The sequence below is a fragment of the Scyliorhinus canicula genome, chromosome 14 (genome assembly GCF_902713615.1).
Source record: "Scyliorhinus canicula chromosome 14, sScyCan1.1, whole genome shotgun sequence".
Lineage (NCBI taxonomy): Eukaryota > Metazoa > Chordata > Chondrichthyes > Carcharhiniformes > Scyliorhinidae > Scyliorhinus > Scyliorhinus canicula.
In genome coordinates this window covers 109,954,369-110,531,084 of record NC_052159.1, presented here as the reverse complement: position 1 = coordinate 110,531,084, position 576,716 = coordinate 109,954,369, and positions in this window count along the sequence as shown.

Sequence of the window (576,716 nt, the reverse complement as noted above, 5' to 3'; positions counted from 1 at the left end):
TCCATTCAGTGCAGAGGTTTTACTAACTTGGGAGTATCCTCTCCAATAACACTTCACTGGATGATGTAATCAGTCATTACCTGGCAAACACAAGCTCAGTGGTTGGCAGGTTCAGTTATAGACTTTGGAAAGAGAATGAAGTTTACCTCAGACCAAAGATCAAAGTCTACCAGGCTGTGGTTCTTACATCAATTTTTCTGGGTGCGAAACTTGGACAACCCTCTGGCATCACTTAAAAGGAAATCAAAACATTTCAGCTTTGCCTTTGGGGATCTCTTTGTAACATCATGTGAAAGGACAAAGTCCCCAACATTGAGGCTGCTGGCAATGCGTTGCATATGTGCACTGGGAGCATGTTCATCAGAGCTCAGCTTCTCTGAGTTGATCGTGTGGTTTACATCGAGGATTCATGAATATCGAAAGCAGCCAGAAGAGCATGGGAATCCGCAGCACAGGACGTCCCAAAGTAAAGACAATCTGAAAACCAACCTCTGAACGTGCAAGCTGAATGCCAATACAAGGGAAAAAACAACCCTTGGACAGACTCAAATGGAGAAGCCTTTGATCAAGTGACTTTGACAGTTGAGAAACACAGAGACTACTATCTCAGGACAAGCTAGCATGGCGCAAAGCCAATGCTTTCATCCACCCCACCCAAACTGACTCCATGTACAGTATTTGCAATTGGTTATGCATGTTGAGACTTGGCCCAACATCACACACGAGATAACATCAACCTCTGTTGTAAACCTCTATTTTCTTTTTGCTGAATACTCATTCGTCAAAGTGATAGGCGAATCTATCGATTGGTGAAAGCTACACTAGGAGCTCATCAGCCTAGATTTTAACTGGAGGTGAGTTCTGTATCGGTGGATCATTGGATATGCGAAGTTGACAGTCCAAGAAAACCCGGAAGAACAGATTTTCTGAATACAGAATTTAACTGTCCTGCTCAAATAAAGCCTTACAGAAAGGCTGGATGCCTTCCTGGAGGAAATTTGCTTCAGAGGGCCCGAAGCCTATGAGAGCAGGCAGGAGTATTTGGCAAGTGCTAAACATTGTTGGGGGAGGGGTAGCCTGTCTTGATGGTAGAAGGGGAGTCTGGTTCACTCGCTGGTGGAGAGGCCAGGATGAACAGGTGGGGGTTGTTGTGGGGGGGGGGGGGGGGGGGGGGGGGAGGGCTTTGAGTTTCAGGTCTACATTGGAGGGGACATTGGTTGGATGGTGGTCTTGCGACAGTTCAATTGTGCAATGTTATGGTGGTCAGGTTGTGGCATGTAGAGATCCAATGTTGACTGGTGATTGAAGGGGGTGGGGTAGCTGGCAGATCACGTGCATAATTCAGGTGTAAACTTGTCGGCCGTGACGGAAAATGCCTGCTCCTCCTGGTTCATGAGACGTGCTGTAAAGACACTTACCTCATGGATTCAGCTCTTCTTACCTCCTTTGAACTGTTGAGACCTGGCTGCCTGTGGCTAAAAATAGAATTAGTTAAAACTAAAACACACAGCCTATTTCTACTATTTAAATGACCGACTTGCTTCCTGCCAGCGGATTGGTTGTCCACCCTCATCTTGTCTCAATTCAAACTGGAAGTGGATGAGTTCCAGGTGGGCTCAGTTACAGATCCTTTAAACTTTAAACTCTGACATGTCTCCAACCCACATGCTTTTTGTGACTTAAAATTCAGCTTAGTAAATCTTTTAGTAACAGGGCGGCACGGTAGCACAGTGGTGAGCACAGTTGCTTCTCAGCTCCAGGGTCCCAGGTTCGATCCCCTGCACGTTCTCCCCGTGTGTGCGTGGGTTTCCTCCGGGTGCTCCGATTTCCTCCCACAGTCCAAAAATGTGCGGGTTAGGTGGATTGGCCATGCTAAATTGCCCATAGTGTCCAAAATTGCCCTTAGTGTTGGGTGGGGTTACTGGGTTATGAGGATAGGGTGAAGGTGTTGACCTTGGATAGGGTGCTCTTTCCAAGAGCCGGTGCAGACTCGATGGGCTGAGTAGCCTTTTTTCTGCACTGTAAATTCTATGATTCATCAACTTTGAGTTCTTCTTCAGACTCTGCTTCCCCCCATGCTGCAGTCACTGTTTGAACGGACAGACCGAAACTGCTCTTTAATGGTTCTGGGAGACCTCCAAGAATAGCCCCTCCTCCCTTCCTGTTAACACTTCCCACAATTGTGCAGCTAAGATTAAGAGCTCATTTTGTTTTTCTGATGGGAGGGGAAAAGAGCACTAATGTAAGTCTTGCAATACAATACACACTACAGCACCATAGAATGACAGAACCTTTACAGTGGAGAAGGAGGCCACTCGGAAAATTGAGTCTGCACGAGCTCTCTGAAAGAACATTCTAACTAGTCCCATTCCCCGTAATACTGCACATTCTTTCTTTTCAGATAGCAATCCAATTCCCTTTTGATCAAACCTGCCTCTACCACTGACCCAGGAAATATGGGCGGCACGGTAACACAGTGGTTAGCACTGTTGCTTCACAGCGCCAAGGATCCAGGTTCAATGCCTGGCTTGGTTCACTGTGTGGAGTCCGCACATTCTCCCTGTGTCTTCGTGGATTTCCACCGGGTGCTCCTGTTTCCTCCCAAGTCTTGAAAGACGTGCTTGTTAGGTGAATTGGACATTCTAAATTCTCCCTCTGTGTACTCGAACAGGTGCCATAGTGTTGCGACTAGGGGATTTTCACAGCAACTTCATTGCAGTGTTAATGTCAGCCTACTTGTGACAATAATAAAGATTATATTTTGTTCCAGAGTTCAATAACCCTCTGGATGAAAAAAACTTTTCCTCACATCACTTTGACTCCTTTTACCAGTTATCTTGATTCTGTGCCCTTTAGTTCTTGATATTCTCTTGAATAGGAACGGTATCTCACTATTTACCCTGCCCATACCACTCAGGACATTGAATACCTCTATCAAGCCTCCTCTCAGCTTTCTTTTCTCCAAGGAGAACAGTCCCAATCTCTCCAATCTCTCCTCAGAGCTACAGTTCTTTATTCCTGGAATCATTCATGTGAATCTCCTCTGTATTCTCTCTGATGTCTTCATATTCATCCTCAAGTATGGTGCCCTGAACTGCCCCCCAAATGAAGCCGAACTAGCGTCTTATGCAAGTTCAACATACCCTCTTGACCTTTGTATGCAATGCCTCTATTAATGAAGCTTAAGATACTATATGCTTTATTAACTTTATTATAAAAACAGAAAGAAAATAGCAATGTGGAAGAGCAGCATTGAGCAAAAGGTCTCTTTTTCTGGGTGGACAAAAACCTGTGGGAAACATCAAAAACATAAAAGATCCCGTTGAAATCTGAATCTTTTGTACTTCCCTAATCATAAACTTGGGACTTTTCCCTGAAGGTTTAACTATTCTCTCCAGTGTTCTTGATTCTGTCTGCCTGTGTTACCTACACAGAGCAACACAGACATATCTGTTACCCAACGCTGAAACCTGGGTGCACTTCACCATCCACATTGCAAGTATTCTTGAAACCCACTCATTCACCAGCTAGGTCCAAGATTGTAACCTGAATACAACTGAAGCGCTAATAAGCAAAAATCAAAAGCAATTAGGTTAAAGGTGCTGTATTTCTTTTGTTAGTTTCCAGAAGGCCAAGTCAGCCATGCAGATAAATCACACAGCACCTCCTCTGTCTTCCCAGGGTAATCCAACCAGTTTCTCCTGGAATTTTAATCCCAGTTGACTGTACAAACACTGGTATAATTGGTCACCATTACTATCACCTCCAGGACCTAGAAAAACAAATGCTGTATGTGTATAAGCTTGCGATTTAAACATTTATGACAAATCCTTCAGTGGTTTAAAACACAGGCTTTTTGATTGGTAGCATAAGGTTTAAACAAAGTCATTGTAGGTTTGTGCAAAAAAATAGCTTTGGGTTTAAATGTCAAGCAGATTTTACAAATGTTGCAGCACCTTTCGCTGTAATTGGGCCTCCAAAAAGAAAAATCAAATTGTTACGGATTGCTGATTGACAGAATCATGGACGCAGTGCGAGTGTTAATTGAACCAAGTGGCGAAGAATGGCAAATATTTGGATTTGTCTTGGGCTAAATGCTGCAAGCAAAGAAGTGCAGTCAGAATGGGGTTTGTAATTTCTTTTTCATTCTTTCAGATTTCACCAAAGTCCACAGTTGATTTGGCTTTGCTCGAGATGTGGTAATCAGGTGACACTCTGACGAAGAGAACAGATGACTTCCTCGGCGTCTTATGTACAGACACGAGCTGGATGGCTGGTGCAGCAGTTGTTGTGCTATACTGCCATCTTCTGGACACTTGTCATTTTGCCCTTGTATTCAGAAATTGCTGCGTACCATCTAATGGCGGCTGACAGTATCGTCCAGTTCTTCAAAATTTTCAACACTTCAGCTACAACCCAACATTTTTACATTTGATATGAGAATAACGGGGGGATTTCTAACAGTGATAAAGCATATAAAGCATTTTGTAAAAAATAGCCACAGAGTATTTTGACAGGGCATCATCACAGGCCATCTACCATTAAGCATTGCCTGGTGGGGAGATTTGCACACCTATATTAAAAAAAACACATGGATCTTCCATTCATTCTAATTTATAGAAGATAAATTTGGTGGGTTCTGTTAAGGGGTGTGTCGATTCTCGTGCCAGATTTTACTTTCTCTGCTCCACCCACCTAATGCGAAAAATCGACATAAATGTATTTATTCCGGGACCAGTCTTAATACCGGTCTGTATCTTTCTGTGATATTTAAGTACCAGGGTTGATCTCTCTGCTCCTCAAATTGAGACTTGCGTATTTTACAAATTTGGACTGTTCTCTAATACTTTGATGAGCACAATATGCTGGCGAGATTAGATGGGGCGGGATGGGGGAGGAATGGTGTGCGGGGGTGGGTGGCCAGAGTTATGGACCACTTAGGTGGAATGGCTGTTTTTGAGCTTATATTTACACAATGGGGCAAACCCATGTGACCCTCGTAATACAATGAACATTTGAATTCTCACAAGTGAACAGTCATGATTAGGTTTGGTGATAAGAGCGGCGTACACATCCTCATAGCCGCAGCGCAATCTGTGGAGCCGGGAAATCAAATGCGTACGATGTTCTCTTCCAGATAATCCAGTAGAGGTTTGATTTTTCGTGAGCTGCTTTCCATAAGCTAATGAATTTTTCCTGTTTGTCGTAATTTATGATGTCTTTGTTGCCTGAGCTCTTTGCATTTGCTACAATTTCCCACGAAGCTAACAGGAAGAAACTCAGTGCCTTTTCACTTCCTATCATTGATTCTCACAGAACCTGGGAGCTGCCCACTCCCCCACACGTTGTGATGTGACTGGCTGGGAGTACTGGCAGTCGCTGTACTCTGAGACTTCCTTCCTTGGGTCCGAACAGAGACAGTCGCCAAACATGAATACAGTCATGCAGGGAACTGTTGCGTAGTTTGTCATTTGAAAAACACAATGCAGAGCGCCAGTGTATCACAGACTTTTTTACCCATGGATATGTTTATTGTCTAGCATCTTTTCTTTAGGACGAACATAAGATGCACTTATTAAAATTAATGCAATTACTTGCATGAGCCCGGTTTACTCATATGAACAATCTGTCTATGACGACCATTATTAGACGGGTGGTCAAGTAATGTATACACCCCCTCGGAGCAAGTTGCCAGCTGCTGCCTCGGCATTTACACAGATCACATATAGGATTAAATGAGAAAGCTTCCTCTCTGGTTCAGCAGGTTTGTGCAGGTTGTAGCTGAACAATATGGTCCAGATCCTCATTGGTCTTTGCTGAGTTAGCTGATGGTAGTAGTCCATCTTGCTGGCAATGTGTCGAGTGAGGATAGGGTTGGTCTCAGCTTGATATACCCATGGCTGATTATTCACTGTCAGCGCTTACTGCTCAGGCTGAAAAATGAAACATGGCACAAGAAGGCCTGTACATTGCTTCTGTTCTTATCCCAGTAAGCTATTACATCCCATGGAAATTTAACTATCACTGACAGGTGAATGATAACATTGGATCTGCAATCTTCTTTCAAAAGGCTTACAGTTTTACCACTGGGATCTGCAGAGGTCACTGTCACCGGAATATTGCAATGATCTTTCACATTGTAGGAGTGTCTTCTGGTGCCACAAAATAAGAAAACATATGTTAAAAGGATCTCTTAAAAAATAATTAAATAAAGATCATTGTTTGTCACAATTCCTTATATTAATAACCTCTGGAAGTGCATGGATTTCCTAATATTTACATCAACTTTCGACGTCTTGTATATACATCTTGTAGAAAGAAACTAGCTGTTAGTGTTTGATGTTGTAGTTTTCTGGATAGTTTGAGAGTGATTTGCATCTGATCTCTTAATTAAATCAATAGGGATGCATTCCTGGTGGTCCAATCTTAGACAGGCATCTGTTTTCTCTGCCCATTAAGGTGGAGAGGATCTGCACTCCCTGGTAGTTTTGTGGGTATGTGTTTTTCTGGTTTAGATGTGTATCAGTTCACCGATGAAATCTGTGTCTACCTTTATTGTGATAAATGTTCAAGTTGGAGGACATTAAAAGCTAAAACCCCAGTACCAGGGAAGGAAAAAATCACATCCAAACTTAACATTACACCTCTGCAGAATATACACTAATTGAAATGTAGATGTGATTCAAACAATAATAAAAAATAAACTACATAGGATAGGTTTGCAACCAAGCAATTAGACTGGTTTTCTGAACTGGAAGTCTGTTCATATATACTTGTGTTAAAGTTGATCCTCTGTGGAATTAAAAAATCTTCCTGCTTTTTCACATAAAACTCACATAAAAATCGACCCTAGTGTTTCAGGGATTGAAACCCAGAAATTTCAGAACTGAAGTTCAATTCTGTAAATGTTATTGATACAATTCCATTGTAAATGTGCAAATGCTAACGAAAATGAATACTGGTTAATAAATGCTTCAATGTTTATACATTTAAGTTTTCTAATTTATTAAAATTTTTTAAGTGATTAGATTGTGAATGATATGGGGTGGAATTCTCCATTTGGGAGACCAAGGGTTGGATTCTTGGATTTTGAGGCTATATCCGGAACATGTGTCTAGTATTATGACCAAAAAGCCGGCACCGCACCGATGTTCCACCCGGCTAGCAGCCGCGCCACTTAAAGCCCCTGTAGACACGGACGGAGAATTGCCAGGTCCGTGGCCGCGCATGCGCACGACAGCGACCTGCAGCGGTTGCGCTGCATAACGTGGCACGAGCCATGTGCGGTCCCGGCCTTCCAGATAGTGCCCCCTGTAACCCCCCATCGCCACCCTGGACCACCCCCCCCCCCCCCCCCCCCCCCCCCCCCCCCACCAGTCTCCCCAGCTCCCGCCGCAGCACCCCCGGCCGGTGGAACAATCCCCCCCTCCCGACTGTGGCGGCGCTGAACACAGTCCACAGCCGAAATGCCAGGTCCCTGAAAACTGTGAGCACACATGATCCATGAGGTGGGGAAGACGGCCCATCGGGGGCGGAGCATCAGGGGAGGGCCTCAGGTGATGCCCTGAGGCCGTCCTAATGTCATGCGGCATACTCAGCGATGACACCATTTTTGAGGGGGTGGAGCATCCTAAAAATGGAGCCTCCACTGATTTTGCCATAAAAACGGATTCACCGGCCAATCGCTGAACGTGATTTCAGCGTTGGCAATCGGAGAATCCAGCCCGAAGTGTTCCCGCTGGGACCGAAAAGCACGCATTTTGTGTTTCCATTGGAGACGCTATTCAATAAGCGAGTCAGGGCATGCAAATGGGCCAGCGCTCTGCTAGCACAAATTGAAAGTAATTCCTTGCTCAGTGGGCATTGTAAGCACTGGGACTGGAATTAGCACTAAAGAGCCTGGCAGCTGGAGCTGTTTTTAAGCACTCCACTTACTACGCACTCACTGCAGCCACGAAAATGGCTAATAGAAAACCTGCCACCCCCCCCCCCCCCCCCCCCTGAGGTTGGGAGTCCGAGTTGGCCCCACTGCTCAATGCCAGTGAGGAAAGGAGGGTGACCCACTTACTCTCGGTGGACCACAGACTCAAGCCCATCCTTCTGAACAGTGCCTCGGGGGTGGAGATAGAAGCAGTCAGCATCGCCAGCCTCACCAGGAGGAGACAGCTGATGACCTTGAGGGATGGGAGTCACTGGTGAGGCCCCATCTTTGAGAGGGGCAGAGATCCAGGGAACGTTCCAAAGGCCACGGTGCATGTGTTCTCTGGTTGGGGTGAGCTCTGCTGATCCCCTGCTTTCTTTGCAATGGGGCAGTGAGGACTGTCAACACTTGGTGGTCCCTGATTGAGCTTAGCCATGCCCATCCCTTTGATGACACAGCTGTGGTATGAGGGTGTGGAGGGGGGCAGCCTTGGTGGACTCCCAGATGACTAGACATCTTCTGAGCATTCAAAGACACAATGAGCAGTCAGCAGTGTGAGCAGCCAGGAGACTATAAGTTGCACCAAAGGGGTGTGTTTAAATAACATACTGCAGCAATGGTAGTCTGAGCCAGGCAACTCCGATCCCAAGCTGCCACTCTGAGTCCATGGACTTGGCACAAAGTCATTCCAAGCTATTGCCCCTATCCCAGGAAACCTGGTCCCAGAAAGCCTGACAATCTTTTAAAAAAATTTAGAGTACCCAATTATTTTTTTCTAATTGTGGGCAATTTAGCGTGGCCAATCCACCTACCTTGCACATCTTTGGATTGTGGGGCTGAAACCCACACAAACACGTGGAGAATGTGTAAACTCTACAGTGACAGTGACCCAGAGCCGGGATTGAACGTGGGACCTCGGCATCGTGAGGCAGCAGTGCTAACCACTGCTCCACCGTGCTTCCCTAAAGCCTGACAATCTTCGAGGCTTTTTCAGAGATTGTTTAGCCTTCCACTCCCCTCAACTGCAATGGTGCCAGTCCCCGCTTGTAAATATTTGCACCAATTCATGCCCATGAAACTTCTGGCTCCACAGTGACATAGTGGTTAGCACTGTTGCCTTGCATCTCCAGGGACCCGGGTTCAATTCTGAGCCCAGGTGACTGTGTGGAGTATGCATCTTCTCCCAATGTCTGTGTGGGTTTCTTCTGGGTGATCCGGTTTCCTCCCACAGTCCACAGATGTGCAGGTTAGGTGGATTGGCCATGCTAAATCATCCCTTACTGTCCAAAAAGGTTAGGTGGGGTTACTGGGTTATGGGGATAGGGTGGAGGCGTGGGCTTAAGTAGGGTGCTCTTTCCAAGAGATTCAAATCCATGGATCCGCCGGCGTTTGGCGCCGATTCGATATCGTCATCAGCGAGGGACAGCATGGCATTGGAATCGGCGCTGGGCGTAAGACATTTTCTTTCCATTTCACGTGATTCTCTGCCGATCGTGATTCTCACTGCCGGCATCGTGAAGCGGAGAATCCAGCCCATGATTTTTTTTGTGTTGTTGGTTTTTTACTTTATTCCAGTACGACAGTCTTTTTTAGATTTTGTCCCAAATGAAGCATACTTATCAAACCCTCGAAAACACCCATGTAAATGTCGAACCTGACTTTTGGTTGAAAAAAAAGTCTCAAAAGTTGGACTTTTTACATGAGGATGTATGGTAATGTGAAAATTAATTCCACAAATAATTTACTCAAACCTGATCTGAACTCAATGTGATATTTATGGTCTGGGGAGGCAGAGCTGCAGTGGGAAAGGTTTACAAGAATGCTCCCAGGGGTTGACAATTGCAGCTTTGAGGAGAGATTGGATAGACTAGGGTTGCTTTCCTCAGAACAGAGGAGGCTAAGGGGTAACCTGATTGTGGTATACCATAATTATGATGGTCCTAGACAGGGTAGACAGGAAAGACTTGCTTCCCCTAGCTGAGGGGTCAATTACCGAGTTAATAGATTTAAGGTCATTGGTAGAAGGATTAGAGGGGACATTGAGGAAAAGCTTTTTCATTCAGAGGCTGGTGGGCATCTTGAATTCATGTCTGAGATTGAGGCTGAAACACTCAACTCATTTAAAAAGTACCCGGATCTGCATTTGAAGTGATGTAACCTGTAAAATGGCAGGTCAAGTGATGGAAAATGGGAGTAAAATGAGCGGCTAGTTTATTTTTTTCTCTTCTTTGGCTGGCACAGACAAGATTGGCTGAATGGCCTCTTTCAGCACCGTATAGTTTCTCTGGTTCTATGCTATTGCACTAGTAATCCAAGGGCCAAGGCTCATGCTCTGGGGACACAAGTTCAAATCCCACCATGGTAGCCGGTGGAATTTAAATTCAATTAATAAGCTGAAAGCCAGTCTCAATAATGGTGACCATGACAACTACCAGTGATTGTTATAAAAATCCATTTGGTTCAATGATGTCCTTTAGGGAAAGAAATCTGTGGTCCTTAGCTTGTCTGGCCTCCGTGTGACTCCTGACCCACATTCATGTGGTTGATTCCTGGCTGCCATTTGCGTTGGCGTAGCAAGTTACCCTATTCAAGGGCAATTATGGATGGCCAACAAATGCTGGCCTTGCTAGTGTTGCCCACATCCAATGAAAGAACAAACACAAAAAAGTTCACGATTATATAATATATCGCAATTTCACTTATCGTTATAATGGTATGAGAACGATTTTTGTCTGCTTTGTGTCTTTTCAATACATATTTTATAGGCACAATGCAGAGGGAAACTTGACACAAACTTTGGCTGCCAGAAGGGGACCTATTCTTGGGCAGTTAAAACACCTCCCTGAAACATGCAGTCACACTATTACTTACGGGAGTCCCAATAATGTAGCAAAGCATCAAATCGAATTTTAAGGGACACATGGCAATTCAGTCACGCAGAGTCTGCCCATGTTTCGTTCTAATCAAGCAGACAAAGCAACAGTCATTGAAAGGAGCTCTTCCAGACACTGAGGAAACAGCTAGAGGAATGAGTGTGTCTCCAGGACCCTTCAACATCAGAACCAGTGGCTTACCAACCATTGCCCTATGCTGATAAGCCACTTGAAAGTTAAAATCAATCTGCTTTATCCACTTCAGCACCCATCACGGAGGTCCTTTCTAGAATTCGATTAACTTTTGATTTATTTTAGAGGAAGAGCAAATGGGAGAACAGAATGCAATTCTGAATGGCAGGGAGTTGAGGCATCATTAGCTGCATTTGCAGTTTTTGATTTTCCAGGGTGACGAAGCTGGGGTTCTGTGACCTGCTACAAGAAATTCCACAATGACATTCTGAGCCAAGCAGGGCGCAGCCAATGACAGTCAAGATCATGGCTCTCTTAAAGGTTTGTGGCTGGGGATAGCGTTTGGTTGGCTCCTGGAGACAGAACTGCAAATTAGCAGTGCATCACTCCATGAGAGAATTGACTGATGCTTTTATCTATAGAACCAGCCACTGCATCAAACTCATGCACCTCTAGGTCTAACGGTTCACTTCACACTGACAGTCCTGGGTACTGTACGATTCTGTGAAGTTCAAGGGTGTATGACAGCATAAAGTCTTTGTGCTGAAAGATATGTCACTAATGTTAGCAATAAGGTTTACTGCTCCATCACAGAACAGCCCCTGTGTGCACAATATTTGCACAGACTGCAAGGGTTGGATAGATTTCCCAGCAGGACTCCTGTTTCTTCGAAGGAAATCGAACAAATTTGCATTTATATAACCATCTTTCATGACTTCATGGTGTTTCACGGGGTTTATGCAGATCACGAGCACTGTCTCTAGGAGCGAACCGAACATCACCCCTGTAATCCCCACCCAAGGCCAAAAATGTTAAAGGTAGCCATGATTCTGACTGTACCTTGCTTGTCTCAGAGTGTAATTGTGGGTTCATCTACAGGAGTTCATGGAGGTCCAGCATCATCACTCTGGAGAAACAAAGCCTGCAAAGATACTGGCTGCAAGGGCATTCTAAGACTCTGACTTACTAATTGTGGATTCCAACTTAAATTCCATCTTTCATATTACAGATATCTCCAAGATATTCAGTGTTTTAGGGACCATTGCTCTTGCTGGGTGTCAAGTATCGCTAACTTTCACAAATCTTCCAGATCCTTCTCCCGCTTCAATGGGCTCTGGCCCCACCCTACCTGTCAACCTTACCCTTCACGGTATTCACAATCCCTCTGATCCTTTCTGATCCCGAAGTACCACTTCTCAGTGAAGGTTACACAGCTCCAGGGTCCCAGGTTCAATTCCCGGCTTGGGTTACTGTCTGTGCGTAGTCTGCACGTTATCCCCGTGTCTGTGTGGGTTTCCTCGGGGTGCTCCGGTTTCCTCCCACAGTCCAAAGATGTGCAGGTTAGGTAGATTGGCCATGCTAAATTGCCCATAGTGTTCAAAAAGGTTAAGTGGGGGTTACTGGGTTGCTGGGTTACGGGGATAGGGTAGAGATGTGGGCTTGAGTAGGGTGCTCTTTGTAAGGGCCGGTGCAGACTCGATGGGCCGAATGGCATACTTCTGAACTGTAAATTCCATAATTCTATGATTTGGCCCACCTTGGGCAGCATGACCTAGAGGGCGCCATCCAGTGTTGTAAGGATAAGGTTACCAACTCTATCCTTGCACCAGTACCGCCTGCCACCTCTTAAATCCTCAAAACCCCCATCCCCCCACAAATCACTGGCTGACAGTTTGCAGCCTCCCCACATCCGATCTGTGTGCTTGTTCCTCAGAACCACTAGCACCCATCAGCACAACCTCTTCATGTCCAGGTGCAGTGCCCACACATGCCTCCTGCTAAAGCCCCCACTGACCCATTAAGCATATTGCTCAAGATACCCTCTCTTTGTCCCTGCAGGAGAAGATAACACATAATAAGTGGGAAAGTCGGAGGGGGGAGGGGGGGAGGGGGAGTCCCTGGAGTCCCTGAGATCTGAGTTTCCATCCTCTATGAGGAACGGGTCCTGGAAAAAGCAGAGTAGACCGTGGAGAGAGCAGTCACTGATCGCAAGGTTTGTTTGCACCACAGATGTGAGGATCCATTGCCCCTTCTCCAGATGACGTGTCTCAAGGGAGTTGTTCATGTCAGAAAAAAATAATCCTTCCCTCTCACTGACCACATGTCCATTGTCTCGCCGGATCTCCATCAGATGGGGCCACGCCATCCAGTCGTTCGCCCCCTAACACTCAAGGAGACCACCATTGAGGCATCCCAGCTGTCACCCCCACCTTCCAACAGCGCAGACACACACACCTTGGTGGGTGACATTAGTGGACAGGCTTCTGGAGCACAATCTGGCAAACACCACACAGTTACACATCAGGTGGAGGCAGCAACATCCAAGGGAGATCTGCTGGATCCCAGGACTCAGTTGGGTCCCAGTCAGGTGATGAGCCTATGGACAAGATTATCCCAGAGCTGATGCAGATGATAGGCCAGAGCTGTGACATTCAGGAGGGGAGGTCATGTACATTCCAGTGACTGCATAGCCAATTGGTGGGGTCCCAAAGGCTACAGTTGCAGGAGATGATGCAGACAATGGCACCAAGGCCAACACTGTTAGGGTGGTGACCGCAGTGTAAAATCTGGAACATGACATCCGCATCTTGACTGCAGGTACCCAAGGTATGGCTCTATCTGTGACAAACATGGCTGAGGGCCTTGACATGATGTACCAGTCACTGTGGCACGTGTCCCAGACGCAGATGGAGATTGCCGAGCCCTGCAAAGCATGGCCCAGTCACCGAGAAGCATGGGCACAGATGCCACAGTGTCTCACTCCCGAGACGGAGTATTCTGCGGCATATGCTGTTTGGCATCTCATTAAAAGATCAACGAGCCTGTGCACCTTGGGCCGTCGCTGGCCTCCCCCTCTGGGTTCCTGCTCAGCCTGTGATGGGGTGGGGGGGGATCATAATGTTATGCAGCGGCCCCCTGCACATGGGATGCCACCTCCAACATTCATCATCGCTGCTGCCGCCATCTCCAGACCTGCCCGTCTCGGTTGCCACAGCAAAGCGAGGGCAGCTGCTGCGGGACTGACACCACCATCCATTTTGATATCTGTAAGGAATAGGAGAAGGAGAGAAACTGACAATCAGTTCGGGCTTCCATCCCGGAACCCTCAAACCGTGCCCACCACCCCCCACCCTACTGTCCCAGTGCACCCAAATCTGTACCGTGCACAAAGCAGTGGTTGAATCGAGGTGGTGGCATAGTAGTATTGTCACTGGACTAGTCAAGCAGATATCCAGAGTTATACTCTGGGGATCTAGGTTGAAATGCCGCCACTGCAGATGGTGAGTTTGAATTCAATAGAAATCTGGAATTAAAAGTCTAATGATGACCATGAAACCATTGTCGATTGTCGTGAAAACCCATCTAGTTCACTAATGTCCCTTAGGGAAGGAAATCTGCCATCCTTACCTGGTCTGACTTACATGTGACTCCAGACCCACAGCAATGTGGTTGACTCTTGGTTACCCTCAAGGGCAATTAGGGAAGGGCAATAAATGCTGGCACAGCCTGCGATGCCCACGTCCCATGAACAAATTTTAAAAAAATTATGTTTTTCTTACTTTCAACGTAATCATACCAATCATACATAAGGATTGGTGAAACAATGATGTGGGTTCTTTATTTGAAGAGAAGACTGTTTACAGATAATGTTAACTCGGCAACTAAGCTTGGCACATCTAGAACAGTACAGCACAGAACAGGCCCTTCAGCCCTCGATGTTGTGCCGAGCAATGATCACCCTACTTAAACCCACGTAACCCGTATCCCAACAATCCCCCCATTAACCTTACACTACGGGCAATTTAGCATGGCCAATCCACCTAACCTGCACATCTTTGGACTGTGGGAGGAAACCGGAGCACCCGGAGGAAACCCACGCACACACGGGGAGGACGTGCAGACTCCACACAGACAGTGACCCAGCCGGGAATCGAACCTGATCACTGCCTTGCTGTTTGCCAACTGCCAATAAATCATGGGATTAAAGCATCACATCCTGTTGATGTATGTAATGATCAATGGTAGTTTAAAATAAGCCGCTTAAAAGTGTATGAACATTGTATCACAACAGATGGAAACAGAGTTCACAGCTCAGGTTGATGATCCTCCATTAGAACTGAAGAAAGATGGAAATGTAAAAGTTTATAAGCAACAAAAGGGGGAAGGGTTAGAAAGAAGAAAAACAGGAACTTTGTGTTAGGGTGAAGGGCCGTAGAGATTAAACGACAAAAGGTTGCATGATCCAAAAGCCAAAAGGGAATGGGTGCTATGTAGGCTGGGGAGGTGCAGGAGGAGTATATCTAGTCAGCTATAATCATACCTGTGGGAAGGTGGAGACAATATAAAGGTAAGAGTTGATTCCTACCTGCCCTCTGAATTGACCACTCTTGGAGCAAATCACAAATCACTGCATAGATTAGCACATAGACTGCAACAGTTCAAGAAGATACCCAACTACTTAGGACATCTAAGGACAGAGAATAAAGACTTGCCTTGCTAACAATGCCCACACCTGGGGAATGACATTTTAAAAAATGATGTTATGGCTAGGTGGTTCAGTGTATGGAGAATATGTCACGTTGCATGTGTCACTTGATCTTCCCTGGTAAGCTCACAGAATTTCTGACCTTAGCCCCCAAGGCTATACTACATTCTGCCACCTGCTGCTGCGCTCTTCTTGCCATTTTTCTTGCCAGCTTATGATCCCGTACTGTCAAACAGCACAGGTGACGTCAACCATCCAAAACGCGACGATTAAATGCAGGCCTGCAATCCACAAAGTAAATAAACAGGCCAAAACAGACAAAACACAAAAATAACATGGAAAATGGCAGTCAGAGATTAAATGATTGCCACCTTCAACACAACTATTTGCTCATATGGCATGCAGGCTATTAAGGAGCAATGTTTATAGATCCTATAGAGAGTGTATATGCTCCCAATGGCAAACTACCACTACTACTGGATGCATGCTCAGTTCATACTAAGAATGTCAACCTGGAAACATATACACCTTGAGTGAAATCTGACATGTGCACACATGGATATGTGTGCTGTGATATAGGAGGGGAAAGATTAAAACCAGTCCCTAAAAATGTATTGAGATGGTCTACCCCAAGTTTCCATTGTTAAATTCAATTCTGAGGCACTTGCTGGCAACATTCCTGCGGAAGGCATTACGTTTGCGCAAGAGCCAACTACTTAATTGCTTTTTCACTGTGCAGCAATACGTCTCCTTTTTTTTAATTGCTGAAGTTTGCTTAATCTCCCAGTTACTCCAAAGGCACTGTCATCTGAAACAGTTTGTTTTTTTCATTTTCCACCTACAATAAACCAGGATTTTTGAGGATTATCTCAGATTTGGTTCACAGAATAAGTTCAAGTAAATCGAGATAATGCTTAAATCTGAAAGCTTTACATTCTTCACACGTAAAGTGCAAAAGAGTGACCAATAAAGATTAATTCCCAGGGGCCAATAGTGTTCTGGAATGCTCCCAGTTTATAAATTTTAAATAATTGAAACCAAAATTGTACATTATTGGACTAGAACGGGAGAAGGGATAAAGTGCAAGCTCAGTTATATCAAAGCAGACGAACACAGGAAATTAAAATTAGAGATGAGGATGGACTTCAAACAAAAATTAAAATGGATTTTGTCCATTTTGCCCCCATGAAAAAATGAGGGCATTTACTTTGAATTCTCTTTAAATAAAATGTTGTAACAGAAGTACAGAATAAACCAAGTGAGTTTACTGGATCTTAATATTGTGTATTGATATGCAGAAGGAGAGAGTTCCTTTTGCTGGCACTGGCACCAAGGTGTAGAATTTGAATTTGATCAAGATCGTAAAACATGTGGTGTTGAATCAGCCACCCGATTACATTGCTTTTAATTATTATTCCTTATTGACTTCAATCAAGCAAATTCAAAATCTGGCCCAGTTAACACTGCAGCTTAAAGCTCGATCAGAAAAACTGAATTGAAATAACAGAACACACTAGAGAGGTAGAGAAATGTCCAATTCATCTAACAACACGTCTTTCGGGACTTGTGGGAGGAAACCAGAGCACCCGGAGGAAACCCACGCAGACACGGGGAGAACATGCAGACTCCGCACAGACAGTGACCCAAGCTGGGAATCGAACCTGGGACGCTGGCGTTGTGAAGCAACAGTGCTAACCACTGTGCTGCTGTGCCGCCCACGTTATAGGACCCCGAGGAATGGGTGTGGTAGGGGCTGGTGGAACTACTGCTCGCTGAGAGCTGTCAGCCAACCAGAGGGCAGCCGCTTTAATTGCATGTCAGCACCACCAAGGAGGTGGTGGCTATTGCCAAAACTGCACCAAGGCCTTTGCTGTGATTTTGCACCTGCGTCCACCGCAAGTGCAAGTGGTGACGTGGATGCAAATTCTTGCGAGACTTTGAAAACGAGAATCTTACCAGCAAGATCTTGATTTCTAATTCTACACGTCCCTCGCCGGTGATGTAATAAGGTTCCTGCCTAGGAACAGGTATCTGTAGCCCCGTGGAGGAGATGAACATACCCGAGTAGTACCCTGGCATTGCTGCTGGCACTGTGTTTTATATCAGAGGGGCTTCCCGATCTCGGGATTCCTGGCTGCTGGTTCTTACTGTCCTGGCCCCACCAGCATGAAGGCACTGGATTATCTGACAAGAAAGTCCGACTGTGCAGCTGGAGAGATCCACCCTGCTTTTCCTGCCTCAGCCTGCATTCTGTGCAGAAAATGTAAGTTTCTTCCTGTTGGTCTCCATGATCACAGACACAAGTGATGGCAGGAGGAGGTCATCGAGGGGGTGAGAGGGGGTTTCTGCAGCTGGGACAAGGGGGATGGCTCTCTGTGGGTCCCCCATTCCCAATGCTGGGTCTCTTGATCAAACGTTGAGTGTCTGACAACAAGGGACCCTACTGGAAGTCTGCAGGAAAATACGTCAGGGTTTGACTATTGGTCTCGTCAAATTGCAAGGCCCGCCAACCACTGGGTGATAACCCCACTTAAAGGCCTCAATTGATTGTGGGGCGAGAAGGCCATGGATGGGCCTTCCACCATGGAGTTAATCGGAGCAATGGCGGGAAGATGATGGGGGTCCCCATTTTCCACTCTGTTTAAATGTCCCTCTACCACCAAACTCACTCACCAGGAAGGAGGACATTAAATTCCACCCTCTCAGTCTGCATCTTTTACATACATTATGATCAATTTTCACTGCCAATGTCTGGTATTACATAGAACATAGAACATACAGTGCAGAAAAAGGCCATTCGGCCGATCGAGTCTGCACCGACCCATTTAAGCCCTCACTTCCACCCTGTACCCTTAACCCAATAACCCCTCCTAACCTTTTTGGTCACTGAGGGCAATTTGGACTGTGGGAGGAAATCGGAGCACCCGGAGGAAACCCACGCAGTTACAGGGAGAGCATGCAGACTCCACATAGATAGTGACCCAGCAGGGAATCGAACCTGGGACCCTGGAGCTATGAAGCCACAGTGCTAATCACTTGTGCTATCGTGCTGCCCATAAAATTAATGGGGCAATTAAGCCTTCAAAGTGTAGTCTCACTCATTAACACCATAAATGTAGCTGTCCGTTTTTGAAGGGTGTCTACTGTCTGACATCCAAAGGGGCAAGCCTATTTCAGGCAATAGGGTCTTTGAATATGCGCGTCAGGATGGTATGATGCAAATAACACCTCAGTTGCCATTTCTGGTCAGAACCTGTGCAGTGCAGGTCCCAACTAGTTTTGCAGTCAAAGGAAGGAAAGATGCCTTCCAAAAATAAGTGTTCAATTTTTTATAGGCCTCAGAAGCAGATGACTTCTCTTTCACTGCCGAAACAGGGCAACCAATGTGTTGAATTCCAAAAGTAAAATTAGACCGCATACATTTTGTCATTTTGAAATAGGTAGCAGCATCCAACATAGGAAAGAACAAAATCCAAAAATACATTAAGAAGGAAACAGCATTGAGCCTTCCAGTGCAAAATAGACAAATTGCAACGCCCTAAAACCAATGAGAAGTTTGCAATGATCAACAGGCAGCCTCAGGCAAAACTGACGAGTAAAGAATAGCACTGAATGATCATGTGAGACAGAACAAGTTGTGATCTGGTAAACATTCCAGCAACGGCAAAGTCCAGAAGAAGCATGATAGGCTTGTTCAAGAAAGATGCATTATATAGCACCTTTCACAACTTCTGAAGCTTCCAAACAGCTTTACAATCACAGAATAACCTTTGAAGTGTAGCCACTGTTGTAATGTAGGAAAGACAAAGGCCACAATCGAATGGCCTCATTGCACCCGGCTCGATGACGTGACGAGGGCGTTAAATCTCGTGTGAGGCCTCTCGCAGGATTTGCGATGCTCGGGACACCGCGCGAGATTTAATGAGATCTCGTGAGACGTCACGATTTGGATCTCGCCCTTGCTGGGTGTGGTCCAGATGAACATATTTAAATGAGTTGTAAGGCGCATTTGAATGTGTTGATGCTGGTTCTCCTGAGGCCCGGGAATTAATGGCCTCACCTGGGAGGCCTCGCCATGGTACTGATTAGCACTGGTCCGCACCAGTGTAGCACTGGTCCACTGGTTCTAGGGTGCATGTGTAGCACTGCCAGGCTGGGTGGAGCACTGCCAGGGTGCCAGTCTGGCAGTGCCGGGGTGCCCAGGTGGCACGTTGCCTGTGCCAGGATTCGGGCCTGGAGATGCCCTTATGAAGTGGGGTCAGGGTGCGGGCTCGAGGACCCTCTGAGAGGTAAGATGGGGCAGGTGGTGGGGTGAGTGTGGAGGCCGCCCGGTAGAGGAGTAGAGGGGCTCGAAGGATCGGGGAGGTATTTAAAAGATACCCCAATCCGAGAGTCACCAGGAAATGATGTAAACGTGGCCTCGACAGGGCGTTCCCGGTTGAGGTAAAAAAAACAAGAGTCCCATTAGACAGCAAGGTTGTTTTGCACTGCAGGTGCTGAGAAACACCCAGCTATATGTGCCCAAAACCCAGTTTGCGCACAGCAAAACCCCACAAAAAGAAATGTTCAGCAGTAAAAAAAAGCAGAGAATAGCTTGTATTTACATAATACATTTTCACTGGACATGTCAAAGTGCTTTCCCGCCAATTGTGATGTGCAGCCGCTGAGGTGTAATAGGAAATGCAGCAGCCAATTTGCACAACGCAAACTCCCACTAACAGCGCGGTGATAATGACCACATCATCTTTTTTTTTGTGAAGTTGATTGAAAGATGAATATTGGCCAGGAGATAACCCTCCCACTCTTCCTTGAAACATGAGATTTTTTACAAAGAAGCAAATACGGCCTCAGATTGACATATAATCAGAAAGACAGCAGCCGAAATTCAGCCGTCCGTTCCCTGGAGGCAGGATTCCCTGGTCCTGCCATCACGCAGGTTTCCCGGTGGCATGGGATGGCTTCAATAGGAATTTTCATCAACAGCGGCGGGAGCAGAGAATCCTGCCACCAGAGAATGGCATACCATCTCCCACTGCCATGGTACCCATGGCTGGGAGACCGGAGAATACAATGGGAGTGGAACTTGAACCCAGAACATCGTGACTCAGGTGCAACTCTGACCCATGGTTGATACTAGATTATCTGCCCATTTTTAGTGACATGGGTAAAGACGGGGCAGGAACACAGGTGTATTCCTCCTTCCTCTTTGAAGTAATGCCATGGGATCTTCCATATTCACCTGATAGAGTTGTTGGGGCTTTATTTGAAAAAGTCCATCTCTGACAGTGCTGTACTGGAGTGTCAGCCTAGATTATGCGCTGAAGTCCCTGGTATGGAACTGGAACCTTCTGACTCTGAGGCAAGAGTGCCATTACAGACTCAAGGCCAATATTTCCATTCTGAGAGTGAAGTACTTTGTCATTGGCCCTGAAATCCAAGGACTGGTTATATACCCTGTGGAGGGGAACTAGAAAATGGTCTGGATACCAGCTCTGCTATACTCCTCCCACATTTCAATCGTTCCCTGGGTTTCCATGGCCGCCCCCATGTTACTTTATTTCAGTGACCAGCAGATGCTTCCTATCGACTTCCCAGTTATTCCGGTCGGGGCTCTAGAGAGTAATAATCTAATGAGGTTCAGCCGTTCTCTCCAGCTGAGTCTCCCTGCTACTGCTGCTATATGGCTATCTTTTGCTTCATCACTTTCCCACCTGTGAGTATAAAGTGAACTCCAAGTGTGAGGATGTAACCAATGTTTTGAATTTGATGACTTTTCAAAACGTAAGGGCGTCAAATTGGGGATCAACCTTATTGGAAAGCAAGGGCATATTGTTCACAGTGATTGGTCCAACCAAAACGTCTTTATCCGTTTCATCCAGATGAATTAATAGGAGATTATTTACAGACTCTAAGATACATCTCAGGGCACCTTCTAGATTAAGCAGGGCAAATAAAAGTGGCTTTTCTCAGCGTGTGTCACTGCCCTGTTGCTACCTCAGTATCTGCTATTTATCACTATTATCACGAGGTGTAAATTTTGCAATGTATTTTCATTATTAACATACAGTAATATAAAATGTTGCCCATGGCATGAAGCAAACTAATTGTCCAGTCTTCTAAAAGGACAATCCATATCCCTTGATAATTTGGTAATGTAAATAAAGTTCTAACTTGATTTTCTCAGCTTTTGAGCAATATCTAACAATGTACAAAAATTAGGTTTATTTTCAATGCAAAATATAAAAGTAGCAATTGTACAAGAAACAGTTTCTGTTATAGTGTCGCAAGGTGGATATACTTCAGTTGAGCACTGAAACAATTTTATTGCATAGACCTCACGATGAATGGTTGCCACAATGTTTTCTTTATGTGTTCACGGGAATCAAGCGTCCCTGGCCAGGCCAGCATGTGTTCCTCCTTTACAGTTGCTCTGGAGAAGGTGGTGATGAGCTGCCCTCTGGTGGTGTATATATTCTCGCAGTTGCTGCAAGAAAGTCAGTTCCAACATTCTGACGCAGTGGCAGTGAAGGAACAGCGATACAATTTAATGTCAAGATGGAGAGTGTGGCCCGGAGTTGATAGAGGTTGCATTTTCGGAAGTTACTGAAAAAGCAGGCTTGGTGATTTGCTGCAATGGATCTCGTGCATGGACATGCTACTGCCAATATGCGTGGACAATAGAGGGAGGGAATGTTTCACGTGGCGGATGGTGTGCCAATTAAACAGACGACTTTGTCCTGGATCGGGCTCCTTGGTTGTTATTGGACTTGCAATTATCAAGGCAAGTGGACAAAATGCATCACCCCCTGATTTACACATATTTATGTGTTTATTACAAATATATACAGTCCTCACTTTTGATCTTTAATATCACAGCTTTATTAAACATACAGGCCTTACTGTATTTCTTTACCACTATAGATTTCTAATAATTCAAAGAATAGGTACAGCATAAAAGAAGCATTTTACAAAGTCTCATGATAACTCCCTTGTTTTTGTACTCTTTAGGTTGGATTTTGTCATCCTCGGAAAACCCATGTCAGGCGGCTGAAAATGGAGGTGCTCCATCATGATTTTAAATTTCCAGCTGCTTCCTGTTGGCCACAATTTTGACCCGTCACAGAAAATGTGGCAGGTTGTGATATGAACTACATGCACGCTGTCATCGGTTCAGCTTTTGAAATGCCTGCTTCAATTTTGAATTTCCTAGAGTTTGAGATCTTCAGTGAGGTGCATGAAGCCTTCCTGAATCATCCATGAAGCACATCAGGTCAGTCAGTTTGTGAAATATGGGGGCAGCCAGTTGTGAAGTTGGAAAACTTTTGATCTGTAAGTTTAAAAAGTGTTGCCAAATTCAAATGTTATTACTAGATGCTATATGATAAGTAATGTTCTAATACATTCATTGATTATCGGGTTCTACCTCTAAAAGGTAGGTGACCATTAAATCAACTGCATTTTGTAACTGTTCCAGATGCCTTAAAGTATGTTCTCCAGTGGATAAAGGGCTCTTATGCATTCAATAGTATTGAGTATCAGATATTAATGTGTCATCTTGCTCCTGTGATTTGATTTATTTTACATTGTTTCATAACATGCTGGACTAGTGTGCAGTCAATTCTAGCCCCGCATGTCCCAGAGTCACAACACAAGTAAATTAACCAATATTTTTTATAAAAATACCCAAAGTGTTTGGCCCTTGGCTGACCAATAATTATAGTAGCCAGGTTTCTAAGTTTAAACAAAATTGCTGTTTATTTATAACAATAACAATCATGGCAAAATGCAGTCAATACAACTGGTTAACTATCAGCTTGACTCCCGCTTTAACTTCCCCACCCTCTACCAACACACACAAGACAGACAAACACAGCGGGTTGGAAAGGGGCAGAAAATAAGAAGGACAAAAGTAAAAAGATAATAGTCTTTGCTTTAAATGGTGGTTCTTTCACATACTTTCTTCACATCTAGCTTGCTGATTAAAATCTCTGGTTTACAGCTGGCAATGCTCTTCTTTGTAAAGTCATTCGTTCAGGGTCCCTGTAGCTTAGAAAGTGCAGTACTCACAGGCAACAGGCTTCCTGGAGAGACGCTTTATTTCAAATCAAACTGGGCCTCCCGCTTGGGATTCGCATTCTGGAGAGAGAGTTGGTCGGTCTGCTTTCACCTTTTCGGAGAGAGATCAAGAAGGTTCTGGTCTCTGCCTGGACATGGATTCATCGAGGCTCTCTGCCAGTTCGGGAGAAAAGCGGAGAGGAGAGGATAGTAGTTTGCCCCCTTGGGCTGCCAAAACCCAAGCTAAAACTAAATTCAAGTCTTGGGACTCTGAAAAACATTGCAGTGTGATCGGATCCAATCACCCATCTGTTACTGGGCAGAGCACAGTCTTTTGGAGCAATTCATTCGCCACCGGTGAAATAAATCAAACTGAGTCCCAGCCACTCAATCATTGGTGCTGGTCAGACTACACTTCCAGTTTGAACCAGCATGGTGATCTTTCCTGCTGCTGAAATTCTCTGCTTGAATTAAAGATGCAGGCTTTTACCTTAAAGGCACTTGTTCATTAATCATCCAAGAATCAAAAATGCAACAGGAAGATAAATGAAAGGGGAAATAAGGGAATACAGAGGGAATAAACAGGATGGACCCTTTATGTAGATGTGTAATGGGATCTATATGTATGCTTGGCTGAGGTACAAACCACACTAATGGATTTATCTCAGCAAGGGTTGTTTACACAGCTGTGTTGCCAAAATATGCTGTGATTGTGAACCTGTCTCCACTTCACCTGATGAAGGAACAGTGCCCTGAAACCTTGTGATTTCAAATCAATTGTTGGATTTTAACCTGGAGTTGTGAGACTTCTTACTGTGCCCATCCCAGTCAAGTGCCAGCACCTCCACATTTTTAAATCACCCTGGTATGGACAAAGTTGCAGAGAAATCTGTTGTGTGTCATGCTTTACCTACAGAGGCATGTCAACCTGAGCTGTAAGCAGTCACAAAAGTGAGGCACAGCTGAAAATTGAGATGAATGATAAGTAGTAGTTAAAAACTGAGACACGTAGATAGGGGGTGCGATTTAGCGATCGCATTGCATCTAGGTGAATAGCAGGTGACTGCAAAATTGAGATTCACGCCAGGAGCGAACCATTTTGTTATGATCTGTCCCGCTCCTGAGGGCAAGTTCCGATCTTGCCCAAACATTAGCGAGAATATCGTGCACCCTAATTTTCATTCATTTCAATATCCTTAATGAGATTGAAGTTGAATGCAGTGGCCTCCCGGGAATTACCTGACTCTCCAGAAGGAAGTCATGTGGGTTTAGTACTCCTTTTCATAGATGTGAAGCTGACACAATGGCTGCTAAGGGGACATGAGGAGGTGAGAAGCCATTTCCATTTTCCAGCATGCAGCTCAAGGGCACCAGAGCCAGTGACCCGGTACTTGAGGAGACGGGGCCTTCAGGGGGTTGTGGTTGTTTGGGGTGCTGGAGGGGCCAAGGTTGGGCTGATGGGCTGAGCGGCTTTCTGTCTATGAGGCCTTCAAGCCATCTTAAAATATTGTGGTGACCCATAACAAGGGCAACCAGATCTGCAGCCTGTCTGTCCTACCAGACTCTTCCAGGACAGAGCCCTACTGCTGCTTCTCTCCTAAAACATAATTTCACCCCCTTTTACTGTGAGGCTTCATACTGAGGATCTTCTTGTGGCAAAAGGAAAGTGTATAGATCAGGGGAGGGTAGCTGAGCAAGACCTCCCTAATGTTCTGGCAGAGGAAGAAGTCATACAACACCAGGTTAAAGTCCAACATGTTTGTTTCAAACACTAGCTTTCGGAGCACTGCTCCTTCCTCAGGTGAGGTTCCGGCAGAGGTCTGGGGTCTTGAAGATCCTGATGTGGCCGGGGTTGAGTGTGCAGAACAATTTTTCCAGCACAACTGACTTTACTGGATGGCACGAAAGAGAAAATGCTGGAAAATCTCAGCAAGTCTGGCAGCATCTGTAGGGAGAGAAAAAAGCTAACGTTTTGAGTCCGATGACTCTTTGTCAAAGCTAACAGACAGAGAAAGTGGAAAATATTTATACTGCGGAGTGAGAATGAAAGATAAGTCATAGCCACAGAAACCCAGGGAAATCGGTTGCTAATGGCCACAGATACTAAGGACAAAGAGTGTTAATGGCAGTCCCCAGAGAGGACAAAAGATGTGAAAGGTCAAACAGCAGAGAAACTAACATCAGAGGATGAACTGTAGATGTGGGGGGAGGGGAAGGGGAATCAAAGAGGAGAAAGGTGAAGGAAAGGTGGATAAGATTGGCGGGGGGGGGGGAATTAAATGTATACGAAGAAAGAAAGAAATGGTAAAAAACAGTTAAAATAAAATGAAAACAAATGGGTCGCGGTGGGATAGAGCTGATCATCTGAAGTTGTTGAATTCGATGTGCAGGCTGGAAGGCTGTCGCGTGCCTAACTGGAAGATGAGATGTTGTTTCTCCATTTTGCGTTGTGCTTCACTGAAACATTGCAGCAGGCCAAGAACAGCATGGGAGCATGGGACATTGGAGCATGGACTTGTGTTAAAATGGCAAGCAACAGGAAGGTCAGTGTCCTGAAAGCGCACAGACCGAAGATGCTCAGCAAAGTGATTCCCAGTCTGCGTTTGGTCTCTCCGATACAGAGGAAACCACATTGGGAGCAGCAAATGCAGACCAAATTGGAAGAGATGCAAGTGAAATGCTGCTTAACCTGGAATGAGTGTTTTGGGCCTGAGATGTTAAGCATGGAAGAGGTAAAGGGGCAGGTGTTACACCTTCTGCAATTGCATGGGAAGGTGCCATGGGTGATGGGAGAGGTACTGGGAATGGTGGAGGGGTGGACTAGATTGTCTTGGAGGAAACAGTCTCTGCCGTCACTGGATGGGACTCTAAGGGAAGGCAGGATTGTCATGGTAAGGATGGGTAGGCTTGGTGGATTTGAGGGTCCTGGGATGGAAGCCCTAACTGATTGTCAGTTTCTCTCCTTCTCCGGTTCATTACATATGAAAAAAAGATTTGCTGATGTAGATTTCGTGGAGGCTGCTCTCACTGTGCTCATGGCAGCCAAGGCGGGCGGACACCATAGAAGGTAGCAATGGCAACAAAAGCTGGAGGTAGCACCACATGTGCAGGGGCTGCCACACACCTTGAAGCCCTGGCTGCCCATCAGGTTGAGGAGGGGGGGTCAGAAGGGAAGGCCAGTGATGGCCCAAGGTTTATAGACGTATTTGATCCTTCCATGAGTTGACTGCATCTCAAAAGGAATCGAGTACAGTACCTGTGTCACATCCTCCCAAACATGGCACCCTGTGGAGGAGGAGGACACCCGCTCCTAATGGCCATGAAGGTTACTGGAGACTAAAATCCCTATGCCACCAGTTCATTCCACGGCTCAAGCGGGGACCAGTTTGGCATATTGTAGTTATCCAACTAAAGATGCATCCGGGAGGTGACAGATGCTCTGTACGTATGGACATCAGACTATATCACCTTCGACCTGGACCAGGCCCACCAAGATTCCTGGGTTGCAGGATCAAGATTTCCCATCATCGCCAGAATGTACCAGGTCAAGGGGGCAATTAATGGCACGCATGTTTCCCTGCAAGCACTGGGGCATCAGGGAGTGTCCTATATTCAGAGGAAGGGGTTCCATTCCCTGAATGTTCAGATCGTGTGTGATCACCTTCTCAGAATCATTTATATGTGTGCCTACTACATTGGGAGCGTGCATGATACCCGATCCTGGCACACTCGGAGATCCCCAGTGTCTTCGAGGACCACTCCAGAATGACAGATTGGCTCATGGTGTACAAGGGATACCACAGAGGACAAGGCTGATAACGCCAGTGCGGAGACCTGAGACCGAGGCGGAGACCCGGGACAACAACACCCATGTTGAGCAGTGAATCGGGCTGCAGAAAATGCGGTTCTGATGCCTGGACTACTCTGGCGGTGCCCTGCTGTACACCCCCTAAAGGGTCTCCCACCTTGTGGTGGACTGCTGTGCCCTCCACAATCTGGTACAGCAGTGGGGCAACATGCTGGAGGAGAAGGAGGAGGAGGGACATGCGGCTTTGTCTGAGGAGGAAGCAGACCAGGAGGGACTGGAGGATGACTCCCGAAGAGGAGTCGGAGGATGCAAGACAGGCTACCGTGAGGGTCTGGCATGCCAGGAGGACTAGGGAGATCCTCACCATCTTCAGATTCTCCTAGGACGAGGCTGTGTCCATCAGCTCAACATCTCCCCCTCCCCGACCACCCTGTACCCCCTGCAAGGGTCTGTGTGACATCACGTCAAGGTGATGGCCTATCTTGGCACTGATGGCAGATACAAGACAGGAGAGTGATGACCACTCACTGTGTGGAAAGCTCTGGTGCTTCTCAGCATCTAATAAAATCTGACTCCGCTCTTTCTGCTGACAGCGTACTCATACCCATCCTCTGAACGGGGTCAACAGCGGAGGCTTTGATCTTGGAAAACAGTTTAGTGTATGGGGCAGGGGGGGAATGGGGGTGCGTGAAGGCCTGTTGTGAAGATGAATGTGGCAGAGGCGTCACATGTATTGGGTGTGACATGATTTAATGGTGAGTATTTTACAGTGATTGATTTTCATTCCCTCTATCTAGAGACAGTGACCTAACCAGTGCCTACTCAGTGCTCCTTTCTCTTCTTGATCCTCCATGGTTTAGTGCTACATCTAGGTGTGTCCCCAGGTTGCTCATCAGAGCTGGAGGCAGCCTGCTGCATTCCTTGCCCTATGGCCTTTGATGCCCTTGGAGGACAGCCTCTTTTGGGCCTGGAGCCATAGGACCCCAGCTGACTTACCATTGTCACAGGGGTCTCAATACCACCCTGTTTTCCAATGGTCCTAAATGGCTGGATCAGGCTGTAGAGTGAGTGCATTGGAAATATCCACCTGCGTCTGGGACACATCCCTCAGTGACTGGGACGTGATGTCCGAGAGCCTCAACCATGGTCATCATAGACTGAGCCATGCCTTGGAAACCACAACTCAAGGCATTGTTGGCCTGGGTGCCATGTGTTGCCAGCACCATCTCCTGGCACTGCTTCAATCTGCCCTGCAGCCGCTGAAATGATGCTGACATCCCATCCTGAATCTCATGGCCCTAGCCTATTAACTGCATCAGCATCAGTTTTGGGAGAACCTTAGAACATAGAACATAGAACATACAGTGCAGAAGGAGGCCTTTCGGACCATCGAGCCTGCACCGACCCACTTTAAGCCCTCACTTCCACCTTACCCCCGTAACCCAATAACTCCTCCCTACCCTTTTTTGAATACTAAAGGCAATTTAGCATGTCCAATCCACCTAATCTGCACATCTGTGGACTGTGGGAGGAAACCGGAGCACCAGGGCGAAACCCATGCAGACATGGGGAGAATGTGCAGACTCCGCACAGACAGTGACCCAATGGGGAATCGAATCTGGGACCCTGGCGCTGTAAAGCCACAGTGCTAACCACTGTGCTACCATGCTGCCCTTGTCCCGGTACTCAACATCTTGCTGGGATCTAGCTCTGTCCTGGGATCTCGCAGACCTCTGACTGCTGTCTCCCTTGGATATTCCTGCCTCCACTTGATTTGCATTAGCAGCTGTGTGGTTCTCATCTGATCGTGCCCCTGAAGCCATCCTATTAATGTCGCCCACCGAGGTGTGTGTCTGCGCTGGTGGAAGGTGCGGGTGACAACTTTGATAGCTTGTCTGTGTTATCCTTGGAGCTCACCACCCTGGTGTTTTCTTGTGTGGTGGTGGTCAGAGTGGGGGGGGGGGGGGGGGGGGGGGGTGTATGACTCCAGGTGGCCCAGCCTCATCAGATAGAGATCCTGCAAGACAATGAACATGTGGTGAGTGAAAGGGAAAGGTTAATTTTGTGGGATATCAAGAACTAATTTGAGAGAGGTTATCTGGATGAAGGGACAATGGATGCTCACCTCTCTGGCACAGAGCAACCTAGCTGTTGGTCACTGCAACCCTGAGATCCCCAGGACCCAGTCCTCACAATGGGTGAGGACTTGGCTATCTGGGAGTCCTCCCCACCGTCTTCGCCATTTCCATCTTATTATGGTCTATCTTCTCCTGTGGAGTCATAGCGAGGACATTGTGAACTGCACGCTTGATGGGTGTGGCAGGGGTCTATATCAGGTGGCATGTATGGGCACCTCCGTTGGATACAAAGTGGTTTTGATGGTGGGAATTTGAAGGGTGACAGGTAGAACTGATACCAGGAGAGATGTCATAACTTACTCTTGCAGCTCATTGGAGGTAGTTCGTCTTCTCCAGACATTGGGCAGCAGTCCTAGTCATGCCGCCTGTACTCACTGCAGCTGCCCACTGTTTCCCAGGCAGTATTGCTGACGCTGCTGCTGGTTCTCTGACTCCCTCAGGCGTTAACAGCATCGAGAAGCCTGGTAAGGTTGGCATCGCCAAAGCGCGGAGCAGGTGTGTGTGCTTCCATCCTCGTTTGAGCTGGGAGTGAGTGCTGAGGGAACGTGTAAAAGCAGCTCCCCTTGTTCGCAGCGAACAGCCGAGGTGCCTATTATGGTGTTCTTCGTGATTCTTGTTCTCATGATGGATGTTGTCGTGTTCACAAAGACCACAGAAGCTAAGTTAATTAACAAAGCTAACATTTATTTACACTACTTAATTAAGTTCGTCCACTTACTCTTATAGTAAACAATAATCTAATAATCTACAATCTACACTCAACGATACTAGTTTCACTGCTCTGTCTATAACTGTACTGAACTCGCTATTACTGCTGTCTTTAGCTCTCCTCCAGCTCTCTCTCCGAAGTCTGTGAGTCACTGCTTTCTGTAGTTCTGCATCTATCTCCATCTAGTGGTTAATTATGATATGATATTAACCCTTTGTCTTCTGAACATTTCCTATAATGTCACACCTTTCAGGTGAATCAGATGGCAAGGGAGCGAGTAATGGCGAGATTCACGTGGGGGCTCATTTCTGGGACTAAGTGAGGTTGAATACAGGCAGCGATCTCGCCAATGTGGTTGACGAGAAACACTGCACCAAACTCGCTCAAAATGACATTTTTTAATTTTTACGTTGAATTGCACCGATGATTTTCAAATGTTATATTCCAAGGAATGCCATGGATCCACATTAGGCACCACTGTGGGGTATATTCACAGAGAAAATCAGGGGCTGGAGTCGTGTAGAACAACAACAAAGCAAACAATAGTTCTGGTGTCATATGAGATTGATCATGTATGGCTACCATTGGAGAGGCAGACAAGCCAGGAAAGGTTATATTAGACTCTGAGGCAGGACCAGACTGCAGAAAATTGCACCAAAGTGAAATGGATAGGCTCAAGTCCACAGCACAGGAGCTGATGTTCCTTTGTTTCAGCAAATCGGTAATAGTGAAGAAGAACATTAGCAGGAAAGAGGATTGTTCTAGTGCATGGACTGGGCAGTTTTATTTCTTTTGCTCCAGATGCATCACAACATAATGCATTGGATAAGAACATTGACCCTTCAGCAAAGAAGGGGATGCAAATTAATAGTGCATTTTTTTTGTCTTAGTTATACTAAACTGCATGTTAACGATGCTCAAATACACAATGCGGCTTCTTGGGCTTTCCTATCACAAGAAACAACAAATTTTCAGTGCCATCCATATTGAGGCAGGCCATAGCATTGGCATTTTTCTTGCTCAGCTTTCCCAGCATTCACCTTGAAACATCAAAAAGAAGCCTGGCAAAAAACAGCAAAACTGTCCTGCTTAATTTGTGTTAACAATGGGCGAGATTTTCCGGCTGTTCGTGCTAGCAGGATCTTCCGGTCCCGTCAACGGTACATCCCACCACAGGTTTCCCGGTGGCATGGGGTGGATTCAAAGTGAAATTCCATTGACAGCGGCAGGATCTTCTGGTCCTGCCGCTGGCCAACAGTGGCCTTCCCCCCGCTGACGGGAAACACATCGCAGGAAGGCCAGAGAATCCTGCCCCACGTACTTGTTCAAGACATGGACGAGACCATTGTTGCAGCCAATCATTTGTCATTGCTGCTGTCACCACTTAACTCATTGAAGGCAATGCCACGTGTGTCTTGAAATTTTCCAGACATTCATCTCTACATGCCAACTCCATGTGGCCCAGCTTCTTTGCCACAGTGACTCCCATTTCCTGCAGGATTGGACTGAAGATGGACCACACCTTGCTTGTCAAACTGTTCCAAGATGTTAGCCTTGAGTTTTATAATGGTGGACAAACTCAATGTTAGGATCTCCCACTCCGTCACAAAGTCCACTTTCTATTTCATGCTATTGCTCTATCGACTTCACTTCTCTCTGAATGAGAGCACTTTTTAACTTGCTCACAGATTTCGCCACTCACAAGATTTGCACATCCTTTCACAGGGAGATCTCGTTGTCAAATGCTGTCTATTCCAGTGACCGCTGATTTTGCAGTCTTGTGTGATCTAACTCTGCCTTAACTGGTCAGCGCGATCACATGATAAGCTTAGATAAGGTTGGTTACTCCACAGTTATCAATGTGGAATTCCAGCTTTGAATGGGCAGCATTATCTGGGATTTGTTATTCTGCTAGCGGCATTAGTTGATAACTTCGACCGGTTGTATCATTGAAGTTTGACTCAACACTATTTCATTGTGGAGCTATTAAAGTTGAAACACAGTAGCTGAAGTTTTGAGAAAATTAAAGCTTTGCAAAGTCGGACTGTAATTGGGTGGGTGGGTCAGCGTGCCTGATTTGCCTTTCTGTTGAATGAGATTCTGTGTGAGGCATGGAACCTTACAATGTTGGGGCTTGTGTGTTTTCGATTGGGTGGGGTTGTTTTTAGGCGAAGCAGGAGATATCAAATCAGCTGCCTGTTAAACAATTCCTTCCATTTATATTTCCATTGCAGTATAAATGGGCAGCTGATTCAACATTGAAGTATCAGAGCTGGATCAATCTATATCAATGAATAATAGGTGACTGACTCAATATTTTTTGTATAATGAGTGGCTGTCTTGATATCAAACTATAATGGGGGTTGATTTGATATCGATGAGTAACAGACAGTTGATTCAATATCAGTGCAGAATAGACTTTGCTTAATTGCACAGAGGCAAATCTATCTCAAATGTGATGTCGCAACAGAACATTTCCCTCTCAGTTCCAACCTCCTTCTGTCCATGAATTGAGGTGGTGGCAAAACACCTATTTCAGGTTCAACAAGCCCCATTATTCCCTCAAACAGGAAACGGCATTCCCATTGCTTCACTTTCTTAGAAAAATCATCCACATCTAACTGCTGATGTTTGCTTTGCGCCATTTTACTTCAGAATGAAGCTGGTTCTCACCAAACACTGCAACAATAGACATCTTCCCCTTTACGAGGAGTGTTCAAAACAATTAAAATGGGCACTTATATGCCGAAACGCTGCTTGTGTTCAGATACAAATAGTTCATTGTGAATGAGCTGTGTAACTCGTTCATAACCCGGCTTCTTGCAAATTAGGAAGTCATTTACTCATTAATCGCATTTCATATCCCATTTTGTTTCATATTGTTTGATATTCTCTATTTATGCAGCTGTTCTGCTAAATAGGTACCAAGGAAAAGAATGTGAATGTTAGGTTTAGAGGGCAATTGTGAATGATGAAGATCACTAACTGAAAAATATTATTCCGCAGCTACCACACATGTGATTGAAATAAGGCTAATTGTGCTGCGTTGCTATAGCAGTTTGACAATGATGTAACCCCGATATCTTCAGTCGACAGAACCATTCTTTCAGCAAAACAAACACAGTGGTGGAGAGGACAAATGATAACCGCTGTGAATGGCACAGCTTTGCAAATCAATGACTTTTGTTCTTCTTCTATTCACAGGCGTTTGAAGGTTTATAACAAACTCCCAGTTAATTAACATGTTTCTTATTTCCTGGTGTAAGGCTGCAGGTGGAATGAGAGCGCACGTCATCAGCCGGTTATATTTAACCATAAAATAAAAAGAAAAAAAGTAATACAATTTTCCTATCATCCTGAAACAATTACATGTGGTATTTTCATGTTGTGTATAAAACCCAGTTATGTTGTTTATAAATAGATTGGTGTTATGTGTTGCCAAGCATTCGAAAGAGATTCAGTTCTTCTCTTGCTGTGCAGAGGTAAGTGTTAGCTCAGTCCATCATCAATATTTTACTGTCTACTTAATCGAAAAGAAGTGCTTGTGGGATATATCCTGGAGGCTCAAGGCCCACCATGTTCCTCTAGATTAGCATTGGACATTATCATGAGGATTGCCTTTCCTAATCAGTATTCAGTGACCCCCCCTCCTGGAAGGATAATTGAAATACAAAGTGGCCAAAATACAACTGAATAGCAGAGCAGGCAGGAGGAACCAAATGGCCTCCTCCTGGTTCTGAGTTCTTAAAGCACCCATGTGTAGGCGGTGGATGAAAGAGTATATTGTCAGCCCCCAGTACATTATGAGATTTCAGTCAATATTTATAAAACCTGGACACACACAGATTATTAAAATGGCCACTGCACATCATGTACTCTTTGGCAGTTTGGTCTTCAGATAGTCCTCCATCACAAATGAATACTTAATTAAATATGGACATTGACACATCCCCTTGTTTAAGGATGGATCAACAAAAAAGGCCAATGGAATTCCAGCTGACCTAATTCTCTGTTTGGAGAAAGGAGACATCGAAACTCAATGTGTGTATGAGGAATTCCGACACCGTAGCACAGTGGGTAGCACTGTTGCTTCACAGTGCCAGGGACCCGGGTTCAATTCCCGGCTTGGGTCACTGTCTGTGTGGAGTCTGCACCTTCTCCCCATGTCTGCGTGGGTTTCATCCGGGTGCTCCGGTTTCCTCCGGGTGCTCCGGTTTCCTCTCACGGTCCAAAGATGTGTGGGTTAGCCAGGTTGGTCACACTAATTTGCCCCGTAGTGTCCAAAAATTCGGTGGGGTTCCTGGGGATAGGGTGGTGGTGAGGGCTTAGGTAGGATGCTCTTTCAGGGGCCGGTGTAGACTCGATGGGCTGAATAGCCTTCTTTTTAAAAAAATTATTTTTATTGGAATTTTTTTACAGAAAATATAAAAATATAACAACAAGTATAGCAACAAGCAGTAATATGCAACTAACAGCCCCATAACACCCACAATTCCCCCCAAACCGTAACATCACATGTAGCACACTCCCCCCACCCTTGTTGGGAGGGCCCCCAACAAGAGAACTTAACCATAAATGAAAATTAAATAAATCAAATTTAAATAAAATAAGCAAACATAATCAACGTCCACCCCCCCCCGGGTTGCTGCTGCTACTGTCCCAGTACCCTATCGTTGAGCCAGAAAGTCGAGGAAAGGTTGCCACCGTTTAAAGAACCCTTGCACCGATCCTCTCAGGGCGAATTTGACCTTCTCAAGCTTAATGAAGCCCGCCATGTCATTGATCCAGGTCTCCACGCTTGGGGGCCTCGCATCCTTCCATTGTAGCAAAATCCTTCGCCAGGCTACTAGGGACGCAAAGGCCAGCACACCAGCCTCTTTCGCCTCCCGCACTCCCGGCTCTACCCCAACCCCAAAGATCGCGAGTCCCCATCCTGGCTTGACCCTGGATCCCACCACGCTTGACACCGTCCTCGCCACCCCCTTCCAGAACTCCTCCAATGCCGGGCATGCCCAGAACATATGGGCATGGTTCGCTGGACTCCCCGAGCACCTGACACACCTATCTTCACCCCCAAAGAACCTACTCATCCTCGTCCCAGTCATGTGGGCCCGGTGCAGCACCTTGAATTGGATGAGGCTAAGCCGTGCACACGAGGAGGAAGAATTTACCCTCTCCAGGGCCTCAGCCCATGTCCCGTCTTCGATCTGTTCCCCCAGTTCCCCCTCGCACTTCATTTTCAGCTCCTCTACTGACGCCTCTTCCACCTCCTGCATAAGCTTGTAGATATCGGATATCTTCCCCTCCCCGACCCAGACCCCCGAGAGCACCCTGTCACTCACCCCCCTTGCGAGGAGCGCAGGGAATCCCTCCACCTGCCGTCTAGCAAATGCCTTTACCTGCAGATATCTAAACATGTTTCCCGGCGGGAGCCCAAATTTCTCCTCCAACTCCCCCAGGCTCGCAAACCTTCCGTCGATAAACAGGTCCCTCAGCTGTCTAATGCCCGCTCTATACCATCCCTGAAATCCCCCATCTATGTTCCCCGGGACGAACCTATGGTTCCCCCTTAACGGAGCCTCCATCGAGCCCCCCACTTCTCCCCTATGTCGCTTCCACTGCCCCCAAATCTTGAGGGTAGCCGCCACCACCGGACTCGTGGTATACCTCGTGGGAGGGAGCGGCCACGGTGCCGTTACCAGGACCCCCAGGCTTGTATCCCCACAGGACGCTCTCTCCATCCGTTTCCATGCTGCCCCCTCCCCCTCCATCACCCACTTACGCACCATCGACACGTTGGCCGCCCAGTAGTACCCCGAGAGGTTGGGCAACGCCAGCCCCCCCCCCCATCTCTACTCCGCTCCAAGAAGACCCTCTTCACCCTCGGGGTGCCATGCGCCCAAACAAATCCCATGATGCTGCTGGTCACCCTTTTAAAAAAGGCCCTAGGGATAAAGATGGGCAAGCACTGGAAGAGGAACAAGAACCTTGGGAGAACCGTCATTTTGACGGATTGCACTCTGCCCGCCAGCGATAGCGGCACCATGTCCCACCTTTTAAATTCCTCCTCCATCTGTTCCACTAGTCTGGTGAAGTTAAGCTTATGAAGAGCCCCCCAACTTCTGGCCACCTGCACCCCCAGGTACTTGAAACTCTTCACTGCCCTCCTGAAGGGGAGCCTCCCAATTCCCTCCTCCTGATCTCCCGGGTGCACTACAAATACCTCTCTCTTTCCTAAGTTTAGCTGATAGCCCAAGAAGCCCCCAAATTCTGCTAACAGCTCCATCACCCCCGGCATTCCTCCCTCTGGGTCCGCCACATATAACAGCAGGTCGTCCGCATACAGCGATACCCGGTGCTCCTCCCCCCCCCGCACCAGACCCCTCCATTTCCCTGACTCCCTCAACGCCATGGCCAGTGGTTCAATCGGCAGTGCAAAGAGCAGGGGGGGACAGGGGACACCCCTGCCTGGTCCCACGATAGAGCCTAAAATACTCCGATCTCCTTCCATTTATGACTACACTCGCCATCGGCGCTGCGTAAAGCAGCCTCACCCATTTGATGAATCCCTCCCCAAATCCAAACCTCTCCAGCACCTCCCACAGGTACCCCCACTCAACTCTATCAACGCTTTCTCTGCGTCCAGCGCCACCACTATCTCCGCCTCCCCCTCCACTGCCGGCATCATAATAACATTTAGCAGTCTTCGCACATTCGTGTTGAGCTGCCGCCCCTTGACAAATCCTGTCTGATCTTCATGAATTACCTCTGGCACACAATCCTCTATCCTGGTAGCCAGGATCTTCACCAGCAACTTAGCGTCTACGTTAAGGAGCGAGATAGGCCTATATGATCCGCACTGCAAGGGGTCCTTATCCCGTTTTAGGATCAAAGAGATCAGTGCCCGCGACATCGTCGGGGGCAAAGCTCACCCCCCACGCCTCATTGAAAGTTCGCAGCAGCAGGGGACCCACCAGGTCCGCATATTTTTTGTAAAATTCTGCCGGGAACCTGTCCGGCCCCGGGGCCTTACCTGAGTGAATTTGCCCAATCCCCCTGACTAGCTCTTCCAACTCTATCGGCGCCCCCAGCCCCTCTACCAGCCTCTCTTGAACCCTTGGGAAACATAGCCTGTTCTCCATCCCCTCTCTCCCCCTCGGAGGTTCCGACCGGTACAATCCCTCGTAAAAGTCCCTAAAGACCCCGTTTACTTCTGTCCCCTTCTGCACTACATTTCCACCCCCATCCTTCACTCCCCCAATTTCCCTAGCCGCATCTCGCCTACGGAGCTGATGTGCCAACATCCTGCTCGCCTTCTCTCCATACTCATATACCGCGCCCTGCGCCCTCCTCCACTGTGTCTCCGCCTTTCTGGTGGTCAACAAGTCACAATTTGCCTGCAACCTGTGCCGTTCTCCCAGCAACCCTTCCTCCGGTGCCTCCGCATATCTCCTGTCCACCTCCAGAAGCTCTCCCACCAGTCTCTCCCTCTCCTTCCTCTCCCTCCTTTCCCTGTGGGCCCGGATGGAGATCAGCTTCCCCCGTATCACTGCTTTCAGAGCCTCCCAGACCATCCCCACCTGGATCTCCCCCGTATCATTGGTATCCAGATACCCCTCAATGCTTCTCCGAACCCTCTTACACACCTCCTCCTCCGCCAGCATCCCCACATCCAGGCACCAAAGCGGGCGCTGGTCCCGCGCCTCCCCCATCTCCAGATCAACCCAGTGCGGGGCATGGTCCGAAATCGCTATGGCCGAGTACTCGGCATCCTGCACCCTCGGAATCAATCCCCTGCTCAGGACAAAAAAGTCTATCCGGGAATAAACCCTACGGACGTGAGAGAAAAAGGAATACTCCCGCGCTCTCGGTCTCCCAAACCTCCAGGGATCCACCCCTCCCATCTGGTCCATGTATCCCCTCAGCACTTTGGCCGCCGCCGGTCTCCTACCCGTCCTTGAACTGGACCGGTCCAGTGTGGGATCCAGCACTGTGTTAAAATCTCCCCCCATGATCAGGCCCCCTGCCTCCAGGTCCGGGATGCGGCCCAACAAGCGCCTCATGAAGCCAGCATCATCCCAATTCGGGGCATATACGTTCACCAGCACCACCTTCTCTCCCTGCAGCCTACCCCTCACCATGATATATCTGCCCTCCTTGTTCGACACCACCTCAGCCGCCTCGAACGTCACCCTCTTCCCCACTAGAATCGCCACCCCCCCGGTTCTTCGCGTCCAATCCTGAATGATAAACCTGCCCCACCCACCCCTTCCTCAGACGGACCTGGTCCGCCACCTTCAGGTGGATCTCCTGGAACATAGCCACGTCCGCCTTCAACCCCCTTAGATGGGAGAACAACCTGGTTCTCTTAACCGGCCCGTTCAGCTCCCTCACGTTCCAGGTAATCAGCCGGATCAGAGGGCAACCCGCCCCCCTCCCCGCCGACTAGCCATAGCTTGGCAGATGTTCGCCCCAGGCCAGCACACCCCGCTCGACCCGTTCCCCATGGCGATAGCGCCACTCCTCTTCCCCCCCCGGCCCCCATCGGCTCCTTCCTAGTCGTTCCAGCAGCAACCCGGTATCCCCCCCCACCAGGCTAGGACCCCTCCTAGCCGCGACGCACCCTCCATGGTACTTCCGTGAGTCAGCTGACTTCTGCTGACCCCGGCAGCTCCCGCCAAAACCTATCCCCTCCCGGCATGGCGTCATCCCCCTCTTGCCACACCACCTTGGCATTACTGCAGCGCGTGAAAGAAGACCCGTAGAGGCCCCGCCCCCACCGCAAGCTCCACCCCCCCGCCCCGCAGCGCGGGAAACCAGAGGAAAGCCCACGCTTTCACACACCCACACCCCACCCTTCTGACGCAGCTCCCCAAAACCCAGTTTCCCCTCAATCCCCAGCCCCGTACAGAAGAGAACATATAGAACACAAACCCCCAACACTCCCCACCTAACCCACAACTATGCCCAACAAACAAACCCACCCGTAAACAGAGCAAACAGAAAACCAGCATACATAACACACATGTCGAAGTTAAAAAAGTTGAAACAGTTGGAACAAAACAGCCACAGCGCAAACAAAGCCAGCCAAAGTATGTCCCCAGGCCCTAGTTCGAGTCCAGCTTCTCCGCCTGTACAAAGGCCCACGCCTCCTCCGGGAACTCGAAGTAATGGTGCCGGTCCTTGTATGTCACCCACAGGCTGCAGCATTCCAAACCTGACCTGCTTAGCATGAAGCACCGCCTTCGTCCGTTGAACCCGGCCCGCCGCTTAGCCACCTCCGCACTCCAGTCCTGGTAGATCCTCACTACCGAATTCTCCCATTTACTGCTCCTCTCTTTCTTGGCCCAGCGCAGCACACACTCCCGGTCACTGAATCGGTGGAACCGCACCAGCACCGCCCTCGGGGGCTCACCTGCCTTGGGCCTCCTGGCCATCACTCTGTGCGCTCCCTCGAGCTCCAGGGGCAAATGGAAGGACCCCGCTCCCATCAACGAGCTTAAAATCGTGGTCACATACGCCGGGAGATCCGACCCCTCCAGCCCCTCCTCCAGGCCCAGGATCCTCAGATTCTTTCGCCTCGTGCGAACATCCAGCTCCTCCAAGCGGTCCTGCCACTTTTTATGAAGTGCCTCGTGCAACTCCACTTTCCCCACGAGGACCACGGCCTCCTCCTCTCTTTCAACGGCCTGCCGCTGCAACTCCCGAATAGACTCCTCCTGGGCCGCCTGGGTCCCAAGCAGCTTGGTCGTAGTTGCATTCATGGAGTCCAGCAGCACAGCCTTCAGCTCAGCAAAACAACGTAGGAGCAAGGCCTGTTGCTCCTGCGCCCACTTCCACCAGTCCACGGGTGTTGCGCCGGCCGCCATTTTGTTTTTCTTCCCCCGTTTTTTTGGGGAGTTACTGCAGGTGAATGGCCTTCTTCTGCACTCTGGATTCTATGATTCTTCTATTGTATTCAATCCTGCATTATGATAGTTTCCCCTATCCAAACTAGACTGGGTGATTATCAAGATGTCAAATGAGAACACAGGATGATTGGAGTCAACATGCACACCAACGTTTGCTTGGAAAAAAGACTTTGAACTTGTGGAAGTCACATGAGGAGGGAACCATTTTGTTGTTTGCTTTTAAATCAGCAAGAAGCTGCTTGCTGACAGAGAGTCCAACCAAAAGATATTGAATTAGCTGTAAGTCAACAAGCAACCAAGATAATTGATATAAAATACTTTGAAAGTTTCAAACTTAGAAAGGTTCCACCAAACTATTCCAGTTAAAGTTCACATGAAAACTGCTTTAGAAATTCAACAACAGAGCACCCAGCCTGCTGATAATCCTTCTCTTCACAAGACCTTACTCCAACTAAAGCATCAATTTCTTCCGCCACAAAGGAGACTAAGATATTTAGAAGTTGTGACAGTTTATTAGCTTCATCTGTATCTAATCTTTGTGTGTGTCAGAATGTGTGTCAGATGAGTGAGTGAAATGTTGCTTTAACTTTGGGGTAAATGTGTGTCAATAAATAGCCTCCTTTATTTTTAAACTCACAAAAATCTTGCTCCTGGAATTATTCAACATGGACACTCACTGTGAAGATAAGAAAACACTTATCTCTACATACAAATATACTGATCACAGACAGTAAAAGGAAACCCAGGTGGGAATTTACACCCCCTCCACGACATGTTATCCGGGGCAGAGATGGCTCACCTTTGGCTGCCGACGGGATCTGTAATAATATGTAGAATATTGTAAGTGTATGATTTCATAACCAAACTGTAAGTTAGGATAGGTGCCATATGCATAGACTGAGATTCTAGCATCCAGCCACAGGTGGTGTCGTGACAGGAGTAAGTCATTGGAAGACAGACCTCATGGGGATATGAGGTAATCTCCTAGACAGGACAGAGACACAGAATCTGGACAACAAGCACTGGTCACACAGAATCTGGACAACAGGCACTGGGCACAGTCATATATCGAGCAGCTCCTGAGTCAACGGTGATTAATAAGAGTTAATCATAGTTATTTGTATTTAGCCATAATATCCAACTGTAACCTTACATCATAGAAGCCCTTTAATTATTTAGTTAATTAATAAACAGAATTGTTCATTTACAAAGCTGCATGTTCTCTGAGCACTTCAATGACAAAAACCTCGCCATTTGTGCGTGCAGAGAACATTAAAGGATCTTCTGATGTCTGCAGCATTTTCTGTGCCTCGCCGATCCTGCCACTGGGGAAGCCGCCGCGGGGTCACTTTTGGCGAAACCGGGTCCACCGGCGAAAGGGCTAGAAAATCCCACCCAAAATATCTGCCCCAGACAAAATGTTTGGTTGTTATCAATTGGTCTGCTGACATATTAAGGCTCATCAATGAAAATTGTCTCTTGGATGACTATTCACACCCATAGAGGAATATGAGAATCAGCATGAGAACAAAATGGTGGAAATGGACACAGCTGAAAGGTTTGGTAAATACTGTTGTACTATGTGTATCATGAGACTAGGGATGGTTAGAAATGATAAAAGAAAACAAAAGACTATATGCCATCTTTCTCAGCAATGCCTCAAAGCAAAGAATTGCCTAGAAATCCAGCAACTGGTTATGAAGGTTTTAAAACTGCAAATGTGTGGTGTGACTCTATTTGAAGTAATGCCATTTGGACTGAAATATAATCAATATGCTGCTCATACATGTGATGTAAATTATCTTCAAACATTGTGTCCAGGCAGGGAATGAAAGATTGAAGGAGACTGAAACTGTAACTTTAACACTTTGCCAATGTTATGATTATCTATTCCCATTTACATAATCTTGCCTGAGTCTGACCTGCTTCAGCTCAACTGCTGCCGAAACCTGTACCTATGCCTTTGGTATCTTTAGAGTTGACCATTCCATTGCATTCCTGGCTGACCTCCTCACTCTATCCGCCATAAACTTCAGGTTGCCCAGAGCTCTGCTACTCGAGTCCTGACACGTGTCAAGACACATTCACTCATATCATAGTATCATAGAATTTACAGTGCAAAAGGAGGTCATTAAACCTGTCAAGTCTGCACTGGCCCTTGGAATGCATACCCTATCCAAGACCACACCTCCGCCCAATCCCTGTAACCCAGCAACCCCACCCAACCTCTTTGGACACTAAGCGCAATTTAGCATGGCCAATCCCCTAACCTGCACATCTTTGGACTGTGCTTACTGGCTTACATGGACTCTCGGCCAAGCAACTTCTCAATCTTAAAATTCTCATGCTTGTTTTCAAATCCTTCCGTGGTCTCGTCCCTCTCCACTTCAGTAATCTCCTCCAGCCCCACAAAGCTCCAGGTATCTGGACTTGTCTACTTCTGGACTCCAGGCTCTGGAATAACCTATTTGAACTTCACCATCTCCCTTTCCTTCTTTAAGTGCTCCTTAAAACCCGTCTTTTGGGCCATCTGTCCTAATATCAGCTTCTGTGGTTTAATGGCAAATTTAACTATTTAATACTCCCATGAAATCCTTGGGATATTGTATTATTTTAAGTGCGATATATAAATTGTTGTTTTTGTTGTTATTTTCTTATGTTAAAATGGTCAGAAAGTTAACTATTTCATGTGTGTGTATGTATGTTTCAGGTATAACGAGATGCTTCAAGCATGGATGATTTAAGAACTCTTTGAGTTGATCACTGTGTGTGGTTTCCCATAGCTACACCACACCCATCTTCTTTATGTTTTCCAATCCTTCTATCTGGCTCTCTTAGCTGTACGTTTACCAATGTATACCATTTGAGTCGCTTACTTTTTCTTAAAGTTCTGTGCAGGTAGTGGTCAAGGAAGGGAAAATATATCAAACAATAAGGAAGGGGCATCATGCATAAGCAGTGATCCAAACAACCGAATCTATGGGGATGTAGGGGAAAATATTCATCCAACGCTGAAGCAACAGACATGGGCAGACGTGGCTGGGAGAGGAGTGGGCAACCACGCTCAGAGCTCATGTAAGAGGAGGAGGAGACGGAGGGCATGCATTCCCAGAATTCCCCCCCACCCCCCAAGAAATATGGAAGAGCCCAAGGCAAAAATCACAAGCCTTAGGAAGGCTGTAAAAGACAAGCTTGAAGCCTGGGAGAGGTGGTGATGTTCAGGAAAGTTGTTTTGAATGTTTTAAAATTATTGATTATTTGATGTATTTATTATGACATGAATTCAATTTTTCGACATGTATGATGTGATGGATGGCACAATAACATACTCCTGAAAGGGCTTTGAAAAAAATCATGCCTTTTATTGCTTATTATTTCTGCCAATGTGAAACTTTGAGTAATCCTTTGTGATTGGTTCAATTATATCTGAGTCAATCAGTATGCTTGACATAAGACTTGAGCCAATGATATGCTTGTGCCTTATGGATGCAGACAGGTCAGACAGTTCTGCACATCCAATGAGTGTGTTGCCTATGGTTACGAACCAGACACAAAAGAGAAATGTAGGTTGCATGAGCTTCAGATGATGAAATGATCCAAACACTACAATTAAACTAAAATAGCTTCTTGCAGGATAAAACACTGAATTGATTCTAATTTCTTCTTATCTGAGTATAATCCTTTGGGAATGAGGTTGAAAAATATTGAACCAAGCTTTAATCCTAAAACATGAAGATAATGCTGATGTTTTATATTCACAAGTCCAAAGATTATAGTCAGCCAAGTGAGATACTGAGGACTAAATGAAATGCTGGTTTCTAAACGCACAAGAGAACAGGAATTTTTTAAATATTTTGATAGATGATTTGATTGATCAGAGTATTTGCAGAAAAAAAAGAAACCTGTTTTGTGCCTGACAGCTTTTCCCCAAATGTCAGGTATGAAAGTCTGCATGTAGGTGTTTTCAGCTTGCTGATGTATGTGTGTCTGTTCTTAAATAGCAATTAGGACCATGTATGGATGCTACATTTGTAACCATGATTTCAAGCACACTTCACAAAAAGGTTCCCTTTTAAAGCAGAAACAAGTTTTTGCTCATCAATCTTTGAACAGATTGAGGAGACGAGACACGTGTAAAATGGAAGAAAATTATGTATCAATCAAGCACCCAACTGCCATTGTGAGCGCTGCTAACATTGTTGTTTTTAGCTAAATCATATTAACACCTTTTGTACTTCCCCCTGACTTTATCAACAGATTCTAAACCTCCATAATTGTTCAGTTGCTTGATAAGCAAGAGGCTGCTGCTAATTTAGCTTCCATGTACCCTCCGCCCAGATTTCTCATGACCGACATTCCTCCTGGGGCTTCAATTAACATGGGTGAGAGAGGTGCAGAAATTCACCTGCCACCATTAGAAATTAAGATTGAAAAATAGCATGGGTAACCATTACAGAAATGAATGCTTATATTCCATTTTCTGAGATTATTTCTACAGCTTAAAAACCCTAAAATTGCAAACTGACATATCATTATTTGATGGCATGGCTCCTTTTGTGTCATGCTAATCTTAAAACACTGAAAATTAAGATCATAAGTCATCTGAATAGAGATTGAGGGTAGAGGAAGGGCAATGAAGGAGGTATTAGAATTACGTATTAACTAAGTTTAAAAGCAAAATCATCGTATTGTAATTTGGAAAAAGAGGAAGTAGGAGGGCATTCAGAAGGTTGAATTCACCCAATTGTAATTTGTGATTGTAATCGTTAATAAAACTTTAAGCAGTTGACTGTATGTTTGAATTCATTCACATTCCTGCCACCATAGAAAACCCCTTAAAATGTGGTGCAACCATTACTGGAACTCTTGCTCTGTGACTCAAAAGGAGCCATGCCATCAAATAATGATATGTCAGTTTGCAATTTTAGGGTTTTTAAGCTGTAGAAATAATCTAAGAAAATGGAATATAAGCATTCATTTCTGTAATGGTTACCCATGCTATTTTTCAATCTTAATTTGTCTCTCTCCTGTTTATCCTGTCAAAATGGTTTGAACTCATTGTACTGTCTAATGGTGAACAACCATCTACATATCTATCTCTGTGTATTTAAGATCTGTATACTGTGCAGATGACAATTACAAAGTATGAGGCAATAAATCAGTTCTAAAGGAATGTTTTGCCTGTTATCTCACTTTCACCTCAGGACACCCCTGTAACGTAGGAAATGCAACAGCTGATTTGTACCTAGCCAAGTCTCACAAACAGTGATGTGATAAAAAGAACAGTTCAGCTGTTTCAGTGATTTAAAAAAAAAAATTTAGCGTACCCAATTATTTTTTCCAATTAAGGGGCAATTTTACTGTGGCCAATCCACCTATCCTGCACATCTTTTGGGTTGTGGGGGCGAAACCCACGCAGACATGGGGAGAATGTGCAAACTCCACACAGACAGTGACCCAGGGCCGGGATTCGAACTCGGGTCCTCAGTGCCGTAGGCAACAATGCTAACCACTGTGCCACCGTGCTGCCCGGGCTGTTTCAGTGATGATGGTTGAAGGATAAACATTGGCCAGGGCACAAGGAGAATCCCTGTTTCTCTTCAAACAGTGCCATTATGTTTTTCTGAGAGGGTAGATGAAACTTCAGTTTAATCTCTCACCCAAAAAACAGATGATAAACATTTTCCTATCAGCATCATTTAATTGGTAGCTCTCTTTCTCCTCTGATTCATAAAGTTTCAGTCAGGAATGTGATAGAAAACTCATCACTCACCAGAATATGTGCAACCACAATAAAGTTGTAAGCTTGTAGTTTAATACCATCAAGATCACTGCAATCACCTCTGATGCTGAAGTCAACATCCACCCTCTTCACCATGGACACAGTTTGAAAAAATAATCTTGTTCTGAATTCTCCGGTCGTCGGTATTAACCGCACCCATATGTTTTGGGCCTGTCCCAAACTTGTTGGGTTCTGGACAGCCTTTTCCCAAGGTAGTGGGGGTGAGGGTGGAGCTGTGCCCTAAAGTGGCAATCTTCGGAATATCAGAGCTACAAATGGGGAAGAGGCCTCATGCCCTAGCTATTGCTTCCCGAATTGCACGCCGGAGAATCCTGCTCGGCTGGCGATCAGCAGCACCACCCACAGACTGGCTCTCTGACCTCTTGGAATTTCTCCACTTGGAGAAGATCAAATACACCATACGAGGGTCAGAGGAAGGCATCCTCAAAGCAGGGGGGAATTTGTCGGCCTGTTCCAAGACCTGTTCAAAGCTAACAGGAACTAGAAAGAAAATAATAAAAATTAGAAGACTGATAGGAATACACAACTCAGGGGAGCGGGGGGGAGGGGGGGGGAGAGGTGTGGGAAGTGGGGGGGGGGGGGGGGCGGGAGGAAGACAGGAGGGAACCTGGGGGAAATGAGAGGGACACTACTGAGGGGGGGGGGCGGGAGGAAGATTTGCTCCCGACCCACAAGGCAGACAAAGGAAAGAAGGGGGGAAAGGGGAGCGCAGAAGCTAGGAGAGGGTACACCCTAAATGAATGGGGAGGATATCAAGGGGGGGGGCCGGCGGGGGCACGTGAGAGAATGGGGACGGGGAGGATTGCGCATCAGGACAGAAGGTAACAAGATGTATATAAAAGAACCCCATGTACAGTACATATTAAACATAAAATGCAACTGTTTAAAATTGAAAATGCTAATGAAAATATTTTAAAAAAACATAATAGGTGGGCAGTCCGGTCCCCCAGCCACGTTTTTCTCTGCAGCGCCGTTCGCTGATGGTGGGATTCTCTCACCTCGCCGCTTCTCAATGGGATTTTCCAAGTCACCCCATGGCCGGAGGATTCTGGCCTCTAATCAACAGGCCTTCGAATTATAGTTATTCTGTGGAGTAGATACAGAGAAATGCAGTGGGATTCTCCGTATTCTCCAGCGCCGGTTTTCGGGCAGGGTTCACACCATGCTGGTCGGGGGCCGTTGGCAGATTCTCCGGTCCCCGATGGGCCGGGCGACCGTCTGTTTTTGGCCAGTCCCACCAGCGTGGGTTAGACATGGTCCCACATGGTGGGACTTGGCAGGTAAGTCGGCTGGGGCGGTCACGGGGGGAGAATTCTGCACTTCCGGGGGTTGTTGACGCTGGAGTGGTTCGCAACGGTTTTCCCAGCGGCGTGGGGACTTAGTTCTCGGAAAGGAGAATCCCACCCATGGTTTCTGTTTCATGGAATAAGAGGACATCATTGCAAAATGAGAGCTAGCTTATTAGAAGTAAAATAAGGAGCACTTTTTCAACAAATGTTAGTGGAAATCACCTTTCAAAAAAGATGCTCAAGCAATTAAAACTTTCCAGGTCGAGATCGATAAGATTTTCCTGCGGTAAATGGAGGAGATGCTCTGGCTGATTTCATAATCCAGCTCATCATCTGTAGCATTGGAGGTAACAGATGAGGAACATATCAGCCATGATTCAATGGCAGAGCAGGTTAGATGGGCCGAATGGCTTAACTCTGCTTCTATATCTTATGAGGAATATGATCTGAATATGCGAGTAAATGGAAATGCAAATGGTTGAACTGGGGTGTGGGGCTGAATGGGCTACTCTTGTTCCTATGTTCTTGTTTTGCAATTTGTTACAATGCATTGGTACAACAGAATATTGAATCAAAAAGAAAAGAAAAGCTTTCACAGATAATTGCACACTTTTGTTAATTAGTTGCAATTTTAACATCAGTTTGAAAGAATGATTGCAAAAACAAAAAAACAAAATTAGTTTTCTTGAAAAAAGCATCTTTCCCAGTGTCTGTTCAGATACACCGCAGCTACATACACGCCTGATCAATCTTATCTGCTTGCATGGAGGTTGAACAGTGACGGATATATCCTTTGTGCATAAACACGTGCTGGTCAGGTGATAAGCTAATCTGTAAAGGAAATAAGAATTGTACGATAAACAGGACCGTTTTCAGTCACAAATGCAGGAGGTAATTATTTGTTGGACCCATGACCCTGTCCTATTGAAATTGAACAGCTGAATGATTCAACTTAGATAACCTTATCTTTTTAGTTAGTTATTTCGTTATTTCAACTAGTTTGAAAGGCTCAAAAAAGAGCAACAAAAGTCTTGAATGAATGGTACAAACATTTTCAAAATAAATTTAGAAATATTTTTATTAATAGATAAGATAATACAAACTTTATCTTTATTCTTATAGTCACCTTCTTGATTATTTTCCATAATTTCTAAGGATGAAATCTTCAATTCACTGCACAGTCTGTTGCCACCACCCACTCCAAAATACCACATCTGATCATGAGACGTAGAAACCAAATAGGCACATTATGACAAATTCAGTAATCTGACAGTTATGGGAGGCATTGAAGAGGGTGGACAATAGTAGGGTACTTGCTCAACAACTGCTATACACTGCTGTGGGGCAAACCTCTGCAAGTTTAATGCTAAATTCAAATACTTAACCCCTATCATGCTGGATTCAATGCAGCAAATTACTGCTGCTATTGTTATTGTTAGCTGGGTATATTAAATTTGATAGTGGCATGGTTAGGTTATCATAGAATTTACAGTGCAGAAGGAGGCCATTCGGCCCATCAAGTCTGCACCGGCTCTTGGAAAGAGCACCCTACCCAATGTCAACACCTCCACCCTATCCCCGTAACCCAGTAACCCCACCCAACACTAAGGGCAATTTTGGACAATAAGGGCAATTTATCATGGCCAATCCACCTAACCTGCACATCTTTGGACTGTGGGAGGAAACCGGAGTACCCGGAGGAAACCCACGCACACACGGGGAGGATGTGCAGACTCCGCACAGACAGTGACCCAAGCCGGAATCGAACCTGGGACCCTGGAGCTGTGAAGCAATTGTGCTAACCACAATGCTACCATGCTGCCTAGATTGCCTAGATTGATGGCTTGTTGTACTACAGTTACAATTGAGTACATGACAATAACAGTGACATTTTGGGGACCTAATATGTATGAAGGCCAGGAAATATTGCTCAAGAATGCTTCCAGTTCAGTTAAAGGGACCACAAACTCAGAGGGCAGAATCTTTCCAGACTTACATAATTTTCAGGTCATGAAACCACTCTCAACAGCAATCTTCCAGCTCACGAGGCTGCCAATTAAGAACTCGCTTCTGCGATTGCCATCCAATTCGGGATGGTGTGTGGGCTGAGGAAACGGGAGTTTGATTCAGCACACCCACTTGTAAGGGCAGAGGGCATCTCTCATTGTGTCTGCAGTTAAAAGCGCGCAGAAGGGAATGCAGCAGAAGCAGCAGGGACATCATGAAGGTGTGATCAGTCTAACACAGCATTTGCCTTTGCATCACACCCAGCACTATTATATTCAAGTTTCCAAGAGCTTATCACTCAATAGCAAATCACTGTCAGTGGACGTCAGTCTTGTTATCTTTTGAAATGGAAGGGTAGGAAAACTTATACTTTCATGCTGCTTTGACCTCAAAATGTGCAGCTGCCTCCTTTGAGTTGGCGAAGTGCGTGTGGGAGAGTTGCGATGTTGATGGAAGATTCTAGTTAATTACCTAATAATCCCCTTCAGTTAGCTTACAACTGCTTTCAGGTGGATTTCTGACATCAGAATCACTAAGTCCCTTGGGGAAACAGCCAAAGGTGGGATCCTGGTGACAAACTGGCCTACTGTGGTTTTTCTTCAATTTTTCTACCTCCACACCCCCATTGGCATCTACCCGGACAATGTGGAAAATTGCCCAGATATGTCCGGTGCATCAAAAAAAATGATTAATTTCTGCCCCATCAGTCTTCTCTTGGTTATCATTAAAATGATGGAAGAGGTCATCAACATTACTATTAAGAAGCACTTGCTGAGCAATAACCCGCTCATTGATGCTCAGTTTGGCTAATGCCAGGGTCACTCATCACCTGACCTCAATACTGTACCACCTAGGTTTAAACATGGACAAAATAGCAGAACTCCAGAGATATATAATAATTATCTTTATTAATGTCATAATAGACTTACATTAGCATTGCAATGAAGTTACTGTGAAAATCCTCCAGTCACCATAATCCGGCGCCTGTTCGCGTACACTGAGGGAGAATTAAGAATTTCCCATTCACCAAATGAACATGTCTTTAGGAACTTTGAGGTTAAAGTTACTGTCCATGGCATCAAAGAAGAATTTAACGGGGTGTGGCATCAAGGAGCCCAAGCAAAATTGGAGGCAATGGAAATCAGTGGAAAACTCTCGAGTTGTAACTTGCGCAAAGGATGATGGTAGTGGTTGTGAGAAGTCAATCATCTCTGTTCCGGACATCACTTCAGGAGCTTCTCACGGTAGTGTCCTAGGCCCAACAAACTTCTTCATCAATGACCTTCCTTCCATCATAAGGTCAGAAGTGGAGATATTTGCATATGACAGTACAATGTTCAGCACCATTCGTGACTCCTCAGGTATTGAAGCAGTCAATGTTCAAATGCAGCAAGTACTGGACAATATCCAGGCTTGGGATGCCAGGTGGCCAGTTATATTTGTGCCATACAAGTGCCAGTCAGTGACCATCTCCTGCTGGAGAGGATCTAACCCCCGCACCAAGACATTGAATGGTATTACGATTGCTGAATCCCCCACAATCAACATTCTGGAAGTTACCATTGATCAAAAATGGAATTGGGTTAGCCATATTAATACAGTGGCTACCAGAGCAGGTTAAAGGTGAGGAATCTTACGGCAAGTAACTTTCCTCTTGACCCTTCCAAAGCCTGCTCACCATCTACAAGGCACAAGTCGGGTGTGTAATGGAATGCTCTCCACTTCCAGGATAAGTGCAGCTACAATAACACTCAAGAAGCTTGACACCATCCAGGACAAAACAACCTGCTTGATTGCAACCCCTTCCACAAACATTCAATGCTTCAATCACTGATGAAGTGGTAGCCATGTGTACCATCTACAAGATGCACTGCAGTAACTCGCCAAGGCTCCTTGGGCAGTACCTTCTGCCGCTACCACCTAGAAGATCAAGAACAGCAGACACCTGGGAACCCTACCACCTGGACGTTCCCTTCCAAGACACTCACCACCCGCACTTGGAAATATAAAGCAATTCCTCCAGTATCGGTGGATCAAAATCCAGCACTTGCTCCCTAACAGCAATGTGGATGCACCTACACCTCTGGGACTGCAGCAGTTCAAGAAGTTTGCTCACCACCACGTTCTGAAGAGCAACTATGGATGGACAATAAATGCTAGCCTAGCTAGTGATGCCCACATTCTGTAAATGAATACAAAAATGAATGCTGTGGCTACAAAAGTGGGTCAGAAATTTGAAATCCTCTGGCAATTAACTCATCTCCTGACTCCTCAAACCTTGTCCACAAGCTACAAGGCACAGACGTGTGGTGGGATACTTGCCACTTGTCTGGATGAGTGCAACTCCAAAAGCACTCAAGAAGCTTGACAACTTCAAAGACAAAGCAGCCCACTTGATTGACACCTCATCCACAACCATTCACTCCCTTCACCATCCAGATGCAGTGGCAGCAATGTGTACCACCTACAAGATGCACTGCAGAAAGTCATCAGGTTTCTGAGACAGCACCTTCCAAACCACGACCACTACCATCTAGATCCAGAAGGACAAGGACAGCAAACACATTCGGGAACCACCACCCAGAAATTGCTCTCAAAGGCACTCACCATCCTGAGGCGGAAATATATCACCGTTGCTTCACTGTCATTGAGTCAGAATCCTGGAACTCCCTCTCGAACAGAATTGTGGGCATGCCAACTTCATATTGGGTTTGCTCATTGATGATTACACAAGGTTCTCCAATGACTCAAGGAAACAGTTCACCACCACCTTCTCAAGGACAATTGGAGATGGTCAATAAATGCTGACCTAACCAGCAATGCTCACATCCTGTGAATGAATACAGAAAAAACAATGATCAGGTTTATAAGATAATTATGTGAAGTTTATAAGATAATTATATTTTGGGGTTTTGTGTTTAAAACTGGGGTAAAATTAAGGGGGTCATGTGACTTGCCTGACAACAAGTGCAGGTGATGGGGTTGCTCAAGATTAAAGAAAGGCCTATATTATTTTACTAGGCAAGGATGCAAGGTATTCACATCTGCACACAATGGCAAAGGTGGTGCCCGGTGAATAGACGGTGAGGCTCGAAGTTCGAGGCAAGTGTTAAGAATGTGAAATTGTTAAGTGAAATAGTTTGCACTATCCATTTGATTCCTGGATAGGAAAGAGTTGGTGTCTAAAGAATAGCTAATCAATATTGTCACAATCAGGTGAGGAGGAGTCAACTCGCTGCTCTCTATTAAGCCACCTCCGCTAGTTGCAAGAAAGGATGTCAAATTTCTTTTCCCCACAGTTGCCTTTTTTTCAAGTCCAATTTTTTTTTACTGTCTATGTAGTGAACAATAAGGAACCAATCAATGAGGTTTTCTTGAGTCAAAGAAAAAGCAGGTTTGTTAACCTCGGAACCTGAGAAAAAAGTAATAAAGGATGCGACTCCCCCCCCACCCCCCCACCCCCCCACCCCACCCCCCAGCCCCACCCACACACATACATAGAAGTCAGGAAAGTTTGAGTCCAAATAAAAGTTAAAAGAATATATGGTGAGTCCTTTGCTTGTCTTTGAGACATGATTTATTAACTGTTGCGGATGATTTTCAGTTTCTTGGAGCAGAAGATGTTGCAGTTCTTACCAAAGCTCGGTTCATTAGTAAGCCTCGGATATGCTGATTTCTTGAACCAGGAGCTACGTTTATTCCCAGGGACAGACAGAGAGAGAGGGAGAGAGATATATCTCTATAGCCTGTTTCCCTGATTAAGCCTTTCTTCCAAAATCTCTCTGATGGTTGTTGCTCTCTTTTAATAGCTCTAAATATGGCGATTAATAAGGTCGCCTTTCTTAATCTTAAATATGAATATGCTTTCAGAGTCACCAGGTATCTCTTGATACCACCACAAGGTTCAACCGAATACTGATCAAAGGACCAATACACCAGTTAGTTCATTCAAACTCAATGCTACTTTATTTACACAGAGTATGATTTACTCATGCACAATAACACTACAGGCTAAACTATGTCTGTCACTAACACCTATACTTAACTTCGGGTGCCCACTTAGGTCAGAGGAACAATGACCTTTGATCGGATCTGAGACTGTTGGGTTTGAAGAGGTAGCTGAAGTACAGCTAAGGTCGTCCATCTGGTAGCGAGCGTTGAACTTGACCTTACTTGCTTCTGGTGGTGCAGGTGGAAGGGTCTCTCTGAGAGCTGAATCCAAGAGGCTGAACATATCGCGGGGGTTCCTTTTTTATACTGGGGGAGGGGGACTTCACGCGTTTTAGACGGGCCTTAACCTTGGCCCAATTAATTGGGCCGCTTCTCGATCATTGCCATTGATCTGAGCCAATAAAGGGGCAAGTGCCCTGATGGTGGGGCGTGCCCTAAGTGGCCGTTGGCCTTGCTTTGTTTGTTTCTTCTTGCTGGGGTAGTGACGCCAGAATGTCTGGGACTGTATCGGCTACCTGAGCACCAGTCTTTGTTCATCGGAGATGGGCCATCAATGTGCAAATCAGCCAGGAGTTTCGGTTCTGTCTGCAGTCTGTCTTTTAAATACACATTCAGGCTCTGTGCCTGCTTGTTACTTTGCATTGTCCATTTTTCCCTGTATGCTCTGCGAGTGTCCATTTTATATGCTGGAAGTGGCCATCCCAGATGGCTACATGGTGTCTCTTTTGTCTGGAGAAAACCCAATTCTTAAAGCACTGTGAATTCCACAGGAATTTGATTACCAAGGTAATCACAAGTGGATAGCATTGTGGCTTCACAGCGCTAGGGTCCCAGGTTCAATTCCCTACTGGGTCACTGTCTGGGCGGAGTCTGCACATTCTCCCCGTGTCTGCGTGTGTTTCCTCCGGATGCTCCGGTTTCTTCCCACAGCCCAAAGACGTGCAGGTTAGATGGATTGGCCATGCTAAATTGCCCTTAGTGTCCAGAAAGGTTAGGAGGGGTTATTGGGTTATGGTGATAGGGTGGAAGTGAGGGCTTAAGTGGATTGGTGCAGACTCAATGGGCCAAATGGCGTCTTTCTGCACTGTATTTTCGATGTAGTCATTGTTGTAGATCAAGTAGTCACATTTTTTGATGTTTCATGTCAGAAACCTATTGACTCATTTCAAGACAATAAAACCTCACAGGAGATGGGGTTCTTTCATCCTCCACAGAGGGTTAGTATGTCTGTTAGTTGTATATTCTGGCTGGCTAGCAGTTCATTGTCTTCATAATTCCTTTTTGAAATGGGCCTTGACAGCTCCCCAGGTGTGACATCCCATGAGAAATTTTATCAGGATATGTCTGCAGCGTAATGCATCTCATAACATAATGATCAACTTACATTTGGTGAACTATAGCAGACATCATTAGTCAGTGTTTTTTCTTGCTTTTATTTAAAAAGGGTCCCTTTTTAATAATTCAATGTGTTTTTCAACAGCTGGTGAAATGAGAGCACAATTTCCTGCCGTGACAGCATTTCTACCTGGTTACAAGGCCCATGTGATTCATGTTGTCATAGAGAAGGATGTAGAGAAAAATATTAGATGGATAAGACAGATCTTCTTAAAATATCACTGACTATCACAGACAAATGGGTTAGTCAGCCAGAATCTGGAGGCAAGGGAATGTAACTATAGACCAAAAGTCTCTATGGTTGTACAAGCTGGATTGTGAGTGGAAGTTTGTGCTCAGTTGAGAAGATCAAATTTGTGAGAATTCTAAACAGGTCTAGAAAATTTGCTTAGCTGGTGCAAGAGGAATCTTTCCAGTATTACTCTCACCATGAAGGACAATTCAAGGATAGGAAGTTACCAGGCTGAGACAGAATAAGAACAAAAGTAAACGCTCTGAAGTGAAGAATCATTTTGGACTGATTTGGGAAGAATTGAATGTCTACTTAAAGCAGAGTGTAATGTATACCTGTGAAATGTTGCTGTTTTGATTGTGTTAAAAATAAGAATGGGGATCGAGCCCTGGGGATCGGATAATCGCGGGAGCGGGTCAATGCCCATTCTCCGCCCCAGCGCCGATCGCGATTTCTGCATGGAGGCTCAGAGAATTCCACCCACTGTCGCTGAGGTTGAGGTGGGGGAATTGATCCCTGACGACCCTGGGTGGAGATAGTCGTCGTCGTCTCCTCCGTCGTCGTCGTCGCCGCCGTCGCCGTCTCCTCCTCCTCCATCTCCATCTCCATCTCCATCATTCATCCATCATTCATCCATCATTCATTCATCCATCATTTCCAAGCAGTTAGTTCTCCACTGTGTTACTTCTGCTCAATCTCCCTGCTATGCTGTTGGCCTTGGGAGTACAACCTGCTGACTAGAGCATTTGGGTTGAGCTGAATCCGTTACATCAGGGCCAAGTTCTTCAGCACCTGTTGGACAACTTCCTGTAAACATCAGCAACTTAAGGTAATCGTACAAACACCCAAACCACCTCTACAAACTCAGTATTGGCCATTAAAAATGAATCAACAACTAACCTGAAAGTAATTGACAAACCCATTAAACAGCACAGGTGTGGGATCTCCCTGCTGCTGAACACCTGTTCATCATTGATTGGAATGTTGTGCTCCAACTATTTTCATTAAACCAATTAAACTAAATTGAATAAACTGAGGGGCAAATTCAAAGGGGCAGCCCCTTAAAGGGATCCTGCCTTAAACAAAAACAGATCACAAATGAAACTTAAAACATCAAACTAAAATGTGATTAAAACTTGGAAAATAGTTACAGGATTAGATAGGATCGATTCAGAAAGAATGTTCCCGATGGTGGGGGAGTCCAGAATTTGGGGTCATAGTTTGAGAATAAACTTTTAGGATAGAGGTGAGAAGAAATTTCTTCACCCAGAGTGTGGCGGATCTGTGGAATTCACTACCACAGAAAGCAGGTGAGGCCAAAATGTTGTGTGATTTCAGCGAGGAATTAGATATAGGTCTTGGGGCTGATGTTAAAGTCATGTGGAGGAAGGCGGGAACAGGGACTGAATTTGATGGTCAGCCATGATTATAACGAATGGCGGAGCTGGCTTGAAGGGACAAATGGAAAGGGTCAATAAACGTTGAGCTCCAAAATGGCAATGCCGGGGTCAATTCATCATTACATTCTGATTAGTCACAATCTGCTTATCCTGAAGGCTTCCGACAAATACTCCCATTGCCTGAATTAATGGCCTAGATAAGATTCTGTCTGTCATGGCTCACACAAGAAATGTGCAGACTTCATGGATGCCTTTTGGTACCAAAATGGCATTTATAGTACCAGGACTATGGGCATTAACCAAATTTTGCTTTCAAAGTAAATTATTTTTCACTTCTGGGGCGGAATTCTCCCCTACCCGGCGGGGCGGGGGGTCCTGGCGTAGCGACGTGGCGCCGATCACTGCGGCCTCGGGTCTCCCCAAAGGTGCGGAGGGGCTAGGCCCGCACCGGAGTGGTTGGTGCCACGCCAACTGGCGCCACAACCGGCGCCAACAGCGTTTGACGCCCACTGCCCGGCGTCGGGGCTGGGCGGTTTGCGCATGTGCCGGTACGTCAGCGGTGCTGACGTCACCACCGGCGCATGCGCGGTAGGGGGGTCTCTTCCGCCTCTGCCATGGTGGAGGCCGTGGCGGCGGCGGAAGAAACAGAGTGCCCCCACGGCACTGGCCCCCCCGCCGATCGGTGGGCCCCGATCGCAGGCCAGGCCACCGTAGGGGCACCCTTGGGGGGCCGCTCGCGCCGCCAATCCCACCGCCACCAGAGGTGGTTGAGACCACGTTGGTGGGAGAAACCCACTTCAGCCCATCGCGGGCCGGAGAATCGCCGCGGGGGGCACGCTGATCGGCGCGGCGCGATTCCCGCTCCTGCCGATTCCCGGGTGGCGGAGAATTCCGGCCACGGCGGGGGCGGGATTTACGCCGACCCCGGGAAAACTCCGCCCCTGGTTTTAGACATTGTTTAAAGATTTTTTTTTCGAAATTAACTTTAAAAAATGAAACAAACATCAGAATGTTACTTGGAGCCCTTTATCCCTCGGTTCAGACCTATAAATCCGCTCCGTGTAGTGCCTTAGAGGAAGTCTACTGAAAGGTTTGTGAGAATAATGATGAATAATATCTACTCAGATGATGAATTTCGAAAACCACCAAGCTTTCAGTGAAACATTTTGTTCAATTATATTAGGTATTCAATTTTTAATTAATTCTTCTCTCGGTTAATTAGTGTCCATACTCAAAAAGCAAAGCGTAATTTTTAATCTAAGTTACTGTCATTCTCTATATAATCATAAAAAAAAGAATTGTTTTTTGTTGGGTTGCACAATGGAAACAAAGAAACTGAACATTAAATTGGATTTTTTTTCATATTCTGATCTGCTCTGGGTTCTTAGCCGTAACTCACATCAGTGACTAGCTGGTTATTTCATTTTGTTGTTTGCAGTTTAAACAGTCTGGTTGGCTATCACGTTTACAAATTACTGAGGTGGGGTGATAGTATGAATATTAAATGCTGATTCCACAGCGTGCTTTGCATCCCTTTGACTTCCTTAGACATCGAAGATGAGAGAGGTGGTTAGGTTATAATTTTCAATAATTGTACTTCTCATCTGGCAGAGAAATTACAATTTCCTGTTGCAGGTTTGACCCAAGTCCCAGGGTGTTAGTGTTTAAATATATTTTACTGCTATGCACCATTTAGGGCTGCAAGTAGAGAAATAGTGCTGAGATTTGGAATCTTGAGATGCAAGTGTCTCACCAATATCCCAATCTCTGTGTGGAAAATTGCATGCATCAAGCACTTAGCTTTTGCTGTTAATTTGCCTTGTGGACTCACCGGGTAGATTTTTCACTTGTTGCCCTGGTGTAAAACTGATTAACCACCCATTAGAGAAAGCGTTCAGTTTTTATTTACTTTGATCCAAAGCTGACCAATCCACAGCGCAAGTAATGTTTCTGGGGAAACCAATCACCTTTCCTAATGCACGCGCAGCAATTGTGCTAGCAGAATTAGTGGTGCTATAGTGGACAGAATAAACCTGAATCTGAAGCTTAAAAGAATTTGCAATTTTTTCTGAGGCCTTAGTGTGTAGCCGCAGCCATTTGATATAATTGTGGAAGGGACTGGAAAGGCTGGTTCAACATGCTTTTGCAGACTTGCTGAGGCAAATAGACTTTTCTCATCCACTCTTATTTTTTCGGCTTTTGGACAGAACATCCATTCATCCTGCCACCAGGAAAATATACTGTGATATTCTGAATTTAGCTGTTGTCCAGTAAAAGTTACAGGTCAGCAAAAAATACAACACCATTGTATAGTTTTCACATCAAAATGCAGTAATAGAAATACAGAGAGTATCAGTGCTAAACAAGGTATGAGAGAATATGAGCGGTTGTGGTACATATAGCAGTGTTATGTGTAGGAATGATGGGCAGGATTCTCTGATCCTGGGGTAAACGTTGACGCCGTCGTAAACGCCAGAGCGTTTTACAATGGCGTCATCTGCCCCCGAGGATCAGCGATTCGGTGCTGCACAGGGGTCCAGCAGGGCACTGGAGCGCTTCACGCAGCTCCAGCTGCCGATACAGGCACCAGGACGGCTGGCGTGATTTCGCGCATGATGCCACGGCCCGGCACGGACGAACATAGGCCCCCACCGGGATAAGCCCGCCCGCCGATCGGTAGGCCTTGATCATGGGTCAGACCACTGTGGAGGCCCCCCCTGGAGACAGTCTTCCCCCCCCCCCCCGCCCCCCACCAGCTGCCCCCTGCAGCCAGAACGCTGAGGTCACGCCAGGTAGTACCACACGAGAACGATATCGGCGGAACTCGCCCGAACTCGGCGGGCACATGGCCATCGCGCGGGGTGAATTGCCGTGGGGGGCCGTGTTGAGCAACTCCCGACGGGCGCCGTGCCGGTGCCGTTGGTGCCGATTCTACGATCGCCGGAGAATCGGCGGGTCGGTGTCTGAGCGGCGTCTCTGGATTCGCGCCCACCCCGGCGATTCTCCGATCCAGCATGGGATCAGAGAATCCCGGCCAATATTTATACAACTGGTCCATATATAGTCAGGTGATGATATTTTGTGAAGGTGCATATGATAGTGATATTTATAATGCCAGTTGATACTCGAGAGCTTTTCTATATTAATTCATGGATTTGATGACACGGGCAAGGACAACAGTAATTGCTCATCGCTAATTGCTGTTGCGAAAGTGGCGGCGGGCTGCCTTGAATTGCAGCAGTTCATGTGGATTATAGCTTTTTGTAATGGTTTTGACACAAATGAATAGGTTGTTTGCCCAGTTCAGATGTAGTTCAGAGTGAACTCTTAAGTAAGCAAGCACAAAGATCGCAACTCGTGATTGAACGCAGCTCAAAGCACATTGCAAGCTTGAGAATTTGATCTGTGAGGGAGGATGAGTTATTTTGACAAAGGGGATGTCTGAGAGTGGGAACCAGAGATTAGCAGCAAAGATGTGAGAGCTGATACATGGAAATGAAATGAAAATGAAATGAATGAAAATCGCTTTTTGTCACAAGTAGGCTTCAAATGAAGTTACTGTGAAAAACCCCTAGTCGCCGCATTCCAGAGCCTGTTTGGGGAGGCTAGTATGGGAATTGAACCGTGCTGTTGGCCTGCCTTGGTCTGCTTTCAAAGCCAGTGATTTAGCCCTGTGCTAAACCAGCCCCTAATGTGAGAAGCATTAATTTGGTGAATTTTTGGTGAGTTTTGAGTTTTCTATAAGAACAGTAATTCAAACTGGTACTGATGTGACATAATTATTGTATTAAATGGATAGTTTAATTAGTGAGACCACTTGATATAACCACAATAATCACTGACTGATATTTCTAAACCTGATTGGTTAATTAAAACAATTGGTTAATTAAGTAAAGAAGGCAGGCAGGTGGGTGATCTGTAGCAGCTGTAGCATATGGGTCCCAGGCGCACACCTATGTGACCCAGAGCAAGTACATTTGCGCTAAGTGTTTTCAGCCTGAGGAAATTCAGCTCAGAATTGATGAGCTCGAGTCTGAGCTTCAGACACTGAGACATCAGAGAGGGGGAGAGTGAACTGGACACTGTTCTCAGAGGCAGTCACACGCTGGGTACTTTGAATTTGGTCTGTGGTCAGGGACAGGAAGGTATGACTGTAGATGAGGGATATATACAGAATATAGCAGTGGAGTTGGCTCAGCCATTGAAATTAGATTTCAACAGATTTGATGTTCTTGTAGCTGTGTGGATGAGAGCAGGGGCTGCAGGGAGGATGAGTTAACATGACCATGATGCAAAGGGCTTTTCAAGTGGGGTGGGGTAATAGTTCAAAGGAACGTAGTTGTAGTTGGGGAAATTTTAATTAGCAGAATAGATATGCATCGAAGAGCATGAGTCCCAAAGACTGTGTTGCCTGCTAGGGTTAAGGATAAGGTTGTTGTGGTCCATGTTGGTACCAATGATAAATATAGGACTAAAAATAAGGTTCTGCTAAGGGAGTTTGAGAGATTGGGGGCTAAACTAAAAAGCAGAACCACAAAAGTGACAATCTTTAGATTACTACCTGAGCCATCAGTGAATTGGCGTCAGGTAAATAATATCAAAGAGTTGAATGTATGGCCCAAAGTTTGGTGCATGAGAAATAGGTTTCAATTTATGGGGCACTGACAGCAGTATTTGAGAAAGATGGAATTGTCCCATTGGGACGGCTTTCATTGAACCGTGCTAGGACCAGTGTACTGGGACATCAAACTAAAAAGTGGGCGAGGATTTATACAAGGGGAGATTTGGAAAGTTCAAGAGAACAAACAAGGCAATAGTGAACAAGGCAATAGTGCAGGGTAATGATATGCGTACTGAAAACCAGAGTGCGACAGGAAGAGACAGAATGAGTAAGTATCAGATTGTACCAGTAAATAAGGTCAGAATAAGCAGAAAATAATAAAAAGACAGAATTGAAGGCTCTTTATCTGAATGTTCACAAAATTTAACACAAGGTGGATGAATTAATAATAATAATAGCTTCACAAGTAGACTTCAGCGAAAAGCTCCCAGTCACCACAATCCAGCACCTGTTCGGGGAGGCCAGTATGGGAATTGAACCCACGTTGCTGCCTTGTTCTGCATTAAACGCCAGCTGTTTAGCCCACTGTGCTAAACCAACTGTTTAGCCCACTGTGCTAAACCAGCCCCTGGAAATAATGAAGTCTGATGTGATGTTTTACATTTCAGAAGGACAGGATGAAAGGGAAAGGAGGTGGGGTAGCTTTGTTAATAAAGAACGAGATCTGAATAATGGACAGAAATAACCCTGGTTCAGATGAAGATATAGAATCAGTTTGGGTGGAGATAATTTTTATAGAATTTACAGTGCAGAAGGAGGCCATTTGGCCCATCGAGTCTGCACCGGCTCTTGGAAAGAGCACCCTACCCAAGGTCAACACCTCCACCCTATCCCCATAACCCAGTAACCCCATCCAATACTAAGTGCAATTTATCATGGCCAGTCCACCTAACCTGTACATCTTTGGACTGTGGGAGGAAACTTGAGCACCCAGAGGAAACCCACGCACACACAGGATGTGCAGACTCTGCACAGACAGTGACCCAAGCCGGAATTGAACCTGGAACCCTGGAGCTGTGAAGCAATTGTGCTATCCACAATGCTACCGTGCTGCCCATGAATCGCAAAGAAAGTAAGTCACTCGTGGGCGTACTTTATAGGCCCCCACAGTAGGACAGAATATCCATCAAGAAATATAATGGAGACTTGCAATATTGTTATTGTAATAATCATGGATCATTTCAATCTTCATATCGATTGGACAAATCAGATTGGCAATGATAGCCTGAAGGACAAATTCATAGGGTGTGATTTTAAGCCCATGTCCACCATCAGAGAGAACGGTGACATGGGCGGAAAATCTGGAGAGAATTGCGTTTCCTAATTTTCCACACCCCTCGTCCACAAAGGGCAACAACCTAATTTTAATCGATCATTAACCATCCTCGCCGTCGCCCCCACCCCTCCACAGGATGCCCCCCTCACTGAATATTCAAACATTGCTAACGCAATGTCACGTCGGTGAGGTTTACAACAGGTTTTATACCCCCGGGGCTGCAAAGCTACGTATAGCCCCCAGGGGGAAAGGGATATGCCTGGGCAGTGCCCTGACACTGCCCCCCAGCAAAGGTTGGCAAGTCCAGGTTGGCACAGTTCAAGCATGGCAGTGCCAACCTGTACCAAGGATCAGTTCCGGGGGGTAGGCCCACATGGGAGTCCCATGGGGGATCCAGTTATGGAGGGTTGTGGGGAGAGCTACACGGCAGTTTACAGTTTGAGCCAGGCACTATGAAAAAATATAGTAAGATTCTGCCCATAGAGTGTATTTAGGATGATTTTTTAGAACAATATATTTTGATATAGGCCAGTGAACAGACTATTATGGACCTGCTGGTGTGTAATGAGTCAGGATTAATTAAATACACAATGATAAAGAATCCTTTAGGCAAGAGCGATAATAACCTGATATAATTTCACATTCAGGTCTGTGAGTGAGAAATGTGGGCTAAAGTCCTCTCATGTCCACTATAATTAATGTCTCAGAACTTAAATAAAGGCAATTACATGGGAAGGAGACAGAGTTGGCTGAAGTGGACTGGGAAAATAGGTTAAAGGAAAAGATGACAGAGATGCAATTCAGGAGATATTTCATAACTTTCACCAAAGATATATTCCCCTGAGGAAGAAATACGCTACAAGAAGGATGCATCATCTGTGGATAACTAAGGACCTTTAAGCAGGCAGGAAATCAATTGAAAGAAAATGCTGCAAAGATGAGTGGTAGGCCAGAAATTAGGGAAGTTTTAGAAACCAGCAAAGGATGACTTAGAAACAAAGGGAGATACTGGAGCATGAGAGTAAGTAGTAAGTAATACAAAACAGGCAGTAAAAGTTTCTACAAGTATATAAACAGGAAAATAAGTAGCTAAAACGAACATTGGTCTGTAGAGAGTGAGACCCAAGAATTAATACTGGGAAATGAGAAAAATGCTGTGGCTTTGAACAAATATTTTGTACCAGTCTGCATGGCAGAAGACACTAAAACCATCCCAAGAACAGTAAAAAAAAATCAGAAGGCTAAAGGAAGTTTGGAACTTAAAACAATAACTGGAGCAAAATGAATGGGAAAACTAGTGGAGCTTAAGGCTGATTGGTAACCTGGGCATGAATCCTCAGGTCTTAGAGGAAATGGCTGCAGAGTTGGCAGATGTGCAGGCTGTAATCTTCCAAAATTCCCTAGATTCTGAAACAGTTTAAACATATTTGAAAACTGACTGTGTTTGATGCAGTGTAGAGGGAAACAGACTTTCAACACTTGATGAGATGCAACACGATTTTATTGAACATCTAACTATACTACATGCTTCACTGTGGGTTGACACTATGCTGAGTTGACTGGAGACCTGAGACTAGCCTGACCAGACTAACTGACTACCACATGGTGTTTGTACTAGCTGCTGCTCACGAGCTCTGACTGTCTCAGAGGCTGGATCCCGAGAGAGTGGGAAAACTGGTGCCCTCTGGCTTTATTAAGGTCGTGTCCTGTCTGGTGATTGGCTGCTGTGTTCTGTGTGCTCACTGGTCATCCTGTGTGTCAATCACTGCCTGTCTGCACTCCATCATATACCTGGATGTATATTATGACATGTAACACCTTTGTTCAGGAAAGCAGGCAGTCAGAAAGTAGAAAACTATAGGTCAGTTACCCTAAAGTATGGCCTTGGCAAAATGTCAGAATCCATTATGAAAGAGGTAATAGCAGGCTATTTAGAAAATCACAATATAATCAGGCAGAGTCAACACAGAGTTGCGAACGGGAAATAGTGGGGGCGATTCTCCGAGCCCCGCGCTGGGCCGGAGAGTTGCCGCAACCGCGCCCCGACGCTGGCGCGCCATTCTCTGAGGTGTGGAGAAATGGCACCATTTGCGCCGGCACGTTTAGCGCGGCGCCGGCTGCGGGCCGCTGGAATCGGCGGGGCCGCCGATTCTCCGGCCCGGATAGGCCGAGCGGCCGTTGACCCCGGCTGCTGCCAGCAGAAACTCTGCGCAAATGGTCGGGGGTGGCCTGTGGGGGGGAGGAGGTCTCCTTCACTGGTGGGGGGGGACCTGATGGGGTCTGGCCCACGATCGGGCCCCACCAATCGGTGGGCCGGCCTCTCTTACCCCCCCCGGCCAGCCCCTGAACACCAACGCCATGTTGGGTCGGGGGCCAGCGCGCTAAAGAAGACCCAACGCATGCGCAGGTTGGCGTGGCCCAACTGCACATGCGTGGGTTGGCGTGGTGCCCATTTGACAGCGCGAAAGGAAGCTGGAGTGGCGTGAACCACTCCAGTGCCATGCTGGCCCCCCAATTGGTCGTACCCAGGCTTGGTTCACGCCGTCGTGAAACGTGATGGCGTTCATGACGGCGTGAACACTTGGGCTCCATATTGTCAGTGTTTGACAAGATTATGAAAATTCTTTAAGGATGTAACAAGCAGGGTAGATAAAGGGGAACCAATGAATGTAGAGTAGGTGGATTTCCAACAAGTGTTTTATAAGCTGTCACCTGAAAAAGTTACTACACAAGGTAAAGCTTATGGTGTTGGGGTATTGTAAAACTATGCTTTAAATAACAAAAAAATGATTTTTCAATTTGCCAGTAGGGAAACTCATAGATTTTTTAAAAAAGTCTAAAATCACATTCTGATGGTTTGAACGATTGCAGCACCATTGACTCTTCTGCATTACAAACTTATTGAAATGGAGACAATGCCACACCAGGAAAAATGGCCTTGAAAGAGTATGAATGGAGCAATTTCCTACTCCATTCGCAAAGCATCCAGACAACCACCTGGATACTCAATTGGATTCAGACAAGCCATAGAGACATGTTTACTTGGACAATGGGACTCTGCCTGAGAGACAGTAAGAAGTTTTACAACACCAGGTCAAAGTCCAACAGCTTTGTTTCAAACACTAGCTTTCGGAGCACTGCTCCTTCCTCAGGTGAATGAAGAGGTATGTTCCAGAAACATATAAATAGACAAATTCAAAGATGCCAGACAATGCTTAGAATGCGAGCATTTGCAGGTAATTAAGTCTTTACAGATCCAGAGATAGGGGTAATCCCAGGTTAAAGAGGTGTGAATTGTCTCAAGCCAGGATATTTGGTAGGATTTCGCAAGCCCAGGCCAGATGGTGGGGGGTGAATGTAATGCGACATGAATGCCAGGTCCCGATTCAGGCAGCACTCATGTGTGCGTAACTTGGCTATAAGTTTCTGCTTGCCGATTCTGCATTGTCACGTGTCCTGAAGGCCGCCTTGGAGAACGCTTACCCGGAGATCAGAGGCTGAATGTCCTTGACTGCTGAAGTGCTCACCGACTGGAAGGGAACATTCCTGCCTGGTGATTGTGGCGCGATGTCCGTTCATTCATTGTCGCAGTGTCTGCATGGTCTCGCCAATGTACCATGCTTCGGGACATCCTTTCCTGCAGCGTATGAGGATGACAACGTTGGCCGAGTCGCACGAGTATGTACCGCGTACCTGGTGGGTGGTGTTCTCGCGTGTAATTCTGCAACTCATCCGCTTCATTCTGGTCACAATGTCTTCACCTTTGACAACAAGTTCTTCATCCAGACGCATGGAACAGCCACGGGGACCAAATTTGCACCTCAATATGCCAACATCTTCATGCACAAGTTTGAACAAGACCTCCTCACCTCACAGGACCTTCAACCGATGTTATACACCAGATACATCGATTACATTATTTTCCTTTGGACCTACGGCGAAGAATCACTGAAACAACTACACAATGGCATCAATAAGTTCTATCCCACCATCAGACTCACCATGGACTACTCTCCAAAATCAGTTGCATTCTTGGACACACTGATCTCCATCAAGGACGATCACCTCAGCACTTTGCTTTACCGCAAGCCCACGGATAACGTCCCGATGCTCCACTTCTTCAGCTTCCACCCTAAACACATTAAAGAAGCTATCCCCTATGGACAAGCCCTCCATATACACAGGATCTGCTCACACGAGGAGGAGCTTAACAGCCATCTACAGACACTGAAAGATGCCCTCGTACGAATGGGATATGGCGCTCGACTCATCGATCGATAGTTCCAACGCGCCACAGCAAAAAGCCGCGCTGATCTCCTCAGAAGACAAACACGGGACACAACCGACAGAGTACCCTTCGTCGTCCAGTACTTTCCCAGAGCGGAGAAACAACAACACCTTCTTCGCAGCTGTCAACACATCATCGATGAAGCTGAACATCTTGCCAAGGTCATCCCCACAGCCCCACTACTTGCCTTCAAACTACCGCGCAATCTCAAACAAACCATTGTTTGCAGCAAACTACCCATCCTTCAGAACAGCGACCACGATACCACACAACCCTGCCATGCAATCCTGCAAGAGTGCCAGATCTTCGGCATGGATACCACCATTACATGTGAGAACACCACCCACCAGGTACGTGGTACATACTCGTGCGACTCGGCAAATGTTGTCTACCTCATACGCTGCAGGAAAGTATGTCCCGAAGCTACAGTGGCAAGACCATGCAGACGCTGCTACAACGAATGAACGCTTCAGGACGCGCGACAACACAGATTCGCCGAGCAGAAACTTATAGCCAAGTTCCGCACACATGTGCGGCCTGAATCGGGACCTGGGATTCATGTCGCATTACATTCATCCCCCACCATCTGGCCTGGGCTTGCAAAATCCTATCAACTGTCCTGGCTTGAGACAATGCATACCTCTTTAACCTGGGATTACCCCTATCTCTGGATCTGTAAAGACTTAATTACCTGCAAATGCTCTCATTCTGAGTATTGTCATGCATCTTTGAATTTGTCTATATGTATGTTTCTGGAACCTACCTCTTTATTCACCTGAGGAAGTAGTAGTGCTCCGAAAGCTAGTGATTTGAAACAACGCTGTTGGACTTTAACCTGGTGTTGTAAGACTTCTTACTGTGCTCACCCCAGTCCAACGCCAGCATCTCCACATCCTGCCTGAGAGAGAAATTGGCAGCCATGATTTAATCAAAGTAACTGGAATACATCTACCATAACTATATTTTGGGTACTGGGCAGTTGTAGAGAGAAGTTCATTGACAAGCTAACCCTTAGTGTTTTCAAGCTTTAGCCTTTTGTGCAGAACAGTACAAGAGATGCTGAAGGAACAGGACTTTCTTCCTTTTCTGTCTTTCCACGCCCATCCAAATTGTAAGTTTTGAACATTGTCTGCTGATTTTGAATATTCAGGTGCCACACACACAGTTTTTAAAATAAGTCAACAGGCGACTCGTCTGTCCTGAGCTTTGAACTGCCTCAATGCTGACAGCAGCCAGATCACCAAGTGAAAATAATGGTGGCACTGAGTTCAGCCTCAGCCTCTAGTCACTGACCATAAGGGGCCATATACCCCTTTAATTTTAATAGACTCTAAATTACTTAGCCTATCCTCCCCATTCTGTAATCTGTATTTTGTGCGCATGAACATATGTGTGCGAAAGCCTGAGCATTTAAATTATTTTTCTTTTAGTCGGTTCAGTAAAAATTAACACTATTTTCTTTCCTTGAAAAAAAAACCTGTCTGACAGTATAACAAACAGTTAAGCATTCATGGAATCGGAAAACATTTTAAAAATCCATTAAAAAAAAATCCTGCTGTGGTCAAACAAGGAGAGGGAAAAGAGGACAGCCGTTTGGCCCCACCTCACCTGATCATAGCACTGGTGATGTATTATGGATGGAATACTAGCTAACTAACAGGAGACAGAGACTCAGGATCAAGGGGCCATTTTCAGGAAGTCAAACTGTAACTAGGAGAGTGGCAAGTGATCAGTGTTCCGGGTTCAACTATTTACAATCTATGCTAATGGCTTGGATGAAGGAACAACTGTATTGTAGCCAAATTTGGTGATGATGCTAAGATCAATGGGAAAGCAAATTGTGAAGTTGATATAAAGAATCTGCAAAGGGATGTCAATAGATTAAGAAAATGGGCAATCTATTGACAGCTGGTGTATTATGTGGGGAACTTCTCCACTTTGTCAGGAAGAATAGAAAAGTAGAATATTATTTACATGGAGAGACACTGCAGAATGCTGTGGTACACAAGGGTTATCTTTGTATTTCACAAAGCAGATTTTCCGGTCAAACCCATGGTGCACCCCTGCTGTGGGTTTCCTGGAAACGTGCGGTGGATTCAATGGAAAATCCCATTAACGACAGTGGGACCAGAAGTTCCCCCACTGTTGGTCAATGGTGGGCTGCCTCCTGCTGCCAAGAAACACGATGCGGGGAGGCCATAGAACCCTGCCCATAATTTTGGCCTTTAGACTGTAACTTGTAGACTGCTGCCACTGGCCATTATTGCAATGGAGCTGAGCATAATGTTGGGCAGTATCACTAGAACTGTATAGGGCAATGGTAAAACCACACCTAGAGTACTGTGCACACTTTTGGCCACATTACATAAGGAGAAGCACACTTGTATTGGAAGCAGTTCTAAGATGGCTCATGAGGCTGATATTTAAAATATATTTTTTCTAGGATGCCAGCATCACTGGCTTGGCCATTCCTAATTGCCCTCGAGATGTTGGTGCTGAACTGCCTTCTTGAACCACTGAAGTCCATGTGGTGTAGGTACAGCCACAGTGCTGCTAGCAGGGGAGTTTCAGGTTTTGATCCAGTGACAGTGAAGGAAAAGTCATATATTTCCGAATCAGGATTGTGGGTGGTTTAAAGGAGAACTTCCAGGTGATGGTTTATCAATTTGCCTGCTTCCCTTGTCCTTCTAGACGTCATGGGTTTGAAAGGTACTGTCTCAGGAGGCTTGCTGAGTTCCTGCAGTGCAACTTGTAGACTGCTACCACTGCGCTGGTGGTAGAAAGAGTGAATATTTGTGGATGTAGTGCCAATGAAACGGGCTATTTTGTCCTCCATGGTGCCAAACATATTGAGTGTTGTTGAAACTGCACTGATCCAGGCAAGTGGAGAGTATTCCATCACACTCTTGACTTGTGCCTTGTAAATGATGGACTTGGTGGAATGGCTTTGGGAGTCAAGAGGTAAGATACTGGGACTCCTAGCTTCTGAACTGCACTTTTAGCCACAGTATTTATTTCACGGGTGCAGTTCAGTTTCTGTTTGATGGTAATGCCATAGCTGATAGTAGGGGATTCAGCGATGGTGGTCCCATTGAATGTCATGGGACAATGGTTGGATTTTCTCTTGTTTAAGATGGTTATTGTGTGGTGAAATGTTACTTTCCACTTGTCAGCCAAGGCTTGGATATTGTCAAGGTCTTTGTGCATTTTGCGCATGGACTGCTTCAATATCTAAGGAATCATGAATGGTGCTGAACATTGTGCAACCGTCAATAGGGATTTACCTTGTAATGAATGACTGAGAAACAGATTGAAAGTATAGTTGGGACTGAAGCATATTAAATTATTATTGATTCTTATTAGGTCAGTAGTAAACAGGCTACTGGACTTAAAAAGACCCATACCTACAGAGAATTCTGATGGAGTCAGATTACATAACATTATTTCAGCTTGCACGTGACACATGGAGAAAGCTGTTAAAATTAATAGTTAATTGTTGAGCTCTGCAAGGATGTTATATTTATATGCTTCCAAGTGGCAGCAGTGTGTTGAGGCAGGTGCTGAGTTCTTCTCTATTTTTGTAATGCTGCCTCGCTATATGGAAGCACAGCATAGAATAGAAGCGCTCTGCGTGTGCATTTTTGCCATTTGTTCTGTGTCAAGAACAATCTTTCAGAAAAATTAATTGATTAATTATAAATAACTAAAAATCAAATTGTGTTTTTTAAAAATATTTCTTTATTCTCCTTTTTCGCATTTTCTCCCAAATTTACACCCACCAACTATAAACAATAATCAGTAACAAACATGTCAATCCCCATATCAATAACAACGATCCCATCCTCCCACCAAACCCACAAACATTAGCCCGCATGTTCACATAAACAACTGACAAAAAGGAATCAAGAATCCCTCATAGCCCCCATTAACATCCATTGCCTCCCCCCCCCCCCCAACTAATGTTCGATGTTATCCAGTTCTTGAAAGTGCATAATGAATAATGCCCATGAATTGTAGGACCCCTCTGTCCTTCCACTCAGTTCCAACTTAACCTTCTCAAAAGTCAAGAATTCCAAAAGATCCCTCCACCACGCCAGGGCACAGGGTGGAGAGGCTGCTCTCCAACAATTCAGGATCCGTCTTCGGGCAATCAACGAGGCGGAGGCTACAACATCTGCCTCCACACCAGTTTCCAACCCTGGCCGGTCCGACACCCCGAATATGGCCTCCCGAGGGCCCGGGTCCAGTTTCATGTGCACCACTTTAGAAATTACCCTACAAACCTCCTTCCAGTAATCCTCTAGCTTTGGACAGGACCAAAACATATGAACGTAATTAGCGCCCCCCCCCCCCGCAACGTTCACACACATCTTCAACTCTTTCAAAGAATCGGCTTATCCTCGTCCTCGTGAGGTGTGCTCTGTATACCACCTTCAGCTGCATCAGTCCCAACGTCGCGCACGAGGTGGAGGCATTCATTCTCCGGAGCACCTCCCACCAGAACCCCTCCTCCATATCCTCTCCCAAATCTTCCTCCCACTTTACTTTGATCCCTTCCAGTGATGCCTTCTCCTCTTCCAAAATAGCTCCACAGACCCCTGACACTACCCCCTTCTTCAGTCCGCCTGTCGTCAGCACCTCCTCCAGCAATGCGAAGGCCGGCTCCTCCGGGAAGTTCTGTATCTCCTTTCTGGCAAAATCTCAAACCTGCATGTATCTAAACATTTCCCCCTGCTCCAGCCCATACTTCGCTTCCAGCTCCCTCAATCCTGCAAACCGACCCCTAAGAAACAAATCTTTTAGTGTCTTAATCCCCTTCTCCTCCCATTTCCGAAAATCTCTATCCCACCTCCCTGGCTCAAATCTGTGGTTCCCCCGAATCGGCATTTCCTTTGACCCTGCCCCCAACAGAGGTGTTGGCGAAACTGCCTCTAAATTCTCAATGAAGCTATTATTACCGGACTCCCTGAGTACTTCCCCGGGGCTATCGGGAGCGGCGCTGTTGCTAGTGCTTTCAATCCTGACCCCCTGTACAAACAAGCCTCCATTCTGACCCACTGGGAATCAACCCCTCTTACCCAGCTCCGCACCTTCTCCACATTCACTGTCCAGTAGTAATACATCAGGTTCGGAAGACCCAAACCTCCTGCTTGCCTTCCCCTCGGTAGTAGCACCTTTCTAACTCTGGCCACCTTCCCTCCCCGTATGAACGACGTAATCCTTTCCTCAATCTCTCGGAAAAAAGCCTTTGGCAGGAAAATCAGCAGGCATTGAAAAATTAACAGAAATCGTGGCAACATGTTCATTTTAACCGCCTGTACCCGACCCGCCAGTGACAGAGGGAGACTATCCCACCTTGCCAGATCAGCTTTCACTCTCCCCATCAAACTAGAAACTTTGTACCTGTGGAGCCACCCCCCCCCCCCCCCCCCCCCAACTCACGGGCAACCTGCACCCCCAAGTACCTAAAGTGAGTCCCTGTCCCTGGCCCTGCACCCGACCAAGATACCACCAAATACTCACTCTTATCTAGATTCAGTTTGAACCCCGAGAAAGACCCAAACACTCGAAGCAGCTCCAATATTCCTCCTATCGACACACTCGGTTCCGACACGTATAACAGCAAGTCATCGGCATATAAAGACACCCTCTGCTCTATGCCCGCCCACACTATTCCTTTCCATACCCCAAAACTTCTTAATGCGATGGCCAACAGCTCAATCGCGAGTGCAAACAGCAGGGGAGACATAGGACTGATTCATTAGGTAGGTTGGTTCGACGTTGACTGCAACTGGATGCAGGGGAGCTTGAAACAAACGTCTGACACCGGAGATGATCCAACACTGTTTTATATAACTATGAACGGCTGTACATGTTCAGCTGTGGGTTGACACTCTACTAATCCTACTGATGACCTCTTACTGGCTCGGCCAGATTTACTCGCTACCACATGGCAGTAGCACCCACTAACTTGTGCACTCTGACCGTCTCAGTGTCTGGGTCCCGAGAGAGCGGGAGTCTTAATGCCCTGTGGGCTTTATAGTGCTGATGTCCTGTCTGGTGATTGGTTGTTCTGTGTTGTGTGTTCATTGGTCATCCTGTGTGTAAATCACTGCCTGTCTGCATCTCATTATATACTTGAGTGGATATTATGACAAGGACATTCCTGCCTAGTCCCACGGTGGAGAGAAAAGTATCTTGAGCTGATGTTGTTTGTGCGGACACTCACCCTCGGCTCCTTATATAGTAGCTTTACACAATTCACAAATCTTGGTCCAATCCCAACCCACTCCAGAAGTACCATCAAGTACTCCCATTCTACCCGGTCGAACGTCTTCTCAGCGTCCAATGCCACAAACACATGTTTCCTTCCCCTCTGCCGGTGCCATAACGACATTCAATACCCTTCTGATGTTTGAAAAGAGCTGCCTCCCTCTCACGAACCCCGTCTGATCTTCACCTATCACCTTTGGGAAGCACTTCTCCAGCCTACCCGCCAATACCTTCGCCAATACTTTTGCGTCCACATTCAGAAGTGATATGGGCTGATACAACCTACACTCCGTCGGATCCTTATCTTGTTTTAGCAGCAGGGAAATCAATGCCTGCCCCAAGATTTGAGCCAACACCCCCCTTCTCTATCACCTCTTCAAACATCCCCACCATTAGGGGTGCCTGCTTATCCTTGAATTTTTTATAATATTCCACCGGAAACCCATCCGGCCCTGCCACCTTCCCGGACTGCATCCTCCCAATCACATCCTTCATCTGCTGCTCCCCTATCACTCCTTCTAATGTAGTCCTGTTCCCCTCCCCTAACCTCGGGTACTCCAACCCATCGAGAAATTCCTGCATCTCATGACCTCCCCCGGGTGTCTCTGACCTGTACAACCTCTCATAAAATTCCTCAAAAACATTGTTAATCAGATCCGGCGCCACCACCAACTTCCCTGCCCTATCCCTCACCTGCACAATTTCCCTTGCCGCTGCTTCCCTCCGGAGCTGACCTGCTAACATACACCCCGCCTTATCTCCATGTTCGTAAACTGCACCCCTTGCTTGCCTCAGTTGGTAGATAGTCGGTCAAAGCTTGTCTATAGTTCCTTCGTCTTTTCCAGCTTTGCTGGGTCCCCATCTTCTGTATAACTCCTATCTACCTCCAACATCTTATTGATTACCCTCTGCAGCTCCAACCTCACCTCCTTGTTCACCCTGGCCTTAAACGAGATCACCTCCCCCCTCACCACCGCCTTTAGAGCCTCCCCGACGACCGCCTTCGACATCTCACCCATACAGTCGAAACCTACAAAATTACCTTTTTAATTTTGTCACAGAACACTTGGTCCACTAAAAGTCCCACATCTAATTTACACCCCAGTCTCTGCGCTACCCCCTTCTCCAGGACCATATCCACCCAATGCGGAGCATGATCTGACGCTGCAATTGCCAAGTATTCCACCCCCTTGACCCCAGCCAGCAAAGCCTTCCCCACCACAAAAAAGTCGATCCGCGAATATACTTTGTGGACTGCTGAGAAAAACGAGTACTCCCGCTCCCTCGGGTACAGAAACTTCCAAGGGTCCACTCCTTCCATTTCCACCATTAGCCCAGCTAATGCCTTTGCACCCCCCACCCCCCTGTCCCCCCCCCCCCCCACCCCAGTTGGGGCAAGTGAGCGTGGCTGTGACCTGTCCAACCTTGGCTCCTGCACCAAGTTCCAGTCCCCCCCACTATCAGTTTGTGTGTGTCCAAGTCGGGGATGGCCCCAAACACCTTCTTTGCAAATCCCACATAGTCCCAATTGGGGCCATATACACTTAACAGCGCCCTCATCTGCCACCACCTTCTCCATCTGGAAGCGTACTCTTTTGCCGACCATTACCGCTAACCCTCGAGCCCTTCCATCAAGTCCAGAGTGAAACACCTGACTAACCCAGCCCTTTTAAAGTCTCACCTTGTCTTCACCCTCAAGTGAGTCTCCTGCAGCATTGCTACATCGGCTTTCAAACTTTTAAGATGCCCAAGCACCCTTGACCTCTTGATCGGACCTCCTAACCCCCTCACGTTCCATGTGACCATCCTAACTGGGTGTCTCTCACTGCCCCCCCCATCCTTCTTATCTGCCATCTTCATACCACCGGGTCATGCCCCATGAGCCTGACCCGCCCCTATCCATTATTAACATCGAACCCCTTCCCCCCTCCCAAAAATCCCCCCTACATTTCCTCTCGAGAAACATCTCCCAGCATCAGTCCCTTCCCCCACCCCCTCGCCTCGTAGGCCCATCAAAACCTGCCAACCAGGCTCCAATGTCCGCAGCCCTCCTCTCACCTCACCTCCGTTCACTAGCCGACTTTAGTTAGCTAGCGCGGGTGGCTCCCACCACCCCCCCCCCCCCCCCTCCACGCTGTACCGTCCCTTCCCACCCAGTCCCACAGAAAGAAAAAACAACAATCTAACCCATACAATTCACGAAACTAAGATATAACCATCGCAACACAGAATGCCAGTCAACCAAACTAATAACTTGAACTCTGTAACAATTTGAAGAGAACTAAATTACAGTACACGTCAGTAAAAAGAAAGTTATAACATTTGTACATTTTCCAGCTCCCCAATGACAGTCCACAGACTCTCTTCCAGCTCCGCTCCTCACGTCTGTCCCAAGCCTTCTGCCCTCACGAATGCCTCAGCTGCCTCGAAATAAAAGTCTTTGGCACCATACATTACCCGCAGCTTCGCCGGGTTTACCAAACCAAATTGCACCCCCTTCTTGGACAGTGCCGCCTTCACTTGCCCGAACGTTGTTCATCTCTTTGCCAGCTCCACCGTCAAGTCCTGGTAGATCCGAACTCCGGCATCATCCCATAGCACCTCGCGCTTCTGCTTCGCCCAGCTTAACACCTTCTCCTTCATGCAGTACTTATGGAAACAGATGATTACTGCTCCTGGCGGCTCATTCACTTTGGGCTTTGGCCTTAACAACCGATGAGCTCGGTCCAGTTCATATCGAGAGGGGTTCTCCCCCTCCCTCATCAGCTCCGCCAACTTCTTAGCGAAGTACTCTGTTGGCCTTGGACCCTCTATCCCTTCGGGCAAGCCGACAATTCTTAGATTGTGCCGCCTCGAGCCTCAAGCTTTGCTCGGAGCCCTCTTTTGGCCTCCACCACCCTCCGCAGCTCATCCCCCATCGAGGTGAGCTGGTTGCTGTGCTGCGATGCGGCCTCCTCCACTTCCTTCATCTTCTCGCCCAGCTCTCTCACCTTTGCCACAGCTACTCTCACCGGGGCGATTGCCTCCTCCACCAATGATTTAAATGTGACTGCTCTCTCCTTCCTCAAAGCCTCCATGTGCCTCGCAAACTGCTTTTCCAGCTCCACCGCCAGCACCTCGGTCATCTTCTCCACTGTAAGTAGTGCGGCCCCACCATGCGGTCTGGCCTCTGCCATCTTGTCAGCACTTTTGCCCGTCTTCTCATTCAACGGCGAGCCCACGTTTCCTCTCTTCCTTGACGTTGCTTTTCGCATCCTTTAACGGCTTATTATTTTTCCTTCTTCTCACCCTTCCTTCTTCAATCTCAAATTTCTTTAAAACTTCTTTCTCTTCTTTTTTTTGTATACCTCCAGAATTTCCCTCAGTCTTCTTATCACATTCTAGGCGGGAGCCATCGATGTGGGACATCTCCCCTACATCGCACCCTGGCATCGGGCCTGCTGCCTTGGCCTCCACTTGGCTCCCACCCCGCTGCTTCCTTCAAGTTTTCAGGAGAGAGAAAAAACAAAAAAAATTTCTCTCTTCCTCTCCGTGCTGTTTGAGCCCTTCGGCTTTCAGGATGCTCTTGGGGAAACAGGTCGCGAAAAATTAAACTGTGTTAAATGTGTAATTTAAATGTTTTAGTTTTAAGTAGGGTTCAGTATAGATGTGTAAAGAATCATTGTTGGGTCCCACTGCATGTGTCATTGTTGCAATTTTACATTAAAAACTATCTCGATGACAATGGCAGCTGATGTGAATATAGTGTAAAAAATAACCCAGGGCAATTCATCAAAAAAGGCAATATCTTGAGGGTTGACCTAATGCTCGGTCAAAAGAACAGGTTATAAGGAGTTCAAGGAAATGGTGAGGTGAAGGGGTTTTGGAAACGTGGGGTCTATGCAGATGAATACAACAACTGATATTTATACATGCACTTCACAGGAGCATTATCAAACAAAATCTGGCACTGAGCATCTAAAGGTAATATTGGCGCAGATCACAGGATTCACCTAGGCTCGCTTCCCCACCCTATCCCCATAACCCCATCTAATCTTTGGACACAAAGAGCAATTTTAGCATGGCCAATTCACCTAATCTGCACATCTTTGGACTGTGGGAGAAAACCGGAGCACCTGGAGGTAACCCATGCAGACACGAGGAGACTGTGCAAACTCCATACAGACAGTCGCCCAAGGTTGGAATCGAACCCGAGTACCTGGCTCTGTGAGGCAGCAGTGCTAACCACTGTGCCATTGTGCACAATGATTAAAGGTTTGGTTAAAGTGGTAAGTTTCAAGGAGCATCTTACATGAGGAAAAAGAGGAATAAAAACAGAGATTTCGGAAGGTAATTCCAGAGGTTAAGGCCTTGACAGCTGAAAGCATAACTGCCAATGGTAGGGAGATAAAAATCTGGGATGCTCAAGATACCGGAATTGTCGGAAGACAGGTATCTTGGAGAGTTGCAGGCTGTGGGTGATTCCAGATAGAGGGAGGTGCAAGGCCTTGGAAGACAAGGGTGAGAATTTTAAGGGTGCTGCCTGACGGGGGCCAACGTGGGCCAGCAAGCACAAAGTTGGTGGGTTAACAGCATTTGGCATGAATTAGGACACACACAGCAGAGTTTTGTATGATCTCAAGTTTATTGAACATAGCGCAAACAGCCAGGAGAAATTTGGAATAATAAGTTTGGAGGTAACACAGTCATGGGTGAGTGTTTCATCAGCTGATGAGTTGAGGAAGCGTTGGTGTTTGGGGGATGTTAGAGAGGTGAAAAAAGAAGTCTATCTGATGGTGCAAGTATGCAGTCAGAAGCTTAGCTTGGGGTTAAATTTGACAAGAAGTTTGCAAATTGTCTGGTTCAGCCGTAGACAGTTTCCAGGAAGAGGGATGCAATCAATGGCCAGGAATCAGAGTTTGTGAACGTGACCAAAGACAATGGCTTCAGCTTTCCCAATAACTCATTGGAAGAAATTTCTGCTCATCTAGTACTGGCTATCAGACACCAGTCTGTCAATTTGGAGATAGTGGAGAGATCAAGAGAGGTGGTGGTGAGGTAGAACCTTGTGCGCATGCACACACACACACACACACATACACACATGTGGGTAGGCGGGGGGGGGGGGGGGGGGGGGGGGGGGATGACATGGGGGGAAGAGGTTGTAAAAGTCTGATGGAATATCCATGGCTCTTCAGGAATATTCCTTGCAGCCAATTGAGAGACAGGACAGACTGCCTGGCTCACTGGGTGAAAAATGTGCCGTGAAAGACGGAAGTTGAAAAGAAATGGATGCACACCTTCCCATACAAGTGCCATGGAGGAAGGGCAATGACAGCAGCATATGACCAGAACCAGGGTAACTAACTGTGACAGAATCACCACAAAGCACAGCAATCTGGAGGAGGAGCTATTAGCCTAAGCACACGGTTTACTGACTTTGAAGAAGATATCTCGGCAATGAACAAGGTGCAGTGCAGGCGAAGACTCTGAATGCCAAAAGAAATGAGTCAAGACATCTGTGCCATGGTGAAGGAAGAATGTGTACCACAATCAACTGATCCAAAACCCTGCTTGCAGTGAACGTCATCGTGGCCCTCAATTTCTTTTTTTTTTAAATTGAAAGTGCGCAATTCCTTTCTTCCAATTAAGGGGCAATTTAGCGTGGCCAATCCACCTACCCTGAACATCTTTGGATTGTGGGGGTGAGACCCACACAGACATGGGGAGAATGTGCAAACACCACATGGATAGTGATCCGTGGTTGGGATCGAACCCTGGTTCTCAGTCCTGTGAGACAGCAGTGCTAACCACTGCATCACCGTGCCGTCTCTCAATTTCCATGCGGCCGTCTCCATCCAGGGGTTTGCTGCATCTCTGTGGCAATTCTCAATCGGCTGTCCACCCACTACTGGTGCACGTGATAGCAGTGTGTGACATCTGCAGAGTACAGTACACAATGACATTGCAGCACAATAAGGCTTGGTGTCAGCCCATGGCCTCTACCATCAAGCAGGAGAAAGACTTCAATCCCTGGGTATTTTCCACAAATGCAAACTTCACTCAAAGACACATCACAGCCACTGCATCATCACCATGGTACATTTGTGTGTATCTGACTGCCTTCAATGCAGCATTTAGGGTGGAACCAAACCAGATAGATTGGATGTTATGAAGAGATGGGATCATTGCTACTTACTCAAATCTACCTATTGATGGACAACAAATGCTGGAATGGCTTGTTATGTTCATGGCTTGGTGGACGACCACCTTCTCCAAATATCTTGATAAAGATCTATACTTCCACTGCGAACATGCATGGCCAAAATGTTTACGCTTGTACCATTTAAACATGGACTAATGTCTGCGGTCTCCATTGCCACTGGTAAAAACACATTGCTTTTTGTTCACCTGGATAATTGTAGTTATTAGTATTCAGTGACACACCAACACATCCATTGTAGAAAGTACATCGGGCAGGATTCTCAGTTTCTGAGTCAAGGGCGGGATTCTCCGTTGGCTGACGGTGAAATCGGGAATGGCGAATGGGCGGAGAATAGGTTCCAACACCAAAATCGCGGCTAGCACCGATTCTCCACCGCTTCGACAGCGGAGCCTATGAATTCCAGAACGCAAGTACAGTAGACATTGTTTGCATATCATTATGGGCCAGATGGTGCAGTTCATGTGTGCTGGCAGTAGGGGTACGTGCAGCCTCTGCCATCTGCGCATACCACAGGACACCCTGGAGATCGGGTTGGAGGATAACAGTGATTTCCTGTCACAGCTGTCTCCAACACCCTTCATCATTCCAGAGTCATAGAATCAGAGAATTAACAGTGCATAAGGAGGCCATTTGGCGCATTGAGTCTGCAATGGCCCTTGGAAAGAGCAGCCTACTTAAGCCCACACCTCCACCCTATCCCTGTAACCCAGTAACCCTACCTAACCTTTTTGGACACTAAGGGGCAATTTAGCATGGCCAATTCACCTAACCTGCACATCTTTGGACTGGTGGGAGGAAACCAGAGCACCCAGAGGAAATCCACGCAAACACGAGGAGAACGTGCAGACTCCGCACAGACAGTGACCCAACCTGGAACCCTAGAGCTGTGAAGCAACAGTGCTAACCACTGTGTTACCGTGCTGCTGTGCAAGTCACTCATCTTGGTTTGGGCACTCCTGAAGAGGCTCCTGGGCACTGTCTGGTGTGCATCGCAAAGTTTTTAAAAAATAAATTTAGAATACCCAATTATTTTTTCCAATTAAGGGGCAATTTAGCATGGCCAATCCACCTAACCACATCTATTTGGGTTGTGGGGGCGAAACCCACGCAGACATGGGGAGAATGTTCAAACTCCACACAGACAGTGACCCAGGGCTGGGATTCGAACCCGGGTCCTCAGCGCCGTAGGCAGCATGCATCACAAAGTTGACCCAGTACAGCAGATAGAGGTAGGAGACCCTGAGGGGGTAGATGGTCAGAGGGAAGGCTAGCTTCCATCCAGATGGGTTTTGAGCTTCTGGAACAAACAGTTCCATCCATAGTGGAGATGCAGTCAGAAAGAGAGACTGTCAGCAAGGTCATGCATCCCTTGACCCTCCATTTGCTAAATCTCATGGTCAGCCTGCTTATGACAGCTGACCAACCCTTAACATTCCCACTGCCCAGCGCAGCGTTGATGAGCTGCTGTTCACAACAGGTAATTTGCACAGCCACTTACACTGCCTCATGTCCCCTAATGTTAATCCATTGCATCCAGTCCGGGTGACCTCTCCCTTCACTCCCTCAGTAATGGTCACTCTCATGTTCAGGTGACAGTAGACGGCCCTGTGTGGCCCATTGCTGTACAGCTCAAGCCCTCCCTTTGACTGCCCCTTCCTTTGAGCTACATTTGGATATTGAGCCTGAGGTATAGCTGGAATCCCATTGATGATGGACAGTGGAGGCTCTAGGTTAGTAGACATTTGAGAGGGCACAGGTGATTGCAGAGGCAAGGAAGGATGCCTGGTGGAATTGTCAGGATTGAACATCACGCCACCTTATTCCTGATATTCAACTAAAGGACCAGGCACTTTAACAGCGAATTTCAGCCCTTTTGGCTACCCGCCCACCGCCTCCCCCACCCCGGCCCTTTCCAGAACATTGACTTGACACTAGTGCTCTGTGCCCGTCAGTGAGTTGCACTCGAATTCGCTGCGAGAAATTTCTTTCCTCACGATCCCTTCCTGTCAAATGAGGAACCAGTGGCCGTACCAAAAGGTGTTTGCAATGGGCTCTGCGGAACTTCTGAGTCTCCCAGGGAGTCTATTGGGGGGCGTGTGTGTGTGTGTGTGTGGGGTGGGAGGGGAGTCATCATTGAGTGATCCTTGTACCTTCTTACCAGAACTGTTGCTGCTTGTGTTGTGGAGAAGTTAGTTCTGTGCAGGCATGCAACTCTATCTTAAGAAACTGAAGTGGGGGCACAGCTTAAATGTGATAGTCATTGAGAGATGTGTGCCTTTACTGGGAGCTTTGCAGCAATGAAATATGGAGCCAGGGTTTAACACAGAGGTTCTGTCAATATGCAGTTCAGGTCTCCTGGGCGAGTCCGGGATTCATAAACAGTGTGATACAAGTGGAGCTAGGCTGACCTGTGGGGCCAGGAAACATCGCCTGTGCACTAATAGAGAGCTGGCTGCGTGTCTCATTCTAACCAGAGCTGTGTGGCAATGAGGGTTTCTGCAGTACCTGATGCAGCTGTTATTTGTGTAAATTAAGCTCTGCTAATCCCCTGATTCATCTGCTGTGGAGCTGGACATCAAACGAGTCCCATGAGGAGTCCCAATGCCTGGGGTCCTAAGATTCAGCTTGACCATGTCCATCTCTTTGATCAGAATGCTGATACCATTATGAGAGTTTCCAGATGGGTGGGGTGTGTGGAACCTACATGAGCAGGAGACCTTATAGATCTTCAGTGAAACTGATCTCATACAACAGCATTACCAGTCAGGTGTCTGAAAGTAACATCTAAGCAATAAGGTGCTAGTGTTTCACAGGTCACCAGACAAAAACCCTTAAGCAAGCCTGAATAAAATATGGAAGGCACTTAACCCCTTGCTCCCCTTCAAAGTCTATGGTGGCAGAAACCCTTTTAAAATACTTGCACTAAGTCATGCCCATGTGACTCCTGTCTAGGGGGTGGATGGAGCAAAACATGAGGTCGTTGAAACGGGCTTCAAATGAATACTGATGAGCACTTTGCATGTTCCCGCTGGCACGGGACTGGATTCCCATTATAGACGGCGGGACAAGCCAGTGCGAATACTGATTTTTGACCCACAGAACACGGAATTCTGTGGGCCATCACGAATCCTGCTACTAGCGGGCAGCCCTGGAGAATCCCAGCCTACAAGTCACCAAGGAGCAGCATACGCTTGAGACAGAGAAATGCAAGGGCAGTTCCTTGGAAGCTTCCAGGCATGATGCGATGAAGATGGGAAGCGAGGCCATACTGGAGATTCTCCAGCTACAATAAGATAAGTCAGAGTGGAGCAATGGAAGGACAAGTCTACTGAGTGAGATAATATTGGAGAGACATTGAAGGAGATGGTGTGGTTGCCTGTGCAGAGATGTTGAGGAGGACGAAAGGGATTTAATGCAGTGTAATCACAGTTATACATTTATATTATTCATGATTTTGGTTCGAACCATTTCAAGTGTGGCAGATATGTAAACCAGTTCTGAAAGGTTTAAACAGGTAAATGAAGAAGAGATTGCCACAATTGAGAGGGAACAAAATGTTGAATTTTAGAACAGAAAGAGAGGTATGAAGAATAGAAGAGTTGAGAGTGGGTGATTTGAGGACGGGGTGATGACAGCAGTTTTGAAAGGGACAGGGACAGTACCTGAGGATGCAGAATAATTTATTATATTAGTTAACATAGGGCCAAGAAAGGAAGCTGGGAGGTGAATAGTTTAGGAAGAAATTGGGACTGCAATGCAGTTGTTAACAAATACACATATTGCTTAAACCTTTGTGGTGCTCTGCGTGAGGGAAGTAGATATTTTATAAATTCCTCTCTAATGCATACAATTAATTGGGCGAAATAGTGTAAAAGGGAATCATTCACAGACCGAATGACAGTTTTTTTTCAGCATCCTAACTTTAACAAAAAAAACACAGAAAGAAGTTCCTTTTATGGGTCAGACAACCTCCTCTTTTTAAACAATGGGGTATGTGTGTTGCCCTGTGCACTCACTGTGGCCTTGAATGGGTTAGTTCTTTTAACTGGGTTTCCAGCACTGAAACAAACAGCAAACATGCACCTCCCCCATGTGTGTCTGAAGATAGTTGAACAAAGAACTCAAATAATCCAAATACTGAGAAGTCTCTGAATCGGTTTCCTTGGTGAAAGGGGACTTGGAGTCTGAGTAGAGAGCCACAGAACTGAGAAATAATTTACCCAGACATAGTTTGAGGTGGCTGGGAGTATTCTTGCTGTTAACTGGCTCAGGCACCAATTTTCTATTCTATCAGCGTTACAAACAAGCCAGAAAGATTAGGCAATAAAACTAAATCAGAGATGCCAAACAATAAAAAATATACCTAGTTGCATTTTGTAATATATATTTTATTGTATTGTGAAGAGGTTGTTCAGCATTTTAGATCCCTGAATGTAATATTTATATAGCCCATAAAATAAGCTTTTAGTACAAAAAAGCAAGGTGATTCTTTAGCTGATGTGAGAAGAGCTCAGATGGCACATGGATATGTGAAAAGAGGTGAAGCTGTTTCAAGTATCAATGCAAAGTGTGCCGAAGACCACCCTTGCTGCAGCTCAAATAGGCAGCTTTTCATTCAACTGAAGTTAAAACATAGGAAAAGAAGCATCAGCACTTCCAAGGCAAAGATTCAGAAAGATTCACATCCACACCTTGCAGATGAAATGACCTTATTATAAACAGTGGTGCCCTTTGTCTGACATTTTCTCACACAATGAAGCCTTTTACCGCTAAGTTCAATTCCGTTTGATTTAGTTGTGGATGCTCTGAATCCAGTGAGGAGGAGAAATGCTGCAGTAATAGACATGGAGCTTCGGAGTTGCCGACCATTTCGCTAACAACGCAGAAGAAAATTAAATTAAAATTATCCAGATATTGGTGCTGCACCCAGAACAAAATGCTGCCTAATACACATGGAAGATTACATGTGTGCCTGCTCTGCCAGCAGGGATGCTCCAGAGAGAGGGAACTGCGCTCTTGAGATCTTCAACCTGTCTGCTCCTTTAAACAGTTTTCTCCATGGCGACACTAGATCTCGCATTACAGTGAGTTTCTGAACTGTCTTTGTAATTTTTATAGCCAGAAAATTACTCTCCGAAATAAAGGTGGACTGGAATTAAACATGCCTCTGTCTGCGGCATTCATGGAGGTGCCAGCCAATGTTGAAATGAATGGCAGCTTCCCTAATCTAATTCTCAGAATGATGTCCTTCAAATTCTGAAGACATTCTGGCTTTTTCCAAGGGTTGGTGCAGACCTGATGGGCTGAATGGCCTCCTGCTGCTGATCCTGCCTGCTGACAGTTCTCGATTTGCATTTTGGAAAAGTCTTTGAAATGTGCAAAATACACATCTAATGTCAGGAACGCAGAATATGACAGTAACAGCAACAACAACAAAAAAAAAATTTGAGGGAGAAAGCTTGTAATAAAAAGTACACCAGCAATTAAGTCCATGAAACAATCTGGATCCTCAAGTCTGAACGGCAACTCAATGTTTGAATGATTGCACTAAAAATTGGCACACCGACACTTGTGACATCACGTGCTCCGTGTATTAAACAGTCGATACATCACAGCTATGAAAAAATATCCTTATCATAAATGTTTTAACCCACTCCTTACAATTAAACTAAATGGTTCAATTATGAAGGCAAGTTGTATAAACTTGCCTTGTATTTCTTTGAGCGTAGAAAATTGAATGGTAATCTAATTGAGATGGTTATAATGTTAAAGAGATTCAGTAGGATAGATGCAGAAGAAACTATTTGCTCTATTAAGGGAATCCAGAGCAAGGAAGCATATAACATTAAAAATAGAGCCAGAGAGCCTTCAAGAGTGAAAGCACGAAGCACTTCTTTACACAAAGGGGGAAGTAATGGAAATCCGAACTCTCTCTCCCAAAAGGCAATGGATCCTGGAACAATTGAAGCTCTCAAGACTAAAATTGATAGATTGTTGTCAGGTAAATGTATCAAGTTGATTAATGAAGGCAAATCGGTCCAGTTGAATGGTGGAGCAGATTGGAGTATCTGAATTGCCTCCTCTTGAGGGCAGCATGGTGGTTAGCACAGTTGCTTCACAGCTCAAGAGTCGCAAGTGCGATTCTCGACTTGGGTCATTGTCTGTATGAAGTCTGCACGTTCTCACCGTGTCCGCGTGGGTTTCCTCCCACAGTCCAAAGATGTGCAGGTTTGGTGGATTGGCTATGCTAAATTGCCCTTCATGTCCAAACAAAAGGTTGATTGGGGTTATTGGGTTACGGCGATAGGATGGAGGTGTGGGCTTAGCTGGGGGGCTTTTTCCAAGGGCTTGTGCAGACTTGATGGGCTGAATGGCCTCCTTCTTCTGCACTGTAAATTTTATGATTCTATGATTCTTCGTCCTTACATTTCTATGTAACACGAATACACACATATACACTCACTTGGTAAATTCAGTCAGTTATCTGGTTTATTGGTTTACCTAAATGGGCATATCAAATTTCTTTTAATGCTGATTCATTTTAATTACCTCTTCCTTTCTTCAGCTATACTGCAGGTTCATTTACCATGTACCATGCAGTACTCTCCAAAATCTCCAATATCAGGTCAGATTGAAACCCAGCCACTGCCAACTGTGGACACTTAAAGAAGCAGGTCACCATTGACAGTCTCTGAGTGACAAATGCAGATTGGGGGCTGTAGTCTATTGGTTATCGTGCAGGATTAGGAACTTGGAAGTCAGGAGTGCAGGTCCAGTGATAGTAAGTTTACAAAATTGAATTTTAAAAAAATCAGGAAGGTTTTAATCTGCCGCCATAAAAATAACCAGGAAAGCTGCCAACCTGTTGCAAAAACCCAGCTGATTCAACTACTTCTCTGTCCTACAAGGAAGGAAGCCTGACACTGTGTGACCCCAAGTGATTCGATCTTATTACCACCACACAAATAAGATAAGAAATCAATCTTGGCTTGTCATTTTCAACTGCATTCCAAGAAGAAATGTTTAAGAAAAAGTATTGTGAGGGTTTTCCCATTTGCTTGGAGGAAGAGCCATGGAAAGCAATTGTCATTTACATTTAATTCCATGATTGTGCCATGTATGGCGTCCTATACCTCAAACCAATCACGGAGAGATAACTTGCTTCAAGATTCTGCTCTGAGGCATTCCAATCGATCACCCGATAATCTGCAAGCAGGGCCTGGATTGAACATCCCAGGCATTGTCTGATCCTGCAGAAAGAGAGAGAGCCCCATTTCAACATGGTGGCTCACCACAATATCCATAGAACAATAGAACCACAGAATACCTACAGTGCAGAACGAGGCTTTTCGCCCGTTGAGTCTGCAGTGGCGCACTCCCCTGCCCTATCCCCGTAAGGCCACCTATCCTGCACATTTTTGGATTGTGGGAGGAAAATGGAGCACCCGGAGGAAACCCACACAGACACAAGGAGAATGTGCAAACTCCGCACAGTCACCGAAGGTCGGAATTGAACCTGTGTCCCTGGATCTGTGAGGCAGCAGTGCTAACAATGCCACTGTGCCGTCCCATATTATCTTGTGGTACAATTTTTTAAAGCCTATTCACGCCACCTTTCCTTTCTAAGCGAGTCCACAATAACTTGCTCAATTGATTCATTTATTCTGACTAATTTTGGAAATAAATTTGATTTTCAGAATATTTGCCCTATATTCTCTCAGATAGTTTTCAAAGAGTGCATTCATGGCAATGGTTTCTATTTTGCACGTAAGATAGCCGTGAGGACAGTTTGAGAACATAGGTTTTACTGTCTTGTTTTTACAGAGGAGTTCACAAACACATAGTAATTGATTAGCAATATTATAAAATGCAAGTTAAACAATAAAAGAAGCTGCTCATCAGAATTTTAATAACATGCAATATCATTTAGGTGAAGCCGCTTATATATGACAGTCAGGCATTTGCTCCTTTATCAGCCAACTGCAGATTCTGGTCTTGCGGCTAACTGCCTTTCCTCTGATTATAATTGATTGGTTTGAAACTGGACTGCAATATGGACACCTCTTGTTGGGCAGTGAACACATCAAGAAAAGTGGAACTTCCATGGTTGGATCAGAGTTGATGAGGGCTGACCTGCAGCCTGAAAATAATCCCCTGTCCTTGAGAAACTGTCCTTCATTCAGCATAGTCCACATTTTGCTTTTACTTGACTGACTTATTTATTTGAAGGTACTCATAACCTTCCTCATTGTCATCTTGTGTCTCTCATTGACATGCTCCTTAGTGAGGGAAATTGGCTAGCTGCTTGCTCAGTTGGAGTGGACATTTTGCTGACCCTTCAGCTTTTTCTTCTCATGTGTTATCTCTGATCTCAAGAAAGTTTGCTCCTCTTCAGCATCACATCCTCTACCATGGATGTTGCATTAGAGGGCGGTCAAGGCTCAGGGCTGCTCAAAATCACGACAGCAGCCATTTGAAATGCCCCCAATGTAAGCTAAGCAATATTCTGCCTCCTAACTGTAGACACTGGGAATACACTTAGCAAGAACACTAGGAAAGGGAAAGGAGTAAAAAAATAGAGATACTAAAGGATATTTTAAATTATTTATGTTAACTTTTAGATATAGATGGAGTTGAGTTGTTTGATAAATTTGATTTTTTTGTACTGGATTTGGTAGTTACATAGATAGTGAAGTAGTTGCAAGGCCCATAAGGCTGGACTGAAGGAAAGAAACCAGATAGAGGGTGGTGATAAGGATTATGAGGTGGTTCGGGATTGTAGGGTTGGCAAAGCGCTATTTGGTGAAATACTAACATTCATTGGCAGCTGGGGACACTTGCGGTCGCTGCCTCATTCTGTTCTTTGTGCTCCTCTTTATCTTCCTCCTGTTCCTGCTGCACGTCATATTACCCAGGTGGTGGGAAGGAGTGGTCTTTCAGGTTTGTGTCCTGGCCAATGATGCGTCCATAACCAGCACCAACAGCGTATTAAGTAAAAACAGAAAATGTGAGAAAAAAACCACCATGTCAGGTAGCTTCTGTGGAGAAAGAAACATAATCAAGTTATTGACCTTTAGTCAGAATTAGATCATATCAGAAAACAGATTGCATGGCCAGTATAACATAGCTGTTTTGCTAATGGGCACAAATTTACTGCTGCTTTTCTAACATTATAACAGTGATTGCAACTCAAAAGTACTTCACTGGTTGTGAAGTACATCAGGATATACTGAGGTACCCACATAAATGCAAATTATTTTTTCATTTTTCTTCTTTAATATCTCGTCTGTTAGATAAAGATGGAGTTGAGTTGTTGTCCGGTTGCTCTCTGGAATCAGTTTCTTCAAGCAGAGGTTTCTGTAATATTTCATTTTGCCATCTGGAAAAGTTTGAGGATATATATTTTTTAATTCATTTTTACGGGATGTGGGATTTGCTGGAGAGGCTAGCATTTGTTGCCCTTCCCTAAATGCCCTTAAGAAGTTGGTGGTAAGCAGCCTTCTTGATCTGCTGCAGTCCGTGTGATGTAGGTACACCCAGAGTGCTGTTAGGGAGGCAATTCTAGGATTTTGACCCATCAGCAGTGAAGGAATGGCAATATATTTCCAAGTGAGTGACTTGGAGGGTAACTCCCAGGTGGTGGTGCTTCCATGTGTCTGCTGCCCCTTATCCTTCTAGATGGTAGTGGTCATGGGTTTGGAAGGTGCTGCCTAAGCAGCTTTGGGGAGTTCCTCCAGTGCATCTTGAGATGGTATACGCTGCTGCTACTGTACATCTCTGTGGAGTCATTGAATGTTTGTGGAAGGGGTAGCAATCAAGCAGGCTGCTTTGTCTTGGATGGTGTTAAGTTTCTTGAGGGTTGTTGGAGCTGCACTCATCCCAGGCAAATGGGGAGTATTTGATCACAGTTCTGACTTATACCTTCCAGTTTGTGGTCAATGGTAATCCACCCCAGGATGTTCATAATGGGAGATTCACTGATGGTAATGCCATTGAATGTCAAAGGGTGATAGTCTGATTATCTTTTATTGGAGATGGTCATTGCCTGTCACTTGTGTGGCACAAATGTAACTTGCCACACCTGACCTAATGTTGGAAGGAAGGTCATTGATGAAACAGTTGAGGATGGATGAGTCTAGGACAACACCCTGAGGAACTCCTGCAGTTATGTACTGGGACTGAGATGACAAACCTCAAACAACGACAACCATCTTCCTTTATGTTAAGTATGACTCCAACCAATGGAGATTTTTCCCCCTGATTCCCACTGAGTCCAGTTTAGCTCGGGCTCCTTGATCCCATACTCAGTCAAATGCTGCCTCGATGTCTTTTGTACATGCTTGAACCAAGATTATAATGAGACCAGGAGCTAAGTGACCCTGACGGAAATCAAACTGAGCATCAGCGAGCAAGTTATTGCTAAGTAACTGCCGCTTGATAGCACTGTTGATGACCCCTTTTATCACTTTACTGATGATTGAGAGTAGATTAATAAGGCGGTAATTGGTTAAGATGGATATGTCTAACCTTTTATGTACAGGATATTCTTGGGCAGTTTTTTACATTGCCGGGTAGATGCCAATGTTAAAGCTGTACTGGAGCAGCTTGACGAGGGGGCACAACAAGTTCTGGAGGACAGGTCTTCAGTACTATTGCTGGAATATTGTCAGGGCCCAGCCTTTGCAGTGTCCAGTGTCATTAGTCATTTCTTGATATCATATGGGGTGAATCAAATTGGCTGAAGATTGGCATCTGTGGTGCTCTGGAGGAGACCGAGATGAATTATCCACTCGGCACTTCTGGCTGAAGATTATTGTGAATGCTTCAGCCTTGTCTTTTGCACAGATGTGCTGGGCTCCTCCACCATTGAGGAAGGTGGTATTTGTGGAGCCTCATTTGCCAGTGACTTGTTTAATTGTTTACCACCATTCATGACTGGATGTGACAGGACTGCAAAGCTTAGATCTGATCTGTTGGTTGTGGGATCATTTAGCTCTATCTATTGCTTACTGCTTATGTTGTTCAGCATGCAAGTATTGTTGTAGCTTCACCAGGTTGACAATTCATTTTTCCACATGCCTGGTGCTGATGGCTCACAACGCCTCATAGATGCCCAGTTTTGAGTTGCTGGATCTATTCTGAATTTAAGACAATGGTAGTGCCACACAATACAATGGAAGGTATCCTGAAAGTAAAAATGAGACTTTGTCTCCACAAGGCGGTCACTTATACTGATACTGTTATGGACAGATGCATCTGTAGCAGGGAGGTTGATATAGGCATTGTCATAATATACACACAGGTATATGATCGTGCACAGACAGGCAGTGATTGACACACAGGATGACCAATGAACACACAGAACACAGCAGCCAATCACCAGACAGGACACGGCCACGAAAAAGCCAGAGGGCACTAGTTTTCCCGCTCTCTGGGGATCCAGCCTCTGAGACAGTCAGAGCCCGTGACCAACAACTAGAACATACACCATGTGGTAGTAAGATAGTCTGCTCAGGTTAGTCTCAGGTCTCCAGTCAAGTCAGCATAGTTTCAACCCATAGTTAAAGTATGTATGATAGTTAAGAGTTTAATAAAATCGAGTTGCATTTCTACAAGTGTTGGAAGCCAGTCTCTCTCACTGCTGCAGTAAACGCAGTCCTCGCAGACCCAGCTTACCCAACACATCAGGCATGTTTTATCCTCTTGTTGGTTCCCTCACCACCTCTTGCAGGCCCAATCTAGCAGCCATATCCGTTCGAATTAGCTTGGTCAGTAGTGGTGCTATTCCCTCACCCGGAGTGCATGCTGTGCCCTTGCCACCCTCAGTGCTTCTTCTGTGGTATTCTACATGGAGGAGGAGGACTGATTCATGAGACTTCATGGGGTTCAGAGTCACTGTAAAGGATTCCCAGGACAATGGCCTCTGTGCCGCCGCAGGACATGCCCTGGAAGGTTGTCCATGTGTATGACTATGTTGATTAGTCTGTGAGACAGCTCTCCCAATTTTGGCCAATATGTTAGTAGTGTCAACAATGTTTGCCATTATCCTTTCCAGTGCCTAGGTCAATTTCCACCATCTGCCATGGTGGGATTCAAACCAGAGTATTACCCTGGGCCACTGGATAACCAGTCCAGTGACAATACCACTATGCCACTGACTCCCCCTTGTTCAAACCATGATTTGCAGATTGGGAGAGAATATTTGGGAGAGGCCATTCTGATAAAAACAAACGTTCTTAAATTGCCCTACACTGGACTATTTCTCATACAAATATTCCCTTGTAATCCCACCCAGTAATTTGTATTATATAGTCAACAGAGCCAAGATAGCTGATGGTAATTACAAAGATCTAATTCAACATTTGATTTGTCAAATACTGGAAAGATGAAACAATAATAGATGATGGATCATGCACTAATCAGACCCAAGGCCATGTTTTGTCATTGGATCATTTAGTTACAAGAAACTGCTTTAAATAATTTATGACATTTAGCTAACAAGGGAACCTAAGCTACAACAAAAATACATCGGTTTTTATCATTTTTACCATGATCATTTTGTTTACTTTATTTACCCTATTTATCCTCTAGCTGATTTAATGGATGTTGTGTTAGAAAATGAAATCCAATGTACTCAAAAATTCTACAACAAATGAGAATATGTATGCATTCTTTTTGACTTCAAAGGTATATGAAGCCACAGCAATGTAGCATAGTGTTTGGAAATGCAAATACTGGGCAGCTTTAACATTAAATTACAAGCTGGTAACCCTGTCTTTGGTACCAAACAAAAAATTGCTGTTTGTACTGCGTCCTTTGATTTTGTTGTTTGAACAGAAGAAATGACTGTTGTTTAATCCTGCCTTTTGTGTTTTGTATTATGCATAACGGCACCCTGTCATCATTTTGAAGCAATGTCACCATCTACTGTCCAGTTGTAAAACTGTGCCTGAATAAACGGTCTGAGAGAAACGATTGGGACAAGAGTTTCTGCCCAGTTGTGTCGGGTTCTTCAATGTAACTTGTCCAAAATCGGCCAAACCCACAGCAAAGTTCAAGGTACTTCAAGTACAAATTGCATTCGATGCAAGTTGTGTTTCTGCACACTTTTGAGCCAATTAAAAGAACACTGAGATAGAAGCGGGTTCCTGTCCACGAAACTGGTCACATCCTCAGTTCAAATTAATTACCATTTTAAGTTTCTAGTAATTATGCCTGCTGGCGGGCTTTGAGAAGGCTTTGGAATTAAGCTTTCTGTAGGCATAGCACATAATTAGACCTGTATAAAAGTTTTATATATATACCTTTAATTGGCTATGAAATTAACTACTGTACAGCAATAAAATGAGTAAATGATTCTGTATAGTCGTGTTTGAAAGTCATTTTCAGTTATTTATAATTGGGTTATGAACAAACAGTGGACTGGACCAGTGTTCTTCAAACTTTTTTTCCCCGGACTTGCTATTTGTCAACCGGCAGACCTTTGGGACCCACGCTGGTCGGCCTTCGTGACACATGCCCCATTCGCTTACGTTTAATGCAAGATGGGAGTCTGCTTGGTCCTCATGATCTTACTCCAATCAGGTGCACAGGAGGAGAGGGCAGTGAGCATATTGGGTGAAGACTTCAGCCAGTTCCTTTGTGTCTATAGCGGCTGTTGGGCGTTTCTCCAATGATCTGGACCACCACGGAAATGCAGTGACTACTCCGTGGCTCCCCCAAAACCTGCTCATGACCCGCACTTTGTAAAAGCCTGGACTAGATGCTCTGATTTGAAATGTATAATTTTTTGTGATAACCCATATTCTGTTGTATTAATAAAATGGCAACAAAACATCACTATATTTATCACATCATAGAATCTCTACAGTGCAGACGGAGGTCATTTGGCCCATCAAGTCTGCACCGACCCTCTGAAAAAGCACTCCATCAAGCTCAGTCCCCTTCCCTATCCCAATAACCCCTTAACCTAACCTACACGATGTTTTTGGACACAAAGGGACAATTTAGTATGGCCAATCCATCCGGCATGCACATCTTTAGACTGTGGGAGGAAGCCCACACAGACATGGGGAGACAGTGCAAATTCCACACAGACAGTGGCCCAAGGCCAGAATTGAACCCGGGTCCCTGGCGCTATGAGGCAGCTGTGCCACCGCGCTGCCCTATTATTTTTCATTTAAAGAAAATTACACTCTAAGCACTACTGATTGCGCTAGTTCATGGCAGAGATTTTACAATTAGTGATATCTGAATGATTTTCAAGGGAAACGTGAACAAATAATTTCTGAAAACACGCACAATTTGTACCTGGATCTCTGATTGCATCAAACTCTTGATCTTGAAATCCTGAATTGTCTGTAATATTGCATTTGTTATTACAATTATTTCCTTGTAGTTTAATAGAGTTTTCTAAAGTTAATTTTTAGTTTTGTTATGGATGGATGGGGGGGGTGCGGGGGATTAATTTAAATAGCCCTGAGTTCTCCTCTCACCACCACAGAGAGGTGTCTTGATTTTCTTCCCCATTTATAAATGGTGGCATGTTTCCAATCCTCTCAGTTTTAGTGCGATCCAATTTTCTAATATTAACCCTATAGCAAACGCAAGATGGGATGATCTTGGAGGGTTACTTTATTTGCACACACTCAAAATGCAGGTGGGGGTTTGCAACATAATACCTAGGGGCTCATACAGTGCAAAGATCGCAGAGAAAATAATTATTGTTTCACGTGTGTCCAGAGCCCAGAATAAAGAACAATGGTACATTCCTTGAACTGATGCTGGATAATTCACTTTTCAAATGACGTTGACGTCCGCCATGAGATGGGCAAGCAGAAATGATTCCGTTTAGTACGTGATGGTGCAGAGTGTGTGCAAATAAATTAACCCTCTAAGTTCATCCCATCTTGAGTTTGGTGTGCAGTTAATAATAGAAAATTGGATCACACCAAAACTGAGAGGATGGGAAACCTGCCACCATTTATAGAGCGGAAAAAATTCTATGTCTGCTTTCGGCTGCATTTGGCGGGTATTTATCAGCAGCTGCAGTGCCGAGATTAACCCCGCTAGTCAACTGTACTTGGCCATTTTTTTGGGCCTCGGAGAGTTTCTCCCCATCAATCAGCACTTTACCTGCACTGGCAAGCTCACCGGCTCCTTGCAAATGGGCCGCCATTTTGAAAGACTGCCCCGATCGTTACACTTTCCACTTTCAGGCCTCCCCTTTCACCACCCCAATACATTTAAATCCCTTTGAACCCCATCACCCTCCATCCTGGGCAAGGGCCCCCAGGTTTTAGCCCCTGGCAATGCCAACCTGGCACCCAGGCACCTTGACACTGCTATCCTGGCCGCCTGGCAGTGCCCAGATGGCACTGCCAGGGTGCCCATATGTCATTGTCAGAGTGACAGGCTAGCAGTGCCAAGACGCCAGGAGGAACGCCAGGGTACTGCCCTGCTCAATCCCCAATCACTGGGGGGTCTGTAATGGTGTGAATGCAAGTGCCTTCTAAATCCATCAATTCAATATCAATGAAGCCACCAGTTGCCTATTGTGCTCTGGAAACATGGCTAACCCAGAGTTACTGATAAAACCTGGATACCATATTTAAATTCTGAACCTCTTCGTTGGAATGGATTGTCTGGCCCCGCACCTAACCTCAGTCCCAAGGTAAAGCTAGAAACAATGGGTGTAGGTGGGTTTGGGTTGGGAAACAAATATTTCAGTCTTTGTGATCCTCCCCCATACAACTAGAGACCTTAATTAGCGTTAAAATCAAGCTTTCGGCTTTCAGAGATCTTAAAAAAATATAATTTTCTTTGATGCACTGATATCTAAACCTCCTCTGATTCCTGCAGTATAATGGAATCTGTGTGATTATTCCTCCGTGCTTACGTAGTCGAGTCCTTGACCAACTGCATTGGGACATCCTGGTGTGCTGTGGATGAAGACATTGGCATGCAGTTATTTCTGGTGGCCAGGATTAGATGCTCAAATTGAAGAGAAAGTTCAGCAACCTTGTGCAAAATTGAGGAACTCTCCACCATTACAACCATTACATCTGTGGGAATGGCCAGCTCAGCATGGCAGAGAACACACCTCAATTATGTTGGTCCACTGGAGGGTCACATGCTCCTTGTGATTGTGGCCATGCACTCGAAATTGCCAGAAGTCATAATGAAGTCAACAATGACTGAGCAGACCATTGAAAACTGGACAAAATATTCACAAGATTTGGAACACCAGAGCAGATTGTCAGTGTATGCTACTTAAATTACTTCAAAGGAGTTTGAGGACTACTTGAAATGAAACATTACACACCATATCAAGTCAGCTGCAAATCACCCAGTAACTAATGTTTTTTGCAATCATTAAAGCATTTTATCAAAGCATCGAAGAACTGGGAGACATTATCAAGAAGAGGAAACAAGTTTCTAATATCTTATTAGGACACTGTACATGCTATCACACAAAGTTCACCGGAAATGCTGTTGTTCAAGTGGACACTACAAACACAGTTTGATTTGTTAACTCTACCCGATACTTCAGAGATTGTCAAATGACAACAATAAACACAATTTGCTAAGAGGGAGAAAATCTCTAAATTTCGAACATATAACCAAGACGAGTGAGTGTTAGCTAGGAATTACACCATTAAGGGCAGCACGGTAGCATTGTGGATAGCACAATCGCTTCACAGCTCCAGGGTCCCAGGTTCGATTCCGGCTTGGGTCACTGTCTGTGCGGAGTCTGCACATCCTCCCCGTGTGTGTGTGGGTTTCCTCCGGGTGCTCCGGTTTCCTCCCACAGTCCAAAGATGTGCAGGTTAGGTGGATTGGCCATGATAAATTGCCCTTAGTGTCCAAAATTGCCCTTAGGGTTGGGTGGGGTTACTGGGTTATGGGGATAGGGTGGGGTTACTGGGCTATGGGGATAGGGTGGAGTTGTTGACTTTGGGCAGGGTGCTCTTTCCAAGAGCCGGTGCAGACTCGATGGGCTAAATGGCCTCCTTCTGCACTGTAAATTCTATGATTCTATGAATGCGAAATGATACCAGCTATGATCCCAGCAAAGACAGGTCCAATATCATACACCATACAGACAGATGATGAAAGAGTTTGGCGACGTCATGCTGATCAGTTACTTCCTGCACAAAGTGAGTTTCCAGCTGTGAAGCTGGGCTTGCTGGCTCTATTTAGCTCTGTGCCACCAAAATGACAGCGCAAAACACAACCCCCCCCCCCCCCCTCTCCATACACATACACACCCCTTTTGTTTTGACAAAGTATCAGAAAATCTCAAGTAAAATCCTGCCCATGTTTCTGTGGAGAAACATGCTGGTCTTCAGTCAGAGCCTGACACTTCTGTCATTTTTGAGGAACATTCCACCCACAGTCTATTGGGATAATCTTTCTGACATCAGTGAGTAAGACATCCTAACCCTATAGACTCGGTTTGCAGGGCAATGCCTTCACTTCCCTCTGCCTAGCTGATGTTGCTATCTCCCCTGCGCAGTCCCTTGCTCTGCAACAGGTTGCCCACTTCGCTGAAATTCATGGTCCACCTGTCACTGGCCAGCTGCCTTCCTATTTCTTCTCCTTACTGAAGGAAATTCCTCCAAAAGAATGGACAATTCCATAGGAGACTAATGTAAGGCACAAATGCTGTAATGATCAATGTTGATTGTAACTCTTCAGTTTTAGCCCCCTCCCTGAGGAAATGCCCTAATTAGCATCACTACTAAGTCTCCCGACTTCAGCAACAGATTTTTCTGCTAAAGTCAGCCCTAAGTCCCACTTGTAGCCTATATATCCAGCTTTCCAAATACGTCAGGTTAAATAACATGGCTCCACTGAGCACGTTTCCTTTGCACATATCACATTATGGAGTGGGTAACATTTTATTCCAGCCAATTGGATTGTAAACAAGCTTAAATGGCTGTTTAAAAATGAAGGGCAGGCTTCTAATTTTGGCCCTCGCTCGATCAACATGTTATGGTGGACTGGGCGTGATGATGTAAGGTTTGTGACTGGTTTGTTAACACATCAGATTTTAAGCATGTGTGAGAGTGAACAGTCCTGATGTGCACACCTAAAATCCAACTGCAAGCAATTTAGTTAACTGCAGCGTTGCAAGATACTTACTGAGATACACAAAACCTGCACATTTCCTCAGGTTATTACACAGAGCAGAATCCTTACTAATATGTATGCCCAACACAGGCCAATACAGTTGGATGGAATACTAATGTTATCAAGTCTGAAGTAATTCCTACTGGAGGTAGCTGAAGTGGAAAAACATTGATGAATTTTAAATAATTACATTTTTCCAAATGAAAACAAATGTGGGTGAGGGATTAGAAATTGTACGTTTGTTCTAATCCAAGTATATTTATTAATGGTGGCCAATGAAGTAGATTTTTAGATGCCTCTCAATGCAGATACATTCAAATTAGAAGATGTTGGATGACGCTGAGAGTTTCTGAGAAGAACTGCAAGCGACTAAGGGATCTCAGCCCTCCGAAATGAGAGCCTAGGGGTGCATGTGTGTGGGTTGGGGGATTGGTAACAGTGGGGCATAGTAGTGGCGAGGGTGGTGGTGGGGAGTTGGAAGTACGGGAAGGAGTGGGAACTGGCAGTGAAAGGCCTGGATACGGAAGTGGTGCAACAAAAGTCCTTGAAGGGAACAGACGCCAGAATGCATAGTCAGGTTGCAAGAATATCTAAGAACAAATTCAATTAGATTGCTACTTTTTATCCCAGTGGTAGGGACATTATTGGAGAGGATTCTTCAAGACAGGATTTACTCCCATTTGGAAGCAAGTCGATGTATTAGCGAGAGGCAGCATGGTTTCGTGAAGGAGAGGTTGTGTCTCACTAACTTGATTTGGTTTTTTGAGGAAGTGATGAAGATGATTGACGAAGGTAGAGCAGTGGATGTTATCTACGTGGACTTCAGTAAGGCCTTTGACAAGGTCCCTCATGGCAGACTGGTACAAAAGGTGAAGTCACACGGTATCAGAGGTGAGTTGGCAAGATGGATACAGAACTGGCTCGGTCATGGAGGACAGAGGGTAGCAGTGGAAGGGTGCTTTTCCGAATTGAGGGCTGTGACTCGTGGTGTTCTGCAGGGATCATTGCTGGGACGTTTGCTGTTTGTAGTATATAGAAATCAGTTTGGAGGAAAATAGCAGCGGGCGAGGCGGAAAGATCCAGCCCATAAGCTCTGGCAAGTTGAAATAAAAACAAGAGGGTCAGAATTCTCTGGCAGTTGGGATTCTCTTTTCTTGCCGGCAACGCGTCCTCGCCTGCAGGCTTCCTGGCGGTGTGGGGTGACTTCAATGGAAAATCCAGCGGCAAGCAGCCGGATTATAGCAACCGCCACCAGCGAACGGCGCATCGCCGAGAAACACGCGGCCCAAGGTGTTGGAAATATAATCTGGATCAGAATTTACTGCAGCTTTCTCTCAAATCTGGGGCGAAATTCTCTGCAGACCGTCGTAACGCCGATTTCCGGCGAGAAAAATCGGTGTAGATGACTCCGGCGTCGGGGCCTTCTTTTAGGCCGCTATTCTCCGTTCCCGGAGGGGCCAGCAGCTGACTGACGCGTCAGTTTCACCAGCTGCGGAACTGGTGAGACCCGGCATTTTGGGGGGGGGGGGAGGAGGAGAGAGACAGCCCGGCATTTTGTGGGGGGGGGGGTGGAGGAAAGACAGACCCGGCATTTGGGGGGGGGGGGAGGAGGAGGAGAGAGACAGACCGGCATTTGGGGAGGGGGGGGAGGAGGAGAGAGACAGACCCAGCGTTGGGGGGTTTGCGGCGTTGAGTTGAGAGGAGAGGGGGGGGGGGGTTGCGGCATTGAGTTGAGGGGGGGGGGGGATTTGCGGCGTTGAGTTGAGGGGGGGGGGTTTGCGGCGTTGAGTTGAGGGGGGTTTGCGGCGTTGAGTTGAGGGGGGGGTTGCGGTGTTGAGTTGAGAGAGGGGGGTGGCGTTGGAGGGGGGGCGGCGTTGGAGGGGGGTAGGGGTGGTGAAGGGGGTAGGGGTGGTGAGGGGGGGGTTGGGGTAGGGGCAGCGGCGTGCAGAGGAGGGGGGCGACGGATGCCCGGGGCCAACGCACCGTCGCCCCCCCTCTGCACGCCGCTGCCCCTACCCCAACCCCCTCCCCTCACCACCCCTACCCCCTTCACCACCCCTACCCCACTCCAACGCTGCACCCCCCCCACTAACGCCGCGCCCCCCCCACTAACGCCGCACCCCCCCCCCACTAACGCCGCACCCCCCCCTAACGGAGGAAGGAAGGGGGGGAGGAGGAAGGAAGGGGGGGAGGAGGAGAGAGGGGGGGTGTGTGGGTACCGGCCTTCAGAGGGAGGGGGGGGTGTGGGTACCGGCCTTCAGAGGGAGGGGGACGGGGTGTGGGTACCGGCGTTGAGGGGGGGGAGACCCAGCGTTGAGAGGGGGGGACCCGGCGTTGAGAGGGGGGGTTGCGGCGATGAGGGGGGGTTGCGGCGTTGAGGGTGGGAGGTTGCGGCGTTGCGAGAGATGGGGGGGGCGGCGTTGGAGGGGGGTTGGGGGGTTGGGGTGGTGGGGAGGGGGGTAGGGGTGGTGGGGAGGGGGGTAGGGGCATTGGAGGGAGGTAGGGGTGGTGAGGGGGGTGGTTGGGGTAGGGGGCAGCGGCGTACAGAGGGGGGGGCGACGGTGCGTTGGCCCCGGGCATCCGTCGCCCCCCCTCTCTGCACGCCGCTGCCCCCAAACCCCCCCCCCCGATGCCACAACCCCCCCCGATGCCGCAACCCCCCCTGATGCCGCAACCCCCCCCGATCCCGCAACCCCCCCCGATTGCGCAACCCAACCCCCCCCCCCGATGCCGCAACCCAACCCCCCCCCCCCCGACACTGAACGGCGTCAACCATCATCAATGGTTGACGCCGTTTTAAAGCAACTGTGATTTTCGCCGACGTGACCCATGGTCACGTCGGCGGGACTTCGGCCCATCCGGGCCGGAAATTTGTGGAAATTAAAAAAAAATGAAATCCCGCCGGCGCCAGCTGTTTTCAGAGGCTGCCGGCGGGATTTGCACAGCGCCGGTTTTTGGCCGGTCAGAGATTTAAAAACCCTGCGGGAGCGGGATTAACGCCGCTGCCGGCCGATTCTCCGACCCTGCGTGGGGTCGGAGAATTTCGCCCCTGGAGTTGCATTCTGTGCATTTTCAGCACCCACTTCTTTGAATACAAAAAACCCTGATTTGCTGCAGCAAATATTTATAGTGGATAAAGCTTTCTGCGTGTCTTGTTATGAAAATTACAGGATTCTTTTCGCAAATTTATAGTTGCACAATTGTATATCACAAACTCATGATGCAGAATGACGAAAATTCTTGACGATGCACATCTAAATTCTCAGCAAGTGCAACACCCAGCTGGGAGAGTGAGGTTGTAAAATGACTTGATTAGGCCCCTGTTTTTGTTTTTGGGGTTGGTGGTGGTGGTGGGGAGGGGGGTCGGGAGAGGGAGGTAGCATGATCAATACCTGAGATTTCTGCCACTGAGCCACAGCTGGCACTGTTTATGTGTGTCAATCAAAATATGTACCACTTAAACTATCCCAGCATGTCACCCATGTTGTTAATGCTGCGATAGAGGTCATGCTGTTGCAAAGCAATGTGAGCTACTGTGGTGCGCAAGTGGGAGAGGAGTGCACATACGCACAGAAATCATTTGGAAAGATGCTTGTAGGAAATTTCCTTGGAGAAAGTGAAGTAAATGCAGTTGACTGATCCTGAAAAAATATTACGGTGCCCGACATACTGCAAATGAATAGGTAAATAACATTTTCCTCACTGCAAGTAGAAAAATGAATTTGTTCTCCTGACAGCCAAATGGGTTGCAAATCCTTCCAGTGACAGTGGTAAGAGTGGGAGAGATTCCTGTTCAGCAATGCAATGGGAAGAAAGTTAGAGCCTCTACCATCACAGCTCCATGTGAAAGTGCATGTTGCCACCACAGCCTGGACTCCCTGAGTGAACTGGAGCACTCCATCACCATTTTGCCTTTTCTATCTTATTCAGCTGTCTCTTCGAAAGTATTTTGTGTATTACATAATAACAATAATAATAATAAATAATTTTTCTTGTCACAAGTAGGCTTACATTAACACTGCAATGAAGTTACTGTGAAAATAGATCCGTTTGGTACCTATTATTCAAAACCTCCCTCTGAACCTAAATAATGGTGCAATCCGCCCATAATTTATTGTGAGCAATGGTCGGTGTTCAGTGGTGAATATATGCAATAGTGAAAGAAATACTGATGGCCAACTTATTTAGATTATAATTAAATTATAAAAACCTGCCCCGCATCACCCCCGACTGTGTCTTTTCCGCCTGTCAGTGTTCTCCTCAGCCATCTTTTTGGCTCAAGAAAGGATTGATTGAGATAGCTTGGACTGATGTTTCATCAAAAATAAAATCTGGTTATTCTTGCTGTTTTGAAAAAAAAGTTTCAATGAATGTTTTTAGTCTCAATGTTAGATAGGGGGGTTTGATCTGAGGTAGGAAAATGGAGGAGGAGTGCAATGTCCAACAAATGATATGGCAATTTGAGTCAGAGACAGTGAAGTGACTAATCAGATCATATAAAATAAATAACTACTGGTTCTCTTACTCATGGCAGCTGGACAATTAAATTACTCACAAAGATACATAATGAACTCTTTCTGTAAATAATAATTGATTTAAATTCTCAGCATAAACACATATAGCAAATGGTCTCTAATTCTCTAAATGTTTCTGGCGATTCACCTCAACTCCTCACCGTCTCTTGCTATCTGTTTATTGCTCACTCTTGCACATTTCATAATAGCGTATAATGGAACTTGTTTACCAGTAATGCACATGGTGGTTCTCCTAATCACCAGCCTGAATTTCAGAAACCTACAAGAAATACACATCCGGAAAGGCTGAACAGGCTAGGACTCTTTATGTAGAAAACAGAAGACTGACGGGTCACCTGATAAACGCCTTTAAGATTCTGAAAGGGTTTGACAGGGTAGAAGTAAAGAATAGTTCCACTTGTGGGAATTCCAAAACGTGAGGTCATTAATATAAGATAGGCGCTAATAAATTCAATGGAGAATTCATGAGCTGCTTCTTAATCCAACTATTGGTGAACACGTGGAACATGCTGCCAAAAGGAGTGGTTGAAGCAAATAATGTAGATACCGTTATTTATTTATTTATTTATATTTATCCAATTAGGGAACAATTTAGCATGGCCAATCCACCTACCCTGCACATCTTTGGGTTTTTCACGTCATTGCAGTGTTAATGTAAGCCTACTTGTGACACTAATGAAGATTATTATTATTATTATGGTTACTACTGGAAGTCCATTTTATTATGTTCATAGGTTTGAGTGAAGGGATTTTCTTTAAAAAGACAGAAGAGATCCTTGTGAGTCGGGAGAAGTTTTGGAATTTAAAGATTATTTCTGCTGAGATTGCGGTGAAATGTATGAACATGGTATGGGTTTCTCAGTTGTGCTGAGAAGTTAAGAGGAAATTGCTTTTCTGTAGTTGTTCTATCTCAAGGACTTTTCGAGCAATACTTCGGGCTACAGGGATGGTTCCTCGGGAACAAGGGTTATCTCCCAGGCCTTGGCTGATGCCGCCAAGGCAGAGGCCACAGACCGCAGTGGAGACCAGATATAATGAATCACACAATGCAACTCGCTCAGTCATCGAGTAGTGCACCAAATTCTCAAAGACACGTTTCCACTGCCTTGACGGGTGCAGTGGAGTCCTGCAGTATGGCTCGCAGAGAGTCTCCTGCATTGTTGTCATTTGCTGAACCACCCACAACATTGCTCCGCAATGAGGTGAAGAGCTTCCAGATGATGGCCTGGAGGAGCAGCCCATGTGAGGAGGACATGCAAGAGGACACCGAGGAGGAGACTGCTGAGGAGGCCGAGGATGGAGGCCAGGTGGGGTGAGGGTGTGCATGGGGAGGGCTGGAGATGCCCTCATCAATTCTCCATTCATAGAGGGTGTCTAGTTTGGTGGAACCACCCATACACAATCTGGCTTCTATAACCAGCAGCGTCAAACTTCCAGACAGTTCAGGCTCTCAGGCTTCACAGTGCAGCCTGAATGTGGGGGTTCATTCTGACTGCACTCATCCTCCACCTGTGTGAGGGTCTTCAGCCCTCATGAAGCTGGGAACCACCCGTTCTCAGAGTCCGTGCAGCCAGGTATCTCATGGGATCCCACACAGGCACCTCGCCATCACCCCTATGCTGTCTCTATGGAATCACCTTTCTCCCACCCACTTTCCAACTGCCACTCTGGAAGGGCAATCCCCCAGTGGTGATATCACCACAAGCCCAGCAAGGAGGGCACAGGGAGTGTTGTCTGCAAACTAGCCGTCAACCCCTTTAAACTTAGAAGTTCAGTTCACAGTTCAGAGCCATGAAAGCTCGCTGAGGCTTGTGAGCAAACCCTCACTCCGAGATGCTGATACTTCCCCTGCCCATCCTGGCCCCGCTCCTCTCACTGCCCCTACACCTTGGTACCTGGAGGGTGATGGCGACCTGAGCGTTTACGTCAAATGCCCCTATTGGAGGTGAGGTTGCCAGGTTCTCGTTATATATAGCTGTTGTAAATCACGCTGGTGTGAATATCCAGTGAGGCAGGAAGTCCTAGTGGAATTGTTTGCTCAGAAGATGCTAATGTATTTAAATGAGATTTCCCACCTTCCGTGGCGGGATTCTCATTACATCACCAGTGAGGGGCCTGGAAAATTGGACAACGCAAACATTCCGGCAAGCATTGAGTTTCCTAATCCTGCTGTTCTCTCTGACGGCTAATGCAGGCTGATAATTGCCCAGGAAATTCATGCTGCCATGGAATTTTTGAACAGTGCTCATTGATCACACAATGTGTTGCTCATAGGAAATTGATGGCGTACATTTTCAGAATAGTGAACACCCAAGTCATCTTGAGAGCCAGCAGAAAATGCATACCTGCCAATCCGACAGGCCCCTTAGATTCATGCTCAGTCGACCTTGGAGTCAGGGGTGTGCTGGAGGGCCAGAGCCCCCTGGTTCCTGAGGAGAGAGTGCTTCTAATCAAAAGATGCCTCCCAATTGAGGCGCTGCTCTCTTCCCATCCAAGATCAAGGGTGGGAACCTTTTCAGTATTCTACCCTCAGTTATTGGGCACCCACCATCTGAAACATTGAGGTCACTTAAGGGCTTTAATAGGGCAAGGGCAGACTTCCCATTGGAGGCACTGTCCACTCTACCATACAATCATGTCTGTGTTGGCAGACAGGATTGCGGATGCAATCACGTCCATGCTATTTTACTCACCCCCTGCTTCAGAACCTGCCAGGGTGCTGGGGGGAGGACTGTCGATGGAAGGTCAGGGGAGAGCTGTGGGGATCGTAGAATTCTAGTTCTTTATTTTTAATGACTGAACCTGCTGAGGAAATTGAACTAAAATGATACATTTGGGAGAAGGATTGGGGTAATAAGGGTTCAGGATGGGCATGGGAGCAATTGGTAGGGATAAGGGTTATGAGGAAAGAATGTCGTAAAGACTTGTGAAAAGTGGTACTTGGGTAAAGGAATGAGCTTTAGTTGGGAAAGATTGGAACAGTTAGCAGGCAACCCATTTCTTACATAGTACGTCTGTCCAGCGTGACGTATGGATGTCGGCTTGCACTGTTCATGGTTCTTCACAGTTCATTTTTATACTTCACTCCTCTTGCTTCTGGTTTTTGCCTTGACAAATGACATAGACAGGTCTTTAACCAATGTAAGAGTTTTTAAAGCCTAAAACATGGAATGAATTGCTATTAATATATATCCCCGACCTCCATCTTGCTTTTCTGAACATAGACTGAGAATTCCTTTAAATTTCTCTGGAAATAACAACCTCCCATCCTTTGTGGATGGGTGCAGGAACTGGCAACATTTGGGTTGATAGAGGTGTAAATAGCAATTGTTAGGAGTGAGGTGGATGTGGTGGTTTCTTAGCTTTCTTCTCTGACTGAAGACGACAAAGTCTTCTTTAAGAAACACAATTCTGTAAACAATACCTTCTCAACAGATGTGTTCACTGCCTTCCTCCATCAATGCCTTCGGTGAATGACTTCTCATCCTCAGTGATTTCAACTCATCTTTGCTGTCTTCCTTCTGAATTCACTGGCTTTTCTTCTTCCATGTAAACTCCCCGACATATATTTACAGCCACTTTGGTGACTTTGTCATCTCACGTGGTCTTGCTAGTCTCATTTTACCATTCATGGGTAAGACCATCTCTGATGACTTCTCTGTATCACCTTCTACCCAGATTACCCTTCCAACCCCAACCCTACTTCCTTCAATATGTTCCTCTCAGCACGGTAGCACAATGGTCAGCACTTGTTGCTTCACAGTGCCAGGGTCCCAGGTTCGATTCCCGGCTTGGGTCACTGTCTGTGTGGAGTCAGCATGTTCTTCCCGTGTCTCCGTGAGTTTCCTCCAGGTGCTCTGCTTTCCTCCCACAGGTCTCCAAAGACTTGCTGTTAGGTGAATTGGACATCTGAATTCTCCCTCTGTGTGAGCGAGCAGGCGCCTGAATGTGGCGACGAGGGGCTTTTCACCGTAACTTCATTGCAGTGTTAATGTAAGCCTATTTGTGGCAATAAAGATCATTATTATTTCACTAACAATTGCACTTTCAGAATCATGACTGTCTAACCGCTGGATCTCCATTCACCGCAGCATTTCTGCAGTTACTGGTTTGTTCCCCTGTATCCTCATCTTCATCTTTAATGCCCAAGGTCCAAGTAAAACCAGTACTTTCACTCACCTTGGTCATTCATCTCCACTCCCTAAAGTTTAAGTGCCTCAGACCTGGAGGATATGCGGGACAAATGGTTTTATCATTCAACACCAGATCTGGTTGGATCACATTGTTAGGCTATCAGACCAGACAACTACTTTCGTTAGAATACCGGATGAGAACATCAACCAATTTTTTTTGTAAATTTGTAAAACTGTGAAGAAAGGTTACTTCACCACCAGGAGTGATGACTCTGACAAAGAGGTATATTTTATGTTGAAGCAAACTTTAATTTAAACATGGAATTAGCCACATTACCATCAAATAACACATTTTACAATTCACAGTTAAACAGTTCTTAAATAAATGGAAAAACTTTAACTTTTATCTACACCTGCCACTAATTCCAATTAAGCAAGCCAATACCGTTAAAACGCCACTTATAAATACAATGAGCAAAACAGGTTACATGCTTATCTGTGCAGATACTTTTTGAGAGAGACCGCTTCAAGAGCAGCTCTGGTACACTTCTCTCTTGTCATACTCATCTCCTATGGTTAACCGCTGGTCAACTTAAAATATTCTGGCAGACTGCAAAACTACAGACAGACCTGGCTCCTCCCTTTAATTACATCATCTGTATCCCACTAAGTTCCATGACCTGCTTAGCTAGGACTAAATATAGTCCCTCATAAATTATCTGCACTCCAGGGAACCTTCAGCAATCAAAGCATGATTCCATTTGCCCTTTGCCCTTTATCTGTAACCAAGTAGTGGTTGGAATGAATGATTACTTCACATTTTACAATTTCTTAATTATAGCTTCAGTACACACGCTGCCAGTATGTATTTTAAACCATGTTTTAAAATTATATTAGTGCCTCAAATATGAAATATAATGAATAACAATTTCTACATTCATCACAACATAAAATACTTTAACTTAATGCTTGGGAAATGACAATCCAGCCCCCAACTCTCTCTTCATCAACTGTTTGAAACAAAATTAGACAGTTCGCAATTTTGGTGTTACATTTGACCCAAAGCTGAGCTCCGATTACATAATTGAGCTATCACTAAGACCACCTATTTCCACCTCTGTCACATCACCCGACTTTGGCTCTGCCTCAGCTCATTAGCTGTTGCAGTCCTCATTCGTGCTTTTGATACCTTGAGACGTGATTACATCAAAACATCCCTTACTAACCTACCTTCCATAAATTTTAAGTCACCCAAAACTTTGTCTTAACTTGCACCTCTGACTTCTGTGCTCGCTGACCTATAAACTACATTGACTCCAGGACAAGCAACATCTTGATTTTAAAATTATCATCCTTGCTTTCAAATTCCTCCATGGTCTCTCTCCGCCCTACTTCTGTAATCTCCTCCAGAACTCTCGAGGTATCGATTTCTGTGATCTCTTGAGCATCCTCAATTTTAATTGCTACACTAATGTTGTCCATGCCTTCAGTTGCCTTTGCCCTAAGTTTCGGATTCCCCTTCCTATTCCTCTCTGTCTCTCTACCTCGCTTTTGTCCTTTAGGATATTCCTTAAAATTTACGTCTTTGATCAAACTTTTGATCATTTCTTTTCTATGGCTCACGTCATACTTCGTTTTGAAGCACTCCTGTGATGTCCCTTATTAAATGACAGGTGCTATATAAATATAAGTTATTCTTGTTCCCTCAATTTTCAATTCTGGTGGTGGCAGATAGCTGGTTTGATCTGTTACACGCACGCCTTCCCCAACGTATTAAATGGGAAATTGTGTAGATTATGTCATGAAAAACAAATTAGCTTTTGCCAGGGCTGGAATCCTCTGGCCATTGGTATTCTCAGTTCCCACTGGCACCTCACCCCCACCTGTGGGTTTCCCTGTAGTGTGGAATGGCATCAATAGGAAATCCCATTGACAAGCGGCGGGAGTAAAGAATCCCGTCGCCAGTGAATACCGCGTCGCCAAGAAACACGTGACTGGGGGACCGGAACATCCAGCCCCCAAAATCAAAAATTACCCTGTTGTACATCACATGATCTAATGACAGTAACCTTGTCAATGAAATATTCTCCAGCTCAGGATATGTTGTAAACATGTTGAATAGTGTTTGACCAAAACAACGTTTGGTTACAGAATAATCAAATGAATTCACAAGTGTTCTTTTAGTTGATATACTGCTGGTATAATGTTGCTTTCAATAAAAGGAAAAGTCAGCAAAATCTTTCAACTGTGTTGGTTAAATAACAGATAACCAGCAGAGGTCACCCTTGTTTACGAGCAGTGCTCAGCCGACTCCCAATATGTTCATCGGCATTGTTGTGTTTAATGTTTGGAAATGTGAGCAGCGAGCATTAATAACAGCCGCATTATCTTCTATATATTTAAGTTAACGGGACGGCAAAGATTGTCCTTGTCTTTGAATGGAACTCTGGCGGAGCTAATTACCAAAAAGCTTGGTCTATTTTCACAAGCAATACATTTGGACGGTTCAGTCAGTCCATTTTAGAAACTTTATCAGAGTAAACGGGATCAAATTTGACCTTGCATGGACATTTGGCAGGTGCTGGAAAGGGGCAAATGCTCCTCTGTCGAGCCTCCTTCCCATGAGGTCTGAAATATGTTGAATACTGAACCTTTTTTACCAGCACTCAGAGACAGATTGCGGCTCAAAGTGATCAGTAAACGTGGTGGCTTCTCAGCGGAGCTGAAGCTGGCATCTTATTTAGAACATAGAACATAGAACAGTACAGCACAGAACAGGCCCTTCGGCCCTCAATGTTGTGCCGAGCCATGATCACCCTACTCAAACCCACGTATCCACCCTATACCCGTAACCCAACAACCCCCCCCTTAACCTTACATTTATTAGGACACTACGGGCAATTTAGCATGGCCAATCCACCTAACCCGCACATCTTTGGACTGTGGGAGGAAACCGGAGCACCCGGAGGAAACCCATGCACACAGGGGGAGGACGTGCAGACTCCACACAGACAGAGTGGAGGCAATTGCCGAAGTGGGCACAGATAGGATAGGGTTTCTGCTGGCCACGTGAAGCATTCATGCTCATTTGTTTAAAAGGGGTTGGAAGTAAACTTGATGTTGTGAAATCTAGACCCTTGTGTGGATGATTTTTGATTTGAATTTTGTTTGGTGAAATGGTGGGAGCAGCTACACAATGAATCCTCATGGAATCCAATCCATTTTAGCTTTGGGTCCGAAATCGAACGAATTTCGGGGAAAAATCAACGTGAAACATGTGCCTCCAGTAAGCTGCTCATTTATTGTGGAGCAAGAAATTGGGGCAATCAAACCTGAAGCAGGAGCGGAAAGAGAAAGTGAATAAGCATTTCGAGTGGCAGGCAAGAAGTGTGCAGCAGCAAGTAAATTAAAGAGTTTTTAAAACCCAAAACAAGGATCAAACTGCTGTTAATATTGCTCCCCAACCTCCATGACAGAATTTGGGCTGACAGAGGTTTAAATGGCAATGGTTGGGAGCCGGGTGGGTGTTGCTGTTTTTCTTAGCTTTCCTCTCTGATTCTGATTTTTTGCCTTTTTCTGTTTGCAACTATGGTTGTCAGAATGAAAAGGCGGCACGGTGGCAGAATGTTTAGTACTGCTGCCTCACAATACCAGGGACCTGTTCAATTCCGACCTCGGGTCACTGTCTGTGTAGAGTTTGCACACTCTCCCATGTCTGCGTGGGTTTCCTCTAGTTGCTCCGGTTTCCTCCCACAGTCCAAAGATGTGCAAGTTAGGTGGATTGGCCATACTAAATTGCATTCAGTGTCCAAAGGTCACTAGGGCGGGTGAGTGTGTCTATGTAGGGTGCTCTTTCAGAGGGAAGTTGCAGACCCAATGGCTGAATGGCTTCCTTCTGCACTGCAGGGATCCTATGATTCTAATGGAAGTTTGTCCAAAATTTATGATTGATGGCAACTTGACAGTGAGTTGCCACTACCACCAGGAAACAAAGTTTGATCAGAATGCCATTACATTTTAAACATGATCCCTTTCAAGAAAGGTTGGAGTGTTCCTGATTCTACATACGTCAAACCATGATTTTCACACCCATTCATTTTACTAGACCTAAAAAGAAAACCGAGTTAGTCGGAGCAGAGTGCCTAAAATGTCACCAAAACGATGTACACCCTCCCTCAAAAATAATGGCGCAGGTGAAATGCTCCTCATAGTGGTGGTTCTTCCATCTAATCTCTTTCATTTCAAACGTAGGAGAGCAGTTTGCATCTAACTAACCAACACAAAACCAGTTCTCTTGATCTGTAGGGCCAGTATGGGGCGACCTTCTCCGGTTGAGTCACGCTGCTGTGGGAGAGTTGACTTTTACTCTGCATTTGGCCATCTTTTACCTGACCTGCTGGTGATTAAATATTCTTACATTTTTTTATTGGATTATGATTAATGTCAAACCTATAATTTTGAAGTAAAACATTTTCCCTTTCCCTTCAAATAAATTTGAGTGCAATGGGGATTTACAAAGATTATACCAGAGAGGAGGGACTTGAATTATGTGGAGAGGTTAGAGATGCTGGGCTTCATCACCCTGATGCAGAGAAGGGTACAAGATGATTTAATGTAGGTATTTAAAATTATGAGGGGGTTTTGTTGGAGTAAATATGTTTCCATTAGCAGGAAGGTCTGTAACAAGAGAATGCATTTTTAAAAATAAGCAGAAAAACCAAAGGGGAGATGAGATTTTTATTATCTGAAATGCACTGCCTAAAAGGATGATGAAAATGATTCGGACAAGGGATTTGGATACATTCTTAAAAAGTGCTCTGGAGAAAGAGTAGGGGAGTGTGTCTGATCGAATAGCTCTCCCAGAAGCTGATGATGGATCAAATAGTCTCCCGTATACTTTTCATTTCCAGCATGTGGGCATCTAGCACTTATTGCCACCCCTAATTATCCTGGAGCTGAATGGTTTGCTAGTCCATTTGGGGGGGCATTTTTAAGACTCAATCACATGGCTGTGAGTCTGGAGTCACATGCCAACAAGATTAAGTAAGCATTGCCTTCCCTAAAGGACATTAGTGATCCCGATGTGTTTTTAACAACATCATTAGATTTCTAGTTCCATTGAATTCAAATTCCACCATCTGTGATGCCACCATGCTGGCTAATCATACAACTGTTAGATTATGAACCAGTGGGATCAGTTTCGTATTATGATAAGAAGTAGAAAAATGTGCTTGCTCAGTTTCACAGCATTAATCTACATGATACAAGTTCAGCAGAACTTACATTCATATCCCATTATACCTGCTTGTTTATAGAAAAGTCAGTCATTTCCAGTTATGGAAAACCTGATTTCATTATCTGAAAGCACTCTATCACTGGCAGCTAAAATGCTTGGAAAGGAACTCTAGTGTTCAAGTATTCATCTGACCATGATGTAAGGAGGATTGTATGGCAACACGCCAACATTAGCAGGTGATCATTATAGGATACATGGGAAATTGAAATGTTTAATTTTCACCAGCTAGTGTTGGTAAAATTATTCTATTGTTTTCAGTGATATTATTATGTTTATTATTCTTCAATAATGCAATTCTGAAACAAAGCATTGGGTGACGAGCTGATTTGAATTCATAAAATCTAAATTACAATTACACTACTCAATTATAATCAGTGCATCTCATGTACATCTTATATTAAAACAATAAATTCAACAACAGAATTAATTTTCATAAACTACTCTTCAAACAAGTGATTCTTTACTCAATTATAAGAGAAGGAAATGCCTAAAAGGCAGTTAAATTCCATTGCATTTATTTTATCTTCAGTTGTATCAACTGTATTAATAAGCATGTTAAGCAGGAGGAGCGGAATGTCTCCTCTGATGAGGTGGAATTTCAGGAGAGTAAGGCCGAAGAGGAGCTGAAGGATGGAGATGAGGCAGGGGCAAGGGTTTGCCTGGGCAGGGGTTAGTCTGGGCAAGGAGGCCAGGGATACCCTCGTTGTTTCCCGCTTAGCACAATAGCACTATCCTATTATTCAACAGCTCTACAATTGCACCCCCCAAAAGCCTTGTGACCCCTCCGGGACCAAAGGAGGGGGTTCACATGAAAGCCAAGTTGTCAGGGTACTGGGCCTTGGGAGTTCTTGTGCTTGCTTTGCCTGTCAATGCAGGTGGGTGATAATGACCCGCAGTGAAGAAAGATCTGATACTCCTCAGCTTTTACTTATGCCTGACTCCTGTCTGTCTGCTGCCAGCATCCTGACTCCCTGGCACATGTGCAAGTGAGCTTCGGGCCTACATCACTTTGTCCCACAGCACTAGAGGGGGATTAGGGGCAAGGGTATAGGTTATAGGGTTTACTGATTAATGTCAGAGTCCTTCCAGGTTATATGTTACTCTCGGTTTGAGTGGGCCTAACCATTTCTCTTACATTGAGGGCCTGGTAGAAAAGCTGTGTCCAGATGGGATGCGTTACGTTTTGGTGCTTGGCTGGTCAGAATAAGTGCACTAAAAAACTTCTAGTTCATGACTAGTGAAATGTTTATTATTAAGCAATAACTTGGGTTAGGTAACCATAAGAAAAGTATCAAAAACTATTAACTATTATAAATTATCTAAGAGCTACTACAAATGCGACTATCTACTACAACAACTATCTCCAGATTCCCTGAGGTAACAGTGTCACGTAGTTATTCTCTACTGCCACCTGCTGGTTGGAGGTTGTATACATTACTACTTACATGATTGCTTATGCATATCATCACAGGATGAAGACCTATACCAGTGGGAGCTGGGTCAAAGAGAATGAGACATTAAGGTTGTGAACAGCAGGTGGTTTTAATAAGGTGACAAGCGCAATTGTGGCATTTCATTATGACTCCAAGCTTTCTGTGCCTAACTTCACCCATGCCCACTCTGTGCCCCTCCAACTCCTTACATTTGCAAACCCTCCCACTACGTCCCTTTGTATCCACAGGATGCACATCAAAAGTGGACGGGGCCTGCTGCCTTCCATGCCCTGTTACCCGGGATGCCCTTGATGGGGTCATCTGGAGGGCCAGGCCCTGGAGGGCTCCGGGCTACTTTTGGGGGGCTGTGATGCTGCTGCATCACCCTGTTCTGCCTACTGCCCCAACAACGTTTGGTGGGAGGGTGAGCTGTGAGAAGGATGCAGAGATGCTCCAGCAGGAGTTGGACAGGCTGAGTGAGTGGGCATATGCATGGCAGATGCAGTATAATGTGGATAAATGTGAGGTTTTCCACTTCGGTAGCAAAAATAGGAAGGCAGATTATTATTTGAATGGATGCAAATTAAGAGTGACCTTGGTGTTCTCGTGCATCCGTCACTGAAAGTATGCACACAGGTACAGCAGGCAGTAAAGAAGGCAAATGGTCTTTTGGCCTTCATAGCGAGAAGATTCGAGTATAGGAATAGGGATGTTTTACTGCAATTTTATAGGGCATTGGCGAGGTCACATCTGGAGTATTGTGTGCAGTTCTGGTGTCCTTATCTGAGGAAGATTTTTCTTGCTATGGAGGGAGTGCAGCGAAGGCTTACCAGGCTGATTCCTGGGATAGCAGGACAGTCATATAAGGAGAGACTATGTTGGTTATGATTATATTCATTGGAGTTTAGACGAATGAGAGGGGATCTCATTGAAAATTCTAACAGGATTAGTTACAGTAGATTCAGAAAAAATGATCCCGATGGTGGGGGACTAGGGGACTAGGAGTTTGAGGATTAGGGGTAAACCTTTTAGGACTGAGGTGAGGGAAATTTCTTCACCCAGAGAGCGGTGAATCTGTGGAATTCACTCCCACAGAAAGTAATTTCAAGAAGGAATTAGGTATAGTTTTTGGGGCTAAAGGGATTGAGGGATATGGGGGAAGGTGGGATCAAGGTATTGAAATAAATGATGATCAGCCATGATCGTGATGAATGACAGAGCAGGCTCGAAGGGTTGAATTGTCTCCTCCTGCTTCTATTTTCTATATTTCTATAAAATACGCCGTATCAGGAAGGGGGATTCAGAACGACTAGTCACTCCCAGGCTGTCCTGGGTGGAAGGCCCCAGAAGTTGCTCCAGCGCTTCCTCCTTCCTTGGTGCTCATGCACCTCTAGATTACTCCATGGGATGGAATGGCAGCTAGACTGAGCTCCAGAAGCCGCATCATCTGGCACTGCCAGTCCTGGGTCGGCCAATGTTTGCACCATGGTGTTGCAACACTCAGCCATGGTCCTCAGGGACTGAAACGAAAGAGAAAACGCTGGAAAATCTCAGCAGGTCTGCCAGCATCTGTAGGGAGAGAAAAGAGCTAACGTTTCGAGTCCGATGACTCTTTGTCAAGTGCTTTGACCATTGCAATGTTGGTTTGGGTTTCACGCAATGCGGGCAACCAAGCAGGGTGGTACACACCAGACAGTGACCCAGAAGACTGTCTGCTAAGTTCACCCACTGAGGTGTTTGTCGCTGCGATGGTGGATGGTGCGGTGAAAGCTGTGACACGTCATCCATGTCCTTCTTGGAGATCTCCTCCAAGGTGGTGTTGATGGTTGCCGGGGTGGGTGGGGGGAGTTGCACTATTTGTTGTCGGTTGACGCACATCAGTTGATATTCCTGAGAGGCCAAGGCATCTGATTTTCGTACATGACAGGACAAGTGTTTGGACAACAAAAAAACACATTTGTGACTTGTTATCCGGATGAAGGTGCAATGGATTCTCATATTCCTGTCACAAGTCAACCTCATTAACGAGATTGAAGTGGCCTCATGGGAAATACCCGACTCCCCAGCGTGAAGTCACCCCGGTGTTGTTTAGTACTCCTTTTCCAAAACGTAAAGCTAGCGCAATGGCTGCTGAGGGGAAATGAGGAGGTGAGTAGCCATTTCCATTTTACGGCATGCCGCTCATGGGCATGTGGGGGTGGGCAGGGTTGGAGTTGCTGAAGCATTCTGGATTGGCGATCGCCCTGGGCCGGGATGGGGGGGGGGGGGTTGCGTCTGTGAGGCTGTGACGTCATCTTTAAGTATTGCGGAGAAGCATAACGGGGCAACCACATTTATTTAGGGGGGCTTTCAGAGTGTCCTTGTAGTGTTGCCTCTGCCCTCCTAGTGAATGCTTGCCATTTCGGAGCTTGGAGTAGAACACTTGTTTTGAGAGTCTTGTGTTGGGCGTGCGGGCAGTGTGGCCGGCCCATCACAGCTGATTGCGCATGAGCAGCACCTCGATACTGGGGATATTGGCCTGGGAGAGGATAGAGGATACTCATGTTGGTACGCCTATGCACTTATTTGTAGGATTTTGCAGAGGCAGCATTGGTGCTATCTCTCCAAGGATTTGAGATGTCTCCTGTACATTGTCCATGTTTCTGATGCATACAGGAGGGTGTGGACCACAGCTGTTCTGTAGCCCATGAGCTTGGTGCTGGGTTTGAGGTCTCGATCTTCGAACACTCTGTTCCTCAGGAGTCCGAAGACTGCACTGATGCATTGGAGTCATCACTAAAGTCTGCTAGCACCGAGAGGAGGCTCCCAAGCTATGGGAAATTATTCATATTGCCCAAGGGCTCACCATGGATCTTGATGGTTGGGCGGCAGTGTTGTGTGACAGGAGCAGGCTGGTAGACATCCTTGTTTTCAGGATGTTTAGTCTGAGGCCCATTCTCTCAAAGGCTCGGTTAACACATAGACGATGGCTTGTAGCTCGGCTTCTGAATATGTGCACACACGCCTCTGCGTGATGGTTGGGGTGGTCTTGGTTCTTGCCCGGAGGTGTCAGGGGTTGAACAGTTTCCCGCTTGTCGGGTAGGTTAGCTCCACTCCAGCGGGAAGCTTCAAGGAGACAGAGTGGAGTGTTGCTGCGAGGAAGGTGGAGAAGAACATTGGTGTGATGATCTAGTTTGCACACGTTTTGGGTCTGTGGTGGTTCCATTGTTGAAGACCACGGCTTATGTCATAATGCAGCAGGGGGAGGATGGTGACAAATTTCTGTGGACAGCCGAATTTGAGGAAGATGCTCCACAATACCTCACGGTTGACAGAGTTGAAGGCCTTTGTTAGATCGAAGTAGGCCATGGACAGAGGTTGATGCTGCTCCCTGCTCTTTTCCTGGATTTGTCAAGCGCTGAAGGTCATCCCCATTCAGCCTTTTGATGGGCAGAAGCCGCACTGAGACTCAGGGAGGAGCTCTTTAGCCATGGGAAGCACGGCAGCACCAGTGGATAGCACTGTGGCTTCACATGCCAGGGTCCCAGGTTTGATTCCCTGCTTGGTCACTGTCTGTGCAGAGTCTGCATGTTCTCCTCATGTCTGCGTGGGTTTCCTCCAGGTGCTCCGGTTTCCTCCCACAGTCCAAAGATATGGAAGTTAGGTGGATTGGCCATGCTAAATTGCCCTTAGTGTCCACTAAGGTCAGGAGAGGTTATTGGTTACAGGGATAGGGTGGAAGTGAGGGCTTAAGTGGGTCGGTGCAGACTCGATGGGCCGAATGGCCTCCTTCTGCACTGTATGTTCTATGTTCACTGGGAGGAGACGGTTGAGGAGGATTCTCGTGATGCCTTTCCCGTGGCAGGGACTAGGTAAAGAGCAGAACTTCGCCATTGAGGATCTTCTCGCGGCCATGGAATAAGTGCCTTGGATGAGCGGAGGGCAGCTGAGCACGGCCTCACTAATGTTTCTGTCCGATGTCTGAGGTTTAGGGGCTCCTGAGATGGCTAGGGGCAAGTGTGCAGAGCAATGTTTACCAGCACAACAGGCTCGGTGAAAGGCACTCTGAGAGAAAGCATGATGTTCATGGTAAGGATGGGGGAGACTTGGGGGATTTGAGGGTCCCAGGATGGAGACCCTAATGGATTGTCGGTCTCCCTACTTCTACAATTCCTTCCAGATAAAACTATGTTTGTTGATGTGGATCTCATGGAGACTTCCCTCACTGTCCTTGTGGCAGCCGAGGCAGGCAAACATAGAAGGCAGCAATGACAATGTTGGCTGGAGGCAGCACCCCACATGCATGGGACCATATGCACTATAAAGCTGAGAATGGTCCCAGACAGGAGGACCAGCAATGGCACAAGGTGTACAGGCGTTGTTGGTCATTCGATGATCTGTCGGACAGCATGTGCTGCAGAATACTATGTCTCAGCAGGCAGACAGTGCGGCACCTGTGCTACGTTCTCAGGGACATTGCACCCCATGGGGGAGGAGGACACCACTCCCGGTGGCTGTGAAGGTCACCACAGCCTTCAATGTCTATGCCAGAGCTCGAGCGGCGATGATGGGGGCAGCAGGGTAGCATGGTGGTTAGCATAAATGCTTCACAGCTCCAGGATCCCAGGTTCGATTCCCGGCTGGGTCACTGTCTGTGTGGAGTCTGCACGTCCTCCCCCTGTGTGCGTGGGTTTCCTCCTGGTGCTCCGGTTTCCTCCCACAGTCCAAAGATGTGCGGGTTAGGTGGATTGGCCATGCTAAATTGCCCGTAGTGTCCTAATAAATGTAAGGTTAAGGGGGGGGGGTTGTTGGGTTAGGGGTATAGGGTGGATATGTGGGTTTGAGTAGGGTGATCATGGCTCGGCACAACATTAAGGGCCTGTTCTGTGCTGTACTGTTCTATGTTCTATGATTATGGTTCATCCAATCTTCCGCCCACAGGTACATCCCGGAGGTGACAGCTGCTCTATATGCCCAGACATCAGACCATATGACCTTCGATCTGGACCAGGCCCACCAAGATGACCGGGCTGCAGGATTTGCTGCCATCGTCGGAATGCCCAAGGTCAAGGGGTCGATCGATGTCATGCATGTTGCCCTGTAAGCACCGGGACATCCGGGAGTGCTCTAAATTAACAGGAAGGGGTTCCACTCTCTAAATTTTCAGATCATGTGCGACCACCGCCTCAGAATCATACATGTGTGCCCACTACGTTGGGAGTGTGCATGGATAATACATCCTGGGGCACTTGGAGATTCCCAGTGTCTTCAAGGACCACCCCAGGATGACAGATTGGTTTGTGGAAGACGAGGATACCCGCTGAGGTCATAACTGTTGAGGCCGGTGCAGATCCTGAGCCCGAGGTGGAGACGCGATGCAATGAGGTCCACATTGCCACCTGAGCTGTTGTTGAGTAATGCATTGAGCTGATGAAAATGCAGTTCCAATACATTAACTGCTCTGGTGGTGCTCTGCAGTGTACCCACACAGAGAGTCTCCCGCATTGTGATGGTCTGCTGTACCCGCCATAATCTGGCACAGCAGCACAGTGACATGCTGGAGTGGGAGGAGGAGGGACATGCGATCACGTCTGAGGAGGTGAGGAAGACCAGGAGGGGCTGGAGGACGAGTCTGAACAGTAGACTGAGGATGGAGGACAGGCTGTGGTGAGGGTCCGACATGAAGGAGGACCAGGGCAACCCTCATAATTTCCAGATCCTCCAGGGATGAGGCTATATCCAGCTCAACACCCCCTCGCCCCTCCTTGACCCTTACTATATGCCTCCCTCCTCCAACCTGAGTTCGAATCCCACCATGGCAGATGGTGAAATTTAAGTTCACTAAATATCTGGAATTAAAAGCCTATTGATTACCATGAAAGCAGTGTTGTAAAAGCTGATCTTGTTCACTAATGTCCTTTGGAGAAGAAAACCTGCCATCCTGACCTGGCCTGGCCTATATTTGACTCCAAATCCATAGCAACATGTTTGATTCTTAAACATCCACAGAAATGAGCACTCAGGGATGGACAATAATTGCCAGCCAGTGATGCTCATATTCCATGAATGAGTAAAAGAAAGATTTTGCATTCTCCAACCCCATTTGCAAATGTCAATGAATAGATCATAGAATTTTCAGTGCAGAAGGAGGCCATTTGGCCCATCGAGTCTGCACTGGCCCTTGGAAAAAGCACGCTACTTAAATCCACGCCTCCACTCTATCACCTTAATCTCACCTAACCGTTTGTACACTAAAGGGCAATTTAGCATAGCCAATCCACCTAACCTGCATTTCTTTGGACTGTGGGAGGAAACCAGAGCACCCGGAGGAAACCCACGCAGTCATGAGGAAAAAGCGCAAACTCCACACAGACAGTGACCCGAGGTCGTAATTGAACCCAGATCCCTGGAGCTGTGAGGCAGCAGTGCTAACCACTGTGCCAAATTTGGTGGGTAGATGTCCCCCCCCCAAATCTCAGGATTGCACAGATTTCTCGCCATCCTGAAAGTTCAAGACCTCATGTTCCACAAGGATCTAGCTGATGCTGCAATTACTTATGGAATGGTACAACATTGAAGTAGGCTATTAAGCCCATGCTGACTCACTGAAAGAGTTAAACAATAGTTCCCAAATCCCTGCTCTGCAATATTTTGGTTTTCAAGTATTTTACAATTTCCCTTTGTAAGCTATGGAATCTGCATCCATTACATTCACCAACTGACATTTTAGCAGCAGTGGGATTCGAACCCAGACCTCTATAGAGACTGGAGGCTAAAGCCAGCGCCTTAGACCACTCAGCCACACTACCACTGCAAAGCACCACTGCATGCCCTGCTGAGAGGGTACAAGCACAAATTGGAAACTTCAGAACATCAAAGGTGACCCAATGATTTTGGCCCCTCTGTTCTTTCAGAGTTGACCCACAGGCTCCTGCCTGTCAGCACCAAGCTTCCTCACTGTGGGAATGTACTTTTTTCCTTTTCTTCCAACAACGCAAAGGATACTATCGGCAGCTTTGATGGAACTGATTTTCACAGGCCAACTTAAGGCCTCACTTGAGTGCTGCCAGCTTTAAGAAGTCGTGGATGCCAGTCCATCAATCATTGAATTTGGAGTTCTACATTAAATCACTTTTAGCCGCATTTGAATGATTATTAATTACATGTCCAATGAGCACAATTGACTTCCTGTCACACTGCAAAAGGCAACACTACCTTGAAGGCTTCCTGCTGTGGGCCCAATGTCCTGGTGTCAGGCTTTTGCAGAGTGCATCCTGCGTTGCACCTACCCACCTCACAACCTGATTGAACGGGTAACATTCTTGGAATTGTAGTATTGAAGAATCGGAGAAAATGCAAGTTAAATTTAAAAAAAAATAAATTTAGAGCACTCAATTCTTTTTTTTTTAAATATAAAAAATGTGCCCTCAGGGATGACTCTGAGGATTAACAAGGAACTTTATTAAGTCTGTTGATGTGTAGATCTACCAACAAGGAGTGACAGTCACAATGGGGGTTGTCTGGAAAATCGTGGGAACTCGACCTGTGATCTCCCACCTATTTAAATTCTATGTCTGGCCTGCAGCAATACGTTTCATATTCCCACAACCCTTTCCATGAAAGGTTTGTCTCCTGGGCAAGATGTTAAAAGAGAAAATGCTGGAAGCTGGAAGTTAAGAGGTCAGGCAGAATTTTGGAAAGAGAAACGGAAGACTCATTTTTGGTCATTTTAGCAAATGAATGTTTTTAAAGTAGGTTTTGAGTGAGAGAAAGGGAGGCAGAAAGGAACTAAAGGGGAAGTCTACAGTAAGGTGGAGTGATTGAATGATGGAAGTGAAATTGGAGACAGGAGAAAGGAGGTGACAATAACACAAGTATAGAATCAAAAGTTGTATCCAGATAAGGTGTAAGTGACTACAGCAGAATAGCAGAGGGGAAGGGAAATATGGAACATCCAGCAAAACAGCCATCTTCCTGGATTTTCTTCAATGATGGGGACAGGTTATCCGAACCTAACATGTCTGATGCTTCCTTGTATTGTTTGAGTTCATCAAATGAAAATTGTAATATCATCAATCAAGGTTGGGTGAGAATTGTTGCATTTGTTTTCCTCTTCTTCAACTGCTCAATTGATCACAATGCGTTTGAAAAAATAATATGCTTGTAAGTTCAGTAAATATTTAACGGTTGAAGTGGTGTGACTTTTAAAAAAAATAGGCAGACAGGTTTTCTTGTAAGTTATTAAAATAAAATAATAAAAATGCCTCTCACACACATGCATTCAAGAACACACAGACACACACACATACAAGTAAATTACTAAGTGGGAGGAAAGGTTAATAGTACAAAAAGAAGTCAGTTGGAAATGGATTTGACAAATTGACACCTTGGATTGTTTTAGGATGGGTTAAATGGCCTTTCCAAATTCAGCAATGAGGTGATTTATAGATATTGATGGATGATTTATTTTTTTGGTATCCTGGAGTGAGCAACTGCCAGACTGATTTTTGAATGCTGCCCACGGCGTACAGTTCGTCAAACGATAGATTGAATGTATTGAGAGTGGAAAAGAAAGAAGAAGAGGGAGAGAGAGAGATAGATAAAGAGAGTATCCACTCTTCTCCTTCTCTTCTTTTTAAAAAAAATAATTTTTATTGAAAAATTTTGTATTTATACAACAACATCGAACCATAATAAAATACCAACAATAACAATAATAATAGCAATCATAAACATTCACCCCTCCTCAATGAACAACACAACATATTAAGAACAACTTAAATTAACACAATGTTAAGTTACATAACCATAGAAAAAAAAATAGAAACTACAATAAGGAACACCCCCCCCCCCCCCGGTTGCTGCTGCTATTGACCGAGATACCTATCTTTGAGCCAGGAAGTCCAGAAAAGGCTGCCACCGTTTATAGAACCCTTGTATTGATCCTCTCCAATTTTATAAATCCCGCTATGTCACTGATCCAGGTCTCCACACTTGGGGACCTCACATCTTTCCACTGAATCAAGATCCTCCGCCGGGCTACTAGGGACGCAAAGGCCAGGACACCGGCCTCTTTCGCCTCCTGCACTCCCGGCTCCACCGCAACTCCAAAAATCGCGAGTCCCCACCCTGGTTTGACCCTGGATCCAACCACCCTCGACACCATCCCCGCCACCCCTTTCCAGAATTCTTCCAGTGCCGGGCATGCTCAGAACATATGGGCATGATTCGCTGGACTCCCCAAACACCTGGTGCACCTGTCCTCACCCCCAAAGAACCTACTCATCCGAGTCACAGACATATGGGCCCGATGCAGCACCTTGAATTGGATGAGACTAAGCCTCGCACATGAAGAGGAAGAGTTGACTCTCTCCAAGGCATCCGCCCAAGTCCCGTCCTCTATCTGCTCCCCAAGTTCCCCCTCCCATTTAGCCTTCAGCTCCTCCACTGACGACTCCTCCACCTCCTGCATTACCTTATAAATGTCAGACACCTTCCCCTCTCTGACCCACACCTCCAAAAGCACTCTGTTCATCGCCCCCCGCGAGGGCAGCAAAGGGAACTCCTCTACCTGTCGCCTAGCAAATGCCTTTACCTGCAAGTATCTGAACATGTTCCCTTGGGGGAGCCCAAATTTATCTTCCAGTTCCCCCAGGCCCGCAAACCTCCCGCCAATAAACAGGTCCCTCAATTTACTGATGCCCACCCTTTGCCACCCCCTAAATCCCCCATCAGTGTTCCCCGGGATGAACCGATGATTTCCACCTAATGGAGCCTCCATCGAGCCCCCTGTTTCCCCCCTATGCCGTCTCCACTGTCCCCAGATTCTTAGGGTCGCTGCCACCACCGGGCTCGTGGTATACCTCTTAGGAGAGAGCGGCAATGGCGCCGTTGCCAAGGCACCCAGGCTCGTACCTCTACATGACGCCATCTCCATTCTTTTCCACCCCCCCCCCCAATCACCCATTTACGCACCATTGACACATTGGCTGCCCAATAGTACCCCAAAAGGTTGGGCAGCGCCAGCCCGCCTCTATCCCTCCCTCGCTCCAGGAAAACCCTCTTCATTCTCGGAGTCCCATGTGCCCACACAAAGCTCAAAATACTGCTAGTCACCCTCCTAAAGAAGGCCCTGGGGATGAAGATGGGCAGGCACTGAAAGAGGAACAAGAACCTCGGAAGCACCGTCATTTTGACGGACTGCACCCTCCCCGCCAACGACAATGGCAGCATGTCCCACCTCTTGAACTCCTCCTCCATCTGATCCACAAGCCTGGTGAAATTATGCTTGTGAAGAGTCCCCCAGTCCCTGGCCACCTGCACCCCCAGGTACCTAAAACTCTCCCCTGCCCTCCTAAATGGGAGCCTACCAATTCCTTCCTCCTGGTCTCCAGGGTGCACCACAAACACCTCACTCTTGCCTAGATTTAGTTTATAGCCTGAAAAGGTCCCAAACTCAGCTAGCAGCTCCATCACCCCCCGCATCCCTCCCACCGGGTCCGCCACATACAGTAACAGGTCATCGGCAAACAACGACACCCTATGTTCCTCCCCACCTCGCACCAAACCTCTCCACCTCCCTGAATCCCTCAACGCCATCGCCAACGGCTTGATTGCCAATGAAAACAACAAGGGGGACAGGGGGCAACCCTGCCTGGTCCCTCGGTAAAGCCGGAAGTACTCCGACCTCCTCCCATTCGTGGCCACACACGCCATCGGGGCCTCATATAGCAGCCTCACCCATCTAATAAACCCTTCACCAAATCCAAACCTCCCCAACACCTCCCATCAATACCCCCACTCCACTCTATCGAAGGCCTTCTCCGCATCCAGCGCCACCACTATCTCAGCCTCCCCCTCAATCGCCGGCATCATGATGACATTCAACAATCTCCGCACATTCGTGTTCAGCTGCCTTCCCTTCACAAAACCTGTCTGGTCCTCGTGTACAACCCCTGGCACACAGTCCTCTATCCTGGTGGCCAGGATTTTTGCCAACACCTTGGCATCCACATTAAGGAGAGATATGGGCCTGTATGAACCACACTGCTGGGGGTCCTTGTCCCTCTTTAAGATTAACGAAGTCAGCGCCCGCGACATCGTCGGGGCAAAGTCCCCCCTTCCCATGCTTCATTAAGTGTCCGCACCAGCAAGGGGCCCACTAGGTCCACAAACTTTTTATAAAATTCCACCGGGAACCCATCCGGCCCCGGTGCCTTCCCTGACTGCATCTGCCCGATCCCCTTAACTAGCTCCTCCAGCTCAATCGGCGCCCCCAACCCCTCCACCTGCTCCTCCTGCACCTTCGGGAAAGATAGCCCATCAAGAAACCTCTCCATTCCCCTCCTCTCCACCGTTGGCTCCAACCGGTACAGTTCCCCGTAGAAGTCCTTGAAGACCTCATTCACCTCTACCCCCTTACGCACCACATTCCCACTCTTGTCTCTCATTCCAGCAATTTCCTTCGCCGCATCCCACTTGCGGAGCTGATGAGCCAGCATCCTACTTGCCTTTTCACCATGTTCATACACTGCCCCTTGTGCCTTCCTCCACTGTGCCTCCACCTTTCTAGTGGTCAGCAAATCAAATTTAGCCTGTAGGCTGCACCTCTCCCCCAACAGTCCCTCCTCTGGTGCCTCCGCGTACCTCCTATCTACCTCCAGCATCTTCCCCACCAGTCTATCTCTCTCACTCCTCTCGCTCCTCTCCCTGTGTGCCCGGATGGATATCAGCTTCCCACGAATCACTGCCTTCAGGGCTTCCCAGACCATCCCCACCTGGACCTCCCCCGTATCATTCACCTCGAGGTACCCCTCAATACTTGCCCGGACCCTCCTACACACCTCCTCCTCCGCCAACAACCCCACATCCAACCGCCACAACGGGCGCTGGCCCCGCACCTCCCCCATCTCCAACTCCATCCAGTACGGAGCGTGGTCGGAGATTGCAATGGCCGAATATTCTGCCTCCTCCACTCTCGGAATCAGTCCCCTACTCACCACGAAGAAGTCTATCCGAGAAGAAACTGCCCGCCCCAGGCCAGCACCCCCCGCCCGACCCAGTCCCCACAGCGACAACACCTCACCTCTGTCCCCCCGGCCCACACCAGCTCCTTCCTGACCCTGCCAGCAGCAACCCGGTATTCCCCTTTCCCCCCCTCCCTCCCCTCCCAGGCTAGGAACCCTCTAGCCGCGAAACGTCCTCCATTGTACTTCCGTGTGTCAGCTAACTTTTGCTGACCCCGGAAATCCCCGCCAAAAACCCGACCCCATCCAAAGTGGGATCATGCCCCATCCTGTCCCTCCTCCAGGCACCGCTCCAGAGCGGGGAAGAACCAGTTAAGGCCCCCCCCCCGTCATCATCTCCACCCTCCAGCCCCGCAACGCAGGAAACCAGAGGAAAGCCCGCGCTTTCGCACTGCCCCACCACACCCTTCTGGGAGAAATGCCAGCCCCACTCCATACCCCCAACCCGATATAGAATACAACAAACCCCCCCGACCCTCCCCGCAAGGTACAAAACTCAAACAATGCCCCCCAACAAAAAACAGAACAACACCCCAATAGAAACCATATCAAAATTACAAAAGTACAGAAAAAGAGAACACAGCAACAGCAGAAACCAACAGTAAAACATTACAACCGACCCCGCAACCCCCAGCCCCTAGTTCGAGTCCAGTTTTTCCGTCCGCACGAAGGCCCACGCCTCCTCCGGGGAATCAAAATAATAATGCCGGTCCAAATAAGTTACCCACAGGCGCGCAGGCTGCAACATTCCAAACTTTATCTTCTTCTTGTAGAGCACCTCTTTCGTCCGATTAAACCCGGACCGCCGCTTAGCCACCTCCGCACTCCAATCCTGGTAGATCCGTACTACCCCATTCTTCCAATTGCTGCTCTTCACCTTCTTGGCCCAGCACAGCACACACTCCCGATCACTGAACCGGTGGAACCTCACCAGCATCGCACGCGGGGGTTCGTTCTCCTTAGGCCTCCTGGCCAGTACCCTGTGGGCTCCCTCCAGCTCCAGGGGCATATGGAAAGACCCGGCCCCCACTAGCGAGTTCAGCATCGTGGCCACGTAGGTTGTCAGATCCGACCCCTCCACCCCATCCGCAAGGCCCAAGGTCCTCAGATCTTTCCGCCTCATGCGGTGATCAAGCTCCTCGAAGCGGTCTTGCCACTTCTTGTGGAGTGCCTCGCGCCCCTCCACCTTACTCACGAGGACCACGGCCTCCTCCTCTCGTTCAGTGGCCTGCGCCTGCAACGCCTGGATGGCAGCACCCTGGGTCGTCTGAATCTCCGAGAGCTTTTTATTCGGTTCCTGCAGAGAACTCAGCACCTCAGCCTTGAAATCTGCAAAACAGCGCAGGAGAGCAGCTTGCTGCTCCTGGGCCCACTGCTTCCACTCCTCTGGTGCTCCGCCGGCCGCCATCTTGGAATCCTTCCCCCGTTTTTTCTGGGGAGCTGCTGCCGTTTTTTCCCCCTTTCCATGAAAGTTTGAGTCATGAAATGCGGAGAAAGTCGATCAGCACACCTTCTCCCACGTCGAAAAAATTCAGTTTTGGGCTCTAAAAAGAGCAGAAAAGTCCGTTTGAATCAGGAGCTCCCAAAATATGCGACTTCCTACGTCATCGCCGCCACCGGAAGTCCTCCTTCTCCTTCTCTTCTGACTGATCTGGAGGAAAGAAATTGCTTAAAACAAAAATAAAGAGGACTCATCACATGAAACCCTTTCACCAGCTGACCAGTTTCCCGAATGGTCATAGGACCTTGATTCCAGGTCCATGGTTTAGACATGATTAAGCTCTTCAGGAACACAGCCGGGTCTTCAGATCGGATTTTCTGGCACTTAGCACGTAGCAAATCTGGGCGTGGTTTACGCCGTCACTCTGGTGGGATGGGATTCGGTAGAGTCAGAAAGGCCTATTCCGCAGTGATTGGGTGCCAACTTTAAAGGGCATCCCGATCTGTGTGCAAAATAAGCTCCCCAACTCACTTGTGGATACAGAGGACCTCCCCACATGCTTTGGGGTGCACGCCCCCACAGACGTATTGGGGGCTATTCCCCTCTTCCCCACCCCATGGTTCTGTCATTGGGGCGCTCCCATCCTCTTCCCCCACCAAACATAAGGGGAACTTCCACCCCCTACAATGGAAAAGGGTTTACCCCCTCACCAGAGCCCACTTAGCAGCGCCCACTTCAGTGATCCCTGCCATTTCCCACTTCTATACCAACCTGGCACCACCAACCAGACACTGCCAACCTGCAGTGATGATATGCACCGAGTGAGCATTGGTGAACCTAGGCACTAGTAGACAAAAGTCACCATAATGAGCCTCCATGCTGTCAGGTCATGGTGCCATGCAGTATCCCTTTAAGGGGTTGTGTCATGCTCTGCAAACCCCAACGCAAAATTGGCACTTTATCCCTGTGCAGCGTGAGAATGGCAGTGCTATGCCTCTTCTACCTCCCGCACTGACAATGCCTGACACAGGCCCTGTAATGATATGCAGACACGTAACCAATGGGTCATCAGAACAGGACACAACCAATGGGGTAATCAGGACACCCAGCGGTGGCATCACCACAAGAGGGCACCACACGACCACAATAAAAAGCACAAGCCACACAGGCCCTGCCTCTTCCACCGGCAGAAACCTAGAGAGCAAGACTTGTGGTTAACAGCACCATCACACCATAGCACGTGGTCTAGAGCAAGCTCATATAGTTAGTAGAGAATACTGTGTTACTAGAGTCAGATTAGTAGAGTGTAGAACTCATTTAGGAGCTTTGTTAATCGCTCAATAGATACGTTCAACTTACCTCAAGATCTGGAGTATCCTTCAGCAATGCCTATACCAAGTAGCGGCTTATGTTACTTAAAGTAACATAACAACACAGGCCCAGCCCCATCTCGTCCTGGCCGTGTGCAGTGGCATGTCGATGTTGCTTTCTGATTGCAATCGAAAGAATTGCCAGCTCGACTGGCTCCATGATTCTCCAGATTCAAAAACTGAAAGAATGAGAACATCAAAGTGAGCGATGAGGAATCCTGACAATGCCCTCAGCTCTCTCAGGATCTGGGACACCCATCTATGCACATCCACCTATGTGAGCTTCTTTCTAATAATGACCTCATCTCCCCCCTGTCGCACAACAGCTGCTTCCCCACAATTGCCCCTATCAGCTCCATCTGAATGAAGTGCCTCAGGGGTCAGCATGACACTGCCACCACCTCCAACCCCCCCAACATGGGTATGGAGTGAGGGAGGTTGAGTACATTCAATGGACCTGCATTCTAATTTCACAGGGAATAAGACGCTGCCCCCTCCATAATTCCTTGACCCGGGTGACTGATGAGCGAATTCACCATAATGCCTTGCACTAGGAGCGACATCTGTTTCACCTCAGTTATCTGGATGTGAATACTGTATAATCCTTGGAGTTCAATGCTTGGGGACTCAGCATCCAACTATATTGCGTGAAACAAAATAAACTAAATCAAATTAAAGCGATAACCCCTTAAAGGCATACTGCCTTAAATAAAGAAATCACAAATGAAACTTCAAACACCAAACTAAAATATGGTTGAAGGGGGTCAAGGAAGCAGTCTAGTCCCTGCGGTGCGTACCAAGCAGTAAACAGCGCGGTAGCATAGTGGTTAGCACTGTGGCCTCACAGCGCCAGGGTGCCAGGTTCGATTCTCTGTTGGGTCACTATCTGTGCGGAGTCTGCACGTTCTCCCAGTGTCTGCGTGGGTTTTCTCCGGGTGCTCCGGTTTCCTCCCACAGTCCAAAGACATGCAAGTTAGGGGATTAGCCATGCTGAATTGCCCTTGGTGACCAGAAAAAAGGTTAGGAGGGGTTTTTGGGTTACGGGGATAGGGTGGAAGTGAGGGATTAAGTGGGTTGGTGCAGACTCGATGGGTCGAATGGCCTCCTTCTGTACTGTATGTTCTATGTAATATGTAAGCACGGAAGGCGTCGACAGTGCAGGTGAACACTTAATGCTTCCTCTCCAAGGATACTCGGCTATGAATGTAGCCACGGTAGTGGGGCAGAGGACACCCTCTGTCATTTGCTGCCTGGACCTGCTGATGACAAGTTTGGCCAGGCCCAGGGGCATGTTCACAAGGGGGTCTGCCTCCTTTCCTACCCCTGCAGAGGGCCTCCCACTTTGTAGTGATCTGCTGTGCCCTCTACAATTTGGCATGACAGCAACATGCTGGAGGAGGAGGAGGAACAAGACGAGGCTGAGGGAGATGCAACCTCACCTGAGGAGGAAGATGAGACAGTCCAGGAAGTGCTGGAGGACAAACCCGAGGAGGAGCCAAAGGATGGAGAACAGTCGGCGGTGAGGGTCCAACATGCCAAGAGGACCAAGGAGGCCCTCATCATCTCCAGATTTTCCTAGCACGATGCCATTCACGATGGAATTCGGATGAAATGGAGACTGCCATAGTCTCCTTGGTAGCGAGTCGCAGGCTGGTCCCTAGCACTTCCTCAGTTCTGATGGTGCCCGTAGGGTCCTGCTGGTCTCTATGGGATAGAGGGGCAGCTGGAGCGAGATCCTGAGGCCTCTGTGTCATCTGCAGCAGCCAGGCCTCCTGGAGGCTCCCCATTTTCTGCACCATGGTGTCGATGCCCTCAGCGATGTTCCTCAGTGACTGGGTCATGCTCTGCAGTGCTTCAGCAATCTGTGCCTGTGACATGTCCCTCACCGACTGAAACATGATGTCAAGGCCCTCCGCCATGATCATCGCAGACTGAGCCATGCCTTGGACACTACCACTCAAGACAAGGATGTCATGCTCCAGGTTTTCCACTGTGCTCGCCACACTAGCAGTGTCAGCCTCAGTGCCATGAATTGTCGGCACCATCTCCTGCACCTGTAGGCGTTGGGATTCCTCCAATCAGCCATGCAGTTGCTGGAATGTCACTGACACCCTTTCCTAAATCTTATGGCTGTGTCCTACCATCTGCAGCACCTCTGGGAGAACATTAGGCATTGGCTGACATCTGGCTGTAACCCAGCTGTGTCCTGGGATCCAGCAGACCACTGACCACTGTCTCCCTTGGATGCTCCTGCCTCCATCTGATGTGCATCAGCAACTGTGTGGTGCTCACCAGATTGTGCCAGGGAAGCCTTTCCAATAATATTGCCCACCAAGGTGTGTCTCTCTATGCTGTGGAAGGTGGGGTTGATAGCCTTGGAGCTCCACTCCGAGGTGGTCTCTTGGGTGGCAGGGGGTAAATGACTCCAGATTGTCCCGCCTCATCAGATGGTGATCCTGCAAGAGGATGGATATGTGGCCAGTGATGGGGAAGGATAATGTTGCCTGAAGTTAACAACCTACTTTGAGACAGGTTAACTGGGTTGAGGGTCAATGGATCCTCACCTGTCTGGCGCTGGCCAACTCTCTGTCAGTGACTCTCCTCGGGCAACCCTGCGATTTCCAGGGCCCGTTCCTCATCGGAGGTGAGGACTCACATCTCTGAGATTCCTCCCCCTGTCTTGGCCTTTTCCCGCTTATGGGCTATCTTCTACGGGGACAAAGATTATGATCCGCATGCTTGATGGGTCAACAGGATATATAGCAGGTGGCATGTGTGGGTACCACCTCTGGATATGAAGGTGTTGTGCTAGTGGGTGCCAGGGGATTCTGAGGAACAAACACGAAGATCGGATGTGGGGAGGGTGAGAAGTGTCAGGGGATTGTGGGGGGAGGTGTTTCAGAATTTGAAGGGTGGCAGGCGGAACTGATGCCAAGAGAGAGGTTGTAACTTACCCTTACAGATTGGTGGAGGTTGTTGGTCATTCCAACATTGGACGGTGGCGTTCCTGCTCAAGCTGCCCGCATTGGCAACTGCTACCGCTGCCTCCCAGGCAGCATCTGACCTTGCTGCTGGTACTCCAACCCGCTCACGGGAACAGGATGCCCCACCTCTCATCTACAGCGTCGAGAATACTTGTGAGGTTGACATCCCCAAAGCAAGTGCAGGTCTGCGCGCGGCCATGCTTGTGTGTTGACTGGGAATGAGTAGTGAGGGAACGTTTAAAAGCAGCTCCTCCTTGGTTAGTGGTGAGCTGCTGAGGCGCCAGTCGGGTGAAACAGACAGCGAGGGAGCCAGAAATGTTGAGAATCTCATGGGGGCTCACTTTTGGCACTATATGTCATTGAATATGGACTGCGATCTTGCCAACATGGCCAAAACCAGACTTGAACTTGAGTCCGCTGCATCGCGCCCCACATTTTCTGTTGAATGGAAGTGTATTCAGATAACTTGCTGCGAAGACCTGAAGAATGTTTTGTACCTGATAGTTAACAAATCACATCGAGATATTAGGGACAATTCTCCTTGTCCAAGGGGTGGGTATGAGAGGTACGGGCCAGGTGGTTGGCTGCTGGTAGAAGGTTAAAGCCTTGAAAATGGTGTTGGGTTGGAAACATGATATTGTCATGCTTATTTAGTTTCGGCTGGGCAGGATTAGAGTCAAGCGGGTGACTGTCTGTGTGGAGTTTGCACTTTTTCCCTGTTTCTGAGTGGGCTTCCTCCGGGTGCTCCTGTTTCCTCCCACAGTCCAAAGAGTTGTTGGTTAGGTGGGGTTGCGGGGATAGAGTGGGCCTGGATATGGTGCTCTTTCGGACGTTCGGTACAGACTCGATGGGCCGAGTGGCCACCTTCTGCACTGTAGGAATTCTTTGTTTCTAAGTACGCAACATTTAATTTGAACACAGGGCTATTGGCCCTCGAAATACAAATTATACATTCTCTCCTGTATGTCTTTCCCTATAATTTGGCACATTTTAACAAAGAACAAAGAAAATTACAGCATAGGAACAGGCCCTTTTGCCCTCCCAGCCTGCGCCGATCCAGATCCTTTATCTAAACCGATCGCCTATTTTACAAGGATCTATTTCCCTCTGTTCCCCGCCCGTTCATATATATGTCTAGATGCATCTTAAATGATGCTATCGTGCCCGCCTCTACCACCTCCCCTGGCAAAGCGTTCCAGGCACCCACCACCCTCTGCGTAAAAAACTTTCCACGCTCATCTCCCTTAAACATTCCCCCTCTCACCTTGAAATCGTGTCCCCTTGTAATTGACACCCGCACTCTTGGGAAAAGCTTGTTGCTCTCCACCCTGTTCATACCTCATAATTCTGTAGACCTCATTCAGGTCCCCCTCAACCTCCATCTTTCCAACGAAAACAATCCTAATCTACTCAACCTTTCTTCATAGCCAGCATCTCCATACCAGGAAACATCCTGGTGAACCTCCTCTGCACCCTCTCTAAAGCATCCACATCCTTCTGGTAATGTGGCGACCAGAACTGCACGCAGTATTCAAAATGTGGCCTAACCAAAGTCCTATACAACTGTAACATGACCTGCCGACTCTTGTACTCAATACCCCGTCCAATGAAAGCAAGCATGCTGTATGCCTTCTTGACCACTCTATCGGCCTGCGTTGCCACCTTCAGGGTACAATGGACCTGAACTCCCAGATCTCTCTGGACATCAATTTTCCCCAGGACTCTTCCATTGACCATATAGTCTGCTCTTGAATTTGATCTTCCAAAATGCATCACCTCGCATTTGCCTGGATTGAATTCCATTTGCCACTTCTCTGCCTAACTCTCCAATCTATCTATATTTTGCTGTATTCTCTGACAGTCCTCCTCGCTATCTGCAACTCCACCAATCTTAGTATCACCTGCAAACTTGCTAATCAGACCACCTATTCCTTCGTCCAGATCATTTATGTAAATCACAAACAACAGTGGTCCGAGCACGGAATTCTGTGGAACACCACTAGTCACCTTTCTCCATTTTTAGACACTCCCTTCCACCACTACTCTCTGTCTCCTGTTGCCCAGCCAGTTCTTTATCCATCTAGCTAGTACACCCTGAACCCCATACGACTTCACATTTTCCATCAACCTGCCATGGGAAACTTTTATCAAACGCCTTACTGAAGTCCATGTATATGACATCTACAGCCCTTCCCTCATCAATTAACTTTGTCACTTCTTCAAAGAATTCTATTAGGTTTGTAAGACATGACCTTCCCTGCACAAAACCATGCTGCCTATCACTGATAAGTCTATTTTCTTCCAAATGTGAACAGATCCTATCCCTCAGTATCTTCTCCAACAGTTTGCCTACCACTGACGCCAAGCTCACAGGTCTATAATTCCCTGGATTATCCCTGCTAACCTTCTTAAACAAAGGGACAACATTAGCAATTCTTCAGTCCTCCGAGACCTCACCCGTGCTCAAGGATGCTGCAAAGATATCTGTTAAGGCCCCAGCTATTTCATGCCTCGCTTCCCTCAGTAACCTGGGATAGATCCCATCCGGACCTGGGGACTTGTCTACCTTAATGCCTTTTAGAATACCCAAAACTTTTCCCTTCCTCATGTCGACTTGACCTAGAGTATTTAAACATCCATCCCTAGCCTCAACATCCTTCATGTCCCTCTCCTTGGTGAATACCGATGCAAAGTACTCATTAAGAATCTCACCCATTTCCTCTGACTCCACGCATAAATTCCCTCTTTTCGCTTTGAGTGGGCCAATCCTTTCTCTAGTTACTCTCTTGCTCCTTATATACGAATAAAAGGCTTTGGGATTTTCCTTAACCCTGTTAGCCAAAGATATTTCATGACCCCTTTTAGCCCTCTTTATTGCACGTTTGAGATTTGTCATACTTTCCCGATATTCCTCCAAAGCTTCATCAGTTTTAAGTCGCCTAGATCTTATGTATGCTTCCTTTTTCATCTTAGCTAGTCTCACAATTCCACCTGTCATCCATGGTTCCCTAATCTTGCCATTTCTATCTCTCATTTTCACAGGAACATGTCTGTCCTGCACTGTAATCAACCTTTCCTTAAAAGACTCCCACATTTCAAATGTGGATTTACCCTTAAACAGCTGCTCCCAATCCACATTCCCTAGCTCCTGCCGAATTTTGTTATACATGGCCTTTCCCCAATTTAGCACTCTTCCTTAAGGACCACTCTCGTCTTTGTCCATGAGTATTCTAAAACTTACGGAATTGTGATCGCTATTCCCAAAATAATCACCGACTGAAACTTCCACCACCTGGCTGGGATCATTCTCCAATACCCGGTCCAGTATGGCCCCTTCCCGAGTTGGACTATTTACATATTGCTCTAAAAGACTCTCCTGGATGCTCCTTACAAATTCTGCTCCATCTACGCCTCCAACACTACATGAGTCCCATTCAATTTTAGCATCACTATTTTAACTCTACATACTTTGAGGTCACTTTTATCTTGGAGTTGCCTTGTTGTCCAAGTTACTTCCTACTGATTCAAATAAAGATCCATAATACAAAGGTTTAAAAAAAAATCCTCCCTAATGTTACGGATTTTGATGACTTTTTTGTGAACAGATGACGTCCAGGATTATTACAGAAATACTGATATTTTCTTTTTATGAACATGGATAAAACTCAAAATGTGGAAGCCAGGTTTAAGCATAGTCAGACCCTGTAATTTGCAAACTCAGGGCTGGAACAGGCTGTATTCATGCAGCCTGCCATTAGACAATCAATTTCCCGTCGAAAACCTGATAGGCCTCGGACTGCCTGACCAGAATATAAGGGGAGGCACTTTGGCGGACGTGAAGGAGGTCATTTTGACCTCAATAGTTTACAGTCGGGGGGCCCCTGAAGATGGATTGAATAAATACAGGCAGAGGAAAGGGGAATACCCAACTGCATTTGCCAGGCGCCTGTGGACACAGTTCACAGGATTCATAAGAACATAAGAACTAGGAGCAGGAGTAGGCCATCTGGCCCTTCGAGCCTGCTCCGCCATTCAATGAGATCATGGCTGATCTTTTATGGATTTATCTCCACTTTCCTACCCGAACACCATAACCCTTTATTCTTCAAAAAACTATCTATCTTTCGGTGACATGGACAGAGCCACAGTAACAGTGCAGCAAAGGTCTAACTGGACCTGAATCCTTGTTTCACTCGCCATTGAGACAACAAAGAGGGCGAGTGAAAATTTTGACCCAGCCCATGATGCCCACACAGAGGCTTCGGTAATTAGAAGGATGTCCCGGGCCTGTTAGAAAGAGGTCCAGTAGTTAAAGCACCCTAAAGAGAGCAAGAGAGGCAAGTTGAATCAGGTGAATGCAAGAAATATGACACCTGTGACATTATGCAAATGTACAGCATGTGAAAAGCTAATGTTATGTTAAAACTAGCCACAAGATGGAGCTAAGGGACTCTACTATAAAAGGCACTGACTCTTAGGCTTCAGGGGAGAGAGTAAATTAGAGGAGAGGAGATTGGAGTAAAGTGCATTGTAGGGCTAAAGAAGATAGAATATAGTTAGAATATAGAGATAGTGAGTGAGTGTAGTTTAATAATCTATTTGTTCACCATAGAAATAAGTGTCGAGCAAAAAATCAAAAAGTGTAAATAAAGTTAGTTTAGTTCATGAAAAGAGCTTCATGTGTCTTTGTGAACACTATGTTTTCCATCCTGAAGTCAACTTCAAAAAGATCACCAGAATACCGACCCCCACATATCCCAACTCCACATACCCCAACCCTGCATGCCCCAACCCAGGATACCCAACACCGCATACCCCACCCTTGCATACCAAACTTTGCATACCCGAACTCTGCATACCCCAACCCTGCATGCCCCAATCCTGCATACCTTAACCCCATAGGCTAGCACCCAGGTCCTGTGTGTGGGAATGAAATGAGTGTCAGAAATAGGCGAGGCTACAAGAGGAGTTATCCGGCCCCTACGCCCGTCCCGCAGTAAGAGTTAGGGACCCACAGCAGGAAGATCCTAGGCAACAGCTGCCACAGGGAAAATGTTATAATTGTGGGCACACATGCCACTTTGTTGGAGATTTTAAGGAACCCCATCAGTAAATGCCACATTGTGACATGAAACGGCCATCGGGAAGCCCAGGGTGGCCTCTGACAACATTTACTGGCTGCGTCCTGCTTCAATTCCGGCAGGATACAACTGGTAGATCGCGCCCATAGGGTTCTTAGGCTAATGCTGAGAGGATGCTTCCTCTTGTGAGTGAGCCTATGACCAGAGGACATAACCTCAAAGTAAGGGTTGTCCATTTAAGACAGAGATGAGGAGGAATTACTTCTCCCAGGGCGTAGTGAATCGATGGAATTATTTATCACAGAGAACTACAGACGCTGGGTCATTAAGTATGTTCAAGGCTGAGATAGACCGATTTCTAATAAGTGAGGGAATCAAGGGTTATGGGGATAAAGCAGAAAAATGGAGTTGAGGATCATTAGATGCCATCATGATTTCACTGAATGGTGGAGCAGACCCGATGGGCCGAGAGGCCAACTTCTGCTCCTACGTCTTATGGTCTTATAGTGATACACCATTAATTGGTTTCAATTTAACATGGTAGTAAATTGCAATTTCCAATATTACTATTAGTCAGTTATTGTATGATGTCAATTAAGATTTTTATCCACTAATGTATGGGAAAGATTGGATTAGGGGCTTGATGTTGAGTGAGGGGATCATGATATGTGATTACTCTTTGCTTGTTTGTGTTGGGTCATACAACATGCAAACTTGTGCATGATTTCAGCATGCAGCCCAGTGTAAAATACACTGCTCACTGGCTGAATGCTCAGCAGGTTCATCAGTTAGCTTACATCTCTTAAAGGCAGCCTGCCCTCTTAAAGGAGAGTTGCACTGATGCTGCAGGAGTTGCTTGACCAATCTCAAAAATACTTTGGTAGAAGGTACAGAACGATAAATGGCGCAACAGGCCAAAAACAGAGGGCTCTCAGATTTCTGGATGCAGCACTGGATGCCAAAAAGAGGAGAGACAACTTGATTCCCTTGGGGGACCAGGAGGCGCTCAAGGCCAGTGCTGAGCCAAATCAGGGTAGAGGGTCGTTTGTGTGCCAACTCAATGGAGGCTGATATTGCAGACGAGTTCTGCTGCAGGAGACTTTGTTAGGGTGGCATACAGTAGAAAACTGATGGGTATGCACCCAAAGATGCTTAGTGCATTGGCAGGCCTGCCACAGAGCCTCTTGCCACTATCAAGGAGTAAGGAGGAGTCTGGTTGCAGTTCGGCACAGGGTTTTGTGAAGAAGTTGGAATACATTCTTTCCAGTGTGGTGGTCAACTCCTTGGCAGCACTTGCCGATCCAATGATGATTTGGATGCAGTATTTGGTCATTAATATCTCAACAGAAATGATGTTGGCTCGATTTAGATTTGGATTTAGATTTAGATTTATTGTCACGTGTACCGAGGTACAGTGAACAGTATTGATCTGCATACAGAACAGCCAGATCATTCCATACATGGAACACATAGGACATGTGATAAATAAAGAATGTACATACATAGATATAAACATTGGGTGAAGCATTGTGTGAAGATAGAGGCGCTATTGAGGGGCTTTCTGGGGTGGCTTTTATTTCATGCCAAGGGGCAACTCTGAATGTTCATAGCAGATGGATCGGGAAATTCTGTGGCAATCATGATATGGGGATGAGATCTCAGGGCAACTAAATCTGAATGTGTATGGAGGGAAGAAGGTCAAGGTGTACCATGATTCTCAGACACCTCTCTTGAGGTTATGTTGGAGGTGGTTCAGACATGTGGACATATGCTGTTTCTCAAGGGAGGGAGGAGGCAGCCAGCCTTCGTGACAGAGAAGGCTTAGCTGGTGGTGAAACAGGAGGTCTTCGGCCAAGTTGTCATCAGAGAAATATGGATTTACTGCTGCAAGAGCTTCAATGAACTTCGGGAAAGGTGAGATACATCCAATCGGCATGTGGTATAACTGAGGGTATTTTGAGCACTACTGATCTGTGCATGCAAATACCCAGTTATTACAAGTTTGAGCATAGTGTAGCTTGTGTGTCCTGGGTCACAGGAAATAGGCATTGGGAGCATGGCCATCCATTAAAGGTGGGAGAATGGCAACATGATAGTGAAAGTATGAGAAGTGTTTGTTGGAATCACAGCACCTCAGATGCCAAGGTTGACCCTATTGTTACCATCCACCAGGCAGGCAAAGAGCGAGTAGAATACCTGGGAGATGGGGGAAGAAGTGGAGGAGTGGTACACATTGCAATCCTAATGGAAGAGCAAGACTTGATGATCACATAACACATGGGTCCCTGGCGCTATGAGGCAGCAGTGCTAACCACTGTGCCACCCCATAGTGAATAGCAGTCTGTCAGTGGCAGGCTGTTACCTGTAAATGAGGTAACAATGTAGCACAGTGGGGCGGCATGGTGGCACAGTGGTTAGCACTGCTACCTCAAAGTACCAGGGATCCGGGTTCGATTCAGGCTTTGGGGACTGTCTTTGTGAAGTTTGCATATTCTCCCCGTGTCTGCCTGGGTTTCTTCCGGGATCTCTGGTTTCCTCCCACAGTCCAAAGATGTCAAGTTAGGTGGAGTTACGGGCATAGAGCAGGGGAGAATGCCTGGGTAGGTGCTCTTTTGAAAGGTCAGTGCAGACTCGATGGGCTGAATGGCCTCGTTTGCACTCTAGGGATAGTTTGAGAAAAAATGGCAATCAGTCATGAATTGCAGGGAACCATTCCTGTAGTAACAAGTTCCATATTCTTATTCTTTGGATAAAGAAGTTTCTTCTGAATTCCCTATTGTCTTTGTTGGTGGCTATCTCATATTGATGACCAATAGTTATGCCTCGAGGAAATATTCTTTTTTCATCCATTTTGTCAAAATTTTTTACAGTTTTAAAGGCCTCTATAAGGCCACCCCTCAGTCTTCTTTTTTCGAAGCACAAGAGACCCAGCCAGTTAATCCTTTCCTTATATGGACATTTATGCATTGCTGGCATAATCCTTGTAAATCTCCTCTATACCCTCTCCAGTGCCTATATAACCTTTGTATGGAGACCAAAATTGCATGTAATGCTCGAAATGTATGGTCTAACTAAGGTTCAACACCATTCAGTATAATATCTATACTTTCTCATTCTATCCCTCTCGAAATAAAGATGTGGAGATGTTGGACTGGGGTGAGCACAGTAAGAAGTCTTACAACACCAGGTTAAAGTCCAACTGGTTTGATTCAAACACGAGCTTTCAGAGCGCAGCTCCTTCCTCAGATTCACCTGAGGAAGGAGCTGCGCTCCGAAAGCTCGTGTTTGAATCAAACCTGTTGGACTTTAACCTGGTGTTGTAAGACTTCTCAAAATAAAATTTAGTGCTTGGATTTTCTCAATGGCTTTGCTAACCTGTACCACATCTTTTAGTTATTGTCGTACTTGTACTCTGGGATACCATTTTTCCTCTATCCTACTTATATTTGCACCTTCCAAGTAAAAAGTGATCTCCCTATTCATCCCACCAAAATGCACTATCTCACGTTTTATCTATGTTGAAATTCACACTTAGGTACAGTTTGCAGCAAATGTCAAAGCCAGGTGCACAGACGCAAGGACTTGGGCATAGTGTCAAAGAATTTGAATAACCTCATGCAAAGTGTCACAAGAATTTTAATAACCTCAGGCGAAAAGTCAAGGTCAATAGATGCATTTCACCTGGCATAGTCTATCAACTGCGCCATTGTCCTCAACCAACACCCTATTAACCACATCCCATTGCTGTCAATCGGGACTTAAGCCTAACTTCTTTTACATGCAGCCCTGAGTCATTCACAGCTTCTTGGTCAGAGTGAACGACAGGGAAATTCATTTCCTCGAGTAGTACATTATTTAAAAGAACACCAATCAGATACAGTATCAGGTACCGGGTGTGGTAAACCTGTTTAACTGTGCTCTTGCCCTACATTAAAATAAATTATCTCCAAGCCTGTGAGTTAGCCATTGGGGTATGACACAGCCAGTAATGTTTACCCTATATGGTTGATAAGCGTGTACAAAATAAACTAATTTTTAAAACTTTGTGAAAATTTTGATCATCGAATTTCGTTTGAAATCTGATACTAATGCATTTAATATAAAACAAATGATCTTGTTAGGATTTGTGTGCAGGTATAGCAAGTGATCACGAAGGCAAATGTAATGTTTGTATTATGGCAACGGGAATGGAATATAAAAGTAGGGACATTTTACTGCAGGTGTACAGGGCATTGCTGTGATCGCATCTGGAATATTGTGTACAGTTTTTGTCTCCTTACTTGAAAAAAGATATAATTGCATTCAAAACTGTTCAGGGAAGGTTCACTCGACTTGGTTGAAGGGTCTAATTTATGAAAAAATGTTAACCAGGTTGGGCATGTATTGATTGAAGTTTAGAAGAATGTGAGGTGGTCTTATTGAAACATATTAGATCCTGAGGGGATTGGATATGGTAGAAGATGTTTCCACTAGTGGAAGAGACGGGAACCTGGAGACACAGTTGAAGAATAAGAGTTCTACTGTTTAATTGTTATTTTTCTGTTTTGGTCATTGGCCTAACTCCAAGGTCCAGTTTGGGACCGCTAACATTTTAAAGGAGATATAGTTTGAAATTCAAGACATTTACTAAATGAATAAAGCTATAGAATTCCACAGGTTTTGAACAAAGAAAAATAAACTATACTCAAAAAGATGAAGCAATTTGCAATATTTGTTTAATGTTCTAGCATTCGGGGTAGATATGAGGCACATGTCAATTTATAAACCAACTGTGTTTAGCTACCATACAGATTTTTAAACAAAGATTGGATTTTACGCTCCCTCACTGGATGGTTTGAAGGTAGGGGTGCACATGGAATCGAACCTTCCTCCACCTACTTGTCACTTCATACTGTAAGGTTTTGCCGATCCCAGGTTTTCCTGCTAGGAAACCACCTATAAATTTATAGTTCACATGATGTTGCTCAGTGGCCCAGAATGAAATTAGTAACTTTAGGACCTCATAGGAAGCCGGCGGTAAATGAACATAGTTTTATTGAACTAATTACAAAGTCCTACTGAAGGCAGCATGTCACTCCCAGTCCAGTCCTTACTGGGAGAACTAACCACACCAGGCCCTGCTTTAGTTCATAACGAGTCCCAGGTGGGTGGCCTCCGCCTGCTACCTGGGAAGTTTGTACTAAATAATGGTGAGATCCATGATGGTTTCTCCTTGACCCTCATGGGGTTATGACACCCCTCCCCCTCAAATTCCAAAAGACTCCCTTCAGCTGCTGCAATAACCTGCATAGGGCACATGGTTTGGGGGTGATACGATCACCTGCAGATGACAGGCCACTCCACACAATCCGAAAGAAGCTACACTCGAAGAACGTGCCGCTAATATGTGACCACCAATTGCGCATCATGTACGTTTGCGCCCGATACCCGAGCAGAGTGCACGACACCTTCATAATAATAATCTTTATCAGTGTCACAAGGAGGCTTCCATTAAAAAAACTGCAAATGAGGTTACTGTGAAAATCCCCTTGTCGCCACATGGCGCCTGTTCGGGTTCACAGAGGGAGAATTTAAAATGTCCAATTCACCTAACAAACACGTCATTCGGGACCTGTGGGAGGGAAACGGAGCACCCGGAGGAAACCCACGCAGCCACAGGGAGAATGTGCAGACTCTGCACAGACAGTGACCCAAGCCGGGAATTGATCCTGGCTGGGACTCTGGCGCTGTGAAGCAACAATGCTAACCACTCTGCTACCATGCTGCCCAATTATTGTGTCGTTGAATTTACTGTTTTGTAAGTTCACAAACCTCTCTTTAGGATACTGAGAGAAAATTCAGAATGTCCAATTCACCTAACAAACACGTCTTGCAGGACTTGGGGGAGGAAACCGGAGCACCCGGAGGAAACCCACACGGACATGGGAAGAACGTGCAGACTCCGCACAGACTGTGACCCAAGTCTGGAATCAGACCCTGGAGCTGTGAAGCAACAGTGTTAACCATTGTGCTACTGTGCTGCCACCTGGTACACTGGATGATTCCCGGCCACTTCGAGGTGCACACTGGCTGGGGGGTTGTCTGTGGGGCGACAAGGTTATCCACTTTGGTCGTGGCCGATGACACCTATCCGAAGGCATAGACAGATGGGGAGACCACTCACAGAAGCCCATGCAGCGACCAGGAGCATGATTGGGTGGTGCTTCGGCCTCATGAGAATGTGCTTCAGGTGCCGGGCTGCTCTGGAGGGGCCCTCCAGTATGACACTGAGAGAGTCACCCACATCGCGGCGGTCAATGCGTCCTCCAAAACATCGTGCAGCAGAGGGGCGATGTGCTGGAGGAGAAGGATGAATACTAGTTCTCGTCTGATGAGGAGGATGCAGGCGAGGGTGAGGATGGACAAGACATTGGGCTCAGGCATGCACGGGAGGCTACACGACATGTGCGCCAGGGCCATTGTACACGGGATGCTCTGATCGGCTCCAGGTTCACCCACTAGTGGTGGGGAGCTGACCAGGGGCACGGACACCGCATTCTACCCCTGCCACTCCCACCCACCTGATCCCTCCCATCCCCACTCAAACCCCCCCCCCCCCCCTCCCCCCCCCCCCCCTCCCCCACCTGCAACCCACTCCATGATACATATACAGTGCACACTGGGTACGGACCCTGGGTTGGCAGTAACAGGGGGTCTGGTCCGTGGGATAGAGGATGTTGACAACCTACCCTGCGATGAGCTCTGGTGCTTGGCATTGCTTGACAATATCTGAATCCTGCCCACGGTCGCACTTCCCACCGTTTACCTGGGTGATCCCTGCATGCAAGCTGGCCATTCATTAACTCAGACCCATCGATTCCGGTGGAGGTGGGGTGCTGGAAGTTGGGCGAAGGACACCAGAGTGGTGAGCACTGGGTGAACTGTGGTCCCTAAGCCAAGCCCACCCACAACGTCCGTCAATTCCCCCCCCCCCCCCCCCCCCGCCCCCCCCCACCATGTCCCGTCGCTGGCCAGCACAGACTAGCCCACTCCTCATACCGTTCTGACAGAGCACCGAGGCAGGTTGTAACATTTGCACAGGTGTTTTATGTTTATGTGAACAAATATATACAGATCCATGCCCTGGCCCCTATCACTAAACTGTGCCCAGCACACATGCCAGCTTGACTGGTGTCTACTTTTCTGGCCTTACGGGCCCTCACATTAAATCTAGATGGATCCACAGATCATAGATCATAGATCATAGAATCATAGAATTTACAGTGCAGAAGGAGGCCAATCGGCCCATCAAGTCTGCACCGGCTCTTGGAAAGAGCACCCTACCCAAACCCACACCTCCACCCTATCCCCATAACCCAGTAACCCAACTCAACACTGAGGGAAATTTTGGACACTAAGGGCAATTTAGCATGGCCAATCCACTGAACCTGCACATCTTTGGACTGCGGGAGGAAACAGGAGCACCCGGAGGAAACTCTCAGACACACAGGGAGAACGTGCAGACTCCGCGCAGACAGTGACCCAAGCCGGGAATCAAACCTGGGACCCTGGAGCTGTGATGCAATTGTGCTAACCACTATGCTACTGTGCTGCCCATGGTACATCAGGAGTGGAGGTGGCCTGCTGTGATTCCCGTCTCTTTTGGGGCCCATCTTCTGGGGTGACTGGGCTTGGATGGGCCAGGCTGCTGCTCGTGTGAACCAGGTGGTGTGGTGCTGCTATGTTCTACCTACTGCCCACCAGATGCACGAGGGGCGGGGTGGGGGTGGAGTCCGAGGTGCTGTGGAGTCACCGGCGTGGGCCCCATCACCTCCGTTGAGATGCCCAATGGACCTCAGGCTACTCCGTATGATGGGAGCGGAGCTAAGCCCTTTAGTTCCCATGCCGCCTGCCCTGCCAATCCTGGAGGCCTCCTCAACCAGAGTCTGCATTCTCGTGGCCATGCCACACAGGGAGTGGACCACCTCAGTCTGAGACAGCGCCACATCATGCTGTGACTGTGCCAGCACCTCCTGGGTCTGTGTCACATCGACCAGTGACTGGGCCACGACCCACTGGGGCTCAGCTACCTCCCTCTGCAACTGCGTCACCTCAGCCAGTAGCTGGGTATTGCCGCTGACGCTCTCAGCCATGGCCCGTTGTGACTGGGCCACGATCCGGATCATTGCTGCAATGTCCAGGTGGCTCAGGCATGTGGCTGCCTGTGAGACTCCTCATCATTGAAGTGTCCTTTCCCGTCACAGCACCCAAGTGCTCCAGTTTTAGAATCACTCGACAGGGGAAACAGTTTTCAGCATCTACCCCATCACGCACTCTCGCAATCTTAAGTTTTTGAATAAGATTATCTCTGGTTCTTCTAAACCCCAGTGAGAATAGTCCCGTTATACCCAATCCCTCCACATTGAACCACATTGTACCAGCCTCCCCGGACAGGCGCCGGAATGTGGCGACTAGGGGCTTTTCACAGTAACTTCATTGAAGCCTACTCGTGACAATAAGCGATTTTCATTTCATTTCATTTCATACTCATTCCAGGTATCACTCCAATGCTTCTTGGTTGCACATTCCTTAAGGCAAGTCTATCATAGTATATTCTCACCAATGCCCTGTATAACTGCAATAAGATTTATTTACTTTTATTGTCTAGCCCCCTTGAAGTAAAGAGCAAAATGTCATTTGTCTTTGCAAATTCTTTCTCTATTTACATGTTAACTTTCAATGCTTAGTGCACAAGGGAACCCAAATCCTTCTGAACACCAACATTTAAAAGTTTCTCACTATTTATAATATTATTCGGCTTTTATTGATTGAAGTGAATAACCTTTTATTTCCCTACATCTGGTGCCATTCGTTAACCTGTCTTTAACCTTTGTAGATTTCCTGGGAGCTGAGTTGGGATCTGTAATTCCCCTGATGCTGGTACTGCAGGAACTCCAACCTAAAATATATTGTGCACGCAGAACTTTCAGGCACTTCTGGTGCAGTCTGTAAACTATCACATTGGGCAGATCGTGACATCAAACAACAGTTCAGGCTGATTTGACACATAGAAACTTTCCATTAAATCGCGCCCAAAGTGTGGTAGCGAGCGGGAACTGCCGCAAACCTCCCGGGAAGCCGTCACCAGCATCAAACATTAATTGGTTCACTTGCTGAGGCCCCACGGCCTGAACGCCGCAAATGATGGTCCCTCTGGCTGATTTGCCGGGACCGCGTCCTCCAGCTCTCTGCTAAAGAGGGAGAGCAACACTTAAACCGATAGGGTGCAGCCGTAATATTCAGGGGGATGTCAGCGATGCTACAGCAGGTCCATAGACAATTGGAGGAGTCCTAGGGCCTGTGGGTGCAGGAGACTATGCCGGCAATGCGTGGCACGGAGGCCAACATTGCTAGAATGGCGACCGTCATGGAGAGCCTCGTTCATGATGCCAGCAGCATGAGTGGAGGTGCCCAAGGCGTGGCTCAGTCAGTGGCGGCCATGGCTGAGAGTCTCGACAGCTTGTCCAAGTTGTTGGAGGACGCATTCCAATGTCACGTGGACCTTGGTGAGATGCTACGGAGCATGTCCCAGTCTCAGGTGGGCATTGCCAAGGTACTCCAGAGCATGTCCTGGTCACTGGGGAGTTGGCCCAGTCACAGATGGGCATTGCCGGGTGCTTCAGAACATGAGTGGCATCGGCGAGGACATCAAAACCATGCTGCAGACATTGGGGAGCCACCAGGGCTGACTGCTGAGGGCTGGCAGAGTCACATGATGTAGGTGCAGTCAGGGCTTGATCCAGCTGCCCCTCTGTCCCGAGGTGAACCCCAGTGCCCTATGGGCACTGACCGGAAGGACAGGGGTGCAAATCCTGAGCCACCCGATGGAGTAGCGACTGTGGCCACCAGCTCTCCCGAGCTCCACCCCCCTAATAATGGCGTGTCTCGGAATCAGCCCCTGGACAGGGTGCCATGGCAGGGCACCTAGAAGCAGTGATAGAGCACGAGCAGGCCGGGGGGCACCGAGGACACTGGGGAGGGAATAGGGGTAAGGGGAGAGTGAGGGGTAATGGGGGGAAGGGGTGGGGAAGTGAGGTGGCACCGTTGGGGGCTAAGGTCAGTTGGGAAAACATATGTACAGAATTTTTAAAGTGTTGCACCCGAGAAATATGATGCTTCTATCACTTTCATCCACAATGCGGCCCAACCACCAATCCCTGGCAACAGCACCCCCGGCATGAATGTCCTGGTCCCCCCCCCCCTCCCCCCACCCCCCCCCCCCCCGATTATTCAGTAGACAGGCAGAAGTTAGACTATGACATAGATTGAGAAGCAGCAGCGCTCAGCTCTCGAGTGTGTTATCAGCACCTCCCTGCCTTTGACAGTGACCGACTGACGATGCCAACATAGTCCCGTCACCCTGGAGTGATATTACACAGACCATGGGAGGGTAGAGCAGTTGGGGGGGGGGGGGGGGGGTGGAGAGGGGGTGCGATGAAGGAGAAGTTCACGTGTAGCCGGCAAGGATGAGGGCCTCTGGTCCTGCGGCATCCTCACCGCTACTGCCTGTCCTCCATTCTCTGGATGATGCTGTGGGTCATCCCTGGCACATCATCCCGTTGCTGTGTAAAATTGTGGAGGGTCCATAGATGACCACAAAGCAGGCCACCCTCTGGAAGATAGACTGCAGTGTACCAGTCAAGGCACGGAACCACATTTTGAGTAGTCCAATGCGCCGTTCAATGACAGCCTGGGTGGCTGCATGGGCCTAGTATCAGAATGTTGCATCGATCACCGCCCTTCGGACTAGCATCATTAGCCATGTACTCAGCAGGTACCCCTTAGAATCATAGAATCCCTGCAGTGCAGAAGGAGGCCATTTGGTCCGTGGAATCTGCACCTACCCTCTGAAAGTGCAGGGCGACATGCGTGCCATCTATTACCCGCAGGACGTGGGACAACCTGGCGATGGCGGAGAATCCTGCTGCCTGGGTATCTTGTTGGGCTGGTCCCTGTCAAAGTTTATATATTTGCTGCCCGGACAACCATAACTTCATTGATGCACTTGAGGCCTGTAGCTTGTGAGATGAGATGCCCCACAAATCCCCGTTCAAGCCCTGGAATGATCATGAGGCATAAAGGTTCAAGGCTGATGTGACCTTGATGGCCACCGGGAGCGGTATCCTCCTCCACATGGTGCCAAGTCCGCGTGGACATGACACACGTGCCTCACCGTCCTTTTACTGATGCGGATCCTCCTTCCTCACACGCTGTCCATCCTCTGCTCAAAAGACTAGCGAAGCTGGTACACAGTCGCTGGTCTCCCCCTCTGGATCTCTCCCTGGTCTGATGGGCAGCCGGGTCCTCAGGGTGTGGGGCGGGGTCCTGCGCATGAGCCGCTGCTCCAAGCCTCTGTCAACACTGCCGCCGTGGCCTTCTCCTGCGTCTGGCTGCTGGGCCTGCCAGCAGCACAGTGATGGCATCCTCCACGGGTCAAAGATATCATCCACCTTGAGTAATATTTGTAAAGAATTGGAGACGGAGTGAGACTGGCGACCAGCGGTGACTTCCACCCCAGAACCCTTCATTCCCACATTGCCCCCTCCCTCCCTCCTCCCCCTCTCACATCCCCTGCCATCTGACACATCCAGCCCATGCACCCTCGGGCACAGCAGGAGCCCCTGGTCACTGGACCCGACACCCTTTATTGCAGACACACGGAAGTAACCTTACCTGGACCACGCAGTAATTCCCTCGCCTGTGCTCACACTCAGCCTTTGGTCGCAGAGATGTCCCAGTGCTAGGGCCCAGCCCTGGGTTTTTGGATGTCGGCTGCATCCATGGTGTTGCTTCCTGCAGTGTTCAGGTACAGTGTCCAAGCATTTGAGGGATCCTAAATATTGGCCAGAACATATACGGGCAGCACGGTAGCATTGTGGATAGCACAATCGCTTCACAGCTCCAGGGTCCCAGGTTCGATTCCGGCTTGGGTCACTGTCTGTGCGGAGTCTGCACATCCTCCCCGTGTGTGCGTGGGTTTCCTCCGGGTTCTCCGGTTTCCTCCCACAGTCCAAAGATGTGCAGGTTAGGTGGATTGGACATGATAAATTGCCCTTAGTGTCCAAAATTGCCCTTAGTGTTGGGTGAGGTTATTGGGTTATGGGGATAGGGTGGAGGTGTTAACCTTGGGTAGGGTGCTCTTTCCAGGAGCCGGTGCAGACTCGATGGGCCGAATGGCCTCCCTCTGCACTGTAAATTCTATGTAAACATGCCTCCAAGCTTAGGATGCCTGTAGCCTCCTTCACAAGGGTGTGGTTATTGCCATCAGGTATACATAGACCACCTTGGAAGTAGGAGGAAGAAGAGGACCAAGAGGAAGAGGTACAGAGGAGACATCTGTTCTAAACTGACTGTCTGCGAACTCCTACTGAGACTCTGGTTCCCTTCATTACCACTGCTCCTCTCTTTTCCACATTGCCCTCCATCTGTGAGAATCAACCTTGGCCAAAATCCTGCAATAAAATCTGCTAACCAAAGCCTTTCCACAACATCTTTATCCAACAACACAGTCAATAATACAAAGTAAACAATTTACCCTTGTGAACTCCCTTAGTGCCTTTCTCCTGTGTGCCTTTACTTGGCCCAACGCTCCTATGCAGTGCAACCACAGTGGCGATGGTATAGCTGGCGGAAGGCCGTTGATTTCCAGTGGGGGAAGATTTCAAATGATCTTTCAGGATAACTTTGTGCGCCACTTGACTCTGGAAAGCCCAGCTTCAGATTGTATCACCTCAGCATAGTGTTATGATCTGGTGCTGTGCAAATTAAATCCCAAATGAAAACTTGGCAAGCTTTTACATCAGACTTCCATTAGTATTTTAATATGAGAAAATATGTGTACTGAAGTCAGGAGCAACAAATTGGAGATTTTAAATATTAAATTAGAATATTTATTAAGAAAAGAAAACTTACACACAAGATTACAGTTACACAGTTAGAATTTGTGGAACAGAACATTCCCCCAATCCGATTCTTTCTTGGTTATATTCACAATATATACCCGATTTAGCCAACAGTCATAGAATTACATAGAATTTACAGTGCAGAAGGAGGCCATTCAGCCCATCGAGACTGCACCGGCTCTTGGAAAGAGCACCTACCCAAGGTCAACGCCTCCACCCTATCCCCATAACCCAGTAACCCCACCCAACACTAAGGGCAATTTTTGGACACTAAGGGCAATTTATCATGGCCAATCCACCTAACCTGCACATCTTTGGACTGTGGGAGAAAACCGGAGGAAACCCATGCACACACTGGGAGGATGTGCAGACTCCGCACAGACAGTGACCCAAGCCGGAATCGAACCTGGGACCCTGGAGCTGTGAAGCAATTGTGCTATCCACAATGCTACCGTGCTGCCCAAATCTATATGTCCTTACGTAATCTATAATAATCCAGTAATAATAGCACAAGGCACATCCACTGTTGCTGTCAGGAAAATATGTCCCAGGGCTTCTTCCACTTTCCTAGTCTGCTATGGAAAATTCAAAACCTGTATTCTGATAAAACAGACCCACTTTTGGATTGGCTGAAAACTGATTCGCTTTACTTCTCTTCACAGCGTTCCGAGCACAGAACACATTCCAGGAGGTTTTACATGGCTACATGCCAACATATTTTCCAACCTCTTTAAATGTTTTTTCCTCTTGCATTGCCCTTCTCCACCTTTGACATTTATCGTCCCCAGGAAATAAAAACCTTTACTGTTCCCTTTATGGCCACCACATTTCTGTTAAATAAAATTGAATAACTTTGCTGCATCTATTTATGACCTTTTTTAAGTTATAAAATCCTTCTTACCTCCTTTTGAAATTCAAAAAATAAAAATCCAAATCCTCACTTATCCCCTGATAGAAATTTCTACCCATTTTCTATTACTCATAAAAAATTCAATTTTGTCATATTGCCTACTTTCCACATCTAGCTGCTTTGATGCTCTCAACTTTGTCAACACTCAGTCCTGAGCTTAATTAAATTATTCATACACAGACACACACATGCGCAGCGCCCACAAGCCTGTAGAACATAGAACATAGAACAGTACAGCACAGAACAGGCCCTTCGGCCCTCAATGTTGTGCCGAGCCATGATCACCCTACTCAACCCACGTATCCACCCTATACCCGTAACCCAACAACCCCCCCCTTAACCTTACTTTTATTAGGACACTACGGGCAATTTAGCATGGCCAATCCACCTAACCCGCACATCTTTGGACTGTGGGAGGAAACCGGAGCACCCGGAGGAAACCCACGCACACAGGGGGAGGACGTGCAGACTCCACACAGACAGTGACCCAGCCAGGAATCGAACCTGGGACCCTGGAGCTGTGAAGCATTTATGCTAACCACCATGCTACCCTGCTGCTGTATCAGAGAATAACGCAAAAAACGCAAAAGTGGTCAAATAATAACATTTTCTTCACAAAAGACGACAGCAATCTGAATTGACTTTCTGAAATGCAACAGTAAAGCAGCTTCCACAGGCATTCAGCCGTCATCTTTGCTCCACTCACCTCCCTTCACGCTTAGTGATTTTGAAGTGGTCAGCTGGAAATTGACAGCACTTAACTGTGTTTGAAAGCATTGAGGTTAGAGCACTTCAGAGTTACTCAAGCATGAAGGAAGATGAATGGAGCAAAGATGACAGCAGTATGTGTGTAAACTGTCAATCACAGCCAGATAAGGGAAATTAATTAATGTCTTATAGTTCAAGGACCTGAGGGGGTTAGACACAGCTGACTGGTTTACTCTTTCCAGGAATTGACAGGTGATGCTAACTATGTCTGAGCCAGCAGGTGTATTGTACAAATGAGTTTGACAACGGTAATTTTTTTAACTGCCTCTGTCTGGACTGCTCCCACACAGGGGTCTCTTTTCTGGGGGCTTCCTTACGAGGGTCTTTTTTCTGGCGGTTTGTGAGGGGAGAGATCTTTATTTCTGGGTCACTGAGGGGGTTCTCTTTTCTTAGGGGGTCTCTTATTTAGGGGTCACTGTGAACGGTTGAAGGGCGGAGACCCAGAATATTTGGGGGTGGGGGACAGGGAAGCCTGCCGCAGGACCTCCTATCAGGCTGCATGCTCAAAATGGCAGTCCGATAGCGGGATTGCCCTAGAGAAGCCCTCACAATCCTCACACTGGCATAAATTTGGCGTCTCCTCCATAAGGGACCACCCCTCAGTCTAGGGACACAGCCGTCTGGATAAAAGCGCCCAGCCCAGCTGGAGGAGGATGGCTCTGGGTCACAGGTGAACACTGAAATGTCCAGTACCAGCGGACAAAGTCCCGGCAATAACTCTTCAGATGTCGGCCAGGAAATAGCGGTTGACAAACCAATACACTCTGCCCAATCCAGAGCCGCCACAGGCGGAAGCACAGCCGTGGGCAAAGCTGTGCAAAAGGCCCCATGTTGGCGGCTGAAGACTTTGGTGGGGGAGGGGGCTGTTATAACCCCCATGAGGACCACGGGGAAACCATTGTCGATCTCCCCATAAGACCCGTGGAGTACAAGCTTCCCAGAAAGGGGCAGAGGTTGCCAGCTAGATCTCATTACAAACAAACATAAATGTCGGCCCAAAACAGAGCCTGGTGTGGTTAGTTCTCTCAGCAAGGACTGTACTGGGAGTGAGTTGCTGCCTTGGGCAGAGTTTAGTATATAGTTAAATAAACCTCTGTCTCTGGCTTCCTCAAGTTACTAAACTACTCTTAACAACAGTATCTTTGATTCCCTTGCCCAGCAAGAATATATCCACCTCTGCCTTAAAAATATTCAATGATCCCATCTCCACCGCCTTCCAAGGCAGCGGGAGATCCAAAGTTGCACAACCATCTGAGAGAAAAAAAAATCGCCTCATCTCTGTCCTAAATGAGCAACCCCTCATTTTAATTTTGAGCCAAGATGCTTCCTCATTATTGTCCCTATGTTGTCCTTTGTCATCAGGCTAGCCCACCATCCTATCCCCCCTCCCTCGTTGGTCCAACTTTCCATTTTGTCGACCTTTTTGAAATGTAAAGTATTCTGGAGTATTTAGTTCCCAACTTTGGTTGCCTTACCCTCACATCTCTGAAATAGCTATTGGATCAAATCTATTTATCTCCTTTGTTGCCACTAATCTGTCTATTTTATTGCAAATACTTTTTGCATTCAGATAAAGTGTCCTTAATTTTAACTTTTTACCAGTTTTCCCTGTTTCTCCTAAGTCCCTGATATTTTATTACCATTAAAATCTCTGTCCTTTTCTGGTGGAATTAATGAGACTAATATCTGACAAATCCCATGGACATGATGAGCGACTCGGCCAACGTTGTCCACCTCATACGCTGCAAGAAAGGTTGTACCGAGGCATGGTACATTGGCAAGACCATGCAAATGCTGCAACAACAGATGAACGGACATCACGCAACAATCACCAGGCAGGAATGTTCCCTTCCAGCCAGGGAACACTTCAGCAGTCAAAGGAATTCAGCCTCTGATCTCCGAGTAAGCGTTCTCCAAGGTGGCCTTCAGGAGACGCGACAACACAGAATCGGCGAGCAGAAACTGATAACCAAGTTCCGCACGCATGAGTACGGCCTCAACCGTGACTTTGGATTCATGTTGCATTACATTCACCCACCATCTAGCCTGTGCTCGCAAAATCCTACCAACTGTCCTGGCTTGAGACAATTCACACCTCCTTTAACCTGGGATTAGCCCTCTCTCCAGTTTCTCCGTCTGGACCTGCAAAGACTTAATTACCTGCAAAGACTCACATTCAAAGTATTGTCTTGCATCATTGACTTTGTCTATATGTGTTTCTGAAACCCACAGCTTCATTCACCTGAGGAAGGAGCTGCACTCGGAAAGCCAGTCATTCAAAACAAATCTTCTGGACTTTAACCTGGTGTTGTAAGACTTCTTACTGTGCCTACCCCAGTCCAACACTGGCATCTCCGCATCATTACTGTTAGATGTGCTGGCTGCCTCTGAGATATCTTTTATTCTCTCCACATTTTCTTTCTCTTTACTGATAGTTCTTGCAACTATATTGTATATCACAAAAAAGCAGCATTTATCCTGAGTAGGCAAGCAAATTGCTGCTGAGTCTGGAAATCTGAAATGAAAGCAGAAGTGGTCCTTAGCAGGTCAGACTTTATCTGTGACCAGAGAAAAAGAGTTAATATTTCAGATCAATGGCCATTAAGAATGCATAATAAATGCCATAACAAACTTTAATGATCACTGTTTTCAACAGGATTCATTTTATTCACTATGATCTACATCAGAGTTTTTCAAACCCAGGGCAGAGACCTACAGGTGGAATGTGGGTGGGAGTCAGGAGGGTCGTGGAGCGATCGGTCGTGGTGCTCCCAACCACAGAAAAAGCACCAAACAGCTGCGATTGGCTTTTCAGAATGTCGGCCGCGACCGGCCTTTAAGTGCAAACAATGGAGTCCTCCCGTCAGAAGTGGCAGCAGAGAGCAGGTGACATGCCTGGCAGGGACACTGCCATCATGCAGTAATGTCCGTGCTTAGGGAGAAAAATCGTGAACGACAGATTCCTCCATTTTGCAGCTGCCAGCAAGCAACAGGAATGTGTGAAGAACTGATGATGGGTCATTTGTAATAAGGAAGAGAGGGCCAGAGACACAAACAGGTCAGGATCTCACAATTGAACCATCTGGAGAGACTTGCACAGGAGAGTCCATGGCAGGATAAAGCAGCACTGGTGTGAGTTGTATACTGAGCTCTGGGGCCTCTGGTGAATAGCCAAAAGAAAGAAATTAAATCAGGAACAAAGCAGGTGATTTCTTGAGGTATGGCATTGTTAATTTTGCCAATAGAACTCAGATGCAAAGTCCATGTGTATTATACGCAGGGAAGGACTGGAAAATTAAAGTTTAAAGCCCTCAAAACTTCAAAGGCATTTGAAGATTAAGCATGGCAAGTTCAAAGACAAACCTTTCGATTTTTTTCAAAGGATACAGTGAGAACTTAAATCATCAGCTGAAGTCCTCAGCAGAAATGTAACATTGAATGAAAAAACAAGTGAGATCGTGAGGACCAAGCAGGCTCACCTGTAGCATTAAAGGTAAGTGAAAACCGTGTGTCACCAAGATTGGCTGGTTGGGAAAAGTGGGTCCTGGGGAAAAAAGTTTGAAAAACACTGGACGGAATTCTCCGCTCCCGGGAAAAATCGGGAGGGCCGTCGTGAACTCGGCCGAGTTTCACGACGGCCTCGGAGGACGCTCCTCGCCCCCTATTGTCCCCTCCCGGTGGGGCTAGGAGCGGCGCTCCGTAACTCTCGGCCGCCGGGCGGCGCGCTGAGAGTGACGCGACGGCGGTGCCTATGTGACGTCAGCCGCGCATGTGCAGGTTGGCCGGCTCCAACCCGTGCATGCGCGGCTGATGTCACAACGCTGACAGCTCAAACCCGCGCATGCACAGTGGCCGTCTTTCCCCTCAGCTGCTGACCCTCAGCTGTGGTGGGCACCGATCGCGGGCCTGTCCCCTCCCGAGCACAGTCGTGGTGCTCATTCCCCACCAGGCCCCCTACAAGCCCCAAACGGGCATCTCACATCCGTTTCATGATGGCAGCGACCAGGTGTGGTTGCCGCCGTCGTGAAACGGTCGCGAACGGCAAGCCGCTCGGCCCATCCGGGTCGGAAAATCACCGGTCGCCGTGAAAAACGGTGAGTGGCGATTCTTCCGAGTTGGGGGGGGGACGTGAAATCTGTCGGGGGGCCCTCCCGCGATTCTCCCACCTGGCGTGGGGAGCGGAGAATCGCGCCCACTGATCAATGTCATTGGTTGATTTCCGTTAGAAATAATATCCGTTGACCTAAATGTTTTTGCAGCTTATCAATTTACTCGGCATACCTGTGTGTTACCAAAACAAAGTGCTTTTCAATGGCCCAAAGTGAACATAGCAATAAATAAAAATGGATAATGTGTGTTGGGTTTTCAACAAAGTATAGCATGCCATTTCGTTTTTCACAAATGTGGTTGTATGCCTGACTTGTCTTGAGAGCATTGCAGAGTGCATGGGGTACAATTTGTATCGCTATTTTTCAATTATTCATTCCAACCTTGTCAGCAATTTAACAGCTGAGAAACGGCTGAGAAACTGAGAATATTGCCACTTACATAAAGGCTCGTAAAGCATTTTTGCACGTCAAGTTACTGCTCAAGAAATCCCTGCAGGGGCGAGTTTTGCTTTGTTGTTCAAAATTGCTAAACAAAATAAGTGTTTTGCTGAAGGGTGGGGTTAGGGACGGAGGTAATGGTTGGTGGGGGAGGGGGATGAATGAGTTGTTGGAATAATGCATGGCTGACGTTGTTGGCCTGCCTGAATACTAACGATAATTAGTTTGTCGTGAAGAACCATTATTCGGAGTGTGGAAATGATTGATGAAGACATGGCTTCTGAGTTGAACAAGAAACGCACTGTGCTCCATGATGTTAATTGTTAGCTCTCAATGACAGTGCTCAATTCATTCATACAGCACAACTCTTAATTTTTGTCAAGTAAATCAACAACAAATGTGAAATCACAGAAGATTTTTTCTGAACAGTATCGATGAAAAGCACAACAAAGGAATTGGATTTGTGTAAGAGGGTGTCCGGCTGCATTGAATATCTGAAGCTTCCCTGGAATAAACTGGCAAATCTGCCTCAGGTGGATCGCCAAATTTACTTGGGAAAACATGAGACTTTTCAAATGAATTGAAGCCAAAGAAGGCAGCCCTGAGAAAGAGGTAATTTTTCTGCATTTTATTATACATCAACGAGAGTTTCATAAAAAATGTCCTGTTCACACAGTGGGGTAAGTAGTGAAAAATTTTAGAGCATGGAGTCTTCATTATCGGCAATTAGGCAATTAATTTCCCATCTTCAAGTCATCGGTGTCCAGAATCAGGACTTAATTTATCATATGGCAACACATGGAATGCAGCGGTTCAAGAAGACAGCTCATTGCTACCATCTTAAAGGCAATTTAGGATGGGCAATATATGTTGACCTTGCCAGAGATGCCCACACCCCAGGAATATAATTTACAAACGGGGCATTATTTCCTCCCAGTTGATTTGTGCATTCGGAACCACATGCTGTGACAAGTCAAATCTGTAGCAGGGATACTCAGTTCAATAGTTTTCCAAGAACAGGGAGATTAATCTAAGTTTTAAATGCCTGCTTTTAGATTTGATCGCGAATTACAGAATCGCAGAACTGATTGAGGGATGTGGAGATCATTAACTCTCGGCATAAATTCATTCTTGCCCAGTCAAGGCACAACTGGAACACTTTGAACATCCCAATGTCTTGGCATGCAGTATTCCTTTGCATTTCAAATCAGCTTTTAGCCCAGGTCATGAGACTCAGCCACTTTTGGTGCTATCACTTTCTCCAGTAATCCAGTGCTTTCTGTTGGCCCTTTCTCCTCTTTCTGTGGCTGTGTTACCATCTTTCAATAGCCATGAAGCTATTTTTGCTGTATTCTTCTTTATCATGATATCAGTCTATTTCCATTCGTTATACATTTAGCTTGTTGTGAATGATCATTTCTGCACTTATTGCTCCTTTATTGATGCTGCCAATTAATGCCCATCCTATTACTGTTACATTGCAAGAATTGCTGTTTTGGTTCTTTCTGTCCATATGTGCCCATTTTCTGAGTCCGTTGATTTCCACTTTGAGAGCTTTCCCGGGCACCTCCTATGCCAATAAAATTTGAAACCTAGTTAATCTTTTGAAAATGTTCTGAAGATTGCATTGTGAAGGACTTTGAAGTTGTATTTTCCTACCATTTGATTGGATGTGATATAACACCCTGGAGTGGCTGCTTGGCCAGTTTATTATTGCATTTTTTTTTTAGTTGGCTTTAATATTTCCTTTCAATTCTCTTTTTATTTTAAGTACTTTGAATAAATACAGAATAAAATTCTCGACCATATATGAACATACGGAGAAAAAAATTGATTGATTTTTTACATTGATCTTCAGGGGAAAATAATAAAGGATAATAAAATTGACCATGGGTTTTGAAAACCAGTTCATCAGATTTTTGGTCACTTGGTATTTCACTTAGAGTTGTATCCAGTACTGAAACATTTCTATAAGCCAAAAGTTAGCTATGTTTAAGTTATTTTCTGTTTTCTATCAGAATAGAACATAGAACATAGAATAGTACAGCACAGAACAGGCCCTTCGGCCCTCGATGTTGTGCCGAGCAATGATCACCCTACTCAAACCCACGTATCCACCCTATACCCGTAACCCAACACCCCCACCCCCTCCCCTTAACCTTACTTTTTAGGACACTACGGGCAATTTAGCATGGCCAATCCACCTAACCCGCACATCTTTGGACTGTGGGAGGAAACCGGAGCACCCGGAGGAAACCCATGCACACACGGGGAGGACGTGCAGACTCCGCACAGACATTGACCCAGCCGGGAATCGAACCTGGGACCCTGGAGCTGTGAAGCATTTATGCTAACCACCATGCTACCGTGCTGCCCTAAGAATACTAGGCAATTTGCCAGTGCATGGTTTAATGTAAATAAAAACTGTTTATAGCTCTATCAAAGGATAATGAAAGCCATCAAGTTGATCGAGAAATGTTCTAATAACATTATTTAGCTGTAGGTTGGATTTAATTTTACTTGGGCATAACATGAGTTTTCTAAGTAGACTCCGTTTCAGGATACAAGGGTCCAGTCATTGCAAATGAACTCTACTACCATCTGCAGGAGACTAGTGAAGAAACAACTTGACATTATTTGGGCTAGCTGCCTTTCTCATTATTGGTTTAACTTTATTGCAATATTTCTCATGAGTAAAATGAGGACCGTGTGGCTTGCTAGGCAATTTCAAAGGGCGTCTGGACTCACAAGTGGACTAGGTAAGGCTGGCACATTTTCTTCCCTAAAAGGCATTAGTAATCCAAATGGGCTTCTATGATACTTGATGATGAGTTAATGGTTACCATTTCTGAGACTAGCATTATATTGCAGATTTATTCACTGAATTCAAATTCCACCAGCTGTCATCGTGGGATTTGAACCCTTGCCCCAGATTATTAGCAAGGTTTACTGGATTACTAGCCAAGTGACATTCCCACTAGGCCAGCATTTTCCGCTAAAATCCTTATGCCATTTGGCTTGTTTTAAATGAGCAAACTTGTATTTTTTTGCTCTGATGGAAGGAATTTTATTTGATCTGTGTGTATACAGTCAATGCATTATCCCACAGTCATATTACATATCAGCAACATTATTGGCTTACGTATTATTGCTTCAGGACTTAGGGCGGGATTTACCGACCACCCCACTGCATGTTTTCCAACAATTGAGGCAGCCTGTCAGCGGGATTTCTGGTTCCATTGTCAATGGGATTTTCTATTAATTGCACCCTTCGTCGCTGAGAAACGTGTGTGTCGGCATGGGGCTGAAATATCCCGCCGGCGTGAACAGCCGGTGAATCCCACCCCTATTTTCTCCTCTTTTTCCCCTTTTATCTTGGAAACACGTAAAGTTCCACACTCATCCTTAATTGCCTTGCCCAGCTGCGTGTTCTTCTATTCTAACTTATCCTATGAGTAAAAGTAGGGAACACAACTTTAGAGGGAAAGTTGAAGTCAAGCATGACTTCACTAGATATACACATATATGTACTTCTTCCCCAGCATGGATCAGTAGACGCTGATTGGGAGCGGGAATTCTCATCTTTGCCCAGTCAGCCAAGCTCATCGAGACCACTTGGAGCATCTCATATGTTGGTCGATTTGGTCATATGTTGTAGCAAATTCAGCTACATTATTACGCAGCTTTCTCAAATAGCTATCAGAAAAATAATTTCTTCTTTAACTGCCTTGCCAAAGGCTGTGTGGATAATTTATATCTGCAACGCTGATACACAAATGTTTTATGCCATTTTTGATGTTGCAGGACAGCATGTGGCCTAGTGGTTAGCACAGTGCCTCATGGCGCTGAGGTCCCAGGTCCGATCCCGGCTCTGGGTCACTGTCCGTGTGGAGTTTGCACATTCTCCCCATGCCTGCGTGGATTTAGTCCCCACAACCCCAAAATGTGCAGAGTAGGTGGATTGGCCACACTAAATTGCCCCTTAATTGGAAAAAATAATTGGGTAATCTAAATTTATAAAAGTAAAAATTTTTGATGTTGCAAAATTGAAGCATAAATTTTACCATTATCAAAATGGTATGCCCAGGCAAATTTGATGTATATTGGATGTTCAGAAATGAATATTGTAAGCACATTTTAATGATTGGGAAAGTTTTAAATATGAAGCTGAATGTTCTTAGGCCCTGCTATGAGGCAAATTTTCCAAATATGAAACACACACATATTCCTCAAAGATTTTTATATAAAAGATAAAGCATACAATTTCATAAGGCATGTACAATTTTCACTTCAACAAAGTATATTTTTCAAACTCCCTGGAAGAATACACAGAGAACAAGAACTCAATATTTCAGTATAATCTCTTTTGTGCTATAATTGAAAGCAATAATAGTTATATAGTTAGAAATTTTTTTGTTGTTGTTACCATTTTCTTATCAGGTGAAGTGACCTAAATTACAGTGACAATATCTATTGTGTGTTGTATTGTTTTTACTTGTTCATGGGATGTGGGCAGCACTAGTCAGACCAGAATTCATTGGTCTTCCTTAATTGTCCTTGAAAAGGTGATGGTGAGTCGCTTTCTTGAACCATTGCAGTTTGTGTGGTATAGGTACAACTACTAAGTCGGGAGTTCAAGGATTTTGAGCCAGCAGCAATGAAGGAATATTAATATATTTCCAAGTCAGAATGGTGCATGATTTGTGGAGGGTGGTCATGTCAGCTGCATATGTCCTCAGCAGTGGAGGTCACAGGTTTGGGTGGGTGCTGTCAAAGAACATTTGACAAGTTGCTGCAGTGCATCTTGTAGTTGGTAACCACTGCTGCTATAGTGCACCAATGATGGAGAGAGTGAATGCTTAAGATGATCACTCCACCTGATAATGTTATGGATAGGTGTTTTTGGGACAGGTAGATTTATATGGATGAGGTCAAGTATTAGTTTCCTATGTTAGTTCTCTCACAACCTCTACAGACCCAGTCTGGCAGCTATGTCCATTAGGACATGGCCATGTGTGACGTTACCAACCCACTCTGGTTGGTAGACATTGAAGTGCAGCCATCCAGACTACATTATGTGCCCTTGTTACCCTTGGTGCTTCTTCCAATTGATATTCAGCATTGAGGGAGTACTGATTCATCATCTGATGTAGAGTTGTATCTGCTAATCAGCAGAAGGCTTCCTAGCTGATCTTTGATATGATGCCATGAGATCTCAAGGAGTCTAGAGTCAATGTTGAGGCCTCCCAATGACTTCAACTCAGTTGTAGACCACTGTACCACTACCTCTACTGGTAGAGAAGTCAGGAACATTGTCTGCAAGTTATAATTCTGTGAATATAACCATGTCAGACTGTTGTTTGTCTAATTCATGTGACAGCTCTCCCAATTTTGGCACAAATCCCCAGATGTCAATGAGGAGGACTTTGTATGATGCATTGGGCTGGGCATGCCTTTGTTATGCCTGGTGTCTTGGTGAATGTTGAATGTTACATCTTGTTTTATTCTCATTTAACTTTATCCTAACAATTTGAAACTACTGAGTGCTTTGCGAAGCTATTCGAGAGTGCAGTTAAGAGCAAAGCACATTGCTATGTGTCTGGAGTCCCAACTGGGCCAGTTTGGGAAGAATAGCAGATGTCCTTCCAGAGGGCATTAATATGTCAAATAGGTTAATCTTGTAGATTCACGGCCATCATAATTTTAGTTTAGTTTTGTTTTATAAATTTAGTGTACCCAATTATTTTTTTCCAATTAGAGGGGAATTTTGCATGGCCAATCCACCTACCCTGCACGTCTTTGGGTGGTGGAGGTGAGACCCCCCCCCCCCCCCCCCCCAACCCCTTGACCACCCCACTCAACTGCCGATACCCACTGGGGGACCACCCAGGGCCACACCGACGGCAGCGCAGTGAGGGCAGTGCCATCAAACGGTGGCCCTGGCAGCAGGGATGGAGGCCAGGACCGGGGGCACTGATGGGGCCAGGTGCGGGGGTGGGGGACATGTATGGCTGGGGTGCATGGTGACAACCAGGGCCACCATGTAGCCCATGGTACCTGGTTGTTCATGGGTGTATGCGCCATAATTACATGTTTTCCCTTCACCCCCTGAAGATAATCAGATAATCATGTTCGGTCATCAACCAGCAATGTTGGCCGCCGTGGCAGCGACTGCTGCCCTGAACGCAGCCCTGTAGCAGCATGAGCAGGGTGGCTCAGAGAGGTTGTAGAGGCTGCAGCAGAGGAGCGGGCTGCAGAGGGGCAGGTGGCCGACAGGACGAGTAGGAGGAGGAGCTGGTGCCAAGGAGGCACCGGATGAGGCCATGTGTTTACCACGACTGAATGTCCTTTGAGGAACTCCCGGACAAGGCATGCAGGAGGTGACTGCGGGTGAGCAGAGAGACAGTGAGACACATCTACCAGATGATGGCACACCTGGCACCGCATGGGAATGTGGGAGAGCACCCGTTACCAGTGGCCGTCAAGGTGACAGTGGCCCTGAACTTCTACACGACAGGGTCTTTCCAGTAGCCGAGTGGGGACCTGTCCGTCATTGCCCAGACGTCGGTGCACAGGTGCATCTGCATCATTACGGATGCCCTGTATGCCCTTACGGACCAGTACATCCAGTACCTTGTGGATCGCACCCACTAGGATGCGTGGGCAGCGGGGTTCACTGCCGTCACTGGGACTCCCCAGGTCCAGGGGGTAATCGATGGGGTGCATGTCGCCCTGCAGCCACCGGCGGGTAACAGACTGCTGTTCACCAACCAAAAGGGGTACCACTCAATGATCGTTCAGGTGGTCTGTGACCACCTGATGCGGATCTGCACGTCTGCACCGGTACCCGGGTAGTGCGCATGACTCCTTCATACAGGCACAATGTGTGATCCCGACATGTTTGAGGGACGCCCGTCCCCCCCGCCCTCCGTCCCCCATCACCCGGCTTAGGTCGTGGCTCATGACCCCTATATGGAGGCCACAGACCGACATGGAGACCCACCACAATGATGCCCATTGTGTGACCAGGGGTGTGGTTGAGAGGTGTTTCGGGGTCCTGAAGATGAGCTTCAGGTTCCTGGAGCGCTCTGGAGCGGCCCTTTAATACGAGGCAAGGAGAGTCGACTGCATCGTTATGGTCTGCTGTGTCCTCCATAATATAGCCCAGCAGAGGGGTGATGTCAGCAGAGGGGTGATGTGCCGAAGGAGGATGAGGAACATAGAACATATAACATACAATGCAGAAAGAGGCCATTCAAACCATTGAGTCTGCACTGCCCCACTTTAAGCCGTCTTTTTCACCCTATAGCCAAAACCAATAACCCCTCCTCGCCTTATTGGACACTCAGGGCAATTTAGCATGTCCAATCCACCAAACTAGCACATCTTTGTATTGTGGAAGGAAACCCACGCAGACACGGGGAGAGCATGCAGGCTCCGCACAGACAGAGGAAGGGCAGGCCTCGTCAGATGAGGAGGATGAGGGGGAGGGGGGACAATGAATGGGAGATGGGGGCTGGCCAGGCACGGGAGGCTGCACAACAGAACCGCCAGGGCCTGCGCGCACAGGACACATTAATTGAGATCGAGACACATTTCACCAACCACGGGGGAGGGGAGGGGGGTTGCTCTGCAGGAGCACTGGCATCACAGTACCACACCCAATCGCCACCAAACACCATCACCTTCCACCACCGACTACTCTCACCTCCCACACCGCCAAACCACTGGCATGCCCACCCCCCTCCGTTATATGTAACTGTGACACAACGAGCCGAGGGCACTGGGTTGGCGGTGACATCGGGTCTAGTCCATGGGATGGAGGATGATGACAACCTGCTCTGTGATGAGCTACATGCTCAACATCGTTAGACAATGTCTTACTCATGACCACAATAGCATGTCCCAACTTGGTGATCCCTCCATGCGAGCTGGCCAGTCCATCACATGACCCTGTCGAATAGCTGGGGACGGGGTGATGGGGACGTTCGGGGGAGGGGGGCGGCTGCACGGCCCATCCACTGGGCCTCACTCGTCCACCACCCCTCACTCCAACGGTGTTAACAGGTGTTTAATGTGAATAGTCTGTGCCCTAGCCCTGATAACTAATCTGTGCTCCACACCCGTACCAACTTAACTGGTGTCTAGCTTTCTGGCCTTAAGGGCCCGGACACTTCGCCTAGGTGGTTCCCCAGACGGTACAGCAGGAGTGGAGGTGGCCAGCTGTGACTCCCACCCTGCGAAGAGGGTCCCCGTTGGTGCATGGCTCCTGGGGTGGCCCAGCCTGGATGGGCCCGGCTGGTCCTTGGACGTCCCGGTGACGTGGTACTGCCCTGTTCTGCCTGCTGCCACCAGATGGACCAGGGACAGGAGGGGGGAATCCGAGGTGCTGCGGTGTTCTGGGACCTCCCCTGCAGGAGTCACCGGCACGGGCCCCAGCACTACCTCCTCCCTCAAGGTGCCTGATGGCTCCCGCACCTCTCCATGGGACGGGGGTGCAAGCGGAGCCGTCCTCCGAGCCCACCCCCCGACACCTGGCGCTGCCAGTCCTGGATGCCCGCTCTGGTATCGACAAGGGTCTGAATGTTTGCGGCCATGGAGCACAGGGAGTGGGCCATCTCTGTCTGGGACTGTCCCACCTCCCTCTGTGACTGTGCGATGCCGGCCAGCACCTGGAAAATGGTGCCGATGCTCTCAGCCATGACCTGCTGTGACTGGGCTACGCTGAGGAGCGCTGCTGCAATCACCAGCTGGCTCTGGCACATGGTTGTCTGTGAGAGGGCAGTCCTGTTCTGGGCCTCGGACCTACCTGCACAGAATGCCCCAGGCCTTGCACACGCTGACCCATGTGCGACACCTTCACCCTCATTGCCTCCACCGCGGATGCCACCTGTGCGGTTTCGGCTTGGGTTCACGCACGACTGGCACCACTCCCCGCTCCTCCACGTAGATGGACTCCTCCACCTACTCCTGCAGGTGCTGGAAGCCGGCCGTCATCTCCTCCTCCAGTCCCTGGGTCTCTGCCTGCACATGCACTGTGGCTGGGACTGGATGTTCCAGGAGTTCGGGACCCATCTGTGCTGCAGCTGGTTCCTGAGGCCGGACTGCGCTCCAACCACCCTGCCCCTCGACTGCTCCTACCTCCACCTGCTGTACCGGAATGGCTGTGTGGTGCGCACCAGATCGTGTCCCAGGAGCCTCTTCACTAATTTGCCAACCAAGGTGATAGTCTCTGAGATGGTGGAGGGTGTTGAGGCTAGCTCTGACGGGAAGTCAGTGTCCTCACCCAACCCGAACTCCGGGATCTCCTGGGTCGTGATGTCCTGGGTCGTGGTGTCCTGGGTAGTCTCGGGCAGACGGCTGGTGTTCCGGCTGCTCGCCTGGGGCGCACCGGCTCTGGCACTCGCTGGGAGCAGGGGCCCCGGGTGGGCCGGGACCATCCCTGGCTGTAAGACACAAGACGGCATGTATGGTTAGACAGCCAGCTGGTGGTGAGGCGTGAGGTGGTGAGGGCTGGGGTGAGGGTGTGGGGTGAGGGGGTTGGGGTGTGGGGTGAGGGGGCCGGGGTGTGAGGTGAGGGGAGGTTGGGGGCTGGGGAGGGGCACACATTTGTTGTGGGGACCTGCAACCAGGCTGGAGGGGTCTCACTTTATGGCGCGCCTCCGATCTTCGCATCCCTCTCCTCCGGCCTGCCGACAATGTTCAGGTAGGACCACTCCTGGTGTTTATGGACAGCCTTGTCCTGGCGGGGGGGGGGGGGGGGGGGGGGCACAAACTGCAACAGTGTTTGATGGCCCGTGCATGCAGCCCAGGGGCTGGGTATCTGATGGTGTCAGTGACCAGGGCACCCGGCCATTGCAGTTGGCATGGGTGCAGCCATGTGGGTCAGAGTGGGGGTCCGGCCATACCCCTGGTGGGGAGGGGTCACGTGTGTGGGGGGTAGGGGGGGTTAATGCCAAGGGCACAGTGCTGGGTACTCATCCTGGCCGCCCTGAGGAGGTTGTGCAGTTTTTGTCTGCACTTGTCTCCAGTCTGGGCCACCACCCCGACGGCGCTGACAGCACCTCCCACCAGGCATGGCGAACGATGGTGCCTGATGAACTCCGTCCCGGCCCGGGTTATAGAATCAGCCTCCTCTCCTCCGGGTCTTCAGTTCGGCGTCCCGGAAGCACGGCGCTGCCCTCCTTGCGGCCATGTTGCCTGCAACGCTCGTGGGAGGGGGGAGAATGCATTATGTGCAGCTGCAGCATTTCGGTGGAGTTGTAGACAGTGCGGAAGGATGTTGCAGATTACAGAGGGACATAGATAAGCTGCAGAGCTGGGCTGAGAGGTGGCAAATGGAGTTTAATGTGGAGAAGTGTGAGGTGATTCACTTTGGAAAGAATAACAGGAATGCGGAATATTTGGCTAATGGTAAAATTCTTGGTAGTGTGGATGAGCAGAGGGATCTCGGTGTCCATGTACATAGATCCCTGAAAGTTGCCACCCAGGTTGATAGGGTTGTGAAGAAGGCCTATGGTGTGTTGGCCTTTATTGGTAGAGGGATTGAGTTCCGGAGCCATGAGGTCATGTTGCAGTTGTACAAAACTCTAGTACGGCCGCATTTGGAGTATTGCGTACAGTTCTGGTCGCCTCATTATAGGAAGGACGTGGAAGCTTTGGAACGGGTGCAGAGGAGATTTACCAGGATGTTGCCTGGTATGGAGGGAAAATCTTATGAGGAAAGGCTGATGGACTTGAGGTTGTTTTCGTTAGAGAGAAGAAGGTTAAGAGGTGACTTAATAGAGGCATACAAAATGATCAGAGGGTTAGATAGGGTTGACAGTGAGAGTCTTCTCCCGCGGATGGAGGTGGCTAGCACGAGGGGACATAGCCTTAAACTGAGCGGTAATAGATTTAGGACAGAGGTCAGAGGTGGGTTTTTTACGCAAAGAGTGGTGAGTTTATTGGATAAGCATATGGATGATAAGGGCATACTGTAGGTTAGATGGCCTTTAGATTTTTTCCATGTCGGTGCAACATCGAGGGCCGAAGGGTCTGTACTGCGCTGTATCGTTCTATGTTCTATGATCTATGTCACGCGAATCACGGAACCGGCGAATCGGTTGCCGGCCCGTTGACAGAGTGTTGTGGTTCCCGACACGCCCGTGCTAGCCCCTTGGGAGCGGTTGAATCGCTGCAGTTGTGGACCCGATCTCACCATCGTGAAACTCCACCGTTTTCACGACGGTGTCAACACTTAGGGCGCAATTCTCCGCACTCACGACGGTGCGGAGAATAGTGGGGTTCGTAAATTTTTACGGCCACGCTAGTCTGACGCCCTCCCGCTATTCTCCCCCCCCCCACGCCCGACTCCCGACACGAATCGCTGCCGCCGTTTTTTTACGGCCAGCAGCGATTCTCAGCTGGCCGATGGGCCGAAGTCCAAGCCCTTTACGGCTGTTTTTACGAACGGCAAACACACCTGGTCTGGCCGTTCGTAAAAACGGCCGTAAAGTCCCGCTTTTGAAAACCATGGCACCGATTGGCACGGCAGTACCACGGCCGTGCCAAGGGTGCCATGGGCCCGCGATCGGTGGGCACCGATCGCGGGCAGCGGGTCCGATTCCCGCGCACTCTTTGTCCTTCCGCCACCCCGCTGTATCACTTCGCGGGGCGGCTGAGGGGCATCCCGGCCCGCGCATGCACGGGTTTCGCGCAAGTACGCGATGACGTCATCCGCGCATGCGCGGGTTGGAGTCTTCCAATCTGCGCATGCGCGGCTGACGTCATATGACGCGTCAGCTGGCGCAAACTCTGGCAAGCGGGCTTAACGAAATTCATTAAGCCCGCGATGCCGGAGTTCACGGCCGCGGCATACTAGCCCCGACCGGGGACCAGAATCGGTTCCCGGTCGGGGAGGGGGAGGCTGGCGTCAAACCCGCCCGGATTTGACGCCAGTCTTACGATTTCTCCCTATCTGGGAGAATCGCGCCCTTAGTCTCCAGAATGGAGAATTCAGCCCCATGTGTGTTAAAAACAGGGAAGTTTGGTAAATGAAAGTTTAAAACCATCAAATCTTCAAAGGCATTTGAAGACTAAGCATGGCGTGTTCGAGGACAAACCTCTTGATTTTTTTCAAAGAACTTAAATCATGAGCTGAAGTGCTTAGCAGAAATGTAAAATTGAATGACAAAGCAATTGAAATTGTGAGGACCAAGCAAGCTCACCTGTCATATTAAAGGTATGAAATAATGGTGTGCTGCGAAGATCAGCTGGCGTGGGTCGCGAAGATCGGCCGGCGTGCGTCGCGAAGATCAACCAGTTGGTAAAAGTGGATCCTGGGAAAAAAACGTTTGAAAAACAGTGTCGTAGATGGTAGTGGTCGTGGTTTTGGAAGATTCAGCCTATGAAGCCTTGGTGAGTTCTTGCAGTTCATCTTGTAGATGGCATGCACTGCTGCCACTTTGTGTCGGTAGCGGCTTTGTGGTATTGTCACTGGGCTAGTAATCCAGTATAATGCTCTGGGACCTGGATTCAAATCCCATTATGGCAAATGGTGAAATTTCAATTCAATAAAAATCTGGAATTCAAAGTCCAACCCATCTGGTTCATTAATGTCCTACAGCAAGCAAAATCTGCCATTCTTGCCTGGTCTGGCCTACATGTGACTCCAGATCCACAGCAATACTGCTAACTCTTAAGTGTCCTCTGAAATGCCCTGAAATGTTTAAAAGGAATGAAACTGGACAGACCACTGATGGACGACACAGGTTCCGGAAACAACAATAGCAAACTGAGCCCAGACAACCGTGTAAAGTCCACCTTACTGATATCTGGGGCTTGTGCCAAAATTGGGAACAACAACAGCCATGCTCACGGAATCATACCTTACAGATAATGTCCCACTGGCAGGACACACCCAGCAGAGGAGGCAGCCCAGTGGTATACAGTCTGGAGAGTTTCCTTGGGAGTCATCAGCATCAACTCTGGACACATGAGGTCTCATGGTATCAGGTCAAATATGGGCAAGGAAACATCCTGCTGATTACCTGCTGATTACCATGTGCCACCTAACCACATGTGGGCCATTAGCAGCAACAAAGTTGACTCGAGCATGATCTGAAACCTCCTGGCCCAGCATATCCCCCACTTTACCATTACCACCAAGCCAGAGGACCAACCCTGGTTCAATGAAGAGTCCAGGAGGGCATGCCAAGAGGAACACCAGGCATATCTAAAAATGAGATGCCGAGCTGGTAAAGCTGCAGCACAGGACTAATTACTTGTCAAATAGCATAAGCAGCAAGTGATAAACCCAGCTAAAGGACTCCACAGGATCGGATCTAAGCTCTCAATTCCTGCCACATCCATCATGAATGGACAATTAATCAATTCACTGGAGAAGAAGGCTCCAAAATTATCCTCATCCTCAATTATGGGGGAACCCAGCACATCAGTTCAAAAGAAGTGCTGAGTGGATGATCTGTCTCACTCTCGTGTGGAAGTCCCCATCATCACAAATGTCAGTCTTCAGCCATTTTGATGCACTCCACTTGATAACCAAGAATGGTTGAAGACAATTGATACTGAAAAGACTGTGGACCCTGACAGTATTCTAGCAATAGTAATGAATACGTATGCTCCCAAACTTGCTGTGCCCCTATCCAAGCTGTTCCAGCATGACTACAACACAGATACCTGCCCAGCATTGAGAAAATTGCTTGGTATGTCCTATACACAAATTCACCCTGGTCAATTACCGCCCCATCAGCCTACTCTCCAAGTGATGGAAGTGGTCATCAACCATACTGTCAAATGGAACTTGCTTTGCAATGATCTGCTCACTGACGCTCAGTTTGGGTTCTGCCGGTGTCATTAAACCCCTGACCTCATTCCAGCTTTGGTTCAAGAACGGACAATAGATCTGAATACCAGAGTGAGAGTGACTGCTCTCAATATCAAGGCAGTCTTTGACAAAATGTGGTATCAAGGAGCCATAGCAAAATTGGAGTCAATGGGAATCATTATTAAAATGTGCTTATTGGATATGGGCATCATTGGCTCGGACAGCATTTATTTCCCATCCCTAATTGCCCTTAAGAAGGTGGTGGTGAGCTTCTTGAACCGCTGCAGTCGCTATGGTTTAGGTACACACACAATGCTGTTAGGGAGAGAGTTCCAGGATTTTGATATAGCGGCAGTGAAGGAACGGTGATATATTTCCAACTCAGGATGGTGAGTGACTTAGAAGGGAACGTCCATGTGGTGGATTTCCCATATGTCTCCTGCCCCTGTCCTTCTAGAATCTAGATGATGGCAATAGTAGGTTTAGAAAGTTCTGCCTAATGAGTCTTGGTCAATTGTGCAGTGCTCCTTGCAGATAGCACACACTGCTACTATTGTTAGTTCGTGGTTGAGTGAGAGAATGCTGTGGAAGAGGTACTGGTCAAGTGGGCTAATTTGTCCTGGATGGTATCAAGCTTCTTCAGTGTTGTTGGAACTGCACCCATCCAGGCAAGTAGAGAGTATCACATCACGCAGTATTACATCGTACTTGTGCCTTGTAGATGGTGGATAGGGTTTGGGGAGTCAGGAGGTGAGTTATTCACTCGAGTTCCAGCCTCTGACTGCTCTTGTAGCCACTGTATTTACATGATTCATCAAATTGAGTTTCTGGTCAGTGGTAAGTCCCAGGATGTTGTAGGTGAGAGATTCAGCGATTGTAGTACCATTGAATTTTCTAGTCAATGGTAACCCCCAGGACATTGTCAGTGGCAGGTTCAGTGATTGTAATACCACTGAATGTTGAGGGGAGATGCTGGGATTCTCTCTTGTTGGAGATTATCATTACCCAGCATGAATATTACTTGCCATTTAGCAGTACAAGCCTAAATGTTGTCCAGGTCTTGCTCTATTTTTAGACAAACTGCTTCAGTATCTGAGGATTCGCAAATGTTGTGAACAGCACAATGAACATCCCCACTACTGACCTTATGACAGAGGTAAGTTAATTGATGAAATGGTTAAAGGTGCTTTGGCCTAGGACACGCCCTTGAGGAACTCCTGCAGTGAGGCCCGAGACGGCGATAGAACATAGAACATACAGTGCAGAAGGAGGCCATTTGGCCCATCGAGTCTGCACCAACACTAAGGGTAATTTATCATGGCCAATCCACCTAACCTGCACATCTTTGGACTGTGGGAGGAAACCGGAGCGCCCGGAGGAAACACATGCAGACACGAGCAGACTCCCAGACAGTAACCCAGCAGGGAATTGAACCTGGTACCCTGGCACTGTGAAGCCACAGTGCTAACCCCAATGCTACTGTGCTGCCCTCCAACACGTGCAACCACCTCCTTTGTGTTAGGTCGTAAGTACTCATAGAAGTGAAGATTTTTCCCCCTTATTCTCCTTGACTCCAATTTTTGGGGATTCCTTGATGCCATATTCAGTCAATTGCTGCCTTGATATCAAGTGCTGTGACTTGCTGTCACCTATTGAGTTCAATACTTCGTTTGGCCCCTTGTTCCGCACTGTAACCAATCGCTGTTTGTTGATGTACCATTTCTCAATGTACTCTGTCGATTATTCTTTTTTGTCTACTATGTATGTACTGTGTACGTTCCCTTGGCCGCAGAAAAATACTTTTGGCAGTAAATAAATCAAATCCGAATCAGATCAGCTCTTTGGTCCATGTTTGAACCAAGACGCTAATCAAGGCAGGACTCTGGTGGAAGCGAACCTTAGTGTCAGTGAGCAGGTTATTGCTGACTAAGTGACATTTGATAACATTGTCAATGACACCTTCCACCACATTGCTGATGATTTAGAGTAGACTGATGGGGAAATAATTAGTCAGGGTGGATTTGTCTCGCTTTCTGTGCACAGGACATACCTGGGCAATTTTCCACTTTGTTGTTGTAGCAGTACTGAAATAATTTGGCCAGCTGTGCCTTGCTATGCAGCACAGGTTTTCAGTACCACTGAGAACAGTTTGGAGATTAAACTTTAAACTCAGTCCAAGATTTGTTGTTGCAGGTAAGCTAAGATGGCCACTGTTATCAGATGACCTGTACAAAATGCCAAGTCATTTTCCATAGAATGTAAGTGGTAACTCCAGTACGGTTAGTTGAAGTATTTTTAACCCCTGTGGTTCACACCTTAACAGTGGCTTATAGTTCATGTTTTGTGTTTGGATGAAAAACCATTAAGTCAATGAATTTCTGTTTACTCTTTTGGAACACTCACTGAATTTTAAGTGTATATGTCTGAAAAGTGCATCCCTGTCTCTTCTGGAAGTAAGCAAAGTTAACTGAAATCCACAATTATTCCTGGTAACCTGGAACCATTTTGGAAATAATAACAAACCCAGTTCAAGGTTATTTTTAAATGTCAGTCAGAACAGTTTTTTCTAAAAATTGTAATATCATAATTGTGCACCATAACACAATGTACTGGTGACACTAATGGGGTTCACTGTCATACATGCACACCTCACAGTAATTTCAGACAAGTGCAGTGTGGTGGTCACCACTGTTTGTATAATACTTGTATTAGAGGTAATACGGTAAGGCTCCTGTACTACAGGTACGGGGGTAGATCCCTGCCTTCTGGCTCCGCCCAATAGGCGGTGTATAAATGTACCATTTCTGGTAGCAGCTGCAGGAGGCAACACATCTCTGCTTAATAAAGCCTCGATTACTCTGTACTCTCGTCTCGTCGTAGTTGATAGTGCATCAATTTATTAAGCAGAGATATTACAGAGATGGAACTACACATCAAGCCAGATCGCCTACAGCTGCACCCCAAGCAGACAACGCCATGTCGGCCTTCGACCACTGGCTAGCTTGCTTTGAAAGCTACCTCAGATCAATGGCTGAATAGCCCTTGGACGCACACAAGCTTCAGATCCTGTACTCATGGGTGAGTTCTGAGATTTTTCCCCTTATCCGGGATGCGCCCACTTACCCTGAAACTATGGAGCTTCTGAAAGGACACTATATCCAGCCGGTCAACAAGCTCTATGCCAGGCACCTCCTATCCATGAGACAGCAATTCCCCGGTGAGTCATTAGACGATTTCTGGCGTACCCTGCAGATCCTGGTGAGGAACTGCGATTGCCAAGCAGTTTCGGCCATGGAACATACTGAACTCATAATCAGGGATGCTTTCATTACGGGCATGGAGTCGGCGTACATCCGCCACTATTAGAAGGGGGTATGCGCGACCTCGCGGCGACCAGGCAACTCGCGAACTCGCTAACGGTAACCTCCCGTAATGTACAGTCGTATGCCCCCGACTGCACGGCATATACCCGCGACCGTACAGAGCCCACATGGACATCGTGGGCCCCATCAGCGGCCGCCCCCAGCCAACCCCAAGCCTGCACCGCACGGCAGCCAGCCAAACCCGGGGGGCCCAAGTGCTATTTCTGCGGGCAGACAAAGCACCCCCGACATTGCTGCTCGGCGCAGAGTGCAACCTGCAAGTCCTGCAGAAAGAAGGGACATTTCACTGCTGTGTGCCAGGCCCGGTCGATCGTGACTGTACATAGGCCCAGTGTTTCTGCACCCCCCACGTGCGACCCGTGGGCACTGCCACCTTCCTCCCGGCAGAACATGTGCAGCCCGCGGGTGCCGCCATCTTTCTCTCAGCAGACCATGTGCGTCCCATGGGCGCCGCCACCTTCGGCGCCATTGTGGCACCTCAGGATCCCTGTTCGTCGGGGAATTCATCGGGCCGTTCATTGCCTGCCATTGCCACCGACCAGCCCGGGGCCTACCAACACCAACAGCAACTCGCCTCCATCACGCTCAACCAGTCCCGGCCGCACAACCTCGCAACCGCGACAATGACGGTGAAAGTTGATGGGCACAAGACATCCTGTCTTCTTGACTCAGGGAGAAGGCAAAGCTTCACCTACCCCTCCACAGTAAGGCGCTGCTCCCTCGTGGTATACCCCGTTACCCGGAGAATCTCCCTGGTTTCCGGAACACATTCCGTGGAAATCCAGGGGTACTGCATCGTCACTCTCACCGTCCAGGCTCAGGTGTTCAACAACTTCCAACTCTACGTCCTACCCAACCTCTGCGCTGCCCTGTTACTCAGCCTGGACTTCCAGTGCAACCTCCAAAGCTTAACTCTAAGATTCGGCGGACCCCTACCACCCCTCACCGTATGTGGCCTCACGACCCTTAAGGTTAACCCACCTTCCCTGTTTGCAAACCTCATCCCGGATTGCAAACCCGTTGCCACAAGGAGCAGATGGTACAGTGCCCAGGACAGGACCTTTATCAGATCGGAGGTCCAACGGCTACTGAGGGAAGGCATTATTGAGGCCTGCAACAGCCCCTGGAGAGCCCAAGTGGTAGTAGTAAAGACTGGGGAGAAACATGGAACATAGAACAGTACAGCACAGAACAGGCACTTCGACCCTCGATGTTGTGCCGAGCATTGTCCGAAACCAAGATCAAGCTGTCCCACTCCCTGTCATTCTGGTGTGCTCCATGTGCCTATCCAATAACTGCTTGAAAGTTCCTAGTGTCCAACTCCACTATCACAGCAGGCAGTGCATTCCACACCCTAACCACTCTCTGAGTAAAGAACCTACCTCGGACATCCTTCCTATATCTCCAACCCTGAACCTTATAGTTATGCCCCTTTGTAATAGCTACATCCAGCCGAGGAAATAGTCTCTGAACGTCCACTCTATCTATCTCCCTCATCATCTTATAAACCTCTATTAAGTCGCCTCTCATCCTCTTCCGCTCCAAAGAGAAAAGCCCTAGCTCCCTCAACCTTTCCTCATAAGACATATCCTGCAAATCAGGCAGCATGCTGGTAAATTTCCTTTGCACCTTTTCCAATGCTTCCATATCTTTCCTATAGTGAGGTGACCAGAACTGCACACAATACTCCAAATGTAGTCTCACCAGGGTCATGTATAGTTGCAGCATAACCCCGCGGCTCTTAAACTCAAGCCCCCTGTTAATAAACACTAACACACTATAGGCCTTCTTCACAGCTCTATCCACTTGAGAGGCAACCTTCAGAGATCTGTGGACATGAACCCCAAGATCTCTCTGTTCCTCCACATTTCTCCGAACCCTGCCGTTGACCCTGTAATCCGCAATCAAATTTTTTCTACCAAAACGAATCACCTCGAACTTATCAGGGTTAAACTACATCTGCTATTTTTTGGCCTAGCTCTGCATCCTATCAGTGTCTCTTTGCAGCAAATTTACTGACCCACCCTTCAGCCCCCTCCTCCAAGTCATTGATAAAAATCACAAAAAGCAGAGGACCCAGCACTGATCCCTGTGGTACACCATTGGTAACTGGTCTCCAGTCTGAAAATTTTCCATCCACCATCACCCTCTGTCTTCTATGTGATAGCCAGTTACTTATCCAATTGGCCAAATTTCCCTCTACCCCACACCTCCTTACTTTCTTCATGAGCTGACCATGGGGAACCTTATCAAACGCCTTACTAAAATCCATGTATACGACATCAACTGCTCCACCTTCATCTACACACTTAGTTACCTCCTCAAAGAATTCAATCAAATTTGTGAGGCAAGACTTACCCTTCACGAATCCGTGTTGACTATCCCAGATTAAGCTACATCTTTCCAAATGGTCATAAATCCTATCCTTCAGGACCTTTTTCATTAACTTACCGACCACCGAAGTAAGACTAACTGGCCTATAATTACCAGGGTCATTCCTATTCCCTTTCTTGAACCGAGGAACAATATTCGCCACTCTCCAGTCCTCTGGCACTATCCCCGTGGACAGTGAGGACCCAAAGATCAAAGCCAAAGGCTCTGCAATCTCATCCCTTGCCTCCCAAAGAATTCTTCGATATATCCCATCTGGCCCAGGGGACTTGTCGACCCTCAGGGTTTTCAAAATTGCTTATACATCCTTTCTCAGAACATCTACCTCCTCCAGCCTACCCGCCTGTATCACACTCTCATCCTCAAAAACATGGCCCCTCTCCTTGGTGAAAACCGAAGAAAAGTATTAATTCAACGCCTCTCCTATTTCTTATGACTCCATGCACAAGTTCCCACTATTATCCTTGACCGGCCCTACCCTCACCCTGGTCATTCTTTTATTTCTCACACAAGAGTAAAAAGCCTTGGGGTTTTCCTTGATCCGACCCGCCAAGGACTTCTCATTCCCCCTCCTAGCTCTCCTAAGTCCTTTTTTTTAGCTCATTCTTTGCTACCTTGTAACCCTCAAGCGACCCAACTGAACCTTGTTTTGTCATCCTTACATACTCTTCCTTTTTCCTCTTGACAAGACATTCAACTTCTTTTGTGAACCATGGTTCCCTCACACGGCCATTTCTTCCCTGCCTGACAGGGACATATCTATCAAGGACACGCAGTATTTGTTCCTTCAACAAGCTCCACTTTTCATTTGTGCCTTTCCCTGACAGTTTCTGTTCCCATCTTATGCTCCTTAATTCTTGCCTAATTGCATCATAATTACCCCTCCCCCAATTATAAACCTTGCCTTGCCGTATGGCCCTATCCCTCTCCATTGCAATAGTGAAAGATACTGAATTGTGGTCACTATCTCCAAAGTGCTCTCCCACAAACAAATCAAACACTTGGCCCGGTTCATTACCCAGTACCAAATCCAATGTGGCCCCCCCTCTTTTCGGCCTATCCACATATTGTGTCAGGAAACCCTCCTGCACATGCTGTACAAAAACTGCCCCATCCAAACTGTTCGACCTACAGAGGTTCCAATCAATATTTGGAAATTTAAAGTCACCCATGACAACTACCCTGAGACCTCTACACCTATCCATAATCTGTTTTGCAATTTCCTCCTCCACATCTCTATTACTATTTGGAGGCCTATAGAAAACTCCTAACAATGTGACCGCTCCTTTCCTATTTCTAACTTCGGCCCATATTACCTCAGTAGGCAGATCCCTTTCGAACTGCCTTTCTGCAGCTGTTAAACTATCCTTGATTAACAATGCCACTTCTCCACCTCTTTTACCACCTTCCCTACTCTTACTGAAACATGTATACCCCGGAACTTCCAACAACCATTCCTGTCCTTGTTCTAACCATGTCTCCGTAATGGCCACAACATCGTAGTCCCAAGTACCAATACACGCTCCAAGTTCACCTACTTTATTCCAGATGCTCCTTGCATTGAAGTAGACACACTTCAACCCACCTTTCTGTCTGCTGGTATACTCCTGCGACCTGGATACCCTCCTCAGAACCTCACTATTCTCAACACAGGCTTTTGGACTACAGCTCGTTTTCCCAGTCCCCTGACAAATTAGTTCAGAGGATGGTCATTGACTACAGTCAGACCATCAATCGGTACACGCAGATCGACGCGTAGCCCCTCCCATGCATATCTGATATGGTCAATCAGATTGCACAGTACCGGGCCTTTTCGACAGTGGACCTGAAATCTGCCTACCACCAGCTCCCCATCCACAAGGCGGACCGCCAATACACTGCGTTCGAAGCAGACAGCCGCCTTTACCACTTCTTTCGGGTCCCCTTCGGCGTCACAAACAGGGTCTCGGTCTTCCAACGTGAGATGGACCGAATGGCTGACTGGTACGGGCTGCGGTCCATCTTCCCGTACCTAGAAAACGTCACCATCTGCAGCCACGACCAGCAGGACCACGACGTTAACCTTTTCAAATTTCTCCACACCGCCAAACTTCTGAACCCTCACGTATAACAAAGAGAAGTGCGTGTTCCGCACCAACCGCTTAGCCATCCTTGGCTATGTTGTGGAAAATGGAGTTCTAGGGCCCGACCCCGACCACATGTGACCCCTCATGGAACTACCTCTCCCCCACTGCCCCAAGGCCCTGAAACGATGCCTGGGGTTTTTCTCCTATTATGCCCAGTGGGTCCCGAACTATGCGGACAAGGCCCGCCTACTCATCCACTCCACAGTTTTCCCCCTGATGGCTGAGGCCCACCAGGCCTTCAACCGCATCAAGGCTGACATCGCCAAGGCCACGATGCATTCGGTCGACGAGACCCTACCCTTTCAGGTCGAGAGCGATGCATCGGACGTCGCTCAACCAGACTGGCAAACCCATGGCATTCTTTTCCCGCACCCTCCATGCCTTGAAATTTGGCACTCCTCTTTTAAAAAGGAGGCCCATGCCATCGTAAAAGCTGTGCGGCATTGGAGGCATTACCTGGCCGGCAGGAGATGCACTCTCCTCACTGACCAACGTCGGTTGCCTTCATGTTTAATAATACACAGCGGGGCAAGATCAAAAATGATAAAATCTTGAGGTGGGGGATCGAGCTCTCCACCTACAATTACGAAATTTTGTATTGCCCCGGGAAGCTCAACGAGCCACCCGATGCCCTATCCCAAAGTACATGTGCCAGCGTACAAGTGGACCAACTCCGGGCCCTACACGATGGCCTCTGTCACCCAGGGGTCACCCGGATCTTTCACTTCATAAAGACCCGCAACCTGCCCTACTCCATTGTGGAGGTCAGGGCTGTCACCAGAGACTGGCAGGTCTGCGCGGAATGCAAACTGCACTTCTACCGGCCAGACCGAGCACACCTGGTGAAGGCCACCCACCTCTTTGAAGGCCTCAGCATGGACGTCAAAGGGCCCCTCCCTCCACCGACCAAAACACGTACTTCCTGAACGTGGCTGATGAATACTCCAGATTCCCCTTCGCCATCCCATGCCCCGATATGACGGCTGCCGCGGTCATTAAAGCGCTCAACACCATCTTTGCCCTGTTCGATTTCCCCGCTTACGTCCACAGCGATCAGAGATCCTCCTTTATGAGTGATGAGCTGCGTCAGTTCCTGCTCAGCAAGGACATTGCCTCGAGCAGGATGACAAGCTACAACCCCCAGGGAAACGGGTAGGTGGAGAGGGTGAATGGGACAGTCTGGAAGGCCGTCCTGCTGGCCCTGTGGTCCAAAGATCTCCCGGTCTCCCGCTGGCAGGAGGTCCTCCCCGACGCCTCCACTCCATCCGATCACTGCTCTGCACTGCGACTAATGAAACCCCCCATGAACATCTCCTTGCCTTCCCTAGGAAGTCCACCTCCAGGGTTTCGCTTCCAACGTGGCTGGCAGCTCCAGGACCCGTCCTCCTCCGCAAACACATGCGGATCCAGAAGACGGACCCGTTGGTCGCAAGGGTAGAACTGCTGAATGCAAACCCGCAGTACGCCTGCATGGCGTACCCTGACAGCCGCCAGGACACGGTCTCCCTCTGGGACCTGGCACCAGCTAGATCCCCACACCACCCGACACCCCCAATTGCCCCTGCGCCACCCACCCTCCCCCCAGCGCACCTCACTACAGCCCCCACCCCAGGACGATCCGTCCTCCCACTGGTTCCACCGGGGATGAAGATGAGGACAACACACTCCCGGAGTCACAAGCCGGTGCCTGCATCACCATCGGGACCGAGGCGCTCACAGCGGAGGATCAAGGCATCCGACCAGCTAAATTTGTAACTTTTCACCAGACTTTAAACCATAAATTCTCACAAACCTGGAAATAGTTTTCCACCACCCCCCGCTGGACCCAATTCATTTTTTTCCATAAAGGGGCAATTTAGCAGTGTAGGGCAACCTACCCTGCACATCTTTGGGTTGTGGGGGCGAAACCCGTGCAAACTCCTCACGGACAGCAACCCAGAGCCGAGATCAAACGTGGGACCTCGGCGCTGTGAGGCATCAGGACTAACCCACTGCGCCACCGTGTTGCCCGTCAAACTTTATTTGTTGCTGCGGATTTTAATAAATACTTTTTTGTGGTTTTCTTTTTTTGCATCTCTTTTAATGCAATCTTTATTTTTCTCTGTTCTCTTTTGTGACTGATTTAACATCAGATTCACCATTTTATCTTGCACTTCCTGATCCAGAGTCTACACTGTTTTTTTTTTATAAATTTAGATTAGCCAATTATTTTTTCCAATTAAGGGGCAATTTAGCGTGGCCAATCCACCTACTCTGCACATTTTTGGGTTGTGGGGGCGAAACCCACGCAGACACGGGGAGAATGTGCAAACTCCACACGGACAGTGACCCAGAGCCGGGATCGAACCTGGGACCTCAGCGCCGTGAGGCGGTTGTGCTAACCACTAGGCCACCGTGCTGCCCGAGTCTACACTGTTAACTACACAATCCTTCAGTCTGCTTTATTCAGGACACATCCTTGCTCTCTTCACAATCGTCCCAGATATCCTGTAGAGGGCACCATGCTATTTGGACTTTACACTTCTAACTACTTCAAATGCAAAGTCTTCTAAAAATTAAATGGGAGAAGGCAAATCCAACTAATGACAGCAGTACATTTTGTTCAACCAGTTGATAAAACCTGTTATATTAATCACAGTACATGATACTACCTGTAACCGGTCAATGTCTCACTACAAATTAACCTGAAAACCTCATTGCCAGCAGTCTTGGGCAGATGAATGCTTAAAGGAGAGGAGACGCATCTATGATGGAGGAAGTGCTTTCAAAAGTTAGCAAATGGTGTCTACAACTTGCAAATGGTAACACAGTCACAGTACAGAGCAAGCCAGTGAAATAAAGGACAGTCATAGGAGATCTGACAATAGTTGACCGATGGATGATGATTGTCATTAGTGAGATAACAAACATGAAAAAGGTATGTCAAATCATTATTTCCACTAGCCAGGTGAACCTGTCCTTTCTGTGCTACACTGTTACACTTGCAAGAATTTGTTTTTGGTAGATAGAAACATACAAAGAAATTAGAAGAAGGAGGAGGCCAATCGGCCCTTTGAGCCTGCTGATAGCTGATCATCAAGTTCAATACCCTGATCCCGCCTTCTCCCCCATATCCCTTGTTCCCTTTACCCCAAGAGCTGTATCTAATTCCTTCTTGAAATTGCACAACGTTTTGTCCTCAATTACTTTCTATAGTAGTGAATTCCACAGATTCACTGTTCTCTGGATGAAGAAATTTCTCCTCACCTCAGACCTAAAAGGTTTACCCCTTATCCTCAAAGTATGACCTCCTAGTTCTGGACTCCCCTACCATCTGAAACATTCTTTCTGAATTCATCCTGTCTAATCCTGTTAGAATTTTATATGTTTCTATAAGATCCCATCTCATTCTTCTAAACTCCACTGAATATAATCCTAACCAACTTTCCTCATATGATGGACGCGCCATCTCAGGAATCAGTCAGATTGTGTTACTTGTAGCTTCCATATAAAAGTAAATTTAATATTAAGTCATACTCTTAATAGCCAATAAGGTTGTTTAACTATACTGTGTAGGAAGCTGTGTTGACCTCCTTATGCTTGGTTTTGTGTTATGCAGGGTAATAAGCATTGGAACCTCCCCAGTTTCCCAGAAAATTTTGTTCCAACAAAGATGTGTAAAGAAAATGGAATGTAATTATAAATTTACTTCAGGCAGAAGGTAATATAACAGTGACAGGTTGACGTTGATGTGAAGAGCCAGTCGAGAAGCCTTTAGTGCATTAAAAGTGAATTAATGTCTTGCTAATTCAGCATTGACAGTGAATTTAGATTTTTTTTTAATATAGGTGAACTTATCATTTTGTTCCAATTTTAAAATTAAACATAATTTGCAAGACGTCTGAAAGCAGAAGCGCAAATGATTGCTGCTGCTCAATGATTAACTTTGTGGTTAATTGGTTTTCTTGTAATGCTTACAATGCCATTGCTTCTTAGAAGTAAATCCAAGAGTTTCAAGAAAAACCTTATTGTAATCATTAGAACATTTTTCATAACCTCAGGATGTTCCAAATGCTTCATAGCCAATTAAGTACTTTTGAAGTGAGGTCACTATTGTAATTAATGCAGGGGAATGCAATCAGCAATTTGTACATAACAAGACCCCACAACCAGCAATGATATAACCTGATAATTTGCTTTTAGTAATTTTGAATGATGGATAAATATTGGCCAATAGAACAGTGGAACTTCTGTACTCTATTTTGAACATTGTCTTATGTCCACCTCAGAGAATAGGCAAGTCCTTGGTTTAATATCTCACTGGAAAGGTGGAAGCTCTGACAGTGCAGCACTTTCTCAGGACCACAATGAAATATAAGACTAAATGTTCTTTGGAGTCGCTTTTCAACTAATGACTTTCTGTCTTTAAGGCAAGAATGATATAATTGAGTCAAGTCCAATCAAAAGGTACAACTTCCAGCAATGAAATAGTGCCAAAATCTGAATTCCTGGCAGAAACGCAACTAACATAAGTATAACACATCAGAATATTAAAAACATTTTTTTATCAAAATTATTTTATAGATGAGCGTGTTTCTCTCTTTCGAGACTTTACTATATTTTGTTCAGGAAAATAGTGTGAAGCAAGTCATTCATAAAGGTATTATAATTTGAAAACGAAAGAGAACATGACAAGAGAAAAAAGCCATGTTTAACTCCTGGGTAATTGGACAACTGACCCCTGAATCCCTGCTGACCCCACATCCCCGCACCCCATCCCCCCCAACCAATGCTGCCCCCGACCCTATGACCCCCTCCAACCTTTGATTATATCCTGACCTTCTGACTCTCCTGACTTCACCCTGACTCTCCAACTCCCCCCCCCCCCCCCCCGACCCAAACTCACCACCCTACCAATTGGCACGCACCACTTGCCAAGCACCATTTGCCACCTGACATGCTGACACCTACCACACTCCCACTGTTTAAAAGATGGGGCATGTTCTGGCTTCCACCGATGATCCTGTGCTACGACAAAGGACTTTGTGAACAGGTACACTCCACATTTCTGCAAAAGCCAGGTTTGCATTTCTGGGCCAGAAATGCGGAACTCCATCTTAGTGTAAAAAACAAGAGCAAATGGCAATCCGACAATGCTTGTCACCATGCAAAAGATTCGGCCCATTATGTTCTGAGGTTTGCAAGCACGGCTGGTTCACTACCTAATGTGATGCGCTGTTTGCCACCGCCCGCCAGACATTGGGATATAGAGCGTCTGTGCCTGACATTGCATCGGCACTGAAATTGATATACCGCATTACTCATTTGTCTTTTTGGCATGGTGACAGCACCCCGTTTGTGTACTGTGTAGTAGCAGCATGAAACAGCTAACTTTACCTATTGTTCAATTTCCTGAGATACCTTACCCTTCCAGGGTAATCCCCTGCAATGTTACCACTCCCATTAATCTCATTGTTATTCCATTTCACAGTTAAAATTAATTGAATTCATCACACATTCATATTTCACATTTTTTTCAAGCAATCTCTCATTTTACGTTGATAAACTGACAAATTTGTAATGCACCACAGCTGTTACCCCAAGAGATATACTTGAAAGAGAGTGTAAAGAGAATTGGCTTGCCATGTTATTTCAGATCCTGGAGTTAAGGTAAGGTGAAAGACAGCAATTTTAGTTCTGTGACAATTTTCTTTTTAAAATTGCAATTGCATTAAAGGTGTGAAGTAAAGATTCACTAATATGGTGAAGTGATAGGAGGGGCAGTGACAATCACATCCGTCTACAGTGACCATTTGAAAGTGCTTAGCCAGCACTGTAGATGTAGTACTGTTATTTTCCTTTCTCTGAAGGAGGATTACTTTGACCTGGCACTATGTATGGGTTTTGAGAATTTGTTTCAAGTGGTTCTATGCAATAGAAGATTATCTCCTGCTGTGGTTTATCTCTTTTTTTGAGGCTGTTATGCATACATCCACTGTCTTGAAGATTTTGAAAACCAGGAGCACAGGACCATAGAATTAGCAGCAAAAGTAGGCAATTCAATCCTTTGAGCCCGCTCCGCCATTCAATCAGCTCATGGCTGATCTCTTCCTGGTCACAAATCCACCTCCCTATCTGTTCCCCATATCCCGTTAACCCATTTTATAAATCAGAAATATATCTATCTCCTTCTTGAAACCATTTAATGACTCAGATGACACCATAGGGCAACGAGTTCCACAAATTCACCACCACCTTCTCAGTTCTAAGTCTACCACCACTCAATCTATATCTATGATCTCTCATTCTAGATTGCCCTATGATGGAGCACATTTGTTCTACATTTACTTTATCAATCCCTTTTATTACTTTATAGACCTCGATCTGATCCACTCTCAGCCTTCTAAACTCCAGCGAGTATAAGCACAAACTGTTTAATCTTTCCTCATACGTCAACCCTTTCATCCCCGGAATCAATTTGGTGAACCTCCTCTGAACTGCCTCTAATTCCACCGCATCTTTCCTCAAAATAGGAGACCAAAACAGGACACACTACTCCAAATATAGTCTGACCAACACCCTATAAATTGCACAACTCTAACCAAGAAAATTGTATACCAATGGATATTTTATGCAGTCATTGTAGTTTCCTCATTCTGTACATGCAAGAGAATATAATGAGACAATTACAACAGTAATTACTTGCATTTAAGAAGCATTTTTAACTTGGAAAAATGTGTCAAGGATTCACGGGAGCAAAGTTTGACATAAGTTGATACCAAACCAAGTTAAGGCAAAGTTAGGAAGGGTGAAAAAAGGCTTGGTTAAAAAGATTGGTTTTAAGGTGTATTTTAAAGGAGAGAGAGGTGAAAAGTCTGTGGAGAGAATTACAGTGTTGAAAGGCTTAGTTAGCCAGAGGTATGGCTGGAAATGATATGGGGAAGATAATGGGTGCTATGCATTTTGGATAAGCTCAAGTTTATGTAGCGTGGGAGATGGGAGGTTGGCCATGGGGACATTAGAGTATTCAAGCCTGGAGATTTAAAAAAGTGGAAATGAGAGATTCATCAGCAGATAAGGGGCAGCACGGTAGCATTGTGGATAGCACAATCGCTTCACAGCTCCAGGGTCCCAGGTTCGATTCCGGCTTGGGTCACTGTCTGTGTGTAGTCTGCACATCCTCCCCGTGTGTGCGTGGGTTTCCTTCGGGTGCTCCGGTTTCCTTCCACAGTCACAAAGATGTGGTTAGGTGGATTGGCCATGATAAATTGCCCTTAGTGTCCAAAATTGCCCTTAGTGTTGGGTGGGGTTACTGGGTTATGGGGATAGGGTGGAGGTGTTGACCTTGGGTAGGGTGCTCTTTCCAAGAGCCGGTGCAGACTCAATGGGCCGAATGGCCTCCTTCTGCACTGTAAATTCTATGATAAGCTGAAATAATAACAGAGGCTGGCTATATTGTGGATATGTAAGTCGGTGATCTTTCTCGAGGAAATGTGAAGATTATGGGGTCAGAAGCTCAGTTTCAGCTTAAATATGATGTCAAAACTTGCAAATAATCTAGTTCACACTAGAGGGAGGCTTTGAGGGAGAAGAAACCAATGGCAAAGCAATATAGATTTGGCAGATAGCCAAAGACCGTGGTTTCAATCTTTAAATGCTTAATTGGAGAAAATAGCAGGTCACCCAGGACTGGAGTCTGATAACAAACAGACAGGGTAGGTATCAGACAACTGGTGGTGAGTGTCATCAGTGTACTTGTGGAAGCTGACATCATGGCTGTGATTTTCTGGACCCGTTTGCAGGAACTGCAGAAGATTCTCTAGCTACACCGGATAGGTAAAAATGGGAAAAGCAAACAGGGCACCACTCAGCTTGACAACATAGGAGAGACATTGGGAAATGATGGTATGGTCAACAATGTCAAAGTCTGCAAGGACTTGAGAAGAGAATGGTGCACCAGGGTCACAGTCATGAAGTGTGTAAATTGTGACTTTGGTGTTTTATTTTTGTACTAAGGGTATAATTCTGATGAACCTACCTTAAAACTCATTTGTCATTGTTTGTGTTCTACTGTAGTCATTTGCACTCATTTGTCATCAATTACTCCAGTAATGATTTGATCTAATTTGTATTCTAAATAGCAATTATTTAGCTATCATTTAACTTTTCAAGTAAAGTAATTGGCATTGCAATCAGTTGCTATTAAACTGCAACAGTTAAAAATTTGTGATTAGCAAAAGTCCTTCCCTTAAGCATTCTGACACAAAAATGATCACGTTTTTCTCCATATTTCTACATTTTGAAAGCTCCGAACATTCTAAAACTGACCTAAAGAAAAAAAACAGACTCTTTTTTGACATATTTTTGATAAGCTAGTTTAATGTTTTTGTTCATGACATATAATGCGCACAGCACACCTCTGCATCCCTCCCCTCCGCTGGGTTTCAGCCGCTTTCTTCCCCTATCTGCCCATCCCTTTTACCGTCTTCTCCTCTCTTTATTCTCTTCCTCTCTCTCATCCCCTCATATTCTTCCGCTCTTTAGCCCTCCCTTCGCTTTCTGACTCTCACTTCCTTTCCCTTCACTCCTCCTCTCTTTTCTCCCTCTTTTTTCTCACCTTCTCTCTTTCTCCCCCTCACTCTTTGTTGAAGGGGGAGACTGTATGGGTGGTGGGTGATGAAAACCTGAGGCTGGAGGGAGGAAAGGAGAACGTCATTGAGGAATGGGGAGGGGGGGGGGGGTGACTGGTCCACAGGAGAAGATTGAGGTGGGGGTTCGGGAAGGGAACCACCAAAGGATGTTAAGTTGTTGGAGGAGATGGGGAAGAAGGCACCAGGATCTAGCTGTTTTCCCCCATAATGGCAATTAATGAATGAGTTAAGAACTGATGGGGATTTGGTGGTGCTCTGAATAGTGGAAAGATTTTTTGAACCAAATGGAGAAACTCATTAAATTCAAGTATTATTTAAATAATTAACTTCCTTGTATATTTCATAGAACATAGAACACTACAGCGCAGTACGGGCCCTTCGGCCCTCGATGTTGCGCCGACCTACATTCAATGTAGATTGCTGAGCACATTTGATGCCTTTGAGTGTATTTGATAACTTTGAGCATAATTCATAGCTCTGAGTACATTTAACAGCTTTGTGAGCACTCAATGTCTTCAAGCGCCTTTTGCCTTTGATCACATTTGATGTTAAAGATGGGAAAATGCATGAAAACTAATTCTAAATTAAAAGATTTAATATCAAATGATCACGGATTGTGTTTGAGAGCATTTGACTGCAAGAACTATGTCAACACTTTTGGTTATAGGAGACATTTTTAAGCAGTTGTTTGGATTTTGGAGGCATCAAGATGCTCAAGGAATTTGGAAAGTAAAAGATTGGAGATTGGATGGCAATTTTATTTTATTTAAAAAAAATTTATTTTATTCCAAAATTACATATCATCAACAAAATACAGTCTATCAAAGCATATTTAAATGATTGTACATTTTTCCCTCTTTTTAAGCCTCCCCCCCCCCCCCCCCCCCCCCACTTTCGTGACGAACAGCTCCTCAAATAAAGTCACGAATGACCTCCACCATGCCTTGAAAATCTCTTTTGACCACCTCAACTCGAACAAATCTTCTCCAGCTGGAGGAAGTCATGCAAGTCCCCCAACCAGGCCACCACCCCCGGCGATGTCTCCAACCGCCAATTCAAAAGGATCCTTCACTGGGCAATCAATGAGGTGAAAGCCACTACATCGGCCCCCTTCGCCTCCAGCAGCCCTGGCTCTTCTGAAACCCCAAGGATTTCCACCATAGGGTCCAGTGATCTCAGCCCCCTCTATCGTTGATAACATCCCAAATAGCGCCTCCCAAAAGTTCTCCACATCTCGTACTCCCAGAACACGTGAGCATGATTAGCCAGCCCCCACCCACACTTCTCACACCCATTGATCACCCCCTGGAAGAACCCACTCATCCTCGCCCGAGAGGCTGTTTAGCACACTGGGCTAAATCGCTGGCTTTGAAAGCAGACCAAGGCAGGCCAGCAGCATGGTTCGATTCCCGCAACAGCCTCCCCGAACAGGCGCCGGAATGTGGCGACTAGGGGCTTTTCACAGTAACTTCATTGAAGCCTACTCGTGACAATAAGCGATTTTCATTTCATTTCATGTGTACCCTGTGCACTACCTTGAAATGAATCAAGATCATCCGCACACAGGAGGAGGTTAAGTTCATTTGCCGCATCACCTCACACCACAGCCCCCATCCTATTTCCCTCCCCAACTGGCAGCACAGTAGTACAGTGGATAGCACTGTGGCTTCACAGTGCAGGGTCCCAGGTTCGATTCCCCGCGGGTCACTGTGCGGAGTCTGCACGTTCTCCCCGTGCCTGCGTGGGTTTCCTCCGGGTGCTCCGGTTTCCTCCCAGAGTGCAAAGACGTGCAGGTTAGGTGGATTAGCCACGCTAAATTGCCCTTAGTGCCCAAAAATGTTAGGAGGGGTTATTGGGTTACGGGGATAGGGTGAAAGTGAGGGCTTAAATGGGTCGGTGCAGGCTCGATGGGCCGAATGGCCTCCTTCTGCACTGTATGTTCTATGTCTATATCTATAACTCCTCCTCCCACTTACTCTCAGAGCCTTGCCCTGCTCCCCAAACCACCCGTATATGTCCCCAGTTCTACCCTCCCCCAAATAGTCAGGAAGCAGCAATTGCTCCAACAATGTGTACTCCGGTAACTAGGGGAACACCTACCATTCCTTTTGCACTAAGTCCTGCTCCTGCGTGTACCTAAACCCGCTACCTCAAACCTCTCACGCAGCTCATCCAACACCACAAACCTCCCCTCCGAGAACATATCCCGAATTCGTTCCAGCCTCGCCTCCCTCCACTTTCTATCTATCCCATCCATCCACAACCCCGCCCACCCCCCAGCTTAAACCTGTGGTTCTCACACAGTGGTGTCAGCACCGACATTCTATCCAACTTAAAATGCCTCCTGAACTGGTGCTATATCCTGATAATCGGGTGGCATGGTAACACAGTGGTTAACACTGCTGCCTCACAGCTCCAGGGACCCGGGTTCGATTCCAGCCTCGGGTGAATGTCTGTGCGGAGTTTTCACTTTCTCCCTGTGTCTGCATGGGTTTCCTCCGGGTCCTCCGGTTTCCTCCCACAGTCCAAAGATGTGCAGGTTAGGTGGATTGGCCATACTAAATTGCCCTTAAGTTTCCAAAAGGTTAGATGGGGTTACTGGGTTACGGGGATAGGGTGGAGGTGTGGGCTTAAGTATGGTGCTCTTTCGAAGGGACGGTGCACTCGATCAGCCGAATGGCATCATTCTGGATTCTATGATTCTATGATAGTCAACTGCACAACCAGACTCCCCGTATACTCCCCTGGAGCTAACAGCAACGAGGCTGTCACCCAGGGCCCTCAAACTAGAACCCCTGCAAGACTCTTCCTGCAACCTACTCCACTCCTCCCCACCCCCACTCCCCACCAATGCCTCACCTTTTCTACATTCGCAGGCCAGTAATAATACATTAGGTTTGCGGGCATCAACCCCCCTTTCTGTCTTTGCCTTTGTAGCAGAGCCTTCGTCACCCTCGGTACGTTCCTTACCCATAAAAACTCGAAAATCAGTGGCTCCACCCTCCAGAAGAAAGCCTCAGTGAGAAACATCGGGAGGGTCTGAAAGACAAACAGGAACCTTGGTAGCACATTCATCTTTACCACCTGCACCTTCACTGCCAACATCAAGTGAAAAGCATCCCACCTCTTGAGATGCTCCTTAACGTCCCCCACTAACGCTGTCAAGGTTCACCTGTGCATTATGGCCCACGCATGCATCACCTGAATACCCAAATACCCAAACCATTCTCTTGCTACCTTAAAAGGTAGTACCACTAAATTGCCGCTCCCCGCCCCGCCACATTCATCGGGAACACCTTGCTCTTCCCTATGCTCAGCTCCAAACCTCTTCAACAAGCCCATAATTCTGCCCATACGCTTGACAAACAACGGCAGGTGGTCTACGTATAACAATGCCTGAGCTCCCCCTCACAACCCCTTGCTATTCAGCCGACCATCGAAGAGCCACCAATCGGCAGTGCAAATAACAATGGCGACAGCGGGCACCACGCCTCGTTCCGCTATGCAGCCCAAAAAACCCTGAACTTGTCTCGTTTGTATGCACGATTGCCACCAGGGATGCAGAGAAAAGATGCAATCACACCACAAAATTCGGCCCAAACAAACCCACCCAGAATTTCGAACAGGTACCTCCACTCGCATCCATAGATACAATAACCTCCAGTGCCCGCCCCCCTGACAGAGTCATAACTACATTCAACAACCTGCTAATGTTGCTGGAGAGCTGTCTTGTCTTCACTAAACCTGTTTGGCCCTCGGAGACCACCTCTGGCACACACCCCTCCAACCTACATGCCAACATCTTCACCAGTACTTTCACATTGTGTTCAACAAACAGATGGGCCTGTAGTACACACAGTGGGTCCTTCCACTTCTTTGGGGTCAACAAAATCAACACCTGAGACGTTTCCAACAACTCGCCCCTCTCCACTGCCTCACTAAACATTCCCAACATATGGTGGGCCAACTGTGTCGCAAACTGCTTATAAGACTACACCAGAAAGCCAGCCAGCCTGGAGCCTTTCCCGACTGCATTCCCCTGAAACTATCCATCGCCTCCGTCAACCCATCTGCTCCTCCAGTGCCTGTCCCTTCCTCTCCTTCAGCTCTGGGGACTCCAACTCATCCAGAAACTGCCCCATATCCCACCTCTCCCCTCAGCTAGGCCTCATACAACTTCTCAAAATACTCCCCTGAATACCTCATTTATCTTTTCCGACTCCAACACCAACTCCCCCACCTTCTCCGTCCTTCCCTGAAAAATATCCCTAGACGCTGCCTGCCGCTGCAATTGGTGGGCCAACATACGACTCGCCTTCTCTCCATATTCAAACTGCATTCCACTCGCCCTCCGTAGCTACCCCACCGCCTGCCTGCTGTCAACCTGTCAAACTGCCCCTGCAACCTCTTCCTCTCCAGCAAGAACTCCTTTGAGGCGGCCATCGAGTATCTCCTATCCACCTTGATTATCTGGTCCAACAGCCGCCGGTGCTCCTTCCCCCTTCTCCTTTCCCTATGCAAGTTAAACAGAATAATCTCACCTCGGACCACTGCCTTCAAAGCTTCCCAGAATGTGGCCACGCCACCTCCCCATTCTGATTTAGCTCCACATAGTCCCTAATCACCACTCTCACCTTCTCACAAATGGCCTTGTCTGCCAGGAATCCCGAATCCAACCTCCACCCGGCCTCTGCACCTGCCCCAAAGTAAGTCTTACATCCAGCCAATGCGGCGCGTGGTCCGAATTCACAATTCCAGCATATTCCTCCATCAGCACTGCCTGATTCACTATGAAAAAATTAATTCTAGAATACACCTTGCACTCGTGCGACAAGAAGGAGTACCCCCCTCTGTCCCGGGTTCCTGAACCTCCATGGATCCTTCATCCCCATTCTGCCCATAAACCCTCCCAATTCTCTCGCCATCCTCGACCCTTCCATCAACATGGGGCTCGACATGTCCACTCTTGGATCCATCACACAGTTAAAATTCTCTCCCTTGCTGAATCCAAGTCCAGAATCATCTCTAATACCCACTTTACAAATACTGCATTGTCCCAGTTAGGTGCATTGGCTAACACCAGCGGTGTCCCCTCTAACACCCCACTGACTATCACAAACCTTCCCCCCTGGATCTCGCACCTCCCTGGCTCCCACAAACCCCGTATTCTTGCTCAACAAAATAGTCACTCTCCTTGACTTCGAGTAAAACCCTGAGTGAAATACTTGTCCCACCCATCCCTTCCTCAGCCTGACCTGATCCTTCACCTGAGATGCGTCTCCTGCAAGAAGGTCACCTCTTCAGGTGTGCAGAAACCCGGGACCTATTGACCAATCCATTTAATCCAAGAACATTCTATGTCACAATTCTTACAGGAGGCTTGCGCCTCCTCTCCCCTCTATCATCAGCCATCATCCATCATCGGTTCTGCCTCGCCCAATCCCGCTCTGAACCGGGCCTATCCAAGATGGCCACCCCGTCTATGACCATGCTCATCCACCAAACCTGCCATGTCGCACTCCCTCCTCCCTCCCTCAAACTGGCCAATTCTCTCAGCCTCCTCCCCCACCACACTCCTGTTCGCTAGAATTGCTTGCCAGCATGATTACCCCCGCCCAAAGATCTCCGTACACACCTCCCCCCACCAACCCCATCTTACTCTGCATAACAGGCCTCCAATCATCCTGAATAAAGACCATCAACACAACTCAAAGGGCCCCGTCAACACACCCCTTACACGGAACTAACACCAGAATTCACAAATAACCTTCTCCCAAAAAACAAAAGGTGGGGGGGGGGGGAGCAATTGCGCCCTCCTTACAAAATGACAGCAACTCTGAAAAACAGTAACTCTGAACTTTTGCGGACTTAACTCCTTCATCCTGTACCTGCCCTCGGTTCTCTCCCAGCTTATGGTCCCTTATAAAGTCATTGGCCTCCTACCTGATAGTCAGCTGAGTTAAACACATTCTTTCTTAACCGTAACTCCCATGGCCTTCTATTGCAATCTTCACCGAGAAGGGGCTTTATCAGGCCTACACTTGAATTTTGAAGCACCCCTCAGTACCTGATTTACAGAGAATTGATACTGTAGAACAGCGAAACTGACACTACACGTTTTACTGAATTCAGCTGAGGAGAGCACATACAGGTCAGCCCCAGTTTATTTGTCACAAGTTAAGCACACCACACAATAGGAGATGTTGTGAGGGCTCTGTTATCTTTACCCTGGCGATGTAAATTTATTTCGTCAAATTTACTATCAGGTTAAATCCTCAACCAGAAGAAATTTTAAATAATCAGGAGAGCTTAAAGTATCTATGTCAGCTATTGAATTTATTTTGAGATAAAGTATCCTGTCTCCCTGGAGTATTTAGATTAAACAAAGATAGCTCAGAAAAAAACATACACTTTATAGCTATTAGAGCGTTATAGCATACATGTCTCTCTTTAAGAGTTTACCTTTACCAGAACTCAAAATTCACTCTTAGAGAATCCGAGAAGTGTTAGGGTCTGTGTGGTTGACAGAGAGAGCCTACAACTTTTTATAATGGTTACTTAATAATGCTTCATGATATGTAAATCATAGATTACACTCTTCTTTTTTTTTTCTTTTTTTTTTAAATTTAGATTAGCCAATTATTTTTTCCAATTAAGGGGCAATTTAGCATGGCCAATCCACCTACTCTGCACATTTTTGGGTTGTGGGGGCGAAACCCACGCAGACACGGGGAGAATGTGCAAACTCCACACGGACAGTGACCCAGAGCCGGGATCGAACCTGGGACCTCAGCGCCGTGAGGCGGTTGTGCTAACCACTAGGCCACCGTGCTGCCCTAGATTACACTCTTCTAATAATGTTTTGAATATTGCAAGTTACATGTAAGAAAAACTAATCAATCTATCGATAAATAAAGTCCTAAATCAGTTAATAATAAATGAAAGATTTAAATCCACTTCAAAAATAAAAGCAGTATATTCACACAGATAATAATTAGATTTTTTATACTCACAAGTAAAAGTTTTTTTTTGCTGTTTTTGTCTCAGCTTGAAAGGAAACATATAAGGGGCGGGATTCTCCATTAGCCAGCGCTGAAATATGGGCGTGCGATCAGGCGGAGAATAGCTTCCAATGCCAAAATCGTGCCAAGCAGCAGTTTGACGCCAAATCACGATGCTCAGTCACCTCGAAAACGGTGTCAATGCGACGCACACCGAGCATACTTTAATCCACTGAGTCTGCTCGGTTGGAGTAAAAAGGCTGAGGCTCATGACATAACACATTTCAGTATTCCTTTAACTGTTTATTGTATCACAGATAATATACAAAGACCAATACATTGTTCCTTTTAACCTACAAACACTTGGCTCTTTAATTTCAAACTGTATCCACCAACACAGGCCCCCCTAATTCTCCTTCATTTCAAACAGTACCCAAATACTGTCCTTAATTTGAAACACTACTCACCCCGGCGATCACTCAAAAATGTTCCCATCTGCACAAATTATCAAGTCCACTGCAGTTTCCTTGCCGATCTTTGCTCCAAAACAAAAAATTATAATGCAAAAATCACACCTGTGACAATGATTGACATAAACCTCCTTCCCTTTGATTGAACCATTGTGATCACCTTCCCATCCTGGGTCAGTGAATATCCATTATCACAGAAGGAAATATCCCCATTCTGTCTGATGATTAGCACTGTCTCAAAACTGATGGGGAACAATTCTGGGTTTATCATCAGTCTGACAGGTTATTGAGTGAGATTTACGCCAGCAATAATTTTGATATTCTCATTTCAAAAGGACGAGGGGACAGATCCAGACTTGGTGAAACCATTACAATAACTTTGTAAATCTTGTCAACAGTTTGTCAACAGGAGTTCAATCGTCAGGAAAATTGCTTAAATTTAAGCGAACCTGTTCTAAGTGGTATGATGACTCCAGCTAGTTTCCTGGTTAATATATCTATAAAGTCAATCATATTGTCTGTATCTTTGTATGAATAATTTTCTTTCAGCACACAATTTCTTTCACTCGAAAGTCACATTGGTTCCATGAAGCAAATTTGGACATGATCTTGGTTAATTACACATGATTGGTCAGTATACACTGGTTTGCTGAGTGGGGCAAAGCATTTGCCTGTAACCACCGGCTTGCGGAGGGAAGCCATGGGTCCCCTATTTCGAAATAGAAATGTGAGCACTTACTTGTGCTCCGAAGTTGCGAGGAACCTTGCTTTCCCTTTGACAGCCTGGGACCTTCAGCGTCCCAAATTGGACAGGATCGAACACGGCGCAGGAGGAGTGTAGCCCTGTGCCCTTATGACATGGCAATCTTGGGAACACCCATTGAGGACAGGCATTTAAATAAATAGAAAACAACAGGCAATGATTTAAACATATATTTTAAAGGTATGTAAATGTTATTTTAACAGTTTTCTTTGTTCTTTCTTTTAAACAGGCATTACTATTGTTGTTGATTCTCTTAAAGTAATTTGAAATTTTTTAATGATTAAAGGTGATTATTTATTGGTGAACATATGTTTGGTTATGTGTTTTAAATCTGTTAAACTATTTAAATCTGCACTGTATTATTATATAACTTTATGTGTGGCATGCTTAAAAATGTTTGTATGTTTTAAATTAGATTATGGTTATAAGATTTTAAAAGCGTCCCAGGGCTTTTTGCCTTCACTGTCCTTGTAACATCTGATTTTTTTTAAATTAGTGTTTATAGAATCATTGCAGTGCAGGACAAAGCCATTTGGCCCATCAAGTCTGCACTGACACACCAAAAGAACACACTACCAAGGTGCACAGTCCCTCCCTCATCCCATAACCCCACCTAACCTTTGGACACTAAGGGGAAATTTAGCAAGGCCAATTCACCTAACCAGCACATCTTTGGACTGTGGAAGGAAACTGAAACAGCCAGAGGAAATGGCGGTGGCACGGTCACAATGGTTATTACCGCTGCCTCACAGCGCTGGGGTCCCCCGGGTTCAATTCAGATCTTCAGTGACTGTCTGTGTGGACTTTGTTTATTCTCCCTGTGTCTGCGTGAGTTTCCTCTGGGAGCTCCCAGCATCCAAGGCTGTGCAGGTTAAGTGGATTGGCCATAGTTTGTTGCCGCTTAGTGTCCAGGGGATGTATAGGGATGTACAGGTTAGGTTCCGGAGATGTGGTGGGAGAGTGGACCCAGGCAAGGTACTCTTTCAAATAGTCGGTTCAGACTTAATGGGCTGAATGACCTCCTTCTGCACGTAGGAATTCCATGGTTTTATTCCGTGGTTCTAGGAAACCCAAGTGCAAACACTACGCAGTATTCCAAGGTCCGAATTGAACACGGGTCTCTGGTGTTGTAAGGCAGAAGAGCTAATTAGCATGCCACCAAGTTACCCATATATGTCTGCCTTGTTTACTTCAATTATCTTATTCAAATGTAATTATCTCATAATCAAATGTTGTGTTCTGATGTTTCAGGAAGACATTTGTAGAAGCTTAATATAAAACATTCATTAACAAAAATAATTTTATGAATATAAAATTTTGAAATCAGTTAACATTTAGCTGAACGTTTAACTTTATCAGCTGAACAATTGCATAAACCCCCTCAAATTTTACAAATTTCTTGCAATAAAATACATTTTCCCTCTGAAACTCAATGGTTCCATCTATTTGTGAAGGGGAGAGAGGGAATAGGGGGGATGACGAGGGAGCAAAGAGGGGGAGGGAAAGAGGAAGGTTTTGACATATGAATTGTTAATTGAAAAGCTCAATGTCTGAAAGCAGCAGCTGCTGAAGTGCAGTGTCCTGGCACACATCTCCTCTGGCATCATTTTGGGATGTCCTTTAGCAGTCCCCTCTGAGGGGTGATTGATTCGCTGCAATACTTGTGAAAAGAGATAGTTCACATTAACTTACAGGAGGCCTGTATATATCAATAAGGCATTAAACATTGTTAAACCACTTGAAGTAATCACTGAGGCTTCTAAGGGTGAACATTACATCAGGGAGACTCATAAACAACTGAGCTTAAAAAAAATTGCGAAATCCAAATGCTCTTTAGCTCTGAATCAGCTAGGAGGACAGGCGTGCTGACATTAGTGTCCTCAAAAGCGTCAATAGAATCTGTATTGAGGCCATGATCATCCAAAACCAACTTCACTGAGCCACCCATATGCTTAGGAGTCCCGATTGCCAAAGCAAATCTTCTTCACACAACTCAAGGAAGGTTCCCAAACAAGACAAGGACAAAGGAAGCTCCTTGTAGGCTTACCTCAAGAAATGGAACATAGACGTTAATGCCTGGGAGACCTTTGCTCAGAAGAGACCTGCTTGGAAGAACCTCCTGTTTAAAGGGTCGCAATTCTTCGGGAACACCCGATTAGGCTGGGAAAAGGAGCTCTGACCTAGTGCCCAAGGACCTATATTACCTTTTGGAAATTCCTGCCAAGTGAGTGATTGAAGATGCGGCTCTTGGACTTGCTCATGAGCCACGCAAGGACCCACAGAAACCATGGCCAGTAACACTGAGTATCTCAGGTGTACAACCATACCTTTTTAAAAAAGAAATTTAGAGTACCCAATTCATTTTTTCCAATTAAGGGGCAATTTAGCGTGGCCAATCCACCTACCCTGCACATCTTTGGGTTGTGGGGGCGAAACCCAAGCAAACACGTGGCGAATGTGCAAACTCCACACTATCAGTGACCTAGAGCCGGGATCGAACCTGGGACCTCAGCGCCGTGAGGCAGCAGTGCTAACCCACTGCGCCACTATGCGGCCCGAGTCATACCTTTATTAAAATAAATTTAGAGTGCCCAATTAATTTTTTTCCAATTAAGGGCAATTTTAGCATGGCCAATCCACCTCCCCTGCACATCTTTGGGTTGTGGGGGTGAAACCCACGCAAACACGGAGAGAATGTGTAAACTACACACGGACAATGACCCAGAGCCGTGATTGAACCTGGGACCTCGGCGTTGTGAGGCAACAGTGTGATGCACGATCAATAACTCCCGGAGCGAGATTGTAGGACAATTGAAGGCTTTATTGAACTAGATGTTTCCCCCAGCAGCGCATGGACAGAATGCAGCAGCTAGGGAAACACAGACTCTTATACTCCGCCTTACTGGGTGGAAACAGCAGGCAGGCTTCACCGATGATCTTACAGTATCAGGTACCTCCAACACCAATGATCTTACAGCATCAGGTACCTCCACCCTAGGTACTACCACATTCACCCCCTGTTAAAAAAAAAGAGTCCGGCGGAGGTGGTGGTCTCGCATTATACAGTGGTGGAGGTTATAGCGGTACCCATCGCTGGTACAGTGTTTTGCCTTTTACATGTCACACAAATTATTTACAGGTATTTATTTACAGGTACATTTCATAATGAAGCTATTAGTCGATCGGGGGCCCTGGTCGTCCTCTGTGATCGTTGAAGTTTCGGCGGCGATGCAGGCGCTGGCTCGGGCATCCGTGACTCCGGGTGCGTGGCTTCTTCAGGTTCATCACCCCTGGGTGGGGCCAGTGGAAGGACCGAACCCTCTGGGAAGGGGGCAGCTGTGGGGTGCGCCAGTGGGAGGGTAGGTGGGGTTGGTGAGGTGGTTGTGGGTGGGGATCCAGTGGGCGCCAGGTCCCGGAGGGAGACCATATCCTGCCGGCCGTCGGGGTATGCCACATAGGCGTACTGAGGGTTAGCATGGAGGAGGTGTACCCTCTCGACCAGCGGGTCCGACTTGTGTGCCCGCACTTGTTTGCGGAGCAGAATGGGTCCAGGAGCTGCCAGCCAGGTTGGGAGCGAGGTCCCGGAGGAGGACTTCCTAGGGAAGACAAGGAGACGTTCATAAGGTGTTTTGTTGGTCGTGGTACACAGTAGTGATCGAATAACTGATCGTCCTGCTTGAGGCAATGCCCTTGCTGAGCAGGATTTGATGCAGTTCGTCGCTCATGAAGGAGGACCCACTGTGGACTGTAGGCGGGGAAGCCTAACAGGGTAAAGATGCTGTGGAGGGCTTTAATGATAGTGGCAGTGGTCATGTCGGGACAGGGGATGGCGAATGGGAACCCGGAGTACTCGTTAATCACTTTCAGGAAGTATGTGTTGCGGTTGGTGGAGGGAAGGGGCCCTTTGAAGTCCATGCTGAGGCGTTCAAAGAGGCGGGAAGCCTTCACCAGGTGCACTTTCTCTGGCCAGTAGAAGTGCGGCTTGTACTCCGCGCAGATTTCATAGTTCCTGGTGACGGTTCCGACATCCTCAATGGAGTAGAGCAGGTTGCGGGTTTTGATAAAATGGAAGAAACGAGTGATCCCCGGGTGGCAGGGGTCATCGTGGAGGGTCTGGAGTCAGTCCACTTGTGCGGTGGCACACATGTGCCACGGGATAGGGCCTCAGAAGGCTCGTTTAGCTTCCTGGGATGATATAAGATCTCGTAGTTGCAGGTGGAGAGCTCGATCCTCCACCTTTGGATCTTATCGTTCTTTATCTTGCCCCGCTGTGCATTATCGAACATGAAAGCTACCGACCGTTGGTCAGTGAGGAGCGTGAATCTCCAGCCAGCCAGGTAATGCCTCCAATGCTGCACAACTTCTGCTATGGCTTGGGTCTCCTTTTCAATGGAGGAATGGCGGATTTTGGAGGCATGGAGGGTGTGTGGGAAGAAGGCCATGGGCCTGCCCGCTTGGTTGAGGGTGGCCGCCAGAGCTACGTCGAATGCGTTGCTTTCGACTTGGAAGGGAAGGGATTCATCGATTGCGTGCATTGTGGCCTTTGCGATGTCTGCCTTTATGCAACTGAAGGTCTGGCAGGCCTCTGCTGACAGGAGGAAAACCGTGGATTGGATTAGTGGGCGGGCCTTGTCCGCATAATTGGGGACACACTGGGCATAATATGAAAAGAACCCCAGGCAACGTTTCAGGGCCTTGGAGCAGTGTGGGAGGGGGAACTCCATGAGGGGGCGCATGCGTTTGGGGTCGGGGCCTATGACTCCATCGTGCACAACGTAGCCGAGGATGGCTAGACGATTGGTGCTGAATACGCATTTCTCCTTGTTGTAGGTCATGTTATGGAGACTGCCGGTATGGAGAAATTTGCGGAGGTTGGTGCCGTGGTCCTGCTGGTCGTAGCTGCAGATGTTGACGTTGTCAAGGTACGGAAACGTGGCCCGCAAACCGTACCGGTCAACCATTCGGTCCATCTCCTGTTGGAAGACCGAGACCCCATTTGTGACACCGAAGGGAACCCTTAGGAAGTGGTAGAGCCGCCCATCTGCTTTGAATTCAGTGTACTTGCGGTCGTCCGGGCAAATGGGGAGCTGGTGGTAGGCGCATATGAGGTCCACCGTGGAAAAGACCTTGTATTGTGCAATCTGATTGACCAAATCAGATATGTGGGGGAGAGGGTACGCGTCGAGCTGCGTATACCTGTTGATGGTCGGGCTATAATCGATGACCATCCTGTGCTTCTGAACGGTTTTTACAACCACTACTTGAGCTCTCCAGGGGCTGTTGCTAGCCTCGATAATACCTTCTTTTAGTAGCCACTGGACTTCCGACCTAATGAAGGTCTGGTCCTCGGCACTGTACCGTCTGCTCCTGGTGGCGACAGGTTTGCAATCTGGGGTGAGGTTTCAAAAAGGGAAGGCTGGTCGACCTTGAGGGTCACGAGACTGCCGACAGTGAGGGGGGTATAGGGCCACCGAATTTAATGGTTAAGCTCTGGAGGTTACATTGGAAGTCCAATCCCAGGAGTGTGCAGCGCAGAGTTGAGGGAGGACATAGAGTCGGAAATTCTTAAACTCTCTTCCCTGAACTGTGAGGTTATCTGTGCAGTACCCCTTGATCTCTACAGTGTGAGATCCGGAGGCAAGGGACATTCTCTGGTTAACTGGGTGTATAGGGAGAGAGTATAAAGCTTTCTGTGCTCCCAGAGTCGATCAGGCAGGATGTCTTGTGTCCATTGATGAATACAGTCGTATTAGCGGTCGAAAGAGTTCGGGGCCGAGACTGGTACAGACTCACCGAGGCGAGTCGTGGCAGAAGCGGACGGGATTCCTCGGGCGGTGTGCAGTCATCCAAATCGGGCTCTTGAGACTCCAGCCAAGAATGCGGTGCCCACGGGTCGCACATGGCCGGGGGTGGGCAAGATGGCGGCGCCCGTGAATCGCACGTGGTCTCTGGGAAACAAGATGGTGGCGCCCGGTGTCCACACGTGGCTCGCGGGATCAAAGATGGCGATGCCCACGGGCCACATGTGGCCTGCGATAAACGTAATGGCGGCGGCCCCGGCTTGCCCCCGGAGACAGCAGCGACCACCTTGGCCTGGCATACCGCCACAAAATGCCCCTTTTTTCCACGGCCCTTGCAAGTTGCGGAGCGGGCCGGGCAGCGTTGCCGGGGGTGCTTGGCTTGCCCGCAAAAATAACATCGGGGTTGCCTGGCAGCCGTGCGGCACAAGCTTGTGGGGTTTGGGGGATGCGTCGGAATTGGCTGCGGGCGGGGTCCACGCCGCCCACGGGGCTGCCGCGTGGTCGGGGACATACGCTCGGGTGTTGTGGGAGGCTACGTCTAAGGAGCTTTCGAGGGCCCATGCCTCCTTGAGACATAGCGTCTCTTTTTCCAGCAGCTGCTGGCGGATCTGAGAGGACTGCATAGCTGCAACAAAGGCGCCCCGGATTAAACGTTCGGTGTTAGTCGTTGGCTGAAACTTGCGGACAGTCACAGTTCCTACCTAGTACCAGCAGTGCGCGATAGAATTTGTCTAGCGATTTCCCCGGGATTTGTCGTGTGGTAGCTAAAAGATGTCGGGCGTAAACCTGATTTACTGGGCGGATATAGTGTCCTTTCAACAGGGTCATCGTGGCCTCGAAACCGTCCGCGTCTTCGATGAGCGTGTAGATTTCTGGGCTCACCCTTGAGTGGAGAACTTGCAGTTTCTGGTCCTCCGTGGGTGTAGTTGTGGCCGTCCTGATGTATCTGTTGAAACACACCAGCCAATGTTTGAAGGTCGCCGCTGAGTTTGCCGTGTGGGGGCTAAGTTGTAGAGACTCAGGCTTGATGCGGAGCTCCATTCTTCAAATCTAGTTCAATAAATTGATGCACGATCAATAACTCCCAGAGCGAGATTGTCGGACAATTGAAGGCTTTATTGAACTAGATGCTTCCCCCAGCAGCACAGGTACAGAATGCAGCAGCTAGGGAAACACAGACTCTTATACTCCACCTTACTGGGCGGAAACAGCAGGCAGGCTTCACCAATGATCTTACAGTATCAGGTACCTCCAACACCAATGATCTTACAGCATCAGGTACCTCCAACTAGGTACCCTAATACTCCTAATACCGTCTACCACACAGTGCTAACCAGTGCACCACTGTGCTGCCCTCGTGGACAGTTATACCTGTTAGCGAGTGATCACTGCATTCTATCCATTATAGTTTCTTCAATGGAATTAACATCCTCATGACAAGTCAAAGTTTTAAAAAATCAATCTTTCACCTTCTGTGACTTCAAATTCACTTTATACAGTAAAGTACCCTTTTAATGGAATTGACAGCATCATGACAAACCAAAGTTTAAAAAAATACATATCTTGGTTCATTTTCTTTGCATTTTCAACATATTTATAAACACTAAACATTAATAACACAAAACATTAACCTACCAAAAACATGTCTCCCGATGTCTCCTGCCTCTGCTAGACTGAAAATTTCCATGTAAATAAAAAGGTGTTAAAAACTCTCCAAATATCCAGGTACATGGCCCACGTTAGCGCTGCAGCTGGATTTTTCATTCAGCAGCACAGACCTTTAGGCAGGGAGAAAAAAATGGCTGGGAGTTTAAACGCTACGTGCTTCTATCGGACATGCCTGAACACCTGCACTCCTGGGTCATTAGGCCGCACATGTGCGGCGCACCAGCGACTTAAGTTGCGAATGATGCAGGAAGTTATGAGCCATTATGGTGTAGTGGAGGGTAAAATTATACTCAGGACATAATGTCACAGCTGGGTAAAAAGGGTTTTACTCTACATTTAACTTGTCCAGTATCTGTTCTGTAACTTTTGCTGATACTTAGTGGAAGTGAATGGAATTATTTAATTGCACATATTTATTTCAACTTGAAGCAACAGAAATTTTATTCTTTTCATGGATATTGAAGAAACCCATTGAAGACGAAATACCAAAAATGTTGGTACTTGTAATGATGCACTTTCACAGACTTCATTAGAAATACAAAAGGTATTTATTGATGAGAAAAACTGGACAGCAGTACAGCAGCTACACAGCTGCCCTGAGCTCACTATATGTCTTCTGTCGAAGAGAGGACTCCACCCCCTGGGGTGAATACCCACTCTGAGCTGCAATTGGTCTGCCAGGCCAGGTGATGTTGCCCTTAAAGGGACACATCACCAGAAATCACCACAGTACTATTCCCTTAATCTTAAGAACAATGTAGGCTGAGTTGATAAATGGCATATAACTTTGACTGTACTCAAATCTCCTTGAAGAGGAAATATGTTGTCGGTGATATTGTACCATAACAGAGCAAATTTCTCACCTTCTCGGCTGTTTGCCGAGATGCAATTGAGAAAATCTGCTGTGACTGAACAATGTCGCTGTTAATTTGAAGACCACTGTGTCTTGTTATGCTCTTGGCATAGCATAAGCTGCTTCCTTGATGTACACTCTGACAAAGGAAGGTTCAGACGTGGAGATAACTTCAACACGTTTATTGAACTATTTACAATTCTCCTACTCGGGTTCGCCACTACTGTTAATCCTTCTATAGCTACTCAGACTGATGAACCAGTCTGCTACAATCCACGTAGTGGGTGTGATATTGAATCAATCCTGTGTCTATACTCACTGAGTGTCTCCACTGGAAAGAGGAAGATCATGTGTGCTGTGTCCTTTATATATGGGTTGGTGTAATGTCCCCCTGTGGTAGTGTCACCTGTGTGTGTATCGTGAATGCCCATTGGTCGTGTCCTATCTTACTGACCTATTGGTTGAGTGTCTGTGTGTCATGTCTTTGGTGCTCCCTCCAGTATCTAGCTAGTCTACGTGTACTTACATTAACCCATTGTGTATCTACAGTGATGCATATCACCACACACTGGACACCCACATTTTTATAATCTCAAGGGCTACTTTGTTCCTCAAATTTAATTTGGAATAGTAACTGGAAGATAGAGTATTTTGGAATTGGTTTAGTTGAAGCAGTGAGGGATTTGTCAAGATTCTGGACCAACAAAATGTGATATATGTTCTGTTTGTATCAGAGTGAATTATAAAACATTGAAAGAGGCTGGGATTTCCCGACTTCACCATGGTGGGATCTGCCATGGGGGTTGTAGCAGGCCGGCTAAACGTTCATTGACATTCTGACGGGACAAGACAATCCGGGCACCAAGGGGGTGGGTGAAGAAGTGTAAATCACGTCTAGAGTTTTTCTCTTATCTTTTAAGGCTGTTAACGGCGTGCACTAATGAAGAGAACATTAAGGCATTACAGAGGAAGATGCCTCTTCGCTTTACAATGCCCTAGTTCGATGTCATTTTTCAATGCTGTGCTGTAAAACTGTGCATGGTTTGAAGACATGTTGTAAAGGAATCAATGACAGCCAGTTCCCAATACGGGCGCCAGCCCGGCCGGTGCGAGTTCGCGCATATTCGTGGGTTGCCTTCTCCGCGCCGGCCCCAGGGCAACATGGCAGAGCCCCACAGAGGCCAGGCATGGAGGAACATTCCCCCCCCCCCCCCTTCGGGAAAAGCCTGCCCGTCTATTGGTAGGCCCCGATCGTGAGCCAGGCCACCGTGAAGGCCCCTCCCCCGGAGTCGGATCCCCCCTTCCCCACACGAGGATGGCCCCTGCATCATGAATGCTGAGATCCTGCCGGGTAGGACCACACACGAAGGGCGCCGGCGGGACTCGGCCGAACTCGGTGAGCACTAGGCCCGTCGTGCGCGGAGAATCGATGGGAGGACAAGGCATCCATGGCTGATGAGGGTAAGATTTTATAGTCCATTATTAAAGATGAGATTGCGGAAAACTTGAAGTGCATGACAATATAGGACTGAGTCTGCACGGCTTTGTCAAAGGGAGGTCATGTCTGATAAATCTGCTACAGTTCTTTGAGGAAGTAACAAGGAGGTTAGACAAAGGAGAACCAGTGAACGTGATTTATTTAGATTTCCAGAAGGCCTCTGACAAGGTGTCGCATAGGAGACTGTTAAATACGTTAAGAGCCCATGGTGTTAAAGGTAAGATCCTGGCATGGCTAGAGGATTGGCTGATTGACTGAAGGCAGAGAGTGGGGATAAAGGGGTCTTTTTCAGGATGGAAGCCAGTGACTAGTGGTGTGCCTCAGGGGTTGGTGCTGGGTCCACAACTTTTCACAATATACATTAATGATCTGGAGGAAGAAACTGAAGGCACTGTTGCTAAGTTTGCAGATGATACAAAGATCTGCAAAGGGGCAGTTAGTATTGAGGAGGCAGGCGGGCTGCAGAAGGATTTGGACAGGCTCGGAGAGTGGGCAAAGAAGTGGCAGATGGAATACAATGTGGAAAAGTGTGAGGCTATGCACTTTGTAAGGAGAATGGAGGCAAAGACTATTTTCTAAATGGGAAGATGCTAAGGAAATCAGAAGCACAAAGTGACTTGGGAGTCCTTGTTCACAATTCTCTTTAGGTTAACGTGCAGGTTCAGTCGGCAGTTAAGAAGGCAAATGCAATGTTAGCATTTATGCCGAGAGGGCGAGAATACAAGGCCAGGGATGTACTTCTGAGGCTATATAATGCTCCGGTCAGACCCCATTTGGGGTATTGTGAGCAATTTTGGGCCCCGTATCTAAGGAAGGATGTGCTGGCCTTGGAAAGGGTCCAGAGGAGGTTTGCAAGAATGATCCCTGGAATGAAGAACTTGTTGTATGAGGAACAGTTGAGGACTCTGGGTCTGTACTCGTTGGAGTTTAGAAGGATGAGGGGGGATCTTATTGAAACTTACAGTATTTTGCGTGGCCTGGATAGAGTGGATGTGGAGAGGATGTTTCCACTTGTAAGAAAAACTCAAAGCAGAGGACACTCTCTTAGACTAAAGGGACGATCCTTTAAAACAGAGATGAGGAGCAATATCTTCAGCCAGAGGGTGGTGAATCTGTGGAACACTTTGCCGCAGAAGGCTGTGGAGGCCAAATCACTGAGTGTCTTTAAGACAGAGATAGATAGGTTTTTGATCAATAAGGGGATCAGGGGTTATGCGGAGAAGTCAGGAGAATGGGGATGGGAAAAATATCAGCCATGATTGAATGGCAGGGGAGACTTGATGGGCTGAGTGGCCTAATTCTGCTCCTATGTCTTATGGTCTTATAACCCTGCATGGGATTCATCAAGCTGTGAGTGTTTTTTCCCTAGAGCTGATTGGGCTGTGAGTTAACCAGCACTAGTATAACAGGTCAGCTGGTACAGAAAGGAGTGAGGACCATGAAATGTCTAACCGGGTCCTGCGTAAATACTGCTGTTATGCTGAATAAATGTCTTTCTTTTGAATTCTTTGGAATTTTGTTGTTTACTTCAATTTGCTTCCCTGTATTTAATGCAGGAAACTGCACAGCCGAAACAAGTGCTCTTCTGAACAATGCAACATTGATCTGGAAAATAACCTTGCCTATCACTGACTCAGGCTCACAGTTTCTCCCTGAGAAGCATCCAGAGGACTACTTGATTTGAATGACCTTGGCATCCACCCAGACCTCCTTCCATGTGACTTGTCAGTTGTATCTCAACAGACATATAAAGTTCATTGAAAATGCTAGATTTTAACTTCATCTCACAGCAGGACAACAGTATGGTTTCCAAATTGAGATCAGCATCCCACGTCCTTGAATTAAACTTGAAGCATCACAGTTAGCTGCAGAAAAAGCAAGGCAAATTTAAATAAACCAATAATATGGAAATACTTCAGCCATTTCAAAACCATGTCTGAATCAATTTCATTGCTCATTGCCAACCATGTAAGAATAATAATCCATTACATACAAAAGCAAAATGGTATGGTCGTTTGTGAAATCTGAACTAAAAATAGAAGAATGGTGGAAGTGCTTAGCAGGTCTAACAGCTATGGTGGAGAGACAAACAGAATTATGGGTGGAATTTAACATCAGAGACGCAGGTTACAGTAGTCGATCCGGAAGTGGAATCCAGAAATGGACGCAATTGCAGTTTTGAGTGGAAGTGGTTAGCCGAACGTTGCTATGTGGCAGGCCGCCAATAAACAAGATAGAAGTGCAGGTCCTTGCAAATCAAGTGGCAGGGTTACCAGGAAGGCATTCTCAGCATCAGCTGATGGAGCACAAATGCTGGCACAATTTTTAAATGGCGGACAGACCAGATGTCATGCGTCTGAGCTTACTGCATCGCCGTAACAGCGACAGTGAGGACCCACCTTCCTGTAGAGAGCAAAATATATCAAAGAAAGCAAGATAGACAATCAACTCTGAGAGCAAAAAAAACATCAGCCCCCAGAGCAAAAATACCATCAGCCCCCAGAACAAAAAGCCATCAGCCCCCAGAACAAAAAACCATCAGCCCCCAGAGCAAAAAACCATCAGCCCCCAGAGCAAACAACCATCAGCCCCCAGAGCAAACAACCATCAGCCCCCAGAGCAAAAAACCATCAGCCCCCAGAGCAAACAACCATCAGCCCCCAGAGCAAAAAACCATCAGCCCCCAGAACAACAAAGCATCAGCCCCCAGAGCAAAAAGCCATCAGCCCCCAAAACAAAATACCATCAGCCCCCAAAACAAAAAACCATCAGCCCCCAGAACAAAAAACCATCAGCCCCCAGAACAAAAAACCACAAGCTCCCAGAACAAAAAACCATCAGCTCCCAGAACAAAAAACCATCAGCTCCCAGAACGAGGGCCATCAACTCTGAGCAAGAGCCATCAGCTCCCAGTGCAAAAAGCCATCAGATTCCAGAGAGAGGGCCATCAACTCTGAAAAAGAGGCATCAATCTGCAGAGCAAAATCTATTAGCCCCCGTTAAGTGTACAGTTAATGGAGTGGAGAAAGTCTGTAAAGAGGAAAATGTAGCAGGGCAGACAAAGGGTGGCCCCACAATGCAGCATTACCTCCCTACAGGTTCTCCTGTAGCAGGGCTACAGAGAGTGGCATTAGAAGAGACTGCCCCACCTGTCTAAGGAAAATTTAATGCAGATAGCAGTGGAGGTTCGCAGCAGATTAATGGAGCAATTCAATATTTCCCAGCAGCAGATGCATCTTGAGGAATGGCTGCATTTGGGTGACCAACATCTGCCACTTGGTGCCAGTATCTTCCAAGTGAATGAGAGTGGGCATAATAATGAAACATCAAGGAGTCCCTATGAACTGTCAGATGGGTCAGTTCATCATTTTTGGGAATCTCACCTTCCTCATCCGCCTGCAAGAGGAGAGTCCTCAACACCTGAGAACAGGTGAAGGTGGGTGGAGGTGTGCTGCACATCCATACCTTGACACCGCTGAGGAGGAGGCTCATGACCAGGACAGAGAGCTATAATGAATGGCAACATTGATTTAGAGAGTGAGGTGGCCTTTAGCTTGGTGTCCATCACTGGTAAGAAGGAAAACATGCCAGGTGTGGGTGGGAAAAGTGAGCAAAAGCTTTCTCCCCCATTGTCTGTACTCTCCAATGCAGGTTTTTGCACCCTGGACACATGGGCTGCAACCTCGGCAGGGGTCCTTCAGTCTTCCTCTGAGGAGGAGAACCTGCAGAGGATGCAGCATTGCACCATTCCCCCACACAACCTCAGCAGTGCAGTAATGTTTATGGCGGTGGGTATGCATTTTCAACTCAATTTTAGCGAGTGAACAATTCAAAGATATAACAATACAGTTGATGGAGGCTGTGACAGGTGAGAGCTGTAACAGGCAGAGAAGACAGCTGGAGACAACGCCTATGTTGAGTCCCAGGCTGATGATGAACCTCTGGCGTTGACCGCATGAAACCTGCTGTAGATGCATTGACAGGTAAAAGAACATCCAGCAGAGCAGCCAGGTGCTATGGGAAGACAGGCACGGAAAATGGAGGAGGCCATCCAGGCCATTAGTTCTGCCGTGTCTCAAGTGTGTGTGTGAAGGGAGATTGGGGATGCCGGATATGTGAACAGCCAGAATGCCAATCAGTTGGCCTGGCCATGAACCCGGGGCAGTGCTGGGCAGGTCAGAGTGGGGTGCATCTCCTGGACTCCCCTCTGGGTATCCTTCCCTCTCTAATAGAAAAGGAGGTGTTATTATGCACCAAGAGGGAGGAGGAGTGGCAATCTGTCACTTCTGGAGCCTCATGTTAAGGTTCTCTGTGGCTGTACAGGTAGCCCTCAGTCCCTCTGCTAGTGACCCTGTTACCTCCAGGAGCCATAGTAACAGAGGAGGCAACTGTATCTGGGCAAGAGTCTCTGGGTATGCCAAGGCCCTTTAGACCTCAGACAGCTGGAGGATGGCAGCCAAAGTCATCATAGGCACGGTGAATCATGGTCAGCAGCCTGCTTCCACTCAACTAAAGAGGCCGGAGCCACAGCTGGTTGGAGCACTCGGAAGTATGTAGGAAAGAGCACCTAGATGCAACAGGGTGGCATGGCTGGTTATACCCTTCATGTTACTGATTAGTGTTTGTCTAAATAAATAGTGTTAACATGTTTATTCCTGTGTCATTTATCCAATAAGATGTTGCCTTCTCACGTGCGATGTGAGCCTTATTGACCTAATTTGTCTGCCTGTAGGGAGAAGGCAGAGTCTTGCCCACATCGTGGGTGGAAACATGGGCAGGGGTAGACTGAGTTGGTAAATGCTAAATGTAATGAGCTGTAATGGGAACAGGAATTGGAGGTCCTTATGCAGAAGGCAGTTCAAGGTCTGAGAGTAAGTGTGAGTGGGTTTGTTATGAGCTACCCTTTTGCATCTCTGTATGGCTCCTGCCTCAGGCGTCCCATCCTGCTCTCCTGCCAGCTTTGTTCTCATCAGATGAAGAGTGTGGCTTGTGAGTGCTCTCCAGGAAGCAGGCACACATATTAGGTTGTGCTTTTGGTGATTACATACCACTTGGATGTTGATCGAGTTGAACTCTTTCTGTTGGTGAAGGATGCATGATGGTCTAAGGGAGCTTTGATTGCTACATCGGTGCAATCAATTACACTCTTATCCTGCAGGGAGATTACAATGACCCTAAAGCCAATATCCCCGTCGGCCTGGCTATCAGGTTCAGTGCAGTTATTTACATTGTCACTTAGGTTCCCACTGAGTCTCATAGGTCTCAGGTCATCCTGTAGCATCACACACCGGTCGCTGACCGCCTCTCTTGATTGCTGCAGTCATTCTTGGCACTGGAGAGCATCTGGAGGTAGCTCATATGACTCCTGGAAATTGTAGGGAGGCGGCACAACCCATTTTCAGATTCAATGATGCCGCTCCCCTTGACGTCCCTGTGCTGTCTATCCACACAGAAGAGCTGCAACTCTTCCTGTTGCTGCTCTGGCATTGATGCCCCTGATCCACTCTTTCTATGCACGGTTCCTATGCAAGGCTCCTCCTCTGGTCAGAGGTCCACGAGGATTGGGTGATGAGTTACATATCTGTTTCAATCCCCACTTACTGTTTGCTGCCCGATCGCATCCCATCCCTTCCCCTGTCGGCCGCAGGCCTTGTCAATACACCGCGCAGCTGACAGATTGTCCCATAGCTCCTCTGAGATGCCCCTCAGCAGGTCAATATCTCCTCTAAGCTTCTGCCCAGTTCCACTGAGCTGCCCCTGAGCTTGGTGATTGGGATGGTGCCGTCTCCTCATTCAACCGTAATTTCCACTTGAATGGAAGACAGCTGATGGCTTATCATCCCCTCCGAGCTTGAGGCCTCACTTGGATACCACCAACTTTGAATCTGACAGCCTGTGGCCTCCATGCACTGTACCTTTAATTCGCAAGGTGCATTTGAATTGCATTCAGTGACATACAAATGTGACATAAATACCTCTTTTAAGGAGATCAGTTGCCTTCCTGCTGTTTCCATGTGGCATTGCCATCTCACTGCCTTCCTTCTGCAGCATATTACAGCCTGGGGTTCATGATGCCATGCTTTGAACATAATATCTCCCATGTACTTCTACCTCACTCCCCAGCCCATCAGGCTCAATAAATTCTCCAGTGTTTCAGGTTAATATACATTTATTAGAACTGACACAAGGCCATTGACCTGAAACATTAACCCAGATTCGGCTGTGTGTCATTATTTCGAGCAAGAAAGTGTTTGAATGTTATCGAGCAAAATTTTACAGGAAGTGAGTGAGTGACGGGGGCTGAAGTAGAAGTGGTTTTATTGTCCATACCGGCTCAGTCTCATCTTCCTGAATCAATAATGCTAATAATTTGCTGGCCGCTGGGAATAACGGAGGCAGAAAGGCCTAGAGTGGGCTGGAAGGTGGAAGCACCTGTCAAGGTTTACCGACAGTGACAATCTTCTCAAGGGGTGGACTGGAGGGGAAGGTCAGAGTGCATTGCAGGGGTGTGCAGTAAAATATATCAGTAGGCAGATGTTACAGTACCGGACCACACCCCAATTTACATTCGGAAACCGGGTGAAAAAACCCAATGGTTTTCAACTTGTAAACTGGGAGGAAAGGATACTTTGCTACTTTGCTCCAGGAGTGATTCCACTGACAAAAAAAGCAATATTTTATACTAAAGCTAACTTTAGTATTAACCCAGGAGTGTTACAGTGTCACAGAAAGTAGCTTTTCAATTAACAGTTCAACAATTCGGAAAATGAAAGGAAACACTTTAACTGCTAATTTATACATTCTCTATAATTAAGCAAAGACCATTACAGGTCAAAAGCCATTGGTAAACAAAGTTAGCAAACACAGGAATACTGGCTGTACTATTGTGTAGTGATTTCCTGTCAGAAAAGTTAAGGCACAACTTGCAAATCCTTCTGTCTCTGTCAGACTAAAAAATCCTACAGTCAAAACAGCATGCTGCAGACCTGGCTCCTCCCATTAATTACATCATCTCCATCTCACTCAGATCCCATGATCTGCTTGCCTAAGTTTAAACATAATGTCTCAAATTATCTACTTTCCAGGGAATCTCCAGAAATCACGGCAAAGTTCCATTAGGTATCTCTTTTCAAACAAGTAAATGGTTAAAATTAATAATTGCCCACATTTACAACATCTTAATTGCAGTTTTAGCAGACACAGGTTTGGTTACCTTAACATAGGTTCTTTAATAATATTACTGCAGCAGATCTATATATACCTTAACCCAGGCTTTTAATATGATTACTGATATATATATTATATATATATTTATGAATACAATCTAGATAAAAAGTTCCTACATTTATCACACAGATCGGCAGCTGTAATGCTGTCAACTCCATTGTACCTGAATCACTGTGGGTCACTGGATGCTGAGTACAGAAGCTCACACACCACAAGGACTTTCAGAGAGTCAACCATAATTTTCACCCATTTAGAATTGGCAGAGAAACATCCAGGCTGTCAGCAAAAGGTTTTTTTTCCTTCAGTGGGATGGCAAGTTAAAACCTCTCCATTTGACCAAAAAGCCAGGTGGAGGTGGAACATGAGATCAGTAGTTATTGGAGTGCACATAGGATGTGGCTGGAGTGCAGGAAAAGGCTGAATGGTCTTTGACTTTCTGGAAAGATGAGTGAAGATTCTAACTGTCAATGTGCCCACCCGCCTATGCGAGGGTCTGCATCTGACCCATGTGGGAGGTGTCTGTCAAGGATACGGATCTATGGTCTCGGCACACCCAAAATGCTGATTGAAGCTTTGGCACCCAGCAAAGCTCTAGTAGGTTAGCAGCATGATGGCTGGAAAGGATATTTATAAGGGTAGCAGAGCTGCGCTGCACAGTTGCAGAAGGGCCAGAAGTTGTGGGTACCTACGTAAGGGGTTCATCCATCTAGATTTGGAATTCAGCAATGTTCCATTTTCTTCACAGGAAAAAAGGACACACAACGGCAACAAAGTCTTGATAACATTTGACAAAGTATTGAACTTGGAAATTCTATTGAAGATGGATGAGGACATCCTGGATCTGAGCATAAGTGACAGGACTAGATTGGTTGGAAGAAGAGAGACTGGAGTTAGAGACAAGGGGCGGGATTCTCCGACCCCCCCCCGCCGGGTCGGAGAATCGCCCGGGGCCGGCGTCAATCCCGCCCCCGCCGTGTCCCGAATTCTCCGCCCCACCGAGATTCCCTCTGCTGACAGGCCTCTCCCACCGGCGTGGATTAAACCACCTACCTTACCGGCGGGAGCAGGCGGCGCGGGCGGCTGCCAGAGTCCTGGGGGTGCACGGGGCGATCTGACCCCGGGGGGGTGCACCCACAGTGGCCTGGCCCGCGATCGGGGCCCACCGATCGGCCGGCGGGCCTGTGCCGTGGGGGCACTCTTTTTCTTCCACCTTCGCCATGGTCTTCACCATGGCGGAGGTGGAAGTGACCCCCTCCCCTGCGCATGGGCCGGTATGACATCAGCAGCCGCTGATGCTCTGGCGCATGCACGGGCTTACGCCGGTTGGTGAAGTCCTTTCGGCCCCGGCTGGCATGGCGCCAAAGGCCGTTCACGCCAAACGGCGGAGTGGTAACCACTCCAGCGCGGGCCTAGCCCCTCAATGTGAGGGCTTGGCCCCGAAAGGTGCGGAGACATCCGCACCTTTGGGGCGGCCCGACACCGGAGTGGTTCACACCACTCCAACACGCCGGGAGCCCCCGCCCCACCGGGTAGGGGAGAATCCCGGCCAAGGATGGTGAGTTTCATATCGACCCATCCTTAATAATGGCGATAACGGAGTCTGGCAGACATGAGGGATGGGTGTGTGTGGTGCAATAGGGGAAGATCACCACTTTTGCACAGTGCCTCATATCCTGCATTTGTCTGAGATGCAGCTACTTTTAGTCAGTTTGCCTCCTCATTGTTGACTCAACTGTTTTATTCCTTCTGCAATGACCCTCAACACCCAGCATAGACATTGATTTTGAGGGACTGGTGCTACTCTCTGAGGAAGAGGAGGGAAACTCACAGGGTTGGCCATCCTCATTCCATTCCTGGCACCAGGATGATAATGGGTTTGCACATAACAGCTGAGGTTGTTTAAGCTTATGATTTTATTTGATTTCAATCCATCAATATTTGAATACTTGTAATGTCAAATGATGGCTACATTAAACACAGGTGATCACAAATTAATGCACGTGATGCCTGTTGAATGCAAAATGGTGCCAAACTTTAAACAGCCTGACATCATCACACCTGATCTTACATCAGGTCAATCGGTCATTCAGTTCAAAGGCAATTAGGGATGGCCAACAAATGTTGGCTTGCCATTGACATCCAGATCCTATGAAAGAAAATATTATTCATGTTTTGTACCATTGCAGTAAACCAGCAGTCGAGGAGCTCCATGTCTGTGGAGTGGGGTGTCATTGGTGAGGGTGGGGCGGGTGCTTTTGGTGGACTGAGGTTGGCACTTGTCACCAAGGGGTATGAGGGGGAGTGGGGGGGTGGGGGAACATCCATGGATCACAAAGTGGCAGATCAGAGGGCTTCACCACAGCTTCACCCCGCCCAAACCAATCGCTGCCTGCAGGGAGAGTGCCAGATTTTACTGTGTGGCCTCCCCACTTGGCATAAAGGATAAGGCCACCAATGGCCATTAATGGGTCATTTCAGGGCTTTAATTGACATCCAGGTGGCAATGTGATGGGCACTATCCTAGTTCTATAGCCACAACCTCATTCCCCCCATCTCCCAGCCTGCTCCTGTGGTCGGAATTACATTTTGCCCATTGTCTGCTCATGCCCTCACTGTACTGAGGAGTCAGCAGAGGTCTACTAGTGACTTCCACTTTATCTCAGAATGTGTTGGTCATTGAAGGGACGAGAGAAAAAAAATAGTTGTGGTGACCTTGTAGCGACAAGGCAGTGTCTCCTCGTGCGATCAAACAGGGTTTACCAACAAGGAACAATGGTACAGAGGACACTGGCCTCACTGCTTTGCTCCAGCCTTATATGTTAACTACATAGTTCCCCGATTTATTCTGCCTGAGAGGGGACTCCACCTCATGAATGATCATCGGTCTCAGCCCGCATTGGTCTCCGGAGTCAGGTAACCCTCCTCTGCTGTGCTGTCTTAACGAGAAAGGCACCTTTTAATTTTTTGTACTATCTTCAAAATTAACCTACCCAACCCAAATTCCACATAAGTATTATACACACAAATCAGATATTTGTAAATCGATGTGGAGATTGTCCGATGATAAGTTCTTGGGGCTTGCATTTAATACAGCATTTCTACTAGTAGGCTTCAACTATGCACAGTTCCAAATGTAATATTTCATGGGACTCTTCCACACCGGCTTGCTGCTTCCCGCGTTCTGCCTTAGAATTTGCGCTGACCAACGATGACATACTTTCCTCTGTAGACGGTGTCATTCTCCAATCCCCCGTTGGTCTTTTCCTCTGTCAAATATCTTATTCATTATTATTCATGAAGGCACACCTTCTCCACCTTGCCTGAGGTGTGCTGATCCTCAAGTTAAACCACCACCAGTCAGCTCCCTCCCTCAAAAGGGGAAAACAGTCTATGGTCATCTGGTACTATGGCAACTTTGCCTTTAACTTACACTACAATGTGATGCACTATCAATTACGACGAGACGAGAGTAGAATGTAATCGAGGCTTTAATACACCGAGATGTGTGGCCTCCTACAGCAGCTGGCAAAATGGCTGCTGTACGGAGAGCACACACATTTATACTCTGCCTACTGGGCAGAGCCAGCAGGCAGGAATCTACCCCCATACCTGTAGCACAGGGGCCTTACCGTAAAACCCATATATATATACAGTATAATACATTAGTGGTGACTACCACAATCACCCCCTGTTAGAAAATGAGTCCAGCAGGGGTGGTGGAGAACTACAGACAAGTTGCTTTTATAAATCACAGAGAATATTACAAATTTAGGCGGTCCGGTGCCTTGATCTGATGTCGAGAGCGCCGCAGTGCTGGTGGCGAATCAGGCGTCGTCTTGGTCTTCGGTGACTTCGGGAGTGTGTCGTAATCCTCTTCATCCCCACGTGGGAGCAAGGGGAGGATGGACTGTCCTGGAGCGGGGGCTGCTGTGGGGTATGCCGGGGGCAGGGAGGGTAGCACCGGGGCAGAGGGGAGGGTGTGTAGGGAACCAGCTGGTGCCAGGTCCCTGAGGGAGACTGTGTCTTGGCGGCCATCAGAGTACGCTACGCAAGCGTACTGTGGGTTGGCGTGGAGTAGCTGTACCCTCTCAACCAACGGGTCCGCCTTGTGGAGTCGCACGTGTCTACGGAGGAGAACTGGTTCCGGAGATGCCAGCCACGTTGGGAGTGAAACCCTGGAGATGAACTTCCTGGCGAAGGCAAAGGGACGTTCATGGGGAGTTTTATTAGTCGCGGTGCACAGGAGCGACCGAATGGAGTGAAGTGCATCGGGAAGACCTCCTGCCAGCGGGAGGCCGGGAGATTTCTGGACCGTAGGGCCAGCTGAACGGCCCTCCAGACCGTCCCATTCTCCGCTCCACCTGCCCGTTGTCCCTAGGGTTGTAGCTGGTTGTCCTGCTCGAGGCAATGCCCCTGTTGAGCAGATACTGGCGCAGATCATCGCTCATAAATGAGGATCCCCGGTTGCTGTGGACATAGGCGGGAAACCGAACAGAGCGAAGATGGTGTTGAGGGCTTTGATGATGGTGGCAGACGTCATATCAGGGCATGAGATGGCAAAGGGGAATCGGGAATATTCGTCAACCACACTGAGGAAGTACGTGTTTCGGTCGGTGGAGGAGAGGGGCCCTTTGAAGTCCATGGTGAGGCGTTCAAAGGGGGAGGAGGCCTTCACCAGGCTCGCACGGTCTGGCCGGTCGAAGTGCAGTTTACACTCAGCACAGACCTGGCAGTCTCTGGTGATAGCCCTGGCTTCCCCGATGGAGTAGGGCAGATTGTGGGCCTTAATGAAGTGGTAAAAATGGGTGACCCCTGGGTGATAGCGATTGTTGTGCAGGGTTCGGAGTCGGTCCACTTGTGTGCTGGCACATGTACCTAGGGATAGGGCATCGGGGGGGGGGAGGGCTCATTGAGCTTACTTTACTACAGACCTCCCAAAAGCGAGCATGAAGTAGAGGTACAAATATGCAGACAGATTATAGAAAAATGTAGGAGCAATAGGGTGGTTGTGATGGGAGATTTTAACTTCCCCAACATTGAATGGGATTTGTGTAGTGTTGGAGGCGTAGATGGAGCAGAGTTTGTAAGGAGCATCCAGGAGAGTTTTTTAGAGCAGTATGTAAATAGTCCAACTCGGGAAGGGGCCATACCGGACCTGGCATTGGGGAATGATCCCGGCCAGGTGGTTGATGTTTCAGTTGGTGATTACTTTGGGAATAGCGATCACAATTCCGTAAGTTTTAGAATACTCATGAACAAGGACAAGAGTGGTCCAAAAGGAAGAGTACTAAATTGGGGAAAGGCAGAGTATAACAAAATTCGGCAGGAGCTAGGGAATGTGGATTGGGAACAGCTGTTTAAGGGTAAATCCACATTTGAAATGTGGGAGTCTTTTAAGGAAAGGTTGATTAGAGTGCAGGACAGACATGTTCCTGTGAAAATGAAAGATAGAAATGGCAAGATTAGGGAACCATGGATGACGGGTGAAATTGTGAGACTAGCTAAGATGAAAAAAGAAGCATACGTAGGATCGAGGCAACTCAAAACGGATGAAGCTTTGGAGGAATATCGGGAAAGTAGGACGAATCTCAAACGCGCAATAAAGGGGGCTAAAAGGGGTCATGAAATATCTTTGGCTAACAGGGTTAAGGAAAATCCCAAAGCCTTTTATTCGTATGTAAGGAGCAAGAGGGTAACTAGAGAAAGGATTGGCCCACTCAAAGACAAAAGAGGGAATTTATGCGTGGACTCAGAGGAAATGGGTGAGATTCTTAATGAGTACTTTGCATCGGTATTCACAAAGGAGAGGGACAAGATGGATGTTGAGGCTAGGGATGGATGTTTAAATACTCTAGGTCAAGTCGGCATACGGAAGGGCGAAGTTTTGGGTATTCTAAAAGACATTAAGGTGAACAAGTCCCCAGGACCGGATGGGATCTATCCCAGGTTACTGAGGGAAGCGAGGGTTGAAATAGCTGGGGCCTTAACAGACATCTTTGCAGCATCCTTGAGCACGGGTGAGGTCCCGGAGGACTGGAGAATTGCTAATGTTGTCCCTTTGTTTAAGAAGGGTAGCAGGGATAATCCAGGGAATTATAGACCTGTGAGCTTGACGTCAGTGGTAGGCAAACTGTTGGAGAAGATACTGAGGGATAGGATCTATTCACATCTGGAAGAAAATAAACTTATCAGTGATAGGCAGCATTGTTTTGTGCAGGGAAGGTCATGTCTCACAAACCTAATAGAATTCTTTGAGGAAGCGACAAAGTTAATTGATGAGGGAAGGGCTGTAGATGTCATATACATGGACTTTAGTAAGGCGTTTGATAAGGTTTCCCATGGCAGGTTGATGGCAAAAGTGAAGTCGTATAGGGTTCATGGTGTACTAGCTAGATGGATAAAGAACTGGCTGGGCAACAGGAGACAGAGAGTAGTGGTGGAAGGGAGTGTCTCAAAATGGAGAAGGGTGACTAGTGGTGTTCCACAGGGATCCGTGCTCGGACCACTGCTGTTTGTGATCTACATAAATGACCTGGAGGAAGGTATAGGTGGTCTGATTAGCAAGTTTGCAGATGATACTAAGATTGGTGGAGTTGCAGATAGCGAGGAGGACTGTCAGAGAATACATCAAAATATAGATAGATTGGAGAGTTGGGCAGAGAAATGGCAGATGGAGTTCAATCCAGGCAAATGCATTTTGGAAGATCAAATTCAAGAGCGGACTATATGGTCAATGGAAGGGTCTTGGGGAAAATTGATGTACAGAGAGATCTGGGAGTTCAGGTCCATTGTACCCTGAAGGTGGCAACACAGGTTGATAGAGTGGTCAAGAAGGCATACAGCATGCTTGCCTTCATCGGACGGGGTATTGAGTACAAGAGTTGGCAGGTCATGTTACAGTTGTATAGGACTTTGGTTCGGCCACATTTGGAATACTGCGTGCAGTTCTGGTCGCCATATTACCAGAAGGATGTGGATGCTTTGGAGAGTGTGCAGAGGAGGTTCACCAGGATGTTGCCCGGTATGGAGGGTGCTAGCTATGAAGAAAGGTTGAGTAGATGAGGATTGTTTTCATTGGAAAGACGGAGGTTGAGGGGGGACCTGATTGAGGTCTACAAAATTATGAGAGGTATGGACAGGGTGGATAGCAACAAGCTTTTCCCAAGAGTGGGGGTGTCAGTTACAAGGGGTCACGATTTCAAGGTGAGAGGGGGAAAGTTTAAGAGAGATGTGTGTGGACAGTTTTTTACGCAGAGGGTGGTGGGTGCCTGGAACGCTTTACCAGCGGAGGTGGTAGAGGCGGGCACGATAGCATCATTTAAGAGGCATGGAGGGTGTAGGAAAAGAATGCCACAGGCCTGCCTGCGTGGTTGAGGGTGGCGGCCAGAGCGATGTCTGATGCATCGCTCTCGACTTGGAAGGGGAGCGTCTCGTCGACCGCGTGCATCATGGCCTTGACGATGTCGGCCTTGATACGGTTAAAGGCCTGGTGAGCCTTGGCCGTCAGTGGGGAAACGGTGGATTGAATGAGTGGGCGGGACTTGTCCACATAGTTTGGGACCCACTGGGCGTAATACGAAAAGAACCCCAGGCATCGTTTGAGGGCCTTGGGGCAATGAGGGAGGGGGAATTCCATGAGGGGGTGCATGCGATCGGGGTCGGGCCCCAGAACTCTGTTCTGGACCAGATAGCCGAGGATGGCTAATCGATTCGTGCTGAACACTCTTTGTTGTAAGTGAGGTTGAGGAGAGTGGCGGTGTGGAGAAATTTGGAAAGGTTAGCGTCGTGGTCCTGCTGGTCGTGGCCACAGATGGTGATATTGTCCAGGTACGGGAAAGTGGCCCGCAGCCCGTACCGGTCAACCATTCAGTCCATCTCCCGTTGGAAAACCGAGACCCCGTTGGTGACGCCGAAGGGAACCCTGAGAAAGTGGTAAAGGAGGCCGTCTGCTTCGAATGCAGTGTATGTGCAGCCCGCCTGATGGTAGCTGGTGCTGGTGGTAGGCGGATTTCAGGTCCACTGTCGAGAAGACCCGGTATTGTGCAATCTGATTGACCATATCAGATATGCGGGGAGGGAGTACGCGTCGAGCTGCGTGTACCGGTTGATGGTCTGACTGTAGTCAACGACCATCCTGTTTTTATCCCCGGTTTTCACCACTACCACTTGGGCTCTCCAGGGGCTCTTGCTGGCCTCGATGATAACTTCCCGCAGCACCGCTGGACCTCAGACCTGATGAAGGTTCTGTCCTGGGCGATGTACTCCTGGTGGCGACGGGTTTGCAATCCAGGGTTAGGTTTGCAAAAAGGGAAGGCGGGTCAACTTTAAGGGTCGCAAAGCCGTAAAGGTAAGGGGTGGTAAGGGCCCGCCAAATTTCAGGGTTAGGCTCTGGAGGTTGCACTGGAAGTCCAGGCCGAGTAGCAAGGCAGCGCAGAGGCTGCAGAGGAAGTAGAGGCAGAAGCCGCTGAGCTCCACGACCTGGATGGTGAGGGTGGTACAGAGTGGTATCCGGAGGCCAGGGAGATTCTCTGGTTCGCGGGGTGTACCGCGAGGGAGCAGTGCCTTACCATATCGGGGTGAATGTAGCTCTCAGTGCTCCCGGAGTCCAGAAGGCAGGAGAGCCTGTGACCGTCGACCTTCACCTTTGTCAAAGCGGTCGCGAGGTTCTGCGGTCGAGACTGGTCAATCGTGACCGAGGCAAGATGCGGCTAGTTGTCGGCGGTTGCAGGCGATGAGTGGCCTGATGGGGTGCCCGACGGGCAGGGATCCTGAGGCAGGTAAGATGGCGGCACCCACGGGCCGCACGTGTCCTGGGGCAGGCAAGATGGCGGCGCCCTTGGGCCGCACGTGTCCTGGGGCAGGCAAGATGGCGGCGCCCTTGGGCCGCACGTGTCCTGGGCAGGTAAGATGGCTAGGGGCAGCAGGGTAGCATGGTGGTTAGCATAAATGCTTCACAGCTCCAGGGTCCCAGGTTCGATTCCCGGCTGGGTCACTGTCTGTGTGGAGTCTGCACGTCCTCCCCCTGTGTGCGTGGGTTTCCTCCTGGTGCTCCGGTTTCCTCCCACAGTCCAAAGATGTGCGGGTTAGGTGGATTGGCCATGCTAAATTGCCCGTAGTGTCCTACAAAAAGTAAGGTTAAGGGGGGGTTGTTGGGTTACGGGTATAGGGTGGATACGTGGGTTTGAGCAGGGTGATCATGGCTCGGCACAACATTGAGGGCCGAAGGGCCTGTTCTGTGCTGTACTGTTCTATGTTCTATGGCGGCGCCCATTGGTTCTGAGGCAGGCAACGAACGCATCTTTCATCAGTAGGTTCGAATGTTCAGTGGTCGAAACGGCCTGGCAGTCACAGTCTCTCACTAGGGTGAGCACGGCATTCCAGAAATCCTCCACAGACTCACCGGGAAGTTGGCGCCGCATTGATAGGAGATGCCTGGCATAGATTTTGTTGGTCCGCTGAGCGTAATATTCCTTCAGTAGCGCCATGGCTTCCGTGTAGGTCGGCGCGTCCTGGATGAGGGGAAAAACGTTGGAGCTCAGCCGCGTGTACAGAATCCGGAGCTTCTGTGCTTCTGGGATTGGGTCTGGCGCAGACCCGATGTATGCTTCAAAACAGGCTAGCCAATGTTCAAAGTCTTTTTTGGCGTTGTCTGCTTGAGGATGCAGCTGCAGGCGATCCTGCTTGATGTGGAAGTCCATCTCTGAAAAATCTCTTTGTCAGAAATTGATGCACCATCAATTACGACGAGACGAGAGTAGAATGTAATCGAGGCTTAATTACGCAGAGATGTGTGGCCTCAGCAGCTGACGAAATGGCTGCTGTACGGAGAGCGCACATATTTATACTCTGCCTACTGGGCGGAGCCAGCTGGCAGGAATCTACGCCCGTATCTGTAGTACAGGGGCCTTATTGTAAAACCCATATATATACAGTATAATACATCAGTGGTGACTACTACACAATGCATGCTAGTACCCTCATCACAATACAACACAATCATATATCTTTTTTTTAAAATTTAGTGTACCCAATTACATTTTTCCAATTAAGGGGCAATTTGGCATGGCCAATCCACCTACCCTGCACATCTTTGGGTTGTGGGAACAAAACCCATGCAAACACGGGGAGTATGTGCAAACTCCACACGGACAGTGACCCAGAGCCGGGATCGACCCTGGGACCTCGGCGCCATGAGGCAACAATGCCAACCACTGCGCCACCGTGCTGCCCACACAATCATATGTCTTGACAGCTCATTCACAAACTTGGTCTGTCGCTTGTGAAGGTTGTGGTCGTGGTACTCTGTGGTGATGTGCATCACTGTAAATACACAAGGGGTTAATGTAAATACATGTAGACTAGCTAGACACTAGAGGGAGCACCAGAGACATCACACACACACACACACGCAACCAATAGATCAGTTAGATAGGACACGACCAATGGGCATTCACGATACACACAGAGGTGACACGACCACAGGAGGGCATTACACCAACCCATATATAAAGGACACCACACACATGATCCTCTTTCCAGTGGAGACAGTCAGTGAGTACAGACACAGGTTTGATTCAATATCACTCCCACCACGTGGATTGTAGCAGACTGGTTAGTCAGACTGGTTAGCTATAGTTGGATTAGCAGTAGTGTCGAACCCGAGTAATAGAAGCGTATATAGTTTAATAAACGTGTTGAAGTTATCTCCATGTCTGAACCTTCCTTTGTCAAGTGCACCACAAGGAAGCCGCTTATGCCACACTTAGAGCATAACAAGACACTCTGCTTCTGGTATTTCAGTCGTGAGATAAAGTCCCTTCTTATTCTTACATTTCTATTCTCACCTTTCCCATCGACCATATTAGCTTTTGTCCATATCTATCAGTGTGACCATTTCAGCAATCTTATTCTGACACATCATCCCAGTTTCCCTCGTCTCTGCATCAACCAATCTTCTGCTTGGGCATGAGGAGTTTGTTATACCGTACATGGACATGAGGAGTTATTTTTACCACACATCCACTTCCTCCTCTACCCCTAAGCTTTTATCACTCTGGCACCATCAGTTGCAGTTTTGTCTGAGCCTGTTCCAACTCCATCTCCTGCAGTCGGTTTACCTATTTCTTTAACAACTCCTTGCCCTTTATAATCATCTGAACTACCCTTAGCTGAACTAGCAACTTTAAGTGGCCCCTTGGTGTTAAGAGAGTTCTCTACAGTGATCACGGTCTTTAACTTGTTTCCAAATTCGTTCCAACTGAACTTGGTTTCGCAACTGCTGCCGACCCAACTCTCATTCAGTTGAGAGCTGATCTGATTGTATTTAATGATTGTTATCCTTGGTTTCCAATCCTTCTTCTCAGTGTGTGCTAGTTTTATTCTTCGTCTATTTGTCTCATGGAAACGGTGTTCCATTTGCTTTCCAACCTTGACTTCCAGCTCTTTGTGGGTAATTCCTAATCCACTGACATTTTCCATCACCTTAATATTCTGTTACTGAACACCTCGGTGTTCTTCCTAAATCACTATGACTTTCCTTTGGCGATAATAACTTTCTCGTGCCGAAAAGGATCACAATCATTCTGTAGTCCCTCATTCTGCTTTTGCAATCCATTTAGTTTATCTGTCTCTGAGTCTCCTTCAAGGTGAATCCAACATTCTCTTCTGAAAACATTTGAAAACAATCTCTCCTTTCTCATGCTGTGCATGGTTTTGAACCATTGCCACGATCCTTTTGTTGTGGTTGCTTCAAAATCTATTTCGATGTTCAACATTTCTTACTGCTTCTTATTACGTTTATTAGACAATTCTCCTGAATTGTTAGCTTATCCCAACAGTTGTGTTCTTCCTTTGAGTTTGTCCACAGCTACATCCTTCACAACATCCTCAAACACTGGACAGGTTCCGCCTATCTGCAGAATGGCCATTTCTCAAGCTCATTTGTATTTTCCACACGAATGGAAGCAAATCATTTGATTGGATCACCAAAGAATTCCCAACAATGGCTCTTCTAAACTTCCAATTGCTTAAACTCCCCTTCCTGGTCTTCAGTGCTCAAATATCCATTGATCTTCAGTAGAACATAGAACAGTACAGCACAGAACAGGCCCTTCGGCCCTCGATGTTGTGCCGAGCCATGATCACCCTACTCAAACCCACGCATCCACCCTATACCCGTAACCCAACAACCCCCACCCCTTAACCTTACTTTTTAGGACACTACGGGAAATTTAGTATGGCCAATCCACCTAACCCGCACATCTTTGGACTGTGGGAGGAAACCGGAGCACCCGGAGGAAACCCACGCACACACGGGGAGGACGTGCAGACTCCGCACAGACAGTGCCCCAGCCGGGAATCGAACCTGGGACCCTGGAGCTGTGAAGCATTTATGCTAACCACCATGCTACCGTGCTGCCCTCTTCTAAATCTTCTAAATCATCTTCTAAATCGCTGATATCTCTCTCCAGTGAAGCAATTGCGGTTCCCTCTGTTTGAAGTATGGAACTCCCTGTTCTTTAGCAGTGAGTGATTCTTTGAGAACCTCAATGCATTGTTTACAATCAGAATACTGATGGTTTGATATTTTAAGCTTGGTTTATAAGGCAAGGAGTTCAGATTCCTTCTTGGACAAATCCTGATTTAACCGATCAATCTTATTTTTCATGAAGTCGGAATGAATCTTGTAGTAGGCGATGCAGGATTTCCTACATGAACACCATGGATCACATCTTTGATTGTTGCATTCTGAGACTAGAAGTTCTCTCACCCATCACAGAATTGATAGCCTCCATTGCAATGGGATTTTCTTGGTTCTCCTCGAGTCCATTCTATGACCTCTGTTGTGTTCTGCTTGTGCTTATTCTCTCAACCCTCCCCCTTTTTTTCCTTTTGGACCTAACTCTAATTCCCTTACCGCTGACTGGTGACTGTTATGCTGTTTCTTACTGACCTTGATAGATTTCCTAGTCACTTCCACTTTCTGCGTAGTGCTTGTTTATTTTTTCTCATTTAGATTAAGGTCACAAATATTAACTTATTTCCTACTTGCTGCAGTTTTTGGTTGAGTTTATCCAACTCGATTTTCTTCACTCGTAGCTTTTCGTCTGCTGTGGCTTGTCTTACTTTCTGACTGATTACAGCTTTATTCGTTTGCTTATAGTTCACTCCCAAACTTCCAAATAACTTCTCATTACAATACAAAGGAATGTAATGCAACTGAATCTTGTTACCTTCAGCTCGTCACTTAATCCTTTAAAATCTCTTGTTGCCCTGGAGCAGCATGGAGCTGCTGCACCTTCCTTTACATATTTATTACGTGGTTTCCTGATCTATTCTGCCCAGCAGTGGGCTGTCCCCTCTGGGGTGATCACCCAATTTCAGTCTCCATTGGTCCCCAAAGCCAGATGATCCTCCTCTGCAGTGCATCTTAAAGAGACCGGGACCTCAATTGACTACAATAGGCTTCACAGCTGTTTCTCTCCTACAGTGAAACTCTATTTGTTAAATTTTCTACGCAAACATAACTTCATCAAAATAAAAGAGCTGCAGTATTCCAAACACAAAATCCTCATTCACTCACTGCATTAAAAAAAAATAAGATTGAATAAAGGTTTGTTGAACTGTATTGATCTGAAAACAGGTTGATGCTGGGAAGCTTCCCTCAATTTCATGTGGTCAGAATAAATAGTTCTCTGACCGCATAAACTTGACTTTAATCACATATCGATCAACCTTGGCACAATACACTCGGAAGGTCAGATACTGCACTAGATTAGACAAAGATACTCATGTTCATTGAAGGTTTTCCAAAAGGCAGTTCCGAGAAATGCTGAAGGATACTTTTGTGCCCAATCTGATCAAGATCAGTATTTGATAACATCCATGATGCTCTGAGCATTATGCTGATTGTTACGGACACGGGAAGATGATAGAGATGGATTCCTTTTTCCCAGCCCTCAACTGACTAAAGACAGTGGGTGGGATTCTCTGCTCGCCGACGGCGATTTCGTAATCAGTGATTGGGCGGAGAAAACCATTTTATGACCAAGTGCCTGTTTTTGGATGCTTCAACCCCTCCAGAACGGCAGCATCGGGGAGTATGCTGCACACCATTGGGACGGCCTCAGGACGTTACCTGAAGGCCCTACCCCTATGCTCCACCCCAATGGGCCGAGTTCACAATAGCGCAGTTCACTTGTGCTCTTAGTTTTTGTGAACCTGGTGTGGCGGCGGCTGACTGTGTCCAGAGCCTTGCTACTGGCTAGGGGGGGGCTTTGGCGAGGGATGGGAGGACTGGTGGGGACTGGTCCGGGGGATGGCGAGGGGGGGATTCAGGGGGGCACTGTGTGGCAGGTGGGGTCCACATGTGACCAGTGCCATGTTGTATGACCCGACCGCTGCAGGTCATCGCCGTGTGCATGCATGATCACGGACCGGGCAATTCTCTGGCCGTTTATTTTATGAAGGCCATGTGTTTTATGTGGTGCGGCTGCTAGCCCCTCACCGGTCGGAGGATAGGTGCTGGGGCCTCGCCGATTTTTGCATTGTGGAACTAGACAAAATCTCCAGACATAGCCTCAAAATCGGAGAATGCAGCCCAGTGTGTTTTAAAACATGTTTTAATCTCTGCAAGGTCAGAAAATGATAAATGACAGGTTTTCCTCAGGTATGTATAAGGATGATAGGTGTTTATTGTTCAGCACCTGGATATACGCAACTATGTCCACTCTAACACTCATACAGATACACACATGTTCCAGAAAATATGTGACCACAAAAGTAGCATGTGGGTTTGGTCTTAAGAATTTGAGAGTTCTTTGTCACACTTACTTTTTCCCGGGATGAAGACTTGAAACATTGCAGGCTTTTAATCCTCCTTGTTCACTGATGGAAACATCTCTGACAGCTTTGGAAGGACAGGTCTGCTGTTGATTTATGTTCACAGTGACAGATTTCTCCCATTCCATTTCAGTCAATGTGTAATAGCAAAGTCCTATTGCAAAGCCCTGGTACAGATTCTTAGGCAGAGAGTTAACCATAACTTGAATCTCTGATTCCTGATTTCTTAAGCAGGATCTTTTCCCATCGCTGCACCTGATCTCTCTGCCAAGAACATCCCTTATGAAACCACCTTATTATAAACCTATTTTCTGTAATGTAACCAGAGCATCTCTTTCCATTGTTGTCATAAACAGCTTCTGATGGCTAGGCCAATCTCTGACAATGGGGCAATGTTCATTGCTGACAAATATTGCTGCCAATATTTCCTGAACTTGAACTACTTCATTATGTAGCAATGTGCAATTGTTACAACAGCAAACCAGAAGTGGAACTAAATTTGAGCCTCACTTATGTTATTCTTCCTGGACGAGGGTCCCAACTGACACATTACACAAACTTACAGACGTATTCTTGAATCAAGTTTGCTTTATTCAGATCAAATGTGTTACGCAGACTTTTATGCAGTTAATTATTGTCACACAGATTGATATTTAACTCTTAATAAAACTGTCACATAGACTTTAACTCCTTAAGTGTCACACAGACTTTAACTCAATAATGATAACTGTTACTCAAATCAAACACAAACATCGCCCTAATCAGAACAGCTGGCCAAGGTTTCTCGACAGATGCTTTACTGGTCACTGAGCCTTTGACACGGGGTAATCTTCTGTAATGGTTAGTCCCAGCGCTTTTTTCAAAGTTTTATGATGTCAGTGTTATAACCATCAGGCTGCTGAGATTGTGTTTCACAAATCCAGTAAAAAAGATCCATCTGTTTTGACAGATCCTTGCAAATACTGATGTTTGACCAAAACCATAGCAACTGCTAATGTTTTATGGCCTGCTAAACTTCACACTGGCTTATCTCTCATCCTGCCTCTGCCTTTTCCCCAGACCTTGTTTTTCTACTTCCTTGAGCTGATAACATTCTTCTTTTGTGTCTCATGGGCTCCTGCTGTTGCCCTTTGTGTCTCGTGGACAGCCAGTTGTAAAACTGTATTTCCAGAAAACCTCCAGACAATTTCTGTGATTTCTTGAATACCTTTTTTACTTGTCACATTTTACATCAGGCTCCAGTGTCTCTTGTAACTTGGACATATTTCCCAGAAGGCTTAGGCCCAGTGTTGCACTTCATAGCCTGAGGATTCTCTTGCAGAGCAGCTTTTGCATGTATGAACAATTTTTTCAAACATGCAATCTTTCAATTCTAGACTTCAAACTTATTTCAATTACAATCCGTCTTTGCCTGTGTTATAGGTATTACTGTAGTTCCTCTGGTGACATTTCCGTATTTGTTCCTTCCTATCCTGCATACTGTCCTGCCTCCATTCTTCCATGCTTCACAATTATTTTCGAATAACAATTTGTCCCTGTCTCCTATTAAAATTTTTTCTTCCTTGGGTTTCAAATTTAAAAAGATGCATTTATAAAGCACATTTCACAACCTCTGAAACTCCTAAGTGCTCCACAGTCAGTTAAGAATTTTGAAAAATGTCGCAATGTAGGAAACACAACAGCAAGATGCCCTCAATACACAGAAGTGAGATATAATACCAGATAATCCACTTCAGTGGTGTGGTGAACGTATTATGGTAACCATTCACCACTGTACTACATTGTACTATGCTGTTGCCCAAGTGGGCTCCACCTATGGACCATTGTACTGTACTACACCGATTGTATCATGTTGGTGCCCTTGTGGGCTCCACCCCTGGCTCCACCCCCTTGAGGGGAGGTATAAAGAGCAGCTGCCCTGTAGGCGGCTCTCAGTGCAGAGCAGTCGCAGGCAGGCACTGTTCTAGTTGATTAAAGCCACTGTTCACTTCAACTCTCTGTCTCGTGTGAATTGATGGTCGCATCAAGTGGTATTGGTTTGGGGATCAATACTGACCACAACATTGGGGAAAATGCTTCTGCTTTTCTTTGAACAGTGACATGAGCCCTGAGAGTCATGTGACCTCAGTTTACTGTCTCATTCGAAGGACGACACCTACAACAATGTAGTTTTCGCTCACAACAGTATTTCCTAACCTTTTCTAAACTTGCCTTTCATTAAAAGTATTCTTTAACTCTGTTTCTCAATGAAACATTTGAGGTGAATCAGTTGAATAGTCTAAACTGCAATTTTTCCTTTGGCATCAGCAGCAAGATGCTTAAAATCTAATTGGCTGGGCTGTCAGGAGGAATCAAAATGTATGACGGATGTTACGTCAGGTGGGAGAAGTACTGTGCATGATCCTTCAGGAGTTGCTGTTGGCTTCTGTTAGGATACCGGACAAGAATGCCAAACAATCTTTAAAAATTTGTAAAACTGTGAGGGAAAGATACTTCACCCCTGGAGTGATGACTCTGACCAACAGGTATATTTTATGTTAAAACAAACTTTAATTTAAATATAGAATGAATCACATTAATATTAAAGAAAATAGCTGTACAATGATCAGTTAAATAGTTCTTAAAAACAAGGAAAAACTCAAACATCCTGGGCTGGATTCTCCATTTGGGAGACTATGTGCTGATGCCGGTGTGGGAATAGTGGCGTTTTATGCCCAGAAAAAATAGCGCAAAGACTGCACTGATCCTCCGTCTGGTGAGGGGCTAGCAGACACACAGAACCACTGGCTCTAGTTGCGGATACGTCCGAAGAATTTCTGGGTTCGTGGCCGCCATGCGCAATGCGGCGGCCTGCAGCAGCTGCGGACCCCGCCTACCAAATAGTGCCCCCCTTTGTCCAGGCTCACCATACCTGGACCACCCCTCACCAGTGCCGCCAGCCCCCTCCAAATCCCCCCCTGCCCACGACTCGACCCCCCCCCCCCCCCCCCCCCCCCCCCCGACTGTGGCGGCGCTGGACTCAGTCCGCAGCTGCCACGCCAGGTGCCTGAATACAAATAGCACGTGCACCCCACTCCGTAAGGAACCCAGTCCATCGGGGGCGGAGCATTGGGGAAGGGCCTCAGGTGACTTCCTGAGGCCGCCCCGATGGCTTGCGGTGTACCCTGCGGTTTGGACGGGGCTGCGCATCGCAAAAGCGGCGCTGCCCCCGATTTCAGCACCAACGGGGATTCTCCGGGCCATCGCCGAATGCGATTTCTGTGACGTAGACTGGAGAATTCCGCCCCCGATCTACATCTGCCTCTAACTCCAATTAAGCAATCCTATACAGTTTAAGTGCCACTTATAAATAAAATTAACATACCGATTACTTGCTTAGCTGTGTCGAGACATTTGGAGAGAGAGAGACCCTTTCAGGAGCAGAACCAGTACACTTCTCCTCAGCCTAGTCTAGTTCAACAAAAAATTATTCTGTCTTGTCAGACTCAGATCCTATGACCAACTACGAAACTACAGACATATTGGGTTCCTCCCTATAATTACATCATCTGTATCCCACCAATGTGTCACGTGACCTGCTTATCTAGGACTGCCTGTGCTGTGTCTGCGCGTTCTCCCCGTGTCTGCGTGGGTTTCCTCCAGGTGCTCTGGTTTCCTTCCACAAGTACCAAAAGACATGCCTGTTAGGTGAATCGGGCATTCTGAATTCTCCCTCAGTGTACCCGCACAAGAGCTGGAGTGTGGCGACTAGGAGATTTTCACAGTAACTCCATTACAGTGTTAATGTAAGCCTAGGACTAAATACAAGCCCTCATAGGTTGTCTACTCTCCAGAGAATCTTTAGCAATCATAGCAATATTCCATTTTCCCTCTATTTGTAAACATAAATGGCTAGAATGATCATATCCTCATCTTTCATGACTTCTTAATTACAGCTTTGGCAGACACAGAGACTGGATACTTCAATAACATTACTAGATTTTTAATAACATTAGTGCCCCAAATATAAAATATAACATATAACAATTTCGACATTCATCAGACTACTGTTTCTGATTTACATCTCCAACAGGTGCTGAGTACTAACTTCTCAAATAATAATAACAATAATAATAATATTTATTAGTGTCACATCTAGGCTTACATTAACACTGCAATGAAGTTACTGTGAAAATCCCCGAGTCGCCACACTCCGTCACCTGTTCGGGTACACTGAGGGAGAATTCAGAATGTCTAATTCACCTAACAAGCACATCTTTCAGGACTTGTGAGGGGAAACCGGAGCACCCGGAGGAAATACATGCAGGCACAGGGAGAATGTGCAGACTCCACACAGAAAATGAAATGAAAATTGCTTATTGTCACAAGTAGGCTTCAAATGAAGTTACTGTGAAAAGCCCCTAGTCACCACATTCCGACACCTGTTTGGGGAGGCCGGCACGGGAATTGAACCGTGCTGCTGGCCTGCCTTGGCCGGCTTTCAAAGCCATCAATTTAGCCCTGTGCTAAACCAGCCCCTGACAGTGTGACCCAGAGCCGGGATCGAACCTGGGACCTCGGCACCGTGAGGCAGGAATGCTAACCACAGGGGCACCGTGCTGCCCTGACCTCTTCATGTTCACACCACCTCACACACTCCCCAAACCACACCACCGCTACACACCCGCTCCACCATCATCACCCCTACTACCCCCTCCCAAACCGCTCCCCCCACTCCCCAACATCCCCCACCTCCCCAATACACCCCCACCACCTCACTACCCCCTGGCTCACAGTCTAATCATGCATCTTGTCTTGTGTCTTGCAGGACCTGCTGGTGATGGGGTGGACCCTTCTGGTGTCCATCGCTCCCGACCCCAGCCACAGCCACAGCCAGAATCCCCGGTGCCAACCAGTGACGAGGACACCAACATGGACGCAAGTCATAGACCCGAGACCCAGGACATCCCAGAGCTCTAGTCCGAGGATGACACGGTCTTCCCATCACGGCTGAGCCTAACACCCTCCACCATCGCAGAGACACTCACCTGGGCTGGGCACTTTAGTGAAGAGGCTCCTGGGATGCTACCTGGTGCACACCACACACATGCTCCAGTACAGCAAGTGGAGGAGAAACCCCCAAAGGGGCAGACGGTCTTTTCTCTCCCTACAGATGCTGCCAGATTTGCTGAGATTTTCCAGCATTTTCCCTTTCATCCAGATGGGTTTTGGTTTTCTGGAACGGAGAGTCCCATCGATCGTGGAGATGCAGTCACAGAATCAGGGACTACGTAAGGGGTTGTTGGCAAACATCCAGCATGTGCAGGGGCAGGTGGACCGTGTGCGGTTGCAGGAGGTGGTGCCAGCCATGCGTGCCAGGGTAACACCGACCGGATGGCATCCGCGGTGGAGGACTCGGGGGTGATGGTTTTGGCTATGGATCAACATGTCCAAGGCCTGGGGAAATCTGTGCAGTCAGTAGCTGAGGCCCAGGACAGGGCTCCCCTCTCACAGGCAGAGCCACCTGGACATTGCAGCGGCGCGCCAGAGCATGGCCCAATCACAGTGAGCCATGGCTGAGAGTGTCAGTGGCATTTCCCAGTCACTGGCTGATGTGGCACAGACCCAGAAGCTGGTGACATAGTCACAGCGTGATGTGGCGCAGTCCCAGACGGCCTGTGCTCCATGGCCGCGAGCATGCAGACCCTGGCCGATACGGTAGTGGGCCTCCAGGACTGGCCGTGCCAGGTGGCAGGGGAGCCTGAGGCTTTAGCTCCACTCACACCCCTAACCCAGCCTGGGGGGTATCGGGCAGCCCGGGGGAGGGGGAGGCAATGGAATCTGTGCCAGTGACTCTGCAGGAGAGGTGCTGGAACACCGCAGCACCTCTGACTCCTCCTCTTCTGTCTCTGCTGCATCTGGTGGGCAGAACAGGGCAGCACCATGTCACCTGGGACAACCAAGCAGCAGCCGGGCCCATCCAAGCCCAGTCACCCCAGAAGAAGCCCACCAAAGGGGACCCAGGTCGCAGAGTGGGAATCACAGCAGGCCGCCTCCATTCCGAATGTAGCATCTGTTGAATCACCTAGAAGTAGCATTAGGGCCTGTAAGGCCAGCAAAGTAGACACCAGGTAAGTTAGCACGGGTGCAGGGCACAGCTTAGAGATAGGGGCTAGGGCATGTATCTGTATATACTTCTTACATTAAACACTGGGCACAATGTTACAACCAGCCTTGGTGCTCTGTCAGAAGGGTGTGAGGGGTGAGTTGGTGTGGGCTGGCCACAGAGGAGGAACTGGGAGGGGGGCGGGGGGTGGCGAGGGAATCAGCGGACATTGGGGGTGTGGTGGGCTCGGGGACTGTGGTTCAGCTGTCCCACCCCCATTCCACCATCTCCCCCACCCCCCCAACCAGCGCACACGTTATGCCTGCCTGGGCCCAATGCCCTGACCATCCTCCCCGCATCCTCCTCGTCTAACGAGGCCTGATGTTCATCCTCCTCCTGCAACAGGTCACCCCTATGCTGCGCAAAGTTGTGGGGGACGCAGCTGGCCCCTCCAAAGGGGCCGACCCTCCCAGTGCCATACTGGAGGGCCTCTCCAGAGCAGTTCAAGTACCTGAACTGCATCATCAGGATGCCGAAGCACCGCTCGGTCACGCCACTGGTAATGGCATGGGTATTGTTGTAGCATGTCTCCACGTTGGTCTGTGGCCTCTGGATAGATGTCAAGAGCCACGTCCACAGCAGATAAACCTTGTTGCCCAGGAGCCAACCCCCTCCAGCCAGGGGTGCGCCTCGAAGAGACCAGGGATCATCGAAGTGTGCTATGATGAAGGCTTCATACACACTTCCTGGGTATCGGGCGCAAACATGCATGATGCACATCTGATGGTCACACACCAGCTGCATATTCATCGATTGGAATCCCTTTCGGTTTGTGTAGAGCTCCCTGTCATCTACAGGTGCTCGTAGGGCGACATGTATCCTGTCGACCACCCACTGGACCCGGGGAATGTTGACGATGTTGATGATTCAGTGCCCGGGAATCCTGTGGGCTCAGTCCACAATGAAATGGATGTATTTTTCCGACAGGGCATATAAGGCCTCCATCACTGCACGGATGCACCAGTGCACTGACCTCTGTGAGATCCCAGACATGTCCCCACTGGGCGCCTGGAAGGACACCATGGCGTAAAGGTTCAGGGCGACCATCAACCTGACAGCTATCGGGGGCGGGTGTCCTCCCCATACCCCTGCTGTGCCAGGGGCGCCATGATCTGGCAGATATGTCCCACTGCCTCCCTGCTCTGCTGTAGTCATCGACGGCATGCCCAGTTTGGCAGGTCTTCGTATGGCAGGCGCTGGCAATACACACAAAGCCTCATGCGGCACCTCCTCCTCCTCGGCCTGTTGGCTATCAGCATTACAAGGGTTAATATAATGTTGAGGGTAGCCACTAGCGGGAGCTACAGATACAACTATATAAGGCAGTGATAAGCTAGACCTCAGGGGAGGAGTGTGTGCAGGAGACAGCTAGTGAAGGTCATAAGAGTAGATTGTTTGAGTAAGTTTAGATTATAATTTATACCAGTACTGAGATTAGCAGTAGGTGAGTGTAGTTAGACATTATTGATCAATTGTGTATTCTTAAGACTAAGTGTTGCATCCCAGTTTAGTATCGTAAATAAAATCATAGCTTTGTTTAAGTTACAGCTATTTTGTGGTCTTTGCGAACACTATGCCAACCATCCGGAAATAAGCAACACAAAGAATGCCACATGGTACCATGAGTCTACTCCTTATAAGGAACAGCAATTGGATTAGGTTAGAATAGCATTGTTCACCGCTTGGGTAAAGCTCCTATACAACGCTCCCATGGCGAGCGTACGGACCAACAATACCAGCTCCCAATACTTCCAGCTGCACAGGGGCCCACTGACCCCGCTGCTGTTCGCACTAGCAATCGAACCGCTAGCAATCGCGCTCAGGGCAGCAAAAAATTGGAGGGGGATCCGAAGGGGAGGCAGAGAGCACAGAGTCTCACTCTGTGCAGATGACCTGCTCCTCTACATCTCGGACCCACAGAGCAGCATGGACGGAATCATTGCGCTCCTGAAAGAGTTTGGAGCCTTCTCGGGCTAAAACTCAACATGAGCAAAAGCGAGATCTTCCCAGTACACCCGCAAGGGGGGGAGGGGGGGGGGGGGGGGGGGGGGGAGGGGAGGAAGCACTAAAGGGGCTGCCGTTCAAACAAGCCCGACACAAATTCCGCTACCTGGGGATCCAAATAGCCCATGACTGGAAAGGGATCCACAAATGGAACCTCGCCAGTCTGACGGAGGAAGTAAAAAAGGACCTGCAAAGATGGAACACACTCCCACTCTTCCTCGCGGGGAGAGTCCAGACGATCAAAATGAACGTACTGCCCAGGTTCCTCTTCCTGTTCAGATCTATTCCGATCTACACCCCCAAGGCCTTTTTCAAAGTGCTGGACAAACTAATCATGGCGTTCGTATGGGAGGGGGGTAAAAATGCTAGGATCCCAAAGAAGGTCCTACAAAAAACAAAATCCGGGAGGGGGGGGGCTAGCCCTCCCAAACCTACAATTCTACCACCCAGTGGGTGGCAACAGCCAAGCGAGTAAGGGGATGGATCCTGGAGCCAGAGGCCGAGTGGGTGCGTGTGGAGGAGGCCTCCTGCATGGGGACCTCCCTCTGGGCCCTCGCCACGGCAGCACTCCCATCCCCACCCGAAAAACACTCCAGCAGCCCAGTGGTGACAGCCATACTCCAATCCTGGAACCAACTGCGGCAGCAATTTGGCCTGACCAAAATGTCGGACAAGGCTCCCATCTGCAACAACCACAGGTTCACACCAGCACTGACTGACGCCACCTTCAAAAGGTGGAGGCAGGACGAAGGGACACTGACAGTCAAGGACCTATACACGGACAGCAGGATCGCAACACTGGACGAATTGACAGAGACATTTCGGCTAGCCAGGGGGAACGAGCTACGGTATCTGCAGCTCAAAAACCTCTTACGAAAGGGGACAAGGACGTACCCACAACCGCCACGACAGACACTACTGGAAGACCTACTGGACACAAGTATCCTCGATAAAGGGAACTGTAGCGACATGTATGACCGAATGGTAGAAAGGGCCGACACCGTACTGGACGCAACAAGAAAGAAATTGATGGATGACCTGGGGATTGAGATAGGGTGGGGACTCTGGAGCGAAGCACTGCATAGGGTCAACTCCACCTCCACGTGCGCAAGGCTCAGCCTGACGCAACTAAAAGTGGTACATAGAGCCCACTTAACAAGAAACCGTATGAGTAGGTTCTTCCCGGAGGTGGAGGACAGATGTGAACAGTGCCAAAGAGGCCCGGCCAACCACGTCCACATGTTCTGTTCTTGCCCCAGACTTGTGGAGCACTGGACAGCCTTCTTCGAGGCTATGTCCAAAGTGGCGGGGATGAGGGTGGAGCCATGCCCGATAGTGGCGGTCTTCGGGGTTTGAGACCAGCCAGATCTATTCCTGGGGAGGAGGGTGGACGCCCTTGCCTTTGCCTCCCTGATCGCCCGCCGTAAAATCCTGTTTGGCTGGCGGTCAGCAGCACCACCCAGAGCTGCAGACTGGCTGTCCGACCTCTCGGAATCTCTCCAAATGGAGAAAATCAAATTCGCCATCCGAGGGTCAGACGACAGCTTCCACAGAACATGGGAGCCATTCATTCAATTGTTCCGGGACCTGTTTGTGGCCAACGAACAAGAGGAAGAATAGTCGGGTGGCCAAGAATCAGGGGAAAATGGATGGGAATCGGGGGAAGGTAGCCGGGGGGGTGGGGAGGGAGGGGCTACGGGTTCGTTATGGGGGTTTGTTCTCCTGGTTTTATGCTTATTTCTTTTTCTTGTTAATTTATTGTTTTTGTATTGGAGGGGAGGGGTTACTTTTTTTCTCTGTTGTGATAAAATTTGTTGTTGAAAACTTGAATAAAAAGGATGCCAAAAAAAATCAAGGACAAAGCCGCAAGCGACAGTCTGATGGCAAGCTCAGGCCCAAAACCAAATTGTAAATAAATGCCTATAAACATGTGCCTCGGCCATATTGGGGAATGTTAAATATGTATGCCGGTTAAAGGGGGTAGCCACAGTTGTTATTATGAAGATGCTTGCCTGTAAATATACATGTTAATTTTTGCATTTTTTTTCTAATAATTTGTAACTTGTTTGATATAAAATATGAAAACTCAATAAAAAACATTTCCAAAAAAAAAGGTTAGAATAGCTTTGGAGATTGAAGACGCAATCTAGAAGCTACAACTCAGAAACAAATATACGGTAAAGACTGATCAGAAGATGGAAGGTCTCATGAAACGTGATCACTTCAAAACACATGGTAAACTATGCCAGAACTTGGCTTTCTTTAAGCAACAGTTTAAAATTTGCATTTTTGCCTCCGCACTTGAAAATAGCTTCAGACCAACGGAAAATAGCACTCCTACTAAATTTGACTGGACCACAAGCATTGGAGCTATTCAATTTGTTTGAGTTCAGTGAAGATGAGGATAAAAATAAATACTGTATGGTGCTTCAAAAGCTCAATACACACTGTAAAAACAGGTGAATGAGACCTATGAGCGCCACACGTTTCGTAAATGACTTCAGTTAAGGGAAGAATTAGTAGAGTCCCTCATCAAAGCTCTAAAGCTGCGAGCGCAGTCCTGTAATTTTTCTCAATCTCCGATTCTCTGCTGCGGGACCAAGTTGTGGTCGGAATAAACGATGAATGTTTGCGCGAGTAAATGTTAAGGAGACCGGTTTATTGGCTATTAATATGTGTAAGGCCAGCGAACAGGCATTCAGCGAATATGCTGAATTCGTGGCAAAGGAAAAGAGCGCGAAATCGGGAAACGTGGCCGACGCCATTAATGCTGTGTCGCAGCAAAGAAGATGGCTCACAACAGCTGGTCGCCATTTTGAAAGTGACGTTATGAGCGTGATGATATGCGCACGCTGTGGACACGCCACAATCAAAAGAAAGTTTCGCCGAAAAGGAAACACTGTTCCAATTGTGGCAAACTAAACCACTTTGCAACACAGTGTCGTTTATCAGCAACTGTTCCAGTAATCAAATTTAAAAAGTTCTATAGTGATTTCAGACAGATTCAAAGTGTACAGAGGGTAGAGAAAAACATCTGACATTGTAGCGGATAGAGAAGATTGCTCACCATACTCACTTTTGGATACCTTCATGATAGAAGCTATCACTATGATTGATTTACTGGATCAAGAAGAAAGACCAGTAAAAGCATTCCCAAAGATAATTAACGAGTGGACTGTCTCATTAGAAATGGACAATTGATCCCATTTAAGATTGACACAGGAACGCACACAAATATATTATGTACCAATCTTTAAAACAAGCAATTGACCAACCATTAATAAAGCAATCTGATTGTAGGTTTGAAGATTACAATGATAACAAGACAGTCACAAGAGGGCTCTGCTGTCTTGTTGTTAAGAATGGGAAAATTGAGTTACCCATCAACTTCGAGGTGGTAGAGGGTGAGAAATCATCATTAATTGGAGTTGATGCTTGTGAAAGATTGCAGCTAGTTGGAAGGATTCACTCAACCAGTACTTCAGAGGACCAATATGAAGAGTTAAAGGAAGACTTAGGTTTTGTGAATGACCTCTCCAAAGAAAGCATTAATGCTGACACATCAGAATACAGGGCAACCACTGCTGCTGAAACATCAGAACACGAGTTAGTCAAAGAGTGGAATCTCAAGCTCGTTTAATTACCGAGATACTGACTGCAAACTACAGACCATAAAAGCCAAAACCGAAAAGGACTTCACGCTCCAGAAGTGAAACAATACCTTAAAGAAGGATGGCCTGCTGGATGTAGATCAGCCTTTAGTGATATATGATATAAGAGGTGATCTTTCTGCAATAGATAGTGTCCTGCTCAAGGGAGAGAGGATTGTGATTCCTGCCAGTTTACCTTGAGGGATTCTCCAGCAGATTCACAAGGGTCATTGAGGCATCGAAAAGTGTCACAGGCAAGCCACACAGTCCGTGTATTGGCCGGGAATAAACAATGACATTGACCAGTATGTTCAAACATGTACAACTTGTCAGATGCATCAGCCTGCACAAAGCAAAGAAACCATGCAATAGATGGAAATCGTTTCCAGTCCATGGAACAAAGTGGGCACGGAATTATTCCATTTCCAGGATCATGACTACCTGATAGAATGGACTATTACTCCCAACTTCCCAAAGACAACGCTGCTGAAAGATTCAACTGTCAGATCAGTGATAAAGGCACCAAAATCAATTTTTGCACACCATGGGATATCTCTTAACGTTGTCTCTGACAATGGCCTATGTTTCTGAAGCTGGAAGTGGACACAGTTTGCAGAGCAATTTAATTTAAATCATGTTACATCTAGCTCATGCTATCCTCAGTCTAATGGAAAAGCAGAGAAAGGAGTAGGGATAATTGAGAAGTTATTCCACAAAGCGAGTGAAGATGGTCAAGACATACCGTTAGCGTTGTTAGCACACTGTGCAAAACCGTTATCAACTGGTCCATCACCTGCTCAAATGATGATGGATAGAAGACGAAGAACTACTTTACCAGAAATCATCAGTCAGGAAGCTGATAATAAAGATATGTGAAATAGTCATGAGAACTAAAAAGAAGCAACAAGAGGTCTACAATAGAAAAAACAAACCACTGGCTGAACTTTGAGAAGGTGACTTTGTGAAAATTCAGAATCCAGAAGGAGGCTGGCAAAATGTTGCAAAGATTCTGAAACAGGTAGCACCTAGGTCCTACTTAGTACAAACAGAATGTTGATGTTGGTTGTTGTCTATATCACAGTGGATGTTGTCTATATGGACTTCAGTAAGGCTTTTGACAAGATCCCTCATGGCAGTCTGGTACAAACGGTGAAGTCACATGGGATCAGAGGTGAGCTGGCAAACGGATATAGAACGGGCTCGGTCATAGAAGGCAGAGAGTAGCAATGGAAGGGAGCTTTTCTGATTGAAGGGCTATGACTAGTGGTGTTCCGCAGGGATCAGTGCTGGGACCTTTGCTGTTCATAGTATATATAAATGATTTGGAGGAAAATGTAACTGGTCTGATTAGTAAGTTTGCAGATGACACAAAGGTTGGTGGAATTGCTGATAGTGATGAGGACTGTCAGAGGATACAGCAGGATTCAGATTGTTTGGAGACTTGGGCGGAGAGATGGCAGATGGAGTTTAATCCGGATAAATGTGAGTTAATGCATTCTGGAAGGTCTAATACAGGTAGGGATTACACAGTGAATTCTAGAACCCCCAAGAGCATTGACAGTCAGAGAGATCTCGGTGTACAGGTCCACAGGTCACTGAAAGGGGCAACAGAGGCGGAGAAGGTAGTCAAGAAGGCATACGGCATGCTTGCCTTCATTGGCCATTATAAAAATTGGCAAGTCATGTTGCAGCTGTATAGAACCTTAGTTAGGTCACACTTGGAGTATAGTGTTCAATTCTGGTCGCCACACTACCAGAAGGATGTGGAGGCTTTAGAGAGGGTGCAGAAGAGATTTATCAGGATGTTGCCTGGTATGGAGGGCATTAGTTATGAGGAGAGGTTGAATAAACTTGGTTTGTTCTCACTGGAACAAAGGAGGTTGAGGGGTGACCTGATAGAGATCTACAAAATTATGAGGGGCATAGACAGACTGGATAGTCAGAGGTTTTTCCCAGGGTAGAGGGGTCAATTACTAGGGGGCATAGGTTTAAGGAGCGAGGGGCAAGGTTTGGAGGAGATGTACGAGGTAAGTTTTTAACACACAGGATAGTGGATGCTTGGAGCTCGCTGCTGGAGGAGGTGGTGGAAGCAGGGACGATAGTGACGTTTTAGGGGCATCTTGGCAAATACATGAATAGGATGGGAATAGAGGCATAGGGACCCCGGAAGTGTAGAAGATTTTAGTTTAGACAGGCAGCATGGTTGGCGCTGGCTTGGAGGGCCAAAGGGCCTGTTCCTGTGCTGTACTTTTCTTTGTTCTTTGTTCCAGACTCTCAAACAGAAAATATTAAAATATTTAATATGGGAAAATGTAAGCCTTTATCACAGAAAGCTAAAAGTAAGTGGAATTTTTAGTTAGAATTATGTAATAATTACAGGCAGGAAAAGATCCATTGGCTCATCCAGCATTGCCCATGATACTGAAATGCCTTGTGCCTCACAATGTACACTCTCCCCATACCAGAAGCCATGTAGGGTGCAATCAAACAGCTAAAGAAGCAACTCACTGCTGCAGTGTGGCCAGTAGAAGCCTGGAGACTCCGCTCCTGGGATCTACCCAGCTCGCAACACCTCGCGAGTTCTAGCGCGATCTCGCAAGACGTTATGATGTATATCCCGGCCATTGTAGGCGTTCAGCACTGGTTTCCACAAATGGGAACCAGATGGAATGGCATTTGTGCAGGGCTTCCAGGGGATCGGAGGCCCCCAGGTGCATGTCCTTTGGACAGGGTGATAATGCAACTGCTGGTGCCGTCGGGCATCCTCTCACTACCACTGGCACCCTGTCAGTACTACCTAGGTTCCAGCCTGGCATTGCCAAGTTGTCCAGGTGGCATTGCCAGCTAGCACTGGTGGTGCCAGGTTGGCACTGCCAAGGTGCCAAGCAGGCAAGTCTTTTGTGGTGTTGATTGGGCCGGGTGTGCCCTGCATGTGTGTTATGGGACGGGGAACCTCCCATAGTGTGCTGTGGCTTAGGAGGGGGTCAGGGTCGCATTGGGGGACTCGGAATTTAAAAATGGAATCCCGATTTCTCGCTACACAGATGAGTTCCAGCAAGCGGAGCTCTTCAATGCACAAAACAGAGTTAAGTGCAGCTTCAGACGTACGTTACCGGCTGAGGCCCCTTATCTACCTTGGGTGCCATTTTATAGCGTTTGTTCTTCTTGCTGCTGCCAGCCCTGAGAAACACATGGCTAAATGCACTCATTATGGGACTTTTTTCCCATTTAGTTGGAAGAAGTGAAAAAAATGTTAAATCCAGGCCAATTAGGAAAACATTTGGGAAATCCCTCCCTGGTCTCTTTACGACAATAAGCAGCAGTTGTCTTTTCCCTGAGGTGACCTTCATCCCAGCCAGAAATAGATCCAGTTACACTTGAAGGAATTCAGTGGTTTAGTGCTTGTTGTACAAAAAGTCGCTTGATATTCCTTTGGAAATAAACTGCCTGCTAACATTCTTTCACTCAATTAATTGCATTTATTTTCTGTTATAATATCTCGATTGTTTTTTGAAAGGAACTCAAGGTGACATATTGATATCTTGATTTGAGGTCATTTCTACTTTTGTTCAGATTGAGCCACTCAATTGAGAAATTTGTTCAGAGTGTCATGACAGGTAGATATTAGGAACTTGGGTCCAGAAATGGGTTCCAAGATGTTTAGACAATTTATTTATGGGGTAAAACAGACTGAGGGAAAAGACTGCTAGCAGCAGAGTAAGAGGGATAAACCCACAGCCTGAGTTACCTGGTCCCATTCAAAATTAACCTCACAAGCAGGAATACACAGGATTCCCCTGTTCAACCAGAATGATCCACTCAAGATCCATTGCCCTTCGGCACAACCTTGTTTGATAAGCCATTAGCCCATCACAGAGTCTGATGGCCTATTTGCCCATTAATGGAAGATTAGTTGCATATCAATGACATAGCTCTGTTCTTTTGTAGAAACAGGAGTGGGAAATCTGACAACCACGATAACAATAATGGATTCAAGTCTGGCTAGCTCAGGAGATGCATTTTGTTTGCGGGGTGGGGCAGATCCTAGATAGAGTGCAAGAAAAAATGCTCTTTTGAACAGTTACAGACAGAAGGTTTTGGAAATTGACTGGAGAGGTCATGAAAATTGCCACCGAGGCCGGCTTTGGAAATGGTTCTGAACAAATGTCCCTAACAGAAGAGAAATTGCTTCATAAATGCAAGTGTTGTCTTGGCCTGTCTGTATAGGTGATTATGAGTGATGCGTAATGGGAACTAGTGTGTTAAGGTAAAGGAACTGCATGTGATCTATTTGCGTTAGAGCCGAAGTAAAACTTTGAATATTGTTTTCTTTTCTTTTGTTTTAATGAAGTTTGTTTACAAAATAACCAAGCCATATTTCTTATATAATCACTCCTGGAATGAATCGATCTTTCCGCACCGCATTAAAACTGTCATGACACCCTGGGCTCAATTCCATCTCCCCTTGACTCGGAGTCACAACATATGTGAATTAACCAATAAATCTTGCCAAGTTTTTAAGATCTTCAGTCCAAGGTTGCTCCAATGACTTAGAGGTACCAGATTTCTGAATAAAAACACAATGATTGTTTATTTATAACAAGAGTTAAAACATGCAATAATTAAAACTAGAATAACGGCCTGCTAATCTATGACTTTGACCATCCCACCCTCTACCCAAACACACACAAGACAGACGCACACAGAGGAAGGGAAAGGGGTAAAATGATAGGGGATTAAAGTATCAATGTAAGACAGACATGTTCGTATTGCTGATGTTGCAGTCTTTGTAGTTGGCTTTCATCTCAGGACGTGGAGTGTTGAAACCACCAGTTGGAATGGATCTTCTGGCATGTGCATTCAGTCATAATTTCTCCAAATATCAGATTTTAAAAGGAGGTTTTCAATTAACCCAGCCTGCTTGCAGCTGGCGTTGGTCTGAATCTTCCTGCAGGTTTAACTGGCTGTGCAGAGAAAGAGAGAATTGAGAACTATGGCTCTCCTAGCCTCTTAATCAAACGTGAACTTCACTCACAAAATGGAGCCTGTCTGAGTTTGGCAGAACTTTCGGGAACACCAGATTCAATGATCATCAAGAACCAGCCAAGCCTCAGGAAATCAGCATTGCCGATTGTTTCACAGCTAAGTCAATCAAAGTAAATCATCACTGGGCTGGGGGGTGTCTCATATTGTTTAAAAATTAAAAATGCAGTCCATCTGAAAGGCATGAACCCCATCGACTGTCCAGACACAAAAGGTATAATAGCAAAGAATAACAGAAAATAAAGGAAATACACAAGGGAAACCAACGTCTGGATTCTCCGCATCCCGACGCCGAAATCGCAGCCGTCGCCGGGACGGAGAATCAATTTCCACGCATGGAATTGGGACCAGCGCCAATTCCGTGATTCTCCGGGCCCTGAAAAACAGCGTACTCTCCCGCGTATCTCCTACCTGCGGCCATTGCTGGAGGCCCACCCCGCCATTCTCTGCCCCCGACCGGTTGAACTCAAGATGGCATGGATCTAACATGGTCGGGGATGGGCCGATCGGAGAGCGGGAGGGGGGGGGCTAATCAGCACCCGGCTAATTTTGGGTGGACGGTCTGGGTTGTCCCAGGTTGATCGGGTGCACTATTTAGGAGGTCCAGCTCCGTGGTCTGAGTCTGCCATGGAGCACGGCACGATTGCCGCCATGCGTGTGCACGGCCTCTGACCCAGAAGTGCAGTGTCCCGTGTCTCCAGCAAAAGCTGCGAGCTTCCCGTCGGGTCCCTGCTAGCCCCCTGCAGGGCTATGAATACTTGGCCCTTTCAGGCCAGTTTTTCTGTCATGAAAGGCTACAGTTTTTACGACGGTGTGAGGACATAGTCCAAAAATGGAGAATCCAGCCCCAGGTTTAAATGGGGGGATCCTGACAAAACTTGACAAAGTTGTGACATCTGGTCCAGTCTCTTAACTACTGTTGAGAGCTGACCAGGCGTCCATAACAAGAGGAATTCAGAGCTAACACAGTTAATGAGTCTCCATTCTCCCATTGGCTGTATCAGAAAAATATGCAGAAATTGATTATTTCATTCGTAAATTAATGAGCACTGGCCTATCTGAGGTGACTGTTTGGAACTTTATTACTGTAACTTAATTCACTAATGTAATTGCAAAATAATGGAGTGTTCTTTCAATCTGTTTTATTTGCAACTGGGAGCAATGTGTGCCCATGTGAAAAACATAATTTTGGCAAAATGCATGATTCTCAATGTAGCAACAATTTGGGCTGGTATTTGACACGAAACAGGGATTTGATACTGGACTTGTAATTTTTTTTTTAACTGAAGGGCAATTTAGGATGGCCAATCCACCTATCCTGCACGTCTCTGGGTTGTGGGGGTGAGACCCACGCAGACACGGGGAGAATGTGCAAACTCCACACAGTGACCCTGGACTTGTTATAATTATGTTGCTTAAAGTTTATGTGTACGTTTGGCAGCAAAGATGGTACTTCTAAAGTACTTTTTAAAAGTCTGCTTGGCAATTATAAAATAATTGGAAGGGAAATGAATAGTATGCAGACATTTTATTGAATATAATGTTCATTTATTGCAGTCCATTGAGATTGCAGTCAGTTTGGAACAAAGCAATCACACTGAATGTGATCCCAAAGGTTCACCAATGAGTCCCTGCTCTGGAATATATGAAATTAGTTGCCTGACATATGTGATAATGGCTTTTTCATTTCAGAAACAGATAGTGGGAGATCTGCACCAGGTGTTTGTACCAGCTGGACAGAAACCTTTATTTATCACAGTCGACAGCCAAGCCAAGAACTGGGAGTGTTTCTGTGAGAAGCATTTGTTAATTTCACAGAGATAACTTTTGGTAAATATCTATGGCATTATCTGGTGTCTCACATGAAAGCTGATTTCCATGCATGTGTGTCAACAAACTTAACCTATTGGCCACAGTTGATGTTGTTGTGTTATGCTGCTTCGGATAACACAGGCTGCGACTTGATGCAGTCTTAACTAAAGGATGCTCCAGGCTCTGAAGTGAGTTCAACGTGTTTATTGAACTATGAACACAGTTCTCAAATGAGTTTGACTCTCTGCTAATCTAACTGTAGTAACTCGGTCTAACTGTACCAGCTTGCTCTAAGCCATGTGCTGGGGTGTGATGCTGCTGATCAATCCTGTCGAACTCTCTAGATGTCTGTCTGTGGAAAGAGGCAGGGTGTGAGTGCCTCATCCCTTTTATAGTGTTTATGTCATGCCCGCTTGTGGTGATGCCACCTCTGAGTGTCCTGACTGCCCATTGGTTGTGTCTGATTCTGAGTGTTCATTGGTAGCATGTTTGCATGTCATAGCAGATGTGGTACCTTGCAACATCAAACCAGGTAGCACCTTAAATTAGCCTGCTCTGTGAAGGATGATGCTCAGGTAAACAGTGATTGATTATTTCCCCCAGTCCGCAAGGTAATGACAAGCAGGCTCAATTTCTAGGTAAATGTAAAACAAAAGCTGAAGAAAATTGTAGCCATCTAAGATGGCCACTGGTAACACAAAATGGAAGACTGCAAAGAATGCAGGGAAAAACGGATATAATAAAGAGCAAACAGCTTGCAGAAGCTTTCAGCATTGAGAATTTGCAAGTAAATTTACTTGCAAAAACCGGTTTCCCGACAGCTGCAGAGTTCAGGCAGTGCTGTAAATGGGAAAACAGTTTACATATTAATGAGGTGATACCGGGACAGTCCCGGGCACAATAGATACACTCAAGTATCAATCGATACTTTCAATAGCGAAGCAGACACGATGGAGCCAGCGAAGCCAGGACAATGAGTCCTAAGAACCGCCCCAGCCATCAAGGAACGGCCCTAGGATAGGGGGGTTCAAATCATATCGATTGGGAAAAGGCCCAATCGATCCCCAGCAGGTGAGGAAGCCCGCCCCAAGGGGCACAGACCCCCCTGGGACCTATAAAAGAGAGGTTCCGCACATGGTTCAGCCTCCTGTCTCCAGCCTCCGACTCCAGCCTCCAGACCCCTGTCTTTTACACCAGCCGTCGAGCAGCAGCCATCAATAAGTAAGTGCCAAACGATGATTGCTACTTGACCCAGGCATTACATATACCCTTGCCGACCAATAGTGACTCGAAGTTGCAGACCAGAACGGAATGAAGGCCTTGTTCCCTGACCTTGCCTGTTCCTTCTTAGATAAGTATTAGTCGTTTAATGGTAGAAGTAAGTTAGTCTTTAGCGTGTGCATGAGTGTTATTATAATTGTTTTATAATAAACTCTAATTGTTTTGGACTTACTAATCGGTGTATAGCTTTATTGCTTTGAACTTGACCTTGATACTTGTGACGGTGTCTTTTACAGCACCTGGCGACCCCAGAGCATAAAAAGAGAAACAGAGCCAAGTGAGTGTTAATCACACTTACTCAGAACGAGCAACAAAATGTAATATGAATTTTTAAAATATAAAGTGTAGTTTGAATCTGGAGTACACTGTTACAAACCATTAATGCAGCAGAATCCATTTTATTACAAAAGATTAAATAGTTGCTTGTAAAGGAATAATATTAGGGGGCATGGAAATCAACCAGAAATGTGGCGATAAACTAGGCAACTCAAGTGAAGAATAAAATTAGCACAGAAGTGATGGATTGAACAAAATGTTTTGGTGTTGTAATATTCTGGAATTTTCTGATGTATTACCTCATTCCAGCTTAATTATTCTTCAAAGAATGATATTCAATTTTCCAAATTTTAAGCTTAAGCATAGGCATCAAAAGGTAGTGTAGAACTAAGTTACTATTACATTTAATAATTGCATTTGTTACTATTTATACTTTAAAGCTTTGTTAGATGTTATTCTTCTTAGGCAGTCTCTTTGGATTGAGGATGACTTGCTTCAACATCTGTGATGTGTTCTGAGGTATATCTGATAAGTCCAACGTGCAATCTCCAATCTCTACCACATTCTGGGGAGGTGGTGTTTGAAGGTTGAGGTAGATGAGTTGTTTAGAAGTTTGTGCGAGCTCTACAACATCTCTACATGTTCCCAATGAAGTCAGTCAATGTCGTTGGTGCCTTTCCAAATGAATCTTCTCAAATTTGCTTGGTCACAGGTCAGGAACTCCCATGAGTCTGTGGGGATGTTTGATCTCTTCAGGGGTATTTGAAGGGCAGCACTATAGTATTTCTGCTCTGTCCTGAAAGTGTCCTGCTGCAACTGAGTTCTGAATGTGGGTCCCTTTTTGAGTTTGGTGTCAGGCATACGAAAAGAATATCCTGCCCAGCAAAGCTGTTTTTGAGTGATTAGTACTTTGATGCTGAGCATGTTGTCTTGGGAGAGCATGCTGCTGCTGCTTCTGTTGCCTCCGGATTTGAAAGATCTTGTGAAGGCACCATGTGTGTGTGCGATAGTGGTAATTTCACTGGACTAGTAATCAAGAAGCCCAGGCTTATGCTCTGGGAACGTGAGTTCGAATCCCACCACGGCAGCTGGTGGAATTTGAATTCAATTAATAAAATTTTGAATTGAAAAGCCGGTCTCAGTCAGGGTGACCGTGAAGCTATCATTGATTGCTGTAAAATAACATCTGGTTCGCTAATCCCCTTTCGGGAAGAAAATCTGTCATCCTTACTTGGTCTGGTCTATATATGACTCCAGACGCACAGCAAATCTTTTGACTCTGAACTGTTCTCTGAAATCTTGTGGCAATCCATTTAGTTAAAGGGCAATTAAGGATGGGAAACAAATGCTGCTTTGTCAATGACACCCACAACCCATGAGAGAATACATTTTTAAAATCCTCACTGTCTTGTCTTCTTTACATAAGAACTAGGAGAAGGAGTAGGCCACCTGGCCCTTTGAGCCTGCTCTGCCATTCCAACTAGATCATGGCTGATCTTTGTGGACTCAGCTCCACTTTACCCGCTCACCATCACCCTTAATTCCTTTACTGTTCAAAAATCTATCTGTCTTTGCCTTAAAACATTCAACGAGGTAGCCTCAACTGCTTCACTGGTCAGGGAATTCCACAGATTCACAAGCCTTTGGGCGGAGAAGTTCCTTCTCAACTCAGTCTTAAACCGGCTTTCCCTTATTTTGAGGCTATGCCCATAGTTCTAGTTTCACCCGCCAGTGGAAACAACCTTCCTGCTTCTATCTCATCTATTCCCTTCCTAATTTTATATGTTTCCGTAAGATCCCCCCTCACTCTTCTGAACTCCAATGAGTGTAGAACATAGAACATACAGTGCAGAAGGAGGCCATTCGGCCCATCGAGTCTGTACCGACCCACATTAAGCCCTCACTTCCACCCTATCCCGTAACCCAATAACCCCTCCTCACCTTTTTGGACACGAAGGGCAATTTAGCAAGGCCAATCCACCTAACCTGCACATCTTTGGACTGTGGGAGGAAACCAGGGCACCCAAGTACACATGGGGAGAACGTGCAGACTCCTCACAGACAGTGACCCAGCGGGGAATCGAACCTGGTATCCTCACGCTGTGAACCCACAGTGCTGTTCACTTGTGCTACCATGCTGCCCATCTACTCAGTCTCTCCTCATAAGCCAATCATCTCACTCTGGAATCAACCTAGCGAATCTCCTCAGCACCCTTCCAGTGCCAGTACATCCTTTCTCAAGTAAGGAGACCAAAACTGTACACAGTACTCCAGGTGTTGCCTCACCAGCACCTTTGGGGATTTTCAACTCCTGATTGCCTCAGAAGTAATTATATTGCACACAGGAAGAGCTGGAAAATCAAGCCAAGGTAACTTTTCAATCTGAACTTGTTAAATCATGCTTTCCTGGACTTGCAACACTTGAATCTAGGTTTTTAATTTATGCTCCCAAACTTTGGGAACAACATACAACCATTTTGTTTAGAATTACTGCAATTATGTCAATAAGAAAACAGTTCTCTGATCCGGACGATGTATTGTTACTGGGTCACCAAGTATATATAATAAAGATCATCTGAATTGATTATTTTCCCATCGAAAATCATGCCTGCATCCTGCAATTTCTGAAGCCTACTTCAATATTTGCCTTGTGATGTTTTGGTGACTGCTTTATCATTAAAATTGTGTTCAATTTTGTCTCCACAAGGACTGTTTGGTGGTCGTATATGGTTCGTGGTTTGGCCTCCACATTGAATAGTGTTTGGATCTCTCTTCAAGTAACTTATAGCCTAGTCTATATTGGGAAAGTTTCCCTCAGCTCAAACTCAGGTGGGTTCTTCAAAACTACTTTATTTACAGTATGTACATCGTAAGCTTTTGGGCAAGTACATCTCTCTCTTGTACAAACAATTATCTTAGTCTGTTGCACAGGACTGCTGATATCACAGTGACATCATACGACTCATCATTATCTCATTACCATGACAAATAACCCATTATTCTCCAACTCTTATACATTATTGTCATGGTAAGAAGTCTTACAACACCAGGTTAAAGTCCAACATGTTTATTTCAAACACGAGCTTTCGGAGCGCTGCTCCTTCCTCAGGTGAAAGGAGCAGTGCTCCGAAAGCTAGTGTTTGAAACAAACATGTTGGACTTTAACCTGGTGTTGAAAGACTTCTTACTGTGCTCACCCCAGTCCAACGCCGGCATCTCCACATCATTATTGTCATGGGCAGATGTAGCTGCAGCAGGTAGAAGGGTCAGAACATGTTCAAGTAGATTTTTCCCTCTTATCGGTTCCACACCACTTGCTGCATTCCCAGATGGCAAATCCATCTGTCGGAACTCAGTCAGTTTGGTCAGCAGTGCTGCTACCGAGCCATTCTTGATGATTTGCATTGAAGTATCTCGCCCAAAATATATTCTGTGCCCTTGCTACCAAATGTTCTTCTTTGAAATGTTGTTGCAAAAGGAGGAATGCTGATTCATCAGCTGAAGGAAGGCAGGGAGTAGTAATCAGCAGGTTTCCTTGCCCATGTTTGACCTTATGGGCATTAGTTAGGCCGTACCTGGAGACAGTTTTGTCTCCTTATTTAAGGAAGAATATATTGCATTGGAGACATTTCAGAAAAGGTTCACCACGTTGATTCCTGGGATGAAGAGGTTGTCTTGTGAGGAAGTGTTCAGCAGATTTGGCCTGTACTCATTGGAGTTTAGAATTATGAGAGGTAATCTTATTGAAGCAAAGATTTCTGAGTGGGTTTGGCATGGTTTGACATTGTAGATGCTGAAAGATGTTTTCTTTCATGGTGGTACCTAGAATTAGAGGACACAGTTTCAGAATAAGGGGGTTCCCATTTAAGATGGAAATGTGGAGGAACATTTCTCTCAGAGAGTTGTTAATCTTTTGAATTCTCTATTTCAGAGAGCAGTGGTTCTGGGTTATTGAATATATTCAGGGCTGAGTTCGATAGAGTTTGATCTGTGAGGGAGTCACAGATTATGGGGGGAAAGCAGGAAAGTGGGTTTCAGGTCACAATCTGATGAACCATCGTCTTAGTAAATGGCTCGATGGTCTTGATGACCAACTCTTGCTCTTATTTCTGATGTTCCTATGATGTGCAAACTTCAAATGCTGAGCCCGTGGACATTTTACTTTAGGCCCATCAGTTCAACCCTCCTCTCTGAATTTATATTTGATGGAACGGCATACAGGAGAACATTGATGAACTTGCACACCGAGATACTTGCCGGATTGGCGTGTCTGTCAGAAAGTCTGGAGGACTTTGACACTAATGAGGCTCAGAGCATTACGTAGAGCTTGGAGATCATCCTTTATATGATGGAAGTGGTGGTCAACGCCATAACCACAAGCAACTTCCCCTTGTGATGAAGTATCTTGTAGCCCCTTTCTCAGCTTCCATTGCAGCATAGGCTTAAGCATCCCAATGTCTCAGTGCTACATTAAAAATGTAGACAGAGGTCTCAAGATCCATCCTTACTGTCATGTACTCAGATTGATGCAATCATGGCTAGGAATCTCAATACTCAAAGCAACCTGAAGGTGCTCGGAGCCCTTTGTTCTCCAACGGATTATCTGGTTTGTTGAGGCATCGCCCATGGAGGTGGCAGTGAATCTAAGGAGCATGAGTCTCCTATTGTCTCGCAGGTGCGCCACTGCTGCCACCCCACTAGTGCCCCTTCTATTACCTCTCTACCAGTATACCACCCATGCCAAGATGGTGCAGTCCCTAGCTGGGCTCTCAAACCCCAAAACTGCTGAAGGTTGTCTTGCAAGTCCATCTGCAGAGTCTACCAAAGAAAGCCAGCAACCTTCTGCCAGCAATGCTGAAGCCACTGGAGTTGAACTATGAAGGAATGCTAGTTCCGACAAAGACAACTGTAAGACTGGCACAGAGTGAATGCACAAAAGTGAGCAGTCTAGTTGTGTTTCTCTAATTTGATGCACTGTTGATTAAAGATGTGAATTAATAGATTTTTTGTTGGCGGCTTTTACAATTAGCAGGTGACCAAAGCAACATTATTTTAGTGTCTCATAGAAAATTTTGGGATTTTGACCCAATGACAATGGTATGGTTCCAAGGCAGGGCGGTGTATGATTTGGAGGGGAACTTTCAGATGGTGGTGCTCTCATAGGTCCTATGCCCTTGGTGGTAGAGCTCCCTTTGGAGGTGCTACGGGAGATTTTAAGAGTTGCTGCACCTTGCATATGGTATGTAGAAAGTAGTTTATCACACAAGTTTGCCTTACAGATGGTGAAAAAGCTTTGAGGGTCCAAGAAGTGACTTACTAACCACATAATGTCCAAACTCTGACCTGGTCTTATCGCCAAGTATTTATGTGGCTTGTTCTGTTATGTTTCTGGTACCAGTGCATTGATACCACTGAACGTCAAGCAGATTTGGTTACAACTCTCTCTTGCTGGACCTGGTTGTTGCTTGGGATGTGTGGCATAAATCTTGCTTGTCACTTGCCAGCCCAAGACTAGATGTTGTCCATGCAGACACAGATGACTTCATTTTCTGGGGATATGTGAATGAAACTGAACACCGATGTTTGCAAAGTGAACATCCCTACGCCTGACCTAATGATGGAAGGAAGGTCAATGATGACGCAACTGAAGATGGTTGAGCCTCGAACATCGTTGTGACGAACTGTTGGAGCGATATCCTGGAGCTGAGATGATTGGTCTGCAATGACCAAAATTGTGCGAGGTATGATTCCAGCCAGTGGAGCGTATTCCCCATTGACTTCAATTTTACCAGGATTACTTGATGTCATACTCAGTCAATGCTGCTTTTGTTACCCTCACCTTACCTCTGAAATTCACTCATTTTGTTCATGTTTGGTTCAAGTTTGTAATGAGGTCGGGAACCTGGTGGTTCTGGCAGAACCTAAACTGGGTAATAATGAACAAGGTATTGATGGCACTTGATATTCCTCTTGATGATATCTTTCATTACTTTGCTGAATATTTTCAGTAGATTGATGGGCAGCGATTAGTTGAATCAAATTTGTCCTGCATTTTGTGGGCAGGCAGAACATACCTGGATAATTTTACACCTTGTGGATAGTTGTACTGGAACTGTTTGGTTAGAGGCACAACTAGATCTGGAGAACAAACTACAGCACATTCTGGACTCAGATTATCATTGTCCAGTTTTCTCTAGGCACAGTGTTCTCAGCCATTTCTTGATATCACATGGACTGGATTTAATTGGCTGAAGATTGGTAACTGTGATGCTGTGGACCTCAGGAAGAGACCCCAGCATCAATTCAGCTTTTCTGGCTGGAGGTGGTTACAAATGCTTCTGACTTATCTTTTGCATTCATGTACCAGACTCCATCATCATTGATGATGAGGATGTTTATCGAGTTTCTATCTTCAGTTATTTATTTATTTGTTCACCACTGCTCACAATAGAATGGGGTAGGACTACAGATCTGTTGCTTGCAAGGTCACTTTATTTGTAATATAGCATTCTGCATCTCCTATTAACATGCATGCTGTAGCTTCACCAGGTTAATTATTCTTAGGGTTTATTTGGTGCTGCTCCTAGCATGCTATCCTGCACATCCCACTGAACCAGACTTGGTACCCTGGCTTGATGGTGATGGTAGAATGAGGGACATACAGAGCCATGAGATTACAGATTATGATTGAATACAATTCTGCTGTTGATGACGTCCTCACAGGGGCAGCACGGTAGCATGGTGGTTAGCATAAATGCTTCACAGCTCCAGGGTCCCAGGTTCGATTCCCGGCTGGGTCACTGTCTGTGCGGAGTCTGCATGTCCTCCCCGTGTGTGCGTGGGTTTCCTCCGGGTGCTCCGGTTTCCTCCCACAGTCCAAAAATGTGCGGGGTTAGGTGGATTGGCCATGCTAAATTGCCCATAGTGTCCTAAAAAAAAAGTAAGGTTAAGGGGGGGGTTATTGGGTTACGGGTATAAGGTGGATACGTGGGTTTGAGTAGGGTGATCATTGCTCGGCACAACATCGAGGGCCGAAGGGCCTGTTCTGTGCTGTACTGTTCTATATCTATATCTATATCTATATCTCACGGGTGTCTATCCCATTTAGCTTGGTGATAGTGCCACACAACACAGTGGAGGATGTTCTCGGTGTGAAGAGATTTCACAAAGACTCAACGATGGTCACCCCATCGAAGACTGTCATGGATTGATGGATTTGTGAAAAGCAGATCGGTGAGGACTAGGTAAAGCCGGTTTCTCCCTCATGTCGGTTCGCTAGGCAGCTGTTGCAGGCCCAGTCCAACAGATATGTTCTTCAGTTTGGCTATAGTGGTGCTATTGAGTGGTTATTGGTGATGGAGGTTGGACTGCCCCTACCGGAAGTACATTCTATGCTCTTGCTAACCTTAATATTTTTTCCAAGCGATGTTCAGCACAAAGGAATACTGATTCTTCAGCTGAGGTAACCAGCAGGAGATTTCCTTGTCCATATTTGAGCTGATGCCATGAGACTTCATGGAGTCCTGAGTAAATGTTGAGGGCTCTTGAGGCCACCTCCTACCAACTCTATACCCTGTTGCAATCTCTGATAGGTCAGTGGTGTCAGTGGGTCAGGGTGCATGGGTCAGAGGTGGTCTTGGTGGATTCTGAGTCATGGGTTGAAAGGTATGATTTAGTGAGTGTGAATTTGTCAGGCTGTTGCTTGTCTAGCCTATGGGACAGGCCCTGCAATTTCAGCCCAAGTCCCCAGGTGTTAGTGAGGAGGTTTTGCAGGGTCCAGTGCTGATGTCAATTGTCCAGTCCTATGTTATTCATATTAGATCTTTTTGTAGCAGTTTAGTACAACTGAGAAGCTTGCTAGGCAATTTCAGTGGACAGTTAAGCTTCAACCACATTGTCGTGGATCTACTGTCACATAGCAACAAAAATAAGAAAGGCTTGCTAATTTTTGCAGTCCTGATGAGCAATTAAGTATTTTTGAAGTGTAGCTTCTGTGTAGTGTAGGAAATAAAGCAAAAAATGTACACAACATAAACTCAAAATTCCTGCCCAAAGCCAACAAACCTTTTGGCTGGTCCGACAAGTTAACTGTCCTACCAGCCGTGGGTAGGATCAGAAATTCCTGGCCCTTAATTTTGGTGCTTAAGTTCTGGAGTAAATTTTGATTCCAACACCTTATGATATAGAGACAAAAGTGCAGCTTGCTAAACGACAGCTTACACTCCCATGCAGGCGAGACAGAATAATGGTGGCAGATTTATTTCTCGAAAGGACAAGAATGAATTAGATGTTTTTTTAAAATCATAATCTGGTAGTTTCATGATCACCATGAGCTTTAAATTCTGGATTTAACGAATGAACTGAATTTAACTTCTCCAAATGCTGCTTTGGGCTTTGACCTGATGTTTTCTGTGTCATTAGTCCAGGTGTTTGGATTATCAATCCAGTTACATAACCACTATCCTACAGAACCTCACAAATTAAATTAGATTAGATCTAATGGTGTGTAGCCTGAAGCAATGCACTGACAAAACACACTATTGCATTGGAAACCCTTAGACAATGGGTTTTTAAAAAAATAATTTTTATTGAAATTTTTTGAAAAATTTATATCAACAAAACAATACAATAATACCAATAACAATAATAATAATAAACACACCCCGGCACCCGTAACAACGCATATAACAACCCCCCCCCCCCCAACCCCAATAAACAACAGAATAAATTAACAATAAGCAAATTAACTTAAACACTATCCCCCTAAACCCCCCCCCCCCCCCCCCCACCCCTCGGGTTGCTGCAGCTCCTGATCTAGTACCTTATCATTGAGCCAGAAAGTCGAGGAAAGGCTGCCACCTTCTAAAGAACTCTTGTGTCGACCCCCTCAGGGCGAAAGTGACCCTTTCCAATTTAATGAATCCCGCCATGTCATTAATCCAGGTCTCCACACTCGGAGGTCTCGCATCTTTCCACTACAGCAAGATCCTCCGCCGGGCTACTAGGGACGCAAAGGCCAAGACATCGGCCTCTTTCGCCTCCTGCACTCCCTGCTCCACCCAAACCCCAAATATCGCGAGTCCCCAACCTGGCTTGACCTGGATCCCACCACTCTCGACACCGTCCTCGCCACCTCCTTCCAGAACTCCTCCAGTGCCGGGCATGCCCAGAACATATGGGCATGGTTCGCTGGACTCCCCGAACACCTGACGCATCTGTCTTCGCCCCCAAAGAACCTACTCATCCTAGATCCGGATATGTGGGCTCGGTGTAGCACCTTGAACTGGATGAGACTAAGCCTCGCACATGAAGAGGAGGAGTTCACCCTCTCCAGGGCGTCCGCCCATGTCCCCTCCTCAATCTGCTCCCCCAGCTCCACCTCCCACGTAGCCTTCAGCTCCTCTACCGCCGCCTCCCCCACCTCTTGCATTACCTGATAGATGTCAGACACCTTCCCATCCCCAACCCACACCCCCGAAAGCACCCTATCCCTTACCCCCCGCGGGGGCAACAAAGGGAATCCCTCCACCTGTCGCCTAGCAAACGCCTTGACCTGAAGGTACCTGAACATATTCCCCGGGGGGGAGCTCAAACTTCTCCTCCAGTTCACCAAGGCTCGCGAACCTCCCGTCAATAAACAGGTCTCCCAATTTCCTAATGCCCGCCCTGTGCTACCCCAGGAAATTGCCATCCATGTTCCCTGGGACAAACCGGTAGTTCCCCCGCAGCGGGGTCTCCACCGAGCCCCCCACTTCCCCCCTGTGTCGCCTCCACTGCCCCCAAATTTTGAGGGTGGCCGCCACCACCGGCCTCGTGGTGTACCTCGTTGGAGGGAGCGGCAACGGAGCTGTTACCAGTGCCATCAGGGTCTTGCCTCCGCAGGACGCCATCTCCATCCTTTTCCATGCTGCCCCCTCCCCCTCCATTACCCACTTGCGTACCATCGAGACATTAGCCGCCCAATAGTACCCAGAGAGGTTGGGCAGCGCCAGCCCCCCCTCTATCCCTGCCCCGCTCCAAAAAGACCCTCCTTACCCTCGGAGTCCCATGCGCCCAAACAAATCCCAGAATGCTGCTGTTCACCCTCCTAAAAAAAGCCTTCGGAACGAAAATGGGGAGGTACTGAAACAAAAACAAAAACCTCGGGAGCACCGTCATTTTAATGGACTGTACTCTACCCGCCAATGACAACGGCAGCATGTCTCACCTTTTAAATTCCTCCTCCATCTGCTCCACCAACCTAGTAAAATTGAGCTTGTGCAGAATCCCCCAGCTCCTAGCCACCTGGACTCCCAGGTACCTAAAACTCCTCACTGCCCTCTTTAGCGGGAGCCTACCAATCCCCTCCTCCTGATCTCCCGGGTGCACGACAAACAGCTCACTCTTGCCCAGGTTCAATTTATATCCCGAGAAACTCCCGAACTCAGCAAGAATCTCCATCACCTCCGGCATTCCCCCCAACGGGTCTGCTACATACAACAGCAAGTCGTCCGCATACAGCGACACTCGATGCTCCTCCCCCCCTCACACCAAACGCCTCCACCTCCTCGACTCCCTGAGAGCCATGGCTAGAGGCTCTATTGCCAGCGCAAAAAGCAAGGGGGACTGGGGGCACCCCTGCCTCGTCCCACGGTGGAGCTTGAAGTACTCGGACCTCCTCCCATTTGTTGCTACACTCGCCATCGGGGCCTCGTACAGCAACCTCACCCATTTAATAAACCCCACCCCAAACCCGAACCTTTCCAACACCTCCCACAAGTACCCCCACTCAACCCTGTCAAAGGCCTTCTCCACATCCAATGCCACCACAATCTCCGCCTCTCCTTCTGCTGCCGGCATCATTATCACATTTAGCAGCCTTCGCACGTTAGTGTTCAGCTGCCTCCCCTTCACAAAACCCCAGGCACACAGTCCTCTATTCTAGTGGCCAAGATCTTCGCCAGCAACTTGGCGTCTACATTCAGCAGTGAAATTCGGCCTGTATGAACCGCACTGCAAGGGGTCCTTTTCACGCTTCAGGATCAGGGAGATTAGTGCCCGAGACATCGTCGTGGGCAGAACACCCCCCTCCCATGCCTCGTTATAGGTCCTGACCAACAGGGGGCCCAGCAGGTCCGCATATTTCTTATAAAATTCAACTGGGAACCCATTCGGACCCGGCGCCTTCCCCGACTGCATGTGGCCAATCCCACTGACCAGCTCCTCCAACTCGATTGGCGCCCCCAGTCCCTCCACCTGCTCCTCCTGCACCCTTGGAAATCGGAGCCTGTCCAAAAAATTCTCCATTCCCCCTCCCACCGCCGGCGGCTCCGACCAGTACAGTTCCCTATAGAAGTCCCTAAAGACCTCATTCACCTCTGCCCCCTGCCGCACCACACTCCCATCTCTATCCTTCACTCCACCAATCTCTCTAGCCGCGTCCCGCTTACGCAGCTGGTCGCCTTCTCTCTCCATACTCATAGACCGCTCCCTGCGCCTTCCTCCACTGTGTCTCCGCCTTTCTGGTGGTCAATAAATCAAATTTGGCCTGCAAGCTACGCCGTTCCCCCAGCAATCCCTCCTCCGGGGCCTCCGCGTACCTCCTATCCACACTCAACAGCTCCTCCACCAGTCGCTCCCTCTCCCTCCTCTCCCCCATCTCCCTATGGGCTCGGATGGAGATCAGCTCCCCCCTAATCACTGCCTTCAGAGCCTCCCACACCATCCCCACCTGGACCTCCCCAGTATCATTGACCTCGAGGTACCTCTCGATACATCCCCGAACTCTCCTACACACCTCCTCGTCAGCCAACAACCCCACGTCCAGACGCCAAAGCGGGCGCTGGTCCCGCGCCTCCCCCATCTCCAGATCCACCCAATGCAGAGCATGGTCCGAAATCACGATAGCCGAATATTCGGCCTCCTCCACCCTCGGGACCAGTCCCCTGCTCAGAACAAAGAAATCAATGCGGGAATAAACCCTGTGCACATGGGAGAAAAAGGAGTACTCCCGAGCCCTCGGCCTCCCGAACCTCCAGGGATCCACTCCTCCCATCTGGTCCATAAACCCCCTCAATAACTTGGCCGCCGCTGGCCTCCTGCCTGTCCTTGAACTAGAACGATCCAGTAGGGGATCCAGCACCGTATTGAAGTCCCTCCCTATGATCAAGCCCCCCACCTCCAGGCCAGGAATGCTGCCAAACATACGCCTCATGAAACCAGCACCATCCCAATTTGGGGCGTACACATTAACCAACACCACCCTCTCCCCCTGCAGCTTACCGCTCACCATCACATATCTGCCGCCACTATCAGCCACAACCTCAGACGTCTCAAACGCCACCCTCTTCCCCACCAGGATCGCCACCCCCCGGTTCTTTGAGTCGAGCCCTGAGTGGAAAACCTGCCCCACCCACCCCTTCCTCAGACGGACCTGGTCCGCCACCTTCAGGTGGGTCTCCTGGAGCATGGCCACGTCCGCCTTCAGCCCCTTCAGATGCGAAAACACCCGGGCCTGCTTAACCGGCCCATTCAACCCCCTCACGTTCCGCGTAATCAGCCGGATCAGGGGGCACCCTTCCCCCCCTCCCCCATCGACTAGCCATAACCCATCGACTGCTCGCCCCTGGCCATCACCCATTCGGCCCATTTCTAACGGCGATAGAACCTCACCCCGACCCCCCCGAACTCCTCCCTGGCCAATCCAGCAGCAACCCGGTATCTCCCCCCCCCCCCCCCCCCCCCCCCCCCCAGGCTAGGACCCCCTCCTAATCACGACTCTCCCTCCACTGTACTCCCGTGAGCCAGCTGACCTGCTGACCCCGGCAGCTCCCGCTCTAACTCCGACCCCTCCCGATATGAGGTCCCCCCTCCTTCCCTGCATCAGCTCCTGGGCACCGCTTCAGCGCGGGAAACCCGGTCTAATAGCCACGCCCCTCGCCACCAGCTCCACCCCCTCGTCCCGCAGCACGGGAAACCAGAGAAAAGCCCGCGCTTTCACACTGCCCCACCCCACCAACGCAGCTCCCAAACCGCAGTCCCAACCCAACCACCAACTCCATACAAACAAAGACACAGATCAACCACAAACCCCAGTACCCCCCCTTAGAACACGAAACCATAACCCACATCGTCCGAAAGCGAGAGAAAAAACAAAAACAAACAGAATAACCCACTACAGCATAAACAATGATACATGAATAGAATAGAAAAACTCCCACAGCCCCCAATCTCTAGTTCAAGTCCAGCTTTTCAGCCTGCACAAAGGCCCACGCTTCCTCCGGGGACTCAAAGTAGTGATACCGGTCCTTGTAGGTGACCCAGAGGCGCGCAGGCGGCAACATGCCGAACTTCACCTGCTTTCCATGGAGCACCGCCTTCGTCCGGTTAAACCCGCCTCTCCGCTTGGCCACATCTGCACTCCAGTCCTGGTAGATACGCACTACCGAATTCTCCCACTTACTGCTCCTCACCTTCTTGGCCCATCGGAGAACACACTCCCGGTCGCTGAACCGATGGAACCGCACCAGCACCGCCCGTGGGGGTTCATTCGCCTCAGGCCGCCTGGCCAGCACTCTATGGGCCCCCTCCAGCTCCAGGGGCAGATGGAAGGATCCTGCCCCCACCAGCGAGTTCAACATCACGGCCACATAGGCCGGCAGGTCCGACCCCTTCAGCCCTTCCTCGAGGCCCAGGATCCGCAGGTTCTTCCTCCGTGACCGAAGCTCCATCTCCTCAAACCGATCTTGCCACTTTTTATGAAGTGCCTCGTGTATCTCCACCTTCCCCACGAGGGCCGAAACCTCCTCCTCGTGCTCAGAGGCCTGCTGCTGCAACTCGAGTATCGCTGCACCCTGGGTTGTCTGGGTCTCCAGCAGCTTACTCGTCGTCACCTTCAGGGATTCCAACAACTCCCCTTTCAGCTCCGTGAAATAGCGCAGAAGGGCCGCCTGCTGCTCCTCAGCCCACTGCCTCCACTCCTCAGGGGCTCCACCAGCCGCCATTTTGTCCACCTTCCCCCGCCTATCCAGGGGAGCTGCTGCCGTTGTTCTCCTCGCCCCACTTCGAGTCCGAACCATAAATCCTGGGGGGGTTATGCTCCAGACCCCTTTATCCACCGGGAATCGTCGAATCAGCGCCGTTTGGGGCCCTTAAAAGAGCCCACAAGTCCTTTTAAAGTGGGAGCTGCCGAACGTGCAGCTTAGCTCCGCATAGCCGCAACCGGAAGTCACCCTTAGACAATGGTAACTGCAAGTGTGATGAGGACCTCATCCAAAAATTGACTTTTTAAAATAGATTTTCCCATAAACAGAGATTAATTTAGGAGTCATCAATACAATTTGAAATGGAATGTTGCAAACACGTCAACTTTAATATCTCTGTGCCTCAATATGGCTGGGGTGGGGGGGGGGGGTTTAATGGAGTTTTTAAGCATAGAGAAGGTCACATTTACTTTAAGAGGGAATGAGGAGGGATTTCATAAAAGATGTGTCTGTTCATATCTCCCTTTATGGAATTAACCTTAGCAGCTAAAAGGGAGTGGGGGGGGGGGGGGGGGGGGGTAGTAGCTAGTTAGTTTATTGATTGTTTTCAGGTTGAGGAAGGGATTGTTACATTTTTGTTAAATGTGTAATGTAATTTCTGTACAAGAACATTTTTGAGAATGCTACTAAAAATATTTCTTAAAAATCTATAATGTATAATTTGTTGTTCTCTCATGGGAGTACAAGTGAGGAATCAAATCCAAGTACAGTATTCAGCTCGAGCAAGATTAGAGGGTGAGAAGAGAATAAAATGAAAGGATTTAGCGAAAGGAAAAAGGAGGGGGAAGAGGAATGGAAAGCAAGGGACGGGGATGGGGGAAAGAAAGGAAGGTGGGAAGGGTGAGGTGTGGATAGTGAGTGAAATAGGTGTGGAGAGGGAGGAGACATTTGCCACATAACTACAGATGTACAGATAACTAGTGTACAGTCAAACAAATAGAGATTGAATGAATGATATGCACCATGAAATAAATAGTGGATTCCAGAAATGGTTATTAGCAGTAATATAACAGGCGTTGAAATGATGATGTGAATTTCAGCCCTTTAAAACGGTTATCTTCATCTTAAAGTATGGTTACAGTTTCAAATTAATCCCAATGTATATTTATTTTAAATTGACTTTGGCATTGTACCTGGAGAGTTGAAATCAAATATCACCTTCAGGTGAAAAACAATAAAATGGGGATAATTGGACTAGGGTGTACCAATGTCAGCAATCTTATTTTAAAGTCCGATTCTGACTTTATTTTTATCTTCTCATTGTGAATTCCTATCTCCACATTTTTCATAGAAATTACCTATGTAAGTGTGTTAACACTGTAATTATAGATTCATGCCTGTGGTAGAAACTGCAGAGTCTCCACTGGGGTAAAGGTATAATTAGAACAGCACTAATCTTTCCCCTCTTGTAACTGTCTCTATTTATTTTGCAAAGTCTCAATTGTTAATGTCTGTCCCTTTATTCCCCTTGTTTTCTTTCTCACAAACTTCCATGCACTCATTCGCCTTCATTTTCACAGTTTGTTTTGTTCTTTCTTTCTTTGTCTCTGTTCCTTTTTACTCTTCCGATCACTCATCTCTCAGGCAGATGTTCCCTTTTAAATAAATCCAAATGACCTTGTTGTGATCGAACTAATGTTGCTATGGCAATGGCTGCGAATGTTGTTGCAAAGGTTTGGATTTGACAGGTAACCATGCATATCCACATAACCAGTATGTTCGCTGACCTTATTCCTGAACATTTTCCTCGCCACTTTGTTAGGGCTTTGTCATCTTATCAACCATCAGGGCACTTTTCTTTTTTCAAATACTATTGGCTTGTTTTTCAAAAACTAGGGCCTGAGGCAGTGGCAAACTTTTTCTACATGTTGTTTAGCAAAATGGGCTGAAACATGTCCACCTTTCCCATTTCCATCAATGTGGTTCTGAACACACCTGAAATGACTGGGAGTTTCCTGGAACTGAAGATTTCAGTTATGAATGCTGCCTCAGCAGCTTGGGGGATTTAAATATCCCACCGCAGTACCCAATGCCTCACCCATCACCCTTGATCCATTACATCACCACCAGTTCTTGGTGACATTACCGCAGAGGTTCAGAACAATATGGAGTGTCGTCAGGAAGCAGGGATGTAGCCTTGGTAATTGGAGCATCTCTACAATTGTTTGGGTGGGTGGGGGAGACGGGGAACGCAGAACGAGGAACGGGAATAGGGGTTTGATGAGAAAGCAAGACCGGAGATCAGGGAAATTGGGTAATCAGGAAACTGATGGATCAGGGGGAGAGAGAAAGACTGAAGAATGAGGAGACCAGAGCATGATGATGGGGGTTTGGGGATTCTGCAGAATGGGGATTGGAAGAGGGTGACTAGGAGTTAAGGATTGGGGAAACAGGGAGAATGGGGAAACGAAAAGACTGAATTGTAGGCAGATAGAGACTGGGGAATAGGGGCTTTTGGAGAGTGAAACTGGGAGGAGAGAGGAATTTTAGGAAATGCAGATGGGGGAATGGGGAAACTGAGGAAGAGGAGATTGAGGGTGAGAGAGTGTCTGGACAATAGGAAACCAGTGACGGTTCAGGGTGGAGGTGGGGTGGTGGAAATGTGCTGGGGAATTGAGACTTGAGAAGAGCAAGGAGAGGAAAATTGGGAAATGGATCGACATGGAGTTTACTATTTCCCAAAGAGCCTGGAGCAGCAGCAACATGGGTGAAAGGGAGCAGCCTGATGCTGCCAGTGAAACCCAGGCATCCTACCATGGGTAAATAGTGAAAGATTATTTTCACTGATGCAAAAGTAGGAGGTAGAGAATTGAAAATAAGGATCCAGATGATTCAATAGGTATGAAAGAAGGTAAGTTATTGCACGGAGGGCTATTAGGCTACAGGATACTTAATCATATTTGGCTACTGAGCTGGACACTAAGATTCAATTTCAATAAGAATGGAAAAGGATTTGAAACAAAAATACAAAAAGATCTTGGAATGAATTAATTTACAACCTGTATCTATATAACACCTTTACCATAATAAATGTCTCAAAGGCCTGTCACAGGATCGTTATAAAACAAAATACAACACTGAACCACGTGAGAAATTGCTCCCATGGCCAATGAGTTTTAAGGACTGTCTTAAAGAGTAAAGTGAGATAGATAGGTGTAGAGGTGTAGAGAGGATTTTTCAGAGGGTTGGGTGTAAGTTGCTGAAGGAACAGCCACTAATGATGGAGTGATCAAAATTGGGGATGTTCGAGAGGCTAAAATTAGGTGTGCTTGTGTGCGGATATCTCGGGGGAGTGAGGGGCATATACACAATGTGGATAGCTGGGTCAATATCCCAGAGAACCAAGGTGGGCTTTCTTACCGTTCCACCTCGGCAACTGCGCTCTTCTGATGCTGCCTTGGGCCTGCCTTGCGAGGCAACAGACTAAACATTACTCATCCACATCTCTGGTAGATGACAATGTGGCAGATATGGGAGGAGCTGATGGCTTTGAGTTGGTGACATTGGGAACTGTCTTATATTTTATATTTTGTCTTATATTTCCTGAGCCCAAGAGAAAACCAAGCCCAAGATCTTGACTCTTATGATCAACAGCTTCATAATTTGAGCATTGATCAGTTGAGTGCTACCTTGATACCTAACCTTCCTTCACAAACTATGAGAAAAGCCGAAGAGCACCTTGGACATTTTCCATCGTGTCACTAACAATGACAGTGTGGGGTGTGAGTTGCATTGCTTTGATGATTCTTTTGCAGCTGTCAGCCTTCTTCTCACTGTAATGCAACAGCAATTTTTCAGGGGTGCTTAATGGGACTAGTTTGAAGACATGGTTTAAGAAGGACATTATTAGAGGCCGGACGGCGGAGGAGGAGAAGCGGAGCGCCGGCAGAGGAGCGGCAGCTGAGGAGCGACAGCGACGGCAGAGGAGCGGCAGAGGAGCGGCAGCTGAGGAGCGACAGCGACGGCAGAGGAGCGGCAGCGGAGCGGCAGCTGAGGAGCGACAGCGACGGCAGAGGAGCGGCAGCGGAGCGGCAGCTGAGGAGCGACAGCGACGGCAGAGGAGCGGCAGCGGAGCGGCAGCTGAGGAGCGACAGCGACGGCAGAGGAGCGGCAGCGGAGCGGCAGCGAAGGAGCGACAGCGACGGCGGAGGAGAGGCAGCGACAGGGGGGCCCAGCAGCAGCAGGTCCAACCCCTCTCCCTCCCCCCCCCCCACGCGGGCCAGGAGCGGTGCGGCGGCGGCGGCCCCTCTTGTCTTCCCCCCCCCCCCCACGCGGGCCAGGAGCGGTGCGGCGGCGGCGGCCCCTCTTCTCTCTCCCCCCCCCCCCCCGCGGGCCAGGAGCGGTGCGGCGGCGGCGGCCCCTCTTCTCTCTCCCCCCCCCCCCCTCCCCACCAGCAGCGGGACCCCCCCCCCCCCAACCAGCAGCGGGGACACCACCCCCCCCCACAGCCAGCAGCGTGGACACCCACCCCCCCCAGCCAGCAGCGGGGACACCCCCCCCCCAGCCAGCAGCGGGGACACCCCCCCCCCCCCAGCCAGCAGCGGGGACACCCCCCCCCCAGCCAGCAGCGGGGACACCCCCCCCCCCCAGCCAGCAGCGGGGCCACCCCCCCCCCCCCCAACCGGCAGCAACCACCGGCCCACTCGCCCCTCCCCCCCCCCCCAACTGCAGTGACCACCACGTGGCAAGGACAAAGAGACAAAGGGACTCTCTCTCTCTCTCTCCTGGTTGAGTGGGGAGAGAAGACAAAAGAAAAAAGAGACTTGTATTTCTGTTCCTTTTTTTTAAAAAAAAAACCCAAAAGAAAACTGGTAAAGAGAAAAGGGGTAAAGGAAAGAAGGGGGGAAATAAATTTTAAAAAAAAAATATATATATATATATATATAGATATATAATAATAAATAAAATAAAAATAGGGTGCGGAAAAGGGGGAAAAGAAGAACAAGGAGAGAAGAAAAGATGAAGGGGAAGGGGGAGAAAGAAATGCCAGAAGGGAGCCAAGAGAAAGGGGGCACCGGAAGTAGACGGGGCAAAGGGAAAGCCAGCTCGGGCGAACGAGTCAACACGCGAAGCGGCGGGAAGGATGTTTCGCCGCATCCAGAAGAGCTGGACGGGCGGGCAACCTCTCCCCTGGGGTTAGAGGGGGGCGTGAATTGGAAGGAAGCCTTTGCCGAGGTGGTGAGGGAGCAGCTGCAGGCAATCAAGGCAGAGTTAAAAGCAGACGCAGAGGCCGCAGCACAGGCAGCAGTGACCAGGGCCATGTCAGGGGTGCAGCAGGTTCTGACCAGATTGGAGAAGAAAGTGGATGCCCAAGGGAAGATACTGGAAGCCCAGGGGGCAACCATTAAAGAGCTGGAGAAGGCAGCGACTGACGCGAGCGACCGGGTCATATCCCTGGAGAGGGGAATGGTGAAACTGAGTGCAACACAGGGGAGCCTGAAGGGCAGGGTAGACGACCAGGAGATCAGCTCGAGAAGGCAAAATATTAAGATAGTGGGCCTGCCAGAGGGGATAGAGGGTAGAAATCCCACAACATTCGTGGCTGCGATGCTGGGCTCCTTAGTGGGGCGGGAAACTTTTCCCACCCCACCGGAAATGGACAGAGCTCATCGGTCACTGCGCCCGAAGCCCAAGGAAGGGGAAAAACCGAGAGCAGTTATAGCCAGACTGCACCGGTACCGGGATAGGGAGACAATCCTGCGCTGGGCCAAGGAGAATAGAGCCTGCAATTGGGACGGGCACGCCATCCGAATCTACGAGGATTTTGGAGCGGACATAGCTAAGAGACGGGCGGAGTTCAACAGAGCGAAAGCAGCTCTCTATAAGAACAAAGTACGTTTTGGTATGCTGTACCCAGCAAAACTCTGGGTCACATACCAACACAAGGAATATTTCTTTACAGCCCCTGCCGAGGCGAATAGATTCGTCGAGGAGCACGGGCTGGAAAAACGCCATGGGAAGTAGGGACGAGGGGCCCATGGCAAGGAGATACGTCATGCCGACGGGGGGGTGGGGAGGGGCGAGGCAAAGCCAGCCCCCTCCCCCCTGGCAGGAACACCCAGAACGAAAAACAACCCAACGCCCAAGGGCCCGCCCCAGGTGGGAGGCCAGGCCCCGGCACGAGGGAACGGGAGTACTGGAGAGGGGAGAGGGGAAGCGGGACAGCAACCTCCGAGAGGGGAGCCACCGTGCTAGCAGGAAAGCTAGCGAAGGGGGCGCGCAACAGAGCAGGGCCGCAGCGCACCCCCAACAGGGGGGAAGGCGCCAGGCAGGGGAGGGGGGGGATCACCCATCAAAGGTGGGAGAGCAAATGGGGACAGGAATGGGGGAGAGAGGGGCAATGGAGGGGTATACAGGGGTATCCCCGAAAGGGATAGAGCGGGGGGGGGGGGGGGGGGGGGGACACTCGGGGGGCGAGGGACCAGGGAGGGGAAATGCAGGGACGAAGGGACAAAAGAGGCCAGAAAGGGAATAGGGCCACAAAGTGCCACAGACAAGGGCTCGAAACAGGGAACTGCTGCAAGCACCCACCCAGTACGGTCTGTGGGTGAAGGGGCCCCCGGAGTGCAGGGGACTACCCGCGTGGCGGACACACAGTGGACGGCCATGGCGGGTGTCCCCGGGTCAAGGGGGAACCCCGGAGCGCAGGGACCCGACCGCATGGGGAGAGCAGTGATAGTGGACATCCTAAACGGCCCCCTAACAAAGGGAAACCCCAGAGGGCAGGGGCGCGTCCACCGGACAAATATGGTTAACCCCACAGGAGCAAGGGGGCAGAAGCCCCCCACCAGAATAGTCACCTGGAACGTAAGGGGACTTAACGGCCCAGTGAAGAGATCTAGAGTCCTCACCCACCTTAGAAACATGAGGGCCGACATAGTCTTCCTCCAAGAGACGCACTTGAGGGAGCAGGACCAACTGCGGGTAAGAAAGGGCTGGGTGGGACAAACCTATCATTCCTGTTATGGGGCAAGGGCCAGGGGGGTGGCGATCCTGATTGGCAAGAGGACAATGTTTAGGGCGACAAAGACGGTTACGGACCCAGGGGGACGGTATGTCATGGTCAGCGGGGCCCTGGATGGGGCGCCGGTAGTTCTAGTTAACGTGTACGCGCCCAACTGGGACGACATGAGCTTCATCCAAAAGACCATGGCAGAAATCCCGGACATAGCGACGCACCGACTAATCATGGGGGGGGACTTCAACTGTGTACAGGACCCAACGACGGACAGATCAAACCCCAGAACGGGGAAAACCTCAAACATGGCAAGGGAACTCAGTCACTATATGGAGCAGATGGGAGCAGTAGACCCCTGGAGATTCGCCCACCCGGGGGAGAAAGAATTCTCTTTCTTCTCCCCAGTACACAACGTGTACACCAGAATTGACTTCTTTGTGGTGGGGAAAACGGTGCATCCAGAGATAGACAAGGTGGAATACTCCGCAATTGTGATATCAGACCACGCTCCACACTACATGGATGTGCGGCTAGAGACGGGAAGGGCCCAGCGCCCCAAATGGAGGTTGGACGGTGCCTTACTAGCTGACAAGGCCTTCAGCGAAAGGATAGCGCAGGCCATAGCGGAGTACACTGAGATCAACCAAAACGGGGAGGTCTCACCCTCCACGTTCTGGGAAGCGCTTAAGGCCGTACTAAGAGGGGAAATCATAGCCTACAAAGCGCAAAGAGATAGGGAGGAAAGGGTGGCTAGGCAGAAGCTGGTCGACTCCATACTGGAGGTAGACCATAAATACTCTGAGGCCCCGACTGTAGAACTCCTGGCGGAGAGAAAAGAATTACAAAGGAACTTTGACCTGCTCTCCACCAGGAAAGCAGTACACCAACTCCGCCAGGCACGCGGGGCCCTATACGAACACGGAGACAAAGCCAGCCGCCTGTTGGCCCACCAGCTGAGAAAGCAGGCAGCCAGCAGAGAAATTGCGCAAATCAGAGATACCAGAGGCACGTTGGAAACAGAACCAGAGAGGATTAACAAAACCTTCAAGGCCTTCTACCAAGAGCTGTACACCTCAGAGCCCCCAACGGGGAAGGCTGGGATGAACCGGTTTCTTGACGGACTGGACATACCAGTTGTGGGAGAGGGCAGAAAACGGGATCTGGAAGCACCACTAGCACTGGGAGAGATCATGGAGAGCATTAGCTCCATGCAGGCGGGGAAGGCGCCGAGACCGGACGGATTCCCGGCGGACTTCTACAAAAAATTTGCGACAGCGCTGGCCCCGCACCTGCGGGAGATGTTCACAGACTCGCTAGCTAGGGGCACGTTGCCACCCACGTTAGCACAGGCCTCAATCTCGCTGATACCTAAGAAAGACAAAGACCCAACGGAATGTGGGTCATACAGACCCATATCTCTGCTGAATGCAGACGCCAAAATACTGGCCAAAATCCTAGCCAAAAGGCTAGAAGACTGTGTACCTGAGGTGGTCACAGAGGACCAGACGGGCTTTGTCAAAGGTAGACAGCTGACCGCGAACATCAGGCGCCTGCTGAACGTGATAATGACCCCCTCCGGGGAGAGAACACAAGAGGTGATCGTCTCCCTGGACGCAGAAAAGGCCTTCGACAGAGTCGAGTGGAAATACCTCATAGAGGTACTGGAGCGGTTCGGGCTTGGAACAGGGTTCACCGCTTGGGTAAAGCTCCTGTACAACGCTCCCATGGCGAGTGTACAGACCAACAATACCAACTCCCAATACTTCCAGCTGCACAGGGGCACCAGACAAGGATGCCCACTGTCCCCGCTGCTGTTCGCACTAGCAATTGAACCGCTAGCAATCGCGCTCAGGGCAGCAAAAAATTGGAGGGGGATCCGAAGGGGAGGTAGAGAGCACAGAGTCTCACTCTATGCGGATGGTCTGCTCCTCTATATCTCGGACCCACAAAGCAGCATGGACGGAATCATCGCGCTCCTGAAAGAGTTTGGACCCTTCTCGGGCTACAAACTCAACATGAGCAAAAGTGAGATCTTCCCAGTGCACCCGCAAGGGGGGGGGGCAGCACTAAAGGGGCTGCCGTTCAAACAAGCCCGACATAAATTCCGCTACCTGGGGATCCAAATAGCCCATGACTGGAAAGGGATCCACAAATGGAACCTCACCAGCCTGACGGAGGAAGTTAAAAAGGACCTGCAAAGATGGAACACACTCCCGCTCTCCCTCGCGGGGAGAGTTCAGACGATCAAAATGAACGTACTGCCCAGGTTCCTCTTCCTGTTTAGATCCATTCCGATCTACATCCCCAAGGCCTTTTTCAAAGCGCTGGACAAACTCATCATGGCGTTCGTATGGGGGGGTAAAAATGCTAGGATCCCAAAGATGGTCTTACAAAAAACAAAAACCAGGGGAGGGTTAGCCCTCCCGAATCTACAATTCTACCACTGGGCAGCAACAGCCGAGCGAGTAAGGGGATGGATCCAGGAGCCAGAAGCTGAGTGGGTGCGTGCGGAGGAGGCCTCCTGCATGGGAACCTCCCTCCGGGCCCTCGCCACGGCAGCACTCCCATCCCCACCCAAAAAACACTCCAGCAGCCCAGTGGTGACAGCCACCCTCCAATCCTGGAACCAACTGCGGCAGCAACTTGGCCTGACCAAAATGTCGAACAGGGCTCCCATCTGCAACAACCATAGGTTCACACCAGCACTAACTGACGCCACCTTCAAAAGGTGGAGGCAGGACGGGGGGACACTGACAGTCAGGGACCTATACACGGACGACAGGATCGCAACACTGGACGAACTGACAGAGAAATTTCAGCTAGCTGGGGGGAACGAGCTACGGTACCTGCAGCTCAAAAACTTCCTACGAAAGGAGACAAGGACGTACCCACAACCGCCACGACAGACACTACTGGAAGACCTACTGGACGCAAGTATCCTAGAGAAAGGGAACTGTAGTGACATGTATGACCGACTGGTAGATAGGGACGACACCGTACTGGACGCAACAAGGAGGAAATGGGAGGACGACCTGGGGATGGAGATAGGGTGGGGACTCTGGAGCGAAGCACTGCATAGGGTCAACTCCACCTCCACGTGCGCAAGGCTCAGCCTGACGCAACTAAAAGTGGTACATAGAGCCCACTTAACAAGAACCCGTATGAGTAGGTTCTTCCCGGAGGTGGAAGACAGATGTGAACGGTGCTAAAGAGGCCCGGCCAACCACGCCCACATGTTCTGGTCTTGCCCCAGACTCGTGGAGTACTGGACAGCCTTCTTCGAGGTTATGTCCAAAGTGGTGGGAGTGAGGGTGGAGCCATGCCCGATAGTGGCGGTCTTCGGGGTTTCAGAACAGCCAGATCTATTCCTGGGGAGGAGGGCGGACGCCCTTGCCTTTGCCTCCCTGATCGCCCGCCGTAGAATCCTGTTTGGCTGGCGGTCAGCAGCACCGCCCAGAGCTGCGGACTGGCTGTCCGACCTCTCGGAATCTCTCCAAATGGAGAAAATCAAATTTGCCATCCGAGGGTCGGACGACGGCTTCCACAGAACGTGGGAGCCATTCATGCAACTGTTCCGGGACCTATTTGTGGCCAATGTACAAGAGGAAGAATAGTCGGGGGAAGGTAGCGGGAGGGGGGGGGGGGGGGGGGGGGGGCTACAGGTTCGTTACGGGGGTTCGATGGCTAGCTAAGGCCCAAAACCAAACTAAATAAACATGTTGAGGGGGGGGGGGGGGGGGGGGGGGGGGGGGGCGCAGTTACTACTACGAAGATGCTTACCTGTAAATATGTATGTTAATTTTTGCGTGTTTGTTTTTTTTTCTCTCCTAACAATTTGTAATTTGTTCAATATAAAATATGAAAACTGAATAAAAACATTTATAAAAAAAAAGAAGGACATTATTAGAGTGACAATTACCTTTCAGCAGATTGTTGTCATGTTCCACATTGCACAATAGGATTTTTTTCACCACTCAGGTGTTGTCTGATCATCAAGATCCAATTATACTCGCCAAGATTGAGCACAGATCAGCCTTCTTAAAATGTCCCCACATGGAATGAAGGATCTGCAGTCACAACTTCTTCCACTTCATGCTACCCTTCTCCAAACAAGAGAGCCCATTAGCTACTGGTACCAGAGCCCAAGTCATTAACAACAAAAAGGCATAGAGAAAAACCTCTGTTAATTGGAGGGGAGTTTGCAAGTAGTGGTGTTCCAATGTACCTGCTGCCTTTGTTCTTCTATTTTGGGGCAAGTTTAACTCACTTGGCTAGATAGCTGGCTCATGATGCAGAGCAAGGCCAGCAGTGTGGGTTCAATTCCCATACCGGCTGACATTATTCAACCTTGCCTCTCGCCTGAGGTATAGTGATCCTCAGGTTAAATCACCACCAGTCAGCTCTCCCCCTTAAAGGGGAAAGCAGCCTATGGTCAGCTGGGATTATGGAGACTTTACCTGACCTCTTCTAGTTTGTAAAGGTCAGGGGTTTTGCAGGCACTGTCAAAAGAGCCTTGGTATGTTGCAGCAATGCACCTTGTAGGTGCCACATGCTTCAACCAACTATGTGCCTGTGCTGGAGGGACTGAATGTTTAAGGTGGTGGAATGGGTGCTAATCAAGCGAGTTTTTTGGATGGTGTCAAGTTTCTTACAAGTTGGAACTGCACTTACTCAGGCAAGTGGGGAGCATTTCTTGACATTCCTGATGTGTGCCCAGCTTGTAGATGATGGACAGACTTTGGGAAATCTGGAGGCAATATTCAGTTCCTGTGAACTATTGAAACATTATGAATGAATAGAAAAGCTCCAAAAAGGAACACAATTTCACCAACATGCATAAGAAATAATGCAACAGTTAACCTGTGAGTAGTTTAAAACCCCATTGACTTGCTGTTTCCCCTTAATACGTCCAGTAATAAGGAGGTATGGTTAAGTGAGGAGTTGTGTAATAGCTTCCTCCCCCAAATATTTTGCGCGGTGTTGGAGCATAGTTACAGATCTATGGTCAGCTTGGCATTCTAAACCACAGTGAGTCAGACTTAACCAGGGTCCCGCAGGGATGATGTTAACCACATGTTGGCTGAGATGTGGTGACCCATAAACAACATGCCGAAACTAGCCAAACTTTAAGCCGGATTTCTACTGATCACTTAGAAAAATACTCTACGACAGGATAGCTATAAGGCAAAGAATATTCAATCCCTGAAAGGGTGTGTGAGCTGCTACCATTTGGCTTTGGGACAAGTGACCTCGACTTCCACAAGCAGTCAATGAGGAAAGTCAATGACCATCAAACCAGTACCCGGCAATAAATGCAGTACAATGAATGGGTCTTGTTGTCCCTTTCGGTTGCAGGAGATCGTCTTGCTGGTAATGAGGACAAAGAGAACGTTTGAGTGAACATAGAGACATATCTAAATGTGACAACCATCTGTCTAAGCCCCATAGAGATGGGTAAAGACTCATGGTGCAAGTAGGGTATTGTGTGTGTCTTTCAATGTTGTTTGTTCCTGTTGTTGTTACTTGAGTGATGTTGTATATTTAACTAGTAAATTATCTATGTCAATATGGTGACAATTATAAATAAACATTTCTGGACTATCGAACTGACCTGAACTTGGTGATGTGACATCCTGCTTGGCTGATCCCGTGGAACTAAAGGTCATGTTGTCCTTTCAAGATCACCCCCTGGCCTACTGCACAGTCCGGCCAGTTGTGGCCAATCACTGGTGGCATTTACAACGTCGATGAGCTAGGCAAATATTAGAATAAGGCACAGGCTGAGTGTTTTCAAAATAGTACTGTTGGGACACTTTCATACCATTGAACATGTCTTTAACTTTGGAATGTTAAGGCTGGAGCATGGCATTTGAAAATTGCAGCACTGTTGTCAAATCATTGCTACACACTGACTGATGCCATAAATGACCAGCTTTGCATGCTGCTGGTGGTCACTACAAAGATCAAAGAAAAGTACAGCACAGGAACAGGCCCTTCGGCCCTCCAAGCCCATGCCGACCATGCTGCCTGTCTAAACTAAAATCTTCTATACTTCCGGAGTCCGTATCCCTCTATTCCCATCCTATTTATGTATTTGTCAAGATGCCCCTTAAACGTTACTATCGTTCCTGCTTCCACCACCTCCTCTGGCAGAGAGTTGCAGGCACCAATATTAAGTAATGGGTGAAGAGACATTCAAATTAGTTGTCTCATTTATGTTAAGTATCAAATAATTGACACTGATATGTAAAGGAGCTTCAGGTGGCCTTTGTGTCAGGTGATGTGATGGTAGAGTTTTGTGCAGAGTCTGTTAAAGTGAAATAAAGGTGTTTGCGAAAAGGAGCAGAACCTTTGACTCTTTATGCAACAGCAGCTAAACGTCTAACAAATGGTAGCACCGGACGTTGCTGTGCAAGTGTGAAGGGTTGAAAGATACAACTTTTCCAGACCAAACCAAGGAGTGAGTGTGAAGATAAAAAAATGATATGTGGCTGAACCTAAGATAAAGATGGTTGGATATGACTACCCCCCTTATTTTTGAAAGGGGATCATACGACCAATGAAGAAGTGCAGTAGTTATGTGGACTAAGGTAACTGCCTTGGGAAAGAGAAAACAAGGTATGGCATTGGCTCTTTCTCTACCTTATGACAGTAAAATCCGAAGCAAAGTGTTTTCTGAGCTGGAATTAGTAGAGTTAGACTCAGAAGAAGGTCTGGAGGATCTATTACATTATGAGGATAAGATTTATAAAAAGGATGACTTGTTAAGTGCGTATGAAGCTTGGTCGGATTTTGATAGGTTCCGGAAAATAGAGGATTTCTCCATTGAAGACTATATAATGGAATTTGGCAGACTATGTAAAAGGCTGCAGAAACACAACCTGGAATTTCCACCGTCTGTGTTGACCTTTAAATTACTTGACTGTGCTAGAGTGAGCAACATGGATAGGCTCCTGGTTTTGACAGGACTACAGTTTGCACATAAGGATACCTTATTCGATTAGATAACAGAAGCTTTAAAGAAGTTTCTGGGGAAACATTTGATTCCGATGGCTCTGGTGACCCAAATAGGTCAGTCTGCAATAAAGCAGAATATAGAAGATACATTCCTAACAGGATGGCGAAATCGTACGGCTACGAACCGGTTCCAAGCCTATAGAAGGAGATTGGGACCCAAAAACAATGAAGACAGAAACCCGGCTAGAACCTGCGATAGGAAGATGAACCCTCGAAATGCACGGGGTATGATAAATCGATGTTTTCGATGTGACTCTCAATATCATTATGCTTTCAACTGTCCAGCACGTTATAATAAACTGTTTGAAGCGACACATGACATGGAAGAGTCAGAAGAGGAAAAAGATAATGACCAGAAAGAAGGCATTGTCCTATTAACAAGCAGTTTTACACCGGTAATGAGTGTGTTGGTTGCAGAATCCTTCAATTGTGCTGTATTGGACAGTGGTTGCACATCTACTATGTGTGGAATTGACTGGTTAAAATGTTACCTGGACTCCTTGAATGCTGAAAATCGTAACAAGGTTGAGGAATTTGAAAGTTCCACAAGTTTCAGGTTTGGGGATAATAATACTCTGAAGTCGCTGAAAAGAGTGGTGATCCCTTGCAATGTTGCCGGAGTGAATCATTTCATTAGCACGGATGTTGCATCAAGTGAGATGCCTTTGCTTCTGAGCAGACCGTCGATAAAGAAAGCGCACATGAAACCGAATATGGAAAAGGATATGGCAACAGTTTTTGGAAAGACAGTGGACTTAGAATTTACACAGTCGGGACACTATTGTACTCCATTACTGACAAATAATGTTTCAAGTACAATTGTTAAGGATATGTTAATGGCAGTTGAAAATGGGACTTTAGCTGTTGTATGAAAACTGCATAGGCAATTTGCGCATCCGTCTCCTCGGAGGCTGAAAAATGTATTAAAAGATTCCGGGGTAAGGGATGAAGACTATACTAAGCTGACAGAACAGGTTAGTGATCACTTTGAAGTTTGTAGGAAGCATAGAATGACCGATAGTAACCCTACCAGCACGACCGATAGTAACCCTACCTTTGGCCTGGGATTTTAACAACATTGTGGCCATGGACCTTAAGGTCTGGGATAAAGCCAATAATATATTTATTTTGCATTTTGTAGATTTAGCAACCAGATTTAGTCAATCAACGATTGTACGAAGTAAAGAAAAGAGAGTAATTCTGGATCAAATCGTGGAAAAATGGATAGGGACAGGAATGGGCCAACTGGCAAAATTCCTTACGGACAATGGGGGAGAATTTGCTAATGATGAGTTAAGGGATATGTGTGAAAATGTGAATATCATAGTAATGAATATGGCTGCAGAAAGCCCATTCACTATTGGTGTGTATGAAAGAAACCATGCGGTAATAAATGACATGCTCCGGAACATTGATAGACCAAACTGCACGCTAAATTCAGCTTCAGCATGGTCCATACATGCAAATAATTTATTGCAGATGGTTGGGAGATATAGTCCCTATCAATTAGTGTTTGGTAGAAATCCTAAAATTCCGTCCATTTTGGATGACGAGCCTCCAGCTTGGGAAGTGACCACAATTATCTCTGCCTTTTCTGAGCATTTAAATGCATTACATAGCAGTAGAACAGCTTTTTTGGAAGCAGAGTCTCTGAAAGAATTGGCAGAGCTTTAAGGCATAATGTATGGCTATGAAATACCGATTTTCAGCAAGGAGACATAGTATACTTTAAGAAAGACAATTTTAATGAATGGAAAGGCCCAGGGAAGATCATAGGCATAGATGGCAAAACAATTATTTTGCAACATGGCTATCAAAATGTTCGGGTACATTCATCAAGGATAATGGGTACAGATTAAAAATTTTCAAGTTTAGACAGAGCAGACGGACGTGATGAGGATCATCTGGTATGCACGTGTTACAGAACTATGAGGACCAGTCAACTGATATAGATAGGGTTTCTGTAGGGGAACACAACTCTTCTGATGAATTAGAACAGGCCATTTTTCTGAAAGGAAAACTGCCAAAAGCTGGTACAAAAGTGACATACTTGCCTGAAGGGTCTAGTCAATGGCAGGATGCAACTGTTATTAGTAGAGCAGGGAAAGCCACTGGAAAGTATAAACATTGGTTGAATGTACAGCATTCAGTACGTAGGCTTCTGAATGTTATCATGATGCCGGCGGTAGAAGGGGAGGCGGAGATAGTGGTAGCATTAGACGCGGAGAAGGCCTTTGATAGGGTTGAGTGGGGGTACTTGTGGGAGGTGCTGGAAAGGTTTGGGTTCGGGGAGGGGTTTGTCAGTTGGGTGAGGCTGTTATATGAGGCCCCGATGGCGAGCGTAGCCACGAATAGGAGGAGATCGGGGTACTTTTGGTTGTACCAGGGGACGAGACAGGGGTGTCCCCTGTCCCCCTTGCTCTTTGCGTTGGCAATTGAGCCCCTAGCCATGGCGTTGAGGGAGTCAAGGAATTGGAGGTGTCTGTTGCGGGGTGGGGAGGAGCACCGTGTGTCATTATACACAGAGGACTTGTTGCTATATGTGGCGGACCCAGTGCGGGGAATGCCGGAGGTGATGAAGATCCTTAGGGAATTTGGGGGCTTTTCTGGGTACAAGCTCAACCTGGGTAAGAGTGAGCTGTTCGTCGTGCACCCGGGGGATCAAGAGGAGGGGATTGGTAGGCTCCCACTGAAAAGGGCAGGGAGGAGCTTTCGGTACCTGGGAGTCCAGGTGGCTAGGAGCTGGGGGGGGCCTTCACAAACTAACCTCACTTGGCTGGTGGAGCAAATGGAGGAGGAGTTTAAAAGATGGGACATGTTGCCGCTGTCACTGGCACGCAGGTGGCAGTCCGTCAAGATGACGGTACTTCCGAGGTTTTTGTTCCGTTCCTGTGCCTCCCCATCCTTATCCCGAACGCCTTTTTTAGGAGGGTCAATAGGAGTATTATGGGATTTGTATGGGCGCATGGGACTCAGAGGGTGAGAAGGATGTTTTTTGGAGCGGGGCAGGCATGGGGGGGCTGGCGTTGCCCAACCTCTATGGGTACTATTGGGCTGCCAACGCAGCGATGGTGCGTAAGTGGGTAATGGATGGGGCAGGGGCAGCATGGAAGAGGATGGAGATGGCGTCCTGCGTGGACACGAGCCTGGAGGCGCTGGTAACGGCGCCATTGCCGCTCCCTCCATCGAGGTATACCACGAGCCCGGTGGTGGCGGCTACCCTTAAAATTTGGGGGCAATGGAGACGGCATGGGGGGGAGGAAGGGGGCTCAATGGAGTCCCCGATACGGGGGAACCACCGGTTTGTTCCAGGGAGCATCGATGGTGGGTTTCTTGGCTGGCACAGGGTAGGTATTAGGAGGTTGAGGGACCTGTTTGTGGATGGGAGGTTTGCGAGCCTGGGTGAGTTAGAGGGGAAGTTTGGGCTCCCCCCGGGGAACATGTTTAGGTACATGCAGGTTAGGGCATTTGCCAGGCGGCAGGTGGAGGGGTTCCCTCTGCTGCCCCCACGTGGGGTACGGGACAGGGTGCTCTTGGGGGTGTGGGTTGAAGGGGGGAGGATTTTGGACGTGTACCACGTCATGCGGGAGGTGGATGAGGCCTCAGTGGGGGAGCTGAAGGGTAAATGGGAAGAGGAGCTGGGTGAGGAGATTGAGGAGGGAACGTGGGCGGATGCCCTAGAAAGAGTGAATTCCTCTTTTTCCTGTGCGAGGCATAGCCTCATACAGTTCAAGGTGCTGCATAGGGCCCACATGACCGGGATGAGGATGAGTAGGTTTTTCGGGGGCGAAGACAGGTGTGCTAGGTGCTCGGGGAGCCCAGCGAACCACGCCCATATGTTTTGGGCATGCCCAGCACTGGGGGAGTTCTGGAAGGGGGTAGCAAGGACGGTGTCGAGGGTGGTAGGATCCAGGGTCAAGCCAGGCTGGGGACTCGTAATTTTTGGGGTTGCAGTGGAGCCGGGAGTGCAGGAGGCGAAAGAGGCCGGTGTTCTGGCCTTTGCGTCCCTAGTAGCCCGGCGGAGGATTTTGCTTCAATGGAAGGATGCGAGGCCCCCAAGCATGGAGGCCTGGATCAATGATATGGCGGGGTTCAACAAATTGGAGAAGGTGAAATTTGCCCTGAGGGGTTCAGTACAGGGGTTCTTTAGGTGGTGGCTTTCCTTGACTTCCTGGCAGAACGGTAGGAAAATGGGCTGGCAGCAGCAGCAACCGGGGGTGGGGGGGGGGGGGGGAGAGGGGGGGTGGGGGGGGTTTGTTGCGGGGGAAGGGAGAAATGTGTATATGTGTTTATTGAATATGCTGGGTGCTCATCTATTTCTTCTTTTTGTAGTTATTGGGGGTGGGGGTTTGGTTTTGGGGGTTATTGTGTTTTTTTCTCTTTGTTGTTACAACGGTTTTCCTGCTGTTATTTTATGTTTTTGATATGTTTTTGAAAATCTTAATAAAAATTATTTAAAAAAAAAGAATGTACAGCATTCAGGGGAGGGAATCAAGAAAATGGATTGGGAACACGAAGTTCAAAAATGGAGGGCACAGAAATGCCTTGCCAGTTCAGATAGGACATCGGAAAGTGAACAGGTCCACAGGAACATGTCGAGACTATTGAAAGGACATCTCACAGCACAAGGGAAAGATCAAGCAGTAGCAGAACAGAACGAGACACAGGCGGGGTGGGAGAGGGGACGTAATTTATCAAGATCTCGGAACATGTGTAAGACTATGAATACTAATAGGAGTAGAAGCCACATGCACGTGAGATTTTGGTGGCTTACAATAAATTAGATGAAAAAGTTATCAAAAATGCCAAATATCAAGAACTGCATAGTTGGAGTGAATTTGGGGTATACACGGATTTGCACGGAAAAGGTTCTTCCAGATGGAACTTAGAAGGCAAAGGCCAGGCTTGTGGCAAGGGGATTTGAAGGAAACTTAGAAGATCAGGATCTAAGGTGTAGCCATCTGGGATGGCCTCTTCCAGAACACAAAATGGACGCTTGCGAAGAAGATTATAGGGAACGGTGGACAATGCTAGAAAACAAGCAGGCACAGAAGCCTGAATGTATATTTGGGAAACAGCTCCCAAATGGAATTGAAACTATAGGTCGATTAGCATATTGATGGCCCATCTCCGGGAACAAAGGAATGACACTCAAGTAACCGATACTATTGCAGACACCCCGGCGCCAGTTCCCCAACCGAAAGACACAAACAAAGCAAGGCCAACGGCCACCTAAGACACGCCCAGCCATCAGTGCACCCACCCCTTTATTGGTCAAGATCGATAGCAATGATCGAGAAGCTGCCCAATTAATTGGGACCAAGTTTAAGGCCCGCCTAAAAGCACTCGAAGCCCCTCCAAGTACAAGAAGGAACCCCCACGAGAGATTCGCTCTCTTGGACTTGGTTCTCAAAGTGGAGAGACCAGTCCAGCAGCATCACCAGAAACAAATAAGTTCAAGGTCAACGCTCACTATCAGACAGACGACCTTAGCTGTTCCTTAGCTGTTAGCCAACGGTCATTGTTCCTCTGACCAAGTGGGCACCCGAAGTTAAGTACAAGCATTAGCGTTCGAGATAGTTTAGTTTGTAGTACTGTTGTGCATAAGTAGATCTTACTGTGTGTGCAAATAAATAGTATTGACTTTGAACTAATTAACCTGTGTATTGGCTTTTTGATCAGTATTCGGTTTGAACATTGTGGTGGTATCAAGAGATACCTGGCGACTCTGAAAGTAAACATAATTAGGATTAAGGAAGGCGACCATATTGACTGCTATATTTATAGCAAGTAAACAGAGCAACAAGGATAGATTCATCTATGGCAGGAAAGGTTAATTTTAAGAGCTTCTTGGCTCTATTAGCCACAAATGCATGGGAATGCAAATCTATAGATATAATAGATATAGGCATCAGCTCCAGAGAAACATTTTTCTCCATCCTCCTAAAGAGGCAGCTGACACAGAAGTACTCTGGAAGTTGAACAAATGTGTATATGGATTAAGTGATGCATTTAGAGTCTGGTGCTTTTTGGTAAGATCAGTTTAGTTAAAGTTAGGCTGTTACCAGTTGAAAGCAGATCCGGCAATGTTTTACTGCCACTATAAAGGAAATCTTTCTGGTATCTTTATGATTCAGGTCGATGATTTTTTTGTAGGATGGGACTAGAACATAGAACAGTACAGCACAGAACAGGCCCTTCAGCCCTCGATGTTGTGCCGAGCAATGATCACCCTACTTAAACCCACGTAACCCGTATACCCAACAATCCCCCCATTAACCTTACACTACGGGCAATTTAGCATGGCCAATCCACCTAACCCGCACATCTTTGGACTGTGGGAGGAAACCGGAGCACCCGGAGGAAACCCACGCACACACGGGGAGGACGTGCAGACTCCACACAGACAGTGACCCAGCCGGGAATCGAACCTGGGACCCTGGAGCTGTGAAGCATTGATGCTAACCACCATGCTACCGTGAGGCCCCCCATGTGATGGAAATTGGACAAAGTTAGGGGCGACTTTATGTCATCAATCTTATTTGGAAAGCATCAGCCCAATAGCAATTAGTCGTAGCCGGGTTTCACAAAAAGACGCAATGGTTCCATAGATGGAAAAAGAGCAACTGCGAAGTTTAATTGGGCGACTGAATTGGTTAGACTAGACCGGACGTGAGTTTTGATGTGTTAGAGTTGAGTACAAAAATGAATGATCCCAAAGTGGAAGACAGAATTAGAGCAAATAAAGCGTTGGTCAAACTAAAAATGCAGGAGTGTGTTTTGTGGTTCCCGGTTTAAGGTGACTTTAGGCATTTTAAACTCATAGTTTGTAGTGATGCGTCCTATGCAAATTTATGTGATGGGGTTTCAAGCGCAGGAGGTTTTATAATTTTCCTTTTGGGGAACAATGTGTGGGGAATAAAGAAAATAAGGAGAGTGGTCAAAAGCATTTTGGCTGCTGAGATGTTAAGCCTTGTAGAGGCGGTGGATGTGACCTTTTATATATCTCAGATATTGACAGAAATTTTGGGATTAGGGGATTTCTGTAATATAACTATTGAATGTTACATTGACACTAAATCCCTGTGGGAAAATGTGCACGCTATAAAAAGTGTCAATAAAAAAAGGTTATGGATAGACATCGCAAGTTTGAAGCAGATATTGGACAGAGGGGAAATCGCAAAAATTAAATGAGTCGACAGTAGCAATCAATTCTCAGACTGTTTTACAAAAAGAGGGGCTAGTTCACATAAACTTTTGGATATTGTTAATGAAGGGCGCCTGTTTCTGTGACTTTTTTTTCTCCCAAAAATAAATGAAAAAAAGGGGGGAAATTGCGTGTGTGTTGTTGAGTTTCTTGTAATTTTGTCTTCACCAAATTATTGGTTTTTCTCCAAAGAAGGGGAGACTGTTAAGTAATGGATTTAGAGACATTCCAATTTGTTGTCTCATTTATGTTAAGTATCCAATAATTGACACTGATCTGTAAAGAGGCTTCAGGTGGCCTCCGTGTCAGGTGATGTGATGATAAAGTTTTGTGCAGAGTCTGTTCAAGTGAAATAAAGGTGTTTGTGAAAAGGAGCAGAACCTTTGACTCTTTATACAACAGCAGCTAAACGTCTAACAACCCACTACCCTCTGTGTAAAAAACTTGCCTCGTACATTTCCTCTGAACCTTGCCCCTTGCACCTTAAACCTATGTCCCCTAGTAATTGACCCCTCTACCCTGGGAAAAAGTCTCTGACTATCCGTCTGTCTATGCCCCTCTGTAGACCTCTATCAGGTCGCCCCACAATCTCCGTTGTTCCAGTGAGAACAAACCAAGTTTATTCATCCTGGTAAATCTCTTCTGCACCCTCTCGAAAGCCTCCACATCCTTCTGGTAGTGTGGCGACCAGAATTGAACACTATACTCCAAGTGTGGCTAACTAATGTTGCAGCTGTATAGAACATGACTTGCCAATTTTTATACTCAATGCCTCGGCCAATGAAGGCAAGCATGCCGTCTGCCTTCTTGACTTCCTTCTCCACCTGTGTTGCCCCTTTAAGTGATCTGTGGATCTGTACACCTAGATCTCTCTGACTGTCAATACTCTTGAGGGTTCTACCAATCACTGTATATTCCCTACCTGCATTAGACCTTCCAAAATGCATTACCTCACATTTGTCTTGATTAAACTCCATCTGCCATCTCTCCGCCCAAGTCTCCAAATGATCTAAGTCCTGCTGCATCTTCTGACAGTCCTCATCGCTATCCGCAATTCCACCAACCTTTGTGTCCTCCATAAACTTACTAATCAGACCAGTTACATTTTCCTCCAAATCATTTATACATACTACAAACAGCAAAGAACCCAGCACTGATCCGTGCGGAACACACTAGGTATGTGACCACCACTATTATGCTAAGATGGCATCTAGTGCGCTTCCCATCAGAAGTGGGCATGCACACCTAGACCCTGATTTGTGGTTTTCCCCTTTTCCGACTGAAGTTAAAATCTGGCTCCGAGACAAGAGGATCATTTGTGAGCAGCAATGGTGATATCAGCAAATAGGTAAAGAACCAATTACATTGATTTATTCACTACATTTCCATTTCAACTTTCAGATAGTAAAATAAATAATTTTGTTTGGATTAAGGTAAATGCTAAACCACATACAAAAATATATGTGCCCACATATGAATTAGGAGCAGGGGTAGGCCACACAACCCCTTGAGCCTGCTGCGCCATTCAAGAAGATCATGGCTGATCCAATTGCAACCTCAACTCCACCTTACCACCTATCCTGAGCACCTTTCACCATCTTGCTACATAGCCCTGCCTTAAACATGTTCAAAGATTCTACTTTCATCGCCTTTTGAAGAAGAGTGTTCCAAAGGTTCACACCCTCTGAGAGAAAATAATTCTCCTCATCTCTGTCTTAAGTGGGCAAGTCTTTGTTTTTAAACAGTAACCTCTCCTTCTAGATTCTCTCACAAGAAGAAACAACCATTTTCCTCATGCACCCCATTGTTATGGGAGCGGCGGTTTCAGAACCCCAAAATGTATCATGGAGTTCAACCAACCTCTCCCTTTAATATATTGTTGCTTTTGAAGCACACGGCTTGGTCTCCAGGTGTGGTACTACAATTATGGCCATGTGGGTTTTTAAACACAAAATAATGTTTATTCCATGAATTAAACTTAATCTTCTTCAATAATCATTGGATCCCTTAACACCCCTTACTTCAAAGATAACCCCGAAAATAACACAACACTAAATAATCCCTCAAAATGTTCCTTCAAACCTCCAAAAGACTTAACACCTTTAAACAGAAACACATCAGGTTAAAGACGTTACTATTATGAGTTTAAATCACCCAAATGATTCAGAGATAGTCTTTGCTGGCAGAGATCACAGCAGGTCCAGCTTACTGCAAACACAGACACACCCAAGCTCTTTTCCTCAGAACTGGCTTTTCCTTTCAAACAGCTCACAGCAAACCAGCCCGGCACTTTTCAGCTGCTCTCTCTCAAACTGAAACTAAACACTGCAAAATGGCTGAGCTAAAAAAAACAGCTCCACTCACACTCTGACATCACTTCAGTAATATGAGTTGCTCCATTTCTTAAAGGTACATTGCTTAAACATCCATTTCTTAAAGGTACTCTCACATAACACCCATCAAAACCGCTGAATATCTTTTATGTTTTAATCAAGATGTCTCTTACCCTCCACCTAGTACAAGCCTGAACTGTACAATTTCCCTCAAATGTCAATCCGCCCAATCCAGGCAAGGGTCGCGTAAACCTTCTCTGAATTGCTTCCAATGCATTTACATCCTTCTTTAAATAAGGAGATCAATATTGTATACAATACTCCAGATGTGGTGTCGTTAATGCCCTGTATAACTGAAGCATAACATCTCTACTTCTCTATTCAACCCCACTCGCAATAAATGATAACATTCTATTAGCTTTCCTAATTACTTGCTGTGCTAACCTTTTGTACTTCACACCCAGATCTCTCTGCCTCTCAGAGCACTGAAATCTCACATGATATGTTTCCATAGTGGACAACTGGCAAGTGAGATTTCAAGGACCTACCGGGTACTCGATGAAGCCTGCACCATTCCTGATTGACAACCTTGGATGCCGGGGGACAAGTACACATGGGGTGGGTTCAGGGCACGAGGAGGGGTGGAAGTCTGCAAGGAATGTTTCAGGGCACAAGGAGGGGGTCAAAGTCTTAAAGTGGGGGCGAGGTGGGTAGTTCAGGGCACAAAGGTCAGGCAGACGTCTGCCACATGGTTTGAAGGCACAAGGTGTGGAGCAGGTGGTGCAAAATAGAAAGTCAGGAAGAATTTGGGATCTCAGGAGAGATTTGACCAAGATGTGATGAGCACAAGACAACAGGTGTATTAATGGTAGTGTTAAAGACTAAAGAAGGCGTTGATAGTGGCGTAAAGGAAAGATAACAGAATGCTTTAATAGCAGAACAAAGGTCAGCACTCTGTGAAAGCAAAACCTAAGAACAAGTGACAGAAAGCCTGTGCGGTAGGAGGGTCGGTGGCTGGGCCAAATATTTTGAAATGGCAAGCAACAGGAAAGAAGCAATCTTCCGTGGACTTAGCTAGGGTGTTCCACAAAGTGGCCATGCATTGGCATTTACTCTCTACTCTGTAGAGGGGCAGCAAATACTGTAGACCAAATTCCGTTTAAATTAGTACCTTACTTTAGAGAAAGAAAGCAAACTACCCCCCTCCCCACTCACTGCAACCAATCACGTGTCTGCTTTTCTCCAATATTAGCTCTGAGACGGTTTCTTGTCTATTTCAATCTTGCTCGCTTTATCTCCTGTCGCATATAACCGTGGGACTCTGACACTGTTCCCTCTCAGGCTTAATCCACTTGATTACTTGTGAACACTTGAAAACACTTGTAAATACTTGTAAACTCTGAAAACACTTTTCTCTCATGGAGCTGAGAGCAGACCTGGAGGAGCGTGCCTTCAGCTTGTGAAGCCATAGGGAACATGGCTTTGACGTATTTGTGGCTCGCTCTCGGCCTCCCTATTTACCTCACCGCTGGATCCATACTGCAGCTGGCAGAGCACGTTCCCCTCTCGTCTATGAAACAATCTGTTTTTACTGCACTCAATGGTATTGGCCACAGCTTTGCTGCTGACAGGAAGATACAGGCTGACATATTTTGAGTTGATACTCTTTTCTTGCAACAGTCCAAAAAATGTTAACTGATCTTGAAAATTACACAGCTTTTTAAAAAGCTGATATTATCTATTACTACATGGTGGGCAGCACAGTAGCACAGTGATTAGCACTGTTTCTTCACAGCGTCAGGGTCCCAGGTTCGATTCCCGACTTGGGTCACTGTCTGCGAGGAGTCTGCACATTCTCCCCATGTACAGATGTATAGAGAAATACAGCACAGAACAGGCCCTTCAGCCCACGACGTTGTGCCTAACTTTTTTCCTAGGTTAATCATAGAATTTTGGATATTAAGGGCAATTTATAATGGCCAATCCACCCAATCTGCACATCTTTTGACTGCATGGGTTTCCTCCGGATGCTCCAGTTCCCTCCCTCAAGTCCCGAAAGATGTGCTGTTAGGTGATTTGGACATTATGAATTCTCCCTCTGTGTACCCGAACAGGCGCAGAGGGGATTTTCACAGTAACTTCATTGCAGTGTTAATGTAAGCCTGCTTGTGACAATAAAGATTATTTTAAAAAATACAGGCAAAACATTCAACAGTTTGGGTTTTTTCAGGATGAGTGCAGTTCCAACACTATTCAAGAAGATTGACACCATCCAGTGCAAAAGCTCCCACTTGGTTGGCACCCCTTCCACAAACATTCACTCCATCCACCACTGATGCAGAGTGGCAGCCGTGTGTACCATCTACTAATTCACTGCAGGAACTCAGCAACACTATTTAGATAGCACCTTCCAAACCCATGATCAGCCACATCTGGAAGAAAGAGGGCAGCAGACAAATAAGAACATCACCAGCGACAAGTTCTCCTCCAATCCACCCACCATCCTGACTTGGAAATATATCACTGTTCCTTCACTGTCACTGGGTCAAAATCCTGAAACTGCCCCCCCCCCCCCCCCCCCCCCCCGGCCCCCAATAGCACTGTGGGTGTATCTATACTGCATGCACTGCTGTGGAGCTCACCACCTCCTTCTCAAGGGAAATTCGGGACGGGCAATAAATAATGGCCTAGCCAGCGATACCCATATCCCAAGAATGAATTTTAAAAATGCGTAATAGGGTCTAGGGTAATGTGTGGAGGTTCAAGGGTAGCAGTTGGAGAGGAAACTTTATGTTGTGTTGGCCAAGGATGAAGCCCAAGAAGTGATGGTGACAGCAGGAGGGTAGAAGATACAGGGGCAGGTGTGAAAAGTAACATGCACCATCAGGGCTTTGTGTTAAATGAAGTTTTTTTGAAGCTCAATTGAAATGGAAAAAGATTGTTTTCACTGGGTGGAGTTCATGTTGCACATACTTGGCAAATTAAAGGAACTTACTATTGGTTAGTTAACTGGGTGAAAACTATGGATGAGCATTCTCTCTCCTGTAAGTCTGCCCTCTTCATTCAGTGCAATTATTCTAATAACTATGGGTCTCATTCATCTGATATTCCTGCAACTCAGGAACAGGAGGAGAGAATGCCTAAGAGAGGTCTTGAAGTACCAGAGAGAGAAGCTGCTCCGGGCACAGACATCACAAGAAGATATCACTGAAGATGGGCACTGACGCATCGAACATGCAGAGGTCAAGAACAAACTACCTGCAGATGTAAGAGAGTTAAGATATGTCAAATTGTTAATCAAGAGAGCAATCACATGGATTTTGGAAACTAATGCCAATGGCCCTCAAGGTTACAGCAGTGCTCAATTTCTACGCCAGGTTTTTCCATTCATTTACAGGATTGTGGGCGTTGTTACCTAGGCCAGCATTTATTGCTCTTGAGAAGGTGGTGCTGAGCTGCCTTCAGGAACCGCTGCAGTCCATGTGGTGTAGGTACACGAGAAGTGCTGTTAGGCAGGGAGTTCCAGGATTTTGACCCAATGACAGTGAAGGGACAGCAACATATTTCCAAGTCAGGATGGTGAGTGGCTTATAAGGCAATCTCCAATGGTGGTGTTCCTATGTGTTTGCTGCCCTTGTTGTTCTAGGTGTTAGTGGTAGTGGGTTTGGAAGGTGCTGCCGAAGGAGCGTTGGTGAGTTCCTGCAGTATATCTTCTATGTAGTGTGCACTGCTGCCACGCTATGTTGGTGGCAGAGGGAGTGAATGTTCAGGATGAGGTGTCAATAAAGCTGGATGCTTTGTCCTGGATGGTGTCGAACCTCTTGAGTATTGTTAGAGCTGCACTCAATCAGGCAAGTGGAGGCCGGCACGGTGGCACAGTGGTTAGCATTTCTGCCTACGGCGTTGAGGACCCGGGATTGAATCGCGGCCCTGGGTCACTGTCCGTGTGGATTTTGCACATTCTCCCCATGTCTGCGTGGGTTTCACCCCCACAACCCAAAGATGTGCAGGATAGGTGGATTGGCCATGCTAAATTGCCCCTTAATTGGAAAAAATAATTGGGTACTCTAAAATGTTTTTTTTTAAAATAAAAATAAAAATTGTGTTAGGCAAGTGGAGCATATTGATGTTGATTACAGGGGATTTGGCAATGGTAATTCCAGTGAATGTAAAGGGGTGATGGTTAAATTATCTTTTGCTGGCGATAGTCATTGCCCGGCACTTGTGTGGTGCAAATGTCACTTGCCACTTGTCAGCCAGGCCTGAATATTGTTCAGGTCTTGATGCATTTGGACATGGACTGCTTCAGTGTCTGAAGAGTCGCAAATGGTGCAGTCATTTGTGAACATTCCCACTTCTACCTACGCTGTCACACATTGGTGCATAAAGGATGTGACAAATATCTTATATAGTCATGCCAATGTTTTTATACACTCCACACTGTTGAAAAACAGCCAGGTACCTTGGTCAGCAGCATTTGATATTTGGTTTCTGCAAGTGTAAGTGGTTATTACCTCATTCGTGTGACCATAAATCTCCCTGGAAACAAGCAGTTGCATTTTTAAATAGAAAAGATCTCACTACAATAGGTGTGCAAAGAGAATTATAATGCAGGTCTTTGTTTATTTTCCACAGAGCTTTCACAAAGAACAATACAGCACTGGAACAGGTGCTTCGGCCCTCCAGGCCTGTACTGGTCATCATGATAGCAACCTTGGCCAAAATACTAAAGAACAAAGAACAATACAGCATAGGAACAATCCCTTCACAACATATATATTTTTATCTTGTCCATATCAGTACCTAGGGTTCTTTGAGTCGTAGAATCATAGAATTTGCAGTGCAGAAGGAGGCCATTCGGCCCATTGGGTCTGCAACAGGTCTTGGAAAGAACACCCTACTTAATCCCACACCTCTACTCTTTCCGCATATCCCATAACCCGACCTAACCTTTTGAACACTCAGGGACAATTTAGCATGGCCAATCCACCTAACCTGCACATCTTTGAACTGTGGGAGGAAACCGAAGCACCCAGAGGAAACCCCAGCAGACATGGGGCAAAGTGCAAACTCCACACAGTCACCTGAGGCCTGAATTAAACCCAGGAGCCTGGAACTGTGAGGGATCAGTGCTAACTTCTGTGCCACCGTGATGCCCCTTTGAAGCTCCAGCCCATGTTGACAGAAGATCATCAGTGACAAGGTATATCCATTGTATGCATGGCTAATGATGCCAGTAAGACATCCCCAGAATGATGCAGAGGAGTGCCACAACAAAGCTCACCACTGAGTCCACCAGAGCCATCATAGAGGACACCATTGGGCCTCTTAAAATGCTCTACCACTGCCTTGACGGCTCTGGAGGGGTTCTGCTATATGTACCCAAGAGAGTGTCATGAATAATAATGATCTGTTGTGTACTGCTGGCAGGCAGGCACTGTAACACAACAGGATGCTGTAAGGGGAGGAACGTGAGGAAGATTAACCCCCCTTGGATGATGTTGATTTGTCAGAGTAGGGTGAGACATCTTAAATTCAAATGATTTTTGAGGCAGCACGGGAGCGGAGTGGTTAGCACTGCTTCCTCACGACGCCAAGGACTCGGGTTTGATTCTGGCCCCGGGTCACTGTCCATGTGGAGTTTGCACATTCTGTCTGTGTCTGCGTAGGTCTCACCCCCACAATCTAAAGATGTGCAGGGTAGATGGATTGGCCATGCTAAATTGCCCCTGAAATGGAAAAATTAAAAGGTTTTCATGATTGGCAGTGCCATTGAGAGATATGCAGGGAATTGGAGGAACAACCTGATCTACATAGCGTTTGCCCAACATAGAACATAGAAAATACAGCACAGAACAGGCTCTTCGGTTCACGATGTTGTGCCGAACTTTTGTCTAAGATTAAGAACAAATCAATCTACACCACAGCATTCTACTGTAATCCATGTACCTATTCAATAGCTGCTTGAAGGTCCCTAATGTTTCCGACTCAACTACTTCCACAGGCAGTGCATTCCATACCCCCACTACTCTCTGGGTAAAGAACCTACCTCTGACATCCTCCCTATATCTTCCACCCTTCACCTTAAATTTATGTCCTTTGTAATGTTTTATTCCACCCAAGAAAAAAGTCTCTGACTGTCTACTCTATCTATTCCCCTGATCATCTTATAAACCTCTATCAAGTCGCCCCTCATCCTTCTCCGTTCTAATGAGAAAAGACCTAGCACCCTCAACTTTTCCTCATAAGACCAACTCTCCATTCCAGGCAACAAGCTGGCAAATCTCCTTTGCACCTTTTCCAAATGAGGCGACCAGAACTGCACACAGTACTCCAATGTGGCCTTAACAAGGTTTTGTACAGCTGCATCATCACCTCACGGCTCTTAAATTCAATCCCTCTGCTAATGAACGCTAGCACACCATACACCTTCTTCACAGCTCTATCCACTTGAGTGGCAACTTTCAAAGATCTATGAACATAGACAATAATGCCTTTGCATGGTTTATTTCTCCCACTATGTCTCGCTGCAACCCCAACACCAGCAGCTGAAATGAGGCAATCTGCTCAGTGTCATGTCCCATTGTCTTGGATGATCCTGGTTGTCATCCCCTGGGAACATGGACATTGAGGATTCGAGGCTACTGGGGGTCTCCTGCACTGGTGCAGCGGTTTCCCCCTCAGGCTTGCCTGCTGGAGCTGATGGAGTCAGTGGTGGAGAGAATGAAGAGGTGCCACTAACCCTTAATGTGTCCTGAGACAAAGGCCTTGAGGCAAATAAAATGCACACCTCCTCCATCTAGGTGTGCAAAGGCACCTTCATACTTCTCTGAGTTATAGGGACTCCTCTCTCCCAATGCTGCACCGAGCCTATGACTAGGACAACAGAATGCAGTCATGGACTGAATGTTTAACCTGACTCTCCGTGAAGGTCGCCATGCTGTCCATTATTGTTGCAATGAGATCAAATGTCTGGGACATGGCAGAACTCATGACATGCACAGAATCCTCTGTATTCTGTGAAAAGTTCTGCATAATTCCTGTCATCTCAGCCATATTTTCCCAGGACAGCTGCTGTTTGCCCAGCGGGCTTCTTGTGACCGTAAACAGAGGCCCAAAACAGGCCTGATCCCCAGAGTCCTCCAGTCGTCTGAGGACCTAGTTGCCACATCCTCCCTCAGCTGCTGGGACATGTTTATGGCTTGTTCACTAGATTGTGCTCCTGAATCTACACAAGACCTTGCAATGGACTGTATGGGTGTAACTGTGCTGTTTGAGGTGGAAGGTAAGACAGCTGATGATGCATCCTCTGGGGAATTAGCTCCTTTGTCTCCAGAGGTGGAGTCTTGGGGCTCCTCCCATGGCTGCCGCCTGGCCCTTGGATGGTGATAACCTGTAGTGGTGAATCAAAAGAATCACAATCTACCGAGCAGTGCCACTGAAGAGCGGGTTACTGCTACACTCAAGATTTCTCTGACATGACACTGTTAGCATGATCTTCCAATCCTGGTTGTCATAGAAATGAGCAGTGTAGCATCACTTGGGGAACGCAATCAAAGCAGAGTAAATTCTGAGGAAGACAGGACATTCCCCCTTCCCTTTTCATGCACTAGTTGTTGTCTGGTCCAGCCTGATTGTTAGTGAATGGATGAGTGAATAGGTGAGTGGATGAATGAGGAGGGTGGATAGGATAGTTCATTATGTGAGTCGGTAGGGTGGATGGATGGGAGGGCGGGTAGCTTGGTAAGTTGATGAGGTGGGCGGGTGAGTGGGTAGCTGGGTGAGGTAACAGGTAGGTGAGTATGTACCCAGGCCATGGGGTAGTCAGGTGCTCAGAGGGGCAGTCACGTGGTCAGGGGATGGTGGGTCCAAATCGTGTTGGATCAAGGATTTGTCGAGTCAGATCTGAGGCTAGTTCTGGGGGTCGTAGGAGGTAGTCAGGACAGATTCAGGGATAGTTGGGTGATGGGGGATAGTGGGGATGAGGGGTAGTTGGTACTTGTTGAGGGTTATTTGGTCGAGTCAGCAGGGGACAGTTAGGTGATCAAGGGGCATTTGGTTCGGGATGAGGTTCTAATCAGGGGCAGGACTCTCTGTTCCCACTTCCACCCAAAGTCAATGGATTTTTGGCTTGTCTATAAAATTCTCCATCTCGCTCGTGACGATGATTGCAATGGTGGGACCGAAAGATTTATACCAAGTTGTTTGGAGGTGGTAGTTGGGATTTTCAGAGGAGTGATGGGGGGTGCAAGTGGGAGAGTGGGGAGGTTCAATTGTAGAGCGACCCATGTATTAGACTAGGTTTTAATCTGTTTAACATTTCCTGGGTAACTATTCAGTTAAGTACTGTGAAATGTCCAAAGTCCCTGATGTTAACTCAGAGTCAGAGACATCTGTGGAGGGGCTCAGGGACCAGTGGAAATTGCCCAATGGAAGTTTAAACTTCCCTGGTAATTCTCGTGGAGATCTGTGTGGCAGGTCATCTGCAGGGTCCCGACCGCATCTTCAGTGGAATGTACCATCTCCGATGAACTGGAGACCGGACGATTTGGTCCAATCGGAACCAACACAGTATGAAGGCTTCACATTTCATTGCATCTACCTTGTGTGTCCATTTGTCGGTAGGATTGTTGCCTCTTCCTCTTTAGGCCCAGCCCCATCAACTGTGACTGATAACGCTTCCCCTTCCCCAGTGAACTCCATCGCTTCCTCCCCGGCAGCTTTGAAAAGCCTATGCCAGGAGCGCCTGTGTGTGTCTCCTCTCACAGGTATGGTGGATCTGCTTGTCCTGAATGACAAAATGCAGAGTTGGTAACATATCAAGCGACACCTAACCCCCTTCTCTGCTTGCATCCCCAACACACATATGGTCCTGTCATTCACAAGTTCCATCCAAGCTCAAAACAAAAGCTGGACTGTTGCACACTTTGGTCTCAATTGCAATGTGGCACTTAGACTGATCACCTTCATGTGGAGATGCCGGCGTTAGATTGGGGCGAGCACAGTAAGAGGTCTCAGAACTCCAGGTTAAAGTCCAACAGGTTTGTTTCAAATACTAGCTTTCAGAGCACTGCTCCTTCCTCGGGAGCTGAGGAAGGAGCAGTGCTCCGAAAGCTATTGTTTGAAACAAACCTGTTGGACTTTAACCTGGTGTTGTAAGACTTCTTACTGTACTGACCACCTGATCACACTTTCAGTCTTCTGGTACAGCTGCCCACTAGCTCATATACATTATTAATGACCACACAGAGACACTGATGTTGAAGATGCTACACTCGCATTTATCTTGGAGAATCGGAGCAGGTCTTTGACCCATTTCCTGGGTTCAATCCATCACCCTACAGTTGTTCAACCTCATCTGTCACCTCTGTTCAGGCCACTTTGGTCTGACAGGAAGACCACCTGACGCCTTTTCAATATTACCCATTCCTTCGTCATTCAGTAACATCTATTCCTGTTCCCGTCAAGCCAAGACCCTTCAGTGAGAAAAAGGATTGCATTTATAATTTGCTAATAGGGATAGATGGTATTGGGAGGGTAGATAGTGAGAAACTCTTTCCATTGGTTGAAGGATTCAGATCCAGAGGATAAGGATTTAAAGTGATTGATGGATTAAAGGTGATTAACAGGAGAACTGTTGACACGAGGAAAAACTCTTTAATGGAATAAATGTTTAGGATCTGGAACGGACTGCCGAAGAATCTGATGGAGGCACATTCAATTGAGGCCTTCGAAATAGTATTGGATAATTATCTGAAGAACAAGAATTTGCAGAGCTATGGGGAAAAGGTGGGTGAGTGGGACTGGGTGAGTTGATTTTGCAGAGAGCCAACATGGGCCATAATGGGCCAATTGGCCTGGTTCTGTGTTTTAAGCATTCTATGATTCTAATTATAAACTTCTGTAATTTCTCAACAACAGATGTTAGGCTAACTGGTTTATAATTCCCTGGTTTCTTAAGTAGTGAAGTGCATAATTTTTCAATCTAGAGGGATGATTCCTGAGCTGAGAACTTTGGAAGGTCAGAGTTAGGACATCTGCAGTGTTTTCCTCTACGAGGTGGAAACTTCCTGTTCCTGGGTATTTGTCAGTCTTTTGTGCCATTGTTTTTTTAATTGCTATTATGTTAATTTTGGTGAATCCCTATCCCTTATTCAGTATTAGTTTCCTTTTGCTGTTCAACATGTTGATCATTTCTTCAACTTTAAATACTGATGCCAGATGACTATTATAACATGTTAATCATTTTCTTACTTTTATTTATATCAATTTATTTTATTCTTTCATGGGATGTGGGGTATTTAGTGCCTAGCATTAGGGGCATTTAAGAGTCAACCACATTGCAGTGGATCTTGAGACCCATGTAAGCCAGAGCAGATAAGGACGACAGATTTCCTTCCTGAAAGGGCATTATTGAACCAAATGGGTTTTTAGGGCAATCGACAATGGTTTCATGGTCACCTTGTGATTCCAGAATTTTTTTAATTGAATTCAAATTTCGCTATCTCCCCTGGTGGGATTCGAACCCAGGTCCCCAGAGGATTACTCTCGGTCTCTGGATTACTAAACCAGCGACAATACCACTAAGCCACTGTCTCCCTTATTTGTAGTATTATAGGTTTTTAAAAGAGTTTGTGTTGCTCGCAAACAACCTATTTTTCTGACCAAAATTGTAAAATCTTTGTGTTAATTTTGATACCATTTGAAGGATTATTTTTGAATTACCATTTTGTAGTTCTTACAATCTGTTTTGAGCATGAACAAGATTGGTCCAGTTTCCTGAAAAAGGATGCTTCTGTTTCATCATGCTGGAGTCGGCTGTGGTGTTAGCTTCCGATACTCAACCCATCGCTGAAGGATTTCTCCAGGGCAGGGGGCTGGGAGGCTCCAAGAAACTGCCCAATCTGGTATATTCTGATTTTGACATGGCACAGAGGCTCCATGCACTGCCTAGAGTGAACTGGATAAATGGAGGCACACAACATCGAGCCAGTCATATCACCCCCCACCCAGAAAATAGGTGGTCCCCATGCAGATGATGTCTCAGCCATTGAAACACTAGCAACATTGGCACATACATGCCTGTCATCCATCCTCTGAGGGGAACTGTCCACACCTGATCTGTGTCTGGCACTCCCTCCTGCATATTAGTGCCATGTTCATCACTGGGTGCCACTCTACCTAACTGTACACAAGGACCCGGCAACATCACTGTAACTGCACTGGTGGAGGATATGCTTGTAAGATATGAGGGTACTTGTTCTAGGTTCTGCTCATCTGTGCTTAGCCTGGTGATGGTGCAGGAGTAGGATGCTACTCCTGAAGAGAGAAAACAATAGCCTAGAGAACAGAGGCCTCTACAGTGTTGGGGCATCCCAGTACACATGGTATTTGGCATTCCGTCAAACCCAATGGAGTGAACTACAACCCATTGCTGTGCAATTGTCAGTTTGTATTCATCCTCTTTACCACAATTGCCCATTTTCACCATGCCTAACCTCCTGATGGTCAGCAAATGTCATGGCATCCATGGCGTTATGGTCTTATGATCCACAGCCCCACACCCCGTGCTCCCCCCTCCCTCACTACCAGCCCGGCGGTGTGTCTTCCAGTCCTGCTGCTGCAGAGTTTCCTGTTGTTTGCAGCACAGCTGCTGGGGATCCCACAGTGAGGGGTCGCCACTGGATGATTCAGAAGGTCCCGCTGGCGGAAAAAGCCACAAATCTCGCCCAATTTCATTGTCATTGCATAATCTTAAATGTATTTAGTTTTTCTTCTTCTTTTCGACATTTAATATTTCCAGGCAGATTTTCCTCCCACTCCGTGGTGTGTTCTGCTGCGTTGCATGGCAGTTCACCAGTGGCCAGCGGTCCAGCTGTTGTCAATGGGATTTCCAGTCGGGAAACCTGTGGCAGGGATGCACCGCCGGTTGGACCGTAAGTTCCCGCCAGGATAAATGGCCAGAAAATTCCGCCCTCCAAGCGCAGCCAGCTTATTGTTTCTGAATGTAGACGATGGCAGCTGAGGAGATTGTGCAGAAGAGAAGTCAGGACTTCTCAGATGAAGACATGAATGTCGTCCTCGCTAATGTAGAAGTAAGACACAACCGCATCTGAGAAGGTGGGAAGCTGAATCCACCAACGGAAATGTAATCCTTTATCTGGGAGGAAGTAGTGTCAGTGATCAGTGTGATGCCAGATCAATGCCCGAAGAAACATCATGATTTGGTGGATGTTGCCAGGGTATGTATATTTCTGTAACTTGAAATCTCACCTTGTGAATTGAAAATAAAGAAAGATCACATGAGATGTTGTTTTCGGTTACTTATTTTATGAGATTTTGTAAAATGCAGTTGCCTTGGAAATGGCTATGATTTTGTCGAGAATGTTATTTCTGATCTGAAGGATCCCCAGGTTTCAGGCTTTTAGCTGTCACCATCAAACGTAAATGTGTCACAAGACAGAAGAGCAAGACCAACATTTTTTTTGGTCACTTCTACAAAATTGGTTCTTATTGCCTGCAAGGGTAAGATGTTTTAAACATTCTTCATTTTTTTTAGGTAAAGCTGGCTCATAATACCTGGGAGTGCTTGTTGACTGAAATTGGGTCGGGTGGTGGGGGAGAGCCGACAGGAGGAGTTCTTGAGGTGGCTATTTGGTTTCTCCAACTCTATGACAACCAGTGGTGTATCAGCTGTGATGATAAGTGAAGGTTATGTCATCAATTGAGTGCTTAAACCATCAGGAGAAGAGTTAATTTATGTGACAAAAGGTAATTGTGATTTTGTTTCCTTCTGAATGATGCACAGGGATCCAATGGAGGTGAGTTGGCTTTAGCGTCCGAGATTTTCGATAGGAATGATCAGAAAGGGATGAAGGCAAGTACCTCACTGCAATGTAGCATAGTGGCTGCAGCAGAGGAGAGAATAGAGTGTCGGGAGAGTGAGGTATCTGATTTTGAGGATATTGTCAGTGACAATTCAGTGGTAATGTTGAAGGCAATGGTTCTTGAGGAGAGGGAGGCCAACAATGTTATGGATGCTGTGGTGGAGGGAGGTTGCTCAGAACCTTCAGGAGGTGGGGAGGCTGCGGCTTTGGTTTGGTTGCAGAAGCACCACCATCTCCACAAAAACACAGGCAAAATCATACAAAAGGCGAAGAGTCAGAGTCTGGAGGGAAAACTTGAGCAGTGCACAACATGCTATCACAATTTTGGAAACTCAACAGGTGAGTTCTGTAAAGTGCTCCCGGACCTGTGCAGGCAACAGTAATATGACTTTAATGCCCCGATTCTATCTCCAATATTCGGCACCTTGCTACATGTGCACGATTGAATCTTTCCTGTGCTTCATTGCTGTTCCTCCAAAATAGTGTCATGCGCCAAGCTCTCAATGGGAATTGCCTATCACCCAGTAGCCATCCTATAATTTCTGGTGATGTACTCATTGTCTGGTGCAACTTTGAGCCCACCAGGATGAATGAATCATGTACACTTGCCTGGTTGTCTGTATTTACATTCAGGATCTTCTTTGGGCATCACATAACATAGAACATAGAACGATACAGCGCAGTACAGGCCCTTCGGCCCTCGATGTTGCACCGACATGGAAAAAAAACTAAAGGCCATCTAACCTACACTAGGCCCTTATCATCCATATGCTTATCCAATAAATTTTTTAATGCCCTCAATGTTGGCGAGTTCACTACTGTTGCAGGTAGGGCATTCCACGGCCTCACCACTCTTTGCGTAAAAAACCCACCTCTGACCTCTGTCCTATGTTACCCCTCAATTTAAGGCTATGTCCCCTCGTGCTAGCCACCTCCATCCGCGGGAGAAGGCTCTCGCTGTCCACCCTATCTAACCCTCTGATCATTTCGTATGCCTCTATTAAGTCACCTCTTAACCTTCTTCTCTGTAACGAAAACAACCTCAAGTCCATCAGCCTTTCCTCATAAGATTTTCCCTCCATACCAGGCAACATCCTGGTAAATCTCCTCTGCACCCGTTCCAAAGCGTCCACGTCCTTCCTATAATGAGGCGACCAGAACTGTACGCAATACTCCAAATGCGGCCGTACTAGAGTTTTGTACAACTGCAACATGACCTCATGGCTCCGGAACTCAATCCCTCTACCAATAAAGGCCAACACACCATAGGCCTTTTTCACAACCCTATCAACCTGGGTGGCAACTTTCAGGGATCTATGTACATGGACACCGAGATCCCTCTGCTCATTCACACTACCAAGAATTTTACCATTAGCCAAATATTCCGCATTCCTGTTATTCTTTCCAAAGTGAATCACCTCACACTTCTCCACATTAAACTCCATTTGCCACCTCTCAGCCCAGCTCTGCAGCTTATCTATGTCCCTCTGTAACCTGCAACATCCTTCCGCACTGTCTACAACTCCACCGACTTTAGAGTCGTCTGCAAATTTACTCACCCATCCTTCTGCGCCCTCCTCTAGGTCATTTATAAAAATGACAAACAGCAACGGCCCCAGAACAGATCCTTGTGGTACGCCACTCGTAACTGAACTCCATTCTGAACATTTCCCATCAACTACCATTCTCTGTCTTCTTTCAACTAGCCAATTTCTGATCCACATCTCTAAATCACCCTCAATCCCCAGCCTCCGTATTTTCTGCAATAGCCGACCGTGGGGAACCTTATCAAACGCTTTACTGAAATCCATATACACCACATCAACTGCTCTACCCTCGTCTACCTGTTCAGTCACCTTCTCAAAGAACTCGATAAGGTTTGTGAGGCATGACCTACCCTTCACAAAACCATGCTGACTATCTCTAATCATATTATTCCTATCTAGATGATTATAAATCGTATCTTTTATAATCCGCTCCAAGACTTTACCCACCACAGACGTTAGGTTCACCGGCCTATAGTTACCGGGGTTATCTCTACTCCCCTTCTTGAACAAAGGGACCACATTTGCTATCCTCCAGTCCTCTGGCACTATTCCTGTAGCCAATGATGACCTAAAAATCAAAGCCAAAGGCTCAGCAATCTCTTCCCTGGCTTCCCAGAGAATCCTAGGATAAATCCCATCCGGCCCCGGGGACTTATCTATTTTCACCTTGTCCAGAATTGCCAACACTTCTTCCCTACGCACCTCAATGCCATCTATTCTAATAGCCTGGGTCTCAGCATTCTCCTCCACAATATTATCTTTTTCTTGAGTGAATACTGACGAAAAGTATTCATTTAGTATCTCGCTTATCTCCTCAGCCTCCACACACAACTTCCCACCACTGTCCTTGACTGGCCCTACTCTTACACTAGTCATTCTTTTATTCCTGACATACCTATAGAAAGCTTTTGGGTTTTCCTTGATCCTACCTGCCAAAGACTTCTCATGACCCCTCCTTGCTCGTCTCAGCTCTCTCTTTAGATCCTTCCTCGCTTCCTTGTAACTATCAAGCGCCCCAACTGAAACTTCACGCCTCATCTTCACATAGGCCTCCTTCTTCCTCTTAACAAGAGATTCCACTTCTTTGGTAAACCACTGTTCCCTCGTTCGACCCCTTCCTCCCTGCCTGACTGGTACGTACTTATCAAGAACATGCAATAGCTGTTCCTTGAACAAGCTCCACATATCCAGTGTGCCCAACCCTTGCAGCCTACTTCTCCAACCAACACATCCTAAGTCATGTCTAATGGCATCATAATTGCCCTTCCCCCAGCTATAACTCTTGCCCTGCGGGGTATACTTATCCCTTTCCACCACTAACGTAAAGGTCACCGAATTGTGGTCACTGTTTCCAAAGTGCTCACCTACCTCCAGATCTAACACCTGGCCTGGTTCATTACCCAAAACCAAATCCAATGTGGCCTCGCCTCTTGTTGGCCTGTCAACATATTGTGTCAGGAAACCCTCCTGCACACATTGTACAAAGAATGACCCATCTAATGTACTCGAACTATATCTTTTCCAGTCAATATTTGGAAAGTTAAAGTCTCCCATAAGAACTACCCTGTTACTTTCGCTCTTTTCCAGAATCATCTTCGCCATCCTTTCCTCTACATCCCTAGAACTATTAGGTGGCCTATAGAATACTCCCAACAGGGTGACCACTCCTTTCCTGTTTCTAACCTCAGCCCATACTACCTCAGAAGAAGAGTCCCCATCTAGCATCCTTTCCACCACCGTAATACTGTCCTTGACTAGCAGCGCCACACCTCCCCCTCTTTTGCCCCCCTCTCTGAGCTTACTAAAACACCTAAACCCCGGAACCTGCAACAACCATTCCTGTCCCTGCTCTATCCATGTCTCTGAAATGGCCACAACATCGAAGTCCCAAGTACCAACCCATGCTGCCAGTTCCCCTACCTTATTTCGTATACTCCTGGCATTGAAGTACTATCTGACATACTATCATCACATTCAATAAATAGACTCGCTATTGTTGATGAAGAAAACAAGCTCATGTAGTGGGGCCTTCAGTGGAATATACATTCTATTAATTGATCCAATCAGTTTTGGAAACCCAGCAATCTTTTAGGATGTGAGGGACCTCTCTCCACAGGGACACATTGAAATTAATGAAGTCTGAAGCCCTACAAAATGTTGCCTCAGTTATCTGGTGAATGCTCACAGAACTCTGGGAAATTCTGCAATGTTTCCAGATTGAAATGACTCACAAGCAAAAGACTTTGGCACGTTTAAAGCATTAAGGTAGTCTGGTATTTGGAAGTTATCTTTCACCATTTCAGATAAGTCCCACTGCTTCCTTCCTGAAGCATAGTCTCCTGACATACAACTCCTCCAATATAATTTCATAGGCTATTCTCTGCCGCTGCTCTCTCTGGGGTGAGTAATCGGTCTTCAGTGGACATGTTACCTGACTCTTCTTTTGGTCCCTGAACCTGCACCATGCCCTCAATATAAGAAGCACAGTTTCAGTAAGTAAAGCATCAAATCTGAGGTGCCAGAGGGTGAACATGTCTCCTGCTCATTGTTTAATTCTCCAACGCACTCAGGAATATGTATAAAAGTGAGGTTCACAAGAGCTTACAAGTGTGGTTCTAGTCTAGAGTGCACTGGCTGGAAATGTGGTGGAGGCAAGTTCTACTGAGACATTCAAGAGGGCATTAGATGATTATTTGAATAGAAACAACATGCAGAGGCAGTGGGCAGCACGGTAGCACAAGTGGCTAGCACTGTGGCTTCTCAGCCCCAGGGTCCCAGGTTCGATACCCTGCTGGGTCACTGTCTGTGCGGAGTCTGCACATTCTCCCCATGTCTGCGCCACACAGTCCAAAGACATGCAGGTTAGGTGGATTGGCCATGATAAACTGCCCTTAGTGACCAAAAAGGTTAGGAAGGGTTATTGGGTTATGAGGTTGGGGTGGAAGTGAGGGCTTAAATGGGTCGGTGCAGACTCAATGGGTTGAATGGCCTCCTTCTGCACTGTATGTTCTATTTTCTATGAAAAGGCAGGGGAATGGCACTCAGTCATAATGCTCACCGAGAGAGCCAGTGCAGACATGATGGGCCAAATGGCCTCCTACTGTGCTGTAATAATTCTGCGATTCTGTGAAGCTGCTTGCATATGTTATTCATGCCACTTTCCGCTTTTATCTTTTATTACACCTTCTAACTAAACAAACTGCACAAATATACTTGTAAAACTGAACAATTAATTGCTGCAGAACCCCTTATCGCATCAAATTTATTTTGAAAAAGTTTCTAATGATCAATATTTAATGAACAAGACTCGAAACTTAAATACACCATGCTGCACAGAGAAAGTTTTTTAAAAAGGCATAAATACCCGATTTTCATGAAAAGATTGTAAAACAATTGAGATTTTTAATCATTTTTAGACATTCAACAGAATTACAGATCGTTGAAATATCTACGAAGCATCAAATAATAACTCACCCACCTTCACATGTTTACCAATATAACTGGTTCTTCTCCTGATTGCTTTTAGACTATTAATGAAAAAGGAGATGCCTCTAAATACCTTTGCAGCATCTCTGCATCCTGCTGAAGTCTGCACTGCCGTTTTCTTTTTAAAAAATGTTTTTTATTGGATTTTTGCACAGAGTATATTTTGTCGTTATTTACACAGGATATGATATATCTATATATACGTAAGTAGGCATCTTTTCGTGCCGACAAGGCACTTCCGGAGGGCAATCCTCAAGTGGGTCTGGTGCCGTGTTGCCCCTCGCTTCTTCCGGTTGGATTTTGCCGCCGTTGTCTTCTCGTGCGCGCTGCTGCTTCATCCGGCCCTCCCGTCCCCCGCTTGTGTTCTCCTTTTTCTTTGTTCCTGTGGATGTCAGGTTAGTTAACGTTTCCCTGCCTCCCCTCCCCCCACCCCCGCCTCCTTGGTTCTCCTCTATTGTTCCCTGTCTTCCCCACCCCCCCCCCCCACCCCGTGGTTCGCCTTTCATTCCTCTTAGAATGACTTGTTTCCCCCCCCCCCCCCCCCCCCCCCCCCCCCCCCGTTCTATCCCCCCTTCTCATGCTTTGGCTGCTTTCTCCTGGTTCCTGGTTACCTAGCTATTCTTCTCCTGGAACAATCGGGAGAATGGCTCCCACATTCTGTGGAAGCTGTCGTCTGACCCTCGGATGGCGAATTTGATTTTCTCCATTTGGAGAGATTCCGAGAGGTCGGACAGCCAGTCTGCAGCTCTGGGTGGTGCTGCTGGCCGCCAGCCGAACAGGATTCTACGGCGGGCGATCAGGAAGGCAAAGGCGAGGGAGTCTGCCCTCCTCCCCAGGAATAGATCTGGCTGGTCTGAAACCCCGAAGACCGCCACATTCGGGCATGGCTCCACTCTCACACCCACCACTTTGGACATTGCCTCGAAGAAGGCAGTCCAGTGCTCCACAAGTCTGAGGCAGGACCAGAACGTGTGGGCGTGGTTGGCCGGGCCTCCTTGGCACGGTACACATCTGTCCTCCACCTCCGGGAAGAATCTACTCATACGTGTTCTTGTTAAGTGGCCTCTATGTACCACTTTTAGTTGTGTCAGGCTGAGCCTTCCGCCGGTGGAGGTGGAGTTGACTCTATGCAGTGCTTCGCTCCAGAGTCCCCACCCTATCTCGATCCCCAGGTCCTCCTCCCACTTCCTTCTTGTTGCGTCCAGTACAGTGTCGGTCCCATCTACCATTTGGTCATACATGTCGCTGCAGTTTCCTCTCTCTAATATGCTCCCGGTGTGGTGATATGCATCACTGTAAATACACAAGGGGTTAATGTTAGTACACGTAGACTAGCTAGATACTAGAGGGAGCACCAGAGACATGACACACAAACATTCAACCAATAGGTCAGTAAGATAGGACACGACCAATGGGCATTCACGATATACAGTGGTGACACTACCACAGGGGGCCATTACACCAACCCATATATAAAGGACATAGCACACATGATCTTCCTCTTTCCAGTGGAGACACTCAGTGTGTACACAGGGTTGATTCGACACATCACACCCACCACCTGGATTGTAGCAGACTGGTTCGTCAGTCTGAGTAGCTATAGAAGGATTAACAGTAGTGGCGAATCCGAGTAGGAAAATTGATAATAGCTTAATAAATGTGTTAAAGCTATCTCCAAGTCTGAACCTTCCTTTGTCAGAGTGCACATCAAGGAAGCAGCTTATGCTACGTCAAGAGCATAACAAAACATGGTACACAAGAGTGACCTGTTTAAATCCATGTAGTTACAACTCAGCAAACAGTGACAACCGGCAACAACAGCCAGGCAAGATGATGTTCAGGATTCCGGTTCCACAGCAGCTCGGGTACCAAGGGAATCTCAGTGAAAATTGGCGTTGGTTCAGGCAGAGATTCGAGATCGACCTGGTAGCGTCCAACCTAGATGGCATGGTGGATGCAGAGAAAATAAAGCTTCTACTTACCATCGTGGGTCCAGAAGCAGCACTAACAGGACTGCCATTTAAACAAGCCCGACTCAAATTCCGCTACCTGGGGATCCAAATAGCCGACAACTGGAAAGGGATCCACAAATGGATGGGGTACCTGCAGCTCAGACACTTCCTACGAAAGGAGACAAAGACTTACCCACAACCGCCACGACAGACATTACTGGTAGAGTTACTGGATGCAAGCATATTAGAGAGAGGAAACTGTAGCGATATGTACCGTTTTCTTTTAAATGGCTGTCCTCAAAAACATCATTGACAATCAGGATAGTTTAAAAAGGTGGTTCAGAAGTTCAAATCCTGCGCAAATTTTCTGTGCATGCTCGAAAAACAATTATTTTCCCACTGTAAAATCTGGCCCTGTAATATCTGTTTCATGTTTCTCTCTTTCAAACACAACACTGAAATCATATTTTATCAGCTGTTAGATAAATGTTCAACCACCATTAAACTGATAATTATAATAATCTTTATTAGCGTCACAAGTAGGCTTACATTAACATTGTAGTGAAGTTACTGTGAAAATCCCCCCAGTCGCCACACCACGGCGCCTGTTCAGGTACACTGAGGGAAAATTCAGAATGTCCAATTCACATAACAAACAGGTCTTTCGGGACTTGTGGGTGGAAACCGGAGCACCCGGAGGAAACCCGAGGAGACACGGGAGAACGTGCAGACTCCGCGCAGACCGTGATCCAAGACGGGAATCAAACCCGGGACCTGGCGCTGTGAAGCAAAATCAGGGTTGTTGCTCATTATTAAGTGTATAATGACCTGGCTCGAAGTAATTGAAGTAAACAATTGTTGTTCCTACTCAAAGCCAATGACATTTATGAATTTATCAAAAATGAAAAAGGAAACCCCTCAAGAAATGTTAAAAGTGTGTCAAGTACATTTAGCTCATTGGAGCTTTCCTTTCTAATCTCACATCCTCATGTTTTTTGCTTCCCTATTTAGTATTCTCTATTTTACATGTTTTTCTTTCAATTTATTTATTTACATTTATTTACATACTTTCATCCTATCATTTTCCTCCAAAATAATACTCCAAATTTAATTGAGTCAATACCACTTAACATTTTGTACACTTCAGTGAGGCAGATCCTTTAAACTTAATTTCAGATGGACTCACTAGTCCATCCGGTTAGGTTATGGGATTACAGGAGATGGGTTGGGGGAGTGGACCTGGGTAGAGCGCTCTTTCGGAGAGACGGTGCAGATGTCATGGGCCGGTGGCCTCCTCTGTACTGGAGGGATTATATGATTCTTTAAAAAAAATATATATTTGGAGTGCCTAATTCATTTTTTCCAACAAAGGGATAATTTAGCATGACCAATGCACATCTTTGGGTTGTGGGGGCGAAACCCACGCAAACACAGGGAGAATGTGTAAGCTCCACATGGACAATGACCCAGAGCCGGGATCGAACCTGGGACCTTGGAACCATGAGACAGCAGTGCTAACCACTGCGCCACCGTGCTGCCCTAGGGATAATATGATTCTGTGGTTCGATGAACTGATAGTAACTGTGTGACTAATTAACGTGTTGTGCATAACGTCGCTTGAATACTGTAACTTGTGTACTGTATAATAAGCTAAGCCCTGACAGTAGTCAGTAGACATTTAGTTTCAAATGCACTTAAAACATTTTTCAAATTAAAAATCAAATTGCCTGATTGTGTGCAGATAATAATGGTATAATGGTATTCTGCAGAAGTGCAAAGAATGTACTTTCAATATAAATATTTCAATCTATTCAATAACAAACATCTCCCTAAACACCAAGAAATCAAATTGAAGTCTGAGTTCGCTATACAGGCACCCCAGTGATATTGCTTATCTGTTGTTTCACAGCAAACTAAGAAAAATGGACTAAGTGTTAATCTTTTCAGAAGAGGCAAATGTTGTCAGCGTTCTGCAGAATAAGCAATGTTCACCATTTATGCTACAATGTTTGCATGTACTGCCTGTGACCTCCTAACCTCAACGACAGCACAGTTGAAAATTCCATTTTTTTGGATCTGCAGTAAATGTGCTGACAATAATGATTAAGCCATATGAAATGTGTAGATACGGCCACCAACCACGTTCATATGTTTTGGTCCTGTCCAAAGCTGGCGGATTTATGGAAGGTGGTTTGTAGGTAATTTCTAAGGTGGTTTATGTGAAACTGTACCCGGGCCCTTGGGAGGGCAGATTTGTGGTGTTGCGCCAGCCGGGGTTGGAAATGGGTGTGGAGGCTGGTGTTATAGCCTTCGCCTCATTGATTGCCCAAAGGCGGATCCTGTTAGGGTGGAGATCAACTTCTACTCCCTGTGCCCTTGCGTGGCGGGGGGACCTGCTGGAATTCTTGACTCTTGAGAAGGTCAAATTTGAATTGGGAGAAGGATGGCGGAGTTCTACAATTCATGGGCGTTATTCATTATGCACTTTCGAGAATTGGATTACATCAAACATTAGTGGGGTGGCTGGGAGGGTTGGGGGGAGGGGGACTGTTTGTGTTAATGGTGACTATGGGTGATTCCTGATTCCATTTTGTCATTTGTTTATGTTAACATGTGGGCTAATGTTTTGGGATTTGGTGGGGGGATGGGATCGTTATTGATATGGGGATTGACATTGCATTCGTCACTGATTGTTGTTTATTGTTAGGTGTAAATTTGGGAGAAAATGTGAAAAAGGAGGAGAATAAAAATATTTTTTAAAAAAGGGAGCAACAATTTATTCTGCGTAAGAATAGGGTGCTGATCGGTTGGCAAGTTTATTCTGATTGGTTGAGGTGTTGCCATGGAACATGCATCAGGAAACTATTGTCTCCCGATTTTTTTGTTTAATTCAAAAAGGTGGAATGCCGGGACATGTTCTTTTTGCCTGGGTATCAATATCTGTAGCTTCAATCAAATGTACGTGAACGACATTGACAAGCTTAACCGATAATCTTGAATCAGTTGTTAGTGTAATTCTTAGCACACTCAGAATTGTTCAGCAAGTGCTGACCAATCACAGAATCACAACTAACATTGGAAATTATGTTCTGAGTTTTTCAAGCATGAGCTTGTTGAATACAAACAGTAGCCTGGATATTTCAAAAAGCTGAAGGGAAGTACTGTTTGATACAATCTGCCTATCATTGGGACATACCGTTATATGGCACTGGAATTCATGTACCACATTACTCATTTGTGTGATTGGCAGAATGTCATTTTGTCTTGATGGCTGCATCCTGTTAGTGTAAAATACAACTTGTGTTGCTACTGCACAGTAGCAACGTGAAATGGCTAGCTTGACAAGTTACTCAATTTTATGCAATACCTTACTCACTCAGGGTAATTTGAGGTAGACTGGACAGTTTTCAGTTTTGTAAGTGGGGGCCTGAGCCACATTTGTGAGTCGGTGCAATACACAGCGAATGATGATCCGATTGGGTAGCCATTATCCCACAGGATAACTTTGATGTGCCCTATTTTGGTGTCAAGCTTACATGGTGAGCAAACAGCTTTGAATCTGAAGGTGTATTAACCAGTGAAGGAAAGCTATTGTTGGTGGATTTCTCAGCTAGCATGTCAAGGAAAGGAGGCTCACTACACTCCTCCATTTCAAAGCTGAATTTGAGCATGGAATGGATGCATTATAAACCTTAGGTGTGTAAGGAAATTCTTCCATGCTGCTGCAGATTCAAATATAGCAATCAGGTGTAGATGGTGGACTGGACTCTCCAATCCCCTGGCCACATGATTCTGGGCGGTGAAAGATGGCACGCCATTCACTGGTGGTGTGATTCTCCGATCCTGCTGGCAGCACACCGCCTGCCTGCAGGTTTCCCAGCGGCATGGAGTGTCTTCAGTGGAAAATCCCACTGACAGCGGTAGGAACAGAGAATCCCACCACCAGCAAATGGCACACCGTGTCCCACTGCTGAGAAACACGCGACTGGGGGACCGGAGAATCCAGCTCACCATCTCCATATTGGAAATATGTAAGGTGCAAGAGGTTCGGGGTTTTTCCATCAATAATGTTTTTTGTGGAAACAAATGAAAATGTTAGTGCGAGGTGGGCCTGGAGGGAATGCCATGGCCATTCCATTTATTTGGGAAGACATAGGCGTAATTGAAACGGAACTCAACAATCAAGTTGCCAAAACCATAAGTTCAATATCTAATCAGAAAGACATAGATTGCTATGATACAGTGACATAAAAATCTGTGGCTTGTTTGATGGCACATTAGTGAATACGCTAGCAATGCCGAATGTGCATATAGACACAGCATTGCTATCAATGTGCAGGTTGCGTATAGTCTTCGCGTAGGTGATGGAATAATTTACCGTGTATGAGGAAAACTCACTCCAAACTGGGTGCAGCAATTCACTTAGCCATTTGGCCAATTCCAGTTGTGCAGAGCCAGTCAAAGATAAGATAGACATAATCACTTTAGTGTGGCTTTGGCAGTCTGCACATACTAGGATTTACTGAACCATGAAGACGAATCCTATCATACTTGAAGCAAGGCAGCTTATTACTCTTCCACAAATATTTCAGATATTTTTGTAACTTGTTTTCAAGCTGGGCTCTGCGATTATACTTGGCTCCAATAGACACAGATTTGGATTCTGAACAACAGTGCACATTTTGTCAATGTATTCACAATTGTGAAAGATGACTATTCCTATCCCTTTGACAGGTTTGCAAATACATATGTCTTTGTTGTCCTTGAGGCCTTGCAAAGCCACCAAAGAGTACCCCACAATATGTGTGCGCTTGTTCAACTTGGCACATTTCAAGGATTCCGTATTTTCATTGGTCACTGGTTTGTGACAGGATAGCTGAGAATATTTGAGTTCAAACTCTGAAATTATCTCTCCCCATTTGATGTGAGATGTAGGAACATCAAAATTGAAGCCGCGAATGAGGACCAGCTCCTTGCTTTCTGCAAAATACCTGACTTATATATGCAAGTATGATATAATCCAGACAGATGATAACATATTGCTTCTTCATAAACTATTTTTAAAATCACTTGTAAGTTTGACACCCTTTTGGGTATTCTGTGAAGCCAGGATCAGAATCTTATAGATTGGTAGACTTTAGTTAACCAAAGGCATTCAGGGAAAGGTGGCAGGGATGGGTATATTGAGTTCGGTTGCAGATTAATTCATTTTATAAACTTGAGGGGGTAAATGGCCTACTTTTGTTCCTATGTTCCTAAATGGTGGAATATCAGAGAATTGATATTTATAGAAAATGTTAGGAATCAAGTGAAAAATAAAGACTGTATAAATCATAATATACATCTGGGTTGGAATACCAGGTAGCAAGGTGGATTGGATTGGGTTTGATTTATTGTCACAAGAACTGATATACAGTGAAAAGTATTGCCCTGCGTACAAGTGGAGACGTCTGCTTAGAATCCAATGGTATAAAGAACTGTTCGTGTTCATATTAATCTTTAACAATCTGCTGAGGTTTCTCTGCTGCCTGATCCAAGCTTTGCATGTCCCATGTGCGTTATAGACATGCCACCTGTTAATTCTGTCCCTCACATGGAAACAGGCAGCAGAAAAACAATTGCAGTGATCAGAATGGATTATGCAGGAAAAATATGAACATGTATTTTAACAACTGCAAATACATTTTAATTATGTAGTCATTTGTTATAAATACTGATCACAAATTATAACCTAGCTCTGTCACTGCTGAAATCTCTGAATAGGTATTTGCAGAATGCTTCAGAATTGGTAGATTAGAGCCCAACAGAACAAAAGGCAGCGACAATAAATTAAAGATCACAATACTGTAGAACAAAAAGGGTATATCACTCAGAAAGAATTGGATGCTGCCTATTGCACATGACTTGAATTGAAAACTAACTCTGAGCTTTACAGTTATGTTTTAATATGAATACAGTAATAAGTCTTATAGCACCACGTTAAAGTCCAACAGGTTTGTTTCAAATCACTAGCTTTCGGAGCACTGTTCCTTCCTCAGGTGAATGAAGAGGTAGGTTCCAGAAACATATATATAGACAAAGTCAAAGATGCAAGACGATGCTTTGAATGCGAGCATTTGCAGGTAATTAAGTCTTTAGAGATCCAGAGAGAGGGGTAATCCCAGGTTAAAGAGGTGTGAATTGTCTCTAGCCAGGACAGTTGGTTGGATTTCACATGCCCAAGCCAGATGATGGGGGATGAATGTAATGCAATATGAATCCAAGGTCCCGGTTGAGGCCTTACTCATGTGTGTGGAACTTGGCTGTAAGTTTCTGTTCGGTGATTCTGCGTTGTGCGCGTCCTGAAGGCCGCCTTGGAGAATGCTTACCCACAGATCAGAGGCTGAAAGCCCTCGACTGCTGAAGTGTTCCCCGCCTGGAAGGGTACATTCCTACCTGGCAATTGTTGCGCAATGTTTGTTCATCCGTTGTCGCAGCGTCAGCATGGTTTATGAAGGGTAAATCGTGTTTGACTAATTTGCTAAAGTTCTTTGAAGATATATTAAGCAAGATCAACAATGATATATGTAGGGCATTTGGACTTCCAGAAGCCATTTGGTAAGGTGACACACAAAAGGTTAATACACAAGGTTCGATCCAACAGGGTCAGGCGTAATATATTAAGCTTGGACAGAGGACTGTCTCACCAATAGAAAACAGTGGGGATAAATGGGTCTTTTTTTGATTGGCAAGCTGCAACTAATGGTATGCCACAGGGTTCAGTCTTCAGGCCTAAATTATTTACAATTTATATTGATGACCTGGAAGCAGCGATAGATACGATAGCCAAATTTGCAAATGACATTGAAATAGGTGGGATAGTAAGTTGCAATGAGGAAATAAGAAATTTCCAAACTAATATGGATAGGCTAGGTGAATGGGCCAAAATTTGGCAGATGGAATTTAACGTGGATAAGTGTGGTTATCCATTTTGGTTGGAGGAATAAAAAGGCAACATATTATCAAATTGGCGAGAAACCTCAAAATGCTTCAGTGCAGTCTATTTGAGTGTCCTCGTGCATGAATCGTGGAAAGTTAGTATATAGCACTATGCAGAAGGAAGGCAAATGGAATTTTGGCATTCATTGCCAATAGAATAGAGTATAAAAGTAGGGAAGTGCTCTTGCAACAGTATAGGGCATTGGTAAGTCCACATCTGGAGTGCGACACCCAGTTTTGGTCCCCTTACTTGTGGAAGGATGTAAATGCATTGGAGGTGGTTTCAGAGGAGGTTCGCTAGATTGATTCCAGGGATAAAGTACTTGTCTTATGCAGAGAGATTGAACAGTTGTGCCTATACAGGAGTTTAGAAGAATGAGAGGAGATTGAATTGAGGTATATAAGATGCTAAAGGGGATTTGAAACATAGATATAGAATGAATTTTCCCCCTTATTAGGCATTCTAAAACAAGAAGCCATAGTTTTAGGCTAAGAGGTGGCTTTTAAAACAGAAATGAGGAAGATAGCTTTTAGTTAGTAGCGAGATGAAGGGTTATGGGGACTGGGTGGGAAGGCAGAGATGAGGCAATGATCATATTGATTGGGAGAGCAGGCTGTATTGCCTAATCCTGCTCCTATGTTCTTATGTTATGGTCTTATCTCATGAACGTCACCCAGACGATGGTATCATTTAGCAATGATTGAGACACAAGTTTTCAATTGTATAGTATACACTCCAAAAACCCCAGTTCATTGATAACTCTGCATTTCAACTATTGTATGAAAGATAAAAGAATTGTAACTGAAATTCACATCTGGGGACAGCTCCTTGGGGCAGAGAAGCAATACGCAAACCTTTTCACAGGATTTCAATGGTTTGTACTCATCCCAAATGGTGAAATACAATAGCAATGGCTCTTGGAGGCTTTTCCTTAGTGTCAACAGCCCTCCTGCTCATTTTGTTAAGAGTAATAACTCAGTCACAGAAGATCAGTTCAAACAAGCTGAAGTTTGATGGTCTACAAAGATTGAGTTTGCATAATGTCCAGGAGTGATGGGCACCTTTCCTCTGAAGGCTACCAATGATTCTTAAAAGTTGCATTTCTACACAGCTATAGGCTGCAGGCGCTGAAAATTCTGACGGCAACACAGTAAATATTTCTTCACCGTTCGCCAATTTTTTTCAATGACTTTTATTCTGCTTGCCTCAGGGTAGATTAAATGCACACTTTGGGAAAAAGCATTGACTGTAGCTGAAGATACTTGCATGGACAAAGAGTATACCTGGATGTGCTATTTCAAAGCCTTTATTGACAAGTTATAAAACACAGTTATTTGTTCTTATATGTAGCAGAACTCTAATTTATTCTAAGGACATAGGAACAGGAATGCTTGCCTTCATCGGATGGGGCATCGAGTATAAAAACTGGCAAGTCATGGTACAGTTGTATAGAATCTTGGTAAGGTCACACTTATTGCGCACAATTCTGGTCGCCACACCACCAGAAGAATGTCGAAGCTTTGGAGAGGGTGTAGAGGAGGTTTACCAGGATGTTGCCTGGTCTGGAGGATGTTAGATATGTGGAGAGGCTGAATGGACTCGGACTGTTTTCATTAGAAAGACAGAGGTCGAGGGGTGACCTGATAGAGGTCTACAAGATTATGAGGGGCACGGATAGAGTGGATTAGCAGGCACTCTTTCCCAGGGTGGAGATGTGAGTCACCAGGGGGCATAGGTTTAAGGACCATGGGGCAAAATTTAGAGGAGATGTGCAAGGCAGGTTTTTTACGCAGAGTGTGGCGAGTTCCTGGAATGCGGTGCCAGGGAAGGTTGTGGAAGCAGGTACATTAACAGCATTGACAAACACATGGATAGGATGGATGTAGAGGGATACGGCACAAGGAAGTGCTGAGAGTTTTGGCAAAGGTTGGTATCATGACTGGTACAGGCTTGGAGGGCCGAAGGACCTGTTCCTGTGCTGTATTGTTCTTTGTTCTTCGAATAGGCCATTCAGCCTGTCAGCCGACTCTGCCATATGGCTGATCTATCTTCATTTAGCTGACTTTTGCAACCTCGCAAAAATAGACTAATCTCAGATCTGAAAATTTCAATTGACCCTCCATCCACTGTCTTTTGGGGAGAGTTTCAAATTTCATTAACTTTTCTGTGGAAAAGTCCTCTCTAATCTATCCCTGAATTGAATCATAGAAATTCTACAGTGCAGAAGGAGACCATTTGGCCTATCGAGTCTGCACCAACCGTCTGAAAAGCACCCTACCTCAGCCCACTCCACTGTCCTAACCCTGCAATCCCACCCAATCAGCACATCTTTGGACACTAAGAGGCAATTTATCAAGGTCAATCTACTTAACTTGCATTTCTTTGGACTGTGGGAGGAAACCAGAGCACTCGGAGGAAACCCATGCAGACCAGGAGAGAATGTGCAGAATTCACAGAGTCCCCAAGGCTGGAATTAATCCTGGGTCCCTGGCGCAGTGAGGCAGCAGTGATAACCACCGTGCCACCATGCTGGTGCACCCGACTCTAACTTTTTTAGCAGTGTTTAAATCCATTGTGCCATATCTCTCAGACTTTGGATCAACAGAGACTGGATGTACGACTGAAGACGTGTGTCGGGACCCTATGGAAGTCGTGATGTGCGTATTAACGTGGGAATTGCTCAGGAAATTTCAACTTCAAGTGGGCAATTTTCCTGCTCTCCAGGGAATTCCCACCATGAATATCTCGGACTCTGAGTCGGAGACCTGCAACAATTCCACGGTACTTATCAAGATACTTACCTAGGAAATATTAGACAGATTAAAAGCAACCCAACACCTGCATAATTCCACAACAGATCCCTTCCCTCATCACATTCCATGTCCACCCAACCATTCACCCTAAACCTTGCCAGACTATACCCCCAACCTGATTATGGAGCACAACTAGACCCGACTACCGCTCTGAGCCAACTACCCCTTCCAATTAGCTGAGTACCCCCCTCCTGACCAGGCCTCCTTCCTGCCCTGCCATGACTATTACTGACCCTACTTTCTGTTCGCTGACCTACGCACCTGTAGCCACTGTAGCCACCTAAAATGGACACTGATCCAAACAAAATGGAGAATCGCTAAGACTGCAGGGAAAAACAGTCTAGCCAAGGCAAACAGCCTGCAAACACTCATTAGCATTTTGCAAGCAGCAAAACCAGTTTCTGGCCAGGTGGAAGATCTCAAACCAAAGGTGATAATGGCAGAACGTTTTACATACTAATGAGGCAGTCCAGATCTAGGCACACACAATGGCAACATTTGGGTTTGAATAAGATACTTGAGTGGATGTCCAGACAGAGCGGCACCAGAAGTATCCACTATAGAAACCGCCCCCACCATCGAGAAAGACCCTCACATTGGAGGAATTCAAAAGATATCGATTGGAAGCGATCCAATCGATACCTGAAGGTAAAGCCCGCCCAGGAAAAGGCAAGGACATTGGGGACCCCTATAAAAGTAGACCCCCACACATGGTCCTGTCTGTTGTTTCGTGCTCCGGCTTTGACCAAGAACTCCATCCTGTATCCTGACTCCAGCCGTTGAGCACCAGCCGCCGAACCGTAAGTGCCAATACGACGCTCGCTACGCGAACCAAGCCCGCTAGACTCCCAGTGACCAGCACGCTTTCTGAAGGTTGCAGACCAAGACCGGGACGAAGGCCTCGCTCCCTGACCTTGCCTGTTCCTGTTTAGTTAAGTATTCTGATTGCTTAGTTTAGTCATAGCTTAGTCCCTTAGTGTGTGCATGCGTATTTATTATAATTGTATAATAAATATTGATCGTTTGGAACTTACTAATCGGTGTATCGTTTTATTACTTTGAACCTGACCTTGGAATATTTGTGAGGTGTCTATACGGCATCTGGCGACTCCTGAGCTGAAAAATACATATACAGAGCCTAGTAGTGTTAAGCACACGGCCTTTAACAGAGGCAAGTTAATACACTCCAATAAACGCGTTTTACACCCATAGCAAAACGTGCAACACACCTCATCTACCTCACCAACCCTACCCGCCTACCAACCCTACAACTTACCCATCTATCCACTTACCTATCTTGTCCTTCCACCCATCTCATCCTCCTACCAACTTACCCACCTCAGCAATTCACCCATCAACCCACTCACTCACTCATCCTATCCATTATACATATCTACCCATCTTATCTACTTGCCCAACTACCAACTTCCCCACCTATCCACTTACATACCCTGCCCATCAAATAATCCTACCCATTTTAGTAGGAATTTGGGAAATTAGCGAGGTTAACAGTGAACTTGAGATGAAAACAAAAGAAGACAAATAACAAGACCAGCAGGCATTTAGAGGGATAATGAAATGTGCCCAGTAACAAGATTAGCATGCATCTAGATACATTGAAGTGTGAATGGCCATATCAGAAACATTGTTTACCTGAGATCAGTGGACCTATACAAATGATAACTTCTAAAGGCAAGGAATTTGATAGATGTAGACAGACGAATGGGTGGGATATCAAAGAGACTGAACAGTATAACTGATAGCACCCTTATTGGGGAAGCAGGCTAGTTCTCGAACCAATAGTCAGACAGTTCAGTTCCATCTATGATCTGAGCCCCAGGGGCCTGTTCCATTGCCCTCCCAGGAGAAAACACCCCAGTATGCCCGACAGATATTGAGGCCCGTTGAGAGTGTAACCAAATTAGCATTTCTGACTCTAATTGAGGAGGACACACGCAGCTGTCGAATAAGCAGGGAAGCAGATTCATTGGCCATGTGTTCAGTGGTGAGGTGGGAGGTAACAGAATGGTTGAGTTTGCAAGGGATAATAGAATGGTAGATTGAATGTGTTACAATGGCAGTTGGAAGAAACAATGTGATGAGGTCAAAGGCTGGGGGGGCATCAGTCTGTGCAATGGAATGAAGCGCAAAGGGTGACCCTCATCAGACTGCAACCTCTGTTGGAGCTTCATAAAAGTGGGGAATTGGCACTAATCATTCTGTCTTCTCGAATAGGTCAGTAGCCACCATCCCCAAAGATGAGGGGGCCTCAGGAGATGCCCCAGCCCAATCCTGGTCTGTTCTGTCCCTATGCTCTGATATTTGTATCACGCTGGGATTGTACCAGATGAATGTCAGTCACATACTAGGTTGAGCATCAAAACTGGAGCTGGAGACTGTGACAGGCAAGGGCTGTGAAATTCAGAGGAGAGTGGAAGTGTTGGTCGAGGTCCAGTTTCAGACGGTTTCAACTTGGCATGGGCTGTAACAGTTTGGGTTAGTCCCAGCAAAGGCACTGGTAGAGTGTCAGGGTTAGAAACACAAATGCTGTCATCCTTAAATGCTAGATTTTAACAGGGGCATTGCCACTCTCCCATGGTGGTGTATCAGCAATCCTAGGAATCTGTTGGAGACTAAATTGCTCGACTACTGTGATGCCCTGGAATCCCCTTTGAACAGTGGTTTTCAGAGCCATATTGGCAGCGGCCTGAATCTGCATAAGGTGTAGAGATCCCATGCATATTAGTCTGATATTTTACTGCAGCACTCAGATGTTGAAAGGCTGCTCTTGTGCTGACATTGACCATCAGATGCGGTATAATGTTCAGTCCATAAATGTGCTGATGGATCCTCCACTTATCCCTCCGTGAAAGGAGGACAGCATATTCACTGCCTGGCCCGTGCCAATTTGGTGTAAGATTCCTCTGAAATCATTGATATCAACCTCATATTTTCTGATAGAATTCCCAGAATTCCAAAGATACTAATAATAATCTTTTTTATTGTCACAAGTAGGCTTACATTAACACTGCAATGAAGTTACTGTGAAAAGCCCCTAGTCGCCACATTCTAGCGCCTGTTCAGGTACTCAGAGGGAGAATTCAGAATTCTCAGCTGGTAGGTGAATTGAACTCGCGTTGCTGGGCTTGTTCTGCATCACAAAGCAGCTGTCTAGCCCACTGAGCTAAACCAGCCCTGTAGCTAAACCTAGAGCCTTCTTCTGGCTCATCAAAGACATCACCCATGTTCTCTGCAGCACAACCTGTGTGTGACCTCACCCTCTGGTGAACGAGCGCCTACCTCATCCTTTCCCCCTTTTTTGGCTGAAGCATCCTCATGCCTTGTATTTCAGCATTAACACACCTCACCTCAATTGTACCTTAAAAATTATACATGGTATCAACATTTGAATTGGTGGCTAGGACTGCGATGTTGATGAATATTGTCCCCTCACCTCCAAAGACATCTTGCTCTTCCTCCACTGTCTGATCATGTTGTAGTTCCTGGTTATCTGAAATGGTAATATTTTGGGGAGGAGAGTAGACAGTAAGAATTGCCTCCTCGCACCATCACCAGCTTGTATGTCAAGAGATTGCGCTATGAAGTCTAAATGAGATGTAAGAAGGGTGGTTAGATTTCCTCCTCGTCAATGGCTGCAGTCTTGCAGGTGGCCAAGGTCTCATCAATGGCCCTTCCCATAATTTCCCCTCCACAGAGGTTAGAACATGCAGGCACACCTGTCCCCTCTTTGGTTGGTTTCTGTCGCACACTCATGTCGTGATAATAAGCATACAGCATGAAGTTGGCATGCAGTTTGCATTGCGCTGAACAGACTGCAAGTTAAATGCACAACTCAAAACTTGTGCCTGCTTTTTGTGGCTGACAAATACAACTATTTTTATATCCAAATCTAACAGGTACATTTTAAATAGAGCAACAAACAAGCAACATAACCTGATGTGCAACATGTACAAAATTGATGCATTTCGTTAATAGATGATGTACTTTCCAGTGATCACGAGTCATTAAGGCCAATTCCTGGGCTAAACTCATTTTAGATTTAGTTATTCCCAATTTAGGTTCTCTTTTGATGCTGTAATTATATTTGCCAATGGATTTTAGAATCATAGAATCCCGACAGTGCAGAAGGAGGCCATTCGGCCCATCGAGTCTGCACTGACTCTTTGAAAGACTACCTGTAGCGATAAGGCCCTGTTTGTGCTAAAATGGCCGATTGCAGACCTGATGGAAGGTTTTAGTCAACTTAACACATTCAAGGACCTTTAGTCCAATTACCTAATTAAGGGAGAGTCTTGCAATGCACAGATTGAAAGTTTTTGAAATTCAAAGCAGAATTTGTGCTGTCACCTGTGACCACAATGTCTGAATATTGAAGAACAATGTCTGGAATATGATTCTGTGCTTAGAAGAAAAACGTCATTCGACAGTTCAAAATGGAGCACGAGTTTGATCCATCTAAGACACGGTCAGTAGAGTATAAGAACCAACTTTGAAGACTTGTGCTTCAGTGAGAACCTAGGATCAACCTCGCACAGGCAAAACCCTTAGTGAATGTTCAGAGAACAGGGGTGAAATTCTCCGACCCCCAGCAGGATCGGAGATTTTCCGCCACCCGGGAGGTGGCGGCGGCGGGAATCACGCCACTCCGGTCGGCAAGGCCCCTGCGGTGATTCTCCGGCCCGCGATGGGCCGAAGTCCCATCGCTGGGAGGCCTCTCCCGCAGCCGAGGTTTGAACCACCTCTGGTAACGGCGGGATCAGCGGCGTGAGCGGGCCCCCGGGGTCCTGGGGGGGCGGGGGGGCGATCGGACCCCGGGGGGGTGCCCCCACGGTGGCCAGGCCCGCGATCGGGGCCCCCCGCTCAGACTCCAGGCCAGTGCCCTGGGTGCACTCTTTCTCTTCCGCGGCCGCCACGTCCTCCGCCATGGCGGAAGCGGAAGAGAAACCCACATCGCGCATGCACCGGTGGTGATGTCAGTGGCAGCTGGCCGCTGATGTCACCGCCGGCGCATGCGCCGACCGGCGAAAGCCTTTCGGCCAGCCCACTGCCGGGGGCGCCGGTTTATTGCGCCAGTCTTCTGGTGCCAATCGCTCCGGCGCGGAGAATTCCCCACCTTTGTGGGGGCCCGACCCCGGAGTGGTTGGCGCCACTCCCCTACGCCGGGACCCCCCGTCACGCCGGGTAGGGGAGAATCCCGCCCCAGAACAGACTTCCGAGAAGAATTTGCCCAATTCAGTTCAAAGGGGTAATATCTACTTATGTCTGAAGCTGTGCGACTTGAATCAAATTGTGATCAGTTGTATAACATAACATTTAAATATATCGGGCTGGATTTTCCGCCCGGCCATGCCACGTTTCTGCCTCGACCTGCCTGCCGGATTCTCCGTTAAGCCGGCCGTTCAATGCCGACAAAACAGAAAATTAAATGAAAATCACTTATTGTCACCAGTAGGCTTCAATGAAGTTGTTGTGAAAAGCCCCTAGTCGCCACATTCTAGCACTTGTTTGGGGAGGCTGTTACGGGAATTGAACCGCGCTGCTGGCCTGCCTTGGTCTGCTTTCAAACCCAGCGATTTAGCCCAGTGTGCTAAACAATCCTGCTGGCGGAGAATCTCGTCCCTGGTGCATTTGATGCGAGTTTAGTGAATAAATTGTGTTGAATGATAAGTTCAGTGTAGTGTTTGATACGTGACTGTTTGATCTCTTGCCAGAGTACAGAGAACAAGGGACAACAACCCTATCTCGGTCCAATCTCCCATCCTATTACTGCAATCTCAACCTGAAGGGCAATTTAGCATGACTAATCCCCCTCACCTGCACATCTTTGGACCGTGGAAGGAAACCGGAACACCCAGAGGAAACCCACGTAGACATGAGGAGAATGTGTAAACTCCACAGTCACCCGAGGTCGGAATCGAACCCGGGCCCATGGCATTGTGAGGAAGTGGTGCTACCCAAAATATTAATGCAGATCATCGAACACTGACGTACATCACAGAAGATGGGAACGCTGAAACCGGATATGAAGACAGCAGATATGAGAGCAAATGGGATATTGGAACTGAAATATGATCAACAACATGATTCCTGATGGCCATGATCTCAAAACAATTATTATAGTAAAGTCAGGTGACATTTGTAACATCCACACGGAAGGAATATCCTTTCGAGGGAGTTGATTTTTGATGTTTCCTTCCTGATTTTGTCATGTTTCTCTGAAGGAATAGTGTGGTAAGGTAGGAGAATTATTGTCAGCAAAGAGGAGTATAAAAATTACTTGAGCAGGAAGAGCTGTAAATTAATGTAATTTGATTCTCCACACTGCATCACTTGAAAGATCACAAAAATGTAGTATTGGCACTACTGCCTGATTGCTTAATATTGATGTTTATCCAAGTGCTGAGGCAACATGCCTATCTGCATAACAATTGCCGCTACCAGGTGATGTGAATGGTGCACAAGTGTTAAGTAATGTGTCATTACAGACATTTCCTTATAAATTTATAAAGTCTAAAAATCTCAAGAGGCAAAAGTCTCACAATGGTATGGAGCTCATTTCAATCATTTCTTCCATGAATGTCTCTAATTTTCACTTTCTCTCTCATTTACAATTCTCTTTAAAATCACCTCAAAGCAAAGCTCGGGCTCCTTGGTTAGAGGAAATTATGAAACAAAGAACAGCGTGTATGATGCATGTCATGTGAATTATTCAAGCAAGAACCAGACCAAATACAAGCTGAGACAGGAAGTGAAGAGAAAAATATGACTGGCAAAGAGAGAATATGATAGTAGATGGGCAGTTAACATAAAAAGGGAACCCAACAATCATTTACTGGCATCAAATAATAAGTGAGTCATAAGAAATGCAATGGGTCCTATTAAGGATAAAGATGGTGATTATGTGCAGCACGGTGACACAGTGGTTGGTGCTGTGAGGCAGCATCATGGACCTGGGTTCAATTCCGGCCTTGGGTGACTGCCTGCGTGGAGTTTGCACATTGCTCCTGTGTCTGCGTGGGTTTACTCCGGGTGCTCTGTTTTCTTCCCACAATCCAAAATGTGCAGATGAAGTGGATTGGCATGCTAAATTATCCCTTAGTATCCAGGGATGTGCAGATTAGGTTACAGGGTTGTGGGGATAGGGTGGGGTAGGGCAGTGAACCTGGGTAGAGTGCTACTTCGGAGGGTCAGTGCAGACTCAATGGGTTGAACAGCCTCCTTCTGCACTGATTCTATAAGATGCAGGGGAAGGCTAAATTACTTGAGTACTTTGATGTGGTGTTTATTAAGGAAGAGGATGCTGACAAACAATATATTGATAGATCCAGAGATGATACAGGTAATAGATATGGTGAAAGGTGATAGACAGGATGTACTGCAAAGGCTGGCTATGATGAGAGTGGATAAGTCATCTTGTTCAGATGACTTGCGTTCCAGGTTATTAAAGAAAATGTGTGTGGAGATAATGGAAGGGTTTGCCATAATGTTCCAATGTTTGATAGATACAAGGGGAGGTGCCAGAATGGCAAATGTGATACTATTATTCATTCCCAGTAACCACAGGCCAGTCAGTTTAATATTAGTTGTGGCTGAGATTTAAGAACTGATTATTAGGGAGAAAATCAACAAGAACTGGGAGAGATTTGATTTAATTAAGAATAGCCAACATGGATTTGTCAAATGTGGATTATGATTTACTAATCTCAGTAATTTTTTTGAGAAAATAACAGAGAAGGTTGATAAATGGAATGTAGTGGATATTGTCTTTATAGATTAAAGGAAAAGTTTGATGAAATACCACATAAAAGATTGGTTAATAATATTGCGATTCGTAGATTAGGAGGGTCAATGTCAGCTTCGATAAATAAAATAATTGTCACTAAAGAGTGAGTTTGTTTGCAAAACTGGACGATGGTCAACAGTGGTGTACTACTGTTTTTTTTAATGTGTACCTAAATGACTTGGACATCGGAGTACAGAGAAACATTTCAATATTTGCCAATGATATCAAACCTGGAGATGTGGATAACTGTTATACCAATTGGTTTCCTTCTGCACTGTAGGGATTCTATGGATGGACGGATATGGAATTTATTACAACAGGGCATAGATCAGCAGAATGGAAAGACAAGTGGCAATATAATTTAATACAGGGTAGTATGGGTGATGCATTTTACAATATCAACTTAATGTCACAGTTCCAAAGAGAGGATCTAGACAATGGGAACTAGGGATTCATGTACATAGATATTTGAAGATGGCAGGACATCTCGAAAGAGTAGTGGGAAAACATGTAGGATCTTGGACTTTGTGAATCCCAATTTTGTACTTAACCAGGAAAGTTATGCTGGACCTTTATAAAGTTCTGTTCGGCCCCATTGCATTGAATTCACACTTTAACAAGGACGTGAGAGTTCTTAAGAAGTTGCAAAGGAGGATTACCAAATGGATCCAGAGATGAGGGATTTGGGATACATGTTGGATTGGAGAAACTCTGGTTCTTCTCTTTGATCAAAGGAGATTGAGGGGATATTTGATCAAGGTGTACAAAATGACAATAGGTAAGATGGACAAAAAAAGCTGCCTCCATTAGTTGATGGTGCAAGGATAATGGGACACAATTTAAACTTTTGGATACAATCTACAGAATGCATGTGATCTTTTTATGAGCGGTGATGATTTGAAACTTGCTGGGTATGAGGGTGCTGGAAGTGAAAATATCAATAATTTCAAAAGGAAATTGAATGACTGTTGGAGGGAAACAAACTTGCAAGGCTACTAGATACAGAGGCTGAATGAGAGTGAGAATTGGAGAGCAGGCATGGATTCAATAAGCAAAATGGCCTCTTTCTGTGTCATAATAAATCTCTGCCTCCTTGTCCTCCTCCTCTGAATGAGTGTCATTTTATTGCCACTACCTTTTCATGGTCCATGCCTCTGTGGAGCACCATGATATGGAGAGCGCAATAGATTGTAGTGTGAGGGGTTCGTCTTCGTACGTGATATGGTAATGAGACATGGTATACATCATCACAGGAAGTGATGCAATATATCATGATCTTGCCCTCACTTGTGTACATCATAAAATTATTAAGCGATATTCGAATGAAGTTAATGTTTTTCTTACCTCAGCAAACTCTGTAAATAATCTGTGTTAGCACAACGAGACAAAGGCCGGAATTCTCCGTCAATTCACACCGGCCAGATTCTCTCGTCCCGTTGCAGTGAATGGCGTTTTAGTTGAGCGCCAAATTTTCCATTCTCCCTGGCAGCGATGATGGGACAAAATTGGATCAGAGAATCTTGCAGAAAGAATATGATATTAACTATTACATCACGTGAGTCTCTGTAGCAGTGAACTGCAGGCCACCACCTGACCATTCCAACTGCTGTAGCCACCATCTTCAGAAGCCCAGCGGCCTGATTGAATCAGATGGCTTTGATTGTAGCACCTCTCTGGCTTTGTCTTGGGCCATGTAAAGGGACGAGTAGCCATTACTTCAACGGAAAGTTTATGTCTCCTTGAATTCATCCCTGGACTTTGGGTGGCATGAAGAACTTCAGGAACCTGGACTGCAGGAAGATGAAGTAGTTATGGCAGCTGCCAGGAAAGCAAGAAAACACAATGGAGGAATCTCTTGTTGTGTTCAAATACAGTTGAAGCCCTCCCTGTAGATGAATTTGAGTGGGTGCTCACTCAGTGCCTTGATGGCCCCATGGGTGTAACCAATCCTGGCTCATGAGTATTCAGCAATGGTGGTGAAACTCAATGTCTCCTCTTGCTGGGAGGCTGCATCTGAAGAAATAATATGCTATCTCGCTCTGACAAGAAGGAACCAATGACCAGTGAGATGCAGTTGTGTGCAGCCGTTTACTAAGCTCTGCAGCTGATCATGGGTAAGATCCAGAAGTGAAGAAGCTCAGAATGGCAGGACCTTCAGTGACAAGAGAAAAGATGTCTGTGACCATCTACTTGGAGAGTCTCAGTCTCCTGTGGCACAGCTTTCAGACATCGCCGGGAATCTCCATCTTTGGCAATAGATCTTTTGTTGTGGTATGGCGTCTGTGTCTTTCCTGTGCTTCATGCCTGTCTCATTCCCTCCTGCTGCTCAGGGTTTCATCCTCCGTACAGAGGGTATTTCCCCTCATTGTTACTGGGCCAAAGATCTAACAGTTATCCCCCATTGCCACCTGCAGTCTTCCTCTAGAACAGATGGCTGCCCTATTGTGATTGGCAGCCTATCCTCGGCTCTTCTGCCCACTAGATGTCAGAGATTGTTGACCCCTTTCAATGCCCGAGTAGTAGGTAACCACTCTCCTCGGCCCCCTACACAACACCAAGAGCAGCTCCTTTGCAAATATTGACTCCCGCTTTGCCTCGCTGACACTCTTTTGGAGCTGCAGTGCAACTCTGAGGCAGCCATGACTTGGTTGTTGCTCTGTACCTGCCCCTGCCTTCAGTTGGCCAATATATCAAAACATGACAGTCCAATGTTCCCTTCAGCATTCCACCCCTCCTTGCAAAAGCTCTTAATGAGCTTTTCACAATATGGAAGCAGGTGAAATCACTGATCTCCCTCCTGTCTTGATAAACATCACTTGTTCTAATATCTCTTTGGATGCAAAGGATTTAGATGCATTGATATAGGTTACAAACTTCACAAGGATGATATCAGAATTGCAAGGTTAAAACTCTCAGGAAAGACAGAATATTCTGAGGCTCATTTCTCTTGAAAAAAGATGGTTGAGGGCTAACCTGACAGTGATTATTCAGATAATCCCTAGATTTGACCGAGTAAATGTGGAGAGAAGGTTTTCACTTGTGGGAAATGAGAGATTATCACTATAAAATAGCCATTAATGATACCAATTGATAATACAGGAGAAATGTCTTGACCCAAAGAGTGATAGCATTATTGAACGTGCGGCCGCAAGGTATAGTTGAGGAAAATAGCATAGATGTATCTAAGGAAAAGTTGGAGGTACACTATATCCCAGGACTCAGCTGAGTCCCAGTCAGATGCCGAGCCTCTGGACAAGGTTATCCCAGAACTGATGCAGATAATAGAACTCGGCTGTGAGATTCAGGATGGAATATCAGCGACATTCCAGTGAGTGCACAACTGATTGCAGGACTCCCAAAGACTATAAGGGTGCAGGAGATGCATGGAACCGAGGCCAATACTGCTCGGGTGGTGACCGCAATGGAAAACTTGGAGCACGAGGCCAGCGTCTTGAGTGGTGATGTCGAAGGCATAGCTCAGTCCATGATGACCGTGACTGAGGGCTTAGGCATGATGTCCCAGATATCCCAGTCAATGAGGGACATGTCCCAGACACAGGTGGACATTGCCGAGACACTCCAGAGCATCGCACACTCACTGATGACCATCACTGAAGGCATTGAAACCATGGTGCAGATAGCCACCAAGCTAGATGATGCAGAGGCTTCTGTCACTCATTCCAGCTGCCACTCCATTCCAAGGAGACCCCTGGGGCCCTAGAGGCACCATCAGGGAGGAGAAAGTGCTGATGGGCAACCCAGAGCCTGTTACCAAGGAGACGACAGCAGTCTCCAGTTCTTCCAAATAGTAGGGGCTGGTTTAGCTCACTGGGCTAAATAGCTGGCTTTTAAAGCAGACCAAGCAGGTCAGTAGCACGGTTCGATTCCCGTACCAGCCTTCCCGGAAAGGTGCCGGAATGTGGCGACTAGGGGCTTTTCACAGTAGCTTCATTGAAGCCTACTCGTGACAATAAGCGATTTTCATTTTTTCATTTTCCTGGCATCGGTGCATCTTAAGAGAAGTGGGCAGAACAGGGTGGCACCGGTAAGTTGGCCGATGCCCGACAGCTACAGGCCCTCCAAAGGACATCCGCCAAGGGAATCAAAGGCCATAGGCCGGCTCCACCTCTGATGTACATCCGAGTTGTGGTGATATGCATGTGCACCTCTATGTATATAGATATCTTTCAATGTACGTAGTTATCAATATGACCTTCGAACAGCAGGTGGTGATGGAGATCCACATGTGACTGGAGAGAATCGGCAGTTGGTAGTAAGTCGTACTAAAAGACAGTCACACTCGGAGTAACTCCAAGAGAATTAATTGAATTAATTTATTAGTTGCTTTGTGTATTATAGTTTGTTATTTATCTTTCCACGTGTTTGTTAATAAATCATCTTATTAATTAAAGAACTAGATGTTCTGTGTACATCATTACAACGGCCGTAACGCAGAACATAACGCTGGGGTCAAACCTAGACATAGCAGTAGACCATGAAGGATCAAGAGATTGAGGATCACTTGGTCGGAGTGGGGGGCAGCGCTACCTGTAGTAAGGGGGAATATAAATGTCAAATGTTCACAATTAAAACATGTTGCATCTGCTACATGTGAAGTCTCTGTCACGTTAATCTTCACAGCGGACCTGCCAGCATCCCCATCCACTGCTGATCTCAGCTTCCCCCACCTCCCACCATCCAGGCATAGTGGGCCAAGATCAAACGTCACCAATGCAGACCCCGTTCAAAGGACAGGTGTGAGCGCGCTGTCAGCAGAAAGACAGTAGTCAGACTTTGGCATAAACTGCGGACATCTAGAGATTTCCTCACCACGAGTTATACTCACTCTCCTACCATATACATTGGCTCATTGACAGTGCCGACACAGGCCCATCACCCTGGGGTAATGACACACAGACCCTGGCAGGGTAGTTGGGGGGAGGGTGAGCAGTGGCGGGGGAGGTTGTGGGACGGACACGTGTTGAACATTCAGGGAGTTGAACCCCTTCCAGTTAATGAAGGGGACCCCCTGATGCCCTGGTGTGCGCAAGGCGACAGACGTGCCATCTACTACTCACTGGACAAGGGGCATCCCGGCGATAGCGGAGAATCCTGCAGCCTTGGCATCTAGGTAGGTTTGGTTCAGCTCAAATTTGATATGGTCTGCTACCTGGGAATACAGGGCATCCATAACCTCACAGATGCAGTTGTGAGCTGCTGCTTGTGATATGCTGCACAAGACCTCACTTGAGCCCTGGAATGAAATGCTGGCATAGACGTTCAGGGCTGTGGTCACTTTTACAGCCACCTGGAGTCAGTGTCTTCCTACTCTACGGGGTGCCAGATCCATGAGGACGTGGTACAGGTGCTGCACTGTCGCTTTGTTGAGACGGAGTCTCCTGCGGCACATGCATAGGGTGCTGCCTGCATCGACGTTGCTGCCTTCTCCGGTGTCTGGCTACCTGGGTGCCATCAGCTTCACTAGGGCATCCTCTGTGGGACCAACACCACTATCCATTTTGGTCTTTAGAATTGGAGAAGGAGATAGACTGATATCAGTTCGGGCTTCCACCCTGGGACTCTCAAATCCTCCAAGTCTCCTCCAACCTTATTTCTCCTGCCTTCTCACAGAGTGCCATCCAGTGAGCCAATTGTGCTGGAAAACCTTACTTTGCACACTTACCCCTAGCCATAGCAAGCGCCACTTGACTGCAGACCCCTGCTGGGAACATTAGGGAGACCATGATCATGTGCCCTCCACTGATCCACACACTCACTCTTTGGTCAATGGTGTGCCCAGTGCTTCTGAAGCCCAGCTCTTGAGTGTTTGATTATTGACTGCTGCCTCCATGGTGCTGACACTTCTAGAGATCAGGCAAAGTGTTCAGACTTCAAAGTTTGATTGAAATGCACTGCAATATTCATCATCTGAGACATGGCACATGTACCCACGAGAATTCACTTAATAATATTTTGTTTATTGAACGAACAACAGAAACAAACATTTGGAAATCAACTACGTAACAGTCTAGTATCACATATCACATTAATCATTATACAACAAGGAAACATCACCGTTCCATATAGGCATCAACACAAACCTATATCAGCTCATTTTTACAAAAAGCCAAACACATGCCATATTTGAGGAGATGCAGAACTTGCTATCGGGAGCGGGCCAATTAGATGGCAAACTGCATTGCGCCCAGCGTGAATCTTGATTTTGTCCTTTCCTACTATTTTACTGATGTGCCCAGATCCGCGTTGGGTGTGACATGGTGGTTAAATCACATCCTGGGCGAAATTCACCGAAGTCCATCGTGACGCCCTTGACCGGCGGGCAAAAACGGCGCTGGTGACTCAGGCGTCGGGGCCCGCTTATCAGCCCGAAATCTCCCGTTCCTAAAGGGCCAGCAGCGGAGTGACGCTGTACGCGTCAGTTTCACCCACTGCGGAAGTGGCGCGTCGGTTGACATCGGGCGACATCATCAACGCCGCCTGGTGAAACATGATATAAATAGCGCCCCCCCCACCCCCCCAACCCCCCGGCACTCGAAGTAAGTGATTTCACTCTCTCTCTTCACAAACCCTCCCCCCAACCCACCGGCACTCGAAGTAAGTGATTTATATCTCTCTCTTCCCAACACCCCCCCACCCCCAACAACCCCCCCATCCCCAACAACCCCCCCACCCCCAACAACCCCCCCACCCCCAACAACCCCCCCCCCCGCACTCGAAGTAGGTAATTTATCTTTCTCCCCGGCCTGTCACCCACCTCCAAGCTGAACGGTGTCAACCATCATCAATGGTTGACGCCGTTATAACCCAACTTTGATTGACCCGTGGCCACGTCGGCGGGACTTCGGCCCATCCAGGCCGGAGAATAATTAGGCCTCAATAAACAATGGCATCCCGCCGGCGCCAGCCGTTCTCCGAGGCGGGCGGCGGGATTTGAAGAACGCCGTTTTATGGCGGGTGGGAGAATTTTGAACATGGCGGCAGCGGGATTATCGGCGCCGCCGGGCGATTCTCCGACCCTGCGTGGGGTTGGAGAATTTCGCCCCAGCTGTCTCTTTTTGTGATGAAGGTTGAAATTTGTGCTTTGGATTTTGCTTTCATGTTCTTATACTGGAACGCATTCTTTAGGTTTACCTCACACATATAGAATGAGGTAACAAACAGTATTGTATCATTTTCCAGCACTATTCTTTATCGAATTCCTGGGAACGATGCAACAGAGGCTTTGGGCATCATCATTTCTGTTATTTCATCTGTTTTATAATCTTGCCATTTCATTGATTTTAACAAATTGGCCAGAATCTTTGTATGAATGTGGACCATTCACAACCTCAGCATTTTGTTTAGCCCCAGAGCTTCGGACCAGATAACAAAAACAATCCACTTCCATCTCCACAACAGCATCCATCTCTGCTCTGATGTCAGTCTGTCTAGTGTGGAAATAGTTTGTGACTTCCAGGTCTTATTAATAAATGCTCTCTTTCATGGCCTCCTGCCTCTCATCTCATCAAGATCCAGCTCATCAAAAACTTTGTTGGTCAGTCTTTCCAGTAACAGATTCTGCTCATCCATTATCCTTGCCATCATTGGCCTATATTAGTTCAGGTATATCAATGCCTCCTCAATATAAAATTTTTGCCCTTGTCTTGAAATTCCTTCACAAACTTCCTTTTTCTGTAATCTCTCCCAGACGATTACTCCAACCATCCAACGATCTCAAAATCAAGCTTCTGTAATTCTCCAAGTCCAATTTACCCCTTCACTCTATCATTTTGCTCTCCAACTCCCTAAATTCTTTTAGGACCCTCCTGAAAAATCATGGGCTGGATATCTGTTCCTGAAACTAAGTGTTGATGCCGGCTCAGGATTTGTGGAGTTCCACAGCAGCAAAACTGCCACCACACCTGGACCGATTCAGCGACTGCTAAGGGGCTAGTACCGGCGTCACGTGGAATACAATTGATTCCAATGAGAAATGGTGCGCGATTCGCCGGATACGCGGTTGACACTCAAGAGGTTAACAAGCTGCAGCTATCCCCTGACTTGACCTACATACTCTCCCCCTCCATTCCTACAAGACTATCCCCCACCTAACCACCCGCCCCAATGTCTTCACCCATCCACTCACTCACAGTCACTCACCCACTCACATACTCATTCACTCAATACCCCACAGAAAGACTTGCGACGTTTAAAAATTTACCTAAATCCATAGAATCTCTACAGTGTCGAAGGAGACCATTCGGCCCATTGATTCTACACTAACTCTTCGAAAGAGCACACCGCCTAGGCCTACTACCCTGTCCCATCCCTGTAACCCCATAAGATCACCTAACCTTTGGACACTAAGGGGCAATTCAGCATGGCCAATTTACCTAACCTGCACATCTTTGGACTGTGGGAGGAAACCGGAAAACCCAGAGAAAACTCACGCAGACACGGGAGAATGTGTAAACTCCACAGACAGTTGCGCAAGGTCGGAATTGAACCCGGGTCCCTAGCGCTGTGAGGCAGTAGTGCATATGGCAGCTATGGGTGTGAAAAGGGGATAGTTTGCCCTTTCGTCCGTCTCGTGCTTGATGGTCTTCCCCTTGGAAGGTTGTATTGACCCACCAATGCTTCATTTGGGATCAAATGTTCCAGCTGAGAAATCACAAAAGGTTTGGTTTACAGACAGCCATAATATGCACAGTACAGGCATTAGCAGGAGCATCTGTGTCATTGGAAACTGTCTTTGTATACTTGTGTTGATGTAATTACATCCTCCTGCTCATAATGCTCCTACCATTTCTCTAATTCTCGAATCTGCATTGCCTAACTCCTCAGCTTGCACTGCAGAGGAAGTCTGATAGTTCAATAAGATCTGCCATTGTGCTTCATAAATTGATTCAGTTTTGACATTGATTTATAAGTAATTATAAAATATATCAAATTAAAATATTATGTAAAAATAAGGATACAGTGCATGACGGTATCCTTGAAGGGCAGCACGGTAGCATAGTGGATAGCACTATGTTCCAGGGTCCCAGGTTCGATTCCGGCTTGGGTCACTGTCTGTGCGGAGTCTGCACATCCTCCCCGTGTGTGCGTGGGTTTCCTCTGGGTGCTCCGGTTTCCCCCCACAGTCCAAAGATGTGCAGGTTGGGTGGATTGGCCATGATAAATTACCCTTAGTGTCCAAAATTGCCCTTAGTGTTGGGTGTGGTTACTGGGTTATTGGGATAGGGGGAGGTGCTGACCTTGGGTAGGGTGCTCTTTCCAAGAGCCGGTGCAGACTTGATGGGCCGAATGGCCTCCTTCTGCACTGTACATTCTATGATAATTCTATGATGACTGTAAGGCTGGGATTGTGATGCCTTCGGATTTCTTGACGTTCAATAACATTACCATCGCTAAGAACCCTGGGGGTTACCATTGACCAAAAATTGAACTGGACTAACCATGTAAATACTGCAGCTACAAGAACAGATCAAACTCTAGGGGTGCGATTCAGCTGAAAAAATTACTAATAATAATCTTTATTAATGTCATCAGTAGGCTTACATTAACACTGCAATGAAATTACTGTGCAAATCCATGAGTGCCACACACACATTCAAGAATTCCTTCTCTAATCAAGTTGCACAATAAGTGTCAAGGGTATAGTTATCAAGAACTTTGCAACTGAAGTAACTAAAGTAAACAGATTAATATATTTATTAATTATAATAAATAACACCCTGTTATACGCAGGCTAATTTATGTCCCATTAAAAAATATATTATTGCAAATTAGAATTGGACATTTGGGATATTATAATTTGCTGCAACTTAGTTTATTAGATAAACTAGGATTTTAAAATGATGGATAAGCTTATTCCTCCCTAATTGTAGTTTTTGCATCTTCATACTCGTCCCTTGGAGAAAGTGGGATGTTGTGGAAGGAATGACATGCTGATTAACAATTTGACAGACTGTGATATGTTATTAACATCCAGTTTATTCCAGCAATTGCAGAAACCACACCATTCCCCTTGTTAAGATTGGCTAACCCTGCAACTACCAGGATTGATAACGCGATTTAATGCAATTGAAACAGAGTCCTGTGTCAGGCGCATTTAGCTGGGTGTTTCCCAGTGCTGGCAAGGAATGCCCCACCAATGGTGCATTTAATCTCATTTTAAAATGGCGCCATGATCTTTGAGCCCCCACCATGGCTTCCTGACCCCTAATACCCCAACGTACTAATGAAGGGGGTCCTCGAGCCCCCTGCACCCCAACTCATGAGGGCAGGGCACCCCAGATCCGATCCCTGGCGTGGCAAAAATGCCGCTCGAGCACCTTAGCACTGACAGCCTGTCACCCTGCCAGGGTGCCTGGGTTGCACTGCCAGGGTGCCGGGCTGGCAGTGGCATGGTTCTCAGGTGGCATCAGAGTGCCAGGGACCACGCTGCTCAGAGCCCAACCAGCTAGGGGTCTCCAGTAGCCTGGGAGACTCCCTCAAGTGCCGGTACTCTGGTTCCCTTTGATGGTGACCACTGCTAAACTGCGCTCACTCGGGGGGTGAAATTCTCCGACCCCCCGCAGGGTCGGAGAATCGCCCGGGGCCGGCGAAAACCCCGACCCCGCCGTGGCCGGAATTCTCCGCCACCCGGAAATTGGCGGGGGCGGGAATTGCGCCGCGCCAATTGGCGTGTCCTCCGCGCCGATCGGCGTGCCCCCTGCGCCGATTCTCCGCCCCGTGATGGGCCAAATTCTGGCCGCTGAGAGGCCAATCCCGCCGCCGTGGTTTCAACCACCTCAGGTGGCGGCGGGATTGGCGGCGCCAGTGGGCCCTCGGAGTCCTGGGGGGGGCGCGGGGCGATCGGACCCCGGGGGGTGCCCCCACGGTGGCCAGGCCCGCGATCGGGGCCCACCGATCGGCGGGCGGGCCAGTGCCGTGGGGGCACTCTTTTTCTTCCGCCGCCGCCACGGCCTCCACCATGGCGGAGGCGGAAGAGAACCCCCCTACCGCGCATGCGCCGGTGGTGACGTCAGCGGCTACTGACGCACCGGCGCATGTGCGAAATGCAAAGGCCTTTCGGCCAGCCCTGACACCAGCCGGCGTGCGTCAAAGGCCGTTGGCGCCAGTCGGCGTGGCGCCAACCACTCCGGCGCGGGTCTAGCCCCCAAAGGTGCGGAGAATTTTGCACCTTTGGGGAGGCCCGATGCCGGAGTGGTTGGCGCCACTCCGCTACGCCGGGACCCCCCCGCCCCTCCGGGTATTGAGAATCCCGGCCGGGGACTCTGAGGCGCAGGCGATCAATCCTGTGCCTTGAGTAACTCCGGCATGAACATATTCGATTGAGCCTGACTACATATATCGATATCTGGATCCCACCCATTGTGGGTTGGATCCAAATCACGTGCCTCGTGAGACCTCGTCAGATCTCGTGTGGTGCAACACGGCCGTAAAATCTCACGAGAGGATTAATGATCTCATCATGCCTGACTCGGGATGCTACGTGGATGGTAGATCATGACCTATGTCTTGTTTTACACTGTGGCTAAATGCCACCCCAGGTGATAAAGTCCTATTCTGGATTTCCATTTAAATTCAACTCCTGTTTAAAATTTGATTTTTCATGAAATAGTATTGAAACAATAAATAATTTTGCAGTATTCATGAATCTAATTATAACAGGTTTAAAATGTATTTAATAATGTTGTTTTTCGGTCATTCTGAAATAGTCAATTGAAAGGTACCCTCTACTGTTTGAAAATATGATATTAATTGCAATGTTTGATTACATATTGAAAGAGAACAATTTGGTTTCAATTCAGGACTAAATAAGACAGCAGGCATTTCTCAAGCAGATTGTCATACTTTTACCTTTGAACTACTGCTCCATAATAAGAATTTTTTCATTTTGTAATGAATGGAAGATGTATTATAATTCTACCTTTGTATTTCAGTAGACACCCTGTCCATTTTTGAAAGCACATTTATTTCCCCTTTGTTTGACTGAAACACAATGTACAATATTGTAATAATGAAGCTAATTTCAACGATAGTAAATTGCTGACACTATATGAATTTCAAGCCGTACTGCATTGAAATGATTATCTCTCTGATGTTAAAATTCCCATTATCCAGATGGTGCAGGACCAATGCAGCTTTTTTATCTTATTGTATTGACTCTCAAATCAACTCCTTGTTTTCTCATCCCTTAAAGCAAGCCAAGGGTCCTGGAAGATAAATGATGACACTACTTAAATTAAATCAATCAACAGAAAATAAACCTTTTTATTTGCAGATAATTGATGTTTTGTCGACTTCTTTGTATTATCACAAGATTTGACAGTTTTCACTGATGAACTTAAAGATGTCAATTAATTCTATTTTCCAACATCTGCTGCATCCAAGAAGGCAAAAAGTAACTGCTAGCATCTGCCACAAACAAAATCCATCAGGTAGTTTCGCAATTTGCTTTCACATTTCATCGACACCACGTAAATGCCAGCAGACACATTTTGTTGGCAAATCCTAATGTCAAGTTCAGGGATGGAGTTCCCAAAGTAGCTCAATACATCCAGAAGAATACCAAACACTTGTTTATGGAATCATGGATAACCATCGTCTCTCATTCTTATACTTAGCAAATCAAGTAATCATTACAATGAGTAACAGTCTCATTCTGAACAGCAAATTTGTCACTGTCTGGTAACTTTTCTAATTGAAGCCAATGTTTTAAGCAGAATCATTCACTTGAATGATTTCCATCCTTCACACTTATCCTGCATTTTCTCTCTCAGGTGCTGATCAACCGACTGGGCCTGCCCAGTAATTTCTGATTTTCACCTGAATATTATGGATTGAGTCAGCCATGAGTGCTCCAGGTACCAATTAGTTTTAGCCATGCAACTGAGGGGAATATTTTTCCATCCATCAAAGCAAAACCCACAAACCAAATGATTATTCCACCTGCTGTAACAACCCAAATCTCTTCTGTTTTATGAGGAAATTTGATAAGGCATGCGGATTGTGATGCGTGATTGATCTGTACTCTAAATGTGCTTCTGTCTGTCTCAGCAGGGGGCTGAATTTCCTGTGAGGTTCACACCATTTAAAGTTAGCCTGCACAGCTTAAAGACAGCCTGTTTCTCTTAAAGGGGAGTTCCCATCTGGTTGCAGCAGCTTGTGGAAGACAACCTGAGCAGGAAGCAGAGTGAAATTGATATAACAGAGCAGAGATGGTGTTTCAAATCTCTGTGGCACAACAATGAAGGTCTTTGCGTAGGAGGTTGACAGGTGAAAACCTTTACTTATAGAGGGTTGGGGAGGCCTCCAGACAGACTTTGAAAGGCATTGGCAGCAGCTAGCCTTAGCTGTCAATGCGAGCTGACAATCTCAATGACCTGGTTGCAGCATTGTAAGACATTTAATGGCCTCACATGATTAGTCAGCATCAGTGAACGCATCTTCAACTGCCTTTTCATGAACCACTTACCTCACACTCTGTTAAATTCATCATCCCTCCTTCAGTTACTGGCCCATATTATCAAGTACAATTCATATCTAACATTTATTGTCTCACAAATTCAGCTCTGCTGTATGCCTCACACCTACACCTCAGCTATGACAGGCACATATTCTGAACACATTGCATCGCACTCACTTCCATCTCCTTTTCAAGATAAGATGACACAACACTGAACTAGTGGGTGACAGGCACCATTGAATTATACTCCACCATGGAAGAGATGGTACTCGCCATCATTGGAGTGGTCACAACTGAGGCCATTGCTAATGGCAGGACTGAAGACATTGAAGAAGTTGGTATGTTGCTATTTCATCCATGTTTTCACATTCCACTTCCCCTCATCTAATACTCTTGCTTCAAGACAGAAACCTGTGGGCTCAAGTCCCACTCCAAGACTTGAGCATAAAAATCAATGCTGACACTCTGGTACAGTTTTAAGGAAGTGTTCTACTGTCAAAGTGCTGTCTTTTGAATGAGATGTTACACTGACACCCCATCTTCCCACTAAAGCAGACATGAAGGAACCTATGGGAATATTTTTAAGAAGAGTAGGGGAATCATTCCTGGTATCCTGGCTAATAATGCCTCAATCAACATCACCGAAAGATTATCCGCCATACCGCTCGACTGTGTAATGGGAGTGGTTGCTTGTGGATTGTCTGCTGAGACGTCTAGTGTTGGCATACTTATGAGGGACTATGTTGTCGCGGTCAAGTCTGCACCTTCAGTAGCGGACTGCAGAGCCTCATACTCTGGTGTCTGCACTGAACCCACATCTCCAACGTTGGGTGCTGCTCCTTCATCCTGGGTTTGAGCCCCAAGTGATGGCTCATTGTCACTCAATATGATAATATATGTGTCTTCTTTTGCTGAAGAGCCCATTAGTGGCTCATCCTTGTTTGGTAGCATGATATATGTACCGTCTGTCATTGTGGAGCTGCAGACAGACACAGCCATCAGCCCAACTAGCACGTCGTTTGGTGGAGCGGCCTCAAGTATTAGGGAGTCCACTCACGGAACCATTTTGTGGGCCTGAGATGATTCACTGTATGCCTCTGGAGCCAGTTTCTCCAGAATGGGGATGATTTCCTCCATTATCAGTCTGTTCGGAGCTGAGTTGCCACTGCAATCTCATTTTCACCTCTGCATATGTCATCTTAGAGCTTTCACACTTCTCGTTGTCCTGCGCAGACTGGGCGTCCCTTGTGATCACCTCGTCACTCCCGCCAAACCACTTGTATAGCATTTCATAGTCGTCCTCATCTAGCTCACCATCTGACTCTCCGCTTTTCTCATCGTACTCATGGTTCTCCTAATTATTATTGTAGTAATCATCATCAGAGCCAGCGCCATCTGCAATGGCTTCTCCTGTAAAGTACGACATTGCACATGGAATTATGTGTTCACGCAAGAGGCCACTCATTTAGAAGGCAGCAGCGAGTCTGGCTACAGAGCTTTCATCTAACACTCCATGCTCTGGAACCTCAGGAGGAGTGATGAAATTGAAGAAAGAGTAATTTGGTACAATTTTCGTGTGACATTTTTTTCTTTCTTCCAGTCGATCTGGCATCCTGTGCATCCCATGATTTATGGTTCGTCAAAGAATAAAAAGACGAACACGTCAGGCTGTGATTCCATCTTGTTTTCTTTTGTGACTACCTCATTGGTGAAATATTCATTTGGCTCAAACTTAAACTCCAGAGTGAAGCTCATTGGCTGTTCAGGCTCTGAACATGTTCAGGCTCTGAACATTTAACGTTCACATCTTCTAGATGATTTAGGATAGGCTCATCATGCTCCTGTATAACGCCACTGAGCAAATTCATGTTCTTGAAGATTGTTAAACAGAAGTGTGGAATTCCCTTTGGCTCTTCCATCCCTTCATCTGATTTGTCATCCTCCACTTTAATTTTTGCTTGAATCTCACAGTATAACTGTCCCTTCACCCAGATGACTTGTCTCTACTGAGTCAGACAAAATGTTCCTTCCCTCTCACTGACCACATTTCCATTGAAGACACTCTCTGTGGCTAGGAGTAATGAAATATCATCTGCTAACAATCAAAACATGTTACACCTGATACATGTGAAGACACTGTTGCGTTAATCTTCACAGCGGGCCTGCCTGCACCTCTACCCCCTGTTGCCCTCCACTCCCCCCAGGATGCAGGGGGAGGGGGGGGGAGCTTGAAGGCCTCACGGTCGAAAAACACCCCCCCCCCCTCCCCAGGCATAGGGATGACCCCCGTCCTGGAACGCATCAGCCACCTGACCAGGCCTAAACCCCCTGAGGGATCCCCCCCCCACCCCGACCACTGGAGCAACAGCTTTGGTGCCTTTGGGCTGCATGGCAGAAAATGGAAATGGCTACTCACCTCCTCAGTTCCTCTCAGCAGCCATCGCACCAGCTTCACGTTTTTAAGGAGTACTAAAAGCATGATTTCTCGCTGGGGAGATGGTTGAAATGAAAAAAATGAAAATCGCTTATTGTCACGAGTAGGCTTCAATGAAGTTACTGTGAAAAGCACCTAGTCGCCACATTCCGGCGCCTGTCCGGGGAGGCTGGTACGGGAATCGAACCGTGCTGCTGGCCTACTTGGTCTGCTTTAAAAGCCAGCGATTTAGCCCAGTGAGCTAAACCAGCCCTCAGTTAATTCCCGAGAGGCCTTTGCATTCGTCTTCAATCTTGCTAATGAGGTGGAAACTCATGCAAACAAGGGTTAATAATATACTGGCCATATTTGGACGTGATCCGGAACTCGTCACCGGGAACAGCCCAGTTAGATAGCATACTGATTTACGCCCGATTTTGGCCTTTCCCGCTATTTAACCGGTGCGCCCAGATCCACGCTGGTGCAATGCAGTTTTTAAATCATGCCCTGCATCTAGCAATGGCTCCTTTTACATGCCCTATTTCCTTTATTCCACCATAGCCAACTCATCTGGGCCTTTAGCTTTGGAATTCCCTCAACAAAACTCTCAGCTTCTCTTTACTTCTGGAAGAGGTTCCTCAAAACCCAACTGATTGACCAAATTTTCCTCAACACTGTTTCTTTAGTCTGATATCAATTTTTATTTGATTACAGGTCTGTGAAGTGTCTTGTTATATGAAATGTAGTGTACATATTCAAATGTAATGGGACAGTATATTTTGTATACACTTGAGTTTTTTGGTACTTCTATTACTTTTTATCAGGAAAAATGTTTAAATGCTCACATACTTTTGGCACCCCCTCATCACAGTTTTCTGTAAACCTGCTTAATTATATTTAATTCAAAGCATGACTGCATAATCAGCACAAACTTGTTTAATTGAATGCAACACATGCATACATATGATATAATTACCCCATACTTCATAAGGTAATTTAAACTGAAAACAATTAACTATTATGTGAAAAAGGTAGAATCTGGAACCAGTGTGAGTTCCATAAAATCATAACTCTAAATTAAGTGGTACTTCTGTGGGTTGATTATAATCAAATCCCAATTTTGACACAATCCCAGATCAGTTAGGTTGGAGAAAGACAGGTCCTAGCATTGCTAACTAGGTCTGACGGATTGATCTATCTTTCCCCATCAGAAAAGAGCCATCTGCGAATCTTACCTTCAAGATAGCCTTCTTAACAAGCTTCATAAGACATTATAACCCCTCTGCAATGTACACCGCCCTACAAAGAGGGTAGTAAGTTGCATTCATGAGTTAAGGACTCAGAGGTCTATGTGAGACAATATAAATTCTAAACTATTTTGTGCAGGATAGCCATCAATAATTAAAGTAGAATTTACCTTAATCACCAAGTAAAGATAAGAGAGTTATTGAGATAACTCCTTCCTTATTAGAGAGAGAATTATCATTGCTAAACCTCAATGTAACTTTACTGCGAGAGATGCTGAAACAAATCCATTGAATCTAAAAATCTGATCTATGCTCATAATATTTACAGTGTTTCTTGGGGCTGTATAACAAATTTCTTACATAGTACTTTCTTAATCAGAACTCGGTTCAGCCTCTTTTATAGCCCAAATAAAGTTTGTATCAGTATTAACTTCCAATTAAATCCGGCCCTTTCTGGTCTCAAAGAAAGTTTATAGCTGTTAATTTCCATGTACGATTTGTTCTCCATCAATTCCCAAGGAAGCTAAGCTGCGAAAGCTCATGTAGATCAATTTTAATGAGTCATGTGGTTATGTTTTCAGATTATACGGCAGGTTCCGGGTTGGGTTAGCTTTGCAGGAAAAAGTTGACTGTGATTTTGGGCTAATGGTATAAAATCATCTTATCAACTACGACAGAGTTTTTCAAATTGTGGGTCACAACCCGCAGGTGGGTCGCAGGTGGACCTTGGGAGGATCGACGAGCAATTGGTCTGGGCGTTTCCGGTCGCGGGAAAAGCACCCAACAGATGCAACTGGCTTTTAAGTTGACAATGCCAGCTGCATCCAGTCTTTAAATACGAACGATGGAGTCTTCCCAACAGAAGCAGCAGCAGAGAGCATGTCACGTGTCTGGCCTACACTGATGACATGAACCCTTTATGTCCATGCTTTGGATAAAAATCATGAAGGACAGATCTTCCATTTTCTTGCTGCTGGCAAGCAAGCAACAGGACTGTGAAGAACTGCGACGGGATTCTCCCCTACCCAGCGGGGTGGGGGGTCCCAGTGGGATGGAGTGGCGTGAATCACTCCGGCGTCGGGCCGCCCCAAAGGAGCGGAAGTCGCCGCACCTTTAGGGGCCAAGCCCTAACATTGAGGGGCTAGGCCCGTGCAGGAGTGGTTGGCGCCCCGCCGGACGGTGGGAATGGCCTTTGGCGCCATGCCAAAGGGACTTCGCCGGCCGGCGGAAGTCCGCACATGCGCCGGAGCATCAGCGGCTGCTGACGTCATCCCCACGCATGCGCAGGGGAGGGGATCACTTCCGCCTCCGCCATCGTGAAGACTATGGCGAAGGTGGAAGGAAAAGAGTGCCCCCACTACACAGGTCCGCCCGCCGATCGGTAAGCCCCGATCGCGGGCCAGGCCACCATCGGGGCACCCTCCCGGGGCCAGATCACCCTGCGTCCCTCCCAGGACCCCAGAGCCTGCCCGCGCCACCTGGTTCCGCCGGTAAGGTAGGTGGTTTGATCGCGGGCTGGAGAATCGCCGGGTGGGGGGGGGGGGGGGGGGGCCGACCGGCGCGGTGCGATTCCCGCCCCGTCGAATCTCTGATGCCGGAGACATCGGGAGACAGCGGGGGCGGGATTGACGCTGGACACCCGGCGATTCTCCGACCCAGCGGGGAGTCGGAGAATCCCGCCCCTGAAGTGGATTGTTTCGTAATAAGGAAGAGAGGGCCAGAGACACAAAGAGGCCAGTATCTCACAACTGAATCTGCTGGAGAGAGCTGCACAGGAGAGTCCACGGCAGGACATAGCAGTGCTGGTGTGAGCTGAATACAGAGTTCCAGGGTTTCTGGTGAACAACCAATTAAAAAGAAACTGAAATCAGGAACAGAGCAGTATAAAGGTGATTTCTTGAGGAATGGCTCTGTTAATTGTACCAATGCAAATCAGTATGCAAAGCCCATGCGTGTTATATGCAGGGAAGTGCCGACAATTGAAAGTTTAAAACCTCAAAATTTTAAAGGCATTTGAAGACTAGGCATGGCGAGTTCAAGGACAAGGGTATTGATTTTTTCAAAGGATGCAGCGAGAGCATAAATCAGTAGCTGAAGTCCTTAGCAGAAATGTAACATTGAATGACAATGCAAGTGAGATCGTGAGGATCAAGCAGGCTCATCTGCCGCATTAAAGGTAAGCGAAAATGATGTGTTGCGAAGGTCAATTGCTGTGGGTCCCGAATGTCGGCCGACATGAGTCCCGAAGGTCAGCCAGTGTGGGTCCCGAAGGTCGACCGGTTGGTAAAAGTATGTCCAGGGAAAGAAAGTTTGAACCTACTTTACTGTGGTGGCCTTCATGACAGTTGGTAAAACGAATGTGTCACTTTATTTCTTTGGTTATGTTTCTCTCTTATCAGAGATTTTCGTATTTCTGTAAGAGGAGGTAAGTTCCTACATGTGGCGAGAACTGTGTTTTAAACCATTTTAAATGTTTTAAGCTTGCAGAGGTCAAATAACTCTTTTAAACTGATAGCCCTTATTGTGGCTTGATTTCTTTACGCAGATTTATTGATACTTCCTCCAACTCCAACTAAATGAGAATAAAATTTATTTTGAAGTTCTCATTTGCCTCAAGGAAAATAACCTGCCCTTCTCTTCGTGTACAAACCCAGCAACATGTAGATAAATAGAAGAAACAAGTAAAAATAAAAGATGGAATTTGATTTCTGGGTCACGCGGTCTTCCCAATTTTCCTCAAGAGAAACTCAGGTTATAAAAGGGGCTGGATTCTCCGCACCCCGACTCTGAAATCGCATCCGGCGCCGGGGTGGAGAATCCACTTTCGCGCATGGAATCGGGACCGGCGCCGGTTCCCTGATTCTCCGGGCCCCGAAAAGTGGCATACCCGGGATGGACACCGCGCCACGTATCCCCTACCTGTGGCCATTGCTGGAGGTCCATCTGGTCAACCTTATATACAACATGGTATCAGCCCTGTACTTAGCGGGGGGAGGTCATCCTCCTTGAGCCACATGGAGAAATCAATCAACCCAGCCCGTGTGTTCCACACAGGTTATTACATGGCTTTCCTCAAATCTTCCCCCAGTGAAGATAAAACTTTAGGGACACTTCATGTGCAGCTGGAGATCAGAAAGGTAAGCTTTGAAAGGTGAATAACCTTTCCTTAATCACCCAAAGAGAATTGGGTGAACAGCAAATCAGGCTGCAAACTTTCTGTTTCTCCTTTTGTTCTCCTGTCGATGATGAAGTACACTCCCTTATTTCCCATTACCACCCTTTATGTCTTTTCCCCAAGTTAATTTAGACTTGGTAATTGTGCACACATTTCTCTGACAGAGGCAGCACAGTGGCGCAGTGGTTAACATTGCTGCCTCACGGCGCCAAGGACCCAGGTTCACTCTCGGCTCCAGGTGACTGTCTGTGTGAAATTTGCACATTCTCCCAGTGTCTGCGTGGGTCTCACTCCCACAACCCAAAAAGACATGCAGGGTAGGTGGATTGGCCACACTAAATTGCTCCGTAATTGGAAAAAAATAATTGGGTTATTTAAAATTTATTTAAAAAAAACACATTGTTCCGATATTTTCTGTGCCAAACATAATTCAGTTTTAAGATAATAATTATAGGGGAGTGCTGACCTCTAGATTTACCTTTCTTTGCTGGTTCACTGCTCCTCTACTTCTGTCAGCAAAAGCAAATATAAGAGTTTTCTGAATCAATAGTTGGAGGAGTACTTGGTAAATAAAGAAGTTCAAAACCTCTATTACAGGAACTCAAACAATAACTGACTAGATAAAGAAAGTAAACTCAAAATGATACCCACAGTAAGACAGGAAAACCAATGAAAGGCACATTTAAGAGAAATGCCCTTACACAGAGAATTAATAGCTCAAATGGGCTGACTAGAAAGATGTTTGAATTTAGAATACTGGATTTGCTTGAGATGCAGCAATGCATTGATATATTTTCTAAAAAGGGAAATCAAATGGCGCTGAATGCTTAGGAAGTGCTGCCCAGGAAGGTGACTGGTGTTGATCATGTCAGAAACTGAAAAAGGGAGTTGGGTACGTACTTAGCAGAAAAATCAATTGAGGGAACTATTCATTGAATTTGATACTGTTATTGAACCAATTTGCCACTTCGATAAATGTCTTTTCAGTGCTGTTCATTCCTATAAATAGGCTTCCTTATTTATCCTATTTATTTATTTGTTTTTATTTTTCGAAATTTAGAATGCCCAATTCATTTTTTCCAGTTAAGGGAAAATTTAGCTTGGCCAATCCACCTAGCCTGCACACCTTTGGGTTGTGGGGGCGAAACCCATGCAAACACGGGGAGAATGTGCAAACTCCACATGGACAGTGACCCTGAGCAGGGATTGAACCTGGGACCTCAGTGCTGTGAGGCAGCAGAGCTAACCACTGCACCACCGTTCTGCCCCTTTGTTCCTATTTATAAAGTTGGTTATTTATTGCAGAGTTTTTCTTAATCATAAGGGCTGTAGCATTTTTTTCTGTATATGTTTGGGAACAGTTTCTGGATTTGAGGCTTGACAGAAAGGACAAAGAAACATTTCTAGAAAATAGTCTGTTAGTTCTTTCTGCAACCAAAATATTAAATTAATATTTAATCACAACAGCATCACAACATAGTGAAGTGATAATTTAAAAGTTCAGCCCATAGCTGCAGTTAATGCCATGCTTATTATAGTTGATAATGCAACAGAGGGGCTTGTTTACTTTCAACTATATTTCAACCAGGCTACAACGAAAATGAGAAAAAGGGAAGGAATTATTTGGCAATTTTTGTCAACATTGAAATTACAAAGATGTGTTGTGCCGACATCACAAAAATGAAGCAGTATGTCGTTCACAGATATATTACTGAAGTAAATAATTAAATTTTGCAGCGGCATTTATCTTTTGTGTCACTTATTGTACTTAAATTACTACTCATGGACCAATAGGCCATGTCTTTTCTTTCAACCACAGAAAGCATTCCTTTTCCATTAACTGTTAACTAATCTATATTTGTATTTGAACAGCGCCATTAAATAATAAATATTTTGAAGTTGAGAAACAAAAACAAATTGAGGACGTTTTTAAAGGCAGGGTTAGATCACAAGTTAAAGAGATGCCCAAAGAGTAGGATTGAGACTATTGGAAATCCTAGCACCAAGTGAAGAACAATGAACACTGTGGAGGATGCACAAGAGCTCAAAACCTAAGGATCATGAGTAAGAGGCTAGGATGAAGGCTAAAGAAGTTGGTAGAACTGAGATGAGGTTTATACGTGGAGAGAGTTGAATATAAGGACAAGAATATGAAATGAGTGCTGAGAAACATTGGCTAATAGAGTTCAACAAGATATTAAAAATAAAATGGTGAAAATGTTCATCAATCCATGCAGAGAGAGAAACGGAGTTACATTTTTGGGTTTGTTTCCTGTCACCAGAACTGGAAAATATCCGTCTTTAGCAGGTTTTAGGCAGGCACAAAGAGAAGGGAATAGGGAGGGAGTGGAAAAGAGGGAGATTGTGATAGAGTGCAAGTCAGGAGAGCTTTGAATGGCAAAAAGGGCATGATGGTACAAGGCAAAAGGGGTTCATAATGGGACAAATAAATGAATAAATAAAAAATGGGTGGAGAGGGACTGGAAATAGCAAAGAAGAACCAGCAACTGCTTTATGAAAAAATGGGTACAGTAAGAAGTCTTACACAACCAGGTTAAAGTCCAACAGGTTTGTTTGGAATCACTAACTTTTGGAGCGCAGCTCCTTCATCAGTCCAACGCCGGCATCTCCACATCATGAAAAAATGGGAGCAGCGATTATAATCTGAAATTGTTAAACTTCGGGTTGAATCGAAAAAGCTACAATGTACCTAAGGAGAAACTGAACAGTGCAAGAGGTGAAGCTCAAGATGGGAGTGGAGCGGAAATTTAATTTAAAAAAAATAAATTTAGTGTACCGAATTAATTTTTTTCCAATTCACCTCGCCTGCACATCTTTGGGTTGTGGGTGCGAAACCCACGCAAACACGGGGAGAATGTGCAAACTCCACACGGCCAGTGACCCAGAGCCGGGATTGAACCTAGGACCTCGGTGCCGTAAGGCAGCAGGGCTAAACCACTGCGCCACCATGCTGCCGAGCGGAAATTAAAATGGCAAGTGACTGGAATCTCAGAGTCACTGTTGCTGACTGAATGGAGACCTTTCCCAAAGCGATCATCCATCCTGTTTGGTTTCCCCAATATGAGCAGTGTATGCAGTATAGAGTTTCACAGCACAGAAAGAGGCCCTTCAGCCTATTGTGTCCGCGCATCTGAAAGAGGTACAATAAATGACTGTCTCACCTGGGGGATCTCTACTGCAGGCTCAAAACATCAGAGGACAAGACCACCTTTCAACTAAAATCAGTGGATGGACTCTCAAAGCTAAAAACCAATCAAAGGCCTTCCAGATTGCAAACAGCAGCAGGATTCCATGCCACATGAGTGTGTGAGGGAGCGAGAGAGAGAACACTTTCAAAGTTTAAACCAGAAATGAGCTTTACAGTCTGACCACCACTATGGCAGAGAACCTTTCTACAAAGCTGCCTGTGACAAGCATGGAGAGTTTCTAAATCTGCCAGGAACACTGACCACGCTGGTCTGTGACCAGGATGTCACCACCAGGCAGCTAAACCGGCCCTCGCTATGTTTGAGAACCTGGAAGCTGACAGGAAAATCCGATTTGGATTTCTTCAATCGGTCTTAAGTGGTTGTCAATAAGGTTAACCGACTACCCAGCATGTGCAAGCTGTCTACCAACCTTCCAGTCCACCTCCAGTAAAGTATCCTGTGGGCAGAATTAAGCCAGGGATTCAACACACTGGCTGGTGATACTATAATCTGTTCCCTGCCCTGGGGCTTAAACTCTAGCCCAATGGTCAGGGCTCAGCATGAAGGAGAGAGGAGGGGAAAGGCAAGGGCTTACTCCTCTTGAGAGGCTAGGATTGCACATGGAGATGTGGGAAGGGGAAGATGCTATGGAAGAAGAATAATGAGGAAGATGATGATCATTAGATAAGTCACAATACATTAAGTAATGTGAGCAATAAATTGTTGGATAGGTTTTTTGGGGAGAGTTTGCGAGGTTTGCAAAGAGGTCATTGAGAAGTGTGGATAAGAATAAATCAATGACTGAAGTGAAGTATAACACATATTTTGACAGAACCAAGCATCATTAAGTGTTTCTGGAAGGCATGCAGCTCCCCCGCGCATACAGAACACCTTCCTCCTTTTCATTTCTGCCATCAAACCTCCATGGCAGAGTCTATAAACCTGGATGTCACATCTCTTTCATGGACGGCCATTCTTTACCATTTCTCAAGTCAGGTTCACTTGTCAAGTGACTCCCAACCCCTGTTCCAGTCATAGTGCCCCTTTCTAAGCTAGTTTTTAGCAGTATAGACTCGCTTTAATTACTTCATATCACTGATGCTACTGGTGCTGCGCATTAGTATGGGAGTTAGTACATGGAGAAATCTGAGAGAGTGGCAGTGGGTCCATGGAGCACAAGCTTGCTGTCCTCTCTACGATGACCTCATTTATTCTTGTACCCCTACCAAGTGTCTGCTAGTATGAAATAATTCCATTGAAAAATAACATGTGTCGAGGCAGGAGAAATTCTTTTACTTCTTCTGCAGAATGGAAAAGAACTTATGCCATTTATTGGCTTGCAATGATTGAATCTCTCTCCCAAATATGAATTGACTGTTGCCCTGCCCAGATGGTGCCGAACATCTTAATGAAGGCTGAGGCAGTCGCCAAAATCAGTATTATCGTCTGCGAAGGTAAAGTTGCCATAATCCCAGATGACCACAAGCTGCTTTCCAGCTGACTGATTTAATCTGAGGATCAGGCAAGGGGCAAGGTTGAACCTTCATGAATAACCTCAGCCAGTATGGGAAATGAGCATCTGCATCACAAACCAGTTCTCCGGCCAACTGAGCCAAACCGGCCCGTTATCTTCACGGTGGTATTGAACAGGATATTTTTCTGTCAATTTCACAATATTGCATGATGCTTATGAGGTAAAATTTGTACCTCTGGTTTGTTTAATAATTGCGGTAGAACCACCTATAGGATTCACACAAGCTAACACTGCATTATATCATTGCTGCATTTAATACTAATGACCCATGCTGCATATATATTGGATGATATTTGTAACCTAATACCAACAATGGATGTTATCATTTTGTAAGATTTTTTCTGTGATTGTTTGGTGAATTGATTAGTGACTTTTGAAAGGAAGAAAATAAATGCCTGAAGCGCTGCAAAGTAAATAAGCTAGTTAATTAGGGAGCTAGCTTACACAGGCATTCAGAAGCTTAAGTCAGTTGTTTTGCAGAACGTATAAAGACGTCTTCAATGCTTGGCCAACACTGAGAGCTATGTTTTTTGTGATTGAAGGTGTTTTAGGGATTAATTTCTGTCAAAAGTCATTCGAAAAAGCTAGCAATCAACTAAATCAGTTAGTTAATTAGGTATCTATCTTAAACCAGCTTTCAGAAGCTTAAATCTGTTCCTTTCCCAGAAAGCATAAAAACAGGGCTCCTTCAATACTGTTTGTTTTAGAATGAGTGCATGAGTGAGTAAGTGAGGTCTCAAAAAAATAAACCTTTATTTGTGTCACAAGTAGGCTTACATTAACATGGCAATGAAGTTACTGTGGAAATCCCCTTGTTGCCACACTCCGGCACTTGTTTGGGTACACTGAGGGAAAATTCAAAATGTCCAATGCACCTAACAAGCATGTCTGTCGGGGCTTATGGGAGGAAACCAGAGCACCCAGAGGAAAACTACACAGACAAAGGGAGAATGTGCAGACTCCGCACAGACAGTGACCCAAGCCAGGAATCAAACCTATGTATCTGACATTGTGAAGCAACAGTGTGAACCACTGTGCTAACATGCCACTCCTTCAGTGATACAGAGGAAGAAGCTGATTTGTAAGTAACTGGTAAGTTATTCTATTTAATCGCATTGCAATAAATAGTTTTTAAAGCTATGGTATGGCAAGTTAGCTCAGTTGACTAGAATGTGCATCCTGTGGTGTGTGGTAGTCATGGACGCACTAGATGAACACACCTAAGAAGAGTCACCAGCTGCTCCTGCTTTTGGAGCCCGAGCTGTGGCTAGATTCACTGTGGTGTATCTGTGAGGTAGAGAGCTATGTGTATAGCACCTTTAGGGAGGTGGTCACACTGCTAGTTAGGAACCTGAAGTGGAGTAGGAATGGGTAGCTGCCAATAACCAGGCAGATTGTGAGGAGTCCGCTTAGTCTATCTTGCTTGCTAATTCATTTTCCATTTTGGATACTGGTGAGAGTGATGATTCCACAGTGACGTGCAGTGAGATCCATGTCTGTGGTACCACAGGTGTCTCAGCTGCACAGAGGGCAGGAAGAGAGTGAATGGACAATAGTCACAGGGAGCTTGATGGTCAGAGGATCAGACCGGTGTTTCTGTGGCTATGATTGATGCCAAGATGATGTGTTGTCTCCCTGGTGCCAGGGTCAATGATGTCATGGAGCGCTGCAGGATGGCCTTTTAAGAGTGGGTAAACAGCCAGAGATCATCATCCACATTGATACCAATGCAAACCTCTGAAGAGTTATGGGGCTGGATTCTCCGAAGGTCCGCAGCAAAATTGCGAAACATGATCGGCTGGAGAATTGGCTCTGATGCCGAAATCGGTGTCGACGTCGGTTTGGCGCCGATTTCCAATTCTCTGGGCCCCCCAACACGATGGAATCGCAGCGCCCGCCGGGTGGCCCAGAGAATCGCGTTTGGTGGCCCGACGACCAGTGCGATTCTGCAGCCCGGATGGGCCGAAGTCCTGACGACATGGTTCTAACCACGTATAAAAAATCGTGAAGCTGGCATGATAGCTGCTGCAGCGACGGAAGGAGGTAGGGATTGGCGTGGGGGGACCACAGGCTCCCGAAATGGAGACCAGCTGTCATGGACGCACTTATGTCCTGGCAGGTCGGTACATCCAGTTCCCTGTGGACCACGCACACCAGGATGCCTGGGCAGCGGGCTTCGCTGCCATCGTCAGGATGCCCATGGTTCAGAGTATGGAGTATATGTAGCCCTTTGGGCACCGACGGATAACAGACCAGTGTTCACGAACAGAAAGGGGTACCACCCATTAATGTTCAGGGCTCTGTGACCACTAGATGAAGATTCTGCACGTCTGCGCCTGGTACCTAAGCAGTGTACATGACTCATTCATCTTTGCACAATCATTCATCCCCTGCATGTTCGAGAGGCGCCCCACCCCGGCTGCAGGGCTGATTGCTGGGCGACAGGGGTTACCCGTTGCGGTCGTGGATGATGATGCCTATATGGAGGCCACAGAGCTACAATGATGCCCATTGTGCGACCAGGGGTGTGGTGGAGAGCTGCTTCGGGGTCCTGAAGATACATACAGAGATACATAGTAGGTAGGGGCAGGAGGAGGCCTTTTGGCCCTTCGAGCCTGCTACGCCATTCGTCACGATCATGGCTGATCATCCAACTCAATGGCCTGATCCTGCTTTCTCCCGATAGCCTTTGATCCCATTCTCCCCATGAGCTATATACAGCCTCCTCTTGAATATATTCAAAGTTTTAGCATCAACTACTTCCTGTGGTAAGGAATTCCACAGGCTCACCACTCTTTGTGTGAAAAAGTGTTTCCTTATGTCTGTCCAAAATGGTTTACCCTGAATCCTCAGGCTGTGACCCCGGGTTCTGGACACACCCACCATTGGTAACATCTTCCCTGCATCGACCCTGTCTAATCCTGTTAGAATCTTATAAGTCTCTATGAGATCCCCCCCTTATTCTTCTGAGACCAGCGAGAATAATCCCAACCTAGTCAATGCTTTAGGTGCCTGCACCTCTCTGGAGGAGCCCTCCAGTACGAGTCAAGGTGGGTCGGCCGCATCGTTATGCTCTGCGGCATCCTCCACAATATAGCCCAGCAGAGGGGCGACGTGCTGGAGGAGGATGAGGAGCAAGGGCAGGCCTCGTCAGATGAGGAGGGAGATGGACATTGGGTGGGACGTGGGGGCTGGAAATGCATGAAGGCCGCACTACACCACCAGCAGGGCCAGTGAGCACAGGACGCTTTGATGGCCGCACATTTCACCAACTAGAGGGGGTGTTGCTGGGCAGGGGCACGGACATCACAATACCGCACCACCTCACCACCGACCACCCTCAGCCCCCACAATACAACGAGGAAACACACCTCCCCCACCTCTGAACACTCTCACCTCCGCTATCACTGAACGCACTCACCTCCCCGATCACCGAACCACCCGCATGCACACCACCCCTCCATTATACATCTACCTGGGGCATTAGGAGCTGGGGGCACTGGGTTGCCAGTGACAGCGGGTCTGGTGCATGGGATGGAGGATGATGACAGCCCACTCTGCGACTCATGCCCACAGTAGTACATTCCACCTGGGTGGTCCCTGCATGTGAGCTGGCCAGTCCATCACATGGCCCTGTCGTATCGCTGGGGACAGGTGTAGCCACCTGGGGTGACCACTGCCCAACACAAAATGGAAGATTGCAAGGAATGCAGGGAAAATGGACATGTTGTAAAAGCAAGCAGCTTGCAAAACGCTTGTGTATTCTGACTACTGCAGAAACCAGTTCTGACTGCTGCAGAAACCAGACAGCACTGTCAAAGAAAACAAGTTAGCATACTAATGAGGCGATACCGGGCGATCCCCAGGTACAATGGAAACAAGTTAACACAAATCTATACAGTAAATGGAAGGCCAGACTTTTCGGCGCCAAAAGAAGTCCAAAACAATAAGTCCCAAGAACCGCCAGGGATCGAGGAACTGCCCCGTTATTGGGGAATTCAATTCAATCGATTGGGAAGAGACCCAATCGATTGCAAGTGAATAGAGGGTCCGCCCAGACCCTGAGAGAGGTATAAAACAGAGACCCCGACCCCAGCTCTCTCTCTCTGCCAGCCTCTCCTTGACCAGCCAACCCTCCCAGCAGAACACCATTGCAGCAGAAGAACCTTGAGGAGGAGAGGTCTGGACAGCAGCCGCCAACAAGTAAGTGTCACAACGCACGCTACGAGAGTAGACACTCCTGACCCCCTTTAGTCCATAACTACTGGAAGCCTGCAGACCCAGGACAAAGCTAGAGGCCGTTGTTCCCTGATCCGGCAGTCCCCTTATCCAGATAAGTATTTGGCCTATTAGTGGTAGGATTAGCCTAGTCTTATAGTTTTATTTGCATGATTAGTAGATTACTGTAATATACTAAACGTGTCTTGTTTGAACTTACTAACTGGTGTATGGATTTATTGCTTTGAACTTGAACTTGAAACTTGTGGCGGTATCTTAACGATACCTGGCGACTCCAAAGCTAAAGAACGAAACAGAGCCAAATTGAGTGTTAAGCACACTCACCCAGAACGAGCAACACAGGGTGATGGGTATGCCCGAGGGAGGGGGGGGGAGTGGGGGGGGGGGGGGGGTTCTGGGGGGCTCACTCTTCCATCAACCCTCACCTCACCCCCAAAGTGACTCTCACTTACTGCCCCACCCCCGCACCCACTGGACAGAGTACAGAGGCAGCTTCCATCGGTGACACCATGTGTTTATTGTACAGAGGTATATACAGTCTGTGCCCTAGCCCCTATAACTGAACTGTGCCCTGCACCTATGCCAACTTAATTGGTATCTATCTTTCTGGCCTACGGACCCTAATGCTCCGCCTAGGTGGATCCCCAGACGGTACAGCAGGAGTGGAGGTGGACTGTTGAGACTCCTGCCCTGTGGCGCTTGTTTCCTGGGGCGGACAGGCCTGGATGGGCCAGGCTGCTTCTCGGGTGTTCTGGCTGGCGTGGTGCCACCCTGTTCTGCCCACTGCCCACCAGATGCAAGGATGGGGAGGGGGGGGGGAAGTTCGAGATGCTGCGGTGTTCCGGCACCTCTCCTGCAGGAGTCACCGGCACCAGGGTCTCCTGTGTCGTGTTGTGATGTGTGTCTGTCCCCTGTGAGTCTGTCCCCTGTGTTAGAACATAGAACATAGAACAGTACAGCACAGAACAGGCCCTTCGGCCCTCAATGTTGTGCCGAGCCATGATCACCCTACTCAAACCCACGTATCCACCCTATACCCGTAACCCAACAACCCCCCCCCTTAACCTTACTTTTATTAGGACACTACGGGCAATTTAGCATGGCCAATCCACCTAACCCGCACATCTTTGGACTGTAGGAGGAAACCGGAGCACCCGGAGGAAACCCACGCACACAGGGGGAGGACGTGCAGACTCCACACAGACAGTGACCCAGCCGGGAATCGAACCTGGGACCCTGGAGCTGTGAAGCATTTATGCTAACCACCATGCTACCCTGCTGCCCCAAAAAGCTGTTGTTTTGTGCTGTGTGTCCATCCCCTGTGTGTTGGTTTCCTGTGTCGTTGTGTGATGTGCATCTGTCCCCTGTGCTTTTGTCCCCTGGGTCACGGTGTCCTGGCGTGTTGAACGTGCACAGAAATCTGCTCGAGTCATCGAGCAGTATTTACCAAAATCCCTGCGAGGCGTCGAGTTTGGTGAAGATGCGAGTATTTGCCATCTCGGACATGACTCTTCACACTTGGGGATGGGATACTGCTCCTTGCGAATGTTCTGGTTTAGGTCCTTTAGGTCGATGCATATGCAAAGATCTCCAGAAGGTTTCTTGACACAGACAATAGAATTGACCCAGTCTGTCGGCTGCGTGACTCGCGATATGATGCCTTGTGACTGCAGTCTTTCTCTCGTAGTGGAGCTGGAACCCTCCTGGGCGGCTGAATGACGGGTTTGGCGTCTGTTTTCAGCAGAATCTTGCATTGGTAGGGTAGGGTGCCCATGCCTTTAAATACGTCGGGATATTCTTGCAGCATGCGGTGGATATCATCTTCCAGGCTTGATGGATCCTGAGTGTGCATGTAGATGCATTGTACCAGCCACAAATGATTGCAGACCTGAGCGCCTAGCAGTGAGGATTTATCGTTGTCCATGATCTCGAATTGTAGCTGCTTGCGTATTGTCTTGTCCACTTGGAGATGGCATGATCCCTTTGAGACGATCTGATTGCCATTGTAGTCCTTCAGCCTACATGCAGTGGGTATCATTTCATGGTCTCCTGGAATCGAGTGGAGATCCTTGCGAGTGAGGAGGTTGGCTGAGGCCCCAGTTTCAATCTTGAACACTACCTGAAAGTAGTTGACTTGCACAGTTGCAGTCCACTCACAGCTGGAGTCAATGCTGTTGACTGGTTGAGGCGTGGTGATCATTGCGCAAGGTTCCTAACTTTTTCAATCGTGTCCATGACAAGCGTGTTGTCGCAGGCAAAGTTGGCCTCGTCTGATGAATAATTACCATTGGTTTTTTTGTGCTCCGTTGATTCTACGTTTCTCATATTGATGTTCATGTATTTTTGTCTTGTGTTTCTCATTTGCTGTGCAGCTTTGCATCGTGAGGCAAAGTGGTTGTGTTTTCCACATTTTAAACACTGTTTGCCTGAAGCCGGACATTGTCCTTTTAAGTGGGCATGGCCGCATCGGTGACACGTCATGACGCAGTCTCTCCACGCTCGTGCATGTGCAGTAGGCTTTTCATCCTTTCAAATTTTTGGGAGAACTTCGCATGCGCGTGCCCCGCATCCTGGTGCGCGCGCGCGGGATTACCGAGGTAGCAGTGCTTTCTGGATGCCTGAGCCACCATCTTGTCTGGTTCAACCTTGTGGTGAAGGCCTTGTGCCGGTAAGCAAATTCTTCATACTCTTCTTTACTTTTCTCATGTATCGAGCATTTTTGCATTGCCATTTCCAGGGTTAGGTCTTCGCGTTATAACGATTTTCTGAGTCCTTCATCAGATATGCCATCTACTATTTGGTCACTGATGAGGGAATCACGCAAGTTTTCACAGTTGCAGGTCTGTGCCAGCAACTTTAAATCTGTTACAAAACTATTGAAAGATTCTCCAGGTTTTTGCAGCCGCCTGGTAAACTTGAATCTTTCAAAGATTTCATTTACTTCAGAGTGGCAGTGGTCTTCAAATGTCCTCCCTTTCTGAGTAAGTGAAGGAATTATATATTTCTAATGCCTGCGGCCCTGCCAGGGATAAAAGGAAGGCTATTTTTCTAGCACCAGGCACAGTGGTCAGGTCCTTAGCTTCCAGATAGATATTAAACTGTTGTATGAAAAGTTTCTAATTGGAATGACCGGTGGTTTTGAGTAGGCGTGCAGCTTGAATTGAGTCCATCTTGCCGATTGGTCTCCGAAGGGTCTGAATGCTATGAAGCCTTCCTTAGTTGAATGTCCGGTGCAAGTTTTTCTTCTCTTGCTGGTGTCTAGCTAGCTTTTCTGAAATCGCTCCTGAGTACCATATGTTATTCTCTAAGTCTGAATAAAGATTGTAGACTTCCAGTTAACACAAGTACGTTATTCAGTAGGTTTGTTCTATCTCCAGAGCTCAACCAGACGTTATACAGTCAAGAGGCAAAACAAGAGAAGCTAAGGTAAGCTGAACTGTCTCTGTCTGCTGCTGCTCACTAGCCCTGTGCTTCTAAAAGAGGCGGATCCTCCCTTGGGTCGGAACCTTTATACCCGCCTCTGGTGCAGCCCTCTAGTGATGCTGTGGCTGTTACACCAGGGACTACAGCACAGATGTATGTGCAGATATGCAGATCACTCCAAGTATGTCTTATAAAGAAAAATGCGGGTAACTAAGCTTATATTCACTAGAGATTTGAAGAATGAGAGGTGATCTCATTGAAATCTATACATTACTTGAAGAGATAGGGTGGTGCAGGTACTACCCTGTTTGGAGAGTCTAGAACCAGGGAACACAATTTCAAAATGAAGAGGAAGCCACTTACAACTGAGATGAGGAGAATTTATTTTACCCTGAGGGTTGTGAATCTTTCAAATTTTCTATCAAAGAGAGACGTGGAAGCTGAGTCATTGAATATGTTAAAAGGAGATTGACAGCTTTCTAAATACCAATGACGAAAGGGTATGGAGATAATGTGGAGAAAAAGGTATTGAAGTGGATGGTGAACCATGATCGTATTGAATGATGGAGTAGGCTTGATGGACTGAATGGCCTGCTGCTCCTATGTTCCTCTGCAGGATCAGAAACCAAGGCCAGGATTCTCCCCTACCCGGCGGGGCGGGGGGTCCCGGCGTAGCAGAATGGCGCCAACCACTCCGGTGTCGGGCCTCCCCAAAGGTGTGGAATTCTCCGGTTCGCGCATGCGCCGGTGCGTCAGCTGCCACTGACGTCACCACCATGCGCGCTGGGGGATTCTCTTCCGCCTCCGCCATGGTGGAGGCCGTGGCGGCGGCGGAAGAAAAAGAGTACCCCCCACGGCACTGGCCCGCCGGCTGATCGGTGGGCCCCGATTGCGGACCAGGCCACCGTGGGCACCCCACGGGGCCCTCTTGCGCCGCCAATCCGGATGGCACCAGAGGTGGTTGAAACCACGGCGGCGGGAGAGGCCTCTCAGCGGTGGGACTTCGGCCCATCGCGGGCCGGAGAATCGCTGCGGAGGCCTCTCCGATCGGCGGGGCGTGATTCCCCCCCCGCCAATTCCCGGGTGGCGGAGAATTTCTGCCACGGCGGGGGCGGGAGTTTCGCCAGCCCCGGGCGATTCTCCGACCCTGCGGGGGGTCGGAGAATTTCCCCCAAGTCTGCGGTGAGAGAGTGGCATGCCTTTTTGGCTCATATACCTGATACACTTGACGTTAGTTTCAGGCAAAGCATTAGTCCTGCATTTTCTGGCTCCCTATAAAATGGAAAAGCTTGCAATCTTTGTATATCTTCCTGCTTCTCTCTGGCAAGAGAGAATGAAGTTATCTCTCTACACATGGAACCTCAAAGTGGATTGCAAAGGGTGAAATGTTGCCAGGATGTCCAGCAGAAACCCAGAACGAGACAGATACATAAAGCTGCATAGCACTGGTCAGCATTACTCTCATTGCAATGCAATAGTTGCCACGCTAATGGGATGGAGTAGTGGCTGCATCAGTTGGCAGATTTCAGTGGAGACCTCTGTTGTGTCTTATATCTTGGGAGATATGCTGAGGTTACACATTAGGTTTTATGTGTGAATAGGAGTTCGAGTGCAATACTTTTAAAATGTGTCCAGCCGGAATATACTCTTTACTTCCAGTTTCTCTGTAATCCCACCTACAGGCTTGACTCACAACACAGTGAGCCGTCAACAGACACACACAATCAAATATAAAGCATCTCTCCCTCTTGAAAACAAACTCAAATACCTTGGTCTGGATTCTCCATTTCGTCGGCAGCGCACCCATGCCGGGTTTTCCTGCGGCATGGGGTGGCCACAATGGGAAATCCCATTGACAGGTTGGTGGGACTGGAGAATCCCACTGCCGGCAAGGGCATGCTGCACAGGAAAACGCGGCTGGTGGACCGGAGAATCCTGCCCTTATTCTAAATTAAACCATCAGCAGCTGGTGATCTTGTTTTCTCGTGAAATGGTTGTTTGAACTTTGACGTGAAGCATTTCCTGATGTGGCTGAGGACCCCCACTCTGGTATTGAATCTTTTCTTCAAGTTGAGTCTTTATTTCTCTAAGTGCAGAAACGGTCGTTGATACGTAAAAGTCACTGATAATGGTGCTGAGATCTATGAACTTGAGTTTGTGGTTCCACATGATCACCTTGATCAGCATCACTGTCACACATTGGGAAAAGTATCTTCATAATCACTTGGACTATCCAGGCCTGCTCATTATCAAGTGTTTCGTATTTCACATTCTGTTATCATCAGTTAAGCATTGATACTGAACAACCATTGTTTGGTTTTGATGGAGATAATGTGAGTTCACTGTAGTATGGGACCAATTTTTTTCTCTGTTTTGTGAGACCACCTAATTTCTAGAAAATGCTAGAAAAACTCAGCAGGTCTGGCAGCATCTGTGGAGAGAGAAATAGAGTTACTGTTTCGAGGCCATATGACTTTTCTTCAGAGCTTTCTGCAGCATGCTCTCTGTCGCCACTTCTGCTTTCAATTCCTCTCGCATAACAAGATCCATAGTCACATATGAAATCACCGCGATCACACAGTCCTCAAAGTTGCAAGTTGCTTGGCTATCGATAATGCTATCTGTGATAGTTGTATGATTAAGCATGTCCGCTATTTGGTGGTGTAAACCTGTGAGGTACTTGATCTCAAAGTTGTACTGATGAAAATAATCTTCACCTTCTGCAGATACAGGGAGGTCGATGACAACATCCTGATGTGGCTAACCCCAAGTACACATCACTTGGTGATCAGCATGGAGAGTGAACCTTTTACTGCAGAGATAGATGAGACAATGTTCACAAGCATTGATGTAGGCTAGGCTAGTACAGTATTTGAGTTCAGTTTTGAACAGTGGGTAGCACAGTGGTTAGCATTGTTGCTTCACACCGCCAGTGCACCAGGTTCGGTTCCTAGCTTGGGTCAAGGTCTGTGCGGAGTCTGCACGTTCCCCCCATGTCAGCGTGGGTTTTCTACAGGTGCTCAGGTTTCCTCCCACAAGTCATGAAAGATATGCTGTTAGGTGAATTGGACATTCTGAATTCTCCCTCAGTGTACCCGAACAGGTGCCGGAATGTGATGACTAGGGGCTTTTCACATTGCAGTGTTAATGTAAGCCTACTTGTGACAATAAAATTATTATTAATTGACAATTTGCTTCCTTCAAAATACCATGAGAGTATTGGTCCAATTATATTTCTTACACATCTATTGTAACATAAGTTTCTGACAGTAGGTTGAAAAATGCAATGACTGATAGACTTGGCATCTTAACCTTTAACATGTCAAACGCATTTTGCTCTGTGATTGTCCATTCCCATTTTCCATCTTTGCATAGTAGTGTTCAAGGAGACTTAGGAAATAATTTGTGACAAAAAGTGGTAGTATTGGCCTCCTTCTGCACTGTAAATTCTACGATTCTATTGAGGAACAATGCCAACTATTACATATTCAATGAGGTTGGAGTTGAGTGAGCACCACTGATCATATTCTGCTTTGTCCCTTCCATGGCAAAGTAGTTTAGGTTGGTCTTCAACGTCTTACAAGACTGTAGAAATGATCTTCTGAAATGCAGTAGGCGCTGAACTTAGTCAAGAGGGCATTCTGTGGTACCGAAAAATACTTCCATGAGAACAAAAGTTGTAAAAAATTGGCTTTCCTTTGGTTATGGTATCTGACGGTAGCTCCATTGCAATGTGCAGTTTCATAAAGAATATGGTGTGATGAAATTATGACGATAGTTCTGAGATTATAGGAAGTAGATACTTGTCTGGAATGATAGCTTTGTTAACTGCCTTAAGGTTAACATCGTCTAAATTTGCAGGATTTTTTTGTTTGACCTCCATTGGGAAGAATTGATTTGCTTAATGATAGTGCCTGCTTCAAGTTGTTTCAGCCCCTGTGATACTTTGATACGGGTCGCAAATGGCAACCATATCAATTTCATGAAACTGGTGGAATTGACTTATTGAAGTGAGGAGCATTACTGTATCCTTTAATCTCCCCTGATTCAGTAAATAAGAAAAGACACTATTGTACATAGTTTGAGTTATCAATCATTTAATGTGCTCTCTGTTGCGGTCTTCAAGTTTGAAGCCACACTTACCAAACAGGTTTACCCCCAAAAGGCCTTTGGCTATGTAGAATGTGAACTTGTTGTCTAGGTTCACGTTTTGGTAGTGTAATGAAACAGTGATCATTCCCTATACTGGAATAATCAAGTCATCGTAAGGTTGGAGAGTTTGTTGCAGGTGTGAGAGAAAATTGGAAAGACTAACAATGATGATTTGTCATTTAGTATACATACATTCTCACAATATTATTTAAATGAGAGAGGCTGCAGAAAGCTGCAGCACAGAGGGATTTGGGGGTTCTCATGCATAAATCACAAAAACTAACTTTCAAGTTCAGCAGGTAATAGGGAAGGCAAATGGAACTTGGCCTTTATATGGAAGAGAATGGAGTATAAAAATAAGGAAGTCCTGCTGAAACTATACAAGACACTAGTTAGACCACAGTTAAAATACTGTGACAGTTTTGGTCCCCCTATCTAAGGAAAGATATACTGGCTTTGGAGGCAGTCTGGAGAAGATTCATGAGGTTGATCCTCGGTATGAAGGGATTTTCTTATGAGGAGAGATTGAGTAGATTGGACCTGTACTCGTTGGAGTTTAGACGAATGAGGGATGATCTTATTGAGTCATATAGGATTCTCAGCGGGCTTGACAGCATAGATGCTGAGAGGATGTTTCCTATTGTGGGCAAGTCTCGGACCAGAGGGCATAATCTTAATGTATGGGGTCGTCGATTTAAGGCCGAGATGAGAAGGAATTTCTTTTTTGAGAATGGTAAATCTGTGGAATCCCTTACTGCAGAGAGCTGTAGAAGCTGGGTCGTTAAGTATATTCGAGGCTGAAATAGACAGATTTTTCATCAGTAAGAATCAAGGGTTATTCAGGTAAGGCAGGTGTTGAGGATTATCAGATCAGCCATGATCTCATTGAATGGTAGAGCAGACTCAATGGGCTGAGTGGCCTACATCTGCTCTTCCATCTTATGGTCTTAATATTCAGGAGAGATACTGAGATGCCTGTAATCTCAACTGATAAATCCCTAAAATGACTATGTGCTTTACCATCCATGCTAATGTATTTTACTCTCAGGAATTGATTCTTCCATGTGTCGAACAGATGAAGTCATCTTCTTTGACAGCCGACATTCTTTCACAAAGTGAACACGACTGACACATTTTTCCCTTCAGCCGGACATGATGTTGGGAATGAATGAGCATGGTCACAGCTTGGGCACAAATGTGAGGGTGTCTCACTGCGATGGGTCATGTGTTGAAGATACTGTTGAGATCTTTGTCCCTGTCCCTTGCACTCAATCTGGCTGGGAAAGTTTTGTCAGCAATATGAGGTTGCATTCCTGTGTGATCTACAAACCCCTGCATGCTGGGGTTGAATTAGATTGCCATGGCTTTTTTCAAAGTTAAATCATCATCTGCCATGTGTAGGCATTCCCTAATTCATAGAATTGAAGTTTTCCCAGCTATTCACAAATTAGGTTATTAATTAGTGTATCAAATTTGCTGGAATTTGTGGAAGTCAACTGCTGTAATGCTGCCATATATTGTTTAAGGTTCACCATTTCCCTGGACCTCTGATGGAAATGTATAGCATTTAATCTTCACACTTTTGTTTGAACCAAAGTATTTTTCAAGAGTACTTACCACCATATTGCTGCTCAAATACTGGTCCTTTGCTGTGAAACAATGGATGAGTTTTTTGCAATTCACTGCTACAGTGGACCACCTGTACCCATCACGAAGATATAGAATCCCAAAATCCATCAATCCTAAAGCAAGTTTGGGTATCCCAGTGAAACAAGGGAAGCTGAAGAAGCTGGTAAGTTTAAACTATTCTCCATCTTCATGACCAGATACGCTGAGATGATACGCCAAGTTCTATGTGTAAACAGAGTTTTATTGCAATACTTTAAAATATCTGTAGCCACAAGGTTACTACTTTCACATTCTCTAACCACACGCTTGAGTTACAGTATACAGTGAGTGAAGCTCAAGTAGAGGAAATGTTCCATTAAGATCGAAGGAAAATATAATTTCTGCTTGGAGCCCTTCCCTCCTCCTCTTCTTCTAATAGCTTGTCTTACTTTGTGTGACCTCTCCTCAATCTCAGTCGTTGTTTAAAGAAAGGATGTAAACCCAAGAATGACAAGCCAATCTGTTTAACCTTGATGGTGGCAAAATTTATGGAATTAATAATCCAGTTCAGAATTAACAGCCACTTGGACAAATGTGGATTAAGATTAATTAAATAAAACCAGCACAGATTTGTTAAAGTAGCTCTTTTAAAAAAAAAATTTTTTTATTGGATTTTTGCAGAGTATACTTTGCCGTTATTTACACAGTATAAGATATATCTATCTATATGTAAGTAGGCATCCGTTCGTGCCGGCGAGGCACTTCCGGAGGACAATCCTCAAGTGGGTCTGGTACCGGTGTTGCCCCTCGCTTCTCCCGGTCGGATTTCGCCGCCGCTGCCTTCTCGTGTGTGCTGCCGCTTCATCCGGCCCTCCCGTCCTCCGCCTGTGTTCTCCTTTTTCTCTGTTCTTGTGGATGTTAGGTTGGTTAACATATCCCTGCCTATCCCACTCTCCCCCTCCACCCCCCGCCACCCTGACTCTCCTTCATATTGTTCCTTGTCTCTTCCCTCCCCCCCCCCCCCCCCCCCTCCCCCCGTGGTTCGCCTTTCCTTCCTCTTAGAATGAGTTGTTCCCCCTCACTCCCATTCTATCTCCCCCTTTCATGCTTTGGCTCCAAATGGAGAAAATTTAATTCACCATCCGAGGGTCAGAAGACGGCTTCCACAGAACGTGGGAGCCATTCACCTTATTGTTCTGGGACTTGTTTGTGGCCAACAAACAAGGAGAAGAATAGCCAGGTAGCCAGGAACCAAGGGAAAGTAGCTATCTTTAACTAACTTTATTGGATTTCCTTAGGTAACAGAGAAGTTTAATGAGAGTAATGCAGTTGACATGGTCTATAATCAAATTTCAAAAGACATTTGATAAAATGCTGGTCATGAAAATAAGATATACTGTTTTTAAATTTTTCAAATGTGATTCATAAGGCCATAATTAGAATTAAATTGTCTTTTGTTCCAGTATGTTCCATTATAAACAGAGGGTATTATACATATTGATCTATGTTTTGTAATATTCACCAAGAACTCCCATGGTCTCATTTGCTGTTGCTATTCTCAACCGAAAGGGAATGAAGATCTTGGCCGGGATTCTCCCCTACCTGGTGGGGCGGGGGTCCCGACGTGTTGGAGTGGCGTGAACCACTCTGGCGTCGGGCCGCCCTAAAGGTGCGGAAGTCTCCGTACTTTTAGGGGCCAAGCCCTCACATTGAGGGGCTAGGCCCGCGCCGGAGCGGTTGGCGCTCCGCCGGCTGGCATGAAAGGCCTTTGGCGCCATGCCAGCCGGGGTCAAAAGGACTTTGCCGGCCGGCGTAAGTCCGCGCATGCGCCGGAGCGTCAGTGGCTGCTGGTGAGGCCTGATCGCGGGCCAGGCCACTGTGCTGCACCCCCCCGGGGTCAAATCGCCCTGCGCCACCCCCCCCCCCCCCCCCAAGGACCCCGGCACCAGCCCGCGCTACCAATCCCACCGGTCAGGTAGGTGTTTTGATTCCCGCCGGCGGGAGAGGCTTGACAGCGGTGGGACATCGGCCCATCACGAGCCAGAGAATCGCCATGGGGCGGAGAATTCAGGACACGGTGGGGGCGGGATTGACGCCGGCCCTGGGCGATTCTCTGACCCGGCGGGGGGTCGGAGAATCCCGCCCCTTGTCTTCTTAGGCTGTCTCTCGGGATTCATTCAGTTATGAGATAGCTGAATTCAATGTGCGATCTGCAGACTGTCACATGTGGAGCAAGTGGTGTTTGGAGGATTGGGTAAATGATGTGATTGGAGGACTGTATGCTTAATCCTTGATGCACTATCAATTACGACGATACGAGAGTAGAGAGTAATCGAGGCTTTATTAAGCAGAGATATGTAGGCTCCTGCAGCTGCTGCCAAAATGGCTGCAGCTCGGTGAGCACACACATTAATACTCCACCTAGTGGGTGGAGCCAGCAGGCAGGGATCTACCCCCGTACCTGTAGTACAGGAGCCTGACTGTATTACATCTCATGTATGTGATGTATACGAACAGTGGTGACTACCACATTCACCCCCTGTTAAAAAAAGAGTGCTGCGGGGGTGGTAGAAAAACTAGTAACATATATGTGAGCATTTTAAAGTGTACATTTTGGGGAACATTCACAAATTCAGCCGGTCGGGTGCCTTGATCCTCCATTGTGAGGGCCGCCGTCCTGGTGGCGATGCAGGCGCCGGCTCGGTCGCCAGTGACTCAGGGAGCGTGTAGACCTCATCTTCATCCCCGGATGAGATCAAGGGGAGGATGGATCGTCCTGGAGTGGGGGCTGTGGTGGAGTGCACGCAGTAGGCGTACTGCGGGTTTGCATGGAGTAAGTGTACCCTCTCGACCAATGGGTCCACCTTGTGGAGCCGCACGTGCTTGTGGAGGAGAACGGGTCCTGGAGCTATCAGCCACATTGGGAGAGAAACCCCGGAGGTGGACATCCTGGGGAAGGCAAGGAAACGTTCATGGGGGGTTGCATTAGTCGCAGTGCAAAGTAGCGATCGGATTGAGTGAAGGGCGTCGGGGAGAACATCCTGCCAGTGGGAGACTGGGAGATTTTTGGACCGTAGGGCCAGCTGACGGCCTTCCAGACCGTCCCGTTCGCCCTCTCCACCTGCCCGTTTCCCCGGGGGGTGTAGCTGGTCATCCTGCTCGAGGCAATGCCCTTGCTGAGCAGGTACTGACGCAGCTCATCACTCATAAAGGAGGATCCCTGGTCGCTGTGGATGCAAGTGGGGAACCCGAACAGGGCGAAGATGGTGTTGAGTGCTTTGATGACTGTGGCAGACGTCATATCGGGGCATGGGACGGCGAAGGGGAAACTGGAGTATCCGTCGGCCACGTTAAGGAAGGACGTGTTTCAGTCGGTGGAGGGAAGGGGCCCTTTGAAATCTACGGAGGCGTTCAAAGGGGCGGGAGACCTTCACTAGGTGCGCTCGGTCTGGCCCGTAGAAGTGCGGTTTACACTCCGCACAGACCTGGCAGTCTCTGGTGACAGCCCTGACCTCCTCAATGGAGTAGGGCAGATTGTGGGCCTTTATGAAGTGAAAGAACCGGGTGAACCCTGGGTGACAGAGTTCTTCGTGTAGAGCCCAGAGTCGGTCCACTTGTGCGCTGGCACATGTACCTCAGGATAGGGCATCGGGGGGCTCGTTGAGCTTACCAGGGCGATACAAAATATCGTAATTGTACGTGGAGAGCTTGATCCTCCACCTCAAGATTTTATCATTTTTGATCTTACCCTGCTGTATGTTATTGAACATGAAGGCAACTGACCGTTGATTAGTGAGGAGCGTGAATCTCCTGCCGGCCAGGTAATGCCTCCAATGCCGCACAGCTTCTACGATGGCTTGGACGTCCTTCTCGACGGAGGAGTGCCGAATTTCGGAGGCATGGAAGGTGCGTGAAAAGAATGCTATGGGCCTGCCTGCCTGGTTGAGGGTGGCGGCCAGAGCGACGTCTGATGCTTCGCTCTCGACTTGGAAGAGGCGCGTCTCGTCGACCGCATGCATCGCGGCCTTGGCGATGTTGGCCTTGATATGGTTGAAGGCCTCGTGAGCCTCGGCCGTCAGGGGGAAAATGGTGGAGTGAATGAATGGGCGGGCTTTGTCCGCATAATTAGGGATCCACTGGACGTAGTATGAGAAAAACCCCAGGCATCGTTTGAGGGCTTTGGGGCAGTAGGGGAGGACGTGTTCCATGAGGGAACGCATGCAATTGGGGTCGGGCCCCAGAACTCCATTTTGCACCACAGAGCCAAGGATGGCTAAGCGCTTGGTGCTGAACACGCACTTCTCCTTGTTGTATGTAAGTTTCAGGAGTTTGGCGGTGTGGAGGAATTTGGAAAGGTTAGCTTCGTGGTCCTGCTGGTAGTGGCCACAGATGGTGACGTTATCCAGGTACGGGAGGTGGCCCGCAGTCCGTACCAGTCAACCATTCGGCCCGTCTCCCGTTGGAAGACCGAGATCCCATTAGTGACTGTGAAGGGAACCGTAAGGAAGTGGTAAAGGCGGCCATCCGCTTCGAACGCAGTGTATGGGCGGTCCGCTTTGCGGATGGGGAGCTGGTAGTAGGCAGATTTCAGGTCCACTGTTGAGAAGACCCGGTATTGTGCAATCTGATTGACCATATACGTGGGAGGGGGTACACATCGAGCTCTGGAGGCCAGGGAGATTAGTTGTGTTAAGGGGTGTACCGCGAGGGAGCAGCACCTTACTGTATCGGGGTGGATGAAGTTCTCTGTGCTCCCGGAGTCTAGAAGGCAGGATGTCTTGTGCCCATCGACCTTTACTGTTGTCGACGCGGTTGCGAGGTTGTGAGGCCGGGACTGGTCGATCGTGATGGAGGCGAGCTGTAGCTGTTGTTGGACGGCCCCGAGCTGGTTGGAGGCAGTTGCAGGTGATGGGCAGCCCAATGAGGTGCCCAACGAGCAGGGGTCCTGAGGCAAGGAAGATGGCGGCTCCCACGAGGCACACGTGGCGGGTGGCGTTAAAGATGGCGGTGCCCGCTGACTGCACGAGGCCTGATGGGGGGAAGATGGTGGCGCCCACGGGCCGCATGCATCCTGAGGCAAGGAAGATGACAGCGCCCACGGGCCGCACTTGTCCTGAGGCGAGGAAGATGGCGCTGCCCACTGGCCGCACGTGGGTTGCGGGAATGAAAATGGCGTCGCCCACGGGTCGCACGTGGATGGTGCAGGTACAATGGGCCTGGTTACAGTGGCGATTGACCGGGCCTGGCACACCGCAGCGAAATGTCTTTTCTTCCCGCAGGCCTTGCAGAGTGCGCTCCGCACCGGGCAGCGCTGCCGGGGGTGCTTTGTCTGTCCACAAAAATAGCACTTGGGTCCCCCGGGGTTGGCTGACTGCCACGCGGCGCAGGCTTGAGGTTGGCTGGTGGGGTGAACGATGGGGCGGTCGCAGGTGGGGTCCACGATGGTGTGTTCGCTGGTGTGGTCCACGATGTCCAGGAGGGGAGGCGCCGTGCGGTCGGGGGCATACGCTTATACATTACGGGAGGCAACTGTTAGTAAGATTGCGAGTATCTTGGTCACCGCGAGGTCGAGGGTAGCCCTTTCTAAGGCGCTGGTGGATGTACGCCGACCCTATACCCGTAACGAAAGTGTCCCTGATTAGGAGTTCGGAATGTTAAACAGCCGAAACTTCCTAGCAATCACAGTCCCTCACCAAGGCGTGCAGGGCGCACTAGAAATCTTTCAAGGACTCACTGGGGAGTTGATGCCGCGTGGACAGTAGGTGCCTGGCGTAGAGTTTGTTGGTCTGTTGGGTGTAGTTCTCTTTCAGAAGCGCCATGGCCTCAGCGTACGTAGGTGCATCCCGGATGAGGGGAAAGATATCGGAGCTCAGCCGTGGAAACAGGATCTTGATTTTCTGTGCTTCTGTGGGTTGTTCCGTCGCAGAGCCGATGTAGGCTTCAAAGCAAGCTAGCCAGTGGGCGAAGGCCGATGTGGAGTTGTCTGCTTGAGGGTGCAGCTGCAGGCGATCTGGCTTGATGTGGAGGTCCATCGTTGTAAAATCTCTGCCTAATAAACTGATGCACTATCAATTACAGTGGAGCCAGCAGACAGAGATCTACCCCCGTACCTGTAGTACAGGAGCCTTACCATATTACACCTCATGTATGTGATATATACAAACAGTGGTGACTACCACAATCCTGAACTGTGTCTTCTCAATTAAATCTCTCTATGTTTGGTGCCTTCTTGAAAGAATCCCCTCCATTTATCGGTCACATGTAAAAGACCCCCATGACTTCGCAGGAATGTTTGATCTCTTCAGGAATGCTTTGAGGACACCCCTAAAGTGTTTCCATTGTGGTTCTGGGAATCTGCTGCTGTGGCCGAGTTCAGAGCCGTTGCATTTAAAAACGTAATCTATTTAGGAATTATCAGCATAGTAAAATAACATTGGAAATTTCACACCCTGTCATCATGGTAAACGATTTTGCTATTTCAGAATTTGGTGTAATCGCATATCAGCTCAGTCAAAATGGCCTTGCTTTGGTCCAATTATCTAATTGGATGTTCCCCGAGGAATGACAGATGTTGGGTGATCATTATTCAGTTACACAAATGTTTGCGGTATAATTTTTTAATGCATTGATTAACATGTGAATCATATGCCAGTAGTATTCTATTAAATGTAACTAATTTATGTACTTGTCCTATTATTTCCTGTGTTTTGTAATGATCCGGCTTGTTTTAAATTGATTTTTGCATTGATAACCTGCTTCAAGCTACAATCAACAAAACCAATCATATCTTTGATGAAAGTGATTGTCAACCAGTGTCCAATCTGAACTCAATTAAGTCCACAAAGAGGAGAGGTTATATATTAAACTTATTGAATCTCTATGGCCTCATCTGAGTATGAACTCCCTATATGAGGGGGCAGAGCCACCCCCTTACATCTGGAACATAAATATTCTGGTCCAAGTGTGGGGTGGCTGTGGGAAACCCTTCGGGAAGTAGCGAGGTGTCATATAATAAGTCAAATAAATTTGTCTTTTCTTACAGTCATTGCGTCCATGTGGTTGCTTGCCTGGAACTTTACACACAGTGTGTAAAAATATACCGTTAGTTCTTATTGTTGCATTGAATTTGTAGCTACAACAGAATGTCAAATATTATTCAAAGTTATAATCCTTAAAATTATATATTGCCTTGCAGCATCAAAATTTTCTAATGTCTTATGCAATTACTGAGAAGTGCAGCAACTATTATTATGTAGACACCTGTACAATTATGGAAGGATGTGACAACAAAAGATTTCACCAGGCAGAATAACATCTCCAGACATTTTCAGCAAACACAGATTAAAGTATACAAATGGCTGTTTATGAAATTACAAGGTGCATATTGTGAAATTGCTCTCCCAATGCAATCTGTAATAGATGGTGTTACAAATTAAATAAATGAAGCTCAGAAAAATCCATCTGCCAATGTCTTTCTGACATACGCTGTTTAGGAGATTCAGATTGTCAAGGTGTACAAAAGGCTCAAATTTCTCATGGCATTTTCCGGAGGGTGGCACAGAATTGTTGCTCTCCCAAGTGCAGCAATGGGTAATTAATAATATATTTTTGGTAGGTGCTCATGCATGTTACAGTATGACAGAGGGATATTTCTACACACTGTGCCATTATGTGGGGACCCCTGGAGATTCAAAAGTTGTTGAAGTGGGAAAGAATCTGGAGCTTCAGTGAAGTGAAAGAGCAGGGCATGGCAATAATTGGATATCACTATCAAAGAGCCAGCATGACCACGATGGACCAAATGGCCTCCTTCCTTTTTTATATTCATTTGTGGGATGTGGACATTTCTCCATGGCCAGTGTTTATTAGCCATAGCTATTGCCTTTGAGTAGGCGGGGGGTGAACCACTATCTTGATGTTCTGCAGTCCCGATGTTGTGGGCACTCCCATAGTTCTGTCCAAATTTCAGAATTTAGGCCCAGCGATAGTGAATAAATGGCAATATGTTTCCAGTTCAGGATTGTGTGACTGGAGGTACACATGTGGGTAATGGTATTCCCATGTACCTGTTTCTCTTTGATTCTTCCAGGTGGTGAATGTCATGGGGTTGGAAGGTGCTGTTAAAGGACCTTCACAGGGTGCTGTAATGCATCTTGTCGATGGTGCACACTGCATCAGCTGCGTACTGGTGAATGCTTAAAGTAACGGAGGGTGTGCTGATCAATTAGGCTTTGTTCGGGATGGTTTTGAGTCTTGTTTGAGCAACACTTACATGAGATACTTGCAACCCATTTCAAAGCCTCTGACTTGCTTTTGTGGTCACTGTCTTTGTGTGGCAGGTCCAGTTAAACTTCTGGTCAATGATGACTCCCAGGATGTTGGTAGTGGGGGCTTCAAGCAAGGATAATCCTGTTGAATGTCAAGGAGAGATGGTTTGACTCTATCCTGTTAGGAGTGGTCACTAACTGGCACCTGAGTACAATAAATGTTAATTGGCACTTATCAGATCAAGTCCAAATGTTGTCCAGGTCTTGCTGCATACAGCATAGACTGCTTCATTATGTAGACTCTGTTCTGTGGGAAGTCTATGATGTGGTGCAATTTCAAATGTGTTGCTTTTCCTCCAGCGGGAACATGGTTGTTGAAATAGTGCAAGTGAAACTTGAAGCTGAGATCTAGTCCTTACACATTTAATACCTGTGCTCAATATATTTTTTACTATGGGCAGACCATTTGCGACAGCTTGTCCTCAAATTGTCAGTGTTTTCTTGCCAACAGCAGTGGACACACTACTAAAGTCATTCATTGGCTGTGGAGCAATTTGGGATGTCCTGAAGATTTGAAAGCTGCTACTTAAATGCAAGTTTGTTACTTTTTTTGGACAATTAACAATCAGCATTGTGACTCTTTCTTACATCACCTCCAGACCTTAAATGTCTCCCTTGTAGAAAATTAGTTGCAATACAAGGTGACCAGTTTGAGTATGACTCTCTACCTACTCTATCTGTTATGTAATATAGTATTCTGTTCAATATTCTTTCATCCTTGCCTCCAAGTCAGAAGCTTTTGGGATCAAGCCCCATTCGAGATACTGGAGCACATAATCGTCAATGCTTATACCGCAATGCAGCACTGAGGGAATGCTCAATTTCCAGAGATGTTGCCTTTCAGATTAAATGTTAAATTGAAGCCCCATGCATGCTAACTGGCACTAGTCAAAGAGAAAAGACATTTTCCTCCATGTCCATAGCAATGTTTATCCCTCACCCAAATGATTTATCCTTAAAAAGATAATTTGGTATTTATCACATTTCTGTATGTGGAAGCTGTAGTGATCTGTATGTCTGCTGGTATGTAAGAAGTTGGCATCTATAAGTAAGTGCTAGACAACCACTAGGTGGCAGCACCAGATTTATGTACATAAGCTACACTCAGAGGAGATTCCCGCCTCTTCATATCAGGGGCGAGGTTCTCCCCTACCCGGCGGGGCGGGGGGTCCCGGCGTAGCGGAGTGGCGCCAACCACTCCGGCGCCGGGCCTACCCAAAGGTGCGGAATTCTCCGCACCTTTAGGGGCCAAGCCCTCACATTGAGGGGCTAGGCCCGCGCCGGAGTGGTTGGCACCACACCGACTGGCGCCCAAACCGGCTCCAGTGGTCTTTGACGCCCGGCGCCGGGGCTGGCCGAAAGGCCTTCGCCGGTTCGCGCATGCGCCGGTGCATCAGCTGCCGCTGACATCACCACCGGTGCATGTGCACTGGGGGATTCTCTTCTGCCTCCGTCATGGTGGAGGCCGTGGTGGCGGCGGAAGGAAAAGAGTGCCCCCACGGCACTGGCCCGCCGGCCGATCGGTGGGCCCCGATCGCGGGCCTGGCCACCAAGGGAGCACCCCCCGGGGTCCGATCACCCCGCGCTCCCCCAGGAACCCGGGGGCCCGCTCGCGCCGCCGATCCCGCCGCCACCAGAAGTGGTTCAAACCACGGTGGCGGGAGAGGCCTCTCAGCGGGGGGGGACTTCGGCCCATCGCGGGCCGGAGAATCGCCGCAGGGGCCTCGCCGATCGGAGGGGCGTGATTCCCGCGCCCGCCAATTCCCGGGTGGCGGAGAATTCCGGTCACGGCGGGGGCGGAATTTACTCCGGCCCCGGGTGATTCTCCGACCCTGCAGGGGGGTCGGAGAATTTCGCCCCAGGAGTGACTTGTGAACAGTGTCAGAGATTTAGCTTAGTGAGCAGATGTAGTTAAACATTATATATACTTAATCTTAATTATCTAATCTTTATTATAGTTGTAGAAGAGTGAACAAACTCGTAGTTAATTTATAATTGTTACTCAATAAACAGTATTTGCTTAATTTTAAGAAAGAGATTTTTTTTAAATTTAGAGTACCCAATTCATTTTTTCCAATTAAGGGACAATTTAGCGTGTTCAATCCACCTACCTTGCACATCTTTGTGCTGTGGGGCTGTGGTGAATGTAACATGGTAATTCACACTGTATCTTTGTAAGCGCAGTAGCGTTATCCGACCACTAGGGGGCTCCGCCCACGACTCCTCCCCCTTGTGCTGCTGTATAAATACCCTTATCCAGACTCAGCCTGCAGTTCACCGAGAGTTCATCAACGGGTAACAGGCTGGCTCTGTAGTAAGTAGATTAAAGACTATATTCATTTCGTAAAACACGAGTCTGGTGAATTGATGGTTCCATCAATTTAATCTACTTAGATTCGACTTCCGGACGGCGAGCAGAGCGGTCGCACTAAAACGGGGGCTCCCGCGGAGTGAAGAGGCCGGGGCGTTTATCTCTGCAGCGGGGAGAGCAGGGCAGGGGAGGGTACCCACCACCCCCCCCCCCCCCCAAACGATACGGGCGGCAGAGGATCCTCGGCGGCGGCTGCATCGGCGGCGGCAACGGCGGCAGGTCCACACCGCCCCCCCCCCCCGCCCCCCCCCCCCCCCCCCCCCGCTCCCCCCCCCCCAGCGGCACCAGAGCGCAGGCCAGGAGCGGAGCGGCAGTGATCCGGTCGGAAGCGGGGCCCAGCCTGCGGCAAGAAGGGAGCAGAGGAGCAGTGACCTAACCACACCCCCCCCCCCACCACCGGGAGAGCACGGGGTGCGACCAGTGGCGACCCAAACGGAGCAGCGGGGACCGACCCAACCGCCCCCACCGGCAGTGACCACCACGAGTCAAGAACAAAGAGACTCTGAACCAGAAACCTCTCTCTCTCTCTCTCTACGCTGGGTGAGTGAGGGGAAAGGAAGAAAAAGAGAGAACTTTTACAAAAAGAAAACTGTTAAAGAGAGGGGAGGGGGAAATATATACATATATATACATATTTTTTATTACTTTTTTATTTTATTTTATTTATTATCTTATTTTCTTTATTTTCTTTTCTCTCCTTGCACTCTCTTGTCACATACAAAACAAGCCCACCTAAGAGGTGTTGTATAAAAGGGGGGAAAATAAAGTAGCAAAGGAAAGGAGGGAGGAGGGAAGAAAAAGGGAAGAGACAAAGAATAAAGATAGGGTGTGGAAAAGGGGGGGGGGGGAAAGAAAAATAAGGGGAGAAGAAAGGGAAGTGCGAGGGGAAAAATGCCAGAAGAGAGCCAGATCAGAGGGGGAAGGGTCATCAGATACAGACCGGGCAAGGGGCGAGCCAGCTCAGGCGAGCGAAGCGGCGGAACGAAAGTATCGCCGCATCGAAAAGAGCTGGACCGACAGGTGCCCTCTCCCCCGGGGCCAGGGGGGAGCGGGAACTGGAAGGCACACTTTACCGAGGAGATGAGGGAGCAGTTGCAGGTACTCAAGGCAGAGGTGAAGGCAGAAATAGAGGCCGCAGTGCAGGCAGCACTGGCCAGGGCCACGTCAGGGGTGCAGCAGGCCCTGACCAGACTAGAGGAGAAATTGGATACCCAAGGGGAGAAACTGGAAGCCCAGGAGGTGACCATTAAGGAGCTGGAGAAAGCAGCGACTGATGCGAGCGACCGGGTCACGGCCCTGGAGAAGGAGGTGGCGAGACTGGGCGCAACACAGGGGAGCCTGAAGGGCAGAGTAGACGACCAGGAAAACCGCTCAAGGAGGCAAAATGTCAGGATAGTGGGTCTGCCAGAGGGGAGCGAGGGTAGAAACCCCACAGCATACGTGGCTGAGATGCTGGGCAGCTTAGTGGGGAGGAAAACTTTCCCCAACCCACCGGAAATGGACAGAGCGCATCGGTCGCTGCGCCCGAAGCCCAAGGCAGGGGAACAACCGAGATCAGTCATAGCTAAACTGCACCGGTACCAGGATAGGGAGACAATCCTGCGCTGGGCAAGGGAAAATAGAGCTTGCAAATGGGAAGGGCACGCCATCCGAATCTATGAGGATCTTGGGGCAGACATAACTAGGAGACGGGCTGAGTTCAACAGAGCGAAAGCAGCTCTCCACAGGAGCAGAGTGCGTTTTGGTATGCTGTACCCAGCTAAACTCTGGGTCACATACCAAAACAGGGAATATTTCTTTACAGCCCCTGCTGAGGCGAATAGGTTCCTCGAGGAGCAGGGGCTGGAAAACAACCGGGGGGGGGTAGGGATGAGGGGCCCCTGGCAGCGGACAACGATACACCAACAGCCTGGACGGCCCCCTAACAAAAGGAAACCCCGGAGGGCAGGGGCGCGTCCACCAGATAAGTATGGTTAATCCCACAGGAACGAGGGGGCAGAAGCCCCCCACCAGGATAGTCACCTGGAATGTAAGGGGACTTAACGGCCCAGTGAAGAGATCCAGAGTCCACACCCATCTCAGAAACATGAGGGCCGACATAGTCTTCCTCCAAGAGACGCACCTGAGGGAGCAGGACCAACTGCGGGTAAGAAAGGGTTGGGTGGGACAAACCTACCATTCCTGTTATGGGACAAGGGCCAGGGGGCTGGCGATCCTGATCGGCAAGAGGACAATGTTTAGGGTGACAAAGACGGTTACAGACCCAGGGGGGCGGTATGTCATGGTCAGCGGGGCCCTGAATGGGGCACCGGTAGTTCTAGTCAACGTGTACGCGCCCAACTGGGACGACACGAGTTTCATCAAAAAGACTATGGCAGAAATCCCGGACATAGCGACGCATCAACTAATCATGGAGGGGGGACTTCAACTGTGTACAGGATCCAAAGACGGACAGATCAAACCCCAAAACGGGGAAAACCTCAAGCATGGCAAGGGAACTCAGTCACTTTATTGAGCAGATGGGAGCAGTGGACCCCTGGAGGTTCGCCAACCCGGGGGAGAAAGAATTATCCTTCTTCTCCCCAGTACACAACGTATACACCAGAATTTACTTCTTTGTGGTGGGGAAAACGGTGCTTCCAGGGATAGACAAAGTGGAATACTTCGCAATTGTGATATCAGACCACGCTCCACACTACATGGACGTGCGGCTAGAGACGGGAAGGGCCCAGCACCCCACATGGAGGTTGGACGGTACCTTACTAGCTGACAAGGCCTTCAGCGAAAGGATAGCGCGGGCCATCGCGGAGTACACGGAGAAGAACCAAAACGGGGAGGTCTCATCCTCCACGTTCTGGCAAGTGCTAAAGGCCGTACTAAGAGGGGATATCATTGCCTTCAAAACGCAAAGAGATAGGGAGGGGAGGGTGGCTGGGCAGCAGCTGGTCGACTCCATACTGGAGGTAGACCATAAATACTCCGAGGCCCCGACCGTAGAGCTCCTGGCGGAGAGGAAAGAACTACAAAGGAACTTTGACCTGCTCTCCACCAGGAAAGCAGTGCACCAACTCCGCCAGGCGCGCGGGACCCTGTACGAACACGGAGACAAAGCCAGCCGCCTGTTTGCACACCAGCTGTGAAAGCAGGCAGCCACCAGAGAAATTGCACAAATCAGGGGTACCGGAAGCACGTTGGAAACAGAACCAGAGAGGATTAACAAAACCTTCAAGGCCTTCTACCAAGAGCTGTACACCTCAGAGCCGCCAATGGGGAAGGCTGGGATGAACCGGTTCCTTGATGGACTGGACATACCAGTTGTGGGAGAGGGCAGAAAACGGGACCTGGAAGCACCACTAGCACTGGGAGAGATCATGGACAGCATTAGCTCCATGCAGACGGGGAAGGCGCCGGGACCGGACGGATTCCCGGTGGACTTCTACAAAAAATTTGCGACAGCGCTGGCCCCGCACCTGCGGGAGATGTTCACAGACTCGCTAGCTAGGGGCACACTGCCACCCACGTTAGCACAGGCCTCAATCTCGCTGATACCTAAGAAAGACAAAGACCCAACGGAATGTGGGTCATACAGACCCATCTCTCTGCTGAACGCAGATGCCAAAATACAGGTCAAAATCCTAGCCAAAAGGCTAGAAGACTGTGTACCCGAAGTGGCCGCAGAGGACCAGACAGGCTTCGTCAAAGGTAGACAGTTTACCTCGAACATCAGGCGCCTGCTGAGCGTGATAATAACCCCCTCCGGGGAGAGAACACAAGAGGTGATCGTCTCCCTGGACGCAGAAAAGACCTTCAAAAGAGTCGAATGGAAATACCTCATAGAGGTACTGGAGCGGTTTGGGCTTGGAACAGGGTTCACCGCTTGGGTAAAGCTCCTATACAACGCTCCCATGGCGAGTGTACGGACCAACAATACCAACTCCCAATACTTCCAGCTGCACAGGGGCACCAGACAAGGATGCCCACTGTCCCCGCTGCTGTTCGCACTAGCAATCGAACCACTAGCAATCGCGCTCAGGGCAGCAAAAAAATGGAGGGGGATCCGAAGGGGAGGCAGAGAGCACAGAGTCTCACTCTATGCAGATGACCTGCTTCTCTACATCTCGGACCCACAGAGCAGCATGGACGGAATCATTGCGCTCCTGAAAGAGTTTCGAGCCTTCTCGGGCTACAAACTCAACATGAGCAAAAGTGAGATCTTCCCAGTACACCCGCAAGGGGGGTGGAGGGGGGGGGGGGGGGGGGGGGTGTGGAGGAAGCACTAAAGGGGCTGCCGTTCAAACAAGCCCAACACAAATTCAAATTCCGCTACCTGGGGATCCAAATAGCCCATGACTGGAAAGGGATCCACAAATGGAACCTCACCAGTCTGAAGGAGGAAGTAAAAAAGGACCTGCAAAGGTGGAACACACTCCCACTCTCCCTCGCGGGGAGAGTCCAGACGATCAAAATGAACGTACTGCCCAGGTTCCTCTTCCTGTTTAGATCTATTCCGATCTACATCCCCAAGGCCTTTTTCAAAGCGCTGGACAAACTAATTATGGCGTTCATATGGGGGAGGGGGTAAAAATGCTAGGATCCCAAAGAAGGTCCACCAAAAAACAAAATCCGGGGGGGGCTAGCCCTCCCAAACCTACAAACCACTGGGCGGCAACATCTGAGCGAGTAAGGGGATGGATCCAGGAGCCAGTGGCCGAGTGGGTGCGTGCGGAGGAGGCCTCCTGCATGGGGACTTCCCGCCGGGCCCTCGCCACGGCAGCACTCCCATCCCCACCCAAAAAACACTCCAGCAGCCCAATGGTGACAGCCACCCTCCAATCCTGGAACCAACTGCGGCAGAAATTTGGCCTGACCAAAATGTCGGACAAGGCTCCCATCTGCAACAACCATAGGTTCACACCAGCACTGACTGACGCCACCTTCAAAAGGTGGAGGCAGGACGGAGGGACACTGACAGTCAGGGACCTATACACGGACGGCAGGATCGCAAAACTGGAAGAACTGACAGAGAAATTTCGGCTAGCCAGGGGGAACGAGCTACGGTACCTGCAGCTCAAAAACTTCTTACGAAAGGAGACAAGGACGTACCCACAACCGCTACAACAGACACTACTGGAAGACCTACTGGACGCAAGTATCCTAGAGAAAGGGAACTGTAGCGATATGTATGACCGACTGGTAGAAAGGGCCGACACCGTACTGGACGCAACAAGAAAGAAATGGGAGGATGACCTGCGGATTGAGATAGGGTGGGGACTCTGGAGCGAAGCACTGCATAGGGTCAACTCCACCTCCACGTGCGCAAGGCTCAGCCTGACGCAGCTAAAAGTGGTACATAGAGCCCACTTAACAAGAAACCGTATGAGTAGGTTCTTCCCGGAGGTGGAGGACAGATGTGAACGGTGCTAAAGAGGCCCGGCCAACCACGCCCACATGTTCTGGTCTTGCCCCAGACTTGTGGAATACTGGACAGCCTTCTTCGAGGCTATGTCCAAAGTGGTGGGGGTGAGGGTGGAGCCATGCCCAATAGTGGCGGTCTTTGGGGTTTCAGACCAGCCAGATCTATTCCTGAGGGCGGACGCCCTTGCCTTTGCCTCACTGATCACCTGCCGTAGAATCCTGTTTGGCTGGCGGTCAGCAGCACCACCCAGAGCTGCAGACTGGCTGTCCGACCTCTCGGAATCTCTCCAAATGGAGAAAATCAAATTCGCCATCCAAGGGTCAGATGACAGCTTCCACAGAACGTGGGAGCCATTCATGCAATTGTTCCGGGACCTGTTTGTGGCCAACGAACAAGAGGAAGAATAGTCGGGTGGCCAAGAATCAGGGGGAAATGGATGGGAATCGGGGGAAGGTAGCCGGGTGGGGAGGGGGGGGGGGCTACGGGTTTGTTATGGGGGTTTGTTCTCATGGTTTTATGCTTATTTCTTTTTCTTGTTAATTTATTGTTTTTATATTGGAGGGGAGGGTTTACTGTTTTTCTCTGTTGTGATAAAATTTGTTGTTGAAAACTTGAATAAAAATTATTCCAAAAAAAAGGAAGGACAAAGCCGCAAGCGACAGTCTGATGGCAAGCTAAGGCCCAAAACCAAATTGTAAATAAATGCCTATAAACATGTGCCTCGGCCATATTGGGGAATGTAAAATATGTATGCCGGCTAAAGGGGGTGGCCACAGTTGTTATTATGAAGATGCTTGCCTGTAAATATACATGTTAATTTTTGTGTTTTTTTTTCTAATAATTTGTAATTTGTTGGATATAAAATATGAAAACTCAATAAAAAACATTTCCAAAAAAAAAATGTAATCTACTTAAGAACAGTCAAGATCGATCATGGAATCGGCCCTCAAGCCTGGACGCCTGGAACTCGACCCGCAGGATGCAGAGGCAAAAGAAATCTCCCACTGGCTGCGGTGCTTTAAGGCCTACCAGGCAGAAGTGAGCACAGCCGAAACGACAGAGGAACAGAAGTTAAGTCTACTGCACACGAGGGTGAGCCACCGAATCTCTACACAACTAAACTCGGCCGGTTCATATACTGCATCGCTAGCGGTACTCGATAAGATATATGTAAGGCCCATTAACGAAGTTTACGCACACCATGTGTTCACGACTCGCCGCCAGCGGCCTACAGAATCACTCGCCGAATTTTTAAGGGAACTCAATAATTTGTCAAATGACTGTAATTATCAAGCTGAACACCGAGAACTTGCTGTACGCGATGTTTTTGTAGCGGGCCTCAGGTCTAATTATGTGCGCCAACGACTGGTGGAAAAGTGGGCCCAAGACTTAGAAACAACTGTGGAAGCTGCGACCACGATGGAGGTCTCCTTCCGCAGCCTTAACTCGTTCCCCGCGGACCCCGCGACCCAATCATGGGCCTCTGACCAGCGACTCCCCCAGGCCTGTGCTACGCGGCCGCCCAGCCACCATGCTGCCCCAGCCAGCCACAATGCTGCTCCAGCCAGCCACTATACTGCTCCAGCCTGCCATTTCTGCGGCCAGAATCAGCACTCGCGGCAGCACTGCCCGGCCCGCAACGCGACCTTCAGCAGCTGCGGGCGGAAAGGCCACTACGCAAGAGTGTGCCTCGCTAAAAGGACCCCAGCTTCCAACTCCCCAGCGGCACAAAGTAATCGCTCCCCACACCCGCAGGCTCGCGGGGCCCGAAACGCTGCAGCCTATGACCCGACTCCGCCCCCTCACGCCACGTGGGATCCATGGGGACCGCCATCTTGGCAAACCTCCACCACGCGGCCGGCCACGTGCGACTTATGGGGACTGCCATCTTGGACACCATCTTCCTCGCCGCCCGCCACGTGCGATCCACGGGCCCGACTTGCATCTCCACACTCGGACAACTCATCGGAAGAGTACGACTATGAACACAGAGGGCAGTCATCACGGGGTCACTCCAGCACAGCTGATCGAGCCGCCGACTACCCGCAACTCAGAGCAGTCACTCTGGACCAATCACGCCCGAAGCATCTGCGAAATTCGATGGCAGAGGTCCAAATCAACGGGTACAAAACGCCATGCCTCTTCGACTCCGGGAGCACTGAGAGCTGCATACATCCAGACCTGGTAAGACGCTGTTCGCTCTCCGTTTTCCCCATGCGGCAAAATATCTCGCTCGCTTCAGGCTCCCATTCGGTCCAGATCCAGGGACGCACCGCCGCGACACTCACAATCCGAGGCGCTAGCTACTCAAAATTCAAACGCTACGTTTTGCCCGACCTCTGCGCATCACTCTTATTAGGCCTAGACTTTCAATGTAACCTTAAGAGCCTCACCCTCAGCTTCGGCGGGCCCCTGCCCCCATTCACTATCTGCAGCCTCGCTACGCTGCAAATCCCTCCCCCCTCCTTTCTTCGCCAATCTCACAAAGGACTGTAAACCCGTAGCCACTCGTAGCAGGCGGTATAGCCTGCAGGATAGGGTATTTGTCAGAGCAGAGGTCCGGAGGCTACTCAGTGAGGGGATTATAGAGGCCAGCAATAGTCCCTGGAGAGCTCAGGTAGTGGTCGTTAAGACCGGGGAAAAATTCCGCATGGTTGTCGACTATAGTCAGACCATAAATAGATTTACGCTCCTCGACGCGTATCCCCTCCCCAGGATTGCCGACATGGTAAACCAGATCGCCCAGTACCTGCTCTTTTCTTTTTTTTAAATATAATTTTTATTGGAATTTTTTACAGAAAATATAAAACATAACGACAAACAATGAAATGCAACAAAATAACCCATAATAACTGTACCACCCCCAGACCGTATCGACGCATGTATCCCATCCCTCACCCCCCCACCCCCAATGAACAACAAAAGAACTTAAAAATAAATTTAAATTAAATAAACAAACATAGTCATCGTCCACCGCCCCCCCCACCCCCATCCCCCCCCCCTTTTCCCTCCCCCTTCCCTCCCTCCCCCCCGGGTTGCTGCTGCTACTGTCCCCGTACCCTATCGTTGAGCCAGAAAGTTGAGGAAAGGTTGCCACCGCCTAAAGAACACTTGTACCGACCCTCTCAGGGCGAATTTGACTTTCTCTAGCTTAATGAAACCCCCTATGTCATTGATCCAGGTCTCCACACTTGGGGGCCTCGCATCCTTCCATTGTAGCAAGATCCTTCGCCAGGCTACTAGGGACGCAAAGGCCAGCACACCGGCCTCTTTCGCCTCCTGCACTCCCGGCTCCACCCCAACCCCAAAAATCGCGAGTCCCCAACCTGGCTTGACTCTGGATCCCACCACCCTCGACACCGTCCTCGCCACCCCCTTCCAGAACTCCTCCAGCGCTGGGCATGCCCAGAACATATGGGCATGGTTCGCTGGACTCCCCGAGCACCTGACACACCTGTCTTCACCCCCAAAGAACCTACTCATCCTTGTCCCAGTCATGTGGGCCCGGTGCAGCACCTTGAATTGGATGAGGCTAAGCCGCGCACACGAGGAGGAAGAATTAACCCTCTCCAGGGCATCAGCCCATGTCCCGTCTTCGATCTGTTCCCCCAGTTCCCCCTCCAGTACCTGCTCTTTTCCACGGTAGATCTGAAGTCTGCATACCACCAGCTCCCAATCCGCCCAGAGGACCGCCACTACACGGCATTTGAGGCCGATGGCCGCCTCTTCCATTTCCTCCGGGTCCCTTTCGGCGTCACTAATGGGGTCTCGGTGTTCCAACGAGCAATGGACCAAATGGTGGACCAGTACGGGCTGCGGGCCACGTTTCCGTACTTGGACAATTTCACCATCTGCGGCTATGACCAGCAGCACCACGACGCCAACCTCCACCGTTTTCTCCAGACGGCACAGAAACTGAATCTCACGTATAACAAGGAGAAATGCGTTTTCCGCACAACCAGACTAGCCATCCTCGGCTATGTCGTGGAAATGGAGTCCTGGGCCCAGACCCGGACCGTATGCGCCCCCTCTTAGAACTCCCCCTCCCCCATTGCCCCAAGGCCCTCAAACGGTGCTTGGGCTTCTTCTCCTACTACGGCCAGTGGGTCCCTCAATATGCGGACAAAGCCCGCCCACTCTTTAGGGCCACACGATTTCCCCTGTCAGCCGAGGCACGCCAGGCCTTCGACGGCATCAAGGAGGACATCGCCAAAGCGGCCATGCGGGCGGTGGATGAATCCACTCCATTCCAGGTTGAGAGCGACGCCTCAGAGGTAGCTCTAGCAGCCACACTAAATCAGGCAGGGGGACCAGTCGCATTTTTCTCCCGTACCCTCTCCGCTTCAGAACTCCGACACTCCTCAGTCGAGAAAGAAGCACAAGCCATTGTGGAGGCTATTCCTTACTGGAGGCACTACCTCACAGGTAGGAGGTTCACCCTCATCACCGAGCAAAGATCGGTTGCCTTCATGTTTGACAACTCGCAAAGGGGCAAAATTAAAAACGACAAAATTCTGAGGTGGAGGATCGAACTCTCCACCTACAATTACGATATTAAGTATCGACCCGGGAAGCTCAACGAGCCTCCGGATGCCCTATCCCGCGGGACATGCGCCAGCGCGCAGATTGACCGATTGAAAGTCATCCACAATGACGTCTGCCACCTGTGGGTCACCCGGCTCGCCCACTACATCAGAGCCCGAAACCTGCCTTTCTCCAACGAGGAGGTAAAAGCGGTCACTAGGGACTGCCCGATCTGTGCGGAGTGCAATCTGCACTTCTATAGACCAGACAGGGCCCACCTGGTCAAGGCTTCTAGGCCCTTTGAACGCCTCGCGATTGATTTCAAAGGGCCACTCCCCTCAACTAACAAGAACGTTTACTTTCTAAACATCGTAGATGAGTTCTCCCGTTTCCCATTTGCTATCTCGTGCCCCGACATGACCTCCCACACAGTCATTAGGGCCCTGCATAGCATCTTCACCCTGTTTGGTTTCCCCAGCTACGTACACAGCGACCGGGGTTCGTCCTTCATGAGCGACGCGCTGCGTTAGTACCTGCTCGACAAGGGCATTGCCTCGAGCAGGACTACCAGCTACAACCCCAGGGGGAACGGGCAGGTGGAGAGGGAGAACGCGACGGTCTGGAAGACCGTCCTACTGACCCTCTAGTCTAGAAGGCTCCAAGTCTCCCAGTGGCAGGAGGTCCTCCCAGATGCGCTCCATGCTATTAGGTCCCTTTTGTGCACAGCGACCAATCAGACCCCTCACGAGAGGCTCTTCATTTTTTCCAGGGGCACTGCCATGGGGGTCTCACTTCCGGCATGGGTGAGGACACCGGGCCCCGTACTTCTGAGGAAACACGTCAGGGCACACAAAACCGACCCCCTTGTTGAAAAGATGCGCCTGCTCCACTCCAAACCCCAGTACGCATTCGTCGAGTTCCCTGACGGCCGTCAGGACACTAAATCCCTCCGGGATCTGGCACCCGCCGGATCCAGCGCCCCCTCTACCCCCACAGAAGGAATTCTCACCCTACACCCCATGCTGCCGCCCCCTCGCGCTCCCGAGCCCACGAGCTCGCTCCACCAGTTCTGCGCACCCGCGCCGGCCAGCCCCCAGCACCCCCAGTCCCCGGTCGAACCAGGAGAGTATGAAGCTCGGATACAACCCTCCCTGGAGTCTGCCATCGTACCCCAGCACACAACACCCATCCAGCCACCGCAAGAGGCTGCAACCCCAGTGCTCCGCAGATCACAGCAGACAGTTCGACCACTGGTCAGACTGACTTTGTAAACCACCACCCCCGCCGGATTTGATTTTTTTGCAGGTGGTGAATGTGGTGAATGTAACATGGTAATTCACACTGTATCTTTGTAAGCGCAGTAGCATTATCCGACCACTAGGGGGAGTAGCTCTGGGAATGCTCAGGAGCTTGTAGCCCACGACTCCTCCCCCTTGTGCTGCTGTATAAATACCCTTGTCCAGAGTCAGCCTGCAGTCACCGAGAGTTCATCAACGGGTAACAGGCTGGCTCTGTAGTAAGTAGATTAAAACCTATATTCATATTGGAAAACACGTGTCTGGTGAATTGATGGTTCCATCAGGGGCAAAACCCACGCAAACATGGGGAGAATGTGCAAACTCTACATGGACAGTGACCCAGAGCCGGGATCGAACCTGGTACCTTGGCGCCGTGAGACTGCAGTGCTAACCACTGCCCCACCGTGTTGCCCATAAAATTGAGAGCTTTACTGAACATCAACCATCAGACCATTCCAGATGTAAGCAAACAAGTAACAAGATATTACAATAACGTAATATAACAGAAGCTTGTTGCACCAAATTGTCTGCAGCTTTTGCTGCACTACAACAATTGCTACACTTCAAAGTACTGAATTGGATGTGAGCCATTTTGTGACATCCTGAGGTTCTGCAAGGTGAACGTCTGCCTTCCTTTCTCTACTGGTTGTTGCTTATGGCTGGACATGTTCAGCAGCAAGTCAACCAGCACTCACAGCTCTCCGACTTCAGCCGTAGCTGGTTCAACACCATTCATGCATTAGTTGTGTGAAATATCATCTGGAAATGTTTTGTTCAATTTCATACGTTGTTAAATGCATTTTTTGATATACTTCCTAATGCCACTCTTGTTCCTCATTAACATGGACTTTCTAAATCATTGATAGTAATTAGAATAACCAAGAACTCCAAAGTTGACCTGTGGGAGACCTCATTTTGCACTCTTATCTCTCCCTAATAACTCATCTAGCACCCACTAGTCTCACCCCTTTAACATCTTCCATGTTTATCCTGAATTCCCATTGCTCGCTCAACGCCTCTCCCTCCAAATTTATTGATACATTGGAGACTTGTACCAAAAAGGGCCCTGCCTATACTTAACTTGTACATGAAACACTGATGAATCAGGTTTGCTTTGTGTAAAGGCCAGTCTTCCGATACAAACAATAAAACACTGAAAAATGCAATGATTTGTATTTCACATTTACGTAAACGCTCCAGCATTTTTCTTCCCCTTTTTTGATGCAGGATGCAAGCTTTCTTTTGCTATAAATAATGTAAATTTTATTTTCAGTTGACGAAAAAATCCATTTTAAATGTCTCAATATTTCATGTCTGGTAAGAGCATTCTACTTACATATTAAATGACTGTGGCTTTCATCAATACTACTGGTTTAATAAAGCTGGGGGAAGATAATTTCACAAAAAGTGCATATGGATAGGGGGGGGTGGGCGGCACAACGACGCAATGGGTAGCACTGCTGCCTCATGGTGCCGAGGACACGGGTTTGATCCCGGCCCTGGGTCACTGTCCGTGTGGAGTTGGCACATTCTCCCTGTGTCTGCGTGGGTTTCACCACTGTTGACTTCTATTACTTCCTTGATGATGAAGATACACATAAAACACGAAGATGTGATTGTTACAAATATTTATCCTTAATGGAAACCATGCATTTCTATGTACAAACAATTCCGTCTCCGTTACTGTTATCTGTCCTCTTGTCTGTCCTGCTACCAAGTGTCTGGCTCTGTCCGTCCGCTGATATATATACATCTGTCGGGTCTGGTTTCACCTGCTAGTGGAAAGTTATAGCTATCCCTACATGTATTGGTCATTGTCTGTATACAGTGGCATATTAAGTACAAATATATACATTGATACAACTATGTACAATTATACATAGGTATGCCGATACACATATCACCACAACCCCCAAAACCCAAAGGCAGGGCAGGTGGATTGGCCATGCTAAATTGCCCCTTAATTGGAAAAGAAAAAAAAAACTATTATGATAAATAATAATAATAGCAAGACTCCCGCTGATGCTGAGTGGACTCACAAAAAGTAGCTCTCCTCCTGGAAACTCAAAATTAGGCACTTTTAACGCAAATTCGCCCGCTAAACCTGAAAAAAAAACCCTCCTCCCACACCACCACGATAAAAGAAACGTGCCAAGCAACAACAACCTGAGGAGCTGAAGAAATGGCAGTAAAAGCCTGAAGAGAAAGACTGAGGCGTTGGCAACCCTGTGGGGCGGCGAGGCCTTGATCACACCCGAAAAGGATAGGCCGCCAGAACATATACCAAGCTACCTCCCGATGAATGAATGGACGGAATTCCTAATGCAGGAACTCCTGGAGCTCAAGGATGCCATCAAACTTGAAATGAGGGCGACGGTGAAAGTGGTGGTAACAGAGGTGCTGGTCACCTTGCAAGCAGCACCGGAAATGACGGAGTGGTGGCTAAAGACGCAGGAGGCGACGATCAGAGAGCTGGAGAAATCCCCGACCGGCCAGAGCGTTTGGATCTCCTCACTAGAGACCAAGCTGACAAGGTTGGTGGTGAGGCAGAGAAATTAAGGAGGAAGGTCGAGGACCAAGAAAATCGATCGCGCTGTCAAAACCTTTGCATTGTGGGTCTACCAGAGGGAACCAAGGGCAGGACGCCTACCAAGTACGTGGCCCTGATGCTGGGCAAACATGTTGGAAAGGAAAGCTTCCCCAAACCCCCACAAGTTGACAGAACCCTCAGGTCACTCCGGCCAAAGACCAAGGCCGGGAAGCAGCCATGGGCCATCATTGTGAAACTGCACCGGTGGCAAGACTGGGAAAAGATTGTGAACTGGGCCAGGCATACAAGGTCCTGTAAATGGGAAGGACACTCAATCCAGGTCTACCAGGACATTGGGGCAGACTTGGCCAAGTTTCAGGCAGAATTGAACAAATCCAAGACAGCCCCTTATCAGAACGTATGTGCAGTTTGGGATGCTGCCCCCCGCCAAACTCTGGGTGACTTCCAGGGCTGGGAGGACTATTTCACCGCACCGGGAGAAGCAGATAAATTTGTGCACAAGCATGGGCTGGGAAGGCAACAAAACCATCAGTGAACCAAACATTTCATCGTATCAGTCAACAAAAAGTGTAGCGACCATTTGAGCGGGACTGAACTGCGTCATCTTCAAATCTAACTTTGAGTCTCAGAAAGGAGGGGGTGAGAGCAGTATGACGCTGGAGGGGGTAAGGAGGAGGAACGGAGGGAAGAGATACGTTTTGGTTGGGGGAGGTATAGATCAATCCGGGGAGGCCACTACACGAGCGGGTGAACTAGCAAAGGGAATTATGGATCAGAGGAGGACCGCGACACGCCTCCTGAAGGGGAGAGGGCGCCTAGTGACAAGGGGTGAGAATACTCTAGAAGGGGGCAAAACAGAGGGGTAAATACAAGGGGAAAGGCTGGGGAGGAAACACATAGGGACAAGGAAGGGGAGACAGACCAGGGGGAAAGCTGAGGGACAGGGGGGAGAGGTAATAGGCTGGCTACAATAGACCAGACATGGCGGCAAGGAAAGCACGGCACCACAAACAACCAGTTTGGAGGACCCCCAAACAAAGAGAAATCCAGGAGTGCAGAGGGGCATCCACATGGAGAACACAATGACGGAGTGACAGAGGCCATATTGAGTGGCCCCTTTAAAAGGGAAACCCCAGAGTGCAGGGGGACAGCCACATGGTGAGTACGGTGACCACGATCATCTTGGATGTCACCCTAACAAAGGGAAGTCCTGGTGTGCAGGGGTCATCCACAAAGTAAGTATGGTTGATCCCACAGGAGGGGGGTGGAACAGAAACCACCCCCCCACTCCCCACCCCGCAGAATAGTCACGTAGAATGTCAGGAGACTTAACGGCCCAGTGAAAAGATGTGGTGATAACCACTGTAGATATGCATTCTTGCAGTAGGGGGATGTATGGCTCTACCTGTGATACAGGTTCCTCCGGTAAGCCCCTGCCGGCTAACTCCGTCCACAGGGAGCTTGTGTATAAATATGCGAGTGAGTCACTCAGACCCTAGTCTACAGTTGCAGCCGGAAGAATAGCATCGCACAGCAATAAAGCCTCGATTGTACTTGTCTCTCGTCTTTGAGTGCAATTGTTAGTGCCACAATTTATTGCTGTGTGATTTTCCTTACACCATGGACATCAGAATTAAGCCTGACCGTCTGCAGCTGGATCCGCAGTCGCCTCAAGCCAGGAAAGACTTTGTTCACTGGCTGGCAGTCTTCGAGGCCTACATCTCTTCAGCGGACCCTCCCCCGTCGGAGGCTCAGAAAAAGCAACTCCTGTGCTCGAGACTTAGCTCCAGTTTTCCGCTAATTCGAGATGCGACTGACTACACCAGAGCTATGGAACTGCTCAAGGACAACTATACACAGTCTACGAACACCCTGTTTGCGAGGCATCAACTCTCTACTTGCGTCCAGCAGCCGGGTGAGTCGATTGAGGACTTCTGGAGGGCCCTTATACCTCTGGTACGAGACTGCGACTGCCGGGCCCTCACAGCCATGGAACACTCTGACTTACTCATGCGCGATGCCTTTGTTACAGGCATTGCATCGGACCCCATCCGGCAACGACTGCTGGAAGGGGCCGCCCCCGACCTCGCGGCCGCAAAGACTCTGGCGCTTTCCATGATGGCCGCCTCCCGTAGTGCGCGATCTTACTCCGCTGGCCGCTCGGCCCACCCGTCCTACCCCTCGTGGACCCAGCAAACGGCCCCCCAGGCCCACCCGTCCTACCCCTCGTGGACCCTGCAACCGGCCCCCCCAGCAGCCCCCGCTGCGCACTACGCCTGCGCTGCTCGCCGCAACGTGCTCCCTGGGGGTCCCCGCTGTTACTTCTGCGGTTAGCAGAAGCACCCCCGCCAACGTTGCCCGGCCCGCACCGCGACCTGCAAAGCTTGTGGCAAGAAAGGCCACTTTGCAGCGGTGTGTCAGTCCTGGACGGTTACCGCTATCGCGCACCCGTTCCCCCCCTCGCCTCAGCCGATTGCACAATGGACCCTGCCGTCTGCTTCCCCCGACCCCACATGCGATCAGTGGGCGCCACCATTTTTCGCCGCCCCCGCCACGTGCGCGCCGCCATCTTCATCCCCCACCGCCATGTGCGTTCCATGGACGCCGCCATTTTGTCCCGACCCCACAATGTGCGCCACATGGGCGCCGCCATTTTGTCCGCCGCCATCTTCTCCCACACAGGTACTCCAGACGCCGCCATTTTGTCCTCCCCCGGGGCGGGGCCACGGGACACGGGTCGCTACCGCTCCTCGTCGGACTCATCTGACTCGACTGCCGATCGCCTGCTACTCGCCTCCGTTACGCTCGACCAGTCGCGTCCTCGCAACCTGGCACCCTCTTCTACATCGGTGCTGGTCAACGGCCACATGACCTCCTGCCTCATTGACTCCGGGAGCACCGAGAGCTTCGTTCACCCAGACACGGAAGTCTACATCCGGGGTGTCGCTCCCGACCTGGCTCACGATTCCAGGCCCAGTCCTTCTCCGTAGGCATGTCCGGCACCACAAGGCGGAACCCCTGGTGGACAAAGTACGCCTTCTCCACGCCAACCCTCAGTATGCCTACGTAGAGTTCCCCGACGGCTGCCAGGACACAGTCTCGCTGTGGGACCTGGCTCCCTCAGGTGCCGATCCCATGCCCACGCCCCTTTTGCCCCCCGCGCCACCCTCCTTTTCCCCGGCGCCCCCCTATTCGTCCCCACCAGGTCCATCCCTCGTCCCCCTGCCCACACTGGAGGACACGGAAGATTTTGGCTCGCTCTCGGAGTCATCCCGCCAGCAGCCAGCACCAACACCGCCAGCACCTGCACCGACGTCGCCACCACAGCTACGCCGATCACAGCGGAACGTTCGACCGCCGGTTCGGCTCAACCTGTAACCTGCTAACCGGATGGACTCTTGGTTTTCTTTAATTGAACCCTTTTGTAAATATATCATCCTTTGTATTATAGTTACACGTCACCCCCGCCGGACTCATTTTTACTGGGGGTGAATGTGGTGATAACCACTGTAGATATGCATACTTGCAGTAGGGGGATGTATGGCTGTACCTGTAATACAGGTTCCTCCGGTAAGCCCCTGCCGGCTAGCTCCGCCCACAGGGAGCTTGTGTATAAATATGCGTGTGAGTCACTCAGACCCTAGTCTACAGTTGCAGCCGGAGGAATAGCATCGCACAGTAATAAAGCCTCGATTGTACTTGTCTCTCGTCTTTGAGTGCAATTGTTAGCGCCACAAAAGATCCAAGGTTTTTGCCCGTGTAATGACTTAGACCAGGCCTTTGAGATTGGGCAATTGGAATACAAGTTCCCTGATTAGTAGGTCAATCAGGGAGCCTCTTCTTAGTATATAACAGGGAGTGACAGATCCTCTGCAATCCCAATGTAGATTCCAAGCTGAATGCACATGGTCATACCGCTGTTCGTTTTGTCAATAAAAGGGATTGCAGTGAAGGTCTTCTGCCTCCTTGGACTTAATACAGCCCAGCTGAAAAGTCTGAGAGCCGACATAGTCTTCCTCTTGGAGACCCACCTAAGGGAGAAGGACCGAATGCGGGTAAGAAAGAGCTGGGTGAGACAAACTTACCATTCGTGCTATGGGACGAGCGTCAGAGGGGTGGCAATGCATCTCAATAAGAGGACAGCATTTACAGCGATGAGGATGCTTATGGACCAAGGGGGAACGGTACGTCATGGTTAGTGGTGTCCTGGAAGGGGCACCAGTAGTCCTTGTAAACGTGTACACCCCCAACTAGGACAACACGGAATTCATGAAGAAAACCATGGCGGAAATCCCCGCACAGACACACACCGACTGGTGGGGGAACTTTAACTGCATACAGGACCCACAGACTGACAGATTAAACCTCAAACCAGGGGAAAAAGTCAAACATGGTGAAGGAACTGGGGGCAGTAGGTTCATACACTCAGGGGCGAAGGATTTCTTCTTCTTCTCCCAGGCGCACAGGGTTTATAATAGGATTAGTTCCTTTGTAGTGGGGAAAGCAGTGCTTCCAGGGGTAATAGGAGCGGTGTACTGTGCAATCGTAATCTCCGACCACGCTCAACAATGTGTGGCTGTGAGGCTGGACGTGGTCCTCCTGGCCGATAAGGCATTTTGCGAATGGATATCACAGGCCATATATGGGTACGTTACCAACAACGTTGGCGGCGCTGAAGGCAGTGATAAAGGGGAAATTATTGCGTTCAAGGCATGGACAGATTGGAAGGTGAGGGCAGTTAGGCAAGAGCTGGTCGACTCCATACTGGAGGTAGACTGGCGGGACTCCTTGGCACTGACCGTAGAGCTACTGGTGGAAAAGAAGAAGCTACAAATGGACTTTAACCTGCTCTGTACTAGGAGATCAGTGCACCAGCTCCAACAGATACAGAGGATCTTCTAGGAACATAAACTTCTTTAGGAGTCGCCGAATTAACTTGAGCAAAATAGATATATGAACGGGTGGGGAACAGAGAGAAGTAGACCTTGGAAAATAGGCAACAGGTTTAGATAAGGGATCTGGATCGGCGCAGGCTGGGAGGGCCAAAGGGCCTGTTCCTGTGCTGTAATTTTCTTTGTTCTTTGTTCTAAGATCTTCCCTGTGAACGATCAGGGGAGAGGGACAGAGCTGGAGAGACTGCCTTTCAAACAAACCCAGACCAAATTCTGCATACCTAGGGATCCAAATAGCCCACAACTGGACCTGGCACTACACTTGACGAGTCTGGAGGACCTACAGAGATGGCACCCACTCCCACTCTCTCTCACAGGCAGACTAATAATTATTATTATTATTAGTGTCACATGTAGGCTTACATTAACACTGCAATGAAGATACTGTGAAAATCCCTTAGTCGCTACACTCTGGCATCTGCTCGGCTACATTGAGGGAGAATTCAGAATGTCCAAATTAACTAACAGCACCTCTTTCGGGACTTGTGGGAAGAAACTGGAGCACCTGGAGGAACCCCACACAGACATGGAGGGAATGTGCAGATTCCGCACAGACATTGACCCAAGCCGGGAATCGAACACGGGTCCCTGGCGCTGTGAAGCAACTGTACTAACCACTGATGATAAAAATGAACTGTACTGCTCAGGTTCCCCTTCCTGTTCCGATCCCTCCCGGTCTATATCCCCAAGGCTGTTTTTAGCATGGTAGACAAACTAATCTGGCATTTGTATGGGGCGGGGTGAGAACCTGAGGATCCAAGGAAAATAAACATGCGAGGCCTGGCCCTCCCAAACCTACAGTACTACCACTGGGCGGCCACAGCAGAATGTGAGGCGATAGCTGAATGAACTGGCAGCAGAATGGGTGGAGGAGGAGAGTTCCTACATAGGGATATTCCTCCGAGCTCTAACCACAACCGCATCTCCCCCCCAAACCCCCCCCCCCCCCCCCGACCAAGCACTCGAGAAGCCTAGTGGTAGTAGCCACACTCCAGATGTGGTACCAGATGAGTCAATACTTTAGCTGAACCAAAATGTTTAGCCATGGCCGCCATCTACAAGAACCACAGGTTTACTCCTGAAATAATGGACACTGATGGTTAGGGACATGTACAGGGACAACAGAGTAATGACCCTGGGGAAACCTACGGAGAGGTTCCAATTGTCAAAAGGAAATGAGCTAAGACGCATACAGGTGAAAAACTTCCTCCATAATGAAAGAACATAGAACATAGAACATTACAGCGCAGTACAGGCCCTTTGGCCCTCGATGTTGCGCCGACCTGTGAAACCCCTCTAAAGCTCATCTACACTATTCCCTTATCGTCCATATGCCTATCCAATGACCATTTGAATGCGTTTAGTGTTGGCGAGTCCACTACAGTTGCAGGCAGGGCATTCCACGCCCTTACTACTCTCTGAGTAAAGAATCTACCTCTGACATCTGTCCTATATCTATCTCCCCTCAATTTAAAGCTATGTCCCCTTGTGCTGGACATCACCATCCGAGGAAAAAGGCTCTCAATGTCCACCCTATCTAATCCTCTGATCATCTTGTATGCCTCAATTAAGTCACCTCTTAACCTTCTTCTCTCTAACGAAAACATCCTCAAGTCCTTCAGCCTTTCCTCGTAGGATCTTCCCTCCATACCAGGCAACATCCTTGTAAATCTCCTCTGTACCCTTTCCAATGTTTCCACATTCTTCTTATAATGCGGCGACCAGAACTGCACGCAATACTCAAAATGCGGCTGTACCAGAGTTTTGTACAACTGCAACATGACCTCATGGCTCTGAAACTCAATCCCTCTACCAATAAAAGCTAACACACCGTACACCTTCTTAACAACTCTCTCAACCTGGGTGGCAACTTTCAGGGATCTATGGACGTGGACACCGAGATCTCTCTGCTCGTCCACACTACCAAGAATCTTGCCATTAGCCCAGTATTCTGTCTTCCTGTTATTCCTTCCAAAATGAATCACCTCACACTTTTCTGCATTAAACTCCATTTGCCACCTGTCAGCCCAGCTCTGCAGCTTATCTATGTCCCTCTGTAACTTGTAACATCCTTCTGCACTGTCCACAATTCCACCGACTTTAGCGTCATCTGAAAATGTACTCACCCATCCTTCTATGCCCTCCTCCAGGTCATTTATAAACAACGATGTATTCCCAGATCGAAGGACATCCGCACCGAAGAACTGCTGGACGTGATCGTCCAAAGGAAGGGAAAGTGTGGGTAACTGAAGGGTCGACTGTTGGAGGAGGTACACTCCCTCGTGAATGAGACAAGGGAAAAATGGGAGGAGGAACCAGCAAAAAAAATGAAGGGCTCTGTATCGAATAACTGCACAAGGTGAACGCCATCTCCACAGGTGCAGGCCTCAGCCTAACACAGCGAAATGTGGTGCACAGAGCCCGGCTAACAAGAACCCAAATGAGTAGGTTCTCTCCAGATGAGGAGGACAGATGTGAACGGTGCCAAGGGGTCAAATGTGAATGGTGCCACGGAGGCCCAGCCAACCACACCCACAAGTTGTGAGCCTTCCCCAGTCCTGCCAGGTACTGGATGGCCTTTTTTGATGTTTGAGGCATTGTCCTGGGTTGTAGGAATGAGGGTTGAGCGGTGCCCAAAATGGGCGTTCTCAGGGTCTCAGACCAGCGAGAACTCTTCATGGGAGGAGGGACCGATGCCCTAGCCTTTGCCTCCCCGATCACCCGCCAGAGAATCCTACTTGGCTGGTGATTGGCAGTACCACCCAATGCTGCAGGCTGGCTGCTTGACCTGGAGGAAGGTACCACCCAATGATGCCCAACTCCCTGGCAACAACTCCCATAATAAAGTAGCACCACAATCCTGTGAACATCTTGGGAATATCGTTGACAAGAAGCTGACTAGATCAGCCATAGGAACACAGCGACTACAAAAGCAGGGAGAGGCTGAATTCTCAGTGATGAGTTTGTGTGTGACCCTTGAATGCCTCTCTTTCATCTACAAAGCTCACATTATGCGTATGATGGAATACTTGCCCATTATGAGTATGATAGAATATTTGCCAGTCACCTCGATGATGCAATAACAGTAAAGAAATTAGATATTTTCCAGAGCTAAGCCATGTGTCTGATCAGTGCCTTGCCATCAAGCTTGTATCCACCTCACCAAAAGCAACAGCTCATTCAACAACCATTCTCTCTGCTGAAAACATGGCAACCAAATTGGAAAAGAATAGTATGCATGCACTGGAGCTACGATTCCACCATAGAAGCAGCTGGCTCCACACAGACATTGTAGTGCAAGGGTCCCTCAATGAGGATCACCTCGTAGCCACTTTTGAAATCTCTGGATAGATATCATGACCACGCTGGGAAGCTTGGAGGCCTTTTTAGCCCTCAGATGGTCAGGGACATGGCTAACCAGTGCCCTGAAACAGCCCCTGGTTCTCTGGAAGTGCAAACTTGGCATTGCCAGGTTGCAATTGCATGGGTGCCAGGAGTAGTGCTAGGTTCGCACTCCTAAGGTACATGGCCTGAAGGGGAGGACTGACTGACGTGGCCTGAAGAGGTGTGCCTCAAGGGGGAGTATGATGATATGCATAAGCCATTGTGTGTATAATAGTGCACACGATCTCCGACCAGCAGATGGCAGTGTAAACATACCATGTGACTCTATGCCTGGGGGAGTTGGGAGCAAGTTGTGTTGGTGGATATACGTGCTTTTCAGTAGCTCTAAGATAGTTAGTGTCAGTAGTTTGTTATATATTTATTCCAGTTATCTTTACCACACATTTGTTTTATAACAAATTATTTTAACTACTCAAGAACTAAATGTTCTGTGGTGCATCATTCATACCGGTCAGTCTACAGAACATGACATGGTACCAGATCTGATGATCGACTTCAAACAAAAAGATTCTGCAAAGATCCATCCGAACAATAAAAGATATCTCTGAATAAGGAGAAGGTAAAATAAGAAAACAAATTTCTTCTAACCTAGGAAGCTACTGGTAACTAGTACTCAACCCGCAGTAAGACTTGGAAGCCCAGGATGGAACCACAAAGCTATGGACATTCAACACACATTTTGGAAGATAATGCTTCTTAAGGATGCTATTTGGCATCATTTCTGCTTCAGAAATTTTCCATCATGCCATGGAACACATAGTTCAAAGGATTCCATATGTCCGAGTTTATGTAGATAACATAATCACCTGGGGATCAACACGGGAAGAACATGCCAAAAGGCTTCTCAGAGTCCTGAAGAGCATTAAAAAGAATGGTTTAGGGCAGCACGGTGGCACAGTGGTTAGCATTGCTGCCTACGGCACTGAGGACCCGGGTTCGAATCCCGGTCCTGGGTCACTGTCCGTGTGGAGTTTGCACATTCTCCCCGTGTCTGCGTGGGTTTCACCCCCACAACCCAAAGATGTGCAGGGTAGGTAGATTGACCATTCTAAATTGCCCCTTAATTGGAAAAAATAAATTTAAAAAAAAAAGAAAAAAAAAAAAAGAATGGTTTAAAGATGAAGAAGACTAAATGTGAAATTGGTGTGGACAGTATCACCTTTCCAGGAGATAAGCTCTCTGCACAAGACATGCAGCCTGATCAAGATAAAATAAAGGCAATCTTACAGATGCCACGACCCAATGATAAAAAAGGTATATTGAGACTGTTAGGGATGCTAAATTTTGTTGGAAAATTCATTCCCCAATCGAGCAACTAAAACTGCACATCTCAAAGAAACTATCAAGAAATACGCAATATTCCAATGGTCTACTAAATATGAACAGGAATGACAAACATTGCAAGTATCATTGAAAACAGCAGCAGTCCTGACGTTTTACGACCCAGCGAAAGATACAAAAATTTCGGATGCATCAATGGATGGTTTGGGAGCAGTCCTTCTACAACAAGATATGGAAGAAAACTGGCTTCTAGTTGCATATGCATCCAGATCAATATCAGATACGGAACTCAGGTATGCGCAAATTGAAAAGGAATGCCTCGGTTTAATTTAAGGTCTTACTAAGTTCCATGACAATGTATATGATCTGCCAATGTTTATGGGAGAAACTGATCACAGACCACTGGTCAATGTAATTAAGAAAATCTTAATGAGATATCCCCGAGGATTCTGCAAATGATCATGAAGCTGCAACGGTATGAATTTGAGCTGATTTACACTAAGAGACAAGCATCTCTTGCTGCTGATACACTTATCTCGAGCCACAGGATGAGGACATTCCAAGTCCATGTGAATCTCTGCCAGTATCTGATGCTAATTCAAGACTCAGAAAGAAAGAAACCACCAAGGACACCGTCTTGCAAAAGGTGATAACACATCTCCATGAGGTTCTTGCTCGAATTTCTATAATGTAAGAGCAGATTAACTGAGGCAAATGGCAGGTCAGCACGGTGGCACAGTTGTTACCTCTGCTGCCTCACGGCGCCGAGGTTCCAGGTTCGATCCCGGCTCTGGGTCACTGTCCATGTGGAGTTTGCACATTTTCCCCATGTTTGCATGGTTTTCGCCCCCACAACCTAAAAATGTGCAGGGTAAGTGGATTGGCCACGCTAAATTGCCCCTTAATTGGAAAAACTGAATTGGGTACACTAAATTTATTTTTAAAAAGTGAGGCAAATGGATTTTTGCTTTGAAAACACAGGATTGTAATTCTGCAATCATTAAGGTCAATAATCCTAAGGAAATTCCATGAAGGGCACTTGGGAATAGAAAAGGGCAAGCGTAGGGCCAGGGATGCAGTTTATTGGCCAGGGATCAACCACGATATTGAAGTGATGGTTGGTAACTGCGAAACCTGTCAAAAGTTCCAACGTAAACAAAGCAAAGAATTGATGCAGATGGGCGAGATTGTCACAACTCCGTGGCAGAAGGTTGGCATGGATCTTCTTTACCTGAATGGAAAGGAATACCTTCTAGTCATTGACTACTTTTCCAATTATCCAGAAATAGCACAGCTAGCGATATCCTTGGCCAGATAAAGCATGTTAAAGAGATTTTTGCGCACCATGGGATACCAAATATAGTCATGAGTGACAATGGTCCCTGTTTAGATAGTTATGAGTGGTCAGAATTTGCACGTCAGTATGATTTCAAACACATCACCTCAAGTCCTCTGTACCCTCAGTCTAACGGAAAGGTTGAGAAGGGCATTTATTTTGTGAAACAACTGCTGAGAAAAGCCAAAAAATAGCTGAGACGACACTTATTTTGCGCTCCTCGGTTATTGTGGTGCACCACTAACCAATGGGCTTAAGCCAACTCAGTTGCTGATAAATAGGCAACTGAGAACGATCTTGCCGTATAATCCTAAAAAAACTGTTAATCACACATTAGAGAGGTAACTGGGGCTGGATTCTCCGTTTTTGGGACTATGTACCCACGCTGTTGTGAGAACTGTGGTCTTTTACGCCAGGAAAACTGGCATCAAAAGGCCACAGATTCACCGTCTTGCAGGGGGCTAGCAGGCAGTTGTTGTAGCTTTAGCTGCCGATACGGCCCCCCGTACTTCTGGATCAGAGGCCACGCATGCGCACAGTGGCGGCCACCCGCGGCCGCGCCGTGCTCCATGGCGGACTCAGCCCACGGACATGGACCGGTGAAATAGTGTCCCGCATCGGCCTCTCGCCCGCCACGGGCCGCCCGCACAACTAGCCCCCAATCCCGAATGAAACCCCTCCTGCCCTCCAATCAGCCCTCCCCCGACTGTGGCGGCCGCGGATTGTGTCCGCAGCCGCCACGCGAGGTTCCCGAATGGCAGGACCATGTTAGAACCATGAAGTCGGGAATTCGGCCAGTTGGGGATGGAGAATAGCGGGGCGGGCCTCGGGCAATGGCCTGAGGCACTGGATACTCGGCACGGCGTACTCCAAGAGTACGCCGATGTTCATGGGGCGGAGAATAGCAAAACCGGCGCCGGTCCCGATTTTGTGCGTGAAAACGGATTTCGGCATCGAGGTCGGTGAATCCAGCCCATGATCTCTCACAAAAGGAGACAAAAGAGATTTTATGATAAACCCGCGAGAAGACTCGAACCATTGCAGCAGATGACACAGTCAGACTGGACGATTCCAAAGGAAATGGATGGTCAAAGTATGCAAAGGTACTGCGACAAGCAGGTCTGAATGCTTATCTCATCATCACGGAACAGAAGAACTCTGCTGAAAGTTCAGCAACCTTTTGTAATGCAACCACAAAAAGAGGTGGTTAGTAGTAAAAGACAGTTGAAGAAGATACAATTCAGAATACAGAGCCACAATAACAAGACACAGACACACCAGTACAAGAAGAACAAGCAGCATCCACAGCCACATCCACGAATGAAGATGAAGTAACTTCACAAATTCAGCAGCCACTCAAGATCTACAAGGCAACAACATAAATCTAAGAGACTGAATTTGTGATGGTCTGTAAATAGTTGAATATTATAATGATTTATGCATATCAAATTGAATTGTAAAATATGATCATGAATGTCAATAACTGCATTTCCAAAGGAAAGGGAATATGATGGCCCAGTGACCCAGAGCCATGCTCTGGGGACCCAGGTTCGAATCCCACCATGGCAGATGGTGAAATTTGAATTCAATAACAATCTGGAATTAAAAACCTAAAAGGTGACCATGAAACCATTGTCAATTGTCATAAAAACCCATTTGATTCACTAATGTCATTTAGTGAAGGATATCTGTCGTCCTTACCTGGTCTGGCCTACCTGTGACTCCAGATCCACAGAAATGTGGTTGAATCTTAAATGCCCAGGGATGGGCAATAAATGCTGACCCAGCCAGTGATGCCAACATCCCATCAAAGAATTTTTAACAAGTGCTTACGTCCTCACTTCTTGTCTCAGGAATGCTTTGACAAGTATTTATTGCCCATCCCTAATTTCCCTTGATGGGTCAGTTGAGTCAACTAAATTGCTGTGGCTTTGGAGTCACATTGTAGGTCAGACCAGGTAAGGACAGCAGATTGCCTTCCCTAAAGGATATCAGTGAACCAGATGGGTTTTTACGACAATTTACCTGAGAGAATGCTGCGTTGTTTCATGGTTTAAGGTGAAGAGTTTTAGATCAAGCACTGCATAAAATGCATTGCAACTCAAAATGTCCAACTAGTTCACAGATCTGCACAGATTCCATATTTAAATAAGCAGCAAATTAAATATGGATACAAGCAAGAAAAATAACAAAATTTTCTATAGATAACTGCAATAAATTGTTGAATGTATTTATACTAGAGGTTCGCATTTTATTATTACAGTGGTATGCATATGCCATAAATGGCCATTAAAAGTCATCATTGCTCTGTCCATGAAAAGGAGACAGATGCATAACCTGCAGAGGATAAGATTGAAAATCAGCGTGGCTTCAGTTTTACTGTGAGCTTGAATTTGCCACCTATTGAGGGTAGTTGGTCAGGCTGTATCGTGTCGAACGATATCTGACGGCTTTTATTCAAGTGTCATTGTAAATCAAAAGGAAATTTCAGAACTTTATCATTTGAGAATATTTACTTCAGTATTGTTCCTCGGGTGGTTAATAAAATTGAAGAAAGCCATGCAACAAAATTGTACACTATCTGCATAAGCCTCGTATCCTTTACTTCTGACTCTATAAATTCTTAATCTATGTGGTTTTGCTCAAGCCTGCCTTTTGTGCGCCTAGAACCCGCCGTTTACAGAGGCACTATGCAATCATCAGTCATTTTGACAGAAGATCTCATTTGGTATTTTCAAGTGAAATTATTGAGAGAATGATGAAAGAGCCATGAAATGTGAGACTACAACCAGTGACAGATGAATAGGCAAAACTTATGAAGAAATTATGGAGAGAAAAAGGAGATAAACAAGGAAGAGAACAATGAGCAAGTAAAAACCAAAATACAACAAAATATCAAGAAGCTCCAAGAGCTAAAATTTATTTTAAAAGCTAATGAATACATTAATCTTGAGCAGTAACCACATTTTTTAATGAAATGTAGCTGCAGCTTTAAAATCCACTGGCCATAACTTAGTGCTCATTGTATTTCTGATGCTGGTGCTATATATAATGGGATGGGCTACGCGGCCGGCCACTTTTGGCACATTCCACACAGTAGCCATGCATGCACCAGTAGAGTGAGAAGATGCCTAATAGAGACATTAATAAGCCATTCTGGCTGATTTGATGCACATTTCACATCTGTCTGCGATTTGCACTGAAGGTTCATGGCAATCACACATTATCTAAAGATCTAGGTGTCTAATTAAATTTTGCTGTGGTTAATTTAGTGGAAGTGTTGTCGCTTGTTTGGGGGGGGGGGGGGGGGTTGTGGGAAGCTACTGTGCACATTTAGGGAAGACAGATGATCTGGAGGTGCAACTCTGCAAAAGGCATGGTTGTAGTGCCTCCGTAGTAAATGGCTACTGCCCGAAAACATCTTTAGCAACGCAGTCTTTTCCAACTACTTTCCTATAAAATAGTTCTGAGTTGTTGGTACACCCACTGTGCTGTTAGGGAGTCAATGCCAGGTTTTTGACCTAGCGACAGTGAAGGAACAGCAATATATTTCCGCAGTAAGAAGTCTTACAACACCAGGTTAAAGTCCAACAGTTTTATTTGGAATCACTAACTGTCAGAGAGTAGCTCTTTCATCAGGTGACTGAAAAGGTGGGTTACACAAACACATATATAGACAAAGCCAATGATGCAAGATAATACCTTGAATGTGAGTCTTTGCAGGTAATTAAGTCTTTGTAGGTCCAGACAGTGCAACTGGAGAGAGGGATAATCACAGGTTAAAGAGGTGCGAATTGTGCCCAACCAAGTCAGGATGGTGAGTTACTTGGACAGGAACCTCTAAATGGTGGTGTTGCTCTTGTCCTTGTAGATGGTAGTGCTCAGCAGTTTGGAAAGTGCTGCCGAAAGGAACATTGATAAGTTCCTGCAGTGCAACTTGTAGATGGTACACACTGCTGGTGCAATTCATCAGTGGTGGAGGGATTGAATGTTTGTGGAATGATTGTGGCAATCAAGCAGGCTGCTTTGTCCTGGATGATGTCGTGCTCCTTGAGTGTTGTTGGAGCTGCACTTATCCAGGCAAGTGGAGAGTATTCCATTACACTCCTGACTTGCCCCTTGTAGAGGATGGACAAGCTTTGTAGAGTCTGGAGGCAAGTTACTCACTGCAGGATTCCTAGCCTTTGACCTGCTGTGGTAGTTACAGTATGGCTAGTCCAGTTCAGTTTCCGATCAGGGGTGGCCTTAGGTTGTTATTAGTGGGGGATTCAGCGATGGTAATGCTATTGAATGTCAAGGGGCGATGGTTAGACCCTCCTTTGTTGGAGATGGTCATTACCTGGCATTTGTATCATGTCAGCCCAACATGATAACATCTTCCAAAAAGTAATCCTCCCATGCAATGTAGCTAGGATCAGTCTAGTGATATGTGGTCTACTGATGTTGTCTAGTGAGATACCTCAATTGCTGAGCAATGTAAATTATGCTCGAGAAAACCATAGATCTGCATTTACATGGTCAGGCTATTATGCCTGCAATTTGACCAAACCAGATATTTCTTGTTGCGGAGTCCAATCAGTGTTGGTAACTTCTGGGGATGAGCGTTTGGTGTACAAAAAAAGAGATTATCTGCAATTTACACAGACAATTCACACATCCAGTGTCACAGAAATTGAGAAGGTCTGTTGCGAGATGCTGAAGTAGTTGACACCCTTATTGAGTGAGATGTGGCTCAATGTGACATTTGTGTTGAAGGTATCGAAGGACATCATGTCCTGTTGTGAGTCTGCTACTGACCAGGAAATTGAATGATGTAGTGGCAATGGACTCGAAGGTATGGGACAAGCTAGGGGCCAGTATGATATTCTGATTTTCACACATGTCCAGAAATTCATCATTTGCAAAATCTCCTACACAATCCATCAGGAATTTCATCTACATGCCTAATCCAGTACCAATCCATTACCTCATGACCTTGTCTACAATGATGTGGTGATGCCGGCATTGGACTAGTGTTGGCACAGTAACAAGTCTTACAACACCAGGTTAAAGTCCAACAGGTTTGTTTCGAATCACTAGCTTTCGGAGCGCAGCTCCTTCCTCAGGTGAATGCTGATCAAGGAGCTTCACTCCGGAAGCTAGTGATTGGAAACAAACCTGTTGGACTTTAACCTGGTGTTGTAAGGTTTCTTACTTGTCTGCAATGGTCTGGAAAGAAAATGTATTTGCTCTTTTATTTTAAAAAATGAGTCTGTCAATGGTGGAATTATGCTGTGACCAAGTACATGCTTTAAGTTAGTGATCAAAAGCAGCAATCACCAATTAAGGTAGCATTAGGGCTTCATTACAAGAGAATAAAAATATGTTCATATGGGGTGTTGTGAGGAATTGGAAGATCTGTACCTTCATGCCTCAGGATTGGAAATTAGTCTATCTTAAGGTACAGGCTGGATTCGGGCTCTTTCTTTCCTCAACATATGATTCTGGCAGTTAACTGGTGGGTACATAGAACATACAGTGCAGAAGGAGGCCATTCGGCCCATCGAGTCTGCACCGACCCACTTAAGCCCTCACTTCCACCCTATCCCCGTAACCCAATAACCCCTCCTAACCATTTTGGACACTGAGGGTAATTTAGCATGGCCAATCCACCTAACCTGCACTGTGGGATGAAACTGGAGCACCCAGAGGAAACCCCGCAGACACGAGGAGAACTTGCAGACACCGCACAGACAGTGACCCAGTGGGGAATCGAACCTGGGACCCTGGTGCTGTGAAGCCACAGTGCTAGCCACTTGTGCTAACGTGCTGCCCAGGTAGGGTGGCAGCTGGTTGTAAGAATTTAGAGTTTTAAGGTACAAAATCCAATTAAAATCTAAATTCTGAATTCTTAATTTCTAACATCAAGGTCCTTAGTTCTGCCTGACCTAACAAGGTATTTCTGGCTCTACTGCGCAGCAGGGCAGGAAGAAAAATGGCAGGGCTATAGTGATAGGGGACTCGATCGTAAGGGGAATAGACAGGCGGTTCTGTGGACGCGATCGAGACTCCAGGATGGTATGTTGCCTCCCTGGTGCAAGGGTCAAGGATGTCTCGGAGTGGCTGCAGGGCATTCTGGGGGGGGGGGGGGAGGGTGAACAGCCAGCTATCGTGGTGCACATAGGCACCAATGATATAGGTAAAAAGGGGGATGAGGTCCTACAAGCTGAATTCAGGGAGTTAGGGGTTAAACTAAAAAGTAGGACCTCAAAGGTAGTAATCTCAGGATTGCTACCAGTGCCACGAGCTAGTCAGAGTAGGAATGTCAGGATAGATAGGATGAATGCGTGGCTCGAGAGATGGTGCAAGAGGGAGGGATTCAAATTCCTGGGGCATTGGGACCGGTTCTGGGGAGGTGGGACCAGTACAAACCGGACGGTCTGCACCTGGGCAGGACAGGAACCGATGTCCTAGTGTTTGCTAGAGCTGTTGGGGAGGGTTTAAACTAATGTGGCAGGGGGATGGGAACCGATGCAGGAAGTTGGAAGGTAGTAAAACAGGGACAGAAGCAAAAGGAAGTAAGGGGGAAAGTGCAAGACAGAGAAGACATAGTCAAAAATCAAAAAGAGCGACAGTACAAGGTACAGTGACTGAGGGGAGCTCAGTGAATAGGCCCAGTAATACTAAAAGGAATAAAACTGGAGATGTTAAGATTCAAAACAGAGGTTAAAAAACCAACATAAGTGTACTTTACCTGAATGCTCGTAGTATTCGGAATAAAGTAAATGAGTTGATGGTGCAAATCATCGTGACTGACTATGATTTAGTGGCCATTACTGAAACATGGTTAAAGGATGGTCACGACTGGGTGTTAAATATCCGAGGTTATCAAACTATTCGGAAGGACAGAGTGGATGGTAAGGGAGGTGGTGTAGCTCTGTTATTTAAGGATGACATCCGGGCAATAGTTAGGGATGATATCGGTGCTATGGAGGATAAGGTTGAATCCATTTGGGTGGAAATCAGGAATAGTAAGGCGAAAAAGTCACTGATAGGAATAGTCTATCGGCCACCAAATAGTAACATTATGGTGGGGCAGGCAATAAACAAAGAGATAACTGATGCATGTAGAAATGGTACAGCAGTTATCATGGGGGATTTTAATCTACATGTCGATTGGTTTAACCAGGTCGGTCAAGGCAACCTTGAGGAGGAGTTTATAGAATGTATCCGCGATAGTTTCCTAGAACAGTATGTAATGGAACCTACGAGGGAACAAGCGGTCCTAGATCTTGTCCTGTGCAATGAAACAGGATTGATTCATGATCTCATAGTTAGGGATCCTCTCGGAAGGAGCGATCACAATATGGTGGAATTTAAAATACAGATGGAGGGTGAGAAGGTAAAATCAAATACTAGTGTTTTGTGTTTAAACAAAGGAGATTACAATGGGATGAGAGAAGAACTAGCTAAGGTAGACTGGGAGCTAAGACTTTATGGTGGAACAGTTGAGGAACAGTGGAGAACCTTCCAAGCGATTTTTCACAGTGCTCAGCAAAGGTTTATACCCACAAAAAGGAAGGACGGTAGAAAGAGGGAAAATCGACTGTGGATATCTAAGGAAATAAGGGAGAGTACCAAATTGAAGGAAAGAGCATACAAAGTGGCAAAGATTGGTAGGAGACTAGAGGACTGGGAAATATTTAAGGGGCAACAGAAAACTACTAAAAAAGCTATAAAGAAGAGTAAGATAGAGTATGAGAGTAAACTTGCTCAGAATATAAAAACAGACAGCAAAGGTTTTTACAAATATATAACGCAAAAAAGAGTGGCTAAGGTAGATATTGGTCCTTTAGAGGATGGGAAGGGAGTTTTAATAATGGGAGATGAGGAAATGGCTGAGGGACTGAACAGGTTTTTTGGGTCGGTCTTCACAGTGGAAGACACAAATAACATACCAGCGACTGATAGAAATGAGGCTATGACAGGTGAGGACCTTGAGAGGAGTGTTATCACTAAGGAGGTAGTGATGGGTAAGCTAATGGGGCTAAAGGTAGACAAGTCTCCTGGCCCTGATGGAATGCATCCCAGAGTGCTAAAAGAGATGGCTAGGGAAATTGCAGATGCACTAGTGATGATTTACCAAAATTCACTTTACTCTGGGGTGGTCCCGGTGGATTGGAAATTAGCAAACGTGACACCACTGTTTAAAAAAGGAGGTAGGCAGAGAGCAGGAAATTATAGGCCAGTGAGCTTAATGTCGGTAGTAGGGAAGATGCTGGACTTTATCATCGAGGAAGAAATAGCGAGGCATCTGGATAGAAATTGTCCCATTGGGCAGACGCAGCATGGGTTCATAAAGGGCAGGTCGTGCCTAACTAATTTAGTTGAATTTTTTGAGGACATTACCAGTGCAGTAGATAACGGGGAGCGGGATGCCATCTTCTTCATCACCCGCCACGTGCGATCAATGGGGGCCGCCATCTTGGCCATCACCCGATGTTCACCTTGACGGCTACGATCTCCGTGGACAGTCATCACGGGGCCACTCCACCACTGCTGATCGAGCCACCGACTACCCGCAACTCAACGCAGTCACGTTGGACCAGTCGCGTCCGAAGCACCTCCAGAGCTCGATGATGTCCGTTCAAATTAACGGGTACAGGACACCGTGCCTCTTCGACTCCGGGAGCACCGAGAGCTTCGTACATCCTGACCTGGGGCACTACCACGGGAGCTTCGCTCCCATCTTGGTTGAGGACACCGGGCCTGGTTCTCCTCCGGAAGCATGTCCGGACACACAAAACGGACCCACTAGTAGAGAGGGCACTACTGCTACATTCGAACCCACACTACGGCTTTATTGAATACCCCGACGGCCATCAGGATACCATTTCCCTCCGGGACCTGGCGGCTGCAGGATCTACCACGACCACCACCACCGCCGAGGTACCCCTTACACTACACCCTACCCAACCCCCCACGCCCTGCGCCCCCGCGCCTATAGGTTTCCTGCCCACGCCCCGCGCCCCCGCGCCTATAGGTTTCCTGCGCCCCACTTTGCCTGTCGCACTGGTCAGGAACGGAGCTCGGACCGAAACACCCCCGGAGTCCATCCCCATACCCACACCGACCGTCACCACACAGCCACCTGAAGAGGCTGCAACCCCGGTGCTCCGCCGATACCAAAGACACCTCGGCCACCGGACCGGCTCAACCTGTAGACCCGTCACCCACGCCGTACTTGATTTTTTTTACAGAGGGTGAATGTGGTGAATGTAATTCACACTGTATTGTGTTGTATGGTATTGTGTCCTTGTGGGCTCTGTGAGCCGTTATGTGGCTCTGCCCATAGGGGGAGATGAGGAGCTTGTACAGGGCTCCACCCTTGGCTCCGCCCATGGTTCCGCCCATGGCCCCTCCCACTACCGGAAGTATAAAGTGCTGCAGCCATGTGAGCCTGCCCTCAGTTCTTCTGGTTGCAGGCAGGCTCAGTTGTAAGACTATTAAAACCACAGTTTACTTCCAATCGTGTTCCGAGTGAATTGATGGTCACATCACACACTGACTTCTGGCAGCAGTTGAGAATCAAAATGTTGCACTAAGCAGTTCAGAAGGATTCTGACCAAGATTTTGCTGGCAATGGATGAGGAGTAAAGGGTTAACTCTAATAGCAGCTACTGACATGTGCATAAGGAAGTGTGCCATAGTGATGTCAGTCACTTGGTAGAAATGATCGAGCAGCATCTAAGAAATGAGCTGCAGCTATCTCCTCATGTTCCATAACCTCAAATATAGTTTATGTAAATAAAGTGTTTTGAAGGAAAGACCATTACCTCCAGCAAGATCTCTTCCAGAGGACGAAAACCAAACCTCTTGTTAGGATATGGGACCACACCCCAACTTTTGTTAGGATACCGGATGAGATTTTTCAATTTATACAACTGTCAAGAAAGGACACCACCCCAGGTGTGATGGTTCTGACCAATAGGTATCTTTTATGTTGAACCAAACTTTAATTTAAACACAGAGGGCGAAATTCTCCGACCCCCACGACGGGTCGGAGAATAGCGGGAGGGCCTTCCCGACATTTTTCCCGCCCTGCCGCTATTCTCCCCCCCCCCGCCCAACTCCCGACATGAATCGCTGCCGCCGTTTTTTTACGGCCGGCAGCGATTCACAGCTGTTCGATGGGCCGAAGTCCCAGCCCTTTACGCTGTTTTTACGAATGGCAAACAGACCTGGTCTGGCCGTTCGTAAAAACGGCGGGAACAACTCGCTTTTTATAACCATGGCACCGATTGGCACGGCAGTACCACGGCCGTGCCAAGGGTGCCATGGGCCCGCGATCGGTGGGCACCGACCGCGGGCAGCGGGCCCGATGCCCACGCACTATTTGTCCTTCCGCCGCCCCACAGTATCCATTCGCGGGGCGGCTGAGGGGCATCCCGGCCCGCGCATGCGCGGGTTTCGCGCAAATACGCGATGACGTCATCCGCGCATGCGCGGGTTGGAGTCTTCCAATCCGCGCATGCGCGGCTGACGTCATATGACGCGTCAGCCGGCGCTAACTCCGGCAAGCGGGCTTAACGAAATTCGTTAAGCCCGTGATGCCGGAGCTTGCGGCGTCGGGCTGCTAGCCCCGACCGGGGACCAGAATCGGTTCCCGGTCGGGAAGGGGCGCGCTGGCGTCAAACCCGCCCGGGTTTGACGCCAGCCTTACGATTTCTCCTGTTTTGGGAGAATCGCGCCCAGAATTATCCTACTAACTTCAAAGAACTTGAACTTATGACCTAATTGTAATTTCAAATGCCACTCATAAATAAAATGAACAAAACAGGTTACTTACTTATCTGTGCAGATGCTTTTAAAGAGAAACTCTTTCAAGAGCAGATCCAGTACACTTCTGTCTTGTCAGACTCACATCCTACAGCAAACTACTGTTCAACTTAAAATAAGATAACAGACTGCAAAGCTACAGGCAGACCTGGCTCCTTCCATTAATTACATAAATTATGCCGCATTATGTTTTACTGCTCATCAATCAATAAATAAATCACTCATAAATTATCTGCACACCAAGGAACCACTCAAAGTATATACAATGTTCCAATAATCCTTTATCTGTAACCAAGTGGTTGGAATTCATGATTCTGCCACCCTTTTACGACATCTTAATTACAGCTTTAGCAGACATACTGCCTGTATGTATTTTGAACCAGGGATTTTAATAACATTACTGCCACAAATATGAAATATAGTACACATCAATTTCTTAAATTCATCACATTCCTATGACAACCCAAAAATAATAGTTGGCGGTGGCAGTGACTACACGCATAAAGGAACAGTAAGAAACTGTAGGAGCATGCTTATAGTGAAGTTCAACAGCAGCAGAGAACAGGGGGTGAAGGGCTTTGAGGCCAATTCAGGTATCACACCCAAATAAAATATATAAGGACAGCGTAGTGAATTGCAAAGCAAGCAGAAAAGGGAAGGGCGACATTAATCCAGTGTGAGCAACTAATTCAACCACTGTCTTCCCAAAACATAGACGGTGTCAGGCAAGCTGAGTGTTAGTACAACAAAGATATTGGTAAACAGAAATAAGGTATAGTTTTAAGTGTATTAAATTTAATGTTTCTGTGCCGGGAAGGTAAAACCTATAGTTAGATTCATGTTGGCAAAGATGTGTGTTTGTATGAGTGGTAGTTGGATAAGTATTGATTGGATTTCTAATGAGCTAAGAGAGGGCTGTGGCATAAATATTAAATAAACAAGCAGCAATTGTAAGGTAGAGAAGCTTTTAAGTTTTGGTTTAGGTAATTTGATAGCAGTTGAAGATAGGTAGTGATACAGAAAGCAGCTCTCACAGCTCTGCTAGAAACAATTTGTTTCAAGGGCTAGAGAGGTAACATTTCTCTCAACTTTGTGAGAAGAAAAGCCATACCATGGAGTAATGGTTAAGAAAACAAGTGCAGAGATCTGAAGAGAAGCTGGTTAAGGAAACTAAAGAAATGAAGATAAATTTCCAAGCAGTCTGAGATGAAAAATACTAGAGCAGAGCAATGGTTGAGTAAAGGCAGACTGAGCTGTGAAGAAGGCTGAGACACCAAAGATATATCTGAAGTGATTTTGTGAGGTTTTACTACAGCCTGTGAAATAACTATGGAAATCATTGGCTGGATCTCAGAGTTTGTGTAAAAGCAGATAAGACAAAAGAAACCTAAAAGGAGGTAGTGTAAAAGCCTGGACTGGGTTCACTGTTAAAAATGCAGCAGAAGCTTTGTTTGAAAGTGCCACTTGGCAAAACTTGGTCTCGATTTCGGAATGCAAACAACAAAGGGAAAGCATAATAATGAGAGAAGATTTTAAAGTGTGTTTTGGGGAGTAGTGTTTGGAAACTCTCACATGACAATCATTTGCGGGATCCTGACAAGAGATCCACAAACATTCACTGGGGGTTCAGAGTGGAGAATGTGTTTTCCCACAGTCATTTTGTGTGCTTAATAGGGATGTTTGGCATAATTAAACACGCAAAAGACGTCCCGTTTTGGGAACATACAGTGGGTTGTTTGTCAGCGACTGCAGTGTGGAGAGCTACCTTGCTATCTAATGGGATTCTGTCTTTTTTTGGGCCACGCTTGGGAATACCACACCAAATCCGCATTACATGCACAGCCGTGTGTCACTGTACCGACTGCGAGGCGTGGCGTTGTCAGATGGATGGAACACGGGGAGCTGGTGGCTACCATTGCCACTTCACTCAGGACAGGTTTGGGTTGGCATCCAGCGGGCCCCTCCTCCCGCCAGCACCATCTCCTCTGCCTGTAGCCTCTAGAGCTCCTCCAATCAGCTATGGACTTTCTGGAGTGTCGCTAATATCCTCCTCTGAATATCATGGCTGCACCCTATCATCTGCGGCAGTTGCGGTTAATCGTGTCTGGAGACTCCGTATCAGACTGGGATTCAGCTGGGTCATGGGATCCAGCAGACCTCCGACTGCTGTCTGACCTGGGCATTCTTGCCTCCACTTCTGCCCCAGAAGCCTAACCACTGATGTTGCTACTGTGGTGCGTGTATCTGCGCTGGTGGAGGATGGGGATGAAACCAGTGACATCGTTGGTGGCATCCTCGCAGCTCTCCTCTGAGGTGTTCTCCTGAGAGGCATGGGGTGGGGGATGGGGCTCACCCCAGATGGGCCGGTTGTGTCGGCTGGATGCCCTGCGGGATAATGGACATGTGGTCAGTGGGAGGGGATGGGTCAGTCCAAAGGATATTAACAACTCAAGCTTGACAGTCCATTGGGGTTGAGCCCGGTGAATTCTCACCTCTGCGCCGTGCGCCAACCTTCACATTGATGACTGCTCTGTCATCGGCCACCCCCGCAACCTCCAGGCTCCATTCCTCAGGTATGTTGCCAACTCACCCATGCGGCCTGATGTAGGTCCGTTGACCTTCATGCGGCATTGGGTGCCGATCTCCTGGTGATGCTGCCTGAGCCGACGCCCACTGCCACTTCTTCCAAGGTGACACTTGCTGTCTGCGGCTTAGCCTACGAGACCCTTGGGGGAACAGGGCATCTCTCCTGGTCTCGACTCCCTCTAAGAGCCTCCCCAGGTCTGCATCCCCAAATTGTGGGGCTGGTTGTCTCAGCGCCATAGTTTCCTCAGGAAACTAAGGAAATTCGGCATGTCCACATTAACCCTTACCAATTTTTACAGATGCACTATAGAAAGCATCCTATCGGGCTGCATCACAGCCTGGTATCGCAACTGCTCGGCCCAGGACCGCAAGGAACTTCAGAGAGTCGTGAATACATAGAACATAGAATTACATAGAACATAGAATTTACAGTGCAGAAGGAGGCCATTCGGCCCATCGAGTCTGCACCGGCTCCTGGAAAGAGCACCCTACCCAAGGTTAACACCTCCACCCTAGCCCCATAACCCAGTAACCCCACCCAACACTAAGGGCAATTTTGGACAATGAGGGCAATTTATCATGGCCAATCCACCTAACCTGCACATCTTTGGACCGCCCAGTCCATCACACAAACCTGCCTCCCATCCATGGACTCCATCTACACCTCCCGCTGCCGGGGGAAAGCGGGCAGCATAATCAAGGATCCCTCCCACCCGGCTTACTCACTTTTCCAACTTCTTCCATCGGGCAGGAGATACAGAAGTCTGAGAACACGCACGAGCAGACTCAAAAACAGCTTCTTCCCCACTGTCACCAGACTCCTAAATGACCCTCTTATTGACTGACCTCATTAACACTACACCCTGTATGCTTCATCCGATGCCAATGCTTATGTAGTTACATTGTATATCTTGTGTTGCCCTATTATGTATTCTCATGTATTTTCTTGTATTTTCTTGAATTTTGTTTAATTCCCTTTTCTTCCATGTACTGAATGATCTGTTGAGCTGCTTGCAGAAAAATACTTTTCACTGTACCTCGGTACACGTGACAATAAACAAATCCAATCCAATCCAATCCAATCTAATGGCTGCAAGCGGAGTAGCTGAGTGAAGTTAGCTGTGCAAGAGCAGTTTAAGTGCTGCCCTTCCTTATTAGTGGGTAGCTGGCGAGCGAGATCCTGGAAAATCGGCTACCGAGCCATGATTTGTGTCGTGAAGCCCGTGGGGTGTCCTTAAGTGGGCCAATGAACTTTGGATTGCAGTGACAGTCTCACCAGGCTGAGCGGCGGGAAGCTCACGGCAGTTCCTGCCCCCTATCACACTTAGAAGCCTTTTTATTGAATCGCGTTCATGGTCTTTTGAGTCAGGGTTCCATTCTGCAATCTTTCCATCCAGTTATAACATCTACTGGCATCATAACACTGAGCAATGGAAAAGCTGGAGTAGGCATTTCATTCGGTTTTACAATGCTTCAGGTCCTGTGAGTAAAAAAAATAAACACCAGAGGTTAGCGTTTTGTTTTATGCTGTTAGTAGCATCGCAGACAATGTGCTAGACAGACAGGGAAAGAACGAATAGACAACCTTCAAAGAGGCTGTCATTGGAGTCTTTGTCTCAGACCTTAGTCTCCATCAAAATGTTGATATAGAGAGGACAAAGTTTAATTGACACAGTCAAAAACAGAGTGAAGGAATCAATTTGTTCATCAATGATCACTAGCATTCAGCTGACAATTGTAAGGACAAATAGCTGGGGGGGGGGTGGTTCAGACCTCAGGAAACTAGTGGGGAGTCCTCCCTCGGGAGGGGTTTGGCGGGGTGGGGAAGTCAGGCCTCAAGGATGGGATGTCGAGGCAGAAGGTGGGGAGGAGTGTTGGATTTTGAAGAGGGCCTTCAAGCCACGTTGGGTGTGGGGGTTTCAGCCCTGTGGGGGTGGGTTGTTTGGGCTAGGAGGATGTTCTGGGCCTTCGTGTGGTGGGGGGAGTCAGGTCTGGTAGGGTGCTGTCAGACCTGCAGAGATTGGGAAAGGATGGTGCCGGTCAGTGGTTTTACAATAATTACCCAGAATTTAGAAGAGATTTTAATTCAACAAACTTTTTCTAAGTAGCTATTCGTGTAACCCTTCCAGAACCATATGACGGTTGCGATTTACATTGCACTTTCGGATGGTTCTCATAGGCCGATCACCAAAATTTGTGCCAAAGCTTTGTGCTTTTGGACAATTGCCATAAGACCATAAGACATAGGAGCAGAATTAGGCCCCTCAGCCCATAGAGTCTGCTCCGCCACTCAATCATGGCTGATATTTTTCTCATCCCCATTCTCGTGCCTTCTCCCTCTAACCCTTGACCACTTATTAATCAAGGACCTATCTATCTCTGTCTTAAAGACACAGTGACTTAGACTCCACAGCCTTCTGCAGCAATTTGTTCCACAGATTCACCACCCACTGGCTGAAGAAATTCCTCCTCATCTCTGTTATAAAGGATTGTCCCTTCAGTCTGAGACTGTGCCCTCGGGATCTAGTCTCTCCCACTAGTGGAAACATCCTCTCCAAGTTCACTCTATCTAGGCCTCGTGGTATTTCAATGAGATTTCCCCTCATCCTTCTAAACTCCTTCGAGTATAGACCCAGAGTCCTCAACAGCATCTCATGAAAAGACCTTAATTCCATGGATCATTCTTGTGAACTGCCTCTGGACCCACCCCAAGGCAAGCACCTCCTTCCTTAGATACGGGGCCTAAAACTGCTCACAATATTCCAAAGGCGTCTGACCAGAGCCTTATACAGCCTCAACAGTACATCCCTTCACTTGTATTCTCGCCCTCTCGACATGAATGTTAACATTGCATTTGCCTTCCTAACTGCCAATTGAACTTCCATGTTAACCTTAAGAGAATCCTGAACTAGGACTCCCTTTGTGCCTCTGATTTCCAAGCCTTTTCCCATTTTAAAAAATAGTCTATGCCTCCATTCTTCTTACCAAAGTGCATTACCTCACACGATTCCACATACTATTCCATCTGTCATTTATTTGTCCACTCTTCTAGCCTGTCCATGTCCTTCTGCAGCCTCCCTGCTTCCTCAACACTACCTGTCCCTCTACATGTCTTTGTATGATCTGCAAATTGAGGAAGAGTGTCCTCAGTTCCTTCTTCCAGGTAATTTTTTTCTTGCGCTAAAATATTCATCTTTACTGCTTTGCACCTGGCCAGCCAACAACAGAGGAAGATTGTCCCACCTCAACAAATCAGCCTTCACCCTCCCCACCAAGCTAGTGAAATTGAACTTCCGGTGATCTGCCCAATCCTGGGCCACCTGCACATTCAGAAACCTAAAGTGGGATGCTGCCAAACAAAATAGTAGCCTCCTCAGCCCAGCCCCCACCCCTGGAGAGGCGACCTTAAAGTACTCACTTTTCCCCCAAATTCAATGTCTACTCAGAAAACGTCCCAAATCTCTGAAGCAAACGCATTATGTCTCCCACCGAAGAACCCGGCTCCAAAATATACAAGTCCTCCGCATACAAGGCTATGATACACCACACATCCCCTCTCTATCCCCTTCCACAAACATGAGCTCCTCAGCCCAATGGCCAAGGGCTCTATAGCCAATATAAACAGAAGGGGGGACATAGGGCACCCCTGCCTCATTCCCTGGTGCAATGCAAAATGCCCTGAATTCATATTATTCATGTGCATGGTCACCATCGGCTCCTTATACAACAACTGCACCCATGCCCTATCCCAAATTCTCCACTACCACCATCAAAAACTTCACTCCACCCGATCAACCACCTTCTCTGCATTTAACTCCACCACCACCTCTGCCTCCCTTCCCTCTGCCACAGAAAGCACTACATTCAGCAGCCTCTTCTTATTCGATGCCAACTGTCTGCCCTTGATGAACCCCGCCTGATCCTCCTCAGAAGGCATCCCGCCAACCTTAACACCTGCACCTTTGCCAATATCTTGGTGTCCTCATTCTGCACAGATATGGATACTCCACCAGATCCTTGTCTTTCTTAAGCTGCAATGAGATTGAGGCATGCCCCATTGTTTTTGGCAAGACTTCCCTGTCCATTATGTCCTCGAACATTTTCACCATGAACGGTGCCAGCTTATCCTTAAACCTTTTATAAAATTCAACCAGGAACCCATTCGGCCTCACCACCTTCCCTGCCAGCATCCACCTGATTGCCACCTTCACTTCTTCCACCCCCATCAGCTTGTCCAGCACTGCCCTCTCCACCTCATCCAACCTCGGGCACACTAACCCGCCCAGGAACTCCTTCATCTCCCGCTCATCCTCTAGTAACTCCAACTTATACAGGTCCCTATAAAACTCCTCAAACAGCTTGTTTATTTGTTCCGGAGACACCTCCAACTCCCCAGTCTTATCCAGAAGCCAAACTATCTCCCTCGCCATGGCCTCCTTGCGCAGCTGACCGGCCAACATACACCCTGCCTTCTCCCATACTCATAACAGCCCTCCTCTCCCCTTCTCAACTGCGCACCACTTTCCCCATGGACAATAGGTCGAGCCTCGCTTGCAACGCCTTTCTCTTTGCCAGGAACCCTGATCAGGGGCCCCCACATACCTCCTATCCACCTCCAAAATCTCCTCCACCAACCATTGGCATTTCTTCCTTTCCTCCCTATCCATTTTGGTATTAAACAAAGTCACCTCCCCCCTCACTACCACCTTCAGAACCTCCCAAATCACTAAAGGCGAAATGTCCCCTGTGCAACTGAACTCCCGATACTCCTCAATCACCTTTGTTAAGTTTAGTTTGTGCACTGTAAAACCACAAGTACATTGTGACAGCAAACAGGGAAGTGTGCTGAAAAGTTTTTTATTTTAATTTAAAAGTGCCCAATTCTTTTTTTCCAATTAAGGGGCAATTTAGCGTGACCATTCCACTGACACTGCACATCTTTGGGTTTTGGGGGTGAGATCCATGCAGACATGGGGAGAATGTTGAAAAGTGTTATGACATCCTGGTCTAGTGCATGTTCAATTCCAGCCCCATGTGGTCCAGAGTCACAACGCAAGTGAATTAAGAAATAATTCTTCTAAAAATACCTTAAGTCTTTGGTCCATGACTGCCAAATAATTATAGTCAGCAGGTTTGTAAGTTTAAACACAATTAATATTGATTTATAACAAGGACTTCATTAAATATGTAGTAAATACAACTGGTTAACAACAAGTTAACATGTAAACCCACCGTAACTAATCCGCTATCTACCCACATACACCTGACAGACAAACACAGAGGGTTAGAAAGGGGTAGAAAATGCTAAGTATGAAGGTCAAAAGATAAGAGTCTTTGATTCAGATCGTGGTTCTTTAGCGCACTTTCTTCACAGCAAGTTTGCTGATTAAAGTCTCTGGTTTCCAACCAATAATGGTCTCCTTTATAGATTCATTCATTTTGGGCCTCTGTAGTTTAGAAAATGTAGCACTCACAGGCAAAAGACTTTCTGGTAAGACCCCTCATTGCTGTTCAACTATGCTTTTGGTTTGATGTTCGCTTTCAGGCATCTATCTTTCTGCAGAGTGTGTTGGCTGTTTCTGCCTTCACATTTCAGGAGCTAGGTTTGTTCGGTTCTGCCTTTGCTTGCACAGCCTGTAATGGTTCTTGTGTACATGCATTCATCCAGGATCTCTACCAGTTCAGAAATACAGCATTTCTGGAGGAAAATGGAGAGGAAAGGATATCAGGACCTTTCCTGGATTGCCAGGATCAAAAATTAAACCAAACTGGAACCTCAGGAATCTGAAAAAATATCAGTGGGGTCAGATCCATTCACCACCTATTACCAGGAAGAACACAGCCTTCTGGACCAGTTCATTGGTCACCAGCCGATCAATTGGGCTGAGCCTCCACCCATCTCTCTGCCACTGGTCAATCTCCAGTTTAAACGAAAATGGACTTTCTGATTCTTCTGTTTGAATTAAAGGTATAGGCTTCTTATAGGCTGCTTTGCCTTAAAGTGAGATGTCCATCAATCATCCATAGATCAAAAGTGCAACAGAAAAATAAAAGAAAGGGGAAATAAAGGAATAAACATGGAACGAACATGAAGGACCCTTACAAAAGGCACGGACTGCTGTTTTGCAATGTCCCCACTGTGGCAGGAAGATGTTCCACAGGTGCGAAGAATTCCACATTCAAGCCACACAGTGCCATGGAGGTGGCAAGACCGGTCATTTTAGAACGGTGGGTGAAATTTTCTCTTTATTTGGCAAAGTGATGCAATGGGTGGGAATAACGGGGTGAAAGCTGTCGGCCCCAGGAGTGGCTTCCTTGGTGGAATGGGGCAGGTCCCATGAGATTACAGTGGTGGGTCAGACTCTGATTGAGCCCGCCCTGTCAGTGACTTAGTCACAAAAAGATTGACGTTCCATTTTTTACAGGGTGGCCTGATGTAAAAATATTAAAATGCTCCCCCCCTCACCAAACTAGCCCCCCCAAACAATAATTGAGGCCTCCCACCTTACCACAGAACACCTCACCAAAAAAACCATAAATGGATCTACCCCCCCTCCCCCAACAGCCCCTCCAAATGGATTACCCACTCCCCCCCCCTTACACTGCCCCCGGTAACGGGGGAGGTTCCAGGGTTAGGTGCCACAGTATTGCCGAGTCATGACCCTCTCCCCGGGAGGCCGTACTCACCTGTGCGCCTTCAGCATTTTCTATCCACCAGGCGCACATTGTGGACAATCTGTCATAATTCACGTTGGCGTAAATTAAAGCATTCTATCAAAGCGTAGGAAAACAGGGAACATTGGCACGAAGAGCAAACAAATTTCTAACATCTTATGGCAACATTGTACATGCTGCTGTGCAAAGTTAACCAGCAATGGCGTAATTCAAGAGGAAGCTACAAACACAGTTTGATTTGTTAACTCCACCTGATATTTCAGAGATTGTGAAAAGGCAACAATAAACACAAATTGCTAGGAGGGAGAAAACCTCTAAAAGACAAGTATTCAACCAGGGAGAGAGAGTGCTAGCTGGGAGTTACACCACCAATGAGAAATGGATACCAGCTATGATTCTTGATATACCTTCAATTCACAGTGAGGCAGAGAGAGCAAGTGAACAGTAGACTTTATTAGTCATGAACTTGCTGAGCCAGAATCAGTAGTACAGATGACTGCCGCCCACAAGAGGCCGGCCTATATATGGGCCTGGTGTGGGAGGAGCCGGAGGCGGAGCCATACCGGGGTGACAGTACAGTATCTAGAAGCAGTTCATATCACCACTTCCAGGTCAGAGGTCACAGGTTATGTATCATGCATGCATTATGGTGAATACATTCACCACATTCACCCCGTTAAAAAATCAAGTCCGGCAGGGGTGACGTGAGGTCAATACATATTCAGTCTATCTGGAGGCCAGATCGTTCTCTTCGACCTCCGCGGCTCTGGCGGTGCGTCGGGCACAGTTGTCGCAGGTGGTGACTCCGGGGGCATTGTGTCTGTAGCTTGAGCCTCAGTCTGGGGTGTCAGAGACGGTTGGGGTGCTGGTGTAGGGTGGGGGGGTGATAGGTGGCGACAGTGTTGGCGCAGGACAATACAGGAGATCCAGGGGGCGTATGGGGCGCTGTGAGTGGTGGTGGGCAGCGGGAAGGGAGGGATGTAGGCGGAGGGGGGCGCGTGGCGGGGGAACCAGCTGGCGCCAGGTCCCGTAGGGAGACCGTATCTTGCCGTCTGTCCTGGTGTGCGATGTAAGCGTACTGGGGGTTGGCGTGCAGCCAGCTGGATCCTCTCGATGAGGGGATCGATCTTATGGCTCCTCATGTGCCTCCGGAGAAGGACGGGTCCTGGAGTTTTCAGCCAAGATGGAAGCGAGACCCTGGAGATAGACTTCCTGGGGAAGATAAACAAACAATCGTGAGGGGTCTCGTTTGTGGCCGTGCAGAGGATCGATCTGATGGAGTGGAGGGCGTCAGGGAGGATTGTTGGATTGGGAAACATCTAGACCTAAGGACCGAAGGGCCAGAAGAACGGCCTTCCATATCGTCGCGTTCTCCCTCTCCACCTGCCCGTTTCCCTGCGTGTTATAGCTTGTAGTCCTGCTCGAGGCCATGCCTTTGTTGAGCAGGTACTGACGCAGGTCATCGCTCATGAACGATGTGCCCTGGTCACTGTGGACGTAGGCAGGGAAACCGAACAGTGTGAAGATGCTGTGCAGTGCCTTTATTACGGTGGCTGAGGTCATGTTGGCGCAGGGGATGGCGAAGGGGAAGCGGGAGTACTCATTGATGACGTTGAGAAAGTATATATTCCAGTTGGTGGAGGGGAGGGGCCCTTTGAAGTCAATACTTAGGCGCTCAAAGGGGCGGGTGGCCTTTACCAGGTGGGCCCTGTCTGGCCGATAGAAGTATGGTTTGCACTCCGCGCAGACTTGGCAGTCCCTGGTCATGGCCTTGACCACCTCGGAAGAGAAGGGCAGATTGCGGGCCTTAATAAAGTGGGTAAGCCGGGTGACCCCCGGGTGGCAGAGGTTACTGTGGATAGCCCGAAGTCGGTCATCTTGCGCGCTGGTGCATGTGCCACGGGAGGGGGCATCTGGGGGCTTGTTGAACATCCCAGGACGATACTTGATATCGTAGTTGTAGGTGGAGAGTTTGATCCTCCACCTCAAGATTTTATCATTTTTTATTTTGCCCCGTTGTGCGTTGTCGAACATGAAGGCTACCGATCGTTGGTCGGTGACGAGGGTGAACCTCACACCGGCTAGGTAGTGCCTCCAGTGCCGCACGGCTTGTGCTTCCTTCTCAACCAAGGGGTGTCGAATTTCGGAAGCGTGGCGGGTCCGAGATAAAAAAGCGACTGGCCTGCCCGAGTGGTTGAGTGTGGCGGCCAGTGCGACATCTGACGCGTCGCTCTCTACTTGAAAAGGGATGGCCTCATCCACCGCATGCATTGCGGCCTTGGTGATATCGGCCTTGATGCGGCTGCAGGCCGCGCGGGCCTCATCCGTCAGGGGAAAAGTGGTTGTTTGAATAAGTGGGCGGGCTTTGTCCGCATAGTTGGGGACCCACTGGGTGTAGTAGAACAGCCCCAGGCATCGTTTTAGGGCCTTGAGGCTGTGGGGAGGGGGTAATTCTGTGAGGGGGCGCATGTGGTCAGGGTCGGGCCCTAGGACTCCGTTCTCTACAACATAGCCGAGGATGGCTATTCGGGTAGCACAAAAGACACATTTGTCTTTGTTGTATGTGAGATTGAGGGATTGGGCGGCCTGGAGGAACCTCTGGAGGTTGGTGTCATGTTCTGCTGGTCATGACCGCAGATGGTTACATTGTCCAAGTACGGGTATGTAACCCGCAAACTGTACTGGTCCACCATTCGGTCCATCATTCTCTGAAAGACTGAGACTCCGTTCGTGATGCCGAAGGGGACTCTGAGGAAGTGGAAGAGCCAACCAGCTGCCTCGAAAGCAGTGTAGTGGCGCTCTTCCGGGTGGATTGGGAGCTGGTGGTAGGCCGACTTCAGATCAACCGTGGAGAACAGACGGTACTGCGCAATCTGGTTGACCATCTCCGCTATGCGGGGGAGGGGGTATACATGGAGTTGCGTGAATCGGTTAATTGTCTGGCTGTAGTCCACAACCACCCGATTCTTTTCCCCGGTCCGGCCGACCACCACTTGCGCTCTCCAGGGGCTGTTGCTGGCCTCGATGATCCCTTCAATCAACAGTCGCTGGACCTCCGACTTGATGAACGTCATGTCCAGCGAACTGTACCATCTGCTCCTTGTGGCGATGGATTTACAGTTAGAAATGAGGTTCGCAAAGAGTGAAGGGCGGGAGACCTTGAGGGTCGCGAGGCTGCACACCGTGAGGGGGGGCACGGGTCCGCCGAACTGTAGGGTCAGGCTTCGGTGGTTACATTGAAAGTCCAATCCGAGCTGTGGGGGAGTGCAGAGGTGAGTCAGAGTAGAGTCAGGGTTTTGAGATACTCGTCCAGTGATTCTCTGGCGTGTTGACTGCAAGTAGTGAGGAGGTGCCTGGCGAACACCTCATTTACGGGCTTCACGAAATCTGCCTTGAGAGTTGCGACCGCCGCCTCGTACGTGGCCGCTATTTCGATCATTACCGAGATTCGATGGCTCAACCGGGTGTGGAGGAGTTGCAGCTGAAGAGTCTCTGTGGGAGGCGTTGTGGAGGAGTCGAGGTAGACCTCGAAGCATCGGAGCCAATGTTCAAATATTTCCTTGTCTTCGGACGTGCGGGCATCGAGTTCGAGCCTGTCTGGCTTTAGAGTGGCTTCCATAATGCTGTCTATGACTAATAAATTGATATATCTGCAATTCACAGTGAGGCAGAGAGAGCAAGTGAACAGTAGGTTTTATTAGTCATGAACTTGCCGAGCCAGAGTCAGTAGTACAGATGAATACCGCCCACAAGAGGCCGGCCTATATATGGCCCTGGTGTGGGTGGAGCCGGAGGCGGAGCCATACCGGTGTTACAGTACAGTACCTGGAAGCAGTTCATATCACCACTTCCAGGTCATGGGTCACAGGTTATGTATCATGCATGCATTATGGTGAATACATTCACCACAATCCTAGCAAAGGCAGTACCATTCTCATAAACTGTACAGATTGATGGGGAAAGAGTTTGGCAACGTCATACTGATCAGTTACTTGCTACACAAAGTAAGTTTGAGGACTTTGGGTCTGTACTCATTAGAGTTTAGAAGGATATGGGGGGATCTTATTGAAACTTACAGGATACTGCGAGGTCTGGATAGAATAAACTTGGAGAGGATGTTTACACTAGTCGGAAAAACTAGATCCAGAGGGCACAATCTCAGACTAAAGGGACAATACTTTAAAACAGAGATGACGAGGAATGTCTTCAGCCAGAGGGTGGTGAATCTGTGGAACCCTTTGCTGCAGAAGGCTGTGGAGTCCAAATCACTGTGTCTTTAGGACAGAGATAGATAGGTTCTTGATTAATAACGTGACCAGGGGTTATGGGGAGAAGGCAGGAGAATGGTGATGAGAAAAATATCAGAGAAAAATAATGGCGGAGCAGACTCAATGGGCCAAGTGGCCTAATTCTGCTCCAGTGTCTATGGTCTCATGGTGAACAGATCATTAAAGATCTCAAAGGGAACTGGGAAGCTGACTAAACCACCAAGTAGACAATACCTTTAAAAGCACAGATATTGGGGAGAGCTGTTGGGCAATGTGTCTCTAATAATAATGGGGATAAAGGCTTAAGGGGCGAAGTAGCCAAGGGTGAACTATAATATCTAGTAGTATGTGCATAAGGAGTTAACATAGTAATATCACTCAGAGAGAATACGAGTGGGAGGCATCTAAGACAGAGGAGCTCCAGCTATCTCCTGGTGTCCTGTATCCTTGCATATAAATGTTTTTTTAAACCCAGCTCTTCATTTATGTTTTCTGATCACTCAATTTCTATTTTTCTTTTTTCTTCTATTAAAATTATTTTCTCCCAGCCTCTAAAGTGCTCTGGGATTCTTTTCGTTAGCTATGGAGTACTACTCTAAGTGTTGTTGTAATATGTATTTTGCAAATCAAATCAGCTTTTCCACTATCACATCATGTGTGTTTCAAGTAAATTGTTCAAATTCATAATACATGTCCTTTCCACAACTATGGCATACATTGCACAGCAACTGACTTGAACATCTCATTCCAATCATACAGCTCAGACGGAGACCATTTGTCTCTTTGAAAAAGCTATCAAATTAGCCGCACTTCTTTGCTCTTTCCTAAGAGCCCTGCAAACATTCAGGTACGTATCCAATTGCTTTTTAAATGTAATTATTGAATCTGCTTCCACCACCATTTCATTCAGTACATTCCATGTCATAAAAGTTGTCTGCTTTAAAATCATCCTCTCTCTGGATTTTTGTGCAATTATCTTAAATCTATTTCCTCTGACTATCAACACTCCTACGCGTGGAAACGGTTTGTCCTCACCTGCTCTGTTAAAACCCTTCATACTTTGGAACATTTCTATTAACATTCCCTTAGCCTCCTCTGTGTTAAGAAGAGAAATCCCAGCTTCTCTAAATTCTCCAGATAACTGAACTCCCTTTCCCAAGTACCACTCCGCTGATGGAAGCTAGAAGCAGTCTTTGATTTGCATTTTGTCTTTGACTTCATAACCTTGCCCTGGAGATTAGGGCCAACTGCAGTTAGCATTGCTTCATTTTAAGCCCCAAGTCTGGCTTCTGCATGCAATTCAAAAATGCGCATCAGGAATGTCATAAATTATCTGAAACTTGGTGCCATAGGCAGCAAAACAGTTTGGCATCATGTGTCACTTCCAATTAAAAGTTAAACTGTCCTTTTTAAACAAAAACACAATATTTTGCAAAGTGCTTCTTTCAGAATAATTTATGTCACTTTAAATATCCTCTATGTGCAGATGTATCACGCAAAGATAATATGACCTTGGCGTCTTTCACTGACCTCCACTTCTAAAATGTTATTTTTCCATTCACATAATAAAGAGTTAATTAACTTTAATTCCTCTACAGTTCTGTAGTTTTAACTATTTGGATTGTCCAAACGGCTGGTGCCACCTGGGCACCTGGACAGTGCCAGTCTGAAGACCTGGCAGTTCCACATGGCTGCCAGCCCAGGTTGAATTGCCAGATGGCATTAGCACTGCCAAGCTGCCATTTTTTTGCATGGTGGCGATCGGGCCAGAGGTGCCCTATGCGGATTTTGGGTGGGCTCATGGACCCTCCGAAAGTGCATTTGAGCTTTGGAGGGTGGGGCATCTATTTGGGGGCTCCAGGGGGCAGGACTCTAACGTCTCTCGCTATACTGAGGAGTTCCGGCGAGCGGAGCTCCTCAGTGCAGAAAACAGGTCTATGTGCAACCTCGGCCACTTGCTCCCTGCTGAGGCCCCCTAACTAACCCAGGTGCTGTATTATAGTGTTGTGTTTAATGGCGCTGCAAGCGCTGGGAAACACGCGTCTAAACGCTCTCGCTACAGGACTGATTTAGTTATTTATTATTATTTTATTCCTATTTAGTTAAGTCCCAGCCTAAGTGTGGGTAAATACTGGTGTGAATCTCACCCAAAAGGCTGGCGAGAAACATCTCGCCAAACTCGCCCAAAATAACACTTGGAAATGTTTTGGTTAAATCGTGCCTATTGTCTCTACCCTCTGTATCATTGTAACCTCCTTCAACCCTATAACCCACCAAGGTTTTTTTAATTCTTATTTATTGTGCACCCTTCAATTCTTTCACATCTTCAGCTGCCTAGGCCCAAGGCTCTGAAAGTTCCTCCCCAAATCTATATTCCTCACCATCATTCGCTCCTTTAAGATGGTCCTTAAAAACTATCTCGTTGACCAAGCATCTGATTGCCTGTGCTATTGATTTGGCCTATATAGTAGAAATGATAGTGAGGTATCAGTGCTTACTGTTATTGCTGTTGGACAACAATTTCCAGCCTCACATATGTGCAGTTAAACATGGAAACCAGAAAGTTGACGTCTGAGTTGGTTAAAGAATGGAATATTATATTATAACAATGAGCACATTAATAATTTGGATTTATATTGTGCGTTTAGACACCCTGAGCTTCAAGGTAATCAGACACAAATTGCAACTAAACCAAAGGAAGTGATATGGTACTGGATTTTGTAGTGAGCAATGAACAGACAGTGGCAGCCATTCATTAATTTTGAGTTGCCTATAGATTTTCTGTTGACACTTATGTCAAGACGTTACTCGATAGATAGTCAACAAACAGGCCAGAAAATGTTGAGGCATGTCCGTTCAAGTGTAAGTGAGTTTTTAAGCATAAATAGTATTAAAGTCATAAAGATTGTCGAGCAACGATTCGGATGCTGCAAACTAACTTTTTACAAATGTGGAGTCTGATTTCTTCTGATTTTAATCATTGTTAATAAAATCATTATTAACCATTATTAATAAAAAAAGGAACATTTTTATTTTTTATCATTCCACTCTGTCTCAATCCCAAATTTCTTTCCCTCTCGTATCCAAGTTTGCAGACGCACAAAGATGCGTGGTAAAGCAAAAAGTGCAGAGGATAATGGAAGTCTGCAGAGGGATTTGGATAGTTTAAGTGAATGGGCTAGAGTCTGGCAGATGGAATACAATGTTGATAAATGTGAGGTTATCCATTTTGGTAGGAATAACAGCAAAAAGGATGATTATTTAAATGATAAAATATTAAAACATGCATCTGTGCAGAGGGACCTGGGTGTCCGAGTGCATGAGTTACAAAAAGTTGGTTTACAGGTGCAACATGTGATTGAGAAGGCGAATGCAGTTTTGTCCTTCATTGCTAGACGGATGGAGTTTAAGACAAGGGAGGTTATGCTGCAACTATATAAGGTGTTAGTGAGGCCACACCTGGAGTATTGTGTTCAGTTTTGGTCTCCTTACCTGAGAAAGGACGTACTGGTTCTGGAGGGTGTGCAGAGGAGGTTCACTAGGTTAATCCCAGAGTTGAGAGGGTTGGATTATGAGGAGAGGTTGAGTAGACTGGGACTGTACTCATTGGAATTTAGAAGGATGCAGGGGGATCTTATAGAAACATATAAAATTATGAAGGGAATAGATAGGATAGATGCGGGCAGGTTGTTTCCACTGGCGGGTGAAAGCAGAACTAGGACGCATAGCCTCAAAATAAGGGGAAGTAGATTTAGGACTGAGTTTAGGAGGAACTTCTTCACCCAAAGGGTTGTGAATCTATGCAAATCCCTGCCCAGTGAAGCCGGCGGGGGGTCGGAGAATCCCGCCCTTGATTTTTTAATTTTGTTTATTAGAGGGTCACTCAGCTCCTGACCTCATTGCAGCCTTGGTTCAAACATGGATAAAAGAGCTGAACACCAGAGGTGAGCTGAGAGTGATTGCAGTATTCCACCGATTGTGGCATCAATGTTGCCGAGCAAAACTGAAATCCATGTGAATCAGGGGAATACTCTCTGCTAGTTGGTGTCATATCTAGCACAAATGAAGATGATTGCGTTTGTTGAAGGTCAACCATCATATATCATGAACAAAATGCACTGCAGGAACTCACCGAGGACCTTAAGACAGCAACTTCCAAACACATGACCACTACCATCTTAAAGGACAAGGGCAGCAGACACATGGGAACACCACAACCTGGAAGTTCCCCTCTTAGCCACTCACGATCTTGATGCGGAAATATATCGCTATTCTTTTACTATCGCTGGGTCATAATCCATGAACTCCCTCCCTAACAGTATAGTGGGTGTACCTACACCACATGGACTGCAGCGATTCAACAAGGCAGCTCACCACCACCTTCTCAATAGCAATTAGGGATGAGCAATAAATCCTGGCCTAACCAATGACACCCACATCCTGCAAAATAATTTAAAAAAATTATTATAGCATAATCCTTTTTTTTTACCAACCTTCACATCTTGCGTCTGCATAGTGATGAAGTAGTAATTATTTAAATAGCAGATGGTCACAGCTTTGTAAATCAACAACTATTCACAATTTAAAGTGCCAATTAAATAACAAAATATCAAAGGAGATTTCTGGTGAATAGTGCATTTAAAGTGAGATACACGTTGGAAGAACTAATTAAAGGGTTTTATGGCAAGGAATGAAGATAACAAGGTGAAGTGGTTTCATGAAAGAATTCCAAAGTGCTCAATTGGCTGGCTGACTGCTATCACACTAATGGAAGGACAGAGTTAAGTGCATTGCAAACCAGATTTGGAAGTGCAAAGTGATTTCATTTGATGCTGAGGAAGTTTGTAGAGTTAGAAGTAGATTAAAGGCAATAATCATCCAGGACTAACAATTGAAGATGGCGATGATGAGAAGATGATACATTAGGGGATTGTGCGTGGTACGATATGGACCACGCACAACCTTTGGATAAACTAAAGGTTAGATAGAATGGAGTTGAAGGTCAGTTAGAAAATCGGAGAAATTGAGCATTGTGTTGGACATAAATGGATGTCCAGAGGTAACAACCATCAAGATGAGATAGACTTCGTACTTCAAACATTTTCATCTATTGCTGCATTCTAAAACTCCCCCAATAGCTTTATGGATAAATGTACCACCCAGCATAATTTTAAAAAAAAGTTTCTTTCATGGGACGTGACCTGCTGGCAAGGTCAGAATTTGTTGCTCAACAATAATTGTCCTTGAGAAGATAGTGGTAAGCTGCTTTCTTGAACAACTGCATTCAATCTGGTGCAAGTATACCTACAGTACTGTTAGGCAGAGTCTGCATGTTTTCTCGGTGTCAGCGTGGGTTTCCTCCGGTTTCCTCCCACAAGTCCCGAAATAAGTGCTTGTGGGTGAATTGGACATTCTGAATTCTCCCTCAGTGTACCCGATCAGGCACAATAGTGTGGGGAATAGAGGATTTTCACAGTAACTTCATTACAGTGTTAATGTAAGCCTACTTGTGACACTAATAAAGATTATTAAAAAAACAAATCCTGGATTTTGACCCAGTGACAGTGAAATAATGGCAATATCGTTCCGAGTCAGGGTGCTGTCATGTCAATAAGACATGAAAATAGATCAAAATAGCACACAGCAAAACTTTAATCTTTTTGCTATTTAAAAATGCACATTTGCTGAACGACAAGATGGCTGCTACAAATCACATGACTCATACGATTGGTCAGGTGCTCTTGAAGCCCAGCAACTAGGCTTACAAGAACAAAAGAGTTCCACTCTCACCCTTGTGGAATCTCATGCCCTATCGTAAGGTCATTTTATAATAACAAAAGTAGATGACTAATAGATGAACTGACTCCCCAACCGGGCGATAACAAAGGCAGAGACGTTAAAACGTATTACACCTGAAAAGGTGTTACCAGCAACCATTTAGTTTCTGAGGAAAGCAAAGGATTTTGGCCAGAGGCACAGAGATTGCTTGCTAGGCTGTAATTTACTCATTAGTAGGTCACATTATATTACCCCCTTGTTCACGGCCTTTTAATATACATTTCTAGCTTTACAGTTCAATCTCCTGATTACTTCCAATTGGAAAAGAAAAAAACAGCAGGGCTGCCAGCTGACAAAGCAGCCGACCACCATCTCTCAAATCCTTGAAGCCTGTTGGGATTTCAAAGTCTCTGATAATTGCTTGCTAAGCCTCGTGCTAGATCTCGTGAAATGTGGCGGGCTGGGTATATCCCGGAAGAGGGATCACCTGGCATCTACCAGCTGCACTGCACCCCAGTTCATCCGAACGGGGGCGCAATGCAGCCGGTAGATCGTGCCACCAGTCTGAAAACTCAATGGTGCATCTGGCCCACTTTCAATCAGAGCCTGAAACTCTGACAAGTTATGAGAAAACTCCGCCTTGTTGCTATAAGAGCGATTCAGAGGCTAGAAATCCTGTGGTGAGTATCTCACTTCCTGACTCCCCAAAGCCTGTCCACCATCTACAAGTGCCAGTTAGGAGTCTGCTGGAATACTCTTCACTTGCCTGGATGAGTACAGCTCTAAAAACACTCAAGAAGCTTGATACCATCCAGGAACATGCAGCCCGCTTGATTGCAACCCTTCCACAAATATTCACTCCCTCCACCACTGAGGGACAGTGCCAGCCGTGTGTACCATTTACAAGATGCACTCTAGGAACTTACCACGGATCCTTAGGCTGCCGTTCCAAACCCACAACTGCTATCTTTGAGAAGGATAAGGGCAGCAGATACCTGGGAAAACTATCACATGGATGTTCCACTCCAAGTCACTTTCCATCCTGACTTGGAAATATATCATCATTCCTTCACTGTCACTGAGTCGTAATCCTGGAACTCCCTCTTTAACAGCACTGTGGGTGTACCTACACCTCAAGGATTGCAACAATTCAAGAACACAGCTCAAGGGTGACGATGAGCTCTGACCTAGCCAGTGATGTTCACATCCGATAAATCAATTAAATAAAAAGGACCCAAGAGAGAGGGTGCAGCAAGAGGCTGTAATTGTCTATGTTTCGCAATGCAAGGGTTTAATGTTGCTGGTCACTTTGTATGATAACAATCAACCATCCCATAGAGTAACCCAATACTAATACATTGGATTCAATCAATACTTCTCCAAGGTGGTGCAGAGTCTGAATAACAAAACAAGTCCTCTTCGATAATTTTGGAATATAGGACCATCCTTCTCAATGACAGCAATCAAGTACTTACTTGCTGCCAGCTAACACACGTGTCTTTAAAATAATTTCATTCATGCTTGTCACAAACATGTCAGGCTTGAATGCATCCACCAAAGATAAACACTGCACAGATTGTGATGAAAATTGACAGCTGTAGCAAAGGCGTGACCAGGAGTATCAGAGCTGATCAAGAGCATGCTTGAATCCCTAAAGCCAAAATATTTAGGAGTTTATTGAAACACTCAAGGTCACTTTGAAGGCTCCTGATAAATTCCTGTTGGTTGAAATGTGCAGATGTGATTTTACCATAGCTTGAGAATTTTAATCAAAACATAGGGCAGCACGATAGCATAGTGGTTAGCATAAATGCTTCACAGCTCCAGGGTCCCAGGTTCGATTCCTGGCTGGGTCACTGTCTGTGTGGAGTCTGCACGTCCTCCCTGTGTGTGCGTGGGTTTCCTCCGGGTGCTCCGGTTTCCTCCCACAGTCCAAAGATGTGTGGGTTAGGTGGATTGGCCATGCTAAATTTGCCCGTAGTGTCCTAAAAAGTAAGGTTAAGGGGGAGGTTGGGTTACGGGTATAGGGTGGATACGTGGGTTTGAGTAGGGTGATCATTGCTCGGCACAACATCGAGGGCCGAAGGGCCTGTACTGTTCTATAAGTCTATTTGGGGCAGCACGGTAGCATTGTGGATAGCACAATTACTTCACAGATCCAGGGTCCCAGGTTCGATTCCGGCTTGGGTCACTGTCTGTGCGGAGTCTGCACATCCTCCCCGTGTGTGCGTGGGTTTCCTCCGGGTGCTCCGGTTTCCTCCCACAGTCCAAAGATGTGCAGGTTAGGTGGATTGGCCATGATAAATTGCCCTTAGTGTCCAAAATTGCCCTTAGTGTTGGGTGGGGTTACTGGGTTATGGGGATAGGGTGGAGGTGTTGACCTTGGGTAGGGTGCTCTTTCCAAGTGCCGGTGCAGATTCGATGGGCCGAATGGCCTCCTTCTGCACTGTAAATTCTATGATAATTTGTGTCCGACCCATAAAACTGTTGGAAAATGCTGTCTGAGAAAATAGACCAAAGGTTGGATTTAGAGACGAGAATCAGAGGGTGGTTACAGCGCAGGGGGAGTCTATTCAGCATCTTGATTCCATACCAGCTCCTTGCAAGAACAACTCACCTCATCCCACTCCACCAACAGTTCTCCATATAATCCTGCATTTTTTCCCACTTCAGACATTTAACCAACTCCATTGGAAAAACCGTGGGCGAAATTCTCCCAAAGGGAGACAAAGTGCCGACGCTGGAGTGAAACCCGGAGTGCCTTGACGCTTGCGTCAAAGCGGCGCGGCGTGAATGATGCGGCCGGCGGCACCTAAATGACGTTACCCGCGCATGCGCGGTTGCCGTCTTCCCCTCCGCTACCCCGCAAGACATGGTGGATTGATCTTGCGGGACGGTGGAGGGAAAAGAGTGCGTCTTTCAGGTGGGCACCGATCGCAGGCCAGGCCTCTCCTGAGCACACCCCTGGTGCTCGATCCTCCCTCCGCCCCCCACAGGCCCCACACGCAGCAGTCGCGCGATGTTCACGCCGGCAGCAACCAGGTGTGGTTGGCGCCGGTGTGAACCGGTCGGATTCGGCAGGCCGCTCGGCCCATTCTCCGAGCGGCCTGTCGCAAAACGTGACACGCCGTTTTGGGGGGGGGGGTGGGAGAATCGCGTGGGTGTGCCAGGGCGGCGTGGTGTGATTCGCCCGGCAGTCCCGCAATTCTCTCACCCGGCGTGGGGGTCGTAGAATCGCGCCCCATGATATGATCTGTCTTCATCACTCAGGTGGTGCATTCCAGGTCCTAACCACTCATCATGTAAAAATAATTTTCCGCAATCATGTAAAATTAATTTTCCGCATCTCGCCATTGCTTCTTTTGCCAAACACATTAAGTCGATGTCGATTGGTTCTGGTCCTTCCACCAGCTTCTCCCTACCTACTGTGTCCAAATTCATAATGATTTTGAATATCTCTATCAAATTTCCTCTTAATCTTATCTTCTCCAAGGAAAACAGTCCAGTTCCTGCAACCTATCCACATTAACTTGTTCTTCATCACTGAACTCATCCTTATGAATCTTTTCTGGACTCACTCTAATGCCTTCACATCCTTCCTAAAGTGTGGATGAATTTAATTTTAGTTTAATGAACATTTAATACCCATTTTGTGGCAGCTTCTTTGTGCAAGAAATATGGTGGGGTGTTGTTCTGCTGGCTCTTAATCTCTATGAATTCCTGGACTTTTCAGTGGAAGAATGCCATGCATGAATACACTGACGTCTACTTGGAATGTTAAGAACAGAAACAGACTCAATTATTTTCTGTCATTAATGGTGACACAAGGGCAGCACGGTGGCTCAGTGGGTTAGCCCTGCAGTCTCACGGCGCTGAGGTCCCAGGTTCGATCCCAGCTCTGGGTCATTGTCCGTGTGGAGTTTGCACATTCTCCCCGTGTTTGCGTGGGTTTCGCCCCCACAACCCAAAGATGTGCAAGGTAGGTGGATTGAACATGGTAAATTGCCCCTTAATTGGAAAAAATTAAATTGGGTACTCTAAATTTATTTAAAAAAAATAAAAATAAAAAATAAAAAAATTATGGTGACACAGTAGTTAGTACTGCTGCCTCACAGCGCCAGGGACCTGGGTTCAATTCTAGACTTGGGTGACTGTGTTTGCACTTTCTTCCCGTGTGTGCGTGGGTTTCCTCCGGGTGCTCCAGTTTCCTCCCACAGCCAAAAGATGTGACGGTTAGGAGGATTAGCTATGATGAAATTGCCCCTTGGTGTCCTGGGAAGTGTAGGTTAGGTGGGGTAACGGGGTAGGAGGAGGGAGTGGGTCTCGGTAGGCAGCTCTTTCAGAGCATTGGTGCAGACTCGATGGGCTGAATGTCCCCCTTCTGTACTGTAGGGGTTCTATGGATTCTTTGGGTTAATGCCTCAGCAGTGCCCGATTTCAGGAACATTGCTACAGTCCTGCTAACTGCGTTACAAAGGTAGTGGAGGATGAAATTGACACATATCGCAATGTCCTTGATTTCTGAATATTTGATTGCACTATGGGAATTGGTTTAATTAAAAACTTTATTTCCCTTTCATTGTCACCACCAGTTTCTCAATGCCACATTTTTCCTATCACACAAAACTTATGTGATAGGCCTAGTGGCCTGATATCACTGGGAGCATGCCACAGCTATTATAATTAAACATACCCTAGGGCAGAGGCTGGGGTTGCAAATCTTGATTGCAAAACCTAGACTTGAATTTCCAGGAAAATTAATTGGCAGATATTTTGGCAGGAGAAGGCAACATCAAGGGAAATAAACATTGAAGTTAATTCTTCTTGCTGGTTTTCTTCAGAATCTGACTAGTTTTACAGTCTTCCTTTAACTTAGTTTACTTACAGGCGTACTAGTGGCACGGTAGCACAGTGGTTAGCACTGTTGCTTTACAGTGCCATGGACCTGGGTCCGATTTGCGGCTTGGGTCACTGTTTGTGTGGAGTCTGCATGTTTTCCCCGTGTCTGCATTGGTTTCCTCGGGTGCTCTGATTTCCTCCCACAAAGTGCTGTAATCCCAGCCTCAGTCAGCCTGTTCCAGCGACCACCCACAACTCCCACTGACCGTGAAGGCCTCTGGCCATATGGCTGACGGCTATTGCTAATTGAGAATTGGCAATCGCAGTTGGGTGAGCACTTCACATCTTACAAGTGGATTCCTGTGGGTAGGCGTGCCATGTAGCATGTGGGAGTTATCGCCTTGCACCCCAATCAGACCGTGATGCATGGACGCTGGAAGGAGCAACACCATGGATGCAGTGGCCAACATCCGAACACCCAGGGCTGGGCCCAAGCACTGGGGACATAACCGCGACCAGAGTGTGTGTGTGTGCACCACTGATGGCTGCTGCGTCCTGTCCAGGTAATGTCACGTGCAGGTATCTGGGGTGTAGGGTGTGCCCGGTGACCAGGGGCCCCCATTGCGACTGGGGATGCATGGGCAGGGCATGTTGGATGGTAGAAGATGTGGGGGGTGGGGGTGCGACAGTGGACACGGAGGGTCCCAAGGTGGAAGACACTGCTGATTGTCAGTCTCACACACTCTCCCAATTCCTTAAGATATTGCACGGGATGGACAATATCTTGGACCCCGCCGAACTTGCCCTTGTGGTGTCTCTGGCATGCCAGGTGCTGGAGAAGGCAACGGCAACAGCATCATCAAAGGCCCGAGTGTGCAGGGCCAGCCCCACACCCTGAGGGCCTGGCTGCCATCAGGCCAGGGAGGGACGCAGAGCAGGAGGCCTGCGACTGCCCAAGGTGTACGGGCGTTGCTTGTCTTTCAAACAGATGACTGACATTGTGTGTTGCAGGATGCTCTGCCTCAACAAGGGGATAGTGCAGCACCTGTGCCATGTCTTTGTGGACCTAGCGCCACGTTGATGGCCATCAAGGTCACCGCAGCCCTGAACGTCTATGACTCAGGATCATTCCAGGACTCGAATGGGGACTTGTCGGTCATCTCACAAGCTGCAGCGCACAAGTGCATCCCTGTTGTGAATGCCCTGTTTGACTGGGCAGAAAACTATATAAAGCATGTCAAGGACCAGATCCAACAAGATGCCAAGGCACGCATGTCACCTTACGCTCACTGGGCCTTCTTAATATCATTATCTTACATTTTTAATTTTAACACTGTGAGAAATCCAGAAGGGAATCGAGAATGAATAAGGAACTCTGGCTTCATCAGCCAAGCCCGATCAACCCTTGCCAAATTTTCTTCCTCTTCATTGATAATTTATTAGCATAGGAGAGCTCTTAACTACTTGCCTTTTCAACAAAATGAATCATTTACTTCCCTTCCTTGTCTCTTCAGTAATGCTAAATGCAAAAAGATTATGGGAATGAAACTACCCAATCGGACTCCTGCTTATCCACCTTTTCCAAAGCCATATTCTTCCTTGTACCCAGAGCATCCTCTGCCAATGTATAGAATCTATTACTTTCATTACTCACATTTCCTCAATAATATCCATTGACTGACACAATCCCTAATCATAAAACCTTTGGTCCAATGTTACTTTATAGACAGTCCCTCCATTTTTTAAAATTTTCTGTCAGTGGAATGGGAATCTGTTCATCTTTGTAATTAAGAGGCTTAAGGCCAGACATTTTCAGAGAGTGAGTCAAGCTGTTTAATGTCCCCTGCCCTCACCTCCCCCACCTACCCCACATCCCCCAAACCTTGTTTGAAGCCCGGTAATACTACAGAGACAGCTTTGCAATGGGAGGCCATAATGCCAACATAACTTTTTGAATACACTCGCAAAAAAGATCAGATTGGCTGTATGAGGTACATCCATGGCTGAATGCGTTCCTGTGGAAATGAATTAGCAGTCTTGGCAAAAAATATCCAATTTATATTTATCCAAATATAACATCCATTAATAGAACATGACTTTCAAAGTGGTATCTGTCTGAGAAGATGCAATTTTTTCCATTAACTAATTTTGTTTTGCTGGGACAGTTAGAACTCATCAGCTTGCAAATAAATTGACAATTCAGCAACTGAAAGTGGAAAGTTCAATCAGACTGGAAGTTAAAAATCTGAAAGTAAAACACAGTCTGAAAGTTCAAATTCAGCCCACTGTCTGTAACAATTGGCAGCTTCCATTCAGATGCTGATGACTTGTGGCTTCACATCTCCTCCAACTGTTGTTGTGTTGCCTGGCCAGGGGCTATGGACTTTAGCTTGAGCAAGAATAAACTATCAGCTCTCTCCAACAACTCTGCATTGTGACTCGGGATTCCATCCCCTATTTGGTGTTCATGGAGGCTACAACTGATGTGCTGTTTGGAAATTAAATGAGCCTCTTGCTTCCCACCTCGTCCATTACCTATTTTCATCTTTACAGTATTGACCACCTTTGTCCCAATCCAGCCCCACTGCTGCTGAAGTCCTTAGACTTGCCTTCTCCATGTCAAGGCTTTATTCCTCCAATATTCTCACTGCCTACCATTCACCAACTCTAAAGCTCGCTCGCCTATCCTTCTCGTTCTGCTTAACTCCCATTGTCTCTCCATGCTCTAACACCTTGATTTTAAAATTCAAACATATAAAAATTACCTGGAAAACACCAGCTGGCCCATCAAGACTGTCCTGTACCTGACACATCCTATTCCCCATCAGCTAGGTAATGAGCTGCGCAAAGCAAGACACCCAGGGCCAATAAAAGGACAACGATCAAAATAATTCATCTGACCCCCTGAAGTGGTCAAAACTAGTTCAGGAGATCACATTTTGTGTACATTAAATGTTAAACCATTTACTTTTTAGAATACAATTTCTGACTCAGCCAGGAACTGGTCCGGCTACCATTTCAAGGTGTGCGGAGAGTCAGCACACACTGCACAAGCTGGCATTTCAAGATGCACTACTTTCTTGGAAAAGCCACCTAACATGATATTATTTCTTCTTGCACAGTTTAAATGCATGGTTCCTGCTCACCCCCAGATTGTCAACGTTAATTCATCTACTCATAGGCATTCAATCCAGTACTTTCATTATTTTGCATACCTCTGTCAGGTCTCCTCTAACTTACCACTATTACGTATAAAATCCATCGGCCATCCTCCTCAATTCCACCACCTCCTGAAAACCTACACTGAAGTTGACACCTTCCTTCCTTCTGTGTTTTCCGTCATTTCACTCCACCATTGATGGGAATCTTTCAACCATCACAGCCAAGACTCCAGCATTTTGTTTACAGACCCCTTCACCTTCAAAATATTTGCTCACAAATCTCTTTGTTGTCTCAGCTGTTGAGCAGGTGGGAAATCTATTTTAGAAAAGAAATAACAATTGCTGCTGTCAGAACTAAAAACTTGAATATGACACGATTAAGGGTACTTCAGATGAGACAATGCAACAGAAAATCCAAACCTGGCAAGGGAGGTGAGTTAAAACACAATGAAAAATAATTGGATAATTCCGAAGTATCTCCACAGATGAATTCAAGTTGAAAATAAACAAAAAGAACTGTTTGATCGATTGGTTATAGGTGATTAGATGCAGTGAGGAACAACTGAGATTGAAAATTAAATTCATCATATTCTCACAATGTCAATTGAATGAATTCCAATATTATAATATGGTAACTTTCAGAGCAGCTCATGCTGACAATAAGCAGGACAGTAGCATATCATAACACCCATGGAAACATTGACAGGTTACTCCAGGCTACAAAGCCCATTTTCTGTGAAGATAAAACTGAAACCATTTCCCTACATAAGCTGGCTTTTCATGCAGCGCTCTTTATATTTCAGTGCCCAAAGTACACTACAGCATGATAATTAATTTTTTTTAAAGTCAGACACATATTCCACTATTTGTCTGTAAAGCATCAGAAGGGTATGGGCATGGCCATGCTCATGGTGAGGGTGGCACAGCAGGACAACTCATGGTGACTATTTGACCTGGTGGCATGAATGGCCAAGGGAACCCTCATCTTGCTGACATTCTTTGTCTCTTCTCTCTCTCCCCTGCAGAGTCATAGATTTTGGATTACAGCCAGCTATGCTAGCTGTCTATCTGCTCGCTGCTGCTGTTGCAGATGCACAGTGACATGAGCGCAAGGACCAGTCCAAGGAAGACCCTGCGCAAGAAGAACCTAACGCAGTACAGCAGGGATCAGCTGGTGAGGCTCAAGTGCCGGCCATCCAACTGGCCGAGGTGGAGGAATGAAGAAGGCACCGCATCAGGCCACGTGTATACCTGTCCTTCGAGGAGCTGGTGGACCACTTGTGTTGCCACTGGCTCACCAGTGCACCACCTGTGCCAGATGATGTCGCATCGGGCACCGTGGGGGTATGGAGGAGGACACCTGCTCCTGGTGGCCGATGCTGTCACTAGGTAAAAGATACTGTGGCAAATGAACAAGATGAAACATTAAGAAACAATTTAAGAAATCTCAGCCGGAAAGATCAATCCATGGCTTAATAGGAAATTTAGGGATAGTACAAGATTAATACAAGTGCTGTATGGCTTTGCAAAGAACAATCATATGATTGAGAATTGAGAGTATTTTAGAAACCAATATAGGGTGACAAAAAAGTTTTTAAAAATACATTTAGAGTACCCAATTCATTTTTTTTCCAATTAAGGGGCAATTTTACCTGGCCAATTCACCTATCCTGCACAACTTTGGGTTGTGGAGGTGAAACCCATGCAAACACGGGGAGAATGTGCAGTCTCCACACGGACAGTGATTTAGGGCTGGGATTGAACCTGGGACCTCGGCACCGTGAGGCAACAATGCTTACTGGGTGACAAAACAGTTGATAAAATAATAAAAATAGCACATCGGGGTAAACTTGACAGTGATATAGAAAAATAAAACATAAGACCTTTCAGGAGAGTAGCTAAAGTAAATGGTTCTAATGCTGAACAAGTATTTTGTATCTGTCTTCATCATAGAAGGTACAATCAACAAATACTCTAAAACGGTGTCCAAGATGCTCACAAGTACTTCCTATGGGCAGTTTTCCAGATGCCATCTTGGTAAAGAGGTTTGTATTTCTGTAATGAACAACCAGCAGTATCTCCAGAACAGAAAGATTATGATATCAGAGAGGAAGAAAGAGCAAGGAGGGCTTTCAGCAGAGGCCATTTCCATTGAGGGTCTTTAGGGAGAAATTCACCAATCACATCTCCAGCCAGGGATAATCCTTGAGATGTCTTTGCTTCAACTAAAGCGGGTGTGACTGAAAACTGCTAACTGTTGCATTCACAAATGCAAACCTCAGCGCAGAGCAAGGAAAACATTTCATGTGACTGTGGCCCTTAATATTTTTGCATATAGTTCTTTTCAGACAACTACTGGAGATACAAACATCTCACAATTTGCAATGCATTCCTGCATGAGCAGGTGGTTTCATTGAGGCTCTCTATAATACAGAGAGAAACCAACATCAATTTTCATACTGAGCAGATTGGCGTTTTCCAAGCTGAGATCGACTAATTTTTGTTAAATTAGAATGCAAAGAGGTGTGTAGCTAAGGCTGCTCATTAGAGCTGCGGTATGCATTTGTCATGATCTAATTGAATGACGATTTTAAGGGGAAGAATGGCCATATGTATTCCTAAGTTCCTATGCTTCATGAATATTGAGCTGTCCAGAGTATGTGAAATTAATGCCTTCTGAGTAATGTATTTGACTGTCAAGACAACAAAATACAATCTTGACAGTAAAAAAATTGTAATCTGAATTGGAAAATTGCACCCTTCAATGAAGGAAGATTCCCTCTACTGAGTGCGGCAAAAATTGTAGAAATTGTCAAAACCTTCTACATAATTGGATTTACAGGATCAGTGCACATACAGCACAGAGTAAACCTTTGCCTATATTGTTTTCATCAGTGGCACGATTGGTTTATTAATTGTCAGAGTTTCAGACTCAACTCTCAACCATACAAATAAAAGCAAAATTAATTCTGGTCATGAATACAAATTTGTATGATGTCAGACAAACTCCACTGACAGCCAGTTCTAAAAGCTGCCATTTTAGATCAGAATACCTGGGATGTGCCAACTGGAATAATATGAATTATCATGACAAGATTCCAGGGAATACAGCAACATGTCATTATCGATCCTGTGAGTGACCAGTGAAGAAACCTTGACTGACTGCACTGTTTGATTATATATTATACAAGAATATGAGATCTATGAGCATGAGTAAGCCATTTGGCAGATGGTAGCATTGTGGATAGCACAATTGCTTCACAGCTCCAGGATCCCAGATTCGATTCCGGCTTGGGTCACTGTCTGTGCGGAGTCTGCACATCCTCCCCGTGTGTGCGTGTGTTTCCTCCGGGTGCTCCGGTTTCCTCCCACAGTCCAAAGATGTGCAGGTTAGGTGGATTGGCCATGATAAATTGCCCTTAGTGTCCAAAATTGCCCTTAGTATTGGGTGGGGTTACTGGGTTATGCGGATAGGGTGGAGGTGTGGACCTTGTGTAGGGTGCTCTTTCCAGGAGCCGGTGCAGACTCGATGGGCCGAATGGCCTCCTTCTGCACTGTAAATTCTATGAACCTGCTCTACCATTCAGTTGGTCTTATAGAATTTACAGTGCAGAAGGAGGCCATTCGGCCCATCGAGTCTGCACCGACCCTTGGAAAGAGCACCCAACCCTAGCCCACGTCTCCACCCTATCCCCACAACCTAGTAACCCCACCTAACCTTCTTTTTTGGACTCTAAGGGCAATTTAGCATGCCCAATTCACCTAACCTGCACACCTTTGGATTGTGGGAGGAGACAGGAGCACCAGGTGGAAACCCACGCTGACACATGGGAGAACATGCAGACTCCACACAGACAGTGACCCAAGCCGGGAATCGAACCTGGGACCTTGGAGCTGTGAAGCAACGGTGCTAACCACTGTGCTACCATGCTACCAATTCCTTAGCTCTTATACTCGCAACTCCTGAGCTCTATTTGGAGAGTGCAACCGCATTTTCAAGAGTTGACAATCTCTGGCCACGATTTAAAGGCCGCGTTGCACCCAGCGAGGATGCATATGGGGTGGTTAGATTGCAGGAGAGGCCCAAATTGGGGACTATGCCAAATGGTATCCTATTTAACTGGCCCACTCCCGGTGGCTGGATACGGACCCTGCCTTCGATGTGGCTCAAAGGTAATTGAGGCTAATTAAGGGCCTTTCAATAGTGAGATGGAAGTCCGATCTGTCGGCCTCCCGTGATCCAATCGGCTCCCCATTGAGAGGTCACTCGGGCGCCAGTTAGTACTGGTCCACATAGATGTGGACCAGGCGTCATGGCAACTGGGGGGTCTCCGAGGATTGTCAGTGACAAGGAAGGTGGCAATCTGGCACTCTGGCACTGCCAGGGTGGCATCTTGGCACTGTCATCCTGCCACTGCCAAGGTGCCTGGATGGCATTGCCAGGCTGGCAGGAGCACTACCAGGGTGTCAGGGTGGCATTGCCAGGATGCCATGGTGCCAGTGTGGTACTGCCATGGGTCAGGGCCTGAGGAGGACCATGCCCATGAAAGGACGGTTGAGGGAGGTATGAGGGAGGGGAGAGATGTATGAGGACATGTATGAAGGGGCCTCTGGAATGTTGGGGGTTTGAAGGATGTGGGTCCTGGAAAGGGGGCAGGGGCCTTTTTGTGAGGGCCACGAAGAATCCAGCACGGGATTTCAGGATGTAAAGAAATAACATTTATTTGCAATAACATATATGTACAACAGCAGCAGCATCTTCCCTTGCTGCTCACTCCTCTCTCTTTCTGCTGGTTCCAAACTGGCCAGCTCTATTTATGCAGGGAGTCTGCTAATGATTTCTCCGCCCCCTCATTGGGGAAGCTCATACTCCCATAGGATTGTGGGATTGTCAATAGTGCCCAGCCAATGGTAAGCAGGCAGGTTATAACAGGCCTGAAAGGAGGAGTAGGAAGGCCTGAAATGAGGGGCCCCTCATCCACCCCATAGTGGGGTGTATTGCTTTTTGGGGGGAGGCATCAGCCCATGTGTATGGAGGGTGACATTGTCCATGGGTTGGGGGTGTGAGAGACCCTTAAATGGACTTAGAGATCGGGAACCCTTTCAAAATGGTGGCCCAATCTCTGAGGAGCCGGTCTGGCCAGGGAGTTCAGCTCCCCAGTGATGAGAATAATTCGAATGTGGTCTAGCCTGGAGAGAAACGCTCCCAGGTCTCACATAATTGACTGGTTGGATAGTGGTGGGGAACTCGCCGACAGAGCCGGGGTGAAACTCCCTCGCCAAACCCGCCTGAAATGACAGAAACTTTTCCGTCACGTTGCATCCTCTGACTCGAAAGACCTCAGGGATACCAAGTTTTAAATGAAAATTTATCAGTGGTTTTTGTTACTACTTTCTTGTGTCAATCTGCTATCAAAGCCAACTAATGCACAGTTGTTTGGTGTATGCAATTTGACATTGCAGACCAACCAAAGCTGATGGTGGCTGTTGCAGAATTTGATGGATGCCAGAAGTACAGGTTCGATCAGATATCATTTTCACTGCTATTAATGTGAGTTCTCAGCTCCCGAGCAGGGTCAAGAACTGTTTGTTTTGACACCAAATGTCCCATGTTCAGTGCTGTTTGTTGGGCCAAGACACATAATCATGCTGAATTATTAATTACTGAAAGCGCTCTGTTTTTCAAAATTCAATTTTTGCGGGTGCATGACTTAAAAAATCTGTTCCCTTATACTGGAATGGAGGACACTGATTTGTAGTTAGTGCTGATAAGAAACAAAAGCAAAATACTGCAGATGCTGGAAATCTGAAATCTGGGTAGAGGAGGAGGTTTAGTGGTAATGTCACCAGCCTATTAATCCAGAGCCCCAGGTTAATGCTCTGGGGACATGGCTTTGAATCTCAGCAAGGCAGCTGGTGGAATTTAAATTTAATAAATGAATCTGGAATTAAAAGCTAATCTTGGTAATAGTGGTAATAGTACCACAAAATCATTCTCAATTACCATAACAACCCATCCGGTTCACTGGTGCCCCTTTGGGGAAGGAAATCTGCCATCCTTTTCTGATCTGTCATACATATTCTTCCAGAATTACAGCATTGTGGGCAGCAAGCTAGCATAGTGGTTAGCACAGTTGCTTCACAGCTCCAGGGTCCCAGGTTCGATTCCCGGCTTGGGTCACTGTCTGTGCGGAGTCTGCACGTTCTCCCCCTGCCTGCGTGGGTTTCCTCCGGGTGCCCCGGTTTCTTTCCACAGTCCGAAGATGTGTGGGTTAGGTGGATTGGCCATGATCAATTGCCCTTAGTGACCAAAAAGGTTAACTGGCGGTTACTGGGTTAGAGGGTAGGGTAGAAACGTGGGCTTGAGTAGGGTGCCCTTTGTAAGGGCCGATGCAGACTCGATGGGCCTTCTTCTGCACCGTAAATTCAATGACATTATGATACCACGATTATGGTTGACTCTTAAGTGCCCTGTGAAATGGAATAGTAAACCACTTAGTTGTATTCAACCAACATGAATGAAACCGGACAGAATCACAAGATATTAACCTGGGCATTGAATTAACAATGGCAAGCTCAGCCCTATAGACCATGCACTGTTCTCTTTACTGACAACTGGGGGCTTGTGTCAAATTAGAAGAGCTGCTGTACGTTATAGACAATGTCTCAATCACCATCCATGAGTTTGTCCAGTCCCACCTAAAGGACTGACCCATCAGAGGTGGCACCACAGTGGTATACAGCTGGGTGGGAGTGGCCCTGGGAGAATTCTATATCAACTCTGGACCATGTAAATTCTCATGTTATCAGGTCAAAAATGGACAAGGGAACCCCTTGCTGATTACCACCTATTGCACCTGCACCCTGGGGAGGATGTTAGTCGTTGAGGAGCTTCCTTTCCCAAACTCTTCCTTTCATCTTCTGCATCAACTAAGCTTCTGCTTGGACATGAGGAGTTCCTTAGACCATACATCTACTTCCTCTTCCACCCCTCAGTGTTTTTCTCACTCTGTCACCACCAGTTGCAGTTTGGTCTGAGCCCGTTTCAGCTCCACCACCCGCAAATAGTTTCCATTTTTTTAAATAACTCTTTTCTTTTCTCTTGATAATCATCTGAAGTACGCTTGGATGAACTGACCAATATAAGTGGTCCTTCAGTGTACAGAGTTCTCTGCAGTGACATGTTCTTCAACCTCTTTCCGAATTTGTTCCAACTCAGCTTTACTTCCCAACGATGTGGAGATGCCGGCGTTGGACTGGGGTGAGCACAGTAACAACTTACAACACCAGGTTAAAGTCCAACAGCTTTGTTTCAAACACTAGCTTTCGGAGCACTGCTCCTTCCTCAGGTGAATGAAGAGGTATGTTCCAGAGACATATATATAGACAAAGTCAAAGATGCAAGACAATGCTTAGAATGTGAGCATTAGCAGGTAATTAAGTCTTTACAGATCCAGAGATAGGGGTAACCCCAGGTTAAAGAGGTGTGAATTGTCTCAAGCCAGGCCAGTTGGTAGGATTTTGCAAGCCCAGGCCAGATGGTGGGGGATGAATGTAATGCGACATGAATCCAAGGTCCCGGTTGAGGCCATAGTCATGTGTGCGGAACTTGGCTATAAGTTTCTGCTTGCGATTTTGCGTTGTCGCGCGTCCTGAAGGCTGCCTTAGAGGACGCTTACCTAGAGATCATGCCCTTGACTGCTGAAGTGTTCCCCGACTGGAAGGGAACATTCCTGCCTGGCAATTGTCGCGTGATGTCCGTTCATTTGTTGTCGTAGCGTCTGCATGGTCTTGCCAATGTACCACGCTTCGGGACATTCTTTCCTGCAGCATATGAGGTAGACAACATTGGCTGAGTCACACGAGTATGTACCGCATACCTGGTGGGTGGTGTTCTCACGTGTAATGGTGGTACCCATGTCGATGATCTGGCATGTCTTGCAGAGGTTGTGTGGTGTCGTGGTCGCTGTTCTGAAGGCTGGGTAGTTTGCTGCAAACAATGGTTTGTTTGAGGTTGCGCGGTTGTGTGAAGGCAAGTAGTGGGGTGTGGGGATTACATTGGCAAGATGTTCATCTTCATCGATGACGTGTTGAAGGCTGCTAAGAAGATGTCATAGTTTCTCCGCTCCGGGAAAGTACTGGACGACGAAGGGTACTCTGTCGGTTGTGTCCTGTGTTTGTCTTCTGAGGAGGTCGGTGCGGTTTTTTGCTGTGGCGCGTTGGAACTGTCGATCGATGAGTAGAGTGCCATATCCCGTTCGTACGAGGGCATCTTTCAGCGTCTGTAGATATCTGTATGCTCCTGCTCATCTGAGCAGATCCTGTGTATACGGAGGGCTTGTCCAAAGGGGGTGGCTTCTTTAATGTGTTTAGGGTGGAAGCTGGAGAAGTGGAGCATCGTGAGGTTATCCTTGGGCTTGCAGTAAAGTGAAGTGCTGAGGTGACCGTTCTTGATGGAGATGTGTGTGTCCAAGAATGGAACCGATTCTGGAGAGTAGTCCACGGTGAGTCTGATGGTGGGATGGAGCTTATTGATGTCATCGTGTAGTCGTTTCAGTGATTCTTCATCGTGGATCCAAAGGAAAAAAATGTCATTGATGTATCTGGTGTATCATTTTGGTTGAAGGTCCTGTGTGGTGAGGAGGTCTTGTTCAAACTTGTGCATGAAGATGTTGGCATATTGAGGTACAAATGTAGTCCCCATGGCTGTTCCGTTCATCTGGATGAAGAACTTGTTGTCGCAGGTGAAATGTTGTGATCCAGAATTAAGCGGATAAGTTGCAGAATTCCGTCTGGAGATTGGCAGTTGTCGGTGTTGAGTACTGAGGCTGTTGCAGCAATGCCATCGTCATGGGGGATGCTGGTGTAGAGTGCCGAGACGAGGAATGGTCCTGGTTCAACTGGTCCATGGGTGCTGAGCTCCTGTAGGAAGTCCATCGTGTCGCGATAGAAGCTGAGCGTTCCTTGTACGATGGGTTTCAAGATGCCCTTGATGTAGCCAGAGAGGTTCTCACATAGGGTCCCACTGCCTGATACAATAGGATGGCCTGGTGTGTTGGCCTTGTGTATTTTTGGGAGGCAGTAGAGATCTCCAACGCGGTGGGTACGTGGGATTAGAGCACGTGGGGTGCTCTGAAAGTCTGGATCTAAGGTTTTGATCAGTCTGTTGAGTTGGCGGGTGTGTTCCTTCGTCGGATCTGCGGGTAACTGTCTATAGTGTTCTTAGTTGTTGAGTTGTTGGTACACTTCTTTGCAGTAGTCCGTTCTGTTCAGTATGATGGCGGCCCCTCCTTTGCTGGTTCGATGACGATGTTGCGGTTGGTCTTGAGAGTGTTGCGTTGATGGTGTTGCGTTGTGCTTGGGTGACGTTCGGGGCTGTCTTGTGAATGCGAATGATGAACCTGGCATTGACGCGACTCCTGATGGCTTGAGCATACATATCGAGTATCGGGCAGCGGCCTTCCATAGGGGTCCAATTCGACTCTTTAACCTGGGGTTACCCCTATCTCTGGATCTATAAAGACTTAATTACCTCCAAATGCTCTCATTCAAAGCATTGTCTTGCATCTTTGACTTTGTCTATATATATGTTTCTGGAACATACCTCTTCATTCACCTGAGGAAGGAGCAGTGCTTGAAAGCTAGTGATTTGAAACAAACCTGTTGGACTTTAACCTGGTGTTGTAGGACATCTTACTGTTACTTCCCAACTGTTGCCTTCACAATGTCTCACTCAATTGAGAGTTGATCTGCCTGTATATGATGATTAAGCTGTTCTCCTTGGTTTCTGATTTTTCTTCATAGCATGTCCTAGTTTTACTCTTAATACATTTGTCTCAAGGAAATGGTACTCCATCAGCGTTAGAACTAGAGAACCAGAGAAAACATATAGCACAGAAGAGGGCCATTTGGGTCATCTTGTCTATACTGACCCAAAGACATCCAGGTGCCTTTTCTAATCCCATCTTCTTGCACAAGGCCCATACCCCTGCAGCTTGCAGCAGTTAAGGTTCCAAACTTGACTTTGAGTTCTTTGCTGGAAATGTCCAATCGACTGACATTTTAGTCAGCTTAATACTCTGTCGCTGAACACCTCAGAGTTATTCATCAATAACTTTCTTTTTGCCATAATAATTTTCTTTTGTCATAAAGGATCACTGTCATTCTCTCGTCCATCACTCTACTTTTGCAATCCATTCAGTTTATCCATTTCTGAGTTTCTTTCAAGGTAAACCAACATTCTTGATTCTAGTTAAAAAAAAAGGTAAAACCAAAATTCTCTACTACCAATATTTGATAATGGCTTCTCTCTTTTGCTTTGCATGTTTTTCAGATCATTGTCACGTTTCTTTTGTTGTAGTTGTATCAAACTCTATTTCTATGTTCAACATTTCTTCCATTTTCTTGTTATATTCATTGGACAATTCTCCTGAATTTCTAACTTGTTCCAACAGTTGTATTCTCTCTTTGGGTTTGTCCATTGCTATGTCCCTCTCAGCACCCTCAAACACTGGACAGTTTTTGCCTGGCCGCAGAATGCCAACATCTCAAGCTCAGCTGTACTTTCCCCTGACTGGTAATTCAACCATTCAGTTGGAATTATGAGTGATGGTTATGGTTAATGATAACTGTACACTAACTTCTGCTTCAAAAGTACAGTGACCTTTGTAGTAGGTGATACAAGATGCCCCACATGAGTTCCATGGATCACGGCCGGGATTCCCCGATCCTGTGCCGGGTCGGACAATCGCGAGGGGGAGGCGCGAGAATCGCGCCACGCTGCTCCGACGCCAGGCCGCTGATTCTCCAGTGCCCACGGGGTTGCCGCCGCGTCGGTCGGGGGCAGTTGAAAGCAGCACCCCCAGTGATTCTCTGTGCCTCGACAGGTCGAGTGCCCGCTGAGTTCACCGAGTCCCGCCGGCGGGACCTCAGAGTTCTGGTTCTGTCTTAGTGTGGGGGGTGGGGGGATGTGACTCTGTGGGGCTGGATTCGCACAGGGCTAAAGAGCAGGCTTTTAAAGCAGACCAAGGCAGGCCAGCTGCACGGTTCAATTCCCGTACCAGCCTCCCCGAACACACGCCGGAAAGTGGCAACTAGGGTCTTTTCACAGTAACTTCATATGTAGCCTACTTGTGACAATAAGCGATTTTCATTTCATTTCATTTTCCACGGTGGCCTGGCCCGCAATCGGGGCCCATCGATTGGTGGGCGGGCTAGTTCTGTGGGGGGCTCATGTTCCTCCGCGCCCCTGTAGCATTCGTGGAGACGGGAACCCACACACAGGCGTGGACTTGCGCTGGCCGTGGCGCACATGCGCAGACCCGCGCCGCCGTGGCGCACTGGCTTAATGATGGAGCAGCGGACACCATTCCGGCACCATACTAGCCCCCTAGGAAGGGGTGAATACCTGGGCCTGAAGGCCCGTTGACACTGGAGTGGCTCATGCTGCTTTTGACGCCGGCATCAGAACTTGGCCGCGGAACCGGAGAATCCCGGCCCACATCTTTGATGCATTTCACTCTGAGACTTGCAGTTCTCTCAGCCATCACAGAATTGATAGCCTCCATTACATGGGATTTCCGTGGCTCCATTTGAGTTTCTTGCTACGCCCTCTGTTGCTGAGTTCTGCTTGTGCGTTTTCTCTAAATCCTTTATTTTACATTTTTAAAAATAATCTTTATTGTCACAAGTAGGCTTCCATTAACACTGCAATGAAGTTACTGCGAAAAGCCCCTGGTCGCCACATTCTGGCACCTGCTCGGGTACACAGGGAGAATTCAGAATGTCCAATTTACCTAACAGCACGTCTTTCGGGACTTGTGAGAGGAAACCGGAGCACCTGGAGGAAACCCACACAGACACAGGGAGAACATGCAAACTCCTAATAGACAGTGAACCCAAGCCGGGAATCGAACCTGGGACCCTGGCTCTGTGAAGCCATAATGCTAACCACTATGCTACCGTGCTGCCCTACATCTTCATGCTCTCTCTCTCTCGTTCCCTTACCACTTGCTGGTGGATGTTGTACTGTTTCTTACTGGCCTTGATAGACTTCCTAGCCACTTCCACCTTCTTCACAGTGCTTGTTTTTTTTCCCTTGACTTTGATGTAGCTGGGCTGCTTCTCGTTTAGATTAAGATCACAAACATTTAACTCATTTTCTATTCGCTGCAGTTTTCGGTTAAGTTTATCCAAAACTTTTATCTTCACTCTTGCTTCTTCTTCTGCTGTGGCTTGTCTTACTTCCTGATTATAGCTTTATTGTTTGCTTGTAGTTCATTGCTACACTTTCAAGGAACTTCTCATTACGATGCAGCTCTTCATTTAGTCCTTTAGGGTCCTCTGTTGCCCTCTTCCTGAGTTCTCTCCATGGACTCCCCTCTCTGGAGTCAGTGGTCTTTCAATGTTCCACGCTCTAGATTGTCTGACTTTGACTCAGCAATAATCAAAACTTCGAGGTGATCATAGAATTTAACAAATGTCGATTTCATGGGATGTGGACGTCTCTGTCAAGGCCAGCATCTGCTGCCCATTCCGAATGCTCTTGAACCAAGTGGCTTACTTTCAGAGGGAATTTAAGATTCAACCAAATTGCTGTGGGTCTGGAGTCACATGTAGGCCAGACCAGGCAAGGACAGCATGAACCACATGGGTTTTTACAGAAATCAACAATGGATTCATGGCCATCTTTAGACCTTTCCATGTTTTTTGAATTCAGATTCCACTATTTGCCATGGTGGGATTCGAACCTAGGTCCCCAGAGCATTGCCCTGGATCACCAGTCCTGTGACAATGCCATTATGTCACTACCTACCCTTTAATGTCATCAGGATTGGCCATGGTAGGGGCGTACGCATTGATGAGAGGTGCATGCCTGTTGCCATGCAACGGGAGTTTAAATACCCTCAGACAATCATTAACACCTTGGGAAAGCAAGCCAATTTACAGAGGGTCATGACAGCAAAGCCTCGGCCAGCTTTATGCCATTATTCTTTTCCATAGACAGTCCAAAACAACATGAAACCTGTACAGATTTCCTTGAGCTGACTCTCCCCAGGTAGTTGGGTTTGTCTGGGCATTGCACCCCGGAAGTTGTACATAATCAACTGTGTACCAACAAGAGCTGTTCATAGAATCCCTACAGTGCAGAAGGAGGCCATTCGTCCCATCGAGTCTGCACTGACCCTACGAAAGAGCACTCTAGTCAATCCCCCTTCCTATCCCTGTGCCCCATACTGAGGGACAATTTAGCATAAGCAATCCACCTGACTTGCACATCTTTGGACTGTGGGAGGAAATCGGACACCCGGAGGAAACCCACGCAGACACGGGGAGAACATGCAAACTCCACAGACATTCACCCGAGGTCGGAATCAAACGCGGGTGAGAATGTCACCTTTATATTTTTTCTGAGATTGACTTACGACCATTTGATGGGATCCTTGCCAGTTGTGTCCTGTTGGCCATAGAAGTGAAGCAGGCAATGATTAGGGCACCTTTTCTAACCCCTTACTCGTTCTAGGGAGCTGAGCAGTGTGGTCCTGAAACAGACTGTTCATTGCTCAGAGTGCTGCCAAGTTCCACTTCTGCTTCCTTCTGGTGAAAAACAACCATCTGGCCTGTGCCACCAATGTGTCTACGCTCACTGCCACATCACTGGGCCACTGCTGCAGGATTCGCAATGGGTGGGAAATAAAAACAATTCCAGTAATCTGTTGAAAGACTGGTTTCTGGATTGCTGTGACACTTTGGAAGCCCCTTTGAACAGTGGCATCCAAAATCACAAAGGCAGCACTCTGACTTTCCACTGCAGTCCTCACCATTTTGATAGAAGCTGCTGTTGATGCAATAGAAGCTGTGGTGCCACCCATCAGAGGCTCCATCGTGATCGATTCCACAGGAGTGCAGATGGATGTAACCATTAATTTCAAGCTGTAAATGCTGTACAAGCTCTGCAAAATATCCCCTGCCAATTGGTGCTGGGCTCCTTCATGCTCCTTAGCATTGTCTACAGGGGGTTTTCTGGCAGGTTTTTCCAGCACACCCAGCATTTGGCTGCATACACCAATCAATGTTTTTTCTGCAACTTGGAACAGCAAAATCCTCATCTGTCTCCTCAGCAGCAGTACTAGTGTGTGATTTTCTGCTCTGGTGAGCTGGCACCTTTGCTTTCATGAGGTTAGATTAGATTTTGATTGATTGTGCTACGATAAATACACAATGTAAATACATAAACATAGACATCGACTGAAGCATATGGAGTGTGGTGCTACACAGTAGAGAAGATGCATAGAGAGATCAGTTCAGTCCATAAGAGGGTCATTCAGGAGTCTGGTAACAGGGGGCAAGAAGCTGCTTTTGAATGTGGACATGCCAAATTTCCTTAGTATCCTGAGGAAGTATTGTCGCTGTTGTGCTTTCTTGGTCGTTTCCACCCTTGTCCTAGCTTCTGTAAACCTGCTCCCTGTTCCTCATCACGTGCAGATCCACCTCTATTATAATGTCTGAAATATACTGAACATTCGTGTCTGAGTTGGTGTAAAATCGAATGATGCTGTCTTCTCATGTCCATTCTATTTGTTCTCTTCCTTCAGTAACTTGGAAGGTTCCAGTTTCTGTGTATCTGAAATGAAAAATGGACATGGTTTGGGTTGTGGCAATGGGAGAGGGGGAAATAAGAAATGTGTGCTGACAGCATCTGCAGCTAATGGAACTTCCACCCTCATGAGAGTTGGAAGTCCCATTCGGCTCTGATTAGTCCATTCCACAGCACTTTATGGAGCGTGTCAGCCCCATGTCAACATGATTTCTGGAGGGGAGCGTGGGGAGGGAGGGGGGAGGGGGGGGGGGGAGAGTTTGGCACAAGTATTATTCAGTCCAATATGTCAGAAAGATTGTGAGATGAGGGAGAAAAGGGAAGAGTGTAGAGGGGTAGGACCAAATTGCTGCTAATTCTGGAATCTGAAACAAAAACAGAAAATACTGAACAATCTCAGCAGGTCTGACAGCATCTGTGGAGAGAGAAGGGAGTTAACATTTCCAGTCTGGATGACTCTTTGTCAAAGCTGCGGGGGGGGGGGGGGGGGGGGGGGGGGGTTAGATGTTCAAATATCCTCATCAACTATCCCACTAGCCCCTCAAGTGATTAAGCCTCAGTGATGCCCCTTCCCATGATGGTCAGCAGTGTCTCCTCCTAAACAAATTAGGGTTAAAATAGCTTTTATGCTTGTCCTCCTCCAGCACCTTCCTGCTGCTTCTGTTATCCATTATCTTACCTGGAGAAAAGAGAGAAGTGTGCCAATAAATCTCCTGCAATATGTTTATTGGATGTGCCCTTCATGGTGAATAGCTGCCAGCATTTATGAGCTGTGAGTTGCTGGTGCAAGGCTTACAACAAGACAAGTGTGTGACCATGAGGTAAAGCACATTAATATCCTACATTATAACAGTGAATACGAGTCTAAAAGTACTTAGTTGGCTGCAAAATGGTCTGAGAAATGCAGTGGACATGAAAAGCACCAAATAAATGCAAGTCTTTTCTTTAATTGATTGATAAAGATTGTTAAGAGGTGAGTGATGAGGGTGTAATGATTACATGGGTGAATAAGGTTTAATCGTTCTTAGAATGTTCATTTGGAAATTGAACTTACCCACCGTGACAATTTATGTCAGACTGGGAAATGTCTTCCTGCACAGTATCCATAACCATGGAGAAATATTCCTGGCATTGATCTCTGTTTCCATTTATTCCCACTGCCTCTGTAGGCCCATCCCCCACCCTCCACCTCTGGATAAAATATGGCTCTACCTCTCTCCATATCTTGCACCAAGACCTCCAGTCCAGTCTCTAGAAACCGTGGTGCATGCATTCTCGCATGTTCACCCATTCCTCAAAGTATCGTGACACAGATAGACTTTTGAAATGGCCGCCACCACATCCTGCAGCCACAGTGCACCTTTAAATATCACTATCCCACTCGCAATATTGGCACATCTCCTGCTGATACATGCGGTCAACGAACACTGAGGGTTGCTTTGGATACAAACAATAATCATGTGAGAGAATTGGCAGTATGAATTTAACTTGTTGCATGCTTCACAATGAGCAGGCGTTGATTAATCACACACTGGGATGCCAATACCCAGTTGTGGGAATTATCCAATTCAATTCCCTTTATTTCCAGGTATAGAAGGTTTTTCTTGCAGCATCACTAGCGTACTGACTGTTAAATGGCAAGTGGTGGAAGGTCAATATATCATCAGATTCTAATACTTTGAGGCCTAGTTCTCTTGAAGCACTCATAATTTCTATGATTTATCAGAAACATGATTAATTTATTAATTCTTACCTATTTTGTGGGGATTTTGACAGAGTGTACTTCCAACTGCTTTCAGAAAATGTGTATCTCTTGAGCTAAAGACTTCAATGTCAAGATTGACATGAAGGGCCACAACAACATTTTGCCTGCTAATATTTGTGCAAAATATGGCGAGTGGAGGCAAGAAAAAAATATTGTTACAAGATGACAGCTTGAATAATTCAGTAAACTGTGCAAGGATTGTTGCTAAGTGTTCTTTAATAAATTGATGTTCTTATGGTATCAGGATGAGGGAAATTAATCAATGATGTTAAAGACATTTGTGAATAATATCTATCCACGTGAAACTGATGCACCAATTGACACCATAAAGTTTCTGGTTTTCTGAGTCATAGTGCTGCCTGCTGTGTGATAAAGATGCAGGTTTCTGCTGATGTAATCACCACCAACACTTGCATTTTCAGCCATTCTTCAAGTGAAGGTGTGCACTAGTTGAAAAGGAGAAATGCCCTGATCACTGGAAAGTGCAAAGTTGGATTCATACCTCTTTAGAACCCAACTCCATCTATTTACCACAACTTTCTTCGCCCTCCTTCTTCTCTAAAGTTTGAATTGTTCATCTTTTAAAGGCTACTTTGAGGCTGCTGCTGATCCAGAAGCAGCGACAATGCATGAAGAGCACATTCTGAACATAACAAATTATGAAACAGGAACAGAAGTAGTCTGTCATTCAATAAGATCTTGGCTAAAGTGACACATCAACACCGCTTTCCCACCCTATCCTCATATCCCTTACTTCCCTTTACATCCAAAAATGTATCAATCATTATCTTGAATATACTAAACCACTCAATATTTACAACACTCTGGGGTAGATATTTCAAAGATTCACAAACCTCTGTGTGAAAGTTTCCCAACTGAAACCTAAATGACTCGCCCGTTACCCCATGACAATCAACACAGTTCTAGACTCACCAGCCAGGTAAAAAAGCATATAAGCATCCAAACTCTCTAAGATCTTACACTTCTCAATAAGGTCATCTGTCATTCTTCTAAACCTCGAAGGATACAGAACCATTCTACTCAATTTCTCCTGATTGAAGCCCTGTCATTCCAGGAATCAATTTAGTGAAACTTTGTTACACCCCCATCTAAGACAAGATAGATAAGGAGACCAAAATTGTAGACAATATTCCAGGTTGGTCTCATCAAAGTTCTCTATAATTGCAATACGACTTCCTTACTCTGATCTGGTAACCCTTATGCAATAAGGATCAACAGCCGATAGATTACTAGCAGCCCACTCTCAATTCATTTGGCAGACCTTTGGGAGTGTGAATCACCTTGGATGTTGACTAGGCTCAGCATTCACACTGATTCGCTCTCCAATCATCTAAGGCATGATCAGTAACAAAATAGTTCCTTATTTTTGAAGAAAATTATGTGGCATATAGTCTCACTGATCTGTTTGATAAATATGGCATATCAGTGTCTCTAATTATAGGAAAAGCAAACCCCAAACTAATACAAACTTGGAAGATAGGAAGCTTCTTCTGTTCAACAGAGCAAAGCAACTGGCATCTTTATGTAGGAGAAGAAGCAAGAGTTTGGGAGATTCCAGTGGTACAACTTTGCACGAACATTTTCTGTTTGGCAACTTAACTGAAAAATTGAACTTTTCGAGAAATTCAAATAATGCTTGAAATCGGAAGTAAAAATATAACATACTGGATCTGGGCATCAGGAAAGTGAGCATTGGAAAGCAAAAGCTTAGTTGCTGTTGTTTGTGTAAACCAATATCCCACAGCACTTCAGCATAACATTTACTGTTAGAAACCAGCTGCTATGTAGATGCTCCAAGAGACTTAAAATTGACGATGGGTATAAATCTGGAGGAAACTTTCTTCTGTGTGATGTGAAACCAGAAATACATATTTATAAGCAAGCTGGCAATTTTGCTAGGGGTAATCACTGGACGAGAAATCAAACAGGAAACCTCCAAATATGCCTTTCACATCTTCCTCTTCTTTATTATCCAATAATACAATCACATTTCAAATGGGAGAGATTTTGACTGATGCACATTTGGTGTAGTTCTAAATATTCTGGCCAGACTTTTCCTGCCATTGGGATTCTCAGTTCCTGGCAGCAGCTCAGGGGTTTCCCAGCGGTGTGAGGTGGCTTCAATGCAAAATCCCATTAACAGGAGGCGGAGTATAGAATCCCGCCGCCAACGAATGGCGTGCCACCAAGAAACAAGCAGCTGGGGGACCAGACAATCATGCCCTCTGTGCAAAGGTTTTCCACCTTGCCCAAGATATATTTTGTCTGAACCAGATATACAGTGAATTAATGGACAAGTACCTCTGAATGTTTGTTTTGTATTAATATTCCAGAGGGTTACAGTTAAGAAAATGCTTCACTTCGTCAACCTGGCATAATTCAAAGCTTTTTAATTTCAGAAACAAAAGGCTACTTGTGCTATTCCAGATTCAAAGGCTCTATTCCTTTGCATCCCTGTCTACCACCCCTGATTTTGTTGGTGATGGGGACATTCTGCACAGCTATTCAGCCAAGAGTTCAGCCTCAATGCACACTGGGCTCCTGACTGACTCAGTGTTTGAGCTGGCATGGTCTTAATGCTGCCATTTAAAAGCTTCATTCCAGATCTTGAGCACATCCTCTAGTGTCCTACTGTGCTAATCCATTTGGAGTGCACTTTGCAACCAATCAGCATTCTTTTCTCATATAGTATAAACTTGTTGGGCGAGATTCTTCACTTCCCGATGCCTGGCCGGGAGGGAGGGTGCTCCCGTGAGGGCTGGGGGGAGTGGTGTGGGGTCGCCGGTGGATGGTGAGGGGGTGTCTAGGGGGGTACTATCTGGCAGGTCAGGTCCGCGCAAGGCTGCTGCCATGTTGTACGGCGCGACTGCTGCAGGTGGTCACTGTGTGCATGCACGGCCACGGACCCAGCAATTCTCTGGCCGTATATTTCGTGGAGGACGGGCTTTTTACATGACGCGGCTGTTAGTCCCTCACCAGTCATACCATCAGTGAAGGGGCGCCTCCGATTATTTTCCATGTAAAACGCCACGGATCCTCCGCACTTCGCCTCAGAATCGGAGAATCTGTCCCATTCTTTTCCATTCTATTGCTATTCTTGCGAATTGTCCTGATGAGTGCAAGACAAAAAGTTTCAACAAAATTTATTTTTTTTCAGCAATATTCAATACATATTTTCTCAGATCAAATGGGTCACATTGATATCTCTGTAATTCATCTAAAATTAATAAATTTGCTGAAATTTTTCTCTCCACTCTTTTAAGTATCATGGGATGCACATGAAAGGATATAATTTCTTTAAACTGATCTCCTCATCACAAGTACTCCATCACAGAGACTGCAATTGTAAATGATGTTGAGAGCTATCTACCAGCTGCGCCCCCGTTCGGATGAAAGGGGGTGCAGTATGGCTGGTACAGGATCTGCCTGGCTCGCCACGTCTTGCGAGATCTAACAGGATCTCACTAGACGTCACGATCTGAATCCTGCCCACTGTGGGCAGAATCAGTATTTGGCAAATTAGTGTGAGGCAGCTAGTCTCCTCCAATAGGCGCTCGCCTGATATACCGAGACCCTGGGATCTAACTCTTTCAACTTGGAGACCTTAGGTGAGCACTGGGGCAGCAGGGTAGCATGGTGGTTAGCATAAATGCTTCACAGCTCCAGGGTCCCAGGTTCGATTCCCGGCTGGGTCACTGTCTGTGTGGAGTCTGCACGTCCTCCCCCTGTGTGCGTGGGTTTCCTCCGGGTGCTCCGGTTTCCTCCCACAGTCCAAAGATGTGCAGGTTAGGTGGATTGGCCATGCTAAATTGCCCGTAGTGTCCTAATAAATGTAAGGTTAAGGGGGGGGTTGGGTTACGGGTGTAGGGTGGATATGTGGGTTTGAGTAGGGTGATCATGGCTCGGCGCAACATTGAGGGCTGAAGGGCCTGTTCTGTGCTGTACTGTTCTATGTTCTATGTTCTACTTGTCCTCAGAAATGGTCCTGGCACTGTCAACCTGAAACTCTGGCAGTGCTCTTGACAGCTGGCAGTGCCACCTGGGAACCTTACCATGAGTTCAGATAACAAAGTTCCTGACAATCAGGTTGTTCTTCAAGAATGTCGTATGGAAAGAAAGTGAGGTCGGAACTTACGCTCAGAATGGCCACATAGTGGCTCACGAAGCTGCTAATTGTCACTTAAATTGGATGCTAGTGTTCAGCAAGATGGAAGTGTGAGATTATGGTATGCAATGCTTAGTCTAATGCTCTCTTCCACCAGCAGCCAGATGATTGGGTATCAACTAGTTATTGCAGAGGAATTGGAATGCTACTTAAAGATATATAAGATTTTACTCTTCACTTGTTGCTGGAGGTTTGAAGAGAACTTTTGAAACACTGTGAGAGACTTTCCATGACACTTTGTCAAGACTTTACCCACATTTTTATCAGCATTTAATTCAAAAATCTACTAGGCCTTCTGCAGCAAAAGCTGGAATATATATGTCATATTTATAGTATCTTGAACATAATAAACATACCAAGCTGTTTCATGGAGCATTAGAAAAGAAAATATGACATCACGCCACAGAAGTAAATATTAGGTCAGATGGCCAAAAGTATTCCCAGAGACATAGGCCGGGATTTTCTAGTCAATGGACCCTTGGCTGGTGGAATTTTCCCATACATCAGTCCTGGTGAGAAAACCAGAGAGAATCCCATATCCAGCACTGGTGGGAAAACTCACCATATATTCAGCCTCTTCAACAATCATTTTTCCACATGATTCATGCTTCACCCGTGGCAGCTTGCCTCTGATCCATTCGGCCCGGGCGCTACTTTTAAACACTTGTTCCAAGACAAGTCGAAGAAGGGGTGGGGTGGGGGGCGATGACTGCCAGGAGCCCTCACCAAACGTCTACATGGTGCCAAGCAGAGGTGTAACATCTCGTACTGCGATTGGCAAAACTTACAACCAGCAAGGTCACCAACCCACCTGAGAGGCTGTGTCACGATAGCGAGCGCCACCTCGTTCCATAAGAGGATGGGGCTACAGTGCAGAAAGAAAATGAATGATCTTCTTCCTCATGTCTCCTGTTGCACCTCTTAACACACCCATCACACCTCCAAAGTGATCTCTCTCCCAACTACCTCACAGGGTCCCAACACTTGCTATGCTGACCTCCCCCTTGTGGTCCCACAGTAGATGATCTGCTCTTCGCATCCCCGTTCCCACTCACTTCCCATGCATTCCAGACATCATCACTATCTGAATTGGCAGGACTCCCACCTACATTCACCCATCTGTCTCATTGCAGGACGAACTTGAGCACAACGGGCGTGAGCAGGCACAGCCTACCAAAGTCAAGGCCGAGCTTAGAGCCCTCATGCCCTTTGAGGAGAGAGCACTTGGGCTGACCAGCGAGGAGCAGAGGGTGAGGTAGGGGCACCAGACAATAAGGGCAACCCACAACACATGTAGCCATGGTGCAAGACTCAAGTGAGTTAAACTTCATGTGACTGCAAGGCTAACTGGAGGAGTCTCATCACCTTCAGTCCGAGGAGATGATGCCGTCACACCTACGTAACGAGTCTAACCCTGCGAGGGGGCATCCACAGTGAAGATCTTTGCCCATGATATGCACTCCATGGCATGGGATGTTCGCTCTATGGTTCAGCTCATTACCGCCAAGACTGAAGGCATGCGCTCCATTGTGCAGAGCACTGTGTAGGCTCAAGTGGGAATCGCAAACTCAGTGCGTCATCCCTGTGCAGTGTGAGAATGGCATCGCCCTGTCTCTCCCACACAGACGACAAAGTAAAGACACGCCGCTGCTGGCATGGGCCTTACAGCCCCCCACACCAACCCCGCATCTATGGAAGGTTGACCTCCTTCCTCCCCAACACCAACACATATGCCTCTCATATCTGCCAGTATTCCCTAGTTATGAGGACACCCAGGGTTGAAGGTGCGGAGAGAGACTGCCCACCTCGTCAGAAGGTGGAGGTGCTGCTCAAACTCTTCCCAATCCAGCTGCTCACCCCACGGCAGTGACAGGTTGTACAGACTGCGGCAGATGACCACGATTCGGGACACATTCTGGGGGCTCTACAGGACCGCTCACCCTGACCAGTCGAGTGCCTGCCGAGTTCTGCCGAGTCCTGCTGACGTGGTTCACATATGCTCCCACCCGGCGGAACCTCGGTATTCTGGCTGTGGGGGCCGTCCTGGTGGGGGGACGGGGGGGATCCGACTCGGGGGTGGGGGGGGGGCTCAACGGTGGCCAGGCCCGCGATTGGGTGCTACCGATTGGCAGGCATGCTCATTCCGGGGTGGGGGGGGGGCTATGCTCCTCCCGCCGGGTCCCTGTAGGGCTCCGCCATGTTGCGCAGGGGCCGACGCAGAGTCAGCAACCATGCGCATGCACCGGCGCGGAGACGGCCGTAGCGCGCATGCGCGGGCCCGCGCCGGCCGTGCAGGGCTCGCTTTCGGCGCCGGAGCAGCCCACAGCACTCCGGCGTCATTCCAGCACCCTGAAATCCGGAGAATAACTGGTCTAAGAGGCCCATTGGCGTCGGCAAACACCGGCCATCGTCTTCGTGTGAGGAAAGATAAGTGTGATTTCTTTCAAACATTAGTCCAAAGCTGCACCACGTGCGTGGGTAAGGAATGCATGGCAGTTGTCCCTATTGCTTCCAGGGGAGTGGCCAAAAATTCCATGCCAATGTCTACACATTGACTTTGCTGGTCCATACGAGGGGCACATGTTCATGGTCATAGTAGATGCACCTTCTTTCCAAACGGCCTGAGGTGCTCCCGGTGAAATCAACAACCATTGAAAAACATGATGAGAATTTCACCAGATTTGGGGAACCAGAACAAATCAAGAGTGCTAACGGCCCACAGTTTACTGCTCAGGGGTTTGAAGATTACTTACAGATGGTATTCATCATATACAATCGCCACCTTACCACCCATCCAGGAACGGTTTAGCCAAAAGATTTGTTCAGGTTTGAAGCACGCACTGAAAGCTTTCAAGGATTAAGGTTCATTATATTGCTGCTTGGACAGTTTCTTGGCGACTTATCACAACTCAACACATACGACTACACAAAGTTCCCTAGCTGTATTGCTAATGAAGAGGAAGCTGAGAACCATCTTTGATTTACTATTATCGCGGGAGACATCCAAGATAGTAGAACACAATCAGCAGTTGCAGGTCATGACAAGTGAAGGTAATTCAGGAAGGCATTTGCTTAAACAAGGAGAGTAGGTGTTGGCACACAGCTTTACCACTCGCGAGAAGGGGGTTCCTGCAACTGTATTGGCTCGAACTGGTACAAGCTTTTATATCGTACAAGCTAATGTGGAGATGATATTCAGATCAGCTGCTATCTATCTGTATTGATGTGCCAGTGCAATATACGACAGGGCTATGTCAAGTGGAAACACCATCCACACGGCCAAATTATGTGACTCTAACTTCTGGCCAATCCACTGGAGCAGAGATTGCTGAAACATTCCTTGTTGCTACTAGTATTTCTTCTGCAAAAGAGACTGTAATGCCTTCCAGGATAGAGTCATCCACAGACAAACCGAAGGTCACGAACAACCAAATCCCTGGAGTACGCAGGCAACCAGTGTGGAATAGATGCTCGCCAGATGGTCTTTCCTATTGACTCTAAATGACTCTGTAAAAATACCATAGCTATTCGTTGTGTTGGACCTTAGAAGTAAAGAGGGTGGCGCAGTGGTTAGAACTGCTGCCTCACGGCGCCGAGGTCCCAGGTTCAATCCCATCTCTGGATCACTGTCCGTGTGGAGTTTGCACGTTCTCTCCATGTTTGCTGTGGGCAGGGTAGGTGGATTGGCCATGCTAAATTGCCCCTTAATTGGAAACAATAAATTGGGTGCTCTAAATTTTTTTTTTAAAGAAGTAGAGAGGGAGTGACGTATTATATGTGAGTTGATATTGTTCTGCTGTTGCATGGTCTCTTTGAGATTTGAGCCATGTAATAGTCCGTGATGTCATTGGCTATTTTGCAGGATTAGAGTCAGTCTAGATCTAGCCTTTGTACTGTTCGCACCTTCCAATAAACCAATGTTGATTATATCGTTCAACCTATGTTATTCAGCAATTCTTTTCTTTATTCTGCAAGTACAATATACAATACAATGGATTTGTGTTCTGATCTCGTGAGGGAACCAGACACTACCACCTGTTATCTACTGAATGGAGTGATTGGTGAGCAGCTTCACCATGACGCTTTGCATTGGGGAGGGAGGGGCACATCTGTGCCAGCTCTCTGTTATGGAGATGTGGGTCGGCATTCTCCGACCCCGCGCCGGGTCGGAGAATCCCTTGGGGGACATGAGAATCACGCCTCCCCACCCTGACGCTAGCTTCCCGATTTGCCCCCACCGATTCTCAGGCGCACGCGGGATTCCCGCCGTGCCGGTCGGGAGCAGTTGAAAGACCCCCACCCCGCCCAAGGGGATTCTTCAGGCCCCGAAGGGCCGAGTGGCTCGGTTCAATGCTTGGTTTACGAATGGGGTCATTCAGTGGCACACACATACATTGCAATATTGCAATACTGCAATACTGACTAAATTGGAACTATTGACTTATCAAGGAAGAGTCATGAAAGACAGGAGGGACAACAGGGAAGGTAGACTTTCTCCCCAAATAGTGAAGGATATCCCATCCTCCCATGGACCTCCTTCATTAGGATCTCTAGTCGTAGATCTGAGAACCTGTGTATCAGTTTCCTTGGTCCCTGAGCTATCCTGGAACATACAATATACTATACTGTATATTATCTGACAAACTGCACATCAACTGTGTTTAGTGGGTAAGTGCAGAATGTAAGATACAGCTTCAGGACAATTGTGCCTAATTAGCACTTGTCCACTGAACGTGAGGTTGATGGTTTCAGACTTTCAAGACATGCTTAAATCATGATAATCACAAATTAACATGAAAATTTCATCAGACGTTTTGTATTATACAGCATCCATTTAGCACGAGTTTTCACCCATTAACCAAAGCCTTCACCAGAATCTTTCAAATTAGATGTTACACTGAGGCTCCATCTGTCCTCTTGTAAGAAAATATAAGCAGAGCAGGCAGGTTCCTACCCGATGCCAAATGCCATGGGCAATGCCGGAGCAGACTCGATGGGCCGAATGGCCTCCTTGTGCACTGTGGATTCTATGATTCACCCTCTTCACCTCGGACATTACATCCGCGAACCCCTGCCAGAATCCTTTCAGTTTCGGACAAGCCCAAAACATGTGCTCATGATTTGCAGGCCTCCATGCACAGCACCTACACCTGTTCTCTACCCACTCAAAGAACGTGCTCATCCTGGCCTCTATCATGTGCGCCCTATGAACTACCTTAAACTGGATAAGGCTGAGCACACGAGGAGGACACATTCACCCTCCTCAGAGCCTCCACACACAACCTGGCCTCTGTCCACACCCCGCTCGCAGTTCCTCCTCCCATTTCTGCTTGACTTCCCCTAATGGGCTCCCTTAACTTCCTATAGATCTCAGACACCCCCCGCTCAAAAAATTTAGCTCGCAGTGTTGCAGGGCCAGAGAACGGGAGCTCACCCAACCTCCTCTCCTGCCCCCTGGTCTCGATTGGGAACACCTCACACTTCCCCATGTTTAGCTTATATCTGAAAAACCGGGTAAATCCCTCCAGAATACCCATAATTCCCCCAATATACTTCCCAGTGGGTCAGAAATATGAAGCAGCAGGTCAACGGCATACATGAGACCCTGTGCCAACCACCAAGACCCTCCCCCCCCCCCCCCCCCCCGGGTCTGGGGTTTTGATTCATAAAGCCTCCTGTAATACTGCTCAAATACCCCATTCACCCCCACTGGGTCCAGTACCACACTACCCCTCCCATCCTTCACCTTTCCAATCTCTCTCGCCGCCTCCTGCTTCCTGAGATGTTGGGCCAGCATCCTCCAAGCCTTCTCCCTATACTCATACAGTGCCCCTCTGGCCATCCGCAAATGCCCTATTGCATTCCTCATGGACATCAGCCCTGACTCCATCTGGAGCTTCTGCCTCTCCTTCATCAATCCTGCCTCCGGGGCCTCCAAACACCTTCTGTCCACCCATAGAATCTTGTCCATCTACCTTGTCATCTCTGCCTCCTTCTCCGTATGCGCCCGGATCAATATGAACTCCTCCCCAACCACTGCCTTGAGTGCCTCCCACAGCGTGTCGGCCGAGACCTCACCTGTATCGGTTAGTTCCACATACCCCCGGATGGCAGCCCTCGGCCACTCACACACCTTCTCATCCACTAACAACCCAACGTCCAGCCTCCACTGTGGGCGCTGTGCTTTCCCCCCCCCCCCACTGCCCCCCCCCCCCCACCGCGCCCCCCCCCCCCCCCCCCAGTCCTCTTGAAAGTTCACCCAATGTGGCGCATGGTCTGAAACCATGATGCCGAGTACCCAGAGTCGACCACACCACCGATAATGCCTTGTGCACCATGAGAAAATGGATGACTCAGGGAGTGTGTCGAAATCCTCTTCATCCTCTGGCGTGGGCAGGGGAAGGAGGGATGGTCCTGGTGGGGTTAATGTTGGGAGCGCCGGGGGAGAGGAGGGTGGTGCCGGGCCGGAGAAGTGTGTATGGGTAGAACGTGCTGGTGCCAGGTACCTGAGGGAGACAGTATCTTAGGCATACTGTGGGTTGGCATGGAGCAAGTGCACCCTATCCACCAACGGGTCCGCCTTGTGGAGTCGGACGTGCCTACGGAGCAGGACCGGTGCTGGAGCTGCGAGCCAAGTGGGGATTAACACCCCGGATGTGGACTTCCTGGGGAAGGCAAAAAGACGTTCATGGGGTGTTTTATTCGTAGCGGTGCACAGTAGTGACCGGATGGAGTGCAGTACATGAGGGAGGACCGCCTGCCAGCGAGAGGCTGGGAGGTTCCTGGACCGTAGGGCCAGCTGGACGGCCCTCCATACCGTCCCATTCTCCCTCTCTACCTGCCCGTTTCCCCGGGGGTTGTAGCTGGTCGTCCTGCTGGAGGCGATACCCCTGCTGAGCAGGAACTGACGCAGTTCATCACTCATCAATGAGGATCTCCTGTCACTGTGGATGTAGGCGGGGAAACCGAACAGAGAGAAGATTGTGTTTAGGGCTTTGATGACGGTGGCAGACGTCATATCGGGTCATGGGATAGCGAAGGAAAATCTGGAGTACTCATCGACCACACTGAGAATATACGTGTTTTTGTCGGTGGGGGAGAAGGGCCCTTTTAAATCCACGCTGAGACGTTCAAAGGGGCGGGAGGCCTTCACCAGGCACACACGGTCCGGCCGGTAGAAGTGCGGCTTGCACTCCACACAGACCTGGCTGGCAGACCCTGGTGACTGTCCGTACTTCCTCGACGGAGTAGGGCAGATTGCGAGCCTTGACAAGATGGTACAATCGTGTGACCCCCGGGCGACAAAGGCTGTCGTGTAAGGCCCGAAGTCAGTTTACTTGTGCACTGGCACATGTACCTCGGGATAGGGCGTCTGGGGGCTCGTTGAGTTTTCCGGGGCGATACAAAATCTCGTAATTACAGGTGGAGAGCTCGATTCTCCACTGCAAGATTTTACCCTTTTTGATCTTGCCCCGCTGCGTGTTGTTAAACATTAAGGCTACCGACCGTTGGTCAGTGAGGAGAGTGAATCTCCTGCCGGCCAGGTAATGCCTCCAATGCCGCACAGCTTCAACAATAGCTTGGGCCTCTTTTTCGATGGACGAGTGCCGAATTTCTGAGGCATGAAGGGTGCGGGAAAAGAATGCCACAGGTCTGCCTGCCTGATTGAGGGTGGTGGCAAGTGCGATGTCTGATGCGTAACTTTCTACTTGGAAGGGCAGTATCTCATCTACTGCGTGCATCCCGGCCTTGGCTATATCAGCTCTGATACGGGGGAAGGCCTGTTGTGCCTCGGCCGTAAGGGGAGAGTGGATGGACTGAATGAGTGGGCGGACCTTAATATCCACATAATGTCCACATAATATGGTACACACTGGGCATAGTAGGAGAAGAACCCCAGGCAGCGTTTGAGGGTCTTGGGGCAGTGGGGGAGGGGAAGCTCCATGAGGGGGCGCATGCGGTCGGGATCGGGCCCCAGAACTCCGTTCTGGACCACATAGCCGAGGATGGCTAAGCGGGTTGTGCTGAATATGCACTTCTCCTTGTTGTAGGTGAGGTTGAGGAGCGTGGCGGTGTGGAGGAATTTGGCAAGGTTGGCGTCGTGGTCCTGCTGATCGTGGCCACAGATGGTGACGTTGTCGAGGTACGGGAAGGCGGCCCGCAAACCGTACCGGTCGACCATTCGGTCTATCTATCTTTGGAAGACCAAGACCCCATTACTGATGCCGAAGGGAACCCTGAGGAAGTGATAGAGACGACCGTCCACCTCGAAAGCAGTGTATGGACGGTCCAATATACGAATGGGGAGTTGGTGGTAGGCGGATTTGAGGTCTATCCTTGAGAAGACCCGGTACTGCGCAATCTGATTTGCGTGGGAGGGAGTACGCGTCGAGCTGCGTGTACCGATTGATGGTCTGGCTGTAGTCCACGACCATTCTGTGTTTCTCCCCAGTTTTAACGACAGCCACTTGGGCTCTCCGGGGGCTGTTGCTGGCCTCGATGATGCCTTTCCGAAGCAACCGCTGGACCTCGGACCTGATGAAGGTCTTGTCCTGGGTGCTGTACCGTCTGTTCTTGGTGGCAACGGGTGCAATCCGGAGTTAGATTGACAAAGAGGGAGGGTGGGTCGACCTTTAGGGCCGCGAGGCCGCACATAGTGAGGGATGGTAGGGGCCCACCGAAATTGAGGGTAAGGCTCTGGAGATTGCACTGGAAGTCAAGGCCTAGTAGTAGTGCAGTGCAGAGATTAGGAAGGACGTAGAGATGGAAGCCACTGAATTATACGCCCTGGACCATGATAGTGACCGTGCAGAACACCCGGATCGCGACAGAATGGGATCCGGAGGCCAGGGAGATTCTTTTATTGGCAGGGTGGACCGCGGGGGAGCAGCGCCTTACTGTATCTGGGTGAATGAAGCTTTCAGTGCTCCCTGAGTCCAGCAGGCACGATGACACGTGACCGTTGATTCTCACACTGGTCGAAGCGGTGGCCAGGTTGTGCGGACGAGACTGGTCGATCGTCACTGAAGCGAGCTGTGGTCAGTCATCGCTGGCATCAGAAGATGGAGAGCGTGGGGGGCCCAGGTCATGGAATGCTGTCGGCATCCATTCCCCTTGGGGAAGACAGGATGGCGGCGCCTGAAGATCCTGCGGGGGACAAAATGGTGGCGCCCATGGGCCGTACGTTGCAGGGGCTGGACAAGATGGCGGCACCCATGGGCCACACGTGGACTGAGGGGGGGAAGATGGCGGCGCCCACTGGCCGCTCACGGCCCCGGGAGGTGAAGGTGGTGGCGGCCACTGCCCGCGCTTGGCCCCGGGAGGTGAAGATGGCGGCGCCCACTGGCTGCGCGTAGTCCAGGGAGGTCCGGCTGGGGCGGCCGTCTGTGGGGTCCATGAGGGATAGGAGGGGTGGGCCGCGCGGCTGGCAGGATAGGCCTGAGCATTACGTGAGGCGACCATCATGGAAACTGCTCGCTTTTTAGTCTCGGCGAGGTTGAGCAGTCTTTGGCGTATGAGGTCCGACCCAATCCCCGTCACAAAGGTTGGAATGTTCGGTGGTCGTAACGGCCTGACAGTCACAGTCCCGAACGAGTGGGATTAGGGCCCGCCAGAAGTCTTCTATGGACTCACCAGGGAGTTGAGAGCGAGTGACGAGTACGTGTCTGGCGAAAAGTGTGTTTATTTTCTGTGCGGCGTTTTCTTTGAGGAGCGCCATGGCATCTGCGTAATTCGGGGCGTCCTGGATCAGCAGAAACATGTTGGAGCTCAACCTTGAGTACAGGATCTGTATCTTCTGAGCCTCCGTTGGAGGGGTGGTCGCTGAGTTGATATAGGCCTCAAAGCGAGCTAGCCAGTGATTAAAGTCCTTTTTGGCGTTGCTTGATGGCGGATCCAGCTGCAGGCGATGTGGTTTGATTCGGAGGTCCATCTTTTAGAAAATCTTACTGCAATAAATTGATGCACGATCAATTTTACAAAGACTAAGGTTGGATACAACTGTGGCTTTATTGCAGTAAGTTGTGTGGCCTCCCACAGCAGCTGGTGAAATAGCTGCTGAATAGAGGACACGCAGGGGGAACCAGCAGGCATGGGCTACCGGCGAACCTGTCGTACAGGTCCTACCTTACATCGCCACCGTTGACACACTCCCCAACTTCGGGCTTGACCTGTCCAAACCGGACCCCTCATAATCAACCGTTGTGAGTCCAGGTTCTGGATCTTTCCCAGCATCCACCTCATAAACTCCACATCGTCCCAATTTGGGGCACAAACACTGACCAAAACCATCAGCATCCCCTCCAGCTTCCCACTCACCATCACAAACCGCCCTCCCCAATCTGCCCCAATACACCCCACCTCAAACGCCACCCGTTTATTTACCTGCACTGCCATCCTCCATGTCTTCATGTCTAATCCTGTAATCCCGAATGAAAGACTTACCCTACCCCCTTCCTTCTCCCCCCCCCCCCCCCCCCAAACCCGGTTCCTTAGCCTTGTCTGATCCCTGATCTTCAAGTGTGTTTCTTGCAAGAAGGCCACGTCCGGCCTTCAAGCTCCTCAGGTGTGTGCACACCAGTTTAACTGGCCCATTCAGCCCTCTCACATTCCATGTGACCAGCTTGGTTGGGGGGGGCTCCCCACTCCCCTCTCCTGCCGATCAACCATATTCCTTCTTGGGCCAGCCTCCGGCCCACCCTCAGATGTCCACCATCACCACACCTTCGCATGCTACACCACAGCAACCACACTTTGTCAGCAGCCACCCCCCCCCCCCCCCCCCCCCCCGTCCCCCACCACTGAAGAAAACAACAATCCCACCCCCCTCTGCTACACTAACCACTGGCCATCCCCCATTAACCATCCTGCCCAGCTAGCCTGGCAGGCCCTGCCCAAGGCTCCTGAGCCTCCTACCCCCCTCCCACCCTGCAGATTCCCCTCTCCCGTGACGCAAAAACAACAATAGAACAAGAAAAAAGGTGCACTCACCCTCAACGCAACAAAACATCTCAAAGGAGAGAAGTTCTCCAACAACAAAAAAATGAAAAAAGATACAAGAAAACAAGAAGGACTGAAAAAGCACCCATCTCTTCACACCTCCTTCACAGTTCAATGTCCTCGATCTCCTGCCAGTCCATTGTCTCTTAAAAACTCCATCACCTCCTCTGATGTTCTGAAATAATGTTCTCAACTATTAAAAGTCATCCAGAGGTGGGCCGGGTACAACATCCTGAACTTCGCCCCTTTTTGAGGAGGGCAACCTTCACCTGATTAAACCAGGCTCTTCTCTTCGGCAGGTCCGCGCCCAGATCTTGATACAGCCGAAGCTCGCTCCCCTCCCAAGTGCACCTCCTCGTCTGCCTCCCCCATCTCAATATCTTCTCCTTGTCCAGGAACCGGTGGAGACGCACCAGCATCGCCCTCGGCAGCTCATTCTCCTGAGGCTTCCTCAATAGCGCTCTGTGCACTCAATCGACCTCCAGGGGCCGGTCAAAGGCCCCCTCCCCCATCAACTTTTCAATCATCTTGGCCACATACATGCTAGCCTTCGATCCCTTGATGTCTTCAGGCATGTTTAGCACACTGGGCTAAATCGCTGGCTTTGAAAGCAAACCAAGGCAGGCCAGCAGCACGGTTCGATTCCTGTAACAGCCTTCCCGAACAGGCGCCGGAATGTGGCGACTAGGGGCTTTTCACAGTAACTTAATTGAAGTCTACTCGTGACAATAAGCGATTTTCATTTTCATTTCATCCCCACGATTCTTAGATTTTGTCTCCGGGAATGATTCTCCAGGTCCTCCATCTTCTCCTTTAACCGCTTCTGGGTCTCTCGCATCAGACGCACTTCAGCCACCAACGAGGCGAGATGCTCCTCGTGCTCCCCCACCACCTCCTCTACTTTAAGAATGGCCTGGCCTTGGGACTCCAGCTTCTGCTCCACATGGTTCTAATGGTTCCACCGCCTTGGCTAGGTCCTCGTGCGTCTCCCTCCTCTTTCGGCTAAACCTCTCATTTAGGAAGTCCACCAGATGCTCTGTCGACCACTGGGCAGGCAAGGCAGGCCCTTTACCCTCCGCCATCTTGACCTTTGTCACATAAAGATTCTCTAGCTCCAACAGCTCCCTTCTTCGCGCTCCACTTCTGGGGCGAAATTCTCCAACCCCATGCAGGGTTGGAGAATCGGCCGGCAGCGGCGTTAATCCCGCTCCCGCCGGGTTTTTTATTCTCCGTCCGGCCAAAAACCGGCGTTGTGCAAATCCCGCCGGCAGCCTCTGAAAACAGCTGGCGCCGGCGGGATTTGATTATATTTTTCTTTCACCAAATCTCCGGCCCGGATGGGCCGAAGTCCCGCCGACGTGGCCACGGGTCACGTCGGCGAAAAACAGAGTAGCTTTAAAACGGCGTCAACCATTGATGGGGTTGCGGCGTTGGGGGGGTTGCGGCGTTGGGGGGGTTGCGGCGTTGGGGGGGGGTTGCGGCGTTGGAGGGGGGGTTGCGGCGTTGGAGGGGGGTTGCGGCGGTGGGGGGGGGTTGCGGCGTTGGAGGGGGGGTTGCGGCGTTGGAGGGGGGTTGCGGCGTTGAGAGGGGGGTAGGGGTGGTGGTGGATGGGGGTAGGGGTGGTGGGGAGAGGGTAGGGTGGTGGGGAGGGGGTAAAGGGTTGTGGGGAGGGGGGAGGTGTGGGGGGGGGGGGTGGAGGGGGGAGGGGGTAGGGGGGAGGGGGGGCGTTGGAGGGGTAGGGGTGGTGAGGGTGTATGGGTGGTGAAGGGGTGTAGGGGCGTTGAGGGGTTGGATGGTGGGAGGGGGTTGGGGGTATGGTCAGAGCGGCGGCAGAGGGGGCGACGGTGCGTTAGGCCCCGGCCATGCCGTCGCCCCCGCCTCTGCACACCGCTGCCCCTACCCCAACCCCCCCCTCACCACCCCTACGCCCCTCCAACGCCGCCCCCCCCCTCCTCAACGCCGGTACACCCAACCACCCTCCTCTCAATGCAGGTAACCCCCCCCTCGCCTCTCCTCTCAACTCAACGCAGCAAACCCCTCCCTCTCCCTCCTCTCAACTCAATGTCCGCAAACCCCTCCCCCCGCTCCTCTCAACGTAGGTAACCGCCCTTCTCCCCTCTCCCTCAACTCAACGCCGCAACCTCGCCCCTCCGCTCCCCCTCGCCCTCTCCCTCTCCCCTCTCCCTCACACTCTCCCTCTCCCTTCCCTCTCCTCCGCCTCTCCCCCTCCTCCCGTCCCTCCTCTCCCCCGTCTCCCCTCTCCCTCCTCCCTCGCCCTCTCTCCCCCCTCTCCCTCCCTCCCTCTCCCCCATCTCAAACTCAGCAACCCCCCTCCCCAACAAACGCCGGGTCTCTCTCTTCTCCTCCCCCCCCAAACGCCGGGTCTCTCTCTCCCCCCCAAACGCCGGGTCTCTCTCTTCTCCTCCCCCCCAAACGCCGGGTCTCTCTCTTCTCCTCCCCCCCAAACGCCGGGTCTCTCCCTTCTCCTCCCCCCCCCAAAGGCCGGGTCTCTCTTTCTCCTCCCCCCCCCCCAAACGCCGGGTCTCTCTTTCTCCTCCCCCCCCCCCAAAACGCCGGGTCTCTCTTTCTCCTCCCTCCCCCCCCCCCCAAAGGCCGGGTCTCTCTTTCTCCTCCCTCCCCCCCCCCCCCCAACGCCGGGTCTCTCTTCCTCCTCCCCCCCCCCCCCCCCCCAACGCCGGGTCTCTCTTCCTCCTCCTCCCCCCCCCCCCCAACGCCGGGTCTCTCTTCCTCCTCCCCCCCCCCCCCCCCCAACGCCGGGTCTCTCTTCCTCCTCCTCCCCCCCCCCCCACGCCGGGTCTCTCTTTCTCCTCCCTCCCCCCCCCCCAAAGGCCGGGTCTCTCTTTCTCCCCCCCCAAAGGCCGGGTCTCCCATTCTCCTCCCCCCCCGACGCCGGGTCTCTCTTCCTCCTCCCCCCCCCCCCCACAATGCCGGGTCTCTCTTCCTCCCCCCCCCGTCCCCAACGCTGGGTCTCTCTTCCTCCTCCCCCCCCCCCCCCCCCCACGCCGGGTCTCTCTTCCTCCTCCTCCCCCCCCCCCAACGCCGGGTCTCTCTTCCTCCTCCTCCCCCCCCCCCCCAACGCCGGGTCTCTCTTCCTCCCCCCCCCCCCCAACGCCGGGTCTCTCTTCCTCCTCCCCCCCCCCCCCCCAACGCCGGGTCTCTCTTCCTCCTCCTCCCCCACCCCCCCCCCACGCTGGGTCTCTCTTCCTCCTCCCCCCCCCCCCCCAACGCCGGGTCTCTCTTCCTCCTCCTCCCCCCCCCCCCCCCCCCCCCCCCCAACGCCGGGTCTCTCTTCCTCCTCCTCCCCCCCCCCCCAACGCCGGGTCTCTCTTCCTCCTCCTCCCCACCCCCCAACGCCGGGTCTCTCTTCCTCCTCCCCCCCCCCCCCCCCCCAACGCCGGGTCTCTCTTCCTCCTCCTCCCCCACCCCCCAACGCCGGGTCTCTCTTCCTCTTCCTCCTCCCCCCCCCCCCCAACGCCGGGTCTCTCTCTCCCCACCACACAAACGCCGGGAGTCGCCACTTCCGCAGCGGGTGAAACTGACGCGTACCGCTGCTGGCCCTTTCGGGAATGGAGATTACCGGCTTAACAGAAGGCCCTGACGCCGGAGTCATCCGCACCGCTTTTTCCCGCCGGAAATGGGCGTCACGTCGGTCCGCAGAAAATTTCGCCCCTGGTCTGTGGATCCATCCACCAGCCCCACCAGTGAAGTTAAACTTTCTCCAGTCACCCCTGCACCCTTTTTCAACAAAACATCCACCCTATAAACGGAGAAAAGGTCCGAAAACACTGCCTCGATGGGAGCTGCCAAATGTGCAACCACTCACTCCTTGGCAGGCACCAGAAGCCCTGATTTGAGGTCAGTTGAGTCATTAAAATGAAAAGATTGGCTGGAGTCACTACCTGGGGAGGAAACCTTCCAAGGATCGATCATTACGTCCCTTTATGGTAAAATTGGCTGTTCAAACAAAAGCAGGTATGCAGCAGTTTCCAATCAACAGCAGTTTGAATCCATGTTTGTGAGTATTTCAAGGACAAAATCAGAGGTTGGCACAGATCAGCCCCTTGACACTCAAGTTGTCCAGTAATTTATATGCTCAGTTAATCCTCATCAGCCCTGAGGTAGGAACTCTCATTCTATCATCAGTAATGAAAATCAATAATTATTGATTTAAGCCAAATAAATCGAGGATTAGAATACAGATTTTCTTATCAGTGCAAGTTGAGCAGTATTTCACTTAATCCTTTAAATGCTTCAGATTTAGAGCTGGTGGCCCCTAAAATTTGCAACTATTCCAATTTACTGCCACCATATCTTTGATTTGAAGCAAGCAAACTGTAGATAAAGGGAACTATGCTCCTGGGACATTGTTTTGGAGTAGCAACACCACAATTGACTTCCCATCAGCATCATTTAGGAGGTTTAACAAGCTAGGTAAATGTACTCACTACTATTGAATAATAGGTAGAAGAAGGCAAATTCACATGAATACTACACCAAAAGGCTTAATTCGACAGCTGGGCTGAGAAGACCAACATCGCAGAACAACAGGAACTTTAAAGGTTCAAATTGAAGAGCAGAGTGTTGCGCTGTAATTTTTGATATTAAGATTAGGTTGGTGACAGATGCAAATATATGGATAAGAGTGATGTGTCAGTTATGATAATAATTTTTATTAGTGTCACAGTAGGCTTACATTAACACTGCAATTAAGTTACTGTGAAAATCCCCGAGTCGCCACACTGTAGCACCTGTTCAGGTACACGGAGGGAGAATTCCGAATGTCCAATTCACCTAACAAGCACATCTTTCGGGAATTAAGGGAGGAAATTGGAAGAAACCCACGCAGACACGGGGAGAACGTGCAGACTCCGCACAGACAGTGACCCAAGCCGGGAATCGAACCCGGGTCGCTGGCACTGTGAAACAACAGTGCAAACTACTGTGCTATCGTGCCATCCATAATTGAAATTTCAGCTCAAAAAGAGCAGACTATCTGCTGATGGTGACTCAGAATATGGCAGAAGAAACTTAAAATGTTTATTTTTGTTGACCGGGTGAAAGCTGACTCAAAAGAAGTTGGCAAGAGCAACATTGGGGAAAAATAATCTCTTGTTCAGGGCTTACAGATAAATAATAGCTTGAACTGTGAAAGACGACCTGCATCGTAACCTACTGAATTCTACACTTTAGACCTTTCTGTAGAAAATACTATATAATCTGAATGATCACCATTGTGGTTTCACAAATTGAAACATGAACGGTCATGCAAACACAACAAGAACACAACACGATAACAGGATTAATGTATCTGTCATTAACTTAATGAATCATTGTCAGAGGATATAGACTCTCTTGGCACCACAATCCCCATAGAGAAGCTGAAGGCCTATTGAACCTGATGACTGAAAGAAAAAAAAGACTTGCTTTGATACAATGCCTTTCACGTTGGCCTGACAGTCAGTGAAGTACTTTGAAGGTTTATTCACTGTTGTGAAGGTGCAGTCACTGTTGTAATGGAGGAAACAAAACAACCATTTTACACATAACAAGCAGCTAAACAGTATTGTGTTAATGGTCATACTTAATAACCTGTAGGCATAATGGTAAATGTGCTCACATTCAATGTAGAGAGTGCTGGTTCAACAAAATACTAATACTGTCAAGGTTATCATTTACACTATAATCAGCCAGAGGCTGGAAAGAATATAAATATACAAGTCAGAGTTGAACGCTTTTACATGATGCCAGACTGTATTGGACCATTGATTTGTAGCACTGCAGTGGAGAGAATGCCAACCAATTGTTGTAATTGGCTGCCCTTCGACTTGCAGATGATGTATACTCAGGGTCATGAGCTTCTGTGACATGGGTCTTCATGTGACTGAACTGGACAATTCTCAACCTGCATATCTTTGAATACTTGGGTGAGGATATCTCAGAAGGTAGTGAGATCTAGAGTCAAGATTAGCTTCCTTTGCTTTCCTTCTCTGGCTTTGCTCTGCCTCATTATTAAGAAGCTGTGACACAAAGCATGAGATGGTTTGTTGGACAAGTTGTCTCCATTCCGAACTATTGGTAGCAAGCTCCCCTTAATCATTAATGTCAATGTCGCCATGCTCCAAGGAGAGATACAGATTATCTTTGAAGAATTTACATTATCCTCCCTATAGGGTTGGCCATTTGAGAGTTGATACAACAGAACCTGGCAAAGTGGATGGTTTTCAGCCATCCAATCCAGTCCATTGAAGTTGATTCTGCAGGATTTTTGCCTGATCGCTGGTGGAGCTGGTTTGAAGAAGGACACTAGCATTTATTTGAAGGTCCTCCCATTGAATTCAAAGGGTGCAATAGGGACATTGCCAATGGAATTGGGCAGCACGGTAGCATTGTGAATAGCACAATTGCTTCACAGCTCCAGAGTCCCAGGTTCGATTCCGGCTTGGGTCACTGTCTGTGCAGAGTCTGCACATCCTCCCCGTGTGTGCGTGGGTTTCTTCCGGGTGCTCCGGTTTCCTTCCACAGTCCAAAGATGTCCAGGTTAGGTGGATTGGCCATGATAAATTGCCCTTAGTGTCCAAAATTGCCCTTAGTGTTGGGTGGGGTTACTGGGTTATGGGGATAGGGCGGAGGTGTTGTCCTCGGGTAGGGTGCTCTTTCCAAGAGCCGGTGCAGACTCGATGGGCCGAATGGCCTCCTTCTGCACTGTAAATTCTATGATAATTGCCTTAGTACCTCATGTGTCACAGTCCAGGACTCACTGCAATACAACTGCTTTCTACTCAAGGATTTTTATTGACTTCAGATGTCTTTGTTACAAACACTATGCTGTGGCTTATAGAAGACTGAACTGAATCAACTGATGCAGTGTTCTTGGATTTTTGAGGAAATGATCGCCTTTTGAGAAAGGTGGCTGCCAACATATGGGGAGGACTCAATGTATTCCAGTCTCTCCTTCAACATGTATGGGAGTGGGAGCATTTGGTTAACCAGGTGTGGGGTGAGAAATTAGTTTTGTTTTGACAACATTCAAGAGCATTGTATGCAGAATTGAAGAGATCAGGCATGTAAATCTGGTACTGAGTGAGCAGCAACATGTAGTCGTCTGCAAATTGTTGATCATGTACATGGTGGTATGTTTGCTTCTAGCATGGAGCTGACTAAAGGGTTTTTCATCTACTTGGAATATAATATTGACTCCACAGGGCATTTCATTTTTCATGAGGTGAAAAGCCATTGTCAGGTAGATTGTAAATGGAAGAGTTGGGGGGGGGGGGGGGGGGGGGGGGGGGGACACAGCCTTGCTTGACCCTGGCCCGGATTTTGTTTCAGATCTCCCAATACAGATAGTTACAGTCATATCATCATGAAGCAATTCCAGTATGTTAATGAAGTTTCTTGAACCTCCAAATCTTTGGAGCGCAACCCACAGAGTCTCGCAATTTATTGAGTAAATACTTGGGTCAGGTCGATGAACGCAATGAAGGGTTCTCAGTGTCATCCACGGCATTTTTCTTGGATTTGTCATGTCGGAAGTTCCTCTCGAACATCTGAAGCCAAATTGTGTCTCTGAAAGGATTTCCTCAGGCACAGGAAGTAGGCGATGCAGGAGAATATGTGTCAGGATTTTTCCTGCTATAGTCAAGAGGGAAATATCTGAATAGTTTTCTTAGAATGATTTATCTCCGTTTTAGAAGATGGTTAGAATTATCATAGCAATGATGTTGGTGGGGCGGGAGAGGAGGGGGGAGTGGGTGGTGCTCCTTTTCCTTCCAAATCTGTAAGATGAGTGCATGGAGTGTGTGAATCCACAGTGGGAGTTGATACTCTCCAAGGTAACCCTCTGTACCCTATGACAGATTCCATGAGTGACCACCATTGATGGGAGAGCTGCAACAAACAACCAAAAAGAAAATCGATGAAGTCTGTGGCCCTGACAGCACTGGCTGACTTTTCCTTCCATCGAGATTCTATTTCAACCAAACCAATGACAGCAATAGTAAACTTCTGCAGTCAAAGTAACCCAGCAGTGTTGATCCGAAACATATCACTCTCACCAGGCCATGGAAATGATGCAGAAGAGGATCACGAAAACTAATTTACCAAAATTCACTAGACACTGAGGTGGTCCCGGTGGATTGGGAAATACAAACATGACACCACTGTTTAAAAAAGGAGGTAGGCCAGAAAGTGGGTAATTATGGGCCGGTTAGCTTGACTTTGGTAGTAGATAGGACACGACCAATGGGCATTCACGATACACACAGAGGTGATACGACCACAGGAGGGCATTACACCAACTCATATATTGGGGACACCACACACATGATCTACCTCTTTCCAGTGGAGATACTCAGTGAGTAGAGACACAGGGTTGATTTGATATCACTCCCACCATGTGGATTGTAGCAGACTGGTTAGTCAGTCTGGGTAGCTATAGTAGGATTAACAGTAGTGTCGAACTCAAGTTATAGAAGTGTATATAGTTTAATAAACGTGTTGAAGTTATCTCCATGTCTGATCCTTCCTTTGTCAAGTTCACCACAAGGAAGTCGCTTATGCTACACCTAGAGCATAATAAGACATGGTACCATGAGTGAAACGAGTTTCAATCCATATAGACATACCTCAGCGTACAGTGACAACCAGCAACAATACCCAGGCAAGATGTTAGAGTTCCGAGCTCCGCAGCAGCTCCAGTGCCACGGCGATCTCCACGAAAACTGGCCGGCATTCCGGCAAAGGTTTGGACTGTACCTGGTAGCAGCTGACCTACAAGACGTGGCCAATGCTGAAAAGACAGAGTTTCTGCTCACTATCGCCCGTGCCGGAGCAGAAGAAAACTTTGAAAAATTAAAGTTCTCCAAAAGGCAAAACAGGAGCAACTTCCAGGGAGTCCTGGACAAATTCGGCAAATACTGTGAAGAAAACTCACTCCAACCAGCAAGAAAAGGTAAGAAAAGCGTTTGTACTTACCACGAGGCCGAGATCCTGGAGCTGAGAACAATTTTCATCAGGAGCCATCTTTGTGAAGGAACTGCAGATGCGCAGTTGCGTGAGAAGCGCGCCGAACGGGAAGGTCCATTTGCGCATGCGCGAGAAGCCTGACGTCACATGCATCATGACGTCAAAGGCACCAGACCACGCCCATTTAAAGGGGAAATGTCCCAAATCGAATAATAAATCTCTTAAAGCCGTAAAACAACCCTCATTCACTTGGAATGACTGCACAATACCTCAATTTGAACCAGAACATGAAACTTACCTCCAAAGAACCCTGCAACAAACAGTTACCTACACCCAAACCAATAATTCCGACCTGGAATACTTCAAGACCAACCTTTATATTTTCTCTGGACCTCGCGAGCCCCATGCCAGCTCCGACGCAGACAGTGATGATATGGTCCTAGAAGACTATGACGAACCTTTCACCTTGGGAGGTTACCCCCATACTGCATTCGACACAGACGCGGATTCATTCTTCGCATTTGAGGATCTTCAGCCCAGCATCTATGACATCCCAACTCGTGAGTGCAGGATTATGCTGCGGCCTGAAACCAAGAGACAGACTGCGGCACAAGCCCACAGAGAGCGGCCTGCTGCCACACAGAGCGTGGTCCACGCACCGCTAAGGGTTCCCGACTCTACGAAAGAAGACACGCAAGACTCCACACCGCAGTCCTTGCCTGAACAAGAAGTGACTCCAGTGTCACAAGTCTCCACAGCGAGCTCGTGGACAGACTCCACAATTGCAGAAACGCAAGACTCCAGAGTACAGTCCTTGCAGGAACAGGAAGTGACTCCGGTGTCACAAGCCTCCACAGCAAGCTCGTGGACAGACTCCACGATAGAAGAAAAGCAACACTCCAGAGTATAGTCCTTGCACACACAAGATGTGACTCCAGTGACACCAGCCTCCGCGGCAACCTTGTGGACAGCCTCCATGATGGAAGCAACGCAAGACTCCAATGCGCAGTCCTTGCAGGAACAAGACCATGAGGGTCTAGAAACCTCCTCTGACCGACTAGCAGCAGACAATGCAAGTCTGCCATGCTCAAGCAAACAGCAAGAAGACAATGACGCTCCAACACACAGCAGGACGACCATGATGGTCTATCATGCTCCAGTGCAGAACAAAGCGATGGTGACAGTCCAAGCCCAAATGAAGAACAACAGCAAGACAATGACGGTCCACCCACATTGTTTGCGCCACCAAATGAGGACTCTGTCAATTTACCCAACCCAAGTGAACAGCAAGCAGCTTCTGAGGCTCTACCTACGGTATGTGAGCCGAGTGACGACAGCATCCCACCTCCCATGCCAGATGTGCAAAGTGACAGACCTCAGCTAGTGTGCACAGAGGCACTCGACAATCACTGTGAGACCACTGGTGACTCCGGTGACACCACAATACTTCCAACCTCATTCGCTCGAACCTCTCTACAAGTCAATGCATTCCTGCATGTTCCAACTCCAGATGTGCAGCTTCAAGAAATCTCAGCGGACTCCAGTGAACCTGCTAAGACTCTGGACAAGGAGCACCGACTCAGGTGACACAAACGAGACTCCAGATGGGGAGCAACCAAACGCCGACTCTGATTCACGTAAGCCGGACTTTACTCCAGACAGGGAGTGCCGCAACCTCAGTGATGGCACGCTCAGGGTGACAGCAGATGCCACAACGACAGGAGATGGATCACTTGACAGTTACAGTGGGTCAGTAATAACAAGCAGTGGCTACAGTCCGAGAGGAATTCACCAATATTCCCCACAGCCAAAGACAGCTTTTGCTGGATGAACCCAGCATTCAGGAATGCAGCAGCCAGCAGTCTATGCAGCATCTTCTCAATCAGGCCAGCATCTTGGATTGCCCACGAGTGGAATCAAGACCAAAGGAGGACCACCACAGGCGCAATCTGCACCACAGACTGGATGCCTTAGTTACAGCCCAGGATTTGCTGCACCCCAGCCTGGCCAAACGGCATATTCCCATCAGATGCAAGGCTCTAGTTTCACGGCAACACATTATCGGCTACGAGATGCCATCCAACATCACCATCACAAACATCGCAAAAAGAAGGGACTTCAAAACACACAGTGAAGTGATTTGTCCACTTCTTGGTTCCTATGGCACAGGAACGTTGATGGCATTCATAGCCAAGAGAGACATTTGACTATGCTGATTGATGGTTTTTGGACTCACACGAATAATTTGGACTTATTGTTTCATCACTGTTCTCATGACTGGTATATACCTTAACTTATCTACCTATTTTGTGTTCAATTTTCTTAGTGTACAGAAAATATGTAACATATAAAAAAGGGGGGATGTGGTGATGTGCATCACTGTAAATACACAAGGGGTTAATGTTAATACATGTAGACTAGCTAGACACTAGAGGGAGCACCAGATACATCACACACACACACTCAACCAATAGATCAGTTAGATAAGTCACGACCAATGAGCATTCACAATACACACAGAGGTGACACGACCACTGGAGGGCATTACACCAACTCATATATAAAGGACACCACAGACATGATCTGCCTCTTTCCAGTGGAGACAGTCAGTGAGTAGAGTCACAGGGTTGATTTGATATCACTCCCACCACGTGGATTGTAGCAGTCTGGTTAGTCAGTCTGGGTAGCTATAGCAAATTAGCAGTAGTGTTGAACCCAAGTTATAGAAGTGTATATAGTTGAATAAACGTGTTGAAGTTATCTCCACGTCTGATTCTTCCTTTGTCAAGTGCACCACAAGGAAGCCGCTTATGCTACACCGAGAGCATAACAAAACACACTCCATCCCTTTCTCTCAACTCCTTCGCCTCCGTCGCATTTGTTCCTACGATGCCACTTTCCAAAATGGTGCTTCTAAAATGTGTTCCTTCTTCCTCAACCGTGATTTCCCACCTACAGTTGTGGACAGGGCCCTCAACAGTGTGCGGTCCATCTCCCGCGCCACTACCCTCGCCCCCTCCACTCCCTCCCAGAACAAGGATAGAGTCATCCTCATTCTCACATTTCATCCTACCAGCCTCCGTATGCAAAGCATAATCCTCCGCCATTTTCGACAACTCCAGCGTGATGCCACCACCAAACACATCTTCCCTTCATTCCCTCTGTCAGCATTCCACAGAGACCGTTCCCTCTGAGACAATCTAGTCCACTCCTCCACCATACCCAATACCTCTCCCATCACCCATGGCACCTTCCCATGCAATCACAGAAGGTGTAACACCTGCCCCTTTACCTCTTCCATGCTTAACATTCCAGGCCCAAAACACTAATTCCAGGTTAAGCAGTGTTTCACTTGCATCTCTTCCAATTTGATCTACTGAATTCGCTGCTCCCAATGTGGTCTCCTCTATATCGGAGAGACCAAACACAGACTGGGTGATTGCTTTGCTGAGCATCTTCGGTCTGTGCGCATTCAGGATCCTGAATTTCCTGTTGCTTGCCATTTTAACAAAAGACCCTGCTCCCATGCCCATATGTCTGTTCTTGGCCTGCTGCAATGTTCTAGTGATGGGCAATGCAAACTGGAGGAACAACATGTCATCTTCCGGTTAGCCACGCTACAGCCTTCCGGCCTGAATATCGAATTCAACAACTTCAGATTATCAACCCCACCTCGACCCATTTGTTTTCATTTCATTTTAACTGTCTTTTACTATTTCTTTCTTTCTTAATATACATTTAATTCCCCCCCCCCAATCTTATCCACCTTTCCTTCACCTTTCTCCTCTTTGCTTCCCCCTTCGCCTCCCCCCACACTTACAGTTCATCCTCTGATGTTCGTTTCCCTGCTGTTTGACCTTTCACATCTTTTGTCCTCTCTGGGGACTGCCATTAACACTCTTTCCCCTTGGTATCTGTGGCCATTAGCACCCGGTTTCCCTAGGTTTCTGTGGCTATGACTCATCTTTCATTCTCACTCCACAGTATAAATATTTCCCACTTTCTCTGTCTGTTAGCTTTGACAAAGAGTCATTGGACTCGAAACGTTAGCTCTTTTCTCTCCCTACAGATGCTGCCAGACTTGCTGAGATTTTCCAGCATTTTCTCTTTCGAACAATAACCCTTCATTGCTGTAAATATTGCACTCAAATAACAAAACCATCTCAGCTCTCAATCCACTTTCAAATACAGTTAGCTCTCAGGAATACCTGCTCCACAGAGATGTCTGGATACTCTACTTTGAGAAAGAGAGATCTTTTGACACTTCTTTCAAGAAAGAGATCTGACCGTGCAGGACCTGAAGCTGAAGTTTTCAGATACTCTGGCTGGATTTCTTCAGAAGCTGCTACTCAGTTTGTTTCAGTTCATGTTCCAGCCATGCAATTCTAATCTGCTTGGAAAGAAATTGATAATCATTCTGCAGACATATCTTTAACTGAACTGCAATGAGAGCAGATGCTTATGTCTGCTCACATCACAATCTAAAACTGAGCTAAACTGCAAAATGCCTACTTCCTGGCTCCTCCTATTAATTACATCATCTTACCAAGCTGAAACACAATGAGCTAGATTCTCCATTTGGGCGACTATGTTCTCCTGCCGGAGCTGAATTGCAACCGGTTTAAAATCCTCTGGGAGCACAAACCAGTAAGCAATCCCACTATTGGACCGCCATCTTGATCGGGTGGCCAATAGCAAGGTCCAGCGACTGACCATCTTTCAGCCGGAACCTCAAATCGGCACCAAACTCTCCCCCTCCACCCCAACACCGTACATAAGCCCCCAGATTTCCTGGGTGCACCTCCCACCCCCAAGTTAAGGAGTGACTTGATCCGCCCTCCCCCAAGGACCCCTGCAATAGGCAGATACCATCACAGGGACCCCTGTGATGGGGGAACCTCCCAGGAACCCCTGTAATCGTCCATCACACAAACCTGCCTCCGATCCATTGATTCCATCTACACCTCCCGCTGCCGGGGGAAAGCAGGCAGCATAATCAAGGATCCCTCCCACCCGGCTTACTCACTTTTCCAACTTCTTCCATCGGGCAGGAGATTCAGAAGTCTGAGAACACGGACGAAAAGACTCAAAAACAGCTTCTTCCCCACTGTCACCAGACTCCTAAATGACCCTTTTATGGACTGTCCTCATTAACACTACACCCTGTCTGCTTCATCCGATGCCAATGCTTATGTAGTTACATTGTATATTTTTGTGTTGCCCTATTATGTATTCGCATGTATTTTCTTGAATTCTGTTCAATTCCCTTTTCTTCCCATGTACTGAATGATCTGTTGAGCTGCTTGCAGAAAAATACTTTTCACTGTACCTCGGTACACGTGACAATAAACAAATCCAATCCAATCCAATCTAAAAGGGAGAGGTCATGCCTCGCCAATTAAATTGAGGTTTTTGAGCATATGACCAGCTGGGTAGTTTAGTTGATGTAGTTTACATAGATTTCAGCAAAGCCTTCAACAAGGTCCCACATGGAAGGTTTCTAAACAATGTAAATGCACATGAGATACAGGCTAATTTGCTAAGGTGGATTCAAAATTGCTTTAGCTACAGGAGATAGAGAGTGATGACAGACGGCTTCTTTAGTGACTGGAAGCTAGTGTCCAGAGGCATATCCCAGGGATCTGTGTCGGGTCCCCTATTGTTTTTCATTTTATAAACAACATAGATGACTATGTGAGGGCAGTAAGTTTGCGGATGACACAGAGATTGGCCGGGTGGTTAACAGTGAGGTTGAGTGTCTTGGGTTACAGGAGAATATGTGAGTGGCACGGTAGGTGGGTGGCACGGTAGCACAGTGGGTAGCATGGCTGCTTCACAGCTCCAGGATCCCAGGTTCGATTCCGAGCTTGGGTCACTGTCTGTGTGGAGTCTGTACGTTCTCTCTGTGTCTCTGTAGGTTTCCTCCGGGTGCTCCGGTTTCCTCCCACAAGCCCCAAAAGACGTGCTGTTAGCTAATTTGGACCGTCGAAATTCTCCCTCTGTGAACCTGAACAGGCGCCAGAATGTAGCGATTAGGGGTTTTTCACAGTTAATTCATTGCAGTGTTAATGTAATCCTAATTGTGATCATAAAGATTCTTCTTATTATTTTATAGACGGGATGGTCAAATGGGCAGAAAAGTGGCAAATGGAATTTAACCCTGAGAAGTGTGAGGTTGAAGGAGTAATTTGACAAGGAGGTATTCAATGAAAGGCCTGACACTGGAAAGTTCTGAGGAACAAAGAGACATTGACATGCTTGTCCCTCGATCTCTGAAGGCAGAAGGACAGGTTAATAGGGCGGTGAAAAAGGCCTAAACTAAAAAGGGTCTTTATCAATTGATGCATAGATTACAAAAGCAGGAAGGTCATGTTTAAATTGTATAGAACTTTGGTGAGGCCACAGTTGGAGTACTCTGTGCAATTCTGGTCGCCTCATTATAGGAAAGATGTAATTGCATCGGAGGGGGTGCAGAGGCGATTCACCAGGATGTTGCCTGGAATGAAACGTTTTAAGTTATGAAGAGAGGTTGGATAGGCTTGGATTGTTTTCACTGGAGCAAAGAAGACTGGGGGGGGGGAGGGGGGGAGGGGGGGGGCGACCTGATTAAGGTGTACAATGTGTATGAGGGGCATGGACAGGGTTGATAGGGAGCAGCTGTTCCCCTTAGTTGAAGGGTCAGTTGCGCAGAGTTTACACAAAGGGTGGTGATAGTCTAGAATGCACAATGGGCTAAAGGACCTCTTCTGCCCCCATGTGCATTTATTTACTTGCTCTCACTAATGTGAGGCTTGGACCTCATTCCTGCCACCATCAGGTGGTTGGAACATTATGCCGCGCCGATCCCGATTTTCATCCGACATCTGATTATCCATTCCAATGAGGAATGCATTCCAGGCATTCTGGGATGGAGAATCCTGCCCAATGTATCTAATTCACTCCACAAAGAACCCCCTTAATCCAAAACAAATTGCATTAGTCCAAGCTTTTAGGATGCCTTAATTGCACTTCCAGCTCCCAAAACCTTTCAAACCAGGATTCTTTCAAAACAGTACTGCAGCAGTCACTCACACACTAAACCAGGCTTTTAACCTTTATTGCACCAAATTCCAATAATAAAATGTATCTAAAATTCCTACACTCATCACAGCATCCTGTTGAGCGCTTGGGCCTGGATGGGCCCCGCTGACGTTCGGGTGTCGTGGGTGACAACATGTCAGCCTATTCTGCCCGCTGCCCATGAGATGCACAAGTGTCAAGTGGGTGGGATTCAGAAGTGCTGAGGTGTACCAGCAACTCCCCTGTGGGAGGTGCAAGCATGGACCCTACTACTTTCTCCTCCTTCAGGGTGTTCACTGGCCCCCAGACTACTCCATGGGACAGAGGAGTGGCCAGAGTGAGCTTCCAAAGGTGCCACAATCACCTAGCATTCTCAGTCCTGGAGGCCCACCTTTGTCTGAACCATGGTCCTGATTCCAACGAACCATAAAATTCCTACAGTATAGAAGGCGGCCATTTGGTCCATTGAATCTCCACTGACCCTCTGAAAGAGCATGGATTAGGTCCACTCCTCTGCCCTATCCCCACATAACTCTACCTAATATGCACATCTTTGGACACTAACGTGCAATTTAGCAGCCATGTCCTATTGGGACTGTGTCATGTCCTTCAGCAAGTGAGCTATGTCACTCACTGCCTCGGTCATATCCCTCTCAGCCTGTGTCATCTCCCTCTGTGTCTGTGACATGCTCATCTGTGGCTGGCTAAGGTCATTCAGCATCCAGCCAATGCTCTTGATGCCCTCAACCACGACCCTTTGTGAATGGGCCAAGCTTTGAAGCACTGCCGCAATGTCCATCTGTCCCCAGGACACGTATGCCTGTGGCTGGAATCTCATGATCTGCGCCTCAGCCATGGACAGCACAATGTGCCCCAAGCCTTGGATCCCCTGACACATGGCTCTGATATCTTACCCCCAGCCTTACAAAGTGGACAGTGTTGGCCTGGGTGTCACTCATTGTCAACAATATCTCCTACGCCTGAAGGCAACTGAACTGTACGTGCAGGTGCTGGACATCCACTCTTGTACAGTCTGGCTCTGCTTCTGCATCTGACCATTGATGGGATCATCCTTTCCAGAAACTAAAGATCTGTTGTGGCTTCAGCAGTTCCCTGGTATCAGATAGCCCTCTGACCGTCTGCTCCCTTGGCAGTTCCTATCTCCACCTGATGCGCTGCAGCATGTGTGTGACACTCACCAGAGGGTGACCCAGGAGGCTGATTGCTAATATTACCCACTGAGGTGATAGTCTCTGTGATGTTGCTGGTGAAAGGAGCATCAAATTGTCGATGTCTTTCCCGGAGAGGTGCACTGGGGGGTTCTCAGGGTCTGGCTGGGGGGCACCCTGGATACACCTTGCCTGATGGCAAACCTGCAAAACAAAAGACATGGGGAGAAATGTTGGGAAGGACTGCTCTGTGGGAGAGCGGTGGCTCACATGCTATAGGAACATCTGTGTTGCATTGGACTCTCACTTGTTTGCCACATGCAGAACTCCATTTCAGCCACTGCCCTTTCCTCAACCTTCACCGCGGGTTGCAAGATACTTTCCTCTGAGAGGATGTTGACTCGGATATCTGGAATGCCCCCACCTGTCCTCTGCCGCTCCTGGCAATTATGGACCGCTTTATCCTTGGGGACACAGAAAGGACACAGTGAGACACTTGGCCAATAGCTTTCTGGAATGTTTTAACTGGTGGCATGTGTGTGCAGGGCTCCTGGCCAAAGAGGACAATGCATGTGTTGGGGGTTTGTGGAGGGTGGGTTGTAAGGGAGATGCAGGCAGATGGCATGTTGTTGGCATCTGGGGAATTGAGGTCAAAGAACAAAGAACAAAGAACAAATAAAATTACAGCACAGGAACAGGCCCTTCGGCCCTCCCAGCCTGCGCCGATCCAGGGGCGCAATTCTCCGCGCTCACGAAAATTCGGAGAATAGCAGGCGGCGTAAATTTTTACGGACACGCTGGTCCGACGCCCTCCCGCTATTCTCCCCCCCCCACGCCCGCCTCCCGACACGAATCGTTGCCCGCCGTTTTTTTACGGCGAGCAGCTAATCACCCCTGGCCGATGGGCCGATTTCCAAGGCCTTTACGGCCGTTTTTATGAACGTAAAACACACCTGGTCTGACCGTTCGTAAAAACGGCCGTAAAGTCCCGATCTGGGGAACCATGGCACCGATTGGCACGGCAGTACCACGGCCGTGCCAAGGGTGCCATGGGCCCGCGATCGGTGGGCACCGATCACGGGCAGCGGGTACTTACCCCGCGCACTCTTTCTCCCTCCGCCGCCCCGATGAATCCATCCGCGGGGCTTCTGCGGGAATAACGGCCCGCGCATGCGCGGGTTTCACGCACAAGCACGATGACGTCATCCGCGCTTACGCGGGTTGGAGTCGTCCAATTCGCGCATGCGCGGCTGACGTCATCTGACGCGTCAGCCGTCGCTAACTCTGGCTAGCGGGCTTAACGAAATTCGTTAAGCCCGCGATGCCGGCGTTCACGGCCGCGCGGTACTAGCCCCGACCGGGGAGCTGAATCGGTTCCCGGTCGGGGGGGGCGGAGGCTGGCGTCAAACCCGCCTGTTTTTGACGCCAGCTTCCCGAGTCTTCGTGACTCGGGAGAATCGCGCCCCAGATCCTTTGTATGATGTAAGGAGTGAGGGACCAGAGTGAAGCCAGGGGCACTAAGGTGCTTACTCCCCCGGCTGTCCTTTTACCGCATTGCTTTCCGGTCCTCTTGGTGAGGCTGGTAGCACTCACAACCTCTGCCACCTCATCCCAGGGCTTGTTCAGTATAGCAGGCTTGCGACTCTGTCCCACCCTGGGGAAGAGGGTCTCCCTCTCCTCCTCAATGGCATCCAGCATCCAACTCTAGGAACCTTAGAGCAGGTCTTTTAGCAGCCATCCTCTTGGCCGAAATGACAGTTGGTGCTGAGTAGAGCACTTAAAAGCCTCTCCAGCCTGTCGAGCTGGAATGTGAATCCTGAGCCCAGCAAAACAGATGCCGGTGGGCCCGTGAATAGGGTGGGCTGCACGCTGGCTCATTTGCATGACATGAATTTCACCTGGCCGGCGCTCCTAGCAGGAGTGCGCAGTTCCCCGTGATTCTACACCGACGGCAGCACTCAGTGTCCAGAACTGAGAATCCAGTCCATGGTGTGCAATGATTAGCAATTCTGGGAGACATTCAGAGAGGATGTGTTGAATGTTGTTTTCTTCAGAAGCTTAAACAAGGGACATCTGAAACTGTTTTCATTAAATGAATGGCATGGGGTTAAAGGGAAATAGATGTATCTTATCATGCTAATTAGTTTAGTCGTGGTGTGGTCTAATATAAGTTAAGCAAGCACCTACCGTTTCTGAAAGAGGTTATGACGAACATGTTATTTAACCAAGTGACCTTATTGATTAAATTAGTTTTCAATGTTGCAGTAACTGAGCTAAATTCTATTCCTTTTGCAAATTACGGATTTCCATGGCAAAGCACATTACCGCTGAGTCACAACATATCTATCCTGTATTTTTCCACTTTAGCACATGTACCCATTATAATTAGGGGAGAAATTGGTCCATTATGTGGTTTAATGATGCACAGAATGGAACAAAAGGTCAGAATGAATTCTGAGGCTTGCCAAAAGCGATAGAAATCCGCTTGAGAAACCAATGAACTTCAAAGCTCATTTTAGTCATTCCAAAGTGAACTTTGTTCTGGTTGAAGTTTCCTTGAAATTGTGAAGAGCGAATTGAGCTTCAAGTAACTGGCAGAGAGAGAAGTGCGATTAAACAGGTGAAGAGGAAAGAATGTAGACATAAGAAAATATTGAAATGGATTATGAAAAACAAATAGAAAAAAAATGACAGGGAGAGAGTTACAGCGAGAGGAAAGGCAAAGGAGTTCGGAGATCCATTGTTATTTGTACCATAGTCCTTATCAGAATAGTGAAGGTCAAGCAGTAAGCGCTTTATTTGATTATGCATGTAAAATAACCATAGTCCCAGTTGACCAGAGGCTGCTTTCCCCTTTGAGGGTGAGAGCTGACTGGTAGGGATTTCAACTGAGAATTACCATTCCTCAGGCAAGGAGCAAGGTTGAGAAGGTAGGCCTTCCTGAATAACTTCAGCTGGTACAGGAATTCAGGCCACACTGTTGGCCTCGCTCTGCATCATGAACCAGTTGTCCAGTCAACAGGCCTAAACTAGCCATGTGCCAATCCAGAACATAAGGGGCATATTTTTGGTTATTTGAATGGAAATTAATTCTGCATTGCAGCCACAGGCTAGAAATCAGTGTTGGCGATCTTAGTGAGTCACTTATCACTAGTGTCGAGAAAAATTCCAATCACAGTTTTCAGCAAAGTTGATCCAAAATAGCAGGAATTATGTTTTAGCCCATGTCTTGCACCAGATGCTTTCTTTTTAAATGCGTTTAGCTGAGATTAGAAGCAGCTACTTCAAGGATCATGAATTTGATTGCCACTTATAAAGTGCCTGCTAGTTGAAGTGCTGCTCATTAAAGGGGCACCACAGCATTTGAGAGTGGCTGCTTGTCTTAACGCTCTGTCTACCAATGACCAACTGTTTGGAACTAAACATGGGATTTAACGGGTTCATTAGCCGTAAAATCTCGCAAAAAGCCAAAAAGAGGATTTGCATCGATGAGATTTCAGAACATGATTTTCCAGGGCCCTCCCCAATCATGTTCAAACCCAGGAAAGGCATGAACATGGGGTGTGATTTAATGGCCTCGTGGCACTTAAGCAACAACGCGACGAGGAAGTTAGTTCATGCGAGAGGCCAAAAACAAGAACCACGCCGGGCGGCGATCGGTTTGCGATCTAACCTTCCGTGAGCATTTTTCCTGATTTTCAGGAACCTGCCTGGTAAGAAACCAATAATCACCACAAGCTCAATCTCCATACAATTAATGAGAGTGACCCCCTATCTCATGGCCACCCATGATCTAACAGCCTTCCCAGCAAGTGTTCACGCGGACGCTGATTAGTACTCCATTTTAAAAACATGAAGCTGGCAGAATGGTTGCTGTGGGGACCAGAGGAGGTTAGCAGCAATCTTCGCTCCCAGGAAATGAGCCCAGGGCACTGGAGTTGCTGCTCGGAGGATGGTGGGGTTGAGCACCCGTGAGGGGCAGTCTTGATCGGGGTGGCCCGCCATCGGTTTGGGGAGGGGAAGGTTGCGGAGAAGGAGGTGCCACCCATGGCCTGGGGAAGGGAGATGGGTGTCTCAATGCCCGGGTTCTGCCATACCACCCCTTGATTGTGTGTTCCTGTTCCGGGGGCAATTCCAGCCCCCTGCCTGTCTTCCCGGCTGACCACCCATAACTCCCACTGACTGTGCAGGCCTCTGGCCACGCAGCTGAAGGCTATTTCTAATTGGAATTGGCATCGTAGTTAAGTGAGCACCTCACAGGGCACCACGGTGGTGCAGTGGGTTAGCACTGTGACCTCACAGCGCCGATGTCCCAGGTTCGATTTCCGCTCTGGGTCACTGTCTGTGTGGATGTTTGCACATTCTCCCCGTGTTTGCGTGGGTTTCACCCCCACAACCCAAACATGTGCAGGGTAGGTGGATTGGCCATGCTAAATTGCCCCTTAATTGGAAAAAATGAATTTGGTATTCTAAATTTTTTTAAAAAGTGAGCACCTCACAGCGCCCAAGTGGATTCCAGTGGGTAGGCATGCTATGTAGCATATGGGAGTTATTGCCCAGCATTCCAATCATTGTGATGCCTGCATACTGTGCCTGAACAATGCAGGAAGTAACACCGAGCATGCAGTGGCCAACATCCGAGAACCCGGGGACATATCGGAGACCAGAGGGTGGGTGTGTGCACCGGGTATGGGACCAGAGCCTGGTCCAGGTAGCGCTACATGAGGGTATCTGGGGTATAAGGACTGGGGTCCAGTTTGCAGCAACCCTGGGAGAGTATAGGCAGAGCGTGTTGGATGAGAGTGGGTGTGGGTGGGGAAAGGGAGGTGAATGGGGAAGGGAGGGTCCACGGCTGGAAGCCACCGCTGGTTGTCAATCTCCCACCCTCCAATTCCTAACAAACAATTACACAGAATGAATGATATCTTGGGCCTTCGAAGGCTGCTCTCGCAGTATTGCTCGCAGACCAGGCAGCCAGAAACCGGAGAAGGCTGCGGCAGCAGCATCAACAGAGGCTCGAGGTGGCGGTCCATGTGCAGGGCCCCGCCCCATACCCTGAGGACCTGATCAGGCCAGGGAGGCACCCAGAGGAGGCAGCCGGCAACAGCCCAAGGTGTACAGGCATCACTGGTCTTTCGAACAGATGACGGACAGCATGTGACGCAGGAGGCTCCCCCTCAACAAGGGACTGTCCGCCACCTGTGCCATTTCCTCGCAGACTTGGCACCACGTGGAGGAGGAGGATACCCGCTGCCGGTGGCTGTCAAGGCCACTGCAGCCCTGAACGTCTACACCTCAGGATCATTCCAGGGCTCGAGCGGGGGCTTGTGCAGCATCTCACAAGCTACAGCCGGCAATTGCATTTGTGAAATCAAGGATGCCCTGTTTGCGCGGGCAGCTTGTGACATAAACTTTGACCTGAACCAGGCTCAACAAGATGCCCGGGAAGCAGGATTTTCCGCCATCGCCAGGGTGCCTCAGGTCCAGTGGGTAATAGATGGCACACATGTCGCCTTGTGTGCACCGAGCCACTCCCTACCAGCCTCCCCGAACAGGCCCGGAATATGGATTCGAAGGGCTTTTCACAGTAACTTCATTGAAGCCTACTTGTTACAATAAGCAAGTATTATTATTATATTATTATTATTTGGGAGTGTATTTGGGAGTGCCCTACATCATCAGGGAGGGCATGTTTTCAGGTGCTCTGTAGATAGAATAATAGTCTTAGTGTATTTTGTAATATTTGTATCTTAGTAAGTTGGTTCGAATCTAGTTTGTTGTAGTGTTAAATAAATAAGCTTTGTTTGAAACCTATAGAACATAGAACATAGAGAAATACAGCACAGAACAGGCCCTTTGGCCCACGATGTTGTGCCGAACTTTTGTCCTAGGTTAATCATAGATCATAGAATTTTGGACACTAAGGGCAATTTATCATGGCCAATCCACCCAATATCTTGATGTTCTTTGTGGGACACTACACTTCAAAGCCATCATCACCCACAAAGCAAAGAATATCACACCTGTGATGATCCTTAGTGACTGGAACATCCTCTGGGGAGCCCTGGCAATGCCAACCTATGACTGGGACATGCTCAACAGTGACTCATCAAGGTCTATCATGGCCGTCACTGACTGAGCTACGCCTTGGACACCTCCACTCAAGCTGCCGTCATTGTGCACCAGGCTCATTGCGGTCGCTACCTTAGCAATGTTGGCCTCGGTGCGACACATTGCCAGCATTATCTGTTGTGCCTGTAGCTTCTGGAACTGCTCCAATCTGCGATCGACCTGCTGGAATGCCGCTGTCATCCCCCTCTGAATATCACTGCCGAACCCTATCGACTGCCTCAGCTCCAGGTAAACCTCTTCCAGAAGCTCAGCATTTGACTGGGACCCAGCTGAGTCATCGGTCCCAGATGACCATAGGCTACTTTCTCCTTTGAGGTAGAGCTGACTGGTGGTCATTTAACCTGAGGATCACCACAAATCGAGGGGCAAGGTTGAGAATAACCTTCATGAATAACCTCGGCCGATCCAGGAATTGAACCCACGCTGCTGGCATTGCTCTGCATCATGAACCAGCTGTCTCGCCAAGTGAGCCCTGGGATCAAGCATACCTTCGACTGCTGTCACACCTGGGAGTTCCAGCATCCACCTGGTGTGCTTCGGCAACTGTGCCCCAGAGCCTGTCCACTACTATCGCACACGGAGGTGTGTGTCTCAGCGCTTGTGGAGGATGGGGCTGACACCTGTGCTGCGAATGGTGGTCTCCTCAGATATCCCCTCCGAGGTGTTCATATGGGAGGCAGGGGACCACCCTAGGTGGGCCGCCACCGTCGGATGAAGATCCTGCCGGAGAATGAACATGTGGTCAGTGGGAGGGATGGGCCATTCTGTATGCCATTAACAACTTACTTGTGACAGGTCAGGTGGGGGCCAGTAGATCCTCAGCTCTGTGTCATACGCCAACCTCTACATTGGTGACAGATCTGTCCTCATCCACCCCTGTGACCTCCAGGGCCCATTTCTCGTAGGGGTTGAGATCTGTCATGTCAGGCACCGGCCGCCCATCTGGGCCTTCTCCTGTCTGTTGTGGGCTAATTTCTCCTGCGGGGATACAGGGGGGACATCGTGAGCTGCACGCTTTGTTCATTGCGTGCATGTGGGGGGGGGGGGGGGGGGGGGGGGGTTTGGTGGGGACGGGATGGGCAGTATGCAGAGTATGACGGAGGAATGGGGACTATACAGAGGGAGTGGCGAATATTGGTGGGGGCAGCTTGGGCGGCATTGGTGGACAGGTGGGTGGCTGAGGCACAGAACGGTGCTGGGCGGGAGCGGGGGTGGTGCCAGGCGCATGCTCGTGACGGGGGCGGTGCCAGAGGGCCAGTACCAACCCACCCGCGCGGCACAGTGGAGGTCATTGATCTCCTTACTGCACTGGGTGCCAGTCCTCCTGGTAACACTCCCCGAGCTGGCGGCCGCTGCCACTTCCTCCCAGGTGGCACTGGGTGCCGTATGGCTGACCCTTCAAGACCTTCAAACATTCCTGAGATTCATGTCCATCAAACTAATTAACCCTTAACAATGTCAGCTGGCCACAGGCAGAAAAATTTTCAAATTCAATGAATGGGATGGATACTTAGGGCACAAGGCGCAATGCTTGGGTACACAGGATCCAGAGGCATTGGGGTTGCTTATGTACTGGACCACAGCTCCTGGCAGTGAGGATCCATTACCATCCATTTGACCCTGCCCAATAGCGATGTGCGAACATATAAGTCTCCTGTCAGAACCCCCAGTGAGGTAGAGAGTAAGGAGGGGTGAACCAGATGGGAGTCCAAAGGCGACTCTGACTGAACAAGGACATAGTCGGGGGCCAGTCATGCTATGAAGATGGAAGTGAGTAGTAGCCGCTGGGTAAGGTTGGGACTGCTTGCTTCCAGGTCCGGGGGGGTGGGGGGCAAAGGACAGGAGAGATACTGATGTTATGCAAAAAGAAAATGCTGGAAAATTTCCCAGACCTGCTGAGATTTTCCAGCATTTCCTTTTTGCTATCAGATTCCAGCATCCGCAGTAATTTGCTTTCATACTGATGTTATGCATCTGTGACACCGACCTGACTGTCCCTCCCTCCCTCTCTCTCATCCCTCGCAGGAATCCAAGCAATATTGGTATGGAGCCAGTGGATCTGGCTATTCTTCTTATCTCTGCGCTGGAGGAGCACCAACAGCAACGTGCGGCGGCACTCAGGGAAGAGTCCCAGCAAGAGACCAAGGGGCTACAGAGCAGGGTCAGGGGGAGGAGGCCCTACCAGCCGTAAAGGGGGCACAAAGACCCAGGAGATTGAGGGTGTATAGTCTGAGGACAATTTAGCATGGCCAACCACCTCACCTGCACATCTTTGGACTGTCCGGAGCACTGCTTTCAACTTTCACCTGAGGAAGGAGCAGTGCTCTGAAAGCCAGTGACTTCAAACAAACCTGTTAGACTTTAACCTGATTTTGTAAGACTTATTACTGAGCCCTGAAGACCCACCATGATCTGCACAATTCAGTTGAATCCATCAGGCATGGTCCTCAGGGGTTAAGCCATGTTTCAGAGTTCTCTCATTATGGATTTGATGTCTTGCCCCAGGCTTTCTACTGCAAACGCCACATCTCCAGTGTTGGCCTGGGTGCCAGCAAAAATTTCCTGCGGCAGGTGGCTTTGGGACTCCTCCATTCGGCCTTGCAGACACAGACCTGTTGCTGACATATCTGGCCAGCATTCCAAGCTCTGCCTTTGCGTCTCCAGCAGCTGAGGGACTGAAGTGGCCAGGGGCACTGCAACTGGCTGGGGCACAGTCCTGGGATCCAGCAGGTCTCTCTGACTGATCCCTGGGATGTTCGTGCCTCCACCTGATGTGCATCAGAACATCAGTGTGGTGCTCACTAGATAGTGACCCAGAAGCCTGTGTACTAATGTTGCCCACCGAGGTGTGTGTATCTGAGCTGATGGATTTTGCGGGTAATAGCTGTAATGCCTCAGCTGTGTCCCTCTCCAAGATTTCCTCTGAGGTTGTGAAAAGTGTGAGCAGTAGGACACGACTGGTGGACGATCCAGGCTTTTTGGGTTTTAGTACATGGCCTGCCTTTGACAAGGTCCCTCATGGTAGACTAGTACAGAAGGTGAAGTCATATAGGATCAGAGGTGAGCTGGCACGATGGATACAGAACTGACTTGGTTATAGAAGACAGAGGGTAGCAGTGGAGGGTGATCTACAGGGATCAGTGCTGGGATCTTTGCTGTTCGTAGTATATATAAATGGTTTGGAGGAAAATGTAACTGGTCAGATTAGTAAGTTTGCAGACAACACAAAGGTTGGTGGAATTGCGGATAGCGATGAGGACTGTCAGAGGATACAGCAGGATATAGATCAGTTAGACTTGGGCGGAGAGATGACAGATTGAGTTCAATCCGGACAAATATGAAGGAATGCATTTTGGAAGATCTAATACAGGTGAGAAATTTACACTAAATGGCAGAACCCTGAAGACTATTGACTGGCAGATGGATCTGGATGTATAGGTCCACAGGTCACTGAAAGTGACAACGCAGGTGGAGAAGGTAGTCAAGAAGCATACGGCATGCTTGGCTTGATCGGCCGGGGCATTGAGTATAAAAATTGGCAAGTTATGCTGCAGCTCTATCGAACCTTAGTTAAGCCACACTTGGAATATAGTGTTCAATTCTGGTCGCCACACTACGAAGATGTGGAGGCTTTGGAGAGGGTGCAGAAGAGTTTCAGGCTGTTTCCTGGTATGTAGGGCATTAGCTATGAGGAAGGTTGAATAAACTCAGTTTATTCTCACTGGAAAAACGTAAATTGAGGTGAAACCTGATGGAAATCTACAAAATTATGAGGGGCATGTGCAGAATGGATAGTTCGAAGCTTTTTCTCAGGGTGGAACCGTCAATTACTAGAGGATATAGGTTTAAGGTACGAGGGGCAAAGTTTAGAAGAGGTGGGCGAGGGAAGTTTTTTACACAGAGGGTAGTGGGTGCCTGGAACACGTTGCTAGAGGAGGTGGCAGAAGCAGGGATGATAGTGACGTTTAAGGGGCGTCTTGACAAATACATGAATAGGATGGGAATAAAGGGATAAGGTCCCCGGATGTATTGAAGATTTTAGGTTAGATGGACAGCATGGGCAGCGCAGACTTGGAGGGCCGAAGGGCCTGTTCCTGAGCTGAACTTTTCTTTGTTCTTTGTACTGGTCAAGCGTTTGGACTACACAGGACTCATTTGAGACTGGTCAGCTGGATGAAGGTTCAGTGGCTCCTCACTTTTCTCTTGCAGGCCCACCTTGCTCTCAGGGCATGCCCATTCCTGGTATTCTCTTGTGATCCCCTTGGCTTTCTCCTCAAAGTCAGGACTGTTCATTTCAGGCATCCCACCGCCCAGCTTCTCTTGCTCAAGGTGGTTGTAGGCATGCTTCTCCTGCAGGAATACACAATACATTTGCCTTCCTAATTGTTGGCTTGACCTGCATGGTAATTTTCTGAACTCCTTGCTCAAGCACACCCAAGTCTCTTCAAACATCAACACTTATTAGAATTAGAATTAGAACAGTACAGTACAGAACTCGGCCCTTCGGCCCTCGATGTTGTGCCGAGCAATGATCACCCTACTCAAGCCCATGTATCCACCCTATACCAGTAACCCAACGACCCCCATTAACCTTATTTTTTAGGACACTAAGGGCAATTTAGCCTGGCCAATCCACCTAACCCGCACATCTTTGGACTGTGGGAGGAAACCGGAGCACCCGGAGGAAACCCACGCACACACGGGGAGGATGTGCAGACTCCGCACAGACAGTGTCCCAGCCGGGAATCGAACCTGGGACCCTGGAGCTGTGAAGCATTTATGCTAACCACCATGCTACCGTGCTGCCCGTTACTAGTTTCTCACCATTGAAAGAATAATGTGAGTTGACACCTGGTGGGTCAGGTGTCAATGATACTTGGCATGTGTGAGCACTGCGGTTAAGCAGGGAGGTGTTCCGATGAAGAATGCCAGAGGAGGGTGAGATTTGAGGATGCTGGTGGGGGTTTGGTACTGGGATCCTGCGCGGTGGTGACATGTGGTATCGTGGTACAATTCCACAAAGGGAATGGGTGGAGTTTAGAAAGGAGAAAGGGAGCACTTATCCTGGCGAATCAGAGTAGGTAATTCATTTTTCCCCTACATTGCACCAGAAATTCCACCACTTCTTGGTCAGGCTGCTGGCACTAACCAGTTCTGCGACCGTCTCCCAGGCAGTATTTGTCACATTGCTGAAAGGATTCTTGCCAGAATGAGGGTATATTGTCTCCCCCACAGCATCCAGCAAATGGCTAAGGGCCCTCTCCGAGAATCAAGGTGCAAGTTTCCTCACTGTCATCTTCCTGGCTTCAATACAAACAAGTTGTGTGGAGCTGTTCAATTGCTCAGGTGACCCCCCCTGGGTGGGCAAATCTGATGCTTTGTGCCTCAGGCGTGGTGTTTCTCATGTGAGAAAAAAGCATTTTTGAAACTGCCTCCAAATTGTGGTACGGTCGCTGGATTTGGAATTATTTTCTCACCAAAATGGCATGGACCTCAGCGCCGTGAGACAGCTATGCTAACCACTAGGCCACCGTGCTGCCCTTCCTTTCTTAAATGTTGAGACCAAAACTTCACATAGTAACCGAGATAATGCCTTACCAAAAACCTATACAACTGTAGCAAGATTTATTTTTTCCTTGTCCTCCAAGTGCCTTGCAATAAAGGCCATTTGCCTTCCTAATTGTTGGCTTGACCTGCATGGTAATTTTCTGAACTCCTTGTACAAGCACACCCAAGTCTCTTCAAACATCAACGCTTACTAGTTTCTCACCATTGAAAAAATAATCCATTTTTTTATCATTATGACTAACTTTAACTTTACACTTCCCTATATTCTACTCCATCTGCCAAGTTGTTGCCAACTCATCTCGCCTGTCTATATCTCTTTGCAACCTCTGTGTCCTCCCCACAGCTGACCTAGTTTGGTATCAAACTTAGATACATTACTCTCTCCTCTCCATCTAGGTTATCGAAAAAGATTGTAAATAACTGAGGCAATCGCACTGATTTTCGCGGCACTCCATTATGCACTGCCTACCAACTTTGAAAGCCATGTTTATGCCCAAACTCTGTTTTCTGTTCATTATTCATCCACAATCCATATTACCCCCAAATCCATGAGCCTTTATTTGCCTGTTAACGTTTTGTGTGACACCTTATCAAATGTCTTTTGGAAAGCCAGATACACTACTGGTTTCTCTTTATCTACTCTTCCAGATGCATCCTCAAAAAACCCTAATAAATTTGTCAGAGGATTTCTCTTTGGTAAAACCAGGTTGACTTGTTCTAAACATACTCCGTTTTTCTAAATGCATTGCTAAGGCATCCCTGATAATTGATTCAAGCATTTTTCCAACAACTGATGTTAGACTAAGTGGTCTGTCGTCACTCCTTTCTTGAAAAGGGGTGTAAAAATTGCCAACTTGCAACCCCATGGGATCATTCCTGAATCTAAGGAATTTTGGAAAATCATAGCTAACACATCCACTATCTTTGCAGCTATCTCTTTTAGAAACCTAAGGTGTAGGCTATTGTGTTCCGGGGATTTGTCTGATTTTAGTCCTTAAGGTTTCTCCAATACTTTATCTCTGCCATTCACCTGAAGAAGGAGCCGTGCTCCGAAAGCTCGTGTTTGAAACAAACCTGTTGGACTTTAACCTGGTGTTGTAAGACTTCTTACTGTGCTCACCCCAGTCCAACGCCGGCATCTCCACATCATCATTATCTCTGCTGACATTAATTTCACTAATTTCCTCACACCTTTATCTCTTAGACTATCTCCTATTTCTAGTATGGAACTTATCTTTTACTGTGAAGACAGAAACAATATTTGTTCAATGTGACAATTTCTCCTGTCACTGCTTCTAAAGCACCAACGTTTACATCAGCTAATCACTTCCTTTTTATATATTTATAAAAACTCTTACAATCTGCTTCTGTATTTCTGGTTAGTTTACTTCCATATTCTAGTTTTTCTCTTTTTTTATCAACTTTTTTATGGTTCATTGCTGGTTTCTAAAACACCCCCCAATCCTCAAACTTGTGATTGTTTTTTGCAGCCTTTTCCTTTCATCTTATACTATCCTTCACTTCCTGAGTGAATCATGAACGAGTCCTTCTTGCTGTGTTTTTCTTCTTCAATATAGTTGAACATTTTGAATTGCTTCTTTAAATGTTTTCCACTGTAAATTTATCTCCAAACCTTTTGGTCTATTCATTGAATGAACCTCAGCTAGTTTCCCCTCATACCTATGTAATTGGTTTTGTTTTTAGTTTAAGATTTTTGTTTGCAGTTGGAATTTGTAACTTTCAAACTTAACATAAAATTGAATGGTATTATGATCACTATTTCTCAGTTGATCTTTTACTATGACATTACAAATTAACGCCTCTTCATTCCACAAAACAAGATCAGACATAGCTTTATCCCTAGTCAGTTCCATTATATGCTGCTCTGAGAAACTGTCACAAAAACATTCTACAAGTCTATCTCTCAGATCATTCTTGCCAATTTGATTGTTCCAGTTTATATAAAGATTATAGTGCCCCCACAATTATTACATTTCCTTTCACACAGGGTCCAATAATATCTTGTTCAATTATGTGCTCAATGGTATACTACTGATAGAGGGCCGACAAACTGCATCTAATAGTGGTTTCTGACTCTTGCTATTCCTAATTTCAGGACATCCGCTTCTACTTCATGGTGTTCAGAGGACAGATCATTCCTCAATAATGCCTTTATGTCATTCTTTACTATAAGAGCTACCCTACCTCTTTTACCACCCTGTCTGTCTTTCTGAAATATGTGTATCTTGGAATATTTATTTCCCAACCTCGATCACCTTGTAACCATTTTTCTGTAATGGTTATAGATTTAAATCATTTACCTCTATTTGCACCACTAATTCATCTATCTTACTGCAGAAACTTCATCCATTAAGATAAAAAACCTTTAATATAATTATTTACTTCTGTTCCCCGCAATTGCCTTATTCACTGACGCACATTTTTGTTTGACTCTGTTGCCTTTACCCACATCACTATTCTGCCTGAAAGCACAACCTTTCTTTTCAGTTCAGTCACGAGGGGCTGAAAGGCCTCTTCCTTTGCTGTGACCATTCTAAGATTCTATTCTACGAAAATTAACCTTCATTCAATATGATGAAAAAGATTTTAAATATGCTGTATTATGATTATTTGGTGAAGTAAGGGCTAAAAGCCTAGGTTAAAGTGTGTATTGACTTCTGCAGCCATGTTTTTAATAGAATCTTGGTTTGAAAGACAACAAAGCATTTGGAGCCTGAGGTGCAATTAACTGTTGTAAAAGCTTGGGCTAATGCAATTTTGTTTTGATTAAGAGGATTCCCTGGGGAGTTAATTAGATTTCAGTTTGGTGAGATTATGTCATTGCTGGATGGAGCTAAGGCATCAAGCTTTCGAAGAAAGCATTTTCAGTTTCAGTTCTGATCTGGCTGAAGCTGTGTGCACAGTGAAACAGTTCTGCTCTCATTGCAAGTTACTTAAATATATTAATTGTAGTTAAAGCAGTGCAGTCTTGTCTGAGGACAAAAAAGAAGCAAATTGAAAACAGCTTTTGAAGACATCCAACCAGAGATCGCACCGGAGTCAGATTTGTTCTGTAAAGTAGTGTCAAGGGATCTCTTTCTGAAAGAATAACTCTGTAAAGCAAATATTCCTTTGTGCTATCAGTATTGAAGGTGGATTGAAAGCTGAGATGGTCTATTTTCTTGGTGTTTAAGTGGAAATAAAGGTAGTAAGTAAGGATATTGTATTCACAGTGTTGAGTAGTATTGTTTAAGGGGCAATTGTAAGGTATTGTCGGGTGTGATGTTAAAGATGTTAATACTGAGTAATAAAGTTTGTTTTAATAAACCATATCCTTATTTGTGTGTGAAACCACTCTTGGAGCCATGTATCCTTTCCTCACAGGTTTACAAAAACAAAATAATTTGTTGGGGTTTGGTCCAGTATCCGAGCCACTGTTGGGTTCTGGTCTGAGATCTTAACATCAAAATAATCAAAAACAGTTTGTATTTGTATGGGCAGCATGTTAGCACAGTGGTTAGCATAGTTGCTTCACAGCTCCAGGATCCCAGGTTCGATTGCCGGCTTGGGTCACTGTCTGCATGGAGTCTGTACATCATCCCCGTGTCTGCGTGGGTTTCCTCTGGGTCCTCCCACAGTCCAAAAAGATGTGCAGGTTATGTAGATTGGCCATGCTAAATTGCACTTAGTGTCCAAAAAGGTGAGGTGGGGTTATGGAGATAGGGTAGGCTTAAGTAGGGTGCTCTTTCCAAAGGCTGGTGCAGACTTGATGGGCCAAATGGCCTCCTTCTGTACTGTAAATTCTATGATTCTATGTAATTGGCCCATGTTTTGTGAACAGAACATAGGCACATGGCTAGAGGTGTGGCTAGTTTTGGAGCAAATGTTTCCAGCACTACAACTGGGATGTTGTCATCGCCTTTTCTTGCATCCAGCCATTCCTTGCTATCACATTGGCTAAACCAAATTTGGTGCAGCCTGTCATCTGTGATGGTGGGGACAAAAGGAGTCAGATATGAATCACCCTCTTGGCACTTGTGAATGAAGATAGTTGTGATAGTTTTGCCTTGCCTCTTGCACTCGTTTTCTGGGCTCTCCCACCTTCAAAGATGAGAGTGGTTGCCCTTTCCCCAGCGAAGCAACAGGGTGGGGGTTAGGGGAGCAAGATGGTGACAAGCCTGTAAAACCTCCATGTGTGTTCTAATAAAGCTTATGTTTGTTTACAACAAACTGGCTCCTGCCTCAAGATATTACACTAGCAACAAGGATAAAGCTGACCGCTGCTACATACTCTTTCCTGGTTGCCGTGAATACCATGGAGTCCGGGAATGATAGAGGTCTGAAAAATTAACAAAAGAAGAACAAGGAAAAGCTGGATTCACCCGGTCGAAGTTCTTTCAGAGTAAAAAGGCCAGAATCACTCACGACAAAATTGCTGCAGTTTTCTTTTTAAATGATTCAAAAGTTTTCTTGTAAATAAAAGGAGCAGTCTGTGGTCCCTAAAAGCATGGGGAAATCACAAAACCTGCAACTCAACTTAAAAGGGTAGCGCTTCCAAAGTCTAAACAAAAAAGCCTGTGGAGTTTGAAGGCACAGCTGTTGCTGTATTTCTTCAACAAAAACTGTTTTAACATTGAGCTGACTTAACCACGAGCTAAAGAGGCCAATAACCACCGAGATCCCAAAAAGAGCGGGATGCTTGAAAGCCCACGGGGCCACCAAGGTGGAGAGACAGCGAGTGAAAAACAGTGTCTGCGCTGACAACTCTTAAAGCTGCAATGCTCTTAAAGCGGTAAACATGGGAAAAGAACACAGCCAGCACCTGCACAAGCAACAAGAAAAAAAGTCTTACTGATCATGCTGCTATTTGGGAGGGTCGATCCATACAATACAGACGCCGAGGATTGGAATCAGTATGTCGAGAGTCTCCGTTTGTATTTGATGGTGAATGAAGCGCAGTAAGAAGTCTTACAATACCAGGTTAAAGTCCAACAGGTTTGTTTTGAATCACTAGATTTCGGACCAGATGAAGGAACTGCACTTCGAAAGCCAGTGATTCGAAACAAACCTGTTGGACTTTAACCTGGTGTTGTAAGATTTCTTACTGTGCCCACCTCAGTCCAACGCCAGCATCTCCACATCATGGGGAATGAAGTTACTGAGAAAAGTAAGTATAGAGCTATCCTGTTGAATGTTTGCAGAAGTTTTCACTGTCCCGGATGCACCCAGTACTATATCATACGAATTAGTGAAGCTTGTAAAGTCCCGTTTTCAGCCAGAGCTGCCTGTAATCATGATGCACTCCAAATTCAACATGGGGGTTTGTGCTCCAGGAAAATCTATTGCGACCTGAAAAAACTCAGTGAGGACTGAGAGTTTGGGGATGTCTTGAATGATATGCTATGGGATAGGCTGGTATGCGGAAGGAATGACAAAACCATACAGTCATTTGCCGGCTGCCGCAGATGTCAGTTTTAAATGGCTCTGGAACTCTCTCCCACCATGGAGAATGCCACAAGAGATTTTCAGGATTTCCAGCAAGTGAGCAGTGCAGCACTGCATCAAGTTAGACAGAAACCTGTCACTGAGCATAACGCAAAGGGCAGTGCTACACATTTTCAGCACAATTCCCTGCCTACCAGGCAACAAGTCAAGAATCTGACTTAAAATGCATCAGCTGACATGGTTTGCACCTGCAATAGGTGTGAAGGGAATCATGGAGTGGACACATGCAGATTTAGAGAGGCAGAGTGCTACTATTACCACAAGAAATTACATCTGGCTAGGCAGTGCAGAACAAAAAGTAAAACAACAGCAGAGCAGAGTGCAAATCTGATCAAGTCAACTGATACTGGGGAAACTGATCATGCTACTACATACTCTCTATATCAGGTGACTGCTGTTAGATTTACAGCCATTGCAGTGACAGTGCAGATGAATGGTAAATAATGGAGGTCAACACTGGAGTTTCAGTTACTGTTTTTGGGGAAGACACATTCAAGTACACAGTTCAAGAAATTGGTCCATTGCTATCTCGAGTTCAAGTTGAGAACAAAGTAGTGCAAACACAAGTGAATCACATCTGAACAAAAGAAGCATCCCACTGCACGCAGGATTAACCTGTGATTGATGTTTCTCCATCAACCTCTGAGGTATGTGGCACCCTGCAGCTGTCATTTCTGAAACGCTCAGCGAGCTGCCGAATACAGAATCACCCTGTTCCAAAGATGTGTCCTTTTTATGCGGCTTAGGACCTCATTATTTCTGTTCCAGAACCTCAGTCGGTAGTTTAACGTCACTCTGACCGCCCCTGCAGAGCACCTCAGAGATTTGCTTTGTAGAAGAGAGAATGTTAAAGCCAAGGGGCATTGATAATGTTGTGTATGTAGTTTGTATAAGAAACTTAAGGGGGGAGGAAATGTTGTAATGGGAGTGGTTGCCACTCCCTCCTGCCTAATAATCACGGGTAGTGCAGGGCTGGGGCAGCAAGATGGCAACAGCTTGTAAATACCTCCAAGTGTGTACCCAATATATTATACATTAATTTGCATGAGAATGTAATAACTAGGTGAGGAGTAGGCTATCTGCCCCCTCAAGCCCGCTCTGCCATTCAATAAGATCATGGCTGATTTTTTTTTGGACTCAGCTCAACTTCCCTGGCCGCTCATCGTAATCCTTAATTCCTTTACTGTTCAAAAATCTATCTTTGCCTTAAAAACATTCAACGAGGTAGCCTCAACTGCGTCACTGGGCAGGGAATTCCATAAATTCTCAACCATTTGGGTGAAGAAGTTCCTCCTCAACTCAGTCCAAGTCTGCTCCTGCTTATTTTGAGGCTATGTCCCTTAGTTCTAGTTACACTCACCAGTGGAAACAACCTCCTTGCTTCTATCTTAACTATTCCCTTCATAATTTTATATGTTTCTATAAGATCCCCCCTCATTCTTCTAAATAGTCCCATTCTACTCAGTCTCTCCTCATAAGCCAATCCTCTCAACTCCTAGTGAATCTCCTCTGCACCCCCTCCAGTGCCAGTACATCCTTTCTCAAATAAGGAGAGAAAAACTGTACATAGTACTGCAAGTGTGGCCTCATCAGCACCTTAAACAGCTGCAACATAATCTGCCTGTTTTTAAACTCTGTCCTTCTAGCAATGAAGGCAAAATTCCATTTACCTTCTTAATTACTTGGTACACCTGCAAACAAACTTTTTCTGATTGATGCACAAGAACACCCAGCTCCCTCTGCACATCAGCATGCTGCATTTTTTTTACCATTTAAACAATAGTCTATTTTGCTGTTATTCCTACCAAAATGGATGACCTCATTGTCTTGTTATGCTCTTGGTGTGGCATAAGCGGCTTCCTTGATGTGCACTCTGACAAAGGAAGGTTCAGACGTGGAAATAACTTCAACACGTTTATTGAACTATTTACAATTCTCCTACTTGGGTTCGCCACTACTGTTAATCCTTCTATAGCTACTCAGACTGACAAACCAGTCTGCTACAATCCACGTGGTGGGTGTGATATTGAATCAACCCTGTGTCTGTATTCACTGAGTGTCTCCACTAGAAAGAGGAAGATCATGTGTGCTGTGTCCTTTATATATGGGTGGATGTAATGCCACAGGGGGTGTGGTAGTGTCACCTCTGTGTGTATCATGAATGCCCATTGGTCGTGTCCTATCTTACTGACCTATTGGTTGAGTGTATGTGTGACATGTCTCTGGTGCTCCCTCTTGTGTCTAGCTAGTCTACTTACATTAATCCCTTGTGTATCTACAGTGATGCATGTCACCACAATCACATTTACTAACATTGTACTCCATCTGCCAGTCCATGTGGTGCAGGTACCAAACTAGCAACAAACTGGCTTCTGGCTCAAGATATTACTGGATGTATATGGATCATCCTCAATTTGTTAGTTGTTTAATTGTCCACCATCACAGGAGGTAGCAGGATTACAGAGCTTTGATCTGATCCATTGCTTGTGGGATTGCCTAGCTGTGTCCATTGAAGCTTCCACTGTTTGCATACATGTAGTCCTGTTTTGAAGCTTCACAGGGTTGCATAATTCATATTTTACATATGCCTGGTGCTGCTCGTAGCCTTCTCTCTTACATTCCTCATTTGGCTTCATCAGAATGGGGGATGTGCTGGGCCATGAGGTTTCAGCTTGAGGTTGGATACAATGTTATTATGTTAATGATGCACTGTGCCTCATGAAGGACAAAATTCCATTCGCCCCCTTAATCCCCTGTTGCACCTGTAAACCAACATTTTGCGACTCATGCACTAGCACACGCAGGTCTCTCTGCACAGCAGTATGTTTTAATATTTTATCATTTAAATAATAATCCCGTTTGCTGTTATTCCTACCAAAATGGATAACCTCACTTTTGTCAACATTGCATTCCATCTGCCAGATCCTAGCCCATTCACTTAACCTATCCAATCCCTCTGCAGACTTCCGGTATTCTCTGCACTTTTTGGTTTACCACTTATCTTAGTGTCATCTGCAAACTTGGACACATTGCCCTTGGTCCCCAACTCCAAATCATCGAGATAAATTGAGAACAATTGTGGGCCCAACACTGATCCCTGAGGGACACCACTAGCTACTGATTGCCAACCAGAGAAACACCCATTAATCCCACTCTTTGCTTTCTATTAATTAACCAATCCTCTATCCATGCAACTACTTTACCCTTCATGCCATGCATCTTTATCTGATGCATCAACCTTTTGTGTGGCACCTTGTCAAAGGCTTTCTGGAAATCCAGATATACCACATCCATTGGCTCCCTGTTATCTACCGCACTGGTAATGTCCTCAAAAAATTCCACTAAATTAGTTTGGCACAACCTGCCCTTTATGAACTCATGCTGCGTCTGCCCAATGGAACAATTTCCATCCAGATGCCTCGCTATTTCTTCCTTGATGAAAGATTCCAGCATCTTCCCTACTACCGAAGCTAAGCTCACTGGCCTATAATTACCCACTTTCTGCCAACCTCCTTTTTTAAACAGTGGTGTCATGTTTGCTCATTTCCAATCCGCCGGGACCACCCCAGAGTCTAGTGAATTTTGGTGAATTATCACTCGTGCATTTGCAATTTCATGAGCCATCTCTTTTAGCACTCTGGGGTGCATTCCATCAGGGCCAGGAGACCTGTCTACCTTTAGCCCCATTAGCTTGCCCATCACTACCTCCTTAGTGATAACAATCATCTCAAGGTCCCCACTTGTCATAGCCTCATTTCTATCAGTCACTGGGATGTTATTTGTGTCTTCCACTGTGAAGACCGACCCAAAAAACCTGTTCAGTTCCTCAGCCATTTCCTCATCTCCCATTATTAAATCTCCCTTCTCATCCTCTAAAGAACCAATATTTACCTTAGCCACTCTTTTTTGTTTTATGTATTTGTAGAAACTTTTACTATCTGTTTTTATATTCTGAGCAAGTTTACTCTCATAATCTATCTTACTCTTCTTTATAGCTTTTTTAGTAGCTTTCTGTTGCCCCCTAAAGATTTCCCAGTCCTCTCGTCTCCCACTAATTTTTGCCACTTTGTATGTTTTTTCCTTCAATTTGATATTCTCCCTTATTTCCTTAGATATCCATGGTCAATTTTCCCTCTTTCTACCGTCCGTCCTTTTTGTTGGTATCAACCTTTGCTGAGCACTGTGAAAAATCACTTGGCAGGTTCTGCACTGTTCCTCAACTGTTTCACCATAAAGTCTTTGCTCCCAGTCTGCCTTAGCTAGTTCTTCTCTCATCCCATTGTAATCTGCTTTGTTTAAGCACAAAACACTAGTGTTTGATTTTACCTTCTCACCCTCCATCTGTATTTTAAATTCCACCATATTGTGGTCGCTCCTTCCGAGAGGATCCCTAACTATGAGATCATTAATCAATCCTGTCTCATTACACAGGTCCAGATCCAGGACAGCTTGTTCACTTGTAGGTTCCATTACATACTGTTCTAGGAAACTATCGCGGATACATTCTATAAACTCCTCCTCAAGGCTGCCGAGACCGACCTGGTTAAACCAATCGACATGCAGATTAAAATCCCCCATGATAACTGCTGTACCATTTCTACATGCATCAGTTATTTCTTTGTTTATTGCCTGCCCCACCATAATGTTACTATTTGGTGGCCTATAGACTACTCCTATCAGAGACTTTTTTGCCTTACTATTCCTTATTTCCACCCAAATTGATTCAACCTTATCCTGCATAGCACCGATGTCATCCCTTACTATTTCCCGGATGTCATCCTTAAATAACAGAGCTACACCTCCCTTACCATCCACTCTGTCCTTCCGAATAGTTTGATACCCTCGGATATTTAACTCCCAGTCGTGATCATCCTTTAACCATGTTTCTGTAATGGCCACTAAATCATAATCATTCACGATGATTTGCGCCATCAACTCAATTACTTTATTCCGAATACTACGGGTCCTTCCAGTCGCCGAGTGGGGACCTGTCCTGGATCTCACAGCCCTCAGCGCACAGGCGCACAGAAGGCCCTATATGCCCAGGCGCCTCAATACATCCTGTTCCATGTGGACCAAGCCCACCAGAATGCCCACGCAACGGAGTTCGCTGCCATCACCAGGATGTCCCGGGTCTAGGGGGAAATAGACAGGATGCATTTCGCCCTACGGGTACCTGCGGATAATAAGCCACTCTGCACTAACTGAAGGAGGTACCACTCGATGAACATCCAGCTGGACTGATACCATCAGCAATGCATCGTTTCTGCGATTTAACGCTGGTAACAGGTGTTTATTGATAAGACATAGATACAGTCTGTGCCCTAACCACTATGACTAATCTGTACCCTATACCCATGCCAACCTAACTGGTGTCTATCTTTCTGGCTTTACCGGCCCCAACACTATGCCTAGGTGATTCCCCAGACAGTACAGCAGGGGTGGAGGCGGTCTGTTGTGACTCCTGCCCTGCGACAAGGGTCTGCTGGGGCGACCCCGTCTAGTTGGGCCCGGCCGCTGCTCAGGTGCCCTGGATAGCATGGTGCCACCCTGTTATCCCCGCTGCCCACCAGATGCACCAGGGACAGGAAGAGGGGAGTCCGAGGAGCTGCAGTGTTCCGGCACCTATCCAGCGGGATCACTGGCACGGGTCCCATCACCTCTTCCTCCCTCAGGGTGCCCGATGACCCCCGGCTACTCCATTGGTCAGGGGTGAGAGCAGAGCCATCTGCTGAGGCCATCCCCCCCCTGCCGCCATCTGGCGCTGCCAGTCCTGGAGACCCGCTCTGATTTTGACCAGTGTCTGCATGCTCGTGGCCATGGAGCACAGGGAATGGACTATCTCCATTTGGGACTGCACCACATCACTCTGCGACTGTGCCACCACACTGAGGGTCTCTGCCACATAAGACCATAAGACATAGGAGCAGAGTTAGGCCACTCGGCCCATCGAGTCTGCTCCGCCATTCAATCATGGCTGATATTTTCTCATCCCCATTCTCCCCAAAACCCCTGATCCTCTTATTAATCAAGAACCTATCTATCTCTGTCTTAAAGACACTCAGTGAATTGGCCTCCATAGCCTTCTGTGGCAAAGAGTTCCACAGATTCACCACCCTCTGGCTGAAAAAATTCCTCCTTATCTCTGTTTTAAAGGATTGTCCCTTTAATCTCAGACGGTGTCCTCTGGTTCTAGCTTTTCCTACAAGTGGAAACATCCTCTCCAAGTCAATTCTATCCAGGCCTCGCAGTATCTTGTACGTTTCAATAAGATCCCCTCTCATTCTTCTAAACTCCTACAAATACAGTCCCAGAGTCCTCAAATATTCCTCATGTGACAAGTTCTTCATTCCACGGATCATTCTTGTGAAACTCCTCTGGACCCTTTCCAAGCCAGCACATCCTTCCTTAGATATGGGGCCCAAAACTGCTCACAATACTCCAAATGGGGTCTGACCAGAGTCTCATACAGCCTCAGAAGTACATCCCTGGTTTTGTATTCTAGCCCTCTTGACATGAATGCAAACATTGCATTTGCCTTCTTAACTGCCGACTGAACCTGCATATTAATCTTAAGGGAATCGTGAACAAGGATTCCCAAATCCCTTTGTGCTTCTGCTTTCCGAAGCATTTCCCCATTTAGAAAATAATCTATGCCTAGATTCCTCCTTCCAAAGTGTATAACCTCACACTTTTCCACATTGTATTTCATTTTCCACTTCATTGCCCACTCTCCTAGCTTGTCCAAGTCCTTCTGCAGCCCCCTTGCTTCCTCAATACTACCTGTACCTCTACAGATCTTTGTATCATTTGCAAACTTAGCCTTCAGTACCTTCTTCCAGATCATTAATGTATATTGTAAAAAGTTGTGGTCCCAGCACAGACCCCTGAGGCACACCACTAGTCACCGGCTGCCATCCTGAAAAAATAACCCTTTATCCCCACTCTTTGCCTTCTGCCAGTCAGCCAATCCTCTATCCATGCCAGGATCTTACCCTTAACACCATGGGTTTTTAACTTATTTAAAAGTCTCCTATGCAGCACCTTGTCAAAGGCCTTTTGGAAATCTAAATAAATCACGTCCACTGATTCTCCTTTGTCTAACTTGCTTGTTACCTCCTGAAAGAACTCTAACAGACACGACCTCCATTTGACAAAGCAGTGCTGACTCAGTCCTATTTTACCATGCACTTCCAAGTGCTTCGCAATCTCAACTTTAATAACAGACTCTAAAATCTTACCAATGACCGAAGTCAGGCTAACCGGTCTACAATTTCCCATCTTCTGCCTCCCTCCCTTCTTAAACAGTGGTGTTACATTAGCCACCTTCCAGTCCTCTGGGACCCTTCCTGCCTCCAGTATGTCCTGAAAGATCATCACTAATGCCTCCACAATTTCCTCAGCTATCTCTTTTAGGACCCTGGGGTGTAGTCCATCTGGTCCAGGTGATTTATCCACCTTCAGACCTTTCTGTTTCCCCAAAACCTTCTCCTTAGTAATGGTCACTGCACTCACCTCTGCCCCCTGGTTCTCCTGGAGCTCTGGCATCCCACTGGTGTCTTCCACCGTGAAGACTGATGCAAAGTAACTATTCAGTTCGTCTGCCATTTCTTTATTTCATATTATTACTTCTCCAGCCACATTTTCTAATGATCCAATGTCTATTTTTGCCTCTCTCTTACCTTTTATATATTGAAAAAATCTCTTCCTATCTTCCTTTATATTACTAGCTAGCTTGCACTCGTACTTCATCTTCTCCCCCCTTATTGCTTTTTTAGTTGTCCTCTGCTCGCTTTTAAAGGCTTCCCAATCCTCTGGTTTCCCACTAATTCGCACCACTTTGTATGCTTTTTCCTTCGCCTTTATGCTGTCCTTGACATCCCTCGTCAGCCATGGATGCCTTGTCCTCCCCTTAGAGCATGTTCCCTCCTCCTTGGGATGAATTTCTGTTGTTCGTCCCTAATAACCCCCAAAAACTCCTGCCATTGCTGTTCCACTGTCTTCCCTGCTCGGCTTCTTCTCCAATCAACTCTGGCCAGTACCTCCCTCATGTCTTTGTAGTTATCCTTATTTAATTGTAATACTGTTACATCTGATTGCACCTTCTCCCACTCAAATTACAGGGTAAATTCTATTATATTGTGGTGACTAATCCCTAAGGGTTCCTTCACCTTAAGTTCCCGAATCAAGTCTGCCTCATTACACATCACTAAATCCAGAATTGCCTGTTCCCTAGTAGGCTCTGTCACAAGCTGCTCCAAAAACCCATCTCTTAGACATTCCACAAATTGCATTTCTTGGGATCCACTACCAACCTGATTTTCTCAGTCTACATGCATATTGAAGTCCCCCATGATTATTGTAATATTGCCTTTTTTGCATACCTTTTCTATCTCCTGATTTATTTTCCGCCCCACATCCTGACTACAGCTAGAGGGCCTGTACATAACTCCCATCAGGGTCTTTTTAGATTTGAGATTCTATGCCTTCTGATCTTATATCTATTTGGAGTATTTGGAGTATCTATTTACAGTATGTAAATAGTCCAACTTGGGAAGGGGCCATACTGGACCTGGTATTAGGGAATGATCCCGGCCAGGTGGTTGATGTTTCAGTCGGTGATTACTTTGGGAATAGCGAACACAATTCCGTAAGTTTTAGAATACTCATGGACAAGGACAAGAGTGGTCCGAAAGGAAGAGTACAAAATTGGGGAAAGGCAGAGTATAACAAAATTCATCAAGAGCTAGGGAATGTGGATTGGGAGCAGCTGTTTAAGGGTAAATCCACATTTGAAATGTGGGAGTCTTTTAAGGAAAGGTTGATTAGGGTGCAGGGCAGACATGTTCCTGTGAAAATGAAAGATAGAAATGGCAAGATTAGGGAACCATGGATGACGGGTGAAATTGTGAGACTAGCTAAGATGAAAAAGGAAGCATACATAGGATCGACGCAACTCAAAACTGATGAAGCTTTGGAGGAATATCGGGAAAGTAGGACGAATCTCAAACGCGCAATAAAGAGGGCTAAAGGGGGTCATGAAATATCTTTGGCTAACAGGGTTAAGGAAAATCCCAAAGCCTTTTATTCATATGTAAGGAGCAAGAGGATAACTAGAGAAAGGATTGGCCCACTCAAAGACAAGAGAGGGAATTTATGCGTGGACTCAGAGGAAATGGGTGAGATTCTTAATGAGTACTTTGCATCGGTATTCACAAAGGAGATGGACAAGACGGATGTTGAGGCTAGGGATGGATGTTTAAATACTCTAGGTCAAGTTGTCATACAGAAGGGGGAAGTTTTGGGTATTCTAAAAGACATTAAGGTGGACAAGTCCCCAGGACCGGATGGGATCTATCCCAGGTTACTGAGGGAAGCGAGGGTTGAAATAGCTGGGGCCTTAACAGACATCTTTGCAGCATCCTTGAGCACGGGTGAGGTCCCGGAGGACTGAAGAATTTCTAATGTTGTCCCTTTGTTTAAGAAGGGTAGCAGGGATAATCCAGGGAATTATAGACCTGTGAGTTTGACGTCAGGTGTAGGCAAACTGTTGGAGAAGATACTGAGGGATAGGATCTATTCACATCTGGAAGAAAATAGACTTATCAGTGATAGGCAGCATGGTTTTGTGCAGGGAAGGTCATGTCTTACAAACCTTTTTTTAAATAAATTTAGATTACCCAATTATTTTTTCTATTAAGGGGCAATTTAGCGTGGCCAATCCACCTACTCTGCACATTTTTGGGTTGTGGGGGCGAAACCCACGCAGACACGGGGAGAATGTGCAAATTCCACACAGACAGTGACCCAGAGCCAGGATCGAACCTGGGACCTCAGCGCCGTGAGGCGGTTGTGCTAACCACTAGGCTACCGTGCTGCCCTCTTACAAACCTAATAGAATTCTTTGAGGAAGTGACAAAGTTAATTGATGAGGGAAGGGCTGTAGATGTCATATACATGGACTTTAGTAAGGCGTTTGATAAGGTTTCCCATGGCAGGTTGATGGAAAAAGTGAAGTCGTATGGGGTTCAGGGTGTACTAGCTAGATGGATAAAGAACTGGCTGGGCAACAGGAGACAGAAAGTAGTGGTGGAAGAGAGTGTCTCAAAATGGAGAAGGGTGACTAGTGGTGTTCCACAGGGATCCGTGCTCGGACCACTGCTGTTTGTGATCTACATAAATGACCTGGAGGAAAGTATAGGTGGTCTGATTAGCAAGTTTGCAGATGATACTAAGATTGGTGGAGTTGCAGATAGCGAGCAGGACTGTCAGAGAATACAACAAAATATAGATAGATTGGAGAGTTGGTCAGAGAAATGGCAGATGGAGTTCAATCCAGGCAAATGCGAGGTGATGCATTTTGGAAGATCAAATTCAAGAGCGGACTATATGGTCAATGGAAGGGTCTTGGGGAAAATTGATGTACAGAGAGATCTGGGAGTTCAGGTCCATTGTACCCTGAAAGTGGCAACGCAGGTTGATAGAGTGGTCAAGAAGGCATACAACATGCTTGCCTTCATCGGACGGGATATTGAGTACAAGAGTTGGCAGGTTATGTTACAGTTGTAAAGGACTGGTTCGGCCACATTTGGAATACTGCGTGCAGTTCTGGTCGCCACATTACCAGAAGGATGTGGATGCTTTGGAGAGGGTGCAGAGGAGGTTCACCAGGATGTTGCCTGGTATGGAGGGTGCTAGCTATGAAGAACGGTTGAGTAGATTAGGATTGTTTTCGTTGGAAAGATGGAGGTTGAGGGGGACCTGATTGAGGTCTACAAAATTATGAGAGGTATGGACAGGGTGGATAGCAACAAGCTTTTTCCAAGAGTGGGGGTGTCAGTTACAAGGGGTCACGATTTCAAGGTGAGAGGGGGAAAGTTTAAGGGAGATGTGCGTGGAATGTTTTTTACGCAGAGGGTGGTGGGTGCCTGGAACGCTTTACCAGCGGAGGCGGTAGAGGCGGGCACGATAGCATCATTTAAGAGGCATCTTGACAGGTATATGAACGGGCGGGAACAGAGGGAAGTGGACCTTGGAAAATAGGAGACAGGTCTAGATAAAGGATCTGGATCGGCGCAGGCTGGGAGGGCCGAAGGGCCTGTTCCTGTGCTGTAATTTTCTTTGTTCTTTGTTCTTTATATCGCTCCTTGCTATCGATTTAACTTCATTCCTTACGAACAATGCAACCCTGCCCCCTTTGCCCATCTACCTGTCCTTTCGATAGGACATATATCCTTGGGTATTTAGAGTCCAGCCCTGATCCCCTTGCAGCCACATCTCTGTGACGCCCACAACATCGTACCTGCCAATTTCAATGTGCGCAACAAGCTCATTTACCTTGTTTCGTATACTGCACGCATTTAGGTACAACACCCTCAATCCCACATTGGCCACCTCCCTTTTCACACTCACCTCCGTCACTGTACCCTGTACTATGGCCCTTTTTGATTTTTGACTATGGCTTCTCTGCCTTAAACTTTCCCCCTTACTGCTTTTTGTTTCTGGCCCCGATTTACTTCCCTCTGACTTCCTACATTGGATCCCATCTCCCTTTGGCCACATCAGCCAGTGACTGGGATACCTCCCTCTGTGTCTGCGCCACCTCCCTCTGGGACTGGGCTACTTCTCTCTGGGACTGCGCCACCCCTCCCAGAGTCTGTTCTCTGCTGGTCAGCGCCTGGACATTGCCGCTGCCACTCTCAGCAATGGCCTGCTGTGACTGGGCCATGCTGAGGAGCGTCGCTGCAATGTCCAGGTGGCTCTGGCACATGTCTGCCTGTGAGAGGGATGCTCTGTCCTGGGTCTCCGCCCTCGCCTGCACAGAATGGCCCAGGCCTTGGACACGCTGATCCATAGTCGAAACCGTCACCACCCCTGCTCCTGTACACGGATGGACTCCACCACTTGCACCTGCAGGTGCTCGATCCCCTCTTGTGGTCCCTGGATCTCTGACTGCATCTGAATGTAGCTGGGACTGGATGTTCCAGAAGCCCGGGACCCGTCTGGACGGCAGATGGTTGCTGGGGCCGGCCTGTCCTCCGACCGTCTGGCCCTCAGCAGCTCCTACCTCCACCTGCTGTACTGGAGGTGGTGTGTGGAGCGCACCAAAGAGCATCCCAGGAACCTCTTCACTAATGTGCTCACTGAGGTGATAGTCTCTGGGGTGGTAGAGGTTGGAGGAAATAGCTGTGATGGAAAGTCCGTGTCCTACTCCGACCCGAGCTCCGGGGTGTCCTGAGTCTTGGGCGGGGAGCTGGTGTTCTCCCCCCTTCAGGGCCCGGCTGTTTGGGGGATACCGGCTCTGGGACTGGCTGGGGGCAAGGGTCTCTGGATGGACCGGCCCCATCTCTGACAGGTCCTGAAAGGCACAAGATGAAATGTATGATTAAACAGCGGGCCGGAGGGGGTGAGGGGTGTGTGGGATGTGAGGGGTGAAGGGTGTGAGGGGGGTGAAGGGTGAGGAAGGTGAGTGGGGGGCGGAGAGTTATGGGTGAGGGGGGTGAGGGCTGAGGAGGGTGAGGGGGCTGAGGAGTGCGGGAGGTGAGGGAGGTGCGACGAGGGGGGTGGGGTGAGTGGTTTGAGGGCTGTGGGGGTGAGGAGGCTGAGGCAAGTGTGTGGGTGGGGGTGAGGGGCTGAGGGGTGCGGGGCGTGAGGAGGGTGAGGGGTGAGGGGGTTATGGGTTGAGGGGTGTGGGAGCATTTGGGGTGAGGGTGGTGTCGGGAGGGGCACAACCTCCCGTAACAGCCCGTAACAGCCTCCCCGAACAGGCGCCGGAATGTGGCGACTAGGGGCTTTTCACAGTAACTTCATTGAAGTCTACTCATGATAATAAGCGATTTTCATTTTTTTCATTTTCATATGTCGTCCACAACCGCAACCAAGCAGGGTCTCACTTCCTCGCCTGCCACCGAACTCTGCCTCAGCCACCTCCCTTTCTTCCGCCAATCACGTCCAGTGCCCTCTGTTCCGGCAATGGTGAGGGGCCGCAGTTCTGGTGGTCCCCTCCGGTCTTCTCCCAGTCCCAGCGGCTGTGCGCTGCCTTCTCCTGGGGTAAGGGGGGAACACAAACAGCACAAACGTTAAACATTCCGCACATGCAGCCCAGAGGTCGGGTAGATGGTGGCCTCAGTAGTCAGGGCACTCAGCCATGGTGGCTGGCATGGTGGCATGGGCACTGGCATGTGGGGCAGGGTGGGGATTCGGCCATCCCCTGGGGGGGAGGGGATGGGTTGCGGGTGTTTGGGGGGGGGCGGGATTAGTGCCAGGGGCACAGCACTGCCAACTCACCCTGAGGAGGTCTTGGAGTTTCTTCCTGCACTGCATGCCAGTCAGGGCGATGTTACACACAGCGCTGACCGCCTCTGCCACCTGTGCCCAGGCACGGCGATCGGCGACGCCTGACAACCTTCCTCCCGAACTGGGGTACAGGGTCATCCGCCTCTCCTCCACGGCGTCCATGACGGTGTCCAGCTCTGCATCCCTGAACCGTGGAGCTGCTCTCCTTCCAGCCACCTTGTTGGCTGGGACGTTGTGTGTGTTGCGGGGGGAAATGGGTCGTTTAAGTGCAGCTGCGCCTTGTGGGCCTTATGTGTGCCAACCACGGATCCGGTGAATCCGGCATCGTTTTGCATGGAATTGATTGTGTTCCACGTGGCGATGGTGCTAGCCCATTTAAAGTAGCTGAATTGGTGCAGCTGTTGTGCCGTTCTTTCTGTCTAAAACGCCACTGTTTCCAAGCCGCCATCGGCACTTAGTCTCAAAATCGGAGAATCCAGCCCTTCGACTCAGAAACTGAGAATGTTGCCCTTTATAACTTTCAAACCAGGAGACTATTCAATGCATTGTGTCAATGCTGGATTTCTGTGAGAGAACCACAACTCGTCCCACTCACCAGCCTTTTCCCTATATTCCTGCAAATCCTTCCTCTTCAGGTAATTATCTAGTTCATTCGAAAACCACTGTTGAATCTATCACATTCTTAGACAATGCATTTCAAATCCTAATCACTCACTACCTCAAATATTTTTTTTCTCATGTTGCCTTTGGTTCTTTAGCCATTCACATTAAATGAGTATTTCCTGCCAATCTACTCTGTCCAGACCCCTTCTGATTCATGAAATCTCCTCTCAATCTTCTCTTTTCTACGAAGAACAATGCCAGTTTCTCCAGTCTATCCAGGCAGATAAAGTCTTATCCCTGGACCATTTTTTCTAAATCCTTTATGCACCTTCTCCAGTGCATTCACATCCTTCCTAAAGTGTGGTGCACAGAATTGGGCACAATGCTCCAGTTGAGACTGAACCAGTTCTTTATAATTTCCCTACTTTTAGGTGCTTGATCCTCTCTTGTGGTCCCTGGATCTCTGACTGCATCTGCATGTGGCATGTTTCCCTACTTTTCTGTCTGTAAAAAAATCGAAGATCACATATGTCACCATTTAGTTTCTCAACCTGACCTGCTGCTTTCAATGATGTGTGCACATGCATACCAGCTTTCTGTGCTCCTACCTCTGCCCTCAGAATTGCATTCTTTATTTTATATTGCTTTTCCTCATCTTGCTACCAAAATGTATGACTTTACACTTCTCCGCATTAAATTTTATCTGTGTCATATCGGCATATTCCTATGCCAGACCAGACCCCATTAGGATACAGGAACAAAACTTCAACGTTAGTTCATTTGTAAGACTGTACGGAAAGAAAGGTTTGCTCCAGGAGTGATTGCATGAAGAAATAGGGCTAGGGTATTTTTAAAAGTAGCACAGTGGTTAGCAAACTTGCTTCACAGCTCCAGGGTCCCTGGTTCGATTCCTAGCTTGGTCACTGTCTGTGCGAAGTCTGCACATTCTCCCCATGTCAGCGTGGATTTCCTCCGGGTGCTCCAGTTTCCTCCCACAGTCCAAGGATGTGCAGGTTAGGTGGATTGGCCATGATAAATTGCCCTTGGTGTCCAAAAAGGTTAGGCGGGGTTACTGGGTTATGGGGATAGGGTGAAGGTGTGGGCTTAAGTGGGGTGCTCTTTCCAAGGGCCGGTGCTGACTTGATGGGCCGAGTGGCCACCTTCTGCACTGTAAATTCTATGATTCTATGAAAACAAATTATTATGACTGGAATATTAGACTTTTTAGCTTCACACCCAAAAAGAACAGCTTATAATTACACCTTGAACACTATCACTCAATTTCCCATAAAACAACAAGAAAAGAAAGCTACACCTCTCAATCTATCTTACAGAGGGAGAATTGTGGACTCAGCGTCAGGCAGATCAGAATTCAACTCCTCTCTCCAAAGCTTTCTCCAAAACCTTTGCCTCTCTTAAAGCATTGCATTCCTTGGCTCCACCCAGCAATGACCTCATCTCCCCAAGCTGAAAAACAAATTATTTCTGCAGGCTACAAAGCACATTAACTCCCAGGGACACCCCCAGTCAAACCACAGTCCATTAGCCCAGACTGAAAACCGACAAAAGTGCGGCGCAACATCGTGGGCCGAAGGGCCTGTTCTGTGCTGTATTTCTCTATTCTATTCCTTTGTCAATTTCACCGTCTGGCTGCTAAATGCACTCGGCCCTGCAAAACAGAATTCTTTTTTAAAAAAAACTATTCCACTGCAGTCAAACACACTCTAACCCAAAGATTTTAAACCTTAAATTGTCCAAGACTTAAATACAATATTTCTAAAGTCTTTCAGTTGTCACAGTGTCCTTTGGAAAAATTCTAATTGATCCCTGCACATGCAATTTTAAGTTATTAATGTAGGTGAAGAAATGCAATGATCCTAATGCTGATCTTTTGTGAACTCCACTACATCCTGTTCTCCAATCCAAAAATAAAATGTTCACCATGACTCTATGTATCCCATCATTCAGTTAACTTTATCCATGTTGTCACTTGTCTAAAAAGCCAAGACACTTAGAGTGGGATTTTCTGATCCCACCCATGGTAGGAATCTGCACGGGTGGGGCCAGAAAATTGGAGGGCAACCATATTCCCTTGGCAAAATCCCACCTTTAGAATTTCCAGTAACTAGGCTAGCAGCGAATACAATATCATCAATAAGGTTCCTGAAGCTACATTTTGATTTGGCTGCCCTCCTGCAACATCCAGCTTTGTGTGCCATCTTTGAGCCCAGAAAGCAGCTTGTTATTTGGATGGTGAATGCCTTTGCCCAGCATGTGGCCTTGGACTGTTTTAACAGTGGGTGTTCTCTCTTAAAATTCTTCCTACTTTGCAGATTTCTGTAACGTGTGCGAATCACAGATCACAGGTGGAATTTTCTCCCATGCTCTTGGCTGAGCTCACCCTGGCCTTGCTCTCAGAGTTGCCCTCAACCTAACCACAGTGACACGTGACTTCCCTCAGTCGCACTCGACCCTCCCTCAGTCACCTTCGTTCGGATGCTTCTCCATCTCCTCTCTTACCTTTCACAGAAATCTCCATGCAGTAACAGGCAACTCCAACTCACCCACTTTCCTGGTCATGGACTGACTCACCCGTTGACCGCCAGTGTCAACCGGTCATGAAAGTGAAGGCGCTTGATTCCCATGTGCTGCCAAATTAATTGCTGAGGCGAAACTTAACACTTCGGCAAATCTATCTGTTAAAAGCATTTATTTTGTATCCATTGACCTTGCTTCTTTTATTGTCTGCTTTTGCAGTGCTGTTATCATTTTTTGCTAAATGTCCAAGCTGTTTATAATCTAGGCTGGCTTCTCCATTTTGGAGACTATGCCCAGAATTCTCCAGCCAGTGGCCCAACTCTGCCCGTGGGTTTCCTGGCGGCTTGGCAGGATTACAATGGAACATCCATTCGCAAGCACTGGGAAGATAAAATTCTGCTGCCAGTGAATAGCATGCCGTCGAGAAACACAAGGCTGGGAAACTGGAGAATCCAGCTCTATGTACTCTCACCGGAAGTCAATCACGTGGAATTCGCATTGTTGCCGGGAGCGCTGTTCAGACAACCAAATTCAGGTGATGCAAATCAGGCAGCACTCTGCCCACATGAAATGCAAAAAATTCCCTGCCCCGCCGACGTCTGACTCGCTGGGTCCGGGATTCGTGCTGAAGAACTTGAGAAGCTGGAGCAGCTTACAAGCACTCCACTCAGGGCCTCATGGTTGCACAGTGGTTAGCATTGCTGCCTCACAGCACTGAGGACCCAGGCTCGATCCGGGTCACTCTGTGGATTTTGCATATTCTTCCCGTGTCTGCCCCCACAACTCAAAGGTGTGAAAGGTAGGTGGTGTGGTGATCACAAGTTAACTAGATGCAATACAACTGAGCAAACACTAGAGGGGGCACGGGAGAGCCATATAAATAGACGGGGACAGGAAGTGAGGACACACTTCACTGAGGGCAGAACTTGGAGCAGGACACAGACACAGACATACACCCACACGCCAGCTAGGAACACTGAAGGTTACCTTAGGAAACAGCTCTGAAGAGTGAACAAACTTACAATAAAGCATCTTCTCCACATTTGAGACTACGAGCTTTATTAAGACACGAGTAACAACACATGGTACCCAGGAGTGGCTTCAGACGCTTACTACAGGACAACTCAGTGGCAGATACAGAAAGTTCAAAATGGCATGGAAATCTCCTACTGGACATTTGACTTGGGAAGACATCGCTAATTCGAGGATGTGGTATGGATACCCAGAGCAGCTAGACCTGACTGGCAATGTAAGAGGTGTCTGGAAAAGGTTTAAACAAATGTTTGATTTGGATCTTGTAGCTAATGAGGTACAAGGCGCCTCCGACAACATTAAAATAGCAATTCTCACCGCAGGGCCTGTAAATAGGAAAGTGTATAATGGATTTAAATACTCAAAAGATGAAGACAGAAACAGCTTACAAACGTTACTAAACAAATTTGAAGAGTACTGTGAGAAATTTGAACAGCAAGACATACTCAGAGTCCAAACTGCACAGAGACTGAGTGATGCAAAACTTAAAAAATCACGAAAAGAACAAGAAATCGCGAATGAAAAGTACAGATCAAAAAGAAGAAATAACAAGAATTTCTCACAAAGCCAAAATGCTGAAACCCAGTCCAAATCGGGAAGAGAAGGTAACTTACAACTTTTAGAAATCCAGTCCAGATGGGACAGAAAAATTGCTGAAATCCGCGAAAAAATGGCGTCGGAGCACATTTTGCAGTCTCCGGTAAGCAAAGAACTACAAATTGCGTCTGCGCATGCGCCGGAACCGGAAGCCGCGCATGCACAGTTTAAAAAATATCGCGGTGCCGATCGTTATGCGCATGCGCAAGCCGCGCATGCGCAGTCAAAAAAAGTTTTGGTCGCGGATCGTAATGCGCATGCGCACGCCGCGCATGCGCAATGGAAACAAAACCGCACAGTGAAGGAGGAAGGCCGATTTGCGCATGCGCAATGCATTCCTGCGCGTGACGTCATGACGTCTGAGCATCCCGACCACGCCCACTTAAAAGGGAAATGCCCGAAAATTGCAAACAAGACACTTAAAGTGGTAAACACAAATTTTCTTGCCTCAGAACACAGAAAAACGCCTGAACTTAAACCAACAGTTAAAAACAACTTGCACAACACCCTGAAAAAAGCAGTCTGCACCACCCAAAGTGAAGAGAACAAAAAGAATTCCGAAACAACAAAAGATGATTTGTTTTTCAAAGATTACCTCTCAGACATGGCTGAGTCAGTCGGATATGCTTATCACAGCATCAGCGACACGGTCGCAAAGCACAACACGAACCGACTCGTGGTAGATGAATCCAACCAAGATGATTTGGTTTTCAAAGAACACTACTCAGACATGGCTGAGTCAGTCGGATATGCTTATCACAGCATCAGCGACACGGTCGCAAAGCACAACACGAACCAACTCGTGGTAGATGAATCCAACCAAGATGATTTGGTTTTCAAAGAACACTACTCAGACATGGCTGAGTCAGTCGGATATGCTTATCACAGCATCAGCGACACGGTCGCAAAGTTCAACACGAATCAACTCGTGGTAGAAGAATCCAACCAGGATGATTTGGTTTTCGAAGAATACTACTCAGACATAGCTGAGTCAGTTGGATATGCTTATCACAGCATCAGCGACATGGTCGCAAAGTTCAACACGAATCAACTCGTGGTAGAAGAAGCCAATGAAGATGAAATGGGTATCAAAGAATACTACTCAGACATGGAGGAGTTATTTGGACATGCTGATCACAGCATCAGCGACACCGTTGCAAAGCTCAACACGACTCTACTCATGGTAGATGAATCCAACACCATGATGCCATGGCAGCTCGTCGATACATTGGATGACAGCAATACCCTAGACGAAGACGACGCCACACAGAGAGCACAGGAAGACTCCACAGAGCGAGCGATGACAGGCTCCACAGTGCGAGTGATGAAAGACTCCAAAAGGGATGCAAGCAAACACTCCCTGGCGAACACCATGCATGAACAAGACCATGAAGGTAAACCCGCTGTATCTGAGCAACCGCAAGCAGACTATGAAAGTCTACCAAGCTCACAGGAACAAGAAGAAGACAACGTACATCTAACCACTGACACCATGCATGCGCAAGACCATGAAGGTCAACCTGCCATATCTGAGCAACCACAAGCAGACTATGAAAGTCTAACAAGCTCACATGAACAAGAAGAAGACAATGCACCTCTACCCACTGCATGCGAAGACAGTGACAAGGTGATCACACTCGACGTACAGGATCACAGCGAGAATGACAGTTCTCAGCTTGTCTGTACCGAAGCACAGAGCGAAAACAGTAACAAGGTGATCGCACTCGACGTACAGGATCACAGCGAGACTGACAGTTCTCAGCTTGTCTGTACAGAAGCACAGAGTCGGGCCACCCAACAGTCCAGAGAGACGATGCCGCAAGAAAACATGCAGATTTTGACTCCAGAAGAGGAGCACCTGGAGTCCAGACAGACAACGCCGAAAGAAACCATGCAGATTCTGACTCTACAAGAGGAGCACCTGGAGTTCAGAGAGACCAAGCCGAAAGAAAACATGCAGATTTTGACTCCAGAAGAGGAGCACCTGGAGTCCAGAGACACCGCGTCAAATGGAATCGAGAAGAATTTGACTCCGGAAGAGGAGCACCAAGAAAGCAAAGATGAGGAATCCAATTCTCCACAAATGATTGATGTCACCTGCACCGATGCAACATCAGATCATTCGCACCACTCTCGAGACGAAATGCTCAATGACTCAAATTATCCACTCGGGACACGAATAGAGTATAACAAGAAAAACAACAGTCAAAAGAAGCACAGCAGAAACGGGACAAACAACAGCAAGAACAAAAGCAACATGAAGCGCGACAAGACCAACAACAATAGCAAGAAGCACAGCAGAAACGAGAACGACAACAGAAAGAACAAAAGCAACATGAAGCGCGACAAGACAAACAACTAAGTCAGGCACAAAGATAGCGACAACGACAGAGACAGAGACAACAAGAACGGCAACGAAAACAACAAAGTCAGGAACAAAGATAGCGACAACACCAAAGACAGAAACGACAAAAACAGCAACACGAACGGCAACGAAAACAACAAAGTCAGGAACAACGACAGTGCCAACACCAAAGACAGAAACGACAAAAACAGCAACAAGTACGGCAACGAAAACAACAAAAACAGGAACGACAGAAACAACAGCAATGAAACAACGACTTGTACACAATGGTACTACTCGGCACATGAAGGACAATGCCACAGCTCACTGCAAAACGATGACAAGACTACAAACATGTCATGGGATGACAACGAATCGCACAAACTCACGTCTGCTCCAGAACGAGCAAGCACACCAGCATCCAAGGCGGATGAGACAATAAATCAACACCACAAGCACAAAAAAAAAAAGTCCATGCCAGTCAACATCAGTGAGGTGACCATGCAAACACCTCGGGATGATGCAGTGGGTACTTAAAATAATAAGGAACACCAACAACATTCACAGCGGACTTGCAATATCAATATCACCACGTCATCAACAACAAAAAGAAAAATAAAGCTCTGAACAAATTCATCAAGTTTGGACTCATAAATGTTTTATTAAGATTGGACATATAACTACATTGGCTTTGTACAATATGCAATAGCACCATCACCTGCATAGATACGCATATCATAAGTAACTGTTTTCTATAATTTTCTTTAACAATGTACAGCAAATATGTAAAGAGAAAAAGGGGGATGTGGTAATCGTAGATTTACTAGACACAAAAACAACTGAGCAAACACCAGAGGGAGAGCTATAAATATACCGGGACAGGATGTACAATTTTCTTTAACGATGTACAAAAAATATGTAAAGAGAAAAAGGGGGATGTGGTGATCACAAGTTAACTAGATGCAATACAACTGAGCAAACACTAGAGGGGGCACGGGAGAGCCATATAAATAGACGGGGACAGGAAGTGAGGACACACTTCACTGAGGGCAGAACTTGGAGCAGGACACAGACACAGACATACACCCACACGCCAGCTAGGAACACTGAAGGTTACCTTAGGAAACAGCTCTGAAGAGTGAACGAACTTACAATAAAGCATCTTCTCCACATTTGAGACTACGAGCTTTATTAAGACACGAGTAACAACACAGGTGAATTGGCAATGCTAAATTGCTATTTAATTGGAAAAAGTAATTGGGTACCCTAAATTTAGTTTAAAAAAATAATAAATATGCGCTCCACTCATCACACTCTCACTGTAGCCAAGAACGTGGCTGTATGAAGTCCTGGTCTCCCGATTTTGGGAGTTCAAGGTGGACAGAATGCTGGATGCCATCAATGAGAGGAAGGACACCCTCTTTCCTTGGTGGGGCACAGATTGAAGCCTGCACTATTGGACAGCATCTGGGATGAGGTGGCAGAGGCAATCAGTGTTGCCAGCATGACTAGGAGAACTGGCATACAATGCCAGTTACAACCAACCCTCCACCAAACCCCTGCACATGTATTTCCCTCTGTGACCAAGATTCTTGCACACACATGCCACCAACAACAGACACCCAATAGAACTTGTCTCTCAGCACTTCACTATGTCCTTTCAGTGGACCCAAGGATAAGGCGGCCCATAATAGGCATCAGAAAATAGAAGAGGCCATCGCTGACTTTTGGTCCAGACCCCAGGATGAGGATTGGGCCCTGCAACTCACAGGCAAGGCCGAAGAGATAGCAGTGGCAGCAATGGAGGTCAACATGTGACAAACATATGAGGGCCCAATGCAACACTGATGTCCTTATATCAAGTGAGTCACCCCTCTCCCACTACCAGTCCTTCCCATGATCACACCCCATGGATTAGATTCTCCGTTGACTGACATCGAGATCAGTAAATGTGATTGGGCGGAGAATAGGTTCCGATGCCAAAGTCACGGCAGGCGCTGACCTGATGTCAAATCGCAATTCACCGTCACCTCGACAGCTGCGTCACTGCGGTCTGGAAGGCACGTACAGTAAGCACCATTTGCATGTCATTAGCGGACCTGACCCAATATTCTCAGGGGCCTCCGCGATATTCTGCTTCCGATGGGCCAAGTTCCCGATGGCGCGGTTCACTTGTGCTTTTAAAAATCGTGAAACCGGCAGCGTGGCTGCTGAGGGAGAGAGAGGGGGAATGGAAAATGTCCAACTCAGCCCTTGTTTGCTAACAGTTGTGCCGCTGGCGAGGGGCTTCTGCCAGGGCTGGGGGGAGGGGGGGGGGGAGTAGCAGGGGGTGGCCAGGAGGTGGGCTGTGGGGTCGGGGTGGATGGAAACGGAACATCATTGCCGCAGCCGACAAGGCAGCCATGCAGCTGCACACGCCGCTGACAGCCCACTGTGAACTTAGGACCATGGGTCATATGGGTGTCTCCCAGGCCACCCCCCTACGTGCCACCTGGCCCCAGCTGACCTATCCGCTGTTTGGCAGAACTCCAGCACAACCAGTAGCGTCTTGTTGGCTGGGATGTGTGTGGGGTGCAGTGTGTTGATGCGGCTGCAGCTTGTCAGCCCCCTGAGTGTCAATCATGGACCCCACGAATCCCACATCTTTTTTAATTGGAATCGATTGTGTTCCACGTGGCGCTAGTGCTAACCCCTCCATAGTTGCTGAAGCAATCCAGGTTCATCACCAGGTTTGCTGTTGTGAAAGTTGATGAATCCTGCTCCGGCGTCAACACTTCAGGCTGGATTCACCATTTGTGAGGCTAAGTGTTGACACCAGCGGAGGAACAGCGGAGGCATTTTATGACAGAAAAATTGGAGCAGAACCCTCACCCATCCTGAGACCGGTGAGGGGCTTGCAGCCGCGCCGAGTAAAACCCCTGGCTCCCATGACAAAAATGGCTGCAGAATGGCCGGGTCCATGGCCGCACACGTACATGGTGGCAACCTGCAGTGGCCGCGCCGTAAAAAATGGCGCCGGCCATGCGTGGACCTGACCTGCCAAAAACTGTCTTATTGGCCACCTCTTGGCTACCCCATGGCCATTCCCCAGCAGTCCCCTAGCCCTCATGAAAGCCCCCCCCCCCCCAAACCTGGCCAACAGCATGGCTCTCGCAGCTGCCACGCCGGGTTTCCGACCGCTGAGACCACATGTGCACCGTGCTATCGGGAACTCGGCCCATTGGCGACGGTGAATCGCGGAGGTCCCAGAGTATAGAGTGTCAGACCCGCTAATGATATGCCAACGCTGCTTAAACACCGCGTGGCGAGCGACAGATATTCGCCATTTTCAGAGTCCCGGTGGATCCCGATTAGGAGTCAAACCGGCGCCGACAGCGATTTTGGCGCCGGAGGCTATTCTCCGCCCAATCACATTTCGATGTCAGCCAATGGTGAATCCTGCCCTTAGTCCCCGAACCGAGAATCATGCTCCATGTCTTTTGTCTTGCAGGATCACCATCAGATGAGGCCGGGCCCTCTGGGCCGGGCCTCAGCCGGGTCCATTCCCCCATCTCAGCTCCCGACCCTACCCCACGAAATGGGCCCGTGATGAGGACTTTCCAGCACATATGCAGGGATTACCCAGGAGGACAGTAGATTGTTATCTTAAAGGCAGGAATCAGACTTTGAGAAAGAATAAGGATCAGCAGAGCTAATCTCACAGATCGTCGCCATCATCCACCGTCCTGCTTCTGCTGCTAACCCAGGGCCAACACCCTGCGGTGATGCTGCCATGACCTTCAGAGAGGGGAAGGGGAGCTGTAGTAGTGGAATTGAGTGGAAGGCCACAGGGAAGGTGGAGTAAAGGACTGAGGAACAAGGGAAGGATAAGAGTTTCCAGGGAAGGGGGATTTCCTTTGGGGGGGAACCATAAGTTGTGGGGGTGGGGAGGAATTTGGGACTAGGCAGTGGAGCTGCCAGGGGCCAGGCTTCCTAGGTGATAAATTGGGAAGTGATAAAGTTGTCATGTGTGCGGTGGCCCTGGAGCTGGATCACACATTGCCAGCTCTGGCTCCGTGCCCAGATCCTCCTGGACATCATCCTCATCAGAGTAGGTCTGCCGTTCTTCCTCTTCCTCCAGCATGTCGTCCCTCTGCTGTAAAATAATGTGCAGGATGCAGCAGCTCAGCACAATGCTCTTGGGGTGATGTTGGAACTCCCCACCAGAGCAGTCCTGGCATTGGAAGCGCATCTTGAGCAAGGCGATGCATCGTTCAACGACTAGTCTCATCGTTATTGTATGGGCTTCGATAGAGCGGTTTTCCACCTCGGTCTATGGGCTCCACACAGCCATCATTAGCTCAGATCGCAACGTTGATCTTGCCGCTCAATAAACAACACCTCACCTAAGGGATTGCCTGTCAGGAAGGTCAGATTGCACAAGGATGTTTGCGTCGTGCACACTGCCTGGGTATTGGGGTACTGATGTGCAGGATGTGCAGCTGGTGGTCGCACAACAACTGCTCATTCAGGGATTGGGAGCCCTTCCTAATGATGAAGGGCACTCACTGATGAGCTGGTGCTCATAGGGGGATATGCATGCCATTGTTTACCCCCTGGACCTGGGGCATGCCAGCAATGGTGGCAAATGCCACTGCCCGGCCATCTTGTTGGGCCTGGTCATCGGGCACATCAGGCATCCATCACAGCCCAGATGCACCTGTGTGGACATTTGCGAGATCCCAAATTGGTTCCCATTCGAGCTCTGGAATGAGCCAGAGACATTCAAGTTCAAGGTGGCCGTAGGGGCGTGGTGGACATACAGCGTTGGAGACATCTCGAGATCCTGAGGGGTGGGATTGCTGATAGTGCCACTGGTGAGGCTTCTATTCTCAAAGAAGCTGTGTCCCAGGGAGAGTTCTGGCAGGCACCATGCATGTGTCCTTTGTTTAGGATAAGTTCTGAAAATCCCCTGCTTCCTCTGCTGCCGGGCTACACTTCTGATCAGTGTACTGATGGGCCAACGACTAAGCATGGCCATGCCCATCATCTTGATAGTAATGCTGAGGTCTGAGGGTTTCCAGAGGGGCAGGTTGGGTGAGTTCCCACTCGACCAGAGGCTGTCTGAGCATCTAAAACAAACAGCAGTCCGCAGAGTGAACAGCCAGCAAAGGGGTGGTTTTGAATGACATACCACAACAATGGAGGTCCGAGCCGAGTCACCCCGTTCCCGAAGGAGTACCCAAGTGCACAGACTTGCCACCAAGTCATTCCTCACTACTTCCTGAAGTCCAGGCGACAGCCCTTATCAAGGCCAACATGTTTTGAGAGTTTACTTACCTTGCTCCCTGATGCACGATCAATTACACAAAGACAAGAGTTGGATGCAATCCAGGCTTTATTACACTAAGATGTGTGGCCTACAGCAGCTGGTGAAATGGCTGCTGTATGGGAAGCACACATATTTATACTTCGCCAGCTGGGCGGAGCCAGCAGGCAAGGAACTACCCCCGTACCTGTAGTACAGGGCCTTACCACAAAACACCTACACCAACATCCTCTACATACAATATATACAGCAGTGGTGACTACCACACTCCCCCTCAACAACCGTGGTGCCCAAGCCCCACTCATAAATACTTTCACCAATTCACACCTGCTTGACTCCCACCTGAGAGGTGTGGAGCATCCGGTGTCCAACTCACTATGTGCAGTCAAATCATGCAAAGATGGATTTGCATGTGGCCTCCGACACAGTGTGCGACCTTTCACCAGGTGCCAATCACAATTTTTGCTCCTCACGACATTCTCCGCCTGATCGTGATGCTCACTGCCAGCATTAGCCAGCGGAGAATCGAGCCCCGAATTATTGGGTCAGCTAGGGTGGGATTCTCTCAGCCCGGAGCCGGGCCGGAGAATCGGCGCCGGCATGGTCAGCGCAGTGCCTGTCGGGGGCCGTTTTACATGGCTCCCCCCCCCCCCCCCCCCCCCGATTCTCGGCCCAGGATGCTGCTTGCACCCGAGCAGTGATATCCTGGCAGTGGCACTGCCAGAGTGCCAGGATGCAGGCTGGGGCGGTGAATGCCGGTAAGTGGAAGACTCCAGTTAAAACCTGGCAATGCATATTTAAATTAACTTAAATTTTAATTTAAATTTGAGAGCCTGGTTCACATAAGAACATAAGAACATAAGAACTAGGAGCAGGAGTAGGCCATCTGGCCCCTCGAGCCTGCTCCGCCATTCAATTAGATCATGGCTGATCTTTTGTGGACTCAGCTCCAATTTCCGGCCCGAACACCATAACCCTTAATCCCTTTATTCTTCAAAAAACTATTTATCTTTACCTTAAAAACATTTAATGAAGGAGCCTCAACTGCTTCACTGGGCAAGGAATTCCATAGATTCACAACCCTTTGGGTGAAGAAGTTCCTCCTAAACTCAGTCCTAAATCTACTTCCCCTTATTTTGAGGCTATGCCCCCTAGTTCTGCTGTCACCCGCCAGTGGTAACAACCTGACCGCGTCTATCCTATCTATTCCCTTCATAATTTTAAATGTTTCTATAAGATCCCCCCTCATGTAATCATCCCCTTGTAATGAAGTGCTTTGAGAAGCTGATCATGAAGCGCATCACCTCCATACTCCCGGAACGCCTTGAACCACTTCAATTCGCATACCGTCGCAACCGGTCCACATCAGACGCCATTTCCCTGGCCCTACACTCATCCCTAGAGCATCTCGAAAACAAGGACTCCTACATCAGACTCTTATTTATTGACTACAGCTCCGCCTTCAACACCATAATCCCAGCCAAGCTCATATCAAAGCTCCAAAACCTAGGACTTGGCTCTCCACTCTGCAACTGGATCCTTGACTTTCTGACCAACAAACCACAGTCAGTAAGAATGAACACCAACACCTCCTCCACAATAGTCCTCAACACCGGTGCCCCGCAAGGCTGCGTACTTAGCCCCCTACTCTACTCCCTGTACACACACGACTGCATGGCAAAACTTGGTTCCAACTCCATCTACAAGTTTGCTGACGATACGACCATAGTGGGCCGGATCTCGAACAACGACGAGTCTGAATACAGGAGGGAAATAGAGAACTTAGTGGAGTGGTGCAACGACAACAATCTCTCCCTTAATGCCAGCAAAACTAAAGAGCTGGTCATCGACTCCAGGAAGCATAGTACTGTACACACCCCTGTCAGCATCAACGGAGCCGAGGTAGAGATGGTGAGCAGTTTCAAATTCCTAGGGGTGCACATCACCAAAAATCTATCTGGTCCACTCACGTCGACGCTATCACCAAGAAAGCACAACAGCGCCTTTACTTCCTCAGGAAACTAAGGAAATTTGGCATGTCCACATTAACCCTTACCAACTTTTACAGATGCACTATAGAGAGCATCCTCTTGGGCTGCATAACAGCCTGGTATGGCAACTGCTCGGCCCAGGACCGCAAGGAACTTCAGAGAGTCGTGAATACCGCCCAGTCCATCACACGAACCTGCCTCCCATCCATTGATTCCATCTACACCTCCCGCTGCCGGGGGAAAGCAGGCAGCATAATCAAGGATCCCTCCCACCCGGCTTACTCACTTTTCCAACTTCTTCCATCGGGCAGGAGATTCAGAAGTCTGAGAACACGGACGAACAGACTCAAAAACAGCTTCTTCCCCACTGTCACCAGACTCCTAAATGACCCTTTTATGGACTGTCCTCATTAACACTACACCCTGTCTGCTTCATCCGATGCCAATGCTTATGTAATTACATTGTATATCTTGTGTTGCCCTATTATGTATTCTCATGTATTTTCTTGAATTCTGTTCAATTCCCTTTTCTTCCCATGTACTGAATGATCTGTTGAGCTGCTTGCAGAAAAATACTTTTCACTGTACCTCGGTACACGTGACAATAAACAAATCCAATCCAATCCATCCTTCTAAATTCCAACGAGTACAGTCCCAGTCTACTCAACCTCTCCTCATAATCCAACCCCTTCAGCTCTGGGATTAACCTAGTGAATCTCCTCTGCACACCCTCCAGCGCCAGTACGTCCTTTCTCAAGTAAGGAGACCAAAACTGAACACAATACTCCAGGTGTGGCCGCACTAACACCTTATACAATTGCAACATAACCTCCCTAGTCTTAAACTCCATCCCTCTAGCAATGAAGGACAAAATTCCATTTGCCTTCTTAATCACCCGTTGCACTTGTAAACCAACCTTCTGTGACTCATGCACTAGCACACCCAAGTCTCTCTGAACAGCGGCATGCTTTAATATTTTATCGTTCAAAAAATAATCCCGTTTGCTGTTATTCACGCCTTCACTGGTTTATGCCGTTGCTGGTTCACGCTATCGCTGGCTCACGCCGTCGCGCTCCATTTGCCACTCGGCGGCAACCCTGGGCGGGATTATCCAACACTCCACGCCAGAATCGCGCCTGGCACGGGGCAGTGAATAGCTGTTCACGCCGGAACTCTGGTGCAACGGTGCTTCCGCAATTCTCTGCGTACTCGCCAGTCCAGCGCAGCCCCGGTCAGGGGCCATTGGAACAGGCGATTCTCTGCAGTTGACCGGCTGAATTCCTGCCGGCGTGGTTTACATGTGGTACCACCCAGCGGGAGGTGGGACCCGCGGCCACGGTGGAGGTCCTGATGGTGGGCGGGGGGCTCAGTAGTGGCTAAGCCCGCGATCAGGGGCCACCAATCGGCAGGCCATCGCAATCTGGAAAGAAACTACCTTCCTCCGCGCAGGCCCACTGTGTGCATGCGTGGACCTGCTTACGGCCGCCGTGCGAATGCACAGCCACACGGTCTGTACAGCAGGGCCCCGCCAGCAACCAGAGTCGCAGGACGAACGCCGGGGTCCTGATTCACGCCCGTTTTCTGGTGGGCGTGGGGACTTAGTCCCCAAAAGGGAGAATCCCGTCCCCTGTTTAGGGATTTTTCCGTTATCTCGGGTGTAGCGGGGTATACACCGGGCACAATGCGGGAGACACCCAAGTATAAAATGTGGTAGCCCTGTGAGAGTGTGGCAGGTTGCCATTTGGAATGGTGCAAATAAATCATAATGCCAGTAATTCATATTTCATTAATGTGGCACAGTTTTCTGAATACATTAATTGAACAAGATGACTTTCACCACAATGAAAATGTTTTGAAACTTATCAAATTCACTATGGTTATTACAGTATTATGTTTTATTTTATTAGGGCAGCACGGTAGCATTGTGAATAGCACAATTGCTTCACAGCTCCAGGGTCCCAGGTTCGATTCCGGCTTGGGTCACTGTCTGTGAGGAGTTTGCACATCCTCCCACTGTGTGCGTGGGTTTCCCCGACTGCTCCAGTTTCCTCCCACAATCCAAAGATGTGCAGGTTAGGTGGATTGGCCATGATAAATTGCCCTTAGTGTCCAAAATTGCCCTTAGTGTTGGGTGGGATTACTGGGTTATGGGGATAGGGTGGAGGTGTTGACCTTGGGTAGGGTGCTCTTTCCAAGAGCTGGTGCAGACTCGATGGGCCGAATGGCCTCCTTCTGCACTGTAAATTCTTTGATTTTCTATGATTTTCCAGCATTATTGACAACAGCTCTGGAAATTCAGGTAATAAAAGAAGAAGAATGTAAATTACTACAAAATAGATGCTTTTAACCGACTGAATTGCTTGTGACAAGTGGTAATGTAATATATTCACAGAGAATTAAGCACCTGACTTTAGGTACCAGAATTTCTCTCATTTTTGTCATATTCTTTTGAGGTTACCGACACTTAGCAACAAAAAGAGTTCATTAAATTCATTCTGAGTCATCAGCCTGAGGATCTCCATTTGAATCAGATGTGACAATTTTGTTTCGGAAACATCTCTCCCCAACAGATCATCTTCCACTCCTTCCATTGAATTAGACATCCCACATTTCTTGAACATCTAATGCCACTTCGGCACTAATAGTATCCCATAATTTGGTGACAAAATCACACAAAACGCGGCAGTGTGCATAATTCCACTCTTTTTGAAGGATATTATTTCCATCAACTGTCCACCTATTCCATTTGGTAAGAGCATGATGCAGTGTCCGTGGCCCTGGCCAGTCCCCTCATTAGTCGGTGAACCTGGAGGCGATCAAGGCATTCCTTGCACGTGGCCCTGGTGCACATGCCATGCAGCCTCACATGCCTGCCTGGGCCCCATGTCCTGCCCACCCTCACACTCCTCCGCATCTCCCTCATCGACGAGGCCTCCTCCTCCAGCACATCGACCGTCTGTTGCGCGATGTTGTGGAGGATTCAACAGGCCACCACGATGCGGGCAACCCACCCAGCATCATATTGGAAGGCCCCTTCTGGAGGCTGAAGCACCGCTCAATCACACCCTTGGTGGCTGCATGCGCGCCATTGTAGCGCGTCTCTGTGTATGATACGCAGCTCATGGTCACATATCAGCTGCACATTCACCGAGTGGAACCTCTCACTTTGTGTAGAGTGGCCTGTCATCTGCAGGTGCTCATCGGGCGACATGCATCCCATCAATCACCTCATGGACCCAAGGCATCCCATCGATGGTGGCGAACCGCGTTGCCCGGGCATCCTGGTGAGCTCAATCCACATAGAAGTGGATGTATTGTGCCGACTGGGCATTTGGGCCTCAATGATGGTGCGGATGCACTTGTGCACCGAGCTCTGTGAGATCCCCACTCGGCACCTAGAAGGACCCCGTGGCGTAAACGTTCTGGGTGACTGTCACCTTTATGGCCACCGGGAGCGGGTGTCCTCCCCCATTCCCCCGCGGTGCCTGGAGCACCATGATCTGTCAGATATGTCACACTGTCCCCCTGCTCAGCCAGAGTCTTCGACGACATGCCTGGTCCAGCAGATCCACAAATGATGGGCTCTACCGGTACATAAGAGGCCTCATGTGGCGCCTCCTTGGCACCTCCTCCTCCCCCTGTTGTGTGGCCGGCTCTCCATCCTCAGCAGCTGCCTCGTGTTTCTCTGGGACAGGCTCCACTGCTGCAGATTCCTCCTCCCTTAGCAGCAACAGATCATACAGCCGCAGGGCATTCCCCCATGGCTGTGGCGACTAGGAGGTAGGCCACCATGACTGGTTGTACTCCAATATTCATTGTCTGCAGGTGGTGAAAGGCCAAAATGTTAGCACAGTGCATACTCCATGTCCAACCTGGTCTTGCGGGCTACACTGTGGCCCCGGTTGCCCTGCAGACCCTCCCCCCGCATATTCCACCCCCTCCCCATTCACACACCCTTGGCCTCATCAGTGCCCGGCACTGTGGGAGCCTCTGGTCCTGTCGCCTGTCTCTGCTACTTTTGGCTGCTGCTGCCTTTACTAGCGCTACCCTCCAGGGCCCCTGTTTGCGCTCCCTCCTGTAGGGGCTGCTGTGGCCATTGCCCTTGGGTGGGCCACGTGATGCCCCGCCGGTGGAGGAGGGGGTGGTTTCGCAGAGGGTGGGGTGTGGGGGTGGTGGGGTGGAGGATGGGGGTGTGTGGAATACAGGTGTGGTGGAGTGGAGGGTGGGGTGTGGAATGTGTGGGTGATGGGGTGGGGCACCCATATGGCCAGTGCCACTTTGCAGAACCAGGTGCCAGGGTGAACAGCAAGATGGCTGCCTTACAGGCCGCGGAAATGGCAGTCTGTGCCTGGACACCGCCCCTCACCTGTGGCGGGTCACTCAGCCCTACACCCTTCCCCCAGTCATCCCCCCCTCCCCCAAGCATCAGTAGGCCCCCCTCCAGCCAGAGTCTGGACCGGTAGCTCATGGTCATGCCTCTCCGTGTCGTATCTCCTCTCTCTCCCTCATCAGCCACAGCACCTGTTTCACGATTTCTAAAAGCACAAGTGAACTTTGCCATTAGGAATTCGGCTCGATGGAGGCAGAGATTTGCGGAGGCCCCGGTTCAGACCCGCTAGTGATATGCTAACGACATTTACTGTACGTGCTGGAGTGGAACACATTGACGCCGCTGTCAAAGGACTGGAGAATTGCGATTTGGCAAGAAACAGAGCCCCCCCCACGATTTTGCCATCAAATCCGTTTCTTCACCCAATCACGTTTCCCAATTTTGGTATCGGCCGATGGAGAATCCTGTACTTTGTTTCCGTGGTGGGAAACTCTCCATGTTCATGCCCCGCCATGGGACTACGTTCCAGAATGAGAGAATTCCACCATAATCTTGAACCCACCCCTCTCCCCCTCAAACTGGATGTAAATTAAAACATATTATGGTCACTGCTACCTAGGGGAACCTGCACTATGAGACAGTACAAGGTCTCGTATATTCTACTCAGACTTTGACTTGAGAACATGCTGTTCCAAGAAACAATCCCAAAAACTATGAACTCTTCATCTGAGCTACTTTTACCCATCTGACTTTTCCAGTCTTTATGTAGGTTAAATCTCCTATGATTATTGCCTTATCCTTCTGACGTACTCCAATTATTTCTTTCTTTACGTTCTTCCCTACCACAGCGGGCAGAATCTTCCAGTCCTGCCAACAGCAATACCCTGCGCAGGTTCTCCAGTGGCAGGGGTGTGACCAACAGGAAACCCTACTGACTGTGGCAGGACCAGAAGGTCCTGTCACCGGCCAAAGGCAGGCAGACCCCACCGCGACAAACATGCCCCGAGCTTGGCATGGGGGGGGGGGGCAGAACATCCCACTCATGGACAACACGGTAGCACAACTGATTAGCACTGTGGCTTCACAGCGCCAGGGTCCCAGGTTCGATTCCCTGCTGGGTCACTCTCTGTACGGAGTCTACACGTTCTCCTCGTGTCTCCCTGGGTTTCCTCCGGGTGCTCCGGTTTCCTCCCACAGTACAAAGACGTGCAGGTTAGGTGGATTGGCCATGATAAATTGCCCTTAGCAACCAAAAAAGGTCAGGAGGACTATTGGGGTATGGGGATAGGATGGAAGTGAGGGCTTAAGTGGGTCGGTGCAGTCTTGATGGGTCGAATGGCCTCCTTGTGCACTGTATGTTCTATAGTTAGTGATAAGGGGCCTTTACACGACTCCAACAAGTGACTTCTTGCCTTTACCATTTCTCATCGCTCCCCAAACCATTTCCACATCCTGGTTTTCTGAATATAGGTCATCCCTCTGTATTGTGGAGATGCCATCATTAAATAACAGAGCCATCCCTCCACCTTTTCACTGCTTCCTGTCCTTTCTAAATGTCCTGTCATCTTCAATATTCAGGTTCCAATCTGTATTCTCCTGCAGCCATGTGTCTGGAACAACTTTCAAATCACACTTATTTATTTTTATGTGCACTCTCAGTTCATCTGATTCGTTTCAAATGCTACGTACTGATGTATTCTGCAATGATGTACACAGAACATATAGTTGTTTAACTAAAAAATGATTTTTTAACAAATATGTGGAAAGTTAACTAACAAACTATGATACAGACGATGGCTATTAAATCAATTCAGTGATTTCTTCAGGAGCTACTCGAAGTGTGACTATCCTCTTGTACATCTTACTACCAACTGGCAGGTATCTCAGGTCTTGTGATAGATGTCTGACGCCACCAGCTGGTTGGAGGTCACATGCTAACTATATACAGAACTGTGCACAGACATATCACCACATCCCCCTTCCTCTGGAAATGTTGACATTTATATTCAAATATAACTGCATCTTACAAAACATGATCTGCATTATCATTTTACACATGTTATACATACAGATGCAACTGTTCTTCACAAGCTGGTGATGCAGAGAAGGCCAGAACATGATATGCCTGATGACTGTGTCCCTAGTGCACAGTGTATTGGGCATTCAAGATGACATCACCACATTGGTCCTCTGAACGTTTATCAGCTGTTTGATATCGCTTTAACTTCTGAAAGACCAGTTTTATATGCGGGCCTTTTTTTGTCTTATCACCTTGACACCTTTTGACGCAATGCGTCCTGAGGACCGGTTTCCTTGCTGGCCTTCTCTGTGTCACCAGCTTGTACAATTTTCTAACCCGATGCTTCTTGCTGCGTCGTTGTGTGCTTTCTGACTTGTCGGCCACATTGCCGATGTCTTCCTCTTCAGTACTGCAGGTGCGACCCACGGTATCCTCCACTCTCCTTCTCTTCCTCTTTCTTTTTCGGGGAGGGATTCTGTGACTGCACCTCTTTTCCTTTTTGTTTTGGTGGCACCCAGCATGTCGCTGGACTATACCGTGTGACTAGTTGCTTGTGGATCGTCTGCTGTGCAGGTTGACCCAGGCTCATACCATCATACCTGTGTCGGAGCTTTAGCTGGACCATTTTGGTTGATCCATGGTTGTGTCCACATGCTGAGTTGCATGCTCATCACCTGGTGAAGCGTCCAGTATCGGCATACTTATAGATGATTGTGCGGGCACAGTCAGGTCAGCACCTTCAGGAGCAGTCAACAAAGCCTCATACTCTGGAGTCTGGACTGGATCCCCACCCCCAAAGTTAGGTGGCTGCTCATTCATCTTGTGTTTGAGCCCCAATTTGTGATTCATTGACACTCGATATGATGATGTATGGGTCATCTTTTGCTAAAAAGCCAATAAGTGGCTCATCCTCTTCTGATAAGATGATATATGTATAATCTGTTGTTGTAGGGCTGAACACAGATACAGCCATCTTCTCTTCTAGCACGTCTTTTGGCAGAGTGGCCTTGAGTATTGGGGAGCCCTCCACTGCAACCATTTTGTGGGACTGAGGTGATTTACCATATGCCTCTGGAGCCAGTTTCATTCCCACAATATTCTTTCAGCAGTCTCGTTTGATTGACGACTTTCGGGTTATTACGCAGCCCATGCAAATCGGACAGACTGAGGAGGATGGCCCTTGCTCCCTTGTCGAGCTAGTGTTTTATCAATGTGTCATTCAACATCTCTGGAAATGTCCATCTGTTTTCAATGGTATTAGCTTCATCATCGCTATTGTCACAGCTGGTCAGTAAGACTTTGTCACTTTTCATATTTGGACTCAACATGTCCTTGGTTGAAATCAGATCAATAAAGAACTGTTCTTCAAGGGTCATCTCATCAACTGCATTGACTGATCTTATTTGGTCCACTGCAGGAGGCGAACAACATTGCTTCGCAAAATGTTTTGTACAGCCACACTTGGAACATATTTTCCCAAATGCTGGACATTGCCATGACCCGTGATGATTGCCACATCACTAGCATATGATGATGGACCCGGTCAGCCTCCTAAAATGGCCACCCACACTGAGACCACGTTTTTTATTGAACTGCATCACAATGCTAATGGCACTGGCATTTTCTTCCAGATTGGTGTAAAATTTATTTAGGTTGAGCGTACTGATCTGCGGAGAAGCCAGCTCACTTGCACGGCAAATCTCGGTAGGGTTGTCTATTTGAAGGTCTGCTTTTTTGGTACGCGTATTAAATATATAACGTTCACACGTGTCATTTTTCTTCGGAGAGCACTGCCGATCAAAGTACTTTATTACTACATCGTAGCTCTTGCTTTCCTCTTCGCTGTCGAACACGAAGGTATTGTAAATTTTGAGGGCTTGAGAACCTGCTACCTTGAGTAGCAATGCATTACACCTCTTGTCAGGCTGTACGTGCAGACCAAGGGCTACAATATAGAATCTGAATTGCTGCTTAAAAGCACACCAATTCTCAGCTACCTTAACCAAGACTTGAAGCTGTTGGGGTTTCTCTAACTTCACAGTCGTTTGTTGCATTGAGTCGCAGATGGGCGTAGTTCACCGGGTCGGCGGAAGAATCTTCTCTTTTCGTTCTTCAGCCTATTTTGCCCCGTCTCCTCCATTGTTATCCTTAAATGTTCTGCACTCTTGGTACCATGTTGTGCTCTGTGATATGACCATTGTAATGATGTACAAAGCACATCTAGTTGTTTAACTAGATAGATGATTTATTAACAAACACGTGGAAAGATAACAAACAAACAGTGAATTCTACTGCAGCTACACTAAATGCGATAATCTTCTTGTACGTCTTACTACCAACTGGTGGGTATCTCAAGTCATGTGATAGATGTCTGACGCCACCAGCTGGTTGGAGGTCGCATTGCTGACTATACACTGAACTGTGCACAGGCGTATCACCACATACAATCAGATACAGGAGTCTTTCACTTAATGTTTGGGTGGGGGTGTTATTTATTTACAGGTGCCTATTTGATCTCATCCATTATATGGCATCTGGACATGCCTCACACTAATAAGCTGCAGTCATTGCATAGGCCACTGGGAGATCTATTCCACATATTATCGATCCATCACTTCATCACATTCTCATCCATCCAAACATTGTCACGGATATATAAAATTCTCAGTGAGCTTGATTTTTCAGGATGGTTTTCCATCTGAATTTTATCACAGGTTTAAAATTCATTCTGTTGGTCTTTCAGGCGAGTGCAACCATTCATGTTTTCTTCTAATTTCCTGTAGTTTTCATGACAGCTGTTTTTGAGCCTTTCCACTCTGCAGTTCTTTTGCTGGACATCAAAATTCATGCGTGTTTCATCCATGTTGCCGGTGTGGTAGAATCGGTACTTGCCTTTTTGCTGCTATCTGACGATGAATTGCTGCAAACTAGTCATTTTGGAATTCAGGTATTTTGGTGGGCTCTGGCCTACTGCTGCAACTCTCAACATTTTTCTTCCAGAAAGCAACTATCTCAATGAACTAATCTTTGCTGCAAAGCGGTTTGATTCAGGCCACTTAAATGTATTTGAATGCATTGCAATCTGGTGCCGATGAACCCATTCTGATAAGTTTATGGGGTCCATTCTGATGTGCTTCTCAAGATGGAACAGTGGCTGGTTACTGTTCTAATGGTGTATTTGGTCTTGAGCATCTTTAGGATGGAGTCCAGTTTCTTTCATTCTCTCACCAGGGGCGAAATTCTCCGACCCTGCTGCCCGGGGCCGCCGAAAATCCCGCCCCTACCATGTCCAGAATTCTCCCACCCACAAAAAGTCAGCGTGCCGCCAAATCCGCCGCCCGCCTCAGAGAATGGCGGGAGCCGGTGGGAGGCTATGGGTTTCTGTGCTGCCGTTATTCTCCAGCCCGCGATGGGCCGAAGTCCCGCCGCTGGGAGGCCTCTCCCACCGCCGAGGTTTGAACCACCTCTGGTGGCGGCGGGATTGGTGGCGCGAGCGGGCCCCCGGGGTCCTGGGGGGGGCGTGGGGCGATCGGACTCCGGGGGGTGCCCCCACAGTGGCCCGGCCCACGATCAGGGCCCACCAATCGGCGGGCGGGCCAGTTCCATGGGGGCACTCTTTCTCTTCCACCGCGGCCGCGGCCTACACCATGGCTGACACATCGGCACATGCGCGAACTGGCGAAGGCCTCTCAGCCAGCACCGGCACCGGGCGGCGGGTGTCAAAGGCCGTTGGTGCCGGTTTTGGCGCCAGTCAGCGTGGTGCCAACCGTTCCGGCGCGGGCCTAGCCCCCAAAGTTGCAGAGAATTCCGCACCTTTGGGGTGGCCCGACGTTGGAGTGGTTGCGCCACTCCGCTTCGCCGGGACCCCCCGTCCCGCCGGGTAGTTGAGAATCCCGCCCCAGTTTTTTTGTCACCGAATTCCCTCACTGCAGCAGAGTTATCTGGCAATTTTACAAATATTACAGCTTTTAACTTGAAGCCAGCTCCATACTTCAATCATTTTGTTGGAGGAACAATTTTCCTTCATTTTTCACCACTCTGTAGGTATGACATAAACTCACATTTTCAACACAGTCAGTATCACTTGCTTGATCACTTATGGCCAGTTATGTGGTAAGTGGAACATTTGTGTGGAGTAAAAAACTGAGGCTGACTACAAATGAAGTTGTAGCATGTTGTGGCTGAAAAGGTGGGGTCAACATATAAATCAGGGGCAGCACGGTGGCCTTGTGGTTAGCACAGCTGCCACACGGCGCTGAGGTCCCAGGTTCGATCCCGGCTCTGGGTCACTGTCCGTGTGGAGTTTGCACATCCTTCCCGTGTCTGCGTGGGTTTCGCCCCCACAACCAAAAATGTGCAGAGTAGGTGGATTGGTCAAGCTAAATTGCCTCTTAATTGGAAAAAATATTTGGGTAATCTAAATTTATTTTAAAAAATGAAAAAAAACCCATATAAATCAGCTATTTGCAAAAACATAGGGCAGGATTCTCCATCCAATGACACCGTAATCGTGAATCGCGATCGGGCAGAGAATTCAGATTCACCCAAAAAATCGAGGTCGGCACCGGGCGCCCAACGGAACGTCATGCTCCGGTGTCTTGATGTCGCCGTGGTTGCGTTCTACATCCTTCGCCAACGTGAGCATGCATATAGTACAGTAACGGCCGTTGGCATTAACGGGCCCGTCCCATGAGTCTCCGGCCTCTCGCGATGCTCTGAATCCACCAGGTGGTGGTGATGCCGGCGTGGTTCACTTGTGGTATTTAAACATGGGAACCAGGCAACATGGCTGCTGAGGGTGAGAGAGGAGGTAATACATGATTCCAAAAGCTCAATGCTGGGCTGCACGTTGTGTCGCTGTCTGGGAGGGAGAATGCCAGTTTCCGGGTAATAGCGGGGGGGAGGGAGGTGACCAAGAGATGGGCCGTGGGTTCGGGATGTCTCTCTGGGATCGGGGTGGCCAGGCACAGGCCACCATTACCACTGCCTGCAAAGTGGCCATCTGGATGTGTATTCCTCTGACTGCCCGTTAATGTGTAATGCATCACCGGCCTTATGTGTACCCCCCACCCCACCATCCCAGGCCAACCCCCAGGTGCCCCCAGGCTTCAGTTGACCCATCAATGGGATGTGCATGTCCCAGTGCAACCAGTGGCCCACCAGGTATTGGTAACCTTCAGTGCACTAATTCGAGGGTCTGTCACAGGGGCGGGGGGGGGGGGGGGGGGGGGGGGGGGGGGGCGCGTGGGAGAGCGGACCCTGAACAGCAGCTGCATGCACTCTGGCCCTTGCCACCCTCCCTGGTACATTGCCCCTTCCAGGGTGAATGCCCCACCAGTGGCACCATCAGCCAGCGTACGCTGCAGGAATACCAGCTGTCACCAAGCCCCTCCTACTTACTGTGCCCCTCCCATCTGTCCTGCTCCCAGACAGGTAGGAACGTGGGTCGCACAGAGAACAATGGCACACTATGGCCCCAATGGGTGCCCACCCCCCCTCACCCAGCCTCGTCCATGGTGCTTGTCTGTACGTATGCCTCCAAGCATGGCACTAGTCGGTGGCATGCGGTGACCCACGCAAACCATGTTACCATCCTTCTGGTGGGGTAGCATGTGGTCCACCCAAGGAGGGCACCCAGGTAGACCCCACAGGAAGGTGCAGGACAGGGCCGCGGAGCGTAACACTAGCAAGGATGGATGGCAGCACTGCAGAACCCTGCAGTGAGGGTCACCAGCAGGGCCGCGGGTGCAGTGCGGAGGGAAGAGTGTTGGGGGGAATGACTGAGGAGTAGGGTTGGATCGGAGGGAGATGGGGGATATGCAGGGACCAGGGCTGCAGTGCAGGCCAGAGCCACCGCGTAGCCTGTTGCACCTGGTTGAGCACATGAGTCTCACCATGCTAACATGTCTATAGGAAATGGATTTTGGTGTACAGCCTGGTTGGATAGCATCTGCCTGGCCACTGCAGCCCTGACAGATGCATGATGCTGCATGAGCAGGAGCTGCTCAAGGAGGATCCTTAAGGACACAAGCCTGTCCCAGAGGAGCAGGCGCCAGCTGGTGATGATGGAGACCTTACCGCCCAACAGGCCGAGGAGGAGGTGGGAAGGTGACGTCACATGTACTGTGTGTACTGGCAGCGTCTCTTGCACGAGGATCAGCTGCACATGGATTGTTGCCGACGATTGTGACTGAGCAGAGAGACCATGCATCATCTCTACAGGATCATGGCACAGCTGGAACATGGGGTTGGGAAAGGTGACGGATGTCCTAAACTTTTATACGATGGGGTCATTCCAGGCACCAACTAGGAACCTGTCTGGGATCTCCCAGACCGCTATGCATAGGTGTATCCGTGCCGTAACATGTATGCCCAGACAGCACAATACATTACCTTTCATGTGGTCCGCGCCCACCAGTTTGCCCGGATAACAGGATTCACTGCCATTGCCGGCATGCCCAGGTCCAGGGATGATCGATGGGATGTGTCTCACTATGGGCACCGGGGCACGAGGGAGTGCCCTTCATCAATTGGGAGTTATTCCACTTCCTAAATGTGCAGTTGGTATGCGACCTTTGTCCTGACACACTCATCGGTGCCCTACACCCTCGAAGCGCTCCCCCGGGTGAGGGGGGTTATCTGTTGTGGTCGTGCCTGTTGATGCCTATCTGATGATGCCTCAGTCTGATGCTGAGAACCGCTAAAGCAATGCCCCTGCAGTAACCAGGGGCATCATCGAGCACGCTGAAGGCACGGTTTAGGTGTCAAGACTGCTCTGGTGGGTCCTCTGGTACAGCCCTGGAAGGGTCTCCCACATCACGGTGGTCTGCCTGGTCATCCGAAGCATTGCACTGCAGGGCGGTGGCATGCTGGAGGAGGAGCTGGAGGAACAGTATGCCTCGTCCAATGGGGAGGCTGAGGAGGAGGGCCAGGATGGGCAGGACATGAAGCCCGGACAGGCACTGGAGGCCTCACGACATGTGCTTCAGCGCCACCATGCATGGGACAACTTGATTGCATCCAGATTCGCTGACTAGGGGGCCTTACCACCCGCAGCACAACCATCCCATCCTACCCCTCCGATCACGGACACCACCCAACTCCCAGCACACCATCCCCCGCCCCAGCACCTCACACCACTCCGAGCCCCCCACCTGCTACACACAGGGTGCTGGCCCTGGACTTGCAGCATCAGCAGGTCTTGTCTCTGGGATGAAGGATGATGACAACCCACTCCGTGATACGTTCTGGTGCCCCACAATTTCTGATAATGGCTGTCTTCTGCCCCAGAGTCACATTCCACTGTCGCACGGGTGACAGCATGTGTGCTAGCCATTCCATCGCGTGGGCCCACAGAAGGGGCCCAGGCCCCTGCTCCCTCTAAGGGCACCCATTGGGATAACCCCCCCCCCTGGCCTGGGGGCCCTGATCCGTGCCATCCTCTAATACCCGCACTCCCATATCGCTGGCCTCCCACACACTGTGTCGCGCCCCCCACCCACACACACACACACACCAAACTGGCACCCAGCCAATTCCTCACACCCTGCGGACAGAGGGCCAAGGTAGGTCAGAACATCGGTGAACATGTGTTTACTGGTGACAGTGCTATGTACATTAACGGGAACCTAGCATCTAATGCTTTCCTATGTGCAGCATCCGTGCCAACTTAACTGGTGTTGAACCTTCTAACTTTATGTGGCCTGATGATCATTTTATGTGGTTGCCCAGACAATGCATTGACATGGAGGGTGCCTGCTGCATATCTCGTCCGATCCCTCTGTCCAATTTGACAGCCGTCCTCTGGAGCGACCGGGCCCATCACAGATGGCATAGTGCCACCCTGATCTGACCACTGCCCATCGGATGCACCAGGGTCAGGTGGAGGGGAATCAGAGGTGCTGCAGGGTTCAGGCCCCCACTCTTCCCCCCCCCCCCCCCCCCCCAGCGGCTGTCACTGATATGGACATGTCCTCCGGGACGTCGCAGGGTTTTGGCTGGGGGTGTCGGATCGCAGACGGACCCACCTTGTCACCAGGTGCGTCACGGGGTTGTGGGGACACTGGCCAGTTCCACATCGTCTGGTGGTGACCCTGCAAGACACAATACAAGATGCATGGTGAGATTGTGGGTCGGCGTGGTGTGGGGGGAGGGGAGACTCATGTGCCATAAGGACCTCGAACTGCATGGAGGCTCATTTGTGTTTCCCATACTGACCTCTACGACTGCCCATTCCGCAACCCTCCGACCAGGTGCAACACCCTCTGCTCTGTGACTGTGAGCGGCCACAAATCCGGATGGCCCAGTCTGGCCTTCTCTCTCTCAGGGCGGAAATGGTCCACCTTCTCCTGCGGGGACAGATAATGCACAGTGTGAGTCAATTGGACACGGGCAGCACAGAGAGTCCATAGCTGGTGGCCTGTGTGTGCCGGGCATCTGGTCATGGCGGTACGGGTGTTGGCATGCGGTGCAGCATGAAATGCGAGAGGGCTGCCAGTGGGTGTGATGTATGGTCATTATCTGGAAGGGTGTGGGAAGTGAGGAGTGTGGTGTGGGTGGTGCCTGGGGCATGGAGATGATGATTCACCATGTCTGGACTGGGGTTTTGACCATCCTAACCCAGTACTGCCAACCAGGGTGGGGGGGGGCAGTATTGTGGGATGGCGGGTGAGGTCGGGTCTGTCTGTGTGGGATGGGAATGGTGCGAGGGACATGGAGGTGGTGACCTGTCCAATGGCGAGGAATTAGTCTCTCAAATGGAGAATCCAACTCATAACTTTTGGGGCCTGGAAAAATAGGGTCGTCTCACATGCTCGGTCAATTTATATGCCGCAATTTATGGTAACTTAAGTTTTGGATTCTAAAAACTATTCACAAGTTTGAGGAAAATTGGTTCTCCCTCGTGGCTAAGCCCTTGTGATAGGTCAACCTATTTTAGTTATACATTCACAATTATATTTCACTTAATGAGGAGAGGGGTCAAAATGGTAGATCTGGATTAAACAAAGGGATCTAATTTTTGTTCAAATTTCCTGGAATCTTTACAGTTGTTATCAAAAAGATTATGCCAAATGATGTATCTGATTTGCTTCATATTACAGTGGTGATTGTAGCACATAGCGTCAGTAATATACTCTTCATAAAGGTAGAATTTGCATTTTGTTTTTCATGAGCTTGAGATATTCCAAAACACTTCACAGCCAACCAAGTTCTTTCCAATTGTTGCTAATGTGAAAATGTAAGAAGAGCAGAAGACAATTTGTGCATAGCAAGGTCCCACAAATAGCAAAATGGCAAATAACCACATGATCTATTTTCGCCATTGATTGAGGCTCCAACGTTAGTCAATGTTTTATGGGCCAGGGTTTAGCGAACCCCAAATTGTATCATGGAGTTCACCTGACCCACAACTTTTAATAGATTGTGGTATGGGGAGCACACGGCCCACTCTACAGGTGTGGTACAGCAGAAATGGAAAAGTATTTTTTTAAGCAAAACAATGTTTATTCTATGAACTCAAGTTAACCTTTTTAAAACATATAGTGAACACCTTAGCAACCATTAATTCAAATACAAACCCCAAAGAATACAACACTATGTAATCCTTAAGCTGTCCTTTCAACATCCATAAGACTTAACAAAACCTTTAAACAGAAGCACATCAGGTTAAAGTCACGTCTAAGAGTTTTAAATCACCAAAGGATCGATTTACAGTTTTTAGATTACAGAGAGAGAGACTAATACCCCTTCTGGCTGTGACTGCAGCTATCCAGCTCTGAAAACGAAACTAAAACACACCCTGCCGCAAACAGCCTAAAAGAAAAGTAAAAAGCTGACAGACAGCCCCAGCTCCACGCACACTCTGACATCACTGATAAACACCCATTTCTTAAAGGTACATCTCCTCAACACCCATTTCTTAAAGGTACTCTCATATGACAAATGGAACTGCATTGATCTTTAAATACAGTAATTGCAATTTGATTTTCATTCCTGAGGAGGATATATGCCTCAGTTTGACTCTGATCCAAATGCAGCATTTCTGGCCGATCAGCACTGCATCAGTAGAACAGCAAAGTGTCTGCCAGTATATTGTGCTTAATTCCTGCAGTGCAACCTGTGGTGTTCTTTGTGGTTCAGATCCTAGGATGCTTGGTGTAGTGTTCACAAAGACCACAACTAGCTTTTGTATTGAATAAAGCTAAAGATTTATTTACACCACTTAATTGAATTTGACCTCTTACTCCTATATAATAAATAATTGACAATAAATATACTATCTACACTCATCTACTACTAATCTCTAGAATAGTACAATAACTATGATCTGCTCTCACTCATGCTAGCTTTCCTACAGTCATTCTCCTAACTTTCTCCTCTACACTCGCCCAGAAGTCAAAGCATCGATGCTTTATATAGATCTGCATATAGCTCCCTCTATTGGTTGATTCGGGCATAACATTAACCCTTACAATTCTGTACATTTCTCATAATGTCACACAACTGTGAACCCACACAACCTTCTAACTTTGATACAAGATTGCTGCCACTGAGCCGGCCCGGCTGACACAACCCATTCATGCCATAAAGGTTTGTGATTGAAACACTAGGAGACCATGCTCACGCAGCAGTGAATATGCCAAATTTGAATATGTGTTCCTGGCAATTTGCATTATCCACTTTATGTTTCCTTGATATTAAGGGTTGTTTGTTTTTGGTTCGTAATGGGAAAAACAAATTGTTAGCCTATATAGACATCCTGAGAGCTTTGAAGATCTGCAACCAGAACAAATGTCAGTCCCTGGGCAACAGGAAGTCTAGCTGTGCCCATTTATGCATGTTACCAAAGGTGCTTTAGCTCTGAACGTAACTAGCATTCTGTGCCTCTGAAGAAAAATGTTTTCTCTCTTTTATGTGTCTGGCACTTGCATTCTGTAAACAGAACACTAGATGCCCTTCTGAGGAGAGTAAACACAATTGTAGCAACTACGCTCCAAGATTTTCCTCTATTGCTTTGCCATTCTTTGACCAAATTTAAATGGTTGTTGAAACTTTGGGATTAAAGGGACAGCGATAGCATGGATAGAAAATCAGTCAAGGACAAAAAAGTAACACCGTTCATTTCATCAACGTTTCATCATTTGTTTCTTTTTTCTCTTAGCCCCTTCACCATCCTCTTTGGCCATGTAATACGAACTCTTCTGCCAATCAATCTCTTCTCTTCCACCCTATCACAGACCTTACTTTTGCCCTGGCCTCACCCACCCCTTGTTCAACACCAATTACATTGCTAACTTTCCCCAGTTCTGATGAAAGGTCATTGATCTGAAATTTTGGCAGAGATTTTCCGGCCACGTTCATGGCGGCCGCCATGGCGGGTGGGAGTGGAAAATATTGAAAGATCACAAAAATTCATTTCTCGTCGTTGTGAAAGACTGTTGCTGATCATCCACTCCACCTGACAATGGCGGGTTGTGTTTCCTGCCACCACACATCAGGAACCTCATTTCAATGCATTTGCATCTCATTATAAGCGTTGTTCACCGGAATCATCTGCTAACATCAGATCATGTGTTTGTGACTGCACTCCAACAAGTTTCACAATGATACATAAGCGATGTTCACACGACAATCTGCACTACACTCAGGGGTTCAAGGGTCATTGGCCTACCTTGCCTAAGGCAATGCTCATGGTCATCAGCATCCAACTTCTCAGTCAGCACCACACCACTTTTCGATGGACTCATAAGCCTTCCAGACCAGCGGTAAGGCGGGGATAGCTTTTCAATGCTCCAGGTTAAGGTCTGCTTGGGGAAAAGGAGAAGTGGCCCCAGGCAAGCGGAAAGTCGGCAGAGGTAGATCTTACCTGGGGAAGGGGTGGGTATCCCAGGGTGAACGTAGGGGTACATGTTGAACTGTGCAAGTGGCCTCAAGCTGGTGAGTGCTAAAGTGTGCACAGGGCATGGGTACCTCCACCTCAGAATATCCAGAGGCTAACAAGTGCATATCCATCCGAAAAAACAATGAGATCAACGGATACAGGGGGCGGACTGAGAGGTCTTTGAATGTGAATCCACTTTCGATGGTGAGCCATTGTCAGAAAGAGAAACTTTGGAAACTAATCCTGACTCTTGCTTGTTTCTCATTGCTAGTGCAGAGAGGAGACTATCAAAAAGGTGGAGACAGGATGTAGGATAAGAGAGTAGGAAGAGAAGATTGCAACAGAGGAGACTGGTTCACCAAATGGAGGACCAAAACTCGCAAGTCCAAGGGGCAGCAGGGACGCCTCTGGATGCAGGGGATGAGGACAACAGAAGTGCATACCCAGAGTGTAGAGACATTGTATGCCTAATCTGCAAATGAGCGACATTCAGTGTCGCTGACACTTTCATATGTCCAGGGATCTGGTGATTCACGTTTGTCACTTTCTCCAGGAAATGGCACCAATGGAACTCAGAGAACATTCATTGCCAATGACTTTGAAAGTAACAGCCGCACTCAACTTTTACACCATTGGCTCCTTCCAGAGCATGACTGGGTGCCTCTGCAGGATCTCTCATGCATCCACACACAAATGCAGACGCGAGGTCACCGACTCCCATTTTATCAAGATCCACAATTACGTCAACTTCGACTGAGATCAAGCCAAGCCAGGATGCCAGAGCACTAGGCTTTGCAGGCATTTCTAGGCTTTCAAAAGTCCAGGATGTCATCAATTGTACTCAAGTCACGACTTCCAGTGGCGGCCATGGAGGAGTAGGTCACACATTTGATAGCCCCCGCCTGTGACGGACTTTTGGGCCCGTTTCCCCATTTTTTTCCCGGATTGTATGGGATAAATCGGTGAAGAGTGAGACAGTGAGGAGAAATCCCCCTCCGGTGTATGGAGAATTGGACCAGAAGTGGCCGTGTGAGAAGACAAAGTCCTATAATGAAGACGCGAGCAGAGCTGGTAACACGGGAAAGCATGGCGGAGAGCAAGGGCCGTGGGGAGACGGCACAGTAGTCGACGGAGAAGCTGGTGAAGTTTTTCGAAAATTGCTTTGCCAAGCTGAAGAAGGACACACTGGACCCCATTAAGGCTTCAATTGATCAAGTTGTGCAGAATCAAGGCACCCACGGAAGAGCAATCCAGGAGTGGAGTAAAAAGTGTCCGAGCACGAGGAATACATAACCGTGCTGGAGGCCAAGGTGGAGATGATGAACGACCGCCAGAGAAGAATGCAGGAGAAGCTGGACGACCTGGAGAACAGATCCAGGAGGCAGAATCGTAGAATTGTCGGCCTCCCTGAAAGCAGTGAAGAATCGGATGCGAGGGCTTATGTGACAGGTATGCTGGAGAAGTTGATGGGGGCTGAGGCGTTCCCTCGGCCCCTGGAAGTGGATAGAGTGCACAGAGCCCTCGCGAAGAAGGCCCAAGCGAATGAGCTGCTGAGGGCGCTGGTGGTACGCTTTCATTGATTCCTGGACAAGGAACACGTTCTGCGGTGGGCCAAGAAGGAATGGAGCAGCAAATGGGAGAATTGTGAGCTGCGCATTTATCAGGGCCTGGGCGCGGATTTGGCCAAGAGGCGAGCTGGGTTTAATCAGGCAAAAGCGGCCTTCTTTAAGAAGGGGGTGAAGTTTGGGATGTTGTACCCAGCCCGTCTGTGGGTCACACATGAAGAACAGGACTTCTACTTCGAAACATCAGGCGAAGTATGGACTTTTATTAAAGAAAAGAGGCTGGAGGCGAACTAAAAGACACTGTAGCCGAAGAAAGGTCAGCACTGATTAAAACTTTAAAATTTAATTATCCTCATGTCACAATAACATTGAATACAATATGACAGGTACTTGAAAAACAGCAATATCGTGCTTACTTATGAAGTCAAGATTGCTTTTCATCCCAAACTAAAAATCCTTGTCACTTAGCAGACAGCAAATGTATATTTACTGGAATGAAAATGTTATTTTTCATCTTGCAAAGTGTCCAAATGAACGGTGCTCAGAATATTAGTCTTGATATCAGTCTTAAATAACAGTGTACCGATTGATCTGTAGGATGAGAAGATTCGATACCCTGTCATCAAATCTTTCCGACAGGTCCTTGCAGCAGGATGCTGCCACCCACAGCTTGTCTCAAAGACAAGAACAATGGTCAGTGTTTGCTGTTATAGGTTGTAATTTAACATCTGCTTTGTGGGAGTGGGTGGATAGGAGACAAGCCTTGGAAATGATCAGAAATAAATTAGGTGCACTCTTTTGCATTTGCAAACACCGGGAACAACATTAAAGGGTAAGACGCGTTAGTTAGATGTTTGTACAGTGACTGAGGAACAAAAGAAGACAACCAGTGCTTGTGCCGATCTTCTCCTCGTGCAAATTATTTAGGTAGCTACCCTGTCATCCTCCGCACCTTCATATATAAAATAAATTGTTATTCACTGTAGTAACCTCACGAACCAGCCTGATGCCAGGAAGACAGATAAACAAGGAAATGCATTCTTCTGTGGCTTTCTGCTGCTCCAAAAAGTAGACCATTCGATGGTGTGTCAGAGAGAGGAGGAGCTGCCATGGCTGTCAAAGGCTACTCCTTTGAGTAAAAACCCACTCACGAATGGGTACAAGATCAACACAAGAAAGGCCATGAAACCTACTCCTATCATCAGCTTTGGTCCATTGGAACCCAGCTAGCATTGTCTGAACTTTGGGAGAAGGGAAGGAGGAAAACAAAAAGGGGGATTAACTATAATCTGGGCGGGATTCCCCGGTCTCTGACGCCGAAATCGCGTTCGGCGATCGGCTGGAGAATCCCCGTTGGCACCCGAATCTGGAGCAGCGCCGCTTTTGCAATGCTCCACCCCCTCCAAAATGGCATACTCTGCGAGTATGCCGCATGCCGTCAGGACGGCCTCCTCAAGACATTACCTGAGGCCCTCCCCCAATGCTCCGCCCCCGATGGGCCAAGTTCCCAATGGAATGGGGCGCGTGTAGTTTTTTTTTTCAGGAACCCGGCGCGGCGTCTGCCACAGTCGGAGGGTGAGGGGGAGCCGATCCGCAGGCAGAGGGTGGGGTTTGGCGGGGGCAGGAGGCACTGGTGGGGTCTGGTCCAGGGGTGGCAATGCTGTTCAAATGGGTCCACTATTTGACAGGTCCTGTCTGCGCTAGGCCAGCGCTGTGTTGCATGGCAAGGCCGCTGTCGCTTGTCACCATGCGCATGTGTGGCCACGGATCTCACAATTCTCCAGCCGTATCCACAGCTGGAGCCAGGCTAGCTGTGTGCCTGCTAGCCCGTCACCAGACGGGAGATCAGTGCAGGTTTTGCACCACTTCCCAGGGCATAAAACACCACTGTTCCCACTTCGGCGTCAGCACGTAGGGCTGGATTCTCCGATTTTGTGGCTATGTCCCATGTCTGCGTGGGAACGGTGGCGTTTTACGACAGAAAAAATGGCGTTAAATGGCCAGCGATCCTCTATTTGGCTGGGGGCTAGCATCAAGGCAGCATAGAGCACCCGCCTCTAGCTGCCGATATGGCACTTAGAATTGCAGGTCCGTGGCCGTGCATACGCATGGTGGCGGCCTGCAGTGGCCATGCCATGCAACATGGCGCTGGCTGCTCGCGGAGCCGAAATAGTGCCCTCCCTTTGGCCGGCTTGTGTACCCCGGACCAACTCCTTGGGAGGAGAGAGAGAGACGGGGCTGGTTTAGCACAGTGGGCTAAAGAGCTGGTATGTAATGCAGAACAAGGCCAGCAGCGCAGGTTCAATTCCCTTACCAGTCTCCCCGAACAGGCGCTGGAATGTGGCGACGAGGAGCTTTTCACAGTAACTTCATTGAAGCCTACTTGTGACAATAAGTTATTATCGGGCAGCACGGTAGTATTGTGGATAGCACAATTGCTTCACAGTACCATCGTTCCAGGTTCGATTCCTGGCTTGGGTCACTGCCTGTGCGGAGTCTGCACATTCTCCCCGTGTGTGTGTGGATTTCCTCCGGGTGCTCCAGTTTCCTCCCACAGTCCAAAGATGTGCGGTGGATTGGTCATGCTAAACACCCATAGTGTCCAAAATTGCCCTTAGTGTTGGGGTTACTGGGTTATGGGGATAGGGTGGAGGTGTGGACCTTGGGTCGGGTGCTCTTTCCAAGAGCCGGTGCAGACTCGATGGGCCGAATGGCTTCCTTCTGCTCTGTAAATTCTATGAATTCTAAGAACCCCGAAAGGTGCCCACCTTCCCTGGCAAAGTCACCCCTACCCGCGCATAGGCCCTCTCCCGACTGTGGTGCCGCTGGACTGAGTCCGCCGTGGCCACGCCGGGTTCCCGACGGATGAGACCACACGCGATCGACGTCAGGAGCGAGACGGAGCATTGGGGGCAGGCCCCAGGCAATGTCCTGAGGCCGTTGATACGCTGCTTTGAAGGGGCAGAGCATCCTGAAAGTGGTGCCACCCCCGATTCGATCATGAACGGGGGATTCTCCGGCCGATTGCCAAACGCGATTTTAGCGTCGGCGACTGGAAAATCCTGCTCGTGGTCTTCCAAAGGGAGAATCCAGCCCTGTGTGTTTAAATCAATGAGCTGGATTCTCCGGTGCCGGGGTGCTTCATTGTGCCGGCAGCCCAGGGGTTTCCTGACGGTGTGGGGCTGCCCCACAATGGGAAATCCCATTGACCAACCGGCAAAATAAATGGAGCATCCTGCTGACGTGCTGAACCAGAAATCTGACGCGGCGGAACGGAGAATCCAGCCCAATATCTATTGGGAAACGATGACAAGGAGAGATGAGAGAATTATTGTACAGTTTGTATTTTCACAGGCATGTGAATAATCACACATTAACTTTGCAGCTGAAACTCTGACATTTCTAAAGGGCCACCACAGGTAATCAAATGAAAACTCAAGAACATCAACTGAGTTAAAGTTTGTGTTATTGAATGTGAATCACAGCATTGAACACTGGATATTCTCACGGTCCTAACAAGGGCCGGGATTCTCCCCTACCCGGCGGGGCGGGGGGTCACGGCGTACCTGAGTGGCGAGAACCACTCCGGCATCGGGCCTCCCCAAAGGTGCGGATTCCGCACCTTTAGGGGCTAGGCCCGCGCCGGAGTGGGTCCCGCTCCACCGATTCCCGGGTGGCGGAGAATTCCGGCCACGGCGGGGGCGGGATTTACTCCGGGGGGTCGGAGAATTCCGCCCAAGATATTGCATTCTGCTGAATATTTGATGATATACATCTGTAAGTATCTTTATAATCCTCTGTACTTGTTCTTAAACCGAGTTTCCCAATATCAATAATGTTGATGATACATCAAAAGTGCCTAATTGGCTATAAAGCACTTTGGGATATCTTGGGGTTGTGAGCTTCTATGTGTTTGACTATATGTTGGTAATGAGGGGATTATTTTAGGCCCTACCCCTATTTTGTACTTACAACATATGTGTATGTCCTTTTGTCTGTCATTGATCTAATTAAAAATCTTGAATGTGACATTCATAGATTGTCTTCAACATACCAATAAGGTGAGGCGGTGGGATACTGGTATTGTCATTGGACTAGTAAGCCAGAGACCCAGAGTAATGCTCTGGGGACCTAGGTTCAAATCCTGCCTCTAAAGATAGTGAAGTTTGAATTAAATATAAATCTGGAATTAAAAGTCTAATGATGACCATGAATCCATTGTCGTAAAAACCCATCTGGTTCAACAATGTCCTTCAGGGAAAGAAATCATAGAATCACAGGATTTACAGTGGAGAAGGAGGCCATTCACCCCATCACGTCTGCACCAACCCTTGGAAAGAGCATCCTACTTAAGCCCCACGCCTCCACTGTAACCCCACTTAAACTTTTTGGACATTAAGGGCAATTTAGAATGGCCAATCCATCTAACCTGCACATCTTTGGACTGTGGGAGGAAACCCAAACACACACGGGAAGAAAGTGCAGACTGCACACAGACAGTGACCTAAGCCGGGAATCGAACCTGGGACCTTAGAGCTGTGAAGCTAACGACTGTGCTACCATGAAATCTGCCATCCTTACCTGGTCTGGCCTACACATAATTCCAGACCCACAGGAATGTGGTTGACTCTTAACTGCCCCCTCAAGGGCAATTAGGGATGGGCAATAAGTGCTGGCACAGCCTGCGATGCCCATATCCCATGACCGAATTTTAAAAAACATTATGGAATCATGGTTACAAGGAGATATAAACTGGGAACTTAATATTGAAGGATATTTAACGTTTTGGAAGGCCAGGAGGGTAGGAAAAGATGATGGGTAGCACTGTTCGTAAGAGATGAAATTGGGACATTTGTGAGAGACGATCTAGACTCAGATAATGTAGCGTCCATTGGGGTACAGATAAAAAACAAGGGAAGAAGACATTGGTAGTAGTAGTGTCTGGACCCCAAAACAGTTTTCACACTGTCGGAAAGAGTAAAAGTCAACAAATAATAGAAGCATGGAAAAAGAAGAGAGCAATAACTATTTGTGACTTTAATCTTCATGTTGATTGGGTTAATCAAGTTGGAAAGGGTAGCTACAACAACAAATTCATATTAGGGATAGTTTCCTCGAGCAATATGTCACGGAGCCAACCAGGGAACACGTTATCTTGGATTTGGCAATCGGTAATGAGGCGGGTTTAATAAATCACCTCATGGTAAAAGGTCCCCTAAGAAATTGTAATCATAACACGATGGAATTTAATATTCAGTTTTGAAAGTGAGAAACTTGGGTTGTAAACAATTGTGTTTAACTTAAATAAATAGAATTACATTGAATTGAAGATAGAGTTAGCTAAAGTGGAGTGGTGGATGGATTGGCAAGAAAGGCAGTAAACAAGCAATGGGAGACTTTAAGGGGGTAATTTATGACTCTCAGAAAAAAAATACCCCAATAAGGAGGAAAGATTCTAAGAGAGGAACCATGGTGAACCAAGGAAGTTAAGGAAAGCATTAAATTTTAACAAAGCATATGAGAGGCAAATATCAATGTGTCCAGTTCTGGTCACCTCATTATAGGAAGGATATGGATACTTTGGAGAGGGTACAGAGGAGATTTACCAGGATGCTTCATGGACTGGTCTTATGAAGAAAGATTGAGGGAGCTAGTACTTTTCTTACTGGAGCGAAGAAGGCATAGAGGTGACTTGATAGAGGTGTACAAGGTGATGATAGGCATGGATAGAGTGGATAGCCAGAGACTTTTCCCCAGGGTGGAAATGGTGATCACGAGGGGACATAATTTTAAGGTGATTGCAGGAAGGTAAAGGGGAGATGTCAGAGTGGTGGTTCTTTAAACAGGGAGTGGTGGGTGTGTGGAATGTCCTGCCAGCAGAGGTGGTGGAGTCAGAGTCATGAGGGACATTTAGGCGACTCTTAGACAGGCACATAGACAGCAGTAAATTGAAGGGGTGTAGGTTAGGCTGATCTTAGATTAGGATAAATGGTCGGCACAACATTGTGGGCTGAAGGCCCTGTACTGTGCTGTACTGTTCTATGTTTTATGTTCTATGTTCTATAACCCCAAAGATCGATAAATTCAGAATGCAGCAAAGGAGCAATAAAAGAACATGGGTGGATTTCTCCATCCAGCTGCGCCAGATTTCTGATTCAACATATCATCGGGATTCTGCATTTCACTGGCTGGTCAATGGGGTTTCCCATTGTGGGCAGCCCCACGCTGTCGGCTACCCCCCAGGCTGCCGACAAAATGGGACATCCCAATGGTGGAGAATTCAGCCCCATGTTTTTTTATTTGTTCAGGGGATGTGGGCTTCACTGGCTGGGCCGGTATTTATTGCCCATTCCTAATTGCCCTTGAACTGAGTGGTTTGCTAGCCATTTCAGAGGACATTTAAGAGTCAACTGCGTTGGTGTGGATCTGGAATCACATATAGGCCAGACCAGGTAAAGAGGTAGATTTCCTTCTCTAAAGGACATGAGTGAATCAGATGGGTTTTTACATCAGTCAACAATGATTTCATGGCCATCATTAGTCTTTTAATTCCAGGTTTTTATTGCGTTTAAATTTCACAATCATGGTGGGGTTCAAATCTGTGTCCCGTGAGCAGTACCCTGTTTAAGAAGGGAGGGAGGCAGAAGACGGGAAATTAGAAGCTGTTTAGCCTGACTTCGGTCATTGGTAATATATTAAAGCCCATTATTAAAGCGGGCGGGTTTCTCTGACTCCGGGCTGCGCGATTCACGCGATGCCGGTCAACCGATTCTCCGGAGAATCGGCACTATTGATGCGCGCCGCCAGTCGGGGGCCACTCTAGACGGATGCCCCCCCGGCGATACTCCACACACATTGGGCCGGGTGGCCACCGAGATAGGCCGAGTCCCGCCGGTGCCATTCACATGTGGTCCTACCCGGCGGGACCTCGGCATTCATCCTGCGGCTTGGTGGGGGGGAGGGGGGATCCGACCCCGGTGGGGACCTCCACCGTGGCCTGGCCCACGATCGGGGCCTACCGATCGGCGGGCCGGTTTCTCCTGTTGGGAGCCTATTTTACTCCGCACCGGGCCCCTGTAGCTGTCCGCCATGTTGCGTCGGGGCCACCGCAGTGAAGGAAACTAGCGTGCATGCGCGAGTTTGCGCCGGTCGTAACGCGCATGTACAAATCCTCGCCGGCTGCAACGCTCATGCGCAGGCCCGTGGTGCCCATTTGACGCCTATATTGGCAACTGGTTCTGCGTGAGTCACTCCAGTGTCGTGCTGGCCCCCGCGGGGTGAGGCACAGTATAGCTGATCTTGGAGGCCTGTTGATGCCTGTAAAACGCGACGGCATGTACGACGGCGTCAACACTTAGCCTCAGGATCAGAGAATCCTACCCGAGATCGTGGAATACTTGGAAGTGCATGATAAAATAGGACTGAGTCAGCACAGCTTTGACAATGGGAGGTAATATCTGACAAATCTGCTAGAGTTCTTTGAGGAGGTAACAAGAAAGTTAGACAAAGGTGAACCAGTAAACATGATTTACAGAAGGCCTTTGACAAGGTGCCACGTAGAAGACTGTTCAATAAGTTAATAGTGCATGGTGTTAAGGGTAAGATTCTGGCATGGATAGAGGATTGGCTGACTGGCAGAGAGTGGGGATAAAGGGGTCTTTTTCAGGATACATAGATACATAGAAGATAGGTGCAGGAGGGGGCCTTCTGGCCCTTCGAGCCCGCTCCGCCATTCATCATGATCATGGCTGATCATCCAACTCAATAGCCTAATCCTGCTTTCTCCCCATAGCCTTTGATCCCATTTGCCCCAAGTACTATATATAGCCAGCTCTTAAATATGTTCAATGTTTTAGCATCAACGACTTCCCGTGGTAATGAATTTCACAGGCTCACCACTCTTTGGGTGAAGAAATGTCTCCTCATCTCTGCCCGAAATGGTTTACCCTGGTTCTGGTTCTAGACACACCCATCATTGGGAACATCTTCCCTGCATCTACCCTGTCTAGCTCTGTTAGAATTTCATAAGTCTTTATGTGATTCCCCCCTCATTCTTCTGAACTCCAGCGTGAACAATCCTAACCTAGTCAATCTCTCCTCATATGACAGTCCTGCCATCTCTTGAATCAGTCTGGTAAACCTTCGCTGCACTCCCTCGAGAGCAAGAACATCCTTACTCAGAAAAGGAGATGAAAATTGCACACAATATTCGAGGTGTGGCTTCACCAGGTCCCTGTACAATTGTAGCAACACACCTCTGCTTCTGTACTTGAAACCCCTCACAATGAATGCCAACATACCATTCGCCTTCTTTACCACCTGCTGCACCTGCATGCTTACCTTCAGCGACTGGTGCACAAGGACACCCAGGTCCCACTGCACACTCCCCTCTCCCAATTTACAACTATTCAGGTAGCAATCTGCCTTCCTGTTTTTGCTTCCAAAGTGAATAACCTCACTCTTATCCAAATTATACTGCACCTGCCATTGATTTGCCCACTCGCCCAACCTGTCCAGATCATGCTGCAGGATCTCTGCATCATCGTCACAGTTCACCCTCCCACCTAACTTGGTATCATCTGCAAACTTCAAGATGTTACATTTATCCCCTCATCCAAATCATTAATATATACTCTGAATAGCTGGGGTCCCAGAACCGATCCCTGTGGTATCCCATTAGTTACTGCTTGCCAATTTGAAAAGGACCCATTAATTCCTACTCTTTGTTTCCTCGCTGCCAACTGGTTTTTTATACACCTCAATCCACTTTCCCCAATCCCATGGCTTCAATTTTACACAATAATCTCTTCTGCGGGACTTTGTCAAACGCCCTCTGAAAGTCCAAATATACCATATCGATTGACTCTCCCTTGTCAACTCTACTGGTTACATCTTCAAAGAATTACAACAGATTTGTCAAGCATGATTTCCCCTTCATAAATCCATGCTGAATCCGAGTGATGCTGCCACCGCTTTCTAAATGTTCCATGATAAAGTCCTTGATAATGGATTCAAGAATTTTCCCCACTACCGCCGTTAGGTTTACTGGTCGGGAATTCCCTGTTTTCTCTCTACATTCCTTTTTGAATATTGGAGTGACATGAGCTACCTTCCAATCTACAGGGACTGTTCCAGAGCCTATAGAATCCCGGAAGATGACCACCAATGCATCCACTATCTCCAGAACCACCTCCTTAAGCACTCTGGGATACAGATTCTCAGGCCCTGGGGATTTATCCGCCTTCAATCCCATCAATTTTCCCAGCACCAGGATGGCAGCCAGTGACTAGTGGTGTGCCTCAGGGGTCTGTGCTAGGACCACAATGTTTTACAATATAATTAATGATCTGGAAGAAGGAACTGAAGGCATTATTGCTAAGTTTGCAGATGATACAAAGATCTGTAGTGGGAGAGGTAGTAATGAGGAAGCAGGGAGATGCAGAAGGACTTGGACAGGCTAGGAGAGTGGGCCCAGAAGTGGCAGATAGAATACAATGTGGAAAAGTGTGAGTTTATGCACTTTGGAAGGAGGAATGGAGGCATAGACTATTTTCTAAATGGGAAATGCTTAGGAAATCAGAAGCACAAAGGAACTTGGGAGTCCTTGTTCAAGATTCTCGTCAAGTTAACGTGCAGGTTCAGTCGGCAGTTAGGAAGGCAAATGCAATGTTCGCTTTCACGTCGAGAGGTTTAGAATACAAGAGCTGTATAATCTCTGGTCAGAAGACATTTAGAGTATTGCGAGCAGTTTTGCGCACCATATCTAAGGAAGGATGTGCTGGCCTTGGAAAGGGTCCAGAGGAGGTTCACAAAAATGATCCCTGGAATGAAGAGCTTGTCATATGAGGAACGGTTGAGGACTCTGGGTCTGTACTCGTTGGAGGTTAGAATGATGAGGAGGGATCTTATTGAAACTAACGGGATACTACAAGGCCTGGATAGAGTGGACGTGGAGAGATTGTTTCCACTTGGAGGAAAAACCAGAACCAGAGGAGACAATTTCAGACTAAAGGGACGATCCTTCAAAACAGAGATGAGGAGGAATTTCTTCAGCCAGAGGGTGGTGAATCTGTGGAACTCCTTGCCGCAGAAGGCTGTGGAGGCCAAATCACTGAGTGTCATAAATAAATAATAATCTTTTATTGACACAAGTAGGCTTACATTAACACTGCAATGAAGTTACTGTAAAAAAAGCCCCTAGTCACCACATTCCAGCACCTGTTCGGGTACACAGAGGGAGAATTCAGAATTCTCAGCTGGTATGGGAATTGAACCCGCACTGCTGGCCTTGTTCTGTATCACAAACCAGCTGTCTAGCCCACTGAGCTAAACCTGCTTTATAAGACAGAGAAAGATAGGGTCTTGATTAATAAGGGGATTAGGGGTTATGGGGAGAAGGCACAAGAATGGGGATGAGAAAATTATCAGCTATGATTGAATGGCAGAGCAGACATGATGGGCCAAGTGGCCTAATTCTGCTCCTATGTCTTATGGTCTTGTTGTCTTATCTCTGGATTACGATTGTAGTGACAATATCAATATGTCACCTGCACCTATCAATATCTCTTCGCAAACTATTTGCCTTTCCATCTATTTTTGTGTCATCTGCAAATTTGACTACAATGTATTTGTTTTCTTCCTCCGAGTAGGGCAGCACGGTAGCATTGTGGATATCACAATGGCTTCACAGCTCCAGGGTCCCAGGTTCGATTCCGGCTTGGGTCACTGTCTGTGCGGAGTCTGCACATCCTGTGCGTGGGTTTCTTCCGGGTGCTCCGGTTTCCTCCCACTGTCCAAAGATGTGCAGGTTAGGTAGATTGGCCAGGCTAAATTGCCCTTAGTGTCCAAAATTGCCCTTAGTGTTGGGTGGGGTTACTGGGTTATTGGGATAGGGGGAGGTGTTGACCTTGGGTAGGGTTCCCTTTCCAAGAGCCGGTGCAGACTCGATGGGCTGAATGGCCTCCTTCTGCTCTATGAATTCTATGAGTCATTAATACATCTTGTAAAGAGTTACAGCCACAGCACTGATCCCTGTGAAACCCCACTAGTTACTGGTTGCCAACCTGAAAAATAACCCCTTATCCCCACTCGCTGATTTAGCCAATTTTCTATCCTTGCCAACACTTATCTTATGACTTAATCTTTTGTGCGGTACTGTGCTAAATGCCTTCTGGAAGTCCAAATATAAAACATCCATTAGTTCCCTTCTCTCCGCTCTGGTTGAGGCTTCCTCGAAAAACTCTGATAAATGAGTCAGACACGATTTTGCTTCGACAAAGCTGTGCTGCGTCTGCTTGATTAAATTATGACTTTCCAAATGTGCTGCTATTACTTCCTTAATAATCAATTTCAAAACTTTACCAACAATAGATATTAGGTAATCACCCTATAGTTTCCCTTTTTTAAATAGAGGTGTCACATTGGCAGTTTCTCAATCTGCCGGTACTTTTCCAGAATCCAAGGACTTTTGGGAATTTAGAAGCAATGCATCCACTATCTCTGTAGCTACTTCTTTTAGGATCCTAGGATGCAAGCTATTATGGCCTGAGGGCATATTTGCCTTTAGTCCCATTACTTTGTCTAATTCTACTTCTCTAGTGATGATATTTAATTCCTCCCTCATATTCTTTGGTGTTAATGGGATGGTCGAAGTACCTTCCACTTTAATGACTGCTGTAAAATATCTGTCCAACCCCTCTGCCATTTCCTTATTTCCCATAACTATCTCCCCAGATTCATTTTCTAAGGGGCCTATGTTAAATTTGACCTTGCTCTTCCTTTTCATATATTTAAGGTTGATCTTATTGCCAGTTTTTATATTCTTCACTCATTTTCACAATTAGTTTATTTTTCTCTATATTTGCTGGGGCCTCAATTGTTTACAATAAGTATTAATGGCTTGAAGGAAGGAAGCGAATGTACGGTAACAAATTTGCAGATGACACAAAAATAGGTGGAAAAGCAAGTTGCAAGAGGGATACGAACAGTTTGCAAAGAGATAGGTTAAGTAAGTGGGCAAAAGTTACAAATTAAGTAAATATGGGAAAATGTGAAGTTCTTCATTTTGGAAGGGAGAACAAAAGAACAGATTATTATTCAAATGGAGAAAGACTGCAGAAAGCTGAAACACAAAGAGACTTGGAGGGACTTGTGCACGAAGCACAGAAAGCTAACACACAGATGCTGCAGGTAATTAGGAAGGCTAATGGAATATTGGCCCTTATTTCAAGGGGTTTGGGAAGAGTCGAAGAGTCGGGAAGTCTTGCTGCAAATATACAAGGAACTAGTGAGACCACATCTGGAGAACAGTGAACAGTTTTGGCCCCTTAAAAAAGGAAATATATTGTTTAATTGAAGGCAGTTCAGAGAAGGTTCACTAGAATGATCTAGTATGGAGGGATTGGCTTATAAGCAAAGGTTAAAAGGTTAGGACTCTACTCATTGGAATTTAGAAGAATTAGGTGATCTCAATGAAATTCATTGAATTCTTAAGGGGCTTGACAGTGTAAATGCTGAGAGGATGTTATCCCTCACGGAGGTCTAGGATCAGAGGGCATAGTCTCTGAATAAAGGGGTGTCAATTTCAGACTGAGATGAGGAAGAATTCTTCTCTTACAGGGTTGAGAATCTTTGGAATTCCTTGCCACAGAGAGCTGTGCAGCAGAGTCCTTCAGCTGCATTGTCTGTTCTTGAGCTTCTATGATGATGCCGGGGCAGTATTAGTGGAGTTTGACGACAGCAGAACTGGCCCTGCACCCGGACCAAATTAACGACCCATATGGGACGAGCACCAGTACCACATGGAACATAGTTCATTCCAATGAGAAACAGTACCACATTTGCCAGGTTCAGGATTGACACTCAGGAGGTTGACAAGCTACGCTGCATATACACACTTCACACCCCATGCACCATCCCAGCCACCAAGATGGCAGCAAGACACGTGATCCCAAGATTCAACGTCAGAAATCTTACAACACCAGGTTAAAGCCCAACAGGTTTGTTTCAAACACTAGCTTTCAGAGCACTGCTCCTTCCTCACCTGAAGGAGCTCCTTCCTCAGGTGAGGAAGGAGCAGTGCTGCAAAAGCTAGTGCTTGAAACAAACCTGTTGGACTTTAACCTGGTGTTGTAAGACTTCTTACTGTGCTCACCCCAGTCCAACGGCGGCATCTCCACACCAAGATTCACCGACAAGGAACTGGGGACCCTGCTGGACGTCATGAAGGAGAAGCGGGTGACCCTGTACCCCAGGGTGGGAAGGCGGCTGCCAGCTACTGCCGGGCCTGGGTGCAGGCAGCAGAGGATGTCAGCGTCGTGGGCAACACTGTCTGGACCGGCCAGCAGTGCTGGAAAAAACTGTACAACCGCCTCAGGGCGGCCAGTATTTGCCAAAAACATTTCGCCATTTTGTCCTAACCATACTGTTATTGCATAATATTACTAACACTGATTTTCCAATTGTTTATCAGCTGATGCAGACTGTTTAAAGACAACCATTCATTAGTGTCAGAATAACATCATCTGACGAATGTTCTAATGTTCTCAAATGTCACATTGTTTAGCAGAAAAAACAAGCACCTTTTTATTTGTGGCATATATTTCCAGACAAACAAGTTTTATCAGCTAAATCTGATGAGACATTCCAAATGAACAACTCCCCCACACGTCCTTGTTTGGAAGATAGGACCCAAGTGGAAGATGCATTAGTGTTTAATCTGCTTGATGTTCATATGGTGTTATATAACATTATTTCCTCAGATACATTTTTTTTAACTCAATGCAGTTCCTTGTGCTAGACTAGGTAACTAAAGAAGCTTATTGTGCATCTTTTTAACTCTAGTGCAGAGAATTGCAGTGCGTCAGGAGAAGATGTGAAAAATGGCCAAGGCTTGGGGTGGAATTTTCCCATGCTGGGATTAAGTGCCATGGCAGAGGCAGGAATGTGAAGTGTTTCCCGCTGTGTAGGCCGGAGGGAAAACATGACAAATCTTCTGGACCCAAATTCATTAATTATCCAACCAGGTATTTTGCGCCATGAAATGAAAATGAAATGAAAATCGCTTATTGTCACAAGTAGGCTTCAAATGAAGTTACTGTGAAAAGCCCCTAGTCACCACATTCCGGCGCCTGTTCGGGGAGGCTGGTACGGGAATTGAACCGTGCTGCTGGCCTGCCTTGGTCTTCTTTAAAAGCCAGCGATTTAGCCCTGTGCTAAACCAGCCATATTCCATGACAAGCCTGGTGGCACGTATTCTGCGGTCCTCTTTGGGCGCCATATTGAAAACATGCCCAACATCACTCTCCCAAGATTGAAGAAAGACGATGAACCTCCTGAAAATTAAATGGACCTCCTGAAAATTAAGATGGACCTCCAGGAACATTCTGAGGCTGGAAGATGGCCCACTTCCTGAACACCAAATCTGAAAGTTTCACTTGTAGATGCTCCCCCCACCCACTGCTGTGGTATTTTGAGGTCCAGGGTTGCTGGCAGCCTCCATCCCAAACTCCGGCGGCAACTCCAGGCATTGTTCAGGTGAGTCTCAAATCCGCACACCACAGTGTTCCAGAGTGTTTTCCCACTGGCACCATGGAGAATCACATGTGAGTTGTTGAACTTTCAGAACAATCAGCAGATGAAGTTCACACTGGCTTCCAGCAGGTTTCCCGATATGCCATGGCAGGCAGAAGATTCCATGGGAAATTCACTCCGGCATAAATTTTTGGGCCCCCCACTCAATTCTTCCCCCTCAACAGCATTGAACCCATCGGTTGGAGCTTTCGAGAAATCCATAAAATCCCTACACTGCAGAAGGAGGCCATTTGGCCCATCGGGTCTGCACCAACCCTCTGAAAGAGCAATCCACTTAGGTCCATTCCCCTGCCCTATCCCCGTAACCCTACCTAACCTCCACATCTTTGGATATTAAGGACCAATTTAACATGACCAATCCAACTAACTTGTACATCTTTGGACCGTGGGAGAAAATTGGAGCACTGGACGAAACCCAGGCAGTCACGGGGACGTTGTGCAAACTTCACACAGTCAAGCAAGGCCTGAATTGAACCTGGATCCCTGTTGCTGTGAGGTAGCAGTCCTAACCACTCTGCCACTGTGTCGGTCTTTTTTTGAAGAGTATTAGGGGTTGAGCCTGTGTAGTCTACAATTTCATAAAACCATGTGCAGAAGGAGGCCATTTCACTTATTATACATATGACAGCTCTTTGAAAGCTATCCAATTATTCTGTCTCCCCTGTTCACTCCCAGAAGTGTCCTGGCTGACATTTTTAGATTTTCAGACTTAATATTGTGTTGGCGCCTTTAGTGTTACAGAGCCATGATTTGTAGCTCATAGGTTTGTAAAATTGTAGTACCCTCAATAATGACATGAGAGGGTGGAATCAGGGGCTGATTTAGCTCACTCGGCTAAATCGCTGGCTTTTAAAGCAGACCAAGCAGGCCAGCAGCACGGTTCGATTCCCGTACCAGCCTCCCCGGACAGGCGCCGGAATGTGGCGACTAGGGCTTTTCACAGTAACTTCATTGAAGCCTACTCGTGACAATAAGCAATTTTCACTTTCATAAATGCAGGCTTTAATAAGCAGAGAACAAGCCAATTACCGAGACGTGTGCTTACTGAGTGCCACCTACAGGGCGTCACCTAATATACGGCTCCCTGGTGGGCAGAGCCAGAGGTGGAGTCCCCCAGGGTTCCAAACCCGGTCTTAAAGGGGCATCACCTCCATGGTGTTAAGGGTACAGTAACCATTCATCACATTCACCCCCTGTTTAAAAAAAACGCAAAGTCCATCGGGAGTGAAGTGGAATCATATGTCTTTTCTTTTTGGTGGTTTGATCGTCCTCGTTGACCTTCTCAGCTCGGGCGGTGGTCCGGCGGTCACCAGCGTCTTTGGTGAGGGTACATCCGGGAGCACGGTTGTTGGATCTTTCGTCCGGGTAGGGGGTTGGGAGGCAGGGGGAATAGCTGGGTGAATAGCTGGGGCTGGGGGTAGCGGTGCCGGCGGGGAGTATGGAGGGGGGTTCATGGGGGGGGGGGGGGGAGGAGCGGTCGGTGTCTACCGAGGGGGTGGGGGTCCCAGGGGGGCATCAGTGGGGGAACCAGCAGGTGCCAGGTCCCGCACGAGGGGTGGGGCGTCAGTAGTGGGGGAACCAGCGGGCACCAGATCCTGGAGGGAAACCGTGTCTTGCCTGCCGTCGGGGTGCTCGACGCAGGTGTATCGGGGGTTCGCATGTAGCAGTCGGACCCTCTCGACCAGGGGGTCTGTTTTATGGCTCCATGCGTGCTTCTGGAGAAGAACAGGCCCCGGAGTCGTCAGCTAAGTTGGAAGCGAGACCCCGGAGGTGGACTTCCTGGGGAAGACAAACAAGCGGTTGTGAGGGGTCTCATTTGTGGCCGTGCAGAGGAGCAACCGAATAGAGTTTTTTTTTATAAATGTTTTTATTCAGTTTTCATATTTTATATTGAACAAATTACAAATTGTTAGGAGAGAAAAAAAAACAAAAAAAACAAACAAACACGCAAAAATTAACATACATATTTACAGGTAAGCATCTTCGTAGTAGTAACTGCGCCCGCCCCCCCCCCCCCCCCCCCCCCCCCCTCAACATGTTTATTTAGTTTGGTTTTGGGCCTTAGCTAGCCATCGAACCCCCGTACCGAACCTGTAGCCCCCCCCCCCCCCTCCCGCTACCTTCCCCCAACTATTGTTCCTCTTGTACATTGGCCACAAATAGGTCCCGGAACAGTTGCATGAATGGCTCCCACGTTCTGTGGAAGCCGTCGTCCGACCCTCGGATGGCAAATTTGATTTTCTCCATTTGGAGAGATTCCGAGAGGTCGGACAGCCAGTCCGCAGCTCTGGGCGGTGCTGCTGACCGCCAGCCAAACAGGATTCTACGGCGGGCGATCAGGGAGGCAAAGGCAAGGGCGTCCGCCCTCCTCCCCAGGAATAGATCTGGCTGTTCTGAAACCCCGAAGACCGCCACTATCGGGCATGGCTCCACCCTCACTCCCACCACTTTGGACATAACCTCGAAGAAGGCTGTCCAGTACTCCACGAGTCTGGGGCAAGACCAGAACATGTGGGCGTGGTTGGCCGGGCCTCTTTGGCACCGTTCACATCTGTCTTCCACCTCCGGGAAGAACCTACTCATACGGGTTCTTGTTAAGTGGGCTCTATGTACCACTTTTAGTTGCGTCAGGCTGAGCCTTGCGCACGTGGAGGTGGAGTTGACCCTATGCAGTGCTTCGCTCCAGAGTCCCCACCCTATCTCCATCCCCAGGTCGTCCTCCCATTTCCTTCTTGTTGCGTCCAGTACGGTGTCGTCCCTATCTACCAGTCGGTTATACATGTCACTACAGTTCCCTTTCTCTAGGATACTTGCGTCCAGTAGGTCTTCCAGTAGTGTCTGTCGTGGCGGTTGTGGGTACGTCCTTGTCTCCTTTCGTAGGAAGTTTTTGAGCTGCAGGTACCGTAGCTCGTTCCCCCTAGCTAGCTGAAATTTCTCTGTCAGTTCGTCCAGTGTTGCGATCCTGTCGTCCGTGTATAGGTCCCTGACTGTCAGTGTCCCCCCGTCCTGCCTCCACCTTTTGAAGGTGGCGTCAGTCAGTGCTGGTGTGAACCTATGGTTGTTGCAGATGGGAGCCCTGTTCGACATTTTGGTCAGGCCAAGTTGCTGCCGCAGTTGGTTCCAGGATTGGAGGGTGGCTGTCACCACTGGGCTGCTGGAGTGTTTTTTGGGTGGGGATGGGAGTGCTGCCGTGGCGAGGGCCCGGAGGGAGGTTCCCATGCAGGAGGCCTCCTCCGCACGCACCCACTCAGCTTCTGGCTCCTGGATCCATCCCCTTACTCGCTCGGCTGTTGCTGCCCAGTGGTAGAATTGTAGATTCGGGAGGGCTAGCCCTCCCCTGGTTTTTGTTTTTTGTAAGACCTTCTTTGGGATCCTAGCATTTTTACCCCCCCATACGAACGCCATGATGAGTTTGTCCAGCGCTTTGAAAAAGGCCTTGGGGATGTAGATCGGAATGGATCTAAACAGGAAGAGGAACCTGGGCAGTACGTTCATTTTGATCGTCTGAACTCTCCCCGCGAGGGAGAGCGGGAGTGTGTTCCATCTTTGCAGGTCCTTTTTAACTTCCTCCGTCAGGCTGGTGAGGTTCCATTTGTGGATCCCTTTCCAGTCATGGGCTATTTTGATCCCCAGGTAGCGGAATTTATGTCGGGCTTGATTGAACGGCAGCCCCTTTAGTGCTGCCCCCCCCCCCCCCCCCCCCCTTGCGGGTGTACTGGGAAGATCTCACTTTTGCTCATGTTGAGTTTGTAGCCCGAGAAGGCTCCAAACTCTTTCAGGAGCGCGATGATTCCGTCCATGCTGCTTTGTGGGTCCGAGATATAGAGGAGCAGATCATCCGCATAGAGTGAGACTCTGTGCTCTCTACCTCCCCTTCGGATCCCCCTCCAATTTTTTGCTGCCCTGAGCGCGATTGCTAGCGGTTCAATTGCTAGTGCGAACAGCAGCGGGGACAGTGGGCATCCTTGTCTGGTGCCCCTGTGCAGCTGGAAGTATTGGGAGTTGGTATTGTTGGTCTGTACACTCGCCATGGGAGCGTTGTACAGGAGCTTTACCCAAGCGGTGAACCCTGTTCCAAGCCCGAACCGCTCCAGTACCTCTATGAGGTATTTCCACTCGACTCTGTCGAAGGCCTTTTCTGCGTCCAGGGAGACGATCACCTCTTGTGTTCTCTCCCCGGAGGGGGTCATTATCACGTTCAGCAGGCGCCTGATGTTCGCGGTAAGCTGTCTACCTTTGACAAAGCCCGTCTGGTCCTCTGTGACCACCTCAGGTACACAGTCTTCTAGCCTCTTGGCTAGGATTTTGGCCAGTATTTTGGCGTCTGCATTCAGCAGAGATATGGGTCTGTATGACCCACATTCCGTTGGGTCTTTGTCTTTCTTAGGTATCAGCGAGATTGAGGCCTGTGCTAACGTGGGTGGCAACGTGCCCCTAGCTAGCGAGTCTGTGAACATCTCCCGCAGGTGCGGGGCCAGCGCTGTCGCAAATTTTTTGTAGAAGTCCGCCGGGAATCCGTCCGGTCCCGGCGCCTTCCCCGCCTGCATGGAGCTAAACCAAATAGAGTTGAGGGCATTGGGTAGGACCTCCTGCCAGCGGGTGGTCGGCAGACTTCTCGACCGTAGGGAAGGACAGCCTTCCAAACTGTTGTGTTCTCCCTCTCCACCTGACCGTTACCCCGCGGGTCATAACTGGTCGTTCTGCTCGAGCAGATACTGACGCAGCTCATCGCTCATGAACGATGCACCCCGGTCGCTGTGGATCTAAGCGGGGAAACCAAACAGGGTGAAGATGCTGTGCAGTGCCTTTATCACGGTGGCTGAGGTCATGTCGGGGCAGGGAATGGTGAATGGGAAGCGGGAGAACTCGTCGATGATGGTTAAGAAGTAGATATTGCGGTTGGTGGATGGGAGGGGGCCTTTGAAGTCCATGCTTAGTCGCTCATAGGGCTTTGAGGCCTTTACAAGGCGAGCCTTGTCTGGCCGGTAGAAGTGCAGTTTGCACTCCCCGCAGATCTGGCAAGCCCTGGTCATGACCTTGACCTCCTTGGTGGAGTAAGGTAGGTTGTGGGACTTGATAAAGTGGGCAAGCCGGGAAACCCCCGAGTGACAGAGGTCATCATGGATAGCCTGCAGGCGATCCTCCTGCGCGTTGGCGCACGTGCCGCGGGACAGGGCATCTGGGGGCTCGTTGAGCTCCCCAGGACGACACTTGATATCGTACGTGTAGGTGGAGAGTTCGATCCTCCACCTCAAGATTTTATCATTTTTAATTTTGCCCCGTTGTGCATTATCAAACATGAAGGCTACTGACCATTGGTCGGTAACGAGGGTGAACCTCCTACCGGCTAGGTAGTGCCTCCAGTGCCGCAAAGCCTCCACAATGGCTTGTGCCTCCTTTTCAACTGCGGAGTGCCGAATCTTGGAGGCGGTGAGGGTCCGGGAGAAGAATGCTACTGGCCTGCCTGGTTGAGGGTAACAGCCAGGACGATGTCAGACGCATCGCTCTCTACCTGGAAAAGGATAGTTTCGTCCACCGCGTGCATAGCGGCCTTGAAGATGTCGGCCTTGATGCGACTGAAGGCCGACTGGGCCTCAGCCGTCAGGGGAAATGTCGTGGTCTTTATGAGTGGACGGGCTTTGTCCGCATATCTGGGGACCCACTGGGCATAATAGGAGAAAACTCCCAAGCACTGTTTGAGGGTATGAGGCTACGGGGAAGGGGAAGTTCCTTAAGGGAGCGCATGCGGTCGGGGTCGGGACCTAGGACCCCGTTTTCCATGACGTAGCCGAGGATGGCTAGTCGGGTTGTGTGGAAAATGAATTTTTCCTTGTTGTAGGTCAGGTTGAGGGCCCGGGCGGTCTGGAGGAACTTTTCAAGGTTTGCGTCATGGTCCTGCTGATCATGGTCGCAGGTGGTGACATTTTCTAAGTACGGGTAAGTAGCCCGCAGGCCGCACTGGTCCACCATTTGGTCCATCATCCTCTGGAAGACAGAGACCCCATTTGTGATACCGAAGGGGACCCTGAGGAAGTGGAAGAGCCGGCCGGCTGCCCCGAAAGCAGTATAGAGGTGGTCTTTCGGTCGGATAGGGAGCTGGTGGTAGGCGCATTTGAGGTCGACAGTGGAGAATACACGATATTGAGTGATCTGATTGACTATCTCTGCTATGCGGGGAAGGGGGTACGCATTGAGCTGCGTAAAGCAGTTTATGGTCTGGCTATAGTCCACGACCATCCATTTCGTTTCCCCGGACCATACTACCAGGGGGTGTTGCTAGCCTCGATGACTCCCTCTTCCAGTAAATGCTGGACCTCTGACTTGATAAAAGTCATACCTTGGGCACTGTACAGCCGGCTCCTGGTGGCAACGGGCTTACAGTCTGGTGTGAGGTTCGCGAATAGTGAGGGGGATGCAACTTTCAGTGTTGCAAGGCTGCATACTAGAAGGGTCCGCCGAACTTCAGGGTCAGGCTTCGGTGGCTGCATTGGAAATCCAGACCGAGCAGCAGAGGGGCACAAAGGTGAGGGAGGATATAGAGCTTGAAATGAGCATATTCGGTGCCCTGGATCGCGAGATCCGCAATGCAATACCCCTTGATTTGGACCGAGTGGGACCCGCAGGTGAAGGCTATGGTTTGGGACGCAGGATGGGTGCGCAAGGAGCAGCGTCTTACCGTTTCTGGGTGGATAAAGCTCTCTATGCTCCCAGAGTCGAAGCAGGCAGAGAGTGTCGCGCCCATTGATCTGGACCTGCATCATGGAATTCTGCAGGTGCTTTGCCCGCGATTAGTCGAGGGTGATCGCTCCCAGTTGTGGTTAGTCTGAGTCCTCAGCTGAGTCGGGTTCACAAAATGGCCACCACCATCGGTCGCCGTGTCAGGTCTAGAAGTTGACCGCCGCCAAGATGGTTGCCGCCATGACTCGCACGAGACCGATATTGTGTCAGAAAGGGGTGTGTCCGGCCAGTGCGCAGCCGCGTTGCGGGGCTGCGGGCCTGTTAGCTCGATTTTCGGGTCTGGTGATCTTTTTGTTTCTGGGCCTTGGGCCTGGTCAGGCAGACCTTCGCGAAATGCCCCTTCTTTCCGCAGTTGCTGCAGATGGCGGAGTGGGCTGGCAGCATTGACGTGGATGCTGGCCCTGCCCACAGAAATAGCACGATGTGCCCCCAGTCTGGGCGGGTCTCCGTGTAGCGCAGGCCCGTAGCGTGGCCGAGTCTGGGGAAGTCCAAGGGGGGAATTGCAGGGTCCACCAATGGCATTACCATCGCTGAATATCCCACAATCAACATCCTGGGGTTGCCATTGATTAGAAACTGAACTGGACTAGCCATATTAATACCATGGCTACCAGGGCAGGTCAAAGGCTAGGAATTCTATGGTGAGTAACTCACTTCCTGACCCCGCAAATCCTGTCCACCATCTACAAGATACAAGTCAGTGTAATGGAATACACTCCACTTGCCTGGATGAGTGCAGCGCTAACAACACTCAAGAAATTCAACATCATTCAGGACAAAGCAGCCTGCTTGATTGCTCCCCCTTCCATAAATGTTCAAACCCGCCACCACCAACGAACTGTGGCAGCCGTGTGTACCATCTACAAGATGCACTGCAGTAATTCACCAAGATTCCTTCAACAGCACCTTCCAAACCCACGACCACTACCATCTAAAAGGACAAAAGCAGCAGATACCTGGGAACCCCACCACCTGGAGGTTCCCTCCAAGTCACTCACCACCCTGACTAGGAAATATATCGTTGTTCCTTCACTGTCGCTGGGACACAATCTTGGAACTCCCTCCCTCGCACAGTGGGTGTACCTACACCTCAAGGACTGCAGCGGTTCAAGAAGGAAACTCACCACCACCTTCTGAAGGTCAACTAGGGATGGGCAATAAATGCTGGCCTAACCAACGATGCCCACATCCTGTAAATTAATTTTAAAAAATAATCCCATGCAACAGGTTTTCCCGTAGTTCAACAACCTAATCAGACGATGGAAATTGATGTACATGCATGTTATTAGCTCCTTCCTCATTTTTGCTCTTTGTCTCAATCTATTTTTTGCAATTTTGGGGCTATTTCTAATTTTATGACCGTTTCGATCTCACTGGCCACTGATCTGCCTATTTCTTTTAGCTATTTTATGATTTCGCTTCCCATTCCAAATTAGTACCTCAAATAATTTAGATAGCTAGCAGTTTCCCTTTTATAGACTTTTCATGATCAAGGTTAATCAAATATATCAGTAAAATGAATTGTATCCAACAGTAATAAGTATTTCAATATTGATTGTCTTGCGACTTTATCGGTTCATATACTGCCCCATTGACCTTTGCAAACACAAGGCTTGGAAATTAACAATAATTCTAAAAATCAATTTTGGACGACAAGCATGCCAATTCAGTAACTTCTTGCCTACTTCATTTGTAAATTGAAACAATTATTTTCTCTCTTCTCTCTCAATGCAGGATCTGGTTACCCCTTTTCAATATTGTACAGAACAGCTTTGGAATTTTCCACTTTTATTTATCCCAATAACATTGGCTACGTTGGCACTTCCAGTACTGGGCTTTGTTGAGAAGTGGCACATCAGGTGGCTCTCCTCCTTGGAACCCGAAAATAGTCTTGTTTATTCAAAATAGCCTTCGAATACAAGGAAAATAGTATCCTCGCACCCTAAATACCAACAATACAAACGAAGATGCCGAACCACAGCAACTCCAGAAGCCGCAGAACCGGGAAATGGGAAAAGCTGGGAGAAACAAGTGACCGAGACTGTAGATACACAAAGCGACAAAGCGCTGGCCATGTCGGAGCGAGAGGACCAGCTCACCGCACACGGAGCCCTCCCTCACCAGGGGGTCGATAGAGAATGTTCCGTTCCACGGAATTAAGAAATGAAGTGAAAATGAAAATCACTTATTGTCACAAGTAGGCTTCAAATGAAGTTACTGTGAAAGCCCCTACCACATTCCAGCGCCTGTTCGGGGAGGCTGTTACGGGAATTGAACCGTGCTGCTGGCCTGCCTTGGTCTGCTTTCAAAGCCATCTCTTTAGCCCTGTGCTAAACAGAGAACATAGAGAGGAAATGAAGACCGATATCCAGGCTGCGATCAGGAAGGCAGTTGCGGAAGCCTTGAACAACATGCAGGTGGCCCTGGACAAAGCAGAGAGGAGATTGGAAGCCCAGGCGAAAACCATAAAATAACTAGAAAAGGCCTCAACAGACCAGAGCAACCGGATCACCGCCCTGGAGAAGGAAATAACTAGGTTGATCGCAATGCATGGCGAGTCTGAAGGGGAAGATAGAGGATCAGGAGAACGGGTCGCGGTGCCAGAACTTGAGAATAGTGGGCCTGCCAGAATGGATCGAAGGCAGGGACCCCACAGACTATGTGGCCCAGATGCTGCGCAATCTGATAGGAAGGGACAGCTTCCCCAACCCGTCAGAAATAGACCGAGCCCACAGGTTGCTCCACCCAAGACCCAGAGATGGAGAGCAGCAGATGGTGATAATCACCAAAGTGCATCAGTACCTGGACCGGGAAAGAATCCTGCACTTGGCAAGACAGACAAAAACTGTAACTGAGAAAATCACCGGATCAGGATCGACTGGGACACTGGGGCTGACCTGATCAAACGCTGGGCAGAGTTCAACAGGGCAAAGGCTTCCCTGCACAAAAACAGTGTAAAATTTGAAATTCTGTAGCCGGCCAAGCCCTGGGTCACATTCCAGGGCAGGGAGCACTTATTCATGGTCTCTGCAGACGTGGAAAAATCTGTCTAAGAGAATGGGCTGGAAAAACAGCAGCAGCAGGGACAGCGGTGAAAAGAGCATTTGAAGAGACTTTATTTATGTATTTACTTAACCAACTCGAAAGGCACTTTGCGCGGGACTGCATTGAACATGGGAGTCACAGCGTAGGAAGGAAAGGGCGAGGACAGCAGAGCGCAGGAAAGGGTGAGGAGAATGGCTGCTGGAAAGGAGAACAGATAGTGGGTGAAGGGTAGGTGTACAGCCAATCCCAGGAGGGGGCCATCACTCTAGAGGGATAGCGAGCACCAGGAACTACGAGCGAGAGAGAGGCCGCGGCGCATCTTCCGCACGGGGGGAAAGCGCCTGACAATGGGAGTGGGGGGGAGGAACGCATCACTGACCAAGATCGCGAGAAACTGCAGAGTATGTGAACTCAGCCCAACACATCACACAAGCTTGCCATCCTCCCATTGATTCTGTCTACACCTCGCGCTGCCTCAGAAAGGCAGACAGCTTTGTCAGAGGCCCCTCACATCCAGGCTTTGCCTCTTCCAGACCCTTCCATCAGGCAGAAGATACAGAAGTCTGAAGACCCGCACATCCAGACATAGGAGCAGCCTCTTCCCCACAGCTATTAGACTCCTCAATAACCCTCCCTTGGACTGATCTGTTCCCTGTAAGAACATTATTCACAATGACCTATGCTGGCCCTTGTTCCACATTGTAACCAATCACTATTTGTTGATGTACCATTTGTCAATGTTCTTTGTCGATTATTCTTTTGTCCACTGTGTACATACTGTGTACGTTCTCTTGGCTGCAAGAAAATACTTTTCACTGTAATTTGGTATATAGAACATAGAACATAGAACAGTACAGCACAGAACAGGCCCTTCGGCCCTCGATGTTGTGCCGAGCAATGATCACCCTACTTAAACCCACGTAACCCGTATACCCGTAACCCAACAATCCCCCCATTAACCTTACACTAAGGGCAATTTATCATGGCCAATCCACCTAACCCGCACATCTTTGGACTGTGGGAGAAAACCGGAGCACCCGGAGGAAACCCACGCACACACGGGGAGGACGTGCAGACCCCACACAGACAGTGACCCAGCCGGGAATCGAACCTGGGACCCTGGAGCTGTGAAGCATTGATGCTAACCACCATGCTACCGTGAGACCATATGTGACAATAAATATCAATCAATCAATATCAATCACTCAATCAGTATAACAGGAAGACACTAGGGAAAGAAATGGGGGGAAGGGAGCACGGGGCTGGGAATAGCAACAGGAAGGGATGGGGAATATGATTGGGAGACATAAGAACAAGGATAGTAAGGGCATTAGGCTGGCTACAACAGGCCACATGTGTTTTTGGCCATTTAGGATGGTCCCCTAACAAAGGGAACCCCCAGAATGCTGGGGCGCATCTACAGATGAGTATGGTTGATCCTGCAGGAGGGGAGGGGCAGAAACCCCCCCCATCATGATACATCTGGAACATCAGGGGACTTAACGGCCCAGTGAAAAGATCCAGAGTCTTCGCCCATCTGAAAAGTATGAAAGTGATATAGTCCTTCTCCAAGAGATGCACCCGAGGGAGAAGGACTGACTATGGGTAAGTAAGGGCTGGGTGGGACAGACCTACCATTCCTGTCATAGCATGAGGGCTGGGGGGTAGCCATACTGTTAAATAAGAGTATAATGGTTATGGTGACGAGGACGGTTACGGACCCAGGGGGGGACGGTACGTCATCATCAGTGGTGTCCTGGACGGGGCACCGATGGTCTTGGTCAACGTGTACACTCCCAACTGGAATGATACGATATTTATAAAGAAAACTATGGCAGAAATCCCTGATGGAGACACACACCAACTTATCATGGGGAGAGTCTTTAACTGTGTACAGGACACATGGACAAACAAGTTGAATCCCAAAACTGGAAAGGCCTCCAACATGGTGAAAGAACTCTACATATTTATGGAGCAGATGGGGGCAGTGGACCCATGGTGGTTCACCACCCAGGGGAGAAGAAGTTCTCCTTCTTCTCACAGATACAATGTATACACATGGATCAACTTGTTTGTAGTGGAGAAATTGGTGCTTCCAAGGTTAGTAAGATTGTGATACACCGCGATTGTAATGTCCGACCATGCTCCACATTACGTGGATGGGAGGTTGGAGATGGGCTGTGCCCAACGTACCCCATGGGGGTTGAACACGGCCTACCTGGTTGACAAGGTCTTCTGCAAGAAAATATCACAGGCCATGGATGAATATATTATTAATAACCGGAATGGAGAGGTCTCACCGTCCACGTTCTGGGAGGCGTTGAAGGTTGTGATCAGGTATGATTTATTGCCTATAAAACATGTGGAGATATGGAAGAGAGGGTGGCTAGGAAACAGCTAGTCTACTCCATGTTGGAGGTAGACTGGTAATATTCCGAGGCCCCAAACGTAGAGCTCCTGGTGGAGAGGAAAAAGCCACAAATGGATTTTGACCTGCTCTCCATGAAGAAAGCAGTGCACCATTTCCTGTCCAAATATGGAGAAAAAGCCAGCTACCTGCTGGCTGACCAGCTGAGAAAGCAAACACAAGGGAAATAGCATAAATTAGAGACAGCAGAGGCAATCTAGTAACAGAGCCGGAGAAGGTTAACGAGGCATTCGAGGCCTTCTACTGGGACTGTACACCTCTGAGATCTCTGCAGGGGACTTGGGGGATGAAACAGTTCCTCGATGGACTGGACATACCAGTCATGGTGTAAGATAGGAAACGAGGAGCACCATTAGAACTGGGAGAAATCATGAAATCATGGAGGGCATTAAGTCCATGCAGGCAGGGAAGGCGCCGGGACCAGACAGATTCCCTGCAGACATCTACAAAAAATTTGCGACAGCACTGGCAACGCACTTGTCGGAGATGTTCACAGATTCACTGGGAAGGGGCACCCTGCCACCTACGCTAGCATAAGTCTCAATCTCGCTGATACCCAAGTAAGATAAAGACCCGCATTTGCTGCTAAACATAGACTCGAAAATACTGGCCAAGATCCTAGCCAAGATACTGGAGAACTACGTACCAGAGGTGATAGCAGTGGATCAAACGGGTTTGTCAAAGGGAGGCAGCTACCATCGAACATCAGGCATCTGCTGAATGTAATAGTGACCACATCCAGGGAGTGAAACACCATCTCCCCGGGCGCAGAATAGAGTCGAATGGAAGTACCTCGTCGAGGTACTGGAGTGGTTCATGCTTGGAACAGGATTCACCGCCTGCATGAAACTCCTGTGCAGCACTCCCACAGTGAGCGTGTGGACGAACACCACCAGCTCTAAGTACTTCCAGCTGCACAGAGGCACTAGGCAGGGATTTCCTCTGCCCCCGCTACAGTTTGTCCTTGCAATTGAACCACTGGTGATCACGCTCAGAGCAGCAAGAATTGGAAGGAGATCTGGAGAGGTGACAGACAGCATAGTGTCTCGCTCTATGTGGATGATCTGCTCAAAAGGCCCTGCAGAGAATGAGAAGCATGGGAGCCGCCCCCACCCCAAACTTGCAATATTACCACCAGGCAGCAATTGCGGAAAAGGCAAAAGGTGGATAAAGGAGCCAAGTGGATGTGAGAATGGAGCAGGGCTCCTGCACTAGGACCTTCCACAGGGCCCTGACCATGGCAGCGCACCCAGCCCCAATAACCTAACTCTCAATCAACCCAGTGGTGATAGCCACACTCCGGTCGTGGAACTAACTATGAAAGCACTTCGGCCCCCATCTGCAAAAAACAAGGGGTTCACGCCAGCCAAAATGGACACCATCTTCAAGGTGCAGACAGGACGGGCGGAAGTTGACAGTTAGAGACTTCTACACAGACAATAGACTGATAACACTAGAAGAACTACCAGTGACATTCGAGCTGACAAGAGGAAACAAGCTAAGATACGAAGATAGATGCAGATCAAAACTTATTTCATCGGGAAACAAGGACATACCCACGACCACAGCAACAATTGCTGTTAGAGGGCCTACTGGACACGGATATTTTAGGGGGGGGGCAATGCGGCGACCTGTATAGGCGACTACTGGGAAGGGCACACACACCACAGGATGAGACAATGGAAAAGTGGGAGGAATACCAAGGTTTTGAAATTGGGTGGGCACTGCACAGGGGAAACTCTATCTTCATGTGCGCAAGGCTAAGCCTAATGTAGCTGAAAGTGATTCACAGAGCTCACTTGACCAGAACACAAATGAGCAGGTTCTTCCCGGAGGTGGAGGACAAATGCGAACAGTGCCAAGGAGGTCCGGCCATCCACGCCCTATGTTCTGGTCTTGACCCAGACTAGTCGGGTACTGGACAGCATTCTTTGAGGCAATGTCCAAGGATGTGGGGATGAGTAGAGTCATGCCCTGAATGTGGCGTGGTATCAGAACACCCAGATCTCTTCATGCCGAGGAGGCCAATGCCCTTACCTTTGCCTCCCTAATTGCCCGTCAGAGAATCCTGCTCAGCTGGCGGTCAGCAGCACCACTCAAAGCTGCAGACAGGCTGTCCAACCTGCCGGAATTTCTCCAGATGGAGAAAGTTTAATTCACCATCCGGGGGTCGAAGGTTGGCTTCCACAAATCATGGGAGCCATTCACCCAGTTGTTTCAAGACCTGTTTATAGCTAACAGCTAATTAGCCAGAGGGAGGGAGGGGGAAGCCACGGTGAAACAACAAGTGGCACAGTGGCAACCAGGCCATCAGCGCTGTCTCCACACCACCTCGGAAGAGGATCCTGAGATCACACTAGATGAAGACCCATTACAGCGTTCACCCGCACCCTTCACCAGTGCCGAGACACACAAAGCAGTGGGACTAAGTTCCAGAGCAGGCTCGGGTCAAAACCTGGTGAGCTCAGCTCAGATCCTGGCCTAAACCAGACGAAAGAAAAGACATCCAAGATGTCCGACACTTGGATCAACTACTGGAGACCAGGATTCTGCTGAGCCCCTGTCAGCTGATGAGAAAAGCAGCCTGCCCTCATTCAGGTGTCCCTTCTCCTCAACAAGTTAGCTCGAGGCCCTCCGGCGCCCAGATGGATAAGGATCAGCAGCTGGACAACTCAAGGCTATCTCCTCATCTGAATCCGAGAATGTATAGCCTGTCCACAATCTGTCTGTCACTGAACCCATCAGCTGCAGCTCCATAATGTGAGGAGGGTGGCCCTGCCCCACAGCAGGACCAAAGCAGGCTGGGGTCCTCCAGGCCTCAGCCCTCCAGAGGACAACAACAAAGTAATTGCAGACAACAGGGTATTGCAATACACAGGCTACCTCCACCTCCACTGTAGATGTCAGGTTGCACCAAGACGTAGCATTAGGGTTAAGAAATTTAAGAAATACTAGGAGCAGAAAGGTGGCAAGGATGTTCACAATCTGTATATTATGTCCAGAAATATAAATAGATTTCCACCCATTCTTCCTGGTGTGTGTGCCTCTTCGCCATCCAATCATTGTGGTTCCCTTACCTGCTGTCAAGGACCGTGTGTCTGCTGACATTCAACGGCATGCCAACTTTAAAAAGATGTCAGGCAGAAAGCATCTACCTGGAGGATACCCTTTTCCAACACATCCCAGGGTAAGATCCAATCTCTTCTCCATCAATATCAATGGAGAAACCCTCCCAAAAGTGGAACATTTCACCAACCTGGGGAGCCACCTCTCATCTAAGGCTGGCATCGATGTGGAGATCCAACATTGTGCCCAATCCTTGAGGACCAACTTTGCATGCCTGAGGATGACAGCATTTTGCAAGAACAACATCTGTGCTGATTCCAAGATCCTTGTGTACAAGGGGGTCATCCCCCCAACTGTTTCAAACATAGAATCATAGAGTCATACGGCTCAGGAACTTGGACTGTGTACAGATGTCACCTCAAGGCTCTGGAGAGATACCAGCAATACTGTCCGAGATGCATTCTCCACATCAGCTGGGAGAACAGGCGTACTAACATCAGTGTCCTTGATGGAGCCAAGAGCACCAGCATTGGAGTCATGATAATCTAAAACCAACTCCACTGGGCCCAGCTCATGGAAGACTCCCGAACAACAGGAGGACAAAGGAAGTGCTCTAAAAACACCTTGAAGCATTACCTCAAGAATTGTAAGGCAGACATCAGCTTTGTGAAGAAGAGGCCGACTTGGGGGAACTCCTGATTGAAGGAGCACAATTCTTTCAGAGCACCTGAAGGCAAGAAGAGGTTCAGAAAAGGCGCCAGAGAAAGGAATACCAATGATCTTGAGTCAGAGGACCAATCCCACCTCCCGGAAACACCTGTCAAGTGTGCTCTATGATCAGGTTCATCAGCCACGCAAGGACCCACAGAACCCATGACCAGTGACACAGGGCTTTTTAGGCTGATGTACTTGTCAGCGATTGATCACCGAAGAAGAAGATACCTCTTCTGCTTGATGAAATGTTATGTGGTCAATCAAGTTTCACACATTTCCTGTCCCCATTCCCTTCTCACAGATGTACCATTCTGTACCTCAGCTTAATGTTGCGTGGAATGATTCCACGCCAGTATCTGTCCATTCTCTGTTCAGTGCCAACATCAGTGAAGCTTAAGCTTCAGAAAAATATATGGTTGCCCAAGGTATCTCTGAGACCTGCCTGTGAGGTTAATGTGATCTTCAGTCATGACAGCATAAGATGGAGGCTCATGC